Here is a 534,159-nt window from a genome sequence, read left to right as displayed (position 1 = left end):
ACCTTCACCCCTCCCCCTTTGCTTCATGTCCTATCACTTTGTATCCAGGAATATTTAACACCCAGTCCTGCCCTGCTATGAGCCAGGTCCATTATTACCATTTTGTGACATTTTATAGTATTGAATAGATAATATTGGCAGGCACATATCCCATGTTCAATGAGCATGTTTCTTTATGTATTCTTTCATGCAATCTATTATCCATGCCCTTGAGAAGATAGTGATGATGCACTTTCTTAAACTGCTACAGTGCATATGATATTAGAGCTCATATTCTTTTCACACCTTGAGTATAATTCAATATTAATCATTTGAAAACTCATTTGTAAATATTCTGGATGTTAAAAATCTGACAATTCCTCAGTTTTAAAATCCTCATCTTTGTTTTCAAATTACTCCATAACCTTGCCCTCTCCCTAACGCTTATCTCCTCCAGCGACACAACCTTCTTGGACATCTGTGTTGCTCTAATTCTGACCTCTTGTACATTCCCTAATTTTAGTCATTCCACACTGGTGGTTATACTTTCAGACACCTTAACGCCAAACTTCTTCACTTTTCTGTCTCTTTCGTCCTGTAAGATGTCATTTACAACTCACCACTTTAAGCAAGCTATTGATTATATATTGTTAAGACCCAGGTCAGAAACTCCCAAGGTGTTTTGTGAAGTTAGCCTAGACCCTAAGTTTTACATTTGACTTTAGCATTAGTGTGAGCATAAGGTGTTTCACTCCAGGTATGATTCAAGTGACCCACTAGGAAGCTTTTATCAAACAAAGATTGAAAGGGTGCAGAGGAGATTTACAAGGATGTTGCCTGGATTGAGTGGCATGCCTTATGAGGATAGGCTGAGGGAGCTCGGTCTTTTCTCCTTGGAGAGACGTAGGATGAGAGGAGACCTAATCATAGAATCATAGAAACCCTACAGTGCAGAAGGAGGCCATTCGGCCCATCGAGTCTGCACCGACCACAATCCCACCCAGGCCCTACCCCCACATATTTACCCGCTAATCCCTCTAACCTACGCATCTCAGGGGCAATTTTAACCTGGCCAATCAACCTAACCCGCACATCTTTGGACTGTGGGAGGAAACCGGAGCACCCGGAGGAAACCCACGCAAACACGAGGAGAATGTGCAAACTCCACACAGACAGTGACCCGAGCCGGGAATCGAACCCGGGACCCTGGAGCTGTGAAGCAGCAGTGCTAACCACTGTGCTACCGTGCCGCCCTCTGTGCTACCGTGCCGCCCTCTGTGCTACCGTGCCTCTATAATAGAGGTATATAAGATGTTGAGAGGCATAGATTGGGTGGACTCTCAGAGGCTTTTTCCCAGGGTGGAAATGGCTGCTACGTGAGGACACAGGTTTAAGGTGCTGGGGGGTAGGTACAGGGGAAATGTTAGGGGGAAGTTTTTCACACAGAGGGTGGTGGGCGAGTGGAATCGGCTGCCGTCAGTGGTGGTGGAAGCAAACTCAATAGGGTCTTTTAAGAGACTCCTGGATGAGTACATGGGACTTAATAGGATGGGGGGTTATAGGTAGGCCTAGAAGGTAGGGATATGTTCGGCACAACTTGTGGGGCCGAAGGGCCTGTTTTGTGCTGTAGTTTTTCTATGTTTCTTCTATGTTTCTATTTACGAACACAGTTAAAATATAACAAGAAGAATTAGCATGACTTTTACCAATTATAAGACTTAAACATGACACTATATTACTCTTAGCTATATCTGCTGCTCCAAGTTAAGCACCATCCCACAGACAAACACCCTTCTTCAGACTTAGTACAAAAAAACAAGTATGCTGGATCTTCAGTTTTGTAACACCTGTGTGAATTGGCCCTTTGAATATTGGATCAAATCTCCGAGGCTCCCCAGTCTTGGAACTTTCAGAAAGCCTTCGGAGAGAGAGAGAGACAGAGTCACTGCCTTCTTCCCCCAGCTTCTAGCAGCAACTCAAACAAAACTAAAACTGGACTTCTCTGTGGAGCAGAGCTGTTCCTAGCCCCATGACATGACCTGTTAATCAACCTCAATCAAGCTCCACTCTACAACCCTAAGGGACCATTAAAACCACAGACCACTACATTAGTCCAGATTAAAATCAACATATCAATTATACTGCCTCAGTAACAATAAAGGACACTGGCCACAGACAACATGATGCTGACAAATTGCCAAGGACTGCAGAAACATCCTGCAGAGAAACATGATTAAAATATTTTTTTTAAAGGCACAGTACCATCATACTATAATTCATCCAAATAATTCTTTGTGGCTTGGTGTCAAAGGTTTTCTTCACTCTTGTTAAGCATCTTGGGACAATTTGCTGTGTTAAAGACATGTTAAAAATGTAAGTTGTTGCAGTAATATAAAAAGCTTTGAGGGGTTATGAGCTCAGACGCGCTTTGCAGTTATTGTAAAGACAACCTGGTTTGAATTGGTCGATAAATATTTTGCTACTGAAGCCTGCATTTATATTGCCCTCAATTACTACATTTCCCAGTTTTTAAACTTGCGGTTCTGCCATCCTTGATTGAAATGGAAAATTGGCATCTGGTTCCCTCATAATTGGTGATGTCAACCAGAAGAGACACTCCTGCAACAGCACAAGAAAGCTGTGTTAGTTTGTCCTGAGGCCCTGGTGCAGTTCACTGATCTTGTGAAACAACTGATGTATGTTAGCCCTCCTGGCGGCTTGAGTTGTCTGATCCAGTTGCAGTTGAAGGGCGGCTATTTACAGTTTAATAGAAGCCAGTTCATCATAAGCTGTAAAGTGAACATTTGACACCAGAACCACTTAACCTAATCAATTTTACAGAATAAATTAGTAGGAAGCCATTTGGTCTATTGTGTCTGTGCTGGCTCCCTGAAGGAGCAATTTACCTGGTGTTTATCCCCTTGCCTTCTGTCCATACTTTTTAGATAATAATCCAATTCCCCCTTCAATACCTGAATTGAACTTGCCTCCACCAGGTATTCCAGGTCCTAACCATTCATTTCAGTATCCTCGATTCGCACATCCTCTTGAAGTGTGGTCCCAGAACTGGACACAATATTCCAGTGATCTATACACCATAACCTCCTTGTTTTTGTACACTCTGCCTTAATTGATCAAACTCAGGCTACTCTATACTTTATTAACCAATCTCAACCTGTTCTTCCACCATCATGATTGTTATGAGGTTGGGCTCTTCTCTCAGACTCGAGAGTCCGAGAGAAGATGTGGTTCATAAGTTTCTCAAAAATGTTCCACAGAGAATGTTTTGCCTCAATCCAGGTTAGTGTTCACAGAGGATCATACTGCTGAAAAGCTGTTACTTTCACAGGGTGAAAATCCATCAGCATCCATGTTCAATCCCAGCTGAAAGTCTTCTCTTCAGTGCTGGAGGTCAGTACAGAAACTGCAGCAGAATCTTTGCACCTCTAAAGCTGTAGAATCATGTACCCTGAGTTCATTGTCTGCAGGACATTTGTCTCATTACAGGATATCCGGCTGTCTGGTCTCCATATTCTCAGCAATTCTTCCCATTGCTGTGGAGATTCCTTGTACAGAGAAGTGTGGCTCTTACCACTGTCTACAGAAACTAGGCACCCTGGAAAATCATCTCTTATCCTGACAGTGTTATGGGAAGATGGTAGTTTTTTTCTTTATTGTCTAAGTTCATTGAAACCTCAGATTTTCAATTCATTTTCATTCTTTAATGCAGCAGTGGAGGATACAGTCTTTCCTGAAGTTGAAGTTCATTCCTTTTCTGAAGCTTCTTCCCAGAGTCCTTTAAGAAAGCAAATTTCCTCGGACTGTACTGAGTTTTTCTCTTCACGTTCCAGAGGTTCCAAAGGTTGCTTCTCTTCAGTGTCAGTCTTACACTCTAAAGTCCTCATTGTTCTTGCAGCTCAGTCACCCTGAAACACTCAGCTTTCCAGAATGCTGACAAAAATGCTGCTAAAGAGTTGGCCTATTCTGCAGATGGTGTTCAAATGCAGAAGAAGGCCCTCACGTCTTTGGACATCTTCCCTGAGGAAGGAGAATACTGAAGAAGATGGAATCCCCCAGGACTGTGACTTGAGAGTGTAAGTGCAGGAGTTGGAATCGAGTAGGATTTGTACTTGTGAAAAGGGAGTTACAGAATTGTAATGCAAATTGTCGAAGCCTTCTGTGCCAGAACAATTCTGTGATTCAGTAAGGACATGCAAGATACCTCTTAGGGAGCCTTTAAATTACTGCTATGAGTGACCTCCTACACTTCTTATTTCTGACTTTTACCCAAACTGATTCTACATCTTGTTCTTTCAAGCTAAGATTATCTCTCTGCTGTACTAATGACATCCTTAATTAACAGAGCTACCCCATCACCTTTTCCTAGCTTCCTGGCTTTCCAAACTGTCAAATACCCTTCAATATTCAGGTTCAACCTTTTATCAACCAAGTCTCTGTAATGACTATCAGGTCACACACATTTAGTTCTATGCTAATAATTCATCTATTTTGTTACGAATGCTGTGTGTGCATTCAGATGTTGAGCCCTTAACTGTCTTTTTATCATTTTTTAAGCTGTAGCCTTATCTGCTGCTGCTCTGTCCCTTCTTGCCACAATCTGGTTATGACAAATTGTTACCCTTTTACAATCTTTTGAAGGAAAATTTCCATTCCTGTTTGGGCTTAGAGAGGAATATAACTAGAAAATACTGGCAGTACTCAGCAGGTCTGGCAGCATCTGTGCATGATGTGGAGATGCCGGCGTTGGACTGGGGTAAACACAGTAAGAAGTTTAACAACACCAGGTTAAAGTCCAACAGGTTTATTTGGTAGCAAAAGCCACACAAGCTTTTGGAGCCTTAAGCCCCTTCGTCAGGTGAGTGGGAACTCTGTTCACAAGCAGGGCATATAAAGACACAGACTCAATTTACAGAATAATAGTTGGAATGCGAATACTTACAGCTAATCAAGTCTTTAAGATACAAACAATGTGAGTGGAGAGAACATTAAGACAGGTTAAAGAGATGTGTATTGTCTCCAGACAGGACAGCCAGTGAGACTCTGCAGGTCCAGGCAAGCTGTGGGGATTAGAGAGAGTGTGACATGAACCCAATATCCCGGTTGAGGCCGTCCTCATGTGTGCGGAACTTAGCTATCAGTTTCTGCTCAGCGACTCTGCGCTGTTGTGTGTCGTGAAGGCCAACTTGGAGAACACTTACCCGAATATCAGAGGCCGAATGCCCGTGACCACTGAAGTGCTCCCCAACAGGAAGAGAACAGTCTTGCCTGGTGATTGTCGAGCGGTGTTCATTCATCCGTTGTCGCAGCGTCTGCATGGTCTCTCCAATGTACCATGCCTCAGGACATCCTTTCCTGCAGCGTATCAGGTAGACAATGTTGGCCGAGTTGCAAGAGTAGGTACCGTGTACCTGGTAGATGGTGTTCTCACGCGAGATGATGGCATCTGTGTCGATGATCCGGCACGTCTTGCAGAGGTTGCTGTGGCAGGGTTGTGTGGTGTCGTGGTCACTGTTCTCCTGAAGGCTGGGTAGTTTGCTGCGGACAATGGTCTGTTTGACGTTGTGCGGTTGTTTGAAGGCAAGAAGTGGGGATGTGGGGATGGCCTTGGCGAGATGTTCGTCTTCATCAATGACATGTTGAAGGCTCCGGAGGAGATGCCGCAGCTTCTCTGCTCCGGGGAAGTACTGGACGATGAAGGGTACTCTGTCCACCGTGTCCCGTGTTTGTCTTCTGAGGAGGTCGGTGCAGTTTTTCGCTGTGGCGCGTCGGAACTGTCGATCGATGAGTCGAGGGCCATATCCTGTTCTTATGAGGGCATCTTTCAGCGTCTGGAGGTGTCTGTTGCGATCCTCCTCATCCGAGCAGATCCTGTGTGTACAGATTGCTTGTCCGTAGGGGATAGCTTCTTTAACGTGTTTAGGGTGGAAGCATCTGTGCAGACAGAAACAGAGGTAATGTTTCAGATTGATGACCTTTCATCAGATAGGACTCTCTGGATTAGATTAAGAAACAATAAAGGGGTCGGCTACAATCGAACATAGAAAAGCTACAGCACAAACAGGCCCTTCAGCTCACAAGTTGCGCCGAACAATTTCCTTACCTTCTAGGCTCATCTATAACCCTCTATCTTACTAACCTCCACTTGGATTACTTGGATTATACTACAGATCACAGAATAGGAATTGAAAAGATGATTTGAAGTGATCGTGAGAGGTTTTCAGCATCAGAATTTAGTATTTCTTTAACATGTTGCATGCTCCATTCTTTAACAGATAGCTGAGATAGCTGACAACTGCAAGAAACACAAAGTTGTGATAGTAGGGGATTTTAATTTTCCACATATAGATTGGGACTCGCATACTGTTAAAGGTTTAGATGGAGTAGAGTTTGTAAAATGTGTTCAGGAGAATTTTCTACATCAGTATACAGAGGTGCCAACTAGAGAGGATGCGATATTGGATCTCCTATTGGGAAATGAGTTAGGTGATGGATGTGAGTGTGAGGGAACACAGTGATCATAATGCCATTAGTTTCAACCTGATCGTGGATAAGGATAGATCTGGTACTCGGGTTGAAGTTCTGAACTGGAAAAAGGCCAAATTTGATTAAATGAGAAGGGATCTGGGAAGTGTGGATTGGCACAGGCTGTTCTCTGGTAAGGGTGTAAATGGAAAGTGGGAGGCCTTCAAAGGAGAAATTTTGAGAGTGCAGAGTTTGTATGTTCCTGTCAGGATTAAAGGCAAAGTAAATAGGAATAAGGAACCTTGGTTCTCGAGGGAGATTGTAACACTGATTAAGAGGAAGAGAGAGTTGTTTGAAATGTACAGGCAGCAAGGAACAGATCAGATGCTCGAGGAGTATAAAAATTGCAAGAAGCTACTTAAGAGGGAAATCAGGAGGGCTAAAAGAAGACATGAGGTTGCTTTGGCAGACAGAGTGAAGAAAAATCCAAAGAGCTTCTATAGGTATGTAGAGTGGTAGAGTGGTAGACTGTGTATGGAACCAAAAGAGATGGGGGAGATACTAAATGGTTTTTTTGCATCCGTATTTACTGAGGAAACGGACATGGAGTCTACGGAAATAGGGCAAACAGGTAGGGAGGTCATGGAACCTTTACAGATTAAAGGGGAGGAGGTGCTCGCTGTCTTGAGGCAAATCAGAGTGGATAAATCCCCAGGACCGGAAAGGGTATTCCCACGGACCTTGAGGGAAGCTAGTGTTGAACTTGCAGACATATTTAAAATGTCAGTATTCACGGGGGAGGTGCCAGATGATTGGAGGGTGGCTCATGTTGTTCCGTTGTTTAAAAAAGGTTCCAAAAGAAATCTGGGAAATTATAGGCCAGTAAGTTTGACGTCGGTGGTGGGCAAGTTATTGGAAGGTGTGATAAGGGATAGGATCTACAAATATTTGGATAGACAGGGACTTATTAGGGAGAGTCAACATGGCTTTGTGCATGGTAGGTCATGTTTGACCAATCTATTAGAGTTTTTCGAGGAGGTTACCAGGAAAGTGGATGAAGGGAAGGCGGTGGATGTTGTCCACCTGGATTTCGTCTACCTGGATTTCAGCAAGGCCTTTGACAAGGTCCCTCATGAGAGGTTAGTTAGGAAGGTTCAGCCGCTAGGAACATGGGGAGGTAGTAAATTGGATTAGACACTGGCTCAATGGAAGAAGCCAGAGAGTGGTTGTGGAGGATTGCTTCTCTGAGTGGAGGCCTGTGACTAGTGGTGTGCTGCAGGGATCGGTGTTGGGTCCATTGTTGTTTGTCATCTATATCAATGATCTGGATGATAATGTGGTAAATTGGATCAGCAAGTTTGCTGATGATACGAAGATTGGAGGTGTAGTGGACAGTGAGGAAGGTTTTCAAAGCTTGCAGAGGGATTTGGACCAACTGGAAAAATGGGCTGAAAAATGGCAAATGGAATTTAACGCAGACAAGTGTGAGATATTCCACTTTGGAAGGACAAACCAAAGTAGAACGTACAGGGTAAATGGTAGGACTCTGAAGAGTGCAGTTGAACAGAGGGATCTGGGAATACAGGTACAGAATTCCCTAAAAGTGACATCACAGGTGGATAGGGTCGTAAAGAGTGCCTTTGGTACATTGGCCTTTATAAATCGGAGTATCGAGTATAAAAGTTGGAGTGTTATGGTAAGGTTATATAAGGCATTGGTGGGGCCAAATTTGGAGTATTGTGTACAGTTTTGGTCACCTAGTTACAGGAAGGATGTAAATAAGGTTGAAAGAGTGCAGAGAAGGTTCACAAGGATGTTGCCGGGACTTGAGAAGCTGAGTTACAGAGAGAGATTGAATAGGTTGGGACTTTATTCCCTGGAGCGTAGAAGATTGAGGGGAGATTTGATAGAGGTGTATAAGATTTTGATGGGTATAGATAGAGTGAATGCAAGCAGGCTTTTTCCGCTGAGGCTAGGGGAGAAAAAGACCAGAGGGCATGGGTTAAGGGTGAAAGGAGAAAAGTTTAAAGGGAATATTAGGGGGGGCTTCTTCACGCAGAGAGTGGTGGGAGTGTGGAATGAGCTGCCGGATAAAGTGGTAAATGCGGGGTCACTTTTAACATTTAAGAAAAACTTGGACGAGTTCATGGATGAGAGGGGTGTGGAGGGATATGGTCCAAGTGCAGGTCAGTGGGACTAGGCAAAAAATGGTTCGGCACAGACAAGAAGGGCCAAAAGGCCTGTTTCTGAGCTGTAATTTTCTATGGTTCTATGGTTCTATGCCCAAGTTAGATTAGAACAAATGTTTATTGACAAAATGCATCCTGGTTTCCTGAATCAGTATGTGACATATCAACAGGGAAGGTCACAAAGGTAGTTTAGTGCCTAGAGAATGAAATAAAACAAATAGCATGAAGGTATGAACATAGGAATTAGGAACTGCAGTATGCAATTTAACCCTTCGAGCCTGCTCTGCCATTAAATCAGATCATGGCTGATCTCTTCCTGGTCTCAAATCCACCTCTCTACCTGTTCCCCATATCACTTTAACCCTTTTCTAAAAAAAATCAGAAATATATCCAAATAAGAACACTTGAGAAATAAAGAGCAGGCATAATTAGGCTTCATTAGGCTTCTCTTAAAAATAAGGAAAGAGGTTATTCTGGCTCTCATCCCCCACCACATCCCAAACTTTCCACTGGAACATTGGAAAAGAGAGGGCTGAATATCAATTTACTTGTTTAAAATCAGACCTGCATTAGATTCTTGCGCATTCTGTGAAAGAGCACAGGGACAGCCTGTTCACTGTTTGTTTAGGTCATGGCCTGTCCATACCTCAGCTTGATTTACAAATCCCTGTTCCTTATCCTTGATATCCTTACCAAATAAAAATCATCATTGTGAGCATTGTAAAACCTCAACTGACCCCAACATCTATCCCTTTCTGGAAAATATTCCAGATTTCCATTTCCTTTGTGTGAAAACAATGCTTCCTGATATATACACCTTGATGACTCTGCTCTAATTTTAAGATTATGTTTTCTTATTCTGGATTGCACCATCAAACGAAAGAGTTCACCTGAAAACTATTATCATCTAACTTTCTTTTACCCTTGGTTTCAGTTTGATAAACCCTCCCCCATGGCTAATGTGAGAAATGTGGTGTCCAGAACTGAAGAGACAATATCATGGCGATGCTGACAGCTAGGACAACTGTTCCCAGACTGCTTCACTATGTTGCTGACTGCAAGGACGCTGCTCTCAGACTGCTTCACGGTGTCGCTGACTGCAAGGACACTGCTCCCAGAGTGCTTCACGGTGTCGCTGACTGCAAGGACACTGCCCTCAGACTGCTTCATGGTGTTGCTGACTGCAAGGACACTGCTCCCAGAGTGCTTCACGGTGTCGCTGACTGCAAGGACACTGCTCCCAGACTACTTCACGGTGATGCTAATACAAGGACGCCTGTTCCCAGACTGCTTCGCGGTGTCGCTGACTGCAAGGACACTGCTCCCAGACTGCTTCACGGCGATGCTGACGGGAGGGACGCCAGTTCCCAGACTGATTCACAGCAATGCTGACTGCAAGGACACTGCTCCCAGACTGCTTTACTGCGTTGCTGACTGAAGGACATTGCTCCCAGACTGCTTCACTGTGTTGCTGACTGCAAGGACACTGCTCCCAGACTGCTTTACTGCGTTGCTGACTGCAAGGACACTGCTCCCAGACTGCTTTACTGCGTTGCTGACTGCAAGGACATTGCTCCCAGACTGCTTCAGGGTGTTGCTCACTGCAAGGACACTGCTCCCAGACTGCTTCACGGCGATGCTGACTGCAAGGACACTATTCCCAGACTGCTTCATGGTGTTGCTGACTGCAAGGACACTGCTCCCAGACAGCTTCACGGTGTTGCTGACTGCAAGGACACTGCTCCCAGACTGCGTCACAGCGATGCTGACTGCAAGGACACATATTCCCAGACTGCTTCACTGTGTTGCTGACTGCAAGGACACTGTTCCCAGACTGCTTCACTGCGATGCTAACAGCAAGGACACTGTTCCCAGACTGCTTCACGGTGTAGCTGACTGGAAGGACACCTGCTCCCAGACTGCGACACAGCGATGCTGACTGCAAAGACACTGCTCTCAGACTGCTTCACGGGCGATGCTGACTGTAAGGACCCTGCTCCCAGACTGCGACACAGCGATGCTGACTGCAAGGACACTGCTCCCAGACTGCTTCACGGGCGATGCTGACTGCAAGGACAATGCTCCCAGACTGCTTCACGGGCGATGCTGACTGCAAGGACACTACTCCCAGACTGCTTCACAGTGTAGCTGACTGGAAGGACACTGCTCCCAGACTGCGACACAGCTATTCGGACTGCCAGGATTCTCCCAGACTGCTTCACGGTGTTGCTGACTGCGAGGACACTGCTCCCAGACTGCTTCACGGCGATGCTGACTGCCAGGACCCCTATTCCCAGACTGCTTCACGGAGATCCTGACATCAAGGACACTGTTCCCAGACTGCATCATGGTGTTGCTGAATGCACGGATACTGCTCCCAGACTGCTTCACGGTGTAGCTGACTGGAAGGACACTGCTCCCAGACTGCGTCACAGCTATTCGGACTGCAAGGATACTCCCAGACTGTTTCATGGTGTTGCTCACTGCAAGAACACCTCCTCTCAGACTGCTTCACGGTGATGCTGACTGCAAGGACACTGCTCCCAGACTACTTCAAGGTGATGCTAATGGCAAGGACGCCTGTTCCCAGACCGCTTCGCGGTGTCGCTGACTGCAAGGACACTGCTCCCAGACTGCTCCACGGCGATGCTGACGGGAGGGACGCCAGTTCCCAGACTGCTTCACAGCAATGCTGACTGCAAGGACACTGCTCCCAGACTGCTTTACTGCGTTGCTGACTGCAAGGACATTGCTCCCAGACTGCTTCTTGGTGTTGCTGACTGCAAGGACATTGCTCCCAGACTGCTTCACTGTGTTGCTGACTGCAAGGACATTGCTCCCAGAGTGCTTCACTGCGTTGCTGACTGCAAGGACGTTGCTCCCAGACTGCTTCTTGGTGTTGCTGACTGCAAGGACACTGCTCCCAGACTGCTTCACGGTGTAGCTGACTGGAAGGACACTGCTCCCAGACTGCGTCACAGCTATTCGGACTGCAAGGATACTTCCAGACTGTTTCATGGTGTTGCTCACTGCAAGAACACCTCCTCTCAGACTGCTTCACGGTGATGCTGACAGCAAGGACACTGCCCTCAGACTGCTTCACGGCGATGCTAATGGCAAGGACGCCTGTTCCCAGACTGCTTCGCGGTGTCACTGACTGCAAGGACACTGCTCCCAGACTGCTTCACGGCGATGCTGACGGGAGGGACGCCAGTTCCCAGACTGCTTTACTGCGTTGCTGACTGCAAGGACATTGCTCCCAGACTGCTTCTTGGTGTTGCTGACTGCAAGGACATTGCTCCCAGACTGCTTCACTGTGTTGCTGACTGCAAGGACACTGCTCCCAGACTGCTTTACTGCGTTGCTGACTGCAAGGACATTGCTCCCAGACTGCTTCTTGGTGTTGCTGACTGCAAGGACATTGCTTCCAGACTGCTTCACTGTGTTGCTGACTGCAAGGACACTGCTCCCATACTACTATACGGTGTAGCTGACAGCAAGGACACTGCTCCCAGACTGCTTCACGGTGTTGCTGACTGGAAGGACACTGCTCCCAGACTGCTTCACGGTGTTGCTGACTGCAAGCTCACTGCTCCCAGACTGCGTCATAGAGATGCTGACTGCAAGGACACTGCTCCCAGACTGCTATGCGGTGTTGCTGACTGCAAGGACACTGCTCCCAGACTGCTATGCGGTGTTGCTGACTGCAAGGACACTGCTCCCAGACTGCTTCACAGTGTTGCTGACTGCAAGGACACTGCTCCCAGACTGCTTCTTGGTGTTGCTGACTGCAAGGACATTGCTCCCAGACTGCTTCACTGTGTTGCTGACTGCAAGGACACTGCTCCCAGACTGCTTTACTGCGTTGCTGACTGCAAGGACATTGCTCCCAGACTGCTTCTTGGTGTTGCTGACTGCAAGGACATTGCTTCCAGACTGCTTCACTGTGTTGCTGACTGCAAGGACACTGCTCCCATACTGCTATACGGTGTAGCTGACAGCAAGGACACTGCTCCCAGACTGCTTCACGGTGTTGCTGACTGGAAGGACACTGCTCCCAGACTGCTTCACGGTGTTGCTGACTGCAAGCTCACTGCTCCCAGACTGCGTCACAGCGATGCTGACTGCAAGGACACTGCTCCCAGACTGCTATGCGGTGTTGCTGACTGCAAGGACACTGCTCCCAGACTGCTTCACAGTGTTGCTGACTGCAAGGACACTGCTCCCAGACTGCTTCACAGTGTTGCTGACTGCAAGGACACTGCTCCCAGACTGCTTCACAGTGTTGCTGACTGCAAGGACACTGCTCCCAGACAGCATCACAGTGTTGCTGACTGCAAGGATACCTTCTCCCAGACTGCTTCACGGGTGATGCTGACTGCAAGGATACCTTCTCCCAGAGTGCTTCACGGGTGATGCTGACTGCAAGGACACCTGCTCCCAGACTGCTTCACAGTGTTGCTGACTGCAAGGACACTGCTCCCAGACCGCTTCACGGCGATGCTGACTGCAAGGATACCTTCTCCCAGACTGCTTCACGGGTGATGCTGACTGCAAGGACACCTGCTCCCAGACTGCTTGACGGTGCCGCTGACTGCAAGGACACTGCTCCCAGACTGCAATACGGTGTTGCTGACAGCAAGGACACTGCTCCCAGACTGCTATGCGGTGTTGCTGACTGCAAGGACACTGCTCCCAGACTGCTATGCGGTGTTGCTGACTGCAAAGACACTGGTCCCAGACTGCTTCACGGGTCATGCTGACTGCAAGGACACTGCTCCCAGACTGCTTCACGGCGATGCTGACGGGAGGGATGCCAGTTCCCAGACTGCTTCACAGCAATGCTGACTGCAAGGACACTGCTCCCAGACTGATTTACTGCGTTGCTGACTGCAAGGACATTGCTCCCAGACTGCTTCACTGTGTTACTGACTGCAAGGACACTGCTCCCAGACTGCTTTACTGCGTTGCTGACTGCAAGGACACTGCTCCCAGAGTGCTTCACGGCGATGCTGACGGGAGGGACGCCAGTTCCCAGACTGCTTTACAGCAATGCTGACTGCAAGGACACTGCTCCCAGACTGCTTTACTGACTGCAAGGACATTGCTCCCAGACTGCTTCTTGGTGTTGCTGACTGCAAGGACACTACTCCCATACTGCTATACGGTGTAGCTGACAGCAAGGACACTGCTCCCAGACTGCTTCACGGTGTTGCTGACTGGAAGGACACTGCTCCCTGACTGCTTCACGGTGTTGCTAACTGCAAGGACACTGCTCGCAGACTGCTTCACAGTGTTGCTGACTGCAAGCTCACTGCTCCCAGACTGCGTCACAGCGATGCTGACTGCAAGGACACTGCTCCCAGACTGCTATATGGTGTTGCTGACTGCAAGGACACTGCTCCCAGACTGCTATGCGGTGTTGCTGACTGCAAGGAAACTGCTCCCAGACTGCTTCACTGTGTTGCTGACTGCAAGGACACTGCTCCCAAACTGCTATGCGGTGTTGCTGACTGCAAGGACACTGGTCCCAGACTGCTATGCGGTGTTGCTGACTGCAAGGACACTGCTCCCAGACTGCTTCACGGCGATGCTGACGGGAGGGACGCCAGTTCCCAGACTGCTTCACAGCAATGCTGACTGCAAGGACACTGCTCCCAGACTGCTTTACTGCGTTGCTGACTGCAAGGACACTGCTCCCAGAGTGCTATGCGGTGTTGCTGACTGCAAGGACACTGGTCCCAGACTGCTATGCGGTGTTGCTGACAGCAAGGACACTGCTCCCAGACTGCTATACGGTGTTGCTGACTGCAAGGACACCTGCTCCCAGACTGCTTGAAGGTGCCGCTGACTGCAAGGACACTGCTCCCAGACTGCAATACGGTGTTGCGGACTGCAAGGACACTGCACCCAGACTGCTTTACTGCGTTGCTGACTGCAAGGACACTGCTCCCAGACTGCTTTACTGCGTTGCTGACTGCAAGGACATTGCTCTCAGACTGCTATGCGGTGTTGCTGACTGCAAGGACACTGCTCCCAGACTGCTTCACAGTGTTGCTGACTGCAAGGACACTGCTCCCAGACTGCGTCACAGTGATGCTGACTGCAAGGACTCTGCTCCCAGACTGCTTCACGGCGATGCTGACTGCAAGGATACCTTCTCCCAGACTGCTTCACGGGTGATGCTGACTGCAAGGACACTGCTCCCAGACTGCTTCACGGCGATGCTGACTGCAAGGATACCTTCTCCCAGACTGCTTCACGGGTGATGCTGACTGCGAGGACTCTGCTCCCAGACTGCTTCACGGCGATGCTGACTGCAAGGATACCTTCTCCCAGACTGCTTCACGGGTGATGCTGACTGCAAGGACACTGCTCCCAGACTGCTTCACGGCGATGCTGACTGAAAGGACACCTGCTCCCAGAATGCTTGACGGTGTCGCTGACTGCAAGGACACTGCTCCCAGACTGCTATACGGTGTTGCTGACAGCAAGGACACTGCTCCCAGACTGCTATGCGGTGTCGCTGAGTGCAAGGACACTGCTCCCAGACTGCTATACGGTGTTGCTGACAGCAAGGACACTACTCCCAGACTTATATGCGGTGTTGCTGACTGCAAGGACACTGCTACCAGACTGCTATGCGGTGTTGCTGACTGCAAGGACACTGCTCCCAGACTGCTATGCGGTGTTGCTGACTGCAAGGACACCTGCTCCCAGACTGCTTGAAGGTGCCGCTGACTGCAAGGACACTGCTCCCAGACTGCAATACGGTGTTGCGGACTGCAAGGACACTGCACCCAGACTGCTTTACTGCGTTGCTGACTGCAAGGACACTGCTCCCAGACTGCTTTACTGCGTTGCTGACTGCAAGGACATTGCTCCCAGACTGCTATGCGGTGTTGCTGACTGCAAGGACACTGCTCCCAGACTGCTTCACAGTGTTGCTGACTGCAAGGTCACTGCTCCCAGACTGCGTGACAGCGATGCTGACTGCAAGGACTCTGCTCCCAGACCGCTTCACGTCGATGCTGACTGCAAGGATACCTTCTCCCAGACTGCTTCACGGGTGATGCTGACTGCAAGGACACTGCTCCCAGACCGCTTCACGGCGATGCTGACTGCAAGGATACCTTCTCCCAGACTGCTTCACGGGTGATGCTGACTGCAAGGACACTGCTCCCAGACTGCTTCACGGCGATGCTGACTGCAAGGACACCTGCTCCCAGACTGCTTGACGGTGTCGCTGACTGCAAGGACACTGCTCCCAGACTGCTATACGGTGTTGCTGACAGCAAGGACACTGCTCCCAGACTGCTATGCGGTGTCGCTGACTGCAAGGACACTGCTCCCAGACTACTTCACGGCGATGCTAATGGCAAGGACGCCTGTTCCCAGACTGCTTCACGGTGTCGCTGACTGCAAGGACACTGCTCCCAGACTGCTTCGCGGTGTCGCTGACTGCAAGGACACTGCTCCCAGACTGCTTCACGGCGATGCTGACGGGAGGGACGCCAGTTCCCAGACTGCTTCACAGCAATGCTGACTGCAAGGACACTGCTCCCAGACTGCTTCACAGCAATGCTGACTGCAAGGACACTGCTCCCAGACTGCTTTACTGCGTTGCTGACTGCAAGGACATTGCTCCCAGACTGCTTCTTGGTTTACTGACTGCAAGGACATTGCTCCCAGACTGCTTCACTGTGTTGCTGACTGCAAGGACACTGCTCCCAGACTGCTTTACTGCATTGCTGACTGCAAGGACATTGCTCCCAGACTGCTTCTTGGTGTTGCTGACTGCAAGGACACTGCTCCCAGACTGCTTCACGGTGTAGCTGACTGGAAGGACACTGCTCCCAGACTGCGTCACAGCTATTCAGACTGCAAGGATACTTCCAGACTGTTTCATGGTGTTGCTCACTGCAAGAACACCTCCTCCCAAACTGCTTCACGGCGATGCTGACTGCAAGGACACTGCTCCCAGACTGCTTCACGGCGATGCTGACTGCAAGGACACTGTTCCCAGAGTGCTTCACGGTGTTGCTGACTGCAAGGACACTACTCCCATACTGCTATACGGTGTAGCTGACAGCAAGGACACTGCTCCCAGACTGCTTCACGGTGTTGCTGACTGGAAGGACACTGCTTCCTGACTGCTTCACGGTGTTGCTAACTGCAAGGACACTGCTCGCAGACTGCTTCACAGTGTTGCTGACTGCAAGCTCACTGCTCCCAGACTGCGTCACAGCGATGCTGACTGCAAGGACACTGCTCCCAGACTGCTATATGGTGTTGCTGACTGCAAGGACACTGCTCCCAGACTGCTATGCGGTGTTGCTGACTGCAAGGACACTGCTCCCAGACTGCTATGCGGTGTTGCTGACTGCAAGGACACTGCTCCCAGACTGCTATGCGGTGTTGCTGACTGCAAGGACACTGCTCCCAGACTGCTTCACTGTGTTGCTGACTGCAAGGACACTGCTCCCAGACTGCTATGCGGTGTTGCTGACTGCAAGGACACTGGTCCCAGACTGCTATGCGGTGTTGCTGACTGCAAGGACACTGCTCCCAGACTGCTTCACGGCGATGCTGACGGGAGGGACGCCAGTTCCCAGACTGCTTCACAGCAATGCTGACTGCAAGGACACTGCTCCCAGACTGCTTTACTGCGTTGCTGACTGCAAGGACACTGCTCCCAGAGTGGTATGCGGTGTTGCTGACTGCAAGGACACTGGTCCCAGACTGCTATGCGGTGTTGCTGACAGCAAGGACACTGCTCCCAGACTGCTATACGGTGTTGCTGACTGCAAGGACACCTGCTCCCAGACTGCTTGAAGGTGCCGCTGACTGCAAGGACACTGCCCCCAGACTGCAATACGGTGTTGCGGACTGCAAGGACACTGTTCCCAGATTGCTTTACTGCGTTGCTGACTGCAAGGACACTGCTCCCAGACTGCTTTACTGCGTTGCTGACTGCAAGGACATTGCTCTCAGACTGCTATGCGGTGTTGCTGACTGCAAGGACACTGCTCCCAGACTGCTTCACAGTGTTGCTGACTGCAAGTTCACTGCTCCCAGACTGCGTGACAGTGATGCTGACTGTGAGGACTCTGCTCCCAGACCACTTAACGGCGATGCTGACTGCAAGGATACCTTCTCCCAGACTGCTTCACGGGTGATGCTGACTGCAAGGACACTGCTCCCAGACTGCTTCACGGCGATGCTGACTGCAAGGACACCTGCTCCCAGACTGCTTGACGGTGTCGCTGACTGCAAGGACACTGCTCCCAGACTGCTATACGGTGTTGCTGACAGCAAGGACACTACTCCCAGACTGCTATGCGGTGTTGCTGACTGCAAGGACACTGCTCCCAGACTGCTATGCGGTGTTGCTGACTGCAAGGACACTGCTCCCAGACTGCTATGCGGTGTTGCTGACTGCAAGGACACTGGTCCCAGACTGCTATGCGGTGTTGCTGACTGCAACGACACTGCTCCCAGACTGCTTCACGGCGATGCTGACGGGAGGGACGCCAGTTCCCAGACTGCTTCACAGCAATGCTGACTGCAAGGACACTGCTCCCAGACTGCTTTACTGCGTTGCTGACTGCAAGGACATTGCTCCCAGACTGCTTCACTGTGTTGCTGACTGCAAGGACACTGCTCCCAGACTGCTTTACTGCGTTGCTGACTGCAAGGACACTGCTCCCAGACTGCTTTACTGCGTTGCTGACTGCAAGGACATTGCTCCCAGACTGCTATGCGGTGTTGCTGACTGCAAGGACACTGCTCCCAGACTGCTTCACAGTGTTGCTGACTGCAAGGACACTGCTCCCAGACTGCTTTACTGCGTTGCTGACTGCAAGGACATTGCTCCCAGACTGCTTCACTGTGTTGCTGACTGCAAGGACACTGCTCCCAGACTGCTTTACTGCGTTGCTGACTGCAAGGACACTGCTCCCAGACTGCTTTACTGCGTTGCTGACTGCAAGGACATTGCTCCCAGACTGCTATGCGGTGTTGCTGACTGCAAGGACACTGCTCCCAGACTGCTTCACAGTGTTGCTGACTGCAAGGTCACTGCTCCCAGACTGCGTGACAGCGATGCTGACTGCAAGGACTCTGCTCCCAGACCGCTTCACGTCGATGCTGACTGCAAGGATACCTTCTCCCAGACTGCTTCACGGGTGATGCTGACTGCAAGGACACTGCTCCCAGACCGCTTCACGGCGATGCTGACTGCAAGGATACCTTCTCCCAGACTGCTTCACGGGTGATGCTGACTGCAAGGACACTGCTCCCAGACTGCTTCACGGCGATGCTGACTGCAAGGACACCTGCTCCCAGACTGCTTGACGGTGTCGCTGACTGCAAGGACACTGCTCCCAGACTGCTATACGGTGTTGCTGACAGCAAGGACACTGCTCCCAGACTGCTATGCGGTGTCGCTGACTGCAAGGACACTGCTCCCAGACTACTTCACGGTGATGCTAATGGCAAGGACGCCTGTTCCCAGACTGCTTCACGGTGTCGCTGACTGCAAGGACACTGCTCCCAGACTGCTTCGCGGTGTCGCTGACTGCAAGGACACTGCTCCCAGACTGCTTCACGGCGATGCTGACGGGAGGGACACCAGTTCCCAGACTGCTTCACAGCAATGCTGACTGCAAGGACACTGCTCCCAGACTGCTTCACAGCAATGCTGACTGCAAGGACACTGCTCCCAGACTGCTTTACTGCGTTGCTGACTGCAAGGACATTGCTCCCAGACTGCTTCTTGGTTTGCTGACTGCAAGGACATTGCTCCCAGACTGCTTCACTGTGTTGCTGACTGCAAGGACACTGCTCCCAGACTGCTTTACTGCGTTGCTGACTGCAAGGACATTGCTCCCAGACTGCTTCTTGGTGTTGCTGACTGCAAGGACACTGCTCCCAGACTGCTTCACGGTGTAGCTGACTGGAAAGACACTGCTCCCAGACTGCGCCACAGCTATTCGGACTGCAAGGATACTTCCAGACTGTTTCATGGTGTTGCTCACTGCAAGAACACCTCCTCCCAAACTGCTTCACGGCGATGCTGACTGCAAGAACACCTGTTCCCAGAGTGCTTCACGGTGTTGCTGACTGCAAGGACACTGCTCCCAGACTGCTTCATGGTGTTGCTGACTGCAAGGTCACTGCTCCCAGACTGCTTCACGGCGATGCTGACTGCAAGGACACCTATTCCCAGAGTGCTTCACGGCGATGCTGACGGGAGGGACGCCAGTTCCCAGACTGCTTCACAGCAATGCTGACTGCAAGGACACTGCTCCCAGACTGCTTTACTGCATTGCTGACTGCAAGGACATTGCTCCCAGACTGCTTCACTGTGTTGCTGACTGCAAGGACACTGCTCCCAGACTGCGTCACAGCGATGCTGACTGCAAGGACACTGCTCCCAGACTGCTATGCGGTGTTGCTGACTGCAAGGACACTGCTCCCAGACTGCTATGCGGTGTTGCTGACTGCAAGGACACTGCTCCCAGACTGCTATGCGGTGTTGCTGACTGCAAGGACACTGCTCCCAGACTGCTATGCGGTGTTGCTGACTGCAAGGACACTGCTCCCAGACTGCTTCACAGTGTTGCTGACTGCAAGGTCACTGCTCCCAGACTGCGTGACAGCGATGCTGACTGCAAGGACTCTGCTCCCAGACCGCTTAACGGCGATGCTGACTGCAAGGAACCTTCTCCCAGACTGCTTCACGGGTGATGCTGACTGCAAGGACACTGCTCCCAGACTGCTATACGGTGTTGCTGACTGCAAGGACACCTGCTCCCAGACTGCTTGAAGGTGCCGCTGACTGCAAGGACACTGCTCCCAGACTGCAATACGGTGTTGCGGACTGCAAGGACACTGCTCCCAGACTGCTTTACTGCGTTGCTGACTGCAAGGACATTGCTCTCAGACTGCTATGCGGTGTTGCTGACTGCAAGGACACTGCTCCCAGACTGCTTCACAGTGTTGCTGACTGCAAGGTCACTGCTCCCAGACTGCGTGACAGTGATGCTGACTGCGAGGACTCTGCTCCCAGACCGCTTAACGGCGATGCTGACTGCAAGGATACCTTCTCCCAGACTGCTTCACGGGTGATGCTGACTGCAAGGACACTGCTCCCAGACTGCTATGCGGTGTTGCTGACTGCAAGGACACTGCTCCCAGACTGCTTCACGGCGATGCTGACGGGAGGGACGCCAGTTCCCAGACTGCTTCACAGCAATGCTGACTGCAAGGACACTGCTCCCAGACTGCTTTACTGCGTTGCTGACTGCAAGGACACTGCTCCCAGAGTGCTATGCGGTGTTGCTGACTGCAATGACACTGGTCCCAGACTGCTATGCGGTGTTGCTGACAGCAAGGACACTGCTCCCAGACTGCTATACGGTGTTGCTGACTGCAAGGACACCTGCTCCCAGACTGCTTGAAGGTGCCGCTGACTGCAAGGACACTGCTCCCAGACTGCAATACGGTGTTGCGGACTGCAAGGACACTGCACCCAGACTGCTTTACTGCGTTGCTGACTGCAAGGACACTGCTCCCAGACTGCTTTACTGCGTTGCTGACTGCAAGGACATTGCTCTCAGACTGCTATGCGGTGTTGCTGACTGCAAGGACACTGCTCCCAGACTGCTTCACAGTGTTGCTGACTGCAAGGTCACTGCTCCCAGACTGCGTGACAGTGATGCTGACTGCGAGGACTCTGCTCCCAGACTGCTTCACGGCGATGCTGACTGCAAGGATACCTTCTCCCAGACTGCTTCACGGGTGATGCTGACTGCAAGGACACCTGCTCCCAGACTGCTTGAAGGTGCCGCTGACTGCAAGGACACTGCTCCCAGACTGCTTTACTGCGTTGCTGACTGAAAGGACACCTGCTCCCAGACTGCTTGACGGTGTCGCTGACTGCAAGGACACTGCTCCCAGACTGCTATACGGTGTTGCTGACAGCAAGGACACTGCTCCCAGACTGCTATGCGGTGTCGCTGAGTGCAAGGACACTGCTCCCAGACTGCTATACGGTGTTGCTGACAGCAAGGACACTACTCCCAGACTGCTATGCGGTGTTGCTGACTGCAAGGACACTGCTCCCAGACTGCTATGCGGTGTTGCTGACTGCAAGGACACTGCTCCCAGACTGCTATGCGGTGTTGCTGACTGCAAGGACACCTGCTCCCAGACTGCTTGAAGGTGCCGCTGACTGCAAGGACACTGCTCCCAGACTGCTTTACTGCGTTGCTGACTGCAAGGACACTGCTCCCAGACTGCTTTACTGCGTTGCTGACTGCAAGGACATTGCTCCCAGACTGCTTCACAGTGTTGCTGACTGCAAGGACACTGCTCCCAGACTGCTTTACTGCGTTGCTGACTGCAAGGACACTGCTCCCAGACTGCTTTACTGCGTTGCTGACTGCAAGGACACTGCTCCCAGACTGCTTTACTGCGTTGCTGACTGCAAGGACATTGCTCCCAGACTGCTTCACTGTGTTGCTGACTGCAAGGACACTGCTCCCAGACTGCTTTACTGCGTTGCTGACTGCAAGGACACTGCTCCCAGACTGCTTTACTGCGTTGCTGACTGCAAGGACATTGCTCCCAGACTGCTATGCGGTGTTGCTGACTGCAAGGACACTGCTCCCAGACTGCTTCACAGTGTTGCTGACTGCAAGGTCACTGCTCCCAGACTGCGTGACAGCGATGCTGACTGCAAGGACTCTGCTCCCAGACCGCTTCACGTCGATGCTGACTGCAAGGATACCTTCTCCCAGACTGCTTCACGGGTGATGCTGACTGCAAGGACACTGCTCCCAGACCGCTTCACGGCGATGCTGACTGCAAGGATACCTTCTCCCAGACTGCTTCACGGGTGATGCTGACTGCAAGGACACTGCTCCCAGACTGCTTCACGGCGATGCTGACTGCAAGGACACCTGCTCCCAGACTGCTTGACGGTGTCGCTGACTGCAAGGACACTGCTCCCAGACTGCTATACGGTGTTGCTGACAGCAAGGACACTGCTCCCAGACTGCTATGCGGTGTCGCTGACTGCAAGGACACTGCTCCCAGACTACTTCACGGTGATGCTAATGGCAAGGACGCCTGTTCCCAGACTGCTTCACGGTGTCGCTGACTGCAAGGACACTGCTCCCAGACTGCTTCGCGGTGTCGCTGACTGCAAGGACACTGCTCCCAGACTGCTTCACGGCGATGCTGACGGGAGGGACGCCAGTTCCCAGACTGCTTCACAGCAATGCTGACTGCAAGGACACTGCTCCCAGACTGCTTTACAGCAATGCTGACTGCAAGGACACTGCTCCCAGACTGCTTTACTGCGTTGCTGACTGCAAGGACATTGCTCCCAGACTGCTTCTTGGTTTGCTGACTGCAAGGACATTGCTCCCAGACTGCTTCACTGTGTTGCTGACTGCAAGGACACTGCTCCCAGACTGCTTTACTGCATTGCTGACTGCAAGGACATTGCTCCCAGACTGCTTCTTGGTGTTGCTGACTGCAAGGACACTGCTCCCAGACTGCTTCACGGTGTAGCTGACTGGAAGGACACTGCTCCCAGACTGCGTCACAGCTATTCAGACTGCAAGGATACTTCCAGACTGTTTCATGGTGTTGCTCACTGCAAGAACACCTCCTCCCAAACTGCTTCACGGCGATGCTGACTGCAAGGACACTGCTCCCAGACTGCTTCACGGCGATGCTGACTGCAAGGACACTGTTCCCAGAGTGCTTCACGGTGTTGCTGACTGCAAGGACACTGCTCCCAGACTGCTACATGGTGTTGCTGACTGCAAGGACACTACTCCCATACTGCTATACGGTGTAGCTGACAGCAAGGACACTGCTCCCAGACTGCTTCACGGTGTTGCTGACTGGAAGGACACTGCTTCCTGACTGCTTCACGGTGTTGCTAACTGCAAGGACACTGCTCGCAGACTGCTTCACAGTGTTGCTGACTGCAAGCTCACTGCTCCCAGACTGCGTCACAGCGATGCTGACTGCAATGACACTGCTCCCAGACTGCTATGCGGTGTTGCTGACTGCAAGGACACTGCTCCCAGACTGCTATGCGGTGTTGCTGACTGCAAGGACACTGCTCCCAGACTGCTATGCGGTGTTGCTGACTGCAAGGACACTGCTCCCAGACTGCTTCACTGTGTTGCTGACTGCAAGGACACTGCTCCCAGACTGCTATGCGGTGTTGCTGACTGCAAGGACACTGGTCCCAGACTGCTATGCGGTGTTGCTGACTGCAAGGACACTGCTCCCAGACTGCTTCACGGCGATGCTGACGGGAGGGACGCCAGTTCCCAGACTGCTTCACAGCAATGCTGACTGCAAGGACACTGCTCCCAGACTGCTTTACTGCGTTGCTGACTGCAAGGACACTGCTCCCAGAGTGGTATGCGGTGTTGCTGACTGCAAGGACACTGGTCCCAGACTGCTATGCGGTGTTGCTGACAGCAAGGACACTGCTCCCAGACTGCTATACGGTGTTGCTGACTGCAAGGACACCTGCTCCCAGACTGCTTGAAGGTGCCGCTGACTGCAAGGACACTGCTCCCAGACTGCAATACGGTGTTGCGGACTGCAAGGACACTGCTCCCAGACTGCTTTACTGCGTTGCTGACTGCAAGGACACTGCTCCCAGACTGCTTTACTGCGTTGCTGACTGCAAGGACATTGCTCTCAGACTGCTATGCGGTGTTGCTGACTGCAAGGACACTGCTCCCAGACTGCTTCACAGTGTTGCTGACTGCAAGGTCACTGCTCCCAGACTGCGTGACAGTGATGCTGACTGCGAGGACTCTGCTCCCAGACCGCTTAACGGCGATGCTGACTGCAAGGATACCTTCTCCCAGACTGCTTCACGGGTGATGCTGACTGCAAGGACACTGCTCCCAGACTGCTTCACGGCGATGCTGACTGCAAGGACACCTGCTCCCAGACTGCTTGACGGTGTCGCTGACTGCAAGGACACTGCTCCCAGACTGCTATACGGTGTTGCTGACAGCAAGGACACTACTCCCAGACTGCTATGCGGTGTTGCTGACTGCAAGGACACTGCTCCCAGACTGCTATGCGGTGTTGCTGACTGCAAGGACACTGCTCCCAGACTGCTATGCGGTGTTGCTGACTGCAAGGACACTGGTCCCAGACTGCTATGCGGTGTTGCTGACTGCAACGACACTGCTCCCAGACTGCTTCACGGCGATGCTGACGGGAGGGACGCCAGTTCCCAGACTGCTTCACAGCAATGCTGACTGCAAGGACACTGCTCCCAGACTGCTTTACTGCGTTGCTGACTGCAAGCACATTGCTCCCAGACTGCTTCACTGTGTTGCTGACTGCAAGGACACTGCTCCCAGACTGCTTTACTGCGTTGCTGACTGCAAGGACACTGCTCCCAGACTGCTTTACTGCGTTGCTGACTGCAAGGACATTGCTCCCAGACTGCTATGCGGTGTTGCTGACTGCAAGGACACTGCTCCCAGACTGCTTCACAGTGTTGCTGACTGCAAGGTCACTGCTCCCAGACTGCGTGACAGCGATGCTGACTGCAAGGACTCTGCTCCCAGACCGCTTCACGTCGATGCTGACTGCAAGGATACCTTCTCCCAGACTGCTTCACGGGTGATGCTGACTGCAAGGACACTGCTTCCAGACCGCTTCACGGCGATGCTGACTGCAAGGATCCCTTCTCCCAGACTGCTTCACGGGTGATGCTGACTGCAAGGACACTGCTCCCAGACTGCTTCACGGCGATGCTGACTGCAAGGACACCTGCTCCCAGACTGCTTGACGGTGTCGCTGACTGCAAGGACACTGCTCCCAGACTGCTATACGGTGTTGCTGACAGCAAGGACACTGCTCCCAGACTGCTATGCGGTGTCGCTGACTGCAAGGACACTGCTCCCAGACTACTTCACGGTGATGCTAATGGCAAGGACGCCTGTTCCCAGACTGCTTCACGGTGTCGCTGACTGCAAGGACACTGCTCCCAGACTGCTTCGCGGTGTCGCTGACTGCAAGGACACTGCTCCCAGACTGCTTCACGGCGATGCTGACGGGAGGGACACCAGTTCCCAGACTGCTTCACAGCAATGCTGACTGCAAGGACACTGCTCGCAGACTGCTTCACAGCAATGCTGACTGCAAGGACACTGCTCCCAGACTGCTTTACTGCGTTGCTGACTGCAAGGACATTGCTCCCAGACTGCTTCTTGGTTTGCTGACTGCAAGGACATTGCTCCCAGACTGCTTCACTGTGTTGCTGACTGCAAGGACACTGCTCCCAGACTGCTTTACTGCGTTGCTGACTGCAAGGACATTGCTCCCAGACTGCTTCTTGGTGTTGCTGACTGCAAGGACACTGCTCCCAGACTGCTTCACGTTGTAGCTGACTGGAAGGACACTGCTCCCAGACTGCGCCACAGCTATTCGGACTGCAAGGATACTTCCAGACTGTTTCATGGTGTTGCTCACTGCAAGAACACCTCCTCCCAAACTGCTTCACGGCGATGCTGACTGCAAGAACACCTGTTCCCAGAGTGCTTCACGGTGTTGCTGACTGCAAGGACACTGCTCCCAGACTGCTTCATGGTGTTGCTGACTGCAAGGTCACTGCTCCCAGACTGCTTCACGGCGATGCTGACTGCAAGGACACCTATTCCCAGAGTGCTTCACGGCGATGCTGACGGGAGGGACGCCAGTTCCCAGACTGCTTCACAGCAATGCTGACTGCAAGGACACTGCTCCCAGACTGCTTTACTGCATTGCTGACTGCAAGGACATTGCTCCCAGACTGCTTCACTGTGTTGCTGACTGCAAGGACACTGCTCCCAGACTGCGTCACAGCGATGCTGACTGCAAGGACACTGCTCCCAGACTGCTATGCGGTGTTGCTGACTGCAAGGACACTGCTCCCAGACTGCTATGCGGTGTTGCTGACTGCAAGGACACTGCTCCCAGACTGCTTGAAGGTGCCGCTGACTGCAAGGACACTGCTCCCAGACTGCAATACGGTGTTGCAGACTGCAAGGACACTGCTCCCAGACTGCTTTACTGCGTTGCTGACTGCAAGGACATTGCTCTCAGACTGCTATGCGGTGTTGCTGACTGCAAGGACACTGCTCCCAGACTGCTTCACAGTGTTGCTGACTGCAAGGTCACTGCTCCCAGACTGCGTGACAGTGATGCTGACTGCGAGGACTCTGCTCCCAGACCGCTTAACGGCGATGCTGACTGCAAGGATACCTTCTCCCAGACTGCTTCACGGGTGATGCTGACTGCAAGGACACTGCTCCCAGACTGCTATGCGGTGTTGCTGACTGCAAGGACACTGCTCCCAGACTGCTTCACGGCGATGCTGACGGGAGGGACGCCAGTTCCCAGACTGCTTCACAGCAATGCTGACTGCAAGGACACTGCTCCCAGACTGCTTTACTGCGTTGCTGACTGCAAGGACACTGCTCCCAGAGTGCTATGCGGTGTTGCTGACTGCAATGACACTGGTCCCAGACTGCTATGCGGTGTTGCTGACAGCAAGGACACTGCTCCCAGACTGCTATACGGTGTTGCTGACTGCAAGGACACCTGCTCCCAGACTGCTTGAAGGTGCCGCTGACAGCAAGGACACTGCTCCCAGACTGCAATACGGTGTTGCGGACTGCAAGGACACTGCACCCAGACTGCTTTACTGCGTTGCTGACTGCAAGGACACTGCTCCCAGACTGCTTTACTGCGTTGCTGACTGCAAGGACATTGCTCTCAGACTGCTATGCGGTGTTGCTGACTGCAAGGACACTGCTCCCAGACTGCTTCACAGTGTTGCTGACTGCAAGGTCACTGCTCCCAGACTGCGTGACAGTGATGCTGACTGCGAGGACACTGCTCCCAGACTGCTTCACGGCGATGCTGACTGCAAGGATACCTTCTCCCAGACTGCTTCACGGGTGATGCTGACTGCAAGGACACTGCTCCCAGACTGCTTCACGGCGATGCTGACTGAAAGGACACCTGCTCCCAGACTGCTTGACGGTGTCGCTGACTGCAAGGACACTGCTCCCAGACTGCTATACGGTGTTGCTGACAGCAAGGACACTGCTCCCAGACTGCTATGCGGTGTCGCTGAGTGCAAGGACACTGCTCCCAGACTGCTTCACTGCGATGCTAACAGCAAGGACACTGTTCCCAGACTGCTTCACGGTGTAGCTGACTGGAAGGACACCTGCTCCCAGACTGCGACACAGCGATGCTGACTGCAAGGACACTGCTCCCAGACTGCTTCACGGGCGGTGCTGACTGTAAGGACCCTGCTCCCAGACTGCTTCACTGCGATGCTGACTGCAAGGACACCTGTTCCCAGACTGCTTCACGGCGTTCCTGACTGCAAGGACACTACTCCCAGACTGCTTCACGGTGTAGCTGACTGGAAGGACACTGCTCCCAGACTGCGACACAGCTATTCGGACTGCCAGGATTCTCCCAGACTGCTTCACGGTGTTGTTGACTGCGAGGACACTGCTCCCAGACTGCTTCACGGCGATGCTGACTGCCAGGACCCCTATTCCCAGACTGCTTCACGGAGTTGCTGACAGCAAGGACACTGTTCCCAGACTGCATCATGGTGTTGCTGAATGCACGGATACTGCTCCCAGACTGCTTCACGGTGTAGCTGACTGGAAGGACACTGCTCCCAGACTGCGTCACAGCTATTCGGACTGCAAGGATACTTCCAGACTGTTTCATGGTGTTGCTCACTGCAAGAACACCTCCTCTCAGACTGCTTCACGGCGATGCTGACTGCAAGGACACTGCTCCCAGACTACTTCACGGCGATGCTGACTGCAAGGACACTGCTCCACGGCGATGCTGACTGCAAGGACACCTGTTCCCAGAGTGCTTCACGGTGTCGCTGACTGCAAGGACACTGCTCCCAGACTGCTTCACGGCGATGCTGACGGGAGGAACGCCAGTTCCCAGACTGCTTCACAGCAATGCTGACAGCAGGGACACTGTTCCCATACTGCTATACGGTGTAGCTGACTGGAAGGACACTGCTCCCAGACTGTTTCACAGTGTTGCTGACAGCAAGCTCACTGCTCCCAGACTGCGTCACAGCGATGCTGACTGCAAGGACACTGCTCCCAGACTGCTATATGGTGTTGCTGACTGCAAGGACACTGCTCCCAGACTGCTATGCGGTGTTTCTGACTGCAAGGACACTGGTCCCAGACTGCTATGCGATGTTGCTGACTGCAAGGACACTGCTCCCAGACTGCTTCACGGCGATGCTGACGGGAGGGACGCCAGTTCCCAGACTGCTTCACAGCAATGCTGACTGCAAGTACACTGCTCCCAGACTGCTTCACTGTGTTGCTGACTGCAAGGACACTGCTCCCAGACTGCTTTACTGCGTTGCTGACTGCAAGGACACTGCTCCCAGACTGCTTTACTGCGTTGCTGACTGCAAGGACATTGCTCCCAGACTGCTATGCGGTGTTGCTGACTGCAAGGACACTGCTCCCAGACTGCTTCACAGTGTTGCTGACTGCAAGGTCACTGCTCCCAGACTGCGTGACAGCGATGCTGACTGCAAGGACTCTGCTCCCAGACCGCTTCACGGCGATGCTGACTGCAAGGATACCTTCTCCCAGACTGCTTCACGCCGATGCTGACTGCAAGGACACCTGCTCCCAGACTGCTTGACGGTGTCGCTGACTGCAAGGACACTGCTCCCAGACTGCTATACGGTGTTGCTGACAGCAAGGACACTGCTCCCAGACTGCTATGCGGTGTTGCTGACTGCAAGGACACTGCTCCCAGACTGCTATGCGGTGTTGCTGACTGCAAGGACACTGGTCCCAGACTGCTTCACGGGTCATGCTGACTGCGAGGACACTGCTCCCAGACTGCTATGCGGTGTTGCTGACTGCAAGGACACTGCTCCCAGACTGCTTCACGGCGATGCTGACTGCAAGGACACTGCTCCCAGACTGCTATGCGGTGTTGCTGACTGCAAGGACACTGCTCCCAGACTGCTTCACAGTGTTGCTGACTGCAAGGACACCTATTCCCAGACGGCTTCATTGCGATCCTAACAGCAACGACACTGCTCCCTGACTGCTTCACGGGCGATGCTTACTGCAAGGACACTGCTCCCAGACAGCTTCACGGTGTTGCTGACTGCAAGAACACTGCTCCCAAACTGCTTCATGGAGTTGCTGGCTGCAAGGACACTGCTCCCAGACTGCTTCACGGTGTAGCTGACTGGAAGGACACTGCTCCCAGACTGCGTCACAGCTATTCGGACTGCAAGGATACTCCCAGACTGTTTCATGGTGTTGCTGACTGCAAGAACACCGCCTCTCAGACTGCTTCATTGTGTTGTCGACTGCAAGGACACTGCTGCCAAACTGCTTCATGGTGTTGCTGACTGCAAGGACACTGCTCCCAGACTCCTTCATGGCGATGCTGACTGCAAGGACACTGCTCCCAGACTGCTTCACAGCGATGCTGACAGCAAGGACACTGCTCCCAGACGGCTTCATGGTGTTACTGACTGCAAGGACACTGCTCCCAGATTGCATCACGGTGTTGCTGACTGCAAGGACACTGCTCCCAGACTGCTTCACGGTGTTGCTGACTGCAAGGACACTGCTCCCAGACTGGTTCACGGTGTTGCTGACTGCAAGGACACTGCTCCCAGACTGCTTCACGGTGTTGCTGACTGCAAGGACACTGCTCCCAGACTGCTTCACGGTGTTACTGACTGCAAGGACACTGCTCCCAGACTGCTTCACAGCAATGCTGACTGCAAGGATACTCCCAGACTGTTTCATGGTGTTGCTGACTGCAAGAACACTGCTCCCAGACTGCTTCATGGAGTTACTGACTGCATGGACACTGCTCCCAGACTGCTTCGTGGCGATGCTAACTGCAAGGACACTGCTCCCAGACTGCTTCATGGTGTTGCTGACTGCAAGGACACTGCTCCCAGACTGCTTCATGGTGTTACTGACTGCAAGGCCACTGCTCCCAGACTGCATCACGGTGATGCTGACTGCAAGGTCACTACTCCCAGACTGCTTCACGGCGTTGCTGACTGCAAGGACACTACTCCCAGACTGCTTCACAGTGTAGCTGACTGCAAGGACACTGCTCCCAGACTGCTTCACAGTGTTGCTGACAGCAAGCTCACTGCTCCCAGACTGCGTCACAGCGATGCTGACTGCAAGGACACTGCTCCCAGACTGCTATATGGTGTTGCTGACTGCAAGGACACTGCTCCCAGACTGCTATGCGGTGTTGCTGACTGCAAGGACACTGGTCCCAGACTGCTATGCGGTGTTGCTGACTGCAAGGACACTGCTCCCAGACTGCTTCACGGCGATGCTGACGGGAGGGACGCCAGTTCCCAGACTGCTTCACAGCAATGCTGACTGCAAGGACACTGCTCCCAGACGGCGTTACTGCGTTGCTGACTGCAAGGACATTGCTCCCAGACTGCTTCACTGTGTTGCTGACTGCAAGGACACTGCTCCCAGACTGCTTTACTGCGTTGCTGACTGCAAGGACACTGCTCCCAGACTGCTTTACTGCATTGCTGACTGCAAGGACATTGCTCCCAGACTGCTATGCGGTGTTGCTGACTGCAAGGACACTGCTCCCAGACTGCTTCACAGTGTTGCTGACTGCAAGGTCACTGCTCCCAGACTGCGTGACAGCGATGCTGACTGCAAGGACTCTGCTCCCAGACCGCTTCACGGCGATGCTGACTGCAAGGATACCTTCTCCCAGACTGCTTCACGGCGATGCTGACTGCAAGGACACCTGCTCCCAGACTGCTTGGCGGTGTCGCTGACTGCAAGGACACTGCTCCCAGACTGCAATACGGTGTTGCTGACAGCAAGGACACTGCTCCCAGACTGCTATGCGGTGTTGCTGACTGCAAGGACACTGCTCCCAGACTGCTATGCGGTGTTGCTGACTGCAAGGACACTGCTCCCAGTCTGCTTCACGGTGTTACTGACTGCAAGAACACTGCTCCCAGACTGCGTCACAGCTATTCGAACTGCAAGGATACTCCCAGACTGTTTCATGGTGTTGCTGACTGCAAAGACACCTGCTCCCTGACTGCGTCACAGCTATTCTGCCTGCAAGGAAATTGCTCCCAGACTGCTTCATGGTGTTGCTGACTGCAAGGACACTGCTCCCAGACTGCTTCACGGTGTTGCTGACTGCAAGGATACTGCTCCCAGACTCCTTCTTGGGCGATGCTGACTGCAGGGACACTGCTCCCAGACTGCTTCACGGTGTTGCTGACTGCAAGGATACTCCCAGACTGTTTCATGGTGTTGCTGACTGCAAGAACACTGCTCCCAGACTGCTTCATGGAGTTGCTGACTGCAAGGACACTGCTCCCAGTCTGCTTCACGGTGTTACTGACTGCAAGAACACTGCTCCCAGACTGCTTCATGGAGTTGCTGACTGCAAGGACACTGCTCCCAGACTGCTTCATGGCGATGCTAACTGCAAGGACACTGCTCCCAGACTGCTTCATGGTGTTACTGACTGCAATGACACTGCTCCCAGACTGCGTCATGGTGTTGCTGACTGCAAGGACACTGCTCCCAGACTGCTTCATGGGTGATGCTGACTGCAAGGAGACTGCTCCCAGACTGCTTCATGGTGTTGCTGACTGGAAGGACACTGCTCCCAGACTGCTTCACGGCGATGCTGACTGCAAGGACACTGCTCCCAGACTGCTTCATGGTGTTGCTGACTGCAAGGACACTGCTCCCAGACTTCTTCACGGCGATGCTGACTGCAAGGACACTGCTCCCAGACTGCTTCATGGTGTTGCTGACTGCAAGGACACTGCTCCCAGACTGCTTCATGGGTGATGCTGACTGCAAGGAGACTGCTCCCAGACTGCTTCATGGTGTTGCTGACTGGAAGGACACTGCTCCCAGACTGCTTCACGGTGTTGCTGACAGCAAGGACACTGCTCCCAGACTGCTTCACGGCGATGCTGACTGCAAGGACACTGCTCCCAGACTGCTTCACGGCGATGCTGACTGCAAGGACACTGCTCCCAAACTGCTTCACGGCGATGCTGACTGCAAGGACACTGCTCCCAGACTGCTTCACGGCGATGCTGACTGCAAGGACACTGCTCCCAGACTGCTTCACGGTGTTGCTGAATGCAGGGACACTGCTCCCAGACTGCTTCACGGAGTTGCTGACAGCAATGACACTGCTCCCAGACTGCTTCATGGTGTTGCTGAATGCAAGGACACTGCTCCCAGACTGCTTCACGGTGTAGCTGACTGCAAAGACACATGCTCCCAGACTGCGTCACAGCTATTCGGTCTGCAAGGATACTCCCAGACTGTTTCATGGTGTTGCTGACTGCAAGGACACTGCTCCCAAACTGCTTCACGGCGATGCTGACTGCAAAGACACCTGCTCCCAGACGTCTGTATGGAGTTGCTGACTGCAAGGACACTGCTCCCAGACAGCGTCACAGCGATTATGCCTGCAAAGAAATTGCTCCCAGCTGCTTCGCAGCTATGCTGACTGCAAGGACACTGCTCCCAGACTGCTTCACGGTGTTGCTGACTGCAAGGACACTGCTCCCAGACTGCTTCACAGTGTTGCTGACTGCAAGGACACTGCTCCCAGACTGCTTCATGGGCGATGCTGACTGCAGGGACACTGCTCCCAGACTGCTTCACGGTGTTGCTGACTGCAAGGAAACTGCTCCCAGACTGCTTCATGGTGTTGCTGACTGCAAGGAAACTGCTCCTAGACTGCTTCACGGGCGATGCTGACTGCAAGGACACTGCTCCCAGACTGCTCCACGGTGTTGCTGACTGCAAGGACACTGCTCCCAGACTGCTTCACGGTGTTGCTGACTGCAAGGACACTGCTCCCAGACTGCTTCACAGTGTTGCTGACTGCAAGGACAGTGCTCCCTGACTGCTTCATGGCGATGCTGACTGCAGGGACACTGCTCCCAGACTGCTTCATGGTGTTACTGACTGCAGGGACACTGCTCCCAGACTGCTTCACGGTGTTGCTGACTGCAAGGAAACTGCTCCCAGACTGCTTCATGGTGTTGCTGACTGCAAGGACACTGCTCCTAGACTGCTTCACGGCGATGCTGACTGCAAGGACACTGCTCCTAGACTGCTTCACGGGCGATGCTGACTGCAAGGAGACTGCTCCCAGACTGCTTCATGGTGTTGCTGACTGCAAGGACACTGCTCCCAGACTGCTTCACAGTGTTGCTGACTGCAAGGTCACTGCTCCCAGACTGCGTGACAGCGATGCTGACTGCAAGGACTCTGCTCCCAGACCGCTTCACGGCGATGCTGACTGCAAGGATACCTTCTCCCAGACTGCTTCACGGGTGATGCTGACTGCAAGGACACTGCTCCCAGACTGCTATACGGTGTTGCTGACTGCAAGGACACCTGCTCCCAGACTGCTTGAAGGTGCCGCTGACTGCAAGGACACTGCTCCCAGACTGCAATACGGTGTTGCGGACTGCAAGGATACTGCTCCCAGACTGCTTTACTGCGTTGCTGACTGCAAGGACACTGCTCCCAGACTGCTTTACTGCGTTGCTGACTGCAAGGACATTGCTCTCAGACTGCTATGCGGTGTTGCTGACTGCAAGGACACTGCTCCCAGACTGGTTCACAGTGTTGCTGACTGCAAGGTCACTGCTCCCAGACTGCGTGACAGTGATGCTGACTGCGAGGACTCTGCTCCCAGACCGCTTCACGGCGATGCTGACTGCAAGGATAGCTTCTCCCAGACTGCTTCACGGGTGATGCTGACTGCAAGGACACTGCTCACAGACTGCTTCACGGCGATGCTGACTGCAAGGACACCTGCTCCCAGACTGCTATGCGGTGTTGCTGACTGCAAGGACACTGCTCCCAGACTGCTATGCGGTGTTGCTGACTGCAAGGACACTGCTCCCAGACTGCTATGCGGTGTTGCTGACTGCAAGGACACTGGTCCCAGACTGCTATGCGGTGTTGCCGACTGCAAGGACACTGCTCCCAGACTGCTTTACTGCGTTGCTGACTGCAAGGACATTGCTCCCAGACTGCTTCACTGTGTTGCTGACTGCAAGGACACTGCTCCCAGACTGCTTTACTGCGTTGCTGACTGCAAGGACACTGCTCCCAGACTGCTTTACTGCGTTGCTGAGTGCAGGGACATTGCTCCCAGACTGCTATGCGGTGTTGCTGACTGCAAGGACACTGCTCCCAGACTGCTTCACAGTGTTGCTGACTGCAAGGTCACTGCCCCCAGACTGCGTGACAGCGATGCTGACTGCCAGGACTCTGCTCCCAGACCGCTTCACGGCGATGCTGACTGCAAGGATACCTTCTCCCAGACTGCTTCACGGGTGATGCTGACTGCAAGGACACTGCTCCCAGACGGCTTCACGGCGATGCTGGCTGCAAGGATACCTTCTCCCAGACTGCTTCACGGGTGATGCTGACTGCAAGGACACTGCTCCCAGACTGCTTCACGGCGATGCTGACTGCAAGGACACCTGCTCCCAGACTGCTTGACGGTGTCGCTGACTGCAAGGACACTGCTCCCAGACTGCTATACGGTGTTGCTGACAGCAAGGACACTGCTCCCAGACTGCTATGCGGTGTCGCTGACTGCAAGGACACTGCTCCCAGACTACTTCACGGTGATGCTAATGGCAAGGACGCCTGTTCCCAGACTGCTTCACGGTGTCGCTGACTGCAAGGACACTGCTCCCAGACTGCTTCGCGGTGTCGCTGACTGCAAGGACACTGCTCCCAGACTGCTTCACGGCGATGCTGACGGGAGGGACGCCAGTTCCCAGACTGCTTCACAGCAATGCTGACTGCAAGGACACTGCTCCCAGACTGCTTCACAGCAATGCTGACTGCAAGGACACTGCTCCCAGACTGCTTTACTGCGTTGCTGACTGCAAGGACATTGCTCCCAGACTGCCTCTTGGTTTGCTGACTGCAAGGACATTGCTCCCAGACTGCTTCACTGTGTTGCTGACTGCAAGGACACTGCTCCCAGACTGCTTTACTGCGTTGCTGACTGCAAGGACATTGCTCCCAGACTGCTTCTTGGTGTTGCTGACTGCAAGGACACTGCTCCCAGACTGCTTCACGGTGTAGCTGACTGGAAAGACACTGCTCCCAGACTGCGTCACAGCTATTCGGACTGCAAGGATACTTCCAGACTGTTTCATGGTGTTGCTCACTGCAAGAACACCTCCTCTCAGACTGCTTCACGGTGATGCTGACTGCAAGGACACTGCCCTCAGACTGCTTCACGGCGATGCTGACAGCAAGGACACTGCTCCCAGACTACTTCACGGTGATGCTGACTGCAAGGACACTGCTCCCAGACTGCTTCACGGTGATGCTAATGGCAAGGACGCCTGTTCCCAGACTGCTTCGCGGTGTCGCTGACTGCAAGGACACTGCTCCCAGACTGCTTCACGGTGATGCTAATGGCAAGGACACTGCTCCCAGACTGCTTCACGGCGATGCTGACGGGAGGGACGCCAGTTCCCAGACTGCTTCACAGCAATGCTGACTGCAAGGACACTGCTCCCAGACTGCTTTACTGCGTTGCTGACTGCAAGGACATTGCTCCCAGACTGCTTCTTGGTGTTGCTGACTGCAAGGACATTGCTCCCAGACTGCTCCACTGTGTTGCTGACTGCAAGGACACTGCTCCCAGACTGCTTTACTGCGTTGCTGACTGCAAGGACATTGCTCCCAGACTGCTTCTTGGTGTTGCTGACTGCAAGGACATTGCTCCCAGACTGCTTCACTGTGTTGCTGACTGCAAGGACACTGCTCCCATACTGCTATGCGGTGTAGCTGACAGCAAGGACACTGCTCCCAGACTGCTTCACGGTGTTGCTGACTGGAAGGACACTGCTCCCTGACTGCTTCACGGTGTTGCTGACTGCAAGGACACTGCTCCCAGACTGCTTCACAGTGTTGCTGACTGCAAGGACACTGCTCCCAGACTGCGTCACAGCGATGCTGACTGCAAGGACACTGCTCCCAGACTGCTATGCGGTGTTGCTGACTGCAAGGACACTGCTCCCAGACCGCTATGCGGTGTTGCTGACTGCAAGGACACTGCTCCCAGACTGCTATGCGGTGTTGCTGACTGCAATGACACTGCTCCCAGACTGCTTCACAGTGTTGCTGACTGCAAGGACACTGCTCCCAGACTGCTTCACAGTGTTGCTGACTGCAAGGACACTGCTCCCAGACTGCTTCACAGTGTTGCTGACTGCAAGGACACTGCTCCCAGACAGCTTCACAGTGTTGCTGACTGCAAGGACACTGCTCCCAGACCGCTTCACGGCGATGCTGACTGCAAGGATACCTCCTCCCAGACTGCTTCACGGGTGATGCTGACTGCATGGACACCTGCTCCCAGACTGCTTGACGGTGCCGCTGACTGCAAGGACACAGCTCCCAGACTGCTATACGGTGTTGCTGACAGCAAGGACACTGCTCCCAGACTGCTATGCGGTGTTGCTGACAGCAAGGACACTGCTCCCAGACTGCTATGCGGTGTTGCTGACAGCAAGGACACTGCTCCCAGACTGCTATGCGGTGTTGCTGACTGCAAGGACACTGCTCCCAGACTGCATCACGGGTCATGCTGACTGCAAGGACACTGCTCCCAGACTGCTATGCGGTGTTGCTGACTGCAAGGACACTGCTCCCAGACTGCTTCACGGCGATGCTGACGGGAGGGACGCCAGTTCTCAGACTGCTTCACAGCAATGCTGACTGCAAGTTCACTGCTCCCAGACTGCTTTACTGCGTTGCTGACTGCAAGGACATTTCTCCCAGACTGCTTCACTGTGTTGCTGACTGCAAGGACACTGCTCCCAGACTGCTTTACTGCGTTGCTGACTGCAAGGACACTGCTCCCAGACTGCTTTACTGCGTTGCTGACTGCAAGGACACTGCTCCCAGACTGCTTTACTGCGTTGCTGACTGCAAGGACATTGCTCCCAGACTGCTTCAGGGTGTTGCTGACTGCAAGGACACTGCTCCCAGACTGCTTCACGGCGATGCTGACTGCAAGGACACTGCACTCAGACTGCGTCACAGCGATGCTGACTGCAAGGACACATATTCCCAGACTGCTTCACTGTGTTGCTGACTGCAAGGACACTGTTCCCAGACTGCTTCACTGCGATGCTAACAGCAAGGACACTGTTCCCAGACTGCTTCACGGTGTAGCTGACTGGAAGGACACCTGCTCCCAGACTGCGACACAGCGATGCTGACTGCAAGGACACTGCTCCCAGACTGCTTCACGGGCGGTGCTGACTGTAAGGACCCTGCTCCCAGACTGCTTCACTGCGATGCTGACTGCAAGGACACCTGTTCCCAGACTGCTTCACGGCGTTCCTGACTGCAAGGACACTACTCCCAGACTGCTTCACGGTGTAGCTGACTGGAAGGACACTGCTCCCAGACTGCGACACAGCTATTCGGACTGCCAGGATTCTCCCAGACTGCTTCACGGTGTTGTTGACTGCGAGGACACTGCTCCCAGACTGCTTCACGGCGATGCTGACTGCCAGGACCCCTATTCCCAGACTGCTTCACGGAGTTGCTGACAGCAAGGACACTGTTCCCAGACTGCATCATGGTGTTGCTGAATGCACGGATACTGCTCCCAGACTGCTTCACAGTGTAGCTGACTGGAAGGACACTGCTCCCAGACTGCGTCACAGCTATTCGGACTGCAAGGATACTTCCAGACTGTTTCATGGTGTTGCTCACTGCAAGAACACCTCCTCCCAAACTGCTTCACGGCGATGCTGACTGCAAGGACACTGCTCCCAGACTACTTCACGGCGATGCTGACTGCAAGGACACTGCTCCACGGCGATGCTGACTGCAAGGACACCTGTTCCCAGAGTGCTTCACGGTGTCGCTGACTGCAAGGACACTGCTCCCAGACTGCTTCACGGCGATGCTGACGGGAGGAACGCCAGTTCCCAGACTGCTTCACAGCAATGCTGACAGCAGGGACACTGTTCCCATACTGCTATACGGTGTAGCTGACTGGAAGGACACTGCTCCCAGACTGTTTCACAGTGTTGCTGACAGCAAGCTCACTGCTCCCAGACTGCGTCACAGCGATGCTGACTGCAAGGACACTGCTCCCAGACTGCTATATGGTGTTGCTGACTGCAAGGACACTGCTCCCAGACTGCTATGCGGTGTTTCTGACTGCAAGGACACTGGTCCCAGACTGCTATGCGATGTTGCTGACTGCAAGGACACTGCTCCCAGACTGCTTCACGGCGATGCTGACGGGAGGGACGCCAGTTCCCAGACTGCTTCACAGCAATGCTGACTGCAAGGACACTGCTCCCAGACTGCTTCACTGTGTTGCTGACTGCAAGGACACTGCTCCCAGACTGCTTTACTGCGTTGCTGACTGCAAGGACACTGCTCCCAGACTGCTTTACTGCGTTGCTGACTGCAAGGACATTGCTCCCAGACTGCTATGCGGTGTTGCTGACTGCAAGGACACTGCTCCCAGACTGCTTCACAGTGTTGCTGACTGCAAGGTCACTGCTCCCAGACTGCGTGACAGCGATGCTGACTGCAAGGACTCTGCTCCCAGACTGCTTCACAGCAATGCTGACTGCAAGGATACTCCCAGACTGTTTCATGGTGTTGCTGACTGCAAGAACACTGCTCCCAGACTGCTTCATGGAGTTGCTGACTGCAAGGACACTGCTCCCAGACTGCTTCGTGGCGATGCTAACTGCAAGGACACTGCTCCCAGACTGCTTCATGGTGTTACTGACTGCAAGGCCACTGCTCCCAGACTGCTTCACAGCAATGCTGACTGCAAGGATACTCCCAGACTGTTTCATGGTGTTGCTGACTGCAAGAACACTGCTCCCAGACTGCTTCATGGCGATGCTAACTGCAAGGACACTGCTCCCAGACTGCTTCATGGTGTTACTGACTGCAAGGCCACTGCTCCCAGACTGCATCATGGTGTTGCTGACTGCAAGGACACTGCTCCCAGACTGCTTCATGGTGTTACTGACTGCAAGGCCACTGCTCCCAGACTGCATCACGGTGATGCTGACTGCAAGGTCACTGCTCCCAGACTGCTTCACGGCGTTGCTGACTGCAAGGACACTACTCCCAGACTGCTTCACAGTGTAGCTGACTGGAAGGACACTGCTCCCAGACTGCGACACAGATATTCGGACTGCCAGGATTCTCCCAGACTGCTTCACGGTGTTGCTGACTGCGAGGACACTGCTCCCAGACTGCGTCACAGCGATGCTGACTGCGAGGACACTGCTCCCAGACTGCTTCACGGAGTTGCTGACAGGAAGGACACTGTTCCCAGACTGCTTCACGGCGATGCTGACTGCAAGGAAAGTGCTCCCAGACTGCTTCCCGGCGATGCTGACTGCAAGGACACTGCTCCCAGACTGCGTCGCAGCGATGCTGACTGCAAGGAAATTGCTCCCAGACTGCTTCACGGTGATGCTGACTGCAAGGACTCTGCTGCCAAACTGCTTCATGGTGTTGCTGACTGCAAGGACACTGCTCCCAGACTCCTTCATGGGCGATGCTGACTGCAAGGACACTGCTCCCAGACTGCTTCACAGGAGATGCTGACTGCAAGAGCAATGCTCCCAGACAGCTTCACGGTGTAGCTGACAGGAAGGACACTGCTCCCAGACTGCGTCACATCTATTCGGACTGCAAGGATACTCCCAGACTGTTTCATGGTGTTGCTGACTGCAAAGACACCTGCTCCCTGACTGCGTCACAGCTATTCTGCCTGCAAGGAAATTGCTCCCAGACTGCTTCATGGTGTTGCTGACTGCAAGGACACTGCTCCCAGACTCCTTCTTGGGCGATGCTGACTGCAAGGACACTGTTCCCAGACGGCTTCATGGTGTTACTGACTGCAAGGACACTGCTCCCAGACTGCTTCACGGTGTTGCTGACTGCAAGGATACTGCTCCCAGACTCCTTCTTGGGCGATGCTGACTGCAGGGACACTGCTCCCAGACTGCTTCACGGTGTTGCTGACTGCAAGGATACTCCCAGACTGTTTCATGGTGTTGCTGACTGCAAGAACACTGCTCCCAGACTGCTTCATGGAGTTGCTGACTGCAAGGACACTGCTCCCAGTCTGCTTCACGGTGTTACTGACTGCAAGAACACTGCTCCCAGACTGCTTCATGGAGTTGCTGACTGCAAGGACACTGCTCCCAGACTGCTTCATGGCGATGCTAACTGCAAGGACACTGCTCCCAGACTGCTTCATGGTGTTACTGACTGCAAGGACACTACTCCCATACTGCTATACGGTGTAGCTGACAGCAAGGACACTGCTCCCAGACTGCTTCACGGTGTTGCTGACTGGAAGGACACTGCTTCCTGACTGCTTCACGGTGTTGCTAACTGCAAGGACACTGCTCGCAGACTGCTTCACAGTGTTGCTGACTGCAAGCTCACTGCTCCCAGACTGCGTCACAGCGATGCTGACTGCAATGACACTGCTCCCAGACTGCTATGCGGTGTTGCTGACTGCAAGGACACTGCTCCCAGACTGCTATGCGGTGTTGCTGACTGCAAGGACACTGCTCCCAGACTGCTATGCGGTGTTGCTGACTGCAAGGACACTGCTCCCAGACTGCTTCACTGTGTTGCTGACTGCAAGGACACTGCTCCCAGACTGCTATGCGGTGTTGCTGACTGCAAGGACACTGGTCCCAGACTGCTATGCGGTGTTGCTGACTGCAAGGACACTGCTCCCAGACTGCTTCACGGCGATGCTGACGGGAGGGACGCCAGTTCCCAGACTGCTTCACAGCAATGCTGACTGCAAGGACACTGCTCCCAGACTGCTTTACTGCGTTGCTGACTGCAAGGACACTGCTCCCAGAGTGGTATGCGGTGTTGCTGACTGCAAGGACACTGGTCCCAGACTGCTATGCGGTGTTGCTGACAGCAAGGACACTGCTCCCAGACTGCTATACGGTGTTGCTGACTGCAAGGACACCTGCTCCCAGACTGCTTGAAGGTGCCGCTGACTGCAAGGACACTGCTCCCAGACTGCAATACGGTGTTGCGGACTGCAAGGACACTGCTCCCAGACTGCTTTACTGCGTTGCTGACTGCAAGGACACTGCTCCCAGACTGCTTTACTGCGTTGCTGACTGCAAGGACATTGCTCTCAGACTGCTATGCGGTGTTGCTGACTGCAAGGACACTGCTCCCAGACTGCTTCACAGTGTTGCTGACTGCAAGGTCACTGCTCCCAGACTGCGTGACAGTGATGCTGACTGCGAGGACTCTGCTCCCAGACCGCTTAACGGCGATGCTGACTGCAAGGATACCTTCTCCCAGACTGCTTCACGGGTGATGCTGACTGCAAGGACACTGCTCCCAGACTGCTTCACGGCGATGCTGACTGCAAGGACACCTGCTCCCAGACTGCTTGACGGTGTCGCTGACTGCAAGGACACTGCTCCCAGACTGCTATACGGTGTTGCTGACAGCAAGGACACTACTCCCAGACTGCTATGCGGTGTTGCTGACTGCAAGGACACTGCTCCCAGACTGCTATGCGGTGTTGCTGACTGCAAGGACACTGCTCCCAGACTGCTATGCGGTGTTGCTGACTGCAAGGACACTGGTCCCAGACTGCTATGCGGTGTTGCTGACTGCAACGACACTGCTCCCAGACTGCTTCACGGCGATGCTGACGGGAGGGACGCCAGTTCCCAGACTGCTTCACAGCAATGCTGACTGCAAGGACACTGCTCCCAGACTGCTTTACTGCGTTGCTGACTGCAAGCACATTGCTCCCAGACTGCTTCACTGTGTTGCTGACTGCAAGGACACTGCTCCCAGACTGCTTTACTGCGTTGCTGACTGCAAGGACACTGCTCCCAGACTGCTTTACTGCGTTGCTGACTGCAAGGACATTGCTCCCAGACTGCTATGCGGTGTTGCTGACTGCAAGGACACTGCTCCCAGACTGCTTCACAGTGTTGCTGACTGCAAGGTCACTGCTCCCAGACTGCGTGACAGCGATGCTGACTGCAAGGACTCTGCTCCCAGACCGCTTCACGTCGATGCTGACTGCAAGGATACCTTCTCCCAGACTGCTTCACGGGTGATGCTGACTGCAAGGACACTGCTTCCAGACCGCTTCACGGCGATGCTGACTGCAAGGATCCCTTCTCCCAGACTGCTTCACGGGTGATGCTGACTGCAAGGACACTGCTCCCAGACTGCTTCACGGCGATGCTGACTGCAAGGACACCTGCTCCCAGACTGCTTGACGGTGTCGCTGACTGCAAGGACACTGCTCCCAGACTGCTATACGGTGTTGCTGACAGCAAGGACACTGCTCCCAGACTGCTATGCGGTGTCGCTGACTGCAAGGACACTGCTCCCAGACTACTTCACGGTGATGCTAATGGCAAGGACGCCTGTTCCCAGACTGCTTCACGGTGTCGCTGACTGCAAGGACACTGCTCCCAGACTGCTTCGCGGTGTCGCTGACTGCAAGGACACTGCTCCCAGACTGCTTCACGGCGATGCTGACGGGAGGGACACCAGTTCCCAGACTGCTTCACAGCAATGCTGACTGCAAGGACACTGCTCGCAGACTGCTTCACAGCAATGCTGACTGCAAGGACACTGCTCCCAGACTGCTTTACTGCGTTGCTGACTGCAAGGACATTGCTCCCAGACTGCTTCTTGGTTTGCTGACTGCAAGGACATTGCTCCCAGACTGCTTCACTGTGTTGCTGACTGCAAGGACACTGCTCCCAGACTGCTTTACTGCGTTGCTGACTGCAAGGACATTGCTCCCAGACTGCTTCTTGGTGTTGCTGACTGCAAGGACACTGCTCCCAGACTGCTTCACGTTGTAGCTGACTGGAAGGACACTGCTCCCAGACTGCGCCACAGCTATTCGGACTGCAAGGATACTTCCAGACTGTTTCATGGTGTTGCTCACTGCAAGAACACCTCCTCCCAAACTGCTTCACGGCGATGCTGACTGCAAGAACACCTGTTCCCAGAGTGCTTCACGGTGTTGCTGACTGCAAGGACACTGCTCCCAGACTGCTTCATGGTGTTGCTGACTGCAAGGTCACTGCTCCCAGACTGCTTCACGGCGATGCTGACTGCAAGGACACCTATTCCCAGAGTGCTTCACGGCGATGCTGACGGGAGGGACGCCAGTTCCCAGACTGCTTCACAGCAATGCTGACTGCAAGGACACTGCTCCCAGACTGCTTTACTGCATTGCTGACTGCAAGGACATTGCTCCCAGACTGCTTCACTGTGTTGCTGACTGCAAGGACACTGCTCCCAGACTGCGTCACAGCGATGCTGACTGCAAGGACACTGCTCCCAGACTGCTATGCGGTGTTGCTGACTGCAAGGACACTGCTCCCAGACTGCTATGCGGTGTTGCTGACTGCAAGGACACTGCTCCCAGACTGCTTGAAGGTGCCGCTGACTGCAAGGACACTGCTCCCAGACTGCAATACGGTGTTGCAGACTGCAAGGACACTGCTCCCAGACTGCTTTACTGCGTTGCTGACTGCAAGGACATTGCTCTCAGACTGCTATGCGGTGTTGCTGACTGCAAGGACACTGCTCCCAGACTGCTTCACAGTGTTGCTGACTGCAAGGTCACTGCTCCCAGACTGCGTGACAGTGATGCTGACTGCGAGGACTCTGCTCCCAGACCGCTTAACGGCGATGCTGACTGCAAGGATACCTTCTCCCAGACTGCTTCACGGGTGATGCTGACTGCAAGGACACTGCTCCCAGACTGCTATGCGGTGTTGCTGACTGCAAGGACACTGCTCCCAGACTGCTTCACGGCGATGCTGACGGGAGGGACGCCAGTTCCCAGACTGCTTCACAGCAATGCTGACTGCAAGGACACTGCTCCCAGACTGCTTTACTGCGTTGCTGACTGCAAGGACACTGCTCCCAGAGTGCTATGCGGTGTTGCTGACTGCAATGACACTGGTCCCAGACTGCTATGCGGTGTTGCTGACAGCAAGGACACTGCTCCCAGACTGCTATACGGTGTTGCTGACTGCAAGGACACCTGCTCCCAGACTGCTTGAAGGTGCCGCTGACAGCAAGGACACTGCTCCCAGACTGCAATACGGTGTTGCGGACTGCAAGGACACTGCACCCAGACTGCTTTACTGCGTTGCTGACTGCAAGGACACTGCTCCCAGACTGCTTTACTGCGTTGCTGACTGCAAGGACATTGCTCTCAGACTGCTATGCGGTGTTGCTGACTGCAAGGACACTGCTCCCAGACTGCTTCACAGTGTTGCTGACTGCAAGGTCACTGCTCCCAGACTGCGTGACAGTGATGCTGACTGCGAGGACACTGCTCCCAGACTGCTTCACGGCGATGCTGACTGCAAGGATACCTTCTCCCAGACTGCTTCACGGGTGATGCTGACTGCAAGGACACTGCTCCCAGACTGCTTCACGGCGATGCTGACTGAAAGGACACCTGCTCCCAGACTGCTTGACGGTGTCGCTGACTGCAAGGACACTGCTCCCAGACTGCTATACGGTGTTGCTGACAGCAAGGACACTGCTCCCAGACTGCTATGCGGTGTCGCTGAGTGCAAGGACACTGCTCCCAGACTGCTTCACTGCGATGCTAACAGCAAGGACACTGTTCCCAGACTGCTTCACGGTGTAGCTGACTGGAAGGACACCTGCTCCCAGACTGCGACACAGCGATGCTGACTGCAAGGACACTGCTCCCAGACTGCTTCACGGGCGGTGCTGACTGTAAGGACCCTGCTCCCAGACTGCTTCACTGCGATGCTGACTGCAAGGACACCTGTTCCCAGACTGCTTCACGGCGTTCCTGACTGCAAGGACACTACTCCCAGACTGCTTCACGGTGTAGCTGACTGGAAGGACACTGCTCCCAGACTGCGACACAGCTATTCGGACTGCCAGGATTCTCCCAGACTGCTTCACGGTGTTGTTGACTGCGAGGACACTGCTCCCAGACTGCTTCACGGCGATGCTGACTGCCAGGACCCCTATTCCCAGACTGCTTCACGGAGTTGCTGACAGCAAGGACACTGTTCCCAGACTGCATCATGGTGTTGCTGAATGCACGGATACTGCTCCCAGACTGCTTCACGGTGTAGCTGACTGGAAGGACACTGCTCCCAGACTGCGTCACAGCTATTCGGACTGCAAGGATACTTCCAGACTGTTTCATGGTGTTGCTCACTGCAAGAACACCTCCTCTCAGACTGCTTCACGGCGATGCTGACTGCAAGGACACTGCTCCCAGACTACTTCACGGCGATGCTGACTGCAAGGACACTGCTCCACGGCGATGCTGACTGCAAGGACACCTGTTCCCAGAGTGCTTCACGGTGTCGCTGACTGCAAGGACACTGCTCCCAGACTGCTTCACGGCGATGCTGACGGGAGGAACGCCAGTTCCCAGACTGCTTCACAGCAATGCTGACAGCAGGGACACTGTTCCCATACTGCTATACGGTGTAGCTGACTGGAAGGACACTGCTCCCAGACTGTTTCACAGTGTTGCTGACAGCAAGCTCACTGCTCCCAGACTGCGTCACAGCGATGCTGACTGCAAGGACACTGCTCCCAGACTGCTATATGGTGTTGCTGACTGCAAGGACACTGCTCCCAGACTGCTATGCGGTGTTTCTGACTGCAAGGACACTGGTCCCAGACTGCTATGCGATGTTGCTGACTGCAAGGACACTGCTCCCAGACTGCTTCACGGCGATGCTGACGGGAGGGACGCCAGTTCCCAGACTGCTTCACAGCAATGCTGACTGCAAGTACACTGCTCCCAGACTGCTTCACTGTGTTGCTGACTGCAAGGACACTGCTCCCAGACTGCTTTACTGCGTTGCTGACTGCAAGGACACTGCTCCCAGACTGCTTTACTGCGTTGCTGACTGCAAGGACATTGCTCCCAGACTGCTATGCGGTGTTGCTGACTGCAAGGACACTGCTCCCAGACTGCTTCACAGTGTTGCTGACTGCAAGGTCACTGCTCCCAGACTGCGTGACAGCGATGCTGACTGCAAGGACTCTGCTCCCAGACCGCTTCACGGCGATGCTGACTGCAAGGATACCTTCTCCCAGACTGCTTCACGCCGATGCTGACTGCAAGGACACCTGCTCCCAGACTGCTTGACGGTGTCGCTGACTGCAAGGACACTGCTCCCAGACTGCTATACGGTGTTGCTGACAGCAAGGACACTGCTCCCAGACTGCTATGCGGTGTTGCTGACTGCAAGGACACTGCTCCCAGACTGCTATGCGGTGTTGCTGACTGCAAGGACACTGGTCCCAGACTGCTTCACGGGTCATGCTGACTGCGAGGACACTGCTCCCAGACTGCTATGCGGTGTTGCTGACTGCAAGGACACTGCTCCCAGACTGCTTCACGGCGATGCTGACTGCAAGGACACTGCTCCCAGACTGCTATGCGGTGTTGCTGACTGCAAGGACACTGCTCCCAGACTGCTTCACAGTGTTGCTGACTGCAAGGACACCTATTCCCAGACGGCTTCATTGCGATCCTAACAGCAACGACACTGCTCCCTGACTGCTTCACGGGCGATGCTTACTGCAAGGACACTGCTCCCAGACAGCTTCACGGTGTTGCTGACTGCAAGAACACTGCTCCCAAACTGCTTCATGGAGTTGCTGGCTGCAAGGACACTGCTCCCAGACTGCTTCACGGTGTAGCTGACTGGAAGGACACTGCTCCCAGACTGCGTCACAGCTATTCGGACTGCAAGGATACTCCCAGACTGTTTCATGGTGTTGCTGACTGCAAGAACACCGCCTCTCAGACTGCTTCATTGTGTTGTCGACTGCAAGGACACTGCTGCCAAACTGCTTCATGGTGTTGCTGACTGCAAGGACACTGCTCCCAGACTCCTTCATGGCGATGCTGACTGCAAGGACACTGCTCCCAGACTGCTTCACAGCGATGCTGACAGCAAGGACACTGCTCCCAGACGGCTTCATGGTGTTACTGACTGCAAGGACACTGCTCCCAGATTGCATCACGGTGTTGCTGACTGCAAGGACACTGCTCCCAGACTGCTTCACGGTGTTGCTGACTGCAAGGACACTGCTCCCAGACTGGTTCACGGTGTTGCTGACTGCAAGGACACTGCTCCCAGACTGCTTCACGGTGTTGCTGACTGCAAGGACACTGCTCCCAGACTGCTTCACGGTGTTACTGACTGCAAGGACACTGCTCCCAGACTGCTTCACAGCAATGCTGACTGCAAGGATACTCCCAGACTGTTTCATGGTGTTGCTGACTGCAAGAACACTGCTCCCAGACTGCTTCATGGAGTTACTGACTGCATGGACACTGCTCCCAGACTGCTTCGTGGCGATGCTAACTGCAAGGACACTGCTCCCAGACTGCTTCATGGTGTTGCTGACTGCAAGGACACTGCTCCCAGACTGCTTCATGGTGTTACTGACTGCAAGGCCACTGCTCCCAGACTGCATCACGGTGATGCTGACTGCAAGGTCACTACTCCCAGACTGCTTCACGGCGTTGCTGACTGCAAGGACACTACTCCCAGACTGCTTCACAGTGTAGCTGACTGCAAGGACACTGCTCCCAGACTGCTTCACAGTGTTGCTGACAGCAAGCTCACTGCTCCCAGACTGCGTCACAGCGATGCTGACTGCAAGGACACTGCTCCCAGACTGCTATATGGTGTTGCTGACTGCAAGGACACTGCTCCCAGACTGCTATGCGGTGTTGCTGACTGCAAGGACACTGGTCCCAGACTGCTATGCGGTGTTGCTGACTGCAAGGACACTGCTCCCAGACTGCTTCACGGCGATGCTGACGGGAGGGACGCCAGTTCCCAGACTGCTTCACAGCAATGCTGACTGCAAGGACACTGCTCCCAGACGGCGTTACTGCGTTGCTGACTGCAAGGACATTGCTCCCAGACTGCTTCACTGTGTTGCTGACTGCAAGGACACTGCTCCCAGACTGCTTTACTGCGTTGCTGACTGCAAGGACACTGCTCCCAGACTGCTTTACTGCATTGCTGACTGCAAGGACATTGCTCCCAGACTGCTATGCGGTGTTGCTGACTGCAAGGACACTGCTCCCAGACTGCTTCACAGTGTTGCTGACTGCAAGGTCACTGCTCCCAGACTGCGTGACAGCGATGCTGACTGCAAGGACTCTGCTCCCAGACCGCTTCACGGCGATGCTGACTGCAAGGATACCTTCTCCCAGACTGCTTCACGGCGATGCTGACTGCAAGGACACCTGCTCCCAGACTGCTTGGCGGTGTCGCTGACTGCAAGGACACTGCTCCCAGACTGCAATACGGTGTTGCTGACAGCAAGGACACTGCTCCCAGACTGCTATGCGGTGTTGCTGACTGCAAGGACACTGCTCCCAGACTGCTATGCGGTGTTGCTGACTGCAAGGACACTGCTCCCAGTCTGCTTCACGGTGTTACTGACTGCAAGAACACTGCTCCCAGACTGCGTCACAGCTATTCGAACTGCAAGGATACTCCCAGACTGTTTCATGGTGTTGCTGACTGCAAAGACACCTGCTCCCTGACTGCGTCACAGCTATTCTGCCTGCAAGGAAATTGCTCCCAGACTGCTTCATGGTGTTGCTGACTGCAAGGACACTGCTCCCAGACTGCTTCACGGTGTTGCTGACTGCAAGGATACTGCTCCCAGACTCCTTCTTGGGCGATGCTGACTGCAGGGACACTGCTCCCAGACTGCTTCACGGTGTTGCTGACTGCAAGGATACTCCCAGACTGTTTCATGGTGTTGCTGACTGCAAGAACACTGCTCCCAGACTGCTTCATGGAGTTGCTGACTGCAAGGACACTGCTCCCAGTCTGCTTCACGGTGTTACTGACTGCAAGAACACTGCTCCCAGACTGCTTCATGGAGTTGCTGACTGCAAGGACACTGCTCCCAGACTGCTTCATGGCGATGCTAACTGCAAGGACACTGCTCCCAGACTGCTTCATGGTGTTACTGACTGCAATGACACTGCTCCCAGACTGCGTCATGGTGTTGCTGACTGCAAGGACACTGCTCCCAGACTGCTTCATGGGTGATGCTGACTGCAAGGAGACTGCTCCCAGACTGCTTCATGGTGTTGCTGACTGGAAGGACACTGCTCCCAGACTGCTTCACGGCGATGCTGACTGCAAGGACACTGCTCCCAGACTGCTTCATGGTGTTGCTGACTGCAAGGACACTGCTCCCAGACTTCTTCACGGCGATGCTGACTGCAAGGACACTGCTCCCAGACTGCTTCATGGTGTTGCTGACTGCAAGGACACTGCTCCCAGACTGCTTCATGGGTGATGCTGACTGCAAGGAGACTGCTCCCAGACTGCTTCATGGTGTTGCTGACTGGAAGGACACTGCTCCCAGACTGCTTCACGGTGTTGCTGACAGCAAGGACACTGCTCCCAGACTGCTTCACGGCGATGCTGACTGCAAGGACACTGCTCCCAGACTGCTTCACGGCGATGCTGACTGCAAGGACACTGCTCCCAAACTGCTTCACGGCGATGCTGACTGCAAGGACACTGCTCCCAGACTGCTTCACGGCGATGCTGACTGCAAGGACACTGCTCCCAGACTGCTTCACGGTGTTGCTGAATGCAGGGACACTGCTCCCAGACTGCTTCACGGAGTTGCTGACAGCAATGACACTGCTCCCAGACTGCTTCATGGTGTTGCTGAATGCAAGGACACTGCTCCCAGACTGCTTCACGGTGTAGCTGACTGCAAAGACACATGCTCCCAGACTGCGTCACAGCTATTCGGTCTGCAAGGATACTCCCAGACTGTTTCATGGTGTTGCTGACTGCAAGGACACTGCTCCCAAACTGCTTCACGGCGATGCTGACTGCAAAGACACCTGCTCCCAGACGTCTGTATGGAGTTGCTGACTGCAAGGACACTGCTCCCAGACAGCGTCACAGCGATTATGCCTGCAAAGAAATTGCTCCCAGCTGCTTCGCAGCTATGCTGACTGCAAGGACACTGCTCCCAGACTGCTTCACGGTGTTGCTGACTGCAAGGACACTGCTCCCAGACTGCTTCACAGTGTTGCTGACTGCAAGGACACTGCTCCCAGACTGCTTCATGGGCGATGCTGACTGCAGGGACACTGCTCCCAGACTGCTTCACGGTGTTGCTGACTGCAAGGAAACTGCTCCCAGACTGCTTCATGGTGTTGCTGACTGCAAGGAAACTGCTCCTAGACTGCTTCACGGGCGATGCTGACTGCAAGGACACTGCTCCCAGACTGCTCCACGGTGTTGCTGACTGCAAGGACACTGCTCCCAGACTGCTTCACGGTGTTGCTGACTGCAAGGACACTGCTCCCAGACTGCTTCACAGTGTTGCTGACTGCAAGGACAGTGCTCCCTGACTGCTTCATGGCGATGCTGACTGCAGGGACACTGCTCCCAGACTGCTTCATGGTGTTACTGACTGCAGGGACACTGCTCCCAGACTGCTTCACGGTGTTGCTGACTGCAAGGAAACTGCTCCCAGACTGCTTCATGGTGTTGCTGACTGCAAGGACACTGCTCCTAGACTGCTTCACGGCGATGCTGACTGCAAGGACACTGCTCCTAGACTGCTTCACGGGCGATGCTGACTGCAAGGAGACTGCTCCCAGACTGCTTCATGGTGTTGCTGACTGCAAGGACACTGCTCCCAGACTGCTTCACAGTGTTGCTGACTGCAAGGTCACTGCTCCCAGACTGCGTGACAGCGATGCTGACTGCAAGGACTCTGCTCCCAGACCGCTTCACGGCGATGCTGACTGCAAGGATACCTTCTCCCAGACTGCTTCACGGGTGATGCTGACTGCAAGGACACTGCTCCCAGACTGCTATACGGTGTTGCTGACTGCAAGGACACCTGCTCCCAGACTGCTTGAAGGTGCCGCTGACTGCAAGGACACTGCTCCCAGACTGCAATACGGTGTTGCGGACTGCAAGGATACTGCTCCCAGACTGCTTTACTGCGTTGCTGACTGCAAGGACACTGCTCCCAGACTGCTTTACTGCGTTGCTGACTGCAAGGACATTGCTCTCAGACTGCTATGCGGTGTTGCTGACTGCAAGGACACTGCTCCCAGACTGGTTCACAGTGTTGCTGACTGCAAGGTCACTGCTCCCAGACTGCGTGACAGTGATGCTGACTGCGAGGACTCTGCTCCCAGACCGCTTCACGGCGATGCTGACTGCAAGGATAGCTTCTCCCAGACTGCTTCACGGGTGATGCTGACTGCAAGGACACTGCTCACAGACTGCTTCACGGCGATGCTGACTGCAAGGACACCTGCTCCCAGACTGCTATGCGGTGTTGCTGACTGCAAGGACACTGCTCCCAGACTGCTATGCGGTGTTGCTGACTGCAAGGACACTGCTCCCAGACTGCTATGCGGTGTTGCTGACTGCAAGGACACTGGTCCCAGACTGCTATGCGGTGTTGCCGACTGCAAGGACACTGCTCCCAGACTGCTTTACTGCGTTGCTGACTGCAAGGACATTGCTCCCAGACTGCTTCACTGTGTTGCTGACTGCAAGGACACTGCTCCCAGACTGCTTTACTGCGTTGCTGACTGCAAGGACACTGCTCCCAGACTGCTTTACTGCGTTGCTGAGTGCAGGGACATTGCTCCCAGACTGCTATGCGGTGTTGCTGACTGCAAGGACACTGCTCCCAGACTGCTTCACAGTGTTGCTGACTGCAAGGTCACTGCCCCCAGACTGCGTGACAGCGATGCTGACTGCCAGGACTCTGCTCCCAGACCGCTTCACGGCGATGCTGACTGCAAGGATACCTTCTCCCAGACTGCTTCACGGGTGATGCTGACTGCAAGGACACTGCTCCCAGACGGCTTCACGGCGATGCTGGCTGCAAGGATACCTTCTCCCAGACTGCTTCACGGGTGATGCTGACTGCAAGGACACTGCTCCCAGACTGCTTCACGGCGATGCTGACTGCAAGGACACCTGCTCCCAGACTGCTTGACGGTGTCGCTGACTGCAAGGACACTGCTCCCAGACTGCTATACGGTGTTGCTGACAGCAAGGACACTGCTCCCAGACTGCTATGCGGTGTCGCTGACTGCAAGGACACTGCTCCCAGACTACTTCACGGTGATGCTAATGGCAAGGACGCCTGTTCCCAGACTGCTTCACGGTGTCGCTGACTGCAAGGACACTGCTCCCAGACTGCTTCGCGGTGTCGCTGACTGCAAGGACACTGCTCCCAGACTGCTTCACGGCGATGCTGACGGGAGGGACGCCAGTTCCCAGACTGCTTCACAGCAATGCTGACTGCAAGGACACTGCTCCCAGACTGCTTCACAGCAATGCTGACTGCAAGGACACTGCTCCCAGACTGCTTTACTGCGTTGCTGACTGCAAGGACATTGCTCCCAGACTGCCTCTTGGTTTGCTGACTGCAAGGACATTGCTCCCAGACTGCTTCACTGTGTTGCTGACTGCAAGGACACTGCTCCCAGACTGCTTTACTGCGTTGCTGACTGCAAGGACATTGCTCCCAGACTGCTTCTTGGTGTTGCTGACTGCAAGGACACTGCTCCCAGACTGCTTCACGGTGTAGCTGACTGGAAAGACACTGCTCCCAGACTGCGTCACAGCTATTCGGACTGCAAGGATACTTCCAGACTGTTTCATGGTGTTGCTCACTGCAAGAACACCTCCTCTCAGACTGCTTCACGGTGATGCTGACTGCAAGGACACTGCCCTCAGACTGCTTCACGGCGATGCTGACAGCAAGGACACTGCTCCCAGACTACTTCACGGTGATGCTGACTGCAAGGACACTGCTCCCAGACTGCTTCACGGTGATGCTAATGGCAAGGACGCCTGTTCCCAGACTGCTTCGCGGTGTCGCTGACTGCAAGGACACTGCTCCCAGACTGCTTCACGGTGATGCTAATGGCAAGGACACTGCTCCCAGACTGCTTCACGGCGATGCTGACGGGAGGGACGCCAGTTCCCAGACTGCTTCACAGCAATGCTGACTGCAAGGACACTGCTCCCAGACTGCTTTACTGCGTTGCTGACTGCAAGGACATTGCTCCCAGACTGCTTCTTGGTGTTGCTGACTGCAAGGACATTGCTCCCAGACTGCTCCACTGTGTTGCTGACTGCAAGGACACTGCTCCCAGACTGCTTTACTGCGTTGCTGACTGCAAGGACATTGCTCCCAGACTGCTTCTTGGTGTTGCTGACTGCAAGGACATTGCTCCCAGACTGCTTCACTGTGTTGCTGACTGCAAGGACACTGCTCCCATACTGCTATGCGGTGTAGCTGACAGCAAGGACACTGCTCCCAGACTGCTTCACGGTGTTGCTGACTGGAAGGACACTGCTCCCTGACTGCTTCACGGTGTTGCTGACTGCAAGGACACTGCTCCCAGACTGCTTCACAGTGTTGCTGACTGCAAGGACACTGCTCCCAGACTGCGTCACAGCGATGCTGACTGCAAGGACACTGCTCCCAGACTGCTATGCGGTGTTGCTGACTGCAAGGACACTGCTCCCAGACCGCTATGCGGTGTTGCTGACTGCAAGGACACTGCTCCCAGACTGCTATGCGGTGTTGCTGACTGCAATGACACTGCTCCCAGACTGCTTCACAGTGTTGCTGACTGCAAGGACACTGCTCCCAGACTGCTTCACAGTGTTGCTGACTGCAAGGACACTGCTCCCAGACTGCTTCACAGTGTTGCTGACTGCAAGGACACTGCTCCCAGACAGCTTCACAGTGTTGCTGACTGCAAGGACACTGCTCCCAGACCGCTTCACGGCGATGCTGACTGCAAGGATACCTCCTCCCAGACTGCTTCACGGGTGATGCTGACTGCATGGACACCTGCTCCCAGACTGCTTGACGGTGCCGCTGACTGCAAGGACACAGCTCCCAGACTGCTATACGGTGTTGCTGACAGCAAGGACACTGCTCCCAGACTGCTATGCGGTGTTGCTGACAGCAAGGACACTGCTCCCAGACTGCTATGCGGTGTTGCTGACAGCAAGGACACTGCTCCCAGACTGCTATGCGGTGTTGCTGACTGCAAGGACACTGCTCACAGACTGCATCACGGGTCATGCTGACTGCAAGGACACTGCTCCCAGACTGCTATGCGGTGTTGCTGACTGCAAGGACACTGCTCCCAGACTGCTTCACGGCGATGCTGACGGGAGGGACGCCAGTTCTCAGACTGCTTCACAGCAATGCTGACTGCAAGTTCACTGCTCCCAGACTGCTTTACTGCGTTGCTGACTGCAAGGACATTTCTCCCAGACTGCTTCACTGTGTTGCTGACTGCAAGGACACTGCTCCCAGACTGCTTTACTGCGTTGCTGACTGCAAGGACACTGCTCCCAGACTGCTTTACTGCGTTGCTGACTGCAAGGACACTGCTCCCAGACTGCTTTACTGCGTTGCTGACTGCAAGGACATTGCTCCCAGACTGCTTCAGGGTGTTGCTGACTGCAAGGACACTGCTCCCAGACTGCTTCACGGCGATGCTGACTGCAAGGACACTGCACTCAGACTGCGTCACAGCGATGCTGACTGCAAGGACACATATTCCCAGACTGCTTCACTGTGTTGCTGACTGCAAGGACACTGTTCCCAGACTGCTTCACTGCGATGCTAACAGCAAGGACACTGTTCCCAGACTGCTTCACGGTGTAGCTGACTGGAAGGACACCTGCTCCCAGACTGCGACACAGCGATGCTGACTGCAAGGACACTGCTCCCAGACTGCTTCACGGGCGGTGCTGACTGTAAGGACCCTGCTCCCAGACTGCTTCACTGCGATGCTGACTGCAAGGACACCTGTTCCCAGACTGCTTCACGGCGTTCCTGACTGCAAGGACACTACTCCCAGACTGCTTCACGGTGTAGCTCACTGGAAGGACACTGCTCCCAGACTGCGACACAGCTATTCGGACTGCCAGGATTCTCCCAGACTGCTTCACGGTGTTGTTGACTGCGAGGACACTGCTCCCAGACTGCTTCACGGCGATGCTGACTGCCAGGACCCCTATTCCCAGACTGCTTCACGGAGTTGCTGACAGCAAGGACACTGTTCCCAGACTGCATCATGGTGTTGCTGAATGCACGGATACTGCTCCCAGACTGCTTCACAGTGTAGCTGACTGGAAGGACACTGCTCCCAGACTGCGTCACAGCTATTCGGACTGCAAGGATACTTCCAGACTGTTTCATGGTGTTGCTCACTGCAAGAACACCTCCTCCCAAACTGCTTCACGGCGATGCTGACTGCAAGGACACTGCTCCCAGACTACTTCACGGCGATGCTGACTGCAAGGACACTGCTCCACGGCGATGCTGACTGCAAGGACACCTGTTCCCAGAGTGCTTCACGGTGTCGCTGACTGCAAGGACACTGCTCCCAGACTGCTTCACGGCGATGCTGACGGGAGGAACGCCAGTTCCCAGACTGCTTCACAGCAATGCTGACAGCAGGGACACTGTTCCCATACTGCTATACGGTGTAGCTGACTGGAAGGACACTGCTCCCAGACTGTTTCACAGTGTTGCTGACAGCAAGCTCACTGCTCCCAGACTGCGTCACAGCGATGCTGACTGCAAGGACACTGCTCCCAGACTGCTATATGGTGTTGCTGACTGCAAGGACACTGCTCCCAGACTGCTATGCGGTGTTTCTGACTGCAAGGACACTGGTCCCAGACTGCTATGCGATGTTGCTGACTGCAAGGACACTGCTCCCAGACTGCTTCACGGCGATGCTGACGGGAGGGACGCCAGTTCCCAGACTGCTTCACAGCAATGCTGACTGCAAGGACACTGCTCCCAGACTGCTTCACTGTGTTGCTGACTGCAAGGACACTGCTCCCAGACTGCTTTACTGCGTTGCTGACTGCAAGGACACTGCTCCCAGACTGCTTTACTGCGTTGCTGACTGCAAGGACATTGCTCCCAGACTGCTATGCGGTGTTGCTGACTGCAAGGACACTGCTCCCAGACTGCTTCACAGTGTTGCTGACTGCAAGGTCACTGCTCCCAGACTGCGTGACAGCGATGCTGACTGCAAGGACTCTGCTCCCAGACTGCTTCACAGCAATGCTGACTGCAAGGATACTCCCAGACTGTTTCATGGTGTTGCTGACTGCAAGAACACTGCTCCCAGACTGCTTCATGGAGTTGCTGACTGCAAGGACACTGCTCCCAGACTGCTTCGTGGCGATGCTAACTGCAAGGACACTGCTCCCAGACTGCTTCATGGTGTTACTGACTGCAAGGCCACTGCTCCCAGACTGCTTCACAGCAATGCTGACTGCAAGGATACTCCCAGACTGTTTCATGGTGTTGCTGACTGCAAGAACACTGCTCCCAGACTGCTTCATGGCGATGCTAACTGCAAGGACACTGCTCCCAGACTGCTTCATGGTGTTACTGACTGCAAGGCCACTGCTCCCAGACTGCATCATGGTGTTGCTGACTGCAAGGACACTGCTCCCAGACTGCTTCATGGTGTTACTGACTGCAAGGCCACTGCTCCCAGACTGCATCACGGTGATGCTGACTGCAAGGTCACTGCTCCCAGACTGCTTCACGGCGTTGCTGACTGCAAGGACACTACTCCCAGACTGCTTCACAGTGTAGCTGACTGGAAGGACACTGCTCCCAGACTGCGACACAGATATTCGGACTGCCAGGATTCTCCCAGACTGCTTCACGGTGTTGCTGACTGCGAGGACACTGCTCCCAGACTGCGTCACAGCGATGCTGACTGCGAGGACACTGCTCCCAGACTGCTTCACGGAGTTGCTGACAGGAAGGACACTGTTCCCAGACTGCTTCACGGCGATGCTGACTGCAAGGAAAGTGCTCCCAGACTGCTTCCCGGCGATGCTGACTGCAAGGACACTGCTCCCAGACTGCGTCGCAGCGATGCTGACTGCAAGGAAATTGCTCCCAGACTGCTTCACGGTGATGCTGACTGCAAGGACTCTGCTGCCAAACTGCTTCATGGTGTTGCTGACTGCAAGGACACTGCTCCCAGACTCCTTCATGGGCGATGCTGACTGCAAGGACACTGCTCCCAGACTGCTTCACAGGAGATGCTGACTGCAAGAGCAATGCTCCCAGACAGCTTCACGGTGTAGCTGACAGGAAGGACACTGCTCCCAGACTGCGTCACATCTATTCGGACTGCAAGGATACTCCCAGACTGTTTCATGGTGTTGCTGACTGCAAAGACACCTGCTCCCTGACTGCGTCACAGCTATTCTGCCTGCAAGGAAATTGCTCCCAGACTGCTTCATGGTGTTGCTGACTGCAAGGACACTGCTCCCAGACTCCTTCTTGGGCGATGCTGACTGCAAGGACACTGTTCCCAGACGGCTTCATGGTGTTACTGACTGCAAGGACACTGCTCCCAGACTGCTTCACGGTGTTGCTGACTGCAAGGATACTGCTCCCAGACTCCTTCTTGGGCGATGCTGACTGCAGGGACACTGCTCCCAGACTGCTTCACGGTGTTGCTGACTGCAAGGATACTCCCAGACTGTTTCATGGTGTTGCTGACTGCAAGAACACTGCTCCCAGACTGCTTCATGGAGTTGCTGACTGCAAGGACACTGCTCCCAGTCTGCTTCACGGTGTTACTGACTGCAAGAACACTGCTCCCAGACTGCTTCATGGAGTTGCTGACTGCAAGGACACTGCTCCCAGACTGCTTCATGGCGATGCTAACTGCAAGGACACTGCTCCCAGACTGCTTCATGGTGTTACTGACTGCAAGGACACTGCTCCCAGACTGCGTCATGGTGTTGCTGACTGCAAGGACACTGCTCCCAGACTGCTTCATGGGTGAAGCTGACTGCAAGGAGACTGCTCCCAGACTGCTTCACGGTGTTGCTGACTGGAAGGACACTGCTCCCAGACTGCTTCACGGCGATGCTGACTGCAAGGACACTGCTCCCAGACTGCTTCACGGCGTTGCTGACTGCAAGGACACTACTCCCAGACTGCTTCACAGTGTAGCTGACTGGAAGGACACTGCTCCCTGACTGCTTCACGGTGTTGCTGACTGCAAGGACACTGCTCCCAGACTGCTTCACAGTGTTGCTGACAGCAAGCTCACTGCTCCCAGACTGCGTCACAGCGATGCTGACTGCAAGGACACTGCTCCCAGACTGCTATATGGTGTTGCTGACTGCAAGGACACTGCTCCCAGACTGCTATGCGGTGTTGCTGACTGCAAGGACACTGGTCCCAGACTGCTATGCGGTGTTGCTGACTGCAAGGACACTGCTCCCAGACTGCTTCACGGCGATGCTGACGGGAGGGACGCCAGTTCCCAGACTGCTTCACAGCAATGCTGACTGCAAGGACACTGCTCCCAGACGGCTTTACTGCGTTGCTGACTGCAAGGACATTGCTCCCAGACTGCTTCACTGTGTTGCTGACTGCAAGGACACTGCTCCCAGACTGCTTTACTGCGTTGCTGACTGCAAGGACATTGCTCCCAGACTGCTATGCGGTGTTGCTGACTGCAAGGACACTGCTCCCAGACTGCTTCACAGTGTTGCTGACTGCAAGGTCACTGCTCCCAGACTGCGTGACAGCGATGCAGACTGCAAGGACTCTGCTCCCAGACCGCTTCACGGCGATGCTGACTGCAAGGATACCTTCTCCCAGACTGCTTCACGGCGATGCTGACTGCAAGGACACCTGCTCCCAGACTGCTGGGCGGTGTCGCTGACTGCAAGGACACTGCTCCCAGACTGCAATACGGTGTTGCTGACAGCAAGGACACTGCTCCCAGACTGCTATGCGGTGTTGCTGACTGCAAGGACACTGCTCCCAGACTGCTATGCGGTGTTGCTGACTGCAAGGACACTGGTCCCAGACTGCTTCACGGGTCATGCTGACTGCGAGGACACTGCTCCCAGACTGCTATGCGGTGTTGCTGACTGCAAGGACACTGCTCCCAGACTGCTTCACGGCGCTGCTGACTGCAAGGACACTGCTCCCAGACTGCTATGCGGTGTTGCTGACTGCAAGGACACTGCTCCCAGACTGCTTCACAGTGTTGCTGACTGCAAGGACACCTATTCCCAGACTGCTTCATTGCGATCCTAACAGCAACGACACTGCTCCCTGACTGCTTCACGGGCGATGCTGACTGCAAGGACACTGCTCCCAGACAGCTTCACGGTGTTGCTGACTGCAAGAACACTGCTCCCAAACTGCTTCATGGAGTTGCTGACTGCAAGGACACTGCTCCCAGACTGCTTCACGGTATAGCTGACTGGAAGGACACTGCTCCCAGACTGCGTCACAGCTATTCGGACTGCAAGGATATTCCCAGACTGTTTCATGGTGTTGCTGACTGCAAGAACACCGCCTCTCAGACTGCTTCATTGTGTTGTCGACTGCAAGGACACTGCTGCCAAACTGCTTCATGGTGTTGCTGACTGCAAGGACACTGCTCCCAGACTCCTTCATGGCGATGCTGACTGCAAGGACACTGCTCCCAGACTGCTTCACAGCGATGCTGACAGCAAGGACACTGCTCCCAGACGGCTTCATGGTGTTACTGACTGCAAGGACACTGCTCCCAGACTGCATCACGGTGTTGCTGACTGCAAGGACACTGCTCCCAGACTGCTTCACGGTGTTGCTGACTGCAAGGACACTGCTCCCAGACTGGTTCACGGTGTTGCTGACTGCAAGGACACTGCTCCCAGACTGCTTCACGGTGTTGCTGACTGCAAGGACACTGCTCCCAGACTGCTTCACGGTGTTACTGACTGCAAGGACACTGCTCCCAGACTGCTTCACAGCAATGCTGACTGCAAGGATACTCCCAGACTGTATCATGGTGTTGCTGACTGCAAGAACACTGCTCCCCGACTGCTTCATGGCGATGCTAACTGCAAGGACACTGCTCCCAGACTGCTTCATGGTGTTACTGACTGCAAGGCCACTGCTCCCAGACTGCATCATGGTGTTGCTGACTGCAAGGACACTGCTCCCAGACTGCTTCATGGTGTTACTGACTGCAAGGCCACTGCTCCCAGACTGCATCACGGTGATGCTGACTGCAAGGTCACTGCTCCCAGACTGCTTCACGGCGTTGCTGACTGCAAGGACACTACTCCCAGACTGCTTCACAGTGTAGCTGACTGGAAGGACACTGCTCCCAGACTGCGACACAGATATTCGGACTGCCAGGATTCTCCCAGACTGCTTCACGGTGTTGCTGACTGCGAGGACACTGCTCCCAGACTGCGTCACAGCGATGCTGACTGCGAGGACACTGCTCCCAGACTGCTTCACGGAGTTGCTGACAGGAAGGACACTGTTCCCAGACTGCTTCACGGCGATGCTGACTGCAAGGAAAGTGCTCCCAGACTGCTTCCCGGCGATGCTGACTGCAAGGACACTGCTCCCAGACTGCGTCGCAGCGATGCTGACTGCAAGGAAATTGCTCCCAGACTGCTTCACGGTGATGCTGACTGCAAGGACTCTGCTGCCAAACTGCTTCATGGTGTTGCTGACTGCAAGGACACTGCTCCCAGACTCCTTCATGGGCGATGCTGACTGCAAGGACACTGCTCCCAGACTGCTTCACAGGAGATGCTGACTGCAAGAGCAATGCTCCCAGACAGCTTCACGGTGTAGCTGACAGGAAGGACACTGCTCCCAGACTGCGTCACAGCTATTCGGACTGCAAGGATACTCCCAGACTGTTTCATGGTGTTGCTGACTGCAAAGACACCTGCTCCCTGACTGCGTCACAGCTATTCTGCCTGCAAGGAAATTGCTCCCAGACTGCTTCATGGTGTTGCTGACTGCAAGGACACTGCTCCCAGACTCCTTCTTGGGCGATGCTGACTGCAAGGACACTGTTCCCAGACGGCTTCATGGTGTTACTGACTGCAAGGACACTGCTCCCAGACTGCTTCACGGTGTTGCTGACTGCAAGGATACTGCTCCCAGACTCCTTCTTGGGCGATGCTGACTGCAGGGACACTGCTCCCAGACTGCTTCACGGTGTTGCTGACTGCAAGGATACTCCCAGACTGTTTCATGGTGTTGCTGACTGCAAGAACACTGCTCCCAGACTGCTTCATGGAGTTGCTGACTGCAAGGACACTGCTCCCAGTCTGCTTCACGGTGTTACTGACTGCAAGAACACTGCTCCCAGACTGCTTCATGGAGTTGCTGACTGCAAGGACACTGCTCCCAGACTGCTTCATGGCGATGCTAACTGCAAGGACACTGCTCCCAGACTGCTTCATGGTGTTACTGACTGCAAGGACACTGCTCCCAGACTGCGTCATGGTGTTGCTGACTGCAAGGACACTGCTCCCAGACTGCTTCATGGGTGAAGCTGACTGCAAGGAGACTGCTCCCAGACTGCTTCACGGTGTTGCTGACTGGAAGGACACTGCTCCCAGACTGCTTCACGGCGATGCTGACTGCAAGGACACTGCTCCCAGACTGCTTCATGGTGTTGCTGACTGCAAGGACACTGCTCCCAGACTTCTTCACGGCGATGCTGACTGCAAGGACACTGCTCCCAGACTGCTTCATGGTGTTGCTGACTGCAAGGACACTGCTCCCAGACTGCTTCATGGGTGATGCTGACTGCAAGGAGACTGCTCCCAGACTGCTTCACGGCGATGCTGACTGCAAGGACACTGCTCCCAGACTGCTTCACGGCGATGCTGACTGCAAGGACACTGCTCCCAGACTGCTTCATGGTGTTGCTGAATGCAGGGACACTGCTCCCAGACTGCTTCACGGAGTTGCTGACAGCAATGACACTGCTCCCAGACTGCTTCATGGTGTTGCTGAATGCAAGGACACTGCTCCCAGACTGCTTCACGGTGTAGCTGACTGCAAAGACACCTGCTCCCAGACTGCGTCACAGCTATTCGGTCTGCAAGGATACTCCCAGACTGTTTCATGGTGTTGCTGACTGCAAGGACACTGCTCCCAAACTGCTTCACGGCGATGCTGACTGCAAAGACACCTGCTCCCAGACTTCTGTATGGAGTTGCTGACTGCAAGGACACTGCTCCCAGACAGCGTCACAGCGATTATGCCTGCAAAGAAATTGCTCCCAGCTGCTTCGCAGCTATGCTGACTGCAAGGACACTGCTCCCAGACTGCTTCACGGTGTTGCTGACTGCAAGGACACTGCTCCCAGACTGCTTCACAGTGTTGCTGACTGCAAGGACACTGCTCCCAGACTGCTTCACGGCGATGCTGACTGCAGGGACACTGCTCCCAGACTGCTTCACGGTGTTGCTGACTGCAAGGACACTGCTCCCAGACTGCTTCATGGTGTTGCTGACTGCAAGGACACTGCTCCCAGACTGCTTCACGGCGATGCTGACTGCAAGGACACTGCTCCCAGACAGCTTCACGGTGTTGCTGACTGCAACAACACTGCTCCCAAACTGCTTCATGGAGTTGCTGACTGCAAGGACACTGCTCCCAGACTGCTTCACGGTATAGCTGACTGGAAGGACACTGCTCCCAGGCTGCGTCACAGCTATTCGGACTGCAAGGATATTCCCAGACTGTTTCATGGTGTTGCTGACTGCAAGAACACCGCCTCTCAGACTGCTTCATTGTGTTGTCGACTGCAAGGACACTGCTGCCAAACTGCTTCATGGTGTTGCTGACTGCAAGGACACTGCTCCCAGACTCCTTCATGGCGATGCTGACTGCAAGGACACTGCTCCCAGACTGCTTCACAGCGATGCTGACAGCAAGGACACTGCTCCCAGACGGCTTCATGGTGTTACTGACTGCAAGGACACTGCTCCCAGACTGCATCACGGTGTTGCTGACTGCAAGGACACTGCTCCCAGACTGCTTCACGGTGTTGCTGACTGCAAGGACACTGCTCCCAGACTGCTTCACGGTGTTGCTGACTGCAAGGACACTGCTCCCAGACTGCTTCACGGTGTTACTGACTGCAAGGACACTGCTCCCAGACTGCTTCATGGCGATGCTAACTGCAAGGACACTGCTCCCAGACTGCTTCATGGTGTTACTGACTGCAAGGCCACTGCTCCCAGACTGCATCATGGTGTTGCTGACTGCAAGGACACTGCTCCCAGACTGCTTCATGGTGTTACTGACTGCAAGGCCACTGCTCCCAGACTGCATCACGGTGATGCTGACTGCAAGGTCACTGCTCCCAGACTGCTTCACGGCGTTGCTGACTGCAAGGACACTACTCCCAGACTGCTTCACAGTGTAGCTGACTGGAAGGACACTGCTCCCAGACTGCGACACAGATATTCGGACTGCCAGGATTCTCCCAGACTGCTTCACGGTGTTGCTGACTGCGAGGACACTGCTCCCAGACTGCGTCACAGCGATGCTGACTGCGAGGACACTGCTCCCAGACTGCTTCACGGAGTTGCTGACAGGAAGGACACTGTTCCCAGACTGCTTCACGGCGATGCTGACTGCAAGGAAAGTGCTCCCAGACTGCTTCCCGGCGATGCTGACTGCAAGGACACTGCTCCCAGACTGCGTCGCAGCGATGCTGACTGCAAGGAAATTGCTCCCAGACTGCTTCACGGTGATGCTGACTGCAAGGACTCTGCTGCCAAACTGCTTCATGGTGTTGCTGACTGCAAGGACACTGCTCCCAGACTCCTTCATGGGCGATGCTGACTGCAAGGACACTGCTCCCAGACTGCTTCACAGGAGATGCTGACTGCAAGAGCAATGCTCCCAGACAGCTTCACGGTGTAGCTGACAGGAAGGACACTGCTCCCAGACTGCGTCACAGCTATTCGGACTGCAAGGATACTCCCAGACTGTTTCATGGTGTTGCTGACTGCAAAGACACCTGCTCCCTGACTGCGTCACAGCTATTCTGCCTGCAAGGAAATTGCTCCCAGACTGCTTCATGGTGTTGCTGACTGCAAGGACACTGCTCCCAGACTCCTTCTTGGGCGATGCTGACTGCAAGGACACTGTTCCCAGACGGCTTCATGGTGTTACTGACTGCAAGGACACTGCTCCCAGACTGCTTCACGGTGTTGCTGACTGCAAGGATACTGCTCCCAGACTCCTTCTTGGGCGATGCTGACTGCAGGGACACTGCTCCCAGACTGCTTCACGGTGTTGCTGACTGCAAGGATACTCCCAGACTGTTTCATGGTGTTGCTGACTGCAAGAACACTGCTCCCAGACTGCTTCATGGAGTTGCTGACTGCAAGGACACTGCTCCCAGTCTGCTTCACGGTGTTACTGACTGCAAGAACACTGCTCCCAGACTGCTTCATGGAGTTGCTGACTGCAAGGACACTGCTCCCAGACTGCTTCATGGCGATGCTAACTGCAAGGACACTGCTCCCAGACTGCTTCATGGTGTTACTGACTGCAAGGACACTGCTCCCAGACTGCGTCATGGTGTTGCTGACTGCAAGGACACTGCTCCCAGACTGCTTCATGGGTGAAGCTGACTGCAAGGAGACTGCTCCCAGACTGCTTCACGGTGTTGCTGACTGGAAGGACACTGCTCCCAGACTGCTTCACGGCGATGCTGACTGCAAGGACACTGCTCCCAGACTGCTTCATGGTGTTGCTGACTGCAAGGACACTGCTCCCAGACTTCTTCACGGCGATGCTGACTGCAAGGACACTGCTCCCAGACTGCTTCATGGTGTTGCTGACTGCAAGGACACTGCTCCCAGACTGCTTCATGGGTGATGCTGACTGCAAGGAGACTGCTCCCAGACTGCTTCACGGCGATGCTGACTGCAAGGACACTGCTCCCAGACTGCTTCACGGCGATGCTGACTGCAAGGACACTGCTCCCAGACTGCTTCATGGTGTTGCTGAATGCAGGGACACTGCTCCCAGACTGCTTCACGGAGTTGCTGACAGCAATGACACTGCTCCCAGACTGCTTCATGGTGTTGCTGAATGCAAGGACACTGCTCCCAGACTGCTTCACGGTGTAGCTGACTGCAAAGACACCTGCTCCCAGACTGCGTCACAGCTATTCGGTCTGCAAGGATACTCCCAGACTGTTTCATGGTGTTGCTGACTGCAAGGACACTGCTCCCAAACTGCTTCACGGCGATGCTGACTGCAAAGACACCTGCTCCCAGACTTCTGTATGGAGTTGCTGACTGCAAGGACACTGCTCCCAGACAGCGTCACAGCGATTATGCCTGCAAAGAAATTGCTCCCAGCTGCTTCGCAGCTATGCTGACTGCAAGGACACTGCTCCCAGACTGCTTCACGGTGTTGCTGACTGCAAGGACACTGCTCCCAGACTGCTTCACAGTGTTGCTGACTGCAAGGACACTGCTCCCAGACTGCTTCACGGCGATGCTGACTGCAGGGACACTGCTCCCAGACTGCTTCACGGTGTTGCTGACTGCAAGGACACTGCTCCCAGACTGCTTCATGGTGTTGCTGACTGCAAGGACACTGCTCCCAGACTGCTTCACGGCGATGCTGACTGCAAGGACACTGCTCCCAGACAGCTTCACGGTGTTGCTGACTGCAAGAACACTGCTCCCAAACTGCTTCATGGAGTTGCTGACTGCAAGGACACTGCTCCCAGACTGCTTCACGGTATAGCTGACTGGAAGGACACTGCTCCCAGGCTGCGTCACAGCTATTCGGACTGCAAGGATATTCCCAGACTGTTTCATGGTGTTGCTGACTGCAAGAACACCGCCTCTCAGACTGCTTCATTGTGTTGTCGACTGCAAGGACACTGCTGCCAAACTGCTTCATGGTGTTGCTGACTGCAAGGACACTGCTCCCAGACTCCTTCATGGCGATGCTGACTGCAAGGACACTGCTCCCAGACTGCTTCACAGCGATGCTGACAGCAAGGACACTGCTCCCAGACGGCTTCATGGTGTTACTGACTGCAAGGACACTGCTCCCAGACTGCATCACGGTGTTGCTGACTGCAAGGACACTGCTCCCAGACTGCTTCACGGTGTTGCTGACTGCAAGGACACTGCTCCCAGACTGGTTCACGGTGTTGCTGACTGCAAGGACACTGCTCCCAGACTGCTTCACGGTGTTGCTGACTGCAAGGACACTGCTCCCAGACTGCTTCACGGTGTTACTGACTGCAAGGACACTGCTCCCAGACTGCTTCATGGCGATGCTAACTGCAAGGACACTGCTCCCAGACTGCTTCATGGTGTTACTGACTGCAAGGCCACTGCTCCCAGACTGCATCATGGTGTTGCTGACTGCAAGGACACTGCTCCCAGACTGCTTCATGGTGTTACTGACTGCAAGGCCACTGCTCCCAGACTGCATCACGGTGATGCTGACTGCAAGGTCACTGCTCCCAGACTGCTTCACGGCGTTGCTGACTGCAAGGACACTACTCCCAGACTGCTTCACAGTGTAGCTGACTGGAAGGACACTGCTCCCAGACTGCGACACAGATATTCGGACTGCCAGGATTCTCCCAGACTGCTTCACGGTGTTGCTGACTGCGAGGACACTGCTCCCAGACTGCGTCACAGCGATGCTGACTGCGAGGACACTGCTCCCAGACTGCTTCACGGAGTTGCTGACAGGAAGGACACTGTTCCCAGACTGCTTCACGGCGATGCTGACTGCAAGGAAAGTGCTCCCAGACTGCTTCCCGGCGATGCTGACTGCAAGGACACTGCTCCCAGACTGCGTCGCAGCGATGCTGACTGCAAGGAAATTGCTCCCAGACTGCTTCACGGTGATGCTGACTGCAAGGACTCTGCTGCCAAACTGCTTCATGGTGTTGCTGACTGCAAGGACACTGCTCCCAGACTCCTTCATGGGCGATGCTGACTGCAAGGACACTGCTCCCAGACTGCTTCACAGGAGATGCTGACTGCAAGAGCAATGCTCCCAGACAGCTTCACGGTGTAGCTGACAGGAAGGACACTGCTCCCAGACTGCGTCACAGCTATTCGGACTGCAAGGATACTCCCAGACTGTTTCATGGTGTTGCTGACTGCAAAGACACCTGCTCCCTGACTGCGTCACAGCTATTCTGCCTGCAAGGAAATTGCTCCCAGACTGCTTCATGGTGTTGCTGACTGCAAGGACACTGCTCCCAGACTCCTTCTTGGGCGATGCTGACTGCAAGGACACTGTTCCCAGACGGCTTCATGGTGTTACTGACTGCAAGGACACTGCTCCCAGACTGCTTCACGGTGTTGCTGACTGCAAGGATACTGCTCCCAGACTCCTTCTTGGGCGATGCTGACTGCAGGGACACTGCTCCCAGACTGCTTCACGGTGTTGCTGACTGCAAGGATACTCCCAGACTGTTTCATGGTGTTGCTGACTGCAAGAACACTGCTCCCAGACTGCTTCATGGAGTTGCTGACTGCAAGGACACTGCTCCCAGTCTGCTTCACGGTGTTACTGACTGCAAGAACACTGCTCCCAGACTGCTTCATGGAGTTGCTGACTGCAAGGACACTGCTCCCAGACTGCTTCATGGCGATGCTAACTGCAAGGACACTGCTCCCAGACTGCTTCATGGTGTTACTGACTGCAAGGACACTGCTCCCAGACTGCGTCATGGTGTTGCTGACTGCAAGGACACTGCTCCCAGACTGCTTCATGGGTGAAGCTGACTGCAAGGAGACTGCTCCCAGACTGCTTCACGGTGTTGCTGACTGGAAGGACACTGCTCCCAGACTGCTTCACGGCGATGCTGACTGCAAGGACACTGCTCCCAGACTGCTTCATGGTGTTGCTGACTGCAAGGACACTGCTCCCAGACTTCTTCACGGCGATGCTGACTGCAAGGACACTGCTCCCAGACTGCTTCATGGTGTTGCTGACTGCAAGGACACTGCTCCCAGACTGCTTCATGGGTGATGCTGACTGCAAGGAGACTGCTCCCAGACTGCTTCACGGCGATGCTGACTGCAAGGACACTGCTCCCAGACTGCTTCACGGCGATGCTGACTGCAAGGACACTGCTCCCAGACTGCTTCATGGTGTTGCTGAATGCAGGGACACTGCTCCCAGACTGCTTCACGGAGTTGCTGACAGCAATGACACTGCTCCCAGACTGCTTCATGGTGTTGCTGAATGCAAGGACACTGCTCCCAGACTGCTTCACGGTGTAGCTGACTGCAAAGACACCTGCTCCCAGACTGCGTCACAGCTATTCGGTCTGCAAGGATACTCCCAGACTGTTTCATGGTGTTGCTGACTGCAAGGACACTGCTCCCAAACTGCTTCACGGCGATGCTGACTGCAAAGACACCTGCTCCCAGACTTCTGTATGGAGTTGCTGACTGCAAGGACACTGCTCCCAGACAGCGTCACAGCGATTATGCCTGCAAAGAAATTGCTCCCAGCTGCTTCGCAGCTATGCTGACTGCAAGGACACTGCTCCCAGACTGCTTCACGGTGTTGCTGACTGCAAGGACACTGCTCCCAGACTGCTTCACAGTGTTGCTGACTGCAAGGACACTGCTCCCAGACTGCTTCACGGCGATGCTGACTGCAGGGACACTGCTCCCAGACTGCTTCACGGTGTTGCTGACTGCAAGGACACTGCTCCCAGACTGCTTCATGGTGTTGCTGACTGCAAGGACACTGCTCCCAGACTGCTTCACGGCGATGCTGACTGCAAGGACACTGCTCCCAGACAGCTTCACGGTGTTGCTGACTGCAAGAACACTGCTCCCAAACTGCTTCATGGAGTTGCTGACTGCAAGGACACTGCTCCCAGACTGCTTCACGGTATAGCTGACTGGAAGGACACTGCTCCCAGACTGCGTCACAGCTATTCGGACTGCAAGGATATTCCCAGACTGTTTCATGGTGTTGCTGACTGCAAGAACACCGCCTCTCAGACTGCTTCATTGTGTTGTCGACTGCAAGGACACTGCTGCCAAACTGCTTCATGGTGTTGCTGACTGCAAGGACACTGCTCCCAGACTCCTTCATGGCGATGCTGACTGCAAGGACACTGCTCCCAGACTGCTTCACAGCGATGCTGACAGCAAGGACACTGCTCCCAGACGGCTTCATGGTGTTACTGACTGCAAGGACACTGCTCCCAGACTGCATCACGGTGTTGCTGACTGCAAGGACACTGCTCCCAGACTGCTTCACGGTGTTGCTGACTGCAAGGACACTGCTCCCAGACTGGTTCACGGTGTTGCTGACTGCAAGGACACTGCTCCCAGACTGCTTCACGGTGTTGCTGACTGCAAGGACACTGCTCCCAGACTGCTTCACGGTGTTACTGACTGCAAGGACACTGCTCCCAGACTGCTTCATGGCGATGCTAACTGCAAGGACACTGCTCCCAGACTGCTTCATGGTGTTACTGACTGCAAGGCCACTGCTCCCAGACTGCATCATGGTGTTGCTGACTGCAAGGACACTGCTCCCAGACTGCTTCATGGTGTTACTGACTGCAAGGCCACTGCTCCCAGACTGCATCACGGTGATGCTGACTGCAAGGTCACTGCTCCCAGACTGCTTCACGGCGTTGCTGACTGCAAGGACACTACTCCCAGACTGCTTCACAGTGTAGCTGACTGGAAGGACACTGCTCCCAGACTGCGACACAGATATTCGGACTGCCAGGATTCTCCCAGACTGCTTCACGGTGTTGCTGACTGCGAGGACACTGCTCCCAGACTGCGTCACAGCGATGCTGACTGCGAGGACACTGCTCCCAGACTGCTTCACGGAGTTGCTGACAGGAAGGACACTGTTCCCAGACTGCTTCACGGCGATGCTGACTGCAAGGAAAGTGCTCCCAGACTGCTTCCCGGCGATGCTGACTGCAAGGACACTGCTCCCAGACTGCGTCGCAGCGATGCTGACTGCAAGGAAATTGCTCCCAGACTGCTTCACGGTGATGCTGACTGCAAGGACTCTGCTGCCAAACTGCTTCATGGTGTTGCTGACTGCAAGGACACTGCTCCCAGACTCCTTCATGGGCGATGCTGACTGCAAGGACACTGCTCCCAGACTGCTTCACAGGAGATGCTGACTGCAAGAGCAATGCTCCCAGACAGCTTCACGGTGTAGCTGACAGGAAGGACACTGCTCCCAGACTGCGTCACATCTATTCGGACTGCAAGGATACTCCCAGACTGTTTCATGGTGTTGCTGACTGCAAAGACACCTGCTCCCTGACTGCGTCACAGCTATTCTGCCTGCAAGGAAATTGCTCCCAGACTGCTTCATGGTGTTGCTGACTGCAAGGACACTGCTCCCAGACTCCTTCTTGGGTGATGCTGACTGCAAGGACACTGTTCCCAGACGGCTTCATGGTGTTACTGACTGCAAGGACACTGCTCCCAGACTGCTTCACGGTGTTGCTGACTGCAAGGATACTGCTCCCAGACTCCTTCTTGGGCGATGCTGACTGCAGGGACACTGCTCCCAGACTGCTTCACGGTGTTGCTGACTGCAAGGATACTCCCAGACTGTTTCATGGTGTTGCTGACTGCAAGAACACTGCTCCCAGACTGCTTCATGGAGTTGCTGACTGCAAGGACACTGCTCCCAGTCTGCTTCACGGTGTTACTGACTGCAAGAACACTGCTCCCAGACTGCTTCATGGAGTTGCTGACTGCAAGGACACTGCTCCCAGACTGCTTCATGGCGATGCTAACTGCAAGGACACTGCTCCCAGACTGCTTCATGGTGTTACTGACTGCAAGGACACTGCTCCCAGACTGCGTCATGGTGTTGCTGACTGCAAGGACACTGCTCCCAGACTGCTTCATGGGTGAAGCTGACTGCAAGGAGACTGCTCCCAGACTGCTTCACGGTGTTGCTGACTGGAAGGACACTGCTCCCAGACTGCTTCACGGTGATGCTGACTGCAAGGACACTGCTCCCAGACTGCTTCATGGTGTTGCTGACTGCAAGGACACTGCTCCCAGACTTCTTCACGGCGGTGCTGACTGCAAGGACACTGCTCCCAGACTGCTTCATGGTGTTGCTGACTGCAAGGACACTGCTCCCAGACTGCTTCATGGGTGATGCTGACTGCAAGGAGACTGCTCCCAGACTGCTTCACGGCGATGCTGACTGCAAGGACACTGCTCCCAGACTGCTTCACGGCGATGCTGACTGCAAGGACACTGCTCCCAGACTGCTTCATGGTGTTGCTGAATGCAGGGACACTGCTCCCAGACTGCTTCACGGAGTTGCTGACAGCAATGACACTGCTCCCAGACTGCTTCATGGTGTTGCTGAATGCAAGGACACTGCTCCCAGACTGCGTCACATCTATTCGGACTGCAAGGATACTCCCAGACTGTTTCATGGTGTTGCTGACTGCAAAGACACCTGCTCCCTGACTGCGTCACAGCTATTCTGCCTGCAAGGAAATTGCTCCCAGACTGCTTCATGGTGTTGCTGACTGCAAGGACACTGCTCCCAGACTCCTTCTTGGGTGATGCTGACTGCAAGGACACTGTTCCCAGACGGCTTCATGGTGTTACTGACTGCAAGGACACTGCTCCCAGACTGCTTCACGGTGTTGCTGACTGCAAGGATACTGCTCCCAGACTCCTTCTTGGGCGATGCTGACTGCAGGGACACTGCTCCCAGACTGCTTCACGGTGTTGCTGACTGCAAGGATACTCCCAGACTGTTTCATGGTGTTGCTGACTGCAAGAACACTGCTCCCAGACTGCTTCATGGAGTTGCTGACTGCAAGGACACTGCTCCCAGTCTGCTTCACGGTGTTACTGACTGCAAGAACACTGCTCCCAGACTGCTTCATGGAGTTGCTGACTGCAAGGACACTGCTCCCAGACTGCTTCATGGCGATGCTAACTGCAAGGACACTGCTCCCAGACTGCTTCATGGTGTTACTGACTGCAAGGACACTGCTCCCAGACTGCGTCATGGTGTTGCTGACTGCAAGGACACTGCTCCCAGACTGCTTCATGGGTGAAGCTGACTGCAAGGAGACTGCTCCCAGACTGCTTCACGGTGTTGCTGACTGGAAGGACACTGCTCCCAGACTGCTTCACGGTGATGCTGACTGCAAGGACACTGCTCCCAGACTGCTTCATGGCGTTGCTGACTGCAAGGACACTGCTCCCAGACTTCTTCACGGCGGTGCTGACTGCAAGGACACTGCTCCCAGACTGCTTCATGGTGTTGCTGACTGCAAGGACACTGCTCCCAGACTGCTTCATGGGTGATGCTGACTGCAAGGAGACTGCTCCCAGACTGCTTCACGGCGATGCTGACTGCAAGGACACTGCTCCCAGACTGCTTCACGGCGATGCTGACTGCAAGGACACTGCTCCCAGACTGCTTCATGGTGTTGCTGAATGCAGGGACACTGCTCCCAGACTGCTTCACGGAGTTGCTGACAGCAATGACACTGCTCCCAGACTGCTTCATGGTGTTGCTGAATGCAAGGACACTGCTCCCAGACTGCTTCACGGTGTAGCTGACTGCAAAGACACCTGCTCCCAGACTGCGTCACAGCTATTCGGTCTGCAAGGATACTCCCAGACTGTTTCATGGTGTTGCTGACTGCAAGGACACTGCTCCCAAACTGCTTCACGGCGATGCTGACTGCAAAGACACCTGCTCCCAGACTTCTGTATGGAGTTGCTGACTGCAAGGACACTGCTCCCAGACAGCGTCACAGCGATTATGCCTGCAAAGAAATTGCTCCCAGCTGCTTCGCAGCTATGCTGACTGCAAGGACACTGCTCCCAGACTGCTTCACGGTGTTGCTGACTGCAAGGACACTGCTCCCAGACTGCTTCACAGTGTTGCTGACTGCAAGGACACTGCTCCCAGACTGCTTCACAGTGTTGCTGACTGCAAGGACACTGCTCCCAGACTGCTTCACGGCGATGCTGACTGCAAGGACACTGCTCCTAGACTGCTTCACGGGCGATGCTGACTGCAAAGAGACTGCTCCCAGACTGCTTCATGGTGTTGCTGACTGCAAGGACACTGCTCCCAGACTGCTTCATGGTGTTGCTGACTGCAAGGACACTGCTGCCAGACTGCTTCATGGGTGATGCTGACTGCAAGGAGACTGCTCCCAGACTGCTTCACAGTGTTGCTGACTGCAAGGACACTGCTCCCTGACTGCTTCACGGTGTTGCTGACTGCAAGGACACTGCTCCCAGACTGCTTCATGGTGTTGCTGACTGCAAGGACACTGCTCCCAGACTGCTTCACGGTGAAGCTGACTGCAAGGACACTGCTCCTAGACTGCTTCACGGGCGATGCTGACTGCAAGGAGACTGCTCCCAGACTGCTTCATGGTGTTGCTGACTGCAAGGACACTGCTCCCAGACTGTTTAATGGTGTTGCTGACTGCAAGGACACTGCTCCCAGACTGCTTCACGGCGATGCTGACTGCAAGGACACTGCTCCCAGACTGCTTCACGGCGATGCTGACTGCAAGGACACTGCTCCCAGACTGCTTCACCACGATGCAGACAGCAAGGACACTGCTCCCAGACTGCTTCACGGTGTTGCTGACTGCAAGGACACTGCTCCCAGAATGCTTCACCACGATGCTGACAGCAAGGACACTGCTCCCAGACTGCGTCACAGGTATTCTGCCTGCAAGGACATTGCTCCCAGACTGCTTCGCTGCTCTGCTGACTGCAAGGACACTGTTCCCAGACTGCTTCATAGTGTTACTGACTGCAAGGACACTGCTCCGAAACTGCTTCATAGTGTTACTGACTGCAAGGACACTGCTCCGAAACTGCTTCACGGCGATGCTGACTGCAAGGACGCTGCTCCCAGACTGCTTCACGGTGCTGCTGACTGCAAGGACACTGCTCCCAGACTGCTTCACAGTATTGCTGACTGCAAGGACACTGCTCCCAGACTGCTTCACGGTATTGCTGACTGCAAGGACACTGCTCCCATACTGCTATACGGTGTTGCTGACTGGAAGGACACTGCTCCCTGACTGCTTCACGGTGTCGCTGACAGCAAGGACACTGCTCCCAGACTGCTTCACGGTGTTGCTGACTGGAAGGACACTGCTCCCAGACTGCTTCACGGTGTTGCTGACTGCAAGGACACTGCTCCCAGACTGCTTCACAGTGTTGCTGACTGCAAGCTCACTGCTCCCAGACTGCTTCACAGTGTTGCTGACTGCAAGGTCACTGCTCCCAGACTGCGTGACAGCGATGCTGACTGCAAGGACTCTGCTCCCAGACCGCTTCACGGCGATGCTGACTGCAAGGATACCTTCTCCCAGACTGCTTCACGGGTGATGCTGACTGCAAGGACACTGCTCCCAGACTGCTTCACGGGTGATGCTGACTGCAAGGACACTGCTCCCAGACTGCTTCACGGCGATGCTGACTGCAAGGATAGCTTCTCCCAGACTGCTTCACGGGTGATGCTGACTGCAAGGACACTGCTCCCAGACTGCTTCACGGGTGATGCTGACTGCAAGGACACTGCTCCCAGACTGCTTCACGGCGATGCTGACTGCAAGGACACCTGCTCCCAGACTGCGTGACGGTGTCGCTGACTGCAAGGACACTGCTCCCAGACTGCTTCACGGGTGATGCTGACTGCAAGGACACTGCTCCCAGACTGCGTCACAGCGATGCTGACTGCAAAGACACATATTCCCAGACTGCTTCACGGTGTTCCTGACTGCAAGGACACTGCTCCCAGACAGCTTCACGGTGTTGCTGACTGCAAGAACACTGCTCCCAGACTGCTTCATGGTTTTGCTGACTGCAAGGACACTGTTCCCAGACTGCTTCACAGTGTTGCTAACTGCAAGGTCACTACTCCCAAACTGCTTCATGGAGTTGCTGACTGCAAGGACACTGCTCCCAGACTGCTTCACAGTGTTGCTGACTGCAAGGTCACTACTCCCAAACTGCTTCATGGAGTTGCTGACTGCAAGGACACTGCTCCCAGACTGCTTCACGGCGATGTTGACTGCAAGCACACTGCTCCCAGACTGCTTCATGGAGTTGCTGACTGCAAGGACACTGCTCCCTGACTGCTTCACCACGATGCTGACAGCAAGGACACCTGCTCCCAGACTGCTTCGCAGCTATGCTGACTGCAAGGACACTGTTCCCAGACTGCTTCAGAGCGATGCTAACTGCAAGGACACTGCTCCCAGACTGCTTCATGGTGTAACTGACTGCAAGGACACTGCTCCCAGACTGCTTCATGGTGTTACTGACTGCAAGGACACTGCTCCCAGACTGCTTCATGGGTGATGCTGACTGCAAGGACTCTGCTCCCAGACTGCTTCACGGCGATGCTGACTGCAAGGACACTGCTCCCAGACTGTTTCACGGTATTGCTGACTGCAAGGACACTGCTCCCATACTGCTATACGGTGGCGCTGAGAGCAAGGACACTGCTCCCAGACGGCTTCACGGTGTTGCTGACTGCAAGGACTCTGCTCCCTGACGACTTCACGGTGTTGCTGACTGCAAGGACACTGCTCCCAGACTGCTTCACAGTGTTGCTGACTGCAAGGTGACTGCTCCCAGACTGCTTCACAGTGTTGCTAACTGCAAGCTCACTGCTCCCAGACTGCGTCACAGCGATGCTGACTGCAAGGACACTGCTCCCAGACCGCTTCACGGCAATGCTGACTGCAAGGATACCTTCTCCCAGACTGCTGCACGGGTGATGCTGACTGCAAGGACACTGCTCCCAGACTGCTTCACGGGTGATGCTGACTGCAAGGACACTGCTCCCAGACTGCTTCACGGCGATGCTGACTGCAAGGACACCTGCTCCCAGACTGCTATGCGGTGTCGCTGACAGCAAGGACACTGCTCCCAGATTGCTGTGCGGTGTTGCTGACTACAAGGACACAGCTCCCAGACTGCTTCACGGCGATGCTGACTGCAAGGACACTGCTCCCAGACTGCTTCACGGTGCCGCTGACTGCAAGGATACCTACTCCCAGACTGCTTCATTGCGATCCTAACAGTAACGACACTGCTCCCTGACTGCTTCACAGTGTTGCTAACTGCAAGGACACTGCTCCCAGACTGTGCCGCAGCGATGCTGACTGCAAGGACACTGCTCCCAGACTGCTATGCGGTGTTGCTGACTGCAAGGACACTGCTCCCAGACTGCTTCACAGTGTTGCTGACTGCAAGGTCACTGCTCCCAGACTGCGTCACAGCGATGCTGACTGCAAGGACACCTGCTCCCAGACTGCTTCACGGTGTTGCTGACTGCAAGGACACTGCTCCCAGACTGCTTCACAGTGTTGCTGACTGCAAGGACACTGCTCCCAGACTGCTTCACGGTGTTGCTGACTGCAAGGACACTGCTCCCAGACCGCTTCACGGTGTTGCTGACTGCAAGGACACTGCTCCCAGACTGCTTCACAGTGTTGCTGACTGCAAGGACACTGCTCCCAGACTGCTATGCGGTGTTGCTGACTGCAAGGACACTGCTCCCAGACCGCTTCACGGTGTTGCTGACTGCAAGGACACTGCTCCCAGACTGCTTCACAGTGTTGCTGACTGCAAGGACACTGCTCCCAGACTGTGGCACAGCGATGCTGACTGCAAGGACACTGCTCCCAGACTGCTTCACGGGTGATGCTGACTGCAAGGACACCTATTCCCAGACTGCTTCATTGCGATCCTAACAGCAACGACACTGCTCCCTGACTGCTTCACGGGCGATGCTGACTGCAAGGACACTGCTCCCAGACTGCTTCACGGTGTTGCTGACTGCAAGGACACTGCTCCCAGACTGCGTCACAGCGATGCTGACTGCAAGGACACATATTCCCAGACTGCTTCACTGTGTTGCTGACTGCAAGGACACTGTTCCCAGACTGCTTCACTGCGATGCTAACAGCAAGGACACTGCTCCGAAACTGCTTCACGGCGATGCTGACTGCAAGGACGCTGCTCCCAGACTGCTTCACGGTGCTGCTGACTGCAAGGACACTGCTCCCAGACTGCTTCACAGTATTGCTGACTGCAAGGACACTGCTCCCAGACTGCTTCACGGTATTGCTGACTGCAAGGACACTGCTCCCATACTGCTATACGGTGTTGCTGACTGGAAGGACACTGCTCCCTGACTGCTTCACGGTGTCGCTGACAGCAAGGACACTGCTCCCAGACTGCTTCACGGTGTTGCTGACTGGAAGGACACTGCTCCCAGACTGCTTCACAGTGTTGCTGACTGCAAGCTCACTGCTCCCAGACTGCTTCACAGTGTTGCTGACTGCAAGGTCACTGCTCCCAGACTGCGTGACAGCGATGCTGACTGCAAGGACTCTGCTCCCAGACCGCTTCACGGCGATGCTGACTGCAAGGATACCTTCTCCCAGACTGCTTCACGGGTGATGCTGACTGCAAGGACACTGCTCCCAGACTGCTTCACGGGTGATGCTGACTGCAAGGACACTGCTCCCAGACTGCTTCACGGCGATGCTGACTGCAAGGATAGCTTCTCCCAGACTGCTTCACGGGTGATGCTGACTGCAAGGACACTGCTCCCAGACTGCTTCACGGGTGATGCTGACTGCAAGGACACTGCTCCCAGACTGCTTCACGGCGATGCTGACTGCAAGGACACCTGCTCCCAGACTGCTTGACGGTGTCGCTGACTGCAAGGACACTGCTCCCAGACTGCTTCACGGGTGATGCTGACTGCAAGGACACTGCTCCCAGACTGCGTCACAGCGATGCTGACTGCAAAGACACATATTCCCAGACTGCTTCACGGTGTTCCTGACTGCAAGGACACTGCTCCCAGACAGCTTCACGGTGTTGCTGACTGCAAGAACACTGCTCCCAGACTGCTTCATGGTTTTGCTGACTGCAAGGACACTGTTCCCAGACTGCTTCACAGTGTTGCTAACTGCAAGGTCACTACTCCCAAACTGCTTCATGGAGTTGCTGACTGCAAGGACACTGCTCCCAGACTGCTTCACAGTGTTGCTGACTGCAAGGTCACTACTCCCAAACTGCTTCATGGAGTTGCTGACTGCAAGGACACTGCTCCCAGACTGCTTCACGGCGATGTTGACTGCAAGCACACTGCTCCCAAACTGCTTCATGGAGTTGCTGACTGCAAGGACACTGCTCCCAGACTGCTTCACGGCGATGTTGACTGCAAGCACACTGCTCCCAGACTGCTTCATGGAGTTGCTGACTGCAAGGACACTGCTCCCTGACTGCTTCACCACGATGCTGACAGCAAGGACACCTGCTCCCAGACTGCTTCAGAGCGATGCTAACTGCAAGGACACTGCTCCCAGACTGCTTCAGAGCGATGCTAACTGCAAGGACACTGCTCCCAGACTGCTTCATGGTGTAACTGACTGCAAGGACACTGCTCCCAGACTGCTTCATGGTGTTACTGACTGCAAGGACACTGCTCCCAGACTGCTTCATGGGTGATGCTGACTGCAAGGACTCTGCTCCCAGACTGCTTCACGGCGATGCTGACTGCAAGGACACTGCTCCCAGACTGCTTCACAGTATTGCTGACTGCAAGGACACTGCTCCCATACTGCTATACGGTGGCGCTGAGAGCAAGGACACTGCTCCCAGACGGCTTCACGGTGTTGCTGACTGCAAGGACTCTGCTCCCTGACTACTTCACGGTGTTGCTGACTGCAAGGACACTGCTCCCAGACTGCTTCACAGTGTTGCTGACTGCAAGGTGACTGCTCCCAGACTGCTTCACAGTGTTGCTAACTGCAAGCTCACTGCTCCCAGACTGCGTCACAGCGATGCTGACTGCAAGGACACTGCTCCCAGACCGCTTCACGGCAATGCTGACTGCAAGGATACCTTCTCCCAGACTGCTTCACGGGTGATGCTGACTGCAAGGACACTGCTCCCAGACTGCTTCACGGGTGATGCTGACTGCAAGGACACTGCTCCCAGACTGCTTCAGGGCGATGCTGACTGCAAGGACACCTGCTCCCAGACTGCTATGCGGTGTCGCTGACAGCAAGGACACTGCTCCCAGATTGCTGTGCGGTGTTGCTGACTGCAAGGACACAGCTCCCAGACTGCTTCACGGCGATGCTGACTGCAAGGACACTGCTCCCAGACTGCTTCACGGTGCCGCTGACTGCAAGGATACCTACTCCCAGACTGCTTCATTGCGATCCTAACAGTAACGACACTGCTCCCTGACTGCTTCACGGGCGATGCTGACTGCAAGGACACTGCTCCCAGACAGCTTCACGGTGTTGCTGACTGCAAGGACACTGCTCCCAGACTGCTTCACGGTGTTGCTGACTGCAAGGACACTGCTCCCAGACTGCGTCACAGCGATGCTGACTGCAAGGACACATATTCCCAGACTGCTTCACTGTGTTGCTGACTGCAAGGACACTGTTCCCAGACTGCTTCACTGCGATGCTAACAGCAAGGACACTGTTCCCAGACTGCTTCATGGAGTTGCTGACTGCAAGGACACTGCTCCCAGACTGCTTCATGGAGTTGCTGTCTGCAAGGACACTGCTCCCAGACTGCTTCACGGCGATGTTGACTGCAAGCACACTGCTCCCAGACTGCTTCACCACGATGCTGACAGCAAGGACACCTGCTCCCAGACTGCGTCACAGGTATCCTGCCTGCAAGGACATTGCTCCCAGACTGCTTCGCAGCTATGCTGACTGCAAGGACACTGTTCCCAGACTGCTTCAGAGCGATGCTAACTGCAAGGACACTGCTCCCAGACTGCTCCACGGTGTTGCTGACTGCAAGGACACTGCTCCCAGACTGCTTCACAGTGTTGCTAACTGCAAGGACACTGCTCCCAGACTGCTCCACGGTGTTGCTGACTGCAAGGACACTGCTCCCAGACTGCTTCACAGTGTTGCTAACTGCAAGGACACTGCTCCCAGACTGTGCCGCAGCGATGCTGACTGCAAGGACACTGCTCCCAGACTGCTATGCGGTGTTGCTGACTTCAAGGACACTGCTCCCAGACTGCTTCACAGTGTTGCTGACTGCAAGGTCACTGCTCCCAGACTGCGTCACAGCGATGCTGACTGCAAGGACACCTGCTCCCAGACTGCTTCACGGTGTTGCTGACTGCAAGGACACTGCTCCCAGACTGCTTCACAGTGTTGCTGACTGCAAGGACACTGCTCCCAGACTGCTTCACGGTGTTGCTGACTGCAAGGACACTGCTCCCAGACCGCTTCACGGTGTTGCTGACTGCAAGGACACTGCTCCCAGACTGCTTCACAGTGTTGCTGACTGCAAGGACACTGCTCCCAGACTGCTATGCGGTGTTGCTGACTGCAAGGACACTGCTCCCAGACCGCTTCACGGTGTTGCTGACTGCAAGGACACTGCTCCCAGACTGCTTCACAGTGTTGCTGACTGCAAGGACACTGCTCCCAGACTGTGGCACAGCGATGCTGACTGCAAGGACACTGCTCCCAGACTGCTTCACGGGTGATGCTGACTGCAAGGACACCTATTCCCAGACTGCTTCATTGCGATCCTAACAGCAACGACACTGCTCCCTGACTGCTTCACGGGCGATGCTGACTGCAAGGACACTGCTCCCAGACTGCTTCACGGTGTTGCTGACTGCAAGGACACTGCTCCCAGACTGCGTCACAGCGATGCTGACTGCAAGGACACATATTCCCAGACTGCTTCACTGTGTTGCTGACTGCAAGGACACTGTTCCCAGACTGCTTCACTGCGATGCTAACAGCAAGGACACTGCTCCCAGACTGCTTCTCGGTGTTGCTGACTGCAAGGACACTGCTCCCAGACTGCTTCACGGTGTTGCTGACTGCAAGGACACTGCTCCCAGACTGCTTCACGGTGTTACTGACTGCAAGGACACTGCTCCCAAACTGCTTCACAGCAATGCTGACTGCAAGGATACTCCCAGACTGTTTCATGGTGTTGCTGACTGCAAGAACACTGCTCCCAAACTGCTTCATGGCGATGCTAACTGCAAGGACACTGCTCCCAGACTGCTTCATGGTGTTACTGACTGCAAGGCCACTGCTCCCAGACTGCATCATGGTGTTGCTGACTGCAAGGACACTGCTCCCAGACTGCTTCATGGTGTTACTGACTGCAAGGCCACTGCTCCCAGACTGCATCACGGTGATGCTGACTGCAAGGTCACTGCTCCCAGACTGCTTCACGGCGTTGCTGACTGCAAGGACACTACTCCCAGACTGCTTCACAGTGTAGCTGACTGGAAGGACACTGCTCCCAGACTGCGACACAGATATTCGGACTGCCAGGATTCTCCCAGACTGCTTCACGGTGTTGCTGACTGCGAAGACACTGCTCCAGACTGCGTCACAGCGATGCTGACTGCGAGGACACTGCTCCCAGACTGCTTCACGGAGTTGCTGACAGGAAGGACACTGTTCCCAGACTGCTTCACGGCGATGCTGACTGCAAGGAAAGTGCTCCCAGACTGCTTCCCGGCGATGCTGACTGCAAGGACACTGCTCCCAGACTGCGTCACAGCGATGCTGACTGCAAGGAAATTGCTCCCAGACTGCTTCACGGTGATGCTGACTGCAAGGACACTGCTGCCAAACTGCTTCATGGTGTTGCTGACTGCAAGGACACTGCTCCCAGACTCCTTCATGGGCGATGCTGACTGCAAGGACACTGCTCTCAGACTGCTTCACAGGAGATGCTGACTGCAAGAGCAATGCTCCCAGACAGCTTCACGGTGTAGCTGACTGGAAGGACACTGCTCCCAGACTGCGTCACAGCTATTCGGACTGCAAGGATACTCCCAGACTGTTTCATGGTGTTGCTGACTGCAAAGACACCTGCTCCCTGACTGCGTCACAGCTATTCTGCCTGCAAGGAAATTGCTCCCAGACTGCTTCATGGTGTTGCTGACTGCAAGGACACTGCTCCCAGACACCTTCTTGGGCGATGCTGACTGCAAGGACACTGTTCCCAGACGGCTTCATGGTGTTACTGACTGCAAGGACACTGCTCCCAGACTGCTCCACGGTGTTGCTGACTGCAAGGATACTGCTCCCAGACTCCTTCTTGGGCGATGCTGACTGCAGGGACACTGCTCCCAGACTGCTTCACGGTGTTGCTGACTGCAAGGATACTCCCAGACTGTTTCATGGTGTTGCTGACTGGAAGAACACTGCTCCCAGACTGCTTCATGGAGTTGCTGACTGCAAGGACACTGCTCCCAGTCTGCTTCACGGTGTGACTGACTGCAAGAACACTGCTCCCAGACTGCTTCATGGAGTTGCTGACTGCAAGGACACTGCTCCCAGACTGCTTCATGGCGATGCTAACTGCAAGGACACTGCTCCCAGACTGCTTCATGGTGTTACTGACTGCAAGGACACTGCTCCCAGACTGCTTCATGGTGTTGCTGACTGCAAGGACACTGCTCCCAGACTGCTTCATGGGTGAAGCTGACTGCAAGGAGACTGCTCCCAGACTGCTTCATGGTGTTGCTGACTGGAAGGACACTGCTCCCAGACTGCTTCACGGTGTTGCTGACAGCAAGGACACTGCTCCCAGACTGCTTCATGGCGATGCTGACTGCAAGGACACTGCTCCCAGACTGCTTCATGGTGTTGCTGACTGCAAGGACACTGCTCCCAGACTTCTTCACGGCGATGCTGACTGCAAGGACACTGCTCCCAGACTGCTTCACGGGCGATGCTGACTGCAAGAACACTGCTCTCAGACTGCTTCATGTTGTTGCTGACTGCAAGGACACTGCTCCCAGACTGCTTCATGGTGTTGCTGACTGCAGGGACACTGCTCCCAGACTGCTTCATGGGTGATGCTGACTGCAAGGAGACTGCTCCCAGACTGCTTCATGGTGTTGCTGACTGCAAGGACACTGCTCCCAGACTGCTTCACGGTGTTGCTGACAGCAAGGACACTGCTCCCAGACTGCTTCACGGCGATGCTGACTGCAAGGACACTGCTCCCAGACTGCTTCATGGTGTTGCTGAATGCAGGGACACTGCTCCCAGACTGCTTCACGGAGTTGCTGACAGCAAGGACACTGCTCCCAGACTGCTTCATGGTGTTGCTGAATGCAAGGACACTGCTCCCAGACTGCTTCGCGGTGTAGCTGACTGCAAAGACACCTGCTCCCAGACTGCGTCACAGCTATTCGGTCTGCAAGGATACTCCCAGACTGTTTCATGGTGTTGCTGACTGCAAGGACACTGCTCCCAAACTGCTTCACGGCGATGCTGACTGCAAAGACACCTGCTCTCAGACTTCTGTATGGAGTTGCTCACTGCAAGGACACTGCTCCCAGACACCGTCACAGCGATTACGCCTGCAAGGAAATTGCTCCCAGCTGCTTCGCAGCTATGCTGACTGCAAGGACACTGCTCCCAGACTGCTTCACGGTGTTGCTGACTGCAAGGACAGTGCTCACAGACTGCTTCACAGTGTTGCTGACTGCAAGGACACTGCTCCCTGACTGCTTCACGGCGATGCTGACTGCAGGGACACTGCTCCCAGACTGCTTCACGGTGTTGCTGACTGCAAGGACACTGCTCCCAGACTGCTTCATGGTGTTGCTGACTGCAAGGACACTGCTCCCAGACTGCTTCACGGCGATGCTGACTGCAAGGACACTGCTCCCAGACTGCTTCACGGGCGATGCTGACTGCAAGGACACTGCTCCCAGACTGCTTCACGGGCGATGCTGACTGCAAGGACACTGCTCCCAGACTGCTTCATGGTGTTGCTGACTGCAAGGACACTGCTCCCAGACTGCTTCACGGTGTTGCTGACTGCAAGGACACTGCTCCCAGACTGCTTCATGGTGTTGCTGACTGCAAGGACACTGCTGCCAGACTGCTTCATGGGTGATGCTGACGGCAAGGAGACTGCTCCCAGACTGCTTCATGGTGTTGCTGACTGCAAGGACACTGCTCCCAGACGGCTTCACGGTGTTGCTGACAGCAAGGACACTGCTCCCAGACTGCTTCACGGCGATGCTGACTGCAAGCACACTGCTCCCAGACTGCTTCACGGCGATGCTGACTGCAAGGACACTGCTCCCAGACTGCTTCACCACGATGCTGACAGCAAGGACACTGCTCCCAGACTGCTTCACGGTGTTGCTGACTGCAAGGACACTGCTCCCAGACTGCTTCACCACGATGCTGACAGCAAGGACACTGCTCCCAGACTGCGTCACAGGTATTCTGCCTGCAAGGACATTGCTCCCAGACTGCTTCGCAGCTATGCTGACTGCAAGGACACTGTTCCCAGACTGCTTCATAGTGTTACTGACTGCAAGGACACTGCTCCGAAACTGCTTCATAGTGTTACTGACTGCAAGGACACTGCTCCGAAACTGCTTCACGGCGATGCTGACTGCAAGGACGCTGCTCCCAGACTGCTTCACGGTGCTGCTGACTGCAAGGACACTGCTCCCAGACTGCTTCACAGTATTGCTGACTGCAAGGACACTGCTCCCAGACTGCTTCACGGTATTGCTGACTGCAAGGACACTGCTCCCATACTGCTATACGGTGTTGCTGACTGGAAGGACACTGCTCCCTGACTGCTTCACGGTGTCGCTGACAGCAAGGACACTGCTCCCAGACTGCTTCACGGTGTTGCTGACTGGAAGGACACTGCTCCCAGACTGCTTCACGGTGTTGCTGACTGCAAGGACACTGCTCCCAGACTGCTTCACAGTGTTGCTGACTGCAAGCTCACTGCTCCCAGACTGCTTCATGGAGTTGCTGACTGCAAGGACACTGCTCCCTGTCTGCTTCACCACGATGCTGACAGCAAGGACACCTGCTCCCAGACTGCTTCGCAGCTATGCTGACTGCAAGGACACTGTTCCCAGACTGCTTCAGAGCGATGCTAACTGCAAGGACACTGCTCCCAGACTGCTTCATGGTGTAACTGACTGCAAGGACACTGCTCCCAGACTGCTTCATGGTGTTACTGACTGCAAGGACACTGCTCCCAGACTGCTTCATGGGTGATGCTGACTGCAAGGACTCTGCTCCCAGACTGCTTCACGGCGATGCTGACTGCAAGGACACTGCTCCCAGACTGCTTCACGGTATTGCTGACTGCAAGGACACTGCTCCCATACTGCTATACGGTGGCGCTGAGAGCAAGGACACTGCTCCCAGACGGCTTCACGGTGTTGCTGACTGCAAGGACTCTGCTCCCTGACTACTTCACGGTGTTGCTGACTGCAAGGACACTGCTCCCAGACTGCTTCACAGTGTTGCTGACTGCAAGGTGACTGCTCCCAGACTGCTTCACAGTGTTGCTAACTGCAAGCTCACTGCTCCCAGACTGCGTCACAGCGATGCTGACTGCAAGGACACTGCTCCCAGACCGCTTCACGGCAATGCTGACTACAAGGATACCTTCTCCCAGACTGCTTCACGGGTGATGCTGACTGCAAGGACACTGCTCCCAGACTGCTTCACGGGTGATGCTGACTGCAAGGACACTGCTCCCAGACTGCTTCACGGCGATGCTGACTGCAAGGACACCTGCTCCCAGACTGCTATGCGGTGTCGCTGACAGCAAGGACACTGCTCCCAGATTGCTGTGCGGTGTTGCTGACTGCAAGGACACAGCTCCCAGACTGCTTCACGGCGATGCTGACTGCAAGGACACTGCTCCCAGACTGCTTCACGGTGCCGCTGACTGCAAGGATACCTACTCCCAGACTGCTTCATTGCGATCCTAACAGTAACGACACTGCTCCCTGACTGCTTCACGGGCGACGCTGACTGCAAGGACACTGCTCCCAGACAGCTTCACGGTGTTGCTGACTGCAAGGACACTGCTCCCAGACTGCTTCACGGTGTTGCTGACTGCAAGGACACTGCTCCCAGACTGCGTCACAGCGATGCTGACTGCAAGGACACATATTCCCAGACTGCTTCACTGTGTTGCTGACTGCAAGGACACTGTTCCCAGACTGCTTCACTGCGATGCTAACAGCAAGGACACTGTTCCCAGACTGCTTCATGGAGTTGCTGACTGCAAGGACACTGCTCCCAGACTGCTTCATGGAGTTGCTGTCTGCAAGGACACTGCTCCCAGACTGCTTCACGGCGATGTTGACTGCAAGCACACTGCTCCCAGACTGCTTCACCACGATGCTGACAGCAAGGACACCTGCTCCCAGACTGCGTCACAGGTATCCTGCCTGCAAGGACATTGCTCCCAGACTGGTTCGCAGCTATGCTGACTGCAAGGACACTGTTCCCAGACTGCTTCAGAGCGATGCTAACTGCAAGGACACTGCTCCCAGACTGCTCCACGGTGTTGCTGACTGCAAGGACACTGCTCCCAGACTGCTTCACAGTGTTGCTAACTGCAAGGACACTGCTCCCAGACTGCTCCACGGTGTTGCTGACTGCAAGGACACTGCTCCCAGACTGCTTCACAGTTTTGCTAACTGCAAGGACACTGCTCCCAGACTGTGCCGCAGCGATGCTGACTGCAAGGACACTGCTCCCAGACTGCTATGCGGTGTTGCTGACTTCAAGGACACTGCTCCCAGACTGCTTCACAGTGTTGCTGACTGCAAGGTCACTGCTCCCAGACTGCGTCACAGCGATGCTGACTGCAAGGACACCTGCTCCCAGACTGCTTCACGGTGTTGCTGACTGCAAGGACACTGCTCCCAGACTGCTTCACAGTGTTGCTGACTGCAAGGACACTGCTCCCAGACTGCTTCACGGTGTTGCTGACTGCAAGGACACTGCTCCCAGACCGCTTCACGGTGTTGCTGACTGCAAGGACACTGCTCCCAGACTGCTTCACAGTGTTGCTGACTGCAAGGACACTGCTCCCAGACTGCTATGCGGTGTTGCTGACTGCAAGGACACTGCTCCCAGACCGCTTCACGGTGTTGCTGACTGCAAGGACACTGCTCCCAGACTGCTTCACAGTGTTGCTGACTGCAAGGACACTGCTCCCAGACTGTGGCACAGCGATGCTGACTGCAAGGACACTGCTCCCAGACTGCTTCACGGGTGATGCTGACTGCAAGGACACCTATTCCCAGACTGCTTCATTGCGATCCTAACAGCAACGACACTGCTCCCTGACTGCTTCACGGGCGATGCTGACTGCAAGGACACTGCTCCCAGACTGCTTCACGGTGTTGCTGACTGCAAGGACACTGCTCCCAGACTGCGTCACAGCGATGCTGACTGCAAGGACACATATTCCCAGACTGCTTCACTGTGTTGCTGACTGCAAGGACACTGTTCCCAGACTGCTTCACTGCGATGCTAACAGCAAGGACACTGCTCCCAGACTGCTTCACGGTGTTGCTGACTGCAAGGACACTGCTCCCAGACTGCTTCACGGTGTTGCTGACTGCAAGGACACTGCTCCCAGACTGCTTCACGGTGTTACTGACTGCAAGGACACTGCTCCCAAACTGCTTCACAGCAATGCTGACTGCAAGGATACTCCCAGACTGTTTCATGGTGTTGCTGACTGCAAGAACACTGCTCCCAAACTGCTTCATGGCGATGCTAACTGCAAGGACACTGCTCCCAGACTGCTTCATGGTGTTACTGACTGCAAGGCCACTGCTCCCAGACTGCATCATGGTGTTGCTGACTGCAAGGACACTGCTCCCAGACTGCTTCATGGTGTTACTGACTGCAAGGCCACTGCTCCCAGACTGCATCACGGTGATGCTGACTGCAAGGTCACTGCTCCCAGACTGCTTCACGGCGTTGCTGACTGCAAGGACACTACTCCCAGACTGCTTCACAGTGTAGCTGACTGGAAGGACACTGCTCCCAGACTGCGACACAGATATTCGGACTGCCAGGATTCTCCCAGACTGCTTCACGGTGTTGCTGACTGCGAAGACACTGCTCCAGACTGCGTCACAGCGATGCTGACTGCGAGGACACTGCTCCCAGACTGCTTCACGGAGTTGCTGACAGGAAGGACACTGTTCCCAGACTGCTTCACGGCGATGCTGACTGCAAGGAAAGTGCTCCCAGACTGCTTCCCGGCGATGCTGACTGCAAGGACACTGCTCCCAGACTGCGTCACAGCGATGCTGACTGCAAGGAAATTGCTCCCAGACTGCTTCACGGTGATGCTGACTGCAAGGACACTGCTGCCAAACTGCTTCATGGTGTTGCTGACTGCAAGGACACTGCTCCCAGACTCCTTCATGGGCGATGCTGACTGCAAGGACACTGCTCTCAGACTGCTTCACAGGAGATGCTGACTGCAAGAGCAATGCTCCCAGACAGCTTCACGGTGTAGCTGACTGGAAGGACACTGCTCCCAGACTGCGTCACAGCTATTCGGACTGCAAGGATACTCCCAGACTGTTTCATGGTGTTGCTGACTGCAAAGACACCTGCTCCCTGACTGCGTCACAGCTATTCTGCCTGCAAGGAAATTGCTCCCAGACTGCTTCATGGTGTTGCTGACTGCAAGGACACTGCTCCCAGACACCTTCTTGGGCGATGCTGACTGCAAGGACACTGTTCCCAGACGGCTTCATGGTGTTACTGACTGCAAGGACACTGCTCCCAGACTGCTCCACGGTGTTGCTGACTGCAAGGATACTGCTCCCAGACTCCTTCTTGGGCGATGCTGACTGCAGGGACACTGCTCCCAGACTGCTTCACGGTGTTGCTGACTGCAAGGATACTCCCAGACTGTTTCATGGTGTTGCTGACTGGAAGAACACTGCTCCCAGACTGCTTCATGGAGTTGCTGACTGCAAGGACACTGCTCCCAGTCTGCATCACGGTGTTACTGACTGCAAGAACACTGCTCCCAGACTGCTTCATGGAGTTGCTGACTGCAAGGACACTGCTCCCAGACTGCTTCATGGCGATGCTAACTGCAAGGACACTGCTCCCAGACTGCTTCATGGTGTTACTGACTGCAAGGACACTGCTCCCAGACTGCTTCATGGTGTTGCTGACTGCAAGGACACTGCTCCCAGACTGCTTCATGGGTGAAGCTGACTGCAAGGAGACTGCTCCCAGACTGCTTCATGGTGTTGCTGACTGGAAGGACACTGCTCCCAGACTGCTTCACGGTGTTGCTGACAGCAAGGACACTGCTCCCAGACTGCTTCATGGCGATGCTGACTGCAAGGACACTGCTCCCAGACTGCTTCATGGTGTTGCTGACTGCAAGGACACTGCTCCCAGACTTCTTCACGGCGATGCTGACTGCAAGGACACTGCTCCCAGACTGCTTCACGGGCGATTCTGACTGCAAGAACACTGCTCTCAGACTGCTTCATGTTGTTGCTGACTGCAAGGACACTGCTCCCAGACTGCTTCATGGTGTTGCTGACTGCAGGGACACTGCTCCCAGACTGCTTCATGGGTGATGCTGACTGCAAGGAGACTGCTCCCAGACTGCTTCATGGTGTTGCTGACTGCAAGGACACTGCTCCCAGACTGCTTCACGGTGTTGCTGACAGCAAGGACACTGCTCCCAGACTGCTTCACGGCGATGCTGACTGCAAGGACACTGCTCCCAGACTGCTTCACGGCGATGCTGACTGCAAGGACACTGCTCCCAGACTGCTTCATGGTGTTGCTGAATGCAGGGACACTGCTCCCAGACTGCTTCACGGAGTTGCTGACAGCAAGGACACTGCTCCCAGACTGCTTCATGGTGTTGCTGAATGCAAGGACACTGCTCCCAGACTGCTTCACGGTGTAGCTGACTGCAAAGACACCTGCTCCCAGACTGCGTCACAGCTATTCGGTCTGCAAGGATACTCCCAGACTGTTTCATGGTGTTGCTGACTGCAAGGACACTGCTCCCAAACTGCTTCACGGCGATGCTGACTGCAAAGACACCTGCTCTCAGACTTCTGTATGGAGTTGCTGACTGCAAGGACACTGCTCCCAGACAGCGTCACAGCGATTATGCCTGCAAGGAAATTGCTCCCAGCTGCTTCGCAGCTATGCTGACTGCAAGGACACTGCTCCCAGACTGCTTCACGGTGTTGCTGACTGCAAGGACAGTGCTCACAGACTGCTTCACAGTGTTGCTGACTGCAAGGACACTGCTCCCTGACTGCTTCACGGCGATGCTGACTGCAGGGACACTGCTCCCAGACTGCTTCACGGTGTTGCTGACTGCAAGGACACTGCTCCCAGACTGCTTCACGGCGATGCTGACTGCAAGGACACTGCTCCCAGACTGCTTCATGGTGTTGCTGACTGCAAGGACACTGCTCCCAGACTGCTTCACGGCGATGCTGACTGCAAGGACACGGCTCCCAGACTGCTTCACGGGCGATGCTGACTGCAAGGAGACTGCTCCCAGACTGCTTCATGGTGTTGCTGACTGCAAGGACACTGCTCCCAGACTGCTTCACGGTGTTGCTGACTGCAAGGACACTGCTCCCAGACTGCTTCATGGTGTTGCTGACTGCAAGGACACTGCTCCCAGACTGCTTCATGGTGTTGCTGACTGCAAGGACACTGCTGCCAGACTGCTTCATGGGTGATGCTGACTGCAAGGAGACTGCTCCCAGACTGCTTCATGGTGTTGCTGACTGCAAGGACACTGCTCCCAGACGGCTTCACGGTGTTGCTGACAGCAAGGACACTGCTCCCAGACTGCTTCACGGCGACGCTGACTGCAAGCACACTGCTCCCAGACTGCTTCACGGCGATGCTGACTGCAAGGACACTGCTCCCAGACTGCTTCACCACGATGCTGACAGCAAGGACACTGCTCCCAGACTGCTTCACGGTGTTGCTGACTGCAAGGACACTGCTCCCAGACTGCTTCACCACGATGCTGACAGCAAGGACACTGCTCCCAGACTGCGTCACAGGTATTCTGCCTGCAAGGACATTGCTCCCAGACTGCTTCGCAGCTATGCTGACTGCAAGGACACTGTTCCCAGACTGCTTCATAGTGTTACTGACTGCAAGGACACTGCTCCGAAACTGCTTCATAGTGTTACTGACTGCAAGGACACTGCTCCGAAACTGCTTCACGGCGATGCTGACTGCAAGGACGCTGCTCCCAGACTGCTTCACGGTGCTGCTGACTGCAAGGACACTGCTCCCAGACTGCTTCACAGTATTGCTGACTGCAAGGACACTGCTCCCAGACTGCTTCACGGTATTGCTGACTGCAAGGACACTGCTCCCATACTGCTATACGGTGTTGCTGACTGGAAGGACACTGCTCCCTGACTGCTTCACGGTGTCGCTGACAGCAAGGACACTGCTCCCAGACTGCTTCACGGTGTTGCTGACTGGAAGGACACTGCTCCCAGACTGCTTCACGGTGTTGCTGACTGCAAGGACACTGCTCCCAGACTGCTTCACAGTGTTGCTGACTGCAAGCTCACTGCTCCCAGACTGCGCCACAGCGATGCTGACTGCAAGGACACTGCTCCCAGACTGCTATATGGTGTTGCTGACTGCAAGGACACTGCTCCCAGACTGCTATGCGGTGTTGCTGACTGCAAGGACACTGCTCCCGGACTGCTATGCGGTGTTGCTGACTGCAAGGACACTGCTCCCAGACTGCTATGCGGTGTTGCTGACTGCAAGGACACTGCTCCCAGACTGCTTCACAGTGTTGCTGACTGCAAGGTCACTGCTCCCAGACTGCGTGACAGCGATGCTGACTGCAAGGACTCTGCTCCCAGACCGCTTCACGGCGATGCTGACTGCAAGGATACCTTCTCCCAGACTGCTTCACGGGTGATGCTGACTGCAAGGACACTGCTCCCAGACTGCTTCACGGGTGATGCTGACTGCAAGGACACTGCTCCCAGACTGCTTCGCGGTGTAGCTGACTGCAAAGACACCTGCTCCCAGACTGCGTCACAGCTATTCGGTCTGCAAGGATACTCCCAGACTGTTTCATGGTGTTGCTGACTGCAAGGACACTGCTCCCAAACTGCTTCACGGCGATGCTGACTGCAAAGACACCTGCTCTCAGACTTCTGTATGGAGTTGCTCACTGCAAGGACACTGCTCCCAGACACCGTCACAGCGATTACGCCTGCAAGGAAATTGCTCCCAGCTGCTTCGCAGCTATGCTGACTGCAAGGACACTGCTCCCAGACTGCTTCACGGTGTTGCTGACTGCAAGGACAGTGCTCACAGACTGCTTCACAGTGTTGCTGACTGCAAGGACACTGCTCCCTGACTGCTTCACGGCGATGCTGACTGCAGGGACACTGCTCCCAGACTGCTTCACGGTGTTGCTGACTGCAAGGACACTGCTCCCAGACTGCTTCATGGTGTTGCTGACTGCAAGGACACTGCTCCCAGACTGCTTCACGGCGATGCTGACTGCAAGGACACTGCTCCCAGACTGCTTCACGGGCGATGCTGACTGCAAGGACACTGCTCCCAGACTGCTTCACGGGCGATGCTGACTGCAAGGACACTGCTCCCAGACTGCTTCATGGTGTTGCTGACTGCAAGGACACTGCTCCCAGACTGCTTCACGGTGTTGCTGACTGCAAGGACACTGCTCCCAGACTGCTTCATGGTGTTGCTGACTGCAAGGACACTGCTGCCAGACTGCTTCATGGGTGATGCTGACGGCAAGGAGACTGCTCCCAGACTGCTTCATGGTGTTGCTGACTGCAAGGACACTGCTCCCAGACGGCTTCACGGTGTTGCTGACAGCAAGGACACTGCTCCCAGACTGCTTCACGGCGATGCTGACTGCAAGCACACTGCTCCCAGACTGCTTCACGGCGATGCTGACTGCAAGGACACTGCTCCCAGACTGCTTCACCACGATGCTGACAGCAAGGACACTGCTCCCAGACTGCTTCACGGTGTTGCTGACTGCAAGGACACTGCTCCCAGACTGCTTCACCACGATGCTGACAGCAAGGACACTGCTCCCAGACTGCGTCACAGGTATTCTGCCTGCAAGGACATTGCTCCCAGACTGCTTCGCAGCTATGCTGACTGCAAGGACACTGTTCCCAGACTGCTTCATAGTGTTACTGACTGCAAGGACACTGCTCCGAAACTGCTTCATAGTGTTACTGACTGCAAGGACACTGCTCCGAAACTGCTTCACGGCGATGCTGACTGCAAGGACGCTGCTCCCAGACTGCTTCACGGTGCTGCTGACTGCAAGGACACTGCTCCCAGACTGCTTCACAGTATTGCTGACTGCAAGGACACTGCTCCCAGACTGCTTCACGGTATTGCTGACTGCAAGGACACTGCTCCCATACTGCTATACGGTGTTGCTGACTGGAAGGACACTGCTCCCTGACTGCTTCACGGTGTCGCTGACAGCAAGGACACTGCTCCCAGACTGCTTCACGGTGTTGCTGACTGGAAGGACACTGCTCCCAGACTGCTTCACGGTGTTGCTGACTGCAAGGACACTGCTCCCAGACTGCTTCACAGTGTTGCTGACTGCAAGCTCACTGCTCCCAGACTGCTTCATGGAGTTGCTGACTGCAAGGACACTGCTCCCTGTCTGCTTCACCACGATGCTGACAGCAAGGACACCTGCTCCCAGACTGCTTCGCAGCTATGCTGACTGCAAGGACACTGTTCCCAGACTGCTTCAGAGCGATGCTAACTGCAAGGACACTGCTCCCAGACTGCTTCATGGTGTAACTGACTGCAAGGACACTGCTCCCAGACTGCTTCATGGTGTTACTGACTGCAAGGACACTGCTCCCAGACTGCTTCATGGGTGATGCTGACTGCAAGGACTCTGCTCCCAGACTGCTTCACGGCGATGCTGACTGCAAGGACACTGCTCCCAGACTGCTTCACGGTATTGCTGACTGCAAGGACACTGCTCCCATACTGCTATACGGTGGCGCTGAGAGCAAGGACACTGCTCCCAGACGGCTTCACGGTGTTGCTGACTGCAAGGACTCTGCTCCCTGACTACTTCACGGTGTTGCTGACTGCAAGGACACTGCTCCCAGACTGCTTCACAGTGTTGCTGACTGCAAGGTGACTGCTCCCAGACTGCTTCACAGTGTTGCTAACTGCAAGCTCACTGCTCCCAGACTGCGTCACAGCGATGCTGACTGCAAGGACACTGCTCCCAGACCGCTTCACGGCAATGCTGACTACAAGGATACCTTCTCCCAGACTGCTTCACGGGTGATGCTGACTGCAAGGACACTGCTCCCAGACTGCTTCACGGGTGATGCTGACTGCAAGGACACTGCTCCCAGACTGCTTCACGGCGATGCTGACTGCAAGGACACCTGCTCCCAGACTGCTATGCGGTGTCGCTGACAGCAAGGACACTGCTCCCAGATTGCTGTGCGGTGTTGCTGACTGCAAGGACACAGCTCCCAGACTGCTTCACGGCGATGCTGACTGCAAGGACACTGCTCCCAGACTGCTTCACGGTGCCGCTGACTGCAAGGATACCTACTCCCAGACTGCTTCATTGCGATCCTAACAGTAACGACACTGCTCCCTGACTGCTTCACGGGCGACGCTGACTGCAAGGACACTGCTCCCAGACAGCTTCACGGTGTTGCTGACTGCAAGGACACTGCTCCCAGACTGCTTCACGGTGTTGCTGACTGCAAGGACACTGCTCCCAGACTGCGTCACAGCGATGCTGACTGCAAGGACACATATTCCCAGACTGCTTCACTGTGTTGCTGACTGCAAGGACACTGTTCCCAGACTGCTTCACTGCGATGCTAACAGCAAGGACACTGTTCCCAGACTGCTTCATGGAGTTGCTGACTGCAAGGACACTGCTCCCAGACTGCTTCATGGAGTTGCTGTCTGCAAGGACACTGCTCCCAGACTGCTTCACGGCGATGTTGACTGCAAGCACACTGCTCCCAGACTGCTTCACCACGATGCTGACAGCAAGGACACCTGCTCCCAGACTGCGTCACAGGTATCCTGCCTGCAAGGACATTGCTCCCAGACTGGTTCGCAGCTATGCTGACTGCAAGGACACTGTTCCCAGACTGCTTCAGAGCGATGCTAACTGCAAGGACACTGCTCCCAGACTGCTCCACGGTGTTGCTGACTGCAAGGACACTGCTCCCAGACTGCTTCACAGTGTTGCTAACTGCAAGGACACTGCTCCCAGACTGCTCCACGGTGTTGCTGACTGCAAGGACACTGCTCCCAGACTGCTTCACAGTTTTGCTAACTGCAAGGACACTGCTCCCAGACTGTGCCGCAGCGATGCTGACTGCAAGGACACTGCTCCCAGACTGCTATGCGGTGTTGCTGACTTCAAGGACACTGCTCCCAGACTGCTTCACAGTGTTGCTGACTGCAAGGTCACTGCTCCCAGACTGCGTCACAGCGATGCTGACTGCAAGGACACCTGCTCCCAGACTGCTTCACGGTGTTGCTGACTGCAAGGACACTGCTCCCAGACTGCTTCACAGTGTTGCTGACTGCAAGGACACTGCTCCCAGACTGCTTCACGGTGTTGCTGACTGCAAGGACACTGCTCCCAGACCGCTTCACGGTGTTGCTGACTGCAAGGACACTGCTCCCAGACTGCTTCACAGTGTTGCTGACTGCAAGGACACTGCTCCCAGACTGCTATGCGGTGTTGCTGACTGCAAGGACACTGCTCCCAGACCGCTTCACGGTGTTGCTGACTGCAAGGACACTGCTCCCAGACTGCTTCACAGTGTTGCTGACTGCAAGGACACTGCTCCCAGACTGTGGCACAGCGATGCTGACTGCAAGGACACTGCTCCCAGACTGCTTCACGGGTGATGCTGACTGCAAGGACACCTATTCCCAGACTGCTTCATTGCGATCCTAACAGCAACGACACTGCTCCCTGACTGCTTCACGGGCGATGCTGACTGCAAGGACACTGCTCCCAGACTGCTTCACGGTGTTGCTGACTGCAAGGACACTGCTCCCAGACTGCGTCACAGCGATGCTGACTGCAAGGACACATATTCCCAGACTGCTTCACTGTGTTGCTGACTGCAAGGACACTGTTCCCAGACTGCTTCACTGCGATGCTAACAGCAAGGACACTGCTCCCAGACTGCTTCACGGTGTTGCTGACTGCAAGGACACTGCTCCCAGACTGCTTCACGGTGTTGCTGACTGCAAGGACACTGCTCCCAGACTGCTTCACGGTGTTACTGACTGCAAGGACACTGCTCCCAAACTGCTTCACAGCAATGCTGACTGCAAGGATACTCCCAGACTGTTTCATGGTGTTGCTGACTGCAAGAACACTGCTCCCAAACTGCTTCATGGCGATGCTAACTGCAAGGACACTGCTCCCAGACTGCTTCATGGTGTTACTGACTGCAAGGCCACTGCTCCCAGACTGCATCATGGTGTTGCTGACTGCAAGGACACTGCTCCCAGACTGCTTCATGGTGTTACTGACTGCAAGGCCACTGCTCCCAGACTGCATCACGGTGATGCTGACTGCAAGGTCACTGCTCCCAGACTGCTTCACGGCGTTGCTGACTGCAAGGACACTACTCCCAGACTGCTTCACAGTGTAGCTGACTGGAAGGACACTGCTCCCAGACTGCGACACAGATATTCGGACTGCCAGGATTCTCCCAGACTGCTTCACGGTGTTGCTGACTGCGAAGACACTGCTCCAGACTGCGTCACAGCGATGCTGACTGCGAGGACACTGCTCCCAGACTGCTTCACGGAGTTGCTGACAGGAAGGACACTGTTCCCAGACTGCTTCACGGCGATGCTGACTGCAAGGAAAGTGCTCCCAGACTGCTTCCCGGCGATGCTGACTGCAAGGACACTGCTCCCAGACTGCGTCACAGCGATGCTGACTGCAAGGAAATTGCTCCCAGACTGCTTCACGGTGATGCTGACTGCAAGGACACTGCTGCCAAACTGCTTCATGGTGTTGCTGACTGCAAGGACACTGCTCCCAGACTCCTTCATGGGCGATGCTGACTGCAAGGACACTGCTCTCAGACTGCTTCACAGGAGATGCTGACTGCAAGAGCAATGCTCCCAGACAGCTTCACGGTGTAGCTGACTGGAAGGACACTGCTCCCAGACTGCGTCACAGCTATTCGGACTGCAAGGATACTCCCAGACTGTTTCATGGTGTTGCTGACTGCAAAGACACCTGCTCCCTGACTGCGTCACAGCTATTCTGCCTGCAAGGAAATTGCTCCCAGACTGCTTCATGGTGTTGCTGACTGCAAGGACACTGCTCCCAGACACCTTCTTGGGCGATGCTGACTGCAAGGACACTGTTCCCAGACGGCTTCATGGTGTTACTGACTGCAAGGACACTGCTCCCAGACTGCTCCACGGTGTTGCTGACTGCAAGGATACTGCTCCCAGACTCCTTCTTGGGCGATGCTGACTGCAGGGACACTGCTCCCAGACTGCTTCACGGTGTTGCTGACTGCAAGGATACTCCCAGACTGTTTCATGGTGTTGCTGACTGGAAGAACACTGCTCCCAGACTGCTTCATGGAGTTGCTGACTGCAAGGACACTGCTCCCAGTCTGCATCACGGTGTTACTGACTGCAAGAACACTGCTCCCAGACTGCTTCATGGAGTTGCTGACTGCAAGGACACTGCTCCCAGACTGCTTCATGGCGATGCTAACTGCAAGGACACTGCTCCCAGACTGCTTCATGGTGTTACTGACTGCAAGGACACTGCTCCCAGACTGCTTCATGGTGTTGCTGACTGCAAGGACACTGCTCCCAGACTGCTTCATGGGTGAAGCTGACTGCAAGGAGACTGCTCCCAGACTGCTTCATGGTGTTGCTGACTGGAAGGACACTGCTCCCAGACTGCTTCACGGTGTTGCTGACAGCAAGGACACTGCTCCCAGACTGCTTCATGGCGATGCTGACTGCAAGGACACTGCTCCCAGACTGCTTCATGGTGTTGCTGACTGCAAGGACACTGCTCCCAGACTTCTTCACGGCGATGCTGACTGCAAGGACACTGCTCCCAGACTGCTTCACGGGCGATTCTGACTGCAAGAACACTGCTCTCAGACTGCTTCATGTTGTTGCTGACTGCAAGGACACTGCTCCCAGACTGCTTCATGGTGTTGCTGACTGCAGGGACACTGCTCCCAGACTGCTTCATGGGTGATGCTGACTGCAAGGAGACTGCTCCCAGACTGCTTCATGGTGTTGCTGACTGCAAGGACACTGCTCCCAGACTGCTTCACGGTGTTGCTGACAGCAAGGACACTGCTCCCAGACTGCTTCACGGCGATGCTGACTGCAAGGACACTGCTCCCAGACTGCTTCACGGCGATGCTGACTGCAAGGACACTGCTCCCAGACTGCTTCATGGTGTTGCTGAATGCAGGGACACTGCTCCCAGACTGCTTCACGGAGTTGCTGACAGCAAGGACACTGCTCCCAGACTGCTTCATGGTGTTGCTGAATGCAAGGACACTGCTCCCAGACTGCTTCACGGTGTAGCTGACTGCAAAGACACCTGCTCCCAGACTGCGTCACAGCTATTCGGTCTGCAAGGATACTCCCAGACTGTTTCATGGTGTTGCTGACTGCAAGGACACTGCTCCCAAACTGCTTCACGGCGATGCTGACTGCAAAGACACCTGCTCTCAGACTTCTGTATGGAGTTGCTGACTGCAAGGACACTGCTCCCAGACAGCGTCACAGCGATTATGCCTGCAAGGAAATTGCTCCCAGCTGCTTCGCAGCTATGCTGACTGCAAGGACACTGCTCCCAGACTGCTTCACGGTGTTGCTGACTGCAAGGACAGTGCTCACAGACTGCTTCACAGTGTTGCTGACTGCAAGGACACTGCTCCCTGACTGCTTCACGGCGATGCTGACTGCAGGGACACTGCTCCCAGACTGCTTCACGGTGTTGCTGACTGCAAGGACACTGCTCCCAGACTGCTTCACGGCGATGCTGACTGCAAGGACACTGCTCCCAGACTGCTTCATGGTGTTGCTGACTGCAAGGACACTGCTCCCAGACTGCTTCACGGCGATGCTGACTGCAAGGACACGGCTCCCAGACTGCTTCACGGGCGATGCTGACTGCAAGGAGACTGCTCCCAGACTGCTTCATGGTGTTGCTGACTGCAAGGACACTGCTCCCAGACTGCTTCACGGTGTTGCTGACTGCAAGGACACTGCTCCCAGACTGCTTCATGGTGTTGCTGACTGCAAGGACACTGCTCCCAGACTGCTTCATGGTGTTGCTGACTGCAAGGACACTGCTGCCAGACTGCTTCATGGGTGATGCTGACTGCAAGGAGACTGCTCCCAGACTGCTTCATGGTGTTGCTGACTGCAAGGACACTGCTCCCAGACGGCTTCACGGTGTTGCTGACAGCAAGGACACTGCTCCCAGACTGCTTCACGGCGACGCTGACTGCAAGCACACTGCTCCCAGACTGCTTCACGGCGATGCTGACTGCAAGGACACTGCTCCCAGACTGCTTCACCACGATGCTGACAGCAAGGACACTGCTCCCAGACTGCTTCACGGTGTTGCTGACTGCAAGGACACTGCTCCCAGACTGCTTCACCACGATGCTGACAGCAAGGACACTGCTCCCAGACTGCGTCACAGGTATTCTGCCTGCAAGGACATTGCTCCCAGACTGCTTCGCAGCTATGCTGACTGCAAGGACACTGTTCCCAGACTGCTTCATAGTGTTACTGACTGCAAGGACACTGCTCCGAAACTGCTTCATAGTGTTACTGACTGCAAGGACACTGCTCCGAAACTGCTTCACGGCGATGCTGACTGCAAGGACGCTGCTCCCAGACTGCTTCACGGTGCTGCTGACTGCAAGGACACTGCTCCCAGACTGCTTCACAGTATTGCTGACTGCAAGGACACTGCTCCCAGACTGCTTCACGGTATTGCTGACTGCAAGGACACTGCTCCCATACTGCTATACGGTGTTGCTGACTGGAAGGACACTGCTCCCTGACTGCTTCACGGTGTCGCTGACAGCAAGGACACTGCTCCCAGACTGCTTCACGGTGTTGCTGACTGGAAGGACACTGCTCCCAGACTGCTTCACGGTGTTGCTGACTGCAAGGACACTGCTCCCAGACTGCTTCACAGTGTTGCTGACTGCAAGCTCACTGCTCCCAGACTGCGCCACAGCGATGCTGACTGCAAGGACACTGCTCCCAGACTGCTATATGGTGTTGCTGACTGCAAGGACACTGCTCCCAGACTGCTATGCGGTGTTGCTGACTGCAAGGACACTGCTCCCGGACTGCTATGCGGTGTTGCTGACTGCAAGGACACTGCTCCCAGACTGCTATGCGGTGTTGCTGACTGCAAGGACACTGCTCCCAGACTGCTTCACAGTGTTGCTGACTGCAAGGTCACTGCTCCCAGACTGCGTGACAGCGATGCTGACTGCAAGGACTCTGCTCCCAGACCGCTTCACGGCGATGCTGACTGCAAGGATACCTTCTCCCAGACTGCTTCACGGGTGATGCTGACTGCAAGGACACTGCTCCCAGACTGCTTCACGGGTGATGCTGACTGCAAGGACACTGCTCCCAGACTGCTTCACGGGTGATGCTGACTGCAAGGACACTGCTCCCAGACTGCTTCACGGCGATGTTGACTGCACGCATACTGCTCCCAGACTGCTTCATGGAGTTGCTGACTGCAAGGACACTGCTCCCTGATTGCTTCACCGCGATGCTGACTGCAAGGACACTGCTCCCAGACTGCTTCACGGGTGATGCTGACTGCAAGGACACTGCTCCCAGACTGCTTCACGGCGATGCTGACTGCAAGGACACCTGCTCCCAGACTGCTTGACGGTGTCGCTGACTGCAAGGACACTGCTCCCAGACTGCTTCATGGTTTTGCTGACTGCAAGGACACTGTTCCCAGACTGCTTCACAGTGTTGCTGACTGCAAGGTCACTACTCCCAAACTGCTTCATGGAGTTGCTGACTGCAAGGACACTGCTCCCTGACTGCTTCACCGCGATGCTGACAGCAAGGACACCTGCTCCCAGATTGCGTCACAGGTATTCTGCCTGCAAGGACATTGCTCCCAGACTGCTTCGCAGCTATGCTGACTGCAAGGACACTGTTCCCAGACTGCTTCATGGTGTTACTGACTGCAAGGACACTGCTCCGAAACTGCTTCATAGTGTTACTGACTGCAAGGACACTGCTCCGAAACTGCTTCACGGCGATGCTGACTGCAAGGACGCTGCTCCCAGACTGCTTCACGGTGCTGCTGACTGCAAGGACACTGCTCCCAGACTGCTTCACAGTATTGCTGACTGCAAGGACACTGCTCCCAGACTGCTTCACGGTATTGCTGACTGCAAGGACACTGCTGCCAGACTGCTTCCTGGGTGATGCTGACTGCAAGGAGACTGCTCCCAGACTGCTTCATGGTGTTGCTGACTGCAAGGACACTGCTCCCAGACTGCTTCACGGTGTTGCTGACAGCAAGGACACTGCTCCCAGACTGCTTCACAGTGTTGCTGACAGCAAGCTCACTGCTCCCAGACTGCGCCACAGCGATGCTGACTGCAAGGACACTGCTCCCAGACTGCTATATGGTGTTGCTGACTGCAAGGACACTGCTCCCAGACTGCTATGCGGTGTTGCTGACTGCAAGGACACTGCTCCCAGACTGCTATGCGGTGTTGCTGACTGCAAGGACACTGCTCCCAGACTGCTATGCGGTGTTGCTGACTGCAAGGACACTGCTCCCAGACTGCTTCACAGTGTTGCTGACTGCAAGGTCACTGCTCCCAAACTGCGTGACAGCGATGCTGACTGCAAGGACTCTGCTCCCAGACCGCTTCACGGCGATGCTGACTGCAAGGATACCTTCTCCCAGACTGCTTCACCGCGATGCTGACAGCAAGGCCACCTGCTCCCAGACTGCGTCACAGGTATTCTGCCTGCAAGGACATTGCTCCCAGACTGCTTCGCAGCTATGCTGACTGCAAGGACACTGTTCCCAGACTGCTTCATAGTGTTACTGACTGCAAGGACACTGCTCCGAAACTGCTTCATAGTGTTACTGACTGCAAGGACACTGCTCCGAAACTGCTTCACGGCGATGCTGACTGCAAGGACGCTGCTCCCAGACTGCTTCACGGTGCTGCTGACTGCAAGGACACTGCTCCCAGACTGCTTCACAGTATTGCTGACTGCAAGGACACTGCTCCCAGACTGCTTCACGGTATTGCTGACTGCAGGGACACTGCTCCCATACTGCTATACGGTGTTGCTGACTGGAAGGACACTGCTCCCTGACTGCTTCACGGTGTCGCTGACAGCAAGGACACTGCTCCCAGACTGCTTCACGGTGTTGCTGACTGGAAGGACACTGCTCCCAGACTGCTTCACGGTGTTGCTGACTGCAAGGACACTGCTCCCAGACTGCTTCACAGTGTTGCTGACTGCAAGCTCACTGCTCCCAGACTGCGCCACAGCGATGCTGACTGCAAGGACACTGCTCCCAGACTGCTATATGGTGTTGCTGACTGCAAGGACACTGCTCCCAGACTGCTATGCGGTGTTGCTGACTGCAAGGACACTGCTCCCGGACTGCTATGCGGTGTTGCTGACTGCAAGGACACTGCTCCCAGACTGCTATGCGGTGTTGCTGACTGCAAGGACACTGCTCCCAGACTGCTTCACAGTGTTGCTGACTGCAAGGTCACTGCTCCCAGACTGCGTGACAGCGATGCTGACTGCAAGGACTCTGCTCCCAGACCGCTTCACGGCGATGCTGACTGCAAGGATACCTTCTCCCAGACTGCTTCACGGGTGATGCTGACTGCAAGGACACTGCTCCCAGACTGCTTCACGGGTGATGCTGACTGCAAGGACACTGCTCCCAGACTGCTTCACGGGTGATGCTGACTGCAAGGACACTGCTCCCAGACTGCTTCACGGCGATGTTGACTGCACGCATACTGCTCCCAGACTGCTTCATGGAGTTGCTGACTGCAAGGACACTGCTCCCTGATTGCTTCACCGCGATGCTGACTGCAAGGACACTGCTCCCAGACTGCTTCACGGGTGATGCTGACTGCAAGGACACTGCTCCCAGACTGCTTCACGGCGATGCTGACTGCAAGGACACCTGCTCCCAGACTGCTTGACGGTGTCGCTGACTGCAAGGACACTGCTCCCAGACTGCTTCATGGTTTTGCTGACTGCAAGGACACTGTTCCCAGACTGCTTCACAGTGTTGCTGACTGCAAGGTCACTACTCCCAAACTGCTTCATGGAGTTGCTGACTGCAAGGACACTGCTCCCTGACTGCTTCACCGCGATGCTGACAGCAAGGACACCTGCTCCCAGATTGCGTCACAGGTATTCTGCCTGCAAGGACATTGCTCCCAGACTGCTTCGCAGCTATGCTGACTGCAAGGACACTGTTCCCAGACTGCTTCATAGTGTTACTGACTGCAAGGACACTGCTCCGAAACTGCTTCATAGTGTTACTGACTGCAAGGACACTGCTCCGAAACTGCTTCACGGCGATGCTGACTGCAAGGACGCTGCTCCCAGACTGCTTCACGGTGCTGCTGACTGCAAGGACACTGCTCCCAGACTGCTTCACAGTATTGCTGACTGCAAGGACACTGCTCCCAGACTGCTTCACGGTATTGCTGACTGCAAGGACACTGCTGCCAGACTGCTTCCTGGGTGATGCTGACTGCAAGGAGACTGCTCCCAGACTGCTTCATGGTGTTGCTGACTGCAAGGACACTGCTCCCAGACTGCTTCACGGTGTTGCTGACAGCAAGGACACTGCTCCCAGACTGCTTCACAGTGTTGCTGACAGCAAGCTCACTGCTCCCAGACTGCGCCACAGCGATGCTGACTGCAAGGACACTGCTCCCAGACTGCTATATGGTGTTGCTGACTGCAAGGACACTGCTCCCAGACTGCTATGCGGTGTTGCTGACTGCAAGGACACTGCTCCCAGACTGCTATGCGGTGTTGCTGACTGCAAGGACACTGCTCCCAGACTGCTATGCGGTGTTGCTGACTGCAAGGACACTGCTCCCAGACTGCTTCACAGTGTTGCTGACTGCAAGGTCACTGCTCCCAAACTGCGTGACAGCGATGCTGACTGCAAGGACTCTGCTCCCAGACCGCTTCACGGCGATGCTGACTGCAAGGATACCTTCTCCCAGACTGCTTCACCGCGATGCTGACAGCAAGGCCACCTGCTCCCAGACTGCGTCACAGGTATTCTGCCTGCAAGGACATTGCTCCCAGACTGCTTCGCAGCTATGCTGACTGCAAGGACACTGTTCCCAGACTGCTTCATAGTGTTACTGACTGCAAGGACACTGCTCCGAAACTGCTTCATAGTGTTACTGACTGCAAGGACACTGCTCCGAAACTGCTTCACGGCGATGCTGACTGCAAGGACTCTGCTCCCAGACCGCTTCACGGCGATGCTGACTGCAAGGATACCTTCTCCCAGACTGCTTCACGGGTGATGCTGACTGCAAGGACACTGCTCCCAGACTGCTTCACGGGTGATGCTGACTGCAAGGACACTGCTCCCAGACTGCTTCACGGGTGATGCTGACTGCAAGGACACTGCTCCCAGACTGCTTCACGGCGATGTTGACTGCAAGCATACTGCTCCCAGACTGCTTCATGGAGTTGCTGACTGCAAGGACACTGCTCCCTGATTGCTTCACCGCGATGCTGACTGCAAGGACACTGCTCCCAGACTGCTTCACGGGTGATGCTGACTGCAAGGACACTGCTCCCAGACTGCTTCACGGCGATGCTGACTGCAAGGACACCTGCTCCCAGACTGCTTGACGGTGTCGCTGACTGCAAGGACACTGCTCCCAGACTGCGTCACAGCGTTGCTGACTGCAAAGACACATATTCCCAGACTGCTTCACGGTGTTCCTGACTGCAAGGACACTGCTCCCAGACAGCTTCACGGTGTTGCTGACTGCAAGAACACTGCTCCCAGACTGCTTCATGGTTTTGCTGACTGCGCGGACACTGTTCCCAGACTGCTTCACAGTGTTGCTAACTGCAAGGTCACTACTCCCAAACTGCTTCATGGAGTTGCTGACTGCAAGGACACTGCTCCCAGACTGCTTCACAGTGTTGCTGACTGCAAGGTCACTACTCCCAAACTGCTTCATGGAGTTGCTGACTGCAAGGACACTGCTCCCAGACTGCTTCACGGCGATGTTGACTGCAAGCACACTGCTCCCAGACTGCTTCATGGAGTTGCTGACTGCAAGGACACTGCTCCCTGACTGCTTCACCGCGATGCTGACAGCAAGGCCACCTGCTCCCAGACTGCGTCACAGGTATTCTGCCTGCAAGGACATTGCTCCCAGACTGCTTCGCAGCTATGCTGACTGCAAGGACACTGTTCCCAGACTGCTTCATAGTGTTACTGACTGCAAGGACACTGCTCCGAAACTGCTTCACGGCGATGCTGACTGCAAGGACACTGCTCCCAGACTGCTATGCGGTGTTGCTGACTGCAAGGACACTGCTCCCAGACTGCTGTGCGGTGTTGCTGACTGTAAGGACACTGCTCCCAGACTGCTTCACGGGTGATGCTGACTGCAAGGACACCTATTCCCAGACTGCTTCATTGCAATCCTAACAGCAACGACACTGCTCCCTGACTGCTTCACGGGCGATGCTGACTGCAAGGACACTGCTCCCAGACTGCTTCACGGTGTTGCTGACTGCAAGGACACTGCTCCCTGACTGCGTCACAGCGATGCTGACTGCAAGGACACATATTCCCAGACTGCTTCACTGTGTTGCTGACTGCAAGGACACTGTTCCCAGACTGCTTCACTGCGATGCTAACAGCAAGGACACTGCTCCCAGACTGCTTCACGGTCTTGCTGACTGCAAGGACACTGCTCCCAGACTGCTTCACGGTGTTGCTGACTGCAAGGACACTGCTCCCAGACTGCTTCACGGTGTTACTGACTGCAAGGACACTGCTCCCAAACTGCTTCACAGCAATGCTGACTGCAAGGATACTCCCAGACTGTTTCATGGTGTTGCTGACTGCAAGAACACTGCTCCCAGACTGCTTCATGGAGTTGCTGACTGCAAGGACACTGCTCCCAGACTGCTTCATGGCGATGCTAACTGCAAGGACACTGCTCCCAGACTGCTTCATGGTGTTACTGACTGCAAGGCCACTGCTCCCAGACTGCATCATGGTGTTGCTGACTGCAAGGACACTGCTCCCAGACTGCTTCATGGTATTGCTGACTGCAAGGACACTGCTCCCAGATTGCTTCACCGCGATGCTGACTGCAAGGACACTGCTCCCAGACTGCTTCACGGGTGATGCTGACTGCAAGGACACTGCTCCCAGACTGCTTCACGGCGATGCTGACTGCAAGGACACCTGCTCCCAGACTGCTTGACGGTGTCGCTGACTGCAAGGACACTGCTCCCAGACTGCGTCACAGCGTTGCTGACTGCAAAGACACATATTCCCAGACTGCTTCACGGTGTTCCTGACTGCAAGGACACTGCTCCCAGACAGCTTCACGGTGTTGCTGACTGCAAGAACACTGCTCCCAGACTGCTTCATGGTTTTGCTGACTGCGCGGACACTGTTCCCAGACTGCTTCACAGTGTTGCTAACTGCAAGGTCACTACTCCCAAACTGCTTCATGGAGTTGCTGACTGCAAGGACACTGCTCCCAGACTGCTTCACAGTGTTGCTGACTGCAAGGTCACTACTCCCAAACTGCTTCATGGAGTTGCTGACTGCAAGGACACTGCTCCCAGACTGCTTCACGGCGATGTTGACTGCAAGCACACTGCTCCCAGACTGCTTCATGGAGTTGCTGACTGCAAGGACACTGCTCCCTGACTGCTTCACCGCGATGCTGACAGCAAGGCCACCTGCTCCCAGACTGCGTCACAGGTATTCTGCCTGCAAGGACATTGCTCCCAGACTGCTTCGCAGCTATGCTGACTGCAAGGACACTGTTCCCAGACTGCTTCATAGTGTTACTGACTGCAAGGACACTGCTCCGAAACTGCTTCACGGCGATGCTGACTGCAAGGACACTGCTCCCAGACTGCTATGCGGTGTTGCTGACTGCAAGGACACTGCTCCCAGACTGCTGTGCGGTGTTGCTGACTGTAAGGACACTGCTCCCAGACTGCTTCACGGGTGATGCTGACTGCAAGGACACCTATTCCCAGACTGCTTCATTGCGATCCTAACAGCAACGACACTGCTCCCTGACTGCTTCACGGGCGATGCTGACTGCAAGGACACTGCTCCCAGACTGCTTCACGGTGTTGCTGACTGCAAGGACACTGCTCCCTGACTGCGTCACAGCGATGCTGACTGCAAGGACACATATTCCCAGACTGCTTCACTGTGTTGCTGACTGCAAGGACACTGTTCCCAGACTGCTTCACTGCGATGCTAACAGCAAGGACACTGCTCCCAGACTGCTTCACGGTCTTGCTGACTGCAAGGACACTGCTCCCAGACTGCTTCACGGTGTTGCTGACTGCAAGGACACTGCTCCCAGACTGCTTCACGGTGTTACTGACTGCAAGGACACTGCTCCCAAACTGCTTCACAGCAATGCTGACTGCAAGGATACTCCCAGACTGTTTCATGGTGTTGCTGACTGCAAGAACACTGCTCCCAGACTGCTTCATGGAGTTGCTGACTGCAAGGACACTGCTCCCAGACTGCTTCATGGCGATGCTAACTGCAAGGACACTGCTCCCAGACTGCTTCATGGTGTTACTGACTGCAAGGCCACTGCTCCCAGACTGCATCATGGTGTTGCTGACTGCAAGGACACTGCTCCCAGACTGCTTCATGGTATTGCTGACTGCAAGGACACTGCTCCCATACTGCTATACGGTGTTGCTGACTGGAAGGACACTGCTCCCTGACTGCTTCACGGTGTCGCTGACAGCAAGGACACTGCTCCCAGACTGCTTCACGGTGTTGCTGACTGGAAGGACACTGCTCCCAGACTGCTTCACGGTGTTGCTGACTGCAAGCTCACTGCTCCCAGACTGCGCCACAGCGATGCTGACTGCAAGGACACTGTTCCCAGACTGCTATATGGTGTTGCTGACTGCAAGGACACTGCTCCCAGACTGCTATGCGGTGTTGCTGACTGCAAGGACACTGCTCCCAGACTGCTATGCGGTGTTGCTGACTGCAAGGACACTGCTCCCAGACTGCTTCACAGTGTTGCTGACTGCAAGCTCACTGCTCCCAGACTGCGCCACAGCGATGCTGACTGCAAGGACACTGCTCCCAGACTGCTATATGGTGTTGCTGACTGCAAGGACACTGCTCCCAGACTGCTATGCGGTGTTGCTGACTGCAAGGACACTGCTCCCAGACTGCTATGCGGTGTTGCTGACTGCAAGGACACTGCTCCCAGACTGCTATGCGGTGTTGCTGACTGCAAGGACACTGCTCCCAGACTGCTATGCGGTGTTGCTGACTGCAAGGACACTGCTCCCAGACTGCTTCACGGGTGATGCTGACTGCAAGGACACTGCTCCCAGACTGCTTCACGGGTGATGCTGACTGCAAGGACACTGCTCCCAGACTGCTTCACGGCGATGTTGACTGCAAGCATACTGCTCCCAGACTGCTTCATGGAGTTGCTGACTGCAAGGACACTGCTCCCTGATTGCTTCACCGCGATGCTGACTGCAAGGACACTGCTCCCAGACTGCTTCACGGGTGATGCTGACTGCAAGGACACTGCTCCCAGACTGCTTCACGGCGATGCTGACTGCAAGGACACCTGCTCCCAGACTGCTTGACGGTGTCGCTGACTGCAAGGACACTGCTCCCAGACTGCGTCACAGCGTTGCTGACTGCAAAGACACATATTCCCAGACTGCTTCACGGTGTTCCTGACTGCAAGGACACTGCTCCCAGACAGCTTCACGGTGTTGCTGACTGCAAGAACACTGCTCCCAGACTGCTTCATGGTTTTGCTGACTGCAAGGACACTGTTCCCAGACTGCTTCACAGTGTTGCTAACTGCAAGGTCACTACTCCCAAACTGCTTCATGGAGTTGCTGACTGCAAGGACACTGCTCCCAGACTGCTTCACAGTGTTGCTGACTGCAAGGTCACTACTCCCAAACTGCTTCATGGAGTTGCTGACTGCAAGGACACTGCTCCCAGACTGCTTCACGGCGATGTTGACTGCAAGCACACTGCTCCCAGACTGCTTCATGGAGTTGCTCACTGCAAGGACACTGCTCCCTGACTGCTTCACCGCGATGCTGACAGCAAGGCCACCTGCTCCCAGACTGCGTCACAGGTATTCTGCCTGCAAGGACATTGCTCCCAGACTGCTTCGCAGCTATGCTGACTGCAAGGACACTGTTCCCAGACTGCTTCATAGTGTTACTGACTGCAAGGACACTGCTCCGAAACTGCTTCATAGTGTTACTGACTGCAAGGAAACTGCTCCGAAACTGCTTCACGGCGATGCTGACTGCAAGGACACTGCTCCCAGACTGCTATGCGGTGTTGCTGACTGCAAGGACACTGCTCCCAGACTGCTGTGCGGTGTTGCTGACTGTAAGGACACTGCTCCCAGACTGCTTCACGGGTGATGCTGACTGCAAGGACACCTATTCCCAGACTGCTTCATTGCGATCCTAACAGCAACGACACTGCTCCCTGACTGCTTCACGGGCGATGCTGACTGCAAGGACACTGCTCCCAGACTGCTTCACGGTGTTGCTGACTGCAAGGACACTGCTCCCAGACTGCGTCACAGCGATGCTGACTGCAAGGACACATATTCCCAGACTGCTTCACTGTGTTGCTGACTGCAAGGACACTGTTCCCAGACTGCTTCACTGCGATGCTAACAGCAAGGACACTGCTCCCAGACTGCTTCACGGTGTTGCTGACTGCAAGGACACTGCTCCCAGACTGCATCACGGTGTTGCTGACTGCAAGGACACTGCTCCCAGACTGCTTCACGGTGTTACTGACTGCAAGGACACTGCTCCCAAACTGCTTCACAGCAATGCTGACTGCAAGGATACTCCCAGACTGTTTCATGGTGTTGCTGACTGCAAGGTCACTGCTCCCTGACTGCTTCACGGTGTCGCTGACAGCAAGGACACTGCTCCCAGACTGCTTCACGGCGATGCTGACTGCAAGGACACTGCTCCCAGACTGCTTCACGGGCGATGCTGACTGCAAGGAGACTGCTCCCAGACTGCTTCATGGTGTTGCTGACTGCAAGGACACTGCTCCCAGACTGCTTCACGGTGTTGCTGACTGCAAGGACACTGCTCGCAGACTGCTTCATGGTGTTGCTGACTGCAAGGACACTGGTGCCAGACTGCTTCATGGGTGATGCTGACTGCAAGGAGACTGCTCCCAGACTGCTTCATGGTGTTGCTGACTGCAAGGACACTGCTCCCAGACGGCTTCACGGTGTTGCTGACAGCAAGGACACTGCTCCCAGACTGCTTCACGGCGATGCTGACTGCAAGCACACTGCTCCCAGACTGCTTCACGGCGATGCTGACTGCAAGGACACTGCTCCCAGACTGCTTCACCACGATGCTGACAGCAAGGACACTGCTCCCAGACTGCTTCACGGTGTTGCTGACTGCAAGGACACTGCTCCCAGACTGCTTCACCACGATGCTGACAGCAAGGACACTGCTCCCAGACTGCGTCACAGGTATTCTGCCTGCAAGGACATTGCTCCCAGACGGCTTCGCAGCTATGCTGACTGCAAGGACACTGTTCCCAGACTGCTTCATAGTGTTACTGACTGCAAGGACACTGCTCCGAAACTGCTTCATAGTGTTACTGACTGCAAGGACACTGCTCCGAAACTGCTTCACGGCGATGCTGACTGCAAGGACGCTGCTCCCAGACTGCTTCACGGTGCTGCTGACTGCAAGGACACTGCTCCCAGACTGCTTCACAGTATTGCTGACTGCAAGGACACTGCTCCCAGACTGCTTCACGGTATTGCTGACTGCAAGGACACTGCTCCCATACTGCTATACGGTGTTGCTGACTGGAAGGACACTGCTCCCTGACTGCTTCACGGTGTCGCTGACAGCAAGGACACTGCTCCCAGACTGCTTCACGGTGTTGCTGACTGGAAGGACACTGCTCCCAGACTGCTTCACGGTGTTGCTGACTGCAAGGACACTGCTCCCAGACTGCTTCACAGTGTTGCTGACTGCAAGCTCACTGCTCCCAGACTGCGCCACAGCGATGCTGACTGCAAGGACACTGCTCCCAGACTGCTATATGGTGTTGCTGACTGCAGGGACACTGCTCCCAGACTGCTATGCGGTGTTGCTGACTGCAAGGACACTGCTCCCGGACTGCTATGCGGTGTTGCTGACTGCAAGGACACTGCTCCCAGACTGCTATGCGGTGTTGCTGACTGCAAGGACACTGCTCCCAGATGCTTCACAGTGTTGCTGACTGCAAGGTCACTGCTCCCAGACTGCGTGACAGCGATGCTGACTGCAAGGACTCTGCTCCCAGACCGCTTCACGGCGATGCTGACTGCAAGGATACCTTCTCCCAGACTGCTTCACGGGTGATGCTGACTGCAAGGACACTGCTCCCAGACTGCTTCACGGGTGATGCTGACTGCAAGGACACTGCTCCCAGACTGCTTCACGGGTGATGCTGACTGCAAGGACACTGCTCCCAGACTGCTTCACGGCGATGTTGACTGCACGCATACTGCTCCCAGACTGCTTCATGGAGTTGCTGACTGCAAGGACACTGCTCCCTGATTGCTTCACCGCGATGCTGACTGCAAGGACACTGCTCCCAGACTGCTTCACGGGTGATGCTGACTGCAAGGACACTGCTCCCAGACTGCTTCACGGCGATGCTGACTGCAAGGACACCTGCTCCCAGACTGCTTGACGGTGTCGCTGACTGCAAGGACACTGCTCCCAGACTGCTTCATGGTTTTGCTGACTGCAAGGACACTGTTCCCAGACTGCTTCACAGTGTTGCTAACTGCAAGGTCACTACTCCCAAACTGCTTCATGGAGTTGCTGACTGCAAGGACACTGCTCCCAGACTGCTTCACAGTGTTGCTGACTGCAAGGTCACTACTCCCAAACTGCTTCATGGAGTTGCTGACTGCAAGGACACTGTTCCCAGACTGCTTCACAGTGTTGCTAACTGCAAGGTCACTACTCCCAAACTGCTTCATGGAGTTGCTGACTGCAAGGACACTGCTCCCAGACTGCTTCACAGTGTTGCTGACTGCAAGGTCACTACTCCCAAACTGCTTCATGGAGTTGCTGACTGCAAGGACACTGCTCCCAGACTGCTTCACGGCGATGTTGACTGCAAGCACACTGCTCCCAGACTGCTTCATGGAGTTGCTGACTGCAAGGACACTGCTCCCTGACTGCTTCACCGCGATGCTGACAGCAAGGACACCTGCTCCCAGACTGCGTCACAGGTATTCTGCCTGCAAGGACACTGCTCCCAGACTGCTTCACAGTATTGCTGACTGCAAGGACACTGCTCCCAGACTGCTTCACGGTATTGCTGACTGCAAGGACACTGCTGCCAGACTGCTTCCTGGGTGATGCTGACTGCAAGGAGACTGCTCCCAGACTGCTTCATGGTGTTGCTGACTGCAAGGACTCTGCTCCCAGACTGCTTCACGGTGTTGCTGACTGCAAGGACACTGCTCCCAGACTGCTTCACAGTGTTGCTGACTGCAAGCTCACTGCTCCCAGACTGCGCCACAGCGATGCTGACTGCAAGGACACTGCTCCCAGACTGCTATATGGTGTTGCTGACTGCAAGGACACTGCTCCCAGACTGCTATGCGGTGTTGCTGACTGCAAGGACACTGCTCCCAGACTGCTATGCGGTGTTGCTGACTGCAAGGACACTGCTCCCAGACTGCTATGCGGTGTTGCTGACTGCAAGGACACTGCTCCCAGACTGCTTCACAGTGTTGCTGACTGCAAGGTCACTGCTCCCAGACTGCGTGACAGCGATGCTGACTGCAAGGACTCTGCTCCCAGACCGCTTCACGGCGATGCTGACTGCAAGGATACCTTCTCCCAGACTGCTTCACGGGTGATGCTGACTGCAAGGACACTGCTCCCAGACTGCTTCACGGGTGATGCTGACTGCAAGGACACTGCTCCCAGACTGCTTCACGGGTGATGCTGACTGCAAGGACACTGCTCCCAGACTGCTTCACGGCGATGTTGACTGCAAGCATACTGCTCCCAGACTGCTTCATGGAGTTGCTGACTGCAAGGACACTGCTCCCTGATTGCTTCACCGCGATGCTGACTGCAAGGACACTGCTCCCAGACTGCTTCACGGGTGATACTGACTGCAAGGACACTGCTCCCAGACTGCTTCACGGCGATGCTGACTGCAAGGACACCTGCTCCCAGACTGCTTGACGGTGTCGCTGACTGCAAGGACACTGCTCCCAGACTGCGTCACAGCGTTGCTGACTGCAAAGACACATATTCCCAGACTGCTTCACGGTGTTCCTGACTGCAAGGACACTGCTCCCAGACAGCTTCACGGTGTTGCTGACTGCAAGAACACTGCTCCCAGACTGCTTCATGGTTTTGCTGACTGCAAGGACACTGTTCCCAGACTGCTTCACAGTGTTGCTAACTGCAAGGTCACTACTCCCAAACTGCTTCATGGAGTTGCTGACTGCAAGGACACTGCTCCCAGACTGCTTCACAGTGTTGCTGACTGCAAGGTCACTACTCCCAAACTGCTTCATGGAGTTGCTGACTGCAAGGACACTGCTCCCAGACTGCTTCACGGCGATGTTGACTGCAAGCACACTGCTCCCAGACTGCTTCATGGAGTTGCTGACTGCAAGGACACTGCTCCCTGACTGCTTCACCGCGATGCTGACAGCAAGGCCACCTGCTCCCAGACTGCGTCACAGGTATTCTGCCTGCAAGGACATTGCTCCCAGACTGCTTCGCAGCTATGCTGACTGCAAGGACACTGTTCCCAGACTGCTTCATAGTGTTACTGACTGCAAGGACACTGCTCCGAAACTGCTTCATAGTGTTACTGACTGCAAGGACACTGCTCCGAAACTGCTTCACGGCGATGCTGACTGCAAGGACACTGCTCCCAGACTGCTATGCGGTGTTGCTGACTGCAAGGACACTGCTCCCAGACTGCTGTGCGGTGTTGCTGACTGTAAGGACACTGCTCCCAGACTGCTTCACGGGTGATGCTGACTGCAAGGACACCTATTCCCAGACTGCTTCATTGCGATCCTAACAGCAACGACACTGCTCCCTGACTGCTTCACGGGCGATGCTGACTGCAAGGACACTGCTCCCAGACTGCTTCACGGTGTTGCTGACTGCAAGGACACATATTCCCAGACTGCTTCACTGTGTTGCTGACTGCAAGGACACTGTTCCCAGACTGCTTCACTGCGATGCTAACAGCAAGGACACTGCTCCCAGACTGCTTCACGGTGTTGCTGACTGCAAGGACACTGCTCCCAGACTGCTTCACGGTGTTGCTGACTGCAAGGACACTGCTCCCAGACTGCTTCACGGTGTTACTGACTGCAAGGACACTGCTCCCAAACTGCTTCACAGCAATGCTGACTGCAAGGATACTCCCAGACTGTTTCATGGTGTTGCTGACTGCAAGAACACTGCTCCCAGACTGCTTCATGGAGTTGCTGACTGCAAGGACACTGCTCCCAGACTGCTTCATGGCGATGCTAACTGCAAGGACACTGCTCCCAGACTGCTTCATGGTGTTACTGACTGCAAGGCCACTGCTCCCAGACTGCATCATGGTGTTGCTGACTGCAAGGACACTGCTCCCAGACTGCTTCATGGTATTGCTGACTGCAAGGACACTGCTCCCATACTGCTATACGGTGTTGCTGACTGGAAGGACACTGCTCCCTGACTGCTTCACGGTGTCGCTGACAGCAAGGACATTGCTCCCAGACTGCTTCACGGTGTTGCTGACTGGAAGGACACTGCTCCCAGACTGCTTCACGGTGTTGCTGACTGCAAGCTCACTGCTCCCAGACTGCGCCACAGCGATGCTGACTGCAAGGACACTGTTCCCAGACTGCTATATGGTGTTGCTGACTGCAAGGACACTGCTCCCAGACTGCTATGCGGTGTTGCTGACTGCAAGGACACTGCTCCCAGACTGCTATGCGGTGTTGCTGACTGCAAGGACACTGCTCCCAGACTGCTTCACAGTGTTGCGGACTGCAAGCTCACTGCTCCCAGACTGCGCCACAGCGATGCTGACTGCAAGGACACTGCTCCCAGACTGCTATATGGTGTTGCTGACTGCAAGGACACTGCTCCCAGACTGCTATGCGGTGTTGCTGACTGCAAGGACACTGCTCCCAGACTGCTATGCGGTGTTGCTGACTGCAAGGACACTGCTCCCAGACTGCTATGCGGTGTTGCTGACTGCAAGGACACTGCTCCCAGACTGCTTCACAGTGTTGCTGACTGCAAGGTCACTGCTCCCAGACTGCGTGACAGCGATGCTGACTGCAAGGACTCTGCTCCCAGACCGCTTCACGGCGATGCTGACTGCAAGGATACCTTCTCCCAGACTGCTTCACGGGTGATGCTGACTGCAAGGACACTGCTCCCAGACTGCTTCACGGGTGATGCTGACTGCAAGGACACTGCTCCCAGACTGCTTCACGGCGATGTTGACTGCAAGCATACTGCTCCCAGACTGCTTCATGGAGTTGCTGACTGCAAGGACACTGCTCCCTGATTGCTTCACCGCGATGCTGACTGCAAGGACACTGCTCCCAGACTGCTTCACGGGTGATGCTGACTGCAAGGACACTGCTCCCAGACTGCTTCACGGCGATGCTGACTGCAAGGACACCTGCTCCCAGACTGCTTGACGGTGTCGCTGACTGCAAGGACACTGCTCCCAGACTGCGTCACAGCGTTGCTGACTGCAAAGACACATATTCCCAGACTGCTTCACGGTGTTCCTGACTGCAAGGACACTGCTCCCAGACAGCTTCACGGTGTTGCTGACTGCAAGAACACTGCTCCCAGACTGCTTCATGGTTTTGCTGACTGCAAGGACACTGTTCCCAGACTGCTTCACAGTGTTGCTAACTGCAAGGTCACTACTCCCAAACTGCTTCATGGAGTTGCTGACTGCAAGGACACTGCTCCCAGACTGCTTCACAGTGTTGCTGACTGCAAGGTCACTACTCCCAAACTGCTTCATGGAGTTGCTGACTGCAAGGACACTGCTCCCAGACTGCTTCACGGCGATGTTGACTGCAAGCACACTGCTCCCAGACTGCTTCATGGAGTTGCTCACTGCAAGGACACTGCTCCCTGACTGCTTCACCGCGATGCTGACAGCAAGGCCACCTGCTCCCAGACTGCGTCACAGGTATTCTGCCTGCAAGGACATTGCTCCCAGACTGCTTCGCAGCTATGCTGACTGCAAGGACACTGTTCCCAGACTGCTTCATAGTGTTACTGACTGCAAGGACACTGCTCCGAAACTGCTTCATAGTGTTACTGACTGCAAGGAAACTGCTCCGAAACTGCTTCACGGCGATGCTGACTGCAAGGACACTGCTCCCAGACTGCTATGCGGTGTTGCTGACTGCAAGGACACGGCTCCCAGACTGCTGTGCGGTGTTGCTGACTGTAAGGACACTGCTCCCAGACTGCTTCACGGGTGATGCTGACTGCAAGGACACCTATTCCCAGACTGCTTCATTGCGATCCTAACAGCAACGACACTGCTCCCTGACTGCTTCACGGGCGATGCTGACTGCAAGGACACTGCTCCCAGACTGCTTCACGGTGTTGCTGACTGCAAGGACACTGCTCCCAGACTGCTTCACAGTATTGCTGACTGCAAGGACACTGCTCCCAGACTGCTTCACGGTATTGCTGACTGCAAGGACACTGCTCCCATACTGCTATACGGTGTTGCTGACTGGAAGGACACTGCTCCCTGACTGCTTCACGGTGTCGCTGACAACAAGGACACTGCTCCCAGACTGCTTCACGGTGTTGCTGACTGGAAGGACACTGCTCCCAGACTGCTTCACGGTGTTGCTGACTGCAAGGACACTGCTCCCAGACTGCTTCACAGTGTTGCTGACTGCAAGCTCACTGCTCCCAGACTGCTCCACAGCGATGCTGACTGCACGGACACTGCTCCCAGACTGCTATATGGTGTTGCTGACTGCAAGGACACTGCTCCCAGACTGCTATGCGGTGTTGCTGACTGCAAGGACACTGCTCCCAGACTGCTATGCGGTGTTGCTGACTGCAAGGACACTGCTCCCAGACTGCTATGCGGTGTTGCTGACTGCAAGGACACTGCTCCCAGACTGCTTCATAGTGTTACTGACTGCAAGGACACTGCTCCGAAACTGCTTCATAGTGTTACTGACTGCAAGGACACTGCTCCGAAACTGCTTCACGGCGATGCTGACTGCAAGGACGCTGCTCCCAGACTGCTTCACGGTGCTGCTGACTGCAAGGACACTGCTCCCAGACTGCTTCACAGTATTGCTGACTGCAAGGACACTGCTCCCAGACTGCTGCACGGTATTGCTGACTGCAAGGACACTGCTCCCATACTGCTATACGGTGTTGCTGACTGGAAGGACACTGCTCCCTGACTGCTTCACGGTGTCGCTGACAGCAAGGACACTGCTCCCAGACTGCTTCACGGTGTTGCTGACTGGAAGGACACTGCTCCCAGACTGCTTCACGGTGTTGCTGACTGCAAGGACACTGCTCCCAGACTGCTTCACAGTGTTGCTGACTGCAAGCTCACTGCTCCCAGACTGCGCCACAGCGATGCTGACTGCAAGGACACTGCTCCCAGACTGCTATATGGTGTTGCTGACTGCAAGGACACTGCTCCCAGACTGCTATGCGGTGTTGCTGACTGCAAGGACACTGCTCCCAGACTGCTATGCGGTGTTGCTGACTGCAAGGACACTGCTCCCAGACTGCTTCACAGTGTTGCTGACTGCAAGGTCACTGCTCCCAGACTGCGTGACAGCGATGCTGACTGCAAGGACTCTGCTCCCAGACCGCTTCACGGCGATGCTGACTGCAAGGATACCTTCTCCCAGACTGCTTCACGGGTGATGCTGACTGCAAGGACACTGCTCCCAGACTGCTTCACGGGTGATGCTGACTGCAAGGACACTGCTCCCAGACTGCTTCACGGCGATGTTGACTGCAAGCATACTGCTCCCAGACTGCTTCATGGAGTTGCTGACTGCAAGGACACTGCTCCCTGATTGCTTCACCGCGATGCTGACTGCAAGGACACTGCTCCCAGACTGCTTCACGGGTGATGCTGACTGCAAGGACACTGCTCCCAGACTGCTTCACGGCGATGCTGACTGCAAGGACACCTGCTCCCAGACTGCTTGACGGTGTTGCTGACTGCAAGGACACTGCTCCCAGACTGCGTCACAGCGTTGCTGACTGCAAAGACACATATTCCCAGACTGCTTGACGGTGTTCCTGACTGCAAGGACACTGCTCCCAGACAGCTTCACGGTGTTGCTGACTGCAAGAACACTGCTCCCAGACTGCTTCATGGTTTTGCTGACTGCAAGGACACTGTTCCCAGACTGCTTCACAGTGTTGCTAACTGCAAGGTCACTACTCCCAAACTGCTTCATGGAGCTGCTGACTGCAAGGACACTGCTCCCAGACTGCTTCACGGCGATGTTGACTGCAAGCACACTGCTCCCAGACTGCTTCATGGAGTTGCTGACTGCAAGGACACTGCTCCCAGACTGCTTCACGGCGATGTTGACTGCAAGCACACTGCTCCCAGACTGCTTCATGGAGTTCCTGACTGCAAGGACACTGCTCCCTGACTGCTTCACCGCGATGCTGACAGCAAGGACACCTGCTCCCAGACTGCATCACAGGTATGCTGACTGCAAGGACATTGCTCCCAGACTGCTTCGCAGCTATGCTGACTGCAAGGACACTGTTCCCAGACTGCTTCAGAGCGATGCTAACTGCAAGGACACTGCTCCCAGACTGCTTCATGGTGTAACTGACTGCAAGGACACTGCTCCCAGACTGCTTCATGGAGTTACTGACTGCAAGGACACTGCTCCCAGACTGCTTCATGGGTGATGCTGACTGCAAGGACTCTGCACCCAGACTGCTTCACGGCGATGCTGACTGCAAGGACACTGCTCCCAGACTGCTTCACGGTATTGCTGACTGCAAGGACACTGCTCCCATACTGCTATACGGTGGTGCTGACAGCAAGGACACTGCTCCCAGACGGCTTCACGGTGTTGCTGACTGCAAGGACTCTGCTCCCTGACTGCTTCACGGTGTTGCTGACTGCAAGGACACTGCTCCAAGACTGCTTCACAGTGTTGCTGACTGCAAGGTCACTGCTCCCAGACTGCTTCACAGTGTTGCTAACTGCAAGCTCACTGCTCCCAGACTGCGTCACAGTGATGCTGACAGCAAGGACACTGCTCCCAGACCGCTTCACGGCAATGCTGACTGCAAGGATACCTTCTCCCAGACTGCTTCACGGGTGATGCTGACTGCAAGGACACTGCTCCCAGACTGCTTCACGGGTGATGCTGACTGCAAGGACACTGCTCCCAGACTGCTTCACGGCGATGCTGACTGCAAGGACACCTGCTCCCAGATTGCTATGGGGTGTTGCTGACTGCAAGGACGCAGCTCCCAGACTGCTTCACGGCGATGCTGACTGCAAGGATACCTATTCCCAGACTGCTTCATCGCGATCCTAACAGCAACGACACTGCTCCCTGACAGCTTCACGGGCGATGCTGACTGCAAGGACACTGCTCCCAGACAGCTTCACGGTGTTGCTGACTGCAAGGACACTGCTCCCAGACTGCTTCACGGTGTTGCTGACTGCAAGGTCACTGCTCCCAGACTGCGTCACAGCGATGCTGACTGCAAGGACACATATTCCCAGACTGCTTCATCGCGATCCTAACAGCAACGACACTGCTCCCTGACTGCTTCACGGGCGATGCTGACTGCAAGGACACTGCTCCCAGACAGCTTCACGGTGTTGCTGACTGCAAGGACACTGCTCCCAGACTGCTTCACGGTGTTGCTGACTGCAAGGTCACTGCTCCCAGACTGCGTCACAGCGATGCTGACTGCAAGGACACATATTCCCAGACTGCTTCACTGTGTTGCTGACTGCAAGGACACTGTTCCCAGACTGCTTCACTGCGATGCTAACAGCAAGGACACTGTTCCCAGACTGCTTCATGGAGTTGCTGACTGCAAGGACACTGCTCCCAGACTGCTTCACGGCGATGTTGACTGCAAGCACACTGCTCCCAGACTGCTTCATGGAGTTGCTGACTGCAAGGACACTGCTCCCAGACTGCTTCACCACGATGCTGACAGCAAGGACACCTGCTCCCAGACTGTGCCGCCGCGATGCTGACTGCAAGGACACTGCTCCCAGACTGCTATGCGGTGTTGCTGACTGCAAGGACACTGCTCCCAGACTGCTATGCGGTGTTGCTGACTGCAAGGACACTGCTCCCAGACTGCTTCACAGTGTTGCTGACTGCAAGGTCACTGCTCCCAGACTGCGTCACAGCGATGCTGACTGCAAGGACACTGCTCCCAGACTGCTTCACAGTGTTGCTGACTGCAAGGACACTGCTCCCAGACTGTGCCACAGCGATGCTGACTGCAAGGACACTGCTCCCAGACTGCTTCACGGTGTTGCTGACTGCAAGGACACTGCTCCCAGACTGCTTCACAGTGTTGCTGACTGCAAGGACACTGCTCCCAGACAGTGCCACAGCGATGCTGACTGCAAGGACACTGCTCCCAGACTGCTTCACAGTGTTGCTGACTGCAAGGACACTGCTCCCAGACTGAGTCACAGCGATGCTGACTGCAAGGACACTGCTCCCAGACTGCAATGCGGTGTCGCTGTTTGCAAGGACACTGCTCCCAGACTGCTTCACAGTGTTGCTGACTGCAAGGACACTGCTCCCAGACTGCTATGCGGTGTTGCTGACTGTAAGGACACTGCTCCCAGACTGCTTCACAGTGTTGCTGACTGCAAGGACACCTATTCCCAGACTGCTTCATTGCGATCCTAACAGCAACGACACTGCTCCCTGACTGCTTCACGGGCGATGCTGACTGCAAGGACACTGCTCCCAGACAGCTTCACAGTGTTGCTGACTGCAAGGACACTGCTCCCAGACTGCGTCACAGCGATGCTGACTGCAAGGACACATATTCCCAGACTGCTTCACTGTGTTGCTGACTGCAAGGACACTGTTCCCAGACTGCTTCACTGCGATGCTGACTGCAAGGACACATATTCCCAGACTGCTTCACTGTGTTGCTGACTGCAAGGACACTGCTCCCAGACTGCTTCATGGAGTTGCTGACAGCAAGGACACCTGCTCCCAGACTGCTATACGGTGTTGCTGACAGCAAGGACACTGCTCCCAGACTGCTATGCGGTGTTGCTGACTGCAAGGACACTGCTCCCAGACTGCTATGCGGTGTTGCTGACTGCAAGGACACTGCCCCCAGACTGCTTCACGGCGATGCTGACGGGAGGGACGCCAGTTCCCAGACTGCTTCACAGCAATGCTGACTGCAAGGACACTGCTCCCAGACTGCTTTACTGCGTTGCTGACTGCAAGGACACTGCTCCCAGACTGCTTTACTGCGTTGCTGACTGCAAGGACACTGCTCCCAGATTGCTTTACTGCGTTGCTGACTGCAAGGACATTGCTCCCAGACTGCTTCAGGGTGTTGCTGACTGCAAGGACACTGCTCCCAGACTGCTTCACGGCGATGCTGACTGCAAGGACACTGCTCCCAGACTGCGTCACAGCAATGCTGACTGCAAGGACACATATTCCCGGACTGCTTCACTGTGTTGCTGACTGCAAGGACACTGTTCCCAGACTGCTTCACTGCGATGCTAACAGCAAGGACACTGTTCCCAGACTGCTTCACGGTGTAGCTGACTGGAAGGACACCTGCTCCCAGACTGCGACACAGCAATGCTGACTGCAAGGACACTGTTCCCAGACTGCTTCACGGTGTAGCTGACTGGAAGGACACCTGCTCCCAGACTGCGACACAGCGATGCTGACTGCAAGGACACTGCTCCCAGACTGCTTCACGGGCGGTGCTGACTGTAAGGACCCTGCTCCCAGACTGCTTCACTGCGATGCTGACTGCAAGGACACCTGTTCCCAGACTGCTTCACGGCGTTCCTGACTGCAAGGACACTACTCCCAGACTGCTTCACAGTGTAGCTGACTGGAAGGACACTGCTCCCAGACTGCGACACAGCTATTCGGACTGCCAGGATTCTCCCAGACTGCTTCACGGTGTTGTTGACTGCGAGGACACTGCTCCCAGACTGCTTCACGGTGTAGCTGACTGGACGCACACTGCTCCCAGACTGCGTCACAGCTATTCGGACTGCAAGGATACTTCCAGACTGTTTCATGGTGTTGCTCACTGCAAGAACACCTCCTCCCAAACTGCTTCACGGCGATGCTGACTGCAAGGACACCTGTTCCCAGAGTGCTTCACGGTGTTGCTGACTGCAAGGACACTGCTCCCAGACTGCTTCATGGTGTTGCTGACTGCAAGCACACTGCTCCCAGACTGCTTCATGGAGTTGCTGACTGCAAGGACACTGCTCCCAGACTGCTTCACGGCGATGTTGACTGCAAGCACACTGCTCCCAGACTGCTTCATGGAGTTGCTGACTGCAAGGACACTGCTCCCTGACTGCTTCACCGCGATGCTGACAGCAAGGACACCTGCTCCCAGACTGCATCACAGGTATGCTGACTGCAAGGACATTGCTCCCAGACTGCTTCGCAGCTATGCTGACTGCAAGGACACTGTTCCCAGACTGCTTCAGAGCGATGCTAACTGCAAGGACACTGCTCCCAGACTGCTTCATGGTGTAACTGACTGCAAGGACACTGCTCCCAGACTGCTTCATGGAGTTACTGACTGCAAGGACACTGCTCCCAGACTGCTTCATGGGTGATGCTGACTGCAAGGACACTGCTCCCAGACTGCTTCACGGCGATGCTGACTGCAAGGACACTGCTCCCAGACTGCTTCACAGTATTGCTGACTGCAAGGACACTGCTCCCATACTGCTATACGGTGGTGCTGACAGCAAGGACACTGCTCCCAGACGGCTTCACGGTGTTGCTGACTGCAAGGACTCTGCTCCCTGACTGCTTCACGGTGTTGCTGACTGCAAGGACACTGCTCCAAGACTGCTTCACAGTGTTGCTGACTGCAAGGTCACTGCTCCCAGACTGCGTCACAGCGATGCTGACAGCAAGGACACTGCTCCCAGACCGCTTCACGGCAATGCTGACTGCAAGGATACCTTCTCCCAGACTGCTTCACGGGTGATGCTGACTGCAAGGACACTGCTCCCAGACTGCTTCACGGGTGATGCTGACTGCAAGGACACTGCTCCCAGACTGCTTCACGGCGATGCTGACTGCAAGGACACCTGCTCCCAGATTGCTATGGGGTGTTGCTGACTGCAAGGACACAGCTCCCAGACTGCTTCACGGCGATGCTGACTGCAAGGATACCTATTCCCAGACTGCTTCATCGCGATCCTAACAGCAACGACACTGCTCCCTGACTGCTTCACGGGCGATGCTGACTGCAAGGACACTGCTCCCAGACAGCTTCACAGTGTTGCTGACTGCAAGGACACTGCTCCCAGACTGCTTCACGGTGTTGCTGACTGCAAGGTCACTGCTCCCAGACTGCGTCACAGCGATGCTGACTGCAAGGACACATATTCCCAGACTGCTTCACTGTGTTGCTGACTGCAAGGACACTGTTCCCAGACTGCTTCACTGCGATGCTAACAGCAAGGACACTGTTCCCAGACTGCTTCATGGAGTTGCTGACTGCAAGGACACTGCTCCCAGACTGCTTCACGGCGATGATGACTGCAAGCACACTGCTCCCAGACTGCTTCATGGAGTTGCTGACTGCAAGGACACTGCTCCCAGACTGCTTCACCACGATGCTGACAGCAAGGACACCTGCTCCCAGACTGTGCCGCCGCGATGCTGACTGCAAGGACAGTGCTCCCAGACTGCTATGCGGTGTTGCTGACTGCAAGGACACTGCTCCCAGACTGCTATGCGGTGTTGCTGACTGCAAGGACACTGCTCCCAGACTGCTTCACAGTGTTGCTGACTGCAAGGTCACTGCTCCCAGACTGCGTCACAGCGATGCTGACTGCAAGGACACTGCTCCCAGACTGCTTCACAGTGTTGCTGACTGCAAGGACACTGCTCCCAGACTGTGCCACAGCGATGCTGACTGCAAGGACACTGCTCCCAGACTGCTTCACGGTGTTGCTGACTGCAAGGACACTGCTCCCAGACTGCTTCACAGTGTTGCTGACTGCAAGGACACTGCTCCCAGACAGTGCCACAGCGATGCTGACTGCAAGGACACTGCTCCCAGACTGCTTCACAGTGTTGCTGACTGCAAGGACACTGCTCCCAGACTGAGTCACAGCGATGCTGACTGCAAGGACACTGCTCCCAGACTGCAATGCGGTGTCGCTGTTTGCAAGGACACTGCTCCCAGACTGCTTCACAGTGTTGCTGACTGCAAGGACACTGCTCCCAGACTGCTATGCGGTGTTGCTGACTGTAAGGACACTGCTCCCAGACTGCTTCACAGTGTTGCTGACTGCAAGGACACCTATTCCCAGACTGCTTCATTGCGATCCTAACAGCAACGGCACTGCTCCCTGACTGCTTCACGGGCGATGCTGACTGCAAGGACACTGCTCCCAGACAGCTTCACAGTGTTGCTGACTGCAAGGACACTGCTCCCAGACTGCGTCACAGCGATGCTGACTGCAAGGACACATATTCCCAGACTGCTTCACTGTGTTGCTGACTGCAAGGACACATATTCCCAGACTGCTTCACTGTGTTGCTGACTGCAAGGACACTGCTCCCAGACTGCTTCATGGAGTTGCTGACAGCAAGGACACCTGCTCCCAGACTGCTATACGGTGTTGCTGACAGCAAGGACACTGCTCCCAGACTGCTATGCGGTGTTGCTGACTGCAAGGACACTGCTCCCAGACTGCTATGCGGTGTTGCTGACTGCAAGGACACTGCCCCCAGACTGCTTCACGGCGATGCTGACGGGAGGGACGCCAGTTCCCAGACTGCTTCACAGCAATGCTGACTGCAAGGACACTGCTCCCAGACTGCTTTACTGCGTTGCTGACTGCAAGGACACTGCTCCCAGACTGCTTTACTGCGTTGCTGACTGCAAGGACACTGCTCCCAGATTGCTTTACTGCGTTGCTGACTGCAAGGACATTGCTCCCAGACTCCTTCAGGGTGTTGCTGACTGCAAGGACACTGCTCCCAGACTGCTTCACGGCGATGCTGACTGCAAGGACACTGCTCCCAGACTGCGTCACAGCAATGCTGACTGCAAGGACACATATTCCCGGACTGCTTCACTGTGTTGCTGACTGCAAGGACACTGTTCCCAGACTGCTTCACTGCGATGCTAACAGCAAGGACACTGTTCCCAGACTGCTTCACGGTGTAGCTGACTGGAAGGACACCTGCTCCCAGACTGCGACACAGCAATGCTGACTGCAAGGACACTGTTCCCAGACTGCTTCACGGTGTAGCTGACTGGAAGGACACCTGCTCCCAGACTGCGACACAGCGATGCTGACTGCAAGGACACTGCTCCCAGACTGCTTCACGGGCGGTGCTGACTGTAAGGACCCTGCTCCCAGACTGCTTCACTGCGATGCTGACTGCAAGGACACGTGTTCCCAGACTGCTTCACGGCGTTCCTGACTGCAAGGACACTACTCCCAGACTGCTTCACAGTGTAGCTGACTGGAAGGACACTGCTCCCAGACTGCGACACAGCTATTCGGACTGCCAGGATTCTCCCAGACTGCTTCACGGTGTTGTTGACTGCGAGGACACTGCTCCCAGACTGCTTCACGGTGTAGCTGACTGGACGGACACTGCTCCCAGACTGCGTCACAGCTATTCGGACTGCAAGGATACTTCCAGACTGTTTCATGGTGTTGCTCACTGCAAGAACACCTCCTCCCAAACTGCTTCACGGCGATGCTGACTGCAAGGACACCTGTTCCCAGAGTGCTTCACGGTGTTGCTGACTGCAAGGACACTGCTCCCAGACTGCTTCATGGTGTTGCTGACTGCAAGGTCACTGCTCCCAGACTGCTTCATGGTGTTGCTGACTGCAAGGTCACTGCTCCCAGACTGCTTCACGGCGATGCTGACTGCAAGGACACCTGTTCCCAGAGTGCTTCACGGCGATGCTGACGGGAGGGACGCCAGTTCCCAGACTGCTTCACAGCAATGCTGACTGCAAGGACACTGCTCCCAGACTGCTTTACTGCGTTGCTGACTGCAAGGACATTGCTCCCAGACTGCTTCTTGGTGTTGCTGACTGCAAGGACATTGCTCCCAGACTGCTTCACTGTGTTGCTGACTGCAAGGACACTGCTCCCATACTGCTATACGGTGTAGCTGACAGCAAGGACACTGCTCCCAGACTGCTTCACGGTGTTGCTGACTGGAAGGACACTGCTCCCTGACTGCTTCACGGTGCTGCTGACTGCAAGGACACTGCTCCCAGACTGCTTCACAGTGTTGCTGACTGCAAGCTCACTGCTCCCAGACTGCGTCACAGCGATGCTGACTGCAAGGACACTGCTCCCAGACTGCTATATGGTTTTGCTGACTGCAAGGACACTGCTCCCAGACTGCTATGCGGTGTTGCTGACTGCAAGGACACTGCTCCCAGTCTGCTATGCGGTGTTGCTGACTGCAAGGACACTGCTCCCAGACTGCTATGCGGTGTTGCTGACTGCAAGGACACTGCTCCCAGACTGCTTTACTGCGTTGCTGACTGCAAGGACACTGCTCCCAGACTGCTTTACTGCGTTGCTGACTGCAAGGACATTGCTCCCAGACTGCTATGCGGTGTTGCTGACTGCAAGGACACTGCTCCCAGACTGCTTCACAGTGTTGCTGACTGCAAGGTCACTGCTCCCAGACTGCGTGACAGCGATGCTGACTGCAAGGACTCTGCTCCCAGACCGCTTCACGGCGATGCTGACTGCAAGGATACCTTCTCCCAGACTGCTTCACGGGTGATGCTGACTGCAAGGACACTGCTCCCAGACTGCTATGCGGTGTTGCTGACTGCAAGGACACTGCTCCCAGACTGCTATGCGGTGTTGCTGACTGCAAGGACACTGCTCCCAGACTGCTATGCGGTGTTGCTGACTGCAAGGACACTGCTCCCAGACTGCTTCACAGTGTTGCTGACTGCAAGGACTCTGCTCCCAGACCGCTTCACGGCGATGCTGACTGCAAGGATACCTTCTCCCAGACTGTTTCACGGCGATGCTGACTGCAAGGACACCTGCTCCCAGACTGCTTGACGGTGTCGCTGACTGCAAGGACACTGCTCCCAGACTGCTATACGGTGTTGCTGACAGCAAGGACACTGCTCCCAGACTGCTATGCGGTGTCGCTGACAGCAAGGACACTGCTCCCAGACTGCTATGCGGTGTTGCTGACTGCAAGGACACTGCTCCCAGACTGCTATGCGGTGTTGCTGACTGCAAGGACACTGCTCCCAGACTGCTTCACGGCGATGCTGACGGGAGGGACGCCAGTTCCCAGACTGCTTCACAGCAATGCTGACTGCAAGGACACTGCTCCCAGACTGCTTTACTGCGTTGCTGACTGCAAGGACATTGCTCCCAGACTGCTTCACTGTGTTGCTGACTGCAAGGACACTGCTCCCAGACTGCTTTACTGCGTTGCTGACTGCAAGGATACTGCTCCCAGACTGCTTTACTGCGTTGCTGACTGCAAGGACATTGCTCCCAGACTGCTATGCGGTGTTGCTGACTGCAAGGACACTGCTCCCAGACTGCTTCACAGTGTTGCTGACTGCAAGGTCACTGCTCCCAGACTGCGTGACAGCGATGCTGACTGCAAGGACTCTGCTCCCAGACCGCTTCACGGCGATGCTGACTGCAAGGATACCTTCTCCCAGACTGCTTCACGGGTGATGCTGACTGCAAGGACACTGCTCCCAGACTGCTTCACGGCGATGCTGACTGCAAGGACACCTGCTCCCAGACTGCTATACGGTGTTGCTGACAGCAAGGACACTGCTCCAAGACTGCTATGCGGTGTTGCTGACAGCAAGGACACTGCTCCCAGACTGCTATGCGGTGTCGCTGACTGCAAGGACACTGCTCCCAGACTGCTATACGGTGTTGCTGACAGCAAGGACACTGCTCCCAGACTGCTATGCGGTGTTGCTGACTGCAAGGACACTGGTCCCAGACTGCTATGCGGTGTTGCTGACTGCAAGGACACTGCTCCCAGACTGCTTCACGGCGATGCTGACGGGAGGGACGCCAGTTCCCAGACTGCTTCACAGCAATGCTGACTGCAAGGACACTGCTCCCAGACTGCTTTACTGCGTTGCTGACTGCAAGGACATTGCTCCCAGACTGCTTCACTGTGTTGCTGACTGCAAGGACACTGCTCCCAGACTGCTTTATTGCGTTGCTGACTGCAAGGACACTGCTCCCAGACTGCTTTACTGCGTTGCTGACTGCAAGGACATTGCTCCCAGACTGCTATGCGGTGTTGCTGACTGCAAGGACACTGCTCCCAGACTGCTTCACAGTGTTGCTGACTGCAAGGTCACTGCTCCCAGACTGCGTGACAACGATGCTGACTGCAAGGACTCTGCTCCCAGACCGCTTCACGGCGATACTGACTGCAAGGATACCTTCTCCCAGACTGCTTCACGGGTGATGCTGACTGCAAGGACACTGCTCCCAGACTGCTTCACGGCGATGCTGACTGCAAGGACACCTGCTCCCAGACTCCTATGCGGTGTCGCTGACTGCAAGGACACCTGCTCCCAGACTGCTATACGGTGTTGCTGACAGCAAGGACACTGCTCCCAGACTGCTATGGGGTGTCGCTGACTGCAAGGACACTGCTCCCAGACTACTTCACGGTGATGCTAATGGCAAGGACGCTTGTTCCCAGACTGCTTCCCGGTGTCGCTGACTGCAAGGACACTGCTTCCAGACTGCTTCGCGGTGTCGCTGACTGCAAGGACACTGCTCCCAGACTGCTTCACGGCGATGCTGACGGGAGGGACGCCAGTTCCCAGACTGCTTCACAGCAATGCTGACTGCAAGGACACTGCTCCCAGACTGCTTCACAGCAATGCTGACTGCAAGGACACAGCTCCCAGACTGTTTTACTGCGTTGCTGACTGCAATGACATTGCTCCCAGACTGCTTCTTGGTGTTGCTGACTGCAAGGACATTGCTCCCAGACTGCTTCACTGTGTTGATGACTGCAAGGACACTGCTCCCAGACTGCTTTACTGCGTTGCTGACTGCAAGGACATTGCTCCCAGACTGCTTCTTGGTGTTGCTGACTGCAAGGACACTGCTCCCAGACTGCTTCACGGTGTAGCTGACTGGAAGGACACTGCTCCCAGACTGCGTCACAGCTATTCGGACTGCAAGGATACTTCCAGACTGTTTCATGGTGTTGCTCACTGCAAGAACACCTCCTCTCAGACTGCTTCACAGTGATGCTGACTGCAAGGACACTGCTCCCAGACTACTTCACGGTGATGCTAATGGCAAGGACGCCTGTTCCCAGACTGCTTCGCGGTGTCGCTGACTGCAAGGACAATGCTCCCAGACTGCTTCACGGTGATGCTGACAGCAAGGACACTGCTCCCAGACTACTTCACGGTGATGATAATGGCAAGGACGCCTGTTCCCAGACTGCTTCGCGGTGTCGCTGACTGCAAGGACACTGCTCCCAGACTGCTTCACGGTGATGCTCATGGCAAGGACACTGCTCCCAGACTGCTTCACGGCGATGCTGACGGGAGGGACGCCAGTTCCCAGACTGCTTCACAGCAATGCTGACTGCAAGGACACTGCTCCCAGACTGCTTTACAGCGTTGCTGACTGCAAGGACATTGCTCCCAGACTGCTTCTTGGTGTTGCTCACTGCAAGGACATTGCTCCCAGACTGCTTCACTGTGTTGCTGACTGCAAGGACACTGCTCCCAGACTGCTATACGGTGCAGCTGACAGCAACGACACTGCTCCCAGACTGCTTCACGGTGTTGCTGACTGGAAGGACACTGCTCCCTGACTGCTTCACGGCGATGCTGACTGCAAGGACACCTGCTCCCAGACTGCTTGACGGTGTCGCTGACTGCAAGGACACTGCTCCCAGACTGCTATACGGTGTTGCTGACAGCAAGGACACTGCTCCCAGACTGCTATGCGGTGTCGCTGACTGCAAGGACACTGCTCCCAGACTGCTATACGGTGTTGCTGACAGCAAGGACACTGCTCCCAGACTGCTATGCGGTGTTGCTGACTGCAAGGACACTGGTCCCAGACTGCTATGCGGTGTTGCTGACTGCAAGGACACTGCTCCCAGACTGCTTCACGGCGATGCTGACGGGAGGGACGCCAGTTCCCAGACAGCTTCACAGCAATGCTGACTGCAAGGACACTGCTCCCAGACTGCTTTACTGCGTTGCTGACTGCAAGGACATTGCTCCCAGACTGCTTCACTGTGTTGCTGACTGCAAGGACACTGCTCCCAGCCTGCTTTACTGCGTTGCTGACTGCAAGGACACTGCTCCCAGACTGCTTTACTGCGTTGCTGACTGCAAGGACATTGCTCCCAGACTGCTATGCGGTGTTGCTGACTGCAAGGACACTGCTCCCAGACTGCTTCACAGTGTTGCTGACTGCAAGGTCACTGCTCCCAGACTGCGTGACAGCGATGCTGACTGCAAGGACTCAGCTCCCAGACCGCTTCACGGCGATGCTGACTGCAAGGATAGCTTCTCCCAGACTGCTTCACGGGTGATGCTGACTGCAAGGACACTGCTCCCAGACAGCTTCACGGTGATGCTGACTGCAAGGACACCTGCTCCCAGACTGCTTGACGGTGTCGCTGACTGCAAGGACACTGCTCCCAGACTGCTATACGGTGTTGCTGACAGCAAGGACACTGCTCCCAGACTGCTATGCGGTGTCGCTGACTGCAAGGACACTGCTCCCAGACTACTTCACAGTGTTGCTGACTGCAAGGTCACTGCTCCCAGACTGCGTGACAGCGATGCTGACTGCAAGGACTCTGCTCCCAGACCGCTTCACGGCGATGCTGACTGCAAGGATACCTTCTCCCAGACTGCTTCACGGGTGATGCTGACTACAAGGACACTGCTCCCAGACTGCTTCACGGCGATGCTGACTGCAAGGACACCTGCTCCCAGACTGCTTGACGGTGTCGCTGACTGCAAGGACACTGCTCCCAGACTGCTATACGGTGTTGCTGACAGCAAGGACACTGCTCCCAGACTGCTATGCGGTGTCGCTGACTGCAAGGACACTGCTCCCAGACTGCTATACGGTGTTGCTGACAGCAAGGACACTGCTCCCAGACTGCTATGCGGTGTTGCTGACTGCAAGGACACTGGTCCCAGACTGCTATGCGGTGTTGCTGACTGCAAGGACACTGCTCCCAGACTGCTTCACGGCGATGCTGACGGGAGGGACGCCAGTTCCCAGACTGCTTCACAGCAATGCTGACTGCAAGGACACTGCTCCCAGACTGCTTTACTGCGTTGCTGACTGCAAGGACATTGCTCCCAGACTGCTTCACTGTGTTGCTGACTGCAAGGACACTGCTCCCAGACTGCTTTATTGCGTTGCTGACTGCAAGGACATGCTCCCAGACTGCTTTACTGCGTTGCTGACTGCAAGGACATGGCTCCCAGACTGCTATGCGGTGTTGCTGACTGCAAGGACACTGCTCCCAGACTGCTTCACAGTGTTGCTGACTGCAAGGTCACTGCTCCCAGACTGCGTGACAGCGATGCTGACTGCAAGGACTCTGCTCCCAGACCGCTTCACGGCGATGCTGACTGCAAGGATACCTTCTCCCAGACTGCTTCACGGGTGATGCTGACTGCAAGGACACTGCTCCCAGACTGCTTTACTGCGTTGCTGACTGCAAGGACATTGCTCCCAGACTGCTATGCGGTGTTGCTGACTGCAAGGACACTGCTCCCAGACTGCTTCACAGTGTTGCTGACTGCAAGGTCACTGCTCCCAGACTGCGTGACAGCGATGCTGACTGCAAGGACTCTGCTCCCAGACCGCTTCACGGCGATGCTGACTGCAAGGATACCTTCTCCCAGACTGTTTCACGGCGATGCTGACTGCAAGGACACCTGCTCCCAGACTGCTTGACGGTGTCGCTGACTGCAAGGACACTGCTCCCAGACTGCTATACGGTGTTGCTGACAGCAAGGACACTGCTCCCAGACTGCTATGCGGTGTCGCTGACTGCAAGGACACTGCTCCCAGACTGCTATACGGTATTGCTGACAGCAAGGACACTGCTCCCAGACTGCTATGCGGTGTTGCTGACTGCAAGGACACTGGTCCCAGACTGCTATGCGGTGTTGCTGACTGCAAGGACACTGCTCCCAGACTGCTTCACGGCGATGCTGACGGGAGGGACGCCAGTTCCCAGACAGCTTCACAGCAATGCTGACTGCAAGGACACTGCTCCCAGACTGCTTTACTGCATTGCTGACTGCAAGGACATTGCTCCCAGACTGCTTCACTGTGTTGCTGACTGCAAGGACACTGCTCCCAGACTGCTTTACTGCGTTGCTGACTGCAAGGATACTGCTCCCAGACTGCTTTACTGCGTTGCTGACTGCAAGGACATTGCTCCCAGACTGCTATGCGGTGTTGCTGACTGCAAGGACACTGCTCCCAGACTGCTTCACAGTGTTGCTGACTGCAAGGTCACTGCTCCCAGACTGCGTGACAGCGATGCTGACTGCAAGGATTCTGCTCCCAGACCGCTTCACGGCGATGCTGACTGCAAGGATACCTTCTCCCAGACTGCTTCACGGGTGATGCTGACTGCAAGGACACTGCTCCCAGACTACTTCACGCCGATGCTGACTGCAAGGACACCTGCTCCCAGACTGCTATACGGTGTTGCTGACAGCAAGGACACTGCTCCCAGACTGCTATACGGTGTCGCTGACTGCAAGGACACTGCTCCCAGACTACTTCACAGTGTTGCTGACTGCAAGGTCACTGCTCCCAGACTGCGTGACAGCGATGCTGACTGCAAGGACTCTGCTCCCAGACCGCTTCACGGCGATGCTGACTGCAAGGATACCTTCTCCCAGACTGCTTCACGGGTGATGCTGACTACAAGGACACTGCTCCCAGACTGCTTCACGGCGATGCTGACTGCAAGGACACCTGCTCCCAGACTGCTATGCGGTGTCGCTGACTGCAAGGACACTGCTCCCAGACTGCTATACGGTGTTGCTGACAGCAAGGACACTGCTCCCAGACTGCTATGCGGTGTTGCTGACTGCAAGGACACTGGTCCCAGACTGCTATGCGGTGTTGCTGACTGCAAGGACACTGCTCCCAGACTGCTTCACGGCGATGCTGACGGGAGGGACGCCAGTTCCCAGACTGCTTCACAGCAATGCTGACTGCAAGGACACTGCTCCCAGACTGCTTTACTGCGTTGCTGACTGCAAGGACATTGCTCCCAGACTGCTTCACTGTGTTGCTGACTGCAAGGACACTGCTCCCAGACTGCTTTATTGCGTTGCTGACTGCAAGGACACTGCTCCCAGACTGCTTTACTGCGTTGCTGACTGCAAGGACATTGCTCCCAGACTGCTATGCGGTGTTGCTGACTGCAAGGACACTGCTCCCAGACTGCTTCACAGTGTTGCTGACTGCAAGGTCACTGCTCCCAGACTGCGTGACAGCGATGCTGACTGCAAGGACTCTGCTCCCAGACCGCTTCACGGCGATGCTGACTGCAAGGATACCTTCTCCCAGACTGCTTCACGGGTGATGCTGACTGCAAGGACACTGCTCCCAGACTGCTTCACGGCGATGCTGACTGCAAGGACACCTGCTCCCAGACTGCTTGACGGTGTCGCTGAATGCAAGGACACCTGCTCCCAGACTGCTATACGGTGTTGCTGACAGCAAGGACACTGCTCCCAGACTGCTATGCGGTGTCGCTGACTGCAAGGACACTGCTCCCAGACTACTTCACGGTGATGCTAATGGCAAGGACGCTTGTTCCCAGACTGCTTCACGGTGTCGCTGACTGCAAGGACACTGCTTCCAGACTGCTTCGCGGTGTCGCTGACTGCAAGGACACTGCTCCCAGACTGCTTCACGGCGATGCTGACGGGAGGGACGCCAGTTCCCAGACTGCTTCACAGCAATGCTGACTGCAAGGACACTGCTCCCAGACTGCTTCACAGCAATGCTGACTGCAAGGACACAGCTCCCAGACTGTTTTACTGCGTTGCTGACTGCAAGGACATTGCTCCCAGACTGCATCTTGGTGTTGCTGACTGCAAGGACATTGCTCCCAGACTGCTTCACTGTGTTGATGACTGGAAGGACACTGCTCCCAGACTGCTTTACTGCGTTGCTGACTGCAAGGACATTGCTCCCAGACTGCTTCTTGGTGTTGCTGACTGCAAGGACACTGCTCCCAGACTGCTTCACGGTGTAGCTGACTGGAAGGACACTGCTCCCAGACTGCGTCACAGCTATTCGGACTGCAAGGATACTTCCAGACTGTTTCATGGTGTTGCTCACTGCAAGAACACCTCCTCTCAGACTGCTTCACGGTGATGCTGACTGCAAGGACACTGCTCCCAGACTACTTCACGGTGATGCTAATGGCAAGGACGCCTGTTCCCAGACTGCTTCGCGGTGTCGCTGACTGCAAGGACACTGCTCCCAGACTGCTTCACGGTGATGCTGACAGCAAGGACACTGCTCCCAGACTACTTCACGGTGATGCTAATGGCAAGGACGCCTGTTCCCAGACTGCTTCGCGGTGTCGCTGACTGCAAGGACACTGCTCCCAGACTGCTTCACGGTGATGCTAATGGCAAGGACACTGCTCCCAGACTGCTTCACGGCGATGCTGACGGGAGGGACGCCAGTTCCCAGACTGCTTCACAGCAATGCTGACTGCAAGGACACTGCTCCCAGACTGCTTTACTGCGTTGCTGACTGCAAGGACATTGCTCCCAGACTCCTTCTTGGTGTTGCTCACTGCAAGGACATTGCTCCCAGACTGCTTCACTGTGTTGCTGACTGCAAGGACACTGCTCCCATACTGCTATACGGTGTAGCTGACAGCAACGACACTGCTCCCAGACTGCTTCACGGTGTTGCTGACTGGAAGGACACTGCTCCCTGACTGCTTCATGGTGTTGCTGACTGCAAGGACACTGCTCCCAGACTGCTTCACAGTGTTGCTGACTGCAAGCTCACTGCTCCCAGACTGCGTCACAGTGTTGCTGACTGCAAGGACACTGCTCCCAGACAGCTTCACTGTGTTGCTGACTGCAAGGACACTGCTCCCAGACTGCTTTATTGCGTTGCTGACTGCAAGGACACTGCTCCCAGACTGCTTTACTGCGTTGCTGACTGCAAGGACATTGCTCCCAGACTGCTATGCGGTGTTGCTGACTGCAAGGACACTGCTCCCAGACTGCTTCACAGTGTTGCTGACTGCAAGGTCACTGCTCCCAGACTGCGTGACAGCGATGCTGACTGCAAGGACTCTGCTCCCAGACCGCTTCACGGCGATGCTGACTGCAAGGATACCTTCTCCCAGACTGCTTCACGGGTGATGCTGACTGCAAGGACACTGCTCCCAGACTGCTTCACGGCGATGCTGACTGCAAGGACACCTGCTCCCAGACTGCTTGACGGTGTCGCTGAATGCAAGGACACCTGCTCCCAGACTGCTATACGGTGTTGCTGACAGCAAGGACACTGCTCCCAGACTGCTATGCGGTGTCGCTGACTGCAAGGACACTGCACCCAGACTACTTCACGGTGATGCTAATGGCAAGGACGCTTGTTCCCAGACTGCTTCACGGTGTCGCTGACTGCAAGGACACTGCTTCCAGACTGCTTCGCGGTGTCGCTGACTGCAAGGACACTGCTCCCAGACTGCTTCACGGCGATGCTGACGGGAGGGACGCCAGTTCCCAGACTGCTTCACAGCAATGCTGACTGCAAGGACACTGCTCCCAGACTGCTTCACAGCAATGCTGACTGCAAGGACACAGCTCCCAGACTGTTTTACTGCGTTGCTGACTGCAAGGACATTGCTCCCAGACTGCATCTTGGTGTTGCTGACTGCAAGGACATTGCTCCCAGACTGCTTCACTGTGTTGATGACTGGAAGGACACTGCTCCCAGACTGCTTTACTGCGTTGCTGACTGCAAGGACATTGCTCCCAGACTGCTTCTTGGTGTTGCTGACTGCAAGGACACTGCTCCCAGACTGCTTCACGGTGTAGCTGACTGGAAGGACACTGCTCCCAGACTGCGTCACAGCTATTCGGACTGCAAGGATACTTCCAGACTGTTTCATGGTGTTGCTCACTGCAAGAACACCTCCTCTCAGACTGCTTCACGGTGATGCTGACTGCAAGGACACTGCTCCCAGACTACTTCACGGTGATGCTAATGGCAAGGACGCCTGTTCCCAGACTGCTTCGCGGTGTCGCTGACTGCAAGGACACTGCTCCCAGACTGCTTCACGGTGATGCTGACAGCAAGGACACTGCTCCCGGACTACTTCACGGTGATGCTAATGGCAAGGACGCCTGTTCCCAGACTGCTTCGCGGTGTCGCTGACTGCAAGGACACTGCTCCCAGACTGCTTCACGGTGATGCTAATGGCAAGGACACTGCTCCCAGACTGCTTCACGGCGATGCTGACGGGAGGGACGCCAGTTCCCAAACTGCTTCACAGCAATGCTGACTGCAAGGACACTGCTCCCAGACTGCTTTACTGCGTTGCTGACTGCAAGGACATTGCTCCCAGACTCCTTCTTGGTGTTGCTCACTGCAAGGACATTGCTCCCAGACTGCTTCACTGTGTTGCTGACTGCAAGGACACTGCTCCCATACTGCTATACGGTGTAGCTGACAGCAACGACACTGCTCCCAGACTGCTTCACGGTGTTGCTGACTGGAAGGACACTGCTCCCTGACTGCTTCACGGTGTTGCTGACTGCAAGGACACTGCTCCCAGACTGCTTCACAGTGTTGCTGACTGCAAGCTCACTGCTCCCAGACTGCGTCACAGTGTTGCTGACTGCAAGGACACTGCTCCCAGACAGCTTCACAGTGTTGCTGACTGCAAGGACACTGCTCCCAGACCGCTTCACGGCGATGCTGACTGCAAAGAGACCTTCTCCCAGACTGCTTCACGGGTGATGCTGACTGCAATGACACCTGCTCCCAGACTGCTTGACGGTGCCGCTGACTGCAAGGACACTGCTCCCAGACTGCAATACGGTGTTGCTGACAGCAAGGACACTGCTCCCAGACTGCTATACGGTGTTGCTGACTGCAAGGGCACTGCTCCCAGACTGCTATGCGGTGTTACTGACTGCAAGGACACTGCTCCCAGACTGCTTCACGGCGATGCTGACGGGAGGGACGCCAGTTCCCAGACTGCTTCACAGCAATGCTGACTGCAAGGACACTGCTCCCAGACTGCTTTACTGCGTTGCTGACTGCAAGGACATTGCTCCCAGACTGCTTCACTGTGTTGCTGACTGCAAGGACACTGCTCCCAGACTGCTTTACTGCGTTGCTGACTGCAAGGACATTGCTCCCAGACTGCTTCTTGGTGTTGCTGACTGCAAGGACATTGCTCCCAGACTGCTTCACTGTGTTGCTGACTGCAAGGACACTGCTCCCATACTGCTATACGGTGTAGCTGACAGCAAGGACACTGCTCCCAGACTGCTTCACGGTGTTGCTGACTGGAAGGACACTGCTCCCTGACTGCTTCACGGTGTTGCTGACTGCAAGGACACTGCTCCCAGACTGCTTCACAGTGTTGCTGACTGCAAGCTCACTGCTCCCAGACTGCTTCACAGTGTTGCTGACTGCAAGGTCACTGCTCCCAGACTGCTTCACAGTGTTGCTGACTGCAAGGACACTGCTCCCAGACTGCTTCACAGTGTTGCTGACTGCAAGGACACTGCTCCCAGACTGCTTCACAGTGTTGCTGACTGCAAGGACACTGCTCCCAGACCGCTTCACGGCGATGCTTACTGCAAGGACACTGCTCCCAGACTGCTTCACGGGTGATGCTGACTGCAAGGACACCTGCTCCCAGACTGCTTCACAGTGTTGCTGACTGCAAGGACACTGCTCCCAGACTGCTTCACAGTGTTGCTGACTGCAAGGACACTGCTCCCAGACTGCTTCACAGTGTTGCTGACTGCAAGGACACTGCTCCCAGACTGCTTCACAGTGTTGCTGACTGCAAGGACACTGCTCCCAGACCGCTTCACGGCGATGCTTACTGCAAGGACACTGCTCCCAGACTGCTTCACGGGTGATGCTGACTGCAAGGACACCTGCTCCCAGACTGCTTGACGGTGCCGCTGACTGCAAGGACACTGCTCCCAGACTGCAATACGGTGTTGCTGACAGCAAGGACACTGCTCCCAGACTGCTATACGGTGTTGCTGACAGCAAGGACACTGCTCCCAGACTGCTATGCGGTGTTGCTGACTGCAAGGACACTGCTCCCAGACTGCTATGCGGTGTTGCTGACTGCAAGGACACTGCTCCCAGACTGTTTCAAGGGTCATGCTGACTGCAAGGACACTGCTCCCAGACTGCTATGCGGTGTTGCTGACTGCAAGGACACTGCTCCCAGACTGCTTCACGGCGATGCTGACGGGAGGGACGCCAGTTCCCAGACTGCTTCACAGCAATGCTGACTGCAAGGACACTGCTCCCAGACTGCTTTACTGCGTTGCTGACTGCAAGAACATTGCTCCCAGACTGCTTCACTGTGTTGCTGACTGCAAGGACACTGCTCCCAGACTGCTTTACTGCGTTGCTGACTGCAAGGACACTGCTCCCAGACTGCTTTACTGCGTTGCTGACTGCAAGGACATTGCTCCCAGACTGCTTCAGGGTGTTGCTGACTGCAAGGACACTGCTCCCAGACTGCTTCACGGCGATGCTGACTGCAAGGACACTGCTCCCAGACTGCGTCACAGCGATGCTGACTGCAAGGACACATATTCCCAGACTGCTTCACTGTGTTGCTGACTGCAAGGACACTGTTCCCAGACTGCTTCACTGCGATGCTAACAGCAAGGACACTGTTCCCAGACTGCTTCACGGTGTAGCTGACTGGAAGGACACCTGCTCCCAGACTGCGACACAGCGATGCTGACTGCAAGGTCACTGCTCCCAGACTGCTTCACGGGCGGTGCTGACTGCAAGGACACTGCTCCCAGACTGCGACACAGCGATGCTGACTGCAAGGACTCTGCTCCCAGACTGCTTCACGGGCGGTGCTGACTGTAAGGACCCTGCTAACAGACTGCTTCACTGCGATGCTGACTGCAAGGACACCTGTTCCCAGACTGCTTCACGGCGTTCCTGACTGCAAGGACACTACTCCCAGACTGCTTCACGGTGTTGTTGACTGCGAGGACACTGCTCCCAGACTGCTTCACGGCGATGCTGACTACCAGGACCCCTATTCCCAGACTGGTTCACGGAGTTGCTGACAGCAAGGACACTGTTCCCAGACTGCATCATGGTGTTGCTGAATGCACGGATACTGCTCCCAGACTGCTTCACGGTGTAGCTGACTGGAAGGACACTGCTCCCAGTCTGCTTCACGGCGATGCTGACGGGAGGGACGCCAGTTCCCAGAATGCTTCACAGCAATGCTGACTGCAAGGACACTGCTCCCAGACTGCTTCACTGCGTTGCTGACTGCAAGGACATTGCTCCCAGACTGCTTCTTGGTGTTGCTGACTGCAAGAACATTGCTCCCAGACAGCTTCTTGGTGTTGCTGACTGCAAGGACATTGCTCCCAGACTGCTTCACTGTGTTGCTGACTGCAAGGACACTGCTCCCATACTGCTATACGGTGTAGCTGACTGCAAGCTCACTGCTCCCAGACTGCGTGACAGCGATGCTGACTGCAAGGACTCTGCTCCCAGACCGCTTCACGGCGATGCTGACTGCAAGGATACCTTCTCCCAGACTGCTTCACGGCGATGCTGACTGCAAGGACACCTGCTCCCAGACTGCTTGACGGTGTCGCTGACTGCAAGGACACTGCTCCCAGACTGCTATACGGTGTTGCTGACAGCAAGGACACTGCTCCCAGACTGCTATGCGGTGTTGCTGACTGCAAGGACACTGCTCCCAGACTGCTATGCGGTGTTGCTGACTGCAAGGACACTGGTCCCAGACTGCTTCACGGGTCATGCTGACTGCGAGGACACTGCTCCCAGACTGCTATGTGGTGTTGCTGACTGCAAGGACACTGCTCCCAGACTGCTTCACGGCGATGCTGACTGCAAGGACACTGCTCCCAGACTGCTATGCGGTGTTGCTGACTGCAAGGACACTGCTCCCAGACTGCTTCACAGTGTTGCTGACAGCAAGGACACCTATTCCCAGACTGCTTCATTGCGATCCTAACAGCAACGACACTGCTCCCTGACTGCTTCACGGGCGATGCTGACTGCAAGGACACTGCTCCCAGACTGCTTCACGGTGATGCTAATGGCAAGGACACTGCTCCCAGACTGCTTCGCGGTGTCGCTGACTGCAAGGACACTGCTCCCAGACTGCTTCACGGTGATGCTAATGGCAAGGACACTGCTCCCAGACTGCTTCACGGCGATGCTGACGGGAGGGACGCCAGTTCCCAGACTGCTTCACAGCAATGCTGACTGCAAGGACACTGCTCTCAGACTGCTTTACTGAGTTGCTGACTGCAAGGACATTGCTCCCAGACTGCTTCTTGGTGTTGCTCACTGCAAGGACATTGCTCCCAGACTTCTTCACTGTGTTGCTGACTGCAAGGACACTGCTCCCATACTGCTGTACGGTGTAGCTGACAGCAACGGCACTGCTCCCAGACTGCTTCACGGTGTTGCTGACTGGAAGGCCACTGCTCCCTGACTGCTTCACGGTGTTGCTGACTGCAAGGACACTGCTCCCAGACTGCTTCACAGTGTTGCTGACTGCAAGCTCACTGCTCCCAGACTGCGTCGCAGTGTTGCTGACTGCAAGGACACTGCTCCCAGACAGCTTCACAGTGTTGCTGACTGCAAGGACACTGCTCCCAGACCGCTTCACGGCGATGCTGACTGCAAGGATACCTTCTCCCAGACTGCTTCACGGGTGATGCTGACTGCAAGGACACCTTCTCCCAGACTGCTTGACGGTGCCGCTGACTGCAAGGACACTGCTCCCAGACTGCAATACGGTGTTGCTGACTGCAAGGACACTGCTCCCAGACTGCTACGCGGTGTTGCTGACTGCAAGGACACTGCTCCCAGACTGCTTCACGGCGATGCTGACGGGAGGGACGCCAGTTCCCAGACTGCTTCACAGCAATGCTGACTGCAAGGACACTGCTCCCAGACTGCTTTACTGCATTGCTGACTGCAAGGACATTGCTCCCAGACTGCTTCTTGGTGTTGCTGACTGCAAGGACATTGCTCCCAGACTGCTTCACTGTGTTGCTGACTGCAAGGACACTGCTCCCAGACTGCTTTACTGCGTTGCTGACTGCAAGGACATTGCTCCCAGACTGCTTCTTGGTGTTGCTGACTGCAAGGACATTGCTCCCAGACTGCTTCACTGTGTTGCTGACTGCAAGGACACTGCTCCCATACTGCTATACGGTGTAGCTGACAGCAAGGACACTGCTCCCAGACTGCTTCACGGTGTTGCTGACTGGAAGGACACTGCTCCCTGACTGCTTCACGGTGTTGCTGACTGCAAGGACACTGCTCCCAGACTGCTTCACAGTGTTGCTGACTGCAAGCTCACTGCTCCCAGACTGCGTCACAGCGATGCTGACTGCAAGGACACTGCTCCCAGACTGCTATGCGGTGTTGCTGACTGCAAGGACACTGCTCCCAGACTGCTATGCGGTGTTGCTGGCTGCAAGGACACTGCTCCCAGACTGCTATGCGGTGTTGCTGACTGCAAGGACACTGCTCCCACACTGCTTCACAGTGTTGCTGACTGCAAGGACACTGCTCCCAGACTGCTTCACAGTGTTGCTGACAGCAAGGACACTGCTCCCAGACTGCTATGCGGTGTTGCTGACTGCAAGGACACTGCTCCCAGACTGCTATGCGGTGTTGCTGGCTGCAAGGACACTGCTCCCAGACTGCTATGCAGTGTTGCTGACTGCAAGGACACTGCTCCCACACTGCTTCACAGTGTTGCTGACGGCAAGGACACTGCTCCCAGACTGCTTCACAGTGTTGCTGACGGCAAGGACACTGCTCCCAGACTGCTTCACAGTGTTGCTGACGGCAAGGACACTGCTCCCAGACTGCTTCACAGTGTTGCTGACTGCAAGGACACTGCTCCCAGACCGCTTCACGGCGATGCTGACTGCAAGGACACTGCTCCCAGACTGCTTCACGGGTGATGCTGACTGCAAGGACACCTGCTCCCAGACTGCTTGACGGTGCCGCTGACTGCACGGACACTGCTCCCAGACTGCAATACGGTGTTGCTGACAGCAAGGACACTGCTCCCAGACTGCTATACGGTGTTGCTGACAGCAAGGACACTGCTCCCAGACTGCTATGCGGTGTTGCTGACTGCAAGGACACTGCTCCCAGACTGCTATGCGGTGTTGCTGACTGCAAGGACACTGGTCCCAGACTGCTTCACGGCGATGCTGACGGGAGGGACGCCAGTTCCCAGACTGCTTCACAGCAATGCTGACTGCAAGGACACTGCTCCCAGACTGCTTTACTGCGTTGCTGACTGCAAGGACATTGCTCCCAGACTGCTTCACTGTGTTGCTGACTGCAAGGACACTGCTCCCAGACAGCTTTACTGCGTTGCTGACGGCAAGGACACTGCTCCCAGACTGCTTTACTGCGTTGCTGACTGCAAGGACATTGCTCCCAGACTGCTTCAGGGTGTTGCTGACTGCAAGGACACTGCTCCCAGACTGCTTCACGGCGATGCTGACTTCAAGGACACTGCTCCCAGACTGCGACACAGATATTCGGACTGCCAGGATTCTCCCAGACTGCTTCACGGTGTTGCTGACTGCGAGGACCCTGCTCCCAGACTGCGTCACAGCGATGCTGACTGCGAGGACACTGCTCCCAGACTGCTTCACGGAGTTGCTGACAGGAAGGACACTGTTCCCAGACTGCTTCACGGCGATGCTGACTGCAAGGAAAGTGCTCCCAGACTGCTTCCCGGCGATGCTGACTGCAAGGACACTGCTCCCAGACTGCTATGCGGTGTTGCTGACTGCAAGGACACTGGTCCCAGACTGCTTCACGGCGATGCTGACGGGAGGGACGCCAGTTCCCAGACTGCTTCACAGCAATGCTGACTGCAAGGACACTGCTCCCAGACTGCTTTACTGCGTTGCTGACTGCAAGGACATTGCTCCCAGACTGCTTCACTGTGTTGCTGACTGCAAGGACACTGCTCCCAGACAGCTTTACTGCGTTGCTGACTGCAAGGACACTGCTCCCAGACTGCTTTACTGCGTTGCTGACTGCAAGGACATTGCTCCCAGACTGCTTCAGGGTGTTGCTGACTGCAAGGACACTGCTCCCAGACTGCTTCACGGCGATGCTGACTTCAAGGACACTGCTCCCAGACTGCGACACAGATATTCGGACTGCCAGGATTCTCCCAGACTGCTTCACGGTGTTGCTGACTGCGAGGACCCTGCTCCCAGACTGCGTCACAGCGATGCTGACTGCGAGGACACTGCTCCCAGACTGCTTCACGGAGTTGCTGACAGGAAGGACACTGTTCCCAGACTGCTTCACGGCGATGCTGACTGCAAGGAAAGTGCTCCCAGACTGCTTCCCGGCGATGCTGACTGCAAGGACACTGCTCCCAGACTGCGTCACAGCGATGCTGACTGCAAGGAAATTGCTCCCAGACTGCTTCATGGTGATGCTGACTGCAAGGACACTGCTGCCAAACTGCTTCATGGTGTTGCTGACTGCAAGGACACTGCTCCCAGACTCCTTCATGGGCGATGCTGACTGCAAGGACACTGCTCCCAGACTGCTTCACAGGAGATGCTGACTGCAAGAGCAATGCTCCCAGACAGCTTCACGGTGTAGCTGACTGGAAGGACACTGCTCCCAGACTGCGTCACAGCTATTCGGACTGCAAGGATACTCCCAGACTGTTTCATGGTGTTGCTGACTGCAAAGACACCTGCTCCCTTACTGCGTCACAGCTATTCTGCCTGCAAGGAAATTGCTCCCAGACTGCTTCATGGTGTTGCTGACTGCAAGGACACTGCTCCCAGACTCCTTCTTGGGCGATGCTGACTGCAAGGGCACTGTTCCCAGACGGCTTCATGGTGTTACTGACTGCAAGGACACTGCTCCCAGACTGCTTCACGGTGTTGCTGACTGCAAGGATACTGCTCCCAGACTCCTTCTTGGGCGATGCTGACTGCAAGGACACTGTTCCCAGACGGCTTCATGGTGTTACTGACTGCAAGGACACTGCTCCCAGACTGCTTCACGGTGTTGCTGACTGCAAGGATACTCCCAGACTGTTTCATGGTGTTGCTGACTGCAAGAACACTGCTCCCAGACTGCTTCATGGAGTTGCTGACTGCAAGGACACTGCTCCCAGTCTGCTTCACGGTGTTACTGACTGCAAAAACACTGCTCCCAGACTGCTTCATGGAGTTGCTGACTGCAAGGACACTGCTCCCAGACTGCTTCATGGCGATGCTAACTGCAAGGACACTGCTCCCAGACTGCTTCATGGTGTTACTGACTGCAAGGACACTGCTCCCAGACTGCTTCATGGTGTTGCTGACTGCAAGGACACTGCTCCCAGACTGCTTCATGGGTGATGCTGACTGCAAGGAGACTGCTCCCAGACTGCTTCATGGTGTTGCTGACTGTAAGGACACTGCTCCCAGACTGCTTCACGGTGTTGCTGACAGCAAGGACACTGCTCCCAGACTGCTTCACGGCGATGCTGACTGCAAGGACACTGCTCCCAGACTGCTTCATGGTGTTGCTGACTGCAAGGACACTGCACCCAGACTTCTTCACGGCGATGCTGACTGCAAGGACACTGCTCCCAGACTGCTTCACGGGCGATGCTGACTGCAAGAACACTGCTCTCAGACTGCTTCATGTTGTTGCTGACTGCAAGGACACTGCTCCCAATCTGCTTCATGGTGTTGCTGACTGCAAGGACACTGCTCCCAGACTGCTTCATGGGTGATGCTGACTGCAAGGAGACTGCTCCCAGACTGCTTCATGGTGTTGCTGACTGGAAGGACACTGCTCCCAGACTGCTTCACGGTGTTGCTGACAGCAAGGACACTGCTCCCAGACTGCTTCACGGCGATGCTGACTGCAAGGACACTGCTCCCAGACTGCTTCACGGCGATGCTGACAGCAAGGACACTGCTCCCAGACTGCTTCACGGCGATGCTAACTGCAAGGACACTGCTCCCAGACTGCTTCATGGTGTTGCTGACTGCAAGGACACTGCTCCCAGACTTCTTCACGGCGATGCTGACTGCAAGGACACTGCTCCCAGACTGCTTCACGGGCGATGCTGACTGCAAGAACACTGCTCTCAGACTGCTTCATGTTGTTGCTGACTGCAAGGACACTGCTCCCAGACTGCTTCATGGTGTTGCTGACTGCAAGGACACTGCTCCCAGACTGCTTCATGGGTGATGTTGACTGCAAGGAGACTGCTCCCAGACTGCTTCATGGTGTTGCTGACTGGAAGGACACTGCTCCCAGACTGCTTCACGGTGTTGCTGACAGCAAGGACACTGCTCCCAGACTGCTTCACGGCGATGCTGACTGCAAGGACACTGCTCCCAGACTGCTTCACGGCGATGCTGACTGCAAGGACACTGCTCCCAGACTGCTTCACGGCGATGCTGACTGCAAGGACACTGCTCCCAGACTGCTTCATGGTGTTGCTGACTGCAAGGACACTGCTCCCAGACTTCTTCACGGCGATGCTGACTGCAAGGACACTGCTCCCAGACTGCTTCACGGGCGATGCTGACTGCAAGAACACTGCTCTCAGACTGCTTCATGTTGTTGCTGACTGCAAGGACACTGCTCCCAGACTGCTTCATGGTGTTGCTGACTGCAAGGACACTGCTCCCAGACTGCTTCATGGGTGATGTTGACTGCAAGGAGACTGCTCCCAGACTGCTTCATGGTGTTGCTGACTGGAAGTACACTGCTCCCAGACTGCTTCACGGTGTTGCTGACAGCAAGGACACTGCTCCCAGACTGCTTCACGGCGATGCTGACTGCAAGGACACTGCTCCCAGACTGCTTCACGGCGATGCTGACTGCAAGGACACTGCTCCCAGACTGCTTCACGGCGATGCTGACTGCAAGGACACTGCTCCCAGACTGCTTCATGGTGTTGCTGACTGCAAGGACACTGCTCCCAGACTTCTTCACGGCGATGCTGACTGCAAGGACACTGCTCCCAGACTGCTTCACGGGCGATGCTGACTGCAAGAACACTGCTCTCAGACTGCTTCATGTTGTTGCTGACTGCAAGGACACCTGCTCCCAGACTGCTTGACGGTGCCGCTGACTGCAAGGACACTGCTCCCAGACTGCAATACGGTGTTGCTGACAGCAAGGACACTGCTCCCAGACTGCTATACGGTGTTGCTGACAGCAAGGACACTGCTCCCAGACTGCTATGCGGTGTTGCTGACTGCAAGGACACTGCTCCCAGACTGCTATGCGGTGTTGCTGACTGCAAGGACACTGCTCCCAGACTGTTTCAAGGGTCATGCTGACTGCAAGGACACTGCTCCCAGACTGCTATGCGGTGTTGCTGACTGCAAGGACACTGCTCCCAGACTGCTTCACGGCGATGCTGACGGGAGGGACGCCAGTTCCCAGACTGCTTCACAGCAATGCTGACTGCAAGGACACTGCTCCCAGACTGCTTTACTGCGTTGCTGACTGCAAGAACATTGCTCCCAGACTGCTTCACTGTGTTGCTGACTGCAAGGACACTGCTCCCAGACTGCTTTACTGCGTTGCTGACTGCAAGGACACTGCTCCCAGACTGCTTTACTGCGTTGCTGACTGCAAGGACATTGCTCCCAGACTGCTTCAGGGTGTTGCTGACTGCAAGGACACTGCTCCCAGACTGCTTCACGGCGATGCTGACTGCAAGGACACTGCTCCCAGACTGCGTCACAGCGATGCTGACTGCAAGGACACATATTCCCAGACTGCTTCACTGTGTTGCTGACTGCAAGGACACTGTTCCCAGACTGCTTCACTGCGATGCTAACAGCAAGGACACTGTTCCCAGACTGCTTCACGGTGTAGCTGACTGGAAGGACACCTGCTCCCAGACTGCGACACAGCGATGCTGACTGCAAGGTCACTGCTCCCAGACTGCTTCACGGGCGGTGCTGACTGCAAGGACACTGCTCCCAGACTGCGACACAGCGATGCTGACTGCAAGGACTCTGCTCCCAGACTGCTTCACGGGCGGTGCTGACTGTAAGGACCCTGCTAACAGACTGCTTCACTGCGATGCTGACTGCAAGGATACCTGTTCCCAGACTGCTTCACGGCGTTCCTGACTGCAAGGACACTACTCCCAGACTGCTTCTCAGTGTAGTTGACTGGAAGGACACTGCTCCCAGACTGCGACACAGCTATTCGGACTGCCAGGATTCTCCCAGACTGCTTCACGGTGTTGTTGACTGCGAGGACACTGCTCCCAGACTGCTTCACGGCGATGCTGACTACCAGGACCCCTATTCCCAGACTGGTTCACGGAGTTGCTGACAGCAAGGACACTGTTCCCAGACTGCATCATGGTGTTGCTGAATGCACGGATACTGCTCCCAGACTGCTTCACGGTGTAGCTGACTGGAAGGACACTGCTCCCAGTCTGCTTCACGGCGATGCTGACGGGAGGGACGCCAGTTCCCAGAATGCTTCACAGCAATGCTGACTGCAAGGACACTGCTCCCAGACTGCTTCACTGCGTTGCTGACTGCAAGGACATTGCTCCCAGACTGCTTCTTGGTGTTGCTGACTGCAAGAACATTGCTCCCAGACAGCTTCTTGGTGTTGCTGACTGCAAGGACATTGCTCCCAGACTGCTTCACAGTGTTGCTGACTGCAAGGACACTGCTCCCATACTGCTATACGGTGTAGCTGACTGCAAGCTCACTGCTCCCAGACTGCGTGACAGCGATGCTGACTGCAAGGACTCTGCTCCCAGACCGCTTCACGGCGATGCTGACTGCAAGGATACCTTCTCCCAGACTGCTTCACGGCGATGCTGACTGCAAGGACACCTGCTCCCAGACTGCTTGACGGTGTCGCTGACTGCAAGGACACTGCTCCCAGACTGCTATACGGTGTTGCTGACAGCAAGGACACTGCTCCCAGACTGCTATACGGTGTAGCTGACAGCAAGGACACTGCTCCCAGACTGCTTCACGGTGTTGCTGACTGGAAGGACACTGCTCCCTGACTGCTTCACGGTGTTGCTGACTGCAAGGACACTGCTCCCAGACTGCTTCACAGTGTTGCTGACTGCAAGCTCACTGCTCCCAGACTGCGTCACAGCGATGCTGACTGCAAGGACACTGCTCCCAGACTGCTATGCGGTGTTGCTGACTGCAAGGACACTGCTCCCAGACTGCTATGCGGTGTTGCTGGCTGCAAGGACACTGCTCCCAGACTGCTATGCGGTGTTGCTGACTGCAAGGACACTGCTCCCACACTGCTTCACAGTGTTGCTGACTGCAAGGACACTGCTCCCAGACTGCTTCACAGTGTTGCTGACAGCAAGGACACTGCTCCCAGACTGCTATGCGGTGTTGCTGACTGCAAGGACACTGCTCCCAGACTGCTATGCGGTGTTGCTGGCTGCAAGGACACTGCTCCCAGACTGCTATGCAGTGTTGCTGACTGCAAGGACACTGCTCCCACACTGCTTCACAGTGTTGCTGACTGCAAGGACACTGCTCCCAGACTGCTTCACAGTGTTGCTGACGGCAAGGACACTGCTCCCAGACTGCTTCACAGTGTTGCTGACGGCAAGGACACTGCTCCCAGACTGCTTCACAGTGTTGCTGACTGCAAGGACACTGCTCCCAGACCGCTTCACGGCGATGCTGACTGCAAGGACACTGCTCCCAGACTGCTTCACGGGTGATGCTGACTGCAAGGACACCTGCTCCCAGACTGCTTGACGGTGCCGCTGACTGCACGGACACTGCTCCCAGACTGCAATACGGTGTTGCTGACAGCAAGGACACTGCTCCCAGACTGCTATACGGTGTTGCTGACAGCAAGGACACTGCTCCCAGACTGCTATGCGGTGTTGCTGACTGCAAGGACACTGCTCCCAGACTGCTATGCGGTGTTGCTGACTGCAAGGACACTGGTCCCAGACTGCTTCACGGCGATGCTGACGGGAGGGACGCCAGTTCCCAGACTGCTTCACAGCAATGCTGACTGCAAGGACACTGCTCCCAGACTGCTTTACTGCGTTGCTGACTGCAAGGACATTGCTCCCAGACTGCTTTACTGCGTTGCTGACTGCAAGGACACTGCTCCCAGACTGCTTCACGGCGATGCTGACTTCAAGGACACTGCTCCCAGACTGCGACACAGATATTCGGACTGCCAGGATTCTCCCAGACTGCTTCACGGTGTTGCTGACTGCGAGGACCCTGCTCCCAGACTGCGTCACAGCGATGCTGACTGCGAGGACACTGCTCCCAGACTGCTTCACGGAGTTGCTGACAGGAAGGACACTGTTCCCAGACTGCTTCACGGCGATGCTGACTGCAAGGAAAGTGCTCCCAGACTGCTTCCCGGCGATGCTGACTGCAAGGACACTGCTCCCAGACTGCGTCACAGCGATGCTGACTGCAAGGAAATTGCTCCCAGACTGCTTCATGGTGATGCTGACTGCAAGGACACTGCTGCCAAACTGCTTCATGGTGTTGCTGACTGCAAGGACACTGCTCCCAGACTCCTTCATGGGCGATGCTGACTGCAAGGACACTGCTCCCAGACTGCTTCACAGGAGATGCTGACTGCAAGAGCAATGCTCCCAGACAGCTTCACGGTGTAGCTGACTGGAAGGACACTGCTCCCAGACTGCGTCACAGCTATTCGGACTGCAAGGATACTCCCAGACTGTTTCATGGTGTTGCTGACTGCAAAGACACCTGCTCCCTTACTGCGTCACAGCTATTCTGCCTGCAAGGAAATTGCTCCCAGACTGCTTCATGGTGTTGCTGACTGCAAGGACACTGCTCCCAGACTCCTTCTTGGGCGATGCTGACTGCAAGGGCACTGTTCCCAGACGGCTTCATGGTGTTACTGACTGCAAGGACACTGCTCCCAGACTGCTTCACGGTGTTGCTGACTGCAAGGATACTGCTCCCAGACTCCTTCTTGGGCGATGCTGACTGCAAGGACACTGTTCCCAGACGGCTTCATGGTGTTACTGACTGCAAGGACACTGCTCCCAGACTGCTTCACGGTGTTGCTGACTGCAAGGATACTCCCAGACTGTTTCATGGTGTTGCTGACTGCAAGAACACTGCTCCCAGACTGCTTCATGGAGTTGCTGACTGCAAGGACACTGCTCCCAGTCTGCTTCACGGTGTTACTGACTGCAAAAACACTGCTCCCAGACTGCTTCATGGAGTTGCTGACTGCAAGGACACTGCTCCCAGACTGCTTCATGGCGATGCTAACTGCAAGGACACTGCTCCCAGACTGCTTCATGGTGTTACTGACTGCAAGGACACTGCTCCCAGACTGCTTCATGGTGTTGCTGACTGCAAGGACACTGCTCCCAGACTGCTTCATGGGTGATGCTGACTGCAAGGAGACTGCTCCCAGACTGCTTCATGGTGTTGCTGACTGTAAGGACACTGCTCCCAGACTGCTTCACGGTGTTGCTGACAGCAAGGACACTGCTCCCAGACTGCTTCACGGCGATGCTGACTGCAAGGACACTGCTCCCAGACTGCTTCATGGTGTTGCTGACTGCAAGGACACTGCACCCAGACTTCTTCACGGCGATGCTGACTGCAAGGACACTGCTCCCAGACTGCTTCACGGGCGATGCTGACTGCAAGAACACTGCTCTCAGACTGCTTCATGTTGTTGCTGACTGCAAGGACACTGCTCCCAATCTGCTTCATGGTGTTGCTGACTGCAAGGACACTGCTCCCAGACTGCTTCATGGGTGATGCTGACTGCAAGGAGACTGCTCCCAGACTGCTTCATGGTGTTGCTGACTGGAAGGACACTGCTCCCAGACTGCTTCACGGTGTTGCTGACAGCAAGGACACTGCTCCCAGACTGCTTCACGGCGATGCTGACTGCAAGGACACTGCTCCCAGACTGCTTCACGGCGATGCTGACAGCAAGGACACTGCTCCCAGACTGCTTCACGGCGATGCTAACTGCAAGGACACTGCTCCCAGACTGCTTCATGGTGTTGCTGACTGCAAGGACACTGCTCCCAGACTTCTTCACGGCGATGCTGACTGCAAGGACACTGCTCCCAGACTGCTTCACGGGCGATGCTGACTGCAAGAACACTGCTCTCAGACTGCTTCATGTTGTTGCTGACTGCAAGGACACTGCTCCCAGACTGCTTCATGGTGTTGCTGACTGCAAGGACACTGCTCCCAGACTGCTTCATGGGTGATGTTGACTGCAAGGAGACTGCTCCCAGACTGCTTCATGGTGTTGCTGACTGGAAGGACACTGCTCCCAGACTGCTTCACGGTGTTGCTGACAGCAAGGACACTGCTCCCAGACTGCTTCACGGCGATGCTGACTGCAAGGACACTGCTCCCAGACTGCTTCACGGCGATGCTGACAGCAAGGACACTGCTCCCAGACTGCTTCACGGCGATGCTGACTGCAAGGACACTGCTCCCAGACTGCTTCATGGTGTTGCTGACTGCAAGGACACTGCTCCCAGACTTCTTCACGGCGATGCTGACTGCAAGGACACTGCTCCCAGACTGCTTCACGGGCGATGCTGACTGCAAGAACACTGCTCTCAGACTGCTTCATGTTGTTGCTGACTGCAAGGACACTGCTCCCAGACTGCTTCATGGTGTTGCTGACTGCAAGGACACTGCTCCCAGACTGCTTCATGGGTGATGTTGACTGCAAGGAGACTGCTCCCAGACTGCTTCATGGTGTTGCTGACTGGAAGTACACTGCTCCCAGACTGCTTCACGGTGTTGCTGACAGCAAGGACACTGCTCCCAGACTGCTTCACGGCGATGCTGACTGCAAGGACACTGCTCCCAGACTGCTTCACGGCGATGCTGACTGCAAGGACACTGCTCCCAGACTGCTTCACGGCGATGCTGACTGCAAGGACACTGCTCCCAGACTGCTTCATGGTGTTGCTGACTGCAAGGACACTGCTCCCAGACTTCTTCACGGCGATGCTGACTGCAAGGACACTGCTCCCAGACTGCTTCACGGGCGATGCTGACTGCAAGAACACTGCTCTCAGACTGCTTCATGTTGTTGCTGACTGCAAGGACACTGCTCCCAGACTGCTTCATGGTGTTGCTGACTGGAAGGACACTGCTCCCAGACTGCTTCATGGGTGATGCTGACTGCAAGGAGACTGCTCCCAGACTGCTTCATGGTGTTGCTGACTGGAAGGGCACTGCTCCCAGACTGCTTCACGGTGTTGCTGACAGCAAGGACACTGCTCCCAGACTGCTTCATGGTGTTGCTGAATGCAAGGACACTGCTCCCAGACTGCTTCACGGAGTTGCTGACAGCAAGGACACTGCTCCCAGACTGCTTCATGGTGTTGCTGAATGCAAGGACACTGCTCCCAGACTGCTTCACGGTGTAGCTGACTGGAAGGACACCTGCATCCAGACTGCGACACAGCGATGCTGACTGCAAAGACACTGCTCTCAGACTGCTTCATGGGGATGCTAACTGCAAGGACACTGCTCCCAGACTGCTTCACGGCGATGCTGACTGCAAAGACACCTGCTCCCAGACTGCGTCACAGCTATTCGGTCTGCAAGGATACTCCCAGACTGTTTCATGGTGTTGCTGACTGCAAGGACACTGCTCCCAAACTGCTTCACGGCGATGCTGACTGCAAAGACACCTGCTCCCAGACGTCTGTATGGAGTTGCTGACTGCAAGGACACTGCTCCCAGACAGCGTCACAGCGATTATGCCTGCAAGGAAATTGCTCCCAGCTGCTTCGCAGCTATGCTGACTGCAAGGACACTGCTCCCAGACTGCTTCACGGTGTTGCTGACTGCAAGGACACTGCTCCCAGACTGCTTCACAGTGTTGCTGACTGCAAGGACACTGCTCCCTGACTGCTTCACGGCGATGCTGACTGCAGGGACACTGCTCCCAGACTGCTTCACGGTGTTGCTGACTGCAAGGACACTGCTCCCAGACTGCTTCATGGTGTTGCTGACTGCAAGGACACTGCTCCCAGACTGCTTCACGGCGATGCTGACTGCAAGGACACTGCTCCCAGACTGCTTCACGGCGATGCTGACTGCAAGGACACTGCTCCCAGACTGCTTCACCACGATGCTGACAGCAAGGACACTGCTCCCAGACTGCTTCACGGTGTTGCTGACTGCAAGGACACTGCTCCCAGACTGCTTCACCACGATGCTGACAGCAAGGACACTGCTCCCAGACTGCTTCATGGTGTCGCTGACTGCAAGGACACTGCTCCCAGACTGCTTCACGGTGTTGCTGACAGCAAGGACACTGCTCCCAGACTGCTTCACGGCGATGCTGACTGCAAGGACACTGCTCCCAGACTGCTTCATGGTGTTGCCGAATGCAAGGACACTGCTCCCAGACTGCTTCACGGAGTTGCTGACAGCAAGGACACTGCTCCCAGACTGCTTCATGGTGTTGCTGAATGCAAGGACACTGCTCCCAGACTGCTTCACGGTGTAGCTGACTGGAAGGACACCTGCTCCCAGACTGCGACACAGCGATGCTGACTGCAAAGACACTGCTCTCAGACTGCTTCATGGTGATGCTAACTGCAAGGACACTGCTCCCAGACTGCTTCACAGCGATGCTGACTGCAAAGACACTGCTCCCAGACTGCTTCACAGCTACTCGGTGTGCAAGGATACTCCCAGACTGTTTCATGGTGTTGCTGACTGCAAGGACACTGCTCCCAAACTGCTTCACGGCGATGCTGACTGCAAAGACACCTGCTCCCAGACTTCTGTATGGAGTTGCTGACTGCAAGGACACTGCTCCCAGACAGCGTCACAGCGATTATGCCTGCAAGGAAATTGCTCCCAGCTGCTTCGCAGCTATGCTGACTGCAAGGACACTGCTCCCAGACTGCTTCACGGTGTAGCTGACTGGAAGGACACTGCTCCCAGACTGCTTCATGGGTGATGCTGACTGCAAGGACACTGCTCCCAGACTGCTTCACGGCGATGGTGACTGCAAGGACACTGCTCCCAGACTGCTTCACGGCGATGCTGACTGCAAGGACACTGCTCCCAGACTGCTTCATGGTGTTGCCGAATGCAAGGACACTGCTCCCAGACTGCTTCACGGAGTTGCTGACAGCAAGGACACTGCTCCCAGACTGCTTCATGGTGTTGCTCAATGCAAGGACACTGCTCCCAGACTGCTTCACGGTGTAGCTGACTGGAAGGACACCTGCTCCCAGACTACGACACAGCGATGCTGACTGCAAAGACACTGCTCTCAGACTGCTTCATGGTGATGCTAACTGCAAGGACACTGCTCCCAGACTGCTTCACGGCGATGCTGACTGCAAAGACACCTGCTCCCAGACTGCGTCACAGCTACTCGGTCTGCAACGATACTCCCAGACTGTTTCATGGTGTTGCTGACTGCAAGGACACTGCTCCCAAACTGCTTCACGGCGATGATGACTGCAAAGACACCTGCTCCCAGAATTCTGTATGGAGTTGCTGACTGCAAGGACACTGCTCCCAGATAGCGTCACGGCGATTATGCCTGCAAGGAAATTGCTCCCAGCTGCTTCGCAGCTATGCTGACTGCAAGGACAATGCTCCCAGACTGCTTCACGGTGTTGCTGACTGCAAGGACACTGCTCCCAGACTGCTTCACAGTGTTGCTGACTGCAAGGACACTGCTCCCTGACTGCTTCACGGCGATGCTGACTGCAGGGACACTGCTCCCAGACTGCTTCACGGTGTTGCTGACTGCAAGGACACTGCTCCCAGACTGCTTCATGGTGTTGCTGACTGCAAGGACACTGCTCCCAGACTGCTTCACGGCGATGCTGACTGCAAGGACACTGCTCCCAGACTGCTTCACGGGCGATGCTGACTGCAAGGAGACTGCTCCAAGACTGCTTCATGGTGTTGCTGACTGCAAGGACACTGCTCCCAGACTGCTTCATGGGTGATGCTGACTGCAAGGAGACTGCTCCCAGACTGCTTCATGGTGTTGCTGACTGCAAGGACACTGCTCCCAGACTGCTTCATGGTGTTGCTGACTGCAAGGACACTGCTGCCAGACTGCTTCACGGCGATGCTGACTGCAAGGACACTGCTCCCAGACTACTTCACGGCGATGCTGACTGCAAGGACACTGCTCCCAGACTGCTTCACCACGATGCTGACAGCAAGGACACTGCTCCCAGACTGCTTCACGGTGTTGCTGACTGCAAGGACACTGCTCCCAGACTGCTTCACCACGATGCTGACAGCAAGGACACTGCTCCCAGACTGCTTCATGGTGTCGCTGACTGCAAGGACACTGCTCCCAGACTGCTTCACGGTGTTGCTGACAGCAAGGACACTGCTCCCAGACTGCTTCACGGCGATGCTGACTGCAAGGACACTGCTCCCAGACTGCTTCATGGTGTTGCCGAATGCAAGGACACTGCTCCCAGACTGCTTCACGGAGTTGCTGACAGCAAGGACACTGCTCCCAGACTGCTTCATGGTGTTGCTGAATGCAAGGACACTGCTCCCAGACTGCTTCACGGTGTAGCTGACTGGAAGGACACCTGCTCCCAGACTGCGACACAGCGATGCTGACTGCAAAGACACTGCTCTCAGACTGCTTCATGGTGATGCTAACTGCAAGGACACTGCTCCCAGACTGCTTCACAGCGATTATGTCTGCAAGGATACTCCCAGACTGTTTCATGGTGTTGCTGACTGCAAGGACACTGCTCCCAGACTGCTTCATGGTGTTGCTGAATGCAAGGACACTGCTCCCAGACTGCTTCACGGTGTAGCTGACTGGAAGGACACTGCTCCCAGACTGCTTCACGGAGTTGCTGACAGCAAGGACACTGCTCCCAGACTGCTTCATGGTGTTGCTGAATGCAAGGACACTGCTCCCAGACTGCTTCACGGTGTAGCTGACTGGAAGGACACCTGCTCCCAGACTGCGACACAGCGATGCTGACTGCAAAGACACTGCTCTCAGACTGCTTCATGGTGATGCTAACTGCAAAGACACCTGCTCCCAGACTGCGTCACAGCTACTCGGTCTGCAAGGATACTCCCAGACTGTTTCATGGTGTTGCTGACTGCAAGGACACTGCTCCCAAACTGCTTCACGGCGATGCTGACTGCAAAGACACCTGCTCCCAGACTTCTGTATGGAGTTGCTGACTGCAAGGACACTGCTCCCAGACAGCGTCACAGCGATTATGCCTGCAAGGAAATTGCTCCCAGCTGCTTCGCAGCTATGCTGACTGCAAGGACACTGCTCCCAGACTGCTTCACGGTGTTGCTGACTGCAAGGACACTGCTCCCAGACTGCTTCACAGTGTTGCTGACTGCAAGGACACTGCTCCCAGACTGCTTCATGGGCGATGCTGACTGCAAGGACACTGCTCCCAGACTGCTTCACGGTGTTGCTGACTGCAAGGACACTGCTCCCAGACTGCTTCACAGTGTTGCTGACTGCAAGGACACTGCTCCCAGACTGCTTCACGGCGATGCTGACTGCAAGGACACTGCTCCCTGACTGCTTCACGGCGATGCTGACTGCAGGGACACTGCTCCCAGACTGCTTCACGGTGTTGCTGACTGCAAGGACACTGCTCCCAGACTGCTTCATGGTGTTGCTGACTGCAAGGACACTGCTCCCAGACTGCTTCACGGCGATGCTGACTGCAAGGACACTGCTCCCAGACTGCTTCACGGGCGATGCTGACTGCAAGGATACTGCTCCCAGACTGCTTCATGGTGTTGCTGACTGCAAGGACACTGCTCCCAGACTGCTTCACTGTGTTGCTGACTGCAAGGACACTGCTCCCAGACTGCTTTACTGCGTTGCTGACTGCAAGGACATTGCTCCCAGACTGCTTCTTGGTGTTGCTGACTGCAAGGACACTGCTCCCAGACTGCTTCACGACGATGCTGACGGCAAGGACACCTGTTCCCAGACTGCTTCACGACGATGCTGACTGCAAGGACACTGCTCCCAGACTGCGTCACAGCGATGCTGACTGCAAGGACACATATTCCCAGACTGCTTCACTGTGTTGCTGACTGCAAGGACACTGTTCCCAGACTGCTTCACTGCGATGCTAACAGCAAGGACACTGTTCCCAGACTGCTTCACGGTGTTCCTGACTGCAAGGACACTGCTCCCAGACTGCTTCACGGAGTTGCTAACAGCAAGGGCACTGTTCCCAGACTGCTTCATGGTGTTGCTGACAGCAAGGTCACTGCTCCCAGACTGCTTCACGGTGTAGCTGACTGGAAGGACACCTGCTCCCAGACAGCGACACAGCAATGCTCACTGCAAAGACACTGCTCTCGGACTGCTTCACCGGCGATGCTGACTGTAAGGACCCTGCTCCCAGACTGCGACACAGCGATGCTGACTGAAAGGACACCTGTTCCCAGACTGCTTCACGGTGTTGCTGACTGCAAGGACACTGCTCCCAGACTGCTTCACTGCGATGCTGACTGAAAGGACACCTGTTCCCAGACTGCTTCACGGTTTTGCTGACTGCAAGGACACTGCTCCCAGACTGCGTCACAGCGATGCTGACTGCAAGGACGCTGCTCCCAGACTGCTTCACGGCGATGCTGACTGCCAGGACCGCTATTACCAGACTGCTTCACGGAGTTCCTGACAGCAAGGACACTGTTCCCGGACTGCATCATGGTGTTGCTGACTGGAAGGACACTGCTCCCAGACTGCGTAACAGCTATTCGGACTGCAAGGATACTCCCAGACTGTTTCATGGTGTTGCTGACTGCAAGAACACCTCCTCTCAGACTGCTTCATGGTGTTGCTGACTGCAAGGACACTGCTCCCAGACTGCTTCACAGCGATGCTGACAGCAAGGACACTGCTCCCAGACTGCTTCATGGTGTCGCTGACTGCAAGGACACTGCTCCCAGACTGCTTCACGGTGTTGCTGACAGCAAGGACACTGCTCCCAGACTGCTTCACGGCGATGCTGACTGCAAGGACACTGCTCCCAGACTGCTTCATGGTGTTGCCGAATGCAAGGACACTGCTCCCAGACTGCTTCACGGAGTTGCTGACAGCAAGGACACTGCTCCCAGACTGCTTCATGGTGTTGCTGAATGCAAGGACACTGCTCCCAGACTGCTTCACGGTGTAGCTGACTGGAAGGACACCTGCTCCCAGACTGCGACACAGCGATGCTGACTGCAAAGACACTGCTCTCAGACTGCTTCATGGTGATGCTAACTGCAAGGACACTGCTCCCAGACTGCTTCACAGCGATTATGTCTGCAAGGATACTCCCAGACTGTTTCATGGTGTTGCTGACTGCAAGGACACTGCTCCCAGACTGCTTCATGGTGTTGCTGAATGCAAGGACACTGCTCCCAGACTGCTTCACGGTGTAGCTGACTGGAAGGACACTGCTCCCAGACTGCTTCACGGAGTTGCTGACAGCAAGGACACTGCTCCCAGACTGCTTCATGGTGTTGCTGAATGCAAGGACACTGCTCCCAGACTGCTTCACGGTGTAGCTGACTGGAAGGACACCTGCTCCCAGACTGCGACACAGCGATGCTGACTGCAAAGACACTGCTCTCAGACTGCTTCATGGTGATGCTAACTGCAAAGACACCTGCTCCCAGACTGCGTCACAGCTACTCGGTCTGCAAGGATACTCCCAGACTGTTTCATGGTGTTGCTGACTGCAAGGACACTGCTCCCAAACTGCTTCACGGCGATGCTGACTGCAAAGACACCTGCTCCCAGACTTCTGTATGGAGTTGCTGACTGCAAGGACACTGCTCCCAGACAGCGTCACAGCGATTATGCCTGCAAGGAAATTGCTCCCAGCTGCTTCGCAGCTATGCTGACTGCAAGGACACTGCTCCCAGACTGCTTCACGGTGTTGCTGACTGCAAGGACACTGCTCCCAGACTGCTTCACAGTGTTGCTGACTGCAAGGACACTGCTCCCAGACTGCTTCATGGGCGATGCTGACTGCAAGGACACTGCTCCCAGACTGCTTCACGGTGTTGCTGACTGCAAGGACACTGCTCCCAGACTGCTTCACAGTGTTGCTGACTGCAAGGACACTGCTCCCAGACTGCTTCACGGCGATGCTGACTGCAAGGACACTGCTCCCTGACTGCTTCACGGCGATGCTGACTGCAGGGACACTGCTCCCAGACTGCTTCACGGTGTTGCTGACTGCAAGGACACTGCTCCCAGACTGCTTCATGGTGTTGCTGACTGCAAGGACACTGCTCCCAGACTGCTTCACGGCGATGCTGACTGCAAGGACACTGCTCCCAGACTGCTTCACGGGCGATGCTGACTGCAAGGATACTGCTCCCAGACTGCTTCATGGTGTTGCTGACTGCAAGGACACTGCTCCCAGACTGCTTCACTGTGTTGCTGACTGCAAGGACACTGCTCCCAGACTGCTTTACTGCGTTGCTGACTGCAAGGACATTGCTCCCAGACTGCTTCTTGGTGTTGCTGACTGCAAGGACACTGCTCCCAGACTGCTTCACGACGATGCTGACGGCAAGGACACCTGTTCCCAGACTGCTTCACGACGATGCTGACTGCAAGGACACTGCTCCCAGACTGCGTCACAGCGATGCTGACTGCAAGGACACATATTCCCAGACTGCTTCACTGTGTTGCTGACTGCAAGGACACTGTTCCCAGACTGCTTCACTGCGATGCTAACAGCAAGGACACTGTTCCCAGACTGCTTCACGGTGTTCCTGACTGCAAGGACACTGCTCCCAGACTGCTTCACGGAGTTGCTAACAGCAAGGGCACTGTTCCCAGACTGCTTCATGGTGTTGCTGACAGCAAGGTCACTGCTCCCAGACTGCTTCACGGTGTAGCTGACTGGAAGGACACCTGCTCCCAGACAGCGACACAGCAATGCTCACTGCAAAGACACTGCTCTCGGACTGCTTCACCGGCGATGCTGACTGTAAGGACCCTGCTCCCAGACTGCGACACAGCGATGCTGACTGAAAGGACACCTGTTCCCAGACTGCTTCACGGTGTTGCTGACTGCAAGGACACTGCTCCCAGACTGCTTCACTGCGATGCTGACTGAAAGGACACCTGTTCCCAGACTGCTTCACGGTTTTGCTGACTGCAAGGACACTGCTCCCAGACTGCGTCACAGCGATGCTGACTGCAAGGACGCTGCTCCCAGACTGCTTCACGGCGATGCTGACTGCCAGGACCGCTATTACCAGACTGCTTCACGGAGTTCCTGACAGCAAGGACACTGTTCCCGGACTGCATCATGGTGTTGCTGACTGGAAGGACACTGCTCCCAGACTGCGTAACAGCTATTCGGACTGCAAGGATACTCCCAGACTGTTTCATGGTGTTGCTGACTGCAAGAACACCTCCTCTCAGACTGCTTCATGGTGTTGCTGACTGCAAGGACACTGCTCCCAGACTGCTTCACAGCGATGCTGACAGCAAGGACACTGCTCCCAGACGGCTTCATGGTGTTACTGACTGCAAGGACACTGCTCCCAGACTGCTTCACGGTGTTGCTGACTGCAAGGACACTGCTCCCAGACTGCTTCACGGTGTTGCTGACTGCAAGGACACTTCTCCCAGACTGCTTCACAGTGTTGCTGACTGCAAGGACACTGCTCCCAGACTGCTTCACGGTGTTACTGACTGCAAGGACACTGCTCCCAGACTGCTTCACGGTGTTGCTGACTGCAAGGATACTCCCAGACTGTTTCATGGTGTTGCTGACTGCAAGGACACTGCTCCCAGACTGCTTCATGGAGTTGCTGACTGCAAGGACACTGCTCCCAGACTGCTTCATGGCGATGCTAACTGCAAGGACACTGCTCCCAGACTGCTTCATGGTGTTACTGACCGCAAGGCCACTGCTCCCAGACTGCATCATGGTGTTGCTGACTGCAAGGACACTGCTCCCAGACTGCTTCATGGTGTTACTGACTGCAAGGCCACTGCTCCCAGACTGCATCACGGTGATGCTGACTGCAAGGTCACTGCTCCCAGACTGCTTCACGGCGTTGCTGACTGCAAGGACACTACTCCCAGACTGCTTCACAGTGTAGCTGACTGGAAGGACACTGCTCCCAGACTGCGACACAGCTATTCGGACTGCCAGGATTCTCCCAGACTGCATCACGGTGTTGCTGACAGGAAGGACACTGTTCCCAGACTGCTTCACGGAGTTGCTGACTGCAAAGACACCTGCTCCCAGACTGCGTCACAGCTATTCTGCCTGAAAGGAAATTGCTCCCAGACTGCTTCACGGTGATGATAACTGCAAGGACACTGCTCCCAGACTCCTTCATGGGCGATGCTGACTGCAAGGACACTGCTCCCAGACTGCTTCACGGTGATGCTGACTGCAAGGACACTGCTCCCAGACTGCTTCACGGTGTAGCTGACTGGAAGGACACTGCTCCCAGACTGCGTCACAGCTATTCGGACTGCAAGGATACTCCCAGACTGTTTCATGGTGTTGCTGACTGCAAGGACACTGCTCCCAGACTGCTTCACGGCGATGCTGACTGCAAAGACACCTGCTCCCAGACTGCGTCACAGCTATTCTGCCTGAAAGGAAATTGCTCCCAGACTGCTTCATGGTGTTGCTGACTGCAAGGACACTGCTCCCAGACTGCTTCATGGTGTTGCTGACAGCAAGGACACTGCTCCCGAACTGCTTCATGGTGTTGCTGACAGCAAGGACACTGCTCCCAGGCTGCTTCATGGTGTTGCGGACAGCAAGGACACTGGTCCCAGACTGCTTCACGGCGATGCTGACTGCAAGGACACTCCCAGACTGCTTCACGGCGATGCTGACTGCAAGGACACTGCTCCCAGACTGCTTTACGGCGATGCTGACTGCAAGGACACTGCTCCCAGACTGCTTCATGGTGTTGCTGACTGCAAGGACACTGCTCCCAGACTGCTTCACGGCGATGCTGACTGCAAGGACACTGCTCCCAGACTGCTTCACGGGCGATGCTGACTGCAAGAACACTGCTCTCAGACTGCTTCACAGCGATGCTGAGTGCAAGGACACCTATTCCCAGACTGCTTCACTGTGTTGCTGACTGCAAGGACACTGTTCCCAGACTGCTTCACTGCGATGCTAACAGCAAGGACACTGTTCCCAGACTGCTTCGCGGTGTTCCTGACTGCAAGGACACTGCTCCCAGACTGCTTCACGGAGTTGCTGACAGCAAGGACGCTGTTCCCGGACTGCTTCATGGTGTTGCTGAATGCAAGGACACTGCTCCCAGACTGCTTCACGGTGTCGCTGACTGGAAGGACACCTGCTCCCAGACTGCGACACAGCGATGCTGACTGCAAAGACACTGCTCTCAGACTGCTTCACGGGCGATGCTGACTGTAAGAACACTGTTCCCAGACTGCTTCACGGTGTAGCTGACTGCAAGGACACTGCTCCCAGACTGCTTCACGGTGTAGCTGACTGCAAAGACACCTGCTCCCAGACTTCTGTATGGAGTTGCTGACTGCAAGGACACTGCTCCCAGACAGCGTCACAGCGATTATGCCTGCAAGGAAATTGCTCCCAGCTGCTTCGCAGCTATGCTGACTGCAAGGACACTGCTCCCAGACTGCTTCACGGGCGATGCTGACTGCAAGGACACTGCTCCCAGACTGCTTCATGGTGTTGCTGACTGCAAGGACACTGCTCCCAGACTGCTTCACGGCGATGCTGACTGCAAGGACACTGCTCCCAGACTGCTCATGGGTGATGCTGACTGCAAGGAGACTGCTCCCAGACTGCTTCATGGTGTTGCTGACTGCAAGGACACTGCTCCCAGACTGCTTCATGGTGTTGCTGACTGCAAGGACACTGCTCCCAGACTGCTTCACGGTGTTGCTGACTGCAAGGACACTGCTCCCAGACTGCTTCACGGTGTTGCTGACAGCCAGGACACTGCTCCCAGACTGCTTCACGGTGATGCTGACAGCAAGGACACTGCTCCCAGACTGCTTCACGGCGATGTTGACTGCAAGGACACTGCTCCCAGACTGCTTCACAGTGTTGCTAACTGCTAGGACACCTGCTCCCAGACTGCTTCATGGTGTTGCTGACAGCAAGGACACTGCTCCCAGACTGCTTCACGGCGATGCTGACTGCAAGGACACTGTTCCCAGACTGCTATGCGGTGTTGCTGACTGCAAGGACACTGCTCCCAGACTGCTATATGGTGTTGCTGACTGCAAGGACACTGCTCCCAGACTGCTATGCGGTGTTGCTGACTGCAAGGACACTGCTCCCAGACTGCTGTGCGGAGTTGCTGACTGCAAGGACACTGCTCCCAGACTGCTTCACGGGTGATGCTGACTGCAAGGACACTGCTCCCAGACTGCTTCACGGCGATGCTGACTGCAAGGACACTGCTCCCAGACTGCTTCACGGTGCCGCTGACTGCAAGGACACCCATTCCCAGACTGCTTCATTGCGATCCTAACAGCAACGACACTGCTCCCTGACTGCTTCACGGGCGATGCTGACTGCAAGGACAGTGCTCCCAGACAGCTTCACGGTGTTGCTGACTGCAAGGACACTGCTCCCAGACTGCTTCATTGCGATCCTAACAGCAACGACACTGCTCCCTGACTGCTTCACGGGCGATGCTGACTGCAAGGACACTGCTCCCAGACAGCTTCACGGTGTTGCTGACTGCAAGGACACTGCTCCCAGACTGCGTCACAGCGATGCTGACTGCAAGGACACATATTCCCAGACTGCTTCACTGTGTTGCTGACTGCAAGGACACTGTTCCCAGACAGCTTCACTGCGATGCTCCTGACTGCAAGGACACTGCTCCCAGACTGCTTCACGGAGTTGCTGACAGCAAGGACACTGTTCCCGGACTGCTTCATGGTGTTGCTGAATGCAAGGACACTGCTCCCAGACTGCTTCACGGTGTAGCTGACTGGAAGGACACCTGCTCCCAGACTGCGACACAGCGATGCTGACTGCAAAGACACTGCTCTCAGACTGCTTCATGGTGCTGCTAACTGCAAGGACACTGCTCCCAGACTGCTTCACAGCGATGTTGACTGTAAGGACCCTGCTCCCAGACTGCTTCATGGAGTTGCTGACTGCATGGACACTGCTCCCAGACTGCTTCACGGCGATGTTGACTGCAAGGACACTGCTCCCAGACTACTTCATGGAGTTGCTGACTGCAAGGGCACTGCTCCCAGACTGCTTCATGGTGTTGCTGACTGCAAGGTCACTGCTCCCAGACTGCTTCACGGTGTAGCTGACAGCAAGGTCACTGCTCCCAGACTGCTTCACGGTGTAGCTGACTGGAAGGACACCTGCTCCCAGACTGCGACAAAGCGATGCTGACTGCAAAAACACTGCTCTCGGACTGCTTCACGGGCGATGCTGACTGTAAGGACCCTGCTCCCAGACTGCTTCATGGAGTTGCTGACTGCATGGACACTGCTCCCAGACTGCTTCACGGCGATGTTGACTGCAAGGACACTGCTCACAGACTTCTTCATGGAGTTGCTGACTGCAAGGGCACTGCTCCCAGACTGCTTCATGGTGTTGCTGACTGCAAGGTCACTGCTCCCAGACTGCTTCATGTTGTTGTTGAATGCAAGGACGCTGCTCCCAGACTGCTTCACAACGATGCTGACTGCACGGACACTGCTCCCGGACTGCTTCACGGTGTCGCTGACTGCAAGGGCACTGCTCCCATACTGCTTCACGGCGATGTTGACTGCAAGGACACTGCTCCCAGACTGCTTCATGGAGTTGCTGACTGCAAGGGCACTGCTCCCAAACTGCTTCATGGTGTTGCTGACTGCAAGGGCACTGCTCCCAAACTGCTTCATGGTGTTGCTGACTGCAAGGACACTGCTCCCAGACTGCTTCACCACGATGCTGGCAGCAAGGACACTGCTCCCAGACTGCGTCACAGGTATTCTGCGTGCAAGGACACTGTTCCCAGACTGCTTCAGAGCGATGCTAACTGCAAGGAAACCTGCTGCCAGATGGCTTCACGGTGTTGCTGACTGCAAGGACAATGTTCCCAGACTGCCTCATGTTGTTGTTCAATGCAAGGACGCTGCTCCCAGACTGCTTCACGGTGATGCTGACTGCAAGGACATTGCTCCCGACTGCTTCACAACGATGCTGACTGCACGGACACTGCTCCCAGACTTCCTCACGGTGTTGCTGACTGCAAGGACATTGTCCCCAGACTGCCTCACTGCGATGCTAACAGCATGGACACTGCTCCCAGACAGCTTCACGGTGTTGCAGACTGTAAGGACAGTGCTCCCAGACAGCTTCACGACGATGCTGACTGCAAGGACACTGCTCCCAGACTGCTTCACTGTGTTGCTGACTGCAAGGACACTGCTCCCAAACTGCTTCATGGAGTTGCTGACCGCAAGGACACTGATCCCAGACCGCTTCACGGCGATGTTGACTGAAAGGACTCTGCTCCCAGACTGCTTCATGGAGTTGCTGACTGCAAGGACATTGCTCCCGACTGCTTCACAACGATGCTGACTGCACGGACACTGCTCCCGACTGCTTCACAACGATGCTGACTGCAAGGACACTGCTTCCAGACTGCTTCATCGTGTTGCTGACTGTAAGGACCCTGCTCCCAGACTGCTTCACAGTGTTGCTGACTGCATGGACACTGCTCCCAGACTGCTTCACGGCGATGTTGACTGCAAGGACACTGCTCCCAGACTGCTTCATGGAGTTGCTGACTGCAAGGGCACTGCTCCCAAACTGCTTCATGGTGTTGCTGACTGCAAGGACACTGCTCCCAGACTGCTTCACGGTGTTGCTGACTGCAAGGACACTGCTCCCAGACTGCTTCACGGTGTTGCTGACTGCAAGGACACTGCTCCCAGACTGCGTCACAGGTATTCTGCGTGCAAGGACACTGTTCCCAGACTGCTTCAGAGCGATGCTAACTGCAAGGAAACCTGCTGCCAGATGGCTTCACGGTGTTGCTGACTGCAAGGACAATGTTCCCAGACTGCTTCATGTTGTTGTTGAATGCAAGGACGCTGCTCCCAGACTGCTTCACGGTGATGCTGACTGCAAGGACATTGCTCCCGACTGCTTCACAACGATGCTGACTGCACGGACACTGCTCCCAGACTGCTTCACGGTGTCGCTGACTGCAAGGATACTGCTCCCAGACTTCTTCACGGTGTTGCTGACTGCAAGGACATTGTCCCCAGACTGCCTCACTGCGATGCTAACAGCATGGACACTGCTCTCTGACAGCTTCACAGTATTGCTGACTGCAAGGACACTGCTCCCAGACTGCTTCATGGTGTTGCTGACTGCAAGGACACTGTTCCCAGACTGCTTCACAGTGTTGCTGACTGCCAGGACACCTGCTCCCAGACTGCTTCATGGTGTTGCTGACTGCAAGGACACTGTTCCCAGACTGCTATGCGGGGTTGCTGACTGCAAGGACACTGCTCCCAGACAGCTTCACGGCGATGCTGACTGAAGGGACACTGCTCCCAGACTGCTTCATGGTGCCGCTGACTGCAAGGACACCTATTCCCAGACTGCGTCACTGCGATGCTAACAGCAATGACACTGCTCCCTGACTGCTTCACGGGCGATGCTGACTGCAAGGACACTGCTCCCAGACAGCTTCATGGTGTTGCTGACTGCAAGGACACTGCTCCCTGACTGCTTCACAGGCGATGCTGACTGCAACGACACTGCTGCCAGACAGCTTCATGGTGTTGCTGACTGCAAGGACATTGCTTCCAGACTGCTTCATGGTGTTGCTGACTGCAAGAACACTGCTCCCAGACTGCTTCACGGCGATGCTGACTGCAAGGACACTGCTCCCAGACTGCTTCACGGTGTTGCTGACTGCAAGGACACTGCTCCCAGACTGCTTCACGGCGATGCTGACGGCAAGGACACTGTCCCCAGACTGCTTCAGAGCAATGCTAACTGCCAGGACACCTGCTCCCAGACTGCTTCATGGTGTTGCTGACTGCAAGGACGCTGCTCCCAGACTGCTTCATGGTGTTGCTGACTGCAAGGACATTGCTCCCGACTGCTTCACAACGATGCTGACTGCACGGACACTGCTCCCAGACTGCTTCACGGTGTCGCTGACTGCAAGGATACTGCTCCCAGACTGCCTCACTGCGATGCTAACAGCATGGACACTGCTCCCAGACAGCTTCACGGTGTTGCAGACTGTAAGGACAGTGCTCCCAGACAGCTTCACGACGATGCTGACTGCAAGGACACTGCTCCCAGACTGCTTCACTGTGTTGCTGACTGCAAGGACACTGCTCCCAAACTGCTTCATGGAGTTGCTGACCGCAAGGACACTGATCCCAGACCGCTTCACGGCGATGTTGACTGAAAGGACTCTGCTCCCAGACTGCTTCATGGAGTTGCTGACTGCAAGGACATTGCTCCCGACTGCTTCACAACGATGCTGACTGCACGGACACTGCTCCCGACTGCTTCACAACGATGCTGACTGCAAGGACACTGCTTCCAGACTGCTTCATCGTGTTGCTGACTGTAAGGACCCTGCTCCCAGACTGCTTCACAGTGTTGCTGACTGCATGGACACTGCTCCCAGACTGCTTCACGGCGATGTTGACTGCAAGGACACTGCTCCCAGACTGCTTCATGGAGTTGCTGACTGCAAGGGCACTGCTCCCAAACTGCTTCATGGTGTTGCTGACTGCAAGGACACTGCTCCCAGACTGCTTCACGGTGTTGCTGACTGCAAGGACACTGCTCCCAGACTGCTTCACGGTGTTGCTGACTGCAAGGACACTGCTCCCAGACTGCGTCACAGGTATTCTGCGTGCAAGGACACTGTTCCCAGACTGCTTCAGAGCGATGCTAACTGCAAGGAAACCTGCTGCCAGATGGCTTCACGGTGTTGCTGACTGCAAGGACAATGTTCCCAGACTGCTTCATGTTGTTGTTGAATGCAAGGACGCTGCTCCCAGACTGCTTCACGGTGATGCTGACTGCAAGGACATTGCTCCCGACTGCTTCACAACGATGCTGACTGCACGGACACTGCTCCCAGACTGCTTCACGGTGTCGCTGACTGCAAGGATACTGCTCCCAGACTTCTTCACGGTGTTGCTGACTGCAAGGACATTGTCCCCAGACTGCCTCACTGCGATGCTAACAGCATGGACACTGCTCTCTGACAGCTTCACAGTATTGCTGACTGCAAGGACACTGCTCCCAGACTGCTTCATGGTGTTGCTGACTGCAAGGACACTGTTCCCAGACTGCTTCACAGTGTTGCTGACTGCCAGGACACCTGCTCCCAGACTGCTTCATGGTGTTGCTGACTGCAAGGACACTGTTCCCAGACTGCTATGCGGGGTTGCTGACTGCAAGGACACTGCTCCCAGACAGCTTCACGGCGATGCTGACTGAAGGGACACTGCTCCCAGACTGCTTCATGGTGCCGCTGACTGCAAGGACACCTATTCCCAGACTGCGTCACTGCGATGCTAACAGCAATGACACTGCTCCCAGACTGCTTCACGGGCGATGCTGACTGCAAGGACACTGCTCCCAGACAGCTTCATGGTGTTGCTGACTGCAAGGACACTGCTCCCTGACTGCTTCACAGGCGATGCTGACTGCAACGACACTGCTGCCAGACAGCTTCATGGTGTTGCTGACTGCAAGGACATTGCTTCCAGACTGCTTCATGGTGTTGCTGACTGCAAGAACACTGCTGCCAGACTGCTTCACGGCGATGCTGACTGCAAGGACACTGCTCCCAGACTGCTTCACGGTGTTGCTGACTGCAAGGACACTGCTCCCAGACTGCTTCACGGCGATGCTGACGGCAAGGACACTGTCCCCAGACTGCTTCAGAGCAATGCTAACTGCCAGGACACTGCTCCCAGACTGCTTCACAGTGTTGCTGACTGCAAGGACACTGCTCCCAAACTGCTTCATGGAGTTGCTGACCGCAAGGACACTGCTCCCAGACTGCTTCACGGTGATGTTGACTGCAAGGACACTGCTCCCAGACTGCTTCATGGAGTTGCTGACTGCAAGGATACTGCTCCCAAACTGCTTCATGGTGTTGCTGACTGCAAGGACACTGCTCCCAGACTGCTTCACCACGATGCTGACAGCAAGGACACTGCTCCCAGACTACGTCACAGGTATTCTGCCTGCAAGGACATTGCTCCCAGACTGCTTCGCAGCTGTGCTGACTGCAAGGACACTGTTCCCAGACTGCTTCAGAGCGATGCTAACTGCATGGAAACCTGCTGCCAGACTGCTTCATGGTGTTGCTGACTGCAAGGACGCTGCTCCCAGACTGCTTCATGGTGTTGCTGACTGCAAGGACATTGCTCCCGACTGCTTCACAACGATGCTGACTGCACGGACACTGCTCCCAGACTGCTTCACGGTGTCGCTGACTGCAAGGATACTGCTCCCAGACTTCTTCATGGTGTTGCTGACTGCAAGTACATTGTCCCCAGACTGCCTCACTGCGATGCTAACTGCCAGGACACCTGCTCCCAGACTGCTTCACGGTGTCGCTGACTGCAAGGACACTGCTCCCAGACTGCTTCATGGCGATGCTGACTGCAAGGATACCTGCACCTAGACTGCTTCACGGTTTCGCTGACTGCAAGGACACTGCTCCCAGACTGTTTGACAGTGTTGCTAACGGGAAGGACACTGTTCCAAGACTGCTTCACGGTGATGCTGACTGCAAGGACACCTGCTCCCAGACTGCTTCATGTTGTTGCTGAATGCAAGGACACTGCTCCCAGACTGCTTCACGGTGTTGCTGACGGGAAGGACCCTGTTCCCAGACTGCTATACGGTGTCGCTGACTGCAAGGACACCTATTCCCAGACTGCTTCACTGCGATGCTAACAGCAAGGACACTGTTCCCAGACTGCTTCACAGTGTTGCTGACTGCAAGGACACTGCTCCAAGACTGCTAGATGGTGTTGCTGACTGCAAGGTCACTGTTCCCAGACTGCCTCACGGCGATGCTGACTGCAAGGACCCTGCTCCCACACTGCTTCACGGTGATTCTGACTGCAAGGACAACTCCTCCAAGACTAGGGCCACAGAATAAAGAAATTAGGATGATTAAAAATGTCAAAAAGGCCTCGATGCTTTGTATCTTAATGCATGAAGCATTCGGAATAAGCCAGAGGAACTGACAGTGCAAATTGAGGTAAATGGATATGATCTCAATCATTACAAAGACATATTAAAAGGAGATCAAAACTGGGAACTTAACATCCAGGAACATTTGATATTTCAGAAAGGCAGGAAGGAAAAAGTGGTGGGGGAGCACTCTTAATAGGAGATGAAATGAGGTCAGTTATGGGAGATGATCTAGGCTTGGATGATGTCGAGTCCATTTGGGTGGAAATTTAAAAAAACAATAAGGGAAATAAGACATTGGTAGGAGAAGTGTGTAGACCCCTAACCTCGCCACATTGTAGGAAAGGGTATAAATAAATAATTAGAGCAGGTGAAAAGAATAGAGCAATAATCAAATTGGAAAGAGTAGCTATAACAACAAATTCATAGAGTACCTTAGTGATAGTTACCTAGAGCAATATGTCATGGCGCTAACCAGGGAACAGGTTATCTTGGATCTGGTAATGGGTAATGAGGCAGGTTTAATAAATGACCTCAGAGTAAAAGTTTCCCTCGGAAGTAGTGATCATAACATGATAGAATTTAACATTCAGTCAGAAACAACTGTGTTTAACTTGAAGGGAATTACAATGAAATGAGGATAGAGTTAGCTGAAATGGATGGGGGTGAATAGATTAGCAGGAAAGATAGTAAGCAAGGAGTGGCAGGCATTTAAGGAGTTCATTCATAATTCTCAGCAAACATATATCCTCGTGAGGAGGAAAGATTCTCAGTGAGGGATAAACCAACCATAGCTAATCAAGGAATTTAAGGAGAGTATTAAGTTGAAAGAAAAAACATCTAAAGGAGGCAAAAGTTAGTGATAGCTTCAAAGACTGGGATGAATTCAGAATAATTCCATATCCCACATCATGACTACCATCGACACTGCACGGCATCTCCACATCATGAATTCAGAACCCAGCAAAGAAGGACATAAAAACTGACAATACGAGCTTCTTTAAATATATCAAAGAACAAAGAACAAAGAAAATTGCAGCACAGGAACAGGCCCTTCGGCCCTCCACGCCTGCACCGACCATGCTGCCTGACTTAACTAAAACCCCCTGCCCTTCCGGGGACCATATCCCTCTATTCCCAGCTCATTCATGTACTTGTCAAGATGCCCCTTAAAAGTCACTACCGTATCTGCTTCCACTACCTCCCCCAGCAACGAGTTCCAGGCACCCACCACTCTCTGTGTAAAAAATCTGCCTCGTACATCTCTTTTAAAACTTGCCCCTCGCACCTTAAACCTATGCCCCCTAGTAATTGACTCTTCCACCCTGGGAAAAAACTTCTGACTATCCACTCTGTCCATGCCTCTCATAATCTTGTCGACTTCTATCAGGTCTCCCCTCAACCTCCGTCGCTCCAGTGAGAACAAACCACGTTTCTCCAACCTCTCCTCATAGCTAATGCCCTCCATACCAGGCAACATCCTGGTAAATCTTTTCTGTACCCTCTCCAAAGCCTCCACATCCTTCTGGTAGTGTGGCGACCAGAATTGAAGTGCGGCCTCACTAAGGTTCTATAAAGCGTCAACATGATTTGCCAATTTTTAAACCCAATACCCCGGCCGATGAAGGCAAGCATGCTGTATGCCTTCTTGACTACGTTCTCCACCTGCATTGCCACTTTCAGTGACCTGTGTACCTGTACACCCAGATCCCTGTGCCTATCAATACTCCTAAGGGTTCTGCCATTTACTGTATATTTCCTATCTGTATTAGACCTTCCAAAATGCATTACCTCACATTTGCTGATATCAAAAGGGAGAGGACAAAGTGAACAAAGGCCCATTAGAAAATGAATCTGGGGAGATAATTATAGAGAAATGGCAGGGGAGTTATAAACAGATATTTTGCATCAGTCTTTGCAGTGGAAGATTGCTTTGCTGCGATTGTATAGGGCATTGATGAGGACACATCTGGAATATTGTGTGCAGTTTTAGTGTCCTTATCTGAGGAAGGATGTTCTTGCTATAGAGGGAGTGCAGGTTTGCCTGGCTAATTCCTGGGATGGCAGGTCTGTCATATGATGAGAGACTAAGTCGGTTAGGATTATATTCATGGAGTTTAGAAGAGTGAGAGGGGATCTTATAGAAACTTATTAAATTCTAACAGGATTATACAGGGTAGATTCAGAAAGAATGTTCCCAATGGTGGGGAAGTCCATAACTAGGGGTTATAATTTGAGGATAAGAGGTAAATCTTTTCGGACTGAGGTGAGGAAAGATTTCTTCACCCAAAGAGTGGTGAATGTGTGGAATTCAATATCACAAAAGTAGTTGAGGCCAAAACGTTGTGTGATTTCATGTGAAATTAGACATAGCTCTTGGGGCTAAAGGGATCAAGGGAAATGGGGGGGAGAGGGGGTGGGGGGGCAGGATCAGGGTAATGAATTTGATGATCAGCAATGATCATAATGAATGGCAGAGCAGGCTTGAAGGGCCAAATGGATATCTCTTGCTTCTTTTTCTATGTAAGACATTTCGAACATCCCATTATTACTAAAGATTATAGGAGAAGAATTAAGTTCTATCACCATCACTAGAGAAGAAGTATTAGACAAACTAATATGGCTAAAGGCAGATAAATCCTCTAGCCCTGATGGCTTGCATCCGAGGATCCTAAAAGAAGTAGCTACAGAGATAGTGGATTAGTGCAATTTTCCAAAGATCCTTGGATTCTGGAGAAGTACCAGAGGATTGGAAAACTGTCAATGTGACACTCCTATTCAAAAAAGGGAGGGTGGCAAAAAGCAGGTAACTATAGGCTGATTAGCCTAACATCTATCATTGGAATCAATTATTAACAAAGTGATAGCAGCACATTTGGAAAAGCAGAGTCAGCATGGCTTCATGAAAGGGAAATTGTGTCTGACTAATTTATTAATTTTGAGGAAGTCTCAACCAGAGTGGAGAGAGGGGAACCAGTGGATATGTTGTATTTGGATTTCCAGAAGGCGTTCGACAAGGTACCTCACAAAGGGTTTAGTCATGCACTAAGAGCCCATGGTGTTGCCCATTGGCATGGATAGAGATTTGGCTAATGGGCAGGAAACAGGGAATGGGGATGAGGGGTTCTTTATCAGGTTGGCGACCTGTAACCAGTGGAGTTTCATATGAATCAGTGTTGGGACTGCAACTGTTTACAATATATATTAATGACTTGGAGGAAGGAAGCAAATATATTGTAGCAACATTTGCAAATGACACAAATAGTTGGAAAGGCAAGTTGTGAGAGGGATACAAACAGTTTACAAAGAGATATTGCTCGGTTAAGTATGTGGGTAAAAAGCTGGCAAATGGAGTATAATGTGGGAAAATGTGAAGTTGTTCATTTTGGAGGGGGGAACAAAAGAACAGTATTATTTAAATGGAGAAAAACTGCAGAAAGCTGCAACACAAAGGGACTTGGGGTACTTGTGCATGAAACACAGAAAGTTAGCACACAGGTAATCAGGCCCTTATTTCAAGGGGGTTGGAGTATAAGAGTAGGGAAGTCTTGCTGCAACTTTGCAAGATACTGGTGAGACCACATCTGGAGAACTGATCAGTTTTGGTCTCCCTATTTAAGGAAAGATATTATTTCATTGGAGGAAGTCAGAGAAGGTTCACTGGGATGAACCCCGCTATGGAGGGATTGTCTTATGAGGAAAGGTTAAACAGGCTGGGACTTTACTCATTGGAATTTAGAAGAATGAGAGGTGATCTCATTGGAACATAAGGGACTTAACAAGGTAAATGCTGAGAGGATGTTGCCCCTCATGGGAACATCTAGGACCAGAGACATAGAATCTTGGCATTTATTGCAAAAGGTCTAGAATATAAAAGTAGAGAGTTGTTACAATTGTATAAGGCATTGGTGAGACCACACTTGGAATATTGTGTTCAGTTTTGGTCACCTTCTTTGAGGAAGGGTGTGGTGGCATTGGAAGCAGTTCAGAAGAGGTTCACTAGATTGATTGCAGATTTGAAGGGATTGTCGTATGAGGAGCAGTTGAGTAGCTTGGGCTTGTACTCGTTGGAGTACAGAAGAATGAGGGGGGATTTGATTGAGGTATATAAAAAATACTCAATGGGATTGATAAAGTAAATGTTAACCAAATGTTCCCTCTTCTAGAAGAGTCAAGAGGTCACCGTTGGAGAATAAGAGCAGGGAGATTCAAGACAGATAAGAAAAAGCTACTTCTCAGTGGGTTGTGAGCCTATGGAACTCACTGCCCCAAGAGTGCAGTGGATGCAGAATCAATCAATTGATTCAAGAAAGAGATTGATAAATATTTGCTCAAAAGTAGGATAAAGGGCTATGAAGAAAAGGCAGGGGAGTTAGGTTGAGATGGAGAGCAGCCATATAGAATGGTGGAGCGGGCTCAAAGGCTGAATTGCCTGCTCTCACTCCTAATTCCAATGTTCCTATAATCTCAGAATAAAGGGGTGTCAATTTAAGACAGAGATGAGGAGAAATTTCTTTTCTCAGAGGGTTGTAAGTCTTTGGAACTCTTTGCCAGAGAAACCTGTGGGCAGAGTCCTTGTGTATATTTAAGAAGTCTCACAACACCAGGTTAAAGTCCAACAGGTTTGTTTTTTTTTATACTTTTCCAATTCAATCAAATCAAATCCAATTCAGAGTCTCAACAAGTTGAGACATTTCCGATCCAGGCTGACAAGACAGGGCAAGCGACCAAACCACCCTGTCCTGGGCCTGATCTACATGAGCCAAGCTGATTGGAGAAGGGGGAGGTTCCTCCTCCAAGACTTGGGCTCATTTGCATCTTAGCCAAAAGGCTGAGATGCCGCTTTTAAAAATTGCTTCATATGAAACATATGAAGCTTCAATGTAACCTAATGACCTCAACCAAGTGCAGCATCCTCTCCATACTACACTTGATCTTAGAGCTTTTGGAACAATGTCCCTTCATCGAGTGAGTAGAGAGTTGGGTTCACAAACAGGGCATATATAGACACAGATTCAATTATAAGATAATGGTTGGAATGCGAGTCTTAACAGGTAATCAGGTCTTTACAGGTGCAGACAATGCAAATGGAGAGAGGGTTAAGCACAGGTTAAAGAGGTGTAAATTGTCTTAAGCCAGTATAGTTAGTGAGATTTTGCAAGCCAAGGCAAGTCGTGGGGGTTACAGGTAGTGTGACATGAACCCAAGATCCCAGTTGAGGCTGTCCTCGTGTGTACAGAACTTGGCTATCAGTTTCTGCTCAGCGATTCTGCATTGTCGTGTGTCTTGAAGGCCGCCTTGGAGAACGCTTACCCGAAGATCAGAGGCTGAATGCCCTTGACTGCTGACGTGTTCCCCGACAGGAAGGGAACACTCCTGCCTGGTGATTGTCGAGAAGTGTCCATTCATCCACGATCATCTTCAACTTCATCTTCATCTTCAGCCCCACAAGGCTGTGTTCTCAACCCCCTACTACACACCTATGACTGTGTGGTTAAATTCCCCTTCAATTTGATTTTTAAGTTTGCAGACGACACTGTAGTGGGTCGGATCTCAAACAATGACGAGACAGAGTACAGGAATGAGATAGAGAATCTGGTGAACTGGTGCGGCAACAATAATCTCTCCCTCAATGTCAACACAACGAAGGAGATTGTCATCGACTTCAGGAAGCGTGAAGGAAAACATGCCCCTGTCTACATCAACGGGGACGAAGTAGAAAAAGTTGAGAGCTTCAAGATTTTAGGTGTCCAGACCAACAACCTGTCCTGGTTCTCCCCCCTCCGCCCCCCCCCATGCTTGGTGGGGGTGGGGGGTGGGGGGGGTGGGGGGGGGGAACATCTCTACTTTCAACATCTCTACTTTCTCAGAAGACGAAGGAAATTTGGCATGTCCGCTATGACTCTCACCAACTTCTACAGATGCACCATAGAAAGCATTCTTTCTGGTTGTATCACAGTTTGGTACGGCTCCTGCTCTGCCCAACACCGCAAGGAACTACAAAAGGTCGTGAATGTAGCCCAATCCATCATGCAAACCAGCCTCCCATCCATTGGCTATCTACACTTCCTGCTGCCTCAGCAAAGCAGCCAGCATAATTAAGGACCGCACGCATCCTGGACATTCTCTCTTCTACCTTCTTCCGTTGGGAAAAAGATACAAAAGTCTGAGGTCACATACCAATCAACTCAAGAACAGCTTCTTCCCTGCTGCTGTCAGACTTTTGAATGGACTTACCTTGCATTAAGTTGATCTTTCTCTACACCCTAGCTATGACTGTAACACTACATTCTGCACTTTTCTATGAATGGTGTGCTTTGTCTGCATAGCGGGCAAGAAACAATACTTTTCAATGTTAATACATGTGACAATAATAAATCAAATCATCCGTTGTAGTGTCTGCATGGTCTCGTCATTGTACCATGCCTCGGGACATCCTTTCCTGCAGCGTATCAGGATCTTGGGTTTGTGTCATACTACCTGTAACCCCCACTACTTGCCTTGGCTTGCAAAATCTTACTAACTGTCCTGACTTGAGACAATTCACACCTCTAACCTGTGCTTAACCCTCTCTCCACTCGCATTGTCTACACCTGTAAAGACTTGATTACCTGTTAAAACTCACATTCCAACCATTAGCTTATAATTGAGTCTGTGTCTATAATGCCCTGTTTGTGAAGCCAACTCTCCACTCACCTGATGAAGGGGCAACGCTCCAAAAGCTCATGCTACCAAATACACCTGGTGTTGAGAGACTTCTTACTGGCCTACCCTAGTCCAATGCCGGCATCTCCACATCGTAAATATTTAAGGCTGAGATAGATAGATTTTTGATCAGTAAGGGAGTATAAGGTTACGGGGAAAGGGCAGGAAAGTGTATGTGAGGAATGTCGGATCAGCCATAATTTTATGGCAGAGCAGGCAGATCAAACAGCCTACTACTGTTCCTATTTGTATGGTTTTATGGTTGATCAACAGGCCAGGTGGGTGGGTCAGTGGATGCCACATACTATATTGTTGACTGTGAATACCAGTTAAGTGGGGTAGAACTTTAAATCTTTCTTTCACTTGATACATTGTTCCAAGGCAATTAGACTTGTGTCTAAAGCTTTGATTCAGCTCCAGGCTACTCAAGGCAGTGCCAGGGTCTAGAATTCATCGGCATAAATCATGTCAGGCTGCTTCAAACATAACATTAATTACACAGATAAACACTGTCAGAAGAGCTCATAAATCAACAGTGACAATTATCAAGGACTGATGCACTTCTATTCAGACAAACACCTCGAGCAGAGTTGATATGGAAAAATTTGCAAGCCCTTGACTAAGATTAACTGCATCCATTTCTCACAATAAAAATGGAAATAACTGAGTTTTTACATACCCTGTCACATCTTTGACTGCAGTGCTACATCTAACAGAGTCTCCCTGGAACATCAAGGAGCACAGAGAATTCACACAGAGTTTAATGACCTGAGGCTTCAATCGATTCAAATTATAAAGATGTAGGGCTTCACTGAGGCTTTAAGCTGCTTGTGGTTGGATGAATCATGTTTGGATTAGCAGACCAGTAATACTGCCTAGAGCATTCCTTCAACACCTCAACGCACAATGACAGACACAGTTTCACAACCCCAAACATTTTAAACAGCAAGAATTCATTAAAACATCAAGGACTTGCATCTTCACTAGGTTGATTCCGGAGTTGTGAGGGTTGGTTATGAGGAAAGACTGAGTAGACGGGGATTATACTCATTGGAATTCAGAAGAATGGCGGGGGGGGGGGGGGGGGGGGGAGAGAGAATCTCACAGAAAATTATGAAGAGGGTAATTCAGAAGAATGAGGGGGGGGGAATAGAACATAGAACAGTACAGCACAGTACAGGCCCTTCGGCCCATGATGTTGTGCCGAGCTTTGTCTGAAACCAAGATCAAGCTATCCCACTCCCTATCGTTCTTGTGTGCTCCATGTGCCTATCCAATAACTGCTTGAAAGTTCCTAAAGTGTCCGACTCCACTATCACAGCAGGCAGTCCATTCCACACCCCAACCACTCTCTGAGTAAAGAACCTACCTCGGACATCCCTCCTATATCTCCCACCATGAACCTTATAGTTATACCCCCTAGTAACAGCTACATCCACCCGAGGAAATAGTCTCTGAACGTCCACTCTATCTATCCTCCTCATCATCTTATAAACCTCTATTAAGTCGCCTCTCATCCTACTTCACTCTAAAGAGAAAACTCCTAGCTCCCTCAACCTTTCTTCATAAGACCTACCCTCCAAACCAGGCAACATCCTGGTAAATCTCCTCTGCACTCTCTCCAATGCTTCCACATCCTTTTTATAGTGAGGTGACCAGAACTGCACGCAATATTCCAAATGTGGTCTCACCAAGGTCCTGTACAGTTGCAGCATAACCCCACGGCTCTTAAACTCTAACCCCCTGTTAATAAATGCTAACACACTATAGGCCTTCTTCACGGCTCTATCCACTTGAGTGGCAACCTTCGGAGATCTGTGGATATGAACCCCAAGATCTCTCTGTTCCTCCACATTCCTCAGAACCCTGCTGTTGACCCTGTAATCCGCATTCAAATTTGTCCTCCCAAAATGAATCACCTCGCACTTATCAGGGTTAAACTCCGTCTGCCATTTTTCGGTCCAGCTCTGCATCCTATCAATGTCTCTTTGCAGCCTACAACAGCCCTCCATCTCATCCACTACTCCACCAATCTTGGTGTCATCCGCAAATTTACTGATCCACCCTTCAGCCCCTTCCTCCAAGTCACTTATAAAAATCACAAATAGCAGAGGACCCAGCACTGATCCTCGTGGTACACTGCTGGTAACTGGTCTCCAGTCTGAAAATTTTCCATCCACCACCACCCTCTGTCTTCTATGAGATAGCCAATGTTATAGAAAATTATGAAGGGAGTAGATAAGATAGATGCAGGAGGCTGTTTCCACTGGCGGATGAAACTAGAACTAGGTGGCATAGCCTCAAAATAAGGGGGAGCAGATTTAGGACTGAGAAGAGGAAGAACTTCTTCACCCAAAGGGTTGTGAATCTGTGGAATTCCCTGCCCAGTGAAGCAGTTGCGGCTACCACATTGAATGTTTTTAAGGCAAAGATCGATTTTTGAACAGTAAAGGAATGAAGGGTTATGGTGAGCGGGCGGGTAAATGGAGCTGAGACCATGAAGAGATCAGCCATGATCTTATTGGATGGCGGAGCAGGCACGAGGGACCAGATGGCCTACTCCTGCTCAGAGTTCTTATGTCTTCATGGTTTAAGAAACCTTTTTGTTACAGGCCAGAGCAACAGCTGAACAAAGAATTACAGTCCTTTTCTTCAGCAAAGATGATGGCAATGCGGCTGATTCAGATTTTCTCTCATGGCAAATTATGCACAATAACAAATACCTGGACAGAAACCAAAATAATGTGGATGCTAGCAATCTGAACTTAAAAAACAGAAAATGTTAGAAATGTTTTAACAGGTCAAGCAGCATCTGTGGAGAGAGAGAGAAACATGGCTAATGTTTCAGGTCGATGACACCAATTTGAATTTGCGGATAGCGGTGAGGACCATCAGAGGATACAGCAGGATATAGATCAGTTGGAGACTTGGGCGGAGAGATGGCAGATGGAATTTAATCCGGACAAGTGTGAGGTAATGCATTTTGGAAGTTCTAATACAGATAGGAAATATACAGTAAATGGCAGAACCCTTAGGAGTATTGATAGGCAAAGGGATCTGGGTGTACAGGTACACAGGTCACTGAAAGTGGCAATGCAGGTGGAGAAGGTAGTCAAGAAGGCATACGGCATGCTTGCCTTCATCGGCCGGGGTAGTGAGTTTAAAAATTGGCAAGTCGTGTTGACACTTTATAGAACCTTCGTGAGGCCGCACTTGGAATATAGTGTTCAATTCTGGTCCCCACACTACCAGAAGGATGTGGAGGCTTTGGAGAAGGTATAGAAAAGATTTACCAGGATGTTGCCTGGTATGGAGGGCATTAGCTATGAGAGGTTGGAGAAACGTGGTTTGTTCTCACTAGAGCGACGGAGGTTGAGGGGAGACCTGATAGAAGTCTACAAGATTATGAGAAGCATGGACAGAGTGGATAGTCAGAAGCTTTTTCCCAGGGTGGAAGAGTCAATTACTCGGGGGGCATAGGTTTAAGGTGCGACTCCTCAAGCATCTTATTTGCTCCCTGTTGCTTATACATGTCATACATCTCTCTCTTTTTCTTTATCAGAGTTCCAATATCTCTCGAGAACCAAGGTTCCTTATTCTTATTCACTTTGCCTTTAATCCTGACAGGAACATACAAACTCTGCACTCTCAAAATTTCTCCTTTGAAGGCCTCCCACTTACCAATCACATCCTTGCCAGAGAACAGCCTGTCCCAATCCACGCTTTTTAGATCCTTTCTCATTTCTTCAAATTTGGTCTTTTTCCAGTTTAGAACCTCAACCCGAGGACCAGATCTATCTTTATCTATGATCAAGTTGAAACGAATGGCGTTATGATCACTGGAACCAAAGTGTTCCCCTACACACACTTCCGTCACTTGTCCTAACTCGTTTCCTAATAGCAGATCTAATATTGCATCCTCTCTAGTTGGTACCTCTATATAATGATTTAGAAAATTTTCCTGAACACATATTACAAACTCTAACCCGCCTAGACCTTTAATAGTATGGGAGTCCCAATCTATATGTGGAAAATTAAAATCCCTTACTATCACAACTTTATGTTTCCTACAGTTGTCTGCTATCTCTCTGCAGATTTGCTCCTCCAATTCTCGCTGACTATTGGGTGGTCTATAATACAACACCATTAATGTGGTCATACCTTTTCTGTTTCTCAGCTCCACCCATATGGCCTCGGTAGACAAGCCCTCTAATCTGTCCTGCCTGAGCACTGCTGTAACATTTTCCCTGACTAGCAATGCCACCCCCCCCCACCCTTCATCCCTCTGCCTCTATCAGGTCTGAAACATCGGAACCCTGGAACATTGAGCTGTCAGTCCTGCCCCTCCTGTAGCCAAGTTTCACTAATGGCTATAATGTCATAATTCCATGTGTCAATCCACGCCCTTAGCTCATCTGCCTTCCCCACAATACTCCTGGCATTGAAATAGACACACCTCAGAAGATTATTACCACCACACACAACCCTTCTATTTGTGATTTTGCATGAACTATTAACATCATTTATTTTCACCCCCGCTCCACTATCTGCTCTGGCACTCTGGTTCCCATTCCCCTGCAAATCTAGTTTAAACCCTCCCCAATAACACTAGCAAACCTCCCTGCAAGTATATTGGTCCCCTTGTAGTTCAGGTGTAACCCGTCTCTCTTGTACAGGTCCCACTTGCCCCAGAAGAGGTCCCAATGATCTAGAAATCTGAAACCCTGCTCTCTACACCAGTTCCTCAGCCATGTGTTCATCCGCCCAAGCTTCCTACTCTTACCCTCACTGGCACGTGGCACAGGTAGCAATCCTGAGATTACTACCCTCGGGGTCCTGCTTTTTAACTTCCTACCAAGCTCTCTATACTCACTCTTCAGGACCTCCTCACTCTTCCTTCCTACGTCATTGGTACCGATGTGTACCATGACATCTGGCTGATCACCCTCCCACTTCAGAATGCTGTGCACGCGATCAGAGACAGCCCTGACGCTGGCACCCGGGAGGCAACAAACCATCCGGGAGTCTCTGTCACGACCACAGAACCTCCTGTCTGTACCTCTGACTATCGAGTCCCCTATCACTACCGCTCTCCTCTTCTTCCACCCTCCCTACTGCGCTGCAGAACCAGACTCAGTGCCAGAGATCTGGCTGCCGCAGCTTGTTCCAGGTAAGGCATCCCCCACAACAGCATCCAATTCGGTATACCTGTTGTGGAAGGGAATGGCCACAGGGTTCCGCCTGCCCTTTCCCTTTCCCTCGTTTGACAGTAACCCAATTACCTGTGCTCTGTGCCTTTGGCGTAACTGCCTCCCAGAAGCTAAAATCCTCATTCTCCCGAATGATCCGGAGTTCATCCAGCTCCTGCTCCAGTTCCCTAACGCGGTTTGTTAGGAGCTGCAGCTGGATGCACCTCCTGCAGGTGTCGTTGTCAGGGACACCGGAGGTCTCCCTGACTTCCCACATCCTGCAAGAGAAGCATTCCAACATCCTGCCTGGCATTCTTTCTACTCTGAAGAAACAAACAAAAACAACTTACCGGAACCTACCCTCGCCTCTGCCTGTTCACGCCGAAGCCTGTTTGAGTCAAAGCCGTCCCACTCTGCTCCCAGTCACTCCACTGCCCGCTGGATAGAGTGGCCTGCTTTTTAAACCTTCCGCGCACTACTGGCTGACGTCAGACGCCTGCGCAGTCTCGCGTTCCACTCGCTGCCTCCCTTGCTCTGACTCAAAAAATTCACTGGGGCCCACTTCCAGTTTTACACTCCCGGCTGCCTTAGAGAAAAGAAAAACTCCGAAAAAAAGAGTAAGTTAAAAATACCTCTTACCTACTAGCTCTCCTCACTTGAACCACCACTCTAGCTGCTCCTCTGGAACAATATGGTCCCCGGAAGTGTAGGGGGTTTTAGTTAAGTCGCAGCATGGTCGGTGCAGGCTTGGAGGGCCGAAGGGCCTGTTCCTGTGCTGTAATTTTCTTTGTTCTTTGTTCCCATTCCCCTAACATCCCTGTGCTTGCTGATCAACATTAATGGGAGCAGTTTATAGATCCCCTATCTGCCCATTGGGCAGAGCATTAAGCAATAAATAATTGGAGCTTTTAGCAAAGGGAATGTAATGTAATTACAGGCTCATCTGTAGTGTCCTTGCAGAGTGGTAGGGACACTACATTGTGCACTCTCTCATTTCCTTCTCTATGAACAGTATGTTTTGTCTGTTTCGCGTGCAAGAAACAATACTTACACTGTATGTTAATACATGTGACAATAATAAATCAAATCAAAAGATGAGTTTGTGGATTGCTTTTGTAACAGTTTCCTGGAGCAATATGTTATGGAACCAACTCAGGATATGGCTGTTTTTGTTCTAGTCTTGTGTAATGAAACAGGGATAATGAGTAATCTTTAGTAAAAGACCCACTGGGAAAAGGTGGTCATAATACAATTGAATTCCATATTAAGTTTGCAAGTGACTTAGGAATGAGGGGGGGAAGAAATGGCTAAGGTTGATTGGGTAAATAGACTACGGCCAGGATTTTCTGCTCAGGACCTGTGTATCCTGTGGTGTGAGAAGTCACAGAGTCCGAGCTGATTAATTATGCAGCCAGGGTTCCCCAGCGAATCATGTAGCGGGAAGGCACGAAGTTGTGTACCCTGCTGTCATTATCTGAATGCCATGTTTAAAAGGCACCCGAATAACTACTCATTCATCACACATTGAAGCTGGGCATAGCAGGCTAGAGTCAACAAGCACTGACCTCAAAATTCAACGATGCCTCGCCGGACAGTTTCTCAAGCAGTGGAGGATAGGTTGAATGTCCTTTTTGCAAGAGATGGGAGGAGAGGCCCACCCATCTCACTCAACTCATAGGAGGACTGCTCTGCAATGCGGGAAAATAATGGCCTTACCTTCACCTCCAGGGTAAACAAAGCCTATACTCCCCATACTCACCTCACAGAACAGGAACTGGGGCATGGTCCTCAATGGCAAGGCCACTATCATTCATTCTGTCCATGCATAAAAGCCCTTCACAAAGTGTTGCAGTGTTGTCTGATAGCCAGCCCGATACTACAGTCATGTGGTCTGTGGATAGGGAGGTGATTGCAAGTTGTTGACCCAGCCACACTGAAGACATAAATTTAGGGGTTCAGACACTGCCACTGCTATGTCTCTGTTGTCCTTGTCCTTCTAGGTGCTGGAGCTCACACATCTGGAGGATGCTGCCTTTAATAACAGAACCCCTGGCAACCAAACAGATAGTGAAGTAACAATTATATATTTACAGGGAGAAAAGACTATTTACAAGAATTATTTAAAGCAGAACAACAGCATTATCACGACATGCTTGTCCAAGCTACAACTGTGGGTTTTAAAGTCCGCTCTCCAGTTCCAAATCAGGAACGCTGCCGTCCCATTGGTTGGGGAATCACATGGTCCCCGAGGTTTGCTGAGGTCTTGGACGAGAAGGTCATATGACCTCTGAGGTCACCATGACATCCTTACCCCTTCGGGACCCCTAAAGACCTTGACATCAATACCTCTGATTCAGCGATGTAAACGATGTTTTGCACAGATTGGTTTACCTTTAGCACTTCATCTCCGACTGAGCTATTTCCTGGAGATGGCTGCCTCTCTCTCTTTCTTGCTGCTTCTTCAACACCCCATCTAAAATGCTTCCTGGCTCACAGCACTCTATTAATTGTATCAATTGCCAAGAACAGCCTGTTCCCCATTCTTTCCTTTCTCTTAGGTGCTGCCCAAACATGGTTTACAAAAAAATGTCAGTTTGATTTTACCTGTGCAAAAGAAAAAATAATTTTAATAGCATCCTACGATTTTGAGACAAAAGTCATTCCGACTTCCTCTGGTATTGGTGGGGGAACGTATGTTGAACGTACGGGCAATGGTAGGCAGCTTAAAGCATCGGCGTTGGCAATGCGGGCTCCAGGTTGATGCTCCAAAGTGTATTCATATGCAGAGAGCAATGGGGTCAACATTGTTTTCAGGTAGAGGCAGAGGAGGGATTAATTTCGCTTTTTTGAATAACCTCAATAATGCTTTAAGGTTCGTCAATACTGTGAAATGCCTTTCATATACATGTTGGTGGAATTTCTTGATGCCGAACACGACCTCCAATCTTTCTTTTCTGATTTGGGAGTATCCCTTTTCTGCTTTGGAGAGGGTCTTTACCATGTAAGCTCTGTTCCATTGTTCAATCTGTGTGAATCACGCTCTAATTCCATACAGAGACACTCTGTTTTAGGGTTGAAATGGACCAGTCGATTTGTTGACAGAAGTTGTTGCTTCACCTGATTGAAAGCCTCACTTTGAGGCACCTTTCAAACTGTTTTTGGTGTTTCCTCAGTAAGGCATGCAAGGATGCTAACAAAGTGGCCAAATCCAGAATGAATTTACCATAATTTACTACGCACAGGAAGGATTTTTGTTCTGTAGTATTCCTGGGGCAGGGCCTTCACATTTTCTTTGAAGGGTTGCAATTCTTTTGCGTCTACTTTGTAACTGAAATTCAATTTTCCCTTCTCAAACGCACTCCAGCACTCGTGAACCTTTTTAATACCTCCCCCAAATTGGCTAAGTGTTTCTCTTCCACAGAACTGGTAATCAGCACATTGTCCAAATAAACTGCAACTCTGGGCAATCCTGTAATAAATTTCCATTGGCTGCTGAAAAATTGCACACACCAATGATACTCCAAGTGGTGGCCGGGTATACTTGTACACACCCTTGTGAGTTTTGATAGCGTCATACCTTCAAGTGACTCATCTAAGTCAAGCTGCAAGTAAGTGTGACTCATATCTAGCCAAGTAAACAATCCACCAACTAATTTGGCATATAGGTCTGCAATTTTGGTCGTGGGATATTTGTTGAATTTGGCAACTTGATTGACAGTCACTTTATAATTCCTGCAAATGTGGACTGACTTGTCCGGTTTGTTGGCAGGAACAATAGGTCTGGTCAACTCTACAAAATGCACTGGTCTTATGATGCCCAGATCTTCTAGACATTTAAGTTCTGCTTACACCTTTTCCAACCTGGAATAAGGGACTGGTTGTGCTTGGTAGTACTTCAGCGTGGGGTCTACATATATCTTAGCCTAGAGTCCCTTTATTTTCCCTAGGTCTTCTTGGAAAACCATGGGATATCTTCAGATGAATTTGCATCGTCCCCCCTCACTCAGTTTGAATATCTCTATCTAGTTTAGCTGAATATGTTGGAGCCAGTCTCTCCCCAAAGGGCTTGGTCGTTGTCCAAGTACGACAATAAGTGGGAGCTGGGCGAACTGTTGTCCGAGAGGTACTGGAGCCATTGTGATCCCCTTGATTTTAAGTGCCTCTCCCATACAAATGGTGAGCCTGGCTGCAGTGGTTTCCAACCTTAATGGTTGGACCTCATCCTGTTCTCCAATGACTGTTGCCAAAGCCCCGGTATTCACTTCCACCTTCAAAGGACATACATTTGCCAGCAGTGTCATGGTTATTGAGGCCGCTTTGCCCACATCAATGTGGCTCAGTGTCATAGAAATCATAGAAACCCTACAGTGCAGAAGGAGGCCATTTGGCCCATCGAGTCTGCACCGACCACAATCCCACCCAGGCCCTACCCCCACATATTTACCCGCTAATCCCTCTAACCTACGCATTTTAGGATTCTAAGGGGCAATTTTTAACCTGGCCAATCAACCTAACCTGCACATCTTTGGACTGTGGGAGGAAACCGGAGCACCCGGAGGAAACCCACGCAGACACGAGGAGAATGTGCAAACTCCACACAGACAGTGACCCGAGCCGGGAATCGAACCCAGGACCCTGGAGCTGTGAAGCAGCAGTGCTAACCACTGTGCTACCATACCGTACCGTGCTGTCAACACATTTCGCTCAGGTGATTGGCACTCCTCCATACTGTGGACCAACGCTGGCTTTTGTCCCTCTTCTGAACTGAACATTCTACATTTATGCCTCAGGTAGCTCTTCTACCGTACCCAAAACACTCCGCATCCCAAAAGCTGCACTTCTCTGAGGCATAGTTACACACACATCTAAAACATGTCAAAAATGGCTTGTTTTCCAGTTCAGTCTCCTGTCCTTTGCTTGAAAAGGCACTCTCAACTCTAATGCTGCTGCTGCTCATGGCCTCTCTCCCTAGCTGGTGGACTTCGCTTCAGGCGTGCTTTGCAGTTCTTGAGTGCCTTTTTCTGTGCTCTCCATGGACAAAGCTATTTCCATAGTCTTTTTTAAGTCAAGTTCTGACTCCACTAGCAATTTCTTGGCTGTAAATTGGGAGAGGGGAGTGTGCAGTGGGACCTGGGTGTTCCTGTGCACCAGTCACTGAAGGTAAGCATGCAGGTGCAGCCGGCGGTGAAGAAGACAAATGATATGTTGGCCTTCATTGCGAGAGGTATTGAGTATAGGAGCAGGGATGTGTTGTTGCAACTATACAGGGCCTTGGTGAGGCCACACCTAGAATATTGTGTGCAGTTTTGGTCTCCTTTTCTGAGAAAGGATGTTCTTGCTCTCGAGGGAGTGCAGCGAAGGTTTACCAGGCTGATTCTGGGGATGGCTGGACTGATGTGTGAGGAGACACTGACGAGGTTAGGATTGTTTTCACTGGGGTTCAGATGAATGACGGGGGGATCTCACAGAGACTTATAAAATTCTAACAGGACGAGACAGGGTAGATGCAGAGAGGATGTTCCCGATGGTGGGGGAGTCCAGAACCAGGGGTCACAGTCTGAGGATTTGGGGTAGGCCATTTAGACGGAGATGAGGAGACATTTCTTCAACCAAAGAGTGCGGAATTCATTACCACAGGAAGTAGTTGATGCCAAAACATTGAATGTATTCAAGAGGAGGCTAAATATAGTACCTGGGTGCGGTGGGGGGGGGGAGCGAATGGAATTAAAGGTTATGGTGAGAAAGCAGGATTAGGCTACTGAGTTGTATGATCAGCCATGATTGAAATGAATGGCAAAGCAGGCTCGAAGGGCCAAATGTCCTCCTCCTGCTCCCATCTTCTATGTTTCTTTTGGATAGCTGTGTTATTTATCCCACGTACCAGCTTATCCCTTAACATAGCATTCAGGGACATTCCAAACTCGCAATATTCTACCAGTTTCTTTAATCTGGCCATGAAATCTGCAATGGATTCTCCAGAGGCCATCCCTGTTAAATTAAATTATCTCTGGAGAATGAGCTTTGGGGGATAATAGTTCCTGACCAACTCTACGAGTGTGATGAATTATTTTGAATCAGGAGCCTCTGGGTAGGTTAAACTTATTACCCTATATTTCTGGATGCCGCAAAGCTGTCAGCCAGATAATCCTCTGCTTCTCCTCCCCCTCTATGCTGTTGGCTCTAAAAGATGTAATGTATATATTCTTTGTATGGAACTCAGTTTTCTTTATTTGCATCAAATTATTTGAGTTTACCACAAAACAACATGATGCTACCTCTTTATATCAGAGTGGGAAGTGCTTCTTTTCTTGTCGTCTGTAATACAAAGAACAAAGAACAAAGAACAGTACAGCACAGGAAACAGGCCCTTCGGCCCTCCAAGCCTGTGCCGCTCCTTGGTCCAACTAGACCAATCGTTTGTATCCCTCCATTCCCAGGCTGCTCATGTGACTATCCAGGTAAGTCTTAAACGATGTCAGCGTGCCTGCCTCCACCACCCTACTTGGCAGCGCATTCCAGGCCCCCACCACCCTCTGTGTAAAAAACATCCCTCTGATATCTGAGTTATACTTCGCCCCTCTCACCTTGAGCCCGTGACCCCTCGTGATCGTCACCTCCGACCTGGGAAAAAGCTTCCCACTGTTCACCCTATCTATCCCCTTCATAATCTTGTACACCTCTATTAGATCTCCCCTCATTCTCCGTCTTTCCAGGGAGAACAACCCCAGTTTACCCAATCTCTCCTCATAGCTAAGACCCTCCATACCAGGCAACATCCTGGTAAACCTTCTCTGCACTCTCTCTAACACCTCCACGTCCTTCTGGTAGTGCGGCGACCAGAACTGGACGCAGTACTCCAAATGTGGCCTAACCAGCGTTCTATACAGCTGCATCATCAGACTCCAGCTTTTATACTCTATACCCCGTCCTATAAAGGCAAGCATACCATATGCCTTCTTCACCACCTTCTCCACCTGTGTTGCCACCTTCAAGGATTTGTGGAATTGCACACCTAGGTCCCTCTGTGTTTCTATACTCCTGATGACTCTGCCATTTATTGTATAACTCCTCCCTACATTATTTCTTCCAAAATGCATCACTTCGCATTTATCCGGATTAAACTCCATCTGCCACCTCTCCGCCCAAATTTCCAGCCTATCTATATCCTGCTGTATTGCCCGACAATGCTCTTCGCTATCCGCAAGTCCAGCCATCTTCGTGTCATCCGCAAACTTGCTGATTACACCAGTTACACCTTCTTCCAAATCATTTATATATATCACAAATAGCAGAGGCCCCAGTACAGAGCCCTGCGGAACACCACTGGTCACAGACCTCCAGCCGGAAAAAGACCCTTCGACCACTACCCTCTGTCTCCTATGGCCAAGCCAGTTCTCCACCCATCTAGCCACTTCTCCTTGTATCCCATGAGCCTTAACCTTCTTAACCAACCTGCCATGTGGGACTTTGTCAAATGCCTTACTGAAATCCATATAGACGACATCCACGGCCCTTCCTTCATCAACCGTTTTTGTCACTTCCTCAAAAAACTCCACCAAATTTGTAAGGCACGACCTCCCTCTTACAAAACCATGCTGTCTGTCACTAATGAGATTGTTCCGTTCTAAATGCAGATACATCCTGTCTCTAAGATGGATGCTGGATTTTTGCCTTGTCTCCAATATAATAACAGAACTACTGGTGGGCCAAACAGCTGGTAATGTAACAACTATTTATTTACGGGAAGAAAAGACTATTTACAAGAATTATTTACAGCAGAACAACTTTTGATTTGATTTATTATTGTCACATGTATTGGGATACAGTGTAAAGTACTGTTTCTTGCGCCTAAACAACAAAGCATACAGTTCATAGAATACATAGGGGAGAAGGAAAGGAGAGGCTGCAGAATGTAGTGTTACAGTCACTGCTAGGGTATAGAGAAAGATCAACTTAATATAAGGTGGGCCCATTCAAAAGTCTGACAGCAGCAGGGAAGAAGTATTCTTGAGTCGGTTGGTATGTGATCTCAGGCTTTTGTATCTTTTTCCCGAAAGAAGAAGGTGGAAGAGAGTATGTCTGGCGTGCGTGGGGTCCTTGATTATGCTGGCTGCTTTCCTGAGGCAGCAGGAAGGGTAGATGGAGTCAATGGAAGGGAAGCTGGTTTGCGTGATGGACTGGGCTTCGTTCACAATCTTTTGTAGTTGCTTGCGGTTTTGGTCAGAGCAGGAGCCATACCAAGCAGTGATACAATTGGAAAGAACGCTTTCTATAATGCACTATCATAACTATCACGACATGCTTGTCCAGGCCCCAACTGCGGGTTTTAAAGCCTGCACTTCAGCTCCAAATCACGCACACTGCCCTCCTATTGGTCGGGCATCATGTGGTCCCGAGGTTTGCCGAAGCCGCGGATGAGAAGGTCACATGGTCTGCAAGGTCACCATGACACTGCCAAAGTGCCCTTGGGGACTAGCAGTAGTGGCACACTGTCACCAATAGGTTGGTGGTGGAGATTGGCAACATTATGTCACCCACCAATGCCTCTACTTTCTCAGAAGACTAAGGAAATTTGGCATGTCAGCTACGACTCAGATGCACTATCGAAAGCATTCTTTCTGGTTGTATCACAACTTGGTATGGCTTCTGCTCTGCCCAAGACCGCAAGGAACTACAAAAAGGTTGTGAATGTAGCCCAGTCCACCACGCAAATCAGCCTCCCATCCATTAACTCTGTATACACTTCCCGCTCCCTAGGCAAAGCAACCAGCATAATTAAGGACCCCACACACCCTGGACATTCTCTCTTGCACCTTCTTCCTTCGAGAAAAAGATACAAAAGTCTGAGGTCACATAACACCGACTCAAGAACAGCTTCTTCCCTGCTGCTGTCAGACTTCTGAATGGACTTACCTTGCATTAAGTTGATCCTTCTCTACACCCTAGTTATGACTGTAGCACTACATTCTGCACTTTCTCGTTTCCTTCTCTATGAACGACATGTTTTGTCTGTATAGTGCGCAAGAAACAGTACTTTTCTCTGTATGTTAATACATGTGACAATAATAAATCAAGTCAAATCAAATCAAAACCTGTATCAGAAGTGCTTAAGAACCATATTTTTTCCTCACACAAGAGAAGACAGCATACAACAGACGCAAGAGGGATAAGGCGAGAGGGGTCTTGCCTAATCTCCACCTCCTCACACCGTATGAAGAGAGGGCTGCTGAGCTGGCAGTGGAGGACTCTGACTGTATATGTGGCAACAAAAAGCCGGCTTTCCCAAGCCGGGAAGCATGGTTAATCTCTGCTCATTGAAGCCTGAGGGCGAGGCTCTGTGAAATATGCAAAGCAGCCCATCCAATTACTCATTCCCTCTTCCTTCCAGTACAGGTGGCAGCAGGAAGAGGGTGCAACCAGACCGGTTCTGAGCTCAGCCCCAGCCCGCAGACTAGTGTGACAATGACAGCATTCACCTACACCCTCCACCAGCCCAGAGAAACACACCTCGGTGGGTCAAGGATCTAGTTTAGGTTGGGACTCACACACTAGTGGTCACCTCAGAGCCATATGTCCACAGCAGGAGGAGGCAAAGGACAGTTAAGGTCATTAGCATTCAGAGGACTGATGTGCAAAAGACCTAGTCTGATGATGAGCCTCTGGGAGTGGTCATGGAGAAGATGCTGGAGATACAGCATGAGATGTGTCAGGTTCTCTCAACAGAGTGGCACACGAAACATACATGTTGGTGCCACTGATGTAGTGGCACCAACATGTATGCACATTCCAGGGGTAGGTAGTGGATGCCATGGAGAATCTGGTCCAGCAGAGTGCCCAGTTGCTGCAGGAGATGCACAAACACCTGCACTCCATCACTGCAGACATGAATGAGCTTTGGCAGTGGTGACACAAGAAGAACAAGTCACCATAGCCTCCCTTTAGGTGACCCTTCCCTTCAAGCAGGCAGGGAGAAGCTCTCAGGTAACCAAAGGGAAGAGGAGTGACAGGTGAGCCCCCACTCAGGTCTCTCTAAGGCTGACCATATGTTCCAGGTTCCCTCCATCTGTGACCCCATCAGCTCCAGCTCTGGGAATGTTGAGGGTGCACCTATCCCAGAGTTTGAGAGCATAAGAAAGCTAGGCTTCTCCAGGTCTTGGGACAAGGTCATTGGAGATAAGAGGGCATTGTGGTCAGCAAGGCTGTTTCTACCTCTGCTGGGAATTTCAGGGTTGGTCACATAAAATTAAAAAGTTAACTTTGGTAGCACGGCTGTGCAATTATTGTACCCACCCTCTTTGATTGTTATCTCCTATAACCACCCCTCGGTTTGCACCTCCCCCCGCCCCCGGATTCTGTGATTGACACCACCCACCACTTGCTCTGAGGCTTCCCCACACCAACTGATTCCTTGCTCGATGGGTACCTTTATGCCATCTTGTCTCTAATGGCCTTTCACCCCTACCCAGTCCATTCTCCCCTGTCAAATCAAATTCCCCGTAAGGCTGCATGCTGGCATCTCTACCTGTCTTGTTTTATAGAATAGAACCATAGAATCCCTACAGTACGGGAGGTCATTCGGCCCATCGAGTCTGCACTGACTCTCTGAAAGAACATCCCACGAACTCATCCTTACATGTTTACCATGGCTAATCCCCCTAAACTACACATCTTTGGACACTAAGAGGCAATTTTAGCATGGCCAATCCCCCTAGCCTATGCATCTTTGGAGTGTGGGAGAAAACTGGAACACCTGGAGGAAACCTACGCAGACATGGGGAGAATGTGCAAACTCCACAGACACCCAAGGCTGGAATTGAACTTGAGTCCCTGGCACTATGAGGCAGCAGTGCTAACCACTGCATCATCATGCTGCCCTATGACACCTCCTCTTCCTCCATCAACACCCAATCCCCCACAACACTTTACCCCGACAATCCCTGCTTGTTCTTTCCTTCCATATGCTTTCCCTGCAGTGATGAATATTGCTGTTGTCTCCAATCTCCCAATGATCCAGCCAGATTTTTGTCTCCGAGTCTTCTCCCCTTCTACTCCCGTGACTCCTACTGGAGCACTGTGGTTACTGTATACTGATGGGATTGAATGTGACTGTGCACTGTGGGTGAGGAGAGAATTCCTCCACATTTAGCAATGTATTTGACTGCTTTATCTTTACAATTACAAGGGGACACAGGTTCAAGATGAGAGGGGGAAAGTTTAAGGGAGATATGCGGGGCAGGTTTTTCACGCAGAGTGGTGTGTTTCTGGAATGTGCTGCCAGAGGAGGTGGAAGCAGGCATATTAGCAACATATAAGAGGCATCTGGATGGGTACATGAATAGGGAGGGAATAGAGGGATACAGACCGAGTAAGGGCAGAAGGGTTTTTTTTAGTTCAGTTAGGATATCATGATCGGCGCAGGTTTGGAGGGCCGAAGGGCCTGTTCCTGTGCTGAAGTTTTCTTTGTTCTTTAATCTGACATTAGTGAACCTAGATAGAAAGTGAGGTTTAAGACCATAAGACATAGGAGCGGAAGTAAGGCCATTCGGCCCATCGAGTCCACTCCATCATTCAATCATGGTTGATTTCAACTCCATTTACCCGCTCTCTCCCCATAGCCCTTAATTCCTCGAGAAATCAAGAATTTATCAATTTCTGTCTTGAAGACGCTCAACGTCTCGGCCTCCACAGCCCTCTGTGGCAATGAGTTCCACAGACCTACCACTCTCTGGCTGAAGAAATTTCTCCTCATCTCTGTTCTAAAGTGACTCCCTTTTATTCTAAGGCTGTGCCCCCGCGTCCTAGTCTCCCCTGCTAATGGAAACAACTTCCCTACGTCCATCCTATCTAAGCCGTTCATTATCTTGTAAGTTTCTATTAGATCTCCCCTCAACCTCCTAAACTCCAATGAATATAATCCCACGATCCTCAGACGTTCATCGTATGTCAGGCCTACCATTCCTGGGATCATCCGTGTGAATCTCCGCTGGACCCGCTCCAGTGCCAGTATGTCCTTCCTGAGGTGTGGGGCCCAAAATTGCTCACAGTATTCCAAATGGGGCCTAACCAGTGCTTTATAAAGCCTCAGAAGTACATCCCTGCTTTTGTATTCCAAGCCTCTTGAGATAAATGACAACATTACATTTGCTTTCTTAATTACGGACTCAACCTGCAAGTTTACCTTTAGAGAATCCTGGACTAGGACTCCCAAGTCCCTTTGCACTTTAGCATTATGAATTTTGTCACCGTTTAGAAAATAGTCCATGCCTCTATTCTTTTTTCCAAAGTGCAAGACCTCGCACTTGCCCACGTTGAATTTCATCACCCACTTCTTGGACCACTCTCCTAAACTGTCTAAATCTTTCTGCAGCTTCCCCACCTCCTCAATACTACCTGCCCCTCCACCTATCTTTGTATCATCGGCAAACTTGGCCAGAATGCCCCCAGTCCCGTCATCTAGATCGTTAATATATAAAGAGAACAGCTGTGGCCCCAACACTGAACCCTGTGGGACACCACTTGTCACCGGTTGCCATTCTGAGAAAGAACCTTTTATCCCAACTCTCTGCCTTCTGTCTGACAGCCAATCGTCCGTCAATCCATGTTAGTACCTTGCCTCGAATACCATGGGCCCTTATTTTACTCAGCAGTCTCCCGTGAGGCAACTTGTTTGACAATGCTGCCTCTCTATGAGGCTGATATTGAGTAATTTATGAAGGAATCAGGGATTTACTCTCTCACCACCTCAGCATTCCATTAGTAAGTATTTTTCACTCAGTGCTCACATCCACAAACAGCAACTTCTACCCCACTGACAGTTGGAGTCCTGTGAGCCACGCATGCGCATCCCAGTGGTAGGTAACTCGATGACGTTGTCAGATCGTGACGGTCGCGGCTCAGTGACGTTACCGCCCGTGCCAGCTCTCCAAGATGGCGGACGGAAACAAGCGGCCGTCCAAGAAGCTGACGCAGCCGCTGGTCATCCCCAAGAGCGCGGCCGAGGAACAGCGCCTGAAACTGGACCGCTTAATGAGGAACCCGGTAAGTGAAAACCAGCCGGAGGGACGGAGAATCGGTAGGTTCCTCTCCCCACGGGAGTGGGGGTGCTGAGTGAATCAGTACCCAGGGAGAGGGAGTAATGCAGATCCAGTGTGGGAGGTGGTATGAAAAATAAAAGCTGCAATAGACCACACCGCCCCGCCAGATATGCAGCATCTTCCACATCCCTCAACAGGGGCAACAACCTCTGTGTCTACCCTGTCAAGTCAATTACCACCCCATATTATTCCAATCTTCGGAGAATACAGACCCAATTTACTCAATCTCATCAGAGGACAGGTCTGTCATTGCAGGAACCGATCTAGTGAGGCTTTGTTGTACCTCTTCCACTGCAAGTATGTCCATCCTTAAACACAGAGACCAAAACTGCACACAATTCTCCAGTGTGGTCTCATCAAAAACTAATGCAAAAACCTTGTCCATTCTTCATGTAAAGATCCCTCATTGCTGTAAATTGTTCAGTTCCAGCTGTATCCAGGATTTCAAACATACATTGTTGTCCATCCACTTCAACTTGCTTTCTATAGGAGTCCTCTATTGTTGGATCATACTTTTCAACAAATATTCCTTGAACAAATTGCGCAGTCAAAGCTGACTTTCCAACTCCTCCTGAACCGAGGACCACAAATTTATACTTGCGCATTGTGTAGCGTTTTCAGTGAATATTTACACGTACATTTGCAACAAGGCTTCTTTATTCTTGTACTCTGATCCCTTGCAATAATTGCTTACTGTACCTGCATGCTAACTTTGTGTGCATCTTGTACAATTACCCCCAAGTCTATCTGAACATCAACATTTACAATTTTCACACTTTAAAAAAATATTTGCATTGTTGTTCTTATGACCAAAGCTGACAGAGCTTTGACAAAGGGTCATCTGGACTCAAAACGTCAGCTCTTTACTCTCCTTACAGATGCTGCCAGACCTGCTGAGATTTTCCAGCATTTTCTCTTTTGGAATCTAGTAAATCTCCTCTGAACCACCTCCAACGCATTTATATCCTCCAGTTTTCGCTGGAGTTCACTCCAATGAGAAGGGATCTCATAGAGATTTATAAAATTCTAACAGGATTAGGCAGGGTAGATGCAGGGAGGATATTCCCAATGGTGGGGGAATCCAGAACTAGGGGTCACAGTCTGAGGGTTCAGGGTAGACCATTTAAGACGGAGGTGAAGAGACATTTCTTCACCGAAAGAGTGGTGAGCCTGTAGAATTCATTAACACAGGAAGTAGTTGATGCCAAAGCATTGAATGTGTTCAAGAGGCGGCTGGATATCGCACTTGGGGCGAATGGGATCAAAGGTTATGGAGAAAAAGCAGGATTAGACTATTACATAAGAACATGAGAAATAGGAGCAGGAGTAGGCCATCTAGCCCCTCAAGCCTGCTCCGCCATTCAATAAGATCACGGCTGATCTGATAGTGGGTTCAGTTCCACTTACCCGCCCGCTCCCCATAACCCTTAATTCCCTTAATGGTTAAAAATCTATCTATCTGTGACTTAAACACATTCAATGAGGTAGTCTCCAGTGCTTAACTGGGAAGAGAATTGCAAAGATTCACTATCCTCTGGGAGAAGAAGTTCCTTCTTCTTGCTAAGGCCATGCAGGGAGGTTTAAACTGATTCGGGGGGGGGGAGGGATCCTGAGTAGTGGGGCTGAAAGTGAGGGATGCATGGATGGGGACTGCAATGCACGGCATTGCAGAGGTGGGGTGGAGCAGGGTTTGAAATGTGTATACTTCAATGCCAGGAGTATTCGCAATAAAGTGGGTGAACTTGCAGCGTGGATCAGTACCTGGGACTTCGATGTTGTGGCTATTTCAGAGACATGGATAGAGCAGGGGCAGGAATGGATGCTGCAGGTCCCGGGGTTCAAATGTTTTAGTCGAAGTAGGGAAGGAGGTAGAAGAGGGGGAGGGGTAGCATTATTGGTCAGAGATTGTATCACAGTGTCAGAGAGGAGGTTTGATGAGGACTTATCTGTTGAGGTAGTATGGGCGGAGATTAGAAATAGGAGAGGAGAGGTCACCCTGTTGGGAGTCTTTTATAGACCTCCTAAAAGTTCTAGAGAGGTTGAGGAAAGGATTGCGGAGTCAATCCTGCTTAGGAGTGAAAGTAATAGGGCAATTGTTATGGGGGATTTTAACTTGACTAATATTGACTGGAATTGTTATAGCTCTAGCTCGTTAGAGGGGTCAGTTTTTGTTCAAAGCGTGCAGGAAGGTTTTTTGACTCAGTATGTAGACAGGCCAACTAGAGGTGAGGCTATATTGGATCTGGTGCTGGGAAATGAGCCAGACCAGGTGCTAGACTTGGAAGTTGGTGTGCATTTTGGTGATAGTGACCACAATTCGGTTACGTTCACCTTAGTGATGGAAAGGGATAGGCATGAACCTCGGGCCAGTGGTTTTAGCTGGGGGAAGGGTAATTATGAGGCTATTAGGAGAGAATTAGGAAACATAGGTTGGACTAGGAGATTACAGGGACTGGGAACGTCCGACATGTGGAGTTTTTTCAAAGAGCAGCTACTGCGAGTCTGTGATAGGTATGTCCCTGTCAGGCAAGGAGGAATTGGTAGGGCTAGGGAACCGTGGTGCACCAAAAAAGTTTCTTTGTTGGTTAAAAAGAAAAAGGAGGCTTATGTTCGGATGAGACGTGAGCACTCGGGTAGTGCACTAGAAAGCTTTAGATTGGCTAAGAGGGAGTTGAAGAGCGAGCTTAGAAGGGCTAAAAGGGGACATGAGAAGACTTTGGCGGATAGGGTTAAAGTGAATCCTAAGGCGTTCTATAGGTATGTCAAGAACAGAAGGTTGGTTAGGGCAAGTTTAGGGCCAGTTATAGATGGCAGAGGGAAGTTATGTGTGGAACCGGAGGAGATTGGTGAAGCATTGAACCAATATTTCTCTTCGGTGTTCACGCAAGGGGACATGAGTATAGCTGAGGAGGACACTGGGTTGCAAGGGAGTAGAATAGACAGTATTACAGTTGATAAGGAGGATGTGCAGGATATTCTGGAGGGTCTGAAAATAGATAAATCCCCTGGTCCGGATGGGATTTATCCAAGGATTCTCTGGGAGGCAAGAGAAGTGATTGCAGAGCCTCTGGCTCTGATCTTCAGGTCGTCGTTGGCCTCTGGTATAGTACCAGAAGATTGGAGGTTAGCGAATGTTGTCCCATTGTTTAAGAAGGGGAACAGAGACTTCCCCGGGAATTATAGACCGGTGAGTCTCACTTCTGTTGTCGGCAAGATGTTGGAAAAAATTATAAGGGATAGGATTTATAGTTATTTGGAGAGTAATGAATTGATAGGTGATAGTCAGCATGGTTTTGTGGCAGGTAGGTCGTGCCTTACTAACCTTATTGAGTTTTTTGAGAAAGTGACCAAGGAGGTGGATGGGGGCAAGGCAGTGGACGTGGTATATATGGATTTTAGTAAGGCGTTTGATAAGGTTCACCATGGTAGGCTTCTGCAGAAAATGCAGATGTATGGGATTGGGGGTGATCTAGGAAATTGGATCAGGAATTGGCTAGCGGATAGGAAACAGAGGGTGGTGGTTGATAGTAAATATTCATCATGGAGTGCGGTTACAAGTGGTGTACCTCAGGGATCTGTTTTGGGGCCACTGCTGTTTGTAATATTTATTAATGATCTGGATGAGGGTATAGTTGGGTGGATTAGCAAATTTGCTGATGACACCAAAGTCGGTGGTGTGGTAGACAGTGAGGAAGGGTGTCGTAGTTTGCAGGAAGACTTAGACAGGTTGCAAAGTTGGGCCGAGAGGTGGCGGATGGAGTTTAATGCGGAGAAGTGTGAGGTAATTCACTTTGGTAGGAATAACAGATGTGTTGAGTATAGGGCTAACGGGAGGACTTTGAATAGTGTGGAGGAGCAGAGGGATCTAGGTGTATGTGTGCATAGATCCCTGAAAGTTGGGAATCAAGTAGATAAGGTTGTTAAGAATGCATATGGTGTCTTGGCGTTTATTGGTAGGGGGATTGAATTTAGGAGTCGTAGCGTTATGTTGCAACTGTACACAACTCTGGTGCGGCCGCACTTGGAGTACTGTGTGCAGTTCTGGTCCCCACATTACAGGAAGGATGTGGAGGCTTTGGAGAGGGTGCAGAGGAGGTTTACCAGGATGTTGCCTGGTATGGAGGGGAGATCCTATGAGGAGAGGCTGAGGGATTTGGGATTGTTTTCGCTGGAAAGGCGGCGGCTAAGAGGGGATCTTATTGAAACATATAAGATGATTAGAGGTTTAGATAGGGTGGATAGTGATAGCCTTTTTCCTCTGATGGAGAAATCCAGCACGAGGGGGCATGGCTTTAAATTGAGGGGGGGTAGTTATAGAACCGATGTCAGGGGTAGGTTCTTTACCCAGAGAGTGGTGAGGGATTGGAATGCCCTGCCAGCATCAGTAGTAAATGCGCCTAGTTTGGGGGCGTTTAAGAGATCCGTAGATAGGTTCATGGACGAAAAGAAATTGGTTTAGGTTGGAGGGTCACAGTTTTTTTTTTAACTGGTCGGTGCAACATCGTGGGCCGAAGGGCCTGTTCTGCGCTGTAATGTTCTATGTTCTATGTTCTCAACTCTGTTCTAAATTGACTCCCCTGTATTTTGAGGCTATGCCCCCTAGTTCTTGTTTCCATTGTAAGTGGAAATAACCTCACTGCTTCTACCCTGTCTAGCCCCTTCATTATCTTATATGTCTCTATAAGATCTCCCCTCAACCTTCTAAACTCCAATGAGTACAGGCCCAGTCTACTCAATCTCTCCTCATAAGCTAATCCCCTCATCTCCAGAATCAACCTGGTGAACCTTCTCTGTACCCCCTCCAAAGCTAATATATCCTTTCTTAAATAAGGGGACCAAAATTGTACACCGTACTCTAGGTGCGGCCTCACCAGTACCCTGTACAGTTGCAGCATGACCTCCCTAAATTTTATACTCCATCCCTCTCGTGATAAAGGCCAACATTCCATTTGCCTTCTTGATTACCTGCTGCACCTGCAAACTGAGTTTTTGTGATTCATGCACAAGGACCCCCAGGTCCCTCTGCACATTAGCATGTTGTAATTTTTCACCGTTTAAATAATAGTCCATTTTACTATTATTCCTTCCGAAGTGGATAACCTCACACTTACCAACGTTATACTCCATCTGCCAGATCCTTGCCCACTCACTTAGCCTATCCAAATCTCTCTGCAGACTCTGTGTCCTCCACGCAATTTGCTTTCCCACTCATCTTTGTGTCATCCGCAAACTTTGTTACCCTACACTCGGTCCCCTCCTCCAGATCGTCTATGTATATGGTAAATAGTTGAGGCCCCAGCACCGATCCCTGCGGCAAGCCACTAGTCACTGATTGCCAACCGGAAAAGCACCCATTTATTCTGACTCTCTGCTTTCTGTTAGATATGATGTGGAGATGCCGGCGTTGGACTGGGGTGAACACAGTGAGAGTTTCAACAACACCAGGTTAAAGTTCAACAGGTTTATTTGGTAGCAAATACCATTAGCTTTCGGAGCACTGCTCCTTCGTCTGTTGATGAAGGAGCAGCACTCCGAAAGCTAATGGTATTTGCTACCAAATAAACCTGTTGGACTATAACCTGGTGTTGTTAAAACTCTTATTCTGTTAGATAGCCAATCCTCAATCCACGCTAACACTTTACCCCCAACTCTGTGTACCTTTATCTTATGCAGCAACCTTTTGTGAGGCACCTTATCGAATGCCTTCTGGAAATCTAAATACACCACATCCACCAGTTCCCCTCTGTCAACCGCACTCGTTATATCCTCAAAGAATTCCAGTAAATTAGTCAAACATGACTTTCCCTTCATGAATCCATGCTGCATCTGCTTGATTGAACCATTCTTTTCCAGGTGTCCTGCTATTTCTTCCTTAATGATAGATTCCAGCATTTTCCCAACTACGGATGTTAAGCTAACCGGCCTGTAGTTACCTGCCTTTTGTCTATCTCCTTTTTTAAACAGTGGCGTTACATTAGCTGTTTTCCAATCAGCTGGCACCTCCCCAGAGTCAAGTGAATTTTGATAAATTACAACTAATGCATTTGCTATTACTTCTGCCGTTTCTTTTAGTACCCTGGGATGCATTCCACCCGGACCTCACAGGACAAAAGGGACTTGTCTACCTTTAGTCCCATTAGCCTACCCAGCACTACCTCTTTAGTAATAGAACATTACAGCGCAGTACAGGCCCTTCAGCCCTCGATGTTGCGCCGACCAGTGAAACCAATCTAAAGCCCATCTAACCTACACTATTCCAATATCATCCTTATGTTTATCCAATGACCCTTTAAATGCCCTTAATGTTGACGAGTCTACTACTGCTGCAGGCAGGGCATTCCACGCCCTTACTACTCTCTGAGTAAAGAACCTACCTCTGACATCTGTCCTATATCTATCACCCCTCAATTTAAAGCTATGTCCCCATCATCATCTGAGGAAAAAGGCTTACACTCTCCACCCTATCTAATCCTCTGATCATCTTGTATGCCTCTATTAAGTCACCTCTTAACCTTCTTCTCTCTAAGGAAAACAGCCTCAGTGATCGTTTTAAGGTCCTCACCCCCTACAATCCCATGACCCGTCGATTATTGGTATGCTATTTGTGTCCTCCATTGTGAAGACCGACACAAAAAACTTGTTTAAGGCCTCGGCCATTTCCTCGTTTCCTATTATTAAATCCCCTTTCTCATCTTCTAAGGGACCAACATTTACTTTAGCCACTCTTTTCCGTTTTATATATTTGTAAAAACTTTTACTATCAGTTTTTATATTTTGTGCTAGTTTACTTTCATAATCTATCTTTCCTTTCTTTATTGCTTTCTGAGTAGTTCTTTGTTGTTTTTTAAAGCCTTTCCAATCTTCTAGTTCCCCACTAATTTTGGCCACTCTGTATGCATTGGTTTTTAATTTGATACTCTCTTTTTGAGTTGGATGATCAGCCATGATCATAATGAATGGCGGAGCAGGCTCAAAGGGCCAATTGGCCTCCTCCTGCTCCTGTCTTCTATGTATCTATGTTTAAATAAGAAGACTAAAACTGCACACAGTTTTTAAGATGCAGTCTCACCAATGCCCTGTACAACTGAAGCATAACATCCTTACTTTTAAGTTCAATTACACTTGTAATAAAGTTTATTTATTAGTGTCACAAGTAGGCTTACATTAGCACTGCAATGAAGTTACTGTGAAAATCCCCTAGTCGCCACACTCCGGCACCTGTTCGGGTACACTGAGTGGGAATTTAGCGTGGCCAATGCACCTAACCAGCATGCCTTTCGGACTATGGGAGGAAACTGGAGTAACCGAGGAAACCCTCTCAGACACGGGGAGAATGTGCAGACTCCGCACCGACTAGAGATCCAAGCTGGAATTGAACTGGGTCCATGATGCTGTGAGGCAGCCATCATGCTGCCCCTCATTATTTAAAGGCTAGCATTCAATTTACCACCTTAATTACTTGCTATACCTGCATACTATTTGTGACTCATACGTTAGAACACCTAGATCCCTCTGTACTTCTGAGTTCTGCACCTTTCTCCGTTTAAGTAATACTCTGCCTTTTTAGTCTTCCTGTCAAATTGAACAACTTCATATTTTCCCACATTATACGCCCTCTCCCATTCACTCAACCTACCTATATTTATCTGCAACCTGCTTATGCTCTCTTCACAACATACTTTCCTACCCATCTTTGTGTCATCTGCAAATTTACCCTACCATACCTTCACTTTTCTCATCTAAGTCGTTGATATAAATTGCCCCAACACGGACCCTGCAGGACTCTACTCATCACATGCTGCCAATCAGAAAAAAGATCATTTCTTGCAGATTCCCAACTTTCTGCCAGCTAACCAATCTTCTATCCATGCTAATATGTTTCCCCCTCCATTGTAATCTTTTATTTTCCGCAATAATCTTCGATGTGGCGCCTTATCAAATGCCTTCTGGAAATCCATGTACAAAATGTTTCTAGGTTACCATTCCACAGCACGTGTTATTCCTTCAAAGAACTCCAGTAAATTGGTTAAACATTTCGCTTTCACAAAATCATGCTGACTCTTCCCAATTACCTTGAGTTTCTCCAGCTCTAACCCCCTTAATGATCGATTCTAACCCCTTCCCCTACTGTCCTCAACTCCATGGGCCCTTATCTTGCATATTGTAATCTTGTGTGTCATCTTATCAAATGTCTTTTTTGGAACCCAAGTATACAACATTGACTGGTTCCCCTTTAGTCGCCCTGTTAGTGAAATTGTCAAAAAAGCTTTCTAATAAACATGATTTCTCTTTTGTAAAACCATATTAACTTTGTCTTTTCAAAGTGCGTTGTAAATAATTCTTTACTAGATTCCAGCATTTCCTGATGACTGATGTTGGGCTAACTGGCCTGTAGCTCAATTTCCCCTCCTTTTTTGAATTGCAGTGTTACATTTTGCTAACTCCAATGCACTGGAATTGTTGTAGAATTTAGGAAATTTTGGCAAATTATAACTAGTGCACCCACTTATCCCTGCAAGTTGTACCTTTTTGAGCGCTAGGATGTAGCCATCAGGTCTTGGGAATTTGTCAGATTTTAGTCCCTTAAGTTTTTCAATACTTTTTCTCCAATAAAATTACTTTAAGTTCCTCATATTTATTAATCCCTTGGTTTCCCTCTATTTCTAATATGTAACTTTTGTCTCCTGCTGTAAAGATAAACACAAAATATTTGTTCTATGTTTCCTCATTCCCCATGATAACTTTTCTTTTCTCTGCTTCTAAGGAATTTTTTTTTTTTAGTTTATTTTAGCTACTCTCCTCCTTTTTATACACTTGTAAAATGTATTACAATATATTATATTCTTGGCTAGCTAGCTTACATTTTCTCCCACTTTTATCAATGTTTTGTTGGCTCTTTGCTGGTTTCTAAACCACTTCCAATCCTCAGGTTTACTGCTATTCTTTGCAACGTTATAAGCCTTGTCTTTTAATAATGTTTCTTGCTGAGTTTTTGTTTTACAGTGGAATATATTTTTGTTGAACATTTTGAATTGTTTCTAAATGTTCCCCATTGTTTATTTACTGATATATATTTTAGACTGTTTAACCAATCAACCTTAATGAGCTCTTTCTTCCTGTAATTAGCTTTGTTTAAGATTCTTGTTTGTGATTGGAGTATGTCATTTTCAAACTTAATGTGAAATTCAGTTGTATTATGATCACTATTTCCCAGTGGATCTTTAACAGTGAGATCACTAATTAACCCCGCCATATTGTGCAATACTAGATCTAAAATAGCTTTGTCCCTAGTTGCCTCCACAATATATTGATCCAGGAAACTGTTAGGAAACATTCTACAAACTCATCTTCCAGACCAGCTTTGCCAATTTGTCTTGTCTCATCTGTATGAAGGTTAAAATCCCCCACAATTATTACATTGCCTTTTTTAACAAGCTCCAATCATTTCTCACTTTCTGTCCAATGGCATAGCTACTGTTAAGTGTGCGGAGACTAAATTTCTAAATTTGTGTTGTGGTCTGTGCTGAAATCTACCTGTGTTGAGAGCAGTTTGGAATGTTCGGTACTGATTATAGTTTTGCTCAAATTTCTCATTGTAGGAGAAGCAAATTCTAATCTCGGAGAGACCCAAGGATTGGGCTCCACGACCGCCACCAGAATTTGTACGCGATGTTATGGGTAAGTGTTACTTTTATATTAGGAAACATGTGACTTCAAGATATGTATGTGATCGACGAAGACTTTTACTGTATTGTCCCCATCCCCATTGTGTCACACTCACTGCTACTTTGCAACGATCTTTCTTCAGTAATCAGACTGAGGGTGTTAGGAGACTGTGTAATCCAGTTTCTAACCATTTTGGATTGATTAAATTAAAATTGAATCCCTCTCCACAGGATAGTTCATGGGCAATAGATGGTGAGAAATAAATAAAATAGCATTGTTTGGTAATAGTACATTCAGTCCTACAGCTGTGTCCAATCCTGTCTGTCCTTATTCTGTCTTCCCTGGACATTCACTGCCTGGATAATAATTAGAGGCTGGAGCCCAGTCAGCTTCCTCACTCTAAAAAGTTGCTGGGACCCACCGAAGACCCATTATAGCACTAACTGAGATCCAAACACTCAGCATACTGGGACTTTGCAGCATACCTAGCCAAATGTGTGGGGTCCCTTCAGGGTTTTTGAAAGGAAAATGTCTTGTTCTCTCTGCAGTCTCTCCTGTCACTTGGGCTTTTCTCGTTGGCATACTGTGTTGGCAGGTTATGTACCATTCTTGGTGCACCCAGTGAATAAATATCTCTTTAGCAGTGTGACGCTAAGGAATATATGTTGCATTAGTTTTTACAAATTATGATGGAAGTGAGAAAGGTTGTATACTAAAGTAGAGCATGGAAAAGATAACTGTTAGTAAAGAATTGTGTAAACCTTGTGGTCGGTGCAGACTCAACGGGCCGAATGGCCTCTTTCTGTACTGTAGGGTTTCTATGATGATTTCTATGAATTGGTTCTGAAAAAAGTAAGAACTTGGGATGGAGAAGTGATTAGGCTCTGATGGCTGCTCAAAGAACAAAGAAAATTACAGCACAGGAACAGGCCCTTCGGCCTGCCAAGCCTGCACTGACCATGCTGCCTAACTTAACTAAAACCCCCCACCCTTCTGGGGACCATATCCCTCTATTCCTATCCTATGTACTTGTCAAGACGTCCCTTAAAAGTCACTACCGTATCCGCTTCCACTACCTCACCCGGCAACGAGTTCCAGGCACCCAATACTCTGTGTAAAAAATCTGCCTCGTACATCTCCTTTAAACCTTGCCCCTCGCACCTTAAACCTATGCCCCCTAGTAATTGACTCTTCCACCGTGGGAAAAAGCTTCTGACTATCCACTCTGTCCATGCCTCTCATTATCTTGTAGACTTCTATCAGGTCTCCCCTCAACCTCCGTCGCTCCAGTGAGAACAAACCAAGCTTCTCCAACCTCTCCTCATAGCTAATGCCCTCCATACCAGGCAACATCCTGGTAAATCTTTCCTGTACCCTCTCCAAAGCCTCCACATCCTTCTGGTAGTGTGGCAACCAGAATTGAACACTATATTCCAAGTGCGGCCTAACTAAGGTTCTATAAAGCTGCAACATGACTTGCCAATTTTAAAACTCAATACCCCTACCTTCTCCACCTGCATTGCCACTTTCAGTGACCTATGTACCTGTACACCCAGATCCCTTTGCCTATCAATACTCTTAAGGGTTCTGCCATTTACTCTACATTTCCTATCTGTATTAGACCTTCCAAAATGCATTACCTCACATTTGTCCAGATTAAACTCCATCTGCCATCTCTCCACCCAAGTCTCCAACTGATCTATATCCTGCTGTATCCTCTGATGGTCCTCATAGCTATCCGCAAATCCACCAATCTTTGTGTCATCTGCAAACTTACTAATCAATCCAGTTAAATTTTCCTCCAAATCATTTATATATATTACAAACAGCAAAGTTCCCAGCACTGATCCCTGAGGAACACCACTTGTCACAGCCCTCCATTCAGAACTGCTGAATGGAGGGCTGGTAACTGCTCCTTGGGCAGTTACCAGCCAGTCACTAAGCTGCCATTGGTGTCCTGTGTTATGATTCAAGTTGGTGTTACTACTTGACAGGAATATTCCAGAAAGGAACCTTGGCTCTTTTTTAAGAGAACATGGAGGAACAGAATCACTGGGTTGCTAACAACAAGAAAAATACATTTATTAAAGTTTGATTATAACACAATACTCCTTTACCCCCCTCTTACCTTTTCAAAGATAAAACCTCACTCTGAAACAAAATGGCTATGCCACTCAATCGATCGCGCATGGATTTCTTCTCAAAATCCCCTCGGACCAAATGATTGTCACATGAGTTTCCAAACTCAACTCCCAAAAAAACACACTTCAAAATCTTCTTTCAAACAATGTTTTCCATCAGCTATTTTAGGTTTTCCAACGCACCTTTTCAGGATTTCTTTGTCTTGAAAGTTTTTATACAACTCCCAGATCCAGCCAACGATTTCCACAATTATTTTGAATAATGTCTCACAAACTGCAATAACATATCACAAACTACTTCAGATATCTTTCTGGCCTCTCGCAATCCAATTCCTTTTCAACTCTGTGACTTTACTGAACAATTTCCTGTTGTAGTCCCAGTTTCCTCTGCACCTTTTAACTTCTCTTCATTTCTCTAGTTTCTTTAACTAGTTGTCCTTTAAGTTTCCAGCACTGGTTTACTTAACCATTACTCCTTGGTATGGCTTTTCTTCTAACAAAGCTGAGGGAGATTTTCGCTCTCTAGCTTCCTGCCAACTGCTATGAATTCAGTTAAAAACAGTACCAAAAAACTTTATTATCCTAAAGCTACTCCTGGTTGCTAAGCAGTGACTTTTTATTTCTCCAAATTTTTATTTACTTTTTATGCCGTAACCTCACGTAGCACAAGAGAAGCACAGTTTGAACTGACCAAACCCCCACACATACAAACACCTTTGTCTAACATGAATCTGACTAGAGTTTTATTCCTCCTACACCAAACCATTAAATTAAACCAACGTAAATCTGTACCTTATATCTAATGTTTCACAATCCAAATCTAATCCACTTAAAATTACACTATTTTCCTGAAGCTCTTTTATTTGTTTGTTCCCAACAGACCAGTTATGAGACAATAACCTTTTTCCTGTGATTGCTTCTACTGAAAGAAAAATGTGAATTGGAGATTGGCTTGTGATGTTACCCTCCTTCCCTCTTCATTTTTTGAATACAAAGCTGGACTTCTATCCTGAACATAGGACCTCTGTTGTGACAAGGAAAAGAGTTCTACAGTTTCTTTAAGAAGTGTGTAGAACTTAGACAAGCAGCTAACCAGTTTCCTGGAAGTGTTTTTAAAAGCTCATATCTCTTCCTGTCGCACACTTAGGCAAAATTGTAATGACCCGTCTACAATGAGGGAGCATATAATTTTTTCTGAGAGAAAAGCAATACAGTTGTAATAGATAACAATGACTATTGCAGTCCTTGGACCTGGCATGGTGCAGAGCTGTTTGTTGGATGCTCTTGAGTGTAGTCAGGACACTTTATTCTCTTTATCGCTTTGGACGTTGGTACGAGTGACTCAAGTGATGCTGCTGATATATCATTGACAGTGCTTTAGATCAAACATAAATCCGAGTTCTTGATTTGCAAGCGTTGAGTGTTAATGTTCTTCTCTTTACTGTGCACTCTTCCTTTCCTCCACATTGAATATCATAAATTATGCTGTGATAATAGGATCGAGTGCTGGTGCAGGCAGTGGAGAGTTCCATGTCTACAGACATCTCCGTCGAAGGGAGTATATGAGAGAGGAATTCATGGAGAAACAGGCAGGACAGGTGAGTAGAGCTCCATGATTGTTACTCGTCAACACTTCAGTTAAAAGGAAAGCAATCTGCGTATGATCTCCAAAGTCACAGCAACACAAGAGCTGAAATTTTAAACAGGGTTATACTGCCTTTAAATATCAGCTCTGGAACTTATAGCGTTAACTATTAGATTTTGCTTGAATGAAAGTGTGTTTGAAAGCGAGAGGATAATGTTGACTGGCCTCATGTTAGTAAGCAGTACGTGACCGCAGTACATGTGACTGTTCCTGTTGCACACTATTTTGCCTCCGTACCTGTTGACGTTTAGCTTTCTGTTGATCAGAATTGAAAATTCAGATATTCGTTCTACTATGAACATGGAATTACAAATGTTGGTAGGAAGCCTACATTATGAGAGCCATACACTTTTTGTCAAAACATCCTGCATAAAGATGATGCTAATATTATCAGGAAATAGGTTAGGATAAAAGAGACCTTAAATTGGTGAGGAGGAAGTAGCATTAATTTGATTTATTATTGTCACATGTATTAGTATAGAGTGAAAAGTATTGTTTCTTGCACGCTATACAGACAAAGCACACAGTCCATAGAGAAGGAAAGGAGAGAGTGCAGAATGTAGTTTTACATAGCTAGGGTGTAGAGAGAGATCAACATTCAAAAGTCTGATGGCAGCAGGGAAGAAGCTGTTCTTGAGTCGGTTGGTACATGATCTAAAACTGTTGTATCTTTTTCCCAACAGAAGAAGGTGGAAGAGGCACAGTGGCATTGGTTAGCACTGTTGCCTCACAGCGCCAGAGACCCGGGTTCAATTCCCGGCTTGGGTCACTGTCTGTGTGGAGTTTGCATGTTCTCCCTGTGTCTGCGTGGGTTTCCTCCGGGTGCTCTGGTTTCCTCCCACACTCCAAAGATGTGCGGGTCAGGTTGATTGACCATGATAAATTGACCCTCGTGTCAGGAGATTAGCAGAGTAAAGATGCGGGGTTATGGGAATAGGGCCTGGGTCGGATTGTAGTTGGTGCACGCTTGATGGGCCGAATGGCCTCCTTCTGCACTGCAGGGATTCTGTGAATCTATTCTATGATATTTCTATCCTGGGGCTTGACAGTAAGTAAAATAATCACTGTAGTAGGGTATGTGAAAGAACTGGGTTTGGCTGAAGTCAGCAGAGTTTTTAAAATGGTAAGTACTGAACATTGAATAATTAAAGTAATTGCACTGTAACCAGGTTCAAAGAGCGTTTGTGGAACAGCACTGTCTAATGGAAATTGTGCATTTAATGTAAATTACTCTCTTATGATGACAATTGGCGACGTTATGGGTGCTGCATTCATTTAGCAAGGATTGTAATTCTCAAAGTCTGAGAATGTACCCTGTTCTTCACAATAAAATTGAGATGCCTAAAACATTGGGGAGGAGAACAAACTTCAACCCATTGGCTCTTGCTACGGTATTAAACATGCAATTGTCTTTGAAATATCTGCTGGAAGTGAGGCTGTGCTGTCTGACTGTGTGATTCACCCGAGGATTCATCACTTTACAGCAACGTCTGGAGGATGAATTCCAGAGGAAATTAGACAGTAATCGGAGAGCGGCGGAAGAGAAGACAGAGAAGCGCAGGAAGAAACGGTAAAGTGACTGGGCTGCTCCCAGATCCAGGAGACCCGGCAAGAGATTAGACATTACAGTTTTTACCACATTCCCACTTTACTCCAACTAGATTCAGCGGAATTGGTACAGTGTGCAATCAGAATTGTCATCCTGTCATACCTGCTGTTTTGTTTGATTCTGTTACAGATTTGAGGAGTTTCTATCTGTAATTACAATGATGGGTACTCTGATGGATCACTGAGTAATCTAGCATAAAAAGGCTGCGGGGTCAATCCGCTCCGTATGTGGAGTTGGCTGATCTCAGCCAAGCTTGTTTGTAGTTGTTACAGTTTGCTTTGAACAAACATTGGATCCTCATTAGTTTGGGAACATGATTGCTAGGCACTGCAGCAAATTTAGCAAGAACCTGAATGATATCGGCTTGTTCTCCGAGCCAGGATTCACTTGGATTCGGCGCGGGGTGATAGCATAGCGTCCATTATTGGCCAATCTAATCAGTGACATACCAACTGTAAGCAAAGTGTTTTAATTGGGTTAGGAAGAATTTATCAACATTTTTGTTATTAATTTGCTCTTTATATTTTGTTATTTTCCTCATTAGTCAGAAGTTAAAGGAGAAGAAAATATTGGCAAAGAAAGCCAAGAAGGAGCTGACCAAAACTGCAGAAGGTGAGTTCTGCTCAATTTGAAATCCATTCCAGTCCTTGCCAAACTCTCAGGATCTTTATTCAGATTTGTTTCTCCCCTGCATTGGTTTGGTGATCACCAAAGGATTCATCCAAATCTTGCTGCCCGTTTTGAGACTTTGTTGCTGCTTCTAGAACCGCTTCAGAAATAAAAACAGAAAATGCTGGAAATGCTCAGCAGGCCGGGGCAGCATCTATGGAGACAGAAAGAGTCAATCTTTCATCATAAGCTGTGTTTAAGAAATGTCTAGTTCTCTTCATTTTATAGAGGTCAATCCTAATGTGACTCCTGTGTAGACATGGTGTTGAGATATGGTCTGAATGAGGCTATTTCGATGTGTTTTGAGTTCCCAATTTACAGGCACAAAAACTTTTGATAGTGAAGGTGTTTTGAGAAGTTAGTTCGTGTATTGATATGTGAATAAATTAAGTTTGAAGCAGGACGTCCATTTCCTAAATATCAAACTTCGATCACGTTTTGCCACCTGGATATGTGCAACCTTCTGTCCTTGCACCTGATTGAAGTTTGAGCCAATCAAATCATTTAGAATTTTCAAAAACATTTGTCCACATGTTAATGCTATTTCTCTCAAACTCATATCCAGAGTTCAAAATCAGATTTCTGCAATGAAATGTGACCGCATATCATCATTAAACTTGGTATATTTTTCTAACATCATTAGCTGTCCCAACTGCCTGCGCCCGGTCTGTGGGGGCCGCCTGCGCCAGGTCTGTGGGGGCCGCCTGCGCCCGGTCTGTGGGGGCCGCCTGCGCCCGGTCTGTGGGGGCCGCCTGCGCCCGGTCTGTGGGGGCCGCCTGCGCCCGGTCTGTGGGGGCCGCCTGCGCCCGGTCTGTGGGGGCCGCCTGCGCCCGGTCTGTGGGGGCCGCCTGCGCCCGGTCTGTGGGGGCCGCCTGCGCCCGGTCTGTGGGGGCCGCCTGCGCCCGGTCTGTGGGGGCCGCCTGCGCCCGGTCTGTGGGGGCCACCTGCATCCTGTCTGTGAGGACTGCCTGCGCCCGTCTCCCCCCCCCCCCCCCCCCCCCCCCCCGGCGCTGCCTCCTCCCCCACCGGCGACGCCGTCTGCGTCCGGTCCATCTCAGCCATCCTGCTGACTGCCTCACTGTTTGTGTCTTGTGTTTAAATTCCATAACTCTAAAATAAAAATCAGAATTCAATGTAAATTATGGAAAAGATAGCAATTAATTTTAGACACCTCCATTTTCCTCAGCCATGCACAAACACTGACAGGAAAGTTCCAAATAGGCAGGGAGATGGTCAGATTTCACAATTGCATGATTAAGCTTAGTTGCTATTGAGAATGTCTATTCATGTTTTAATTCTATCTCAGCTTGCTGAAGGTCGATATTTTCCCCTGACCTAACTCAGAGAGGTAACCAACTCCAGTTCAGAAAACCTCTACTTCAACCTGTGCAATTTGGTAAATCTCCATTAGTCTGATTCTCCAGTGCAACATAGAAACTAGAAGCAGCAGTAGGCCCTTTGAGCCTGCTCCACCATTCATTATGATCATGGCTGATCATCGAATTGAATATCCTGATTTTCCCCCTCTATATCCCTTGATCCCTTTAGCTCCAAGAGCTATATCTAATTTCTTCTTGAAATCAGACAACATTTTGGCTTCAACTACTTTCTGTGGTAGTGAATGCCACACATTTACCACCCTCAGGGTGAAGAAATTTCTCCTCACCTCAGTTCTCAAAGGTTTACCCATTATCCTCAAACTATGACCCCTAGTTCTGGATTCCCCCACCATTGGGAGCATTCTTTCTGAATCTACCTTGTTAACCGTGTTAGAATGTTAAGTTTCTATGAGATCTCCTCTCCTCTAAACTCCAGTGAATATAATCCTAACCGACTTAGTCTCTCCTCATGTGACAGACCTGCCATCCCAGGAATCAGCCTGGTAAATGTTCGCTGTACTCCCTCTATAGCAAGGACATCCTTCCTCAGATAAGGGCACCAAAACTGCACACAATACTCCAGGCGTGGCCTCACCAACGTCCTGTACAATTGCAGCAAAACATCCCTATCCTTATACCCACATCCCCTTGCTATGAAGGCCAACATACCATTTGCCTTCCTTTCTGCCTGCTGTACCTGTGCACTTACTTTCAGCGACTGATGCATGAGGACACCAAGGTCTCGCTCCATTTACTCGTTCAAGTAATAACCTGTCTGCCTATTATTGCTACCAAAGTGGATAGCCTTCACATTTATCCACATTATATTGCATCTGCCATGCATATGCCCACACACTCAACCTGTCCAAATCGCGCTTAAGCATCTCTGCATCCTCCTCACAGCTCATCCCCCCACCCAACTTTGTATCATCTGCAAATTTGGAGATAATACATTCAGTTCCCTCTTCCAAAACATCAATATATAATGTGAACAGTTGGGGCCCTAGCACAAATCCCCTCGGAACCCCATAGGTCACTGACTGCCAATCAGAAAAAGATCCATTTATGCCAACTCTTTGCTTCCTATCTGCTTTCTCTCCATCTCAAGACATTACTTGCAATCCTCTGTACTTTAACTTTACATAGTAGTCTATTATGTGAGACCTTGTCGAAAGCCTTCTGAAAGTCTAAATAAACTACATCCACTGGTTCTCCTCGGTCAACTCTACTAGTTACATCCTCAAAAAATTCAAATAGATTCATCAAGCATGAGTTCCCTTTTGTAAGTTTGTCTGATTATACCACTGCCTTCCAAATTCTGAATTATGAAATCCTTGGTAATAGACTCCAGCAACTTTCCCAGTACCGATGTTAGGCTCACTGGTCTATTGTTCCCTGTTTTCTCTCTACCTCCCTTTTTGAATAATGGGCTTACATTAGTTACCCTCCAATCTGTAGGAACTAGTCCAGGGTCAAATGAATTTTGGAAAATAACCACCAATGGATCTGCTATTTCTAGGGCCACTTCCTTAAGTTTAAGATGATCAGAAACTGGAGATTTATCCACTTTCAATCCCATTTATTGCCCCAAAACCATTTCTCTATTAATGCCAAATTCCTTCAGCTCCTCACTAAAACTTGTTTCCCTCAGAACTTCTGGAACAGGTTGCATTATCTCTTCTTCAGTAATGTTACTTGGTTTGCCCAAATTATATCAAAGTAAGTGAGGTAGTACATGAATCTTAGAACTTTTCTGACATAGAACATAGAACAGTACAGCACAGAACAGGCCCTTCGGCCCACGATGTTGTGCCGACCTTCATCTGAAACCAAGATCAAGCTATCCCACTCCCTACCATCCTGGTGTGCTCCATGTGCCTATCCAATAACCGCTTAAATGTTCCTAAAGTGTCTGACTCCACTATCACTGCAGGCAGTCCATTCCACACCCCAACCACTCTCTGCGTGAAGAACCTACCTCTGATATCCTTCCTATATCTCCCACCATGAACCCTATAGTTATGCCCCCTCGTAATAGCTCCATCCACCCGAGGAAATAGTCTTTGAATGTTCACTCGATCTATCCCCTTCATCATTTTATAAACCTCTATTAAGTCTCCCCTCAATCTCCTCCGCTCCAGAGAGAACAGCCCCAGCTCCCTCAACCTTTCCTCATAAGACCGACACTCCAAACCAGGCAGCATCCTGGTAAATCTCCTCTGCACTCTTTCCAGCGCTTCCACATCCTTCTTATAGTGAGGTGACCAGAACTGCACGCAATATTCCAAATGCGGTCTCACCAAGGTCCTGTACAGTTGCAGCATAACCCCACGGCTCTTAAACTCCAACCCCCTGTTAATAAAAGCTAACACACTATATGCCTTCTTCACAGCTCTATCCACTTGAGTGGCAACCTTTAGAGGTCTGTGGATATGGAGCTGGTAATTTCTTGACCTCAGAGTCATAAAGATTTACTTGGAAACAGGCCCTTTGGCCCAACTTGTCCATGCCGCCCTTTTTTTTCAAACCCCGAAGCTAGTCCCAATTGCCCGCATTTGGCCCATATCCCTGTATACCCATCTTACCCATGTAACTGTCTAAACGCTTTTTAAAAGACAAAACTACCTCTGACAGCTTGTTCCAGACATTCACCACCCTCTGAGTGAAAAAAAGTGCACCTCTGGACACTTTTGTATCTCTCCCCTCTCACCTTAAACCTATGCCTTCTAGTTTTAGACTCCCATACCTTTGGGAAAAGATATTGACTATCTAGTTGATCTATGCCCCTCATTATTTTATAGACCTCTTTCAGATCACCCCTCAGCCTTCTACACTCCAGAAAAAAAAGTTCCAGTCTATCCAGCCTCTCCTTATAACTCGAACCATCAAGTCCCGGTAACATCCTGGTAAATCTTTTCTGCATTCTTTCTAGTTTAATAATATCCTTTCTATAATAGGGTGACCAGAATTGCACACAGTATTTCAAGTGTGGCCTTACCAATGTCTTGTACAACTTCAACAAGACGCCCCAACTCCTGTATTCAATGTTCTGACCTCTGAGGAAGCTAAGGGCCAACAGATACCACTGCCCTGGGTGTTTATACTCAAGTTTGGGAAACGACTGTTCACAGAGCAGATTCCATTGAAGTTATGCTAGGCGCACTGGGTAAGGACAGCACTGCTGATGTGAACAAATATTCTGGGAGCTTCATGGTCAGTGCAGGCTTGGAGGGCCAAAGAGCCTATTCCTGTGCTGTAATTTCCTTTGTTCTTTGTTCTTTTTTGCCTTGAATTGTGGAGAGGAAAAGGGTTAAACTCAATGCAGTGATCCTTGGTGAACCCAGATGTAATCTTTCCAACCTGCACTCTAGGATCTGATGAAAATTCCAGCAGTGAAGAAGAGACAGAAAGCCCAAATGAGAAAGTGGACGAGTGTGAAGAACCCAGCTTTGTGATGGGTGGCCGGTGACCTGAATGAGTCTCAATGAAACAAGACCTTATTGTGGAAGATTTCTGGATCAGATTCTTTTGAACCCAAAATACCATTTTCTGGAAATAACTGCAGGTCTGACAGCATCCAGGGAACAGGGAACTGAGTGAATGTTGTCAGAGCTCTTCTTTAAATTTCAGCATTTTGTTTTCTTACTTTGCACCGAAGTTGCCTTTTCTAAGCACCGGACAAGCAAAGGATCTACCTTTTAATTTTGAGTGAAGATAATTTTTCTGGATTGTTTGATATTCAAATGGAGAATGTATTGCTTAGTCCTGTTGTACAGTATATTTAACAAAAAAAAGTTAGTAAAACATTTTATTTAACAATGTGTGTATCTTCTTACACAAGACCTATAAATAGGTCGAAGATTTAATTCCAGATAAAGTACAAGACTGACATAATCTCTTTTCTTCAATGAAATGTGAGTATTGCTCATCTCTAAAAGGCCTTGGTGCATCTAGTACGCCGTTGCCCAGGTACTGCACGGCCGTTGCCCAGGCACTGCACGGCCGTTGCCCAGGCACTGCACGGCCGTTGCCCGTTAGTTAGTTAGGGTGGAAGCTTAGAGCTAGAACAAATAGAGTTGTTATCTCTGGTTTGTTACCCGTGCCACATGCTAGCGAGGAGAGGAATAGGGAGAGAGAATAGTTGAACACGTGGCTACAGGAATGGTGCAGGAGGAAAGGATTCCGATACCTGGATAATTGGGGTTCATTCTGGGGAAGGTGGGACCTCTGCAAACGGGATGGTCTTCATCTGGACCAGAGGAGTAGCTATATCCTGGGGGGGAAGTTTGCTAATGCTCTTTGGGAGGGTTTAAACTAATTCGGCAGGGGGGTGGGGACCTGAATTGTTGCTCCAGTGTCCAGGAGGATGTGAGTGGTGAGGTCATGAATAAGGTTTCAAGGTCGCAGGAGTGTACCGGCAGGCAGGAAGGTGGTTTGAAGTGTGTCTACTTCAACGCCAGGAGCATCCGGAATAAGGTTGGTACCTGGGATTTCGATGTTGTGGCCATTTCGGAGACATGGATAGAGCAGGGCCAGGAATGGTTGTTGCAGGTTCCGGGGTTTAGATGTTTCAGTAAGAGCAGGGAAGGTGGTAAAAGAGGGGGAAGTGTGGCATTGTTAGTCGAGGACAGTATTACGGTGTCTGAAAGGACGTTTGATGAGGACTCGTCTACTGAAGTAGTATGGGCTGAGGTTAGAAACAGGAAAGGAGAGGTCACCCTGTTGGGAGTTTTCTATAGTCTCCGAAAAGTTCCAGAGATGTAGAGGAAAGGATTGCAAAGATGATTCTGGATAGGAGCGAAAGTAACAGGGTGGTTGTTATGGGGGACTTTAACTTTACAAATATTGACTGGAAACGCTATAGTTCGTGTACTTTAGATGGGTCAGTTTTTGTCCAATGTGTGCAGGAGGGTTTCCTGACACAGTATGTAGATAGGCCAACAAGAGGCGAGGCCACATTGGATTTGGTACTGGGTAATGAACCAGGCCAGGTGTTAGATTTGGAGGTAGGTGAGCACTTTGGTGATAGTGACCACAATTCGGTTACGTTTACTTTAGCGATGGAAAGGGATAGGTATATACCACAGGGCAAGAGTTATAGCTGGGGGAAAGGAAGTTACGATGCGATTAGGCGAGATTTAGCTGGCATAGGATGGGGAAGAAATCTGCAGGGGATGGGCACAATTGAAATGTGGAGCTTGTTCAAGGAACAGCTACTGCATGTCCTTGATAAGTATGTACCTGTCAGGCAGGGAGGAAGTGGTCGAACGAGGGAACCGTGGTTTACTAAAGAAGTTGAATCTCTTGTGAAGAGGAAGAAGGAGACTTATGTAAAGATGATTCATGAAGGCTCAGTTAGGGCACTTGACAGTTACAAGTTAGCCAGGAAGGACCTGAAGAGAGAACTAAGAAGAGCCAGGAGGGGACATGAGAAGTCTTTGGCAGGTAGGATCAAGGAAAACCCTAAAGCTTTCTATAGGTATGTCAGGAATAAAAGAATGACTAGGGTAAGATTAGGGCCAGTCAAGACAGTAGTGGGAAGTTGTGCATGGAGTCCGAAGAGAAAGAGGCACTAAATATTTTTTGTCAGTATTCACACAGGAAAAAGACAATGATGTCGAAGAGATTACTGAGATACAGGCTATTAGACTAGACGGGATTGAGGTTCATAAGGAGGAGGTGTTAGCAATTCTGGAAAGTGTGAAAATAGATAAGTCCCTTGGGCCGGATAGGATTTATCCCAGGATTCTCTGGGAAGCTAGGGAGGAAATTGCAGAGCCTTTGGCTTTGATCTTTATGTTGTCATTGTCTACAGGAATAGTGCCAGAAGATTAGAGAATAACAAATGTTGTCCCCTTGTCCAAGAAGGGGAGTAGAGACAACCCTGGTAATTATAGACCAGTGAGCCTTACTTCTGTTGTAGCAAAGTTTTGGAAAGGATTATAAGAGATAGGATTTATAATCATCTAGAAAGGAACAATTTGATTAGGGATAGTCAGTACGGTTTTGTGAAAGGTAGGTTGTGCCTCACAAACGTTATTGAGTTCTTTTGAGAAGGTGACCAAAGAGGTGGATGAGGGTAAAGCAGTTGATGTGGTGTATATGGATTTCAGTAAAGCGTTTGATAAGGTTCCCCATGGTAGGCTATTGCAGAAAATACGGAGGCATGGGATTGGGGGTGATTTTGCGGTTTGGCTCAGAAATTGGCTAGCTGTAAGAAGACAGAGGGTTGATGGGAAATGTTCATCCTGGAGTTCAGTTACTAGTGGTGTACCGCAAGGATCTGTTTTGGGGCCACTGCTGTTTGTCATTTTTATAAATGACCTGGATGAGGGCGTGGAAGGCTGGGTTAGTAAATTTGCGGATGACACTACAGTTGATGGAGTTGTGGACAGTGCAGAAGGATGTTGCAGGTTACAGAGGGACATAGATAAGCTGCAGAGCTGGGCTGAGAGGTGGCAAATGGAGTTTAATGCGGAAAAGTGTGAGGTGATTCACTTTGGAAGGAGTAACAAGAATACAGAGTACTGGGCTAATGGTAAGATACTTGGTAGCGTGGATGAGCAGAGAGATCTCGGTGTCCATGTGCATAGATCCCTGAGAGTTGGCACCCAGGTTGATAGGGTTGTTAAGAAGGGCGTACAGTGTGTTAGCTTTTATTGGTAGAGGGATTGAGTTTCGGAGCCATGATGTCATGTTGAAGCTGTACAAAACTCTGGTGCGGCCGCATTTGGAGTATTGCATACAGTTCTGCTCGCCGCATTATAGGAAGGATGTAGAAGCATTGGAAAGGGTGCAGAGGAGATTTACCAGGATGTTGCCTGGTATGGTGGGAAGGTCTTATGAGGAAAAGCTGAGTGACTTGAGGTTGTTTTCATTAGAGAGAAGAAGGTTAAGAGGTGACTTAATAGAGGCATACAAGATGATCAGAGGATTAGATAGGGTGGACAGTAAGTCTTTTTCCTCGGATGGTGATGGCTAGCACGAGGGGACATAGCTTTAAATTGAGGGGTGAGAGATATAGAACAGATGTCAGAGGTAGGTTCTTTACTCAGAGAGTAGTAAGGGCGTGGAATGCCCTGCCTGCAACAGTCGTGGACTCGTCAGCATTAAGGACATTTAAAGCGTCATTGGATAAACATATGGATGATATTGGAATAGTGTAGGTTGGATGGGCTTTAGATTGGTTTCACAGGTCGGCGCAACATTGAGGGCCGAAGGACCTGTACTGCGCTGTAATGTTCAACGTTCTATCGCCGCTGCCCGGGCACTGACCCCCTTTTCCCTGGCATTGTACACGATCTGCCAGGTATTGTATGCCATTGCCCAGACACTGCACACCATTGCATAGGCACTGTACATGATCTGCCAGGCACTGTGCACCATCGCCCAGATATTGTTCACCATCGCCCACGCACTGTACATCAATCCCTAGCACTGTAGACCATTGCCCACGCATTGTACACTATTGCATAGGCAATGTACATGATCTGCCAGACATTGTACAGCATCGCCCAGGCACTGACCCCCTTTTCCCTAGCATTGTACATTATTGGCCAGCATTGTACATCATCACCCAGACACTACATCAATGCCCAAGCTTAGAGCTTGGATTGGTACTAGAAACTATGGTGTAGTTAGAAACATAGAAAACTACAGCACAAAACAGGCCCTTCGGCCCCACAAGTTGAGCCGAACATGTCCCTACCTTTTAGGCCTACCTATAACCCTCCATCCTATTAAGCCCACTCTGTAGTTGCCATTACAGAGACTTGGTTAAGGGAAGGACAGGATTGGCAGCTTAACATTCCAGGATATAGATGTTTCAGGCGTGATAGAGGGGGATGTAAAAGGGGTGGGGGAGTTGCACTACTGGTTAAGGAGAATATCACAGCTAACTCCGGGAGGACACCTCAGAGGGCTCATACAGCGAGGCAACACGGGTAGAGCTCAGGAATAGGAAAGGTGTAGTCATGATGTTGGGGGTTTACTATAGGCCACCCAACTGCCGGCAGGAGATTGAGGAACAGATGTGTCGGCAGATTTTGGCACGGTGTAAAAGTAACAGGGTTGTTGTGGTGGGAGATTTTAATTTCCCTATATTGACTGGGACTGACTTAGTGCTAAGGGTGTGGATGGGGCAGAGTTTGTAAGGAGCATCCAGGAGGGCTTCCTGAAACAGTGTATGGATAGTCCAACTAAGGAAGGGGCCATGCTGGACCTGGTATTGGGGAATGAGCCCGGCCAGGTGGTCGATGTTTCAGTAGGGGAGCAGTTTGGGAACAGTGACCAAAATTCAGTAAGCTTTAAGGTACTGATAGATAAAGATAAGTGTAGTCCTCAAGTTAAGGTGCTAAACTGGGGGAAGGCTAATTACAAGAATATTAGGCAGAAACTGAAGAATGTAGATTGGGGGCAGATGTTTGAGGGCAAATCAACATCTGACATGTGGAAGGCTTTCAAGTGTAAGTTGATAGGGATTCAGGATCGGCACATTCCTGTAAGGATGAAGGATAAGTATGGCAAGTTTTGGGAACCTTGGATAACGAGAGATATTGTGAGCCTTGTCAAAGAGAAAAAGGAAGCATTTGTCAAAGCTAGGAGGCTGGGAACACACGAAGCAAGTGTGGAATACAAGGAAAGTAGAAAGAAACTTAAGCAAGGAGTAAGAAGAGCTAAAAGGGATCATGAAAAAGCATTAGCCAGCAGGATTAAGGAAAATCCTAAGGCTTTTTACACATATATAAAGAACAAGAGGGTAGCCAGGGAGAGGGTTGGCCCACTCAAGGACAAGGGAGGGAATCTATGCGTGGAGCCAGAGGAAATGGGCGAGATATTAAATGAGTACTTTGCGTCAGTATTCACCAAAGAGAAGGACTTGGTGGATGATGAGTCTGGGAAAAGATGTGTAGATAGTTTGAGTCATGTTGAGATCAAAAAGGAGGAGGTATTGGGGTTCTTGAGAAACATCAAGGTAGACAAGTCTCCAGCGCCTGATGGGATATACCCCAGAATACTGAGAGAGGCAAGAGAGGAAATTGCTGGGGCCTTGAGAGAAATCTTTATATCTTCACTGGCTACAGGGAAGGTCATGATGTGGAGATGCCGGCGTTGGACTGGGGTAAACACAGTAAGAAGTTTAACAACACCAGGTTAAAGTCCAACAGGTTTATTTGGTAGCAAAAGCCACACAAGCTTTCGGAGCTCCAAGCCCCTTCTTCAGGTGAGTGGGAATTCTGTTTACAAACAGAGCATATAAAGACACAAACTCAATTTACATGAATAATGGTTGGAATGTGAATACTTACAACTAATCAAATCTTTAAGAAACAAAACAACGTGAGTGGAGAGAGCAGGGAGGCAATACACATCTTTTTAGCCCGTCTTGATGCTCTCTCCACTCACGTTGTTTTGTTTCTTAAAGACTTGATTAGTTGTAAGTATTCGCATTCCAACCATTATTCATGTAAATTGAGTTTATATCTTTATATGCTCTGTTTGTGAACAGAATTCCCACTCACCTGAAGAAGGGGCTTGGAGCTCCGAAAGCTTGTGTGGCTTTTGCTACCAAATAAACCTGTTGGACTTTAACCTGGTGTTGTTAAACTTCTTACAGGGAAGGTCCCAGAGGATTGGAGAATAGCCAATGTTGTTCCTTTGTTTAAGAAGGGTGGCAAGAATAATCCAGGTAATTACAGACCGGTGAGCCTTACATCAGTGGTAGGGAAATTATTGAAGCGGATTCTTCGAGACAGGATTGATTCCCACTTGGAAATAAGTGGACGTATTAGTGAGAGGCAACATGGTTTTGTGAAGGGGAGGTCGTGTCTCACGAACTTGATCGAGTTTTTCGAGGAAGTGACGAAGATGATTGATGAGGGTAGGGCACTGGATGTTGTCTACATGGACTTCAGTAAGGCCTTTGATAAGGTCCCTCATGGCAGACTGGTGCAAAAGGTGAAGTCGCATAGGATCAGAGTTGAGCTGGCAAGGTGGATACAAACATAGATTGGAATATCCCTAAGGTAAGGGGATTGGATGGGGAAGAGTTCGTTAGGTGTGTTCAGGAGGGTTTCCTGACACAGCATGTGGACAAGCCTACAAGAGGAGAGGCTGTACTTGATCTGATACTGACCAATGAACCTGGACAGGTGTCAGATCTCTCAATGGGAGAGCATCTTGGGGATAGCGATCATAACTCTATCTCCTTTAGGCTTGCATTGGAAAAAGAGAGGATCAGGCAAGCTCGGAAAGTGTTTATATGGAGTAAGGGGAAATATGAAGACATAAGACAGCAAATTAGAGGAGTAAATTGGAAGGAGGTATTCTCGGGGAAATGTACTGAAGAGAGGTGACAGTTTTTCAAGGAATGTGTCTAGAGTTCTACAGGACAACGTTCCGAGCAGACAGGGAGGAGTTGGTCGGTTAAAGGAACCGTGGTGCACGAAAGCTGTGCGGGACCTAGTCGAGAAGAAAAGGAAAGCGTACAAAAGGCTCAGAGAGCTTGGCGAAGATAGGGATTTAGAAGAGTATACGGCTTGTAGGAAGCAACTAAAGAAGGAAATTAGGAGAGCCAGAAGGGGTCATGAGAAGGCTTTGGCAGATAGGATTAAGGAAAACCCTAAGGCGTTCTATAAATATGTGAAGAGTAAAAGGATGAGACGTGAAGGAATGGGGCCTATAAAAGGTGAAGGCGGGAAAGTCTGTACGGAACCAGTAGAAATGGCAGAGGTGCTTAATGAGTATTTTGCCTCGGTTTTCACAGAGGAGAAAGACCTGGGTGAATGTACTGCGGGCGTGCAGTGGACTGAAAGGATTGAGTATGTGGACTTGAAGAAAGAGGTTGTGCTGGAATCTTTGAATGGCATCAAGATAGATAAGTCGCCGGGTCCAGATTGAATGTACCCCAGGTTACTGTGGGAGGCGAGGGAAGAGATTGCAGAGCCTCTGGCGATGATCTTTGCGTTGTCGATGGAGACGGGAGAGGTGCCGGAGGATTGCGGATGTGGTTCCTATTTTCAAGAAGGGGAATAGGGATAGCCCAGGTAATTACCGACCGGTGAGTCTAACCTCAGTGGTTGGTAAGCTGATGGAGAAGATCCTGAGGGACAAGATTTATGAGCATTTGGAGAGGTTTCGTATGCTCAAGAATACTCAGCATGGCTTTGTCAAGGGCAGATCGTGCCTTACGAGCCTGGTGGAGTTCTTCGAAAATGTGACTAAACACATTGACGAAGAGAAGGCGGTAGATGTGGTTTATATGGATTTTAGCAAGGCGTTTGATAAGGTCCCCCATGCAAGGCTTCTAGAAAAAGTGAGAGGGCATGGGATCCAAGGGGGTGGATCCAGAACTGGCTTGCCCAAAGGAGGCAGAGAGTGGGTATAGATGGGTCTTTTTCTAAATGGAGGTCGGTCACCAGTGGTGTGCCCCAGGGATCTGTTCTGGGACCCTTGCTGTTTGTCATTTTCATAAATGACGTGGATGAGGAAGCGGAGGGATGGGTTGGTAAGTTTGCCGACGACACGAAGGTTGGTGGGGTTGTGGATAGCCTGGAGGGATGTCAGAAGTTAGAGGGACATAGATAGGATGCAAGACTGGGCGGAGAAGTGGCAGATGGACTTCAACCCAGATAAATGCGTCGTGGTCCATTTTGGCAGGTCAAATGGGATGAAGGAGTACAATATAAAGGGAAAGACTCTTTGTACTGTAGAGGATCAGAAGGACCTTGGGGTCTGGGTCCATAGGACTCTAAAATCGGCCCCACAGGTGGAGGAGGTGGTTAAGAAGGCGTATGGTGTGCTGGCCTTCATCAATCGAGGGATTGAGTTTAGGAGTCCGGGGATAATGATGCAGAAATATAAGACCCTCGTCAGACCCCACTTGGAGTACTGTGCTCAGTTCTGGTCGCCTCACTATAGGAAGGATGTGGAAAAGATTTAAAGGGTGCAGAGGAGATTTACAAGGATGTTGCCTGGATTGAGTGGCATGCCTTATGAGGATAGGCTGAGGGAGCTCGGTCTTTTCTCCTTGGAGAGACTTAGGATGAGAGGAGACCTAATAGAGGTATATAAGATGTTGAGAGGCATAGATCGGGTGGACTCTCGGAGGCTTTGTCCCAGGGTGGAAATGTCTGCTACGAGAGGACACAGGTTTAAGGTGCTGGGGGGTAGGTACAGGGGAGATGTTAGGGGTACGTTTTTCACACAGAGGGTGGTGGGCGAGTGGAATCGGCTGCCGTCAGGGGTGGTGGAGGCGAACTCAATAGGGTGTTTTAAGAGACTCCTGGATGAGTACATGAAGCTTAATAGGATGGAGGGTTATAGGTAGGTCTAGAAGGTAGGGATGTGTTCGGCACAACTTGTGGGCCGAAGGGCCTGTTTGTGCTATAGTTTTTCTATGTTTCTATGTTTCTAAAACTGGCTCGGTCAAAGAAGACAGAGAGTAGCAGTGGAAGGGTGCGTTTCTGAATGGAGGGCTGTGACAAGTGGTGTTCCTCAGGGTTCAGTGCTGGGACCTTTGCTGTTTGTAATATATGTAAATGATTGAGGAAAATGTAACTGGATTGATTAGTAAGTTTGCGGATTACATAAAGGTTGGTGGATTTGCGGATAGCGATGAGGACCATCAGAGGATACAGCAGGATATAGATCAGTTGGATACTTGGGCGGCGAGATGGCAGATGGAGTTTCATCCGGACAAATGTGAGGTAATGCATTTTGGAAGGTCTAATACAGATAGGAAATATACAGTAAATGGCAGAACCCTTAGGAGTATTGATAGGCAAAAGGATCTGGGTGTACAGGTACACAGGTCACTGAAAGTGGCAATGCAGGTGGAGAACGTAGTCAAGAAGGCATACGGCATGCTTGCCTTCATCGGCCGGGATATTGAGTTTAAAAATTGGCAAGTCATGTTGACGCTTTATAGAACCTTAGTGAGGCCGCACTTGGAATATAGTGTTCAATTCTGGTTGCCACAGTACCAGAAGGATGTGGAGGCTTTGGAGAGGGTACAGAAAAGATTTACCAGGATGTTCCCTGGTATGGAGAGCATTAGCTATGAGGAGAGGTTGGAGAAACTTGGTTTGTTCTCACTGGAGCGACGGAGGTTGAGGGGAGACCTGACAGAAGTCTACAAGATAATGAGAGGCATGGACAGAGTTGATAGTCAGAAGCTTTTTCCCACGGTGGAAGAGTCAATTACTAGGGGGCATAGGTTTAAGGTGCGAGGGGCAAGTTTTAAAAGAGATGTATGAGGCAGATTCTTTACACAGAGAGTGGTGGGTGCCTGGAACTCGTTGCCGGGGGAGGTAGTGGAAGCGGATACGGTAGTGACTTTTAAGGGGTGTCTTGACAAGTCCATGAATGAGATGGGAATAGAGGGATATGGTCCCCGGAAGCATAGGGGGTTTTAGTTAAGTCGGGCAGCAGGGTCGGTGCAGGCTTAGTGGGCTGTTCCTGTGCTGTAATTTTCTTTGTTCTTTGTTCTTTATCCCCAGTCCCACACCAAATCTCTCCCTGACAGCAATGTTCACTGGTACAGCCCCTCTGGTACCTGTGCTGTAGAAATCTAGATCCATACACTGCTGATCAGTTCCTGTGTGTCCAGTACATTTCCTGATGCTGGGCAGATATCGTGTCCAGGCTGTATCCAGCCTGGGACGGGAATGTGAAGCAGTCTCTGAATTTGACATCAACAAGCTGCTTCAATCATTCTACAGTACCTGAATTTAATATTCACATTCTTGTGTTTGAATGCCTTCTCCAATATGTCACATTCCCTTTTCCCAGATCGCTTGATCCTGTTCCCTTTAAATATTTGTCCGATTCCCTGATTGAAGTGAACTTCTGTCCCTCTGTATCCTGAGCTTGTATTTTGTGCTCTATAGAATCATTGTTGACAGTGTGACACAGTTCTGAAAATAGGAAATCCTGCCGGTTCTGCTCCTGGCATCTCCCGTGTGGAGCTCCATGTTGGACAGGGAATTCAGCAGCTCTGACACATGCCTGCGAAACATGGACATTGACTGCTGAACGATTGTGTTAGTCACTCCTATGCATTGGATATGCATTGTGCGTTTCTGTCTTTCATTTCTCTCTTGCATCCCCCAGTCCAGTAATCCAGAGAGGGAAGATATTTCTCAGGAGACACAGGTTCGAATCTTACCAGAGCAGCTAGTAGGATTTGAACTCTATAAGAAACACAATTTGGAATTAAAGGCCTAATCATGAGAATCATTGGAACTAGCAGCAGAAGTAGTCAATTCAGCTCCTTGCACCTGCTCACCCATTCAATATGATCACAGCTAATCTCGTCTTGGTCTCAACTCTGCTTTCCTGCCTGTTCACCATAACAGTCCAAACTCTGTTTTTAATCTGCTATCTCTTACCCTCAAACTATACCCACTCGTGATTGATCCTAAATCAAGGGGAACCGCTGTTTCCTATTCATCCTGTACTTACCGCTCATAATTTATCCACCTCAATCATGCCCTCCCCCCTCCCCGCACCCCACAACCTTCTCCATTCTAGAGAAAGCAATCCAAGTCTATCCAGTCTCTCCTTATGCCTCAAATGTTTCATCCCAGGCAACATCCAGGTGAATCTCCTCTGTACCCCCTCCAGTGCAATCACATACTTCCTATGGTGAGCTGACCAGAACTGCGCACAGACTCCAGCTGTGGCCAATCTAATGTTCTGAACAGCTCCAACATTACCTCCTCTCTCTTATACTCTATATCACAACCGATAAAAGGAAGTGTATCCTATGCCTTTTTAACTATCCTAATCATCTGCTCTGCAGCCTTCAGGGATATGTGAAGAAGTACCCCGAGATCCATCGGTTTCTCTGAGATTCCCTGTGTCCTGCCACTCATTAAATACTCCTTTGCCTTGTTGCTTCTTCCAAAGTGCATAATCTCACACTTATCAGGGTTAAGAACCATCTGCCACTGCTCTGCCCATCTGACTAATCCTGTTGTATCTTCCTGTAATGTACGAGCTTCATAGGAACATTAGAACATAGGAATTATGAGCAGAAGTCAGCAAATTCAGCCCTTTTAACGTGCTCCACCATTGAATCAGATCATGTTTGACCTCTCCAGAGACTCAATTCCAACTCCTTATCTATTCTCCATATCCCTGTAGCCTGTTTTTATTAGAAATGTATCCATCTCCTTCGTCAAAACAGATAATGATTCAGACTGCACTGCACATGCAGGCCACAAATTCACCAAACTCCGAGAGAAATAGTTCTTCCTCATCTCAATTTTAAATCTACTGCCTCTCAATCTATACCTCTGCCCTCTTAGAACAAAGAACAAAGCGCAGTGCAGCACATGACCACGCCCTGTGGCTCACTAAGTCTATGCCAACACAGATGCCTCTCTAAACTAATATTTTCTTGCCTCAACGTGGTCCATATCCTTCTATTCCCTGCCTATTCATGTGTCTGTCCAGATGTCTCTTGAATGTGGTTAGAGAATCTGCTTCCACCACCTCTTCTGGCAGCATGTTCACCACCTTATGTGTGAAAAATGTGCCCTTTACATCTCTTTTAAACCCCCCCGCTCCCCTCACTTCCAACCTATGCTCCAAGTAATTGGCCCTTCAACCCTGGGAGTAAGCCTCTGATTATCCATTCTATCCAAGCGTGCCATAATCTTGGAAAACTTTATCCGGTACCCCTCATCTTCTGACGCTCCAATGAAAACAATTCAAGTTTATTCAACCTTTCTCATAGCTCATATCCTCAAAACCAGGCAATATCCTGGCAAATCCCTTTTGCACCCTTTTCAATGCATCCGCATCCTTCCGGTAGTGTGCAATACTCCAAATATCGCCTAACCAAAATCTTATACAGCTGCAACATAATTTTCCAATTCCTATACTCAATGCCCCAAACCGATGAAGGCCAGCATGCCATGGGTGGCACGGTAGCACAGTGGTTAGCACTGCTGCTTCACAGCTCCAGGGACCTGGGTTCAATTCCCGGCTTGGGTCACTGTCTGTGTGGAGTTTGCACATTCTCTTCGTGTCTGCGTGGCTTTCCTCCGGGTGCTCCGGTTTCCTCCCACAGTCCAAAGATGTGCGGGTTAGGTTGATTGGCCATGCTAAAATTGCCCCTTAGTGTCCTGAGATGCGTAGGTTAGAGGGATTAGTGGGTAAAATATGTAGGGATATGGGGGTAAGGCCTGGGTGGGATTGTGGTCGGTGCAGACTCGATGGGCCGAATGGCCTCTTTCTGTACTGTAGAGATTTTATGATTCTATTCTATGATTCTATATGCCTTCTTGACTACCTTGTCCACTTGATTTGCCACCTTCAGGGAACTGTGGATCTGCACGCCTAGATCTCTCTGTATGCTAATATTTCTAAAGGCTCTACAATTCATTGTATACTGTCCTTCTGTCCAAATCACATCACCTCACATTTATCTGGGTTAACTTTATCTGAGGGGTACCAAAAGGACTACAGATCACGAACCCACTCAGGTCAACCTATAACACAGACTACGCTGAGAGACTTTGCCGTCGCACCTCTCTCACACGCCTCAACCACCTCATACACCAGCTCCTCAGCAAACGCCACAGCCTGGAAACCAAGATAGAGTCAATATTCTCAACTTGCGCTCAGGACGCAGACCAGCTGCGAAACTCTGTCAAGCAGACGAGACAAAGGAACTACACCATCTACATGCACACCAAGAACAGGAAACTTGAGAAACTCTGCATCACCACCAGCAGCAACCAAGCCTCCCCCGGTACCACAGTAGAAAACAGTACCACGACAGGGAAGTCCATTGTCAACTTGTCCGACTACACACTTCAACCAGATGAAATCGAAGTTCTCAGCCGAGGGCTCAATTTTTGCCCCACCACCAAAATGGACCCCATCAGTCTCGCAGCAAACACAGAGGAATTCATCAGGCGAATGAGGCTGCGGGAGTTCTTCCACAAACCCTAAGAGGCCAACAGAGACCACAATGAGACAGCCAATGAACCGGAACAGCCAACAGAGAGATCCGCAGTGCATCCGATGAGGAAAGAGTCAAATTGGACTCCTCCGGAAGGCCGCTGCCCTCGACTTGACGAGTATGCCCAAGCCATCAGGAGGTGTGTCAACACCAAATTCATCAGCCGCATTCACAAGACAGCCCTTCTTCTATAGGCCACCTTCACGGCTCTATCCACTTGAGTGGCAACCTTCAGAGATCTATGGATATGAACCCCAAGATCTCTCTGTTCCTCCACAGTCTTCAGAACCCTACCTTTCACCCTGTAATCCACATTCAAATTTGTCCTACCAAAATGAATCACCTCGCATTTGTCAGGGTTAAACTCCATTTGCCATTTTTCAGCCCAGCTCTGCATCCTATCTGTATCTCTTTGCAGCCTACAACAGCCCTCCACCTCATCCACTACTCCACTAATCTTGGTGTCATCAGCAAATTTACTGATCCACCCTTCAGCCCCCTCCTCCAAGTCATTTATAAAAATGACAAATAGCAGAGGACCAAGCACTGATCCCTGTGGCACTCCGCTGGTAACCGGTTTCCAGTCCGAAAATTTTCCATCCACCACCACCCTCTGTCTTCTGTTAGATCATAGAAACCCTACAGTGCCGAAGGAGGCCATTCGGCCCATCGAGTCTGCACCGACCACAATCCCACCCAGGCCCTACCCCCACATATTTTACCCGCTAATCCCTCTAACCTACACATCCCAGGACTCTAAGGGGCAATTTTTTAACCTGGCCAATCAACCTAACCCGCACATCTTTGGACTGTGGGAGGAAACCGGAGCACCCGGAGGAAACCCACGCAGACACGAGGAGAATGTGCAAACTCCACACAGACAGTGACCCGAGCCGGGAATCGAACCTGGGACCCTGGAGCTGTGAAGCAGCAGTGCTAACCACTGTGCTACCGTGCCGCCAGTTAGCTATCCAATCGGCCAAACTTCCCTCTATCCCACACATCCTTACTTTCTTCATAAGCCGACCATGGGGGACTTTATCAAACGCCTTACTAAAATCCATGTATATGACATCAACTGCACTACCTTCATCTACATACTTAGTTACCTCCTCAAAAAATTCTATCAAATTTGTGAGGCAAGACTTGCCCTTCACAAATCCGTGCTGACTATCTCGGATTAAGCTGCATCTTTCTAAATGGTTGTAAATCCTATCCCTGAGGACCTTTTCCATCAACTTACCGACCACCGAAGTAAGACTAACCGGCCTATAATTACCAGGGTCATTTCTATTCCCTTTCTTAAACAGAGGAACCACATTCGCCACTCTCCAGTCCTCTGGCACCACCCCCGTGGACGGTGAGGACGCAAAGATCAATGCCAAAGGCTCTGCTATCTCATCCCTTGCCTCCCAAAGACTCCTAGGATATATTTCTTCAGGCCCAGGGGACTTATCAACTTTCAGTTTATTCAAAATTGCTAGTACATCTTCCCTCCGAACATCTACTTCCTCCAGCCTATCAGCCTATGACACCCTCTCTTCCTCAAAAACATGGCCCCTCTCCTTGGTGAACACCGAAGAAAAGTATTCATTCATCACCTCTCCTATCTCTTCTGACTCCATGCACAAATTCCCACTGCCGTCCTTGACCGGCCCCAACCTCACCCTGGTCATTCTTTTATTCCTCACATAAGAGTATAAAGCCTTGGGGTTTTCCTTGATCTGACCCGCCAAGGACTTCTCATGCCCCCTCCTAGCTCTCCTAAGCCCCTTTTTCAGCTCATTTCTTGCTAACTTGTAACGCTCCATCGACCCAACTGAACCTTGTTTTCTCAACCTTACATACGCTTCCTTCTTCCTCTTGACAAGACATTCCACCTCTTTTGTGAACCATGGTTCCCTCAATCGGCCATTTCCTCTCTACCTGGCAGGGACATACCTATCAAGGACACGCAGTATTTGTTCCTTGAAAAAGTTCCACTTTTCATTAGTGCCTTTCCCTGACAATTTTTGTTCCCATCCTATGCTTCCTAATTCCCGCCTGATTGCATCATAATTACCTCTCCCCCAATTGTAAACTATGCCCTGCCGCATGGCCCTCTCCCTCTCCATTGCAATAACAAAAGACACCGAATTGTGGTCACTATCTCCAAAGTGCTCTCCCACAACCAAATCCAACACTTGGCCCGGTTCATTTCCCATGACCAAATCCAATGTGGCCCCACCTCTTGTCGGCTTATCCACATATTGTGTCAGGAACCCCTCCTGCACACACTGCACAAAAACTGCCCCATCCGAACTATTCGACCTATAAAGGCTCCAATCAATATTTGGAAAGTTAAAGTCCCCCATGACAACTACCCTGTGACCTCCACACCTATCCATAATCTGCTTAGCAATTTCTTGCTCCACATCTCTAATACTATTTGGGGGATTGTGAGTCCTACCATTTACCCTGTACGTTCTACCTTGGTTTGTCCTTCCAAAGTGCAATATCTCACACTTGTCTGTGTTAAATTCCATTTGCCATTTTTCAGCCCATTTTTCTAGTTGGTCCAAATCCCTCTGCAAGCTTTGAAAACCTTCCTCACTGTCCACACCTCCAATCTTTGTATCATCAGCAAATCTGCTGATCCAATTTACCACATTATCATCCAGATCATTGATATAGATGACAAACAACAATGGACCCAACACCGATCCCTGCGGTTCACCACTAGTCACAGGCCACCACTCAGAGAAGCAATCCTCCACAACCACTCTCTGGCTTCTTCCATTGATGTGGAGATGCCGGCGTTGGACTGGGGTAAACACAGTAAGAAGTTTAACAACACCAGGTTAAAGTCCAACAGGTTTATTTGGTAGCAAAAGCCACACAAGCTTTTGGAGCTCCAAGCCCCTTCTTCAGGTGAGTGGGAATTCTGTTCACAAACAGGGCATATAAAGACACAAACTCAATTTACATGAATAATGGTTGGAATGCGAATACTTACAGCTAAGCAAGTCTTTAAGATATAAACAATGTGAGTGGAGAGAGCATCAAGACAGGCTAAAGAGATGTGTATTGTCTCCAGACAGTGAGACTCTGCACGTCCAGGCAAGCTGTGGGGATTACAAATAGTGTGACATGAACCCAATATCCCGGTTGAGGCCGTCCTCATGTGTGCGGAACTTGGCTATCAGTTTCTGCTCAGCGACTCTGCGCCATCGTGTGTCGTGAAGGCCGCCTTGGAGAACGCTTACCCGAATATCAGAGGCCGAATGCCCGTGACCGCTGAAGTGCTCCCCAACAGGAAGAGAACAGTCTTGCCTGGTGATTGTCGAGCGGTGTTCATTCATCCGTTGTCGCAGCGTCTGCATGGTTTCCCCAATGTACCATGCCTCGGGACATCCTTTCCTGCAGCGTATCAGGTAGACAACGTTGGCCGAGTTGCAAGAGTATGTACCGTGTACCTGGTGGATGGTGTTCTCACGTGAGATGATGGCATCCGTGTCGATGATCCGGCCCATCTTGCAGAGGTTGCTGTGGCAGGGTTGTGTGGTGTCGTGGTCACTGTTCTCCTGAAGGCTGGGTAGTTTGCTGCGGACAATGGTCTGTTTGAGGTTGTGCGGTTGAAGGCATGAAGTGGGGATGTGGGGATGGCCTTGGCGAGATGTTCGTCTTCATCAATAACATGTTGAAGGCTCCGGAGGAGATGCCGTAGCTTCTCCGCTCCGGGGAAGTACTGGACGACGAAGGGTACTCTGTCCACTGTGTCCCGTGTTTGTCTTCTGAGGAGGTCGGTGCGGTTTTTCGCTGTGGCGCGTCGGAACTGTCGATCGATGAGTCGAGGGCCATATCCTGTTCTTATGAGGGCATCTTTCAGCGTCTGGAGGTGTCTGTTGCGATCCTCCTCATCCGAGCAGATCCTGTGTATACGGACGGCTTGTCCGTAGGGGATAGCTTCTTTAACGTGTTTAGGGTGGAAGTATCTGTGCAGACAGAAACAGAGGTAATGTTTCAGATTGATGACCTTTCATCAGATAGGACTCTCTGGATTAGATTAAGAAACAATAAAGGGGTCGGCTACAATCGAACATAGAAAAGCTACAGCACAAACAGGCCCTTCAGCCCACAAGTTGGACTTTAACCTGGTGTTGTTAAAACTCTTATAATGTTTGAAAAGGGCAGTGTAGAGGGAGATTTATTCTGTATCTAACTCCTGCTGTAACTCTCCTCTGACTGCTAGAAGTTGATAGTGTAGTGTTAGCATTACTGTCTTCTTAACAAGATGCAGTACCTGTCTTGGGAGTGTTGGATGGGGACAGTGTAGAGGGAGATTTACGATGTGTGAAAATCTATGTTGCAATTGTCCTTTGACAGTTTGAAATGGATAGTGTAGTGAAACCTTTACTCTATTTCAAACCAGGTGCAGTACCTGCCCTGGGAGTGTTTCTGGGGATAGTCTGTCAGACAGAGTTTTATTTTTTTTCTGTCCTGCACAGTGTGGAAATGGAGATGTCTAGGACCATTGTCTTGAGTTGAAGCAGATAATTTGTCATAATGTCTGATTGGGTGAGAGAGAGATATCCAGACTGATGGTGCATGATGGGAAGATTGTGCAAGATGTTGGGGGAGAGAAAGAACAAGTAACTGCAAAAGGGAGATTGAGGGAGAGTGATAATTCGTGAGAAGAACCCCGAGGTATATGAGAGAGAGTGAGAGAGAAACAGAGTGAGAGAGAGAGAGAAAACTAAAGAGAGGCGGAGTGAGAGACGGAGAGTTGTGTTAGAGGGAGTGTTGGGATTAGAATGAGGAATGGGGTGAGAGCACAATTCCTGAGCATCGCTACAAATATTGACATATTCCACAAGTTTCACCGTTACTCTTTGCAAGCATCACTGTAAACATTGAATTAAGGAACAAGGATCGAAGTAAGCATTGACTTGAACCTCATGTTTTAATGTAAGTACAGATACACTCCCGACTATCACTCTAAATACAGCAACAACTCCCCAATGATGACTGTAAATATTGACACACTTCCCAATGATCACTGTAAATATAGACACACACCCCAATGATCATTATAAATACAGACACACCCCCCAGTGATCATTGTGAATACTGACACACTCCCCAATGTTCACTATAAATACAAACAAACTCCCCAACTAACTGGCTACAATATGAAGGCAGTTAAAATCGCCAGCTCCAAAGCATCCCTCCCTGATGAGCTCAACGCTTGCTATGCCCGTTTTCAGCAAGAGGTCAGCGAGAGTATGTCCTCTATCACGGAAGCCTCAGATGACCTTGTATCTGAGGTGACCAATGCCGATGTCAGAACACGCATCTCAAAAGCAAACCCACGGAAAGCAATTGGCCCAGATGGTTACCCGGACGAGCACTCAGGTCCTGCCTGGACCAACTGGCAGGGGTATTCGCAGACATCTTCAACCTCTCTTTACACCAATGTGAGGTCTCTACCTGTTTCAAGAAGACAGCTATCATCCCGGTACCAAAGAAAATCCAGACAGTGTGCTTCAATGACCATCGTCCGGTGGCTCTGACACCCATCCTTATGAAATGTTTCAAAAGGTTAGTTATGGCAGAAATCAATTCCTGCCTCCCAGACTACCTGGATCCAGTACAGTTCACCTATCGCCGCAACAGGTCCACAGCAGATGCCATCTCCCTTGCCCTACACTGAAGCCTGGAACACCTAGACAACAAAGACACCTATGTCAGACTTCTTTTCATAAACTACAGCTCAGCCTTTAACATCATTATTCCTACGAGACTCAGCTCCAAACTCCGTGGCCTGGGGCTCGGCTCCTCCCTCTGCAACTGGATTCTGGACTTCCTAACCCACAGACCACAGTCAGTCAGGATAGGCAACAATACCTCCTCCACGATCATCCTCAACACCAGTGCTCCGCAAGGTTTTGTCCTCAGTCCCTCAGTATACTCCTTATACACCTCTGACTGTGTGGCCAAATTCCCCTCTAACACAATTTTCAAGTTTGCTGATGACACTACCATTGTGGGTCGAACCTCAAACAATGATGAGACAGCACAAGAAAGAGATTACTTTGGTGAACTGGTGAGATGACAATAATCTCTCCCTCATTGTCAACAAAACAAAGGAGATAGTCATCGACTTCAGGAAGCATAGTGGAGAAAATGCTCCTGTCTACATCAATGGGGACAAAGTAAAAAACATCGAGAGCTTCAAGTTTTTAGGTGTCCAGATCACGAACAAACTGTCCTTGTCCCTCCATGCAAACACTATATTTCAGAAAGCCCACTAATGCCTCTACTTTCTCAGGAGACGAAGGAAATTTGGCATATCTCCACAAATCTCACCAATTCTACAAATCCAACATAGAAAGCATCCTTTCCGGTTGCATCACAGCTTGGTATGGCTCCAGTTCTATCCAACACCACAATAAACCAAAAAGGGACGTAAACGAAGCCCAGTCCAACCCCTAAACCAGCCTCTCATCCATGGACACTGTCTGCACTTCCCACTGCCTCGGAAAAGCCACTAGCATAATCAAGGACCCCATGCAGCCCGGACATATTCTCTTCCACCATTTTCCATTGGGAAAAATATACAAAAGTCTGAGGACACGTACCAACCGACTCATCAAAAGCTTCTTCCCTGCTGCCTGCTGCTTTTGAATTGACCAACATCGCATTAATTTGATCTTTCTCTACACCCTAGCTACGACTGTAACACTACATTCTGCACTCCTTCTATATGTTTTGTCTGTATAGAGGGCAATAAATAATACCTTTCACTGTATACTAATACATGTGACAATAATATATCAAATGAAATAAAATCACACACACTCACAAACACACACTTGCGCACACTCGCACACACTCTCGCAGACACCCTCAGGCACACTCTCTCTCACACAGACAGACATACACACACACACACATTCAGGGATTCGCATACACGTCACTGTCTCAAACACATACAAACGCTAACACACACACACAATCATGCATTCTCTCACACACAGAGCCACACACAAATTTTCGATCTGTCATCGCACAAACACCCACAAACACACTATCAAACACACTCTCACTTGACAGCATCTACAGTCCCTCTATAGAACATAGAAAGCCACAGCACAAACAGGCCCTTCGGCCCACAAGTTGCGCCGATCACATCCCCACCTCTAGGCCTATCTATAGCCCTCAATCCCATTAAATCCCATGTACTCATCCAGAAGTCTCTTAAAAGACCCCAACGAGTTTGCCTCCACCACCACCGACGTCAGCCGATTCCACTCACCCACCACCCTCTGAGTGAAAAACTTACCCCTGACATCTCCTCTGTACCTACCCCCCAGCACCTTAAACCTGTGTCCTCTCGTAGCAACCATTTCAGCCCTTGGAAATAGCCTCTGAGAGTCTACCCTATCCAGACCTCTCAACATCTTGTAAACCTCTATCAGGTCACCTCTCATCCTTCGTCTCTCCAGGGAGAAGAGACCAAGCTCCCTCAACCTATCCTCATAAGGCATGCCCCCCAATCCAGGCAACATCCTTGTAAATCTCCTCTGCACCCTTTCAATGGCTTCAACATCTTTCCTGTAATGAGGTGACCAGAACTGCGCGCAGTACTCCAAGTGGGGTCTAACCAGGGTCCTATAAAGCTGCAGCATTATCTCCCGACTCCTAAACTCAATCCCTCGATTAATGAAGGCCAGTACGCCGTACGCCTTCTTGACCGCATCCTCCACCTGCGAGGCCGATTTAAGAGTCCTATGGACCCGGACCCCAAGGTCCTTCTGATCCTCTACACTGCTAAGAATGGTACCCTTCATATTATACTGCTGCTTCATCCCATTGGATCTGCCAAAATGGATCACCACACACTTATCCGGGTTGAAATCCATCTGCCACTTCTCCGCCCAGTCTTGCATTCTATCTATGTCTCGCTGCAACTTCTGATATCCCTCCAAACTATCCACAACACCACCTACCTTGGTGTCGTCAGCAAACTTACCAACCCATCCCTCCACTTCCTCATCCAGGTCATTTATGAAAATGACAAACAGCAAGGGTCCCAGAACAGATCCCTGGGGCACTCCACTGGTCACTGACCTCCATGCAGAGAAAGACCCCTCCACAGCCACTCTCTGCCTTCTGCAGGCAAGCCAGTTCTGGATCCACAAGGCAACAGCCCCTTGGATCCCATGCCCTCTCACTTTCTCAAGAAGTCTTGCATGGGGGACCTTATCGAACGCCTTGCTGAAGTCCATATAGACCACATCCACCGCTCTTCCTTCGTCAATGTGTTTGGTCACATTTTCAAAGAACTCAACCAGGCTCGTAAGGCACGACCTGCCCTTGACAAAGCCGTGCTGACTACTTTTGATCATACTAAACTTCTCTAGATGATCATAAATCCTGTCTCTCAGGATCCTCTCCATCAACTTACCAACCACTGAGGTTAGACTCACCGGTCGGTAATTTCCCGGGCTGTTCCTGTTCCCTTTCTTGAATATAGGGACCACATCTGCAATCCTCCGGAACCTCTCCCGTCTCCATCGACGATGCAAAGATCATCGCCAAAGGCTCCGCAATCTCCTCCCTCGCCTCCCACAGTAACCTGGGGTACATCCCATCCGGTCCCGGCGACTTACCAACCTTGATGCCATTCAATAGTTCCAACACATCCTCTTTCTTTATGTCCACATGCTCGATCCTTTCTGTCCACCGCAAACCAGCAGTACAACCACCCGGATCCCTTTCCACCGTGAATACCGAGGTAAAGTATTCATTAAGCAGCTCCGCCATTTCTAACGGTTCCGCACAAACTTTTCCCCCTTCACCTTCCCCCTTCACCTATCTTCCTGTATCACACTCTCACATTCCCCCCTCTCGCTTAGTCTCTCATGCTCTCTCTCTTTGACATATTTATGAATGCACTGACACACACAAACACACATGCAAACTCACGCTCTTGCACACACACTTTTCACACACTCGGCTCTCATGCATTCTTTCATATAATCTCTCTGTTAGGATGGGGATATTTGTGTTAGTCCTCTGTTGAGGATGGGGATATTTGTGGAACCTCCTCCTCCAGTGAGTTGTTTAATTACCCACCACCATTCTCGACTGGATGTGGAAGGACTGCAGAGCTTAGATCTGATTTAGTGGAAATGCACTCTCATTCACTCTCTGCAGAAATGCTTAGTATAGGTACATTGCATTTATCTAAACTGCACACTCATTCTCTCTCTCTCTCGCTGCAGACGTGATTATGGGAAAGGTACCTTGCATTTATCTGACCTGCTCTCTCATTCTCTCTCTCTCTCTCCCTCTCTCTGCAGAGATGATTGGTAAAGGTACATTACATTACATTGCAGGAGGGTTTCCTGACGCAGTATGTAGATAGGCCAACAAGAGGCGAGGAGACATTGGATTTGGTACTGGGTAATGAACCAGGCCAGGTGTTAGATTTGGAGGTAGGTGAGCACTTTGGTGATAGTGACCACAATTCGGTTACGTTTACTTTAGCGATGGAAAGGGATAGGTATATACCGCAGGGCAAGAGTTATAGCAGGGGGAAAGGAAATTATGATGCGATTAGGCGTGATTTAGGATGCATAGGATGGGGAAGAAATCTGCAGGGGATGGGCACAATTGAAATGTGGAGCTTGTTCAAGGGACAGCTACTGCGTGTCCTTGATAAGTATGTACCTGTCAGGCAGGGAGGAAGTGGTCGAGCGAGGGAACCGTGGTTTACTAAGGAAGTTGAATCTCTTGTGAAGAGGAAGAAGGAGACTTATGTAAAGATGAGACATGAAGGCTCAGTTAGGGTGCTTGAGAGTTACAAGTCAGCCAGGAAGGACCTGAAGAGAGAGCTAAGAAGAGCCAGGAGGAGACATGAGAAGTCTTTGGCAGGTAGGATCAAGGAAAACCCTAAAGCTTTCTAGAGGTATGTCAGGAATAAAAGAATGACTAGGGTAAGATTAGGGCCAGTCAAGACAGTAGTGGGAAGTTGTGCGTGGAGTCCGAAGAGATAGGAGAGGCGCTAAATGAATATTTTTCGTCAGTATTCACACAGGAAAAAGACAATGTTGTCGAAGAGAATACTGAGATACAGGTTATTAGACTAGACGGGATTGAGGTTCATAAGGAGGAGGTGTTAGCAACTCTGGAAAGTGTGAAAATAGATAAGTCCCCTGGGCCAGATGGGATTTATCCCAGGATTCTCTGGGAAGCTAGGGAGGAGATTGCAGAGCCTTTGGCTTTGATCTTTATGTCGTCATTGTCTACAGGAATAGTGCCAGAAGACTGGAGGATAGCAAATGTTGTCCCCTTGTTCAAGAAGGGGAGTAGAGACAACCCTGGTCATTATAGACCAGTGAGCCTTACTTCCGTTGTGGGCAAAGTTTTGGAAAGGATTATAAGAGATAGGATTTATAATCATCTAGAAAGGAATAATTTGATTAGGGATAGTCAATACGGTTTTGTGAAAGGTAGGTTGTGCCTCACAAACCTTATTGAGTTCTTTGAGAAGGTGACCAAAGAGGTGGATGAGGGTAAAGCAGTTGATGTGATGTGATGTATATGGATTTCAGTAAAGCGTTTGATAAGGTTCCCCACGGTAGGCTAGTGCAGAAAATACGGAGGCATGGGATTGAGAGTGATTTCGCAGTTTGGATCAGAAATTGGCTAGCTGTAAGAAGACATGGGGTGGTGGTTGATGGGAAATGTTCATCCTGGAGTTCAATTACTAGTGGTGTACCGCAAGGATCTGTTTTGGGGCCCCTGCTGTTTGTCATTTTTATAAATGACCTGGATGAGGGCGTAGAAGGCTGGGTTAGTAAATTTGCGGATGACACTAAGGTCGGTGGAGTTGTGGACAGTGCGGAAGGATGTTGCAGGTTACAGAGGGACATAGATAAGCTGCAGAGCTGGGCTGAGAGGTGGCAAATGAAGTTTAATGCGGAAAAGTGTGAGGTGATACACTTTGGAAGGAGTAACAAGAATACAGAGTACTGGGCTAATGGTAAGATACTTGATAGTGTGGATGAGCAGAGAGATCTCGGTGTCTATGTGCATAGATCCCTGAAGGTTGGCACCCAGGTTGATAGGGTTGTTAAGAAGGCGTACGGTGTGTTAGCTTTTATTGGTAGAGGGATTGAGTTTCGGAGCCATGATGTCATGTTGCAGCTGTACAAAACTCTGGTGCAGCCGCACTTGGAGTATTGCGTACAGTTCTGGTCACCGCATTATAGGAAGGATGTGGAAGCATTGGAAAGGGTGCAGAGGAGATTTACCAGGATGTTGCCTGGTATGGTGGGAAGGTCTTATGAAGAAAGGCTGAGTGACTTGAGGCTGTTTTCGTTAGAGAGAAGAAGGTTAAGAGGTGACTTAATAGAGGCACACAAGATGATCAGAGGATTAGATAGGGTGGATAGTGACAGCCTTTTTCCTCGGATGGTGATGGCTAGCACGAGGGGACATAGCTTTAAATTGAGGGGTGATAGATCTAGGACAGATGTTAGAGGTAGGTTCTTTACTCGGAGAGTAGTAAGGGCATGGAATGCCCTGCCTGCAGCAGTAGTGGACTCGTCATATGGATGATATTGGATAGTGTAGGTTAGATGGGCTTTAGATTGGTTTCACAGGTCGGCGCATCATTGAGGACCGAAGGGCCTGTACTGCGCTGTAATGTTCTATGTTCTGTGTTCTATTTATCTAAACTGCACTTTCATTCTCTCTCTCTCTGCAGTGATGCTTGGTAAAAGTACATTGCATTTATCTGAACTGCACACTCATTCTCTCTCTCCGCAGAAATGCTTGGTTAAGGTACATCACATTTATCTCAACGGCACTTTCACTCTCTCTTGCTCACTCTCTCCGCAGAAATGTTTTGTGAAAGAACATTACATTTATTTGAACTGCACCCTCATTCTCATTCTCTCTTTCTGCAGAGATACTTGGTAAAAGTACACTGCATTACTCTGAACTGCTCACTCATTCTCTCTCTGCAGAGATGCTTGGTAGAAGAACCTTACATTATCTGAACTGCATACTCATTCTCTCCCCTTGCCACAGCATTGTTACATCTCACAATGTCGAAATATTTTGCAGCTCTGATCTCTAGTGATTTATTAAACAATAAGCAAAGGACTCAAACCCCAACTCTCTAATTCCTGCTCCGTCTAAACAGAGACTGCCTGTTGGTTCTTCCCCCAGAAATGGACTGTCTTGTCTGGTTGGATTCATAAACTCTGCCCATTTTAAGCATTAATTTTTAATCAACTCATTCCCCTAGCTCTGAGCAGTTCCCTGGACTATAATTTTCTCCACCATCTAGAACAAACAAAGTTGTTATCTCTGGTGCTAGAACAAACAAAGTTGTTATCTCTGGTTTGTTACCCGTGCCACGTGGTAGTGAGGAGAGGAATAGGGAGAGAGAGCAGTGGAACACGTGGTTACAGGGATGGTGCAGGAGGGCGGGATTCAGATACCTGGACAATTGGGGCTCTTTCTGGGGTAAGTGGGACCTCTACAAACAGGATGGTCTGCACTTGAACCAGAGGGGTACCAATATCTTGGGGGGGAAATTTGCTAATGCTCTTCGGGAGGGTTTAAACTAATTCAGCAGGGGGGTGGGTACCTGAATTGTAGCTCCGGTGTACAGGAGTTTGAGAGTAGTGAGGTCATGGATGAGGTTTCAGAATCGCAGGAGTGTACTGGCAGGCAGGAAGACGGTTTGAAGTGTGTATACTTCAACGCCAGGAGCATCCGGAATAAGGTGGGTGAACTTGGAGCATGGGTTGGTACCTGGGATTTCGATGTTGTGGCCATCTCGGAGACATGGATAGAGCAGGGACAGGAATGGTTGTTGCAGGTTCCGGGGTTTAGATGTTTCAGTAAGTGCAGGGAAGGTGGTAAAAGAGGGGGAGGTGTGGCATTGTTAGTCAAGGACAGTATTACAGTGGCAGAAAGGACATTTGATGAGGACTCATCTACTAAGTTAGTTTGGGCTGAGGTTAGAAACAGGAAAGGAGAGGTCACCCTGTTGGGAGTTTTTTATAGACCCCCGAAAAGTTCCAGAGATGTAGAGGAAAAGATTGCAAAGATGATTCTGGATAGAAGCGAAAGTAACAGGGTAGTTGTACTGGGGGACTTTAACTTTACAAATATTGACTGGAAAAGCGATAGTTCGAGTACTTTAGAGGGGTCGGTTTTTGTCCAGTGTGTGCAGGAAGGCTCCCTAACGCGGTATGTAGATAGACCAACAAGAGGCGAGGCCACGTTGGATTTGGTACTGGGTAATGAACCAGGCCAGGTGTTAGATTTGGAGGTAGGTGAGCACTTTGGTGATAGTGACCACAATTTGATTACGTTTACTTTAGCAATGGAAAAGGATAAGTATATACCAAAGGGCAAGAGTTATAGCTGGGGGAAAGGAAATTATGATGCGATTAGGCGAGATTTAGCTGGCATAGGTTGGGGAAGGAAACTGCAGGGGATGGGCACAATTGTAATGTGGAACTTGTTCAAGGAACAGCTACTACGCGTCCTTGATAAATATATACCTGTCAGGCAGGGAGGAAGCAGACGTGTGAGGGAACTGTGGTTTACTAAGGAGGTTGAATCTCTTGTGAAGAGGAAGAAGGAGACTTATATTAAGATGAGACGTGAAGGCTCAGTTAGGGCGCTTGAGAGTTACAAGTTAGCCAGGAAGGACCTAAAGAAAGAGTTAAGAAGAGCCAGGAGGGGACTTGAGAAGTCTTTGGCGGGTAGGATCAAGGAAAACCCTAAAGCTTTCTATAGGTATGTCAGGAGTAAAAGAATGACTAGGCTAAGATTAGGGCCAGTCAAGGACAGGAGTGGGAAGTTGTGCGTGGAGTCCGAAGAGATAGGAGAGGCACTAAATGAATATTTTTCATCGGTATTCACACTGGAGAGGGACAGTGTTGTTGAGGGGAGTACTGAGATGCAGGCTGTTGGACTGGATGGTATTGATGTTCATAAGGAGGAGGTGTTAGCAATTCTGGAAAGGGTAAAAATAGATAAGTCCCCTGGGCCGGATGGGATTTATCCTAGGATTCTCTGGGAGGCTAGAGAGGAGATTGCAGAGCCTTTGGCTTTGATCTTTGTGTCGTCATTGTCTACAGGAACAGTGCCAGAAGACTGGAGGATAGCAAATGTTGTCCCCTTGTTCAAGAAGGGGATTAGGGACAACCCTAGTAATTATAGACCGGTGAGCCTTACTTCTGTTGTGGGCAAAGTATTGAAAAGGATTATAAGAGATAGGATTTATAATCACCTGGAAAGGAATAATTTGATTAGGGATAGTCAGCACGCTTTTGTGAAGGGTAGGTCGTGCCTCACAAACCTTATTGAGTTCTTTGAGAAGGTGACCAAAGAGGTGGATGAGGGTAAAGCGGTTGATGTGGTGTATATGGATTTCAGCAAAGCGTTTGATAAGGTTCCCCATGGTAACCTTTTGCAGAAAATACGGACACATGGGATTGAGGGTGATTTAGTGGTTTGGATCAGGAATTGGCTAGCTGTAAGAAAACAGAGGGTGGTGGTTGATGGGAAATATTCATCCTGGAGTTCAGTTACTCGTGGTGTACCGCAAGGATCTGTTTTGGGGACACTGCTGTTTGTCATTTTTATTAATAACTTGGTTGAGGGTGTGGAAGGATGGATTAGTAAATTTGCGGATGACACTAAAGTCGGTGGAGTTGTAGACAGTCCAGAGGGAAGTGGCAGGTTACAGAGGGACATAGATAAGCTGCAGAGCTGGGCTGAGAGGTGGCAAATGGAGTTTAATGCGGAAAAGTGTGAGGTGATTCACTTTGGAAGGAGTAACAGGAATACAGAGTACTGGGCTAATGGTAAGATACTTGGTAGTGTGGATGAACAGAGGGATCTGGGTGTCCATGTGCATAGATCCCTGAAAGTTGGCACCCAGGTTGATAGGATTGTTAAAAAGGCGTACAGTGTGTTAGCTTTTATTGGTAGAGGGATTGAGTTTCGGAGCCAGGAGGTCATGCTGCAACTGTACAAAACTCTGGTGCGGCCGCATTTGGAGGATTGCGTACAGTTCTGGTTGCCGTATTATAGGAAAGATGTGGATGTGTTGGAAAGTGTGCAGAGGAGATTTACCAGGATGTTGCCTGGTATGGTGGGAAGATCGTATGAGGAAAGGCTGAGTGGCTTGAGGTTGTTTTCATTAGAGAGAAGAAGGTAAAGAGTTGACTTAATAGAGGCATACAAGATGATCAGAGGATTAGCTAGGGTGGATAGTGAGAGCCTTTTTCCTCGGATGGTGTTGGCTAGCACGAGGGGCATAGCTTTAAATTGAGGGGTGAGAGATATAGGACAGATGTTAGAGGTAGGTTCTTTACTCAGAGAGTAGTAAGGGCGTGGAATGCAGCAGTGGTGGACTCGTCAACGTTGAGAGCGTTCAAGTGGTTATTGGATAAACATATGGATGATATTGGAATAGTGTAGATTAGAGGGGCTTTAGATTGGTACCACTGGTCGGCGCAACATCGAGGGCCAAAGGGCCTCTACTGCGCTGTAATGTTCTATGTTCTATGTTCTCATCTGTCCTAAAGCCACCACTCCCCGTGCCTTATTCCTCCCTATTTCCTGTCCAATACCCCCTCTCTCTATCCAAAACCTGCTCTGAACAGACCCCTGTATTATAAACCTTCCTTCCTTTCAAATATCCCCCTCATCCCCGAACTCCAATGTGCATCTGAACCTTTGTTGCTTGTGAACAGCAAACCCCTGAGAGACCCTTTGTGCAAAACCCGACAGGTCTATTATCGGTGTAGAAAAATGGATGACTGTCAAAGCTTCGAAATCAATTCTCCTTCAGAAGGAGAAAGAGAAAAAGTGGAAATTGATTAAAACATGCAAAGATTATTGAAACAAAATATACACAGCAAGAACCCAAGACTCCTCTCACTCACTGAAATTCACAATCTCACTGGGGTGGGAGGCGCTGGCCAGAGTTGATTGGAAAGGGACCCTCGCAGGGAAGATAGTGGAATAGCAATGGCAGGAGCTTTTGGGGGTTATTCGGGAGGCACAATAGCAATTCATCCCAAGGAAGAGGAAACATGCTAAGGGGAGGGCAAGGCATCCGTGGCTGATGAGCAAAGTCAAGGACAGCATAAAAGAAAAAGCATACAAAATGATGAGGATTAGTGGGAAGCCAGAGGATTGGGAAGCCTTAAAAGCATCTCTCGCTTTTAGGAGGACGGAAAAAGCAATAAAGGGGTAGAAGATGAAATATGAGTGTAAGCTAGCTAGTAATATAAAAAAAAGAAAGGAAGAGTTTTTTTCGATATATGAAAGGTAAGAGGCAAAAATAGCCATTGGACCACTGGCGAAGTAATAACAGGAAACAAAGAAATGACAGAAGAACTGAATAGTTACTTTGCATCAGTCTTCATTGAGGAAGGCACCAGTGGGATGCCAGAGCTCCAGGAGAGTCGGGGGCACAGGTGGATGTAGTGGCCATCATTCAGGAGAAGATTCTGGGGAAACTGAAAGGTCGGAATGTGGATAAATCACCTGGACCGGATGGACTACACCCCAGGGTTCTAAAAGAGATAGCTGAGGAAATTGTGGAGGCATTGGTGGTGATCTTTCAGGAATCACTGGAGGCAGGGAGGGTACCAGAGGACTGGAAAGTAGCTAATGTAACACTGCTGTTTAAGAAGGGAGGGAGGCAGCAGACGGGAAATTATAGGCCGGTTAGCCTGATTTTGATCATTGGCAAGATTTTAGAGTCCATTATTAAAGATTAGGGCACACGGAGTTGGGGGTAATGTGTTAAAGTGGATTGGGGACTGGCTATCCGACAGGAAGCAAAGAGTCGGAATAAATGGGTGTTTTTCCGGTTGGAGGAAGGTAACTAGTGGCGTGCCGCAGGGATCGGTACTCGGGCCGCAACTGTTTACCATTTATATAGATGATCTGGAGGAGGGGACGGAGTGTAGGGTAACGAAGTTTGCAGACGACACAAAGATAAGTGGAAAAGTGAATCGTGTGGAGGACGGAGAAGATCTGCAGAGAGATTTGGACAGGCTGAGTGAGTGGGCGAGGATATGGCAAATGGAGTATAACGTTGATAAATGCAAGGTTATACACTTTGGAGGAAATAATAACAAATGGGATTACTATCTCAATGGAAACAAATTAAAACATGCTACCGTGCAAAGGGACCTGGGGGTCCTTGTGCATGAGACGCAAAAGCCCAGTCTGCAGGTACAACAGGTGATCAAGAAGGCAAATGGGATGTTGGCCTATATTGCGAGGGGGATAGAATATAAAAGCAGGGATGTCTTGATGCACCTGTACAGGGCATTGGTGAGGCCGCAGCTGGAATACTGTGTGCAGTATTGGTCCCCTTATATGAGGAAGGATATATTGGCATTGGAGGGAGTGCAGAGAAGGTTCACCAGGTTGATACCGGAGATGAGGGGTTTGGATTATGAGGAGAGGCTGAGGAGATTGGGTTTGTACTCGTTGGAGTTTAGAAGGATGAGGGGGGATCTTATGGAGACTTATAAGATAATGCGGGGGCTGGATAGGGTGGAGGCGGAGAGATTCTTTCCACTTAGTAAGGAAGTTAAAACTAGAGGACACAACCTCAAAATAAAGGGGGGTCGGTTTAAGACAGAGTTGAGGAGGAACTTCTTCTCCCAGAGGGTGGTGAATCTCTGGAATTCTCTGCCCACTGAGGTGGTGGAGGCTACCTCGCTGAATATGTTTAAAGCGCGGATGGATGGATTCCTGATCGGTAAGGGAATTAAGGGTTATGGGGATCAGGCGGGTAAGTGGTACTGATCCACGTCAGATCAGCCATGATCTTATTGAATGGCGGGGCAGGCTCGAGGGGCTAGATGGCCTACTCCTGCTCCTATTTCTTATGTTCTTATGAGATCACGGAGTACTTGGAAGTGCATGATAAAGTAGGACTGAGTCAGCACGGCTTTGTCAAGGGGAGGTCATGTCTGACAAATCTGTTAGAGTTCTTTGAGAAGGTAACAAGGAAGTTAAATAAAGGAGAAGCAGTGGACGTGATTTATTTAGATTTCCAGAAGGCCTTTGACAAGGTGCCGCATAGGAGACTGTTAAATAAGTTAAGGATAAGATCCTAGCATGGATAGAGGATTGGCTGACTGGCAGAAGGCAGAGAGTAGGGATAAAGGGGTATTTTTCAGGATGGCAGCTGGCGATTAGTGCGTGCCTCAGAGGTCGGTGCTGGGACCACAACTTTTCACAATGTACATTAACGATTTGGAAAGAGGAACTAAAGGCACTGTTGCTAAGTTTACAGATGATACAAAGATAAGTAGAGGGACAGGTATATTGAGGAAGCAGGGGGGCTGCAGAAGGACTTGGGCAGGTTTGGAGAGTGGGCAAAAAAGTGACATGGAATACAATGTGGAAAAGTGTGAGGTTATGCACTTTGGAAGGATAGATTATTTTCTGAATGGGAAATAGCTTAAGAAATCAGAAACGCAAAGGGACTTGGAGTCCTTGTTCAAGATTCTCTTAAGGTTAACGTGTGGGTTCAGTCAGCAGTAAGGAAGGCAAATGCAATGTTAGCATTCATCTCGAGAGGCCTAGAATACAAGAGCAGGGATGTACTTCTGAGGCTGCAAAAAGCTCTGGTCAGACACCAGTTGGAGTATTGTGAGCAGTTTTGGGCCCCGTATCTAAGGAAGGATTTGCTAGCCTTGGAAAGGGTCCAGAGGAGCTTCACAAGAATGATCCCCTGGAATGAAGAGCTTGTCATATGAGGAATGGTTGAGGACTCTGGGTCTGTACTTGTTGGAGTTTAGAAGGGTGAGGGGGGATCTTATTGAAACTTACAGGACACTGCGAGGCTTGGATGGAGTGGACATGGAGAGGATGGTTCCACTGGTAAGAAAAACTAGAACCAGAGACCATAAGACCATAAGACATAGGAGCGGAAGTAAGGCCATTCGGCCCATCGAGTCCACTCCACCATTCAATCATGGTTGATTTCAACTCCATTTACCCGCTCTCTCCCCATAGCCCTTAATTCCTCGAGAAATCAAGAATTTATCAATTTCTGTCTTGAAGACGCTCAACGTCTCGGCCTCCACAGCCCTCTGTGGCAATGAATTCCACAGACCCACCACTCTCTGGCTGAAGAAATTTCTCCTCATCTCTGTTCTAAAGTGACTCCCTTTTATTCTAAGGCTGTGCCCCCGCGTCCTAGTCTCCCCTGTTAATGGAAACAACTTCCCTACGTCCATCCTATCTAAGCCGTTCATTATCTTGTAAGTTTCTATCAGATCTCCCCTCAACCTCCTAAACTCCAATGAATATAATCCCACGATCCTCAGACGTTCATCGTATGTCAGGCCTACCATTCCTGGGATCATCCGTGTGAATCTCCGCTGGACCCGCTCCAGTGCCAGTATGTCCTTCCTGAGGTGTGGGGCCCAAAATTGCTCACAGTACTCCAAATGGGGCCTAACCAGTGCTTTATAAAGCCTCAGAAGTACATCCCTGCTTTTGTATTCCAAGCCTGAGGGCACAACCTCAGGCTAAAGGGACGATCCTTTAAAACAGAGATGAGGAGGAATTTCTTCAGCCAGAGTGGGGAATCTGTGGAACTCTGCCGCAGAAGACTGTGGAGGCCAGGTCATTGAATGTCTATAGAACCATAGAACATTACAGCACAGAAACAGGCCTTTTGGCCCTTCTTGGCTGTGCCGAACCATTTTTCTGCCTAGTCCCACTGACCTGCACCTGGACCATATCCCTCCACACCCCTCTCATCCATGTACCTGTCCAAGTTTTTCTTAAATGTTAAAAGCATTCACCACTTCATCTGGCAGCTCATTCCACACTCCCACCACTCTCTGTGTGAAGAAGCCCCCCTTTAAACTTTTCCCCCTTCACCCTGAACCCATGTCCTCTAGTTTTTTTTCTCCCCTAGCCTCAGTGGAAAAGGCCTGCTTGCATTCACTCTATCTACACCCATCATAATTTTATACACCTCTATCAAATCTCCCCTCATTCTTCTACGCTCCAGGGAATAAAGTCCTAACCTATTCAACCTTTCTCTGTAACTCAGTTTCTCAAGTCCCGGCAACATTCTTGTAAACCTTCTCTGCACTCTTTCAACTTTATTAATATCCTTCCTGTAATTAGGTGACCAAAACTGCACACAATACTCTAAATTCGGCCTCACCAATGTCTTATACAATCTCACCATAACATTCCAACTCTTGTACTCAGTACTTGGATTTATAAAGGCCAATGTACCAAAAGCACTCTTTACGACCCTATCTACCTGTGATGCCACTTTTAGGGATTTATGAATCTGTATTCCCAGATCCCTCTGTTCGACTGCACTCTTCAGTGTCCTACCATTTACCTTGTATGTTCTACCTTGGTTTGTCCTTCCAAAGTGCAATACCTCACACGTGTCTGCATTAAACTCCATCTGCCATTTTTCAGCCCATTTTTCTAGCTGGTCCAAATCCTTCTGCAAGCTTTGAAAACCCTCCTCACTGTCCACTACACCTCCAATCTTTGTATCATCAGCAAATTTGCTGATCCAATTTACCACATTATCATCCAGATCATTGATATAGATGACAAACAACAATGGACCCAGCACTGATCCCTGTGGTACACCACTAGTCACAGGCCTCCACTCAGAGAAGCAATGCTCCACTACCACTACCACTCTCTGGCTTCTTCCATTGACAGTAAGAAATCTCACAACACCAGGTTAAAGTCCAACAGGTTTATTTGGTAGCAAATACCATAAGCTTTCGGAGCACAGCTCCTTCGTCAGATGGAGTGGATATCTGTTCTCAAACAGTGCAAACAGACACAGAAATCAAATTACAGAATACTGATTAGAATGCAAATCTCTACAGCCAGCCAGGTCTTAAATGTACAGACAATGTGGGTGGAGGGAGCATTCAACACAGGTTAAAGAGATGTGTATTGTCTCCAGACAGAACAGCTAGTGAAATTCTGCAAGTCCAGGAGGCAAGCTGTGGGGGTTACTGATAATGTGACATAAATCCAACATCCCAAGTTCCGCACACATGAGGACGGCCTAAACCGGGATGTTGGATTTATGTCACATTATCAGTAACCCCCACAGCTTGCCTCCTGGACTTGCAGAATTTCACTAGCTGTTCTGTCTGGAGACAATACACATCTCTTTAACCTGTGTTGAATGCTCCCTCCACCCACATTGTCTGTACATTTAAGACCTGGCTGGCTGTAGAGATTTGCATTCTAATCAGTATTCTGTAATTTGATTTCTGTGTCTGTTTGCACTGTTTGAGAACAGATATCCACTCCATCTGACGAAGGAGCTGTGCTCCGAAAGCTTATGGTATTTGCGACGAAATAAACCTGTTGGACTTTAACCTGGTGTTGTGAGACTTCTTACTGTGCTTACCCCAGTCCAACGCCGGCATCTCCAAATCATTCTTCCATTGAGCCAATGTCTAATTCAATTTACTACCTCTCCATGTATACCTAGCGACTGAACCTTCCTAACTAACCTCCCATGCGGGACCTTGTCAAAGGCCTTACTGAAGTCCATGTAGAAAACATCCACTGCCTTTCCTTCATCCACTTTCCTGGTAACCTCCTCGAAAAACTCTAATAGATTGGTTAAACATGACCTACCATGCACAAAGCCATGTTGACTCTCCCTAATAAGTCCCTATCTATCCGAATATTTGTAGATCCTACCTCTTAGTACTCCTTCCAATAATGTACCTACTACTGACGCCTATAATTTCCTGCATTACTTTTTTGAGCCTTTTTTAAACAACGGAACAACATGAGCTATCCTCCAATCATCCGGCACCTCACCCGTGGATACCGACATTTTAAATATATCTGCCAGGGCCCCTGCAATTTCAACACTAGTCTCCTTCAAGGTCCGAGGGAATAGCCTGTCCGGTCCTGGGGATTTATCTACTCTGATTTGCCTCAAGACAGCAAGCACCTCCTCCCCTTTAATCTGTATAGGTTCCATGACCTCCCTACTTGTTTGCCTTATTTCCATAGACTCCATGCCAGTTTCCTTAGTAAATACGGATGCAAAAAACCCATTTAATATCTCCCCCATTTCTTTTGGTTCCATACATAGCCGACCACTCTGATCTTCAAGAGGACCAATATCCCTTACTATCCTTTTGCTCTTAATATACCTGTCGAAGCTCTTAGGATTATCCTTCACCTTGTCTGCCAAAGCAACCTCATGTCTTCTTTTAGCCCTCCTGATTTCTTTCTTAAGTAGTTTCTTGCACTTTTTATACTCCTCAAGCATCTTATTTGCTTCCTGTTGCCTATACATGTCATACATCTCTCTCTTTTTCTTTATCAGAGTTCCAATATCTCTCGAGAACCAAGGTTCCTTATTCTTATTCACTTTGCCTTTAATCCTGACAGGAACATACAAACTCTGCACACTCAAAATTTCTCCTTTGAAGGCCTCCCACTTACCAATCACATCCTTGCCAGAGAACAGCCTGTCCCAATCCACGCTTTTTAGATCCTTTTTCATTTCTTCAAATTTGGCCTTTTTCCAGTTTAGAACCTCAACCCGTGGACCAGATCTATCTTTATCCATGATCAAGTTGAAACTAATGGCGTTATGATCACTGGAACCAAAGTGTTCCCCTACATACACTTCCGTCACTTGTCCTAACTCGTTTCCTAATAGCAGATCTAATATTGCATCCTCTCTAGTTGGTACCTCTATATATTGATTTAGAAAATTTTCCTGAACATATTTTACAAACTCTAACCTGTCTAGACCTTTAACAGTATGGGAGTCCCAATCTATATGTGGAAAATTAAAATCCCTTACTATCACAACTTTATGTTTCCTGCAGTTGTCTGCCAACTCTCTGCAGATTTGCTCCTCCAATTCTCGCTGACTATTGGGTGGTCTATAATACACTCCATTAATGTGGTCTTACCTTTCCTGTTTCTCAGCTCCATCCATATGGCCTCGGTAGGCAAGCCCTCTAATCTGTCCTGCCTGAACACTGCTGTAACATTTTCCCTGACTAGCAATGCCACCGCCCGCCCCCCCCCCCCCCCCCCCTGCCCCCCCACCCCCCACCCTTCATCCCTCTGCCTCTATCAGGTCTGAAACATCGGAACCCTGGAACATTGAGCTGTCAGTCCTGCCCCTCCTGTCACCAAGTTTCACTAATGGCTATAATGTCATATTTCCATGTGTCAATCCACACCCTCAGCTCGTCTGCCTTCCCCACAATACTCCTGGCATTGAAATAGACACACCTCAGAAGATTATTACCACCACACACAACCCTTCTATTTGTGATTTTGCATGAACTATTATCATTTATTTTCACCCCCGCTCCACTATCTGCTCTGGCACTCTGGTTTCCATCCCCCTGCAAATCTAGTTTAAACCCTCCCCAATAACACTAGCAAACCTCCCTGCAAGTATATTGGTCCCCTTGTAGTTCAGGTGTAACCCGTCTCTCTTGTACAGGTCCCACCCACCCCAGAGGTCCCAATGATCTAGAAATCTGAAACCCTGCTCCCTACACCAGTTCCTCAGCCACGTGTTCATCCGCCCGAGCATCCTACTCTTACCCTCACTGGCACGTGGCACAGGTAGCAATCCTGAGATTACTACCCTCAGGATCCTGCTTTTTAACTTCCTACCAAGCTCTCTATACTCACTCTTCAGGACCCCCTCACTCTTCCTTCCTACGTCATTCGTACCGATGTGTACCATGACATCTGGCTGATCACCCTCCCACTTCAGAATGCTGTGCACGTGATCAGAGACAGCCCTGACGCTGGCACCCGGGAGGCAACAAACCATCCGGGAGTCTCTCTCACGACCACAGAACCTCCTGTCTGTACCTCTGACTATCGAGTCCCCTATCACTACCGCTCTCCTCTTCTTCCATCCTCCCTCCTGCGCTGCAGAACCAGACTCAGTGCCAGAGATCCGGCTGCCGCAGCTTGCCCCAGGTAAAGCATCCCCCACAACAGTATCCAAATCGGTATACCTGTTGTGGAGGGGAATGGCCACAGGGGAACCCTGCTCTGTCTGCCCTTTCCCTTTCTCTCGCTTGACCGTAACCCAATTTAAGACAGAGATAGAACAAAGAACCAAGAACAATACAGCACAGGAACAGGCCCTTCGGCCCTCCAAGCCTGCACCGATCATGTGTTCCTAACTAGACCATCCGTTTGTATCCCTCTATTCCCAGTCTGTTCATGTGGCTATCTAGATAAGTCTTAAATGATCCTAGCGTGTCTGCCTCAACCACCTTGCTTGGTAGTGCATTCCAGGCCCCCACCACCCTCTGTGTAAAATACATCCCCCGCATATCTGTATTGAACCTTGCTCCCCCTTACCTTGAACTTGTGACCCCTTGTGTTTGTCATTTCTGACCTGGGAAAAAGCTGAGGTTCTTGAATAATAAGGGGATCAGGGGTTATGGAGAAAAGGCAAGGGAATGGTGATGAGAAAAAATATCAGCCATGATTGAACGGCGGAGCAGACTCGATGGACTGAGTGGCCTAGTTGTTCTCCTCTGCCTTATACAAAGAACAAAGAACAATACAGCACAGGAACAGGCCCTTCGGCCCTCCAAGCCCGCGCCATTCCCTGGTCCAAACTAGACCATTCTTTTGTATCCCTCCATTCCCACTCCGTTCATGTGGCTATCTAGATAAGTCTTAAACGTTCCCAGTGTGTCCGCCTCCACCACCTTGCCCGGCAGCGCATTCCAGGCCCCCACCACCCTCTGTGTAAAATATGTCCTTCTGATATCCGTGTTAAACCTCCCCCCCCTTCACCTTGAACCTATGACCCCTCGTGAACGTCACCACCGATCTGGGAAAAAGCTTCCCACCGTTCACCCTATCTATGCCTTTCATAATTTTATATGGTCTTATGGGTTTGAGAATAAGCCTTTGTCATGTCTGGTGATTTTGATCCCCATCCATCTCTCCCAAGTGATGTACAGTCACTGAGGTAGTTTGATTTTTAAGTCATGTGTTTGCAAGTTGCAATTAAGGAAAGGCTGCTGATCATTGATGCACAGTAGAATCCCATGGGCAGCAATGTGATCATATCTAGAGGGGATAATGGGGGTTCTTCCTTTGGAAGATTTTTGAAGTCAGCCTCCCAGCATCCATTCATTCATTTATTTCTGTGAATCAGGAATCCCAGAGGGCTGTGACTGAGGCTTTTTTCAGAGATAGGGAGTTGGACACTGACCCCAAACTGGAGTCCCCAGATCCTGTGTCTCTTTTCCCATTTCCTAACTACACCCCCACCTCTGCTTTGCTGTCAATTCTTGTTTTCCCTCACTCTCTCCCCTGCCCCCCATCTCTCCCTTTCACTCCCTCTCACTTCCACTCACTCTCACCACTCATTCACACTCCACTTGCTTTACTAATGTCCTTTAGGGAAGGAAATCTTCCACCCTTACCTAGTCTGTCCTACATGTCATTCCAGCAATATGGTTGACTCTCAACTGCCCTCTGAATGGCCTAGCAAGCCATTTCATTCAAGAGACTCTGAGGATATGCAATTAATGCTGACCTGCCAGCGACACCCATATCCCATGAATGAATAAATAAAACACACAACCATAGCAAACTGAATTCCAACCCCCACCCCCTACCCTGACACACACACACACACACACACATATACACATTTACCTCTCTGCCTCAAAAAGAAGCTTCATTCCCAAAATCCAGAATTCTACTCACTTCAAGTTGGGGGTGAGTGGAAGAGTGAAAGAAACAAGGTGAGAGAGAGAATGAGACAGAGAAACTGAGACAGAGAGACTGAGGCACCCCAACACGACACTCAGAATTAAAATGGATACCGCGTCCCTCAATGAAGGCCCCCTCCCACTAACAGCCTGTGTCCGACACACTACCTCCAACTGTTTCCATCTCGCCCTCATTTCCTCTCTCCCTTTCTCTGTCTCACTCCATCTGTTTCAGCTGCATTTGTTGTCATGTAGGAAGCCACACAGAAACTACCTCTCTCTCTCTCTCTCTCTCTGTCTGTTGTTCAAGTTCTCACTCTCTGTCTCCTTTCAGAAAGATTAAAAAAAGGAATGGAGAGAGAGAGAGATCCACAAAGATAATCCACACAACTGAATTAAAATGTTAGCCCTCCTCCCCCTTGTCCCCCTCCCTATCTCCAGAAGCTGCTCAACTCCCTCTTTCAGTTTGAGAAGAGGCTTCTGATTCATTCAGCACACTTTTTAGAATCTCCCTCCCAGGATTTCTCTCCACAATTCAGACAGAGAGGATATGAGTGGGGCTGTAGGTAGTGACTACAGACTGGAGACCTGTGGTGAACCATCGTTGGTTCCCACTGTGGGATTGTTCTAATGTTGTTGTTGGGCTAGGGTGGGATTGATACCCCTGTGGTTGTTACTGTTGTGGCACATCCCAGTCGGGCTCCGCCTCCTGGGAGAGGTATAAGACCCCCTGCTCGGGCGAGACCTCGTCAGTCTGGGATAGTGTGTTAACGTTCTATTAAGTTCCATTGTTAGACAATAAAAGCCTTCTGTTACCGAAGCTTCGTGCCTCGTGTTCAATTGATGCGTATCAATTTTATTGTCTAACATTAAGCTCTCGACGGAAAGGAAAAAGAAAGGAGAGTATGGAGCAAATCCTAAAGCCAGAACGTCTGACGCTAGATCCACGTGCGGTGGGCGCTTCTAACACCTTCGACCACTGGCTGAAGTGTTTTGAAGACTACCTGGCAGCCTCCGCAGCGGTCACCACAGATGATGACAGACTCCGGGTCCTCCATGCGAGGGTAAGCGACACAGTCTACCTCGCGATCCGTGCGGCCACCACTTACCCGAGGGCCCTCGAGCTTTTAAAAAAGCGCTACACGAAACCTCCCAACGAGATCCACGCTCGTTACCTCCTCGCTACACGACGTCGGCAGTCGGGCGAAACCATGGAGGATTACGCCAATGAGCTCTTGCAGCTTGCCAGGGGCTGTGACTGCAAAGCTGTGTCGGCTGAGCAGTACATGTATGACCTCGCCCGAGATGCGTTTGTGGCAGGGGTAGGGTCTTCATACATCCGTCTCAAGCTGCTAGAAAAGGGGAATCTCAACCTGACCCAAGCTATGGAATTGGCTGAAATGCTTGAGGCGGCTTCGAAGAGCTTGGTCCTGTATCCGGAGGACCACGTGGAGACAACGTGGCAGGAGCAGTCGCAAATCCCTCCTCGCCCCACGGGCTCGAAGTGCAGTGTTATGGCGTGCTCCCATGTAGACCCGACGACGGCTGCAGCCCCATGCGGCCTGCGGTGCTACTTCTGCGGAGGAGCCAAGCATCCACGACAAAAGTGTCCCGCTAAAGCGGTGGTCTGTAACCTATGCGGTAAAAAGGGGCATTATGCGAAGGTGTGCAGATCGAAGCCCAAGAACGGCAGTGCGGCCTGTGACCCTTCGGAACGGGGATCATCACCATCGACGTCGAAGTACTCACGGGGTTCGTCCACGTGCGAGTCCAGGACGGCGCCATTGCGGTCGACGGAGTTGGAGGAGGATGACCACCAGGAGTCGCTACGTTTGGCGCCCTCACCCATGTGCGATTCATGGGGGCGGCCATTTTGGTCGACGATGACCATGAGCGACCAGCAGGGGTCCTCAGCATCGACCTCAGCTGCCTGCAGTGACGTTCACGGACCAACGGTGGCGTCGATCACCCTGAACCAGGCTAAGCATCACAGGCTTGACTGTTCGATGATGGATATACAGGTAAATGGTCGTGCAATTTATTGTCTGTTTGACAGCGGGAGCACAGAGCTTTATTCACCCTGACACTGTAAAGAGGTGTGGGCTCCAGATTCAGCCTGCCAAACAGACAATCTCTATGGCATCAAGGTCCCGGTCTGTCCCTGTGCTAGGACGTTGTGTGGTAACCTTGAAAGTGCAAGGCACAATTTACGAGCGATTCAGGCTCCTTGTGTTGCCGCATCTTTGCGCACCAATTCTCCTCGGACTAAACTTTATGGTCCACATGAAGAGTGTGATCCTACAGTACGGTGGGCCACTCCCTTCGCTGACAGTAGGGGAACAGCTGCAGTCTCCAAATTGTCCAAAGCGCCCCGCATGCAATCTTTCTACATTAAAGATCACCACACCCTCTTTATTCAAGAATCTGGTACCAGGCTGCAAGCCCATCGCTACTAAAAGTAGGCGTTACAGCGCTGAAGATCGGATCTTCATCAGATCTGAGGTTCAGCGACTCCTCAAAGAAGGGATCATACAGCCCAGTGTTAGTCCGTGGAGAGCACAGGTTGTGGTGGTCAAGAGCGGGAACAAACCCCGGATGGTCATTGATTACAGTCAGGCCATTAATCGATATACGCAGCTCGATGCGTATCCCCTCCTGCGCATATCTGATATGGTCAATCAGATTGCGCAGTACCGGGTGTTCTCCACCATAGACCTTAAGTCCGCCTACCACCAACTCCCCATTCGCCCAGAGGACCGACACTACACGGCCTTTGAGGCGGATGGTCGTCTGTATCAGTTTCTTAGGGTTCCATTTGGTGTCACCAATGGGGTCTCGGTCTTCCAGCGTGCTATGGACCGAATGGTGGACCAGAACAGGCTGCGGGCTACCTTTCCGTACCTGGATAATGTCACCATCTGCGGCCATGATCAGCAGGACCATGACACAAATCTCCAAAACTTTTTACGCACTGCATCTCGCCTGAATTTGACCTACAACAGGGAGAAGTGTGTATTCCGTACCCGCCGGTTAGCCATCCTGGGATACATGGTGGAAAACGGGGTCATTGGCCCTGATCCAGACCGTATGCGCCCCCTTGCTGAACTTCCCTTGCCCGCTAGCGCAAAAGCACTGAGAAGATGCCTAGGCTTCTTCTCCTATTATGCGCAGTGGGTCCCCAACTACGCGGACAAAGCCCGTCCGCTTATTAAGTCCACGACTTTTCCACTCACGCCAGAGGCCCAATTGGCCTTCAAGGAATTGAAACACGACATCGCGAAAGCCACGATGCACGCGGTAGACGAATCCATCCCGTTTCAGGTGGAAAGCGATGCATCTGATTTCGCCCTGGCCGCCACACTAAACCAGGCAGGCAGGCCTGTCGCGTTTTTTTCCCGCACCCTCCAAGGCCCCGAAATTCGGCATTCAGCGGTGGAAAAGGAGGCCCAGGCCATTGTGGAGGCCGTCAGACACTGGCGCCATTACCTGGTGGGGAAGCGGTTCACCCTGATCACGGACCAGCGGTCTGTGGCGTTCATGTTCAACAACACGCAGAGGGGCAAGATCAAGAATGATAAGATCTTGCGGTGGAGAATTGAACTCTCCACCTATAACTACGATATCATGTATCGTCCAGGGAAACTCAATGAGCCCTCGGATGCCCTCTCGCGCGGAACATGCGCTACTATGCAGGAGAATCGCTTGAACGCCCTCCATAATAACCTGTTCCCTCCTGGGGTCACTCGGCTCTACCACTTTGTCAAAGCCCGCAACCTGCCTTACTCGGTGGAGGACGTCAGGTCGGTGACAAGGAGCTGTCGGATTTGTGCGGAATGCAAACCGCACTTTTACCGACCTGACCAGGCACATTTGGTCAAGGCCACTCGCCCCTTCGAGAGGCTGAGTGTGGATTTTAAGGGCCCCCTTCCCTCAACAGATCGGAACGTGTACTTTCTGAACATAATAGATGAGTACTCGCGGTTCCCGTTTGTTGTCCCCTGCGCGGACACGTCGACTGCCACGGTGATCAAGGAATTCCGTGATCTTTTTACCCTGTTCGGGTACCCCAGCTATATCCATAGCGACAGGGGCTCGTCGTTCATGAGTAATGACTTGAGGCAATTCCTGCTCTCATACGGGATTGCCTCTCGTAGGACCACGAGTTACAACCCTAGGGGTAATGGACAGGTGGAAAGAGAGAATGCTACAGTCTGGAAGGCTGTCCTATTGGCGCTGAAGTCCAAAGGCCTTCCAGTCTCCCATTGGCAGGAGGTCCTCCCTAATGCGCTTCACTCCATTCGCTCCCTCCTGTGTACGGCAACCAATGCTACTCCCCACGAGAGGATGTTCTCATTCCCTCGGAAGTCGTCCTCGGGGATATCTTTACCAGCCTGGTTGACGTACCCAGGACCCGTCCTTCTGCGGTGACATGTAAGGGCCCGCAAGTCCGACCCCTTGGTCGAACAGGTCAACCTCCTCCACGCCAACCCTCAGTATGCCTATGTGGCATATCCTGATGGGTGAGAGGACACAGTCTCGATCCGAGACCTGGCGCCCGCAGGGGACGTAGCAACTCCTGTCGCTCCCATACCCCCAGTGACGAATCCCTTATCCCTTATTTCTCCCCCGGACGTGGCCAGGACAGCACCGGGACCAGTGCTTAACAGTTTTACTCCAATGCACAGCTTGCCTGAGCCCCGGAGATCGGCGCCATCGCAGAATGTACCGGGATCCCCTGCACTACCGCTTCATCAGGGTCAACCGGCCTGTGAGTCTGTGGGAGAACAGCTGGACGCTGTTTTGGGGAGAACGCCACCGCCAGCATCTACTCCAGTGTCACCGCCGGTATTGAGGAGGTCACAACGACGGTGCGGTCCTCCAGACCGTCTGAACTTATAATCTGTTGACATTTTAGTCTGTTTTCATACCCCGCCGGCCTTTGTTCTCAAAGGATGGGTGAATGTGGTGAACCATCGTTGGTTCCCACTGTGGGTTGTTCTAATGTTGTTGTTGGGCTAGGGTGGGATTGATACACCTGTGGTTGTTACTGTTGTGGCACATCCCAGTCGGGCTCCGCCTCCTGGGAGAGGTATAAGACCCCCTGCTCGGGCGGGACCTCGTCAGTCTGGGATAGTGTGTTAACGTTCTATTAAATTCCATTGTTAGACAATAAAAGCCTTCTGTTACCGAAGCTTCGTGCCTCGTGTTCAATTGATGCGCATCAAGACCCTCATATCCTGTCTCCCTTTCCACACACACCTCCCACTCACCACCTCTTCTTTGACCCTCCACTCACCTCACTTCTCTCTGTTTCTTTTTCACTCCTCCCTCCCTCTTATCCTGTCTTTCTTGCTAAGATGAAAGATGGATGTTACTATCTTGATGCCTGTCCCTATCCCCATATTTCGCCATGCCTCCTTCTCATTCGATCTTTCTGTCCACCATTCTCTTTCTGTTCCTTCCTCTCATCTACTCGGCATTGAAATGAGTGATGAAGGATAACTCTCGCTCTTCAATAATAACGACAAATCACATTGTTGTTTGTGGAAAGATTTGTTGATTAAAGGTGTAAAGAAAGCTGCAGAGAGAGAGAGAAATGCTGGAGAGAAGTAGACAGATATGGAGAGAAAGCAAGAGTGGAAAGACATCGACTGGGAGAGAAACCCGGAGATGGGGAAGAAAGGTGGAAAGAGAGGAAGAGGCTGGCGAGAACGAGATAAGGGAAAGGAAACAAGTTATTGAGTTGGACTTCCAACCGGGATTGTGATGAATGATTGAGCAGGCTTGAAGGGACAAATGGCCTCCTCGTGCTCCTATTTCCTGTGTTTCTATTTTTCATGGGCCCCAAATCCACTTTCAGGCCAATAGCCTGCAAACTTGCACCTATCAAACATTTACAAGGTTAATCTCCCTCTACACTGTCTCATCAAATAACCTGATTGCAGATGCAGCACAAGCTGAGATACACAGAAAACCTCCCTCCAAATTTTCCCATCAAATAACCTGATTGTAGATACAGCACAGGCTGAGATACACAAAATATGTCCCTCTACACTGTCCAAGCACGAAGTTCCAGTGCTGCTGTAGCCAGGCTGAGATAGAGTAAATGTCTCTCTACACTGTCCAATTACGAAACTCCAGTGCAAGTGTAGCACAGGATGAGATACAGAGAAAATCCCTCTCAACGCTATCCCATCAGGGTGTGACAAGGGGAATGGGAGGGGGGAGCATGGGTGCGAGAGAGGGGGGAGCGTGGGTGCGAGAGAGGGGGGAGCGTGGGTGCGAGAGAGGGGGGAGTGTGGAGGTGAGAGGGGGTATGTGGAGGGGAGAGGAGGTGTGTGGGTGCGAGAGGGGGGAGTGTGAAGGTGAGAGGGGGAGTGTGGGTCTAAACTATTCTTCTGAGCCAAGGGGACATTGTAAATTGAGCTTCAATTTAACATTTCAAAGGATAGGGACAACATCGGGTAAAGAACTGGGTAAAGCTCTGCCGATGCAAACCGGCGGATTCACAATCTTGCTCTCAGAATACAGTCCTTCTGCAAATTTGTTTTCTCATACATTGTGAAATACCCATTCAGCTCTTTGCAAACTGCAGTTTAGACTCTTTGGAATTTTAATCAATTAATTGCATACATTTTCTGTTATATGTGTAGAGTACCCAAGTAAAGTAAATAAATTCGATTTACTGACTGATTGCAATCAATGCCAAATGGGAAGTAATTGTCCTGTGCACAAGTGAGAATCCTTCCAATAGCATGTTTTTCACAATACCCTGACAATGAGATAACCCGATCCAACCCAAGATCACTTTAAATATCCCCCAGTAACAGTGACTCTGCATGTCAGCGTTAATTAAGTTGGATTAAATTCCCGTAGGTGCCGAGATCTCTTACTTCACGCAGTGGGTGAAAACCACTATTAAATTGGCTGGGATTGCTGTGTTTAATTCTGCTGAGTATTTATTTGGAGATTTCATTAAAGTACATTTTGTGTTCTTAAACAACTTTATTTTAAAAATTCTAAATATGCTTCTTCTACTGACTGCAAGGAATAGAAGAGGTGCATTTATTGAAACCTCAAGGTGAATAACATCAGTTCCAGTCACTGAATGGCAGCATTTTAATGAGGGGTTGTATACAGCCCTTTTAATCCAAGTCATTTTATACATGCAGCTAATATGTTTATCTGAATTCCTGTCAGTTATTTGTGATGTTGCAATTTGGTCGGTCAGTAGGAATGACGCGTAAAATGATTAATTCATACATTTCTATTTATTTCCATGATCAAAAGTTCTCCCGTCACTCCACAGAATTTCTGTCCTTTCATGAGCTCCAATCAGCTCTCACATTTTGGAACGACTGCTAACAATTGCCAAACACAATGTAATATGAGTCATAGAGAAATCAGACAGGTAATTCTGATGTTTGGCATCATGCTTCTGCACCGCGACCTTAGCCAGAACTGAAATAGATGCTCTATTCATCAATTATTTAAACTAAGGTCACAGGTGGAGAAGGTGGTGAAGAAGGCATATGGCATGCTTGCCTTTATAGGACGGGGCATAGAGTATAAAAGTTGGGGTCTGATGTTGCAGATGTACAGAACGTTGGTTTGGCCGCATTTGGAATACTGCGTCCAGTTCTGGTCGCCACACTACCAGAAGGACGTGGAGGCTTTGGAGAGTGTACAGAGGAGGTTTACCAGGATGTTGCCTGGTATGGAGGGGCTTAGTTGTGAGGAGAGATTGGGTAAACTGGGGTTGTTCTCCCCGGAAAGACGGAGGATGAGGGGAGACTTAATAGAGGTGTATAAAATTATGAAAGGCATAGATAGGGTGAACGGTGGGAAGCTTTTCCCCAGGTCGGTGGTGACGTTCACAAGGGATCATAGGTTCAAGGTGAAGGGGGGGAGGTTTAACACAGATATCAGAAGGACATATTTTACACAGAGGGTGGTGGGGGCCTGGAATGCGCTGCCAGGCAAGGTGGTGGAGGCGGACACACTGAGAACGTTTAAGACTTATCTAGATAGCCATATGAACGGAGTGGGAATGGAGGGATATAAAAGAATGGTCTAGTTTGGACCAGGGAGCGGCACGGGCTTGGAGGGCCGAAGGGCCTGTTCCTGTGCTGTATTGTTCTTTGTTCTTTGTAAGGGTATTCGTGAGGAACAGACTGAAGTTGTGCATTCAAACTTTAAGTTGCTCCCATCAGCCAAGGATCAGAAAGATTGAAGGAGATCTTAAGGTGTTTCAAACAGTCAGTGTATCGCTGCAAATTTGTTGTCATTATTCTTTTTTGTGATGTGGAGGTCACGGGGAGTAAGTTGCAACAATAAGAGCGAGGTCAGTAATGTATTGGATTGTCTGTTGGTAATAAGAATGAAGGTGGTGATACTCCTGGAGTGTAATGGCAGTAGAGGTGAGGTCCGTCATATCCCTGGATGTGTATTGATAATAAAAGCAATTCAGTGATGTACCTGTGTAGGCAGTGAAAGGTGAGTGGGTCACTGATATTTCTAAATAGCTAGTCGCAATAAGAGTCAGGTTATTTTTGAATATGCTTGACAGGTGTATCATAAAGTAAACACGACAATAAAAATTCATCTGCACTTCCCCCAGCAAACACTCTCAGGGTAGGTACAACGGAGTGGGTGTTTGGGGGCGGGGAGTGAAAGGTCATGGGAGTGAGGGGTTGCATACAGAATAAATCTCACTCTCCCTATAAAAGTCTCCTAGGGCTGGCACAGCAACCATTTAGACACAGTACACTGCCTTTGCATCCCCCCCACCCCCCCAATGCTCCCTCTACACTGTCCCAACCAACACTCCCAGAGCAGGTACAGCACGGGTTAAATACAGAGTAATGCTCCCTCTACACTGTCCACATCAAACACTTCTGGAACAAGGCAACAAGGTGTGAGATACAAAGTAAAGCTCCCTTTACACTGTTCCAACCAGCACTCCCAGGATAGGTACAGTGCAAAGTCAGGTATAGAATAACATTTCTTTTACAATTCCCATAAAGAAATCAGAGAAATAGGAGGCTAGTCTGCCACTCACCATGTTACAAACATTTCCTCATGTTACTCTGTCGCCATCAAACGTTCACTGGGAAGGACTATCTTCGGGATAGAGACAATATTAGGTCCTTCTATGCTACCACAAGGAACAAATCGAGTTTAGATACAGAGTAAAGCTTGTTCTACACTGTCACACGTGAAACGCTCCTAGACAGGTACAGATTGAGGTTAGATACTGTGTAAAGCTCCCTCTACATTAGAACATAGAATATTACAGCGCAGTACAGGCCCTTCGGCCCTCGACGTTGCGCTGACCTGTGAAACCAATCTAAAGCCCCTCTATTCTACACAATTCCAATATCATCCATATGTTTATCCAATAACCATTTGAATGCTCTTAATGTTGACGAGTCCACTACTGCTGCAGGCAGGGCATTCCACGCTCTTACTACTCTCTGAGTAAAGAACCTACCTCTAACATCTGCCCTATATCTCTCACCCCTCAATTTAAAGCTATGTCCCCTCATGTTAGCCATCACCATCCGAGGAAAAAGGCTCTCACTATCTGCCCTCTCTAATCCTCTGATCATCTTGCATGCCTCTATTAAGTCATCTCTTAACCTTCTTCTCTCTAACGAAAACAACCTCAAGCCACTCAGCCTTTCCTCATACGATTTTCCCACCATACCAGGCAACATCCTGGTAAATCTCCTCTGCACCCTTTCCAACACTTCCACATCTTTCCTATAATGCGGCGACCAGAACTGTACGCAATACTCCAAGTGCGGCCGCACCAGAGTTTTGTACAGTTGCAGCATGACCTCATGGCTCCGAAACTCAATCCCTCTACCAATAAAAGCTAACACACCATCTGCCTTCTTAACAACCCTATCAACCTGGGTGCCAACTTTCAGGGATCTATGCACATGGACACCCAGATCCCTCTGTTCATCCACACTACCAAGTATCTTACCATTAGCCCAGTACTCTGTATTCCTGTTACTCCTTCCAAAGTGAATCACCTCACACTTTTCCGCATTAAACTCCATTTGCCACCTCTCAGCCCAGCTCTGCAGCTTATCTATGTCCCTCTGTCACCTGCCACTTCCCTCCGCACTGTCGACAACTCCACCGAATTTAGTGTCATCCGCAAATTTACTCATCCATCCTTCCACGCCCTCATCCAGGTCATTAATAAAAATGACAAACAGCAGTGGCCCCAAAACAGATCCTTGCAGTACACCACTAGTAACTGAACTCCAGGATGAATATTTCCCATCAACCACCACCCTCTGTTTTCTTACTGCTAGCCAATTCCTGATCCAAACCACTAAATCACCCTCAATCCTATGTGTCCGTATTTTCTGCAATAGCTTACCATGGGGAACCTTATCAAACGCTTTGCTGAAATCCATATACACCACATCAACCGCTTTATCCTCATCCACCTCTTTGGTCACCTTCTCAAAGAACTCACTAAGGTTTGTGAGGCACGACCTACCCGTCACAAAAGCGTGCTGACTATCCCTAATCAAATTATTCCTTTCCAGGTGATTATAAATCCTATCTCTTATAATCCTTTCCAATACTTTGCCCACAAAGGGCGGCACGGTAGCACAGTGGTTAGCACTGCTGCTTCACAGCTCCAGGGTCCTGGGTTTGATTCCCGGCTCGGGTCACTGTCTGTGTGGAGTTTGCACATTCTACTCGTGTCTGCGTGGGTTTCCTCCGGGTGCTCCGGTTTCCTCCCACAGTCCAAAGATGTGCAGGTTAGGTTGATTGGCCATGCTAAAATTGCCCCTTAGTGTCCTGGGATGCGTAGGTTAGAGGAATTAGTGGGTAAATATGTGGGGGTAGGGCCTGGGTGGGATTGTGGTCTGTGCAGACTCGATGGGCCGAATGGCCTCCTTCTGCACTGTAGGGTTTCTATGTTTCTACAACAGAAGTAAGGCTCACCGGTCTATAATTACCAGGGTTGTCCCTAATCCTCTTCTTGAACAAGGGGACAACATTTGCTATCCTCCAGTCTTCTGGCACTGTTCCTGTAGACAATGACGACACAAAGATCAAAGCCAAAGGCTCTGCAATCTCCTCTCTAGCCTCCCAGAGAATCCTAGGATAAATCCCATCCGGCCCAGAGGACTTATCTAGTACCAGGGGACTTATTTATTATTACCCTTTCCAGAATTGCTAACACCTCCTTATGAACCTCAATCCCGTTCGGTCCAACAGCCTGCATCTCAGTACTCCCCTCGACAACACTGTCCCTCTCCTGTGTGAATACTGACGAAAAATATTCATTTAGTGCCTCTCCTATCTCTTTGGACACCACGCACAACTTCCCACTACTGTCCTTGACTGGCCCTAATCTTACCCTAGTCATTCTTTTACTCCTGACATATCTATAGAAAGCTTTAGGGTTTTCCTTGATCCTACCTGCCAAAGACTTCTCATGTCCCCTCCTGGCTCTTCTTAACTCTTTCTTTAGGTCCTTCCTGGCTAACTTGTAACTCTCAAGTGCCCTAACTGAGCCTTCACGTCTCATCTTAACATAAGTCTCCTTCTTCCTCTTCACAAGAGATTCAACCTCCTTAGTAAACCACAGTTCCCTCACACGTCTGCTTCCTCCCTGCCTGACAGGTGCATATTTATCGAGGACGCGTAGTAGCTGTTCCTTGAACAAGGTGCACATTACAATTGTGCCCATCCCCTGCAGTTTCCTTCCCCAACCTATGCCAGCTAAATCTCACCTAATCGCATCATAATTTCCTTTCCCCCAGCTATAACTCTTGCCCTTCGGCATATACCTATCCCTTTCCATTGCTAAGGTAAACGTAATCGAATTGTGGTCACTATCACCAAAGTGCTCACCTACCTCCAAATCTAACACCTGGCCTGGTTCATTACCCAGTACCAAATCCAATGTGGCCTCGCCTCTTGTTGGTCTATCTACATACTGCGTCAGGAAGCCTTCCTGCACACATTGGACAAAAACTGACCCCTCTAAAGTACTCGAACTATAGCTTTTCCAGTCAATATTTGTAAAGTTAAAGTCCCCCATAACAACTACCCTGTTACTTTCGCTCCTATCCAGAATCATCTTTGCAATCCTTTCCTCTACATCTCTGGAACTTTTTGGAGGTCTATAAAAAACTCCCAACATCGTGACCTCTCCTTTCCTGTTTCTAACCTCAGCCCAAACTACCTCAGTAGATGAGTCCTCATCAAATGTCCTTTCTGCCACTGTAATACTGTCCTTGACTAACAATGCCACACCTCCCCCTCTTTTACCACATTCCCTGCACTTACTGGAACATCTAAACCCTGGAACCTGCAACAACCATTCCTGTCCCTGCTCTATCCATGTCTCCAAGATGGCCACAACATCGAAATCCCAGGTACCAACCCATGCTGCAAGCTCACCCACCTTATTCCGGATGCTCCTGGCGTTGAAGTATACACACTTCAAACCACATTCCTGCCTGCCAGTACACTCCTGCGACCCTGAAACCTCATCCATGACCTCACTACTCTCAACCTCCTGTACACTGGAGTTACAATTCAGGTACCCACCCCCCTGCTGAATTAGTTTAAACCCTCCCGAAGAGCATTAGCAAATTTCCCCCCCAAGATATTGGTACCCCTCTGGTTCAGGTGCAGACCATCCTGTTTGTAGAGGTCCCACCTACCCCAGAAAGAGCCCCAATTGTCCAGGTATCTGAAACCCTCCCTCCTGCACCATCCCTGTAACCACGTGTTCAACTGCTCTCTCTCCCTATTCCTCTCCTCACTACCACGTGGCACGGGTAACAAACCAGAGATAACAACTTTGTTTGTTCTAGCCCTGAGCTTTCACCCTAACTCCCTGAATTTCTGCCTTACATCCCCATCCCTTTTCCTACCTATGTCTTGAGTGCCTATGTGAACCACAACTTGGGGCTGGTCCCCCTCCCCCTTAAGGATTTCGAAAACACGATCCGAGACATCATGGACTCTGGCTCCTGGGAGGGAACACACCAACCGCGAGTCTCTCTCATTCCCGCAGAATCTCCTATCCGTCCCTTTAACAATGGAGTCCCCAATGACTAATTCTCTACTCCTCTCCCTCCTTCCCTTCTGAGCAACAAGGACAGACTCTTAGCCAGTGACCTGTACGCCATGGCTTACCCCTGCTAAGTCGTTGCCCCCCATTGTCCCCCATTAAACACTCCAAGACAGGTACAGCACGGGATTAGATACAGAATAAAGCTCCCTCTACACTGTCTCACCCAACACTTCCAGGACAGGTACAGAACGGGATTAGATACAGAGTAAAGCTCCCTGTACATCATAGAATCATAGAAACTCTACAGTACAGAAAGAGGCCATTTGGCCTATCGAGCCTGTACCGACCACAATCCCACCCAGGCCCTACATATTTACCCACTATTTCCTCTAAGCTGCACATCTCAGGACACTAAGGGGCAACTTCAGCATGGCCAATCAATCTAACCCGCACATCTTTGGACTGTGGGAGGAAACCAGAGCACCCGCAGGAAACCCATGCAGACACAAGGAGAATGTGCAAACTCCACACAGACAGCGACCCAAGCTGGGAATTGAACCCAGGTCACTGGAGCTGTGAAGCAGCAGTGCTAACCACTGTGCTACCGTGCTGCCCCCATCAAACAGTCCCAGAACAGGTACAGCATGTGGTTAGATACAGAGTAATGCTCCCTCTACACTGTCTCAACCAACACTCCCAGAGCAGGTACAGAACGGGATTAGATACAGAGTAAAGCTCCCTGCGCATTGTCCCCAACCAACACTCCCAGAGCAGGTACAGCACGGGGTTGGATACAGAGTAATGCTCCCTCTACACTGTCCACATCAGACACTTCCGGGACAAGGCAACAAGGTGTGAGATACAAAGTAAAGCTCCCTTTACACTGTCCCAACCAGCACTCCCAGGATAGGTACAGTGCAAAGTCAGGTATAGAATAACCTTTTTTTTACAATGCCCATAAAGAAATCAAGGAATAGTACGCTAGTCTGCCATTCACCATGTTACAAACATTTCCTCATGTTATTCTGTCGCCATGCACCTTAAATCAGCATCCTATGGTTGGGATTGGGAGTGTGGAGGTGAGAGGAGGAGAATTGAGACGAGGGGGGTTGAGGTAAGGGGGAGTTTGAAGGAGAGGATGAGTAGTGTTGACATGAGAGAATGAATGCTGATGGATGGTGTTGAGATAAGTGGGGAATTTTGAGGTGAGAGGGAGAGTGCTTAGTTGAAAGGGGGAATGCTGAGGTGAGAGAGTGAGTGTTTGAGGTGGGAGAGAGAGTGTTCTTGTGGAAGGAGGAGTGTTGAGGTGAGAGGGAGAGTGTTGAAGTAGGAGGGAGAGTGTTGATATGGAAGGAAGAGTGTTGAGGTGAGATGGAGAGCATTGATGTGGGAGAGTGTTGATGTGGAAGGGGGAATATTGAGGAGAGATGGAGATTGTTGAGGTGGGAGAGAGTGTTGATGTGGAAGGAGTAATGTTGAGGTGAGAGGGGGGTGTTGATGTGGAAAGTGGGTGTTGAGGAGAGAGAGTGAGTGTTGAGGTGAGATGGGGTGAGTTTTGATGTGGGAGAGTGATTGTTGAGATGAGGGGCATGTTAATGTGAGGGGGAGTGCTCAGATAAGAGGGGAAAAACATGGTGTGATATCAATATACATTGCTCCAACAAACACTCCCAGGATGTTTACAGCTGGTATTCGGTGCAAAGTCAATCTGTCTCTTCACTCTGTCATCCAAAGTGAGGAGAGCACGATGAGAACCTTTAAACACAGAGCAAACCTCATCTGCACCATCCCATCAAATACTCCAATGTTAGCTACAGAGGTACAGTGCCAGAGTAATGCCCCTCACCCCCACCCTATCTAAACTGTATCACCTGGCAGTCCCGTGCCTGGTAAAGTGCAGTTTCAATTCAGAAGATTAGTTATGATCCCATAATCAACCTTCAGGCAAGATAGCTCGCAAACTTTCTCACACAGTGGTTAGCACTGCTGCCTCACAGCGCCAGAGTTCAATTCCGGGCTTGGGTCAATCTCTGTGCGGAGTTTGCACATTGTCCACCTGTCTGCGTGGGTTTCCTCCGGGTGCTCCAGTTTCCTCCCACAGTCCAAAGATGTGGGAGTTAGGTTGATTGGCCATTGTAAATTGACCCTAGTGTCAGGTGATTAGTGGGGTAAATATGTGGGGTTAGCAGAGTGGTGCCTGGGTGGGATTGTGGTTGGTGCAGATTCGATGGGCTGAATGGACTCCTTCTGCACTGTCAGGATTTTATGAAAAATGATTAATCATTTACAAGTTTAAGCTGCCTCCACACTGTTCCATCAAATGCCTTGATTGTAGATGCGGCACAGGCTGAGATACACACAAAATCTCCCTCTACACTCCCAAACATTATATTCCAGTGAACGTGTAGCACAGGGTGCAATGCACTGAAACTGTCCCTGTACACAGTCCAAACTCCAGTGCAGGTGTAACACAGGGTGAGGGGTACAGAAAATCTCTCTTCACAGTGTCCCATCAGGAACTCCAGTGCAGGTTTAGCACCGCATTAAATACAGTTCTGAGCTCCCTATGCATTGCCATAAAACTTTCCCAGGTATGGGTGAAGCACACTTCAATACAGACACATCTCGTCTCTATACTACCCCTGAAACACCCCCAGAGCGGGTAACACACGCGATTGCATAGAGTAAAGACCACTCTTCAGTACCACATTGAATTGTTCACAGTGAAGGCGTTTACTCTTTTTCGAATCCATTCTGAACATTTCTTCTAAGTGTGCCATGGCGACACTAAATTAAGCTTTTTTTCACATTTCCAAATATAGGGACAGCACCGGGTAAAGTGCAGGTTTTTTTTTCTGCACAGCCGATTCAAGCCAGCCAATTGAAGTTAAATGTATATTCGATATAGAACATAGGACATAGAACAGTACAGCACAGAACAGGCCCTTCGGCCCACGATGTTGTGCTGAGCTTTATCTGAAACCAAGATCAAGCTATCCCACTCCCTATCATCCTGGTGTGCTCCATGTGCCTATCCAATAACCGCTTAAATGTTCCTAAAGTGTCTGACTCCACTATCACTGCAGGCAGTCCATTCCACACCCCAACCACTCTGAGTAAAGAACCTACCTCGGACATCCTTCCTATATCTCCCACCATGAACCCTATAGTTATGCCCCTTGTAATAGCTCCATACACCCGAGGAAATAGTCTTTGAACGTTCACTCTGTCTATCCCCTTCATCATTTTATAAACCTCTATTAAGTCTCCCCTCAACCTCCTCCGGTCCAGAGAGAACAGCCCCAGCTCCCTCAACCTTTCCTCATAAGACCGACACTCCAAACCAGGCAGCAACCTGGTAAATCTCCTTTGCACTCTTTCCAGCGCTTCCGCATCCTTCTTATAGTGAGGTGACCAGAACTGCACACAATATTCCAAATGTGGTCTCACCAAGGTCCTGTACAGTTGCAGCATAACCCCACGGCTCTTAAACTCTAACCCCCTGTTAGTAAAAGCTAACACACTATAGGCCTTCTTCACAGCTCTATCCACTTGAGTGGCAACCTTTAGAGATCTGTGGATATGGACCCCAAGATCTCTCTGTTCCGCCACAGTCTTCAGAACCCTACCTTTGACCCTGTAATCCACATTTAAATTTGTCCTACCAAAATGAATCACCTCACATTTATCAGGGTTAAACTCCATCTGCCATTTTTCAGCCCAGCTTTGCATCCTATCTATGTCTCTTTGCAGTCTACAACAGCCCTCCACCTCATCCACTACTCCACCAATCTTGGTGTCATCAGCAAATTTACTGATCCACCCTTCAGCCCCCTCCTCTAAGTCATTAATAAAAATCACAAATAGCAGAGGACCAAGCACTGATCCCTGCGGCACTCCGCTAGCAACCTGCCTCCAGTCCGAAAATTTTCCATCCACCACCACCCTCTGTCTTCGATCAGATAGCCAGTTACCTATCCAATCGGCCAACTTTCCCTCTATCCCACACCTCCTTACTTTCATCATAAGCCGACCATGGGGGACCTTATCAAACGCCTTACTAAAATCCATGTATATGACATCAACTGCCCTCCCTTCATCAACACACTTAGTTACCTCCTCAAAAAATTCTATCAAATTTGTGAGGCACGATTTTCTCTTCACGAATCCGTGCTGATTATCCCGGATTAATCCGCATCTTTCTAAATGGTATAGAGCATGTTTCCTTCCCTGTCCATTAAATATTCCCAGGGCAGCCTCACTTTGATTGAGATTTTGCACTTGTGCTATCAGATTACAGGTCTTCTGTTAAATTTGTTTCCAATATTTGCAAAATACTACTTCAGCTCTTTGCAAACTATAGTTCAGCCTCTTTGGAATTCTAATTGCAGACATATTCTGTTTTATGCATAGAGTTCCCGAGTAAAGTAAATAAATTTAATTTACTGACTGATTGCAATCAATGTCAAATGGAAAATAATTGTCTTGTGCACAGGGAGAGGTGATGGCCTAGTGGTATTATCGCTAGACTTTTAATCCAAAAACTCCAAAAATGTTCTGGGGACCCAGATTCAATAAAGACTTCAATAAAGAATATCTGCAATTAAAAATCTACTGACGACTATGAAACCATTGTCGGAAAAACCCATCTGGTTCACTAATGTTCTTTCGGGAAGGAAATCTGCCGTCCTTACCTGGTCTGGCCTACATGTGACTCTCAACTGCTCTCCATTGGCAACTAGGGATAGGCAATAAATGCTGGCCATCCAGCGACACCTATGTCCCACAAATGAATAATAAAAAAGTGAGAATCAGTTCCATATTGTGATTGTGACATTTTGACAATGAGATGACCCTATCCAACACAATTTGGAATATCCCCCAGTAACAGTGAATCTGAATGACAGCCTTAAACAAGACGATTAAATTCTGGGCGGTGCTCACATCTCTTACTTCATACAGTGTATGAAAATTGCAATTGAATTGGTGGGGATTGCCTTTATGAATTCAGCTGAGTATTTATTTGACAAAATTGTAAAGCTACATTTTGTGATCTTATTCAACTTAATTGAAAAACATTTCTAAATCTGCCTCTTCTACAGGCTGTCTGGAATAGAACAGACAAATTTACTGAGATCTCAAGGTGAATGACCTTAGTTTCAGTCACTGAGCGGAAGCCCTTTTTAATCCAAATCTTTTCCTACATGTTTGACATGTATCTAATATGTTCATTTCAATTCCTGCCGGGTATTTGTGGTGGTACGATTCGATTGGTCTGTAAGAATGATGTGAAGTGAAACCAGATTAATTCATCCATTTCTATTTATTTCCATGATCCAAAGTTCTCTTTTCACTCCACAGAATTTATCTCCTCGATTCTGAGCTGGAATCAGCTCTCACATTTTGGACAGACTGCTAATAATTGGCAAAAAGCAACATAACATGAGTCATGGATAAATCAGATATTGATGCAGATAATTCTGATATTTGGCACCATGTTTCCAGACCTATGCCTTTGCTGGAACTTAAAGAGTTGCTCTATTCAGCAAGTATTTAAACTAAGTGTGTTTGTGAGGAACAGACTCACATTGTGCATTCAAACTTTATGTTGCTCACATCAGTCTAGCATCAGAAAGATTGAAGGAAATATGAAGGTGTTCAGACAGTTTGTGTAACACTGCTGCTGTGTTGTCTTTATTCTTTCTTGTGATGATGCAGTTGTGGGGAAATAATTAGCGACAAGAAGAGTGAGGTCAGTGATGCATTTGTTTGTCATTTGAAGTCTTATTACCACCTATTACCACTATTATAGAAAGGATGACTTTAAATAATTATTTATTTTTTCAGTTAATTTTGGGTTTAAAATCGGAGGTTTTTTTCAAAACTGGAAGTAGGGCCAGGAGAGGCCTGGGGAAGTTTTTGGAGGGTTTAAAAGTGCACCAAAGTATACAGCGGGCAGCATCGTAGCGGGCAGCAGAGTGAGTGGGAAGTTGAGTGAGCTGTCAGGGCTTTGGCTCACAGGGCTTGGACGAGCAGGGGTGAGTTTTTGTTTCCTTACACTCTTATTAACTTTTCACTGTCTTACTTGACATAAAGTGTCCAGTATGAGTGTGAAACCAGTGTGCTGTTCCCAGTGTAGGATGTGGGAGGTCCTGGAGGCATCTGGCCTCCCGGACATCCACATCTGTGAGGGGTGTGTCGAGCTGCGGTTCCTGAGGGACCGTGTTAGGGAGCTGGAACTGCAGCTCGAGGATCTTAGGCTGATGAGGGAGAATGAGGAGGTGATAGACAAGAGCTATCATCAGGTGGTCACACCAGGGCCACGGGAGGAGGCCAAGTGGGTGACGGCCAGGAAGGGTAAGGCTAGGGTGGTTGAGAGCACCCCGGTGGATTTGCCCCTGCACAACAAGTACTCCTGCTTGAGTACTGCTGGGGGGGACAGCCCGCCTGGGGGAAGCAGCAGTGGCCGTGTCTCCGCAGTGGAGTCCAGCCTGTAACTCAGAGGGCTAAGGAAAAGAGGAGGAAGGCAGTATTAATCGGGGACTCGATGGTGAAGGGGACAGACAGGCGTTTCTGCGGAGGTAGGCGGGATTCTCGCATGGTGGTCTGCCTCCTTGGGGCCGGGATCCAAGATGTCGCTAGTCGCGTCCCGGAAATCCTGAGGTGGGAGGGAGAGGAGCCTGAGGTAGCGGTACATATTGGTACTGCTGATGTGGGTAGGAAGGGAGAAGGGGTCATGAAAAGGGAGTACAGGGAATTAGGGAGACAGCTGAGAAAGAGGAAAGCAAAGGTAGTAATCTCAGGATTACTGCCTGTGCCACGGGAAGGTGAGGGCAGGAATGGAGTGAGGTGGAAGATGAATGTGTGGCTGAGGGACTGGTGCAGGGGGCAGGGATTCAGGTTCCTGGACCATTGGGACCTCTTTAGGGGCAGGGGTGATCTGTATACAAAAAACGGGTGGAACTTGAATCACAAGGGGACCAATATCCTGGCCGGTAGGATGGCTAAGGCTACTGGGGAGAATTTAAACTAGATAGGTTGGGGGGAGGGGAGCTAGAAGAGTTGACCAGGATCAAGGAACTAATTGATGGGGGGGAGGATGCAGAGGTAAGGGGAATTACAAAATTAATGGTAGAGGAGAGGGTGCAAGTGAATGAAGGCGGTAATTTAGATAAGGGAGTGGAGGGAGAGGGTGTTCGCGACTCAACAAAGCGGGTCCAGATAAAAGCTGGAATAAGGACACTTTGCCTGAATGCACGAAGCATTCGGAACAAGGTAAATGAGTTGATGGTGCAAATCAGCACAAGTGGGTACGATCTAGTGGCCATTACAGAAACATGGCTGAAAGGTGACCAGGACTGGGAGATGAATATCCAGGGGTATCAGGCGTTTAGGAAGAATAGACAGGAAGGAAAAGGTGGTGGGGTCGCGCTATTAATAAGAGATAATATCAGGGTAGTACTGAGGGATGACATAGGCTCTGAGGAACAAAACGTGGAATCATTATGGGTAGAGATGAGGAATAGTAGAGGGAGAAAGACACTAGTAGGTGTGGTATATAGGCCCCCAAATAATAATGTTGAGGTAGGAAGGGCTATAAACAAGCAGATAAGGGATGCGTGTAAAAACGGAACGGCAATAATCATGGGGGACTTCAACATGCACATTGACTGGCAGACTCAAGTCGGTAAGGGTGGAATGGAGGAAGAGTTCTTAGAATGCTGTCGGGATAGTTTCCTTGAACAGCATGTTACGGAACCGACGAGGGAACGAGCTATTTTGGATCTGGTATTGTGTAACGAGGTAGGTAGAATTAAGGAACTTATTGTGAAGGACCCTCTTGGGTCTAGTGACCACAATATGGTTGAATTTCTGATTCAGATGGAAGAGGAGAAAGTTTGGTCCCAAACCAGTGTCCTCTGTTTGAACAGAGGGAAATATGATAGGATGAGGGATGAATTGGCTAAGGTAGACTGGGAGAGCAGGCTGGCAGGTAGGATAGCTGAGGAACAGTGGAGGATTTTTAAGGAGATCCTTTTCAGTTCTCAGCAAAAATATATTCCAGCAAAAAACAAGGATTGTAAGAAAAGGGAGAACCAGCCGTGGATAACGAAGGAAATAAAGGAGAGTATTAAAATAAAAACAGCTGCGTACAGAGTGGCCAAAAATAGTGGAGAAACAAGTGATTGGGAAAAATTTAAGAAACAACAAAGAGAGACTAAGAAAGCCATAAAGAAAGGAAGGATAGACTATGAAGCTAGGCTAGCAATTAATATAAAAAATGATAGTAAAAGTTTTTATAAATATATAAAAAGGAATAGAGTGGCTAGAGTGAATATTGGACCCTTGGAGGACGAGAGGGGGGAGTTAATAGTGGGAAATGAGGATATGGCTGAGTCTTTAAATAAGTTTTTTGTGTCGGTCTTCACGGTGGAGGACACAAATAGTTTGCCAAATATTAACGATAGAGGGTTGGCAGCAGGAGAAATACTTAATACAATTAATGTTACCAGAGAGGCAGTGCTGGGTAGACTAATGGGACTGAAGGTGGACAAGTCCCCGGGTCCGGATGGAATGCATCCCAGGGTATTGAAAGACATGTCAGAGGTAATAGTGGATGCGTTAGTGATTATTTATCAAAACTCGTTGCATTCTGGGGTAGTGCCGGTTGATTGGAAAATGGCTAATGTTACGCCGCTGTTTAAAAAAGGAAGGAGACAAAAGGCGGGTAACTATAGGCCGGTCAGCTTAACGTCTGTAGTAGGGAAAATGCTGGAATCCATTATTAAAGAGGAGATAGCAGGGCATCTGGATAGAAATGGTTCGATCAATCAGACGCAGCATGGATTCATGAGGGGAAAGTCGTGCTTGACGAACATGTTGGATTTTTATGAAGATGTGACTAGGGCGGTTGATGGAGGAGAACCGGTGGATGCGGTGTTTTTGGATTTCCAAAAGGCATTTGATAAGGTGCCCCATAATAGGCTGCTGAAGAAGATTAGGGCACACGGAGTTGGGGGTAGTGTGTTAAAGTGGATTGGGGACTGGCTATCCGACAGGAAGCAAAGAGTCGGAATAAATGGGTGTTTTTCCGGTTGGAGGAAGGTAACTAGTGGCGTGCTGCAGGGATCGGTACTCGGGCCGCAACTATTTACCATTTATATAGATGATCTGGAGGAGGGGACGGAGTGTAGGGTAACGAAGTTTGCAGACGACACAAAGATAAGTGGAAAAGTGAATCGTGTGGAGGACGGAGAAGATCTGCAGAGAGATTTGGACAGGCTGAGTGAGTGGGCGAGGATATGGCAAATGGAGTATAACGTTGATAAATGCAAGGTTATACACTTTGGAGGAAATAATAACAAATGGGATTACTATCTCAATGGAAACAAATTAAAACATGCTACCGTGCAAAGGGACCTGGGGGTCCTTGTGCATGAGACGCAAAAGCCCAGTCTGCAGGTACAACAGGTGATCAAGAAGGCAAATGGGATGTTGGCCTATATTGCGAGGGGGATAGAATATAAAAGCAGGGATGTCTTGATGCACCTGTACAGGGCATTGGTGAGGCCGCAGCTGGAATACTGTGTGCAGTATTGGTCCCCTTATATGAGGAAGGATATATTGGCATTGGAGGGAGTGCAGAGAAGGTTCACCAGGTTGATACCGGAGATGAGGGGTTTGGATTATGAGGAGAGGCTGAGGAGATTGGGTTTGTACTCGTTGGAGTTTAGAAGGATGAGGGGGGATCTTATGGAGACTTATAAGATAATGCGGGGGCTGGATAGGGTGGAGGCGGAGAGATTCTTTCCACTTAGTAAGGAAGTTAAAACTAGAGGACACAACCTCAAAATAAAGGGGGGTCGGTTTAAGACAGAGTTGAGGAGGAACTTCTTCTCCCAGAGGGTGGTGAATCTCTGGAATTCTCTGCCCACTGAGGTGGTGGAGGCTACCTCGCTGAATATGTTTAAAGCGCGGATGGATGGATTCCTGATCGGTAAGGGAATTAAGGGTTATGGGGATCAGGCGGGTAAGTGGTACTGATCCACGTCAGATCAGCCATGATCTTATTGAATGGCGGGGCAGGCTCGAGGGGCTAGATGGCCTACTCCTGCTCCTATTTCTTATGTTCTTATGATATTATTAAACTAGAAAGAGTGCAGAAAAGATTTACTAGGATGCTACCGGGACTTGATGGATTGAGTTATAAGGAGAGGCTGAATAGACTGGGACTTTTCTCTCTGGAGCGTAGGAGGCTGAGGGGTGACCTTATAGAGGTCTATAACACAATGAGGGGCATAGACAAGGTAGATAGTCATATTTTTTCCCAAAAATAGGGGAGTCTAAAACTTAAGGGTTTAAGGTGAGAGGGGAGAGATACAAAAGTGTCCAGAGGGGCAATTGTTTCACACAGAGGGTGGTGAGTGTCTGGAACAAGCTGCCAGAGGTAGTAGTAGAGGCGGGTACAATTTTATCTTTTAAAAAGTATTTAGATAGTTACATGGGTACGATGGGTATAGAGGGATATGGGCCAAATGCGGGCAATTGGGATTAGCCTAGGGGTTTTTTTTAAAAATGGGCGGCATGGACTGGTTGGGCCGAAGGGCCTGTTTCCATGCTGTAAACCTCTATGACTCTAAGTCAGTGATGTATTTGAGGGGTAATGGAAGTAGGAGTGAGGTCATGTGTATTTATAATAAGAGAAATTCAGTGATGTACATGTATCGATAGTGACAAAAATAGTGTGGTTGCTGATGTTCCTGAATAGTTAGTTGCAATAAGAGTCAGGTTATTTCTGCAGATGCCAGGACAGGTGTAGCATAGAGTAAACAAAGCAATAAAATCCATCTGCAATTTCCTAGCAAACACTCCCAGGGTAGGGACAACTGGGCAGGTGGTTGGGGATGGAAAATAAGGGGTTGTGTGGAGTGTGGGGTTACATACAGAATAAGTCTCACTCTACACTGTCCTTATAAGTCTCTCCTAGGGAAAATACAGCACCAGTTAGATACAGTACACTGCCTCTGCACTCCCCCATCAAATGTTCTCTGGGAAGTATAGTCATGGGGTGACAGAGACAAATGGAGATTTCTCTAAGCTCTCACAGGAAAACAATTTGATCGTGGGTGCATCAAGAGTTTAGATAAACAGTAAAGATTCCTCTACAGCACAGGGTTAGATACAGAATACATCTCCCTCTACACTGTCCCCATCAAACACTCCCAGGACAGGTAAAGTACCTGGTCAGATATAGAATAACATTTCTTTTACAACATCCATAGAGAAATAGGGGAGGTATTCAGCCATTCGTCCCATCGCGCCTACACCTCCAGTCGATTAGATCATGCCTGAATTGATGTGTCTCTCTCCCTGTAACTCTGTAAATATTATCCCTTCATCTTCCCATTCAATTTCCTCTTGAAGTCTCAGATGGAATTTGCTTCCACCTAACGGTCAGACCTGAATCTAAATTCTAGATTCTGCCCACTCACTACATTACAAACATTTCCTCATGTTACTTATGTTTGCATGCACCGTAAGTCAGCATCATCTGGCTGGGATGGAGGAGTGTGCAGCTGAGAGGAGGAGTGTTGGGGTGAGAGATGGGAGTTGAAGTGAAATTAGGAGTATTGCGGTGAGAGGGGGCTGTTGATCTGAGGGGGAGAGTGTTGAGATGGGAGGGGAAGTTGGGAAGGTGATTGTTGCAGTGAGGGAGGTGTTGCTGTGAGGTCGAGAGTTGATGTGAGATGGGAGTATTTCAGTGAGAGGTAGAGTGTTGTGGTGAGGGGGTAGTTGACCTGAGAGGGGGAGTGTGAAGGTGAGAGGGGGTAGTGTTGATCTGAGGGAGAGTGTAGAGGTGAGAGGGGTTAAGTGCTGAGATGAAGAGGGTGAGTGTTGATCTGAGAGAGAGAGGGAAAGTGGTGAGGTTAGTGGGATGGTGTCGTGAGTGGGGATGTTTTAGGTGAAAGGGGGACTATTACAGTAAAAACACCTGAGGTCTTTCACCTCTTTTCCACCCTCATGGGTTTATTTTTTCCACAGGTGGTAAACTCTTCCCAATGTAATCTGTTTTTTGTTTTTCATTTCTTTCCCTCATGGATTGAAATTGCTGTCAGAAGCTAGATTTCAATTTATGCACTAATATGTATTCATCTGCCATCTCTGCAGCTTTTCTCGCTGTTTCGACTTTGTTTCTCAACATGAGGTCTTATCATTTCTGGAAGTGAGTTTTTAAACTCCTCCAGCAGAATAATATTTCTAAGGGCCTCAAATGTCTTTTCCATCTTTCATGCTCTCACCCATCTATCAAAGTTGCTCTGTTTAATTCTTTCAAACTCAATATACGTTTGACCTGGTTCCTTTCTTACATTTCTGAACCATTGTCTATATGCTTCTGGTACCAATTTGTAGGCACTCAAAATGGTCCTTTTCACTCCTTCATATTTTCTTGACACACCCTCTGACAGTGCTGCAAGCACCTCAGTAGTACTGCCTGCCAACTTGGTCTGAATTAACATTAACCACATCTCCTCTGGCCATTTCATCTGTGTAGCCAATTTCTCACAGGAAATGAAAAAGGCTTCTGTGCCTTTTTCAACAAAAGTTGGTCATGTTTGAACATATTTGTATATATCTCTACCAGGTCATTGGCTACACTGAGCTTGCTCACCATCACTTCCATCTTGTACTTTCACTTCTGTCGCTTGAAGTCTTTTTCCTTCAAATTCCAATTTCATCTTTGCCAACTCAAACAATCTTTCCCTTTCTTCTGCTAAGGCAATCTTTCCTCTCTCTTTTTCACGTATCTTTCCCCTCTCTCTTTCTTTTTCACCTGTCTTTCCCTCTCTCTTTTTCCCCTCTGTCTTTCCCTTCTCTCTTTTTTTAACTCCAGCCTTTTAAGTTCACCTTCAAACTCCAATCGTTTCATAGAAATCATAGAATCATAGAAACCCTACAGTGCAGAAAGAGACCATTTGGCCCATCGAGTCTGCACCGACCACAATCCCAGCCAGATCCTACCCCCATATCCCTACATATTTACCCGCCAATCTATGCATCTCAGGACACTAAGGGGCAATTTTTTTTTTAGCATGGCCAATCAACCTAACCCGCACATCTTTGGACTGTGGGAGGAAACCGGAGCACCCGGAGGAAACCCATGCAGACACGGGGAGAATGTGCAAACTCCACACAGACAGTGACCCAAGCCGGGAATCGAACCCAGGTCCCTAGAGTTGTGAAGCAGCAGTGCTAACCACTGTGCTACCGTGCCGCCGTTTCATTTGCAATTTAATTTTTTTCTAACTCCATTGCACTTGACTGTTTCTCTGATACACCTACATACTTGGCTACCCCCGTTATAATTTCAGCTTTCCTATTATCCCTAGTTAAACCCAATTTTAGCCTGTTTGATAATTCTACAACTGTCATCTTTTTCTGTATTTCTAAACTTTCTTGTCAAATTTGGGAAGCATCTTCAACCCCCCCAGAACCTCTTTAGCAATGTTAAGAGCCATTTCCCCACTTCTGATATAACCGGCTTGCTGTCAGTTAACAGATCTTCCACTTCTCACTTAAGGTTTATTTGAAGATCTCGGACTATTCAAATCCAGGACCCGAGCCCCCAATCTGTTATGAAGCAAAGGCTGATCCCCTCTCTGAGACCTAACACTTAGTTACTCAAAGAGGAGTACCTCACTAGAAGAACGGATATGTCAGGAGATACTGGATAGGTGCAGGAAAAATAGGGTTGTTGTAGTGGGAGACTTCAATTTCCCTGGTATAGACTGCAAATCGTGTAGGGCTGGGAGTCTGAATGGGGAGGCATTTGTAAAATGCGTACTGGAAGGTTCTTTGGAACAATATGTAGATAGCCCGACTAGAGAGGGGGCTATACTGGACCTGGTACTGGGGAATGAGCCCGGTCAGGTCTTCAAAGTTTCGGTAGGGGAACATGTGGCAAATAGTGACCACAATTCTGTTAGCTTTAGGATAGTGATGGAAAAGGATGAGTGGTGTCCCAAGGGTAAGGTGTTGGATTGGGGGAAGGCTAACTTTAGTGCGATTAGGCAGAATTTGGCAGCTGTTGATTGGGAGAGGCTGTTTGAGGGTAAATCCACATCTGGCATGTGGGAGTCTTTTAAGGAACAGTTGTTAGGGCTACAGGACAGGCATGTGCCTGTAAAAAAGGATAGGAAGGGTAAGATTCGAGAACCGTGGATTACCAGGGAAATTGAGCGATTGATCATAAAGAAAAGAGTGGCGTACGTTAGGTCCAGGCAGCTAAAAACGGAGGGAGCTCTGGAAGAATACAAAGAAAGTAGGAAAGAACTCAAACGAGGAATTAGAAGGGCAAAAAGGGGTCACGAAATGTCCTTGGCAGACAGGATTAAGGAGGATCCCAAGGCATTTTATTCATACGTTAGGAGCAAAAGGGTTGCCAGGGAAAAAATCGGACCTCTCAGGGACAAAAGTGGGGAATTATGCTTAGAGCCCAAAGAAGTAGGGGAGATCCTAAATGAATACTTTGCGTCGGTATTCACAAAGGAGAGGGATGTGTTGACGGGGAGTGTCTCGGAGGGGAGTGTTGACCCGTTAGAGAAAATTTCCATTACAAGGGAGGAAGTGTTCGGTTTTTTAGGGAACATAAAGACTGACAAATCCCCAGGGCCTGATGGAATCTATCCCAGCCTGCTCAGGGAGACGAGAGATGAAATTGCTGGGCCTCTGACGCAAATCTTTGTCTCGTCACTGAACACAGGTGAGGTCCCAGAGGATTGGAGGATAGCTAATGTGGTCCCGTTATTTAAGAAGGGTAGGAAGGATAACCCGGGCAATTATAGGCCGGTGAGCTTGACGTCCGTGGTTGGAAAGTTGTTGGAGAAGATTCTTAGAGATAGGATGTATGCGCATTTAGAAAGGAATAAACTCATTAACGATAGTCAGCATGGTTTTGTGAGAGGGAGGTCATGCCTCACTAACCTGGTGGAGTTTTTTGAAGAAGTGACTAGAATGGTTGACGAGGGAAGGGCCGTGGGATGTCGTCTATATGGACTTTAGTAAAGCGTTTGACAAAGTCCCTCATGGTAGGTTGGTGCAAAAGGTTGGATCTCATGGGATAAAGGGGGAGGTGGCGAGATGGGTGGAGAACTGGCTTGGTCACAGAAGACAGAGGGTGGTGGTGGAAGGGTCTTTTTCCGGCTGGATGCCTGTGACTAGTGGTGTTCACAGTAAGAAGTTTAACAACACCAGGTTAAAGTCCAACAGGTTTATTTGGTAGCAAAAGCCACACAAGCTTTCGAGGCTCTGAGCCCCTTCTTCAGGTGAGTGGGAATTCTGTTCACAAACAGAACTTATAAGACACAGACTCAATTTACATGAATAATGGTTGGAATGCGAATACTTACAACTAATCCAGTCTTTAAGAAACAAAACAATGGGAGTGGAGAGAGCATCAAGACAGGCTAAAAAGATGTGTATTGTCTCCAGACAAGACAGCCAGTGAAACTCTGCAGGTCCACGCAACTGTGGGAGTTACAAATAGTGTGACATAAATTCTGATAGCCAGGTTCCGCACACACAAGGACGGCCTCAACCGGGATATTGGGTTGATGTCACACTATTTCACATAAATATTTCTGCTTTTTTCCTCCTGAGTCTTTATCATGCGATCCTAGAATCAGAATTTATGTCACACTATTTGTAACTCCCACAGTTGCGTGGACCTGCAGAGTTTCACTGGCTGTCTTGTCTGGAGACAATACACATCTTTTTAGCCTGTCTTGATGCTCTCTCCACTCCCATTGTTTTGTTTCTTAAAGACTGGATTAGTTGTAAGTATTCGCATTCCAACCATTATTCATGTAAATTGAGTCTGTGTCTTATAAGTTCTGTTTGTGAACAGAATTCCCACTCACCTGAAGAAGGGGCTCAGAGCCTCGAAAGCTTGTGTGGCTTTTGCTACCAAATAAACCTGTTGGACTTTAACCTGGTGTTGTTAAACTTCTTACTGTGTTTACCCCAGTCCAACGCCGGCATCTCCACATCATGACTAGTGGTGTTCCGCAGGGCTCTGTATTGGGACCTCTGCTGTTTGTGATTTATATAGACGATCTGGAAGAAGGTGTAACTGGGGTGATCAGTAAGTTTGCGGACGACACGAAAATGGCTGGACTTGCAGATAGTGAGGAACATTGTCAGAGACTACAGAAGGATATAGATAGGTTGGAAATTTGGGCAAAGAAATGGCAGATGGAGTTCAATCCTGATAAATGCGAAGTGATGCATTTTGGTAGAACTAACGTAAGGGGGAGCTATACGATAAATGGCAGAACCATAAAGGGTGTAGATACGCAGAGGGACCTGGGTGTGCAAGTCCACAGATCCTTGAAGGTGACGTCACAGGTGGAGAAGGTAGTGAAGAAGGCATATGGCATGCTTGCCTTTATAGGACGGGGCATAGAGTATAAAAGTTGGGGTCTGATGTTGCAGATGTATAGAACGTTGGTTCGGCCGCATTTGGAATACCGCGCCCAGTTCTGGTCGCCACACTACCAGAAGGACGTGGAGGCTTTAGAGAGAGTGCAGAGGAGGTTTACCAGGATGTTGCCTGGTATGGGAGGGCTTAGTTATGAGGAGAGATTGGGTAAACTGGGGTTGTTCTCACTGGAAAGACGGAGGATGAGGGGTGACCTAATAGAGGTGTATAAAATTATGAAAGGGTTAGATAGGGTGAACGGTGGGAAGCTTTGTCCCAGATCGGTGGTGACGTTCACGAGGGGTCATAGGTTCAAGGTGAAGGGGGGGAGGTTTAACACGGATATCAGAAGGACGTATTTTACACAGAGGGTGGTGGGGGCCTGGAATGCACTGCCGGGCAAGGTGGTAGAGGCGGACACACTGGGAACGTTTAAGACTTATCTAGATAGCCATATGAACGGAGTGGGAATGGAGGGATACAAAAGAATGGTCTAGTTTGGACCAGGGAGCGGCGCGGGCTTGGTGGGCCGAAGGGCCTGTTCCTGTGCTGTATTGTTCTTTGTTCTTTGTTCTCACCTCATAATCTGTTAAAGTGAGTGTGAAGTGGTAATATCTGCTCTTCAGCAACTTTTAGTGGTTAAATCAAAACAACTCCCCGACACACACTCTAAAATCAGCAAGTAACTATTTATCTAACTAACAGTGAACAAGTTAACAAAACTAATAACAAATCAAATAAAACACAATTCTAATGGAATGCTGTTTAGATAAATACAACTCCCACTTATTAACAAAAAAGAATAGAATTTTAATCACTCTCTAAATTACGATGAGGTTTTTCATCTTCAGGAGTATTCTTTGTAGATTTAGTGGTTAGTCCTCTGTAGGGCGGCACGGTAGCGCAGTGGTTAGCACTGCTGCTTCACAGCTCCTGGGTTCGATTCCCGGCTCGGGTCACTGTCTGTGTAGAGTTTGCACATTCTCCTCGTGTCTGCGTGGGTTTCCTCCGGGTGCTCCGGTTTCCTCCCACAGTCCAAAGATGTGCGGGTTAGGTTGATTGGCCAGGTTAAAAATTGCCCCTTAGAGTCCTAAGATGTGTAGGTCAGAGGGATTAGCGGGTCAATATATGGGGGTGGGGCCTGGGTGGGATTGTGGTCGGTGCGGACTCGATGGGCCGAATGGCCTCCTTCTGCAATCCTTTCTTTTTTACTATCCAGATAAGGCTTTGGGTTAAAAGCTGTGAGCTGTAGCAGAGTGCAGCTGCTGTCTCTGCTTATTCTCCCACTGCCTGTTCTTTTATACCTGTGATGACATATCCTCATCCCCTACAGTATGATTAGTCCTCAGGTTATCAAAACATCAATTCAAGCTAATAGGTTGCTGGCATCCAAGTGCCTAATTTAAACTGATAAGCTGAATTCAAAAAATAATCAAACTGGGACAGTTGCCAAGGCAGCCCTGCTGGTTTTTTGCCTCTGGTTCAAATGTTTCAGTCTGTGTACTGGCACATAGAATCCCTACAGTACAGAAGGAGGCCATTTGGCCCATCGAGTCTGTGCTGACCACAATCCCACCAGGCCCAAGTTCTCTAACCCTCATTTACCATGCTAATCCCCCTGACACCCGGGTCAATTTATCATGGCCAATCAACCTAACACGCACAACTTTGGACTGTGGGAGGAAACCGGAGCATCAGGAGGAAACCCACAAAGACATGGGGAGAATGTGCAAACTCCACATAGACAGTGACCCGAGGCCGGAATTGAACCTGGGTCCCTGGTGCTGTGACACAGCAGTGTTAACCACTGTGCCACCATGCCGCCCTGCACCATATGCAGCTGCATTTTAAAAAACTTTTTAAACACAGAAAAACACCACCTTTTTGAAGGGACATTGCAATTTTACAAACACCAACTTCGCAACACTTCCCATATTCTAATTTTGTGCCTGGGTGTGCTCTGTGCTTTGAACTACTTCTTCCAGTCTTGTGATTAGTTCACTAATTTTAAACATCCACTCCTCACAATCCAACTCAACTGTTCGGTCACTATCATTGTTGAACATTTCCAAGTTAACATCTCCTGTTATCATAAATCATCCAATAGGGGCGAATATAAACTACACGCTCACCTCATCCATTCTATCTTGTGTAATCGCCTCACTAAATGCTCTCTCTCCCCCCACCCCCGATAGATTTTTGACTTATGCTAACAATTTCTACTATATTAGCTTAAAACTCATGTAAACTTTAAAATACGAAGAACCATCCTGTCTGGGACAGAATAGGTTAATTCCCTGCTCATTTCAAAAGTGGCGGAGTAAGTTCTCTCAACTGGACGTCATGACCTCATCGCTTTTTCTTGACAAGCTTCCAAAAGACTCTGTATTGACTTTTTTTTTCAGAAACTAATTTTAACACCTCAACAAGTTTTAATCCAGAGACTTATCCTACACTATTCCCAATCTAAGTTTTAATTTTACATGTTCAATTATGACTACAAGTCTGCTCCCAACCTTGGAAGGATACAGAATCAAATCAACTGTTTGCTGAAATCGTTAACTCTCCTTGCAACTTTCCAGACATAACGTAACACCATTTTGAAATTGATGGAGTTTTTAAATTTCCTTTTCCAAACTGGCAGAGCTCAAATCCCTGTCAAATTCTGATCCTTTCTGTTAAAAATAATTGTGGTCTCCAACCATTTCGAAGACTAAGGAATTTCAAGAATTTATATTCATTCCAATATCTATTTGATCCTAATTCCACATTAATTTCATAATAATGCTGAGTTCCCTGATACCATACCCTTCACAACCACATGATGGCACTGTTGATTATACAATTCCACTCAGGTTGATAGTTTGCTTTTTAACCCTTTCTTCTCAAGACAAGCTTTTGAGATTTCTGTCAGTTTTCTCCGTCTCTTTTCCACTCTTCTCAATTCCTTGGACCCCCCCCTCTGGGAATTTTCCTATGGCTTTTATCTGAAAACACAACTCTTACTTCCTAACTTCTTTTACACTGAGGATTTCTACCAAACTTTCCTCCCCAACAGTTTTAACACTATTTCACTTTTCCTCCTCCAAGGCACAATTTGAATATCTCAGCCGACCATCACCTACCCCTCTAAGTGGTCTTGCCTTACAATATAGACGTGCGGCTGTCAATTAGTTCCGCTGTTGAACAGAATCAGGAATCCATCCCGTGACCTTTCGGGTTCTGTGCGTCTCACAAATTTACATCTCCGCCTGACTGTGCGGCTAATTGCTCTGCCAATGGGCCGGCATCATTAATTCTGTTATCGTGCCCCACTTTAAGTACGGTTTCTTTAACCAGCGATACTGCCTTCACCACCCCAAACGACTGCTCAGATAGGTCAACTTACGGATCGGACAGATGGACACGCTTCTCCTTCTAACTAACCCAGGTGGTAATGTAAATATTCTCAACCTCAGGAGGCAAGTTTCATCGCCAGAGTCTGAGATACTATCCCGTTGTGGGGTGGATTCATTGTGGGGTGGATTGAGATGGCCGGTACTGTCTTTAACTACAGACAATATGAAACTCACGAGGCAGATATCTCTGCATGAAGTTTATTTAAAAACAAAAACACAACAAGCAGCTGTTTAGAGATCACCAAAAGGGTTAAGCAGCTCTGGAATTGAGCAGCAGAATCTCTCCGATGAATTTGATGTATACAATCAAAAACAGATCAATTATTATTATTCCTGCCTTACATTAGCTTAAAATCAAATCATCTTCATTATATACAAGTCAATAATAATAATTGTCATGTACTCCAGCCAATCAGCAATTACCATCCAGCATTATGGTATTCTATTTGTCCATTAAATCCGGACACTACCACCTATTCTGGCTAAGATTAGCTTTCCTGTTCTCATGTTCTCATGGGTTCATCTTTAGGTCACTGTCAAATCAGATAGCCATGCATTCCTGCGTCCGGACGCATTGTCAGCTGATCTGAAGAATGAAAAGCCAATTCATAAATGTTTCACTTTCTGTCCTTGTATAAGACATTGTGATATCAATCTGCTTACTTTAAGATTTTTCAAAAATGTTAATAAACTCTTTTTAGCTGAACCATCATGCCTCTCGGTAATTTGCCTTTGGCTAAATTCATTCAATACTTAAAATACATTTAAAATATCAGCATATACGTTTTAAAATCGTAACTACTTATTTAATTCTCTTATTGCATCCACATGTGCACATTATTTGTTTCATGAGCTTATTATCTCTGCATCTAGAATCATTTAACTCTTTTCTGGTAGTGCTGCCAGTGTCTTAGGTATTCTGTATAAAACTTCATTAGCTGGATAATAATTTCCCACTTCATCCAAGATTGATAGATAGATAGATAGTCAGACCAACAGGCAGACAGAACGTCTGAAGCCGGAGAGGGAAGGACAGAGACAGACAGACAGACAGACTGACAGGTAGGTAGTTAGGTAGATAGATAGACAGACAGACAGACAGACAGACAGACAGACAAGTAGATAGATCGATAAATGGATAGACAGACAGAGAATTAAACAAATCTGATGAGCACTGAAATCTGTGTGTGAGCATCTGATGGGCACTGAAATATGTGTGTGGATCTGTTCCAGTTCCTCAGCTGTCATTGGAGGCATTTGGAGTCGCAGATCTGTGCTGAGCACTGAGTCCGGGACTGGACGGGACTGGACGGGACTGGGAAGGTAAGAAACAGCAGGAACCCTGACCCTCGGTGTGCAGGCCGGTGGCAGAATGAGAACATTTGTAACCTCAATTCACCAAAGCCCTCCACCTGCCTTTTTCTCTCTCACACACTCTTTCTCTCTCTCACAGACACACACTCTCTCTCTTATGCACACACTCTCTCTTACGCACACACTCACACACACTCTCTCTTACGCACACACTCACATTCTCTCACGCAAACACTCTCTCACGCACACACTCTTCCACGCGGACACTCTTCCACGCGGACACTCATACATTCTCTCTCCCACACACACACTCTCTCTCTCTCTCACACACAGACTCTCTCTCTCTCTCACACACAGACTCTCTCACACACACACACACACACTCATACATTCTCTCTCTCACACACAGACTCTCTCACACACACACACACACACGCTCTCTCTCTCACACACAGACTCTCTCACACACACACACACACACGCTCTCTCTCTCACACACAGACTCTCTCACACACACACACACACACTCTCTCTCTCTCTCACACACAGACTCTCTCACACACACACACACACACGCTCTCTCTCTCACACACAGACTCTCTCACACACACACACACACACTCTCTCTCTCTCTCACACACAGACTCTCTCACACACACACACACACACGCTCTCTCTCTCACACACAGACTCTCTCACACACACACACACACACACTCTCTCTCTCTCTCACACACAGACTCTCTCACACACACACACACACACGCTCTCTCTCTCACACACAGACTCTCTCACACACACACACACACGCTCTCTCTCTCTCACACACTCTCAGAATCCTACAGTGCAGAAGGAGGCCATTCGGCCCATCGAGTCTGCATGGACCACAATCCCACCCAGGCCTTATCCCCATAACCCCATGCATTTACCCTAACTAGTCCCCGAGACAGTGAGGGGAAATTTAACATGGCCAATCTTTGGAAATGTGGGGTAATGCATTTTGAAAGGTCTAATACAAATAGGAAATATGCAGTAAATGGCAGAACCCTTAAGAGTATTAATAGGCAGAGGGATCTGGGTGTACAGGTACACAGGTCACTGAAAGTGGCAACGCAGGTGGAGAAGGTAGTCAAGAAGGCATACCGCATGCTTGCCTTCGTTGGCCGGAGCATTGAGTTTAAAACTTGGCAAGTTATGTTGACGCTTTATAGAACCTTAGTGAGGCCGCACTTGGAATATAGTGTTCAATTCTGGTTGCCACACTACCAGAAAGATGTGGAGGCTTTGGAGAGGGTACAGAAAAGATTTACCAGGATGTTGCCTGGTATAGAGGGCATTAGCTATGAGGAGAGGTTGGGGAAACTTGGTTTGTTCTCACTGGAGCGACGGAGGTTGAGGGGAGACCTGATCGAAGTCTACAAGATTATGAGAGACATGGACAGAGTGGATAGTCAGAAGCTTTTTCCCAGGATGGAAGAGTCAATTACTAGGAGGCATAGGTTTAAGGTGCGAGGGCAAGGTTTAAAGGAGATGTACGAGGCAGGTTTTTTTTATACAGAGGGGTGGTGGGTGCCTGGAACTCGCTGCTGGGGGAGGTAGTGGAAGCGGATACAATAGTGACTTTTAAGGAGCGTCTTGACAAATACATGAATAGGATGGGAATAGAGGGATATGGTCCCTGGAAGAGTAAGGGGTTTTAGTTCAGACGGGCAGCATGGTCGGTGCAGACTTGGAGGGCCGAAGGGCCTGTTCCTGTGCTGTAATTTTCTTTGTTTTTTGTTCTTTGATTGTGGGAGGAAACCGGAGCACCCGGTTCCTCCCAGACACGGGGAGAACTCCACACAGACAGTGACCCAAGCGGGGAATCAAACCCGGGACCCTGGCACTGGGTGAGGCTGGTAGTCATGATGTGGAGATGCCGGCGTTGGACTGGGATGAACACAGTAAGAGTTTTAACAACACCAGGTTAAAGTCCAACAGGTTTATTTGGTAACAAATACCATTAGCTGTACCATTATTCTGTAACTTGATTTTTGTGTCTCTGTGCCCTGTTTGAGAGCACATTTCCACTCCATCTGACGAAGGAGCAGCGCTCCGAAAGCTAATGGTATTTGCTACCAAATAAACCTGTTGGACTTTAACCTGGTGTTGTTAAAACTCTTACTGGGTGAGGCAGCAGTGCTAACCACTGAGACACCGTGCCGCCCTTGTCTGTTAATTCTTTTTTCTACTTTCTTCTTTGGTACCTTAGCTATCTAGACGAGGCTTTGAGCTAAGAGCTGTTAGGTGGCAGTTGCTCGCTCCTTTTGTCCCACTGCCCCCCTTCCTCCTTGAATCTGATACTATTTCTAATTTCCCTTCTGAGCCATGGTTTGGCCACAATTCCCTTACCACTCTTGCGCCGAACAGGAATAAACAAATTCTGAAGTTCACCTATTCGTTCTTTAAATGCCTACCTGTCCACTGTCTTTCCTTTCAGTAATGTTTCCCAATCTATCATGGCCAATTCATACAATCATAGTTACCATAGAACCATAGAAAATTACAGCTCAGAAACAGGCCTTTTGGCCCTTCTTCTCTGTGCCGAACCATTTTTTGCCTAGTCCCACTGACCTGCACCTGGACCATATCCCTCCACACCCCTCTCATCCATGAACCCATCCAAGTTTTTCTTAAATGTTAAAAGTGACCCCGCATTTACCACTTTATCCGGCAGCTCATTCCACACTCCCACCACTCTCTGCGTGAAGAGATTCCCTTTAATAATCCCTTTAAACTTTTCTTCATTAAGATTCAAGACTCTGGTCTCAAAATCAACGACATCACTATCCACCTTGTCAAAGAATTCTACCATTTTATGGTCACTTGTCCCTAAAGGTTCTCTCACTCGATTGCCAACTAATCCTTTCTCATTGCACGACACCCAGTCCAAAATGTCTGTTGGTTCCTCAACGGATTGCTCCAGTAAACCATCCCATCTGCACTCCAGAAATTCCTCCTCTATTGTACTGTGACTAATTTGACTCTCCCAATCTATATGCAGATTAAAGTCACCCATAATCACAGATGTTCCTTTAACACATACATCTCTGATTTCCTGTCAAATGCTTTTCCCAACATTACCACTACAATTTGTTGGTCTGTATACCACCCCCACCAATGTTCTCTGTCCCCTGTTGTTTCTTAACTCGACATCATCTGTGCTTCCACATCATCTGTGCTAATATATTTTCTCAATATTGAATCAATATCATCTTTAAGGAACAATGCAACTCCACCATCTTTTCCTTTCTGTCTGTCCTTCCTAAACACTGAATAGCCCTCAATGCTTAGTTCCCACCCTTGCTCACCTTGGAGACATGACTACATAATGCCAACTATATCATACCCCTTTACATTTATCTGTGCATCTTACTCATTTTGAATACTCTAAGCATTCAGGTACAAAAACTCAAGGTGGGCACTTTTAACATTTCTTGTCTCTTTCCTACTATTTTGTACTCTGTCCTCATCTGACTCTGGCCCATGATTTCTCTGCCTATCACTTTCCTTATTCTCCTTACTGTCTTTTCCTCTTGTTCTTAATTCCCCCTGCTCTGAATCCTTGCAAAGGTTCTAATGCTCCTGCCATATTAGTTTAAACCGTCCCCAACCACTCTAGCAAGTACTTAGCCAAGGACATCAGTCCTGTACTCATCCTGTCCATACACCTCATAATCTTATACACCTCAATCATGTCCCCTCTCAGCCTTCTCTGCTCTAGATAAAATGATCTAAGCCTTTCCAGTATCTCCTGACAGCTCAAATACTCCATCCTGGGCAACATCCTGGTGAATCACCTTTGTACCCCCTCTAGTGCTACCACATCTTTCCTATAGAGAGGTGATCAGAACAGCACACTGTACTCCAGCTGTGGCCTAACCAACATTCTGTACAGCTCCAGAATTACATAGAAACATAGAAAAACTACAGCACAAAACAGGTCCTGCGACCCCACAAGTTGTGCCGAACATATCCCTACCTTTTAGGCCTATCTATAACCCTCCATCCTATTAAGTCCCATGTACTCATCCAGGAGTCTCTTAAAAGACCCTATTGAGTTTGCCTCCACCACCACTGACGGCAGCCAATTCCACTCGCCCACCACTCTCTGTGTGAAAAACTTCCCCCGAACATTTCCCCTGTACCTACACCCAGCACCTTAAACCTGTGTCCTCTCGTAGCAGTCATTTCCACCCTGGGAAAAAGCCTCTGAGAGTCCACCCGATCTATGCCTCTCAACATCTTGTATACCTCTATTAGGTCTCTTCTCATTCTACGTCTCTCCAAGGAGAAAAGACCGAGCTCCCTCAGCCTATCCTCATAAGGCATGCCACTCAATCCAGGCAACATCCTTGTAAATCTCCTCTGCGCCCTTTCAATCTTTTCCACATCTTTCCTGTAATGAGGCGACCAGAACTGAGCACAGTACTCCAAGTGGGGTCTGACTAGGGTCTTATATAGCTGCATCATTATCCCCAGACTCCTAAACTCAAACCCTCGATTGATAAAGGCCAGCACACCATACGCCTTCTTAACCACCTCCTCCACCTGCGAGGCCGATTTTAGAGTCCTATGGACCCGGACCCCAAGGTCCTTCTGATCCTCTACAGTACTAAGAGTCTTTCCCTTTATATTGTACTCCTTCATCCCATTTGACCTGCCAAAATGGGCTATGACGCATTTATCTGGGTTGAAGTCCATCTGCCACTTCTCCGCCCAGTCTTGCATCCTATCTATGTCCGTCTGTAACTTCTGACATCCCTCCAGACTATCCACAACCCCACCAACCTTCGTGTCGTCGGCAAACTTACCAACCCATCCCTCCGCTTCCTCATCCAGGTCATTTATGAAAATGATAAACAGCAAGGGTCCCAGAACAGATCCCTGGGGCACACCACTAATGACGGACCTCCATTTAGAAAAAGACTCATCTATACACACTCTCTGCCTCCTTTGGGCAAGCCAGTTCTGGATCCACAGGGCAGCAGCCCCTTGGATCCCATGCCCTCTCACTTTTTCTAGAAGCCTTGCATGGGGGACCTTATCGAACGTCTTGCTAAAATCCATATAAACCACATCTACCGCTTTCCCTTCGTCAATGTGTTTAGTCACATTTTCGAAGAACTCCACCAGGCTCGTAAGGCACGATCTGCCTTTGACAAAGCCATGCTGAGTATTCTTGAGCATACTAAACCTCTCTAAATGCTCATAAATCTTGTCCCTCAGGATCTTCTCCATCAGCTTACCAACAACTGAGGTTAGACTCACCAGTCGGTAATTTCCTGGGCTATCCTTATTCCCCTTCTTGAAAATATGAACCGCATCCGCAATCCTCCAATCCTCCGGCACCTCTCCCGTCTCCATCGACGACGCAAAGATCATCGCCAGAGGTTCTGCAATCTCTTCCCTCGCCTCCCACAGTAACCTGGGGTACATCCCATCCGGACCCGGCGACTTATCTATCTTGATGCCATTCAAAGATTCCAGCACAACCTCTTTGTTAATGTCCACATACTCAATCTTTTCAGTCCACCGCAAGCCCACAGTACATCCACCCATGTCCTTCTCCTCTGTGAAAACCGAGGCAAAATACTCATTAAGCACCTCTGCCATTTCTACTGGTTCCGTACAACTTTCCCGCCTTAACCTTTTATAGGCCCTATTCCTTCACGTCTCATCCTTTTACTCTTCACATATTTATAGAACGCCTTAGGGTTTTCCTTAATCCTATCTGCCAAAGCCTTCTCATGACCCCTTCTGGCTCTCCTAATTTCCTTCTTTAGTCCCTTCCTACAAGCCGTATACTCATCGAGATCCCTATCTTCACCAAGCTCTCTGAACCTTTTGTACGCTTTCCTTTTCTTCTCGACTAGGTCCCGCACAGCTTTCGTGCACCACGGTTCCTTTAACCTACCAACACCTCCCTGTCAGCTCGGAACATTGTCCTGGAGAACCCTAGACAGACATTCCTTGAAAAACTGCCACCTCTGTTCAGTACATTTCCCCGAGAATACCTCCTTCCAATTTACTCCTCTAATTTGCTGCCTTATGTCTTCATATTTCCCCTTACTCCATATAAACGCTTTCCTAGCTTGCCTGATCCTCTCTCTTTCCAATGCAAGCATAAAGGAGATAGAGTTATGATCGCTATCCCCAAGATGCTCTCCCACTGAGAGATCTGACACCTGTCCAGGTTCATTGGTCAGTCTCTGATCAAGTACAGCCTCTCCTCTTGTAGGCTTGTCCACATGCTGTGTCAGGAAACCCTCCTGACCACACCTAACGAACTCCTCCCCATCCAATCCCCTTACCCTAGGAATATTCCAATCTATGTTTGGGAAATTAAAGTCTCCCATCACAACAACTCTGCTATTGTTGCATCTCTCCAGGATCTGTTTCCCTATCTGCTCCTCCACCTCCCTGTTACTATTGGGCGGCCTATAGAAAATTCCCAGCAAAGTGATTGACCCCTTCCCACTCCGAACTTCCACCCACAGAGACTCTGTAGACAATCCCTCCACAGCATACACTTTCTCTACAGCTGTGACACTATCCCTGATCAGCAGTGCCACTCCACTCCCTCTCTTGCCTCCCTCCCTGTCCTTCCTGAAACATCTGAATCCCGGCACCTGGAGTATCCAGTCCTGTCCCTGAGACCTCCAAGTCTCCGTTATGGCCACCACATCACACTTCCAGGCATCGATCCACACTCTGAGCTCATCCCCTTTATTCACTATACTCCTGGCATTCAAGTAAACACATCTCAATCCTTTGGTCTGAGCTCTTCCCTTCTCTATCCCCCGTCTATCTTCCCTCCTGCAATGTCTATAACCCTTCTCTGTTTGCGAGTTAACTTCCTCGCTCCCAGTCACCTCGTCTTGATCCCGTCCCCTCAACCTAACTAGTTTAAACTCTCCCCAGTAGCGTTAGCCAACCTTCCCGCCAGGATATTGGTCCCCCTGGGATTCAAGTGCCACCCGTTTTTTGTGTACAGGTCACACCTGCCCCTAAAGAGGTCCCAATGGTCCAGGAACCTGAATCCCTGCCCCCTGCACCAGTCCCTCAGCCACACATTCATCCTCCACCTCACTCCATTCCTGCCCTCGCCTTCCCGTGGCACAGGCAGCAATCCTGATACTGACCTTGCTTTCCTCCTTCTCAGCTGTCTCCCTAATTCCCTATACTCTCTTTTCATGACCCCTTCCCCCTTCCTACCCACATCAGCGGTACCAATATGTACCGCTACCTCTGGCTCCTCTCCCTCCCACCTCAGGATTTCTGGGACTCGCCCAGCGACATCCTGGATCCCGGCCCCAGGGAGGCAGACCACCATCCGAGACTCCCGCCTGCCTCCGCAAAAACGCCTGTCCGACCCCCTTACTGTCGAATCCCCGATTAATACCGCCTCCCTCCTCTTTTCCTTAGCCCTCTGAGTTACAGGGCCAGACTCCACTCCGGAGACACGGCCACTGCTGCTTCCCCCAGGCGGGCTGTCCCCTCCAGCAGTACTCAGGCAGGAGTACTTGTTGTGTAGGGGCACATCCACCGGGGTGCTCTCAATCACCCGAGCTTTACCCTTCCTGGCCGTCACCCACTTGGCCTCCACCCGTGGCCCTGGTGTGACCACCTGATGATAGCTCTTGTCTATCACCTCCTCATTCTCCCTTAACAGCCTAAGATCCTTGAGCTGCAGTTCCGGCTCCTTAACACGGTCCCTCAGGAACCGCTCGACACACCCCTCACAGATGTGGATGTCCGGGAGGCCAGGTGCCTCCAGGACCTCCCACATCCTACACTGGGAACAACACACTGGCTTCACACTCATATTTGACCCTTTATACCAAGGTACACAGAGAAAAGTAAATAAGAATTAAAAACTCACCCCTGCTCGCCCTTTCCCCCGAAGCCCTGTGAGCCAAAGCCCTTACAGCTCACACTCTGCTTCCCACTCACTCACTCCGCTGCCTGCTGCCCGCTCCCCACTCCCAACGCTGCCCTCTGTACACTGCGGCCTCCCTTTTAAACCTCCCACGCACTTAAAAAAAAACCTTCCCAGACTTCCTTATTGAGTTTTTTGAGAAAGTGACCAAGGAGGTGGATGGGGGCAAGGCAGTGGACGTGGTATATATGGATTTTAGTAAGGCGTTTGATAAGGTTCACCATGGTAGGCTTCTGCAGAAAATGCAGATGTATGGGATTGGGGGTGATCTAGGAAATTGGATCAGGAATTGGCTAGCGGATAGGAAACAGAGGGTGGTGGTTGATAGTAAATATTCATCATGGAGTGCGGTTACAAGTGGTGTACCTCAGGGATCTGTTTTGGGGCCACTGCTGTTTGTAATATTTATTAATGATCTGGATGAGGGTATAGTTGGGTGGATTAGCAAATTTGCTGATGACACCAAAGTCGGTGGTGTGGTAGACAGTGAGGAAGGGTGTCGTAGTTTGCAGGAAGACTTAGACAGGTTGCAAAGTTGGGCCGAGAGGTGGCGGATGGAGTTTAATGCGGAGAAGTGTGAGGTAATTCACTTTGGTAGGAATAACAGATGTGTTGAGTATAGGGCTAACGGGAGGACTTTGAATAGTGTGGAGGAGCAGAGGGATCTAGGTGTATGTGTGCATAGATCCCTGAAAGTTGGGAATCAAGTAGATAAGGTTGTTAAGAAGGCATATGGTGTCTTGGCGTTTATTGGTAGGGGGATTGAATTTAGGAGTCGTAGCGTTATGTTGCAACTGTACACAACTCTGGTGCGGCCGCACTTGGAGTACTGTGTGCAGTTCTGGTCCCCACATTACAGGAAGGATGTGGAGGCTTTGGAGAGGGTGCAGAGGAGGTTTACCAGGATGTTGCCTGGTATGGAGGGGAGATCCTATGAGGAGAGGCTGAGGGATTTGGGATTGTTTTCGCTGGAAAGGCGGCGGCTAAGAGGGGATCTTATTGAAACATATAAGATGATTAGAGGTTTAGATAGGGTGGATAGTGATAGCCTTTTTCCTCTGATGGAGAAATCCAGCACGAGGGGGCATGGCTTTAAATTGAGGGGGGGTAGTTATAGAACCGATGTCAGGGGTAGGTTCTTTACCCAGAGGGTGGTGAGGGATTGGAATGCCCTGCCAGCATCAGTAGTAAATGCGCCTAGTTTGGGGGCGTTTAAGAGATCCGTAGATAGGTTCATGGACGAAAAGAAATTGGTTTAGGTTGGAGGGTCACAGTTTTTTTTTAAACTGGTCGGTGCAACATCGTGGGCCGAAGGGCCTGTTCTGCACTGTAATGTTCTATGTTCTATGTTCTACTTAGCGGCCCACTTCCGGTTTTCAGTTTAAAATTAAGAAAAGAAAAAAACTACTCAAAAAAATAAAGGCAAAAAACACACTAAATAAATAAATAAATCTCTCACCAGCACTCCTGCCACACAAATCACTCCCCCTCTGCTTGCTCCAGTGGAACATTGAGGGTGATCCTCCCAGGTAACTGACTTTTAAAGTAAAAAAAAAACCTTCCCAGACTCCTGAGCGGCCCACTTCCGGTTTACCTCCTTGTTCTTGTATTCTATGCCACGACTGATAAAAACAAATGTTCCATATACCTTCTTAACTATCCTATTCACCTGCTCTGCCGCCTCCAGGGATCTGTGAATGTCCATCTGTTCCTCTGAGCTTCCTGCCATTCATTAAACACTGCCTTATTTTGTTACTTCTTCCAAAGTGCATCACCTCACAGTTATCACGGTTAAATACCATCTGCCACTGCTCCGCCCATCTGACCAACCCATCTATATCTTCCTGCAACCTACGACCATCTTCTTCACTATTAACCACGCTACCACCCAAACTTGTTTATCATTTTCATCAACATAATTTATGTATAGAACAAACAATAAGGGTCCCAGTACTGATCCTTGTGGTACACCACTGGACACCAGCCTCCAGTCACTCAAACAGACTTCTATCACCACCCTTCGTGTCTTATTCCTAAGTTAGTTTTGAATCCACCTCGGCAGTTTATTTGAATTCCATGTGCTTTGGGATGGTGAAGGATCTTGTGTATGCGTAGTCCTGTTTGCTTCAGTCTATGTAAAGACTTCATTTTTAGATATTTCTGCCTGTGCACAATTACATTTAATTGCTAGACTATAGGGGTTAACTAACTCTGTTAGGCTGAACAATTGTAGCTGGCTTGATTACATGTAGAATCAGAAGGCATGATGGGTTAGCTAAAAATTGACTGCATTCCTGAGGGGTACACAACGCAGGCAAACAACAGATAACAGCAGCTGCAAGGATTGTTTTTCTAGATGGAGACAGCCTGCAAAACATTTTCAATTATGAGATAAGGATTGGAATATAGTTTGGATTTTAGTGTGTGTATTTTCAGTGTGTTCAAGTTCAGTTCAGTCCAAGGGCCTGACTGAGAAGCCAGTCTCCAAGTTCGCTTTTCTTTTGCTTCTGCCATGTTAATTTTTTTAAGCTCTTTTCAATAAAAGAAAACCATTTTAAAATTGGTATCAGTGCTGTCCTCTCATCTCTTCAAATGAATGTATAAACCCAACAGATGGCACAGCGGTTAGCACTTCCGCCTCACAGCCCCAGGGACCCAGGTTCAATTCTGGCCTCAGGTCACTGTGTGTGTGGAGTTTGTGCGTTCTTCCTGTGTCTGCGTGGGCTTCCTCCGGGTGCTCCGGTTTCCTCGCACTTTCCAAATATGTGCAGGTTAGGTTGATTGGCCAAGGTGAATTGTCCCTTAGTGTCCAAAGATGTGTAGGTTACTGGGATTAGTGGGATGTGTTCATACGGTTAAGGGCATTAGGCTGAAGGGGGTGGGCCTGGGGAAGATTATCTGTCAGAGAGTCAGTGCAGACTCAATGGGCCGAATGGCTTCCTTTTACATTGTAAGGATTCTATGATTCAACCTTCTCAATCAGTCTACCATGTGGGACCTTGTCAAAGGCTTTGCTAAAATCCATGTAAACTACATCAACTGCACTTCCCTCATCCATACACTCAATCACATTTTTGAAAAATTATATCAAATTTGTTGTTAGGCATGACCTCTCTCTGAAACTCATACTCACTTGTGGAGAGTATTCCGAATTAACTGGGGAAGGGAAGGCCTAGTGGTATTATCATTTGACTATTAATCCAGAAACTCGGCTAATGTTCTGGGGACGTGGGTTCAAATCCTGCCACGGCAGATAGTAGCATTTGAATTTTAGCAGCTAAAAACGGAGGGAGCTCTGAAGGAGTACAAAGAAAGTAGGAAAGAACTCAAACGGGGAATTAGAAGGGCAAAAAGGGGTCATGAAATGTCCTTGGCAGACAGGATTAAGGAGAATCCCAAGGCATTTTATTCATACGTAGGAACAAAAGGGTTGTCAGGGAAAAAATCGGACCTCTCAGGGACAAAAGTGGGGAATTATGCTTGGAGCCCAAAGAAGTAGGGGAGATCCTAAATGAATACTTTGCGTCGGTATTCACAAAGGAGAGGGATGTGTTGACTGGGGGTGTCTCGGAGGGGAGTGTTGAACCGTTGGAGAAAATCTCCATTACAAGGGAGGAAGTGTTAGGTTTGTTAGAGAATATAAAGACTGACAAATCCCCAGGGCCTGATGGAATCTATCCAAGGCTGCTCAGGGAGACGAGAGATGAAATCGCTGGGCCTCTGACGCAAATCTTTTGTCTCGTCACTGGGCACAGGTGAGGTCCCAGAGGATTGGAGGATAGCTAATGTGGTCCCGTTATTTAAGAAGGGTAGGAAGGATAACCTGGGTAATTATAGGCTGGTGAGCTTGACATCCGTGGTGGGGAAGTTGTTGGAGAAGATTCTTAGAGATAGGATGTATGTGCATTTAGGAAGGAATAAACTCATTAACGATAGTCAGCATGGTTTTGTGAGAGGGAGGTCATGCCTCACTAACCTGGTGGAGCTTTTTGAAGAAGTGACCAGAATGGTTGACGAGGGCAGAATGGTTGACGAGGGAAGGGCCGTGGATGTCGTCTATATGGACTTTAGTAAAGCGTTTGACAAAGTCCCTCATGGTAGGCTGGTGAAAAAGGTTGGATCTCATGGGATAAAGGGGGACGTGGCTAGATGGGTGGAGAACTGGCTTGGTCACAGAAGACAGAGGGTGGTAGTGGAAGGGTCTTTTTCCGGCTGGAGGCCTGTGACTAGTGATGTTCCGCAGGGCTCTGTATTGGGACCTCTGCTGTTTGTGATTTATATAAACGATCTGGAAGAAGGTGTAACTGGGGTGATCAGTAAGTTTGCGGACGACACAAAATTGGCAGGACTTGCAGATAGTGAGGAGCATTGTCAGAAGCTACAGAAGGATATAGATAGGCTGGAAATTTGGGCAAAGAAATGGCAGATGGAGTTCAATCCTGATAAATGCGAAGTGATGCATTTTGGTAGAAATAATGTAGGGAGGAGCTATACGATAAATGGCAGAACCATAAAGGGTGTAGATACGCAGAGGGACCTGGGTGTGCAAGTCCACAGATCCTTGAAGGTGACGTCACAGGTGGAGAAGGTGGTGAAGAAGGCATATGGCATGCTTGCCTTTATAGGACGGGGCATAGAGTATAAAAGTTGGGGTCTGATGTTGCAGATGTATAGAACGTTGGTTCGGCCGCATTTGGAATACCACACCCAGTTCTGGTCACCACACTACCGGAAGGACGTGGAGGCTTTAGCGAGAGTGCAGAGGAGGTTTACCAGGATGTTGCCTGGTATGGAAGGGCTTAGTTATGAGGAGAGATTGGGTAAACTGGGGTTGTTCTCCCTGGAAAGACGGAGGATGAGGGGTGACCTAACAGAGGTGTATAAAATTATGAACGGGTTAGATAGGGTGGATGGTGGGAAGCTTTTTCCCAGGTCGGTGGTGACGTTCACGAGGGGTCATAGGTTCAAGGTGAAGCGGGGGAGGTTTAACACAGATATCAGAAGGATGTATTTGACGCAGAGGGTGGTGGGGGCCTGGAATGCGCTGCCGGGCAAGGTGGTAGAGGCGGACACACTGGGAACGTTTAAGACTTATCTAGACAGCCATATGAACGGAGTGGGAATGGAGGGATACAAAAGAATGGTCCAGTTTGGACCAGGGAGCAGCACGGGCTTGGAGGGCCGAAGGACCTGTTCCTGTGCTGTATTGTTCTTTGTTCTAACCTATGCATTTCCAGGTGGACATTACTTTTCTCCTTCAGAACTTTCTCCAATCATTCCCCTACCACTGATGTGAGACTCACCGGTCTGTCATTTCCTGGTTCGTCTCTACCACCCTTCTTGAAAAGTGGAAACACATTCGTCATCCTCCAGTCCTCTGGCACTTCACCCACTTCTTCCTGTGTTCACCCCAGTCCAACACCGGCATCTCCACATCATGACTTCTCCCATGGCCAGAGAGGAATTACAATTTTGCATCAGAACCCCTGCAATTTCCTACCTTGCCTCCAACAGCAGCCTGGGATGCAATTCAACTGGACCTGGGTCACATGTACATATACAGCCTTATTTCCATCCTCTGTCAGGACTTTTGCCCCTTTCCAACAAAGAACAAAGAACAGTACAGCACAGGAAACAGGCCCTTCGGCCCTCCAAGCCTGTGCCGCTCCTTGGTCCAAGTAGACCAATCGTTTGTATCCCTCCATTCCCAGGCTGCTCATGTGACTATCCAGGTAAGTCTTAAACGATGTCAGCGTGCCTGCCTCCACCACCCTACTTGGCAGCGCATTCCAGGCCCCCACCACCCTCTGTGTAAAAAACATCCCTCTAATATCTGAGTTATACTTCGCCCCTCTCACCTTGAGCCCATGACCCCTCGTGAACGTCACTTCTGATCTGGGAAAAAGCTTCCCACCGTTCACCCTATCTATCCCCTTCATAATCTTGTACACTTCTATTAGATCTCCCCTCATTCTCCGTCTTTCCAGGGAGAACAACCCCAGTTTACCCAATCTCTCCTCATAGCTAAGACCCTCCATACCAGGCAACATCCTGGTAAACCTTCTCTGCACTCTCTCTAACGCCTCCACGTCCTTCTGGTAGTGCGGCGACCAGAACTGGACGCAGTACTCCAAATGTGGCCTAACCAGCGTTCTATACAGCTGCATCATCAGACTCCAGCTTTTATACTCTGCACCGCATCCTATAAAGGCAAGCATACCATATGCCTTCTTCACCACCTTCTCCACCTGTGTTGCCACCTTTAAGGATTTGTGGACTTGCACACCTCGGTCCCTTGGTGGGTTACACCTTTCCAGTTCAGGTATTGACATGCACACTCCAATGTCTGATGAGGAAATTCTATGTACTGTTCTCATGTTTTCTTGTGAGATAATGCTGTCACCCACACTGTTGTTATCATTTAACATGCCTGTTCTCTCATCTTTAATAGGTATTGATGCTGTAGTAAGGATATATACACCTGCTGATTAATATTGTAGCTACTCCCATAAAGCAGAGAGCATGACCCGTGAGGAAGAGATGCCAGACTGGGAAGGAGCCCAGGAATTTTATGCCAAATATGACCCAAAGGATATACTCGGCCGGTAATATTTCCAGGCTTTGTTTGTAATTTATTATAATGTTGAAGTTAAATATTTCCCAATGATTGTAAAATCAAATTGTGTCTTCTTACTAAGTTGAGGCAACCATCATTTTTCCAGTAGATAAAAGCAAATTACTGCAGATGTTGGAATCTGAAACAAAAAGTGGTCAAAGCCTTTGACAAAGGGAAATCTGGACTCAAAATATCAGCTCTTTTCTCTCCTTACAGATGCTGCCAGGCCTGCTGAGATTTTCCAGCATTTTCTCTTTTTTTTTTTACGGGCCTGATTCATTTCTCCTTCTGCCTCTTACCAAGTAAATGTTTATCTGAGTGGGAAATACTTGAAACTAAATCAAAACCTGGGGCAAACTTTTCAGGTAGGAAGAACCTGCAGACCGGGAAAAGTGGGAGATGGGGCCCAGATGCAGGCGTCTTACCCCCATTTCCGACATGCCCCATTTTTGCTAGCTGGGGCAAGAGGATCTGTTTAAATATTGTGATCTTAATTTCAAAATTCATGTTCTTTAAACACGGAATGACAGGCTTAAACAGTCAGTGAGATCCTGTACGGAAAGGATGGGTTACATCTTAACAGGAAGGGCACAAATATCCTGGCTGGGAGTTTTGCTAGAGTGTTTCGGCAGGGTTTAAACTAGCGTGGCAGGGGGGGTGGGGATCAAAACCGTAGGTCAGTAAGTACTGAGGCTGGGGTTGAGCTGGGGGCCAGGGCAAGGCTAGCTAAGAAGAAGAGCATTCTGGAGCAGGATGACCTGAGTGCGCCTGGAGGTCTGGAGTGCATCTGCTTCAATGCAAGGAGCGTAACGGGTAAGACAGACGAACTTAGGGCCTTAATGCTTACGTGGAATTTGGATGTGGTTGCGATGACAGAGACATGGTTAAAAGAAGGACAGGACTGGCAGCTGAATATTCCGGGGTATAAGTGTTTTAGGTGAGTCAGAGGAGGGGCTAAAAAAGGTGGGGGAGTAGCGATATTAGTGAGGGAGCATACTACAGCGGTGCAGAGGGTGGACAATTTAGAGGGGTCATGTAATGAGTCACTGTGGGTGGAGCTCAGAAACAGGAAAGGTGCAATCACTATGCTGGGGGTATACTACAGGCCACCTAACAGCCCACGGGAAGTGAAGGAACGGATATGTCAGGAGATTCTGGATATGTGCAGATAAAATAGGGTTGTTGTAGTGGTAGACTTCAATTTCCCTGGTACAGACTGGAAAGTGCTTAGGGCTGGGGGTCTGGACAGGAAGGAATTTGTAAAATGCGTACTGGAAGGTTCTTTGGAACAGTATGTAGATAGCCCAACTAGAGAGGGGGCTATACTGGATCTAGTTCTGGGAAATGAGCCCGGTCAGGTCGTCAAAGTTTCGGTAGGGGAACATGTGGCAAATAGTGACCACAACTCTGTTAACTTTAGGATAGTAATGGACAAGGACGAGTGTTGTCCTAAGGTTAGGGTGCTAAATTGGGGGAAGGCTAACTATAGCCGGATTAGGCAGGAATTGGTGGCCGTTGATTGGGAGAGGCTGTTCAGGGGTAAGTCCACGTCTGGCATGTGGGAGTCTTTTAAGGAACAGTTGATAAGGCTGCAGGACAGGCATGTGCCTGTAAAAAGGAAGGATAAGAAAGGTAGGATTCGAGAGCCATGGATAATCAGGGAAATTGAGGATCTGATCAAAAAGAAAAGAGAGGTGTACGTTAGGCCCAGGCAACTGAAAACAGATGGAGCTCTGAGGGAATACAGAGAGTGTAGGAAAGAACTCAAACGAGGAGTTAGAAGGGCAAAAAGAGGTCACGAAATGTTCTTGGCAGACAGGATTAAGGAGAATCCTAAGGCATTTTATTCATATGTTAGGAACAAAAAGAGTTGTCTTGGAAAAAGTCGGGCCTCCCAGGGACAAAGGAGGGGAATTATGCTTAGAACCCAAGGGAATAGGGGAGATCCTAAATGAATACTTTGCATCGGTATTCACAAAGGAGAGGGACTTGTTGACTGGGAGTGTCTCAGAGGGAGGTGTTGACCCATTAGAGAGAATCTCCATTACAAGGGAGAAAGTGTTAGGTTTTTTAGGTAACATTAAAACTGACAAATCCCCAGGGCCTGATGGCATCTATCCTCGACTGCTCAGGGAGACAAGAGATGTAATTGCTGGGCCTCTGACGGAAATCTCTTTCTCTTCATTGGACACAGGTGAGGTCCCTGAGGATTGGAGGATAGCGAATGTGGTACCGTTATTTAAGAAGGGTAGCAGGGATAACCCGGGTAATTATAGGTCAGTGAGCTTGACGTCCGTGGTAGGGAAGGTGTTGGAGAGGATTCTTAGAGACAGGATGTATGCGCATTTAGAACAGAACAATCTCATTAGTGACAGACAGCATGGTTTTGTAAGAGGGAGGTCGTGCCTTACAAATTTGTTTTTTGAGGAAGTGACAAAAACGGTTGACGAAGGAAAGGCCGTGGATGTCGTCTATATGGATTTCAGTAAGGTATTTGACAAAGTCCCTCATGGCAGGTTGGTTAAGAAGGTTAAGGCTCATGGGATACAAGGAGAGGTGGCTAGATGGGTAGAAAACTGGCTTGGCCACAGGAGGCAGTCGAAGGGTCTTTTTCCGGCTGGAGGTCTGTGACCAGTGGTGTTCCGCAGGGCTCTGTACTGGGACCTCTGCTATTTGTGATATATATATAAATGATTTGGAAGAAAGTGTAACTGGTGTTATCAGCAAGTTTGCGGATGACACGAAGGTGGCTGGACTTGCGGATAGCGATGAACATTGTCGGACAATACAGCAGGATATAGATAGGCTGGAAAATTGGGCGGCGAAATGGCAGATGAAATTTAATCCAGATAAATGCGAAGTGATGCATTTTGGAAGAACTAATGTAGGGGGGAGTTATACTCCCCGTTCAAATTTATTGGGTAAAAGACCGTCCCAGGTCTCCCTGTGACCTATTTCCGGTTTCCTGTTGCTCAGGAAAAAAAAACAAAAAAGCAACTCCAAAAAAAGTAAGTAAAAATAAATTCAGCTTATCTTAGCTTCCAGTTCTGCCCTCCAAAAATCACTCCCCTCTGCCCGCTCCACCGGAAGAATATATAGAAAGGATATTATTAAAATAGAAAGAGTGCAGAAAAGATTTACTGGGAAGCAACCGGGACTTGATGGTTTAAGTTATAAGGAGAGGCTGGATATACTGGGACTTTTTTCCCTGGAGCATAGCAGGCTTAGGGGTGATCTTATAGAGGTCTATAAAATAATGAGAGGCGTAGATCAGATAGATAGTCAACATCTTTTCCCATAGGTAGAACAGTCTTAAACTAGAGGGCATAGGTTTCAGGTGAGAGGGGAGAGATCAGCACGGGTCCAGAGGGGAATTTTTTTCACACAGTGGTGAGTGTCTAGAACCAGCTGCCAGAGGCAGGTATGACTTTGTTTTTTAAAAAGCATTTAGACAGTTACATGGGTAAGATGGGTATAGAGGGATATGGACCAAATGCGAGCAATTGGGACTAGCTTAGTGGTAAAAACTGGGTGGCATAGATAAGTTGGGCTGAAGGGCCTGTTTCCATGCTTTAGGCCTCTATGACTCAGTCACAAAAACAATCTTCGATCATCACCGTCTGCCTCCTGTCACTAAGCCAATTTTGGATTCAGTTTGCCAAATTGCCCTGTACCCATGGGCTCTTACCATCTTTATTAGCTTCCCATGTTGGACCTTGTCAAAAGCCATACTGAAGTCTATCTCGACTACAATAACTCCACTGCCCTCATCTACACACCTAGTCACCTGTTCGAAAAATTCAATCAAATTTGTAAGACAGGATCTCCCCCCTGACAAAGCCATGTTGACTATCCCTGATTAATCCTTGCCTCTCCAAGTTGAAATTAATTCTGTCCCTCTGAATTTTTTCCAATAGTTTCCCTCCAACTGAAGTTAGATTCAGTGGCCTGTAATGTCCTGTTTTTTTCCCCCTACTTCCCTTCTTGACGAATTGTAACACAGTAGTTGTCCTCCTGTACTTTCGCACCTCTCATGTGGCCAGAGAGGATTTGATAATTAGCATCAGAGTCCTTGCAATCTCCTCCCTGGTCTCCCACAGAACCCTGGGTACATCTCATAGAAACATAGAAACTAAAAGCAGGAGTAGGCCATTCGGCCCTTCGAGTCTGCTCTGTCATTCATTTTGATCATGGCTGATCATCAAATTCAATATACTGATCATACCTCCCTCCCATATCCCTTTAGCCCCAAGAGCTATCTAATTTCTTCTTGAAATCAGGCAATGTTTTGGCCTCAACTACTTCCTGTGGTAGTGAATTCCACATATTCATCACTCTCTGGGTGAAGAAATTTCTCATCACCTCAATTCTTATCCTCGACTATGACCCCTAGTTCTGGACTTCCCAAACATCGGAAACATTCTTTCTGAATTTAGAAAGAGCCTTAGAAAGAGCCTCTTCCATAAAGGACCCCGAACAACAGGATTATTAATTAACCCCTTTTTTATTGCATAATACTATATCCTAATTGCCTGAGGGCAGTTAAGAGTCAACCACATTGTTGTGGCTCTGGAGTCACATGTAGGTCAGACGAGGTAAGGATGACAGATTTCCTTCCCTAAAGGACAATAAAGTCATAGAGGTTTACAGCATGGAAACAGGCCCTTTGGCCGAACTTGTCCAGGTCGCCCTTTTTTTTAACCGCTAAGCTAGTCCTAATTGCCTGCGTTTGGCCCATATCCCTCTATACCCATCTTACCCATGTAACTGTCTAAACGCTAAATTACAAAATTGTACCCACCTCTACTACTACCTCTGGCAGCTTGTTCCGGACACTCACCACCCTCTGCGAAACATTTGCCCCTCTGGACACTTTTGTATCTCTCCCCTCTCATCTTAAACTAAGCCCTCTAGTTTTAGACTCCCCTATCTAGCTGATCTATGCCCCTCATTATTTTATAGACCTCTATAAGGTCACCCCTCAGCCTCCTACGCTCCAGAGAAAAAAGGCCCCAGTTTATCCAGTCTCTCCTTATAACTCAATCCATCAAGTCCCGGTAGCATCCTAGTAAATCTTTTCTGCACTGTTTCAAGTTTAATAATATCCTTTCTATAATAGGGTGACAGAACTGTACACAGTATTCCAAGTGTGGCCTTACCAATGTCTTGTATAACTTCAACAAGACGTCCCAACTCCTGTATTCAATGTTCTGACCAATGAAGTGGAGATGCCGGCGTTGGACTGGGGTAAACACAGTAAGTTTAACCACACCAGGTTAAAGTCCAACAGGTTTATTTGGTAGCAAAAGCCACTCAAGCTTTCGGAGCCTTAAGCTCTTTCTTCACCTGAAGGCTAAAGGCTCCAAAAGTTGTGTAGCTTTTGTTACCAAATAAACCTGTTGGACTTTAACCTGGTGTTGTTATCTTCTTACTGTGCTGACCAATGAAACCAAGCATGCCGAATGCCTTCTTCACCACTCTGTCCACTTGTGACTCCACTTTCAAGGAGTTATGAACCTGTACCCCATGATCTCTTTGATCTATAACTCTCCCCAAGGCCCTACCATTAACTGAGTAAGTCCTGTCCTGGTTCAATCGACCAAAATGTATCACCTTGCATTTATCTAAATTAAACTCCATCTGACATTCATCAGCCCAATGACCCAATTGATCAAGATCCCATTGCAATCCTAGATAACCTTCTTCACTGTCCACTATGCCACCAATCTTGGTGTCATCTGCAAACTTACTAACCATGCCTACTAAATTCTCATCCAAATCATTAATATAAATGACAAATAACAGTGGACCCAGTACCGATCCCCGAGGCACACCGCTGGTCACAGGCCTCCAGTTTTAAAAACAACTCTCTGCAACTGCCCTCTGTCTTCTGTCATCAATTTCTGTCATCAAGGGGATAGTGCCAGAGGACTGGAGAGTGGTGAATGTTGTTCCTCTGTTCAAGAAAGGAAATAGGGGGCCTTAAGTACAACCCTATCAAAGTGATTTCCCCCTTCTTATTTCTCAGTTCAACCCATATAGACTCAGTACTGCCGTGATGTTTTCCTTAATCAAAAGTACAACTCCCCCTCCACTCTTACCTCCTGTTCTATCTTTCCTTTAGCAACATTAGTGAACCTCCATGTGCCTATCTAATAACCGCTTGAAAGTTCCTAAAGTGTCCGACTCCACTATCACAGCAGGCAGTCCATTCCACACACCAACCACTCTCTGAGTAAAGAACCTACCTCGGACATCCCTCCTATATCTCCCACCATGAACCTTATAGTTAACCTGATGGGTTTTTCCGACAATCGACAATGGTTTCATCGTCATCAGTAGATTCTTAATTCCAGATATTTTTTATTGAATTCAAATTCCACCATCTGCCATGGTGGGATTCAAACCCAGTTCCCCAGGACATTAGCTGAGTTTCTGGATTAATAGTCTAGCAATAATAGCACTAAGCCATCGCCTCTTCAACATACTGATCTAAAAACAAACTCATACACACTCCAAGAACGTATTTGCTACAGTATTATTGCTAATTCGATTTGCCCAATCTATCTGTAAATTAAAAGTCACCCATGATTACAGTATCCTTGTTATAAACGTCCCTAATTTCCTGCTTGATGCCATCCCCTAGCTTGCCTCTACTGTGGAGGCCCATAGACAGCTCCCACTGATGTTTTCTGCCCCTTGCTGCATCTTAGTTCCACTCAGACTGATTCTACATCTAGAGCTTGAGCCAATATCCTCTCTCGCTATTGCACTGACTTCAGGTCAGGTGAGAGTGACGGCCCTTGATTTCAAGGGAGCGTTTGACCAAGTATGGCATCCCTAGCAAAACTGGAGTCAATGGAAATCCGGGGAAATCCTCTGCTTAGTCATATCTGGCACAAAGGAAGATGGTTGTGGTCATTGGAGATCAATTGTCTCAGTCCAGGTCAATCAGAGCAGGAATTCCTCAGGGTAGTGTCCTCAGCCCAACCATCTTCAGCTGCTTCATCAATGACCTTCCTTCCAGCATCAGGTGAGGATATTCGCTGATGACTGCACAATGGAAAGTAATATTTGTGTCACACAAATGCCACAATCTCAAACAACAGAGGAAGTAACTGTTGACCCTTGACATTCAATGCCATCACCAACGCTGAATCCCTCACTATCAACATTGAATCACAGAATCCCTACAATGCAGGCCATTCTGCCTATCAAGTTTGCACCGAGTCTACTAACGATCTTACCCAGGCCCACACCCCACCCTAACCCCGTAAACCAACGTATTTAGCATGGCTAATCCACTTAACCAACACATCTTGGGACACCAAGGGGCAATTTACCATGGCTAATCCACCTAAACTACACATCTTGGGACACAAAGGAGCAATTTACCATGGCTAATCCACCTAACCTACACATTTTGGGACACAAAGGGGCAATTTACCATGGCTAATCCACCTAACCTACACATCTTGGAACACAAAGGGGCACTTTAGCTTGGCCATCCACCTAACCTGCACATCTTGGGACACAAAGGGGCAATTTACCATGGACAATCCACCTAACATGCACATCTCTGGGCTGTGGGAGAAAATGGAAACAACTGAAGGAAACCCATGCAGACATCCTGTGGGTTACCATTAACCAAAAACTGACAGCGATCATAATTCCATTAGATTCCAGATTGTTATGGAAAAGGACCGGATGGGCCAGAAATCAAAGTTCTTAACTGGGGGAAGGCTGATTTTAATGAGATCAAATATGATTTGGCCCAAGTTGTTTTACAAGTACATTAAGGGTAAAAAGATAACTAGGGAAAGACGAGGGCCCATTCAGAGCCACAGTAGAAATCAAGTCTCACGAATTTGATTGAGTATTTTGAAGGAGTAACCAAGAAAGTGGATGAGGACAGTGCAGTTGATGTTATCTGCATGGCTTTTGACAAGGTTGTTGCAAAAGTTAAATCTCACGGGATACAGGGTAAGGTAGCCAAATGGATACAATGATGATAGAAGATAGAAGATGGTTGCAGAGGGTTGTTTTTCAAACTGGAGGCCTGTGACCAGCAGTGTGCCTCACGGATTGGTGCTGAGTCCACTGTTATTTGTCTTTTACATTAATGATTTGGATGAGAATTTAGGAGGCATGGTTAGTAAGTTTGCAGATGACAACAAGATTGGTGGCATACTGGACAGTGAAGAGGTTATCTAGGATTGCAACAGGATCTTGATCAATTGGGCCACTGGACTGATGAATGGCAGATGGAGTTTAATTTAGATAAATACGAGGTGATGCATTTGGGTAGATCAAATCAGGGCAGGACTTATTAAGTTAATGGTAGGATGTTGAGGAGAGATCTAAGGGTACAGTTCATAGTTCCTTGAAAGCGGAGTCACATGTGGACAAAGTGCTGAAGAAGGCATTCGGCATGCTTGGTTTCATTGGTCAGAACATTGAATACAAGAGTTGGGACATTTTGTTGAAGTTGTTCAAGACATTGGTAAGGCCACACTTGGAATACTGTGTACAGTTCTGGTTTCCCTATTATAGAAAGGATATTATTAAACTAGGTCACCCTATTATAGAAAGGGTATTATTAAACTAGAAAGAGTGCAGAAAAGATTTACTAGGATGCTACCAGGGCTTGATGGTTTGAGATATAAGGATAGGCTGGATAGACTGGGACCATTTTCCCTGGAGTGTAGGAGACTTAGGGGTGATCTTATAGAGGTCTATAAATTAATGAGACATAAATCATCTAGATAGTCAACATCTTTTCCCAAAGGTAGGGGAGTCTAAAACTAGAGGGCAGAGGTTTAAGGTGAGAGGGAAGGGATACAAAAGGGTCCATCGGGCATTTTTTTCACATAGACTGTGGAGAGTGTCTGGAACAAGCTGCCAGAGGTGGTAGTAGAGGCAGGTACAATTTTGTCTTTTAAACAGCATTTAGGCAGTTACATGGGTAAGATGGGTACAGAGGGATATGGGCCAAACGTGGGCAATTGGGACTAGCTTACTGGGTAGATAAAAGGGCGGCATGGACAAGTTAGGCTGAAGGGCCTGTTTCCGTGCTGTAAAGCTCTATGATTCCATGTGGCAATTTGTGTGGAGCCGAAGGACATAGATAGAGTTCTAAATGAACACTTTGTGTTGGTGTTCACTAGTGAGAGGGACAATGTGGATATAGAAATCAGGGAGAAGGACTGTGATACAATTACAGAAATTACCTTAGACAGAGCGGAGGTTTGGAGTGGTCTGGCAGGCTTAAAAGTAGATAAGTCTCCAGGGCCAGATCAAATGTATCCCAGGCTGTTGAGTGAGGCAAGGGAGGGAATAGCATGGGCACTGGTAATAATTTTCAATTCCTCTCTGGCCACGGTAGAGGTGCTGGAGGACAGCCAATGTGGTACCATTATTCAAGAAGAGAGGAAGGGATAAACCAGGAAACCACAGGCCAGTCAGACTAACCTCAGTGATGGGGAAACTATTGAGAAACCGAATTAATCTGCATTTGGAGAGGCAGGGATTAATCAAGGACGGTCAGCACAATTTGGTTAAGGGGAGGTCATGTCTGACCAACTGGATTGAATTTTTCGTAGAGGTGACCAGGTGTGTAGATGAGGGCAATGCATTTGACATAGTCTACTTGGATTTCAGCAAGGCTTTTGATAAGGTCCCACCTAGGAGACTAGTAGCGAAGGTAAGAGCCCGTGGGATCAAAGGAAAATTGGCAAATTGGATCCAGAATTGGCCGAGTGGCAGGAAGCAGAGTGTGATGATCGAGCGGTGTTTTTCTGATGGGAAGATTGTCCAGTGAGATCCCACAGAAATCAGTGTTGGGGCCCTCGCTGTTTGTGGGTTTATATAAATGATTTAGACTCGAATGCTGGAGGGTTGATCAGTAAGTTCGTGGATGATAAGAAAATTGGTGGGGTGGTAAATAGGGAGGACGATAACTTTAGATTACAGGATGTAGAGAGGCTGGTCAGATGGGCTGATCAGTGGCAAATGGAATTCAATCTGAATAAGTGTGAGATGACGCATTAGGACAGGACAAACAAGGCAAATGAATGTATGATGAATGACAGGACCCTGGGAAGCACCGAAGATCAGAGGGACTTTGGTGTGCATGTACACCGATTCCTTAAGGTAGGGGGACAGGTGGATAAAGTGGTTAAGAAGGCATATGATACACTGGCCTTTATTAGCTGAGGTATAGAGTTTAAGAGCAGGGGAGGTCATACAGGAACTATATAAACCGTTGGTTAAGCCAAAGATAGAGTATTATGTGCAGTTTCAAAATCCACATTATAGGAGGCGATGTGATAGTACTGGAAAGGATACAGAGGAGATTCACCAGGATGTTGCCAGAGCTGGAGAGTTTTAGTAACGAAGAGAGATTGGATAGACTGGGGTTGTTTTCCTTGGAGCAGAGGAGACTGAGGGGAAACATGGCCGAGATGTATAAAATTATGAGGAGCATTGATAGAGTAGACAGAAAGAAACTCTTCTCTTTGGTGGATCAATGACCAAGGGGTATAGATTTAAGGTAAGGGGCGGATTTAAGGTAAGGGGCGGAAGGTTTAGAGTAGATGTGAGGAAAAACCTTTTCACCCAGAAAGTGGTGGGAATCTGGAACTCTCTGCCTGAAAGGGTGGTGAAAGCAGAGACTCTCATATCATTGAAGAAGTATTTAGACATATACTTGCGATGCCAAGGCACACACGATGGGCCAATCAACCTTTTTCTCTGCTGTAGACTCTATAACAGTGCAAGCCCCTGACACGCAGTAGACACTGGTCTCCATCATTTTTTAACACAAGATCACTTATAGCATCAATTCTTAAATAATTCAATTTCACTAAAACTCTCCAAAATGTACTTATGCATAATACTCAACTGCTCTCAGTGTGACACATGTGCTTGCACACTATCTGTGAGTGCTGTGAAGTCTGGGTCATAGACTGAGATGGCCAATCTTATACAGTCCATCAGATGCACATTTGTGAGATAAGTGCGACACTTGGATTTGATGATTTTCATCTGGGAAAAAGTCACCTTGCAGAGGTATGTGGAACCAAAGTAAGCATTCACATTGAGTGCACACAACGCCAGAAGAGTGTACTTTTCTCTGTTTACAAGTCTCCAAAAGTCTTCCCTTGACCAAGCTTTTAGCTCTATGTAGTGTAACTATGAGAAGAGATTGGATAGGTTGGGGTTATTTTCTTTGGAACAAAGAAGGCTGAGGGGTGACTTGATAGAGGTGTACAAAGTTATGAAGAGAAGAGATAGAATGGACAGGATAAAATTGTTTCCCTTAGTGGAGAGTTCTAGAACCAGAGGCGATTCACTGCTTGAGTTGGAGTTGGAGGTGGAGGTAGAGACCCTAAACTCTTTACAAAAGTACCTGTATCTGCACCTTAAGTGCTGTAAACTACAGGGCTATGGGCCATGTGCAACAATGTGGGATTAGAAAGGGCACCTGGGTGTCCTCGGGCTGATGTGGACAAGATGAGCAGAATGGCCTCCTTCTGTGCTGTACCTTTTCGATGGTTCTATGTCATTTTGCATGGTGATTATTTCCATGTCAAGTTCATCACTTTGCTCACACACCTGCTGAAATGTTGCTGTCAGTTCCCCCATGTCCACTTGAAGAAAAGGATTTGAAACAAATAATAATTTGTTCCATCTTGTCTAACTCCTGAAATCGTGTGTTGAATTCCTTTTCCCACTTGTTCAGATCGTCAAGAATATGTTTGAATGGAACTCTGTCTGTGTGACCTGTTGTTGGGTTTTCTCCAGATTTGGGAAGTGCTCAGTAATTTTGTTCTTTTTTTTTATAGTTTTCCAATTCAATCAAATCAAATCCAATTCAGAGTCTCAACAAGTTGAGACATTTCCGATCCAGGCTGACAAGACAGGGTGAGCGACCAAACCACCCTGTCCTGGGCCCGATCTACATGAGCCAAGCTGATTGGAGAAGGGGGAGGTTCCTCCTCCAAGACTTGGGCTCATTTGCATCTTAGCCAAAAGGCCGAGATGCCGCTTTTAAAAATTGCTTCATATGAAACATATGAAGCCTCAGCGTAACCTAATGACCTCAACCAAGTGCAGCATCCTCTCTATGCTACACTTGATCTTAGCCAAAAGGCCGAGAAGCGATTTAACTGGGGGCCCACGGGCTCAGTTTCACTGCACTGATCGTGTGTGACAAGCCTCTGTCCCTCCCCTGCAGCTCACGGTTCAACTCATTCAATGTTACATTTACATTCGTAAGAAATGCCACATCTAGCAACTATGCGTTAGCTGACAGCTCGCTGTACACCTCATTTCTTGATTTAAGGAAAATGACAGTTTCAAGCATCAGATCTAAAAATCTCTGGAGGACTTTTCCTCGACTTAACCACCTCACATTAATCACATACGATTAGCTCACCGTAGGTGACATCAAACTCATCGAGTTACGATTTGAACAAGTGATATTCATACAATCAAAGAATCCCTACAGAGCAGGAGGAGGCTATTCGACCCATTGAGCATTAACCGACAACAATCCCACCCAGACCTTATTGCCGTAACCCCACCCTGCTAACCCCCCTTCAATCTAAGGGGCACTTTAGCATGGCCAATCCATCTGACCTGTACATCTTTGGACTGTGGGAGAAAACTGGAGCACCCAGAGGAAACCCACGCTGACACGGGGAGAATGTGCAAACTCCACACAGACAGTGACCCAAGCCGGAATTGAACCCAGGTCCCCGGCACTGTGTGGCAGCAGTGCTGACCACTGTGCTGTCATTACGTGAGAAAAGTCAATAACCTTGCTCACTAGTGCTTGTTGGTGGATAACACAGTGGTAATTGTCAAAGCAGTGGAATTCTGGATCATTTCTGCAAAGTGCAACAAAGCCTGCATTGACACTCAGCACTGACGGTGCACCATCAGCTGTGATTGAAAGCAGTTTCTTTATCGGAATGTTTTTCCCAGTAACAAACCTTTTGAATTTGTTGTGGACATCCTTGCCTCGTGTCCTCTCTTTGAGTGGCAAAAGAGCGAGGAAGTCCTCCTTTGTTGTTGCCCTGTTGCACAACCAGCCCAGTGATTCTCGGCTCCATGGAGGTTGCTTCCCTTTCCCAGCCTGTTGGCGGTTTTTCCTGGTGATTCTCCCTCTAACTCAAGCTGAACAAACTTACATCTTTTCTCAAATCTTCAAGAATTTGGTCTTTCAATCTGCATAGTGCCACTCCCCCCTGCCAATCATCTCCATCTTCATAGTGCCCCCCCTTGCCTCCATACCCTTCATAGTGTCCCCCCTTGCCTCCATATCCTTCATAGTGCCCCCCCTTGCCTCCATACCCTTCATAGTGCCCCCCCTTGCCTCCATACCCTTCATAGTGCCCCCCCTTGCCTCCATACCCTTCATAGTGCCCCCCCTTGCCTCCATATCCTTCATAGTGCCCCCCCTTGCCTCCATATCCTTCATATTGCCATCCCTTGCCTCCATACCCTTCATAGTGCCCCCCTTGCCTCCATACCCTTCATAGTGCCCCCCCCTTGCCTCCATATCCTTCATAGTGCCCCCCCTTGCCTCCATACCCTTCATAGTGCCCCCCCTTGCCTCCATACCCTTCATAGTGCCCCCCCTTGCCTCCATATCCTTCATAGGCCCACATCCACTCAGGCTCCACCTCCACTCAGGACTTACCTCCTTGGCCCTGCCCCGGCACAGTTATAGTGCCTAGTGGGCAGTGCCAGGTTGACACTGCCCCACAGGCATTACCTGGCTTTGCTGCTGACCACCCGGGTAATTCAGTGGCCTCCGAATTCCAGTAAGGCAATTTGATCTGCTCTCTGCTGGTGTCAGCTGTGGAGCCCAGCTGTGATTCCTGCCGACGTAAGGACCGACTGAGGTAGTAAGTGCCGGTGAGGCTGGATGATGCCATGCTGACTGCATTAATGACATGCTCAGCATTTAATTAATATGTAAAACAGTTTTGTTCACTTCTTAGGCAAAGCCAATCTCACCGGCAAAGCTCTGCATGCAGTGAGAAAGCAGGACAAAGCTGATCTTTCACTTTTATCTTTTTTGCTCGCTTTGCCTGTCGATCAGCTCGCCCTGCCTGTCGATGGGCTCAGTGTGCCTGTCGATGGGCTCGGTGTGCCTGTCGATGGGCTCGGTGTGCCTGTCGATGGGCTCGGTGTGCCTGTCGATGGGCTCGGTGTGCCTGTCGATGGGCTCGGTGTGCCTGTCGATGGGCTCGGTGTGCCTGTCGATGGGCTCGGTGTGCCTGTCGATGGGCTCGCCCTGCCTGTCGATGGGCGCAGGGTGCCTGTCGATGGGCGCAGGGTGCCTGTCGATGGGCGCAGGGTGCCTGTCGATGGGCGCAGGGTGCCTGTCGATGGGCGCAGGGTGCCTGTCGATGGGCGCAGGGTGCCTGTCGATGGGCGCAGGGTGCCTGTCGATGGGCGCAGGGTGCCTGTCGATGGGCGCAGGGTGCCTGTCGATCGGCGCAGTGTGCCTGTCGATCAGCATGGTGTGCTTGTCGATCGGCTCGCCGTGCGCGTGTCGATCAGCTCAGTGTGCCTGTCGCTCAGCACGGCGTGCCTGTCGATCGGCGCAGGGTGCCTGTCGATCAGCATGGTGTGCCTGTCGCTCAGCATGGCGTGCCTGTCGATTGACGCAGGGTGCCTGTCGATCGACGCAGGGTGCCTGTCGATGGGCGCAGGGTGCCTGTCGATGGGCGCAGGGTGCCTGTCGATGGGCGCAGGGTGCCTGTCGATGGGCGCAGGGTGCCTGTCGATGGGCACAGGGTGCCTGTCGATGGGCGCAGGGTGCCTGTCGATGGGCGCAGGGTGCCTGTCGATGGGCGCAGGGTGCCTGTCGATGGGCGCAGGGTGCCTGTCGATGGGCGCAGGGTGCCTGTCGATCGGCGCAGGGTGCCTGTCGATGGGCGGAGGGTGCCTGTCGATGGGCGCAGGGTGCCTGTCGATGGGCGCAGGGTGCCTGTCGATGGGCGCAGGGTGCCTGTCGATGGGCGCAGGGTGCCTGTCGATGGGCGCAGGGTGCCTGTCGATGGGCGCAGGGTGCCTGTCGATGGGCGCAGGGTGCCTGTCGATGGGCGCAGGGTGCCTGTCGATGGGCGCAGGGTGCCTGTCGATGGGCGCAGGGTACCTGTCGATGGGCGCAGGGTGCCTGTCGATGGGCGCAGGGTGCCTGTCGATGGGCGCAGGGTGCCTGTCGATGGGCGCAGGGTGCCTGTCGATGGGCGCAGGGTGCCTGTCGATGGGCGCAGGGTGCCTGTCGATGGGCGCAGGGTGCCTGTCGATCGGCGCAGGGTGCCTGTCGATCAGCATGGTGTGCAGTGAGCCACAGTGAGCTGGCCATATCGCGCCCAGCTTTGCGAGCAGTCTGGGAGAGGAGTGAAGTTGATAATGAAGAAATTGATTTTGAATGAGACCTTGGGAAAACTTCCGGTCTTCCCAATATTTGTTTGCAGGAATTTCTGCTCAGCTTGCACTTGGTCTTAGATAAGCAGTCTGATAATGTTGCTAGTTAAGAGAGCTGGTGCTGAGGCAGAGTTAGCTATCATCAGCCTATTATAGGGTCCTGAACATTTTTAAGGCAGAGAGAGGAAGTAGATTCTTTATGAATGAGGGTATTAATGTTTTTTGGTGATTGGTGGAACGTGGAGTTGAGGCCACAATCAGATCAGCCAAGATCTTATTGAATGGTGGAGCAGACTAAAAGGGCCAAATGGCCTACCCCTACTCCAAATATGCATGTCCGTATGTGAACACTAATGCCGTGCCTTCCCATGATGTCAGGATGAATCATAGAATCATAGAAACCCTACAGTGTAGAAAGAGGCCATTTGGCCCATCGAGTCTGCACCGACCACAATCCCACCCAGGCCGTACTCCCATATCCCTACATATTCACCCGCTAATCCCTCTAACCTACGCATCTCAGGACATTAAGAGGCAATTTTAGCACAGCCAATAAACCTAACCCGAACATCTTTGGACAGTGGGAGGAAACTGGAGCACCCGGAGGAAACCCACGCAGACACGAGGAGAATGTGTAAACTCCACACAGACAGTGACCTAAGCTGGGAATTGAACCCAGGTTCCTGGAGCTGTGAAGCAGCAATGCTAACCACTGTGCTACCGTGTCACGCATGAGGCAGCATGTAGATGAGAAATAGGATGAGGCACAGGAGTAAGAGGTAAGGGAGGGAGAGCCAGAAGAGAAACCATTGCAGTTCATTCTCTGGCTACAATTAAATCAGTAAGATTGGTGCCACGTATTGGAAATAGTAGTCATTTTCAAACAAAAAGCCACAATAAATAATGAGGTTTCCAATTCCTGTGCCAGTAACTCTGCTTTGCTCATCATTTGCCATGGATTCTGTCAATCATACTGTTGTGTGAGTTAATACTGCTATCCTCTTCTTAACTGGTTCAGGGAGAATTAAGCCCATCCCCTATGTCTTAACACAAGATCAGAATTTACAGTTTGTGCCAAGATATCTGATCTGAGCCAGGATAGGAATAAGAACATAAGAACTAGGAGCAGGAGTGGGCCATTTGGCCCCTCAGGCCTGCTCTACCATTCAATAAGATCATGGCTGATCATTTCCTTGGCCCAGCTCCGCTTACCCGCCCACTCACCATAACCCTCAATTCCTTTACTGTTCAAAAATTGATCTATCTTTGCCTTAAAAACATTCAATGAGGTAGCCTCAACTGCTTCAGTGGGCAGCGAATTCCACAGATTCACAACTGTTTGGGTGAAGAAGGTCCTCCTCAACTCAGTCCGAAATCTGCTCCCCCTTATTTTGCAGCTATGCCCCCTAGTTCTGATTTCACCTGCCAGTGGAAAGAACCTCCCTGCTTCTATCTTATCTATTCCCTTCATAATTTAATATCCCCCCTCATTCTTCTAAATTCCAATGAGTATAGTCCCAGTCTACTGTCTCTCCTCATGAGCCAACCCTCTCAACTCCAGAATCAATATAGTGAATCTCCTCTGCACCACCTCCAATGCCAGTTTATCCTTTCTCATGTAAGGAGACCAAAACTGTACACAATACTCCAGGTGTGACCTCACCAGCACCTTATACAGCTCCAACATAACCTCCCTATTTTTAAACTCCATCCCTCTATCAATGAAGGACAAAATTCCATTTGAATTCTAAATTACCTACTGCACCTGTAAACTTTTTGTGATTCCTGCACAAGGACACCCAGGTCCCTCTGCACAGCAGCATGCTGCAATTTTTTACCATTGAAACAATAGTCCATTTTGCTGTTATTCCAACCAAAATGGATAACCTCACATTCACCAACTTTGTACTCCATCTGCCAGACCCTTGCCCACTCAAACTATCTATATCCCTTTGCAGACGTTCAGTGTCCTCTGCACACTTTGCTCCACCACCATTTGGTCCCCAACTCCAAATCATCCATGTGAATTATAAACAATTGCAGTCTCAACACCGATCCTTGAGGCACACCACTCGTCACTGATTGCCAACCAGTAAAACACCCATTTATCCCCCATTGTTTGTTTTCTGGGCCGCAGGGCCTCAATGCTCGAATGCAGTGAGGAGTAAAACTATCTGGGTGTCCACCCTAATAAAGAACAAAGAAAATTGCAGCACAGGAACAGGCCCTTCGGCCCTCCAAGACTGCACCAGCCATGCTGCCCGACTTAACTAAAACCCCCCACCCTTCCGGAGACCATATCCCTCTATTCCCATCTCATTCATGTACTTGTCAAGATGCCCCTTAAAAGTCACTAACGTATCCTCTTCCACTACCTCCCCCGGCAACGAGTTCCAGGCACTCACTATTCTCTGTGTAAAAAATCTGCCTCGTATATCTCTTTTAAATCTTGCCCCTCGCACCTTAAACCTATGCCCCCTCGTAATTGATTCTTCCACCCTGGGAAAAAGCTTCTGACTATCCACTCTGTCCATGCCTCTCATTATCTTGTAGACTTCTATCAGGTCTCCCCTCAACCTCCGTCGCTCCAGTGAGAACAAACCAAGTTTCTCCAACCTCTCCTCATAGTTAATGCCCTCCATACCAGGCAACATCCTGGTAACTCTTTTCTGTACCCTCTTCAAAGCCTCCACATCCTTCTGGTAGTGTGGCAACCAGAATTGAACACTATATTCCAAGTGCGGCCTCACTAAGGTTTAATAAAGCTGCAACATGACTTGCGAATTTTTAAACTCAATACCCCGGCCGATGAAGGCAGGCATGCGGTATGCCTTCTTGACTACCTTCTCCACCTGCATTGCCACTTTCAGTGACCTGTGTACCTGTGCACCCAGATCCCTTTGCCTATCAATACTCCTAAGGGTTCTGCCATTTACTGTATATTTCCTATCTGTATTAGACCTTCCAAAATGCATTACCTCACATTTGTCCGGATTAAGCTCCATGTGCCATCTCTCCGCCCAAGTCTCCAACTGATCTATATCCTGCTGTATCCTCTGATGGTCCTCATCGCTATCCACAAATCCACCAACCTTTGTGTCAAACTTACTAATCGACCCAGTTATATTTTCCTCCAAATCATTTATATATATTACAAACAGCAAAGGTCCCAGCACTGATCCCTGAGGAACACCACTTGTCACAGCCCTCCATTCAGAAACACACCCTTCCACTGCTACCCTCTGTCTTCTTTGACTGATCCAGTTTTGTATCCACCTTGCCAGCTCACCTCTGATCCCATGCGACTTCATCTTCTGCACCAGTCTGCCATGAGGGACCTTGTCAAAGGCCTTACTGAAGTCCATGTAGACAGCATGGTCTCCCAGTATCTCCTGGAGAAGTTGTTTGGATCATGGGCTGGGACAGTATCGAAAAACTTTATGATTCAGGACCTTGTCCTACTTCTCAACATTACACTGTCAGGAGAGAACAGCCAGAATACCAACCAGTGAAATATAATTGTCCTGTGGGATATGAAGACTGTTGTGGAGGCAAGGGAGGAAATTGCAGGGGCTCTGACACTAATTTTTAATACCTCCCTGGCCACTGGGGAGGTCACAGTAAGAGTTTTAACAACACCAGGTTAAAGTCCAACAGGTTTATTTGGTAGCAAATGCCATTAGCTTTTGGAGCGCTGCTCCTTCGTCAGATGGATTTCCACTCCATCTGACGAAGGAGCAGCGCTCCGAAAGCGAATGGCATTTGCTACCAAATAAACCTGTTGGACTTTAACCTGGTGTTGTTAAAACTCTTACTGTATTTACCCCAGTCCAACGCCGGCATCTCCACATCACTGGGGAGGTGGCAGAAGACTGGAGAATAGCTAATGTTGTCCCACTATTTAAGAAAGGTTGTAGAGACCAACCAGGGAACTACAGACCTGCAAGTCTCATGTCTGTGGTTGGGAAACTACTGGAGAAGATTCTGAAGGAGAGAACCTATCTCCGTTTGGAGAGGCAAGGTTTGATCAGGGATAGTCAGCATGGTTTTGTCAGAGGGAGGTCATGCCTGACAAATATTTTTGAGCATGTAACCAAGTGTGTAGATGAGGGTAGTGCGGTTGATGTAGCTTACATGGATTTCAGCAAAGCCTTTGACAAAGTCTCACATGGGAGACTTACTAAGAAGACAAATGCACATGGGATACAGGGTGATATGATAAGGCGGATTCATAATTGGCTGAGCGGTAGGACCCAGTAATTACTGTGTTTACCCCAGTCCAACGCCGGCATCTCCACATCATGAGTGGTAGGAGACAGAGGGTGATGACAGCTGGCTGCTTTAGTGACCAGTGGCGTACCACAGGGATCTGTGCTGGGCCCGTATTGTTCGTCATTTAAATAAATGACATAGATGACTATGTGGGAGGTAGGATCAGTAAGTTTGCCGGTGACACACCACGATTGACCAATTGATTAACAGTGAGGTTGAGTGTCTTGGGTTACAGGAAGATACAGATGGGATGGTCAAATGGGCGGAGAAGTGGCAGATGGAATTTAACCCTGAAAAGTGTGAGGTGATGTACTTTGGAAGGAGTAATTTAACGAGGAAGTATGCTATGAGAAAGGTCTGCCACTTGGAAGTTCTGAAGAACAAAGGGACCTTGGTGTGTTTGTCCATAGCTCTCTGAAGGCAGAAAGGCAGGTTAATTGGGTGGTGAAAAAGGCATATGGCACATTCGCCTTTATCAATCAGGGTATAGATTACGAAAGCAGAGCGGTCATGATGGACTTGTATAGAACTTTGGTGAGGCCACAGCTGGAGTATTGTGTGCAGTTCTGGTTACCACATTATAGGAAGGATGTGAATGCACTAGAGGAGGTGCAGAGGAGATTTACCAGAATGCTGCCTGGGATGGAACATTTAAGTTAAGAAGAGAGATTGGATAGGCTTATGTTGTTTTCTCTGGAGCAGAGAAGACTGAGGGGCGACCTGATTGAGGTGTTCAAGATTATGAGGAGTATGGATAGGGTGGATAGGGAGCAGTTGTTCCCCTTAGTTGAAAGGTCAGTTACGAGGGGAACAAGTTAAAAATGAGGGGTGGGAGGTTTAGGGGATTTGAGGAAAAACATTTTTACTCAGAGGGTGGTGATGGTCTGGAATGCATTGCCTGGGAGGGTGGTGGAGGCGGAATGCCTCACATCCGTTAAAAAGTATCTGGATAAGTACTTGACATGCCATAACATTCAAGGCTATGGGCCAAGTGCTGGCAAGTGGGATTAGGTGGGCAGGTCAGGGCATTTCATGATTCGGTGCAGACTTAATAGGCCGAAAGGCCTCTTCTGCACTGTAGCATTCCGTGATACTGTAAAAGATTTGGAACTCAAGGAAGTGGCCCTAGAAATAGTGGACGCATTGGTGATCATTTTCCAGCATTCTATAGACTCTGGAAGAGTTACAATGGATTGGAGGGTAGCTAATGTATCCCCACTTTTTAAAAAAGGAGGAAGAGAGAAAACAGGGAATTATAGACTGGTTTGCCTGACATCGGTGGAGGGAAAAATGCTGGAGTCAATTATTTAGAATGTAATAACTGAGCATTTGGAAAGCAGTGACAGAATCGGTCCAAGTCAGCATGGATTCAATTGGCCAATCGTTGTGTCACCGGCAAACTTACTGATCCTACCTCCCACATAGTCATCTATGTCATTTATTTAAATGATGAACTGAAGGGAAATCGTGCTTGATAAATCTTCTGGAATTTTTTGAGGATGTGACCAGTAATGTGGACAAGAGTGAACCAGTGGATGTTGTGTAAATGGACTTTTAAAAGGTTTTTGACAAGGTCCCACTCAAGTGATTAGTGAGCAAAATTAAAGCTCATGGTATTGGGGATAATGTATTGACGTGGACAGAGAACTGGTTGGCAGACAGGAAGCAGAGAGTGGGAATAAAAGGGTCCTTTTCAGAGTGGCAGGCACTGACTAGTAGGGTACCGCAGGGTTCAGTGCTGGGACCCCAGCTATTCACAATATACATTAATGATTTGGATGAAGGAATTGAATGCAATATCCAAATTTGCAGATGACACTAAGCTGGGTGGCAGTGTCTGCTGTGGGGAAGATGTTAAGAGGCTGCAGGGTGACTTGGACAGGCTGGCTGAGTGGGCCAGTACTTGGCAAATGCAATATAATGTGGATAAATGTGAACATAGAACAGTACAGCACAGAACAGGCTTTTCGGCCCACGATGTTGTGCCGAGCTTTATCTGAAACCAAGATCAAGCTATCCCACTCCCTATCATCCTGGTGCTCCATGTGCCTATCCAATAACCGCTTAAATGTTCCTAAAGTGTCTGACTCCACTATCACTGCAGGCAGTCCATTCCACACCCCAACCACTCTCTGAGTAAAGAACCTACTTCGGACATCCTTCCTATATCTCCCACCATGAACCCTATAGTTATGCCCCCTTGTAATAGCTCCATCCACCCGAGGAAATAGTCTTTGAACGTTCACTCTATCTATCCCCTTCATCATTTTATAAACCTCTATTAAGTCTCCCCTCAACCTCCTCCGCTCCAGAGAGAACAGCCCTAGCTCCCTCAACCTTTCCTCATAAGACCTACCCTCCAAACCAGGCAGCATCCTGGTAAATCTCCTTTGCACTCTTTCCAGCGCTTCCACATCCTTCTTATAGTGAGGTGACCAGAACTGCACACAATACTCCAAATGTGGTCTCACCAAGGTCCTGTACAGTTGCAGCATAACCCCACAGCTCTTAAACTCCAACCCCCTGTTAATAAAAGCTAACACACTATAGGCCTTCTTCACAGCTCTATCCACTTGAGTGGCAACCTTCAGAGATCTGTGGCTATAGACCCCAAGATCTCTCTGTTCCTCCACAGTCTTCAGAACCCTACCTTTGACCCTGTAATCCACATTTAAATTTGTCCTACCAAAATGAATCACCTCACATTTATCAGGGTTAAACTCCCATCTGCCATTTTTCAGCCCAACTTTGCATCCTATCTATGTCTCTTTGCAGTCTACAACAGCCCTCCACCTCATCCACTACTCCACCAATCTTGGGGTCATCAGCAAATTTACTGATCCACCCTTCAGCCCCCTCCTCTAAGTCATTAATAAAAATCACAAAGAGCAGAGGACCAAGCACTGATCCCTGTGGCACTCCGCTAGCAACCTGCCTCCAGTCCGAAAATTTTCCATCCACCACCACCCTCCATCTTCGATCAGATAGCCAGTTACCTATCCAATCGGCCAACTTTCCCTCTATCCCACACCTCCTTACTTTCATCATAAGCCGACCATGGGGGACCTTATCAAACGCCTTACTAAAATCCATGTATATGACATCAACTGCTCTACCTTCATTGACACACTTAGTTACCTCCTCAAAATATTCTATCAAATTTGTGAGGCACGACTTGCCCTTCACGAATCATAAGAACATAAGAACATAAGAAATAGGAGCAGGAGTAGGCCATCTGGCCCTTCGAGCCTGCCCCGCCATTCAACAAGATCATGGCTGATCTGAAGCGAATCAGTTCCACTTCCCCGCCTGCTCCCCATAACCCCTAATTCCCTTATCGATCAGAAAACTATCTACCCGTGATTTAAACATATTCAACGAGGAAGCCTCCACCACTTCAATGGGCAGAGAATTCCAGAGATTCACTACCCTCTGAGAGAAGAAGTTCCCCCTCAACTCTGTTCTGAACTGGCCCCCCCTTATTTTGAGGCTGTGCCCTCTAGTTCTGGTTTCCCTTCTAAGTGGAAAGAATCTCTCCACCTCTACCCTATCCAGCCCCTTCATTATCTTATATGTCTCTATAAGATCACCCCTCATCCTTCTAAACTCCAACGAGTACAGACCCAATCTGTTTAATCTCTCCTCATAATCTGTGCTGACTATCCCGGATTAATCCGCATCTTTCTAAATGGTCGTAAATCCCATCCCTCAGGACCTTTTCCATCAACTTACCAACCACCGAAGTAAGACTAACCAGCCTATAATTACCAGGGTCATTTCTATTTCCTTTCTTAAACAGAGGAACAACATTCGCCACTCTCCAGTCCTCCGGCACCATCCCTGTGGACAGTGAGGACTCAGAGATCAAAGCCAAAGGCTCTGCAATCTCATTCCTTGCCTCCCAAAGAATCCTAGGATATATTTCATCAGGCCCAGGGGACTTATCGACCTTTAGTTTATTCAAAACTGCTAGTACATCCTCCCTCCGAACATCTACTTCCTCCAGCCTATTAGCCTGTAACACCTTCTCTTCCTCAAAAACATGGCCCTCTCCTTGGTGAACACTGAAGAAAAGTATTCATTCATCACCTCTCCTATCTCTACTGACTCCATACACAAGTTCCCACTACTGTCCTTGACCGGCCCTAACCTCACCCTGGTCATTCTTTTATTCCTCACATAAGAGTAAAATGCCTTGGGGTTTTCCTTGATCCGACCCGCCAAGGACTTCTCATGCCACCTCCTCGCTCTCCTAAGCCCCTTTTTAAGTGAAGTTATCCACTTTGGTGGCAAAAACAAGAAGGAAGATTATTATCTGAATGGTGGCAGTTTTAGAAAAGGGGAAGTGCAATGTGACGTGGCTGTCATGGTGGAACAGTCGCTGAAGGTTGCCATATAGGTACAGCAGGCGGTGAGGAAAGCTAATAGCATGCTGGCCTTCACAGAAGAGGATTTGAGTATAGGAGTAAGGATGTCTTGCTGCAGTTACAGTAAACTCTTACTGTGTTTACCCCAGTCCAACGCCGGCATCTCCACATCATTACTAGCAGGGCCTTGGTGAGGCCATACCTTGAGTAGTGTACGCAGTTTTGGTCTAGTTTGAGGAAGGACATTCTTGCTATTGAGGAGTCCAGCAAAGGTTCACTAGACTGATTCCCAGAAAGGCAAGACTGACATATAAAAAGAGACTGGATCAACTGGGCTTGTACTCACTGGAATTTAGAAGAATGAGAGGGGATCTCATAGTAACATATAAAATCCTGATGGGACTGGATAGGTGAGACGCAGGAAGAATGTTCCCGGCATTGGGGAAGTCCAGAGCTCGGGGACACAGTCTAAAAACAAGGGGCAAGCCATTCAGGACTGAGATGAGGAAGAACTTCTTCACTCAGAGTTGTGAACCGTGGGATTCTGTACCGCAGAAAGCTGTCGGGGCTAGTTCGTGACATATGTTCAAGAGGGAGCTGGACATGGCCTTTGTGGCTAAAGGGATCAAGAGGTATGGAGAGAAAGTGGGAGTGGGATACTGAAAGTGCATGATCAGCTATTATAATATTGAATGGTGCTGCAGGCTCAAAGGGCCGAATAGCCTACTCCTGCACCTATTTTCTATGTTGGAACTGCTCCCAAATGTGTGGGGGAAAGGGAGTGTAAAGCAAGTGTGTTCAGAATCTTTTAAACAGTCTTTGCTTTTATTCCATTGAAGCTGTCAGAGAGGGCGGCACGGTGGCACTGCTGCTTCATAGCGCCAGGGACCTGGGTTCAATTCCGACCTCGGGTCACTGTCAGTGTGGAGTTTGCACGTTCTCCTCGTGTCTGCATGGGTTTCCTCCCACAGCCCAAAGATGTGCAGGTTAGGTTGATTGGCCATGCTAAATTGCTCCTTATTGTCAGGGAGATTAGCAGGGTAAATATGTGGGTTACAGGGATGGGACCTGGGTGTGATTGTTGTCGGTGCAGGCTCAATGGGCCGAATGACCTCCTTCTGCTCTGTAGATTCTAAGAATAAGGAGAGGCCATTGAGAGCAGCACAGACGATGCTCCTTCTGGGTTGATTCCATTTACACAATTACAGTCTAGAGTTTAAAAAGTTGAATAAGACAATCTGGAGTTTATTTACTGCTCTTTTCCCTCTTTTCCCAGTGGCGTTAGCAGTGTTGTTAGACGCTGTTTGGAGAGAAAGACAGAAATTGAATACGCTGTGAAGATTATTGACATCACCTCTGAGCATCTAACTGCAGAGGAGCTGGAAGAGATTTGTACATCCACTGTTCAGGAAATCAGCATTCTCAAGCAGGTCTCAGGACACCCACATATAAGTGAGTATGTCAGCTAGGCTAAATAAAAAAGACAATCAAGTGGAAATCAAGGCATTGAGTAAAGGCCATTATCATAGGCGCTGAGAGTTTCTGGCATCTGCATCCTCTCTAACACTTGGAGACAGGCACCAGCCAAAGTTGTGGGAATTTCAAACTGGATCTGAGTGATCGACACTTTTATTCCATAGTGAGGGCTAGAGGGCATAATTATTTTATTGCTACTGGGAGGAAGTACTCTGAAGTGAAAACACTCTCCACTTGGCTGGATAAGTACAACTCCAATACCCAAAGTATAACACCTTCCAGGACAAAGCAATCCAGCTGATTGGCACCACATTCAGCACCTTCAACATTCAATCCCTACACCACTAACGCACAGTAGCAGCCGTGTGCATCATCTGAGATGCACTGCAGCAACTCACCAAGGCTCCTTTGACAGCACCTTCCAAATAGATGATCTCTACCACCAAGGAGGACAAAGGGCAGAAGACACAAAATCACAGAATTGTTACAGTGCAGAAGGAGGTCATTTGGCTGATCATGTCTGCATTGGCTCGCCAAACGAGCATCATGAGTTAGTGCCATTCTCCTTCCTTTTCCCATACCACTGCACATTGTTTCTATTCAAATAATCATCTAATGCCCGCTTGAATGCCTCGACTGAACCTGCCTCCACCACACTTCCAGGCAGTGCATTTCAGACCCCAACCACTTGCTGTGTAAAAAAGTTTTTTCTCACATCATATTTGCTCCTTTTTAATCTGTGCCCTCTTGCTCTTGATCCTTTTGCGAGCGGGAAGTTTCTCTCTATCTACTTTGAGTTTTCAGCCTCATTGTTCCACAGGACCAGGCTGAGGAGAAGGCAGTTGGTTTGTTCACTACATTTATTTATTTATTTTAAGTTAAAATTGTGTACAAAATCGGAGGTTTTTTTAAAAACAGGAAGTGGGCCCAGCAGGAGTCTGGGAAGGTTTTTGGAGGGTTTAAAAGTAGGCCGCACTTTTGAGCGGGCAGCGTCGTTAGCGGGCAGCAGAGTGAGCAGGAGGCAGAGTGAAAGCAGTAGGGCTTTGGCTCACAGGGCTTGGGCGAGCAGGGGTGAGTTAATTCATTTTTTGCTGTTTCTACCTGGTACTGGCAGGGTATCTAGAGAGGATGGGTGTGAAGGCAGTGCAATGTTCCTCTTGCACTATGTTCGAGGTGAGGGACGACGACAGTGTCCCTGCTGATTATACCTGTGAGAAGTGCATCCATCTGCAGCTCCTCCAAAACCGTGTAAGGGAACTGGAGCTGGAGTTGGAGGAACTTAGGATCATTAGGGATGCAGAGATGGCCATAGACAGAAGCTTCAGGGATACAGTTACTCCGAGGAATGAAAATAGATGGGTGACGGTGAGAGGGGCTGGGAAGAAGCAGTCGGTGCAGGGATCCCCTGTGGTCGTTCCCCTTAGCAATAAGTATTCCGCTTTGGATACGGTTGAGGGGGACGACATACCAGTGGTGAGCCGCAGTGAGAGGATCTCCGGCACTGAGTCCGTCCCTGTGGCTCAGGAGGGTAAGGAGGAGAGCGGGAGGGCAATAGTTATTGGGGACTCGTTAGTTAGAGGGATAGATAGGAGGTTCTGTGGCAGCAAAAGAGACTCGAGGATGGTTTGTTGCCTAGCGGATGCCAGGGTCCGTGACGTCTCGGACCGTGTTTTCCGGATTCTTAAGGGGGAGGGGAAACGGTCACAAGTCGTGGTACACATTGGTACCAACGACATAGGTAAGAGAAGGGACGGGGATTTAAAACAGGAATTTCGGGAGCTGGGCTGGAAGCTGAGAGCAAAGACAAAACATGTGGTCATCTCTGGTACGCTACCGGTGCCACGTGATAGCGAGTTGAGGAACAGGGAGAGAGTGCACTTAAACATGTGGTTGCAGGGATGGTGCAGGAGGGAGGGTTTCAGATACGTGGATAATTGGAACACGTTCTGGGGAAGGTGGGACCTCTACAAACAGGACGGGGTGCACCTGAACCAGAGGGGCACCAATATCCTCGGAGGGAAATTTGCTACGGCTCTTCAGGGGGATTTAAACTAATTTGTCAGGGGAGTGGGAAAAGGAGTTGTAGTCCGGAAGTCAGTGTTGAGGGTGGTGAGGTATTGGGGAAGGTATCAAGGTCAAGGGTGGGTACCGGTAGACAGGAAGATGGGTTGAAGTGTGTCTACTTCAATGCAAGGAGCATCCGGAACAAGGTGGATGAACTTGGGGCGTGGATTGCTACTTGGGACTACGATGTTGTGGCCATTACGGAGACGTGGGTAGAACAAGGACAGGAATGGTTGTTGGACGTTCCGGGGTATAGATGTTTCAGTAAGTGTAGGGAAGCTGGTAAAAGAGGTGGAGGAGTAGCATTGTTAATCAAGGATAGTTTAACGGCTGCGGAAAAGCACTTTGAGGGGGATATGCACACTGAGGTAATATGGGCTGCAGTTAGAAACAGGAAAGGAGCGGTCACGTTGCTAGGAGTTTACTATAGGCCCCCAAATAGTAATAGAGATGTGGAGGAAGAAATTGCTAAGCAGATTATGGATACGTGTGGGGGTCACAGGGTAGTTGTCATGGGGGACTTTAACTTTCCAAATATTGATTGGAACCTTTGTAGATCGAATAGTTTGGATGGGGCACTTTTTGTGCAGTGTGTGCAGGAGGGTTTCCTGACACAATATGTGGATAGGCCGACAAGGGGTGAGGCCACATTGGATTTGGTACTGGGAAATGAACCGGGCCAAGTGTTAGATTTGGTTGTGGGAGAGAACTTTGGAGATAGTGACCACAATTCGGTGTCTTTTGTTATTGCAATGGAGAGGGATAGGGCCGGACGGCAGGGCAAGGCTTACAATTGGGGGAGAGGTAATTATGATGCGATTAGGCAAGAATTAGGGGGCATAAGATGGGAACAGAAACTGTCAGGGAAAGGCACTGATGAAAAGTGGAACTTTTTCAAGGAACAAATACTGGGTGTCCTTGATAGGTATGTCCCTGTCAGGCAGGGAGGAAATGGCCGAGTGAGGGAACCGTGGTTCACAAAAGAGGTGGAATGTCTTGTGAAAAGGAAGAGGGAAGCTTATGTAGGGATGAGGAAACAAGGTTCAGATGGCTCGATTGAGGGTTACAAGTTAGCAAGGAATGAGCTGAAAAAGGGGCTGAGGAGAGCTAGGAGGGGACATGAGAAGTCCTTGGCGGGTCGGATCAAGGAAAACCCCAAGGCTTTTTACTCTTATGTGAGGAATAAAAGAATGACCAGGGTGAGGTTAGGGCCGGTCAAGGACAGTGGTGGGAACTTGTGTATGGAATCAGTAGAGATAGGCGAGGTGATGAATGAATACTTTTCTTCAGTGTTCACCAAGGAGAGGGGCCATGTTTTTCAGGAAGAGAAGGTGTTACAGGCTAATAGGCTGGAGGAAATAGATGTTCGGAGGGAGGATGTATTGGCAGTTTTGAATAAACTGAAGGTCGATAAGTCCCCGGGGCCTGATGAAATGTATCCGAGGATTCTTTGGGAGGCGAGGGATGAGATTGCAGAGCCTTTGGCTTTGATCTTTGGGTCCTCGCTGTCCACGGGGTTGGTGCCAGAGGACTGGAGAGTGGCGAATGTTGTTCCTCTGTTTAAGAAAGGGAATAGAAATGACCCTGGTAATTATAGACCGGTTAGTCTGACTTCGGTGGTTGGTAAATTGATGGAAAAGGTCCTTAGGGATGGGATTTACGACCATTTAGAAAGATGCGGATTAATCCGGGATAGTCAGCACGGATTTGTGAAGGGCAAATCGTGCCTCACAAATTTGATAGAATTTTTTGAGGAGGTAACTAGGTGTGTTGATGAAGGTAGGGCGGTTGATGTCATATACATGGATTTTAGTAAGGCGTTTGATAAGGTCCCCCATGGTCGGCTTATGATGAAAGTAAGGAGGTGTGGGATAGAGGGAAAGTTGGCCGATTGGATAGGTAACTGGCTATCTGATCGAAGACAGAGGGTGGTGGTGGATGGAAAATTTTCGGACTGGAGGCAGGTTGCTAGCGGAGTGCCGCAGGGATCGGTGCTTGGTCCTCTGCTCTTTGTGATTTTTATTAATGACTTAGAGGAGGGGGCTGAAGGGTGGATCAGTAAATTTGCTGATGACACCAAGATTGGTGGAGTAGTGGATGAGGTGGAGGGCTGTTGTGGGCTGCAAAGAGACATAGATAGGATGCAAAGCTGGGCTGAAAAATGGCAAATGGAGTTTAACCCTGATAAATGTGAGGTGATTCATTTTGGTAGGACTAATTTAAATGTGGATTACAGGGTCAAAGGTAGGGTTCTGAAGACTGTGGAGGAACAGAGAGATCTTGGGGTCCATATCCACAGATCTCTAAAGGTTGCCACTCAAGTGGATAGAGCTGTGAAGAAGGCATATAGTGTGTTAGCTTTTATTAACAGGGGGTTGGAGTTTAAGAGCCGTGGGGTTATGCTACAACTGTACAGGACCTTGGTGAGACCGCATTTGGAATATTGCGTGCAGTTCTGGTCACCTCACTATAAGAAGGATGTGGAAGCGCTGGAAAGAGTGCAGAGGAGATTTACCAGGATGCTGCCTGGTTTGGAGTGTCGGTCTTATGAGGAAAGGTTGAGGGAGCTGGGGCTGTTCTCTCTGGAGCGGAGGAGATTGAGGGGAGACTTAATAGAGGTTTATAAAATGATGAAGGGGATAGATCGAGTGAACGTTCAAAGACTATTTCCTCGGGTGGATGGAGCTATTACAAGGGGGCATAACTATAGGGTTCATGGTGGGAGATATAGGAAGGATATCAGAGGTAGGTTCTTCACGCAGAGAGTGGTTGGGGTGTGGAATGGACTGCCTGCAGTGATAGTGGAGTCAGACACTTTAGGAACATTTAAGCGGTTATTGGATAGGCACATGGAGCACACCAGGATGGTAGGGAGTGGGATAGCTTGATCTTGGTTTCAGATGAAGGTCGGCACAACATCGTGGGCCGAAGGGCCTGTTCTGTGCTATAATGTTCTATGTACTCTGTTCAGCCCCTTCATGATTTTGAACATCTCAATCAAATATCCTCTTAGCCTTCTTCTCTTCAAGGAGAACAGCCTCAACCTCTCCAATCTATCCTCATAACTGAAGTTTCTCATCCCTGGAACCATTCTTGTAAACCTCTTCTGTACTCACTTGAATGCCTTCACATCTTTCCTTAATGTGGCGCCCAGAACTGTACACAATATTCAGCTGAGGTCTAACTAGTGTCTTGGATAATTTCAGCATAATCTCCTTGATTTTGTACTCTATGCCCCTATTAATAAAGCCCAGAATACTGTGCGCTTTGTTAACTGCTCTAGAACATAGAACATAGAACATTACAGCGCAGAACAGGCCCTTCGGCCCACGATGTTGCACCGACCAGTTAAAAAAAAAAACTGTGACCCTCCAACCTAAACCAATTTCTTTTCGTCCATGAACCTATCTACGGATCTCTTAAACGCCCCCAAACTAGGCGCATTTACTACTGATGCTGGCAGGGCATTCCAATCCCTCACCACCCTCTGGGTAAAGAACCTACCCCTGACATCGGTTCTATAACTACCCCCCCTCAATTTAAAGCCATGCCCCCTCGTGCTGGATTTCTCCATCAGAGGAAAAAGGCTATCACTATCCACCCTATCTAAACCTCTAATCATCTTATATGTTTCAATAAGATCCCCTCTTAGCCGCCGCCTTTCCAGCGAAAACAATCCCAAATCCCTCAGCCTCTCCTCATAGGATCTCCCCTCCATACCAGGCAACATCCTGGTAAACCTCCTCTGCACCCTCTCCAAAGCCTCCACATCCTTCCTGTAATGTGGGGACCAGAACTGCACACAGTACTCCAAGTGCGGCCGCACCAGAGTTGTGTACAGTTGCAACATAACGCTACGACTCCTAAATTCAATCCCCCTACCAATAAACGCCAAGACACCATATGCCTTCTTAACAACCTTATCTACTTGATTCCCAACTTTCAGGGATCTATGCACACATACACCTAGATCCCTCTGCTCCTCCACACTATTCAAAGTCCTCCCGTTAGCCCTATACTCAACACATCTGTTATTCCTACCAAAGTGAATTACCTCACACTTCTCCGCATTAAACTCCATCCGCCACCTCTCGGCCCAACTTTGCAACCTGTCTAAGTCTTCCTGCAAACTACGACACCCTTCCTCACTGTCTACCACACCACCGACTTTGGTGTCATCAGCAAATTTGCTAATCCACCCAACTATACCCTCATCCAGATCATTAATAAATATTACAAACAGCAGTGGCCCCAAAACAGATCCCTGAGGTACACCACTTGTAACCGCACTCCATGATGAATATTTACTATCAACCACCACCCTCTGTTTCCTATCCGCTAGCCAATTCCTGATCCAATTTCCTAGATCACCCCCAATCCCATACATCTGCATTTTCTGCAGAAGCCTACCATGGTGAACCTTATCAAACGCCTTACTAAAATCCATATATACCACGTCCACTGCCTTGCCCCCATCCACCTCCTTGGTCACTTTCTCAAAAAACTCAATAAGGTTAGTAAGGCACGACCTACCTGCCACAAAACCATGCTGACTATCACCTATCAATTCATTACTCTCCAAATAACTATAAATCCTATCCCTTATAATTTTTTCCAACATCTTGCCGACAACAGAAGTGAGACTCACCGGTCTATAATTCCCGGGGAAGTCTCTGTTCCCCTTCTTAAACAATGGGACAACATTCGCTAACCTCCAATCTTCTGGTACTATACCAGAGGCCAACGACGACCTGAAGATCAGAGCCAGAGGCTCTGCAATCACTTCTCTTGCCTCCCAGAGAATCCTTGGATAAATCCCATCCGGACCAGGGGATTTATCTATTTTCAGACCCTCCAGAATATCCTGCACATCCTCCTTATCAACTGTAATACTGTCTATTCTACTCCCTTGCAACCCAGTGTCCTCCTCAGCTATATTCATGTCCCCTTGCGTGAACACCGAAGAGAAATATTGGTTCAATGCTTCACCAATCTCCTCCGGTTCCACACATAACTTCCCTCTGCCATCTATAACTGGCCCTAAACTTGCCCTAACCAACCTTCTGTTCTTGACATACCTATAGAACGCCTTAGGATTCTCTTTAACCCTATCCGCCAAAGTCTTCTCATGTCCCCTTTTAGCCCTTCTAAGCTCGCTCTTCAACTCCCTCTTAGCCAATCTAAAGCTTTCTAGTGCACTACCCGAGTGCTCACGTCTCATCCGAACATAAGCCTCCTTTTTCTTTTTAACCAACAAAGAAACTTTTTTGGTGCACCACGGTTCCCTAGCCCTACCAATTCCTCCTTGCCTGACAGGGACATACCTATCACAGACTCGCAGTAGCTGCTCCTTGAAAAAACTCCACATGTCGGACGTTCCCAGTCCCTGTAATCTCCTAGTCCAACCTATGTTTCCTAATTCTCTCCTAATAGCCTCATAATTACCCTTCCCCCAGCTAAAACCACTGGCCCGAGGTTCATGCCTATCCCTTTCCATCACTAAGGTGAACGTAACCGAATTGTGGTCACTATCACCAAAATGCACACCAACTTCGAAGTCTAGCACCTGGTCTGGCTCATTTCCCAGCACCAGATCCAATATAGCCTCACCTCTAGTTGGCCTGTCTACATACTGAGTCAAAAAACCTTCCTGCACGCTTTGAACAAAAACTGACCCCTCTAACGAGCTAGAGCTATAACAATTCCAGTCAATATTAGTCAAGTTAAAATCCCCCATAACAATTGCCCTATTACTTTCACTCCTAAGCAGGATTGACTCCGCAATCCTTTCCTCAACCTCTCTAGAACTTTTAGGAGGTCTATAAAAGACTCCCAACAGGGTGACCTCTCCTCTCCTATTTCTAATCTCCGCCCATACTACCTCAACAGATAAGTCCTCATCAAACCTCCTCTCTGACACTGTGATACAATCTCTGACCAATAATGCTACCCCTCCCCCTCTTCTACCTCCTTCCCTACTTCGACTAAAACATTTGAACCCCGGGACCTGCAGCATCCATTCCTGCCCCTGCTCTATCCATGTCTCTGAAATAGCCACAACATCGAAGTCCCAGGTACTGATCCACGCTGCAAGTTCACCCACTTTATTGCGAATACTCCTGGCATTGAAGTATACACATTTCAAACCCTGCTCCACCCCACCTCTGCAATGCCGTGCATAGCAGTCCCCATCCATGCATCCCTCACTTTCAGCCCCACTACTCAGGATCCCTCCCCCCCCCCGAATCAGTTTAAACCTCCCTGCATGGCCTTAGCAAATTTACCCCCCAGGATATTGGTCCCCTTCTGATTAAGGTGTAGACCATCCTTCTCATAGAGGTCACACCTTCCCCAGTACGAGCCCCAATTGCTTAAGTACCTGAACCCCTCCCTCCTGCACCATCCCTTCAGCCATGAATTCAAACCTTCCCTCTCCCTATTCCTCTCTAAACTATCCCGTGGTACAGGCAAGAGTCCAGAGATAACCACTCTGTCAGTCTTGGCCTTTAGTTTCCACCCCAACTCCATAAATCCCTGCCTAATATCCCCTTCCCCTATCCTCCCTATGTCGTGTGTCCCCACATGTACAATAACTTGTGGTTTATCTCCCTCCCCCCTAAGAGTCCTGAATACCCTGTCAGACACATCCCGGACCCCAGCCCCTGGTAGGCAACACACCAACCCTGAGTCCCTACCTTTAGTTCCGACCCTCCTATCTGTCCCCTTAATTGTGGAGTCCCCAATCACAAGGCCCAGTCTTTTACAGCCCCTAACCACCTGAGCTTTCTCACTCGGCTCACCCCCAGAGATCTGCTCTCTATGCTCAGTTGATTCCTCCTCAACTGTAGCCTCCAGCACCGAAAACCTATTATGGAGGGGAACCGCCCCAGGGGATTGTCTTCCCGATTGCTTCTTACCCCTCCTCCTGGCATTGACCCAAGCCTCATTTCTAGGAGTTACTATTTCTCTATAACTCCTATCAACTTCCACCTCCGCCTCCCGAATTATGCGGAGTTCCTCTACCTCCCCCTCCAGCTCCTTTACACGCTCCTCCAGAAGCTGCAATCTAATGCACTTCTTACAACTAAAATCTCCTGAAACACTACTGGATTTCCTCACCACATACATCCCACAGGAGATGCAGCATACTGCCTGAACTGCCATCCCTGAAGCCATTACCAGCAAGAAAAAAAAAAAAAAAAACTTCCCCACACTTCCCCAACTGTCACTCTCTACTGCAGCCCGAGCAGCACTCCCTCACTGAGACACCAACTGTCACTCTCTATTGCAGCCCGAGCAGCACTCCCTCACTGAGACACCAACTGTCACTCTCCACTGCAGCCCGAGCAACACTCCCACACTGAGACACCAACTGTCACTCTCCACTGCAGCCCGAGCAGCACTCCCACTCTCTCTACTTATTCTGGCACCTTCAGTGATCTATGCACAAATACACTCAGGTCCCTCTGCTCCTGCACCCTTTAAGAATCTTACCCCTCTTCTTAGCAAAATGCATCATCTCACTCTTTTCCGTGTTGAATTTCATCTGCCATATATCTGCGCACTCCACCAACTTGTCTACGTCCTTTTGAACTTCCACACTGTCCTCTTCACAATTTGCAACACTTCAAAATTTTGCATCATCATACCTGGGAACACAAGAGGTAGAAGCAGGAGTAGGCTAAGAGGCCCTTCAACCTGCCTCGCCAACTCACTCACAAAGAACAAAGAACAGTACAGCACAGGAAACAGGCCCTTCGGCCCTCCAAGCCTGTGCCGCTCCTTGGTCCAACTAGACCAATCGTTTGTATCCCTCCATTCCCAGGCTGCTCATGTGACTATCCAGGTAAGTCTTAAACAATGTCAGCGTGCCTGCCTCCACCACCCTACTTGGCAGCGCATTCCAGGCCCCCACCACCCTCTGTGTAAAAAACGTCCCTCTGATGTCTGAGTTATACTTCGCCCCTCTCAGCTTGAGCCCGTGACCCCTCGTGATCGTCACCTCCGACCTAGGAAAAAACTTCCCACTGTTCACCCTATCTATACCCTTCATAATCTTGTATACCTCTGTTAGATCTCCCCTCATTCTCCGTCTTTCCAAGGAGAACAACCCCAGTCTACCCAATCTCTCCTCATAGCTAAGACCCTCCATACCAGGCAACATCCTGGTAAACTATCTCTGCACTCTCTCTAAAGCCTCCACGTCCTTCTGGTAGTGCGGTGACCAGAACTGGACGCAGTACTCCAAATGTGGCCTAACCAGCGTTCTATACAGCTGCATCATCAGACTCCAGCTTTTATACTCTATACCCCGTCCTATAAAGGCAAGCATACCATATGCCTTCTTCACCACCTTCTCCACCTGTGTTGCCACCTTCAAGGATTTGTGGACTTGCACACCTAGGTCCCTCTGTGTTTCTATACTCCTGATGACTCTGCCATTTATTGTATAACTCCTCCCTACATTATTTCTTCCAAAATGCATCACTTCGCATTTATCCGGATTAAACTCCATCTGCCACCTCTCCGCCCAATTTTCCAGCCTATCTATATCCTGCTGTATTGCCCGACAATGCTCTTCGCTATCCGCAATTCCAGCCATCTTCGTGTCATCCGCAAACTTGCTGATTACACCAGTTACACCTTCTTCCAAATCATTTATATATATCACAAATAGCAGAGGCCCCAGTACAGAGCCCTGCGGAACACCACTGGTCACAGACCTCCAGCCGGAAAAAGACCCTTCGACCACTACCCTCTGTCTCCTATGGCCAAGCCAGTTCTCCACCCATCTAGCCACTTCTCCTTGTATCCCATGAGCCTTAACCTACTTAACCAACCTGCCATGTGGGACTTTGTCAAATGCCTTACTGAAATCCATATAGAAGACATCCACGGCCCTTCCTTCATCAACCGTTTTTGTCACTTCCTCAAAAAACTCCACCAAATTTGTAAGGCACGACCTCCCTCTTACAAAACCATGCTGTCTGTCACTAATGAGATTGTTCCGTTCTAAATGCACATACATCCTGTCTCTAAGAATCCTCTCCAACAACTTCCCTACCACGGACGTCAAGCTCACCGGCCTATAATTTCCTGGGTTATCCCTGCTACCCTTCTTAAACAACGGGACCACATTCGCTATCCTCCAATCCTCAGAGACCTCACCCATGTCCAAAGAAGCGACAAAGATTTCCGTCAGAGGCCCAGCAATTTCATCTCTCGTCTCCCTGAGCAGTCGAGGATAGATGCCATCAGGCCCTGGGGCTTTGTCAGTTTTAATGTTCCCTAAAAAACCTAACACTTCCTCTCTTGTAATGGAGATTTTCTCTAACGGGTCAACACCTCCCTCCGAGACACTCCCGGTTAACACGCCCCTCTCCTTCGTGAATACCGATGCAAAGTATTCATTTAGGATCTCCCCTATTCCCTTGGGTTCTAAGCATAATTCCCCTCCTTTGTCCCTGAGAGGTCCGATTTTCTCCCTGACAACTCTTTTGTTCCTAACGTATGAATAGAATGCCTTAGGATTCTCCTTAATCCTGCCTGCCAAGAACATCTCGTGACCTCTTTTTGCCCTTCTAACTCCCCGTTTGAGTTCTTTCCTACTCTCTCTGTATTCCTCCAGAGCTCCATCTGTTTTCAGTTGCCTGGACTTAACGTACGGCTCCCTTTTCATTTTAATCAGATCCTCAATTTCCCTGGTTATCCACGGCTCTCGAATCCTACCTTTCCTATCTTTCCTTTTTACAGGCACATGCCTATCCTGCAGCCTTATCAATAGTTCCTTAAAAGACTCCCACATGCCAGACGCGGACTTACCCTCGAACATCCTCTCCCAATCAACATCCACCAATTCCTGCCTAATCCGGCTATAGTCAGCCTTCCCCCAATTTAGCACCCTGCCCGTAGGACAGCACTCACCATTTTGACTTGGAAATATATCGCCATTCCATCACTATTACTGAATCAAAATCCTGGAACTCCCTCCCTAACAGCACTGTGGCTGTACCTACACCACATGGACTGCAGTGATTCAGGACGGCAGCTCGCCACTACCTTCTCAAGGGCAATTAGGGCAATAAACTTTGGCCTCATCAGTGAAGCCAATGTACCAGAAAATGCTGATGCATCAGGTCCAGCACACTGCTGAGAGCAGCAAAGCTTACATCAACATATTATGAGCATTGGAGCTAAAGCTTTCTACTCCAATGGCAGGAGTCTCTCAAACAATGCACAAAACGCTTTCTGGCTGGCCCTCTCACCTCCAAGCAATGAACAGTTTCATTGTGACTGATTGAAAAACCTTCAGATCTGCTGTTCAGTAAACCTAACCAAGGATGGGAACTTAGCACAATGAAACAGCAGGGTGCCCGACAGAGCTCACTCAGGGTGCTGGGTGACCAGCTGGGCTTTGGGGCATTTGTCGAACTCAGAGCAGCCGGAGTGCCAGTGATTGTCCTCAGACTGTGAGAGCGAAGATGAGTTAGTGATCATAGCTATCGAGAATGCCAGAGAGTGACTTCCACTGGCAGCTAATGTTAAAATTGTCTTTGAGCGGCAGAGTTTTATTCCAGGAAGATTTCAGGAGTGAACAAAGAAAATAAGTAAAATCAACAGTAAAAAGGGAAAAATGTGTCAATTTCCAGCAGATCTGGCAGAATCTGTGGTAAGAAGTCTCACAACACCAGGTTAAAGTCCAACAGGTTTATTTGGTAGCAAATACCATAAGCTTTCGGAGCACAGCTCCTTCGTCAGATGGAGTGGATATCGTTCTCAAACAGTGCAAACAGACACAGAAATCAAATTACAGAATACTGATTAGAATGCAAATCTCTACAGCCAGCCAGGTCTTAAATGTACAGACAATGTGGGTGGAGGGAGCATTCAACACAGGTTAAAGAGATGTGTATTGTATCCAGACAGAACAGCTAGTGAAATTCTGCAAGTCCAGGAGGCAAGCTGTGGGGGTTACTGATAATGTGACATAAATCCAACATCCCGATTTAGGCCGTCCTCGTGTGCGGAACTTGGCTATCAGTTTCTGCTCAGCGACTCTGCGCTGTCGTGTGTCGTGAAGGCCGCCTTGGAGAACGCTTACCTGAAGATCCAAGGCTGAATGCCCGTGACTGCTGAAGTGCTCCCCCACAGGAAGAGAACAGTCTTGCCTGGTGATTGTCGAGCGGTGTTCATTCATCCGTTGTCGTAGCGTCTGCATGGTTTCCCCAATGTACCATGCCTCGGGACATCCTTTCTTGCAGCGTATCAGGTAGACAACGTTGGCCGAGTTGCAAGAGTAGGTACCGTGTACCTGGTAGATGGTGTTCTCACGTGAGATGATGGCATCCGTGTCGATGATCCGGCAGGTCTTGCAGAGGTTGCTGTGGCAGGGTTGTGTGGTGTCGTGGTCACTGTTCTCCTGAAGGCTGGGTAGTTTGCTGCGGACAATGGTCTGTTTGAGGTTGCGTGGTTGTTTGAAGGCAAGAAGTGGGGGTGTGGGGATGGCCTTGGCGAGATGTTCGTCTTCATCAATGACATGTTGAAGGCTCCGGAGGAGATGCCGTAGCTTCTCAGCTCCGGGGAAGTACTGGACGACGAAGGGTACTCTGTCCACCGTGTCCCGTGTCTGTGGTAACACCATTTGAAATGTCAGATTTCCAACATCTATAGAGTTTTGTTTCTCAATAAATAAAATGAGTTACACAATTGTTCTTTCTACTACAGTTTCATTAAAGGACTGCTATGAATCCTCCAGTTTCTACTTCCTGGTGTTTGATCTGTAAGTATGGAACTTGTTGACACAATCCTACAAGGGGGAAAAGGAAAATCCGGAGCCAGAGCTCACTGGATGACTAAAGATAGGGAAAAAAAATCACATTCCATAAGTCAGGTTCATAATATATAGAGGAGCAAGAAAAATAAAGAAATTACAGAGAAACACCAAAGATAATCAGAGGAGCAAAGAGCGATTGAGAGGATCTAACATAAAATGGAACACATAAGACTTGAATGACAAGAGGGTGGTAAAAGGGGAAGTTTGAGGTGATTAGGGATCAATTTAGGGATTAGATTTGACTATAAGTGGCGGGGGGGTGGAGGAAGGAAGAGCAATGGTGATAGGGGATTCATTAGTCAGGGGAACAGACAGGCATTTCTGCAGTCAAAGACATGACTCCAAGATGGTGTGTTCCCTCCCTGGTGCCAGGGTCAGGGATGTCACTGAACGGCTGCAGGGTATCTTGAAAGGGGAGGGTGATGAGTTAGAGGTCATGGTACATGTTGGTACCAACGGTATAGGTAAAGTGAGGAATGAGGTCTTGCATCAAGAATTCAGGGAGCTAGGCAGTAGATTAAAAAGCAGGACCCTCAATGGTTGTAATCTCTGAATTACTCCAGGTGCCATGTGCAAGCGAGTATAGAAATAGGAAAATAGGACAAATGAATGTGTGGCTCAAGAGTTAGTGCAGGGGGGCAGGGTTTTAGATTCCTGGATCACTGGGATCATTCCTGGCAAAGGTGGGACATGCACAAGTGGGATGGTCTGCACCTGAACCACACTGGGACCAACATCCTTGTGGGTAGGTTTGCAAATGCTGTTGGGAGGGGACACAAAACATGAGTGAAACAGAGACACATCATGCAAGATAAAGAAGCAAGTAAGAGCGAGTTCAGCTTTGTTAAGTGTCAAGCAAGAAAGGTGAGGCTGGATGGTCTTTACTTTAATACTGGCAGTGTAATAGGTAAGACTTATGAGTTGAAGGTGTGGATTGACACATGGAAGTGTGGTATTGTTGCTATCACAGAAACATGGTTGAGGGAAGGGCAGGACTGGCAACTCAAATTGCAGGATATGCGATCTTTAGGTGAGACAGAGGAGGATGTAAAAAGGGAGATTATTAATTAAGGAGTCAATTACTGCAGTAAGGAGAGATGATAGCTGCGATTCTCCCATCCTGCTGCCAGGAGATTCTCACGTCAGCTGATTTGCGGGGCTCGCATGCACGTTCATGCCCCACTAGTGTCTCCCAGTGCCGGATTTCCGGCGGCGTCAGATCTGCGCCGGAAATCAACATGGAGGTGCAAAGACTATTTGCATATAATTTAATGTGATTTAAATGTGATTAGCGGGCCCGGGACAAAAGTCTCTGGGCACGTTAGCATCTCCCCCTGCCAGAGTTGGTCATTCCGGTGGGGATTACACTCGCTCCCCACTAATGGAGAACTAGCGGTCCGATCCCACTGGAGTAAAGGGAGGGCAATCGGGGCTCCCTGAGGGTCGGGTGGCAGGGGGATTGCCCCCCTTGGCACTGACACCCTGGCAGTGCCAGCCTGTTCTCCCAGCAATAACCGAAGGGGCAGTGTCAAGGAGATGGGGCATATTGGGGCAGGGCCTATGGGGGCAGGGACTGATGGGGACAATCGGTGGGGTTGGGGAGTACCCCTGCCACTCTGCATAGAGATCGGTGGGGGAAGGAGGAAAGGCAGCGATTAAGCCAGGCTTGGGAGGCTGGGGGTCAGCTGGAGAGATGGTCAACCTGCTGGGGTGGGGTGGGGTTGGCAGCCGGGGGGGGGGGGGTCAGCACTGCAGGGGCAGGTTTGGGGCTGGCCCAGGAATGGTTGAGTTGCCAGCGATCGGATCCTGGGGTGGCAGTTACTGTTGGTGCAGACTCAATAGGCCAAAGGGCCTTTTCAGCGCTATATCCCTCCATCACTCTAAACCTGTTACACTATCACTCTCCCAATTTATGTTGGGGAAGTTAAAATCCCTTGGTATAATTCCCTGATTATTACTCTTGCACACCTTGGTGAACTGTCTGCATATCTGCTCCTCTATTTCCCACTCACTTACCTGCCCCTCGCCCTAAAACTATGTCCCCTCGTGATTGATCCCTCAACCAAGGGGAACAGCTGCTTGCTACTCACCTTGTTCATACCCCTCATAATCTTATACACCTCAATCATGTCCCCCCTCAGCCTTCTCTGCTCGAAATAAAACAATCCAAGTCTATTCAGTCTCTCCTTTATCGCTCAAATGCTCCATCCCAGGGCAACATCCTGGTGAATCTCCTCTGTACCCTCTCTATTGCAATCACATTCTTCCTATAGTGGCCTAATCAACGTTTGTATAGGTCCAACATTACCTCCTTGCACTTATACTCTCTGCCATAAATGAAAAAAGCAAGTGTTCCATATGCCTTCTTAACTACCCTATTCACTTGCTCTTCCAACTTCAGAGATCTGTGAATATTACCTCAAGGTACATCTGTTCCTCTGAGTTTCCTAGTGTCCTGCCATCATTACGTACTCTCTTGTCATGTTATTCTCCCAAAGTGCATCACCTCACCCTTATCACAGTTAAGTACCATCTGCCACTGCTCTGCCCATCTGACCAACCCACCTGTATCTCCCTGTAACCTACAACCTCCTTCTTTACTATTAACCAATCTACCAATCCTGGTGTCATCTGTGAACTTGCTTATCATTTCCCCCATATTATCATCTTTGATTTGATTTATTATTGTCATATGTATTAGTATACAGTGAAAAATATTGTTTCTTGTGTGCTGTACAGACAAAGCATACCGTTCATAGAGAAGGAAAGGAGAGGATGCAGAACGTAGTTTTACAGTCATAGCTAGGGTGAAGAGAAAGGTCAACTTAATACGAAGTAAGTCCATTCAAAGGTCTGATGGCAGCAGGGAACAAGCTATTCCTGAGTCGGTTGTTGCGTGACATCAGATTTCTGTATCTTTTCCCTGATGGAAGAAGGTGGAAGAGAATATGTCCGGAGTGCGTGGGGTCCTTGATTATGCTGGCTGCTTTTCTGAGGCAGCGGGAAGTGTAGGCAGAGTCAATGGATAGGAGGCTAGTTTGCGTGATGGTCCGGGCTTCGTTCACAACCCTTTGTAATTTCTTGCGGCCTTAGTCAGAGCAGGAGCCATACCAAGAAAGGATGCTTTCTGTGGTGCAACTGAAAAGGTTGTTGAGAGTCGTAGCTGGCATGCCGAATTTCCTTAACCTCCTGAGAAAGTAGAGGTGTTGATGGGCTTTTTTAACTATAGCGTCAGCATGGAGGGACCAGGACAGTGATCTGGACACCTAGGAACCTGAAGCCCTCAACCTGTCAGGAATTCTACTGCAGGTACGGCAGGTAATAGCAAAACTACAAGGACAAGTGTGGAGTCTGCACGTTCTCTCTGTGTCTGCGTGGACTTCCTCCGGGTGTTCCGGTCTCCTCCCACAGTCTGAAAGAAGTGTTTGTTAAGTGCATTGACCATGCTAAATTCTCTCTGTGTATCCGAACAGGCGCCAGAGTGTGACAACTCGGGGATTTTCACCAAAAAAAACATAGATTAAACCAGGAGAGAGAAATAAAAAACAGGTGAATAAAACGTCAGTGCTGGCTTTAAAATTTATGCCCAAAGAAGAGTTTTATATACAAATACAAAGGAATAAGTTAAATGAGGTGAAGGTATAATTCAAATTGGAGATGACAATATAGTCACCATTATGGAATTTGATTATAGACAGGAACAATTTCCCCACCACAGATGTTAGGCTAATTGGTCTGTAATTCCCTGGGATCCTCTTTCACTCTTCTTAAAAAGCGGAGTCACATGAGCAATTTTCCAATCCAGAGGAATGACTCTGAAATTGAAGCAACTCTGAAGGATTATAGTTAGGGCATCTATAATGTGCTCCCCAATTCCTTTAACATCCTTGGATGGAAATTGTCAGGCCTGGGAATTTGTCACACTTTAGTTCATTAATTTCCTCATTATCGATGTTTTCCTGACATTAATTTTATTTAGATCCTGTCCCCAATCCACTGTTAATTTCCTTGGGACTCACAGCAAGCTATCCTCCTTTTCTAGTGTAAATACTGAGGCAAAGTAATTCTTCAACATGTCTGCCATTTTCCCATAAGTCATTGAGAAGTGTCAACTTTGATCAGAGGTGGGGAGGGGGCCCCCTGAGGCTTCTGTGGTGGGCTTGGGGGAGGGGGGATGTGGGGGAGGATATTGAATTTGATAATCAGTCATGATCATAATGCTGCAGTTATTCAAAATCCTGGTTAGACCCCACTTGAGAGTACTGTGAGCAGATTTGAGCACCACACCTTTGGAAGGATGTACTGGCCTTGGAGGGAGCGCAGCATAGGTTTACAAGAATGATACCTGGACTTCAGGGGTTAAGTTATGCGGGGAGAATTTACAAATTAGGCCTGTTGTCTCTAGAATTTAGAAGGTTATGGGGTGTTCTGATCAAAGTTTTCAAGATATTAACAAGAAAAGACAGGTTAGATAAAGATAACTATTTCCTCTGGTTGGAGATTCAAGAACTAGAGGGCATAGTCTAAACGTTAGGACCACACCGTTCAGGAGAGATCTCAGGAAGCACTTCTATACACAAAGGGTGGAAGAGGTTTGGAACTCTGTTCCACAAATGGCAGTTGATGCCAGATCAGAACAGACTCGAGAGGCTGAATGGTCTACTCCTCTTCCTATGTTCCCAATGTGCCCCAGATGAACACCTTTCCAGCAGTATAGCTCCCTCTTTCCCCAGTACTGGTGAATCAAACTCCATTCTCCTACATCAAACCTTGAGCTGCACATTTAAGGTTCTATTCATATTTACCCAATGGTAATTTCTTTATAGCTCAGGTGACAGTCCAGAACTTCATGGTTCTGCTTTTTAATTTCATTCTCAGCTGTTCATGATCCCTTGGAAGAAATTCTCTTTTTGTCATTGGTACACGTGTGGACCATGACAGCTGTATCCTGCTCCCCTCACTCCAAGTTCCTTTCCAGCACTGAGGAGATGTCTTTAACCTTAACACCTGAGCTACTTGTGCAAGCACCTTGTCAAAGTGTATTAGGGTGGAATTTTCCATTACCTGGATAATTGGGGCTCATTCTGGGGTAGGTGGGATCTCTACAAACGGGATGGTCTTCACCTGGACCAGAGGGGTACCTATATTCTGGGGGGGAAATTTGCGAATGCTCTTCGGGAGGGTTTAAACTAATTTGGCAGGGGAATGGGAACCTGAATTGTTGCTCCAGTGTACAGGAGGATGTGAGTGGTGAGGTCATGAATAAGGTTTCAAGGTTGCAGGAGTGTACCGGCAGGCAGGAAAGTGTTTTGAAGTGTGTGTACTTCAACGCCAGAAGCATCCGGAATAAGGTGGGTGAACTTGCAGCCTGGGTTGGTACCTGGGACTTCGATGTTGTGGCCATTTCGGAGACATGGATAGAGCAGGGACAGGAATGGTTGTTGCAAGTTCCGGGGTTTAGATGTTTCAGTAAAATCAGGGAAGGTGGTAAAAGAGGGGGAGGTTGTTTGATGAGGACTCGTCTACTGAAGTAGTATGGGCTGAGGTTAGAAACAGGAAAGGAGAGGTCACCCTGTTGGGAGTTTTCTATAGTCTCCGAAAAGTTCCAGAGATGTAGAGGAAAGGATTGCAAAGATGATTCTGGATAGGAGCGAAAGTAACAGGGTAGTTGTTATGGGGGACTTTAACTTTACAAATATTGACTGGAAACGTTATAGTTCGAGTACTTTAGATGGGTCAGTTTTTGTCCAATGTGTGCAGGAGGGTTTCCTGACACAGTATGTTGATAGGCCAACAAGAGGCGAGGCCACCATTGGATTTGGTACTGGGTAATGAACCAGGCCAGGTGTTAGATTTGGAGGTAGGTGAGCACTTTGGTGACAGTGACCACAATTCGGTTACGTTTACTTTAGCGATGGAAAGGGATAGGTCTATACTGCAGAGCAAGAGTTATAGCTGGGGGAAAGAAAATTATGATGCGATTAGGCGTGATTTAGGATGCATAGGATGGGGAAGAAATCTGCAGGGGATGGGCACAATTGAAATGTGGAGCTTGTTCAAGGAACAGCTACTGCGTATCCTTGATAAGTATGTACCTGTCAGGCAGGGAGGAAGTGGTCGAGCGAGGGAACCGTGGTTTACTAAAGAAGTTGAATCTCTTGTGAAGAGGAAGAAGGAGACTTCTGTAAAGATGAAACATGAAGGCTCAGTTAGGGAGCTTGAGAGTTACAAGTTAGCCAGGGAGGACCTGAAGAGAGAGCTAAGAAGAGCCAGGAGGGGACATGAGAAGTATTTGGCAAGTAGGATCAAGGAAAACCCTAAAGCTTTCTATAGGTATGTCAGGAATAAAAGAATGACTAGGGTAAGATTAGGGCCAGTCAAGGACAGTAGTGGGAAGTTGTGCGTGGAGTCCGAAGAGATAGGAGAGGCGCTAAATCAATATTTTTTGTCAGTATTCACACAGGAAAAAGACAATGTTGTCGAGGAGAATACTGAGATACAGGCTATTAGACTAGACGGGATTGAGGTTCATAAGGAGGAGGTGTTAGCAATTCTGGAAAGTGTGAAAATAGATAAGTCCCCTGGGCCGGATGGGATTTATCCCAGGATTCTCTGGGAAGCTAGGGAGGAGATTGCAGAGCCTTTGGCTTTGATCTTTATGTCATCATTGTCTACAGAAATAGTGCCAGAAGACTGGAGGATAGCAAATGTTGTCCCCATGTTCAAGAAGGGGAGTAGAGAAATCATAGAAACCCTACAGTGCAGAAGGAGGCCATTCGGCCCATCGAGTCTACACCGACCACAATCCCACCCAGGCCCTACCCCCACATATTTTACCCGCTAATCCCGCTAACCTACGCATCTCAGGACTCTAAGGGGCAATTTTTAACCTGGCCAATCAACCTAACCCGCACATCTTTGGACTGTGGGAGGAAACCGGAGCACCCGGAGGAAACCCACGCAGACACGAGGAGAATGTGCAAACTCCACATAGACAGTGACCCGAGCCGGGGATCGAACCCGGGACCCTGGAGCTGTGAAGCAGCAGTGCTAACCACTGTGCTACCGTGCCGCCCAACCCTGGTAATTATAGACCAGTGAGCCTTACTTCTGTTGTGGGCAAAGTTTTGGAAAGGATTATAAGAGATAGGATTTATAATCATCTAGAAAGGAACAATTTGATTAGGGATAGTCAATACGGTTTTGTGAAAGGTAGGTTGTGCCTCACAAACCTTATTGAGTTCTTTGAGAAGGTGACCAAAGAGGTGGATGAGGGTAAAGCAGTTGATGTGGTGTATATGGATTTCTGTAAAGCGTTTGATAAGGTTCCCCATGGTAGGCTATTGCAGAAAATACAGAGGCATGGGATTGAGGGTGATCTTGCGGTTTGGAGCAGAAATTGGCTAGCTGTAAGAAGACAGAGGGTGGTGGTTGATGGGAAATGTTCATCCTGGAGTTCAGTTACTAGTGGTGCACTGCAAGGATCTGTTTTGGGGCCACTGCTGTTTGTCATTTTTATAAATGACCTGGATGAGGGCGTAGAAGGCTGGGTTAGTAAATTTGCAGATGACACTAAAGTCGGTGGAGTTGTGGACAGTGCGGAAAGATGTTGCAGGTTACAGAGGGACATAGATAAGCTGCAGAGCTGGGCTGAGAGGTGGCAAATGGAGTTTAATGCGGAAAAGTGTGAGGTGATTCACTTTGGAAGGAGTAACAGGAATACAGAGTACTGGGCTAATGGTAAGATACTTGGTCGTGTGGATGAGCAGAGAGATCTCGGTGTCCATGTGCATAGATCCCTGAAAGTTGGCACCCAGGTTGATAGGGTTGTTAAGAAGGCGTACAGTGTGTTAGCTTTTATTGGTAGAGGGATTGAGTTTCGGAGCCATGATGTCATGTTGCAGCTGTACAAAACTCTGGTGCGGCCTCACTTGGAATATTGCATACAGTTCTGGTCGCCGCATTATAGGAAGGATGTGGAAGCATTGGAAAGGGTGCAGAGGAGATTTACCAGGATGTTGCCTGGTATGGTGGGAAGGTCTTATGAGGAAAGGCTGAGGGGCTTGAGGTTGTTTTCGTTAGAGAGAAGAAGGTTAAGAGGTGACTTAATAGAGGCATACAAGATGATCAGAGGATTAGATAGGGTGGACAGTGAGAGCCTTTTTCCTCGGATGGTGATGGCTCGCACGAGGGGACATAGCTTTAAATTGAGGGGTGATAGATATAGGACAGATGTCAGAGGTAGGTTCTTTACTCCGAGAGTAGTAAGGGCGTGGAATGCCCTGCCTGCAACAGTAGTGGACTCGTCAACATTAAGGGCATTTAAAGGGTCATTGGATAAACATATGGATAATATTGGGATAGTGTAGGTTAGATGGGCTTTAGATTGGTTTCACAGGTCGGCGCAACATCGAAGGCCGAAGGGCCTGTACTGCGCTGTAATGTTCTATGTTCTATTATTTTGACTGTGTGGTTTTGGGTGTGAATGGCAGACAGAAGCTTGTTGGCTGCACAGAGGAGGTCATTCATTTTAATACTTTCAGACACCTTGGGAAAATCTTTTTGCATCAGTTTGACGCCGCATCTTTGGTGGGCTGACTGATTTGCCAGCCCCTTTATCACTCGGGAGGGCGCTCCATTTAAATACCTCCCCAGCACCTACTCCAGGTCTAGTAAGGAGGATGGCTGCTCAGAAAGCTGCCCTGAGATTTTGAGAAAGAGCACTCATCAGAATGGATCCAAAACTAACCTGGTGGTAGGACACACAGGATGGTGGAAGGCTGTTTGTGTGACTGGAGCCCAGAGTCCATTGGCATACCACAGGGATCAGTACAAAATCCTTCATTGTTCATGATATATATATAAATAGTGTGGGGGAATGATAGGTAAGTTTACAGACAACACAAAGTTTGGTAGGGTAGTTAATAGGGAAGAAGGTTGCAGGTTACAGGAAGATATAGATGGGTTGTGCAGATAGGCAGAGCAGTGACAGATGGTATTTAACCTTGGTAAGTGTGAGGTGATGCATTTTGGAAGAAGTAACAAGACAAGGGGGTATTTAATTAAGGGCAGGATACTAGGAAGCTCAGAGGGACAGATGGATATCGGGGTAATTATCCAAGGATCCCTGAAGGTGGTGAGTACGCGAATAGGATAGTTCAGAAGACATATGGGACACTTGCTTTCATCAATCATGGCATAAAGGATAAGAGTAACGAGGTAATGTTGGAGTTGTACACAATGTGGTTAGGCTACATCTGGAGCACTGTGTGCAGTTCTAGTCACCTCACTATAGGAAGGATGTGATTACACTGGAGAGAGTGCAGAGGAGATTCACCAGGGTGCTGGAGAATTTGAGCTATTAGGAGGGACTGGATCGACCAAAATTGGCCTAAACTGATCCAAAATTAGCTTGTTAATAGGAGGTAAAGGGCAATGGTAGAGGACTGCTTTTGTGACCAGCAGTGTACCATAGGGATCGATGCTGGGGCCCTCACTATTTGTTATATACATTAACAACTTAGATGTGAAGGTAGAACTTATACTTTGTAAGTTTGCAGATGAGACGAAAATTGGTGGTGATGTTGATAGTGAGGAGGATAGTCTTTGGCTCCAGAATGATATTGATTATTTGAAATGTTGGACAGAGCAATGGCAGATGCAATTTAATCCTGGTAAGTGTAAGGTGATGCATTTTGGTAGGTCTTAAAAGGGTAGGATGTACACAATGAACAATAGGTCCCTAGGGAGTACTGAGAAACACAGGGACCTTGGTGTACAAGTTCATAGATCCCTAAAGGTGGCAGCACAGGTGGATAGTGTGGTGAAGAAGATAGCCGGGGCACAGAATATAGGAGCAGGGAGGTCTTGGTACAACTTTATAAATCACTGGTTTGGCCACAGATGGAGTATTGTGTGCAGTTCTGGTCGCCACACTATCAGAACAGTGTGATTGCACTGGAGAGGAGATTCACAAGGATATTACCCGGGATGGGAAGTTTCAGCTATAATGAGAGACTGGATAGGCTGGATTTGTTTTCCCTGGAGCAGAGGAGGCTGAGGGTGGATCTTTTAGAGGTACATAAATTATAAGAGGCATAGATAGGGTAAATGTCCTTACAGAATGGAATAGGGTAGTGAGCTATCTGTCTCAGGAACAGAGTACTGAATTGAAAGACTTGTTACAGTGCTATGAGGACCTAGGTAGAAATTGAATGGGGAGGACTAATGATACAGTATATGAGGTTTACATAGGGAATGCTGTTCCGATAAAACAACACCCCTATCAGCTTAATCCTCTCAAAGCAGCGCAGGTTCAGAAGGAAGTGGAAACGATGCTACAAGACGACATCATAGAGCCAAGTCAAAGAGAGTGGAGTTCGCCGATCGTGTTGGTCCCTAAACCCCATGATACTCAGTGATTCTGCGTAGATTATCGGAAGGTCAACGCTGTGACTAAATCTGATTCATACCAAATTCCAAGCTGGAGGACTGTATGGAAAAAGTCGGACAAGCTACTTACATTACAAAGTTGGACTTACTCGGAGAGCAAAAGAAGTTTCTGCCTTTGTAGCCCCAAATAGGTTATATTAATTTAAAGTAATGCATGGAAAGATCTCATGGAGTATTTGGCAAAGCTCTTTGAGAGACTGCAGAATGCAAAGTTGGTCATAAACTTGGCTAAAACAGAATTTGCAAAGGCCGGAGTGACATTCTTATGATACAACATCAGATATGAACGGATTACCACCAAAAAACGTGAATACAAAGGCCTGGTTGTATTTTGAGAATGACTAAAAACTACTTTTTTTGTTAATAAGTGGGGAGTATTTATCTAAACAGCATTCCATTAGAATAGTGTTTTATTCAGTTTGTTATTATTTAGTTAACCAGTTCACTGCTAGTTAGATAAATAAAGTGTTACTTGTTGATTTTACAGAGACAGTCTCAGGTAGTTAGTTTGATTTAACCACTAGAAGTTGCTGAAGAGCAGATTGTGCTTACTGCTACTCTCTCACTTGTAACAGATTATGAAGGGAGGTCCTTCTCTTTGGGTGGTTGAGTGTTAGTTCTCAGAGAGGAGATCAACCTTCCCCTTCATAACAGAATCTTTTCCCCATGGCAGAGATATCTAAGACCAGAGGGCATAGTTTTAAGCTGAGGAGTAAGTGGTTTAGAGGAGATCTGAGGAAATATTTTTTCACCCAGAGGGTGGTAGCAATATGGAATGTGCTGGCTGGTGGTGGAGGCAGATACTCTTGCAACATTTAAGAAGCATCTGGATGAGCACTTAAATCGCCATAGCATTAGTAGGCTATGGTCCATGTGCTGATAAATGGGATTAATATAGATTGGTATTTGATGGTCAGTATAGACATGATGAGCCAAAGGTCTTGTTTCTGTGCTGTAAGACTCTATGGATAGGCACGGGTTGTTGTCTTTAGAGCAAAGAAGGCTGAGGGAAACCTGACTGAGGTTCATAAGATTATGAGGGATATGGAGAGGGTGGCTAGGCAGCAGCTGTTCCCCTTGGTTAAAGGGGAACAATAACGAGGGGGCATCATTCTAAGGTGAGGGGCAGGAGGTTCAGAGGGGATTTGAGGAAAAGATTATTTTTGTTTGATTTATTATTGCACATGCATTGGGATACAGTGAAAAGTATTGTTTATTGCGCACTATACAGCCAGAGCATACCATTCATAGAGTACATAGGGGAAAAGGAAAGGAGAGGGTGCATAATGTAGTGTTACAGTTCACTCAGAGGGTGTGGGATGCTCTGCCTGGGAGTGTAGTTGAGGCGGGAAACCTCACAACCTTTAATAAGTAAGTGGATGAGCACTTGAAATATCAAAATATTCGAGGTTATGGGCCATTAGGATGCTTCCAGGACTTGATGGTTATAAGGAGAGGCTGGATAGACTGGGACAATTTTCCCTAAAGCGTAGGAGTGATCTTATAGAGGTTTATAAAATAACGAGGGGCACAGATAAGGTAGATAGTCAATATCTTTCCCAAAGGTAGGGGAGTCTAAAACTAGAGGGCATAGAATCATCATAGAATCATAGAATCCTACAGTGCAGAAGGAGGCCATTCGGCCACAATCCGCATAACCCCATGCATTTACCCTAGCTAGTCCCCCTGACACAAAGGGGCAATTTAGCATGGCCAATCCACCTAACCCACACATCTTTGGATAGGTTTAAGGTGAGAGGGGAGAGATACAATAGGGTCCAGAGGGGCAATTTTTTCTCACAGAGGATGGTGAGTGTCTGGAATGAGCTGCCAGAGACAGTAGTAGAGGTGGGTACGATTTTGCCTTTTGAAAAGCATTTAGACAGTTACATGGGTATAGAGGGATATGGGCCAAACAGGCAATTGAATTAGCTTAATGGTAAAAACTGGGTGGCATGGACAAGTTGGGCTGAAGGGCCTGTTTACATCAGACATATATATGCCTGGGATCCTGGATGTCATTCAGAGGAAATCAGAGATTGCTGCCTGGTCAGCTGGTAACATGTTCAAAATAGTTCTGAAGCTCATAACAGGTTCAAAATAGTGCTGAACTTTGCAATGTCCCAAAGGCTGATTACAGTGCAGATTCTCTATCTCCTGGAGCTATCCATTGGTGAATTTTTCAACCCTTTACTGTGTTTCTAATGTTTTTTAGAATATGCACACTGGTGTTAATGGGCGAGTGAATGAGAGACAGTAATAGACATAAATGGAACTGAGACCATCTCGCAGGAATGTGCCGTGTGAGTCTGCATCAACTCAGGCATGATGGGACAGGGACAGTGACCGCTGACTCTCAGCCCCCTGTTCACACAGCTACTGACAGCTCCCTGCTTGCAGCATGCTTTGTATGAATTAAATTACACCAATTGTAAAATGTGTATTAAAGGTTAGCAGAGGTGTCATGAAGCGGGGATCTGTACTTATCAAGTTTCTGCAACTCTCAAAACTCCAGATTAAAAATAGTGTTAACCTTTGCCCTTTGTTTTAGCTGCACTCACTCAGATCAGAAATTCTCCAGAACTCAAAGGCAGTGTTTGTTTCACTAAAGCTCGAATGAACCACTTTAAATCACAGTCAACTGGAAATTTAAACAAAATTAAAACGATCACAATTTGAAATTAAAAAAGCTTTTAATTAAAAGGGACAGAAATACACATACCAATGAGTGAGTCAGAAATAAGCAGCATCCTATAATGATGTTGGGGGTGCTTTTGAGCCTGCGCTCTGGGTCTGCGGGAATAGTATTGTGCACTCAAAATCCAGAGCGCGTGATTCACGCCAGCGAGTTTCCGATCTTCCCAGCCCCTCACTGACAGAGTCATGTGAAAGATGCCACGATACCCCAGAATATGGATCCTAATGCATTAGCAAGTCACTAGCGAGCACTCTCCGGAACTTCCCTCCTCACCGGATATTCAGCAGGTGCTAGCATGATATCATACCGGCGCCATTTACAACAAAAATAGTGGAGAAACTTGGTCCTTGTGCATGAGACGCAAAAGCCCAGTCTGCAGGTACAACAGGTGATCAAGAAGGCAAATGGGATGTTGGCCTATATTGCGAGGGGGATAGAATATAAAAGCAGGGATGTCTTGATGCACCTGTACAGGGCATTGGTGAGGCCGCAGCTGGAATACTGTGTGCAGTATTGGTCCCCTTATATGAGGAAGGATATATTGGCATTGGAGGGAGTGCAGAGAAGGTTCACCAGGTTGATACCGGAGATGAGGGGTTTGGATTATGAGGAGAGGCTGAGGAGATTGGGTTTGTACTCGTTGGAGTTTAGAAGGATGAGGGGGGATCTTATGGAGACTTATAAGATAATGCGGGGGCTGGATAGGGTGGAGGCGGAGAGATTCTTTCTACTTAGTAAGGAAGTTAAAACTAGAGGACACAGCCTCAAAATAAAGGGGGGTCGGTTTAAGACAGAGTTGAGGAGGAACTTCTTCTCCCAGAGGGTGGTGAATCTCTGGAATTCTCTGCCCACTGAGGTGGTGGAGGCTACCTCGCTGAATATGTTTAAAGCGCGGATGGATGGATTCCTGATCGGTAAGGGAATTAAGGGTTATGGGGATCAGGCGGGTAAGTGGTACTGATCCACGTCAGATCAGCCATGATCTTATTGAATGGCGGGGCAGGCTCGAGGGGCTAGATGGCCTACTCCTGCTCCTATTTCTTATGTTCTTAACTCTACATAAGCATGAAGCTGGCACCTCCACCTCCGAGGGGGATTTCGGAGGTGAGTGCTCAGGCAGCCAGCACTCTCTGTGGTGTGCACTGCTCAGGGGGAACCAGAGAGGTCGCAGGGACAAAAATAAGATGAACTCGGGGCCTGGAATGGGGATCCCATAATCGCCATTTTGGGGCGAGGGCTTGGAAGGGGTCACTTGCAGGTTTTACATTCCCTTCATTCTGGGGTGCCCCTTGCTTTAAAGGGGTTGTGAAGGCTGGCGTGCAGGCAGTGCTTCCGGCGTGCAGGCAGTGCTTCCCGCGTCCTCCTTCCTGGGTCCTCCTTCCTGGGTCCCTGTCCATATCTCAGCTGAGGGAGTGCCCTTCCTTAGTGGGCACTGGCAAGAGGGTGGGAGGGACATGGCACTGCCATTCTCACACTCTACAGGGATGAGGCGCCACGTGAGCACGGTGGTTCCCCCAAGCTTGGTGGCATGAACAGATAGGGTGGAGGCTCTGTGGGTGAACAAAGTGAAATTTATTGCCAAACATTCAATACAAAATGGTTACCAATCTACCCTAGTGCCTATATTCATCCGTGCCCACTAAGTGCGTAGGGTTTCTTAACCTTCCTCACCCTCACACTATGTCTAGGTGTATCCCCAGAATCCACAGCGGAGGTGGAGGAAGCCTGCTTACTTTCACACCCTGTTGCCTGAGCTGATGATGGCGGGGATCCCCTGGGGAGCCAGGACATGGAGGATCGTGGCTCGTATTCAGGCAGCATGGATGTTTGGCCAATGTCAGCCTCGGTGTCCGGAGCTGGAGGTGTGCCGCTTATGCAGGGGGGTTTCCGATGGGCTGGCGATGCTCAGGGTCACCTGGTTGGAGGGCCCCGTGCTGCATTCCTGCCAATTCTCCATGGTGTTTAAAAGTGAGTTGCCACACGATACAATATGCACATTGAAACAAACCCATATGTCACAACACAATACTCCAGATGTGCTTGACTCTGAACTATGCTCAGAAATGGACCAGCAAGCAAATTATTTCTATCAAAGTGATAGAAAAATACAAAAGTAGAACTAGATTGAGCCGCTGACATCAAGTGAGGTGGAATTGGCAAACTCACACCGTGCCCATCCCACACTGCAAAATCTTCCTCACTAATGTCTGGGAACCTGTACTGAGAGTTATCCCACATGCTAGCCAAGCTTGACACAGTCAATATCTTTTAGACACAGGAGAGACACTAAAGAATTGAATCATTTACACTCTTGTTGCAAAAAGGAATAGACCTGGTGATTCAGATCAGTTTCTTTATCAGGTGGTAGAGAAGCTTCCACATTCAATAATTCATGAGAAAATGAAGAGCCACTTGGAAAAGTATGGAGGAATCAAACGGAGTCAACATGGGTTTGAGGGCAGATCATGTTTGACAAACTTGATTCACTTTTTGACAGTCACGTGGGTGGATGAATGTAATTGATGTATAATAAACAATCATGTGTCAGCAAAACTAAAGCCCATGCAATAAAAAGGGTCAGTAACATCCTGGATCTACAATTGGTTAAGGGATTGAAAGCAGTTGTGGTGGATAAATGTTTTTTTAGAATCGGGGAGGTATAGACTTGTGTTCCAGTTACAAGGAGCACTACTGCTTTTAATATACGTCAAGGATTTGGATTTTTGGGTAGGAGGGGGCAATGTGTTAAGAGCGTTCTGGTCTTTGAGAATGCCCATACATATCTGTCCGGCTTAATGCCTTTCTGTTTGGTACGATATTATAATTCACAGAAATAAATCCATCAATCATCATCCCGGAACTTTCACTACTATCCCTGGGTATATCCTGTCAAGCCCACAACACAGACCGAGAAATGGGACACAGTCCATTCGATCATAAGAGATAGGAACAGAACTAAGCCATTAGGCCCATTGAGCTTGCTCCACCATTCAATGCCATCATGATTGATCTGATGTGGATAATCCCCATCTCTCAAGGTCTTGCCCAGATAACCCAAAGGGACTATATACAGATGGTTGTTGTTGCAGGCTATGTGGCTCAGTGGAGCACCTTCAGGAGAACTGCCCAGAGCACCAGAACATGAGCAATTGTGTTTTAGAGATGGGTGAGATCCTAAATGAATATTTCTCATCAGTATTTGCTGTTGAGAAAAGCATGGATGTTAGGGAACTTAGGAAAATAAATAGTGATGTCTTGAGGAGTGTACATATTACAGAGGAGGTGGTGCTGGAAGTCTTAAAGCACATCAAGGTAGATAAATCCCCGGGACCTGATGAAGTGTATCCCAGGACATTGTGGGAGGCTAGGGAGGAAATTGCAGGTCCCCTAGCAGAGATATTTGAATCATCGATAGTCACGGGTGAGGTGCCTGAAGATTGGAGAGTGGCAAATGTTGTGCCTTTGTTTAAAAAGGGCTGCAGGGAAAAGCCTGGGAACTACAGGCCAGTGAGCCTCACATCTGTGGTGGGTAAGTTGTTGGAAGGTATTTTGAGAGACAGGATCTACAGGCATTTAGAGATGCAAGGACTGATTAGGGACAGTCAGCATGGCTTTGTGAGTGGAAAATCATGTATCACAAATTTGATTGAGTTTTTTGAAGGGGTAACCAAGAAGGTAGATGAGGGCAGTGCAGTTGATGTTGTCTACTTGGACTTTTGCAAGGCTTTTGACAAGGTACCGCATGGTAGGTTGTTGCATAAGGTTAAATCTCACGGGATCCAGGGTGAGGTATCTAAATGGATACAAAATTGGCTCCTTGACAGAAGCCAGAGGGTGGTTGTAGAGGGTTGTTTTTCAAACTGGAGGCCTGTGACCAGCGGTGTGCCTCAGGGATCAGTGCTGGGTCCACTGTTATTTGTCATTTATATTAATGATTTGGTTTCTATGATTTCTATGAGAATATAGGAGGCATGGTTAGTACGTTTGCAGATGACACCAAGATTGGTGGCATAGTGGACAGTGAAGAAAGTTATCTCCAATTGCAACGGGATCTTGGTCAATTGGGCCAGTGGGCTGACGAATGGCAGATGGAGTTTAATTTAGACAAATGCGAGGTGATGCATTTTGGTAGATTGAACCAGGGCAGGACTTACTCATGGTAGGGCGTTGGGGAGAGTTACAGAACAAAGATCTAGGGATACATGTTCATAGCTCCTTGAAAGTGGAGTCACAGGTGGACAGAGTGGTGAAGAAGGCATTCGGCATGCTTGGTTTCATCGGTCAGAACATTGAATACAGGAGTTGGAATGTCTTGTTGAAGTTGTACAAGACATTGGTAAGGCCACACTTGGAATACTGTGTACAGTTCTAGTCACCCTATTATAGAAAGGATATTATTAAACTAGAAAGAGTGCAGAAAGGATTTACTAGGATGCTACCGGGACTTGATGGATTGAGTTATAAGGAGATGTAGGATAGACTGGGACTTTTTTAGCGTAGGAGGCTGAGGGATGATCTTATAGAGGTCTATAAAATAATGAGGGGCACAGATCAGCTAGATAGTCAATATCTTTTCCCAAAGGTAGGAGAGTCTAAAACTAAAGGGCATAAGTTTAAGGTGAGAGGGGAGAAATACAAGTGTCCAGAGGGGCAATTTTTTCACACACAGGGTGGTGAGTGTCTGGAACAAGCTGCCAGAGGTAGTAGTAGAGGCGAGTACAATTTTGTCTTTTAAAAAGCATTTAGATAGTTACATGGGTACAATGGGTATAGAGGGATATGGGCCAAATGCGGGCAATTGGGCTTAACTTAGGGTTTTTTTTTAAAAAAAGGCCGGCATAGACAAGTTGGGCCGAAGGGCCTGTTTCCATGCTGTAAACCTCTATGATTCTATGACTCTATAACTGTTGGCCGATGTACAAAAGGGATGAATGCTGATTACAAAGAAATACCAGTGACTTCAAATACTCATCAGGCAAAATAGAAATTTCCAAAGATTGTCCATTTTTAATGAGAATGAGAATTTCATTGATCTGCCTGCAGAGGCATCCAGCAAGTAATCTAAAAAAAGAACTTTTTTTATTTTAAAAATCTGCATCTTGGGTGCGATTTTCCCAGCCCGCTGCGTTACTCAAACAATGCAGCGGGCCAGCAAGTGTCAGCGAGGCGGCTGTCGTGGGATTCGCGTCCAGTGTCTAGCCAATCACAACTTTCCCAGGCAATTTTTTATGGGGTAATCAGCGTGAGACTGATGACAATATTTAAATCTCAATTTCTGTATCATTAGCAAGCCCGGGATGGTACCATGGGAGAGCGGGGGCGGGGGGGGCTGCGGTGGTTCGAGGCAGGCCCAGGGACATTGTCGATTGGTAGGGGCTGGCCCGGGAGGGGGTGATTAGGGAGGCCAGCGATCGAGGTGGGAAGGGTGTGGATGATCAGGGAAGACATTGGCAGGCCGTGCGCATGCACAGTGGCCCACTCAGCACTATGCTGTCAGTCTCTCGAGCGGGATTCGGCCCCACCCTCCCTTACCTGTGTGAATACCCTGGTGGAGTCGGTGGAGCACAGACTAAGTACGCCCAAACCGGATGGGAAAATCTCCCATTTTCCCACCCGTTGGGTTCTTGGGAAAACTGCCCCCATAATGTTTAAATGGGAAGCACACACAAAATATATTTAACACCAGCAGGTGGAGCCATTGTGTACCAAATCATAGTACAACTTAAAACTGCGATTGCACCTAATTCGAATAAAGAAAAAAGCCTCCATTTTCCCACTTATCACTATCATCATCGGTTCCCTCACTGATGAGGAGCGATTGGCCCTAGACTCCTCAGAATGGACTCCGCACCTCAGGAAGGTGAAACATTGGCTAGGAATCCTCCTGGTGATTACGCTCAGTTGATGAATCAGTCAGTACTCCATGTTGAACATCACTCAGAGGAAGCACTGAGTGTGACAGGGACACTGAAGGACATATTGGCCACAATGTGACTGTGACAGGAAATTACATCACATTGTCTATTCCGATCAACCTGATTCAGGTGCATTCCATGACAGGAGTGACTACTGCACCATCCTTGTGAAGCTAACATCCTGTCTTCCTTTTGAATGAGATTCTCCATCGATATGTGTAACTGCCACCATGCTCAATGGAATAGACTCCAAACAGGTCTAACAACTCAAAACAAGGCCACCAGAAGCTGTAGAATTCCTGCAGAATCAACCTCTGCAACCATCAAGACCTTGCATCAAGCCTGGTTCAATGAAGAGTGCAGGAGGGCATGCCAGGAGCAAAGCCAGTCATACCTACAACTGGTGTCTCTGCCTGGTGAAGCTACAACCCATAGAAACATAGAAGATAGGAGCAGAAGGACGCCATTTGGCCCTTCAAGACTACTCCGCCATTCATTATGATCATGACTGTTCATCCAACTCAATAACCAATCCTGCTTTTTCTCCAAAACCTTTGCTCCCATTCGCCCCAAGTACTATATCCAGCCGCCTCTTGAATACATTCAATGTTTTGGCATCAACTACTTTCTGTGGTAATGAATTCCACAGGCTCACCACTCTTTGTGTGAAGAAATGTTTCCTCACCTCCGTCCTAAATGGTCTACCCTGAATCCTCAGACTGTGACCCCTGGTCTGGACTCCCCCACCATTGGGAATGTTACCTGCATGTTAGAAGCATGTGATAGACATAGCTAAACAATCTCACAGCCAGCTAACCATCTCCAACACCAGAGAGGTTTTGGGGGAAAGGATCAAATTATGGAAGATGTGGCGAATGAAAGGGTGGAGACAAGGCAAATAGAAAGGTACAGGAAATGAAAAACAAACCCTGACAGGAAGTACAAATCCAACAGATTAGACTGGAAGTCATAAACAGAATAAAAGGATTAAGGTCTGGATCTGAAAGTCCATTAAAACAAAGCAGATGGACTGAGAGTTCACGGTGGCCCAGTGGTTAGCACTGCTGCCGCACGGCACCAGGGACCCGGGTTTGAATCCCAGCTTGGGTCATTGTCTGTGTGGAGTTTGTACGTTCTCCGTGTCTGCGTGGGTTTCCTCCAGGTGCTCCAGTTTCCTCCCACAGTACTGGTTACGTGCATTGGCCATGCTAAATTCTTCCTCAGTGTACCTGAACAGGAGCTGGAATGTGGCAACTAGGGGATTTTCACAGTAACATCATTGCAGTGTAAATGTAAGCCTACTTGTGACTAATAAATGAACTAACTTCAACTAGAAACAAATAAATGAAAAAAGATTGGCAGCCAAGGGCAATTCCAAAGTCTTCTCCAGGAAGGTAAAGAAAGAAACAAAGAACAATACAGCACAGGAACAGGCCCTTCGGCCCTCCAAGCCAAATAGTAAAAAGATGATTGGGTTGATTAGGAACCTACCAGGGAATTTTCGCATGGAGGCTTGGGAAATGGTTGAGGTATTAAATTAATAATTTGCATCCATCTATACCAAGGATATAGATCTTTCAGTTGGCTGGACAGCTGGTTAGTGATGCAGAGCAACACCAACAGCACAGGTTCAATTCCCGTACTGGCTGAGGTTATAAATAATGCCTTATCTTCTCAACCTTGCCCCTTGCCTGAGGTGTGGTGACCCTCAGGTTAAATCACCACCAGTCAGCTCTCCCTCTCAAAGGGGGGAGCAGCCTGTGGTCATCTGGGACCATGGCGACATTACCTTTTAGATGCTTAACAGGATGTGGAACTGTACAAAGGTTACAGCGCAGCAGGAGGCCATTCAGCCCATCTTGTCCATGCTAGCCCAAGGTGGTCCAAGTGCCCTTTTTAACCAACCTTCCAGCACCCAGCCCATAGCCCTGTAGCTTACAGCACTTAAGATGCAGATCCAGGTACTTTTCAAAAGAGTTTAGGGTCTCTTTCTCTACCACTAACTCGGGCAGAAAATTCTAGATACCCACCGCCCTCTGTGTTAGAAAGTTCTTCCCTCTACACCTACTGCCACTTATCTTGAATCTATGTCCCCAGTTCTAGAATCCTCCACCAAGGGAAACAATTTTATCCAGTTCACTCCATCTCCTCCCCTCAATCAAGTCACCCCTCAGCCTTCTTTGCTCCAAGGAAAATAATGCCAACCTCTCCAATCTCACCATATTGCGACACTTTTCTAGCCCTGGCAATGTTCTAGTGAAGCTCCTCTGTACTCTCTCCAGAACAATTACATCCTTCCTGTAATGTGGTGAATCTAACGTTAGGAAACCAGGATGTGGAACCAGTTTGGGTAGAGATGAGAAATGCCAAAGGCAAGTCATGTGGTAGTGATGTACATGATCCTTAACAGTAACCGTATGATAGGGTGCAGCGTGAAGGAAAAATGTAATTGGGGCTTGTGAAAAAGGCACATGGATAATAATGGAAGAGTTTAATTTAAATACAGAATGGAATAGGCCTAGGTCTGGAGTTCATAGAATGTTTCTGGGATAGTATACTAGATTTGGTATTGAGCAATGAGATAAGAGCAATTAATGCACTGAGAGCAAGGAGCTAATCAACAAAACATTCCTCCCGACACCCGAAAACCCTCCGACACACCAATACCCCAAAACTCCCCGACATACCAAAACCCCAAAATCTCCCAACATACCAAAACACCAAAACCCCGACATGCCAGAACCCCGACACGCCAGAATCCCCCGACACGCCAGAACCCCCCCGACACGCCAGAACCCCCCCGACACGCCAGAACCCCCCCGACACGCCAGAACCCCCCGACACGCCAGAACCCCCCGACACGCCAGAACCCCCCGACACGCCAGAACCCCCCGACACGCCAGAACCCCCCGACACGCCAGAACCCCCCGACACGCCAGAACCCCCCGACACGCCAGAACCCCCCGACACGCCAGAACCCCCCGACACGCCAGAACCCCCCGACACGCCAGAACCCCCCGACACACCAGAACCCCTCCGACACACCAGAACCCCCCGACACACCAAACCCCCCGACACACCAAACCCCCCGACACACCAAAACCCAACACACCAAGAAAGGGGGAATTATGAGTTTTGGGGTGTCGGGGTCTTGGTGTGTCGGGGTCTTGGTGTGTCGTGGTTTCTTTGAAGAAAGGGGTAATTATGAGTGTGAGGCCAGTTTGTTGTTCTCGGTGTCGGATGTGGGAGGTCCTGGAGTCTCCTAGCCTCCCAGACGTCCATATCTGCACCAGGTGCGTCGAGCTGCAGCTCCTAAGGGACCGCGTTAGGGAACTGCAGCTGCAGCTGATGACTTTCGTCTGGTCAGGGAGAATGAGGAGGTGATAGAGAGGAGTTACAGGCAGGTGGTCACACCAGGGCCACGGGAGACAGACAAGTGGGTCACGGTTAGGAAGGGGAAGGGGAAAGGTCAGGTACTAGAGAGTACCCCAGTGGCTGTGTGCCTTAACAATAAGTACTCCTGTTTGAGTGCTGTTGGGGGGGGACAGCCTACCTCGGGAAAGCAACAGTGGCCGGTGCCTCTGGCATAGAGTCCGGCCCTGTAGCTCAGAAGGGTAGGGAAAGGAGGAGGAAGGCAGTAGTGACAGGGGACTCTATAGTGAGGGGGTCGGACAGGCGATTCTGTGGACGCAGTCAAGAAACTCGGATGGTAGTTTGCCTCCCTGGTGCCAGGATCCGTGATGTTTCTGATCGCGTCCAAGATATCCTGGGAGGGAGAAGAGTCAGAGATCGTGGTACATATTGGTACCAATGACATAGGTAGGAAAAGGGAAGATGTCCTGAAAGGAGAATATAGGGAGTTGGGAAGGGAGTTGAGAAGAAGGACCGCAAAGGTAGTAATCTCGGGATTGCTGCCTGTGCCACACGACAGTGAGAGTAGGAATGGAATGAGGTGGAGGATAAATGCGTGGCTGAGGGATTGGAGCAGGGGGCAGGGATTCAGGTTTCTGGGTCATTGTGACCTCTTTTGGGGCAGGTGTGACCTGTACAATAAGGACGGGTTGCACTTGAATCCCAGGGGGACCAATATCCTGGCGGGGAGGTTTGCTAAGGCTATTGGGGAGAGTTTAAACTAGAATGGTTGGGGGGTGGGAATCAAATTGAAGTGACTGGGAGAGAGAAGGTTAGCTCACAAATAGAGAAAGCTTGTCGACAGTGTGAGAGGGAGGATAGGCAGGTGATAGAGAAGGGGAGCGCTCAGACCGAAGGTTTGAGATGTGTCTATTTTAACGCAAGGAGTGCTGTGAACAAAGTGGATGAGCTTATAGCGTGGATCACGACTTGGGAATATGATGTGGTGGCCATTACAGAGACTTGGATGACTCAGGGACAGGACTGGTTACTTCAAGTGCCGGGTTTCAGATGTTTCAGAAGGGACAGGGAGGGAGGCAAAAGAGGTGGGGGAGTGGCACTGTTGATCAGATATAGTGTCACAGCTGCAGAAAAGATGGACACCATGGAGGGATTGTCTATGGAGTCTCTGTGGGTGGAGGTTAGGAACAGGAAGGGGTCAATAACTTTACTGGGTGTTTTCTATAGACCGCCCAATAGTAACAGGGATGTTGAGGAGCAGATAGGGAAACAGACCCTGGAAAGGTGTAATAATAACAGTTGTCGTGATGGGAGATTTTAATTTCCCAAATATTGATTGGAATCTCCCGAGAGTAAGGGGTGTAGATGGGGAGGAGTTTGTTAGGTGTGTTCAGGAGGGTTTCTTGACACAGTATGTAGAGAAGCCTACAAGAGGAGAGGCTGTACTTGATTTGGTATTGGGAAATGAACCTGGTCAGGTGTCAGATCTCTCAGTGGGAGAGCATTTTGGAGACAGTGATCATAATTCTATCTCCTTTACAATAGCAGTGGAGAGAGATAGGATCAGACAAGTTAGAAAACTGTTTAATTGGAGTAAGGGGAATTATGAGGCTATCAGGCAGGAAATTGGAGGCTTAAATTGGAAAGAGGATTTCTCAGGGAAATGTACGGAAGAAATGTGGCAAATTTTCAGGGAATATTTGTCTGGAGTTCTGCATAGCAACGTTCCAATGAGACAGGGAAGTTATGGTAGGTTACAGGAACTGTGGTGTACAAAGGCTGTAATGAATCAAGTCAAGAAGAAAAGAAAAGCTTACAAAAGGTTCAGGGAGCTAGGTAATGTTAGAGATCTTGAAGAGTATACGGCTAATAGGAAGGATCTTAAGAAGGAAATTAGGAGAGCCAGAAGGGGTCATGAGAAGGCCTTGGCAGGCAGGATTAAAGAAAACCCCAAGGCATTCTACAAGTATGTGAAGATAAGAGGATAAGACGTGAAAGAATAGGACCTATCAAGTGTGACGGTGGGAAAGTTTGTATGGAACTGGAAGAAATAGCAGAGGTACTTAATGAATACTTTACTTCAGTATTCACTATGGAAAAGGATCTTGGTGGTTGTAGTGCAGGCTTGCAGCGGACTGAAAAGCTTGAGCATATAGATATTAAGAAAGAGGAGGTGTTGGAGCTTTTGAAAAGCATCAAGTTAGATAAGTCGCCGGGACCGGATGAGATGTACCCCAGGCTACTGTGGGAGGCGAGGGAGGAGATTGCTGAGCCTCTGGCGATGATCTTTGCATCATCAATGGAGATGGGAGAGGTTCTGGAGGATTGGGGAATTGCGGATGTTGTTCCTTTATTCAAGAAAGGGAGTAGAGATAGCCCTGGAAATTATCGACCAGTGAGTCTAACCTCAGTGGTTGGTAAATTGATGGAGAAGATCCTGAGAGGCAGGATTTATGAACATTTGGAGAGGTATAATATGATTAAGAATAGTCAGCTTGGCTTTGTCAAAGGCAGATCATGCCTTACGAGCCTGATTGAATTTTTTGAGGATGTGACTAAACACATTGATGAAGGAAGAGCAGTAGATGTAGTATATATGGACTTCAGCAAGGCATTTGATAAGGTGCCCCATGCAAGGCTTATTGAGAAAGTGAGGGGGCATGGGATCCAAGGGGACATTGCTTTGTGGATCCAGAACTGGCTTGCCCACAGAAGGCAAAAAGTGGTTATAGATGGGTCATATTCTGCATGGAGGTCGGTCACCAGTGGGGTGCCCCAGGGATCTGTTCTGGGGCCCTTACTCTTTGTGATTTTTATAAATGACATGGATGAGGAAGTGGAGGGATGGGGTTGGTAAGTTTGCTGATGACACAAAGGTTGGAGTTGTTGTGGATAGTGTGGAAGGATGTCAGAAGATGCAGCGAGACATTGATAGGATGCAAGACTGGGCAGAGAAGTGGCAGATGGAGTTCAACCCAGATAAGTGTGAGGTGGTTCATTTTGGCAGGTCAAATAGGATGGCGGAATATAATATTAATGGTAGGACACTTGGCAGAGTGGAAGATCAGAAGGATCTTGGGGTTTGAGGTCATAGGACGCTCAAAGCAGCTGTGCAGGTTGAGGCTGCGGTTGAGAAGGCTTATGGTGTACTGGCCTTCATCAATTGAGGAATTGAGTTTAGGAGTCGTGAGATAATGTTGCAGCTATATAAGAGCCTGGTCAGACCACACTTGGAGTACTGTGCTCAGTTCTGGTCACCTCATTACAGGAAGGATGTGGAAGCCATAGAAAGGGTGCAGAGGAGATTTACAAGGATGTTGCCTGGGTTGGGGAGCATGCCTTATGAGGATAGGTTGAGTGAGCTCGGCCTTTTCTCCTTGGAGAGACGGAGAATGAGGGGTGACCTGATAGAGGTATATAAGATGTTGAGAGGTATTGATCGAGTGGATAGTCAGAGGCTTTTTCCCAGGGCTGAAATGGTTGCCACAAGAGGACACAGGTTTAAGGTGCTGGGGAGTAGGTACAGAGGAGACGTCAGGGGTAAGTTTTTCACTCAGAGGGTGGTGGGTGCGTGGAATGGGCTGCCAGCAACGGTGGTGGAGGTGGATTCGATGGGGTCTTTTAAAAGACTTTTAGATAACTACATGGAACTTAGTAAGATAGAGGGTTATAGGTAAGCTTAGTAATCGCAAAGGTAGGGACATGTTCGGCACAACTTTCTATGTTCTATGTTCTACACCAAAACCACAAAACCCCCAAAAACCCAAAACCCCCGACACACCAAAACCCCAAACTCCCCGACACTCCAAAACACCAAACCCACCAACAAACCAAAACCCCAACCCCCTGACACCAAAAACCCAAACCCCCGACACACCAAAACCCCGACACACCAAAACCCCCAAAAAACCAAAACCCCAAAAACCCCGACATCAAAACCCCAAACCCCTGACAAACAAAAACCCCAATACACCAAAACCCCCAACACACCAAAACCCCAAACCCCACGACACTCCAAAACCCCTGACACACCAAAGTCCCAAAACCCACCGACACACCAAAGCCCGCTGCAAACCAAAACCCCCTGATACACCAAAACCCCCGACACACCAAAACCCCAAAATCCCCATGACACACCAAAACCCCAAAGTCCCCGACACAACAAAACCAGAAAGCCCCAACACATCAAAACCCCAAACCCCTGACAAACCAAAACCCCGATACACCAAAACCCCCAACACACCAAAACCCCAAACCCCCCGACACACCAAAACCCCCAAAGAACCAAAACAGCAAAAAGCCCCAACACACTAAAAGCCCAAAACACACGGACATGCCAAAACCCCGAAAACCCCCAAGACACCAAAACCCCAAACCCCCGACACACCAAAACCACAAAAAAAACCAAAACACCAAAAACCCCGACACACCAAAACCTCCGACAAACCAAAACCCCAAACCCCCGCCAAACCAAAACCAAAAAAGGCACCAAAACACCAACCCCCCCAACACACCAAAACTCCAAAACCCCCTGAGACTCCAAAACCCCAAAGCCCCCAATGCACCAAAACCCGCGACACACCAAAACCCCTCGACACACCAAAACCCCTCGACACACCAAAACCCCTCGACACACCAAAACCCCAACCCCCATCACACCAAAACCCCAACCCCCGACAAACCAAAACTCCAAACCCCCGACAAACCAAAACGCCCGACACACCAAAACCCCCCAACAAACCAAAACCCCAAAAGCCACAACACACCAAATCTCCCGACACACCGAAACCCCAAAACCCTCGACACACCAAAACACCCAACACATCAACCCCCCGACACACCAAAACCCCAAAATCCATGACACACCAAAACACCAAAACCCCCGACACAGCAAAACCCCGAACACACCAAAACCCCAAAACACCCGACACACCAAAACTCCAAAACCCCTGACACACCAAAACCACCAACACATCAAACCCCAAAACCCCCGACACACCAAAGTCCCAAATCCCCCATGACACACCAAAACCCCCAAACGCCCGGCACACCAAAACCCCAAAGCTCCTCGACACAACAAAACCAGAAAGCCCCATCACACCAAAACCCCAAACCCCCGACAAACCAGAACTCCAACACACCAAAACCCCTAAGACACCAAAACAGCAAAACCCCGACATACCAAAACCCCAAAACCTCCCAACACACCCAAACCCCAAAATCCGATACACCAAAACCCCCAACACACCAAAACCCCAAACCCCCGACATACCCAAAACCCCCCAAAAAACCAAAACCCCCGACATACCAAAAGCCCAAACACCAAAACCTCAGACACATCAAAACACCACAATCCCCCGACACACCAAAACCCCACAATCCCCCAACACCCCAAAACCCCCAACACACCAAAACTCCCAAATCCCAGACACAACAAAACCCCAAAACCCCCAACACACCAAAACCCCAAAGCCCCTGACACACCAAAACCCCAAAACCTGTGACATACCAAAACCCCAAATCCGACACACCAAAAACGCCAACATACCAAAAGCCCAAAACCCCCCTACACACCAAAGCCCCAAATCCCCTCGACACTCCAAAATTCCTGACACACCAAAGTCCCTAAACCCACCGACACACCAAAACACGCTACAAAGAGATAATATCAGGGTAGTACTGAGGGATGACATAGGCTCTGAGGAACAAAACGTGGAATCGTTATGGGTAGAGATGAGGAATAGTAGAGGGAGAAAGACACTAGTAGGTGTGGTATATAGGCCCCCAAATAATAATGTTGAGGTATGGAGGGCTATAAACAAGCAGATAAGGGATGCGTGTAAAAACGGAACGGCAATAATCATGGGGGACTTCAACATGCACATTGACTGGCAGACTCAAGTCGGTAAGGGTGGAATGGAGGAAGAGTTCTTAGAATGCTGTCGGGATAGTTTCCTTGAACAGCATGTTACGGAACCAAAGAACAAAGAACAATACAGCACAGGAACAGGCCCTTCGGCCCTCCAAGCCCGCGCCGCTCCCCGGTCCAGGATTGAATCCTGAATCCAGGATCCCCGCCCAATTTTCCAGCCTATCTACATACCAATATCCTATCCCCCGAGCTGTCCCTCACAGCTACGATGCTTTGTTCATTACAACCTATTAACTCACCCCCACCCCCCCATTCCAGACCATGTGATCTCCAGGGAGAGGCGAAAACCCAGAGTGAAAAACCCCAGGGCCAATATGGGGGAAAAAAAATCTGGGAAATTCCTCTCCGACCCCCTGAGGCAGTCTCGCTCTGTACTGGCACCAGCAAGATGATCATAGAATGAAGCCTTGAAACGAGAAACAAGGAACAATTAGCCCGCGCCGCTCCCTGGTCCAAACTAGACCACTCTTTTGTATCCCTCCATTCCCATTCCGTTCATATAGCTGTCTAGATAAGTCTTAAATGTTCCCAGTGTGTCCGCCTCCACCACCTTGCCCGGCAGCGCATTCCAGGCCCCCACGACCCTCTGTGTGAAATATGTCCTTCTGATATCTGTGTTAAACCTCCCCCCCTTCACCTTGAACCTATGACCCCTCGTGAACGTCACCACCGACCCGGGGAAAAGCTTCCCACCGTTCACCCTATCTATGCCTTTCATAATTTTATACACCTCTATTAAGTCTCCCCTCATCCTCCGTCTTTCCAAGGAGAACAACCCCAGTTTCCCCAATCTCTCCTCATAACCAAGCCCCTCCATACCAGGCAACATCCTGGTAAACCTCCTCTGTACTCTCTCCAAAGCCTCCACGTCCTTCTGGTAGTGTGGCGACCAGAACTGGACGCAGTATTCAAATGCGGCCGAACCAACGTTCTATATATCTGCAACATCAGACCCCAACTTTTATACTCTCTGCCCCGTCCTATAAAGGCAAGCATGCCATATGCCTTCTTCACCACCTTCTCCACCTGTGACGTCACCTTCAATGATCTGTGGACTTGCACACCCAGGTCCCTCTGCGTCTCTACACCCTTTATGGTTCTTCCATTTATCGTGTAGCTCCTCCCTACATTATTCCCACCAAAATGCATCACTTCGCATTTATCAGGATTGAACTCCATCTGCCATTTCCTTGCCCAAATTTCCAGCCTATCTATATCCTTCTGTAGCTTCTGACAATGCTCCTCACTATCTGCAAGTCCTGCCAGTTTTGTGTCGTCCGCAAACCGACGAGGGAACGAGCTATTTTGGATCTGGTATTGTGTAACGAGGTAGGTAAAATTAAGGATCTTATTGTGAAGGACCCTCTTGGGTCTAGTGACCACAATATGGTTGAATTTCTGATTCAGATGGAAGAGGAGAAAGTTTGGTCCCAAACCAGTGTCCTCTGTTTGAACAGAGGGAAATATGATAGGATGAGGGATGAATTGGCTAAGGTAGACTGGGAGAGCAGGCTGGCAGGTAGGATAGCTGAGGAACAGTGGAGGATTTTTAAGGAGATCCTTTTCAGTTCTCAGCAAAAATATATTCCAGCAAAAAACAAGGATTGTAAGAAAAGGGAGAACCAGCCGTGGATAACGAAGGAAATAAAGGAGAGTATTAAAATAAAAACAGCTGTGTACAGAGTGGCCAAAAATAGTGGAGAAACAAGTGATTGGGAAAAATTTAAGAAACAACAAAGAGAGACTAAGAAAGCGATAAAGAAAGGAAGGATAGACTATGAAGCTAGGCTAGCAATTAATATAAAAAATGATAGTAAAAGTTTTTATAAATATATAAAAAGGAATAGAGTGGCTAGAGTGAATGTTGGACCCTTGGAGGACGAGAGGGGGGAGTTAATAGTGGGAAATGAGGATATGGCTGAGTCTTTAAATAAGTTTTTTGTGTCGGTCTTCACGGTGGAGGACACAAATAGTTTGCCAAATATTAACGATAGAGGGTTGGCAGCAGGAGAAATACTTAATACAATTAATGTTACCAGAGAGGCAGTGCTGGGTAGACTAATGGGACTGAAGGTGGACAAGTCCCCGGGTCCGGATGGAATGCATCCCAGGGTATTGAAAGAAATGTCAGAGGTAATAGTGGATGCGTTAGTGATTATTTATCAAAACTCGTTGCATTCTGGGGTAGTGCCGGTTGATTGGAAAACGGCTAATGTTACGCCGCTGTTTAAAAAAGGAAGGAGACAAAAGGCGGGTAACTATAGGCCGGTCAGCTTAACGTCTGTAGTAGGGAAAATGCTGGAATCCATTATTAAAGAGGAGATAGCAGGGCATCTGGATAGAAATGGTTCAATCAATCAGACGCAGCATGGATTCATGAGGGGAAAGTCGTGCTTGACGAACATGTTGGATTTTTATGAAGATGTGACTAGGGCGGTTGATGGAGGAGAACCGGTGGATGCGGTGTTTTTGGATTTCCAAAAGGCGTTTGATAAGGTGCCCCATAAAAGGCTGCTGAAGAAGATTAGGGCACACGGAGTTGGGGGTAGTGTGTTAAAGTGGATTGGGGACTGGCTATCCGACAGGAAGCAAAGAGTCGGAATAAATGGGTGTTTTTCCGGTTGGAGGAAGGTAACTAGTGGCGTGCCGCAGGGATCGGTACTCGGGCCGCAACTGTTTACCATTTATATAGATGATCTGGAGGAGGGGACGGAGTGTAGGGTAACAAAGTTTGCAGACAACACAAAGATAAGTGGAAAAGTGAATCGTGTGGAGGACGGAGAAGATCTGCAGAGAGATTTGGACAGGCTGAGTGAGTGGGCGAGGATATGGCAAATGGAGTATAACGTTGAGAAATGCGAGGTTATACACTTTGGAGGAAATAATAACAAATGGGATTATTATCTCAATGGAAACAAATTAAAACATGCTACCGTGCAAAGGGACCTGGGGGTCCTTGTGCATGAGACGCAAAAGCCCAGTCTGCAGGTACAACAGGTGATCAAGAAGGCAAATGGGATGTTGGCCTATATTGCGAGGGGGATAGAATATAAAAGCAGGGATGTCTTGATGCACCTGTACAGGGCATTGGTGAGGCCACAGCTGGAATACTGTGTGCAGTATTGGTCCCCTTATATGAGGAAGGATATATTGGCATTGGAGGGAGTGCAGAGAAGGTTCACCAGGTTGATACCGGAGATGAGGGGTTTGGATTATGAGGAGAGGCTGAGGAGATTGGGTTTGTACTCGTTGGAGTTTAGAAGGATGAGGGGGGATCTTATGGAGACTTATAAGATAATGCGGGGGCTGGATAGGGTGGAGGCAGAGAGATTCTTTCCACTTAGTAAGGAAGATAAAACTAGAGGACACAGTCTCAAAATAAAGGGGGGTCGGTTTAAGACAGAGTTGAGGAGGAACTTCTTCTCCCAGAGGGTGGTGAATCTCTGGAATTCTCTGCCCACTGAGGTGGTGGAGGCTACCTCGCTGAATATGTTTAAAGCGCGGATGGATGGATTCCTGATCGGTAAGGGAATTAAGGGTTATGGGGATCAGGCGGGTAAGTGGTACTGATCCACGTCAGATCAGCCATGATCTTATTGAATGGCGGGGCAGGCTCGAGGGGCTAGATGGCCTACTCCTGCTCCTATTTCTTATGTTCTTATGTTCTAAACCAAAACCCCCCGATACACCAAAACCTCTGACACACCAAAACCCCAAAATCCCCATGACACACCAAAACCCAAAGTCCCCAACACAACAAAACCAGAAAGCCCCAACACATCAAAACCCCAAACCCCTGACAAACCAAAACCCCGATACACCAAACCCCCCAACACACCAAAACTCCAAAACCCCCCGACACACCAACACCCCCAAAGAACCAAAATCCCAAAAACCCCCGACACACCAAAACACACGGACACGCTAAAACCCCGAAAACCCCCAAGACACCAAAACCCCAACCCCCGACACACCAAAGCCGCAAAAAACCCCAAAACACCAAACAACCCCGACACACCAAAACCCCCGACAAACCAAAACCCCAAACCCCCGACAAACCAAATCCCCAAAAGGCACCAAAATCCCAAACCCCCCAACACACCAAAACTCCAAAACCCCGCGACGCACCAAAAACCCAAAGCCCCCAACACGCCAAAACCTGTGACACACCAAAAGCCCAAAACTCACCAACACACCAAAACCCCAAAACACATGGACACACGAAAACCCCCAACACACCAAAACCCCAAAGTGCCCCAGCACACCAAAGCCTCAAAGCCCAACACACGAAAACCCCAAATCCCACAACACACTAAAACCTCAAACCCCACGACACACCAAAACTGCAAAACCCCAAACCCACTGACAAACCAAAATTCCAAACCCACCCAGCACAACAAAATGCCAAACCCCAACACACCAAAACCCCATAACCAAAACCCCCGACACACCAAAACCCCAAAGCCCCCGACATGCCGACACACCAAATCCCCCGACACACCAAATCCCCAAAACCACTGACACACCAAAACCCCTGACACACCAAAACCTCAAAACCCCTGACACACCAAAACCTCAAAACCCCTGTCACACCAAACCAACACACCAAAACTACCCGACACACCAAAACCCCGTCACACCAAAACCCCTGACACACCAAAACCCCCAAAACCTTGACTCACCAAAACCCCCGACACACCAAAACCCCAAAACCCCTGACACACCAGAACTCCAAAACCCACAACACACCAAAACCTCCGACACACCAGAACCACATAACACCAACACACCTAAACACCAACTCACCAAAACCCCCAACAAATCAAAACCCTAAAACCCCCGATACACCAAATCCCCCGACACACCAAATCCCCAAAACCACTGACACACCAAAACCCCTGACACACCAAAACCTCAAAACCCTGACACATCAAAACCTCAAAGCCCCTGTCACACCAGAACCCCAAAACCCCCGAAACACCAAAACACCAAAACTACCCGACACACCAAAACCCCGTCACACCAAAACCCCAAAACACCCAACACACCAAAACCCCTAGAAGCCCGACTCACCAAAACCCCCGACACACCAAAACCCCAAAACCCCTGACACACCAGAACTCCAAAACCCACAACACACCAAAACCCCCGACACACCAGAGCCACATAACACTGACACACCAACTCACCAAAACCCCCCAACAAATCAAAACCCTAAAACCCCCGATACACCAAAACCCCTGACGCACCAAAACCTCGAAATCCCAACATACCAAAACCCCAAACCCTCGACACACCAAAACCCACCAACAAATCAAAACCTTAAAACCCCCGACACACCAAAACCCCAAAACCCACCAACAAACCAAACCCCCTGACACACCAAACCCTCTGACACACCAAAACCCCTGACGCACCAGAACTCCAAAACCCACAACACACCAAAACCTCCGACACACCAGAATCACATAACACCGACACACCAACTCACCAAAACCCCAAAACCCCCCAACAAATCAAAACCCTAAAACCCCCGATACACCGAAACCCCTGACACACCAAAACCTCGCAATCCCGACATACCAAAACCCCAAACCCCCGACACACCAAAACCCCAAAACCCACCAACAAACCAAAACCCCAAAGCCCCCGACACACCAAACCCCCTGACACACCAAAATCCCAAAACCCCTGACACACCAGAACTCCAAAACCCCTAACACATGAAAATCCCAAAACCCCGACACACCAAAACCCCAACCCCCAACACACCAAAACTACCCGACACACCAAAACCCCGACACACCAAAACCCCGACACACCAAAACCCCTAAACCCCCGACTCACCAAAACCCCAACACACCAAAAGCCAAAAAACCCCCGACACACCAAAACCCCAACCCCTGACACACCAGAACCCCCAACACACCAGAACCCCAAAACCTACAACACACCAGAACCACATAACATCGACACTCCTAAACGCCAAAACCCCCAACACACGAAAATCCCAAAACCCCGACACACCAAAACTCCCAACACACCAAAACCCCCAAACCCCCGACACACAAAAACCCCCGACACACCAAAACCCCCGACGCACCTAAACCCCAAAACCCCCGACACACCAAAACGCCCAAACCCCCACCACACACCAAAACCCAAAAACCCCGACACACCAAAACCCGAAACTACCTGACACACCAAAACCCCCAACACAACAAAACTCCAAAACCCCAGACACACCACAACCCCCAACCCCCCGACAAACCAAAACCCTGACACACCAAGACCCCAAAACCCCGACACACCAAAACCTCAAAATCGCAACACACCAAAGCCCCAAACCCCCGACACACCAAAATCCCGAACCCCCCCAACAAACCAAAACCCCCCGACACACCAAAACCCCCCGACACACCAAAACCCCCCGACACACCTAAACCCCAAAACCCGCAACACACCAAAACCCCAAAATCCCCGACACACCAAAACCCCCGACACACCTAAACCCCAAAACCCGCAACACACCAAAACGCCCAAACCTCCACCACACACCAAAGCCCCCGACACACCAAAACCCCAGACACACCAAAACCCCAAACCCCCCTGACACATCAAAACTCCAAAACCCCCCAACAAACCAAAACCCCCGACAAACCAAAACCCCCCGACACACCAAAACCCCCCGACACACCAAAACCCCCAACACAACAAAACTCCAAAACCCCTGTAATGTTCTATGTTCTATGTTCTATGACACACCAAAACCCCAAAACCCGCAACACACCAAAATCCCCGACACACCAAAACCCCCCGACACACCAAAACCCCAAAACCCGCAACACCCCAAAATCCCCGACACACCAAAACCCCCGACACACCTAAACCCCAAAACTCGCAACACACCAAAACCCCAAAATCCCCGACACACCAAAACCCCCGACACACCTAAACCCCAAAACCCGCAACACACCAAAACGCCCAAACCTCCACCACACACCAAAGCCCCCGACACACCAAAACCCCAGACACACCAAAACCCCAAACCCCCCTGACACATCAAAACTCCAAAACCCCCCAACAAACCAAAACCCCCGACAAACCAAAACCCCCCGACACACCAAAACCCCCCGACACACCAAAACCCCCCGACACACCTAAACCCCAAAACCCGCAACAGCTCGGGCTGCAGTGGAGAGTGACAGTTGGTGTCTCAGTGAGGGAGTGCTGCTCGGGCTGCAGTGGAGAGTGACAGTTGGTGTCTCAGTGAGGGAGTGCTGCTCGGGCTGCAGTAGAGTGTGACAGTTGGTGTCTCAGTGAGGGAGTGTTGCTCGGGCTGCAGTAGAGAGTGACAGTTGGGGAAGTGTGGGGAAGTTTTTTTTTTTTTTCTTGCTGGTAATGGCTTCAGGGATGGCAGTTCAGGCAGTATGCTGCATCTCCTGTGGGATGTATGTGGTGAGGAAATCCAGTAGTGTTTCAGGAGATTTTAGTTGTAAGAAGTGCATTAGATTGCAGCTTCTGGAGGAGCATGTAAAGGAGCTGGAGGGGGAGGTAGAGGAACTCCGCATAATTCGGGAGGCGGAGGTGGAAGTTGATAGGAGTTATAGAGAAATAGTAACTCCTAGAAATGAGGCTTGGGTCAATGCCAGGAGGAGGGGTAAGAAGCAATCGGGAAGACAATCCCCTGGGGCGGTTCCCCTCCATAATAGGTTTTCGGTGCTGGAGGCTACAGTTGAGGAGGAATCAACTGAGCATAGAGAGCAGATCTCTGGGGGTGAGCCGAGTGAGAAAGCTCAGGTGGTTAGGGGCTGTAAAAGACTGGGCCTTGTGATTGGGGACTCCACAATTAAGGGGACAGATAGGAGGGTCGGAACTAAAGGTAGGGACTCAGGGTTGGTGTGTTGCCTACCAGGGGCTGGGGTCCGGGATGTGTCTGACAGGGTATTCAGGACTCTTAGGGGGGAGGGAGATAAACCACAAGTTATTGTACATGTGGGGACACACGACATAGGGAGGATAGGGGAAGGGGATATTAGGCAGGGATTTATGGAGTTGGGGTGGAAACTAAAGGCCAAGACTGACAGAGTGGTTATCTCTGGACTCTTGCCTGTACCACGGGATAGTTTAGAGAGGAATAGGGAGAGGGAAGGTTTGAATTCATGGCTGAGGGGATGGTGCAGGAGGGAGGGGTTCAGGTACTTAAGCAATTGGGGCTCGTACTGGGGAAGGTGTGACCTCTATGAGAAGGATGGTCTACACCTTAATCAGAAGGGGACCAATATCCTGGGGGGTAAATTTGCTAAGGCCATGCAAGGAGGTTTAAACTGATTCGGGGGGGGGGAGGGATCCTGAGTAGTGGGGCTGAAAGTGAGGGATGCATGGATGGGGACTGCAATGCACGGCATTGCAGAGGTGGGGTGGAGCAGGGTTTGAAATGTGTATACTTCAATGCCAGGAGTATTCGCAATAAAGTGGGTGAACTTGCAGCGTGGATCAGTACCTGGGACTTCGATGTTGTGGCTATTTCAGAGACATGGATAGAGCAGGGGCAGGAATGGATGCTGCAGGTCCCGGGGTTCAAATGTTTTAGTCGAAGTAGGGAAGGAGGTAGAAGAGGGGGAACATAGAACATAGAACATAGAACATTACAGCGCAGAACAGGCCCTTCGGCCCACGATGTTGCACCGACCAGTTAAAAAAAAAAACTGTGACCCTCCAACCTAAACCAATTTCTTTTCGTCCATGAACCTATCTACGGATCTCTTAAACGCCCCCAAACTAGGCGCATTTACTACTGATGCTGGCAGGGCATTCCAATCCCTCACCACCCTCTGGGTAAAGAACCTACCCCTGACATCGGTTCTATAACTACCCCCCCTCAATTTAAAGCCATGCCCCCTCGTGCTGGATTTCTCCATCAGAGGAAAAAGGCTATCACTATCCACCCTATCTAAACCTCTAATCATCTTATATGTTTCAATAAGATCCCCTCTTAGCCGCCGCCTTTCCAGCGAAAACAATCCCAAATCCCTCAGCCTCTCCTCATAGGATCTCCCCTCCATACCAGGCAACATCCTGGTAAACCTCCTCTGCACCCTCTCCAAAGCCTCCACATCCTTCCTGTAATGTGGGGACCAGAACTGCACACAGTACTCCAAGTGCGGCCGCACCAGAGTTGTGTACAGTTGCAACATAACGCTACGACTCCTAAATTCAATCCCCCTACCAATAAACGCCAAGACACCATATGCCTTCTTAACAACCTTATCTACTTGATTCCCAACTTTCAGGGATCTATGCACACATACACCTAGATCCCTCTGCTCCTCCACACTATTCAAAGTCCTCCCGTTAGCCCTATACTCAACACATCTGTTATTCCTACCAAAGTGAATTACCTCACACTTCTCCGCATTAAACTCCATCCGCCACCTCTCGGCCCAACTTTGCAACCTGTCTAAGTCTTCCTGCAAACTACGACACCCTTCCTCACTGTCTACCACACCACCGACTTTGGTGTCATCAGCAAATTTGCTAATCCACCCAACTATACCCTCATCCAGATCATTAATAAATATTACAAACAGCAGTGGCCCCAAAACAGATCCCTGAGGTACACCACTTGTAACCGCACTCCATGATGAATATTTACTATCAACCACCACCCTCTGTTTCCTATCCGCTAGCCAATTCCTGATCCAATTTCCTAGATCCAATTTCCTAGGGGAGGGGTAGCATTATTGGTCAGAGATTGTATCACAGTGTCAGAGAGGAGATTTGATGAGGACTTATCTGTTGAGGTAGTATGGGCGGAGATTAGAAATAGGAGAGGAGAGGTCACCCTGTTGGGAGTCTTTTATAGACCTCCTAAAAGTTCTAGAGAGGTTGAGGAAAGGATTGCGGAGTCAATCCTGCTTAGGAGTGAAAGTAATAGGGCAATTGTTATGGGGGATTTTAACTTGACTAATATTGACTGGAATTGTTATAGCTCTAGCTCGTTAGAGGGGTCAGTTTTTGTTCAAAGCGTGCAGGAAGGTTTTTTGACTCAGTATGTAGACAGGCCAACTAGAGGTGAGGCTATATTGGATCTGGTGCTGGGAAATGAGCCAGACCAGGTGCTAGACTTCGAAGTTGGTGTGCATTTTGGTGATAGTGACCACAATTCGGTTACGTTCACCTTAGTGATGGAAAGGGATAGGCATGAACCTCGGGCCAGTGGTTTTAGCTGGGGGAAGGGTAATTATGAGGCTATTAGGAGAGAATTAGGAAACATAGGTTGGACTAGGAGATTACAGGGACTGGGAACGTCCGACATGTGGAGTTTTTTCAAGGAGCAGCCACTGCGAGTCTGTGAGAGGTATGTCCCTGTCAGGCAAGGAGGAATTGGTAGGGCTAGGGAACCGTGGTGCACCAAAAAAGTTTCTTTGTTGGTTAAAAAGAAAAAGGAGGCTTATGTTCGGATGAGACGTGAGCACTCGGGTAGTGCACTAGAAAGCTTTAGATTGGCTAAGAGGGAGTTGAAGAGCGAGCTTAGAAGGGCTAAAAGGGGACATGAGAAGACTTTGGCGGATAGGGTTAAAGAGAATCCTAAGGCGTTCTATAGGTATGTCAAGAACAGAAGGTTGGTTAGGGCAAGTTTAGGGCCAGTTATAGATGGCAGAGGGAAGTTATGTGTGGAACCGGAGGAGATTGGTGAAGCATTGAACCAATATTTCTCTTCGGTGTTCACGCAAGGGGACATGAATATAGCTGAGGAGGACACTGGGTTGCAAGGGAGTAGAATAGACAGTATTACAGTTGATCAGGAGGATGTGCAGGATATTCTGGAGGGTCTGAAAATAGATAAATCCCCTGGTCCGGATGGGATTTATCCAAGGATTCTCTGGGAGGCAAGAGAAGTGATTGCAGAGCCTCTGGCTCTGATCTTCAGGTCGTCGTTGGCCTCTGGTATAGTACCAGAAGATTGGAGGTTAGCGAATGTTGTCCCATTGTTTAAGAAGGGGAACAGAGACTTCCCCGGGAATTATAGACCGGTGAGTCTCACTTCTGTTGTCGGCAAGATGTTGGAAAAAATTATAAGGGATAGGATTTATAGTTATTTGGAGAGTAATGAATTGATAGGTGATAGTCAGCATGGTTTTGTGGCAGGTAGGTCGTGCCTTACTAACCTTATTGAGTTTTTTGAGAAAGTGACCAAGGAGGTGGATGGGGGCAAGGCAGTGGACGTGGTATATATGGATTTTAGTAAGGCGTTTGATAAGGTTCACCATGGTAGGCTTCTGCAGAAAATGCAGATGTATGGGATTGGGGGTGATCTAGGAAATTGGATCAGGAATTGGCTAGCGGATAGGAAACAGAGGGTGGTGGTTGATAGTAAATATTCATCATGGAGTGCGGTTACAAGTGGTGTACCTCAGGGATCTGTTTTGGGGCCACTGCTGTTTGTAATATTTATTAATGATCTGGATGAGGGTATAGTTCTTGGAAGTGCAGGGTCGGATTAAGACAAGTCAGCATGGATTTAGTAAGGGGAGGTCGTGCCTGACAAACCTGTTAGAGTTCTTTGAAGAGATAACAAATAGGTTAGACCAAGGAGAGCCAATGGATGTTATCTATCTTGACTTCCAAAAGGCCTTTGACAAGGTGCCTCACGGGAGACTGCTGAGTAAAATAAGGGCCCATGGTATTCGAGGCAAGGTACTAACATGGATTGACGATTGGCTGTCAGACAGAAGGCAGAGAGTTGGGATAAAAGGTTCTTTCTCAGAATGGCAACCGGTGACAAGTGGTGTCCCGCAGGGTTCAGTGTTGGGGCCACAGCTGTTCTCTTTATATATTAACGATCTAGATGACGGGACTGGGAGCATTCTGGCCAAGTTTGCCGATGATACAAAGATAGGTGGAGGGGCAGGTAGTATTGAGGAGGTGGGGAGGCTGCAGAAAGATTTAGACAGTTTAGGAGAGTGGTCCAAGAAGTGGCTGATGAAATTCAACGTGGGCAAGTGCGAGGTCGTACACTTTGGAAAAAAGAATAGAGGCATGGACTATTTTCTAAACGGTGACAAAATTCATAATGCTAAAGTGCAAAGGGACTTGGGAGTCCTAGTCCAGGATTCTCTAAAGGTAAACTTGCAGGTTGAGTCCGTAATTAAGAAAGCAAATGTAATGTTGTCATTTATCTCAAGAGGCTTGGAATACAAAAGCAGGGATGTACTTCTGAGGCTTTATAAAGCACTGGTTAGGCCCCATTTGGAGTACTGTGAGCAATTTTGGGCCCCACACCTCAGGAAGGACATACTGGCACTGGAGCGGGTCCAGCGGAGATTCACACGGATGATCCCAGGAATGGTAGGCCTGACATACGATGAACGTCTGAGGATCGTGGGATTATATTCATTGGAGTTTAGGAGGTTGAGGGGAGATCTGATAGAAACTTACAAGATAATGAACGGCTTAGATAGGATGGACGTAGGGAAGTTGTTTCCATTAACAGGGGAGACTAGGACGCGGGGGCACAGCCTTAGAATAAAAGGGAGTCACTTTAGAACAGAGATGAGGAGAAATTTCTTCAGCCAGAGAGTGGTGGGTCTGTGGAATTCATTGCCACAGAGGGCTGTGGAGGCCGAGACGTTGAGCGTCTTCAAGACAGAAATTGATAAATTCTTGATTTCTCGAGGAATTAAGGGCTATGGGGAGAGAGCGGGTAAATAGAGTTGAAATCAACCATGATTGAATGGTGGAGTGGACTCGATGGGCCGAATGGCCTTACTTCCGCTCCTATGTCTTATGGTCTTATAGTTGGGTGGATTAGCAAATTTGCTGATGACACCAAAGTCGGTGGTGTGGTAGACAGTGAGGAAGGGTGTCGTAGTTTGCAGGAAGACTTAGACAGGTTGCAAAGTTGGGCCGAGAGGTGGCGGATGGAGTTTAATGCGGAGAAGTGTGAGGTAATTCACTTTGGTAGGAATAACAGATGTGTTGAGTATAGGGCTAACGGGAGGACTTTGAATAGTGTGGAGGAGCAGAGGGATCTAGGTGTATGTGTGCATAGATCCCTGAAAGTTGGGAATCAAGTAGATAAGGTTGTTAAGAAGGCATATGGTGTCTTGGCGTTTATTGGTAGGGGGATTGAATTTAGGAGTCGTAGCGTTATGTTGCAACTGTACACAACTCTGGTGCGGCCGCACTTGGAGTACTGTGTGCAGTTCTGGTCCCCACATTACAGGAAGGATGTGGAGGCTTTGGAGAGGGTGCAGAGGAGGTTTACCAGGATGTTGCCTGGTATGGAGGGGAGATCCTATGAGGAGAGGCTGAGGGATTTGGGATTGTTTTCGCTGGAAAGGCGGCGGCTAAGAGGGGATCTTATTGAAACATATAAGATGATTAGAGGTTTAGATAGGGTGGATAGTGATAGCCTTTTTCCTCTGATGGAGAAATCCAGCACGAGGGGGCATGGCTTTAAATTGAGGGGGGGTAGTTATAGAACCGATGTCAGGGGTAGGTTCTTTACCCAGAGGGTGGTGAGGGATTGGAATGCCCTGCCAGCATCAGTAGTAAATGCGCCTAGTTTGGGGGCGTTTAAGAGATCCGTAGATAGGTTCATGGACGAAAAGAAATTGGTTTAGGTTGGAGGGTCACAGTTTTTTTTTTTAACTGGTCGGTGCAACATCGTGGGCCGAAGGGCCTGTTCTGCGCTGTAATGTTCTATGTTCTATGTTCTATGACACACCAAAACCCCAAAACCCGCAACACACCAAAATCCCCGACACACCAAAACCCCCCGACACACCAAAACCCCAAAACCCGCAACACACCAAAATCCCCGACACACCAAAACCCCCGACACACCAAAACCCCCGACACACCTAAACCCCAAAACCCGCAACACACCAAAACCCCAAAATCCCCGACACACCTAAACCCCCGACACACCTAAACCCCAAAACCCGCAACACACCAAAACGCCCAAACCTCCACCACACACCAAAGCCCCCGACACACCAAAACCCCAGACACACCAAAACCCCAAACCCCCCTGACACATCAAAACTCCAAAACCCCCCAACAAACCAAAACCCCCGACAAACCAAAACCCTAAATGCCCAACACACCAAAACCCCCCAACACAACAAAACCCCCCAACACAACAAAACCCCCCAACACAACAAAACCCCCAACCCCTCCCGACACATCAAAATGCCCAAACCCCCACCACACACCAAAACCCAAAAACCCCGAAATACCAAAACCCCAAACCCACCAACAAACCAAAGCCCCAACCCCCCGACACAAAACTCCAAAACCCCCCAAAACATCAAAACCCCCCAAAACATCAAAATCCCAAACCCCCCAAAACATCAAAACCCCCCAAAACATCAAAACCCCAAACCCACCCCACACACCAAAACCTCCCCCCCCCGACACACCAAAACCTCCCCCCCCGACACACCAAAACCTCCCCCCCCGACACTCCAAAAACACCCCCCCGACACTCCAAAAACACCCCCCCGACACTCCAAAAACACCCCCCCGACACTCCAAAAACACCCCCCCCGACACTCCAAAAACACCCCCTCCGACACTCCAAAAACACCCCCCCCGACACTCCAAAAACACCCCCCCCCCGACACTCCAAAAACACCCCCCCCCGACACTCCAAAAACACCCCCCCCTGACACTCCAAAAACACCCCCCCCGACACTCCAAAAACACCCCCCCCCGACACTCCAAAAACACCCCCCCCGACACTCCAAAAACACCCCCCCCGACACTCCAAAAACACCCCCCCCGACACTCCAAAAACACCCCCCCCGACACTCCAAAAACACCCCCCCCGACACTCCAAAAACACCCCCCCCGACACTCCAAAAACACCCCCCCCGACACTCCAATACCCCCCCGACACTCCAATACCCCCCCGACACTCCAATACCCCCCCGACACTCCAATACCCCCCCGACACTCCAATACCCCCCCGACACTCCAATACCCCCCCGACACTCCAATACCCCCCCCCGACACTCCAATACCCCCCCCGACACTCCAATACCCCCCCCGACACTCCAATACCCCCCCGACACTCCAATACCCCCCCCGACACTCCAATACCCCCCCCCGACACTCCAATACCCCCCCCGACACTCCAATACCCCCCCCGACACTCCAATACCCCCCCCGACACTCCAATACCCCCCCGACACTCCAATACCCCCCCGACACTCCAATACCCCCCCGACACTCCAATACCCCAAAATCCCCCGGCACACCAAAACCCCAAACCCACCAACAAACCAAAACCCCAACCCCCCGACACAAAATCCCAAAACTTCCCGAGACACCAAAATCCCAAACTACCCGACAAACTAAAACCCCAAACCTTTGACACACCAAAACCCCCAACAAACCGGAACCCCAAAATCCCCGACACACCTAAACCCCAAAACCCTGATACACCAAAACCCCCCAACACACTGAAACCCCAAAACCCTCGACACACCAAAACCCCAAAATCCCTGACACACCAAAACACCAAAACCCCCGACACAGCAAAACCCCAAAGCCCCGACACACAAAACCCCCGACACACCAAAAACCCCCGACACACCAAAAACCCCCGACACACCAAAAACCCCCATCACACCAAAAACCCCCATCACACCAAAAACCCCAAAACCCCCTGACACACCAAAACCCCCGACACACCAAAAACCCCCATCACACCAAAAACCCCAAAACCCCCTGACACACCAAAACCCCAAAACCCCCGACACACCAAAAACCCCCATCACACCAAAAACCCCAAAACCCCCTGACACACCAAAACCCCAAAACCCCCGACACACCAAAAACCCCCATCACACCAAAAACCCCAAAACCCCCTGACACACCAAAACCCCAAAACCCCCGACACACCAAAAACCCCCATCACACCAAAAACCCCAAAACCCCCTGACACACCAAAACCCCAAAACCCCCGACACACCAAAAACCCCCATCACACCAAAAACCCCAAAACCCCCTGACACACCAAAACCCCAAAACCCCCGACACACCAAAAACCCCCATCACACCAAAAACCCCAAAACCCCCTGACACACCAAAACCTCAAAACCCCCAACACACCAAAAGCCTCCGACACACCAAAAACCCCAAAACCTCCGACACACCAAAATCCCAAAACACCCCGACGCACTAAAATCACATTTGCTCATCCAAATATTCTTTAAAGGTCAGGTTTCCAGCCTCCACTAGCTTCCCAGGCAGTGCATTCCAGATTCCCACCACCCCAAGTGAAAAAGTTTTTTCTCAAACCAGTCAATCAAATCCCCCTCGGCCTCAGTTGAAGCCAAGATATTGGACGAGATTTTAACGCCTCGCTCATCCCAAAATCATAAAATCCAACCCGAGGTCAGTGGATGTTTCCATGCTCTGCCCCTCATCTGCTCCGATTCCCATGGCAGACGGGCCATAAAATTCCAGCCATCATTTCTCCTTCTTGCAGGAATTTACTCCTTAATTAATAATGTTTTGCCACCTGCCTTTTTGCATCCTCCTCTGTTTCACCTAAAGATCCTATATCCCAGAATGTTGTGTTGCCAATCCTGCCCTTCCCTCAACCATGTTTCTCTGATAGTGACAAAATCACACTTCCATGTGTCAATCCATGCCTTTAACTCATCAGTTTTACCCTATTGTACTCCCAACACTTAAATAAAGACCATCCAGCCTCGCCTTACCCTCTTGACACTCAACGTAGCTGAACTCACTCTGACTTGCTTCCTTTGCTGCACATGATGTGTCTCCTTTTGGATTGATTTTGCTGGTCTTTCGGGGTGGTTTTGGCATGTTTATTAAATTGTTTGACTTTTGTGATATTATACTGAAGGCGAATATCACGTGACATTATCTTGAAGAAGAACAGGGCAGCTTTCCCCAATTCCCCAGTCAATCTTTCTTCCTCAACCAATGTGAGAAAAAGTGGATGTTCCAGTCACTGCCAACTTGTTCTTTCTGGGATCTTGCTGTCACATATCCTACATTCCACCAGTCACTTACAACCAATGAAGTACTTCATTGTAAACTAATGTAAATGCAAACCTGTCGTCATGGACAATGTTCCACAAATGCAAGCATTTTTTTCTTCCAATCCTCGGCACAGGCGGCACAATAGCACAGTGGTTAGCACTGTTGCTTCACAGCTCCAGGGACCTGGGTTCGATTCCCGGCTTGGGTCACTGTCTGTGTGAAGTTTGCACATTCTCCTCGTGTCTGCGTGGGTTTCCTCCGGGTGCTCCGGTTTCCTCCCACAGTCCAAAGATGTGCCTGAGATGCGTTGGTTAGAAGGATTAGTGGGTAAATATATAGGGATATGGGGGTAGGGTCTGGGTGGGATTGTGGTCGGTGCAGACCCAATGGGCCAAATGGCCTCTTTCTGCACTGTAGGGTTTCTGTGATTCTATGATTCTCTCCTCATCCTGGTAACGCTCTCAGATACCTGCACTCATCTAATTCAGAGCTCATAGAAACCTCATAGTGCAAAAGGAGGCTATTCAGCTCATCGAGTCTGCACTTATTCGTACCCAGGCTTACTCTGTAGCCCCACATATTTACCCCACTAATCCCCCACCCTTGGGACACTCAGGGGCCAATGGCCACTTCAGCTAACCTGCGGATCTGTTGAACATCACTGATTTGAATTATTTCAGTAAGAAGTCTCACAACACCAGGTTAAAGTCCAACAGGTTTATTTGGTAGAACAAGCCGCTAGCTTTCGGAGCGCTGCCCCTTCATCAGGTGAGTGGGAGTTCTATTCACAAACAGGTCATATGAAGACACAAACTCAGTTTACAAAATAATGGTTGGAATGCGAGTCTTTACAGATAATCAAGTCCTAAAGGTACAGACAATGTGAGTGGAGAGAGCGTTAAGCACAGGTTAAAGAGATGTGTATTGTCTCCAGCCAGGACAGTTAGTGAGATTTTGCAAGCCCAGGCAAGTCGTGGGGGTTACAGATAGTGTGACATGAACCCAAGATCCCGGTTGAGGCCGTCTTCATGTGTGCGGAACTTGGCTATCAGTCTCTGCTCAGCGACTCTGCTTTGTCGTGTGTCGTGAAGGCCACCTTGGAGAACGCTTACCCAAAGATCAGAGGCCGAATGCCCGTGACCGCTGAAGTGCTCCCCAACAGGAAGAGAACACTCTTGCCTGGTGATTGTTGAGCGGTGTTCATTCATCCGTTGTCGTAGCGTCTGCATGGTTTCCCCAATGTACCATGGCTCGGGACATCCTTTCCTGGCATGGTACATCCCAAGGCATGGTACATTGGGGAGACCATGCAGATGCTACGACAACAGATGAATGAACACCGCTCGACAATCACCAGAGACTGATAGCCAAGTTCCTCACACATGAGGACGGCCTCAACCGGGATCTTGGGTTCATGTCACACTATCTGTAACCCCCACGACTTGCCTGGGCTTGCAAAATCTCACTAACTGTCCTGGCTGGAGAATCATAGAATCATAGAAACCCTACAGCACAGAAAGAGGCCATTCAGCCCATCGAGTCTGCACCGACCACAATCCCACCCAGGCCCTACCCCCATATCCCTACATATTTACCCACTAATCCCTCTAACCTACGCATCTCAGGATACTAAAGGGCAATTTTAGCATGGCCAATCAACCTAACCCGCACATCTTTGGACTGTGGGAGGAAACCGAAGCACCCAGAGGAAACCCACGCAGACACGAGGAGAATGTGCAAACTCCACACAGACAGTGACCCGAGCCAGGAATCGAACACAGGTCCCTGGAGCTGTGAAGCAGCAGTGCTCACCACTGTGCTACCGTGCCGCAATACACATCTCTTTAACCTGTGCTTAACCCTCTCTCCACTCACATTGTCTGTACCTTTAAGACTTGATTACCTGTAAAGACTCGCATTCCAACCATTATTTTCTAAATTGAGTTTGTGTCTTTATATGCCCTGTTTGTGAACAGAACTCCCACTCACCTGATGAAGGGGCAGCGCTCCGAAAGCTAGTGGCGTTTGTTACCAAATAAACCTGTTGGACTTTAACCTGGTGTTGTGAGACTTCTTAATGTGCTTACCCCGTCCAACACCGGTATCTCCACATCATTGAATTATTTCACCATTTACAATCATCCCTTTAGTTGTCTCGCTCCAGAGCTCCCTCCCCGATAAAATAACTCCACCAAGGCCAATGTCCCATCAAGAAATCCAGATTTATTTCCAATAGCTAGCAACACTGTGACAGGTACTTCCCAGAACAGAGTATACACCCCGAGTGCTGGTAACCCGGACACTCCACATTATCTATCTCTGCAGGACTCCCGGATTGGACAGCACGAATTGCCTCAATCACCGAGCTCGCATTCTAACAAGTCCACCCCATGAACCTCGCTAAAACCATTACCCATATTTTTCAGTCTGTCCACCTCACCTTCTTTAACACCTACCTGACTGTGCAAACTCTGGCCCAATATTTCTTTGGTTCAATGTTAGTTTCCTAATGCCTCCTGTGGCATACCTCAGGACAATTTGTCCTGTTAAAGAGGTAAAATAAATGTAAATTTTTATTGGGTTCTCATATTCATATGGACTAAGCTGGCCACGAGACAATCCAACATCTATTGTCATATCTTTAAATGTTCCTATATCGATAGGATGAAGAGAGGAGAGCTGTTTGACTACCTCACTGAAAAGGTTTCTTTAAGTGAAAAAGAAGCAAGGTGAGTGAATCGATGTCTAATACCTAAACACTTCATCATTCAGACTCACTTCAATCACACGTCAGTCTGAGAAAGATTGATTTTGGCTCCCGCTGACTGAACACAGTCACAGTTGGAATGTTGGCATGCATGTTTGATTGGTTAGATTTAAACATGGAGTTGTGGGTAAGGTGGGAGGACGGTGAGTTTGGGGGTAGGCTGGTAGCTTGCAGACACCGAGGGCAGATTGCATGCTGGCCCTCATACATCCCCCATTCAAATAAAAGAGGCTACAGATCACCTAACTGAGACTTTTAGGGATTCACTATCATAACTGATAGCTCATCACACACATTATCACTTCAAATTGAAACCTGGTGACATCCTAAAACTGGAGAGTCAATGCACTGGAATCAATAAGAGTTGAACTGCTTCCTGCAACATCCTCTGTGGTCTGTTCCATGGCACGGCATACAGTACACAGCACTGCTGTCAATCTTCATGCTGCTCAATGTTTATCCTCTTTCTTCATAACAAAACATGCATTTTACAGTGACTAGCCCAGGCCCAAATATCATCAATGACCTTCCTTCCATTAGAAGGTCAGAAGTGGGGATGTTTGCCAACGACTGCACAACGTTCACCATTCGCAACTCCTCAGATGCTGAAGCAGTCCATGCCCAAATGCAGCAAGATCTGGACAATATCCAGGCTTGGGCTGACAAGTGGCAAGTAACATTCGTGACACACAAGTGCCAGGCAATTACATCTTCAACAAGGGAGGATCTACCACCCCTTGACATTCAATGGCGTTACCATCACTGAATCCCCCACAATCAACATCCTGGGGGTTACCACTGACCAGAAACTGAACTCGCCATGTAAATACCATGGCTATCAGAACAGGTCAAAGGCTAGGAATCCTATGACGAGTAACTCGCCTTCTGACTCTCCAAAACCTGTCCACCATCTACAAAGCACAAGTCAGGAGTGTGATGGAAAACACTGCATTTTTCTGGATGAGTGCAGCTCTAACACTCAAGAAGTTCAATACCATCCAGACAAAGCAGCCCCATCTGATAGCTAACCCTTCCCAAACATTCACTGCCTCCATCACCAACGCACAATGACAGCCGTGTGTACCATCTTCAAGATGCACAGCAGGAACTCACCAAGGCTCGTTCGACAGCACCTTCCAAACCCACGACCTCTACCATCTAAACATACAAGGGCAGCAGATAGCTGGGAACACCACCATCTGAAAATTCCCCTCCAAGTCACTCACCTTCACTGTCGCAGGATTCCAAAATCTTGGAATTCCCTAACAGCACTGTGGTGTACCTACACCACATGGACTGCAGGGGGTTCAGGAAGGCAGCTCATTATCACATTCTCAAGGGCAATTAGGGATAGACAATAAATGCTGGCCTAGCCAATGATGCACACATCCTGCAAATGGATAGAAAACCCAAATTACTGGCAATAGGAGTTACTGATCACTCTCCACCTACACTGTGAGAGGTGAACAATGTGAACTGAGAGGAGAGGTGGGTCCAGCTGTGGTACCTTCCATTAGTCTGCAGCCTCTTGATAGATACTCGCTGCCCAATAGAAATAGGGGGTGAGCGACAGGGAGTCGGGCTATCAGCGCACAGAAGCCATTAAAAATATATTCCTTTCTTCTAGAATCATCATGAGAGCACTGCTCGAGGTCGTTCAGTTCCTGCATTCCAAGAACATAGTACATCGAGACCTCAAACCAGAAAACGTTCTTCTTGATGACAACATGAACATCAAGTTATCTGATTTTGGATTTTCATTGCAACTTGAACAGGGCAAAAAGCTGAGAGGTAAGAAGAGAGTTTCTTGTTGATGAAGTGGCTCAGGGAATGAGGATACAAGCATAAACTGTGATTTAGAGATTTAAGGTAAGGCGCAGGAGGTTTAGAGGGGATTTGAAGAAAAATCTTTTTACCCAGAGGATGGTGGGAATCTGGAACTCACTGCCTGAAAGGGTGGGAGAGACAGACATCCTCACAGCATTTAAATGAACATTTGAAACACAAACAGCATACAAGGCTACGGACTAAGTGCTGGAAATGGGATTCAAATAGATGGGTATTTGATGGTCAGCAAAGACACAATGGGTCAAATGGTCTCTTTCTGTGATGTAAAACTCAATGATCTTTCGCCAATCCTCATTCACCAGAAGAAAAGTAAAAGAAAGAGGAATATTTCAACAGCCATGAGTTTGGCACAACTGAGAGTTTGACACGGGGAAGGGAATCTTGGGGGAGCTGGTCTTGCCTGTTGGCTGATAAGCCAGTGAGAGACCCCTTGCTGCCTGTTTTTGAAAAGGCTGTCCAAACCACATGCCAATCAGGTAGTGGTGAGGCCAGCTATCCCCTGGAATGAAGATTCCCGGCATGGAAATCAGGCCGATTGACAGTTGCCGGTCAAAGGCCAGCAGCTCTGAGCACTGAGGAGACCTGTGCTGCTGAAGGAAAAGGCAAGGGAGTCTGCAGATCGCAGAGTGACCCTGTGGGGAGCAGTTTAAGGGGTCGCTGGGAGAGGGGTACAGATAGCAAGGCATAGGAACAACATAGGAAAATAGAAATTAGTAGCAGAAGTAGGCACTTCAGCCCTTCGAGCCTGCTCTGCCATTCAATCAGATCATGGCTGATCTCTCCCTGGTCTCAAATCCACCTCCCCACCTGTTCCCCATATCCCTTTTTTAATCAGAAATATGCCTACCTCCTTCTTGAAACCATTCAACGATTCAGACAGGTACAGCAGGCAGTAAAGAAGACAAATGATACATTGGCCTTCAAAGCGAGAGGATTTGAGTATAGGGATAGGGATATTTCGCTGCAATTGTATAGGGCGTTGGTGAGGCCACACCTTGAGTATTGTGTGCAGTTTTGGTGTCCTTTTCTGAGGGAGGATGTCCTTGCTATGGAGGGAGTACAGAAAAGGTTTACCAGACTGATTCCTGGGATGGTAGGTCTCTCATATGAGGAGAGACTATGTCAGTTAGGGTTATATTAGGGGATAGATAGAGTGAACGTTCAAAGACTATTTCCTCGGGTGGATGGAGCTATTACAAGGGGACATAACTATAGGGTTCATGGTGGGAGATATAGGAAGGATGTCCGAGGTAGGTTCTTTACGCAGAGAGTGGTTGGGGTGTGGAGTGGACTGCCTGCAGTGATAGTGGAGTCAGCACTTTAGGAACATTTAAGCGGTTATTGGATAGGCACATGGAGCACACCAGGATGATAGGGAGTGGGATAGCTTGATCTTGGTTTCAGATAAAGCTCGGCACAACATCGTGGGCCAAAGGGCCTGTTCTGTTCTGTCCTGTACTGTTCTATGTCCTACGTATATTCATTGGAGTTTAGAAGAGTGAGACGTGATCTCATAGAAACTTATAAAATTCTAACAGAGTTAGACAGGGTAGATTCAGAAAGAATGTTCCCAATGGTGGGGGAGTCCAGAACTAGGGGTCATAGTTTGAGGTTAAGGAGTAGATCTTTTAGGACTGAGGTGAAGAGAAATTTGTTCACCCAGAGGGTGGTGAATGTGTGGAATTCACTACCACAGAATGTAGTTGAGGCCAAAATGTTGTCTGATTTCAAGAAGAAATTAGATATAGCTCTTGGGGCTATATCTATGGCAGATATGGGGGGGAAGGGGGGAATTCGATGATCAGCCATGATCAAAATGAATGGCGGAACAGGTTTGAAGGACCGAATGGCCTCTCATGCTTCTAATTTCTATGTTTCCATGACTCCACTGCGCTATGGGACAGCGAGTTCCACAAATTCTGCGAGAAGTAGTTCCTCCTCATCTCAGTTTTAAATCTATTGCTTCTCGACCTGTGCCTGTGACCTCTTGTTCTAGATTGCCCTGTAAGAGGAAACATCTGGTCTACATTTACTTTATCAGTCCCTTTTAAAATGTTATACACCTCAATCAAATCCCCTCTCATCCATCTAAACTCAGCGAGTATAAGGAGTAAAAGAATGACTAGGGTAAGATTAGGGCCAGTCAAGGACAGGAGTGGGAAGTTGTGCGTGGAGTCTGAAGAGATAGGAGAGGCATAAAATGAATATTTTTCGTCGGTATTCACACAGGAGAGGGACAGTGTTGTTGAGGGGAGTACTGAGATGCAGGCTGTTGGACTGGATGGGATTGATGTTCATAAGGAGGAGGTGTTAGCAATTCTGGAAAGGGTAAAAATAGATAAGTCCCCTGGGCCGGATGGGATTTATCCTAGGATTCTCTGGGAGGCTAGAGAGGAGATTGCAGAGCCTTTGGCTTTGATCTTTGTGTCATCATTGTCTACAGGAACAGTGCCAGAAGACTGGAGGATAGCAAATGTTGTCCCCTTGTTCAAGAAGGGGAGTAGGGACAACCCTGGTAATTATAGACCGGTGAGCCTTACTTCTGTTGTGGGCAAAGTATTGGAAAGGATTATAAGAGATAGGATTTATAATCACCTAGAAAGGAATAATTTGATTAGGGATAGTCAGCACGGTTTTGTGAAGGGTAGGTCGTGCCTCACAAACCTTATTGAGTTCTTTGAGAAGGTGACCAAAGAGGTGGATGAGGGTAAAGCGGTTGATGTGGTGTATATGGATTGCAGCAAAGCGTTTGATAAGGTTCCCCATGGTAAGCTTTTGCAGAAAATACGGACACATGGGATTGAGGGTGATTTAGTGGTTTGGATCAAGAATTGGCTAGCTGTAAGAAAACAAAGGGTGGTGGTTGATGGGAAATATTCATCCTGGAGTTCAGTTACTAGTGGTGTACCGCAGGAATCTGTTTTGGGGCCACTGCTGTTTGTCATTTTTATTAATGACCTGGACGAGGGCGTGGAAGGATGGATTAGTAAATTTGCGGATGACACAAAAGTCGGTGGAGTTGTAGACAGTGCGGAGGGAAGTGGCAGGTTACAGAGGGACATAGATAGGCTGCAGAGCTGGGCTGAGAGGTGGCAAATGGAGTTTAATGCGGAAAAGTGTGAGGTGATTCACTTTGGAAGGAGTAACAGGAATACAGAGTACTGGGCTAATGGTAAGATACTTGGTCGTGTGGATGAACAGAGGGATCTGGGTGTCCATGTGCATAGATCCCTGAAAGTTGGCACCCAGGTTGATAGGGTTGTTAAGAAGGCGTACAGTGTGTTAGCTTTTATTGGTAGAGGGATTGAGTTTCGGAGCCAGGAGGTCATGTTGCAACTGTACAAAACTCTGGTGCGGCCGCATTTGGAGTATTGCGTACAGTTCTGGTCGCCCTATTATAGGAAAGATGTGGAAGTGTTGGAAAGGGTGCAGAGGAGATTTACCAGGATGTTGCCTGGTATGGTGGGAAAATCGTATGAGGAAAGGCTGAGGGGCTTGAGGTTGTTTTCATTAGAGAGAAGAAGGTTAAGAGGTGACTTAATAGAGGCATACAAGATGATCAGAGGATTAGATAGGGTGGATAGTGAGAGCCTTTTTCCTCGGATGGTGTTGGCTAGCATGAGGGGACATAGCTTTAAATTGAGGGGTGAGAGAATTAGGACAGATGTTAGAGGTAGGTTCTTTACTCAGAGAGTAGTAAGGGCGTTGAATGCCCTGCCTGCAGCAGTAGTGGACTCGTCAACATTAAGAGCATTCAAATGGTTATTGGATAAACATATGGATGATATTGGAATAGTGTAGATTAGAGAGGCTTTGGATTGGTTCCACTGGTCGGCGCAACATCGAGGGCCGAAGGGCCTGTACTGCGCTGTTATGTTCTATGTTCTAAACTGTTTAATCGCTCCTCATACGTCAACCCTTTCATCCTCAGAACCAATCTGGTGAACCTCCTCTGAACTGTCACCAATACCATCCCATTCTTCCTCAAAAAAGGAGACCAAAACTGGACACAATACTCCAGATGTGGTCTCGGCAATAACCTATATACAATTGCAACAACACTTTTCTACTTTTATACTTGCCCTTTTGCAATAAATGCTAACATCCCATTTGCCTTTTTTTATTATGTGCTGCACCTGCATGCTGACTTTTTGTGGTTCAATGAACATAAACACCTAGATCCCTCTGCCTGGACACATTTTGAATTTGCTTTCCATTTAGGTAATAATTTGCCTTTCGATTTTTTCTGTCAAAATGGGTAACCTTACACTTATCCACGTTAAACTCTATCTGCCAAATTTTGGCCCATTCTCCTAGCCTATCAATATCCATCTGTAAAATCATTGTATCATCTTCATTGCCTGTTTTCCCAACCAGTATAGTTTCATCCACAAATTTTGCTACGTTACACTCTGTCCCTGCTTGCAGATCATTTATATAGATTGGAAGCTGTTGAGGTCCGAGGACTGACCCCTGCAGAATCCCACTAGTTATATTTTGCCAGCCAAAGAAGTACTATGAGGAGAGGTTGGATAAACTCGGTTTGTTTTCACTGGAGCGACTGAGGTTGAGAGGTGACCTGATAGAAGTTTACAAGATTGAGTGGCATGGACAGAGTGGATGGTCAGATGCTCTTTCCTAGGGTAGAAAAGTCAAGTACTAGGGGACATGGGTTTAAGGTGCATGGGGAAAAGTTTAGAGATGTGTGAGGCACGTTTTTTTTACACAGAGGGTGGTGAATGTCTGGAACGCGCTGCCCGGGGAGGGGGTGGGAGCAGGTAAGATAGCAGCATTTCAGGGGCAACTAGACGAATACATGAATAGGATGGGAATGGAAGGATACGGACTCCGTAAGTGCATACGGTTTTAGTTTAGGCAAACATCATGATCGGTGCAGGCTTGGAGGGCCGAAGGGCCTGTTCCTGTGCTGTACTATTCTTTGTCTTTGACCCATTTATCCCGATCCTCTGTTTTCTGTCAGTCAGCCAATCCTCAACCCAATCCAGTGCTCTACCCCCAGCCTCCTGCGATCTCACCTTCTGGATCAGTCTTTTATGCGACACCTTGTCAAACGCCTTCTGGAAGTCCAGAGATACTACTATCCACCTTGCTGGTTACGTCCTCAAAGAACTCAAGCAAGTTTGTCAAGCATAACATTCCCTTCATAAAACAATGCTGACAATGGTGAATTGGGCTTTGTCTTCCCAAATGCTCAGTCATCTCCTCAATGATTGATTTCAGCAACTTTCCCACGATGTGGAGATACACCAGGTTAAAGTCTAACAGGTTTATTTGGTAGCACGAGCTTTCGGAGCGCTGCCCCTTCATCAGGTGAGTGGAGAGTTGGGTTCACAAACAGGGCATATATGGCAAAGACACAATTGCAAGATAATAGTTGGAATGTGAGTTCTAACATGTAATCAAGCCTTTACAGGTGCAGACAATGTGAGCAGAGAGAGGGTTAAGCACAGGTTAAAGAGGTGTGAATTGCCTCAAGCCAGGACAGTTGGTAAGATTTTGCAAACCCAGGCAAGTCTTGAGGGTTACAGGTAGTGTGACAAGAACCCAAGATCCCGGTTGAGGATACCTTCATGTGTGCGGAACTTGGCTATCAGTTTCTGCTCGGTGAGTCTGCGTTGTTGTGTGTCTTGAGGGCCACCTTGGAGAAGGCTTACCCGAAGATCAGAGGCTGAATGCTCTTGGCTGCTGAAGTGTTCCCCGACAGAAGGGAACACTCCTGCGTGATGATTGTCGAGCCATGTCCATTCATTGCCCACTGCAGAGGTGAAGCTAATTGACCTATAGTTTCCTGCGTTTTGCCTTTCTCCCTTTTTGAATAAGGGCATCAATTAGCGTGTTTTCAATCCACCGGGACCTTACCAGAATCCAAGAAATTTTGAAATATCACAACCAATGCATTCACTATCTCTGATGCCACCTCCTTTAATACCCTAGGGTGCACGCCATCAGTTCCTGGAGACTTATCTGCCTTTAGTCCCATTAGTTTATTCAATGCCTTCTCCCTGGTGATAGTTATTGTGATGATGTGGAGATGCCAGCGTTGGACTGGGGTAAGCACAGTAAGAAGTCACACACAAATTTAGTCTGTGTCTTTATATGCCCTGTTTGTGAACAGAACTCCCACTCACCTGATGAAGGAGCAGCGCTCTGAAAGCTAGTGGCTTGTGCTACCAAATAAACCTGTTGGACTTTAACCTGGTGTTGTGAGACTTCTTACGATAGTTATTGCACCAGTTTCCTCTGCATTAATGACAGTTTTTGGAAAATCTTCATTACTCTCTACCGTGAAGACAGAGGCAAAATATTGGTTTAGTGCCTCCCATCATCTCTGTGTCCCCCATTAATACCTCACCTGTATTGTCCTCCAACGGTCAACATTTACTTTAGCTATCCTCTTCCTCTTCATATACTTATAGAAGCGTCAGTGTTTATGTTTTCTGCTAGTTTCCTTTCATAGTTCACCTTAGCTCTTTTAATTCTATTTTTAGGAGCCTTTTGCAGAACCTTAAAGTTCTCCCAATCCTCCAGCTTACCACAAGCTTTTACAGTTTGGTGTGTCCTAGGTTTTGCCTTTATGTCCTCTTTGACTTTCTTGTCTCGCCATGGAACGTTTTTCTTCCTTTTACAATTTTACAAAGGCAGGGAACTTTCAATAATCACCCACCTCCGACTCCCCAGCCTCCCAAACTCCAACCTCTTAAACAGCAGAGTGCATTTGAGAAAGCAATAGGATTCCGACTTACAACATCATCCTGGGAGAAATGTGAGTCTGTCGGGATTCTGGGAGAGATGGGAGGCAGTCGGGATTCTGGGAGAGGTGTGAGGCAGTCGGGATTCTGGGAGAGGTGTGAGGCAGTCGGAATTCTGGGAGAGATGAGAGGCAGTCGGAATTCTGGGAGAGATGAGAGGCAGTCGGAATTCTGGGAGAGATGTGAGGCAGTCGGGATTCTGGGAGAGATGTGAGATAGTCGGGATTCTGGGAGAGGTGTGAGGCAGTCGGGATTCTGGGAGACCAAAATTATAACAAATTCCTTATCATTCCCACCCCCAAGTTCATCAATAGCTGGAGGAGAATCCGGTCTTGGTTTCAGGGAATGAAAGACACAGATACGGAGGTTATATGACCCAAGAGAGGTGGGAGAGGCTGGGGAAGTGGGGGGGAGGCTGGGGGAGTGGGGGGGAGGCTGGGGAGTGGGGGGGAGGCTGGGGGAGTGGGGGGAGGCTGGGGGAGTGGGGGGAGGCTGGGGGAGTGGGGGGAGGCTGGGGGAGTGGGGGGAGGCTGGGGGAGTGGGGGGAGGCCGAGGAGGTAGGGGGAGTGGGGGGAGGCCGGGGGAGTGGGAGGAGGGAAGCTGAGAAAGTCTGAACAAGATGCTCTTTTGGAGAGTCGGTGCAGACGCGATGGGCCGAATTACCACCTTCCAGGATGGCACGGTGGCACAGTGGTTAGCACTGCTGCCTCACAGCTCCCTGGCTTCGATTTCTGGCTTGGGGTCACTGTGTGGAGTTTGCACATTCTCCCCGTGTCTGCATGGATTTCCTTCGGGTGCTCCAGTTTCCTCCCACAGTCTGAAATACATACTGGTTAGGTGCATTGGCCATGCTATATTCTCCCTCAGAGTCCACGAACAGGCGCCGCAGTGTGGCGACTAGGGGATTTTCACAGTAACTGAAACATTGCAGTGTGAATGTAAGCCTACTTGTGACTAATAAATGAACTTTAACTTTCTGCATTGTAGGGATTCTATGGTTCTATGGCAAAAACAGATCAGTCAATTTGACTTCAGGGGTAGGGGAAACTTCTGGAATCAGTCATCACTTAGTGTTGCAAAGTTGGGTGGAGTGGTTGTGGATGAGTGTTTGTGGAATTGTGGAGTGCTGGGGAAGGGCATTGCATGGTCCTTTTAAAAGGTGGCGCTTTTCCTGTGCTTCAAGTTTTAAAAAATGCAAGTACGTTTACATTTGGAGTATTATGAGCAGTTTTGGGCCCCCTATCTAAGGAAGGATGTGCTGGCCTTGGAAAGGGTCCAGAGGAGGTTCACAAGAATGATCCCTGGAATGAAGAGTTGGTCCTATGAGGAACGGTTGAAGACTCTGGGTCTGTACTCTTGGAGTTTAGAAGGATGAGGGGGGGGGGTCTTATTGAAACTTACATGATACTGCGAGGCCTGGATATAGTGGATGTAGAGAGGATGTTTCCACTAGTATGAAAAACTAGAACCTCAGACTAAAGGGACGATCCTTTAAAACAGAGATGAGGAGGAATTTCTTCAGCCGGAGTGTGGTGAATCTGTGGAACTCTTTGCTGCAGAAGGCTGTGGAGGCCAGGTCATTGAGTGTCTTTAAGACCGAGATAGATAGGTTCTTGATTCATGGGTTATGGGGAAAAGTCAGGAGAATGAGGATGAGAAAATTATCAGCCATGATTGAATGGTGGAGCAGACTCAATGGGCCGAGTGGCCTAATTCTGCTCCTATGTCTTATGGTTTTACAGCCCCAGACTGAAACATTTGTATTGAAAGGCCAGGCAACAGGGTTACCAAAGCAGCAGGCTTACAGGCTTTTGAATTTTTTGAATTCAGCCAATCAATTTGAATTAGGCACTTAGATACCAAGAACGTATTAAATTTAAAACTGATGGTTTTGACAACCTAGGACCAATCCTAGGCCAGGAGTCTCCCAAAAAAGTTCTAAGTGTTGAATTTGTGGGAAAACTGGAGTAACTCACACTGTTTCTTTCAGTGAGAGTTCACACCAGAATCTCTCACAATCTGTGCAACGCAGAGGCCACCAACATGATTATAATTTGATTTCAGGGGGCAGGGCCTATTCACACCCAGGAGGTTAAAACCAGTAGGCCTCTGCGCATGCACAGTGGCCCTGAACTGTCAACCTACCTCTTTGCTGGCCAGCTCAATCGCTGGCCAGCCCAGGACCCCGCAGTGCTACCCCCCCCAACACCCTCCATGGCCCAATTGCAGTCCCCCGTCCATTCATGAGCCAGCCCCAAAACTCTCCATCCTGGACCATCCGATCTCCAGCCACCCACCCCCCCTCCCCCCCAGCAGTGATGATTCCCCCACTCCCCTGGCAGACCCCGCCCCCCCCCTCCCCGGCAGCATCTTGGCTCTGCCCCATGCCTGATGGGCAGTGCCAAGGTGCACCCTGGGGCATGGGTACTTTTCTCCTTGGGCAGTGCCAAGGGCCAGATGCTGGTACTGTAGGGTACCCATGCCCAGAGGGCAGCAACCCCACCACCCAACCCCCTGGGGGGCCCCAATTGCCCCCCTTCAGTCCAGTGGGGTTGTCCCACTAGTTCCCCGAAAGTGGGGAGCTAGTCTGAACCCCGCTGGAGTGAAATATTCCTGGTGGGGTGGGAGATGCTAGCTGGCCCGGAGAATTCAGTGTCGGACCGCTAATCACATTTAAATTACATTAAAATTATATTAAAACAACTTACCTGGTGTTCCCGCATTTCCAGAGCGAATCAGACGGCGCTGGATATTCAGCACTGGGAGTTGTGTGTGCGGCAGGAACACATGCGCAAATCCCGCAAATCAGCTGACATGCAATTCTCCTGGCCCACCACGCGCAGGATGGGAGAATCAACCCCTATTGTGGGAAATACTGCTATGTCATCACAGGTATAAAAGGGAGGCAGTGGGACAAAAGGAGAGAGCAACTGCCACCTACCACATCTCTTAGCTCAAAGCACCATCTAGATAGCAAAGGTACCAAAAAAGAAAGTAGAAAGAAGAACCAACGGAGAAGGGCGGCACAGTAGAACAGTGGTTAGCACTGCTGCCTCAGCGCCAAGGACCCGTGTTCGATTCCCAGCTTACGTCACTGTCTGTGTGGTTTTTGCACGTTCTCCCCGTGTCTGCGTGGGTTTCCGCCACAGTCCAAAGATGTGCAGGTTAGGTGGATTGGCTATGCTAAATTGCCCCTTAGTGTCGGGGGACTAGCAAGCGTAAATCATAGAATCATAGAAACCCTACAGTACAGAAAGAGGCCATTCGGCCCATCAAGTCTGCACCGACCACAATCCCACCCAGACCCTACCCCCATTTATGTTACCCACTAATCCCTCAAATCTACGCATCCCAGGACACTAAGGGGCAATTTTACCATGGCCAATGAACCTAACCCGCACATCTTTGGACTGTGGGAGGAAACCGGAGCACCCGGAGGAAACCCACGCAGACACGAGGAGAATGTGCAAACTCCACACAGACAGTGACCCAAGCCGGGAATCGAGCCCAGGTCCCTGGAGCTGTGAAGCAGCAGTGCTAACCACTGTGCTACCGCATGGGGTTACAGGAATAGGGCCGGTGGGATTGTGGTCAGTGCAGACTCGATGGGCCGGATGGCCTCCTTTTGCACTGTAGGATTCTATGATAATGCCTAGAATATTCCGGGAGACACAAAACCTGGGTGCAATTTAGAGAGTAACTAAATTCTTTTTTTTTGTTAATGAGTGGGAATTGTATTTATTGAAACAGCATACCATTGGAATCTTGTTTTATTCAGTTTGTTAATAGCTTAGTAAAATTGTTCACTGTTAGTTAGATAAATAAATTGTTATGAGTTGTTTTTAGAGTGTGTGTCAGGGATTTATTTTGTGTTTAACCACTAGGAGTTGCTGAAGCACAGGTCACACCACTTCAGACTCACTTTAACAGATTATGAGGCAGGGTACTCCTCCTTCGGGGTTTAGGTGTTAGTTCTCAGAAGGGGGAATCAACCTTTGCGTTATAACAGACAATAATGAACGGCATATCTGTCAGTGAGTGCCTTTGAGTCTCTTCATTGATAAATTGAACAACTGCCTTCTCCAGCTTCATAGTCTCATCAGAACATTGAATACAGGAGTTGGGACGTCTTGTTGAAGTTGTACAAAACATTGGTAAGGCCACACTTGGAATACTGTCTACAGATCTGGTCACCCTGTTATAGAAAGGATATTATTAAACAAGAAAGAGTGCAGAAAGATTTACTAGGATACTACCAGGACTTGATGGTTTGAGTTATAAGGAAAGGCTGGATAGACTGGGACTTTTTTCCCTGGAGCGTAGGAAGCTTAGGGGTGACCTTATAGAGGTCTATAAAATAATGAGGGGCATAGGTCAGCTAGATAGTCAATATCTTTTCCCAAAGGTAGGGGAGTCTAAACCTAGAGGGCATAGGTTTAAGGTGAGAGGGGAGAGATACAGAAAAGGCAATTTTTTCACACAGAGGGTTGTGAGTGTCTGGAATGAGCTGCCAGAGGCAGCAGTAGAGCCAGGTACAATTTTGTATTTTAAAAAGCATTTGGACAGTAACAGAGGTAAGGTGGGTATAGAGGGATATGGGCCAAATGCAGGCAATTGGGACTAGCTTAGTGGGTAAAAAAAAAAGGGCGGCATGGACAAATTGGGCTGAAGGGCCTACTTCCATGCTATAAACCTCTATAACTATGACTCTATGACAAGTGCAGCATAATTAAGGAAAGCCAGCATGGATTAATTGAGAAAAAAAAAATCATATTTAACTAACTTGCTGGAATTTCTTTTTGAGGTGGTAACAGAAGGTTGATAAAGGTAATACTGTTGATGTGCTGTATGTGGATTTTCAAAAGGCATTTGATACAGTGCCACACGACAGGCTTGAGCAAAATTCCAATTCCTGGAATAAAAAGGAAAATAGGCACTCGGATAAGAAATTGGCTGAATGACAGGATATAGGGAGTAGTGATTAATGGTTGTTTTCAGATAAGAGGCAGCTTTGCAGTGTAGTTCCCCAGGGGTGATTGTTGGAACACTTGCTGATATTTGTAAATGAACTAGACTGCGGTGTTCACAACATGATTTCAAAATTTGCAAATGACATAAAGATTGGAAGCATTGTCAACTGTGATGGGGATACTACAAAAAAGACATTGACAAGTTGGTAGATTGAGCAGACAAGTGGCAGATGAGGTTCAATGCAGAGAAACATGAGGTGATTTATCTTGGCAGGAAGAATATGGAGAGACAATATAAAGAAAGGAGGTGCGGGAACAGAGGGACCTCAATGTTTATGTACATTTGTCATTGAATGTGGCAGGTTATGTTGAGAGAGCATTAATAAAACATATGGTATCCTAGGTTTTGTTAATAGGGACATTGAGTACAAGAGTAAGGAGGTCATGTTGAACTAGTTAAGACAATAGTTAGGCCTCATCTGGAATACTGTGTCCAGTTTTGGTTGTCATTCTTGAGGAAGGATGTGAAGGAGTTGGAGAAAGTACAGAGGAGATTCACAAGAATGATTCCAGGGATAAAGAATTGAAGCTATGAGAATAGATTGGAGAGGTTGGGACTGGTTTCCTTGAAGAGGCCTGAGAGGACATTTGATAGGAGACCCAGAGGGTGGTTGCAGTATGGAACAAACTTCCTGAGGGTGGTGAAGGCAGGTTTTATCAAGGTATTCAAAATGGACTTGGATTGCTATCTGAAGAGAGAGAAAATGCAGAACACTACAGATTTTTAAAAATGTATTTTCCTCACTTTTCTTTGAGTTTCTTTCTGTTCTGTGTTGCCTGTCAGTGATATGCGGTGGAGTGAGCAAGTCAATCTTTAGAAACATTCTGAATCCTGACTTCCGGGACATAGAATCTATTTACCGTGTTTCTACATTGACCCAACTAGTGACATAACTAAATAAGAAGCACTTTCATCTGAGAAATAAATACCTCTAAAGTTCAAAACCTACCAAAAACTGTTGCTTCATGTTTCACGGTGCTGAAGCCTTGAATCACAACAGTGATTTATTGAAGGAAATATAAAACTATATACAAACAAGCTCAATGTAGGTTCAGGTCCTCTCACGCTGCAGGCTCTCCCTCTCACCCGGACCTACACTCTAATACCCAATCAGCACCAGTTCATGTGCTGCCTCCTGATAGGCCCAGTAGGGTAATGTTACCAATAAACACCCATCCCTTAAAGAGACCATGCTACCACAATGCTCAAATATTTGGGATGTTTGGGCAACCCAAAAATAAATTTGACATGTGGAATATTAGAGTGGATTATCTGGTGTTGATGGTTCAATAACTTCCCATTCTGCTTGTTTATTATAGAATTGTGTGGGACACCAGGATACCTGGCTCCAGAAATCCTGATTTGTTCCATGGATGAAAATCACCTTGGCTACAGCAAAGAAATAGATTTGTAAGTAATAATACTCAATACCACAAAATATTCAACTTTTAACATTGAGTCCATATTTCATCAAATTATTTGAAGGTGGATTTTAATCATTGAATTCTATGTGGACATTGTCATAAAGTCATAGAGGTTTACAGCATGGAAACAGGACCTTCGGCCCAACTTGTCCATGCTGCACTTTTTTTTCAACCACTAAGCTTGTCCTAATTGCCTGCGTTTGGCCGATACCCTCTATACCCACCCTACGCATGTGACTGTCTAAATGCTTTTTAAAAGACAAAATTGTACCCGCCTCTACGACTACCTGACGAAGACAGCAAAGAAGGTTATCTAGAATTGGTCAATTAGGCCAGTGGGCTGATGAATGGCAGATGGCGTTTAATTTAGATAAATGCGAGATAAATGGTAGATCGAACCAGGGCAGGACTTACTCAGTTAATGGTAGGGCCTTGGGGAAAGTTACAGAACAAAGAGATCTAGGGGTACAGGTTCATAGCTCCTTGAAAATGGTGTCACAGGTGGACAGGTAGTGAAGAAGGCATTCGGCTTGCTTGGTTTCATTGGCCAGAACATTGAATACAGGAGTTGGGACATCTTGTTGAAGTTGTACAAGACATGGGTAAGGCCACACTTAGAATACTGTGTACAATTCTGGTCACCCTATTATAGAAAGGATATTATTAAACTAGAAAGAATGCAGAAAAGATTTACTAGGATACTATCGGGACTTGCTGGCTTGAGTTATAAGGAGAGGCTGGATAGACTGGGACTTTTTTCCCTGGAGCGTAGGAGACTTAGGGGTGATCTTATAGATATCTACAAAATAACAAGGGGCATAGATCAGGCAAATAGTCAACATCTTTTCCCAAAGGTAGGGGAGTCTAAAGTAAGAGGGCATAGATTTAAGGAGAGAGGGGAGGGATCCAAAAGAGTCCAGAGGGGCATTTGTTTCACACAGAAGAATGCCTTCCTCACCACCTGTCCACCTGTGACTCCACTTTCAAGGAGCTATGAATCTGTACCCCTAGATCTCTTTGTTCTTTAACTCTCCCCAATGCCCTACCATTAACTGAGTAAGTCCTGCTCTGGTTTGATCTACCAAAATGCATTATCTCGCATTTATCTAAATTAAACGCCATCTGCCATTCATCAGCCCACTGGCCCAATTGATCAAGATGCCGTTACAATTCTAGATAACCTTTTAGAAGGGTAGTGAGTGTCTGGAACAAACTGCCAGAGGTAGTAGTGGGGTGGGTACAATTTTATCTTTTAAAAAGCATTTAGACAGTTACATGAGTAAGATGAGTATAGAAGGATATGGGCCAAACGCGGGCAATTGGGACTCGCTTTGTGGTTTAAAAAAGGGGCGGCATGGACAAGTTGGGCCGTAGGGCCTGTTTCCGTGCTGTAAACCTCTATGACTCCATGTCCGCATGGAATTCAATGAGTAAAGTCCGCATTTAAACGGTTACACTTTATGTTTCCCTGTTGCTCCAGTAAATGGCATTCTAACTGGAATTCAGGCCTGAAATTTTCATTCCCTAGTTGGGAGTCAGGAAAACTCTCCATTCCCCGAGCCCAACTCAGGAAAAGCTTTCCCAAATGGCCTGAATGGATACTGGAAGCAGGCACAGCTAACCTAATGTGACTCAGTGGGGATTTAAAAGGAGACCAGTAGGAATTCCAACAATGCAGCAGGAAGTGGATACAAACGCTCAGCAGTCTATCAGCTGAGAACTCAATGTGATAATTAAGCAACACATTGATTAGTCAATTAATTGTCAACCTACTGTTATTTAATGGTGAGAGTTTTCCACCTGATATGGGAAGAGATGGCCCATCATTGTTTTCCTAGAGGAAAAGATGGTGCTCAATGCTACCAATTCGCAGATGGAGAATTCTACCAAGTGAAGGCTGAAAAAGTAAAGGAGCCAATAGGCCTGATGATGATTCTTGTAGCTGCTGCAGAGGAGGAGGAGGAAGTGCGCACACTGCAAGACCAACCCAGGCCGGAGGCTGCAGCAAGAGAAGAGGGAGACCAGTCGGGGGGAGGGCGCCCATCGGCCCGAAGAGGGGACCAGGGCATACAAGAAACGGAGTTCCTGGCAGTTCAGGATGCACATGTCCTTTGAGGAGATACCAGACAGCATGTACCGCTACAACTTCCGGCTTCACAAGGATTCGGCACCTCAACAAACAGGGGGCACCCGCTCCCGATGAGGGGGTGCGGGTATGGGATCAGGTGCTGGAAGGCCACAAGGTGTGAAGGAGTCAATGGGCATTGCAATCACTACATTTGGGACCGATGCCAGGACAGGATGGACACCCACCCTTGCTGCCCAAACTGGTGGCAGGTTCTCTGTGCCAGTGGATGGGCAGTGACTACCACTGCCACAGCCACCCAGGCCATGTTGCTGGCCTGACCCCTGGCTTTCCGGGGGGGAAGACTGTGTCCATCGTCTCTTCCACTGCACCTAGCGGATGGCCCAGCTCCCTCTCTGTGAACATTGGTGCAGTTCTCCTTGCTGCTATCTTACAGGCGCGACTGTGTATGTTTCCCGTTAGAGCTTGTACAGAGCTCTCCATTCTTCAGGGGGTTCAGTTTGGGCAATTCATGTGCCCGGACGCTCCATTCCAGTGAGAACCACTGGAGGAAGCAGTAATGGGGGGAGGGAAGGGAATCTCTGCAGGGGTTGGGGGGGGGGTAATCGTGCAGGGGAGGAGATCAGGAGGAGCGGTTGCAAAAGGGGAACTCAGCAGGGGTGGTGATTGGGGAGGGGGAATCGCTGTAAATCGCTGTACAGTTTTGGTCTCCTTACTTGAGAAAGGATATACTGGCACTGGAGGGGGTGCAGAGGAGATTCACTAGGTTGATTCCGGAGTTAGAGGGTTGGCTTATGAGGAGTGACTGAGGCTATATCCATTGGAATTCAGAAGAATGAGGGGAGATCTTATAGAAACATAAGATTATGAAGAAAATAGATAAGGTAGAAGCAGGGATGTTGTTTCCACTGGCGGGTGAAACTAGAACTAGGGGGCATAGCCTCAAAATAAGGGGAAGCAGATTTAGGACTGAGTTGAGGAGGAACTTCTTCACACAAAGGGTTGTGAATCTGTGGAATTCCCTGCCCAGTGAAGCAGTTGAGGCTACCTCATTGAATGCTTTTAAGGCAAGGATAGATACATTTTTGAACAGTAAAGGAATTAAGGGTTATGGTGAGCGGGCTGGTAAGTGGAGCTGAGTCCACAAAAAGATCAGCCATGATCTTATTGAATGGCGGAGAAGGCTTGAGGGGGCCAGATGCCTACTCCTGCTCCTAGTTCTTATGTTCTTATGTTCTTTGTCTGTGGGGAGGGCAAGGTGCGGGAGGGTGTCAATGTCCATGGGGGGGGGGGGGGGGGGAGGGGGGGGGGCAAAGGCCATGGAGGGGCAATGTCCATGGGGGATGCCGATATCTGTGGGCTGGGGGGCTATGTGTGCGGGAGGGCGAGGGGCTGCCGGCAAGAGATCTCTTGTTATGCAGGGATATGTTATGCAATAGCACCCATTGAGCTCAGAAGCTGGCTTGCCAGTGAGATTCGGCGCCACCCATTCCCCCTGCTGGTGAGATTCGCATCATGGCTCTTTTTTCAACTCAGTGTTGTAAGATTGGATTTTTTCACTCACCGAATGAACGAGTCTGAATCTCTCCCGTTTTCCTGCTCATTCAGTACTTGCTATTGTTTTGGTGAGATGGCCCAGTTTGCCTGATGTCTGATTGCTGTGTGTGCAGGTGGAGCTGTGGAGTGATCATGTATACTTTGCTGAGTGGCTCGCCACCTTTCTGGCACCGTAAGCAGATGCTGATGCTCCGGATGATTATGGATGGAAATTACAACTTTGATTCTCCGGAATGGCAGGATCGATCGGACACTGTGAAAGATCTGGTAAGGGTTTCCGGACCATGGAGAGAGAAGCAGATTCTCAACATTTTTTCAGTTAGTTACTCCCAAACTCTTTGGCCAAATTATTAACCAATCAGAGACAACGATGGTAACTCATTTCTTCACCAATTGCTGCATGATCACTGTCAAAATGGGTTTGAAATGATTACTCAACAGCTTCAGAATGTAAAGGAGAAGCAACACAGATCAGAAACATACAGATTGGGAGTAGGATTCTCCAGCCATCCACCCATGCTCCATGTCCTTTAATGGTGCCCCCCCATGCCCTGCTCCCTGCCACCTCCCCAACACCCCATGTCCCGCTCCCAGTCCCCAACCTCCCACTCTCTGCCCCTGTCCCCTGCCCCAGACCCTCACTCCTGCTCCCTGCTCCCACCCCCTGTCCCAGCCCCACACTCCTAACTCCCCCACTTCTTGCTCCCTATCCCCAGACCCTCACTCCCTGCTCCCTTCCCCCTGCCCCCCGCTTCCTGCCACCTGCTCCCTGATCACAGGAGGAATAAATCATTGCAAAATGATTTCCCAACTTAAGGGTCCCATTTTGTGAGGTTTACCACAAAGCTTTGAAAGAAATTTAAATCAATGAACTCTGAAGCAAGACTGGATCAATTAACTTGGATAACAATTCAAACCATTGATAATTGATCAGATAATTACAACCAACATTCAAGTTTAATTTTTAACTTTTAAGTTTATTTATTCGTGTCACAAGTAGCCTTACATTAACACTGCAATGAAGTTACTGTGAAAATCCCCTAGTTGCCACACTCTGGTGCCTGTTCGGATACACTGAGGGAGAATTTAGCATGGCCAATGCACCTAACCAGCACGTCTTTCAGACTGTGGGAGAGCACCCAGAGGAAACCCACGCAGACACGGGAAGAACATGCAAACTCCACACAGACAGTGACCTGAGCCGGGAATCGAACCCGGTTCCCTGGAGCTGTGAGGCAGCAGTGCTAACCACTGAGCCAATCAGTTATTGAGATATAGAAAGTTAAAATTAAATAACAAGGAGTTATGAGAATGAATGTCTTATTTTTAAATATTTTGGGGAAATATTGTATTACTATATGAAGAAAGCTGTGTGCGCGCGTGCGTGCTCGCGTGCGTGCATGCGTGCGGAGGGAGCATGTCAGAAACAGCAAGGTATGTTAAATTAGAATAGACCGTAACTCTTTTTGATTTTGGCATTAGTGTGAGGATAACGTTTTTCACTCCAGCTATGATTCTATTGACACACTAGGAAACTTTTATTGAAATAAACTTTATTTAACAATACATTTTACTATAACAAAAAGAATTCGCGTAACTTTTACCAATTGAAATACTTAAACATGGCATGGTACGATTCTTAACTGCTAACTTATCACTATTAGCTCCAATGTAAGCAATATTCCTCATATATGTAAACCCCTCTTCAAAATCAGTTAGCAAACAATAGGCGTATGTGCTGGTATGTGGGCTGCTAGTCCTCAAACCTCGAGAACACCTCTGGAGAGAGTTACTTATTTTCTAGTTGGTCCAAAATTACAGTCTCCAGAGAGAGACAGTGAGAGACAGAAAAGAACAAAGAACAAAGAAAAGTACAGCACAGGAACAGGCCCTTCGGCCTTCCAAGCCTGTGCCGATCATGATGTCTGCCTAAACTAAAACCGTATGCACTTATGGAGTCCGTATCCTTCCATTCCCATCCTATTCATGTATTTGTTTAATTGCCCCTTAAGTGTTGCTATCGTACCTGCTCCTACCACCTCACTAGGCAGCGCGTTCCAGACATTCACCATCCTCTGAGTGAAAAAACTTGCCTCGCACATCTCATCTAAACTTTTCCCCATGTACCTTAAACCTATGTCCCCTAGTGCTTGACTTTTCTACCCTAGGAAAGAGCACCTGACCATCCACTCTGTCCATGCCACTCATAATCTTGTAAACCTCTATCAGATCGCCCCTCAACCTCTATTGGGAACAAACCGAGTTTATCCAACCTCTCCTCATAGCTAATACCCTCCAGACCAGGCAACATCCGCATCCTTCTGGTAGTATAGTGACCAGAATTGTACACAATATTCTAAATGAGGCCTAACTAAGGCTCTATACAGCTGCAGCATGATCTGTGAACTTTTATACTCAATGCCCCGACCAATGAAGGCAAGCATGCCATATGCCTTCTTGACTACCTTATTCACCTGCGTTGCCACTTTTAGCGATCGGTGGACATATTTGCCCAGATCTCTCTGCCTGTCAATATTCCTAAGGGTTCTACCATTTACTGTATAATTCCTGCATGCGTTGGAGTTCCTGATGCAGGAAATTGCCTGCTTGCCTCTGTAAGCGTAGCTCCTCCCATTAGCGCATGACTCTCTGTCTTGTCAATCAACCTAATTAAACCCTACTCTGAAGCGACAGGGGACAACACAAAAACTGCATTCGCTCAGATTAAAACAAAGACCCCAATATCTTGGATCAATTATTCTTCTACATTCTCAGCACGTGGACTGCCTGGAGCAGACAGGTCGGCACCGTTGAAACAGAGCGGGCTCTTAACCCCGTCAGCTTCTACCTCACAGATCATCATCCCAGATACTGTCACGTCAGTGGATCCAGTTAGTCCAGTTAGGCTTCTGGGTGACTCTCTGGTGAGCACGATACATTTGATAATGTACATCGGGTGAAGGAGGGAGCATCTGAGGCCTCTGGCACACAGGGACCTGCCGGAGGCTACATACTGGGCCACTGAGATCACTTCTCCCTCAGCTGCTGGAGATGCATCAACAGAGCCAGGGAATGCAGGAAGGGCTACACTGGACTTTGGGAGCAGTCCCAAAGCTTTCAGACGGACCAGCTATTGCCTGTCTTGCATGCTTCCCAGGCCAACACTATAAGGGTGGCATCCGCAGTGGAAAGCCTAGGGCAGGGATTCCTCACCATGAATAGCAGGCTCCAAGCATTGGCCAAGTCACTGCAGGTCACAGGAGAGTCCCAGAGGACCACAGTTGAGGCTCAGCAGGATTCTCGAGGTTCTGTGGCCCAAGGCTGAGAGGCTCGAGAGCTTGCACGAGACCCAGTGGGACAGCGCTGAAACACAGCGGGCTACGGCAGCAACCTTTGAGAAGGTGGCCCAGTCACAGAGGGTCATGGCTGAGGGGCTGCAGAGTATGGCCCAGTCTCAGAGGGCCATTGACAGGTGGCCCCCGACTCAGGTGACCACCACAGAGGGCTCGACCACCATCGGTAGGACGCAGGTGGTCCTCCAGGACTGGCAGGACCAGTGATGCCAGAGCTTCTGGAGCTCACTGCAGAAGCACCGCAATTCCATGGATTGACCCAGGGGCCCACAGGAACCCCATGGGCGGAGGAAGAGCTTGAGCCAATGCTGGGGCCTTCCAGCAAGGAGACTCTGGCTGTGGCTACACCTCCTGATTCCCCCCTTCCTGACATCGGGACATCTCAGGGACAGCGGGATGAAGAGGGTGTCATGAATACGTCTTAGACACCAGGAAGCCAGCCAGAGCCCTCAAGATCCAGGCCCTCCAGAGGCCGCCCGCCACGCGCATCACAGGCCACGGGACGTAGTAGGCAGCTGGCCCCCTCCACCTCCGATGTACATTCTGGGGAGACACATCTACATGTCTCTCCAAAATGTACATCGGAGGTAGAGGGGGCCAGCTGTCCACTTCACCTGCCCCGGGGCCCTGTATGGGGGTTCACTGATCCCTTACCTATTACACAGACGTGAGCCCAGGTGCCAGCGTGCATGCAGAGCTCAAGTAGGAGTCAGACTAGTTTGCAGCAGGGCATCATCATATGGTGCTAGCAAGTCATCATCACCCTCCTGTCTGCCAAAGAAACTCACTAACACAGGCCCACCACTCTGGTGTGACAACGTTGCAAGAGACAGAAGGACTTGGGGAGGGTTTGGGAATGGAACCCCATGCACAAACACAGGCCCCTAGTTAGTGAAGTGCCTGGTGAGCAGGGCGTCCCTAGCCACCCTTGCATGCCTCAGTCTCGCTGCCAGCCTTCCAGCGCCTGGGTGGTGTTGCTCGGCATTGTCCTCTTCTTCTTCCTCCTCCTCTTCTTCCGCCTCCTGCTGGGCGGCCTCCTCCCGGGCGGCCTCCTCCCCAGCGACGCCCGGCTGGTCAGCCTCCACATCCTCCTCACCACCAACATATAATTCATATAATCCTCCAATAGGTCACCTCTCTGCTGTGCCATGTTGTGTAGGGCACAGCACACCACCACAATGCAGGAAGAAATCAGGGGGTTGTACTTTAGGGTCCTGCCAGAGCAGTCCAGGCACCAGAACCGCATTTTCATGAGCTCTATGCACTTCTCCACTATTGAGCGGGTCTCCGCCTGAGTCACAGGTCTCCGCACAGGCATCTTCAGCCAAGTCCAAAGCGGGTACCCCATGTCACCCACAAACCATCCCTGCAGCCTGAGCTCCTCCTCAAAGGCCTCAGAATGAAGCTGTCATGCACGCTGCCAGGGTGTCTCGTGCAGACATGCATAATGTTTATCTTGTGGTCACAGACCAACTGGACATTTAGGGAGTGGAACTCCTTTCTATTGACGAGTCTTTGTGGATTCTGAAGCAGGGCCTTGAGGGCGACGTGGGTGCAGTCTATATCCCCCTGCACATTAGGCATCGCCGCAATGGCCATGAATCCTGCAGCCCAGGCTTCCTGATGGGCCTGGTCCAGATGAAATTTGATGTACTGCCCAGCCCGGGCATACAGAGCATCCATGACATCCTTGACACAGGTGTGGACAGCTGACTGTGAAATGCCACATACATCTCCACTCGGGGTCTGAAAGGAGCCAGTGGCATAAAAATTCAGAGTGGCCATCAATTTGACAGCCATTGAGAGTGGGTGCCCCCCTCTGCCCAGAGGTGCCAGGTCCTGCAACATGTGGCACAGGTGTTGCACTGTCTCCTTTCGGAGCCGGAGCCGTCGGCAGCAGTCCGGGGCTGCTGTGCATGCATCGACCTCCACTATGATAATGAATTCCAGACATCCACCCTCCCTGCATAAAGAAGTTTTTCTTCATGTCCCCTTAATCCTTCTGCCACTTATCTTAAATCAATGACCCCAGGTTTTTGAACTCTCTGCCAAGGGAAACAGGTTCCTCCTGTCTACTCTCTCCCTCCCTTCACAATTTAGTCCACCTCAATCATGCCTCTCCTCAGCCTTCTCTGTTCCAAGGAAAACAACCCCAACCTCTCCAATCTTTTTGATTTGATTTGATTTGATTTATTATTGTCACATGTATTAACATACAGTGAAAAGTATTGTTTCTTGCGTGCTATACAGACAAAACATACCGTTCATAGAGAAGGAAACGAGAGAGTGCAGAATGTAGTCTTACAGTCATAGCTAGGGGGTAGAGAAAAATCAACTTAATGCAAAGTAAGTCCATTCAAAAGTCTGACAGCAGCAGGGAAGAAGCTGTTCTTGAGTCGGTTGGTACGTGACCTCAGACTTTTGTATCTTTTTCCCGAAGGAAGAAGGTGGAAGAGAGAATGTCCGGGGTGCATGGGGTCCTTAATTATGCTGGCTGCTTGGCCGAGGCTGCGGGAAGTGTAGACAAAGTCAATGAATTTGCGTGATGGATTGGGCTACATTCACTACCTTTTGTAGTTCCTTGCAGTCTTGGGCAGAGCAGGAGCCATACCAAGCTGTGATACAACCAGAAAGAATGCTTTCTATGGGGCATCTGTAAAAGTTGGTGAGTGTCGTTGCTGACATGCCAAATTTCCTTAGTCTTCTGAGAAAGTAGAGGCGTTGGTGGGCTTTCTTAACTATAGTGTCAACATGAAGGGACCAGGGCAGGTTGTTGGTGATCTGGACACCTAAAAACTTGAAGCTCTCGACCCTTTCTACTACATCTTCATTAATGTAGACAGGGACATGTTCTCCTTTATGCTTCCTGAAGTCTCCTTCGTTTTGTTGACATTGAGGGAGAGATTATTGTTGCCGCACCAGTTCACCAGATTCTCTCTCCCATTCCTGTACTCTGTCTCGTATCTCAATCTCTCCTTGTCGCTACAATTCTCCAGCCCAGGCAACATTCTGGTAAATCTCCTCTGCACTCTCTCCAGAGCAATTACGTCCTTCCTGTAACGTGGTGACCAGAACTGCACACAATACTCCCATTGTGGCTTCCCATCGTGGTCTTATACAGTTCCATCATTATATCCCTACTTTTATTTTCTACACCTCTGCCAATGAAGAAGAGTATTCCATATGCGTTCTTTACAACCTTATCTACCTGTACTGCTACCTTTAGGGACCTGTGTATTTGTTCGCCAAGATCTCTCACTTCGTCTACCCCTCGCAATATATTGTGTATTCCCTTTTACTGTTTGACCTCTATGTTAAAATCCATCTGCCACTTTCCTGTCCACTTCACCAACCCATCTATATCATTTCAGAGTTTACAGTTGTCCTCTGCACTATCCATTACACGGCCAATTTTTGTCTCGTCTGCAAATTTCCCAATCAAGCCCCCCCATGTTCAATTCCAGATCGTTAATATATAAAAAAACAGCAGTGGTCCCAACACGGGGCCCTGCGGAACACCACGTGAAACAGCTTTCCATTCGCAAGGGCAGCCATTGACCAATTGCCCTTTGTTTACTGTTACCAAGCCAACTTTGGATCCAATTCGCCACATTATCCTGTATCCCATGGGCTTTTACTTTTTTGATCAATCAGCCATTTGGGACCTTGTCAAACGCCTTACTAAAATGTATGTACACAACATCCACTGTACTATCCTCATCAATCCTCCTCGTCACTTCCTTAATGAATTTGATCAAGTTTGTGAGGCAAGACTTTCCTTTACAAATCCATGCTGACCACCCCTGACAAGTCCATACCTTTCTACGTGACAGTTAATCCTATCTCCCAGGATTGATTCTACTAATTTGCCTACCACTGACGTGAGACTAACTGGCCTATAATTGTTTGGCATTTCCTTCGATCCCTTTTTAAACAATGGAACTATGTTTACATTTCTCCGGCACCTCCCCTGTATCTGGTGAAGATTGGAAAATCACCCTCAGAGCACCTGCTATCTCCTCCATGCCCTCCTTTAGCAGCCTTAGAAACAGACCATCCGGCCCTGGCAACTTATCAACTTTCAAGGATTCCAACTCTTTGGGTACTTCCTCTCTTTATGATTATCCTGACCAACATCTCATAGTGTTCCTCCTGGACTATTAAACCTGCATCATCCCTTTTCTTTGTAAGCATGGAAACAAAATACTCATTTAAAACCCATCCCACAGCCTCTGGATCTACGCACAATTTCCCTTCTTCATTTCTGAAAGGTCCCACTTTTGCTTAACTAACCTCTAACCATTCATTGGTAAAAACATCTTTGGGTTTTCTTTAACCACAGGTGTTCCCAATCTTTTTTCATGCCCTCTCTTTGATTCCCTTACTTCGTTGTTTACTTCATCTCTGCTCTTCTTGTATTTGTCTAGACTATCTGCAGTGCTTAGCTCTTCGTGCCTATTGGACACTATCTTTTCTTCTTTGGTATTGCCCTGGACAAACAGGGGGGTCTAGATTTGGCAGCACCATTCTTATTTTTGGAGGTGTCTTGTCTACTTTGTATATTTACGATCTTGCTTTTTACTGTTTCCCATTGGTTTTCCATTGATTTATCCCCTAGCAGTGCTGTCCAGACCACCTCAGCCAAGTCCCTCCTCATTCATGCAAAATTTGCCTTCCCGATATGGTTGTCAACCATCACTTCACCCACTTGCCCTTCTTCATTCCCCAAGGCGAGGTCTGGAATTCTATCCCCTCTTGTTGGGTTCGTCACTAATTGGCTGAAAAAACTTTCCTGGACACAGCTTTCCTGGCTGTTTGAGGGTAAATCCACATCTGGCATGTGGGAGTCTTTTAAGGAACAGTTGTTAGGGCTACAGGACAGGCATGTGCCTGTAAAAAAGAAGGATAGGAAGGGTAGGATTCGAGAACCGTGGATAACCAGGGAAATTGAGGGACTGGTCAAAAAGAAAAGAGAGGCAGCTAAAAACGGAGGGAGCTCTGGAGGAGTACAAAGGAAGTAGGAAAGAACTCAAACGGGGAATTAGAAGGGCAAAAAGGGGTCACGAAATGTCCTTGGCAGACAGAATTAAGGAGAATCCCAAGGCATTTTATTCATACGTTAGGAACAAAAGGGTTGTCAGGGAAAAAAAATCGGACCTCTCAGGGACAAAAGTGGGGAATTATGCTTAGAGCCCAAAGAAGTAGGGGAGATCCTAAATGAATACTTTGCGTCGGTATTCACAAAGGAGAGGGATGTGTTGACTGGGAGTGTCTCGGAGGGGAGTGTTGAACTGTTGGAGAAAATCTCCATTACAAGGGAGGAAGTGTTAGGTTTGTTAGAGAATATAAAGGCTGACAAATCCCCAGGGCCTGATGGAATCTATCCAAGGCTGCTCAGGGAGACGAGAGATGAAATTACTGGGCCTCTGACGCAAATCTTTGTCTCGTCACTGGATGCAGGTGAGGTCCCAGAGGATTGGAGGATAGCTAATGTGGTCCTGTTATTTAAGAAGGGTAGGAAGGATAGCCCGGGTAATTATAGGCCGGTGAGCTTGACATCCGTGGTGGGGAAGTTGTTGGAGAAGATTCTTAGAGATAGGATGTATGCGCATTTAGAAAGGAATAAACTCATTAACGATAGTCAGCATGGTTTTGTGAGAGGGAGGTCATGCCTCACTAACCTGGTGGAGTTTTTTGAAGAAGTGATCAGAATGGTTGACGAGGGAAGGGCCGTGGATGTCGTCTATGTGGACTTTAGTAAAGCGTTTGACAAAGTCCCTCATGGTAGGCTGGTGAAAAAGGTTGGATCTCATGGGATAAAGGGGGAGGTGGCTAGATGGGTGGAGAACTGGGTTGGTCACAGAAGACAGAGGATGGTAGTGGAAGGGTCTTTTTCCGGCTGGAGGCCTGTGACTAGTGGTGTTCCGCAGGGCTCTGTATTGGGACCTCTGCTGTTTGTGATTTATATAAACGATCTGGAAGAAGGTGTAACTGGGGTGATCAGTAAGTTTGCGGACGACACAAAATTGGCAGGACTTACAGATAGTGAGGAGCATTGTCAGAAGCTACAGAAGGATATAGATAGGCTGGAAATTTGGGCAAAGAAATGGCAGATGGAGTTCAATCCTGATGAATGCGAAGTGATGCATTTTGGTAGAAATAATGTAGGGAGGAGCTATACGATAAATGGCAGAACCATAAAGGGTGTAGATACGCAGAGGGACCTGGGTGTGCAAGTCCACAGATCCTTGAAGGTGACGTCACAGGTGGAGAAGGTGGTGAAGAAGGCATATGGCATGCTTGCCTTTATAGGATGGGGCATAGAGTATAAAAGTTGGGGTCTGATGTTGCAGATGTATAGAACGTTGGTTCGGCCGCATTTGGAATACTGCGTCCAGTTCTGGTCGCCACACTACCAAAAGGACGTGGAGGCTTTGGAGAGAGTACAGAGGAGGTTTACCAGGATGTTGCCTGGTATGGAGGGGCTTAGTTATGAGGAGAGATTGGGTAAACTGGGGTTGTTCTCCCTGGAAAGACGGAGGATGAGGGGAGACTTAATAGAGGTGTATAAAATTATGAAAGGCATAGATAGGGTGAACGGTGGGAAGCTTTTCCCCAGGTTGGTGGTGACGTTCATGAGGGGTCATAGGTTCAAGGTGAAGGGGGGGAGGTTTAACACAGATATCAGAAGGACATATTTTACACAGAGGGTGGTGGGGGCCTGGAATGCGCTGCCGGGCAAGGTGGTGGAGGCGGACACACTGGGAACGTTTAAGACTTATCTAGACAGCCATATGAACGGAGTGGGAATGGAGGGATACAAAAGAATGGTCTAGTTTGGACCAGGGAGCGGCACGGGCTTGGAGGGCCGAAGGGCCTGTTCCTGTGCTGTATTGTTCTTTGTTCTTTGTTCACACTGCATGAATTCTACTCCCTCAATGCCCCTTATATTATTTGAATCCCAGTTGAGACTGAGATAGTTAAAATCTCTTTCTATTATTGCCCTCTTGTTCTTACAGGCAGAAATTTGCCTACAAATGTGTTCTTCTATCTCCTTTTCACTCCTAGTATCACCTTTTGTTTTTCCTCCACTGCGATCTCATTTGCTGCAAGGAAATAATGAAGCCTTTCAATAGATTGGCCCCAATTTTCCACTTCTGGGTTGAACTGTTCAATCTTCCCAATTAAAGACATTTTTACATGGTGTATGTACCTTGCTTCTTCAGAATTTTGACGTTGACTCTCCTCCCCCTCTAGCTGCCCCAGTAACTATCAACGGTTGCGATCCCCCAATAACTAACAAAGGTTTGTCCATGTCGCCAGGATAATAACTTTGAAGGTGACTTGTTGTGGCATCAAGTTATGAAGGGTTTATTACCAATAGTATTTGTATATGTACAAGTGATGATCTACAGAATTGCAATATGTATCTACTCTCTTCTCTTCCTGTCTTCAACTGAGGTTCCTCCTCAGCCCAGGACCCGCACCCTTGCACCCGATTGGCTCAACCTCCCGTGCTGTCTCTCCATAGGGCCATGTGGCCCTTAGGGATCACCCCTTAAAGGGACATGCTACCATGCTTTCTCTCTTTGGTCCCCCCCCTCCCCCACCCCCCCAACCCCCCACTCACTGTTTCTCTTAGTTTTTGTCTCTCTCTCTCTGTTTCTCTCTTAACTTCATGCTCTCGATCTCTCTTTCTCTCCCTCCCATTCTCTATTATTCTCTTTCTCTTATTCTCAATCTCTATTTGCCTCTCCCTCTGAGTCTCTCTGAGTCTCTCTCTCTCTCTCTGTCAGAGTCTCTCTGTCTCCCTATCTATCTCTGTCTCTCTCTCTTTCTCTCTGTCTCTTTTTCAGTGTCTCTCATTTTCTCCCTCTCCTTCTCAGTCTCTCTCTCTTAGTCTCTATCTCAATTTCTCTCTCCCGTCCCTCCCTGGCTTTCTCTCTCTCAGTCACTCTCTGGGTGGGATTTTATGGCATCGCTCGAGCGAGACCAGAAATTCCTGCCCAAGGTCAATGGACATTTCCATTGTCTGCCGCTTGCCCGCTCCAATTCTGTGGCAGACGGGATGGTAGAATTCCAGTATCTATCTCTCAGTCTCTTTCTCTCTTGGTCTCTCTCTGCCTCTCTTTCAATCTTTTCCCCCAACTCTCTGTCTCTCCCACTCTCTCTGGCTCTCTGCCTCTCACTCTCTTTCTGGCTAATGGGTGCTATTTTACCATTTTTTTCTAAGTGCTGAACAGGCATGGAACTGGGAGGGTTTCACATCCATTTTTTGGGAGCGTTTCAGGCCCCCCAAATAAGTACTTTGGCTGCAAAATTTTGAGCAAGTCGGTTGCTCACTGCAGAAGCCTGTGGTTGGGGGGTAGAGGGGGTGGGGGTTAACCTGCCCGAAAGCCTGCGAAGAGAGGTAGTGCGCATGTGCAGACCTCTGATGCCGGACATACACATTAGCAGTAGCTGGGGTCTGACAGACAAAAAAAGAGCTGTCAGGTCCCTGCTAGCAATCGCAGAGGCCCACAGCCTGAGATGCAGCCCCCTCCAACTCCCCTGCCGCCCAGACCGAATGCGGACCTCCTCCCTTCCCCACCGATCACAGTCCCGCTGCCCTCCCCCCACCGATAACTGCCGAATGGCGGCGGGCCCCCTCCCCCATTAGACCTGACCCCACTGGCCCTTTCCCTCATTGGCCCCACCCCAACACTGCCTGGTGGGCATTGCGCAGGTGCCAGGCTGGCATTGCTAAGGTGCCAGGGTGGCACTGCCAGTCTGGCACTGCCCAAGGGGCACCCCCCCTCCCTTGCTCTCAGCCTCTCCAGGGGGCCTCAATGGCCTGCGGTTCCACCGGCGAGGGGCATGTCTATTCCTCACCGGACAGAACTTCTCCTGGCAAGGCCATAAAGACAGGCCCGCCCGAACGATTGAACGTCCGGTTCGCTAATCACATTGAAATGTTTATTTTTTTAAATTTCAATAAATTAACCTGCCTTTCGCCCATTTCCGGCGAGAGGTTGACTGTGCCGGAAATCCTATGGTAAAATGGCGCCTCTGCCTCGCGGTCTCTCTGCCTCTGTCTGAAAAGAGAAAGCAGGACTCACAGAGGAGAGAGAGAGTGAGGGAGATGTACGAAGCAGAGAGGAAAAGATGTGAAGGAGTGAGAGAGGGAAGCAGTTGACGTCCTGCTCTCTTTTTTTTCAGTTTGGTTCTTCTGTTTATCTTGTGTATTATTCTATCCTTCTCTCTATCTCCTGTAGGCTGTTGTACAAAGGGTCATTACATCATTGAAGAAGGCCACCTGGTCCATTAAGCCCATGCCAGCTCTCCGCAGGGCAGTGCATTGAGTCCTATCCCACTGTGTTATCTCTGCCTCTCTGCAAGTTTATTTCCCTCAAGGTGGCCATTCCATTTCCTTTCCAAATCCCAGGGTGGTGAACCTGGACACTAAGCAATTCACTCCCGGAAAACTGGACGGACGCAGTGTCAATTGGCAGCTGGCTTTTCATTGCAACTTTTATTTCTGTTGCAGAATGATGCACTTTTGAAAATAGGTATATTATAACTGTTTCCTTATAATTCAAATTGGATTAATTTTCACAATGAAATTCTATTTCAGGACCACATTTCAAATTATTAAGGTTATAAACAATAGTGTTTTTCAAAAAGCTATTTTGGTGATATACAAGATGAGGTAGAGGGACATCCTGAAGGAAAAGAGAGGCTTGTGCTTTGTTCCTGTAAAGACTGATATCAGGAAGCAGGGCTAAGTTTGGGCTCCCAATGGGAGGCGAGCAGGTTACAGGCTTTGGCCATGAGGTCCAGGTTTAAGGCAACTGTTTGTACATGCCAAGGCTAGAGGTATCAAGCACACCAGGACTTGAGCAGAGAACATCAGCCATGTAAGAGAATAAGGCAAAACTGAACTGAGTGCAACATAGATTTACAAGAATGATACCTGGACTCCAGGGATTTTACAAGTTAAGCCTGTTGTCTCTAAACTTAGAAGGTAATGGGGTGATCTGATCAAAGTCTTCAAGATATTAACAAGAAAAGACAGGGTAGATAAAGATAACTATTTCCTCTGGTTGGAGATTCTAGAACGAGAGGGCATAGTCTAAAAGTTCGGACCATACCATTCAGGAGAGATGTCAGGAAGCACTTCTACACACAAAAGTTTGGAACTCTCTCCTACTAATGGCAGTTGATGCCAGATCAGTTGCTAATTTTAAATCTGAGATAAATAAAGTTTTGTTAAGCAAAAGTAATAAGGGATATGGGCCAAAGGCAAGTATATGGAGTTAGGTCACAGATCAGCCATGATCTCACTGAATGGCAGAACAGGCTCAAGGTGCTAAATGGATGACTCATGTTCCTATGTGGATTGAAATCGATTTCAGATAGAGAATGGAGTGCAGAGGGCGTCAATGTGGGGTTGCTACTGCTCCTGTTATCTGATTTTTCCAATTGTTTTTGCAATGAGCAGATCTCTCATCTCTTAGTAGTGAAACCTGAAGATCGATTCACAGCCGAACAAGCTCTGGCACACCCTTTCTTCCAACAGTACCTGGTGGAGGAGGTTCGCCATTTCAGTCCTTTCAGGAAATTTAAGGTAAGGGTTGGGAAAAACTAGCAGACAACAATGTCCAAATCTAGCATTATTGAAACTAGATTATAAGCAATAAATTGTGAATTATCTACACTATTTGGAAAGTTCAATAACCCCAGATTCAAAAAAGGTGCTCTCCACTCAGAAAAAGGAAATGTGCATCTCTACAAACCGTGCACATACTGAGGATAACCCAAAGTGCTTTGCAACAAAATTGAGTACATTTGATGTGTAATCAGTGGTGTAAATGTAGAACATGCGGAGAGCATCTTGGACAGAGCAAGCTCCCACAAACACCAATCAGCTAAATGATCCAATCATCTATTTTCACAGTAATGTTTGAGGAATTAATATCAGCCAAGTCACAAAGAGAAATCCGGCTCTTTCTCAAACAAGTGACATTGGGTCAAATTAAAGAGCTGAGAATTACCATTGGGATTCTGGTGTACATTTAGCCCATTTGCGATGATGTTGCAACTTTGCAAACTTTGTGTTACCTGCTTGTTAGGAAGGTGTCTTCATGCAGTCAGCACTAACAGTGTGATTCACATCACCAACACTGTCACTTCCTAACTATGCTTTTTTGGACCTTTTGAACCAAAGGTAGCATGGCTGCTCAATGTGCTGAATTGTTTTATTCTTTTGTGAGGTCTGAGCGTGGCTGGCAGATCAGCGTTTATCGCCCATCCTTAATTGCCCTTGAGAAAGTGGTGGTGAACTGTCTTCTTGAACCTGCTGCAGTCCATGTGGTGTAGGTACACCCACAGTACTGTTAGGGAGAGAATTCCAGGATTTTGATCCAGCGACAGTGCAGGAACAGTGATATATTTCCAAGTCAGCATAGTGAGTGACTTGGAGGGGAACCTTCAGGTGTTCCAGGGGAACTATGAGGAAGACAAATACAGGTTTAGAATGCAAATCCAGCTTGCTGAATGAGGTGGTGATGTTACTGGACTAGCAAGTGCCAGCCAATGACCATCTCCAACCAGAAAGGATCTAACCATCTCTCCCTGACATTCAGTGGCATGGCTGCTCCTGTTCTTCTAGATGGGTTTGGAAGGTGCTGTCTGAGGAACCTTGGTTAGTTCCTTGTATCTTGTAGATGGTACACACAGGTGTCTCTGTACATTGGTGGTGGTGGGAGTGAATGTTTGTGGAAGAGCTAGCAATCAAGTGGGCTGATTGGTCCTGGATGGTGTCAGGCTCCATGAGTGTTGTTGGAGCTGCAGCCATCCAGGCAAGTGGAGAGTATTCCATTACACTCCTGACATAGACCATAGAACATTACAGCGCAGTACAGGCCCTTCGGCCCTCGATGTTGCGCCGACCTGTGAAACCAATCTAAAGCCCATCTAACCTACACTATCCCAATATCATCCATATGTTTATCCAATGACCATTTAAATGCCCTTAATGTTGACGAGTCCATTACTGTTGCAGGCAGGGCATTCCACGCCCTTACTACTCTCTGAGTAAAGAACCTACCTCTGACATCTGTCCTATATCTCTCACCCCTCAATTTAAAGCTACGTCCCCTCGTGCTAGCCATCACCATCCGAGGAAAAAGGCTCTCACTGTCCACCCTATCTAATCCTCTGATCATCTTATATGCCTCTATTAAGTCACCTTTTAACCTTCTTCTCTCGAACGAAAACAGGCTCAAGTCCCTCAGCATTTCCTCATAAGACCTTCCCACCATATCAGGCAACATCCTGGTAAATCTCCTTCCTATAATGCGGCGACCGGAACTGTACGCAATACTCCAAGTGCGGCCGCACCAGAGTTTTGTACAGCTGCAACATGACCTCATGGCTCCGAAACTCAATCCCTCTACCAATAAAGGCTAACACAGCGTACGCCTTCTTAACAACCCTATCAACCTGGGTGCCAACCTTCAGGGATCTATGCACATGGACACCGAGATCTCTCTGCTCATCCACACGACCAAGTATCTTACCATTAGCCCAGTACTCTGTATTCTTGTTACTCCTTCCAAAGTGAATCACCTCACACTTTTCTGCATTAAACTCCATTTGCCACCTCTCAGCCCAGCTCTGCAGCTTATCTATGTCCCTCTGTAACCTGCAACATCCTTCCGCACTGTCCACAACTCCACCGACTTTAGTGACATCCGCAAATTTACTAACCCATCCTTCTACACCCTCATCCAGGTCATTTATAAAAATAACAAACAGCAGGGGCCCCAAAACAGATCCTTGCGGTACACCACTAGTAACTGAACTCCAGGATGAACATTTCCCCTCAACCACCACCCTCTGTCTTCTTACAGCTAGCCAATTTCTGATCCAAATGGCTAAATCACCCTCAATCCCATGCCTCCGTATCGTCTGCAGTAGCTTACCGTGGGGAACCTTATCAAACGCTTTACTGAAATCCATATACACCACATCAACCGCTTTACCCTTATCCACCTCTTTGGTCACCTTCTCAAAGTACTCAATAAGGTTTGTGAGGCACGACCTACCCTTCACAAAACCGTGTTGACTATCCCTAATCAAATTATTCCTTTCTAGATGATTATAAATCCTATCTCTTATAATCCTTTCCAAAACTTTGCCCACAACAGAAGTAAGGCTCACTGGTCTATAATTACCAGGGTTGTCTCTACTCCCCTTCTTGAACCAGGGGACATTTGCTATCCTCCAGTCTTCTGGCACTATTCCTGTAGACAATGACGACATAAAGATCAAAGCCAAAGGCTCTGCAATCTCCTCCCCAGCCTCCCAGAGAAACCTAGGATAAATCCCATCCGGCCCAGGGGAGTTATCTATTTTCACACTTTCCAGAATTGCTAACACCTTCTCCTTATGAACCTCAATCCTGTCTAGTCTAATCGCCTGTACCTCAGTATTCTCCTCGACAACATTGTCTTTTTCCTGTGTGAATACTGACGAAAAATATTCATTTAGCGCCTCTCCTATCTCTTTGGACTCCACGCACAACTTCCCACTACTGTCCTTGACTGGTCCTAATCTTACCCGAGTCATTCTTTTATTCCTGACATACCTATAGAAAGCTTTAGGGTTTTCCTTGATCCTACCTGCCAAAGACTTCTCATGTCCCCTCCTGGCTCTTCTTAGCTCTCTCTTCAGGTCCTTCCCGGCTAACTTGAAACTCTCAAGTGCCCTAACTGAGCCTTCATGTCTCATCTTTACATAAGTCTCCTTCTTCCTCTTCACAAGAGATTCAACTTCTTTAGTAAACCACGGTTCCCTCGCTCGACCACTTTCTCCCTGCCTGACAGGTACATACTTATCAAGGACACGCAGTAGCTGTTCCTTGAACAAGCTCCACATTTCAATTGTGCCCATCCTCTGCAGTTTCCTTCCACATCCTATGCATCCTAAATCACGCCTAATCGCATCATAATTTCCTTTCCCCCAGCTATAACTCTTGCCCTGCGGTATATACCTATCCCTTTCCATCACTAAAGTAAACGTAACCGAACTGTGGTCACGATCACCAAAGTGCTCACCTACCTCCAAATCCACCACCTGGCCTGGTTCATTACCCAGTACCAAATCCAATGTGGCCTCGCCTCTTGTTGGCCTATCTACATACTGTGTCAGGAAACCCTCCTGCACACATTGGACAAAAACTGACCCATCTAAAGTACTCGAACTAAAGCTTTTCCAGTCAATATTTGTAAAGTTAAAGTCCCCCATAACAACTATCCTGTTACTTTCGCTCCTATCCAGAATCATCTTTGCAATCCTTTCCTCTACATCTCTGGAACTTTTCGGAGACTTATAGAAAACTCCCAACAGGGTGACCTCTCCTTTCCTGTTTCTAACCTCAGCCCATACTACTTCAGTAGACGAGTCCTCATCAAACGTCCTTTCTGCCACTGTAATACTGTCCTTGACTAACAATGCCACACCTCTCCCTCTTTTACCACCTTCCCTGATCTTACTGAAACATCTAAACCCCGGAACCTGCAACAACCATTCCTGTCCCTGCTCTATCCATGTTTCCGAAATGGCCACAACATCGAAGTCCCAGGTACCAACCCATGCTGCAAGTTCACCCACCTTATTCCGGATGCTCCTGGGGTTGAAGTAGACACACTTCAAACCACCTTCCTGCCTGTCGGTACACTCCTGCGATCTTGAAACCTTATTCATACACTCAACCTCCTGTACACTGGAGCTACAATTCAGGTTCCCATCCCCCTGCTGAATTAGTTTAAATCCTCCCAAAGGGCATTAGCAAATTTCCCCCCCCAGGATATTGGTACCCCTGTGGTTCAGGTGTAGACCATCCCGTTTGTAGAGGTCCCACCTACCCCAGAATGACCTGTGCCTTGTAGATGGTGGAAGGCTTTGGGGAGTCAGGTGATGAGTTATCCGCCGCAGGATTCCTAGCCTCTGATCTGCTCTTGTAGCCACAGTATTTATATGGCTAGTCCAGTTCAGTTTCTGGTAACTCCAGGATGTTGATAGTAGGAGATTCAGTCGTGATAATGCCATTGAATTTCAAGGGGCAATTGATCCTCTCTTGTTGGAGATGGTCATTGGCCGGCACTTGCTAGTCCAGGGACATCACCATCTCACCATGATTTAATTTGATTTGATTTATTATTGTCGCATGTCGTCACAGTGAAGAGTATTGATTCTTGCGCACTACACAGACAAAGAATACAGTACATAGAGACGGAAAGGAGAAGGTGCACAATGTAGTGTTACAGTCATAGCTAGGGTGTAGAGAAAGATCAACTTAATATACAGTAGATCCATTCAAACGTCTGATGGCAGCAGGGAAGAAGCTGTTCTTGAGTTGGTTGGTACGTGACCTCAGACTTCGGTATCTTTTTCCCGATGGACGAAGGTTAAAGAGAGAATGTCCGGGGTGTGTGAGATCCTTGATTATGCTGGCTGCTTTTCCGAGGCAGCTGGAAATGGGGACAGAGTCGATGGATGGGAGGCTGGTTTGAGTGATGGACTGGGCTTCGTTCATGACCCTTTGTAGTTTCTTGCGGTCTTGGACAGAGCAGGAGCCATACCAAGCTGTGATATAACAAGAAAGAATGATTTCTATGGTGCATCTGTAAAAGTTGGTGAGAGTCATAGCAGACATGTTGAATTTCCTTAGCCTGCTGAGAAAGCAAAGGCGTTGATGGGCTTTCTTAGCTATAGCGTTGGCATGGAGTGACCAGAACAGGTTGTTGCTGGTCTGGACACCTAAAAACCTGAAGCTCTCAACTATTTCTCCTTCGGTCCCATTGATGTGGACAGAGGCATGCCATCCAATATGCTTCCTGAAGTCGATGACCATCTCCTTCGTTTTGTTGACATTGAGGGAGAGATTATTGTCGTTGCATCAGTTCACCAGATTCGCTATCTCTTTTCTGTACTGTCTCTCGTCATTGTTTGAAATCTGATCCACAATGGTGGTGTCGTCAGCAAACTTGAAAATCGACTTGGACGGGAATTTGGCCACAGTATAGGTGTATAAGGAGTATAGTAAGGGGCTGAGGACACAGCCTTGCAGGGCATGTGTTGAGGATGATAGTTGGGCATGTGTTGAGGATGATAGTGGAGGAGGCGTTGATGCCTATCCTTACTGACTGCGGTCTGTGGATTAGGAGGTTAAGGATCCAGTTGCAGTGGGAGAAGCCGAGCCCCAGGCCATGGAGTTGGGAGATGAGTCTTGTAGGAATAATGGTGTTAAAGGCCGAGGTGTAGCCTATGAATAGGTGGGGCAAGCTGGATTTGCATTCTAAACCTCATTGTCTTCCTCATAGTCCTCCTTAGTGTGCTCCTAGCAAATAGGAAACTCTATTTGTTTCAGTCATGTCGGTCAGGTGTTTAAAGAAGGCTTTCCCCAACAGTCATATCTGTCATTGAGTGTCTTTGAGTCTCTTCATTGAACACTGCCTTCTCCAGCTTCACAGTCTCATTGAACATTGAATACAGGAGTTTGGACGTCTTGTTGACATTGTACAAGACATTGGTAAGGCTACACTTGGAATACTATCGACAGTTCTGGTCACCTTATTATAGAAAGGATATTATTAAACTAGAAAGAGTGCAGAAAAGACTTACTAGGATGCTACCGGGACTTGATGGTTTGAGTTCTAAGGAGAGGCTGGATAGACTGGGACTTTTTTCTCTGGAGCATAGGAGACTTTAGGGTGATCTTATAGGGGTCTATAAAATAATGAGGGGCACAGATCAGCTAGATAGTCAACATCTTTTCCCAAAGGTAGGGGAATCTAAAACTAGAGGGCATAGGTTTAAAGTGAGCGGGGAGAGATACAGAAGGGTCCAGCGTGACAATGTTTTCACTCAGAGGGTGGTGAGTGTCTGGAATGAGCTGCCAGAGGTAGTAGTAGAGGCGGATACAATTTTGTCTTTTAAAAAGCATTTAGACAATTACATGGGTAAGATGGGTATAGAAGGATATGCCAAACGCTGGCAATTGGGACTAGCTTAGTGGTAAAAACTGGGCGGCAAGGATAAGTTGGGCTGAATGGCTTATTTCAATGCTGTAAACCTCTATGACTCTATGGCCAGAATTTTACTGCCACGCCCGCCCGGATTCCGGAATTCTCCGTTGGCATCCAACAGGATTTTATGAGCCTCGCTCGAGCGAGGTCATAAAATCCCACCCTATGACTGTCACTTCATGCACCTCTAAAAAAGTTTCTCCTCATGTCTCCATCCATTTCCCTTAAATCTGTGTCCTCAAATCAGGCCTCTAACTGATGTGGGCAGCCAATGATTAACTCTGACCGCTTGGCTGCTCTCATTATCATGAATAAAGAACGAGTAGCCTGAATTTCCCAGACTATTGTAATTGAGTACAAGAGTTGGGAAATCATGTTGCAGCTATATAAAACCTTGGCTCAGCCGCATTTGGAGTATTGCGTGCAGTTCTGGTCACCACACAACCAGAAGGATGTGGAAGCTTTGGAGAGAGTGGAAAGAAGGTTCACCAGGGTGTTGCCTGGTCTCGAGGGTGTTGGCTACGAGAAGAGGTTGAATAAACTAGGATTGTTTTCACTGGAAAGACAGAGGCTGAGGGGAGACCTGATAGAGGTCCACAAAATGATGAGATGCACAGACAGGGTGGATAGTCAGAGGCTTTTTCCCAGTGTGGAAGCGTCAATTACTAGGGGGCACAGGTTCAAGACAAGGGGGGAAAGTTTAAGGGAGATGTGCGGGGGATGTCTTTTATGCAGAGAGTGGTGGGTTCCTGGAACGTGCTGCCAGAAGAGGTGGTGGAAGCAGGCATATGAGCAACATTTAAGAGGCATCAGGATGGGTACATGAATTGGGAGGGAATCGAGGGATACAGACTGGGTAAGGGCAGAATTTTCTTTTAGTTTAGTTAGAGCATCATGATCAGCACAGGCTTGGAGGGCCGAAGGGCCTGTTCCTGTGCTGTACTTTTCTTTGTTTTCTGTACTATCAACAGCACTGGGCATCGACGTGACTGACCCACACTTCATACAGTAATCACACAATCCTTTGCAGAGGTCAGTCATTTTCTCCATGTGCGGCAGTAGAGAAGCAGATATTCAGCACAGAAAGGTTTTAGTTTGTATGTTGAGCCCTGAGTTCTGTAATGTCCTAACTATGTTAGGGGTTGTGGGTTTTACACAAAAAGGAAAAGATGTGGTTTGCATATACAGATTCAAAGTAACAACAACTGGTTTAATGAGGAGCTGCTCCCTGTACCAGGTAGAAAATGAAACTAAGCAGGAGCCTGTGAAACACCTCAATGACATCACCATCAAATCATGTGACTGGCTCTTAAACTAATCGTGAAACCATTTAAATATATAACAAATTTATTCTGAATTATGTCTTCTAGACTATTATCTGGACTGTACTGGCCTCCGTTCGCATTTATTACAAGTATCGCCGAGCAAAGCCACTCACCAAGCAAGTGCTTATTCGAGACCCTTATGCTATCAAAGGAATTCGTAAAGTGATTGATGGCTGTGCTTTCAAGGTGTATGGACACTGGGTAAAGAAAGGTTTGCAACAGAACAGAGCAGCCTTGTTTGAGAATTCTCCAAAAGCCTTCCTGTTCTCACTAGGCACTGATGGTGATCACATGTCCGAACAGCGGTTGCAATAAATGCTGCCTTTGGCTTAATTGTTAACAATTCTCTGACAATAACCTCTGACCTCACTTCCCTGTTATAATGGGATGGGTTTGGGCGTCATAATCTAACTGCTAATTTTAAACTTGTAGGAAAACAGTTTAGGGCAGTCCTGTAAAAGAGTGAACTATTTAATATGAGGTATCAGTGTGAGTCTGCTGTTCTTTCTGAAGTTGCGCTTTAGTCTTTGTCCACAAGCTTGAGTTGACCTCTGCTCCCCTGAATGAGGCTTCCTTTCTCCTGCTCACTCTATCTCGCTCAATTTCCCATCCTAAAGATCCTTGTCCTCCTCTCAGCCACACTAACCAATCATCCCAAATTTTGCTCTGTTCTGCAATTCTTCCTTCATTCCCACATTGACGTCCATGTCTTCAACTATTGACATTCTGCAAAGTTGTGGCACTCCGTTCCTAAATCCTCCACCTCTCACTTCCTTTAAACTCTCCCTAAAATCGATCTCTTATACCAAAGGGGTGATTTTGCCTTCCTGTCCAGCTGGGGCTCCAGTCATCTAATTGGCCAGCATCTCTGGAAGGTGGGACTTCCTCCTGCGTTGGAGATGGATTAATGAATTCCATCCACCCCCCCCCCCCCCATCCCTGAACATCGAATTATTGTGGTGCAGTCTCTCTCAGCAGCAATGCACTCTCCACTGACTCCTCAGGAACCATGCCATCCCAAACATCCTGGCCCACTTGCCCACTCTCCTGCATTATATACTGGGCTGGGGTCCCTCTCTCCTCCCCTCCCCCACTTTGACATTTGCCCTTGCCTCACCCCACAGCCAGGTAATGGCTGTTCGAGGCAGGAACTCCACCATTGGCTGGCCAGGAAGTACCACCTCCCAGAGTTGCTAACCAATCAAATGGCAGCAGCACTACCACCGGGAGAGCCTGCAGCCAATCCCTGACTGAGAACATGTCTGGAATCATGGAGGTCTCAGTAGGCTCAGGCTGATGGAGTTAGAGTTAGTGTTGACATGGTGGGGAAGGTGTAATGGTGAAATGTGAAGGTGTTGGCCAGAGCTCCAATCAGGGCCATTTGCCTCTATGCCTGATGCCAGCAAGAGCAGTGAAAACAGCAGAGTGTACTACTTGGCACCAGCCCCATCCACCTTGGAGACAATTGCAGTGGGAGCTGCTATTAAATAACGTCTGGGTCTTCATTGGCTCAGGGTCAGTGGGTCTCCCCTTATCCTCCCTGGGCCCAGGTATGTCCAGGGACAGGACACACTTACACCCAGCTTTATAGCTGCCTCATCCCTAGACATATCCAGGATTGTGCCAGAATGTTCTTGAAACTTCTTCCCGGGTGCGAAATCCTTTGTCTTAAATCCTGTGACTCCAGGTTAAAAACAAAAATGCAGCAATGAACTGTCCTGGGTTGTGGGAATGAATAGAGTCTCAGTGCACAGTGTCTGTCCTGTAGCAAATGATTCACACTTTTATTGCATGTACTGCATGGCATAAAAACAGCCTGTTTCTGTTCTGGACACTTAAAGAGAAAATTAAACCATTTTTTGAGGCTGTGTGGAATCTGTCTAATATTTATTCTCAATTGCTAAAATGATATGGAAATGAAACTAAAAGCAGGAGCCTGTGAAACACCACAATGACATCATCATCAAATCATGTGACCAGCTCTTAAAGCAATCATGCAACCACTTAAATATATAACATTCCTCCCCCCCTTTACTTCTGTGGTCATGACCACAAATTACTACAATGTTCTACATAGGATCAATAATACCCTAGACACAGGACTATGTATCGTAATCATTATACACCGTCAATAAGAAATTCAATCAGGAGGACATATATTCCTCTTTGGTTGTGTATGACGTTCTGGACTTTGGCTGTCCCTGAACCTAGAAGTATGATTTGAAACTTCTTCTCTTGGAACTAATTCTATATTACTCTCACATAGTACAGTAGCAAAGACACAATCATCAGGCAACTCAGATTCAACCAAGTCTTCCGTATCAGTGTTCATAACATCAGGGAATAAAGAAGTTGGTACTTCTGGAGATGATTCTGAGAAACCAATTGAAGATGACAACAATTGGTCAGCATGGCATTGCCAAACTAGCTCATTTTCAGTTTGAACCGTGTAAGAAAAAGAACCTGTTTTTGCTAAAACCATGGCTGGCGTCCATTTCTCACTCATGGCATAATTATTCACTAACATACAATCCTGTTGTTGAAATTAGCATTATTTTGCACCCCCCCTTCTTGTCTAGCAACTTGAGACTGATGTTGACAATCTACTCTGAAGTTTCTGGGGATAATAAATCAAACGTAGTGCTCCAACTTTCTCTTTAAGAGTAGTAATGCAGGTGAGCTTTGGGTAGTCATGATGTGGAGATGCCGGCGTTGGACTGGGGTAAACACAGTAAGAAGTTTAACAACACCAGGTTAAAGTCCAACAGGTTTATTTGGTAGCAAAAGCCACACAAGCTTTCGAGGCTCTAAGCCCCTTCTTCAGGTGAGTGGGAATTCTGTTCACAAACAGAACTTATAAAGACACAGACTCAATTTACATGAATAATGGTTGGAATGCGAATACTTACAACTAATCCAGTCTTTAAGAAGCAAAACAATGGGAGTGGAGAGAGCATCAAGACAGGCTAAAAAGATGTGTATTGTCTCCAGACAAGACAGCCAGTGAAACTCTGCAGGTCCACGCAACTGTGGGGGTTACAGATAGTGTGACATGAACCCAATATCCCGGTTGAGGCCGTCCTTGTGTGTGCGGAACTTGGCTATCAGTTTCTGCTCAGCGACTCTGCGCTGTCGTGTGTCGCGAAGGCCGCCTTGGAGAACGCTTACCCGAATATCAGAGGCCGAATGCCCGTGACCGCTGAAGTGCTCCCCAACAGGAAGAGAACAGTCTTGCCTGGTGATTGTCGAGCGGTGTTCATTCATCCGTTGTCGCAGCGTCTGCATAGTTTCCCCAATGTACCATGCCTCGGGACATCCTTTCTTGCAGCGTATCAGGTAGACAACGTTGGCCGAGTTGCAAGAGTATGTACCGTGTACCTGGTGGATGGTGTTCTCACGTGAGATGATGGCATCTGTGTCGATGATCCGGCACGTCTTGCAGAGGTTGCTGTGGCAGGGTTGTGTGGTGTCTTGGTCACTGTTCTCCTGAAGGCTGGGTAGTTTGCTGCGGACAATGGTCTGTTTGAGGTTGTGCGGTTGTTTGAAGGCAAGAAGTGGGGGTGTGGGGATGGCCTTGGCGAGATGTTCGTCTTCATCAATGACATGTTGAAGGCTCCGGAGGTTGAAGTCCAACGCCGGCATCTCCACATCATGACTACCATCGACACCGCAAACTGCCGGCTCCAAGTGGAGAGGATCGCCAAGAAGATCGCGTATATCGACACAGACATCAAGTTTCTACAAAGATGCAAGAAAGCAGACAAGATACCGAAAGGACTACAGATCACGAACCCACTCTGGTCAACCTATAACACAGACTACGCTGAGAGACTTTGCCGTCGCACCTCTCTCACCCTCCTCAACCACCTCATACACCAACTCTACAGCAAACGCCGCAGCCTGGAAACCAAGATAGAGTCCATATTCTCAACTTGCGCTCAGGACGCAGACCAGCTGCGAAACTCTGCCAAGCAGACGAGACAAAGGAACTTCACCATCTACATGCACACCAAGAACAGGAAACTTGAGAAACTCGGCATCACCACCAGCAGCAACCAAGCCTCCCCCGGTACCACAGTAGAAAACAGTACCACTGCAGGGAAGTCCATTGTCAACTTGTCCGACTACACACTTCAACCAGCTGAAATCGAAGTTCTCAGCCGAGGGCTTAATTTTTGCCCCACCACCAAAATAGACCCCATCAGTCTCGCAGCAGACACAGAGGAATTCATCAGGCGAATGAGGCTGCGGGAGTTCTTCCACAAACCCCAAGAGGCCAACAACGAACACAATGAGACAGCCAATGAACCGGAACAGCCGACAGAGAGATCCGCAGTGCATCCGAAGAGGAAAGAGTCGAATTGGACTCCTCCGGAAGGCCGCTGCCCTCGACTTGACATGTATGCCCAAGCCGTCAGGAGGTGCGTCAACACCAAATTCATCAGCCGCACTCACAAGACAGCCCCGAACATCACCCAAGCACAACGCAACGCCATCCACGCTCTCAAGACCAACCGCAACATTGTCATCAAACCAGCAGACAAAGGAGGGGCCATCGTCATACTGAACAGAACGGATTACTGCAAAGAAGTGTACCGACAACTCAACAACGAGGAACACTACAGACAGTTACCTGCAGATCCGACCAAAGAACACACCCGTCAACTCAACACTCTGATCAAGACCTTTGATCCGGACCTTCAGAACACCCTCCGTGCTCTCATCCCACGTACTCCCCGCGTTGGAGATCTCTACTGCCTCCCGAAGATACACAAGGCAAACACACCCGGCCGTCCCATCGTATTGGGCAATGGGACCCTGTGCGAGAACCTCTCCGGCTATGTCGAGGGCATCCTGAAACCCATTGTACAAAGAACCTCCAGCTTTTGTCGCGACACGACGGACTTCCTACAGAAACTCGGCACACATGGAGCAGTTGAACCAGGAGCGCTCCTCGTCACAATGGATGTCTCGGCACTCTACACCAGCATCCCCCACGATGATGGCATTGCTGCAACGGCCTCAGTGCTCAGCGCCAACAACTGCCAGTTTCCAGATGCAATTTTACATCTCATCCGCTTCATCCTGGACCACAATATCTTCACCTTCAACAACCAGTTCTTCATCCAGACACACGGAACAGCCATGGGGACCAAATTCGCACCTCAATATGCCAACATCTTCATGCACAGGTTCGAAGAAGACTTCTTCACCGCACGGGACCTTCAACCGATGCTATACACTAGATACATCGATGACATTTTCTTCCTTTGGACTCATGGTGAACAATCACTGAAACAACTCTATGATGACATCAACAAGTTCCATCCCACCATCAGACTCACCATAGACTACTCTCCGGAATCGGTTGCATTCTTGGACACACGCATCTCCATTAAGGACGGTCACCTCAGCACCTCACTGTACCGCAAGCCCACGGATAACCTCACGATGCTCCACTTCTCCAGCTTCCACCCTAAACACGTTAAAGAAGCCGTCCCCTACGGACAAGCCCTCCGAATACACAGGATCTGCTCGGATGAGGAGGATCGCAACAGACACCTCCAGACTCTGAAAGATGCCCTCATAAGAACAGGATATGGCGCTAGACTCATTGATCAACAGTTCCAATGCGCCACAGCGAAAAACCGCACCGACCTCCTCAGAAGACAAACACGGGACACAGTGGACAGAGTACCCTTCGTTGTCCAGTACTTCCCCGGAGCGGAGAAGCTACGGCATCTCCTCCGGAGCCTTCAACATGTCATTGATGAAGACGAACATCTCGCCAAGGCCATCCCCACACCCCCACTTCTTGCCTTCAAACAACCGCACAACCTCAAACAGACCATTGTCCGCAGCAAACTACCCAGCCTTCAGGAGAACAGTGACCAAGACACCACACAACCCTGCCACAGCAACCTCTGCAAGACGTGCCGGATCATCGACACAGATGCCATCATCTCACGTGAGAACACCATCCACCAGGTACACGGTACATACTCTTGCAACTCGGCCAACGTTGTCTACCTGATACGCTGCAAGAAAGGATGTCCCGAGGCATGGTACATTGGGGAAACTATGCAGACGCTGCGACAACGGATGAATGAACACCGCTCGACAATCACCAGGCAAGACTGTTCTCTTCCTGTTGGGGAACACTTCAGCGGTCACGGGCATTCGGCCTCTGATATTCGGGTAAGCGTTCTCCAAGGCGGCCTTCGCGACACACGACAGCGCAGAGTCGCTGAGCAGAAACTGATAGCCAAGTTCCGCACACACAAGGACGGCCTCAACCGGGATATTGGGTTCATGTCACACTATCTGTAACCCCCACAGTTGCGTGGACCTGCAGAGTTTCACTGGCTGTCTTGTCTGGAGACAATACACATCTTTTTAGCCTGTCTTGATGCTCTCTCCACTCCCATTGTTTTGCTTCTTAAAGACTGGATTAGTTGTAAGTATTCGCATTCCAACCATTATTCATGTAAATTGAGTCTGTGTCTTTATAAGTTCTGTTTGTGAACAGAATTCCCACTCACCTGAAGAAGGGGCTTAGAGCCTCGAAAGCTTGTGTGGCTTTTGCTACCAAATAAACCTGTTGGACTTTAACCTGGTGTTGTTAAACTTCTTACTGAGCTTTGGGTAGCCATGCGAGTAATGATTCTACAAGATGCCAAAAAGCTATTTACAGAACGTGATAATGAATCTTACTCTCTTGAAACTTTCAAAGAATGTGTCAAGGATTGTACAAATCTTTCATATAATCCATTGGTTGAATGATGATAAGGTGCAGATTTTATGTAGAATCATAGAATAGAATCACACAGTTCAGACAAGGCCCTTCGGTCCATCAAGTCTGCACTGACACGTGAGAGATACCTACCTCCCATCTAATCCCATTTACAAGCACTTGGCCCATAGCCTTGAATGTTATAACATGCCAAGTGCTCATCCAGTTACTTTTTAAAGGATGTGAGGCAACTCACCTCATGATGATATGCTGAATACAATTCACTTTGAGATAATAGATAATACTTTGAACCAGTAGAAATGGCAGAGGTGCTTAATGAGTATTTTGCCTCGGTTTTCACAGAGGAGAAGGACATGGGTGGATGTACTGTGGGCTTGCGGTGGACTGAAAAGATTGAGTATGTGGACTTTAACAAAGAGGTTGTGCTGGAATCTTTGAATGGCATCAAAATAGATAAGTCGCCGGGTCCGGATGGGATGTACCCCAGGTTACTGTGGGAGGCGAGATTGCAGAGCCTCTGGCGATGATCTTTGCGTCGTCGATGGAGACGGGAGAGGTGCCGGAGGATTGGAGGATTGCGGATGCGGTTCCTATTTTCAAGAAGGGGAATAGGGATAGCCCAGGAAATTACCGACCGGTGAGTCTAACCTCAGTGGTTGGTAAGCTGATGGAGAAGATCCTGAGGGACAAGATTTATGAGCATTTAGAGAGGTTTAGTATGCTCAAGAATACTCAGCATGGCTTTGTCAAAGGCAGATCGTGCCTTACGAGCCTGGTGGAGTTCTTCGAAAATGTGACTAAACACATTGACGAGGGGAAAGCGGTAGATGTGGTTTATATAGATTTTAGCAAGGCGTTCGATAAGGTCCCCCATGCAAGGCTTCTAGAAAAAGTGAGAGGGCATGGGATCCAAGGGGCTGCTGCCCTGTGGATCCAGAACTGGCTTGCCCAAAGGAGGCAGAGAGTGTGTATAGATGGGTCTTTTTCTAATTGGAGGTCGGTCACCAGTGGTGTGCCCCAGGGATCTGTTCTGGGACCATTGCTGTTTGTCATTTTCATAAATGACCTGGATGAGGAAGCGGAGGGATGGGTTGGTAAGTTTGCCGACGACACGAAGGTTGGTGGGGTTGTGGATAGTCTGGAGGGATGTCAGAAGTTACAGAGGAACATAGATAGGATGCAAGACTGGGCGGAGAAGTGGCAGATGGACTTCAACCCAGATAAATGCGTCGTGGTCCATTTTGGCAGGTCGAATGGGATGAAGGAGAACAATATAAAGGGAAAGACTCTTAGTACGGTAGAGGATCAGAAGGACCTTGGGGTCCGGGTCCATAGGACTCTAAAATTGGCCCCGCAGGTGGAGGAGGTGGTTAAGAAGGCGTATGGTGTGCTGGCCTTCATCAATCGAGGGATTGAGTTTAGGAGTCCGGGGATAATGATGCAGCTATATAAGACCCTCGTCAGACCCCACTTGGAGTACTGTGCTCAGTTCTGGTCGCCTCATTACAGGAAGGATGTGGAGAAGATTGAAAGGGTGCAGAGGAGATTTACAAGGATGTTGCCTGGATTGAGTGGCATGCCTTATGAGGATAGGCTGAGGGAGCTCGGTCTTTTCTCCTTGGAGAGACGTAGGGTGAGAGGAGACCTAATAGAGGTATATAAGATGTTGAGAGGCATAGATCGGGTGGACTCTCAGAGGCTTTTTCCCAGGGTGGAAATGGCTGCTACGAGAGGACACAGGTTTAAGTGCTGGGGGGTAGGTACAGGGGAAGTGTTAGGGGAAAGTTTTTCACACAGGGTGGTGGGCGAGTGGAATCGGCTGCCGTCAGTGGTGGTGGAGGCAAACTCAATAGGGTCTTTTAAGAGACTCCTGGATGAGTACATGGGACTTAATAGAAACATAGAAAAACTACAGCACAAACAGGCCCTTCGGCCCACAAGTTGTGCCGAACACATCCCTACCTTCTAGACCTACCTATAACCCTCCATCCTATTAAGCACCATGTACTCATCCAGGAGTCTCTTAAAAGACCCTATAATAGGATGGAGGGTTATAGGTAGGCCTAAAAGGTAGGGATATGTTAGGCACAACTTGTGGGGCCGAAGGGCCTGTTTTGTGCTGTAGTTTTCTATGTTTCTATGTTTCCATAATCCTCAAAGTCTTGTGAGGTAAATTGTGAGCCATTATCACTTACAATCTGTTCCGGTTTACCAAATTCTGCAAACGTTTTGTCAAGTTTTCTCTGTTTTGCTGAGATGTAGGAAATCTAATGGTAACTTCTGGTCATTTTGAGCGTACATCAATTATGACTAAGAACAAGTAACCCTCAAACAGACCAGCAAAAGCGACATGCAATCACTGCCATAGCATTTGAGGCCACTCTCAAGAGTGTAAAGGAGACAATGGTGGTGTATTTCTTATTCGTGCACAGGGTTGACACTGTCCCACATTTTCTTCAATCTGAGCATCCAGACCCGGCCACCAAAAATAACCACGTCCTAATTCCTTCATCCGGACTATACCAGGATGTCCTTCATGTAGCTGTTCAAGAACTCTTCCACGCAGACTAGGAGGAATGATCACTCAGATTCCCCACAATAGACACCCAGCTTGGATGGTCAACTCAAGCTTTCTTGACACTTCAACTCAGGGTGTGGACGATGCATTCCAGCTATTGTTCCTTTCAATACATTTCCATCACCTTTCCTATCACGGGATCATTTCTGGTATGTCTCTGAACTTGAGAAGCTGTCACAGGCGATTGATCTATTAGCAAAAAATAAAGAATAGTCGCAAAACTAGTTGGAGGCATCTGCTCATGAGGTAAAGATAAGTGTGATAATGCATCAGTATTAGCATGGCACTCTGATTGGCGATACTTTATATCATAAGAGTGTGCAAATACGATCAGGCACCATCTTTGAAATCAGCTAACAATGATATGTCTTTATACGGCCCAAAAATAATAGTAAAGGGTTAATGACCAGTCAATAATGTGAAATGATAACCAAATAAATAACGATAAAACCCTCTTATGCAAAAAATTATACTCAATACTTCCTTTTCTAGTTGAGCAGTGTCGGATTCAGCACGAGTCAGACTGTACAAAGCGAAAGCTATTGGTTGTTCTTCTCCCAAAGGCATTCTATGTGAAATGATTGCCCCTACTAAAAGCCAGGAGCTCTGACACAAATGTTTAATTCCTCGCTGGCCGTGGGGGAAGTCATGATGTGGAGGAAGTGCCAGAGGACTGGTGAATGTGGTTCCACTTTTCAAGAAGAGTGCTGGAGATGAACCAGGAAATTACAGACCGGTGAGTCTCATGTCAGTGGTAGGAAAACTATTTGAGATAATTCTGAAGGAGAGAATTAATCTCCACTTGGAGAGGCAAGGTTTGATCAAAGATAGCTTTGTCAGAGGGAGGTCATGCCTAATGAATTTGATTGAATGTTTCGACGAGGTAACCGGATGTGTAGATGAGAGTAGTGCAGTTGATGTAGTTTATATGGATTTCAGCAAAGCCTTTGGTAAGACTTTGAGACTGACAATGTAATGTGATCAAGTGGATTCAAAATTGACTAAGTGGTTGGAGACAGAGGGTGATGGTAGAAAGAAGTTTGTGTTCCTGGTGCACAGTTGTATACCACAGGACTCAGTGCTAGGCACCTTATTGTTTGATATATATAAAGGCAATAAAGATGAGAAGTTGGGTAGGGGGGGCGGGGAGGGGATGATAAGTAAGTTTGAGGATGACATGCAGATTGGCAGGGTGACTGTTATGATCCTCACTAATATTGCATACGAGTGGGTCCCAAGACCCAGAAAGGTAACTTGGAAATATTGGTTCTTGGTGTGTGTGTTTTTGTAAGATGTGAGAAGCGATGTACAACCCAGTGAGGACCAGCCCAATTGTTGTTTGAACAATTAATAAATAATATTTATTAACTTAGAAGAAAAACACACGACAAGGACTGTGATACTCTACAGCACCTCAGTATACTGAGGATTACACACACATAATTTTATATGAAATTAACCCATGATCCCCAGCTACCTATGTTACCTGAACTCTAAGATACCCATTTCAAAACAACATCCAATATTGAGTAAGTTCATGAGTTGAATCCAGTATAATTAGCACACCAGGTTAAGGTGGCCAGCAAGGATATGTGCTCCCTCCTTTGGAAGTCAGCTAGGTCTGGGGACTTTCTGTGCCTCGAGTTAAAGACAGAAAGAAAGATTCTTTAAACCGTACTTAACCCTTTCCTTTCCATGCTTAATGGAGTCATAGAGGTTTACAGCATGGAAACAGGGCTTCGGCCCAACTTGTCCATGCAGCCCTTTTTTTTAAACCCCTAAGCTAATCCCAATTGCCTGCATTTGGCCCATATCCCTCTATACCCATCTTACCCATGTAACTGTCTAAATGCTTTTTAAAAGGCAAAATTGTTCCCACCCCTACTGCTACTTCGGGCAGCTTGTTCCAGACACTCACCACCCTCTGTGAAAAAATTGCCCCACTAGACACTTTTCTATCTCTCCCCTCTCATCTTAAACCTATGCCCTCTAGTTTTAGACTCCTCTACCTTTGGGAAAAGATATTGCCGATCTCGCTGATCTGTGTCCCTCATTATTTTATAGACCTCTATAAGATCACCCCTCAGCCTTTTATGCTCCAGAAAAAAAAGTCCCAGTCTATTCAGCCTCTCCTTATAACTCAAACCATCAAGTCCCGGTGGCATCCTAGTAAATTTTTTCTGCACTCTTTCTAGTTTAATAATATCCTTTCTACAATGTGACCAGAACTGTATACAGTATTCTAAGTGTGGCCTTACCAATGTCTTGTACAACTTCAACAACTCCTGTATTCAATGTTCTGACCAATGAAACCAAGTGTGCCGAATGCCTTCTTCGCCACTCTGTCCATCTGTGACTCCACTTTCAAGGAGCTATGAACATGTACCCCTAGATCCCTTTGTTCTGTAACATTGAATACAGGAGTTAAATGTCCCTTCACAAGAGCTCCTCTATATACCACCTTCTGGCCGCAGTAACTGCACCTATGCAAGTGTTACCTGCAACTGCCAATCACCTTTGCCACTCTGCTGCCCTCACCTGGACACTTACCTTCACATGAAGAAGGAAGCTGTCTCCCAGAAATCCACCTTCTGGTCACAGTGACAGCACCTTTGCAAATGTTACCTACAACTACCAATCGCCTTTGCCGCTCTGCTGCCCTCACCTGGACACTTGCCTTCACACGAAGAACAAAGGTGTTTCCCAGAAATCCGCCTTCTGGTCACAGTGACTGCACTTATGCAAATATTACCTGCAACTGCCAATCATCTTCACCACTCTTCTGCCCTCACCTGGACACTTGCCCTCACACAAAGAAGGAAGGCATCGCCTGGAAATCCACCTTCTGGTCGCAATGACTGCGCCTATGCAAATGTTACCTGCAACCGCTAATCACCTTTGCCGCTCTGCTGCCCTCACCTGGACACTTGCCTTCTCACGAAGAAGGAAGATGTCTCCCGGAAATCCACCTTCCCTGCTTTTGTAATCTATGCCTCAATTGATAAAGGCAGTGTCCCACAAGTGGACACTTGTTTCCAGTCACTAAAGCAGCCTTCTATTATCACCCTCCGTCTCCTACAACTGAGTAAGAAGTTTAACAACACCAGGTTAAAGTCCAACAGGTTTATTTGGTAGCAAAAGCCACACAAGCTTTCGGAGCTCCAAGCCCCTTCTTCAGGTGAGTGGGAATTCTGTTCACAAACAGGGCATATAAAGACACAAACTCAATTTACATGAATAATGGTTGGAATACCAATAATTACAGCTAACCAAGTCTTTAAGATACAAAGAAGGTGAGTGGAGAGAGCATCAAGACAGGCTAAAAAGATGTGTATTGTCTACAGACAAGACAGCCAGTGAAACTTTGCAGGTCCAGGCAAGCTGTGGGGGTTACAGATAGTGTGACATGAACCCAATATCCCGGTTGAGGCCGTCCTCGTGTGTGCAGAACATGGCTATCAGTTTCTGCTCAGCGACTCTGCGCTGTCGTGTGTCGTGAAGGCCGCCTTGGAGAACGCTTACCCGAATATCAGAGGCCGAATGCCCATGACTGCTGAAGTGCTCCCCAACAGGAAGAGAACAGTCTTGCCTGGTGATTGTCGAGCGGTGTTCATACTTTATCAAAGCATACGAGCATCCACTTTATCAAATTGTGAATTTACCTTCTTTACAAGTCTCCATGTGGGACCTTGTCGAAGGCTTCATTTCTTTCTCTTTTTGAGGGATTCTATTCAAGTTGGGGAAATTTGGAGAATCTATTTCAACTTGTATGGACATTTTCTGGAGCCCATTTACTGGCCTGGCTTTGGCCTTGTTATCCTCAAGCAGCTTGGTCTGCCCCATCCTTTTGGACCTCCTGACCTTCTCCAGATTTCTGTCCTTCTGCAGGTTTCTGCTTGGCTTCCCTTCTTTTGTTGGCTAACCCCTGTCTGACAACCAAATCATTCACAAGGGGAAAACTGATTCCTGCTCCTGGTAGCTTTGGGACAAGTTGTAATAGATCATTTATTTTCAAAGAATCTTGTATTTCTCGATTGAAGTTGCCTTCACCACTCTCTCAGACAGTGCATTCCAAACCATTCACTGTATGAAGTTTTTTTCTCATATTGTTTTTGCTTCTTTTATCAATGACCTTCAGTCTGTGGCCTCTGGGCCTCAACCCTTGTGCCAACAGGAATAGTTTCTGCCTCTCTACCCTGTCCAGACCCCTCATGGTTTTGAATACATCAATCCAATCTCCTCTCAGCCTTCTCTTCTCCAAGGGAAACAGTACCAATGTCTCCGATCTACTTTCAGAACCTGGGATTGTTTTCATAAATCTCTTCACTACTCTCTCTAATGCCTTCAGATTCTTCCAAAATGCAGCACCCTAAGCTATTCACTGTACTAAAGCTGTGGTCTAACCATTGTCATATAAAAGCTCAGAATAACTCCCTGCTCCTGTACTCTATGCCCCTATTAATAAAGCCTAAGATCGTGTATGTGTTACTAACTGCTCTCAAACTGTCCTGCCAACTTTAATGACATAGGCACATACATCTTATACATATTTACATACCAACGTCCCTCTGTTCCTGCACCCCTTTTAGACTAATATTCTTTACCTTATACTGTCTCTCCATATTCTTTCTATCAAAGTGCACCCATCCACTCATGCCACCAGCTTGTCTCCTTTTGGAGCTCCACACTGCCACACTGTCCTCCTCACAGTTTACAATATTTTAAAGTTTTGGATCAACTGCATGGAGTATAATTTTGAAAAGGTGAGAAAATGTGAAATTGTCCATTTCGACAAGAAGAATAAAAAGCATATTATCTAAATGGTGAGAGATTGCAGAGCTCTGAGATGCAGAGGATCTGGGTGTCCTCGTGCATGAATCACAAGGGGTTAGTGTGCAGGTGCAGCAAATAATTAGGAAAGCTAATAGAATATTATCATTTATTGAGGGGAATTGAATACAAAGGTAGAGAGGTTCAGTTGTACAGGGCACATCTGGAGTATTGTGCACAGTATTGGTCTCCTTATTTAAGGAAAGGGGCGGCACGGTAGCATAGGGGCGGCATGGTAGCATAGTGGTTAGCACTGCTGCCTCACAGCTCCAGTGACCTGGGTTCGAATCCTGGCTCGGGTCGCTGTCTGTGTGGAGTTTGCACATTCTCCCTGTGTCTGCGTGGGTTTCCTCCGGGTGCTCCGGTTTCCTCCCACAGGGCAAAGATGTGCGGGCTAGGTTGATTGGCCATTCTAAATTGCCCCTTAGTGTCCCGGGATGCATAGGTTAGAGGGGTTAGTGGGTAAATATGTCGGGATATGTGGATAGGGCCTGGGTGGGATTATGGTTGGTGCAGACTCGATGGGCCGAATGGCCTCTTTCTGCACTGTAGGATTCTATGATTCTATGTAAATTTGTTAGAAGCAGTTCAGAGAAGGTTTACTAGACTAATACCAGCAATGGGTAGGTTATCTTATGAGGAAAGGATAGACAGGCTGGATTTGTATCCAATGATGTTTATAAGAGTAAGAGGTGATTTGATTGAAACATACAAGATCCTGAGGGGTATTGACAGGATGGATGTGGAGAGGATGTTTCCTCTTGTGGGAGAATCTAGAACTCAGGGTCACTGTTTAAAAATGGAGATGTGGAGATGAGGCAAGAGGTTTCCTCTCAGAGTAAATCTTTAGAATCCTCTTATTAAAAAGGCAGTGGGAGCAGAATCTTTGAATGCTTTTAAGGCAGAGCGAGATAGATTCTTGGTGAGGGGGGGTGATTTGTTATTGGAGTAGGTGGAGTACAGATTTGAGGTTAAAATCAGATCAGTCATGATTTTATTGAATAGCGGAGCAGGCTCGAGGGGCTGAATGGCCTACTATTCCTTGTTCATATCTTCATAAAACTTGAAATTGTTTCCTGTACACCAGAATTTATATCAATATATATCAGGAAAAGCAAGGGTTCCAATCCCAGCTCCTGGGGAACTCTATTATAAATATTCCTCAACATTAAAAATATCCATGTTTCCTGTCACTCAGCAATTTCATACAGGAGTATTCTGCTGCAGCACAAAGGTGAGAACAGTACAGCACAGGAAACAGGCCCTTCGGCCCTCCAAGCCTGTGCCGCTCCTTGGTCCAACTAGACCAATCGTTTGTATCCCTCCATTCCCAGGCTGCTCATGTGACTATCCAGGTCAGTCTTAAACGATGTCAGCGTGCCTGCCTCCACCACCCTACTTGGCAGCCCATTCCAGGCCCCCACCACCCTCTGTGTAAAAAACATTCCTCTAATATCTGAGTTATACTTCGCCCCTCTCACCTTGAGCCCGTGATCCCTCGTGAACGTCACTTCTGACCTGGGAAAAAGCTTCCCACCGTTCACCCCATCTATCCCCTTCATAATCTTGTACACCTCTATTAGATCTCCCCTCATTCTCCGTCTTTCCAGGGAGAACAACCCCAGTTTACCCAATCTCTCCTCATGGCTAAGACCCTCCATACCAGGCAACATCCTGGTAAACCTTCTCTGCACTCTCTCTAACGCCTCCACGTCCTTCTGGTAGTGCGGCGACCAGAACTGGACGCAGTACTCCAAATGTGGCCTAACCAGCGTTCTATACAGCTGCATCATCAGACCCTGTCCTATAAAGGCAAGCATACCTTTTCGAATTTCGAAGGATGACTTTTTGTGCAGTGAGTATTGTCCCTGCTTCTGAACCAGAAGCTCCAGGGTTGAGTCCCACCCCAGGGCATGATGGTGCAATCATAACATGGCCAAACAGGTTGGGTGTTACATATTTATTTGTTCTTTCATGGGGATGTGGGCGTTCCTGGCTGGGCCAGCATTTATTGCCCATCTCTAGTTGCCCTTGAGGTGATGGTGAGCCACCTTCTTGAACTGCTGTGGTTCATGGGCAGTTAAAATCCTTTAAACACAAGCCACTGACAGGGCCTAGAGTGGTCAACATGTTGCAGAAACAAAGTGAAGCTTCTCCCATCACTATCCTTAGCTCCAGATTACAACATGCATGGAAAAATGTAGGTTACCACAGAAACATGGACTGTAATACACCACAATCAGCTTCCATCATAAATCTGAGTGCTGCTTAGGCCGAGGCTTTGAGTTCCAATGTTGAAAGGGGCTTTAAGCCCCTAAATTAGAAGGATTTCTACCCGGAGGAGTGGCAGTGGACTATGGAGGATAAACCTGCAGTCCTTCCTCAGAATGACAACATTTATGCTCCTCCCTCTACCTGTCAGCCAGCCGAGTCTGCTACAGCCCAGGCTGGGATGGTGCAGTGTGACGCCAGGCTCCCCAGGCCCAGAGCTGCTCAGGGCAGCACAGTGGTTAGCACTGCTGTCTCACAGCGCCAGGGACTCAGGTTCAATTCCAGTTTGGGTAACTGTCTGTGGGGAGTTTGCACCTTCTCCCCGTGTCTGCATGGGTTTCCTCCAGGTGCGCTGGTTTCCTCCCACAGTCCGAAAGATGTGCTGGTTAGGTGCATTAGCCATGATAAATTTTCCCTCAGTGTACCCAAACAGGCACTCCCAGATTGGAGTGTGGCGACATTGGGGATTTTCACAGTAACTTCATTGCAGTGTGAATGTAAGCCTGCTTGTGACTCTAATAAATAAACTTTAAGGTCGCTCTGCCAGGCCCAGGCCAAGCTGCTCTAGGTGCTCTCCCAGGCTCGGAGCTGCTCCTGGTCACTCTCCCAGACTCAGAGCTCTCCAGGTCACTCTCCCAGGCCCAGAGCTGCTCCAGGTCACTCTCCCAAGCCGAGCTGCTCTAGGTCACTCACCCAGGCCCAGAGCTCTCTAGGTCACTCTCCCAGGCCCAGAGCTCTCTAGGTCACTCTCCCAGGCCCAGAGCTCTCTAGGTCACTCTCCCAGGCCCAGAGCAGATCCAGGTTTGTCTCCCAGGCCCAGAGCTGCTCCAAATCGCTCTCCCAGGCCAAGCTGCACCAGGTCGCTCTCCCAAGCCCAGAGCTCTCCAGGTCATTCTCCCAGGCCCAGAGCTCTCCATGTCACTCTCCCAGGCCCAGAGCTCTCCAGGTTACTCTCCCAGGCACAGAGCTGCTTAAGGTCACTCTCCCAGGCCCAGAGCTCTCGAGGTCACTCTCCCAGGCCATCTGCAGTCTCAATTGAAGATCATCAGTGTTCCACCAGCCATGCTGCAGCCACTGGGGTAACAGTTCATCAGAATGGGGGAGTGGTCCGGGCACAATGGAAGACATAGGGAGGTCCTGTGGCGCAGAGGTAACGCACTGTCACAAGACCATGAGCTCAGTGTGCAGGTTTGAGGGGTAATGTCACTGGACTTGTAATCCAAAGACTCAGGGTAATGCTCTGGGGATCCAGGTTCAAATCTCACCATAACAGATGAAACTTAAATGCAATAAAAATCTGGAATTAAAAGTCTAATGATGAAACCATTGTCAATTGTCATAAATGCGCAGATAAATGCATCGTGGTCCATTTTGGCAGGTCGAATGGGATGAAGGAGAACAATATAAAGGGAAAGACTCTTAGTACGATAGAGGATCAGAAGGACCTTGGGGTCCGGGTCCATAGGACTCTAAAATTGACCCCGCAGGTGGAGGAGGTGGTTAAGAAGGCGTATGGTGTGCTGGCCTTTATCAATCGAGGGATTGAGTTTAGGAGTCCGGGGATAATGATGCAGCTATATAAGACCCTCGTCAGACCCCACTTGGAGTACTGTGCTCAGTTCTGGTCGCCTCATTACAGGAAGGATGTGGAAAAGATTGAAAGGGTGCAGAGGAGATTTACAAGGATGTTGCCTGGATTGAGTGGCATGCCTTATGAGGATAGGCTGAGGGAGCTCGGTCTTTTCTCCTTGGAGAGACGTAGGATGAGAGGAGACCTAATAGAGGTATATAAGATGTTGAGAAACATAGATCGGGTGGACTCTCAGAGGCTTTTTCCCAGGGTGGAAATGGCTGCTACGAGAGGACACAGGTTTAAGGTGCTGGGGGGTAGGTGCAGGGGAAATGTTAGGGGGAAGTTTTTCACACAGAGGGTGGTGGGCAAGTGGAATTGGCTGCCGTCAGTGGTGGTGGAGGCAAACTCAATCGGGTCTTTTAAGAGACTCCTGGATGAGCACATGGGACTTAATAGGATGTAGGGTTATAGGTAGGCCTAAAAGGTAGGGATATGTTCAGCACAACTTGTGGGGCCGAAGGGCCTGTTCTGTGCTGTAGTTTTTCTACGTTTCTAAAAACCTTTCTAGTTCATTAATGTGCTTTAGGGAAGGAACTCTGCCATCCTTTCCTGGTCTGGCCTACGTGTGACTCCAGATCCACAGCAGTGTGGTTGACTCTCAACTGCCCTCTGAAATGGTCACTCAGGTTCAAGGGCAATTAGGGATGGGCAATAAACACTAGCCCAACCAATGACGCCCACATGAATGAATAATAAAGGATCCAATGCCAGGAATTGTTGGAAGAAGCCTTTATTATGCAGTTCAATGGACTGAATTAGCTCAGGAATTCTTTCCCACTATTCCCGTGTGTGTGTTTGTGTGTGTGTCAAGATACAAAAACAATGGAAGACACAAAGAGAATACTCAAGTCAGTTTTCCTATTTTCCTATTTGCATTACATAATGAGTTCATTTATAAACTTGTACATTTTGTAGTGCTGTGTAGTTGCGGTTGTGATTATGCCTCCTTGATGATTTTATCATGCTGCTGAGCTGCTGGTGCACCAGGAGATAAATGGCAGTGGGGCTTGTGCAGCAAGTACAAACTTCTCCCAATCCTCATTCCTGCTCAGCTGATTACTGGAGGATTTCTCTAGGCTGATCCAGTCAGCTCAATGCCAGTAGCATGCTCTGTAAAGGTCCTTGTGCTAGCAGGCCTTTCACTGTAGGCTGGCTCTGCAAAGATCAGGGGCACAAGTCATGTTTTCTGTTGTCCAACAGCCAGTATTTGACTTGCTGATTGAAATGCAGGTGGAACAGAGGACTGCCACAATATGGATGAGTCAGACTGCTCAGGATAACAGCTATTTCCTACATATAGAACTGCCGGTGGCAACGCTCCAACTGCACCTTGAATGGATGTCTTTTGGTCCAGATGAAATTATATGAACTTAGTCAATGGTATGATGCCAGGAATCCAAGTACAGTGTCAGATGCTCTCGATCTGCTCTATGGAAGATAGAATGATACAGGGGAAGGAGTGAGAAAGATAGGGGAGTCTAAAAATAGAGGGCACACGTTTAAGGTGAGAGGGGAGAGATACAAACGGGTCCAGAGGGGCAATTATTTCACATAGAGGATGGTGAGTGTCTGGAACAAGCTGCCAGAGGCAGCAGTAGAGGTGGGTACAATTTTGTGTTTTGAAAAGTATTTAGACAGTTACATGGGTAAGATGGGTATAGAGGGTTATGGGCCAACTGCAGGCAATTGGGACTAGCTCAGTGGTTAAAAAAAAGGGCAGCATGGAAAAGTTGGGCCGAAGGACCTGGTTCCATGATGTAAACATCTGACTCTATGAGGTGACACTGTTCCTCTATGAGCCTCAGTGATCTTTCTTATATAACACCGCACTGCAAACTGTGAGATGTTGTTTGTACTTAATACAGTGTGATGATACTGTTCTATTTTCTTATACTTTATGTTTGAGATGGTGCTACTTTAAGGGGCAGAGTTTTGTTACAAGAGTCAGTTTGCCTGGAAAGCTGGAGACTTATTTTAGTCATGTAAGTGTTTATAGAACATAGAACATTACAGCGCAGTACAGGCCCATCGGCCCTCAATGTTGCGCCGACCTGTGAAACCAATCTAAAGCCCATCTAACCTACACTATCCCAATATCATCCATATGTTTATCCAATGACCCTTTAAATGCCCTTAATGTTGATGAGCCCACTACTGTTGCAGGCAGGGCATTTGACAAGGTGCCTCACGGGAGACTGCTGAGTAAAATAAGGGCCCATGGTATTCGAGGCAAGGTACTAACATGGATTGACGATTGGCTGTCAGACAGAAGGCAGAGAGTTGGGATAAAAGGTTCTTTCTCAGAATGGCAACCGGTGACAAGTGGTGTCCCGCAGGGTTCAGTGTTGGGGCCACAGCTGTTCTCTTTATATATTAACGATCTAGATGACGGGACTGGGAGCATTCTGGCCAAGTTTGCCGATGATACAAAGATAGGTGGAGGGGCAGGTAGTATTGAGGAGGTGGGGAGGCTGCAGAAAGATTTAGACAGTTTAGGAGAGTGGTCCAAGAAGTGGCTGATGAAATTCAACGTGGGCAAGTGCGAGGTTGTACACTTTGGAAAAAAGAATAGAGGCATGGACTATTTTCTAAACGGTGACAAAATTCATAATGCTAAAGTGCAAAGGGACTTGGGAGTCCTAGTCCAGGATTCTCTAAAGGTAAACTTGCAGGTTGAGTCCGTAATTAAGAAAGCAAATGTAATGTTGTCATTTATCTCAAGAGGCTTGGAATACAAAAGCAGGGATGTACTTCTGAGGCTTTATAAAGCACTGGTTAGGCCCCATTTGGAGTACTGTGAGCAATTTTGGGCCCCACACCTCAGGAAGGACATACTGGCACTGGAGCGGGTCCAGCGGAGATTCACACGGATGATCCCAGGAATGGTAGGCCTGACATACGATGAACGTCTGAGGATCGTGGGATTATATTCATTGGAGTTTAGGAGGTTGAGGGGAGATCTGATAGAAACTTACAAGATAATGAACGGCTTAGATAGGATGGACGTAGGGAAGTTGTTTCCATTAACAGGGGAGACTAGGACGCGGGGGCACAGCCTTAGAATAAAAGGGAGTCACTTTAGAACAGAGATGAGGAGAAATTTCTTCAGCCAGAGAGTGGTGGGTCTGTGGAATTCATTGCCACAGAGGGCTGTGGAGGCCGAGACGTTGAGCGTCTTCAAGACAGAAATTGATAAATTCTTGATTTCTCGAGGAATTAAGGGCTATGGGGAGAGAGCGGGTAAATGGAGTTGAAATCAACCATGATTGAATGGTGGAGTGGACTCGATGGGCCGAATGGCCTTACTTCCGCTCCTATGTCTTATGGTCTTATGGTCTTATTCCACGCCCTTACTACTCTCTGAGTAAAGAACCTACCTCTGACATCTGTCCTATATCTATCACCCCTCAATTTAAAGCTATGTCCCCTCATGCTAGCCATCACCATCCGAGGAAAAAGGCTCTCACTGTCCACCCTATCTAATCCTCTGATCATCTTGTATGCCTCTATTAATCTTAGATTAGGGCGGCGCGGTAGCACAGTGGTTAGCACTGCTGCTTCACAGCTCCAGGGACCTGGGTTCGATTCCCGGCTTGGGTCACTGTCTGTGTGGAGTTTGCACATTCTCCTCGTGTCTGCGTGGGTTTCCTCCGGGTGCTCCGGTTTCCTCCCACAGTCCAAAGATGTGCGGGTTAGGTTGATTGGCCAGGTGAAAAAAAAAATTGCCCCTTAGAGTCCTGAGATGCATAGGTTAGAGGGATTAGCGGGTAAAATATGTAGGGGTAGGGCCTGGGTGGGATTGTGGTCGGTGCAGACTCGATGGGCCGAATGGCCTCCTTCTGCACTGTAGGGTTTCTATGATTCTATGATTAAGTCACCTCTTAACCTTCTTCTCTCTAACGAAAACAGCCTCAAGTCACTCAGCCTTTCCTCATAAGACATTCCCACCATACCAGGCAACATCCTGGTAAATCTCCACTGCACCCTTTCCAATGCTTCCACATCCTTCCTATAATGCGGCGACCAGAACTGTACGCAATACTCCAAATGCGGCCGGACCAGAGTTTTGTACAGCTGCAACATGACATCATGGCTCCGAAACTCAATCCCTCTACCAATAAAAGCTAACACACTGTACGCCTTCTTAACAACCGGCACGGTAGCACAGTGGTTAACACTGCTGCTTCACAGCTCCAGGGACCTGGGTTCGATTCCCGGCTTGGGTCACTGTCTGTGTGGAGTTTGCACATTCTCTTCGTGTCTGCGTGGGTTTCCTCCAGGTGCTCCAGTTTCCTCCCACAGTCCAAAGATGTGCGGGTTAGGTTGATTGGCCATGCTAAAATTGCCCTTAGTGTCCTGGGATGCGTAGGTTAGAGGGATTAATGGGTAAATATGTAGGGATGTGGGGATAGGGCCTGGGTGGGATTGTGGTCGGTGCAGACTCGATGGGCCGAATGGCCTCTCTCTGTGCTGTCGGGTTTCTAAGATTCTAAGAGGAGCCCTATCAACCTGGGTGCCAACCTTCAGGGATCTATGCACATGCACACCGAGATCTCTCTGCTCATCCACACTACCAAGTATCTTACCATTAGCCCAGTACTCTGTATTCTTGTTACTCCTTCCAAAGTGAATCACCTCACACTTTTCCGCATTAAACTCCATTTGCCACCTCTCAGCCCAGCTCTGCAGCTTATCTATGTCCCTCTGTAACCTGCAACATACTTTCGCACTGTCCACAACTCCACCGACTTTAGTGTCATCCGCAAATTTACTAACCCAGTCTTCTACGCCCTCATCCAGGTCATTTATAAAAATGACAAACAGCAGTGGCCCCAAAACAGATCCTTGCGGTACACCACTAGTAACTGAACTCCAGGATGAACATTTCCCATCAACCACCACCCTCTGTCTTCTTACAGCTAGCCAATTTCTGATCCAAACCGCAAAATCACCCTCAATCCCATGCCTCCCTATTTTCTGCAATAGCTTACCGTGGGAACCTTATCAAACGCTTTACTGAAATCCATATACAACACATCAACTGCTTTACCCTCATCCACCTCTTTGGTCACCTTCTCAAAGAACTCAATGAGGTTTGTGAGGCACAACCTACCCTTCACAAAACCGTATTGACTATCCCTAATCAAATTGTTCCTTTCCAGATGATTATAAATCCTATCTCTTATTATCCTTTCCAAAACTTTGCCCACAACAGAAGTAAGGCTCACTGGTCTATAATTACCAGGGTTTTCTCTACTCCCCTTCTTGAACAAGGGGACAACATTTGCTATCCTCCAATCTTCTGGCACTATTCCTGTAGACAATGACGACATAAAGATCAAAGCCAAAGGCTCTGCAATCTCCTCCCTAGCTTCCCAGAGAATCCTGGGATAAATCCCATCCGGCCCAGGGGACTTATCTATTTTCACACTTTCCAGAATTGCTAACACCTCCTCCTTATGAACCTCAATCCCGTCTAGTCTAATACCCTGTATCTCAGTATTCTCTTTGACAACATTGTCTTTTTCCTGAGTGAATACTGACGAAAAATATTCATTTAGCGCCTCTCCTATCTCTTCGGACTCCACGCACAACTTCCCATTACTGTCCTTGACTGGCCGTAATCTTACCCTAGTCATTCTTTTATTCCTGACATACCTATAGAAAGCTTTCGGGTTTTTATGGGTTTTTGTTTACTGGGATTTTAGACTAGATATAGAGTCATATGGTTAATAGGAGATAAACTTGCAGGGAAATGAAAATCGTTTGATTTTCATTTTAAAATAGAGGAGTTGCTGCCTGGAGCTGGTACAAGAAAGAATTTTCTCTCTGTCTCTCCAGAGGTTTTGTGAAAACTCCAAGGCCATTAATCTACATTATAATTAGTTACAAAATAATTAGCTTTAAAGATGGGTTTAAGTCTGTGAGATTAACAGTTCAAAATTGTATCTTGTCATGTGTAAGTATTTGCTATTGTTGAACTGTGTTCATAAAATCTACAGTGAAGGAGAGGCCTTTCAGCATACCAAATCTGCACCGACACCTAATCCCATCTCCAGCACTTGGCCCATGGGCTTGAATGTTGTCGTGCCAAGTGCTCATCCAGGTACTTTTTAAAGATATGAGGCAACTCGCCTTGACCACCCTCCCAGGCAGCGCATTCCAGACTGCCACCACCCTCGGGTTAAAAAGGTTTTTTACTCATATTTCCCCTAAACCTCCTGCCCCTCACCTTGAACCTATGTCTCCTCGTGACTGACCCTTCGACGATGGGGAACAGCTGCTCCTTATCCACTCTGTCCATGTCCCTCATAATCTTGTACACCTCGATCAGGTCGTCCCTGCTCCAATGAAAACAACCCAAGCCTATTCAACCTCTCTTCATAAGTTAAATGTTCAATTCCAGCCAGCATCCTGGTGAATCTCCTCTGCGCCCCCTCCAGTACAATCACATCCTTCCTATAATGTGGCGACCAGAACTGCATACAGTACTCTGGTTGTGGCCTCACCAAAGTTCCATACAACTTCAACATGACTTTGTTGCTTTTGTATTCTGTGCTTCGAATGATAAAGGCAAGTGTCCCATATGCCTTTTTCACCTCCCCACTAACATGCCCTTCTGCCTTCAGAGATCAATGGACAAAAACGTCAAGGTCTCTGTTCCTCAGAACTTTCTAGTGTCATGCCATTCATTGAATACACGGAGCCCTGCGGAACACCACAAGAAACAGCTTTCCATTCGCAAGGGCAGCCATTGACCAATTGCCCTTTCTTTACTGTTACCAAGCCAACTTTGGATCCAATTCACCACATTATCCTGTATCCCATGGGCTTTTGCTTCTTTGCCCAGTCTGCCATGTGGGACCTTGTCAAACGCCTTACTAAAATGTATGTACACAACATCCACTGCACTATCCTCATCAATCCTCCTTGTCACTTCCTTAAAAAATCTGATCAAATTTATAAGGCATCACAGAATACTACAGTGCAGTCAAGGCCCTTCGGCCCATCAAGTCCGCACCACGCATGAAAGGCTCGGACCTGCCCACCTAATCCCACTTGCCAGCACTTGGCCCATAGCTTTGAATGTTATGACATGTCAAGTACTCATCCAGGCCTTCACCACCCTCCCAGGCAGTGACCTTCCCTAACAAAGCCATGCTGACTATCCCTGATTAGTCCATGCCTTTCTAAGTGATATTTTATCCAATCTCTCAGGATTGATTCTAACAATTTCCCACTACTGAAATAAGACTAACTAGCCTATAATTGTTTGGCATTTCCTTTGTACCCTTTTTAAACAACAGAACCATATTTGCATCCCTTCAGTCCTCTCCTATTTCTTGTGTAATGGCATCTTGAGTGGATTATCAAGTACTCAATTGTACTGGCAAGTATTATTTAAATGTTAAGAAAGTTTCTGCCTCTACCACTGTTGCCAGCAGTGAGTTCCAAATCTCCACCACTCTCTGAGTGAAGTGATTTCCTCTCAAATCGTCATTAAACCTTTAACCCAGATCTATGTCCCCTGGCTTACGGAGCCCTGAACCAGGACCTTTCTATCCACTGAACAACTTCAATTTAATCTCTGTTTAACATAATTTTCCCCCAGATATTAAAACATTTCGAAACTTGAATGCATTAAAGCTCTTCTATGAAATAATTTTCAATTTTAATCTGCTTTATAAAATTATGAAAAGGGTAATGCCCATTTGCAGAAACATAATCGAATTGTGCACTGTTTAAGTATTCCAGCCCATCGCTCTTCCTGTATATTCTTCAAAATGTGTACCATTTCTGAAGTGTTTTTTAGAGTTCCGTTTTCAGTTTTCCTTTTTGTTTTTGCTGAGATGGAATTTTGCTTGTAGCACATCGAAATCCCAGGTTATCAGAAGCCGAGTCTGGAGTGTTTCCCATTCTAGAGACAAGCACAGCAAATTAGCTCTCTGCTACTTTGCTTTATTTTTAATGTTTGATGTAATGTATTTGCAGTTTGGGTCAGCGAGCATGATTCAGCTGATGAATGTGGTTAATTAAACTGCACATCAATGTTCCCTTTAGAATGTTCTTGTTCGGTGTCGGTAGTTTTTGCAATGTGTGCTTGGCTAGATATGAAACAAGTCCTGAAAGATACCTTACAACTACTGCACATGCACAGAAACACCAGCAGAGGTAACACCTCAAATCCATGTGGTTCACTTATTGCTGCCCACACTGATCATTGGCTGCACCCCACCTAGGGAGACCTTGGTGTTGGGAGGATATGTCGCTACTTAAAGGCAGTGTGTACCTCTTAAAGGGCTGGTATATCTGGCTGGAAGAATTGTTATGCTAAGTGACACTGAGAATGTTGACGCTGTGAGACAACTGACAACATTCTCAGCTGCTGGTGTGGAGGCCGAGGTGCAGCCAGTGGAGAAGAAGGGCAGCATGGTGGCACAGTGGTTAGCACTGCTAACTCACAGCGCCAGGGACCCAGGTTCGATTCCCGGCTTGGGACACTATCTGTGTGGAGTTTGCACATTCTCCCTGTGTCTGCGTGGGTTTCCTCCGGGTGCTCCGGTTTCCTCCTACAGTCCAAAGATGTGTGCGTTAGGTGGATTGGCCATGTTAAATTGCCCCTTCGTGTCAGGGGGACTAACTAGGGTAAATGCATGGGGATAGGCCTGGATGGTATTGTGGTTGATGCAGACTCGATGGGCTGAATGGCCTCCTTCTGCACTGTAGGGATTCTATTCTATTCTAAGATGAGACATCTGCTGTCAGGGGCAGGAAGCTGTCTGGGAAACTAATGAGGAGGTGGTGGGAAAACATTGGCAACAAGTTCAATGCCAGATGTCAGTGTTAACAGTCTTGCCTGAGTCAGGTGGTCGAGAGTTCAAAGCCATTTAACCAATCAGGTGTTGGTGAAACATTAAATAGCATTGTTTTGAAGAGCAAAGAAGCTATCCCCAGTCTCTGGCCAACATTCATCCTTCAACCAACATCAGAAACAAGTTATCTGATCATTATCACATTGTTTTCTGTGAAATCTTACTATCTCCAAATTGGCTGCCATATTTAACAATGTTGAAACAGTGAATCCCCATCAAATTTATGTCACGGGGCTAAGACCTCACTCTATAAAATATATACTTCATGTATCATTTAGAAAATTAAATAAAACTCAATAAAGGTTTTAAACTGACTGGAGTTATGGTTGGCTCTGACCACAAGCAATGGAAAGCCGAGTTGAGATTCAGTTATCCTTTTAACTATAAAAGGGCAGTTAGAGCAGTGGTATGCTCCTCCTGCCAGATGTGGGAAATCAGGGAGCAATCTAGTCTCTCTGAAAACTTTGTCTGCAGGAAGTATATCCAGCTGTAGCTCCTCACAGATCGCATTGTTCAGTTGTAGCGGCAGCTGGTTGCACTGCGGAGCCTACAGGGGGCAGAGAGTATGATAGGAACTAATTATATGGAGGTTATCACACCAAAGGTTCAGTCAGATAGATGGGTGACTACCTGGAGAGGCAGGCAGGTAGTGCAGGAGTCTCCTGTGGCTATTCCCCTTTCAAACAGGTATACTGTTTGGGATACTGTTGAGGGGGATAGCCTCTCAGGGGAAAATATCAGCAGCAGCCAGGGCAATGACACCACACCTGGTCCTGCTGTAGAACAAGGTCGGGCAAAGAGCAAGCAAGCAATAGTAATAGGAGACTCACTAGTTAAAGGTACAGACAGGCGTTTCTGTGGCCACAATCAAGACTCCAGGATGGTGTGTTGCCTCCCTGGTGCCAGAGTCAAAGACGTCTCTGAGCGGTTAAAGGATATTCTTAAAGGGGAAGGGGAGCAGCCAGAAGTTGTTGTACACATTGGTACCAACGCCATAGGTAGGAAAAAGGATGAGGTCTTGAAGTGTGAATATAGAGTTAGGCAGAAGACTCACGGGTAGTAATTTCAGGACTACTGCCGGTACCATGTGACTGCGAAAGTAGGAATAGGAAGATTAGGCAAATGAATGTGTGGCTTGAGAGGGGCAGGGATTTAGATTTGTGGATCATTGGGATTTCTTCTGGGGTAGCGATGGCCTGCTCAAGAGGGACGGGTTACACCGGAACTGGAGGGGGACTAATATGCTGGCGGGGAGATTTCCGAGAACCACTCAGGAGGGTTTAAACTAGTTTGGCAGTGGTTGAGGACAGCCAGGAAGTTAAAGAGAGCACATTAAATAGTAAAAACAGTATCAGTAATCCTAGTACTAGACAGGTCAGGCAAGAGCAGGGCAGAGAGAAAGGGAAGTCTACACTGAACTGCATTTATTTCAATGCAGGAGGCCTGACGGGCAAGGCAGATGAACTTAGGGCATTGGTGGATACATGGGACTAGGATATTATAGCTATTACTGAAACATGGCTGACGGAGGGACAGGACTGGCAACTCAATGTTCCAGAGTACAGATGCTATAGGAAAGACAGAACAGGAGGTAAGAGAAGAGGGAGAGTTGTGTTTTTGATTCGGGAGAACATCACAGCAGTACTGAGAGGGGATATTTCTGAGGGTTCTCCTACTGAGTCTATATGGGTAGAACTGAGAAATAAGAAAGGGGAGATCACTGATAGGATTGTACTATAGGCCCCCAAATAGTCAGCAGGAAATTGAGGAACAAATATGTAAGGAGATTACAGATAACTCAAAAAAAAGGGTGGTAATAACAGGGGACTTTGGTAAGTGGGAGTTAAGGTAAGGTAATAGTAGGGGACGTCTGGGAAGTGGGAGGCTTTTAAAAGTGTGTTAACCAGGGTTCAGAGCAAGCACATTCCTTTTAGGGTGAAGAGCAAGGGTGGTCGAAGTAGGGAACCCTGATGAATCGAGATATTGAAGCCCTGGTCAAGAAGAAGAAAAAGGCATATGAAATACATAGGTAGCTAGGATCAAGTGGATCCCTTGAAGAGTATAGAGGGTGTCCATAAGACCATAAGACACAGGAGCAGAATTAGGCCACTTGGCCCATTGAGTCTGCTTCACCATTCAATCATGGCTGATATTTTTCTCAACCCCATTCTCCTGCCTTTTCCCCATAACCCATAATTTTTTGGAGGGTTTAAAAGTAGGCCGCACTTTTGAGCGGGCAGCGTCGTTAGCGGGCAGCAGAGTGAAAGCTGTAGGGCTTTGGCTCACAGGGCTTAGGCAGAAAGGGCGAGCAGGGGTGAGTTAATTCATTTTTTGCTGTTTCTACCTGGTACTGGCAAGGTATCTAGAGAGGATGGGTGTGCAGGCAGTGCAATGTTCCTCTTGCACTATGTTCGAGGTGAGGGACGACGTCAGTGTCCCTGCTGATTATACCTGTGAGAAGTGCATCCATCTGCAGCTCCTCCAAAACCGTGTAAGGGAACTGGAGCTGGAGTTGGAGGAACTTAGGATCATTAGGGATGCAGAGATGGCCATAGACAGAAGCTTCAGGGATACAGTTACTCCGCGGAATGAAAATAGATGGGTGACGGTGAGAGGGGCTGGGAAGAAGCAGTCGGTGCAGGGATCCCCTGTGGTCGTTCCCCTTAGCAACAAGTATTCCGCTTTGGATACGGTTGAGGGGGACGACATACCAGTGGTGAGCCGCAGTGAGAGGATCTCCGGCACTGAGTCCGTCCCTGTGGCTCAGGAGGGTAAGGAGGAGAGCGGGAGGGCAATAGTTATTGGGGACTCGTTAGTTAGAGGGATAGATAGGAGGTTCTGTGGCAGCAAAAGAGACTCGAGGATGGTTTGTTGCCTACCGGATGCCAGGGTCCGTGACGTCTCGGACCGTGTTTTCCGGATTCTTAAGGGGGAGGGGAAACAGTCACAAGTCGTGGTACACATTGGTACCAACGACATAGGTAGGAGAAGGGACGGGGATTTAAAACAGGAATTTCGGGAGTTGGGCTGGAAGCTGAGAGCAAAGACAAAACATGTGGTCATCTCTGGTACGCTACCGGTGCCACGTGATAGCGAGTTGAGGAACAGGGAGAGAGTGCACTTAAACATGTGGTTGCAGGGATGGTGCAGGAGGGAGGGTTTCAGATACGTGGATAATTGGAACACGTTCTGGGGAAGGTGGGACCTCTACAAACAGGATGGGGTGCACCTGAACCAGAGGGGGCACCAATATCCTGGGAGGGAAATTTGCTACGGCTCTTCAGGGGGATTTAAACTAATTTGTCAGGGGAGTGGGAAAAGGAGTTGTAGTCCGGAAGTCAGTGTTGAGGGTGGTGAGGTATTGGGGAAGGTATCAAGGTCAAGGGTGGGTACCGGTAGACAGGAAGGTGGGTTGAAGTGTGTCTACTTCAATGCAAGGAGCATCCGGAACAAGGTGGATGAACTTGGGGCGTGGATTGCTACTTGGGACTACGATGTTGTGGCCATTACGGAGACGTGGGTAGAACAAGGACAGGAATGGTTGTTGGACGTTCCGGGGTATAGATGTTTCAGTAAGTGTAGGGAAGCTGGTAAAAGAGGTGGAGGAGTAGCATTGTTAATCAAGGATAGTTTAACGGCTGCGGAAAAGCACTTTGAGGGGGATATGCACACTGAGGTAATATGGGCTGCAGTTAGAAACAGGAAAGGAGCGGTCACGTTGTTAGGAGTTTACTATAGGCCCCCAAATAGTAATAGAGATGTGGAGGAAGAAATTGCTAAGCAGATTATGGATACGTGTGGGGGTCACAGGGTAGTTGTCATGGGGGACTTTAACTTTCCAAATATTGATTGGAACCTTTGTAGGTCAAATAGTTTGGATGGGGCACTTTTTGTGCAGTGTGTGCAGGAGGGTTTCCTGACACAATATGTGGATAGGCCGACAAGGGGTGAGGCCACATTGGATTTGGTACTGGGAAATGAACCGGGCCAAGTGTTAGATTTGGTTGTGGGAGAGCACTTTGGAGATAGTGACCACAATTCGGTGTCTTTTGTTATTGCAATGGAGAGGGATAGGGCCGGACGGCAGGGCAAGGCTTACAATTGGGGGAGAGGTAATTATGATGCGATTAGGCAAGAATTAGGGGGCATAAGATGGGAACAGAAACTGTCAGGGAAAGGCACTGATGAAAAGTGGAACTTTTTCAAGGAACAAATACTGGGTGTCCTTGATAGGTATGTCCCTGTCAGGCAGGGAGGAAATGGCCGAGTGAGGGAACCGTGGTTCACAAAAGAGGTGGAATGTCTTGTGAAAAGGAAGAGGGAAGCTTATGTAGGGATGAGGAAACAAGGTTCAGATGGCTCGATTGAGGGTTACAAGTTAGCAAGGAATGAGCTGAAAAAGGGGCTGAGGAGAGCTAGGAGGGAACATGAGAAGTCCTTGGCGGGTCGGATCAAGGAAAACCCCAAGGCTTTTTACTCTTATGTGAGGAATAAAAGAATGACCAGGGTGAGGTTAGGGCCGGTCAAGGACAGTGGTGGGAACTTGTGTATGGAATCAGTAGAGATAGGCGAGGTGATGAATGAATACTTTTCTTCAGTGTTCACCAAGGAGAGGGGCCATGTTTTTCAGGAAGAGAAGGTGTTACAGGCTAATAGGCTGGAGGAAATAGATGTTCGGAGGGAGGATGTACTGGCAGTTTTGAATAAACTGAAGGTCGATAAGTCCCCTGGGCCTGATGAAATGTATCCTAGGATTCTTTGGGAGGCGAGGGAAGAGATTGCAGAGCCTTTGGCTTTGATCTTTGGGTCCTCACTGTCCACGGGGATGGTGCCAGAGGACTGGAGAGTGGCAAATGTTGTTCCTCTGTTTAAGAAAGGGAATAGAAATGACCCTGGTAATTATAGACCGGTTAGTCTGACTTCGGTGGTTGGTAAATTGATGGAAAAGGTCCTTAGGGATGGGATTTACGACCATTTAGAAAGATGCGGATTAATCCGGGATAGTCAGCACGGATTTGTGAAGGGCAAATCGTGCCTCACAAATTTGATAGAATTTTTTGAGGAGGTAACTAGGTGTGTTGATGAAGGTAGGGCGGTTGATGTCATATACATGGATTTTAGTAAGGCGTTTGATAAGGTCCCCCATGGTCGGCTTATGATGAAAGTAAGGAGGTGTGGGATAGAGGGAAAGTTGGCCGATTGGATAGGTAACTGGCTATCTGATCGAAGACAGAGGGTGGTGGTGGATGGAAAATTTTCGGACTGGAGGCAGGTTGCTAGCGGAGTGCCGCAGGGATCGGTGCTTGGTCCTCTGCTCTTTGTGATTTTTATTAATGACTTAGAGGAGGGGGCTGAAGGGTGGATCAGTAAATTTGCTGATGACACCAAGATTGGTGGAGTAGTGGATGAGGTGGAGGGCTGTTGTAGGCTGCAAAGAGACATAGATAGGATGCAAAGCTGGGCTGAAAAATGGCAAATGGAGTTTAACCCTGATAAATGTGAGGTGATTCATTTTGGTAGGACAAATTTAAATGTGGATTACAGGGTCAAAGGTAGGGTTCTGAAGACTGTGGAGGAACAGAGAGATCTTGGGGTCCATATCCACAGATCTCTAAAGGTTGCCACTCAAGTGGATAGAGCTGTGAAGAAGGCATATAGTGTGTTAGCTTTTATTAACAGGGGGTTGGAGTTTAAGAGCCGTGGGGTTATGCTGCAACTGTACAGGACCTTGGTGAGACCGCATTTGGAATATTGCGTGCAGTTCTGGTCACCTCACTATAAGAAGGATGTGGAAGCGCTGGAAAGAGTGCAGAGGAGATTTACCAGGATGCTGCCTGGTTTGGAGTGTCGGTCTTATGAGGAAAGGTTGAGGGAGCTGGGGCTGTTCTCTCTGGAGCGGAGGAGATTGAGGGGAGACTTAATAGAGGTTTATAAAATGATGAAGGGGATAGATCGAGTGAACGTTCAAAGACTATTTCCTCGGGTGGATGGAGCTATTACAAGGGGGCATAACTATAGGGTTCATGGTGGGAGATATAGGAAGGATATCAGAGGTAGGTTCTTCACGCAGAGAGTGGTTGGGGTGTGGAATAGACTGCCTGCAGTGATAGTGGAGTCAGACACTTTAGGATCATTTAAGCGGTTATTGGATAGGCACATGGAGCACACCAGGATGGTAGGGAGTGGGATAGCTTGATCTTGGTTTCAGATGAAGGTCGGCACAACATCGTGGGCCGAAGGGCCTGTTCTGTGCTGTACTGTTCTATGTTCTATGTTCTAACCCCTGTGTCAGCGTAGAGTTGAGAGAGACATCAGGAAGGCAAAAAGGAGACACAAGATTGCTTTGGCAGACAAGGCAAAGGAGACTCCAAAGAGCTTCTACAAATATATAAAGGGCAAAAGAGTAACAAGGGAGAGAGTAGGGCCTCTTAAGGATCAACAAGGTCATCTATGTGCAGATCCACAAGAGATGGGTGAGATCCTAAATGAATATTTCTCATCAGTATTTACTGTTGAGAACGGCATGGATGTTAGGGAACTTGGGGAAATAAACATTGATAACTTGAGGAGTGTACATATTACAGAGAAGGAGGTGCTGGAAGTCTTAAAGCTCTTCAAGGTAGATAAATCCCTAGGACCTGATGAAGTGTATCCCAGGACGTTGTGGGAGGCTAGGGAGGAAATTGCGGGTCCCCTCGCAGATATTTGAACCATCGACAGCCACAGGTGAGGTGCCTGAAGATTGGAAGGTGGCAAATGTTATGCCTTTGTTTAAGAAGGGCTTCATGGAAACGTCTGAGAACTACAGGCCATTGAGCCTAACGTCTCTAGTGGGTAAGTTGTTAGAAGGTATTCTGAGAGACAGGATCTACAGGCATTATGGAGGCAAAGACTGATTAGGGGCAGTCAGCATGGCTTTGTGAGTGGAAAATCATATATCACAAATTTGATTACGTTTTTTGAAGGAGTAACCAAGAAGGTAGATGAGGGCAGTGCAGTTGATGTTGTCTACATGGACTTTAGCAAGGCCTTTGACAAGGTACCGCATGGTAGGTTGTTGCATGACTTAAATCTCATGGGATCCAGGGTGAACTATCCAATTGGATACAAAATTGGTTTGATGACAGAAGACAGAGGGTGGTTGTAGAGGGTTGTTTTTCAACTGGAGGTCTGTGAACAGCGATGTGCCTCGGGGATCGGTGCTGCATCCACTGTTATTTGTCATTTATAGTAATGATTTGGATGGGAATTTAGGAGGTATGGTTAGTAAGTTTACAGATGGCATCAAGATTGGTGGCATAGTGGCACTCACTTGATGAAGGAGCAGCGCTCCGAAAGCTCGTGATTCCAAATAAACCTGTTGGATTTTAACTTGGTGTTGTGACTTCTTACTGTGCCACCCCAGTACAACGCCGGTATCTCCACATCATGGTGGCATCGTGAACGGTGAATAACGTTATCTAGGATTGTAACGGAGTCTTGATCAATTGGGCCAGTGCGCTGACGAATGGCAGATGGAGTTTAATTTAGATAAATGCAAGGTGATGCATTTTGGTAGATCGAACAAGGGCAGGACTTACTCAGTTAATGGTAGGGTGTTGAGAACAAACAGATTAGGGCTACAGTTATAGTGGAGTGGAGTCACAGATGGACAGGGTGGTGAAGAAGGCATTGGGTTTATTGGTCAGAACATTGAATACAGGAGTTGGAACATCTTGTTGAAGTTGTACAAGACATTAGTAAGGCCACACTTGGAATACTGTGTACAGTTCTGGTTACCCTATTATAGAAAGGATATTATTAAACTAGAAAGAGTGCAGAAAAGATTTACTAGCATGCTACCACGACTTGATAGTTTGAGTTATGAGAAGCTGGATAGACTGGGACATTTTTCCCTGGAGCATTTGAGGCTGAGGGGTGATCTTATAGAGGTCTACAAAATAATGAGGGGCATAAGAAAGGGAATAGAAATGACCCTGGTAATTATAGACCGGTTAGTCTTACTTCGGTGGTTGGTAAATTGATGGAAAAGGTCCTAAGGGATGGGATTTACGACCATTTAGAAAGATGCGGATTAATCCGGGATAGTCAGCACGGATTCGTGAAGGGCAAGTCGTGCCTCACAAATTTGATAGAATTTTTTGAGGCGGTAACTAAGTGTGTTGATGAAGGTAGGGCAGTTGATGTCATATACATAGGTTTTAGTAAGGCGTTTGATAAGGTCCCCCATGGTCGGCTTATGATGAAAGTGAGGAGGTGTGGGATAGAGGGAAAGTTGGCCGATTGGATAGGTAACTGGCTGTCTGATCGAAGACAGAGGGTGGTGGTGGATGAAAAATTTTCGGATTGGAGGCAGGTTGCTAGCGGAGTGCCACAGGGATCAGTGCTTGGTCCTCTGCTCTTTGTGATTTTTATTAATGACTTAGAGGAGGGGGTTGAAGGGTGGATCAGTAAATTTGCTGATGACACCAAGATTGGTGGAGTAGTGGATGAGGTGGAGGGCTGTTGTAGGCTGCAAAGAGACATAGATAGGATGCAAAGCTGGGCTGAAAAATGGCAAATGGAGTTTAACCCTGACAAATGTGAGGTGATTCATTTTGGTAGGACTAATTTAAATGTGGATTACAGGGTCAAAGGTAGGTTTCTGAAGACTGTGGAGGAACAGAGAGATCTTGGGGTCCATATCCACAGATCTCTAAAGGTTGCCACTCAAGTGGATAGAGTTGTGAAGAAGGCCTATAGTGTGTTAGCTTTTATTAACAGGGGGTTGGAGTTTAAGAGCCGTGGGGTTATGCTGCAACTGTACAGGACCTTGGTGAGACCACATTTGGAATATTGTGTGCAGTTCTGGTCGCCTCACTATAAGAAGGATGTGGAAGCGCTGGAAAGAGTGCAGAGGAGATTTACCAGGATGCTGCCTGGTTTGGAGGGTAGGTCTTATGAGGAAAGGTTGAGGGAGCTAGGGCTGTTCTCTCTGGAGCGAAGGAGGCTGAGGGGAGACTTAATAGAGGTTTATAAAAAGATGAAGGGGATAGATAGAGTGAACGTTCAAAGACTATTTCCTCGGGTGGATGGAGCTATTACAAGGGGGCATAACTATAGGGTTCATGGTGGGAGATATAGGAAGGATATCAGAGGTAGGTTCTTTACGCAGAGAGTGGTTGGGGTGTGGAATGGACTGCCTGCAGTGATAGTGGAGTCAGACACTTTAGGAACATTTAAGCGGTTATTGGATAGGCACATGGAGCACACCAGGATGATAGGGAGTGGGATAGCTTGATCTTGGTTTCAGATAAAGCTCAGCACAACATCGTGGGCCGAAGGACCTGTTCTGTGCTGTACTGTTCTATGTTCTATAGATCAGCTAGATAGTCAATATCTTTTCCCAAAGGTAGGGGAGTTTAAAACTAGAAGGCACAGGTTTAAGGTGAGAGGGGAGAGATACAAAAGGGTCCAGAGGGGCAACTTTTTCACACAGAGGGTGTGAGTGTGTGGAATGACTTGCCAGAGATATTTGTAGAGGCGGGTTCAATTTTGTCTTTTAAAAAGCATTTAGACAGTTACATCGGTAAAGAACAAAGAACAGTACAGCACAGGAAACAGGCCCTTCGGCCCTCCAAGCCTGTGCCACTCCTTGGTTCAACTAGACCAATCGTTTGTATCCCTCCATTCCCAGGCTGCTCATGTGACTATCCAGGTAAGTCTTAAACGATGTCAGCGTGCCTGCCTCCACCACCCGACTTGGCAGCGCATTCCAGGCCCCCACCACCCTCTGTGTAAAAAACGTCCCTCTGATATCTGAGTTATACTTCGCCCCTCTCACCTTGAGCCCGTGACCCCTCGTGATCGTCACCTCCGACCTGGGAAAAAGCTTCCCACTGTTCACCCTATCTATACCCTTCATAATCTTGTATACCTCTATTAGATCTCCCCTCATTCTCCGTCTTTCCAGGGAGAACAAGCCCAGTTTACCCAATCTCTCCTCATAGCTAAGACCCTCCATACCAGGCAACATCCTGGTAAACCTTCTCTGCACTCTCTCTAACGCCTCCATGTCCTTCTGGTAGTGCGGCGACCAGAACTGGACGCAGTACTCCAAATGTGGCCTAACCAGCTTTCTATACAGCTGCATCATCAGACTCCAGCTTTTATACTCTATACCCCGTCCTATAAAGGCAAGCATACCATATGCCTTCTTCACCACCTTCTCCACCTGTGTTGCCACCTTCAAGGATTTGTGGACTTGCACACCTAGGTCCCTCTGTGTTTCTATACTCCTGATGACTCTGCCATTTATTTATAACTCCTCCCTACATTATTTCTTCCAAAATGCATCACTTCGCATTTATCCGGATTAAACTCCATCTGCCACCTCTCCGCCCAATTTTCCAGCCTATCTATATCCTGCTGTATTGCCCGACAATGCTCATCGCTATCCGCAAGTCCAGCCATCTTCGTGTCATCCGCAAACTTGCTGATTACACCAGTTACACCTTCTTCCAAATCATTTATATATATCACAAATAGCAGAGGTCCCAGTACAGAGCCCTGCGGAACACCACTGGTCACAGACCTCCAGCCGGAAAAAGACCCTTCGACCACTACCCTCTGTCTCCTATGGCCAACACAGTAAGAAGTTTAACAACACCAGGTTAAAGTCCAACAGGTTTATTTGGTAGCAAAAGCCACACAAGCTTTCGGAGCTCTTAGCCCCTTCTTCAGGTGAGTGGGAATTCTGTTCACAAACAGAGCTTATAAAGACACAGACTCAATTTACATGAATAATGGTTGGAATGCGAATACTTACAACTAATCAAGTCTTTAAGAAACGAAACAATGTGAGTGGAGAGAACATCAAGACAGGCTAAAAAGATGTGTATTGTCTCCAGACAAGACAGCCAGTGAAACTCTGCAGGTCCACGCAACTGTGGGAGTTACAAATAGTGTGACATGAACCCAATATCCCGGTTGAGGCCGTCCTCGTGTGTGCGGAACTTGGCTATCAGTTTCTGCTCAGCGACTCTGCGCTGTCGTGTGACGCGAAGGCCGCCTTGGAGAACGCTTACCCGAATATCAGAGGCCGAATGCCCGTGACCGCTGAAGTGCTCCCCAACAGGAAGAGAACAGTCTTGCCTGGTGATTGTCGAGCGGTGTTCATTCATCCGTTGTCGCAGCGTCTGCATAGTTTCCCCAATGTACCATGCCTCGGGACATCCTTTCTTGCAGCGTATCAGGTAGACAACGTTGGCCGAATTGCAAGAGTATGTACCGTGTACCTGGTGGATGGTGTTCTCACGTGAGATGATGGCATCTGTGTCGATGATCCGGCACGTCTTGCAGAGGTTGCTGTAGCAGGGTTGTGTGGTGTCTTGGTCACTGTTCTCCTGAAGGCTGGGTAGTTTGCTGCGGACAATGGTCTGTTTGAGGTTGTGCGGTTGTTTGAAGGCAAGAAGTGGAGGTGTGGGGATGGCCTTGGCGAGATGTTCGTCTTCATCAATGACATGTTGAAGGCTCCGGAGGAGATGCCGTAGCTTCTCCGCTCCGGGGAAGTACTGGACAACGAAGGGTACTCTGTCCACTGTGTCCCGTGTTTGTCTTCTGTGGCGCGTTGGAACTGTTGATCAATGAGTCTAGCTCCATATCCTGTTCTTATGAGGGCATCTTTCAGCGTCTGGAGGTGTCTGTTGCGATCCTCCTCATCCGAGCAGAGCCTGTGTATACGGAGGGCTTGTCCGTAGGGGATGGCTTCTTTAACATGTTTAGGGTGGAAGCTGGAGAAGTGGAGCATCATGAGGTTATCCGTGGGCTTGCGGTACAGTGAGGTGCTGAGGTGACCGTCCTTAATGGAGATGCGTGTGTCCAAGAATGCAACCGATTCCGGAGAGTAGTCTATGGTGAGCCTGATGGTGGGATGGAACTTGTTGATGTCATCATAGAGTTGTTTCAGTGATTGTTCACCATGAGTCCAAAGGAAGAAAATGTCATCGATGTATCTAGTGTATAGCATCGGTTGAAGGTCCCGTGCGGTGAAGAAGTCTTCTTCGAACCTGTGCATGAAGATGTTGGCATATTGAGGTGCGAATTTGGTCCCCATGGCTGTTCCGTGTGTCTGGATGAAGAACTGGTTGTTGAAGGTGAAGATATTGTGGTCCAGGATGAAGCGGATGAGATGTAAAATTGCATCTGGAAACTGGCAGTTGTTGGCGCTGAGCACTGAGGCCGTTGCAGCAATGCCATCGTCATGGGGGATGCTGGTGTAGTGTGCCGAGACATCCATTGTGACGAGGAGCGCCAAGCCAGTTCTCCACCCATCTAGCCACTTCTCCTTGTATCCCATGAGCCTTAACCTTCTTAACCAACCTGCCATGTGGGACTTTGTCAAATGCCTTACTGAAATCCATATAGACGACATCCACGGCCCTTCCTTCATCAACCGTTTTTGTCACTTCCTCAAAAAACTCCACCAAATTTGTAAGGCACGACCTCCCTCTTACAAAACCATGCTGTCTGTCACTAATGAGATTGTTCCGTTCTAAATGCACATACATCCTGTCTCTAAGAATCCTCTCCAACAACTTCCCTACCACGGATGTCAAGCTCACCGGCCTATAATTTCCTGGGTTATCCCTGCTACCCTTCTTAAACAACGGGACCACATTCGCTATCCTCCAATCCTCAGGGACCTCACCCGTGCCCAAAGAAGCGACAAAGATTTCCGTTAGAGGCCCAGCAATTTCATCTCTCGTCTCCCTGAGCAGTCGAGGATAGATGCCATCAGGCCCTGGGGCTTTGTCAGTTTTAATGTTCCCTAAAAAACCTAACACTTCCTCTCTTGTAATGGAGATTTTCTCTAACGGGTCAACACCTCCCTCCGAGACACTCCCGGTTAACACGCCCCTCTCCTTCGTGAATACCGGTGCAAAGTATTCATTTAGGATCTCCCCTATTCCCTTGGGTTCTAAGCATAATTTCCCTTCTTTGTCCCTGAGAGGTCCAATTTTCTCCCTGACAACTCTTTTGTTCCTAACGTATGAATAGAATGCCTTAGGATTCTCCTTAATCCTGCCTGCCAAGAACATCTCGTGACCTCTTTTTGCCCTTCTAACTCCCCGTTTGAGCTCTTTCCTACTCTCTCTGTATTCCTCCAGAGTTCCATCTGTTTTCAGTTGCCTGGACTTAACGTACGCCTCCCTTTTCATATTAATCAGATCCTCAATTTCCCTGGTTATCCACGGCTCTCGAATCCTACCTTTCCTATCTTTCCTTTTTACAGGCACATGCCTATCCTACAGCCTTATCAATAGTTCCTTAAAAGACTCCCACATGCCAGACGCGGACTTACCCTCGAACATCCTCTCCCAATCAACATCCACCAATTCCTGCCTAATCCGGCTATAGTTAGCCTTCCCCCAATTTAGCACCCTGCCCGTAGGACAGCACTCATCCTTGTCCCTTACTATCCTAAAGTTAACAGAGTTGTGGTCACTATTTGCCACATGTTCCCCTACCGAAACTTTGACGACCTGACCGGGCTCATTTCCCAGAACTAGGTCCAGTATAGCTCCCTCTCTAGTCGGGCTATCTACATACTGTTCCAAAGAACCTTCCAGTACGCATTTTACAAATTCCTTCCCGTCCGGACCCCCAGCTCTAAGCACTTTCCAGTCTGTGCCAGGGAAATTAAAGTCCCCCACTACAACAACCCTATTTTTTCTGCACCTATCCAGAATCTCCTGACATATTCTTTCCTCCACTTCCCGTGGGCTGTTGGGTGGTCTGTAGTACACCCCCAGCATTGTGACTGCACCCTTCCTGTTTCTGAGTTCCACCCACAGATTGATTGATATAGAGGGATATGGGCCAAGCGCAGGCAATTGGGACTAGCTTAATGGTAAAAACTGGGTGGCATGGAAAAGTTGGACCGAAGGGCCTGTTCCCACACTGTAAACCTCTATGACACTGTGGCTCAAACAAAAGGAACTTACTGGCATTCAGAGAAGCTAACACCCTGTTATCTCTGAGGGGATGCTAACAACCCAGTGAGCTGCAGAAGACCAACATCCAAGGGAATTACACATTTGCCATTTATATTTCTTAAGTCTGGCCTGGTCAAGAGACTTATAGTCCACGAGGACAATGGGCCCTGAACATCCTTGGAAATTCCTCATGGCTGGAACATTAAGAATCTCAAGAATCTAGGCTAAGGAATGGAGATCCTGTGTAAAAGCCAAGGTGCAGAGGTGGGAGTCACATAACCCCCCCCCCCAACAGACCAGTGGCATCTGTCTTATTAATTACCTTGTGGAGCTGCAAAGCCTAGACTGCCATCTTCCAATAAGCAAGCAGCACCTCAGAGAAAGGGTTGAATGTTTTGGCCCTATCTACGCTGTTTCCACTGGAACTTGTGTACCATCGCCCACAGTCTCGTTGTGGAAACCATTTCAATCGGAAAATTGGATTACCCAGCACCAGTCTCAGCCTGCTGACCTCTCTGCAGGAACACACCATCGGACTTTAGATTCCGAACTCTGCCCTCACAGGTCTTTGTCGTGTATCTCATTCTTTCCTTTATCCCTCTTCCACTGCATGAATGCAAAAGAGAGGAACATTATGAACTCTCTTCCTGCATTTTGAGGGGTGTGCAACATAAACTAACCCCTTAAATTACACTAGCTTGAGTTTGCTGTGGGGTGATTAATAGAAATTGGATCACACCAAAACTCAGGGGCTGGGAAATACTCCACCACTTATAAAGGGAGAAATCAAAACTAAAACACGTTTCTATTTATGGATGGATGGAGAGAAAAGAATCGGGGTTGTTTAAATTAAACCTCTTCCTGTCTGTAACAAGTATATAATTTGCTGTGAAGCAGTTGAGAAGTCCTGAGATTCTGAAAAACCCAAGAGAAATGGGAGTTTGTTTCCCTAAGGCTTTATGCCTCCCTTCCATGTTCAACCCTTTACTTCTCGGAGTCCTTACTCAGCCCCAATCTCTCTGCAAAATGCCATCCAGGTCTACAGCTGACCTCTGGAATTACTCAGATGTATACACATTCAGGCAGAGGGACACAACACGAACCAGAGCACTAATGTAAGAGACATCTGCCTGGATAGGCACAATCTCCTACAGAACTGGCACTCTGCAGGTAGCTGCGTGGTACGCCCAATGTCGTGCCATCTTCTCCTTATAACCCCTCTCTGTGATCCCTTGGCCTACTCCTGAACCAGGAGGAGCTATCTGCCTAGGCCCTTCCTCAGTGCTCTGCTCAATATCAAAGTAGTCTATTCCCATTCTCACTCCCTCGGCTGCTGGTAGTTTGTTCTGCAGGGCGTCTTCTATAAAGCTCTGCTTCATAGGTCATGCCAGCAATCTCAAGTTCCTCTCCAAACTCCAAACTTTCAGCACCAGCAATGACAACTCTGTGCCACTGGTTGACTGTGATATTCCACCTTTTATGCGAGTTGACTAGTGCCTCCATTAGCCCTGATGGCTCCCCACTGACTGCACACCAGGTTCGCAGGTAAGATCGAGGGCCACCTTCCAAGAACCCGATTTTCAAATCATACTCACATTTGTGCCGGCAACTGAAAATCCAGATCACTGAATATAAAAGCAGGGATGTTACATTGAATTGTTATGAAGCTCTGCTACAACTGGAGTATTGTGCCCAATACTGGAATCCATTATTAAAGAGGAGATAGCAGGGCATCTGGATAGAAATGGTTCGATCAATCAGACGCAGCATGGATTCATGAGGGGAAAGTCGTGCTTGACGAACATGTTGGATTTTTATGAAGATGTGACTAGGGCGGTTGATGGAGGAGAACCGGTGGATGCAGTGTTTTTGGATTTCCAAAAGGCGTTTGATAAGGTGCCCCATAAAAGGCTGCTGAAGAAGATTAGGGCACACGGAGTTGGGGGTAGTGTGTTAAAGTGGATTGGGGACTGGCTATCCGACAGGAAGCAAAGAGTCGGAATAAATGGGTGTTCTTCCGGTTGGAGGAAGGTAACTAGTGGCGTGCCGCAGGGATCGGTACTCGGGCCGCAACTGTTTACCATTTATATAGATGATCTGGAGGAGGGGACGGAGTGTAGGGTAACGAAGTTTGCAGACGACACAAAGATAAGTGGAAAAGTGAATCGTGTGGAGGACGGAGAAGATCTGCAGAGAGATTTGGACAGGCTGAGTGAGTGGGCGAGGATATGGCAAATGGAGTATAACGTTGAGAAATGCGAGGTTATACACTTTGGAGGAAATAATAACAAATGGGATTACTATCTCAATGGAAACAAATTAAAACATGCTACCGTGCAAAGGGACCTGGGGGTCCTTGTGCATGAGACGCAAAAGCCCAGTCTGCAGGTACAACAGGTGATCAAGAAGGCAAATGGGATGTTGGCCTATATTGCGAAGGGGATAGAGTATAAAAGCAGGGATGTCTTGATGCACCTGTACAGGGCATTGGTGAGGCCGCAGCTGGAATACTGTGTGCAGTATTGGTCCCCTTATATGAGGAAGGATATATTGGCATTGGAGGGAGTGCAGAGAAGGTTCACCAGGTTGATACCGGAGATGAGGGGTTTGGATTATGAGGAGAGATATAGAATTATATTAATTAATTATTATCCTATAGATAAGGAATGTAAACAGGGTAAGAGGGAGGTTAGACGAGTGATGGAGAAGGGAAGTGCTCAGGCTGAAGGTCTGAGATGTGTCTATTTTAATGCCAGGAGTGTAGTGAATAAAGTGGATGAGCTTAGAGCGTGGATTGCTGCTTCGAATTGTGATGTGGTGGCCATTACGGAGACTTGGATGTCTCAGGGACAGGACTGGGTGCTTCAGGTGCCGGGTTTTAGATGTTTCAGGAAGGACAGGGAGGGAGGCAAGAGAGGGGGGGGAGTGGCACTGTTGATCAGGGATAGTGTCACGGCTGTAGAGAAGGTGGACGCCGTGGAGGGATTGACTACGGAGTCTCTGTGGGTGGAGGTTAGGAACAGGAAGGGGTCGGTAACGTTGCTGGGTGTTTTCTATAGGCCGCCCAATAGTAACAGAGATGTTGAGGAGCAGATGGGGAAACAGATCCTGGAGAGATGTAGGAATAACAGAGTTGTCATGATGGGAGATTTTAATTTCCCAAACATAGATTGGAATATCCCTAGGGCTAGGGGTTTGGATGGAGAGGAGTTTGTTAGGTGTGTCCAGGAGAGTTTCCTGACACAGTTTGTGGATAAGCCTACTAGAGGAGAGGCTGTACTTGATCTGGTGCTGGCTAATGAACCTGGACAGGTGGAGGATCTCTCGGTGGGTGAGCATCTTGGGGATAGCGATCATAATTCTATCTCCTTCACGATAGCATTGGAAAGAGATAGGATCAGGCAGGCTAGGAAAGTGTTTCTCTGGAGTAAAGGGAAATACAGTGTCATCAGGGAGGAAATTAGACGGGTAAATTGGAAGGAGGCATTCTTGGGGAAAAGTACCGAAGGAAAGTGGAGGATTTTCAAGGAATGTTTGTCTGGAGCTCTGCATGACAACGTTCCGATGAGACAGGGGGGTGTTGGTAGGGTACGGGAACCGTGGTGCACGAAGGTTGTGATGAACCTGGTGAATAAGAAAAGAGAGGCGTACAGAAGGTTCAGAGAGCTAGGAGGTGTTAAGGATTTAGAGGAGTATACGGGATGTAGGAAGGAGCTTAAGAAGGAAATTAGGAGAGCGAGAAGGGGTCATGAGAAGGCCTTGGCGGGTAAGATTAAGGAGAATCCCAAGGCTTTCTACAAATATGTCAAGAGTAAAAGGATGAGATGTGAAGGCATAGGACCCTTAAAAGGTGAAGGGAGAAAAGTTTGTGCGGAACCGTTAGAAATGGCGGAGCTGCTTAATGAATACTTTACCTCGGTATTCACGGTGGAAAGGGATCTGGGTGGTTGTACTGCTGGTTTGCGGTGGACAGAAAGGATCGAGCATGTGGACATAAAGAAAGAGGATGTGTTGGAACTATTGAATGGCATCAAGGTTGGTAAGTCGCCGGGACCGGATGGGATGTACCCCAGGTTACTGTGGGAGGCGAGGGAGGAGATTGCGGAGCCTTTGGCGATGATCTTTGCATCGTCGATGGAGACGGGAGAGGTTCCGGAGGATTGGAGGATTGCAGATGTGGTCCCTATATTCAAGAAAGGGAACAGGGACAGCCCGGGAAATTACCGACCGGTGAGTCTAACCTCAGTGGTTGGTAAGTTGATGGAGAGGATCCTGAGAGACAGGATTTATGATCATCTAGAGAAGTTTAGTATGATCAAAAGTAGTCAGCACGGCTTTGTCAAGGGCAGGTCGTGCCTTACGAGCCTGGTTGAGTTCTTTGAAAATGTGACCAAACACATTGACGAAGGAAGAGCGGTGGATGTGGTCTATATGGACTTCAGCAAGGCGTTCGATAAGGTCCCCCATGCAAGACTTCTTGAGAAAGTGAGAGGGCATGGGATCCAAGGGGCTGTTGCCCTGTGGATCCAGAACTGGCTTGCCTGCAGAAGGCAGAGAGTGGCTGTGGAGGGGTCTTTCTCTGCATGGAGGTCAGTGACCAGTGGAGTGCCCCAGGGATCTGTTCTGGGACCCTTGCTGTTTGTCATTTTCATAAATGACCTGGATGAGGAAGTGGAGGGATGGGTTGGTAAGTTTGCTGACGACACCAAGGTAGGTGGTGTTGTGGATAGTTTGGAGGGATGTCAGAAGTTGCAGCGAGACATAGATAGAATGCAAGACTGGGCGGAGAAGTGGCAGATGGACTTCAACCCGGATAAGTGTGTGGTGATCCATTTTGGCAGATCCAATGGGATGAAGCAGCAGTATAATATGAAGGGTACCATTCTTAGCAGTGTAGAGGATCAGAAGGACCTTGGGGTCCGGGTCCATAGGACTCTTAAATCGGCCTCGCAGGTGGAGGATGCGGTCAAGAAGGCGTACGGCGTACTGGCCTTCATTAATCGAGGGATTGAGTTTAGGAGTCGGGAGATAATGCTGCAGCTTTATAGGACCCTGGTTAGACCCCACTTGGAGTACTGCGCGCAGTTCTGGTCACCTCATTACAGGAAAGATGTTGAAGCCATTGAAAGGGTGCAGAGGAGATTTACAAGGATGTTGCCTGGATTGGGGGGCATGCCTTATGAGGATAGGTTGAGGGAGCTTGGTCTCTTCTCCCTGGAGAGACGAAGGATGAGAGGTGACCTGATAGAGGTTTACAAGATGTTGAGAGGTCTGGATAGGGTCTCAGAGGCTATTTCCAAGGGCTGAAATGGTTGCTACGAGAGGACACAGGTTTAAGGTGCTGGGGGGTAGGTACAGAGGAGATGTCAGGGGTAAGTTTTTCACTCAGAGGGTGGTGGGTGAGTGGAATCGGCTGACGTCGGTGGTGGTGGAGGCAAACTCGTTGGGGTCTTTTAAGAGACTTCTGGATGAGTACATGGGATTTAATGGGATTGAGGGCTATAGATAGGCCTAGAGGTGGGGATGTGATCGGCGCAACTTGTGGGCCGAAGGGCCTGTTTGTGCTGTGGCTTTCTATGTTCTATGTTCTATGAGAGGCTGAGGAGATTGGGTTTGTACTCGTTGGAGTTTAGAAGGATGAGGGGGGATCTTATGGAGACTTATAAGATAATGCGGGGGCTGGATAGGGTGGAGGCGGAGAGATTCTTTCCACTTAGTAAGGAAGATAAAACTAGAGGACACAGCCTCAAAATAAAGGGGGGTCGGTTTAAGACAGAGTTGAGGAGGAACTTCTTCTCCCAGAGGGTGGTGAATCTCTGGAATTCTCTGCCCACTGAGGTGGTGGAGGCTACCTCGCTGAATATGTTTAAAGCGCGGATGGATGGATTCCTGATCGGTAAGGGAATTAAGGGTTATGGGGATCAGGCGGGTAAGTGGTACTGATCCACGTCAGATCAGCCATGATCTTATTGAATGGCGGGGCAGGCTCGAGGGGCTAGATGGCCTACTCCTGCTCCTATTTCTTATGTTCTTAATTCTGGTCACTATACTTTAGGAAAGATGTGAGGACCTTTGAGAAGGTACAGAACAGATTTACCAGAATAGTTGAGGGATGAGGTATGTTAGCACCAAGGTTAGGTTGGTAAAGCTGGGGTTGTTTTCCTTGGAGCAAAAGGAAATGAAGGGTGATCAGATTGAGATATAAAGTTAAAGTTTATTTATTAGTCACAAGTAAGGCTTACATTTACACTGCAATGAAGTTACTATGCCTGTTCAGGTCAATGCACCTAACCAGCATGTCTTTCAGACTGAGAGAGGAAACCGGTGCACCCGGAGGAAAGCCACGCAGACATGGGGGGAACGTGCAAATTCCACACAGTGGTTGGGGGGGAGGGGGGGGCACTGTGACTTGCCTTAGGTAGGGCAAAGAACCCAGGGAGAGTTAATGGCCTAAATGTTGCTGTGTAGGGCACAATTTCAAAATCTGAAGAGGACACAACACTCAGAAACATTGTGAACTGTGAGGAGGATGGTGATAGGCTCCAAGAAGACAAAGTAGGATGGGCAGACACATGGCAGATGAATTTTAATAGAGAGAAGTAGGGAGTGGTACAATTCGTTAGAAAGAATAAGGAGAGTGTAATTCTAAAGAGGATGCAGGAACAGAGGCCAGAGACATAAATGCACAAACCGTTGAAGGTAGCAGGTCAGGTTGAGAAATCAGTGAATAAGGCATGTTGTATTCTGGGCTTTTAAAATAAAGGCATAAAGTAAAAAAAATCAAGGATTTGGTGAACCTTTATAGATCACTGATTCAGCCTCAAAGAGAACATTGGCACTGCACTTTAGGAAAGACATGAAGGCTTTAAGGAGGGTGGAGAAAGACTTACAGGGATGTTTTCTAGGATGACAGAATTCTGTCATTTGTATAAATTGAATACGAAAAGGTTAATATGAGCCTCGCTGAGTTACTCTTGCAGGGAGTTGGTACAGACTTTCTGTGCAGTTACTTTTCTACCATTATATTAGTTGGCATGAAAAAAGAGGGTTAAAAAAATAAAGAACCAAAAAAAATGTAAATAAATGGAACAGAAAAACTGTCCTGAGAATGGAGTTTTACCTGCTGGTAACCCGTGCTTTATGATTGAACAATCCATCTGTACTGTCGATCCAGGAAGATCCACGCAGAACATACATTTTCTGAGCATTAGTCTTTACAGGGAGGTCTGGTGGAGCATATTCAGAGTCTGTCCATTCCCATACATTTCCCAGCATGTCATAGAGGCCTGAGCAGAGAGCACAACCAAACCATATCTTCAGTGCAAATAACAAGTTCAATCTCAATTATCTATATTTCAATGAATCTGCCACAAAAGATCATAGACACACAAATATTTTCCAGTTAGATCAATGTTATTTTTTGCAAAAATTCAATTCAAAACTGCGTGATCTCACTTTCTACATGAAAATACTTAATGTAACCTCAGGGATGTTACCCTCTTTGTGCAGTGTGGAACTACGTTATAAACCTGCCCAGAAACAATGTATTTGCAGCAATAACCAAAATAAAAAACGCTGGAAAATCTCAGCAGGTCTGGCAGCATCTGTAAGGAGAGAAAAGAGCTGACGTTTTGAGGCCTGATGACCCCTTGCAGCAATAACCTGCATTTCATTTAGAAAATGTCTCATGATCGGAGAGGGGAGAGATAGTCAGAAGAGAAGAAAACAATGAAATAGATAAAACAAGCAACTAGTCACGGTGGGAAAGTTCAAATCATAGAAATCATAGAAACCCTACAGTGCAGAAGGAGGCCATTCGGCCCATTGAGTCTGCACCGACCACAATCCCACCCAGGCCCTACCCCCACATATTTTACCCGCTAATCCCTCTAACCTACGCATCCCAGGACTCTAAGGGGCAATTTTTTTTTTTTAACCTGGCCAATCAACCTAACCCGCACATCTTTGGACTGTGGGAGGAAACCAGAGCACCCGGAGGAAACCCACGCAGACACGAGGAGAATGTGCAAACTCCACACAGACAGTGACCCGAGCCGGGAATCGAACCCGGGACCCTGGAGCTGTGAAGCAGCAGTGCTAACCACTGTGCTACCGTGCCACCCCTGGGAGAGATCAATGACTTGTTGGAAACAACTGTTTTCGTTCCAATTTTCTTTTTAAGGTGATTGATATCTTAGAAACCCTACAGCACAGAAAGAGGCCATTCGGCCCATCGAGTCTGCACTGACCACAATCCCACCCAGGCCCTACCCCCATATCCCTACATATTTACCCACTAATCCCTCTAACCTACGCATCCCAGGACACTAAGGGCAATTTTTTAGCGTGGCCAATCAACCTAACTCGCATATCTTTGGACTGTGGGAGGAAACCGGAGCACCTGGAGGAAACCCACGCAGACACGAGGAGAATGTGCAAACTCCCTGATATTGATAGCACAGCACAGAAGCTGCATAGGCCATGGTGGTAGATTCTTACCATAGTTATTCTGTGGTTGAAATGCATTTACAGGAGACACACCATGATAACCATCTTCTGCTGTGTCCTGATCTGGAAATTTTCCCTGTGAAAGACATATCCAGAAACAACACAATGAGAAAAGATTAGTGGGTAACATATTATAAACATATAAATAATAAAAAGATAGTCAAGAATGGGAATGAAGAGACTGAAAAAGAAATCTTTTGAAGGCAGAAGGCCTCGCTGAAGTAGTAACTGAGCACTTTGTGTCTGTCTTCATTACAGATGCTGTCAAGGAGGAGGCAGTAGAGAAACTGGATAGGATAAGAACAGAGAGAAAGGGGAGACTTAAAAGGTTGACAGTCCTCAAAGTAGGAAAGTTTTGATGCCATGGTGACTGCACAGGGAGCTATTGTCTCCCAGGCTTTTGTTTATTCATAAAGTGCAGTTTCAAAGAACAAAGAACAAAGAACAGTACAACACAGGAAACAGGCCCTTCGGCCCTCCAAGCCTGTGCCGCTCCTTGGTCCAACTAGACCAATCGTTTGTATCCCTCCATTCCCAGGCTGCTCATGTGACTATCCAGGTAAGTCTTAAACGATGTCAGCGTGCCTGCCTCCACCACCCTACTTGGCAGCGCATTCCAGGCCCCCACCACCCTCTGTGTAAAAAACGTCCCTCTGATATCTGAGTTATACTTCGCCCCTCTCAGCTTGAGCCCGTGACCCCTCGTGATCGTCACCTCCGACCTGGGAAAAAGCTTCCCACTGTTCACCCTATCTATACCCTTCATAATCTTGTATACCTCTATTAGATCTCCCCTCATTCTCCGTCTTTCCAAGGAGAACAACCCCAGTCTACCCAATCTCTCCTCATAGCTAAGACCCTCCATACCAGGCAACATCCTGGTAAACCTTCTCTGCACTCTCTCCAATGCCTCCACGTCCTTCTGGTAGTGTGGCGACCAGAACTGGACGCAGTACTCCAAATGCGGCCTAACCAGCGTTCTATACAGCTGCATCATCAGACTCCAGCTTTTATACTCTATACCCCGTCCTATAAAGGCAAGCATACCATATGCCTTCTTCACCACCTTCTCCACCTGTGTTGCCACCTTCAAGGATTTGTGGACTTGCACACCTAGGTCCCTCTGTGTTTCTATACTCCTGATGACTCTGCCATTTATTGTATAACTCCTCCCTACATTATTTCTTCCAAAATGCATCACTTTGCATTTATCCGGATTAAATTCCATCTGCCACCTCTCCGCCCAATTTTCCAGCCTATCTATATCCTGCTGTATTGCCCGACAATGCTCTTCGCTATCCGCAATTCCAGCCATCTTTGTGTCATCCGCAAACTTGCTGATTACACCAGTTACACCTTCTTCCAAATCATTTATATATATCACAAATAGCAGCATACAAATTTCAGCATACATGCCTTTTCCTTGCAGAGCAGCCTGACTGATCAGAGCCAACTTGCCAACCAATCAGTATCCCTTTTTGCATGCAGCATAAATTTTTGTTCTCCTTGAAATTTGGTACCTGAATCCCCTGATGAGTACAAGATGAAAAGCTTCAACATGTCTTTTTTTCAGCAATATTCAAGCTCTGTACTACCCAGCGACTATTCAAACTTTCTTAGAAACTCAGTGAGAATGCACAACTTGCTGCAGATTCCAGTCTGTACACAGTTAACTTCTGGGTGCTACGATTGGTGTCATTCTTGACAGGAGAGCAAAACAATCAGTCAGGGTTCACACACTCCTGGAGGTTATCCAAGAACCCCTTTGCTTGCACAGGGATTCGTGTCAGCGGTGCTCCTCTCTGCAATCAAATATGCTCATCACCTCGACCGACATATGTCAAATAGCAGCTTGCCTGAGATACTAGAGGCTGCTGTGACCTCAGCAAGAGTTACCAACTTCAGGAGAGGCAGGTGTTCTATCATCAACTTTAACATGCTGCAGGTCGTAGTATACACTTGCTATAATCCAACTATAATCAAACTGTTTAAAGTACACTACCTGCCAGAGATTTGTGCGATTTGACTGAAACTTGTTGCCCCATGGATATGTTCTACCTGAAAGCAGAAAAAATGTTTTGTATTAAAAAGCAAAATTAACAGAAGCCCCTTTTTGCTACGCACACTTTTATTACACCAAGCAATCCACAATGTTGAAGGAAAAGGAGAGATAAAGCAATGTGGAAATGGCTTAACAGTTGGGCTCTGTGCAGCTGCTCATGTGGAGAATAAACAGTAACACAGACTGGTGGCTATGCCAAACACTTTCATATAAAACAGTCAGAAACGGGAAAATTCATAACGGGGAAAAAAGAAATGGCTGAGGAATTAAATTTGTCTTCACAAAGGAAGACATGAATCATGTGCTGAGAGAACCATGTTTTGGTGAGGAGCTGAAGGAAATAGGCATTAGTAGCATTGAAGGGAGATTTAAAGAATAGGTTTAGAGGGAATAATATCATTGGTTTAGGTGCCTGTGTAACAATTTATATTCATAGGTACCTGTATAGCAATAAATAGTATATAATATGAATTTATTGTTATACAATCACAGAAGGCATGCATGTAAGCTCCACCATGTTAAACAGAAGTACATAATATTAAAAGACACAAAATGGATACTAGCTGGGTTAGCCACATTCCTGAACACAATTAGCTGGGAAAATCATAAGCTTGTGTACAACAGCAGGGAAAGCTGCTATTCTTATCTGTTTTTGGATACACGAAAACAAGCTTAATCATATGCCTGTTATTTAAGGGAGTAAATTCGTTCATGGGTAGCTAGGCTGGAGCAGTCTCCCAGGCCCACAGGGTTGTAAGCTCAAGGACTCAAAATGAGAGAAAAGAAGATAACATTAATAAGGTACGATGAGAATCGTGTCCATGAGATTACGAGCTGAACATGCACAAGCCCGCCTTTTTCATTGCATATGAGACTAATGTATGTAATCTGTAATCAATATTATTGGATGAGGTCCAGCCGTGATGGGCTATGTAGATGTTTGAAAAATGTATAAGAATGGATGTTTTTCCTGTGTTCGTCGGAGAGAGAGGCACTGGGTTTTAACAGAAGCCATCTCCCCGCCGGCAAAAATAAACCATTTGATGCAAGGACCAACCCTGAGCGTTGAGTGATTTCTTTGAGATTCTCTTCCGCTAACAGTAGAGACATGGTTTTGGGCAAACTGATGGGATTGAAGGTGGATAAATCTCCAGATCCTGATCACCTACATCCCAGAGCACTTAAGGAAGTGGTCCTGGAAATAGCAGATCCATTGGTGGTTATTTTCCAAAATTCTTTGGACTCTGGAATAGTTCCTACAGATTGGAGCGTAGCTAATGTAAGCCCATTATTCAAAAAGGGAAGTAGAAAGAAAATGGGGAACTATAGTAACTAAAATAAGCGCACGGGTACGGCAGGCAGTAAAGAAGGCAAATGGTATGTTGACCTTCATAGCGAGAGGATTTGAGTGTAGGGATAGGGATCATTTAATCATAGAATCCCAGTACAGAAGGCGGCCATTTGGCCCATCAAGTCTGTACCGACCACGGCCTACCCAGGCCCTATTGCCGTAACTCCACACATTACCCTACTAATCTGCCTGACACTAGGGTCAAGTTAACATGGCCAATCAACCTAACCCGCACATCTTTGGAGTGTGGGAGGAAACCAGAGCACCCGGAGGAAACCCATGCAAATACAGGGGGAAAGTGCAAACTCCACAGAGACATGACCCGAGGCTGGAATTGAACCTGGGACCCTGGCGCTGTGTGGTAGCAGTGCTAACCACTGTGCCATCGTGCCGCCAATGTTTTGGTGCGATTGTATAGGGTGTTGCTGAGGCGACACCTGAAGTATTGTGTGCTGTTTTGTTGTCCTTATCTGAGGAAGAATGTCCTTGCTATAGAGGGAGTATGGCGAAGGTTTACCAGGCCGATTCCTGGGAAGGTAGGTCTGTCATATGAGGAGAGACTAAATTGATTAGGATTATATTCATTGGAGTTTAGAAAAGGGATCTCATAGAAACTTATAAAATTCTAACAGAGTTAGACAGGGTAGATTCAGAAAGAATGTTCCCAATTGTGGGGGAGTCCAGAACTAGGGGTCACAGTTTGTGAGTAAGTTAGAACAGTTAGAACTGGGGTGAAGAGAAATTTCTTCACCCAAAGGGTGGTGAATGTGTGGAATTCACTACCACAGAATGTGGTTGAGGCCAAAACGTTGTCTGATTTCAAAAATAAATTAGACATAGCTCTTGGGGCTAAAGAGATCAAGGGATATGGGAGGAAGGACGGATCAGAATATTGAATTCAATGGTCAGCCATGATCAAGATGAATGGCGGAGCAGTCTTGCAGGGCTGAATGGCCTACTCCTGCTTCCAGTTTCTATGAAATGGTCAAAGGTTTCAGGTTTCTGGTTGTCCAGATCACCAACAACCTGTCCTGGTCCCCCCACACTGACGCTATAGTTAAGAAAGCCCACCAATGCCTCTACTTTCTCAGGAGGCTAAGGAAATTTGGCATGTCCACTATGACTCTCACCAAATTTTACCAATGCACCATATAAAGCATTCTTTCTGGTTGTATCACAGCTTGGCACGGCTCCTGCTATGTCCAAGACACAGAGAAACTACAAAGGGTCATGAACGAAGCCCAGTCCATCACACAAACCAGCCTCCCATCCATTGAATCTGTCTATACTTTCCCTGACTCAGAAAAGCAACCAGCATAAACAAGGACCCCACACACCCTGGACATACTCTCTTTCACCTTCTTCCCTCAGGAAAAAGATACAAAGGTCTGAGATCACATACCAACCGATTTAAGAACAGCTTATTCCCAGCTGCTATCAGACTTTTGAATGGACCTACCTCACATTAAGTTGATCTTTCTCTACACCTCGGCAATGACTGTAACACTACATTCTGCACTCTCTCTTTTCCTTCTCCCCTATGTACTTTATGAAAAATATGCTTTGTCTGTATAGTGCGCAAGAAACAATACTTTTCACTGTATACCAATACATGTGACAATAATAAATCAAATCAAATCAAAACCAACTCGGTATTTAATTTGAAGTGGAAAGTTTACAAGATTGCTGGGAGATGGTAGGGCAGGAAGGTTTGATTGGATAGTGTTTGGGTCAAACAGTTGTAAACTGTGCTGTGTAATTCTATGATCTGAAGCTTGGTGTAAAGATATGTATTTCAATGTTGTCATCTGATCACTGATGTACCTGGAGAAAGGATGAGCAGCTGATCGAGAAGAGAAACTCTGATATTAGTGGTGTGTAATCATACCTTCAAGACCCCCTCGAGCAGCAAACTCCCATTCTTCCTCAGTGGGCAATCGCATCCCTTTCCACTTACAAAAGGCTTTGGCATCAGCCCAGCTCACCTGCACCACAGGATACTGCAGTTTCCCTATAATTCCAGAGCCAGGGCCTGCTGGCTTAAAGTGATTATTAAATAGTCTGATTATTAAGTGGTTTGGTTGTGAATTATGCATACAATTTCCGAACTTAAAGTAAAATCACACAATTGGTTAAATATTTAAAAAGTCATGTCCAACTCCACCTTCCCAAAATCACCATTGTGTTATCGGTGGTTATTGATGCGTGTTCAAAATCTAAACCAATCAATTCTTAATGAAGAATAACCAGAATAGAGCAAATGCACAGAGGTAGAGAAGCTGGGTTGACCAAGGATGCAGAGACACCTGAGGTTCGATCCATTCCCTTCCTTGGGTAGTTGGCAATACCTGATGAAACAGGTCCCTGCCAGAGCTGCATCATAGAATGTGTTCTCGACTCAAACTCTTCCTGCAACAAGTTTCCAAAATACATTCACCCATCATGGGTGACAGCAGCAAACAATGTGTGAGACTAACACTTGCTCTACATGTCTGGAGCTGACTTTCACCAACTGCTTGATTCAGATCAGTTCAGTGTGTACAAATGGATAGAGTGCTGTCAATCTCAAAATTCATTTCCTCAGGAAGCCGATACTTAAGAAGATATAATAGGCTGAACATTGTCACGAGCATTGGGACTATTTCTAGGTCTGGATCCTGCTCGTGGCTTTCACATTCAGCACCCAATTCATGTTTCAGAGCTCAGGGCAGTGAGGCCCACTGCAAGACTGAGACCCTGAGACCCAATAGCTATTTGAGGCATGTCTCCAACAATTCCATATACAATCATCAGAATGTGAGATGGGAAGGCAGCCTTTGACATTTTCTACTCGTACCCATTAAATATCCTTCATTTGTAACACAAGAGTGGATTTTAAGGTTTCTGGTGGGGTGAGGAAGGTGGAATGGGAAGTGTTTGGTAGACTTCCCACACCGTTTCTGCACAGTGAATCAAGTGTCACTAGCTAAGTCAGGGCTACCTAGCAAGAAGGCTGGCCATTTAGCACCGGAAGGGGTACATTGTTCAGTGGAGGGCAGGGACAGGGAGTTAGTCGTGGCCACCCATTGAAAAGTATGCTGGAATTGGGTTGGTCGCACCTTCTCAAGAAATGCTCATTTGGTGACAGCACTCTTTGAAGTGGACACTGAAGCAGCAACAGCTGAGAGCAGCTTTTTCCATCGTGGTGACTATTGTGCCAGCAGAGTCTCATTCAGGATCCTTACCTGAGCACTCCTGTCCCATTTTCCCTTCTGAATAAGATATGTTCAAAAAGTCAGATTCTACACTTTAACAAAATTTATCTTAATATCTGAAAAACCATCTGACTATTTCCTGGACTTCTGCTTCAAATCCTCACCACTTCTTGCATTTGCCAGGCCAAATGGTGGGGCTCAGACCTTGGGCAGCGCATGCTTTGATCATGACTTCCTATTAATCTGCGGACTCATCCTGAGATGGTCATCAGAAGATGTGGCTTGTTTCATTCATTCATCTCTACAAAGAGGTGATCGTCTCTCTCCTGAGAGGGCCTCCCCTCTCTGGAGCACCAGGCTGTGTATGGAACAGCAGATGATGATTACTGAACATAGAACATAGAACATAGAACATTACAGCGCAGAACAGGCCCTTCGGCCCACGATGTTGCACCGACCAGTTAAAAAAAAAACTGTGACCCTCCAACCTAAACCAATTTCTTTTCGTCCATGAACCTATCTACGGATCTCTTAAACGCCCCCAAACTAGGCGCATTTACTACTGATGCTGGCAGGGCATTCCAATCCCTCACCACCCTCTGGGTAAAGAACCTACCCCTGACATCGGTTCTATAACTACCCCCCCTCAATTTAAAGCCATGCCCCCTCGTGCTGGATTTCTCCATCAGAGGAAAAAGGCTATCACTATCCACCCTATCTAAACCTCTAATCATCTTATATGTTTCAATAAGATCCCCTCTTAGCCGCCGCCTTTCCAGCGAAAACAATCCCAAATCCCTCAGCCTCTCCTCATAGGATCTCCCCTCCATACCAGGCAACATCCTGGTAAACCTCCTCTGCACCCTCTCCAAAGCCTCCACATCCTTCCTGTAATGTGGGGACCAGAACTGCACACAGTACTCCAAGTGCGGCCGCACCAGAGTTGTGTACAGTTGCAACATAACGCTACGACTCCTAAATTCAATCCCCCTACCAATAAACGCCAAGACACCATATGCCTTCTTAACAACCTTATCTACTTGATTCCCAACTTTCAGGGATCTATGCACACATACACCTAGATCCCTCTGCTCCTCCACACTATTCAAAGTCCTCCCGTTAGCCCTATACTCAACACATCTGTTATTCCTACCAAAGTGAATTACCTCACACTTCTCCGCATTAAACTCCATCCGCCACCTCTCGGCCCAACTTTGCAACCTGTCCAAGTCTTCCTGCAAACTACGACACCCTTCCTCACTGTCTACCACACCACCGACTTTGGTGTCATCAGCAAATTTGCTAATCCACCCAACTATACCCTCATCCAGATCATTAATAAATATTACAAACAGCAGTGGCCCCAAAACAGATCCCTGAGGTACACCACTTGTAACCGCACTCCATGATGAATATTTACTATCAACCACCACCCTCTGTTTCCTATCCGCTAGCCAATTCCTGATCCAATTTCCTAGATCACCCCCAATCCCATACATCTGCATTTTCTGCAGAAGCCTACCATGGTGAACCTTATCAAACGCCTTACTAAAATCCATATATACCACGTCCACTGCCTTGCCCCCATCCACCTCCTTGGTCACTTTCTCAAAAAACTCAATAAGGTTAGTAAGGCACGACCTACCTGCCACAAAACCATGCTGACTATCACCTATCAATTCATTACTCTCCAAATAACTATAAATCCTATCCCTTATAATTTTTTCCAACATCTTGCCGACAACAGAAGTGAGACTCACCGGTCTATAATTCCCGGGGAAGTCTCTGTTCCCCTTCTTAAACAATGGGACAACATTCGCTAACCTCCAATCTTCTGGTACTATACCAGAGGCCAACGACGACCTGAAGATCAGAGCCAGAGGCTCTGCAATCACTTCTCTTGCCTCCCAGAGAATCCTTGGATAAATCCCATCCGGACCAGGGGATTTATCTATTTTCAGACCCTCCAGAATATCCTGCACATCCTCCTTATCAACTGTAATACTGTCTATTCTACTCCCTTGCAACCCAGTGTCCTCCTCAGCTATATTCATGTCCCCTTGCGTGAACACCGAAGAGAAATATTGGTTCAATGCTTCACCAATCTCCTCCGGTTCCACACATAACTTCCCTCTGCCATCTATAACTGGCCCTAAACTTGCCCTAACCAACCTTCTGTTCTTGACATACCTATAGAACGCCTTAGGATTCTCTTTAACCCTATCCGCCAAAGTCTTCTCATGTCCCCTTTTAGCCCTTCTAAGCTCGCTCTTCAACTCCCTCTTAGCCAATCTAAAGCTTTCTAGTGCACTACCCGAGTGCTCACGTCTCATCCGAACATAAGCCTCCTTTTTCTTTTTAACCAACAAAGAAACTTTTTTGGTGCACCACGGTTCCCTAGCCCTACCAATTCCTCCTTGCCTGACAGGGACATACCTATCACAGACTCGCAGTAGCTGCTCCTTGAAAAAACTCCACATGTCGGACGTTCCCAGTCCCTGTAATCTCCTAGTCCAACCTATGTTTCCTAATTCTCTCCTAATAGCCTCATAATTACCCTTCCCCCAGCTAAAACCATTGGCCCGAGGTTCATGCCTATCCCTTTCCATCACTAAGGTGAACGTAACCGAATTGTGGTCACTATCACCAAAATGCACACCAACTTCCAAGTCTAGCACCTGGTCTGGCTCATTTCCCAGCACCAGATCCAATATAGCCTCACCTCTAGTTGGCCTGTCTACATACTGAGTCAAAAAACCTTCCTGCACGCTTTGAACAAAAACTGACCCCTCTAACGAGCTAGAGCTATAACAATTCCAGTCAATATTAGTCAAGTTAAAATCCCCCATAACAATTGCCCTATTACTTTCACTCCTAAGCAGGATTGACTCCGCAATCCTTTCCTCAACCTCTCTAGAACTTTTAGGAGGTCTATAAAAGACTCCCAACAGGGTGACCTCTCCTCTCCTATTTCTAATCTCCGCCCATACTACCTCAACAGATAAGTTGTTCATTTTCAGTATTACTGAGGCGTAGGCTTGGAAATTTGCAAGAGAAACAACTGTGATGTGAGAAAAAGCTTTTTCACACAGCGAGTAGTTGGGGTCTGGACTGTCTGGAAGTGTGCTAGAGGCAGGTTCAATCGAGGTTTTCAAGAGGGAATTAGATGATTATTTGAATAGAAACAAGCATCAAAGTCAATCTGCTGAGTGATGGCCCTGGGAGATGCATGGCTCTCATTGTAATGCATCTCAGCCTCTGTTGGTGGATTTCTTATTGGGGTCATTAGCCATCTGTTCAGCAGTTATCCTGTCTCCAAGAAGCCAAACCTCCAAAGTTCTGCTGAACAGAACAACTGTGGCACTTGGGAATGTCTAAGATGGAAGAGTCTGACTATTGCAGGAAAACAACACAAGCCTGCATGATTCTTTGACATTGGTTTCACACAGTTGGACAAAGATCGAATTGAAAACCTTTAAGGCTGGCCCAGTGGAACATTGATGGCCACGTGTGTGCAATCTATCACACCTTGAACTCTGGCGAATCCAGCAATATATACAAAGCCTCTGGCTCTTTTAGCCTGATTCAAGTCATCAGTGGCGAAGGAGATAGAGTCATTTGCCCACCTAATCATTGCATCCATGTGACCAGAAGCTTGGCTCTCTGGGGAGATGAAGCTTATACTGGTGCTTTGAGAGCTGAAGGTAATTTAACCTTTACCTGTCAACTCTCTATGCGGACTGGCTGTGTGTGTGGCTGCGTGTGTCCAAGTATGTCCTAGACCAATATTGTAAAATTAAATAAGGGCAGTTATGAGGGCATGAAAGTGGAGCTAGCTAAAATGAACTGACAAATATGTTCAAAAGCTAGAAAAACAGGTGTTCAGTGGCAGGCATTTAAAGAGATATTTCAGAATACACAGAATAGACACATTTCTGGGAAAGAAAATTCCAAGGGGAGGGCCCATCATCCGTGATTCACTAAAAAAGTAAAGACAGTATTAAACTTAAAGAGGTATTTGTACAAAGACAAGTAGCAAGTCAGAAGATTGGAAAGAATATTTAAAAAAATCAAAGAATGACAAAAAGATTGATAAGGAGGGAAAAATTAAGAGTATGAGAGAAAGCTCACCAGTAGTAAAGATGGACAATATGTATTTCTATTGATATTTAAATAAACTAAGAGTTAACAAAGTGAGCAAGCTCCTATAAAAAGTGTGTCTGGGGAATTGATAATGAGAAGTAGGCTATGGCAAATTATTTAAACAAGTATATTGCATTGGTCTTCACTTCAGGACACTGGTAACATCCCAGAAAAAGTTGTAAGTCAGGAAGTGGAAGGGAGGTTGATTGGCCATGCTAAAATGACCCTAGTGTCAGGGAAGTTAGCAGGGTAAATGTATGGGGTTGCAGGAATAGGGCCTGGGTGGGATTGTGGTCAGTATAGACTCGATGTGCCGAATGGCCTCCTTCTGTACTGTAGGGATTCTATGAGGGAGGAACTCGGGAAAATTACAATCACCGGACAGTGGTATTGAGCAAACTGTTGGGTCTGTGGGCTGACAAATCCCCAGGTCCACCCTAAGGTCTTGACAAAAGTGGCTAATGAGATAGTTGATGCACTGGTTTTAATTTTCCAAAATTCCCTAGATTTGAGGAAGGTTCCATTTGATTGGAGGATAGCAAATGTAACTTTATTCAAAAAGAGAAGTAGACAGTAAGCAGGGAACTATAGGCCAGTTAGCCTTACATCTGTCAAAGGGAAAATGTTTGAAGGCATTACTCAAGATGTTATAGCAGGGCATTTGGAAAATTCAAGGTGATCAGGCAGAGTCAACATAGTTTTGTGGAAGAGGAATCATGTTTTAAAAATTTATTGGAGTTCTTTGAAAGAGTCATGTGTGCTGTGGATAAAAGGGAACTGGTGGATGTACTGTACTTAGATTTCCAGAAGGCATTTGATAAGGTGCCACATCAAAGGTTATTGAGGAAAATAAAAACTCAAAATATAGTGGGTAAGAAGACACTGGCATGGATTGAAGATGGGCTCGCTAACAGGAAAGAGTTGGCATTAATGGAAATTTTATGATTAACAGGATGTGATGAATGGGGTGCCACAGGAGGCAGTTTTAGGGCCTCAACCTTTAGAATTTATATAAAGTACTTGGAGGAAGAGACTGAAAATATGGTTGCTAAATTTGCTGACCACCCGAAGATAGGTAGGATAGTAAATTGCGAAGCGGACATAAGGACGGTACAATGGAAGATAGATAGGCAAAGTGAGTAGGCAAGACTTTGGCAAATAGAATATAGTGTGGGCAAATGTGAAATTGTTCATTGTCGTAGGAAGAAAGAAATAGTGAGAGATTGCAAAGTTCTGAGTTGCAGAGTGATCTGGGTGTCCTTGTGCATGAATCACAAAAGGTTACCATACAGGTACAAGTAATTAGGAAAGCTAATAGATGTTATGTTGCGGTGCCCCACAAGGCTGTGTCCTCAGCCCCTTACTATATTCCTTATGCACCTATGACTGTGTGGCCAAATTCCCCTCCAACTCAATTGCCAAGTTTGCTGGTGACACAACCTTAGTGGGTCGGATCTCAAACAACGATGAGACAGAGTACAGGAAAGAGGCAGAGAATCTGGTGAAATGATGCGATGACAATAGACTCTCCAACAATGTAAGCAAAATGAAGGAGATAGTCATCGACTTCAGGAAGCATAGTTTCTTTCACTCTCTCTTTCTTTCTATCAACGGGGTTGGAGTGGAAATTGTCAAAAGCTTTATATAAGAACTAGGAGCAGGAGTAGGCCATCTGGCCCCTCGAGCCTGCTCCGCCATTCAATAAGATCATGACTGATCTTTTCATCGACCCAATTCCACTTACCCGCCTGCTCACCATAACCCTTAATTCCTTTACTGTTCAAAAATGTATCTATTCTTAAAAACATTCAATGAGGTAGCCTCAACTGCTTCACTGGGCAGGGAATTTCACAGATTCACAACCCTTTGGGTGAAGAAGTTCCACCTCAACTCAGTCCTAAATCTCCTCCCCCTTATTTTGAGGCAATGTCGCCTAGTCCTAGTTTCACCTGCCAGTGGAAACAACCTCCCTGCTTCTATCTTATCTATTCCCTTCATAATTTTATATGTTTCTATAAGATCTCTCCTCATTCTTCGGAATTCCAATTTTAGGTTTCTAGGTGTCCAGATCACAACCTGTCTTAGTTCCCCCACTCCAACGCTATAGTTAAGAAAGCCCACCAACGCCTCTAATTTCTCAGGAGACTGAAGAAATTTGGCATGTCTGCTATGACTCTCACCAACTTTTACAGATGCACCACGGAAAGCATTCTTTCTGGTTGTATTACAGTTTGGTATGGCTCCTGCTCTGTCCAAGATGCATAGAAACTACAAAGGGTCGTGAACAAAGCCCAGTCCATCACACAAACCAACCTCCCATCCATTGACACTGTCTACACTTACCACTGCCTTGGAAAAGCAGCCAGCATAATCAAGGACCCCACACACCCTGGGCAAACTCTTTTCCACCTTCTTCCATCGAGGAAAAAGATACAAAAATCTGAGGTCACGTACCACCGACTCAAGAACAGCTTCTTCCCTGCTACCATCAGACTTTTGGATGGACCTACCTCATATTAAGTTGATCTTTCTCTACAACTTAACTATCATTGTAACACTACATTCTGCACCCTCTCCTTTTTTTCTCAATGTACAGTATGCTTTGTCTGCATAACGTGCAAGAAACAATACTTTTCACTGTATACTAATAAATGTGACAATAAATAAATCAAATGTTTTATTTTGAGGGAAATTCAATTGAAAAGTAGGAAGGTTATGCTTCAGTTGTACAGGACATTGGCGAGACCACATCTGGAATACTGTATACAGTATTGATCATCTTATTTAAGGAAAGATACTCCAAGTTCAGAGGTTTACTAGACTAAAGCAAGAATGGTTGGGTTGTCTGGTGAGGAAACTTTGGAGGCTAGGCTTGTATCCACGGGGTTTAGAACAGTAAGAGGTGACTTGATCAAAACCTTTAAGGTCCTGAGGTATCCTGATAGAGTGGATATGGAGAGGATGTTTCCTCTTGTCAAAAATCTAGAACTAGGGGTCACAGTTTAAAAATAAGGGGTCACTCATTTAAGACAGAGATAAGGAGAATATTTTTCTCTCAGAGTGGTGAATGTCTGAAACTCTCTTCCTCCAAAGGTAGTGGAAGAAGAGTATTTGAATATTTTTAAGGCAGGACTAAATAGATTCTTGATTGATAAAATAGTGCAAGATTATCTGACGTAGGTAGTAACGTGGGGCTGAAGTTACAATCAAGTCAATCTAGAACAAGGTGACCTGTAAGCAAGAAATCTTTCACAGAAGCTACCAGTACAGGTAGGACAATAAAGTAAGGGACAGAAAGCAAGTCCCAGAAGTTTCAGAGACTAGCAAGTGTAAAGGGGAGGCCCAGGACAACTGAAGTCAAAGGGACAAAAGAACACTCTCTCTCGCACACACACTCTCTCTCTCTCTCTGTGAAAGGGCGTTTGACAAAGTTCCACATGGGATCTTGGAGATCTGTAGCTAGTGGTGTTCCGCAGGGATCGGTGCTGGGACCTCTGTTCCTTGTGGTATATATAAATGATCTGGAGGAAAATGTGGGTGTCTGATTAGTAAGTTTGTGATGACATGAAGATTGGCGGAGTTCCTGATCGTGCTGGGGACTGTCAGAGAATACAACAGGGTATAGATAGATTGAGGACTTGGGCACAGAAATGGCAGATGGAGTTTAATCCAGACAAATGTGAAGTGATGCATTTTGGAGGATCAAATTTATGTGTGAATTATACTATAAATGGCAGAACCCTTAGGAACATGAACATACAGAGGGATCTGGATATGCAGGTTGTAGAAAGATAGAAAAGAAAAGGGCTACTATAAGATTGGCAGACTCTGCTAGGGTTTTTGTTGAACCAACTTAGATGTAGATTCATTTCAAATCAATGGGAAGCAAGTCTGTTAGTAATTATAATGAAATATTTTAAATACTGTAGTTTTAAAGGTACATGTACATAGAACAGAGAACAGTACAGCACAGAACAGGCCCTTCGGCCCACGATGTTGTGCCGAGCTTTATCTGAAACCAAGATCAAGCTATCCCACTCCCTATCATCCTGGTGTGCTCCATGTGCCTATCTAATAACCGCTTAAATGTTTCTAAAGTGTCTGACTCCACTATCACTGCAGGCAGTCCATTCCACACCCCAACCACTCTCTGCGTAAAGAACCTACCTCTGATATCCGTCCTGTATCTCCCACCACGAACCCTATAGTTATGCCCCCTTGTAATAGCTCCATCCACCCGAGGAAATAGTCTTTGAACGTTCACTCTATCTATCCCCTTCATCATTTTTTGCACCTCTATTAAGTCTCCCCTCAGCCTCCTCCGCTCCAGAGAGAACAGCCCTAGCTCCCTCAACCTTTCCTCATATGACCTACCCTCCAAACCAGGCAGCACCCTGGTAAATCTCCTCTGCACTCTTTCCAGCGCTTCCACATCCTTCTTATAGTGAGGTGACCAGAACTGCACACAATATTCCAAATGTGGTCTCACCAAGGTCCTGTACAGTTGCAGCATAACCCCACGGCTCTTAAACTCCAACCCCCTGTTAATAAAAGCTAACACACTATAGGCCTTCTTCACAGCTCTATCCACTTGACTGGCAACCTTTAGAGATCTGTGGATATGGACCCCAAGATCTCTCTGTTCCTCCACAGTCTTCAGAACCCTACCTTTGACCCTGTAATCCACATTTAAATTTGTCCTACCAAAATGAATCACCTCACATTTATCAGGGTTAAACTCCATTTGCCATTTTTCAGCCCAGCTTTGCATCCTATCTATGTCTCTTTGCAGCCTACAACAGCCCTCCACCTCATCCACTACTCCACCAATCTTGGTGTCATCAGCAAATTTACTGATCCACCCTTCAGCCCCCTCCTCTAAGTCATTAATAAAAATCACAAAGAGCAGAGGACCAAGCACTGATCCTTGCGGCACACCGCTAGCAACCTGCCTCCAATCCGAAAATTTTCCAATACCTTTAATTAGTCCATATACATAAATATATTTTCTATACATTTTTAGAAATTAATAAACAAAGAAACTTTGATACACAGTTACAGAGTGCCCTTTTGATACCAAGCATATGTTAGATACATTCCTTTAAAACACTCAACTGTTGGAATCACAAGGCCATAAAGGAGACTTAATTGCTTCACCAGACACCTTATCAGAAACAACTGATACAAGAGTGAGTTTTAATGAAGCTGCCTTCACAGTTTCTAATCAAAACAGAGTCAGAAAGATATTAGTGTCTTCGCTAACAAAAGAGTTATGGTAGGGGACTTAGTGGGAACTGACAAGAATTAATGGTAACATAATGAAACCCCTTGAAACTGTAGGTAGTGATAAAAGCTCAGTCACTGAATTGATAAGCAATGTAGAACATAGAACATTACAGCGCAGTACAGGCCCTTCGGCCCTCAATGTTGCGCCGACCTGTGAAACCAATCTGAAGCCCATCTAACCTACACTATTCCAATATCATCCATATGTTTATCCAATGACCATTTAAATGCCCTTAATGTTGACGAGTCCACTACTGTTGCAGGCAGGGCATTCCACGCCCTTACTACTCTCTGAGTAAAGAACCTACCTCTGACATCTGTCTTAGATCTATCACCCCTCAATTTAAAGCTATGTCCCCTCGTGCTAGCCATCACCATCCGAGGAAAAAGGCTCTCACTGTCCACCCTATCTAATCCTCTGATCATCTTGTATGCCTCTATTAAGTCACCTCTTAACCTTCTCTCTAACGAAAACAGCCTCAAGTCACTCAGCCTTTCCCCATAAGACCTTCCCACCATCCCAGGCAACATCCTGGTAAATCTCCTCTGCACCCTTTCCAATGCTTCCACATCCTTCCTATAATGCGGCGACCGGAACAGTACACAATACTCCAAGTGCGGCCGCACCAGAGTTTTGTACAGCTGCAACATGACCTCATGGCTCCGAAACTCAATCCCTCTACCAATAAAAGCTAACACACTGTACGCCTTCTTAACAACCCTATCAACCTGAGTGCCAACTTTCAGGGATCTATGCACGTGGACACCGAGATCTCTCTGCTCATCCACACTACCAAGTATCTTACCATTAGCCCAGTACTCTGTATTCTTGTTACTCCTTCCAAATGAATCACCTCACACTTTTCTGCATTAAACTCCATTTGCCACCTCTCAGCCCAGCTCTGCAGCTTATCTATGTCCCTCTGTAACCTGCAACATCCTTCCGCACTGTCCACAACTCCACCGACTTTAGTGTCATCCGCAAATTTACTAACCCAGCCTTCTACACCCTCATCCAGGTCATTTATAAAAATGACAAACAGCAGTGGCCCCAAAACAGATCCTTGCGGTACACCACTAGTAACTGAACTCCAGGATGAACATTTCCCATCAACCACCACCCTCTGTCTTCTTACAGCTAGCCAATTTCTGATCCAAACTGCAAAATCACCCTCAATCCCATGCCTCCCTATTTTCTGCAATAGCCTACCATGGGGAACCTTTGTGAGGCTGCTATCAAAAATAGATGGTAGTCATGATGTGGAGATGCCGGCGTTGGACTGGGGTAAACACAGTAAGACGTCTTACAACACCAAGTTAATGTCCAACAGGTTTATTTGGTAGCCTTTGTGTCTGTGCCTTGTTTGTAATCAGAACTCCCACCCACCTGACAAAGGGACAGCCTGTTCTGAAAGCTCGTGGCTTTTGCTACCAAATAAACCTGTTGGACTTTAACCTGGTGTTGTTAGACTTCTTACCATCAAAAATAGAGACATGATGTCTGACTAAGAGACTAGAGGACGGGCTTAGGGATGATATATTGGGGTACCATGAGGTATTGTGATCTCATAGGTCAGGGTGGTTCAGTATTTTTTCTATTGGATCAATATGTAAAGTATGTCATTTGTAACACTTTTGATTGGATTGTGCCCAACTGACTGTGAACTGCAGAATTGTATAAACCAGGATAATTTTCTTTGTCCGTTGGAGTGGTGTCCCGACCCATTGTGTCAGGAACTGATCCCCTTGCTAGCAAGTAAAATAAAGACAATCTGTCGGTTAAGTATCTTGTGTTAATGTGTGTTTGTGTTCAAGTCAAACTCGGAAGTTGAGATTTCGACAAGGTCCACAGTTCCCTAAAAGTGGCAACACAGGTGGCCAAGATGATTAAGAAGGCATATGGCAAGCTTGCCTTCATCGGCCGGGGCACTGAGTACAAGAATTGGGAAATCATGTTTCAGCTATATAAAACCTTGGCTCGGCCGCATTTGGAGTATTGCGTGCAGTTCTGGTCACCACACTACCAGAAGGATGTGGAAGCTTTGGAGAGAGTGCAAAGAAGGTTCGCCAGGATATTGCCTGGTGTCAAGAGTGTTGGCTATGAGGAGAGGTTGAATAAATTAGGATTGTTTTCATGGTAAGATGGAGGCTCAGGGGAGACCTGACAGAGGTCTACAAAATTACGAGAAGCATATACAGGGTGGATAAAAGAGGCTTTTTCCCAGTGTGAGTGTCAATTACAAGGGGGCACAGGTTCAAGTTGAGACGGGGAAAGTTTAAGGGAGATGTGCAGGGGAAGTTTTTCACACAGAGTGATGGGTGCCTGCAATGCACTGCCAGAGGAGGTGATGGAAACAGGCACATTCGCAACATTTAAGAAGCATCTGGATGGTACTTGAATTGGGAGGGAATAGAGGGATACGGTCCAAATAAGGGCAGAAGGCTTTTTTCTAAGTTTAGTTAGAGCATCATGATCGGCTCAGGCTTGGAGGGCCAAAGGGCCTGTTCCTGTGCTGTACTTTTCTTTTTTCTTTGTCCACTGAGGAGACTTCCAGAGATTCATGACTCTCAGGGGGAAAAAATTATCTTTATCTCTTATTAAATGAATGACTCTTATTTTTATAAACACTGACTCTTAGTTCCAGATTCTCTGACAAGACAAAAAAATCCTCTCCACATCCAACATGTCAAGATCCCTCAGGATCTTAGACGTTTCAATCAAGTCACCTCTTGCTCTTCTAAACTCTAGTAACTACAAACCTAGTTTGCTCAACATTTCTTCATAAGGCAATCCACCCATTCATGATATTAGCTTATCAATCTTCTCTGACTGCTTCTAACTGCCCCTGTCTACATCAATGGGGACGGAGTAGAAATAGTCAAGAGTTTCACGTTTTTAGGTGTCCAGATCACCAACTGGTCCTGGTCCCTCCATGCCGACGCTATAATTAAGAAAGTGCACCAACGCCTCTAATTTCTCAGAAGACGAAGGAAATTTGGCATGTCCACTATGACTCTCACCAACTTTTACAGATGCACCATAGAAAGCATTCTTTTTGGTTGTATCACAGCTTGGTATGGCTCCTGCTCTGTCTAAGACCACAATAAACTACAAAGGGTCATGAATGAAGCCCAGTCCTCCACTCAAACCAGACTTTCATCCATTGAGACTGTCTATACTTTCCGCTGCCTTGGAAAAGCAGCCAGCATAATCAAGGACCCCACACACCCCGGACATATTCTCTTCCACCTTCTTCTATCTGACAAAAGATACAAAAGTCCAGGACACATACCAAATGACTCAAAGAAGACCTTCTTCCCTGCTGCCATCAGACTTTTGAATGGAACTACCTCATATTAAGTTGACCATTCTTTACATCCTAACTATGACTGTAACAGTACATTCTGCACCCTCTCCTTCAGTATGCTTTGTCTGTATAGAACATAGAACAGTACAGCACAGAACAGGCCCTTCGGCCCACGATGTTGTGCCGAGTTTTATCTGAAACCAAGATCAAGCTATCCCACTCCCTATCATCCTGGTGTGCTCCATGTGCCTATCCAATAACCGCTTAAATGATCCTAAAGTGTCTGACTCCACTATCACTGCAGGCAGTCCATTCCACACCCCAACCACTCTCTGCGTAAAGAACCTACCTCTGATATCCGTCCTGTATCTCCCACCACGAACCCTATAGTTATGCCCCCTTGTAATAGCTCCATCCACCCGAGGAAATAGTCTTTGAACGTTCACTCTATCTATCCCCTTCATCATTTTATACACCTCTATTAAGTCTCCCCTCAGCCTCCTCCGCTCCAGAGAGAACAGCCCTAGCTCCCTCAACCTTTCCTCATATGACCTACCCTCCAAACCAGGCAGCATCCTGGTAAATCTCCTCTGCACTCTTTCCAGCGCTTCCACATCCTTCTTATAGTGAGGTGACCAGAACTGCACACAATATTCCAAATGTGGTCTCACCAAGGTCCTGTACAGTTGCAGCATAACCCCACGGCTCTTAAACTCCAACCCCCTGTTAATAAAAGCTAACACACTATAGGCCTTCTTCACAGCTCTATCCACTTGACTGGCAACCTTTAGAGATCTGTGGATATGGACCCCAAGATCTCTCTGTTCCTCCACAGTCTTCAGAACCCTACCGTTGACCCTGTAATCCACATTTAAATTTGTCCTACCAAAATGAATCACCTCACATTTATCAGGGTTAAACTCCATTTGCCATTTTTCAGCCCAGCTTTGCATCCTATCTATGTCTCTTTGCAGCCTACAACAGCCCTCCACCTCATCCACTACTCCACCAATCTTGGTGTCATCAGCAAATTTACTGATCCACCCTTCAGCCCCCTCCTCTAAGTCATTAATAAAAATCACAAAGAGCAGAGGACCAAGCACTGATCCTTGCGGCACACCGCTAGCAACCTGCCTCCAATCCGAAAATTTTCCATCGACCACCACCCTCTGTCTTCGGTCAGACAGCCAGTTACCTATCCAATCGGCCAACTTTCCCTCTATCCCACACCTCCTCACTTTCATCATAAGCCGACCATGGGGGACCTTATCAAACGCCTTACTAAAATCCATGTATATGACATCAACTGCCCTACCTTCATCAACACACTTAGTTACCTCCTCAAAAAATTCTATCAAATTTGTGAGGCACGACTTGCCCTTCACGAATCCGTGCTGACTATCTCGGATTAATCCGCATCTTTCTAAATGGTCGTAAATCCCATCCCTAAGGACCCTTTCCATCAATTTACCAACCACCGAAGTAAGACTAACCGGTCTATAATTACCAGGGTCATTTCTATTCCCTTTCTTAAACAGAGGAACAACATTCGCCATTCTCCAGTCCTCTGGCACCATCCCCGTGGACAGCGAGGACCCAAAGATCAACGCCAAAGGCTCTGCAATCTCATCCCTTGCCTCCCACAGAATCCTAGGATACATTTCATCAGGCCCAGGGGACTTATCGACCTTCAGTTTATTCAAAACTGCCAAGACATCCTCCCTCCGAACATCTATTTCCTCCAGCCTATTAGCCTGTAACACCTTCTCTTCCTCAAAAACATGGCCCCTCTCCTTGGTGAACACTGAAGAAAAGTATTCATTCATCACCTCGCCTATCTCTACTGACTCCATACACAAGTTCCCACTACTGTCCTTGACCGGCCCTAACCTCACCCTGGTAGCACAAGAAATAATACTTTTCACTATATACTAATACATAGAAACCATAGAAACCCTACAGTGCAGCAGGCCATGTGACATTAATAAATTAAATCAAATCAAATCAAATAACGCACTTACATCTCTCCATAAATAAATTGGCCAACACTGTACACAGTACTCCAAATGTGGTCTTACTCATGCCCTGTATAACTGAACCATAACCATCCCCCTTTTGTAATCAATTTTCCTCACAATAAACAATAATATTCTCTCAGCTTTCCCAATTACTTGCTGTACCTGTTACTAGCCTTTTGTGAATTATGCACTAGGATACCCAGATCTCTCTGCACTTGTTGGTCTTGCAATCAAAATTTAGGGAGCTTGGTAGAAAATTCGTAAGCAGGATCCATGTCTGGATCACTCCCAGGGCCACATGAAAACGAGTAGAGAAATAGAAGGATAACAGATGAATGCATGGCAGGAAAGATGGTGCAGGAGGGAGATTCCTGCAACACTGGGACCGGGGATGGCATCTGTACTGTCCAGATGTGTTGCACCTGAACAGAGCTCGGTCTAAGATTCTGAGTTTTGCCAGTCTGTTGGGAGATCTTTAACTCAGCAGCGGTGTGGGAACCAGGAGAGAATATTAGAGAGGAAAGCAGGATGCACCAAATACTGGAAAAAGACAGATATCACTAGTATAGAGAATAGTAAGTTAATAAGTGGAGTTGGAGTGAGGGAGTCTAAATCAGTGTTACTCTGCATGTATGTGAATGCAGGAAGTACAATGAATAAGATTGGGGAACAACAGTTGCAGATTGTGATGTGAAAATATGATGGTATGGCAAAAACAGAGACCTGGCTCAAGGGAGAGAGAGCAGCTTACATGTATTATTTTATACTAGGTATAAAGTGTTCAGAAAAGAAGGAAAAAGACGGGTGGGTGTTGGTATTGGTTAAGGAGAGCATTGCAGTACTGGAGAAAGAGGATGTCCCAGAGAGTCCATGGACAGAATCAATTTTGCTGGAGCTAAGGAACAAAAAGGGAGCAATTACATTGCTCAGTGTAGTCTACAGGTCACTAACTAGTGAGAAGAATGTAAAGGAACAAATCTGCAGGGAAATTACAGAGAGATGCAAATATTATCATATTTTAATGGAGGACTTAACTACCTGAATGCAGACTCGGGTAATTTTAGTGGAATGGATGGAGAGGGGCAAAGTTCATAGATTGTATTCAGGAACATTTGTATGCGCCCAATTCAACAAGAAAGCATACACGAGATGGGCCAAGTAGATCAATTGTCAGTGAGGGAATATTTAGGAGACAGTGATCATTGGATCATTAAATTTAGGATAATAGTAGAAAAGGACAATGGAAAATCCAGAGTAAGAATAGTTAACTGGGGGAGAGTTGACTTCAACAGGGCAAAAACAGACTGGAATGAATGATTGGCAGGAAAAACTGTAGCTGAACAATGAGCTACCTTCAAAAATTAAATGGTTCAGGCACAGTCATAGTCAGGAAGAACCAGAATGAAAAGGGGAAATCACATTTAACTAACTTTTTGATGAGGTAACAGAAAGTGTCGATGAGGGTAACGCTGTTGATGTGTACGTGGACTTTCAGAAGGCATTTGCTACAGCGTCACACAACAACTTATGAGAAAAGTTATAGCTCATGGAATAAAATGACAGTAGCAACATGGATACAAAATTGGTTGAATAATAAAACAGAGTAAAGATCAATGGATATTTTTTGGACTGGAAGAAGGTTTGAAGTGAAGATCTCCAGGAGTCTCTTTCTTTTCCTGAAATATTAATGATCTCAATCTTGGTGCGCAGGGGACAATTTCAAAGTTTTCAGATGACACAAAAATTTGGAATTATTGTAAACTGAGAACATTGCAGAACTTCAAAAGGGCATTGACAAGTTGGTGGAGTGGGCAGATAGGTAGCAGATGAAGTTCAACGTGGAGAAATGTGAGATGATGCATTTTGGTAGGAAGAACATGGAGACAATATAAAACAAAGCGTAAAATTCCCGAGGGCGTACAGGAGCAGAGAGAGCTGAGTGTATTTGTGCATAGATCATTGAAGGACAGATAGAGATCAGTTAATAAAGCATACAATATTGTGAGCTTTATTAATAGCGGCATAGAATACAAGATCATGGAGGTTATGCTGAACTGATACAAGACACTAGTTAGACCTCAGTTCTGAGCGCCATATTAAAGAAGGATGTGAACACATTGGACAGAGTGCAGAAGAGGTTTGCATGAATGGTTCCAGGAATAAGACACTTAGGTTATGAGGATAGATTGGAGAGGTTGGGGCTGTTCTCCTTGAAGATAAGAAGGCTAAAAGGGGATTTGATAGAGATGTTCAAATTCATGAAGAGGCTGGATAGAGTAGAAAGGGAGAAACTGTTCCTGCTCGTAAAAGGATCAAGAAGAATGAGAGGGAGCAGATTGAAAGTGATTTGAAAAAGAAGCAAATGTGATGTGAGAAAAAACTTCCCCCCTCGGGTTTCTGTGTCAGTGTGTCCCCTCCCCCTTGCGTTTCTGTGACAGTGTCCCTCGCTCCTTCTCGGGTTCCTGTGTCAGTCTCTACCTCTTCTCCTCGGTTTCTGGGCCAGATTTCTCCCCTCCCTCTCGGGCTTCTGGGACAGTGACCCCCCCCCCCTTCCCCTCGGGTTTGTGTGTCAGTGAGCCCCCGCTGAAACCTCGGGTTTCTGTGTCAGTGTCACCCCCACCCCCTCGGGTTTCTGTGTCAGTGAGCCCCCTCCCCCTCGGGTTTGTGTGTCAGTGAGCCCCCTCCCCCTCGGGTTTGTGTGTCAGCGTCGCCCCTCCCCCTCGGGTTTGTGTGTCAGCGTCGCCCCCTCCCCCTCGGGTTTCTGTGTCAGTGAGCCCCCTCCCCCTCGGGTTTGTGTGTCAGCGTCGCCCCCTCCCCCTCGGGTTTGTGTGTCAGCGTCGCCCCCTCCCCCTCGGGTTTCTGTGTCAGTGTCCCCCCCTCCCCCTCGGGTTTCTGTGTCAGTGTCCCCCCCTCCCCCTCGGGTTTCTGTGTCAGTGTCACCCCCTCCCCCTCGGGTTTCTGTGTCAGTGTCACCCCCTCCCCCTCGGGTTTCTGTGTCAGTGTCACCCCCTCCCCCTCGGGTTTCTGTGTCAGTGTCAACCCCTCCCCCTCGGGTTTCTGTGTCAGTGTCGCCCCCTCCCCCTCGGGTTTCTGTGTCAGTGTCGCCCCCTCCCCCTCGGGTTTCTGTGTCAGTGTCCCCCCCTCCCCCTCGGGTTTCTGTGTCAGTGTCCCCCCCTCCCCCTCGGGTTTCTGTGTCAGTGTCCCCCCCTCCCCCTCGGGTTTCTGTGTCAGTGTCACCCCCTCCCCCTCGGGTTTCTGTGTCAGCGTCGCCCCCTCCCCCTCGGGTTTCTGTGTCAGTGTCCCCCCCTCCCCCTCGGGTTTCTGTGTCAGTGTCACCCCCTCCCCCTCGGGTTTCTGTGTCAGTGTCCCCCCCTCCCCCTCGGGTTTCTGTGTCAGTGTCCCCCCCTCCCCCTCGGGTTTCTGTGTCAGTGTCCCCCCCTCCCCCTCGGGTTTCTGTGTCAGTGTCACCCCCTCCCCCTCGGGTTTGTGTGTCAGCGTCGCCCCCTCCCCCTCGGGTTTCTGTGTCAGTGTCCCCCCCTCCCCCTCGGGTTTCTGTGTCAGTGTCCCCCCTCCCCCTCGGGTTTGTGTGTCAGTGTCCCCCCCTCCCCCTCGGGTTTCTGTGTCAGTGTCCCCCCCTCCCCCTCGGGTTTGTGTGTCAGCAACGCCCCCTCCCCCTCGGGTTTGTGTGTCAGTGTCCCCCCCTCCCCCTCGGGTTTGTGTGTCAGCAACGCCCCCTCCCCCTCGGGTTTGTGTGTCAGCGTCGCCCCCTCCCCCTCGGGTTACTGTGTCAGTGTTCCCCCCTCCCCCTCGGGTTTGTGTGTCAGCACCGCCCCCTCCCCCTCGGGTTTGTGTGTCAGTGTCCCCCCCTCCCCCTCGGGTTTGTGTGTCAGCAACGCCCCCTCCCCCTCGGGTTTCTGTGTCAGTGTCCCCCCTCCCCCTCGGGTTTCTGTGTCAGTGTCCCCCCCTCCCCCTCGGGTTTCTGTGTCAGTGTCCCCCCTCCCCCTCGGGTTTCTGTGTCAGTGTCCCCCCCTCCCCCTCGGGTTTCTGTGTCAGTGAGCCCCCTCCCCCTCGGGTTTCTGTGTCAGTGAGCCCCCTCCCCCTCGGGTTTCTGTGTCAGTGTCCCCCCCTCCCCCTCGGGTTTCTGTGTCAGTGTCCCCCCCTCCCCCTCGGGTTTCTGTGTCAGTGTCCCCCCCTCCCCCTCGGGTTTCTGTGTCAGTGTCACCCCCTCCCCCTCGGGTTTCTGTGTCAGTGTCACCCCCTCCCCCTCGGGTTTCTGTGTCAGTGTCACCCCCTCCCCCTCGGGTTTCTGTGTCAGTGTCAACCCCTCCCCCTCGGGTTTCTGTGTCAGTGTCACCCCCTCCCCCTCGGGTTTCTGTGTCAGTGTCGCCCCCTCCCCCTCGGGTTTCTGTGTCAGTGTCCCCCCCTCCCCCTCGGGTTTCTGTGTCAGTGTCCCCCCCTCCCCCTCGGGTTTCTGTGTCAGTGTCCCCCCCTCCCCCTCGGGTTTCTGTGTCAGTGTCGCCCCCTCCCCCTCGGGTTTCTGTGTCAGCGTCGCCCCCTCCCCCTCGGGTTTCTGTGTCAGTGTCCCCCCCTCCCCCTCGGGTTTGTGTGTCAGTGTCCCCCCCTCCCCCTCGGGTTTCTGTGTCAGTGTCACCCCCTCCCCCTCGGGTTTGTGTGTCAGCGTCGCCCCCTCCCCCTCGGGTTTCTGTGTCAGTGTCCCCCCCTCCCCCTCGGGTTTCTGTGTCAGTGTCCCCCCTCCCCCTCGGGTTTGTGTGTCAGTGTCCCCCCCTCCCCCTCGGGTTTCTGTGTCAGTGTCGCCCCCTCCCCCTCGGGTATGTGTGTCAGCAACGCCCCCTCCCCCTCCCCCTCGGGTTTGTGTGTCAGTGTCCCCCCCTCCCCCTCGGGTTTGTGTGTCAGCAACGCCCCCTCCCCCTCGGGTTTGTGTGTCAGCGTCGCCCCCTCCCCCTCGGGTTACTGTGTCAGTGTCCCCCCCTCCCCCTCGGGTTTGTGTGTCAGCACCGCCCCCTCCCCCTCGGGTTTGTGTGTCAGTGTCCCCCCCTCCCCCTCGGGTTTGTGTGTCAGCAACGCCCCCTCCCCCTCGGGTTTCTGTGTCAGTGTCCCCCCTCCCCCTCGGGTTTCTGTGTCAGTGTCTCCCCCTCCCCCTCGGGTTTCTGTGTCAGTGTCCCCCCTCCCCCTCGGGTTTCTGTGTCAGTGTCCCCCCCTCCCCCTCGGGTTTCTGTGTCAGTGAGCCCCCTCCCCCTCGGGTTTCTGTGTCAGTGAGCCCCCTCCCCCTCGGGTTTCTGTGTCAGTGTCCCCCCCTCCCCCTCGGGTTTCTGTGTCAGTGTCCCCCCCTCCCCCTCGGGTTTCTGTGTCAGTGTCCCCCCCTCCCCCTCGGGTTTCTGTGTCAGTGTCCCCCCCTCCCCCTCGGGTTTCTGTGTCAGTGTCCCCCCTCCCCCTCGGGTTTCTGTGTCAGTGTCCCCCCCTCCCCCTCGGGTTTCTGTGTCAGTGAGCCCCCACCCCCTCGGGTTTCTGTGTCAGTGTCCCCCCTCCCCCTCGGGTTTCTGTGTCAGTGTCGCCCCCTCCCTCTCGGGTTTCTGTGTCAGTGTCCCCCCCTCCCCCTCGGGTTTCTGTGTCAGTGTCCCCCCCTCCCCCTCGGGTTTCTGTGTCAGTGTCCCCCCCTCCCCCTCGGGTTTCTGTGTCAGTGTCCCCCCCTCCCCCTCGGGTTTCTGTGTCAGTGTCCCCCCCTCCCCCTCAGGTTTCTGTGTCAGTGTCCCCCCCTCCCCCTCGGGTTTGTGTGTCAGCAACGCCCCCTCCCCCTCGGGCTTCTGTGTCAGTGTCCCCCGCTCCCCCTCGGGTTTCTGTGTCAGTGTCCCCCCCTCCCCCTCGGGTTTCTGTGTCAGTGTCCCCCCATCCCCCTCGGGTTTCTGTGTCAGTGTCGCCCCCTCCCCCTCGGGTTTCTGTGTCAGTGTCCCCCCCTCCCCCTCGGGTTTCTGTGTCAGTGAGCCCCCTCCCCCTCGGGTTTCTGTGTCAGTGTCCCCCCCTCCCCCTCGGGTTTGTGTGTCAGCAACGCCCCCTCCCCCTCGGGCTTCTGTGTCAGTGTCCCCCCCTCCCCCTCGGGTTTCTGTGTCAGTGTCCCCCCCTCCCCCTCGGGTTTGTGTGTCAGCGTCACCCCCTCCCCCTCGGGTTTCTGTGTCAGTGTCCCCCCCTCCCCCTCGGGTATCTGTGTCAGCGTCGCCCCCTCCCCCTCGGGTTTCTCTGTCCGTGTCCCCCTCCCCCTCGGGTTTCTGTGTCAGTGTCCCCCCCTCCCCCTCGGGTTTCTGTGTCAGTGTCACCCCCTCCCCCTCGGGTTTCTGTGACAGTGAGCCCCCTCCCCCTCGGGTTTCTGTGTCAGTGTCCCCCCCTCACCCTCGGATTTGTGTGTCAGTGTCCCCCCCTCCCCCTCGGGTTTGTGTGTCAGTGTCCCCCCCTCCCCCTCGGGTTTCTGTGTCAGCGTCGCCCCCTCCCCCTCGGGTTTCTGTGTCAGTGTCCCCCCCTCCCCCTCGGGTTTGTGTGTCAGCAACGCCCCCTCCCCCTCGGGTTTGTGTGTCAGCGTCGCCCCCTCCCCCTCGGGTTTCTGTGTCAGTGTCCCCCCCTCCCCCTCGGGTTTGTGTGTCAGTGAGCCCCCTCCCCCTCGGGTTTCTGTGTCAGTGTCCCCCCCTCCCCCTCGGGTTTGTGTGTCAGCGTCGCCCCCTCCCCCTCGGGTTTCTGTGTCAGTGAGCCCCCTCCCCCTCGGGTTTCTGTGTCAGTGTCCCCCCCTCCCCCTCGGGTTTCTCTGTCCGTGTCCCCCCCTCCCCCTCGGGTTTCTGTGTCAGTGTCCCCCCCTCCCCCTCGGGTTTCTGTGTCAGCATCGCCCCCTCCCCCTCGGGTTTCTGTGTCAGTGTCCCCCCCTCCCCCTCGGGTTTCTGTGTCAGTGTCCCCCCCCTCCCCCTCGGGTTTCTGTGTCAGTGTCCCCACCTCCCCCTCGGGTTTCTGTGTCAGCATCGCCCCCTCCCCCTCGGGTTTCTGTGTCAGTGTCCCCCCCTCCCCCTCGGGTTTCTGTGTCAGTGTCCCCCCCTCCCCCTCGGGTTTCTGTGCCAGTGTCCCCCCCTCCCCCTCGGGTTTCTGTGTCAGTGTCCCCCCCCTCCCCCTCGGGTTTCTGTGTCAGTGTCCCCCCTCCCCCTCGGGTTTCTGTGTCAGCGTCACCCCTCCCCCTCGGGTTTCTGTGTCAGCGTCCCCCCCTCCCCCCTCGGGTTTCTGTGTCAGTGAGCCCCCTCCCCCTCGGGTTTGTGTGTCAGTGTCCCCCCCTCCCCCTCGGGTTTCTGTGTCAGTGTCCCCCCCTCCCCCTCGGGTTTCTGTGTCAGTGTCCCCCCCTCCCCCTCGGGTTTCTGTGTCAGTGTCCCCCCCTCCCCCTCGGGTTTCTGTGTCAGTGAGCCCCCTCCCCCTCGGGTTTGTGTGTCAGTGTCCCCCCCTCCCCCTCGGGTTTCTGTGTCAGTGTCCCCCCCCCCCTCGGGTTTCTGTGTCAGCGTCACCCCCTCCCCCTCGGGTTTGTGTGTCAGTGTCCCCCCCTCCCCCTCGGGTTTCTGTGTCAGCGTCGCCCCCTCCCCCTCGGGTTTGTGTGTCAGCGTCGCCCCCTCCCCCTCGGGTTTGTGTGTCAGTGTCCCCCCCTCCCCCTCGGGTTTCTGTGTCAGTGTCCCCCCCTCCCCCTCAGGTTTCTGTGTCAGCGTCGCCCCCTCCCCCTCGGGTTTCTGTGTCAGTGTCCCCCCTCCCCCTCGGGTTTCTGTGTCAGTGTCCCCCCCTCCCCCTCAGGTTTCTGTGTCAGTGTCCCCCCTCCCCCTCGGGTTTCTGTGTCAGTGTCCCCCCCTCCCCCTCGGGTTTCTGTGTCAGTGTCCCCCCTCCCCCTCGGGTTTCTGTGTCAGTGTCCCCCCTCCCCCTCGGGTTTCTGTGTCAGTGTCCCCCCCTCCCCCTCAGGTTTCTGTGTCAGTGTCCCCCCCTCCCCCTCGGGTTTCTGTGTCAGTGTCCCCCCCTCCCCCTCGGGTTTCTGTGTCAGTGTCCCCCCCTCCCCCTCGGGTTTCTGTGTCAGTGTCCCCCCCTCCCCCTCGGGTTTCTGTGTCAGTGTCCCCCCCTCCCCCTCGGGTTTCTGTGTCAGTGTCCCCCCCTCCCCCTCGGGTTTCTGTGTCAGTGTCCCCCCCTCCCCCTCGGGTTTCTGTGTCAGTGTCCCCCCCTCCCCCTCGGGTTTCTGTGTCAGTGTCCCCCCCTCCCCCTCGGGTTTCTGTGTCAGTGTCACCCCCTCCCCCTCGGGTTTCTGTGTCAGTGTCACCCCCTCCCCCTCGGGTTTCTGTGTCAGTGTCACCCCCTCCCCCTCGGGTTTCTGTGTCAGTGTCAACCCCTCCCCCTCGGGTTTCTGTGTCAGTGTCGCCCCCTCCCCCTCGGGTTTCTGTGTCAGTGTCGCCCCCTCCCCCTCGGGTTTCTGTGTCAGTGTCCCCCCCTCCCCCTCGGGTTTCTGTGTCAGTGTCCCCCCCTCCCCCTCGGGTTTCTGTGTCAGTGTCCCCCCCTCCCCCTCGGGTTTCTGTGTCAGTGTCGCCCCCTCCCCCTCGGGTTTCTGTGTCAGCGTCGCCCCCTCCCCCTCGGGTTTCTGTGTCAGTGTCCCCCCCTCCCCCTCGGGTTTGTGTGTCAGTGTCCCCCCCTCCCCCTCGGGTTTCTGTGTCAGTGTCACCCCCTCCCCCTCGGGTTTGTGTGTCAGCGTCACCCCCTCCCCCTCGGGTTTCTGTGTCAGTGTCCCCCCCTCCCCCTCGGGTTTCTGTGTCAGTGTCCCCCCTCCCCCTCGGGTTTGTGTGTCAGTGTCCCCCCCTCCCCCTCGGGTTTCTGTGTCAGTGTCGCCCCCTCCCCCTCGGGTATGTGTGTCAGCAACGCCCCCTCCCCCTCCCCCTCGGGTTTGTGTGTCAGTGTCCCCCCCTCCCCCTCGGGTTTGTGTGTCAGCAACGCCCCCTCCCCCTCGGGTTTGTGTGTCAGCGTCGCCCCCTCCCCCTCGGGTTACTGTGTCAGTGTCCCCCCCTCCCCCTCGGGTTTGTGTGTCAGCACCGCCCCCTCCCCCTCGGGTTTGTGTGTCAGTGTCCCCCCCTCCCCCTCGGGTTTGTGTGTCAGCAACGCCCCCTCCCCCTCGGGTTTCTGTGTCAGTGTCCCCCCTCCCCCTCGGGTTTCTGTGTCAGTGTCCCCCCCTCCCCCTCGGGTTTCTGTGTCAGTGTCCCCCCTCCCCCTCGGGTTTCTGTGTCAGTGTCCCCCCCTCCCCCTCGGGTTTCTGTGTCAGTGAGCCCCCTCCCCCTCGGGTTTCTGTGTCAGTGAGCCCCCTCCCCCTCGGGTTTCTGTGTCAGTGTCCCCCCCTCCCCCTCGGGTTTCTGTGTCAGTGTCCCCCCCTCCCCCTCGGGTTTCTGTGTCAGTGTCCCCCCCTCCCCCTCGGGTTTCTGTGTCAGTGTCCCCCCCTCCCCCTCGGGTTTCTGTGTCAGTGTCCCCCCTCCCCCTCGGGTTTCTGTGTCAGTGTCCCCCCCTCCCCCTCGGGTTTCTGTGTCAGTGAGCCCCCTCCCCCTCGGGTTTCTGTGTCAGTGTCCCCCCTCCCCCTCGGGTTTCTGTGTCAGTGTCGCCCCCTCCCTCTCGGGTTTCTGTGTCAGTGTCCCCCCCTCCCCCTCGGGTTTCTGTGTCAGTGTCCCCCCCTCCCCCTCGGGTTTCTGTGTCAGTGTCCCCCCCTCCCCCTCGGGTTTCTGTGTCAGTGTCCCCCCCTCCCCCTCGGGTTTCTGTGTCAGTGTCCCCCCCTCCCCCTCAGGTTTCTGTGTCAGTGTCCCCCCCTCCCCCTCGGGTTTGTGTGTCAGCAACGCCCCCTCCCCCTCGGGCTTCTGTGTCAGTGTCCCCCGCTCCCCCTCGGGTTTCTGTGTCAGTGTCCCCCCCTCCCCCTCGGGTTTCTGTGTCAGTGTCCCCCCCTCCCCCTCGGGTTTCTGTGTCAGTGTCGCCCCCTCCCCCTCGGGTTTCTGTGTCAGTGTCCCCCCCTCCCCCTCGGGTTTCTGTGTCAGTGAGCCCCCTCCCCCTCGGGTTTCTGTGTCAGTGTCCCCCCCTCCCCCTCGGGTTTGTGTGTCAGCAACGCCCCCTCCCCCTCGGGCTTCTGTGTCAGTGTCCCCCCCTCCCCCTCGGGTTTCTGTGTCAGTGTCCCCCCCTCCCCCTCGGGTTTGTGTGTCAGCGTCACCCCCTCCCCCTCGGGTTTCTGTGTCAGTGTCCCCCCCTCCCCCTCGGGTATCTGTGTCAGCGTCGCCCCCTCCCCCTCGGGTTTCTCTGTCCGTGTCCCCCTCCCCCTCGGGTTTCTGTGTCAGTGTCCCCCCCTCCCCCTCGGGTTTCTGTGTCAGTGTCACCCCCTCCCCCTCGGGTTTCTGTGACAGTGAGCCCCCTCCCCCTCGGGTTTCTGTGTCAGTGTCCCCCCCTCACCCTCGGATTTGTGTGTCAGTGTCCCCCCCTCCCCCTCGGGTTTGTGTGTCAGTGTCCCCCCCTCCCCCTCGGGTTTCTGTGTCAGCGTCACCCCCTCCCCCTCGGGTTTCTGTGTCAGCGTCGCCCCCTCCCCCTCGGGTTTCTGTGTCAGTGTCCCCCCCTCCCCCTCGGGTTTGTGTGTCAGCAACGCCCCCTCCCCCTCGGGTTTGTGTGTCAGCGTCGCCCCCTCCCCCTCGGGTTTCTGTGTCAGTGTCCCCCCCTCCCCCTCGGGTTTGTGTGTCAGTGAGCCCCCTCCCCCTCGGGTTTCTGTGTCAGTGTCCCCCCCTCCCCCTCGGGTTTGTGTGTCAGCGTCGCCCCCTCCCCCTCGGGTTTCTGTGTCAGTGAGCCCCCTCCCCCTCGGGTTTCTGTGTCAGTGTCCCCCCCTCCCCCTCGGGTTTCTCTGTCCGTGTCCCCCCCTCCCCCTCCGGTTTCTGTGTCAGTGTCCCCCCCTCCCCCTCGGGTTTCTGTGTCAGCATCGCCCCCTCCCCCTCGGGTTTCTGTGTCAGTGTCCCCCCCTCCCCCTCGGGTTTCTGTGTCAGTGTCCCCCCCCTCCCCCTCGGGTTTCTGTGTCAGTGTCCCCACCTCCCCCTCGGGTTTCTGTGTCAGCATCGCCCCCTCCCCCTCGGGTTTCTGTGTCAGTGTCCCCCCCTCCCCCTCGGGTTTCTGTGTCAGTGTCCCCCCCTCCCCCTCGGGTTTCTGTGTCAGTGTCCCCCCCTCCCCCTCGGGTTTCTGTGTCAGTGTCCCCCCCTCCCCCTCGGGTTTCTGTGTCAGTGTCCCCCCTCCCCCTCGGGTTTCTGTGTCAGCGTCACCCCTCCCCCTCGGGTTTCTGTGTCAGTGTCCCCCCCTCCCCCTCGGGTTTCTGTGTCAGTGAGCCCCCTCCCCCTCGGGTTTGTGTGTCAGTGTCCCCCCCTCCCCCTCGGGTTTCTGTGTCAGTGTCCCCCCCTCCCCCTCGGGTTTCTGTGTCAGTGTCCCCCCCTCCCCCTCGGGTTTCTGTGTCAGTGTCCCCCCCTCCCCCTCGGGTTTCTGTGTCAGTGAGCCCCCTCCCCCTCGGGTTTGTGTGTCAGTGTCCCCCCCTCCCCCTCGGGTTTCTGTGTCAGTGTCCCCCCCCCCCTCGGGTTTCTGTGTCAGCGTCGCCCCCTCCCCCTCGGGTTTCTGGGTCAGTGTCCCCCCTCCCCCTCGGGTATCTGTGTCAGCGTCGCCCCCTCCCCCTCGGGTTTCTGTGTCAGCGTCGCCCCCTCCCCCTCGGGTTTGTGTGTCAGCGTCGCCCCCTCCCCCTCGGGTTTGTGTGTCAGCGTCGCCCCCTCCCCCTCGGGTTTGTGTGTCAGCGTCGCCCCCTCCCCCTCGGGTTTCTGTGTCAGTGTCCCCCCTCCCCCTCGGGTTTCTGTGTCAGGGTCACCCCCTCCCCCTCGGGTTTCTGTGTCAGTGTCCCCCCTCCCCCTCGGGTTTCTGTGTCAGTGTCCCCCCCTCCCCCTCGGGTTTCTGTGTCAGTGTCCCCCCCTCCCCCTCGGGTTTCTGTGTCAGTGTCCCCCCCTCCCCCTCGGGTTTCTGTGTCAGTGAGCCCCCTCCCCCTCGGGTTTCTGTGTCAGTGTCCCCCCCTCCCCCTCGGGTTTCTGTGTCAGTGTCGCCCCCTCCCCCTCGGGTTTCTGTGTCAGTGAGCCCCCTCCCCCTCGGGTTTCTGTGTCAGTGTCCCCCCCTCCCCCTCGGGTTTCTGTGTCAGTGTCGCCCCCTCCCCCTCGGGTTTCTGTGTCAGTGTCCCCCCCTCCCCCTCGGGTTTGTGTGTCAGCGTCGCCCCCTCCCCCTCGGGTTTCTGTGTCAGCGTCGCCCCCTCCCCCTCGGGTTTCTGTGTCAGCGTCACCCCCTCCCCCTCGGGTTTGTGTGTCAGTGTCCCCCCCTCCCCCTCGGGTTTCTGTGTCAGTGTCCCCCCCTCCCCCTCGGGTTTCTGTGTCAGTGTCCCCCCCTCCCCCTCGGGTTTGTGTGTCAGTGTCCCCCCTCCCCCTCGGGTTTCTGTGTCAGTGTCCCCCCCTCCCCCTCGGGTTTCTGTGTCAGTGTCCCCCCTCCCCCTCGGGTTTCTGTGTCAGTGTCCCCCCCTCCCCCTCGGGTTTGTGTGTCAGCGTCGCCCCCTCCCCCTCGGGTTTCTGTGTCAGTGTCCCCCCTCCCACTCGGGTTTCTGTGTCAGTGTCCCCCCCTCCCCCTCGGGTTTGTGTGTCAGCGTCGCCCCCTCCCCCTCGGGTTTCTGTGTCAGTGTCCCCCTCCTCCCCCTCGGGTTTCTCTGTCCGTGTCCCCCTCCCCCTCGGGTTTCTGTGTCAGCGTCACCCCCTCCCCCTCGGGTTTCTGTGTCAGTGTCCCCCCTCCCCCTCGGGTTTCTGTGTCAGCGTCACCCCCTCCCCCTCGGGTTTCTGTGTCAGTGTCCCCCTCCTCCCCCTCGGGTTTCTCTGTCCGTGTCCCCCTCCCCCTTGGGTTTCTGTGTCAGTGTCGCCGCCCCCTCGGGTTTCTGTCTCAGTGTCCCCCTCTCCCCCTCGGGTTTCTGTCTCAGTGTCCCCCTCTCCCCCTCAGGTTTCTCTGTCCGTGTCCCCCTCCCCTTCGGGCTTGTGTGTCAGGGTCGCCTCTCCCCCTTGGGTTTCTGTGTCAGTGTCCCCCCTCCCCTGTCGGGTTTCTGTGTCAGTGTCGCTGCCCCCTCCCCCACACCCCCATGGGTTTCTGTCTCAATGTCCCCTCCCTTCCCCTCAGGTTTCTGTGTCAGTGAGCCCCCTCCCCCTCGTCAGGTGTCTGTGTCAGCATCTCCCCTCCCCCTCCAGTATCTGTGTCATTGTCCCTCCCTCCCTCTCGGGTTTCTGTGTTATTGTGACCCCCTCCCTCTCGGTTTGTGTCAGTTTGCCCCCTCCCCCTCACTTTCTGTGTCAGTCTGTCCCCTTCCCCCTCGGGTTTAGAAATATAGAAACATAGAAAAACTACAGCACAAAACAGACCCTTCAGCCCCACAAGTTGTGCCGAACATATCCCTACCTTCTAGGCCGACCTATAACCCTCCATCCTATTAAGAACAAACAAAGAACAAAGAACAATACAGCACAGGAACAGGCCCTTCGGCCCTCCAAGCCCGTGCCGCTCCCTGGTCCAACTAGACCATTCTTTTGTATCCCTCCATTCCCACTCCGTTCATGTGGCTATCTAGATAAGTCTTAAACGTTCCCAGTGTGTCCGCCTCCACCGACCTGGGGAAAAAGCTTCCCACCGTTCACCCTATCTATGCCTTTCATAATTTTATACACCTCTATTAAGTCTCCCCTCATCCTCCGTCCCATGTACTCATCCAGGAGTCTCTTAAAAGACCCTATTGAGTTTGAGTTTCTCTGTCAGTATGTCCCCTCCCCCTCGGGTTTCTATGTAAGTGTTTCCCCCCCCCCCCCCCCCCCCCCCCCCCCCTCACCCCTCCCCTTGGTATTCTGTGTCAGAGTCTCTCCCTCTGGGGTTTCTGTGTCACTGTGCCCCCCTCCCTCTCGGGTTTCTGTGTCAGTCTCCGCCCCTCCTCCTTGGGTTTTTGTGCCGATGACCCCCCCCTCCCCTCGGGTGTCTGTGTCAGCGTCTCCCCTCTCCCTCCGGTTTCGGTGTCAGTGTCCCTCCCTCCCCCTTGGGTTTCTGTGTCAGTATCTCCACTGACTCAAGGGGTTCGATCTCAGTGTCCCCCTCGGGTGTCTGTGTCAGTGTCCCCCACTCCCCATCGGGTTTCTGTGTCAGTCTTCCCCTGTCCCCCTAGGGGTTCTGCGCCAGTGTCTCCCCCTACCCTCTCGGGGTTCTGCGCCAGTGTCTCCCCCTCCCCCTCGGTTTGTGTCAGTTTGTCCCCTCCCCCTCGGTTTGTGTCAGTTTGCCCCCTCCCCCTCAGTTTCTGTGCCAGTATGTCCCCTCCCTCTCGGGTTTCTCTGTCAGTGTTTCCCCCCACCCACACGGGATTCTGTGTCAGTGCCCCCCACCCCCCCCCCCCCCCCCCCCCCCTGGGGTTTCTGTGTCAATGTGCCCTCCTCCCTCTCAGGTTTCTGTGTCAGTCTCTCCTCTCTCTTCTCCCCCCTCCCCCTCGGGTCTCTGTGTCCCCCACCGGCCCCTTGGATTTCTGTGTCAGTGTCCCCCTCCTCCCCCTCGTGGTTCTGTGTCAGTGTCCCCTCCCCTGCGGGTTTCTGTGTCAGTGTCACCTTCCCCCTAAAGTTTCTGTGTCAGTGTCAGTAAGCCCACTGCCCCACGGGGTTCTGTCTCAGTGTCACCCCTTCCCTCTTGGGTTTCTGTGTCAGTGCCCCCCTCCCCCTCGAGTTTATTTGTCACCGCCCCCCTTTCCCCCTCGGGTTACTGCGTCTGTGTTCCCCCTTCCTCCCCCCCCCGGGTATCTGTGTCATTGTCCCCCCTCGGGTTTCTCTCTCAGTGTGACCTCCACCCCCTAGCGTTTCTGTGTTAGTGTGCCCCCTCCGCCTCGGGTTTCTGTGTCAGTGTCCCCCCTCTCCCCCTCGGGTCTCTGTTAGTATTCCCCCCTCCCCCTCGGGTTTCTCTCTCAGTGTGACCCCCGCCCCCTCGCGTTTCTGTGTCAGCGAGCCCCCTCCCCCTCAGGATTCTGTGTCCATGTCCCGCCCAACCCCTCTGGGTTTTTGTGTCAATGTCCCACCCCACCCGCCGGGTTTCAGTGTCAGTCTCCCCCCCTCCTCCTTGTGGTTCTGTGTCAGTGTCCCTCACCCATTGGGTTTCTGTGTCAGTGTCCCTCCCCTCCCCCTCAGATTCCTGTGTCAGTGTCTCCCTTCTCCTCAGATTTTGGGATCCGTGCCCTCCCTCCCCCTCAGGTTTCTCTCTCAGTGAGCCCCTCCCCCTCAGGTTTCTTTATCAGTGTGCCTCCCTCCCTCTCGGGTTTCTGTGTCAGTGACCCCCACTCCCCCTTGGGTCTCATTGTCACTATGTGTCCCCCCCTCCCTCTCGGTTTTCCATGTCTGTCTGACTCCACCCACTCAGGATACTGTCTCAGTGTCCACCTCTCCCCCACGGGTTTCTGTCTCCATGTCCCTCCCCCTCGGGTTTCTGTGTCAGTGTCCCCCTTCCCCTTAGAATTCTGGATCCATGTCCCACCCTCCCTCTTGGGTTTCTCTGTCAGTGTGACCCCCACCCCCTCGGGTTTCTGTGTCAGTGTGACCCCCACCCCCTCGGGTTTCTGTGTCAGTGTGACCCCAACCCCCTCGGGTTTCTGTGTCAGTGTCCCCCCCTCCCCCTCGGGTTTCTGTGTCAATGTCCCCCCTCCCCCTCGGGTTTCTGTGTCAGTGTCCCCCCCACCCCCTCGGGTTTCTGTGTCAGTGTCCCCCCCTCCCCCTCGGGTTTGTGTCAGTGTCCCCCCCTCCTTCTCGGGTTTCTGTGTCAGTGTGTCCCCCTCCCCCTCAGGTTTCTGTGTCAGTGTCCCCCCCTCCCCCTCAGGTTTCTGTGTCAGTGTCGCCCCCTCCCCCTCGGGTTTCTGTGTCAGTGTCACCCCCTCCCCCTCAGGTTTCTGTGTCAGTGTCCCCCCCTCCCCCTCGGGTTTCTGTGTCAGTGTCCCCCCCCTTCCCCTCGGGTTTCTGTGTCAGTGTCCCCCCCTCCCCCTCGGGTTTCTGTGTCAGTGTCCCCCGCTCCCCCTCTGGTTTCTGTGTCAGTGTCCCCCCCTCCCCCTCGGGTTTCTGTGTCAGTGTCCCCCCCTCCCCCTCGGGTTTCTGTGTCAGTGTCCCCCCGCTCCCCCTCGGGTTTCTGTGTCAGTGTCCCCCCCTCCCCCTCGGGTTTCTGTGTCAGTGTCCCCCCCTCCCCCTCGGGTTTCTGTGTCAGTGTCCCCCCCTCCCCCTCGGGTTTCTGTGTCAGTGTCCCCCCTCCCCCCTCAGGTTTCTGTGTCAGTGTCCCCCCCTCCCCCCTCAGGTTTCTGTGTCAGTGTCCCCCCCACCCCCCTCAGGTTTCTGTGTCAGTGTCCCCCCCTCCCCCTCTGGTTTCTGTGTCAGTGTCCCCCCCTCCCCCTCGGGTTTCTGTGTCAGTGTCCCCCCCTCCCCCTCGGGTTTCTGTGTCAGTGTCCCCCCCTCCCCCTCGGGTTTCTGTGTCAGTGTCCCCCCCTCCCCCTCGGGTTTCTGTGTCAGTGTCCCCCCCTCCCCCTCGGGTTTCTGTGTCAGTGTCCCCCCCTCCCCCTCGGGTTTCTGTGTCAGTGTCCCCCCCTCCCCCCTCAGGTTTCTGTGTCAGTGTCCCCCCCACCCCCCTCAGGTTTCTGTGTCAGTGTCCCCCCCTTCCCCCTCAGGTTTCTGTGTCAGTGTCCCCCCCTCCCCCTCAGGTTTCGGCATCTGTTTTCCCTCCTTCCCTCGGGTTTCTCTCTCAGTGTGACCCTCTCCCCCTTCGCTTTCTGTGTCAATGTCACCCTCCCCCTCGGGTTTCTCTGTCAGTGCCCCCCTTGCTCTTGGGTTTCTGCGTCAGTGTCTCTCTCCCCCCCCCCACTCCCCCTGTCAGGTTTCTGTGTCAGTTTGTCCCCTCCCCCTCGGGTTTCTCTGTCAGTGTGCCCCCCTTGCTCTTGGGTTTCTGCGTCAGCGTCCCCCCCCCCCCCCACCCCGTCAGGTTTCTGTGTCAGTTTGTCCCCTCCCCCTCGGGTTTCTGTATCAGTGCCCCCCCCCCACTCCCTCGGGATAATGTCTTAGTGTCCACCTTCCCCCTCGGGTTTCTGTCTTAGTGTTCCTCCCCAACCTCTCGGGTTTCTGCGTCAGTGTCCCCCCCTTCCCTCAGGTTTCGGCATCAATGTTCCCTCCTTCCCTCGGGTTTCTCTCTCAGTGTGCCCCCTCCCCTCAGGTTTCTCTCTCAGTGTGACCCCCTCCCCCTCGGGTTTCCATGTCAGTGCCCCCGCCTGCCACTCGGGTGTCTGTGTCAGTGTCCCCCCTCCCCCTCGGGTTTCTGTGTCACTGTCTCCCCCCCCCCCTCGGGTTTGTGTCACTGTCCCCCCCACCCCCTCGGGTTTGTGTCACTGTCCCCCCCACCCCCTCGGGTTTCTGTGTCACTGTCCCCCCCTCTCCCTCGGTTTTCTGTGTCAGTTTGTGCCCTCCCTCTTCCGTACACCTTGTTTCCCCCATCCCAGATGTTGCATGTTGATGGTGATCAAAAATGTGCCAAATGATCAGAAACGTATGGTTAATTAAGCATCAAAGCCATTGGTTTGACTGTGAGATAACATATTAGCATTAGGATTTCAGATATATAGTAAACAATTTCAAATATGTGGGTTTTTAACAAAAGTCTCCACAATCCAGGAAGAATATATAACTTATGTTTCATTTCCAATATCTGTCAGGAAACTTTGGACCTTAAAATTCCTTTGTGCTTTACCCCTGATAGGTTTGTCAAAGGGGAACCAATCATTTTGCTTTGAAATGAAGGTTTTGGGATGAATTTCTTTGGAGATGCCTCTTTTGTACATTCACATTGACAACGTGAAAATCGACAAGAGTGACACTAATGTCGATAACTTGGTTGTTATAAGGTCCTTCATCAAAATATTTGTTCCATGCATTTTACTTTTCCTCAACGAAGTATATTGCTGTGAAACAAACTGCAGAGAAAAAGCAGCCTTTCATTCTACAAGACTCACCTGTCTCCAAAATGCTCTTTCAATCGGTAGCCACCAAGGAGCAGACTGAAACAGCAATATGTCAGCACGTCATTCTTCCAAATAATGTTACCATGCATAAAACATAACATTCTACTTTTCACTGCAGCATTAGTGAACATTAGTCAGCATTAGCAAAGTTTGTGGCTATTTTTGACTTTTAAAAACATTACAAACAAAAATATTAGAAAAAAATGCGAGTCCGTACAAACAAAAACTTCAGTAGGATCTAGTGTATGCTCTTAAACATTGTCTCATAGTCATAAAGTAATAAGGACTCAGTATGGCAGCAGTAGTTTTTGCGGCAAAAATAGTACAGACTACAAACACTGGTGGGAGTTGTGTATACAGCAAACACTGACAGGAGTTGGGTATACAGCAAACACTGATCGGAGTTGGGTATACAGCAAACACTGACAGGAGTTGGGTGATGTGGAGATGCCGGCGTTGGACTGGGGTAAACACAGCGAGTTGGGTATACAGCAAACACTGACGGGAGTTGTGTATACAGCAAACACTGACGGGAGTTGTGTATACAGCAAACACTGACAGGAGTTGTGTATACAGCAAACACTGACAGGAGTTGTGTATACAACAAACACTGACAGGAGTTGGGTATACAACAAACACTGACGGGAGTTGTGTATACAGCAAACACTGACTGGAGTTGTGTATACAGCAAACACTGACGGGAGTTGTGTATACAGCAAACACTGACAAGGAGTTGTGTATACAACAAACACTGACAGGAGTTGGTTATACAACAAACACTGACGGGAGTTGTGTATACAGCAAACACTGACGGGAGTTGTGTATACAGCAAACACTGACGGGAGTTGTGTATACAGCAAACACTGACAGGAGTTGTGTATACAACAAACACTGACAGGAGTTGGTTATACAACAAACACTGACGGGAGTTGTGTATACAGCAAACACTGACGGGAGTTGGGTATACAGCAAACACTGACGGGAGTTGGGTATACAGCAAATACTGATCGGAGTTGAGCATACAGCAAACACAGACAGGAAATGTTTATACAGCAAACACTGATGGGAGTTGTTTATAGGCCACCAAACTGTAGTGTTAATGTTGGCTACGGTATAAAGTAGGAAATTAGAGCTTTGTGTAATGTGGGTAATACAGTAATAACAGACAACTTCAATTCACTCATCAACCAGATCAGCACTAATGCTCTGAAGGAGGAATTCCTGGAGTGTGTACGAAATAGATTTTTGGAGCAGTATGTTGAGAGCTGTTGTGTAATGAGAAAGGGCTGATTAATAACCTTGCTATGAAGCAGCCTTTGGGAAATAATGACCATAATATGTCAGAATTTTGTATTAAGTTTGAAAGTGATGTCGTTCATTCTGAAACCTGGGTCTTAAAGGAAATTATAAAGGTATGAAGGGCAAGTTAGCTATACCAGATTGGGAAAAAATCCTAAAAGATTTGACCATAAGAACCATAAGACATAGGAGCAGAATTAGGCCACTCAGCCCATCGAGTCTGCTCTGCCATTCAATCATGGCTGATATTTTTCTCATCCCCATTCTCCTGCCTTTTCCCCATAACGCCTGTTCCCCTTATTAATCAAGAACCTATCTGTCTTAAAGGTAGACTGGCAATGGCTAGTATTCAAAGAAATACTACACAGTCAACAACAGATATTAATTCCTCTAAGACATAAACACCTCAAGGGAAAGGTATATCAGCTGTACTTAACAAAAAAATTAAAGATTGCATTAGATCAAAGCCTTATAAGGATCCCTAAAAACGTGGTAAGTCTGAGGAGCTTGGGAGCAATTCAGAACCCAGCAGCAGAGGACCAAACGAAAGTGAATATGAAAACAACATAGAAACTAGGAGTAGGCCATTCAGTCTTTTAAGCCTGCTCCACCATTCAGTATGATCATGGCTGATCCTCTATCTAAATGCCATATTCCGCTTTCTCCCTTGAAGCCACTCAAATCTAAAAAAATCTTTCTCTTTCTTGAATACATTCAGTGGCCAGCCTTCTGTGGCACAGATTCACTATCCTGGGTGAAGAAATTTTCCCTCATCTCAGTTCTAAATGGTGTATCTCGTATCCTGAAACGGTGCCTCCTGGTTCTAGATTCTTCAAACAAAGGAAAATATTCTCCCTGCATCTGGTCTGTCCAGCCCTGTTAGAATTTTATACATTTCAATCAGATCTTCTCTCATCCAAATCTCTAGTGAATACAGGTATAGTTGAACCAATCTCTCCTCATAGGACAGTCTTGCAACCCCAGCATCAGCGAGTGAACCTCCCTCTATAGTAAGAATATCCTTTCTTAGGTAGGGAGACCAAAACTGCATGAAAACTAGTGAGAAACATAAAGGCAGACAGTAAAAACTTTTGTAGTATGTCAAAAGTATAAAATTAGCTAGGACAAATGTGCGAACATTAGATAGAATCACACAGTGCAGAAGAGGTGCTTGGGCCATCGACTCTGCGCCGATACATTAGAAACATCTGAACTCTCACCTAATCCCATCTGCCAGCACTTGGCCCCATAGCCCTGAATGTTATGACATTCTCGTGCATCAGTCGCTGAAAGTAAGCATGCAGGTATAGCAGGCAGTAAAGAAGGCAAATGGTTATGTTGGTCTTCGTAGTCAGAGGATTTGAGTAGAGCAAGGACAGCGTTCCTCAGATAAGGAAACCAAAACTGCACACAATATTCCAAGTGTGGCCTCACCAACGCTCTATACAATTAGGTGTTTTGCTGTAATTGTATAGGGCGTTGGTGAGGCCACACCTGGGGTATCGTGTGCAGTTTTGGTGTACTTATCTGAGGAAGGATGTCCTTGTTATACAGGGAGTATGGGGAAGGTTTACCAAGTGTGGAGTTTGCACATTCTCCTCGTGTCTGCGTGGGTTTCCTCCGGGTGCTCCGGTTTCCTCCCACAGTCCAAAGATGTGCGGGTTAGGTTGATAGGCCATACTCAAAATTGCCCTTAGTGTCCTGAGATGCGTAGGTTAGAGGGATTAGTGGGTAAATATGTAGGGATATGGGGGTAGGGCCTGGGTGGGATTGTGGTCAGTGTAGACTCGATGGGCCGAATGGCCTCTTTCTGTACTGTAGGGTTTCTATGATTCTATGATTCAAGCTGATTCCTGACATGACAGGTCTGTCATATGAGGAGAGACCAAGTCGGTTAGGATTATCTTCACTGGAGTTTAGAAGTGTGAGAGGGGACCTCATAGAAACTTATAAAATTCTAACAGGGTTAGATAGATTCAGGAAAAATGTTCCCAATGGTGGGGGAGTCCTGAACTAGGGGTCATAGTTTGAGGCTAAGGAGTAAACCTTTTAGAACTGAGGAGAAATTTCTTCACCCAGAGGGTGGTGAATGTGTGGAATTCACTACCACAGAAAGTAGTTGAGGCTAAAATGTTGTCTGACTTCAAAAAGAGATTAGATATAGCTCTTGGTGCTAAAGGGATCAAGGGATATGGGGGAAGGGGGGAATCAGGATATTGAATTCGATGATCAGCCATGATCAAAATGAATGGCAGGGCAGTCTCACAGGGCTGAATGGTGTATTCCTGCTTCTGGTTTCTATGTGCCAAGTCCTCATCCAGATACCTTTTAAAGCAAGTGAGGCAACCCACCACTACCACCCTCTCAGGCAGTGCATTCCAGACCATCACCATCCTCTGGGTAAAAAAGGTTTTCCTCACACCCCCCCTAAACCTCCTGCCCCTCGCCTTGAACCTATGTCCCCTTGTGACTGACCCTTCGACGAAGGGGAACAGCTGCTCCTTATCCACTCTGTCCATGTCCCTCATAATCTTGTACACCTCGATCAGGTCGCCCCGTCCCAACCTCAGTCTTCTCTGCTTCAATGAAAACAACCCAAGCCTATCCAGCCTCTCTTCATAACTTAAATGTTCCATCGCAGGCAGCATCCTGGTTAATCTACTTTGCACCCCTTCCAGTGCAATCACATCCTTCCTAATAATGTGGTGGCCAGAACTGCACACAGTAGTCTAGCTGTGGCCGAAGTTCTATACAACTCCAACGTGACTTCCCTGCTTGTGTAATTTGTGCCTCGATTGATAAAGGCAAGTTTCCATTTGCCTTTTTCACCACCCTTCTAACATGCCCTTCCGCTTTCGGAGATCTGAGGACAAACACGCTAAGGTCCCTTTGTTCCACAGAACTTCCAAGTCCTACCATTTATTGAGTTCTTCCTGTCAAATTAATCCTTCCAAAGTGCATCACCTCACACTTTTCAGGGTTAAATTCCATCTGCCACTTATCTATTTGTCTATATTCCATCTGTATTGCAGGTGAGGACAGAAGGATTAATAGTGGAGAACAAGGAAACTAAGGTTACTTTGTGCCTGTTGTGACGTTAGTATATCTTTAAGAAATGTTTTTTTAAATCATGTTCTCTGCACTATCATAGCTTCAATTTTCTTTTATTATGGCACCGGCTGGCTGCTAGAAATCCTTTCATTGCTCCTTCAATTGCTTAAATGGGCTTTTGTTTATTTTTTCCTCTGGGTCTCGGGTACTTTCTGGGATTGTTTAATGGCCCTGCATTGTTAGGCGGAAGATTGGTTGGCAGGTCATGTGCTTTGGACAGTTTTTTTTTCTTTTATAGTGAATTCAAGGTTTCACTTTTAATTTGGCAGCAGTTTTAGTTTAGAAGAGAGTGGACATCAAACTGAAACAAAGTGTTTCTCTCTCGCTTGTTACGGAAATTCTGCTGTTAGCTGGAAGCAAGTTTCCTGGCCTTCCTGGAGTGGAAAATCTGCTGTTGGTGGTTGGCTTGCCTAGAGTCTCTCTCTCTCTCTCTGGTGTTTTGGGAAGCTGTTCTGAGAAAGTTCACTCGGCTTCGTCCTGTGATGAGAGGTTTATTTTATGAAGAAAGGTTGTGGGTCTCTACCCAGTTAGGTTTAGGTGAATAAAAATGATCTTATTGAAACATCAAAGATTTAAAAGGGACTGGATAGGGTGGCTATCAGGAGGATGTGGGGAAAGCGAGAACCCAGGCTGATAGTTTAAGTATGAGGTCTCCCTCTTAAGATGAATGAGGAGAATTATTTTCTCTCAAGGGGTCATTAGAGTATGGAATTCTCTTCCCCAGAAGGCAATGCAGGCTAGGTCTTTAAATTTACTTCAGAATGAGTTAAACAGACTTTTAGTAGACAAAGGAGTCAATGATTACGCAGTGTGGACAGGAGAGTGGAGCTGAGCCTATAACCAGATCAGCCATGATCTTATTGGATACTGCAGCAGGCTCAAAAAGCTCAATGGTCTCCCCCTGTCCCCAAGTACTACTTTCCGACAAATAAAAGCAAAATACTGCGGATGCTGGAACTTGAAACAGAAAAATGCTGGAAAATCCCAGCAGGTCTGACAGCATCTGTGGAGAGAACACAGCCAACATTTCGAGTCAAGATGACCTTTCATCCAGCTCGGACAAAGAGTCATCCAGACTTGAAACATTGATTCTATTCTCGCTCCACAGATGCTGTCAGAGCTGCTGAAATTTTCCAGCATTTTCTGCCTTTTTTCCTTTTTCCTTCTGAGATTGCAATGAATCATTATCACCGAGCATTGCTATTTCGTCCATTGACTCCACACAGGCTCTAACAAACAGCAATCCAGTTAGTCCCACTCTCCCAGTATTTCCCCAGACCCCTGCCATTTGTCGCCTTCATGTATTTCTCCACTTCCCTTTCGAAGGTTACTATTGAATCTGTATCCACCAGCCAAGCAGGCAGTGCACCTGCCCTTAATCATTCACTGCATTCAAAATAATCCTCATGTCGCCCCTGCTTCTTTTCTCTGGATATTAACCCTTCACTGTAAGAGGTCTAACAACACCAGGTTAAAGTCCAACAGGTTTATAACCTGTTGGACTTTAACCTGGTGTTGTTAGACCTCTTCCTGTGTTTACCCCAGTCCAATGCCGGCATCTCCACATATTAACCCTTCAGACATAGGAGATGGAAAAATAAATTAAAAAATAAAACAAAATGGTAAGAATATTCACTTAAGAAGGAAGAAATTGACCAATAGTTTTAGGATGCCTTGAATGAATACAGGGGTTAGGTCAATTTAGGTTCTTTGCATTAGATTGCTAGAAGTCATTTATCTCAGTCCAAGGACATCATTGCATGAGTATCTCAGGGTAGTGTCCTCGACCCAGCCATCTTCAGCTGCTTCACCAATGGCCTTCCCTCCATCATAAGGTCAAAAGCAAGATCAAGCCTGATGATTGCAATGTTCAGTATCATTCACATCTCCTCAGATACTGAAGCAGTCCCATGTGTATAAAGCAATAACAGATTTGGGCTCTATTTTATACTAGTTTTCATGGATCTAGACATCCATGTTTATTTCCAACCCCATTGTCCTCAAGAAGGTGACATTGAGCAAGCTTCTTGAGGCACTTACAGTCTGCATGGTGTAAGCACACCAGAATTGTTGAGAAGGAAGTCCTAGGGTACTGACCCAACATTGATAAGTGGCAAGTTACCATTAATTCCAGCATTGCTGCCTCACAGAGCCAGGGACCCGGGTTTGATTTCCAGCTTGGGTCACTGTCTGTGTGAAGTCTACACATTCTCTCCGTGTCTGTGTGGGTTTCCTCCGGGTTCTCCAATTTTCTCCCACAGTCCAAAGACGTGCAGGTTAGGTGAATTGGCCATGCTAAATTCTCCCTCAGTATACCCGGACGGGTGCCAGAGTGTGGCAACTAGGAGATTTTCACAGTAACTTAATTGCAGTGTGAATGAAAGCCTATTTGTGACTAATAAATAAACTTATAAATCAACTTTTATCAGTGCCAGACAATGATTATTTCCAACAACAGAGAACCTAACCATCTCCCTTTGACATTAGAGACCAAAGGAAACTGCAAAGCGATGAAGGTGAGATGGGAAATAGGCTAAAAGTGACAAATGAAATTCAATGTCAGTATGAAGTGATGTATTTGCTTAGAATTGTGCAGGCTTAGGGCTGTGGAAGAGCAAGAGGGATTGGTGCAGCAGGTTCATAAGACATCAGTACTTCAGCTTGATTTGGTTGGGAAACAAAAATCTAGAATTCTAAGAGTTATCAAGTGTTGTTGAACATAAAAGTCACCAGGTGACAAAGGGCCAGAAATTTTGCTTGGTTTCCTTTGCTGAATGCAACCCTGCCCTAATTGGATATGCTAAGCATCAAGTCTATTATCACTTACACATATCCTCCTGGTTCTTCCCTTTCTAAATTTTATATACATTTGTCACTAAACAATATTTAACAAATTTCAACAAATTACATCTGCCATAATTGTGCCCACATGCATTTACCATCAATGTTTTTCCATAACTCCTTGGCTATCTCATCGTGTTCTACTGCCCCCAACCCAAACTCATTGATGTCAAAGAATTTCATAGAACCCCCAAAAGTACAGGAATAGGCCATTTGGCTCATCAAGTCTGCACTGACTCTCTGACAGTGTCTTACCCAGGCCCTCTCCCTCACCCTATCCCCATAACCCTACACATTCTACTTTGGCTAATCTATCTTGAGATACTAAAGGGCAATTTAGCATGGCCAATCCACCTAATCTGCACATTTTTGGACTGTGGGAGGAAACAAGTTTTTAATGGGGGGGTTAGAAGTTAACTATGAGGTGCTTATTAGAGAAGTATTTCCTCTGAGACCTACACCCTTATTGATCAACATAAAGATTCTGGATACAAAATCAGATTTCCTTATGGAACCTTATGTCTACAACATTCATTCTAAGTGCAATATTGAAACACAACTTCAGTAATGAGAACTAATATTACCTGAATTCTTTGTGTCACTTTGCTTTTCAATTCTTCCGATACAAAGTCTTCAAATACGAAACTCCAGCCAAATGACTCTGCTTCTGTTTTGTATTTTTGTGATCTGATAAATTCTCTGAAAAAAGAGAAACTAAGTAACAGTGACAAGAGCAGACACAGAAATTCTGCTGTGTAAATTCGCTTCTCGGCCTTTTGGCTAAGGTCAAGTGTATGGACAGGCTGCACTTGGTTGAGGTCATTAGGTTACATTTAAGCTTCATTTGAAGCAATTTTTAAAAGCGGCATCTCGGCCTTTTGGCTAAGATGCAAATAAGATCAAGCCTTGGAGGAGGTGAGTCTGCACCTACTCCAATCAGCTTGGCTCATGTAGATCAGGCCCAAGACAGGAGTGTAGGCCCTGTCTTGTCAGCTTGGATTGGAAATGTCTCAACTTGTTGAGACTCTGAATTGGACTTGATTTGATTGAATTGGAAAAGTATTTTTAAAAATTCATCAGTGAATGTGACAGGTGTGTTTGTATTCTGCTGTGCTATTGATCAGTAAAATGAACCACAAACACTGCTGCTGCTGAGCGGCTCAATTTCTTCATGTTGGGAAGCTGTGGCCAGAAATGTCTCCATTTTGATTCTCATTGTGGAGGCATGCTTGACTTGCATATCCTGGAGAGGGAGAAATGGTCAGCCTTGGATCCCATTATCCAACAGACCCTGTTGTGCTCACACATGAAGAACAGACAGAGTTGGGCAATTGTCATTTCAGGATCTGCGCCTACCAGACTCAACAATCCTCAGCAGTATGGAGAACATTGATGGAAAGTTGGAATTTGCGAAAAGCACAATTCTGATGCTGGTTCATAAGTAAGTTCATAAGAAATAGGAGCAGGAGTAGGCCATCTAGCCCCTCAAGCCTGCCCCGCCATTCATTAAGATCATGGCTGATCTGAAGTGAATCAGTTCCACTTACCCGCCTGCTCCCCATAACCCTTAATTCCCCTACCGATCAGAAATCCATCTATCCGTGACTTAAACATATTCAACGAGGTAGCCTCCACCACTTCAGTGGGCAGCATTTTATGGTGTGTCAGCATTTTATTTTTGTTTAGTTGCTCACTCATCAAGGATATTGAATTGACTGAAATACTAATCCTCGTTCTAATTATTGTGGTAATATTAGCATGAGAGCCAATTTTTTTGCAGAAATGGAAGAGAAATAAACAAAGAAAAGCTCTGAATAGTAGCATTCATTGGATGTGATTTCACAAAGTCAATGCTACAAATGTGGCTTGGGATTGGGTAAAGAGTTTGATTTGGTTTGATTTATTGTCACGTATTAGCATATAGTGAAAAGTATTGTTTCTTGCCCGCTTTGCAGACAAAACATACCGTTCATAGAGAAGGAAACGAGAGAGTGCAGAATGTAGTGTTACAGTCATAGCTAGGGTGTGGAGAAAGATCAACTTAAAACAAGGTAAGTCCATTCAAAAGTCTGACTGCAGCAGGGAAGAAGCTGTTCTTGAGTTGGTTGGTACTTTCCTCTCTTAATGTTTAAGAACTGAGTATACAAATATTTTAGCTACAGAATTTGGTTTGGGGCAGTTGCTTCCAGACAATTTATTTTAAATTCATTTACAGGATGTGGGCATCATTGGCCAGGCCACCAATCCCTAACTGTCCACCAGAGGTGGTGGTGAGCTGCTTTCTTGTACCGCCACAGTCCCAGAGGTATATATACATATACACCACAGTGCTGTTAGTGAGGAAGTTCCAGGATTTTGACCCAGCAACATTGAAGGAACGGTGATATATCTCGGAGTCAGGATAGTGAGTGACTTGGAGGGGAACCCAGGGAATTTTGACCCAGCAACATTGAAGGAACGGTGATATATTTCGGAGTCAGGATGGTGAGTGACTTGGAGGGGAACCTCTAGGTGGTGGTGCTTCCAGGTATCTGCTGGTCGTGTCATTTTAGATGGTAGTGGTCGTATGTTTGAAGGTCTAAGGAGCATTGGTGAGTTGCTTGAGTGCATCCTGTAGATGGTACACACTGCTGCTACTGTTCGTCGGTGGTGGAGGGGGTGCATATTTGTGGATGGGATGCCAATCAAGCAGCTGCTTTGTCCTGGATAGTGTCGAGCTCCTTGAGTTGTTGGAGCTGCACCCATCCAAGCTTTGGGGAGTTGGGAGGTGAGTTTTTTGCTACAGGATTCCTAGCCTTGACCTTCTCTTGTGGCCACAGTATATATATGGCTAGTCCATCAGTTTCTGCAGCGTCGATCGACGCCAATAATTCCTCATCTAGAAATTATTTAAAGCAAATGGTTTTAAAACCAACCATTTTGGTCTAACCTAAATTCTGCGTTGGTGACTGGATGCTGATTTAATGCAAATGGTTTCACAGTTATTTTTCTGACAGGAGCTTCTCCATCTCGAGCATCTGCTTCAGCGGTGCCCATGTGAAATGTGCCACCAGGCAGCTTCACATCCATCGCATCTACAAGGTAAACACACAAGATACAAAGAAATGAAAGGAATAATAAATAAGGGTTATTACTTGTAAACTAAGTAAGGAAAGCAGTTCGAGCTTCCTCTGCCAATTAATAAGATCACAGTTGATCTATCTGTAACCTCCCACTCACCTCCCATAACCGATCATTTCCTTGCTCTTCAAGAAACAATCTAGCCCTGAAAACATTCAAAGACTCTACTTCCACTGCCTTTTGAAAAAGGGAGTTTCAAAAACTCCCGACACTGACAGAAAAAAGTTCTCCTCATCTGTCTTAACTGGGTGACCCCTTATTTTTAAACAGTGACCCCTAGTTCTAGATTCTCCCACAAGAGGAAACATCCACTCCACATCCACCATGTCAATACCCCTCAGGATCTTATGTTTCAATCAACTCATTTGCATCCTTCCTAAATGAGGTGAGCAATATTGTACGCAATAGTCCAGAAGCTCTCGCTAGTGCTCTGTACAACTGAAGCATAAAATCCTAATTTTACACTCAATTCCCATCACAATAAATAACATTCCACTAGCTTTCCTAATTACTTGCTGTACCTATAGGTGATTCATGCACTAGGACACCCAGAACCTCTGCATCTCAGAGTTCTGCAATCTCTCACCATTTTAATATGCTTCTTTTTTTTCTTCCTGCCAAAATGGACAATTCCACATTTGCCCACATTACTGTCCATTAAAGTTTATTTATTAATCACAAGTAAGGCTTACATTAACACTGCAATGAAGTTACTGAGAAATTCCCCTAGTTGCCACACTCCGGCGCCTGTTCGTGTCAATGCACCTAACCAGCTGCTTCTTGTCCACCCACTTAACTATCTGTATCCCTTTCAGCCTCCTTGCATCCTCTTCACAACTTACCTCCCTACTCATCTTTGTATCATCAGCAAATTTAGTAACCATCCCATCAATCCCTTCATCTAAGTCATTGATATAAATTGTAAATAGTTGAGCTCCCAGCATTGGTCCACCACTCAAAGAACAGTACAGCACAGGAATAGGCCCTGCTGTTTGCTGCTGGATCTGGTTGCTGCTGAAACTTGTGCTGCTGCTTTTGTTGCAGTCATGGTGGCATGGGACAAGGAACAAAGAACAGTACAGCACAGGATCAGGCCCTTCGGCCCTCCAAGCCTGTGCCGATCATGGTGC

The 534,159-nt window shown here is 49.5% G+C and overlaps 3 protein-coding genes across 8 annotated transcripts; 2 read left to right on the top strand and 1 right to left on the bottom strand.

The window, feature by feature from the left end:
• The first annotated feature begins 196,720 nt into the window (after positions 1-196,720).
• prkrip1 (PRKR interacting protein 1) lies at positions 196,721-261,991 on the top strand. Of its 3 annotated transcripts, none has more exons than XM_078225220.1 (6): positions 196,721-196,851; positions 206,507-206,585; positions 210,212-210,312; positions 211,844-211,929; positions 212,513-212,580; positions 257,677-257,813. In XM_078225220.1, the coding sequence occupies exons 1-6, from the start codon at positions 196,741-196,743 to the stop codon at positions 257,721-257,723; spliced, it is 492 nt and encodes a 163-aa protein (XP_078081346.1). In that variant the 5' UTR covers positions 196,721-196,740; the 3' UTR covers positions 257,724-257,813. The 3 variants fall into 3 exon arrangements, with proteins under 3 accessions (XP_078081346.1, XP_078081344.1, XP_078081343.1); XM_078225218.1 differs by lacking the exon at positions 257,677-257,813 and adding an exon at positions 217,388-217,835; XM_078225217.1 differs by lacking the exon at positions 211,844-211,929 and having other exon boundaries at positions 257,677-261,991.
• Positions 261,992-289,598: 27,607 nt separating this feature from the next.
• On the top strand, positions 289,599-435,614 carry LOC144501450 (phosphorylase b kinase gamma catalytic chain, skeletal muscle/heart isoform-like). 3 transcript variants are annotated; one of them, XM_078225222.1, is made up of 11 exons: positions 289,599-289,806; positions 290,977-291,066; positions 305,490-305,643; positions 331,020-331,195; positions 345,008-345,062; positions 393,177-393,242; positions 394,908-395,071; positions 408,249-408,339; positions 412,110-412,263; positions 425,830-425,955; positions 433,792-435,614. In XM_078225222.1, exons 3-11 carry the CDS (start codon positions 305,561-305,563, stop codon positions 434,059-434,061), a joined length of 1,185 nt encoding a protein of 394 aa, XP_078081348.1. In that variant the 5' UTR covers positions 289,599-289,806; positions 290,977-291,066; positions 305,490-305,560; the 3' UTR covers positions 434,062-435,614. The 3 variants fall into 3 exon arrangements, with proteins under 3 accessions (XP_078081348.1, XP_078081350.1, XP_078081349.1); XM_078225223.1 differs by lacking the exon at positions 289,599-289,806 and adding an exon at positions 290,772-290,805; XM_078225224.1 differs by lacking the exon at positions 393,177-393,242 and having other exon boundaries at positions 289,748-289,806.
• Positions 435,615-459,458: 23,844 nt separating this feature from the next.
• Positions 459,459-532,983, bottom strand: sumf2 (sulfatase modifying factor 2). 2 transcript variants are annotated; one of them, XM_078225226.1, is made up of 8 exons: positions 532,839-532,983; positions 530,494-530,608; positions 522,650-522,694; positions 488,471-488,621; positions 485,172-485,227; positions 483,161-483,245; positions 481,782-481,947; positions 459,459-459,730 (listed from the first exon to the last, which is right to left on the bottom strand). In XM_078225226.1, the coding sequence occupies exons 1-8, from the start codon at positions 532,976-532,978 to the stop codon at positions 459,622-459,624; spliced, it is 867 nt and encodes a 288-aa protein (XP_078081352.1). In that variant the 5' UTR covers positions 532,979-532,983; the 3' UTR covers positions 459,459-459,621. The 2 variants fall into 2 exon arrangements, with proteins under 2 accessions (XP_078081352.1, XP_078081351.1); XM_078225225.1 differs by having other exon boundaries at positions 530,494-530,623; positions 532,839-532,978.
• Positions 532,984-534,159: the final 1,176 nt, after the last annotated feature.

The sequence above is a fragment of the Mustelus asterias genome, chromosome 12 (assembly GCF_964213995.1).
Source record: "Mustelus asterias chromosome 12, sMusAst1.hap1.1, whole genome shotgun sequence".
Lineage (NCBI taxonomy): Eukaryota > Metazoa > Chordata > Chondrichthyes > Carcharhiniformes > Triakidae > Mustelus > Mustelus asterias.
This window is presented reverse-complemented; position numbering and strand designations above follow the sequence as displayed.

Bases quoted from the DNA above. Each gene is read 5' to 3' on its own strand.
- prkrip1 (XM_078225217.1), top strand. From the start codon at position 196,741: ATGGCGGACGGAAACAAGCGGCCGTCCAAGAAGCTGACGCAGCCGCTG. The intron at 196,852-206,506 runs GTAAGTGAAAAC...TTCTCATTGTAG, and splicing joins ACCGCTTAATGAGGAACCCG to GAGAAGCAAATTCTAATCTC. The intron at 212,581-257,676 runs GTGAGTTCTGCT...TCTAACATTAAG, and splicing joins GCTGACCAAAACTGCAGAAG to CTCTCGACGGAAAGGAAAAA.
- LOC144501450 (XM_078225222.1), top strand. From the start codon at position 305,561: ATGACCCGTGAGGAAGAGATGCCAGACTGGGAAGGAGCCCAGGAATTT. The intron at 305,644-331,019 runs GTAATATTTCCA...CTCTTTTCCCAG, and splicing joins CCAAAGGATATACTCGGCCG to TGGCGTTAGCAGTGTTGTTA. The intron at 412,264-425,829 runs GTAAGGGTTTCC...TGCAATGAGCAG, and splicing joins CGGACACTGTGAAAGATCTG to ATCTCTCATCTCTTAGTAGT.
- sumf2 (XM_078225225.1), bottom strand. From the start codon at position 532,978: ATGGATGTGAAGCTGCCTGGTGGCACATTTCACATGGGCACCGCTGAA. The intron at 530,624-532,838 runs GTTAGACCAAAA...ACTGTTACTTAG, and splicing joins GTCACCAACGCAGAATTTAG to TTTCTCTTTTTTCAGAGAAT. The intron at 488,622-522,649 runs GTGAGTCTTGTA...AATCACTTTAAG, and splicing joins AAAGAGCATTTTGGAGACAG to CCAGCAGGCCCTGGCTCTGG.